Source organism: Doryrhamphus excisus, chromosome 22, assembly GCF_030265055.1.
Source record: "Doryrhamphus excisus isolate RoL2022-K1 chromosome 22, RoL_Dexc_1.0, whole genome shotgun sequence".
Classification (NCBI taxonomy): Eukaryota; Metazoa; Chordata; class Actinopteri; order Syngnathiformes; family Syngnathidae; genus Doryrhamphus; species Doryrhamphus excisus.
The window spans coordinates 12,049,119-12,503,769 of NC_080487.1; the positions used below are offsets into that span (position 1 = coordinate 12,049,119).

General features: G+C 40.3%; 9 protein-coding genes and 3 long non-coding RNA genes across 75 annotated transcripts; 6 read left to right on the forward strand and 6 right to left on the reverse strand.

Moving 5' to 3' along the window:
* The first annotated feature begins 16,509 nt into the window (after positions 1–16,509).
* LOC131109286 (protein phosphatase 1 regulatory subunit 1B-like) lies at positions 16,510–32,915 on the forward strand. 5 transcript variants are annotated; one of them, XM_058061122.1, is made up of 6 exons: positions 16,510–16,692; positions 20,209–20,374; positions 29,041–29,121; positions 29,198–29,267; positions 31,732–31,830; positions 31,898–32,145. In XM_058061122.1, exons 1-6 carry the CDS (start codon positions 16,649–16,651, stop codon positions 31,999–32,001), a joined length of 564 nt encoding a protein of 187 aa, XP_057917105.1. In that variant the 5' UTR covers positions 16,510–16,648; the 3' UTR covers positions 32,002–32,145. The 5 variants fall into 5 exon arrangements, with proteins under 5 accessions (XP_057917105.1, XP_057917106.1, XP_057917102.1 ...); XM_058061123.1 differs by having other exon boundaries at positions 31,771–31,830; XM_058061119.1 differs by having other exon boundaries at positions 31,732–32,915.
* LOC131109285 (neurogenic differentiation factor 2-like) lies at positions 17,683–23,805 on the reverse strand. 2 transcript variants are annotated; one of them, XM_058061117.1, is made up of 3 exons: positions 23,646–23,805; positions 20,467–20,761; positions 17,683–19,063 (listed from the first exon to the last, which is right to left on the reverse strand). In XM_058061117.1, the coding sequence occupies exons 2-3, from the start codon at positions 20,600–20,602 to the stop codon at positions 18,015–18,017; spliced, it is 1,185 nt and encodes a 394-aa protein (XP_057917100.1). In that variant the 5' UTR covers positions 20,603–20,761; positions 23,646–23,805; the 3' UTR covers positions 17,683–18,014. The 2 variants fall into 2 exon arrangements, with proteins under 2 accessions (XP_057917100.1, XP_057917101.1); XM_058061118.1 differs by lacking the exon at positions 23,646–23,805 and having other exon boundaries at positions 20,370–20,505.
* Positions 31,320–58,727, reverse strand: LOC131109290 (phenylethanolamine N-methyltransferase-like). Of its 14 annotated transcripts, XM_058061136.1 has the most exons (19): positions 58,431–58,460; positions 58,274–58,395; positions 57,378–58,131; positions 56,869–56,943; positions 56,609–56,700; positions 56,249–56,446; positions 56,039–56,163; positions 52,176–52,315; positions 51,959–52,111; positions 51,801–51,888; positions 51,467–51,661; positions 45,154–45,183; positions 45,000–45,084; positions 44,673–44,873; positions 41,600–41,664; positions 35,300–37,469; positions 33,526–33,736; positions 32,967–33,425; positions 31,320–32,887 (listed from the first exon to the last, which is right to left on the reverse strand). In XM_058061136.1, the coding sequence occupies exons 16-18, from the start codon at positions 35,469–35,471 to the stop codon at positions 32,987–32,989; spliced, it is 822 nt and encodes a 273-aa protein (XP_057917119.1). In that variant the 5' UTR covers positions 35,472–37,469; positions 41,600–41,664; positions 44,673–44,873; positions 45,000–45,084; positions 45,154–45,183; positions 51,467–51,661; positions 51,801–51,888; positions 51,959–52,111; positions 52,176–52,315; positions 56,039–56,163; positions 56,249–56,446; positions 56,609–56,700; positions 56,869–56,943; positions 57,378–58,131; positions 58,274–58,395; positions 58,431–58,460; the 3' UTR covers positions 31,320–32,887; positions 32,967–32,986. The 14 variants fall into 14 exon arrangements, with proteins under 14 accessions (XP_057917119.1, XP_057917115.1, XP_057917124.1 ...); XM_058061132.1 differs by having other exon boundaries at positions 56,869–58,131; XM_058061141.1 differs by having other exon boundaries at positions 56,249–56,321; positions 56,414–56,446; positions 56,609–58,131.
* On the forward strand, positions 41,084–55,412 carry aldh18a1 (aldehyde dehydrogenase 18 family, member A1). 6 transcript variants are annotated; one of them, XR_009120722.1, is made up of 18 exons: positions 41,084–41,470; positions 41,581–41,693; positions 42,688–42,827; positions 44,757–44,906; positions 44,990–45,097; positions 45,161–45,313; positions 46,996–47,086; positions 47,394–47,518; positions 48,664–48,808; positions 48,881–48,954; positions 49,631–49,730; positions 49,798–50,018; positions 51,527–51,682; positions 51,737–51,932; positions 51,987–52,108; positions 52,164–52,375; positions 53,871–53,966; positions 54,043–54,093. XR_009120722.1 is itself a non-coding variant. In XM_058061079.1 (18 exons), the coding sequence occupies exons 2-18, from the start codon at positions 41,612–41,614 to the stop codon at positions 54,231–54,233; spliced, it is 2,337 nt and encodes a 778-aa protein (XP_057917062.1). In that variant the 5' UTR covers positions 41,084–41,470; positions 41,581–41,611; the 3' UTR covers positions 54,234–55,412. The 6 variants fall into 6 exon arrangements, 5 of the variants coding, with proteins under 5 accessions (XP_057917062.1, XP_057917063.1, XP_057917064.1 ...); XM_058061079.1 differs by having other exon boundaries at positions 52,189–52,375; positions 54,043–55,412; XM_058061080.1 differs by having other exon boundaries at positions 44,993–45,097; positions 52,189–52,375; positions 54,043–55,412.
* A 2,697-nt stretch (positions 58,728–61,424) lies between the features above and the next one.
* Positions 61,425–64,085, reverse strand: crygmx (crystallin, gamma MX). Its single transcript, XM_058061145.1, has 3 exons — positions 63,978–64,085; positions 62,020–62,262; positions 61,425–61,936 (listed from the first exon to the last, which is right to left on the reverse strand). The coding sequence occupies exons 1-3, from the start codon at positions 63,984–63,986 to the stop codon at positions 61,661–61,663; spliced, it is 528 nt and encodes a 175-aa protein (XP_057917128.1). The 5' UTR covers positions 63,987–64,085; the 3' UTR covers positions 61,425–61,660.
* Positions 64,086–64,272: 187 nt separating this feature from the next.
* On the reverse strand, positions 64,273–128,798 carry crygmxl2 (crystallin, gamma MX, like 2). 4 transcript variants are annotated; one of them, XM_058061124.1, is made up of 6 exons: positions 128,698–128,798; positions 118,270–118,394; positions 92,636–92,701; positions 88,490–88,594; positions 65,954–66,196; positions 64,273–64,590 (listed from the first exon to the last, which is right to left on the reverse strand). In XM_058061124.1, the coding sequence occupies exons 1-6, from the start codon at positions 128,781–128,783 to the stop codon at positions 64,358–64,360; spliced, it is 858 nt and encodes a 285-aa protein (XP_057917107.1). In that variant the 5' UTR covers positions 128,784–128,798; the 3' UTR covers positions 64,273–64,357. The 4 variants fall into 4 exon arrangements, with proteins under 4 accessions (XP_057917107.1, XP_057917108.1, XP_057917110.1 ...); XM_058061125.1 differs by lacking the exons at positions 118,270–118,394; positions 128,698–128,798 and adding exons at positions 90,723–90,816; positions 92,762–92,853; XM_058061127.1 differs by lacking the exons at positions 118,270–118,394; positions 128,698–128,798 and adding an exon at positions 92,762–92,821.
* Positions 93,068–119,104, forward strand: LOC131109292 (uncharacterized). 3 transcript variants are annotated; one of them, XR_009120726.1, is made up of 9 exons: positions 93,068–94,851; positions 102,467–102,518; positions 102,645–102,750; positions 104,634–104,712; positions 108,417–108,525; positions 112,033–112,087; positions 116,798–116,918; positions 118,205–118,409; positions 118,530–119,104. It is a non-coding gene; the product is annotated as an uncharacterized LOC131109292 (long non-coding RNA). The 3 variants fall into 3 exon arrangements; XR_009120724.1 differs by having other exon boundaries at positions 112,046–112,087; XR_009120725.1 differs by lacking the exon at positions 112,033–112,087.
* On the forward strand, positions 120,460–152,858 carry LOC131109293 (uncharacterized). The gene is made up of 7 exons (XR_009120727.1): positions 120,460–120,526; positions 120,721–120,783; positions 125,554–125,620; positions 127,446–127,556; positions 144,260–144,311; positions 149,226–149,308; positions 152,714–152,858. It is a non-coding gene; the product is annotated as an uncharacterized LOC131109293 (long non-coding RNA).
* tcf7l2 (transcription factor 7 like 2) lies at positions 128,905–264,872 on the reverse strand. 31 transcript variants are annotated; one of them, XM_058061106.1, is made up of 16 exons: positions 264,243–264,869; positions 264,015–264,081; positions 263,805–263,932; positions 216,714–216,815; positions 205,889–205,948; positions 157,997–158,129; positions 156,245–156,347; positions 152,733–152,819; positions 147,552–147,692; positions 147,313–147,475; positions 147,127–147,235; positions 145,261–145,323; positions 144,449–144,499; positions 140,863–140,935; positions 139,818–139,842; positions 134,035–134,183 (listed from the first exon to the last, which is right to left on the reverse strand). In XM_058061106.1, the coding sequence occupies exons 1-15, from the start codon at positions 264,429–264,431 to the stop codon at positions 139,836–139,838; spliced, it is 1,476 nt and encodes a 491-aa protein (XP_057917089.1). In that variant the 5' UTR covers positions 264,432–264,869; the 3' UTR covers positions 134,035–134,183; positions 139,818–139,835. The 31 variants fall into 31 exon arrangements, with proteins under 31 accessions (XP_057917097.1, XP_057917098.1, XP_057917068.1 ...); XM_058061102.1 differs by having other exon boundaries at positions 139,818–139,878; positions 264,243–264,868; XM_058061104.1 differs by lacking the exon at positions 139,818–139,842 and adding an exon at positions 140,324–140,396 and having other exon boundaries at positions 134,036–134,183; positions 264,243–264,871.
* A 13,139-nt stretch (positions 264,873–278,011) lies between these two features.
* Positions 278,012–284,336, forward strand: LOC131109717 (uncharacterized). Its single transcript, XR_009120776.1, has 4 exons — positions 278,012–278,295; positions 282,841–282,943; positions 283,902–283,941; positions 284,067–284,336. It is a non-coding gene; the product is annotated as an uncharacterized LOC131109717 (long non-coding RNA).
* Positions 284,337–289,813: 5,477 nt separating this feature from the next.
* On the reverse strand, positions 289,814–448,857 carry vti1a (vesicle transport through interaction with t-SNAREs 1A). 4 transcript variants are annotated; one of them, XM_058062703.1, is made up of 9 exons: positions 448,678–448,857; positions 444,550–444,608; positions 443,907–444,017; positions 424,929–425,006; positions 418,111–418,131; positions 409,489–409,573; positions 346,724–346,794; positions 342,332–342,404; positions 289,814–293,474 (listed from the first exon to the last, which is right to left on the reverse strand). In XM_058062703.1, exons 1-8 carry the CDS (start codon positions 448,772–448,774, stop codon positions 342,339–342,341), a joined length of 588 nt encoding a protein of 195 aa, XP_057918686.1. In that variant the 5' UTR covers positions 448,775–448,857; the 3' UTR covers positions 289,814–293,474; positions 342,332–342,338. The 4 variants fall into 4 exon arrangements, with proteins under 4 accessions (XP_057918686.1, XP_057918687.1, XP_057918683.1 ...); XM_058062700.1 differs by having other exon boundaries at positions 289,816–293,474; positions 342,343–342,404; XM_058062704.1 differs by lacking the exon at positions 418,111–418,131.
* A 193-nt stretch (positions 448,858–449,050) lies between these two features.
* Positions 449,051–453,757, forward strand: zdhhc6 (zinc finger DHHC-type palmitoyltransferase 6). 3 transcript variants are annotated; one of them, XM_058061749.1, is made up of 11 exons: positions 449,051–449,123; positions 449,585–450,108; positions 450,174–450,265; positions 450,612–450,771; positions 450,854–451,012; positions 451,709–451,762; positions 451,851–452,018; positions 452,098–452,139; positions 452,852–453,000; positions 453,072–453,118; positions 453,184–453,757. In XM_058061749.1, the coding sequence occupies exons 2-11, from the start codon at positions 449,842–449,844 to the stop codon at positions 453,282–453,284; spliced, it is 1,239 nt and encodes a 412-aa protein (XP_057917732.1). In that variant the 5' UTR covers positions 449,051–449,123; positions 449,585–449,841; the 3' UTR covers positions 453,285–453,757. The 3 variants fall into 3 exon arrangements, with proteins under 3 accessions (XP_057917732.1, XP_057917734.1, XP_057917733.1); XM_058061751.1 differs by having other exon boundaries at positions 452,855–453,000; XM_058061750.1 differs by lacking the exon at positions 449,051–449,123 and adding an exon at positions 449,124–449,202.
* Positions 453,758–454,651: the final 894 nt, after the last annotated feature.

Here is a 454,651-nt window from a genome sequence, read left to right on the forward strand (position 1 = left end):
CCTGGCGCTCCTAGCAACGCCACCTCACACACACACACACTCCACATGGCGGCCCCAAACAGTACACACACACACACACACACACACACACACACATTGTGTTTACCATGGCTTTATTGATGGCGTCTGTGCTAACATGAACCCCGCACCATGAGTGTTACTTAGAAAAAGAGAAACAAAGGAAGCATGTTAATCGGTGTCGGGTATCAGAGCCGTAACAGAGGCGGGAGGACGACTGTGTGCAAAGCAAAGTCGACTCAACTGGGGGGGGGGCAACACAGGTAAATTCTGGGCCGCATCAGGTGTTCAATTCCATATCAGGTTTCAAAACAAAACACGACTGAGAGCTGTCACCAGCCATGACATGACATAAATATAAAAATACAATATTGCCGCGATGGTATAGGTACTAAAGCAGGGGTGTCCAAAGTGGGGCACGGGGACCATAAATTGCCCTCAGTACTTTTTTATTGGCCCTTAGCACATTCTAAAAATAGACAAAAGAAAGTCAACCAAAAAAAAAAACAGTGGCAAAAAAGGAAAAATAGCAGTAATTTTACAAGAATAAAGACAAAATATGAAATATTAAGAAAATAAAGTTACAATATTTTTTAAAAAATTCAAATTTAAAAATAAATAAAAATAAAAATGTTGAAATTTTAGGGAAATTATGTTGAGTAAACGTTATAATACAATAATAAAGTCAGGTAAAGTCTGGGCCGCATCAGGTGTTCAATTCCATATCAGGTTTCAAACAAACCGTCAAGCCATCAAGCCGTCACCAGCCATAGCGCAGAAAAAAATAGTAAGTATGACATAAATATAAAAATACAATATTGCGGCACAAGAGATGGTATAGACACTAAAGCAGGGGTGTCCAAAGTGGGGCACGGGGACCATAAATTGCCCTCAGTACTTTTTTATTGGCCCTTAGCACATTCTAAAAATAGACTAAAAAAAAAAGTCAACCAAAAAAAAACAGTGGCAAAAAAGGAAAAAAATCAGTAATTTTACAAAAATAAAGACAAAATATGAAATATTACGAAAATAGTCACAATATTAAAAATTTTAAGTTGAAAAAATAAATAAAATAAAAATGAAAAATGTTGAAATTTTAGAGAAATTAGGTTGAATAAACGTTATAATACAATAATAAAGTCAGGAGAATTTATATATAAATATATCAAATTTTTATGATATAATATGAATATTAATATAGTGGATATTTTGCCCTGTGATTGGCTAGCGACCCGTACAGGGTGTACCCCGCCTCTCCCCCGAAGACGGCTGGGATAGTCTCCAGCACCCCCTCGACCCTTGTGAGGAAAAGTGGTAGAAAATGAATGTGAATATTAATATTAATATAGTGGAGTGACTGTTTTTTTTGTCTATATGTGCCCTGTGATTGGCTGGCGACCCGTACAGGGTGTACCCCGCCTCTCACCTGAAGACAGCTGGGATAGACTCCAGCATACTCGCCACCTTGAATGAATGAATATTAACATAAAATATGAATATATAAAAAATGTCTTTGTATAGCTACATTGGTTTGGTTTAAAACAAAAAAGCAAAATTTCCCACTGCTCTGATGGCATGCGCTGTGATTGGCCGAGCTCAGGTGGCGTACAGGAAGTGCTGGGGAAAGACGATTGAGACACACATGAAGCATTAGCTAGTGTCATGAGGAAATTAAAGGCCAAATGGCCTTCTTAATCAGAGCACAAGCACTCGGTTCAGGAGGAATTAGGTGGACAGCTGCTGTGTTGCTGTGTAACTTGCTGCCACTTCCTATACCCCCGCTGGCTTTCTCATCTACAGAATGAGGCGGCGTACTGACACTTTTACTGCTTTAGCCCCTTTCACACAGTCAGCTTTCCCCCACCCACTTTCCATTTTGACACAAACAAGCACATGTACTTGCCTATTTGATGGTGTTGCTGCGTGAAAGCGTACACATTTCCAATATCCCACTTTGCCGGGTTCTGTGTAAAAGAAACAAGCAGACAAATGAGGCACAGATCAACAGACCAACAATTTTGCAGCATCTCTGCGTGAAAGGGGTTTTTGATATGGCTGGATACTGCTATGTACCCCAGATTGACACATTTTCTGTGTGAAAGAGACATATGATCTACTGTGTTATAGGTCTTATACAAGAATTCTTCAGCATCTCTGTGTGAAAGGGGCTTTTGATATGGCTGGATACCGCTCGGTACCCCAGATTGTCGCATTTTCTGTGTGAAAGAGACATATGATCTACTGTTTCATAAGTCTCATACAAGAATTCTTCAGCATCTCTGTGTGAAAGGGGCTTTTGATACAACAGAAACATAACCATTTGCTGGGCTCTGTGTAAAAGAAACAGGCAGACAAATGAGGCACAGATCAACAGACCAACAATTTTGCAGCATCTCTGTGTGAAAGGGGTTTTTGATATGGCTGGATACCGCTAGGTACCCCAGATTGTCGCATTTTCTGTGTGAAAGAGACATATGATCTACTGTTTTATAAGTCTCATACAAGAATTCTTCAGCATCTCTGTGTGAAAGGGGTTTTTGATATGACTGGATACCGCTGGGTACCCCAGATTGTCGCATTTTCTGTGTGAAAGAGACATATGATCTACTGTTTCATACGTCTCATACAAGAATTCTTCAGCATCTCTGTGTGAAAGGGGATTTTGATATGACTGGATACTGCTATGTACTCCAGATTGTCGCATTTTCTGTGTGAAAGAGACATATGATCTACTGTGTTAGAAGTCTCATACAAGAATTCTTCAGCATCTCTGTGTGAAAGGGGCTTTTGATATGACTGGATACCGCTGGGTACCCCAGATTGACGCATTTTCTGTGTGAAAGAGACATATGATCTACTGTGTTAGAAGTCTCATACAAGAATTCTTCAGCATCTCTGTGTGAAAGGGGCTTTTGATATGGCTGGATACCGCTAGGTACCCCAGATTGTCGCATTTTCTGTGTGAAAGAGACATATGATCTACTGTTTTATAAGTCTCATACAAGAATTCTTCAGCATCTCTGTGTGAAAGGGGCTTTTGATATGGCTGGATACCGCTGGGTACCCCAGATTGTCGCATTTTCTGTGTGAAAGAGACATATGATCTACTGTGTTATACGTCTCATACAAGAATTCTTCAGCATCTCTGTGTGAAAGGGGCTTTTGATATGACTGGATACCGCTGGGTACCCCAGATTGCCGCATTTTCTGTGTGACAGAGACATATGATCTACTGTGTTAGAAGTCTCATACAAGAATTCTTCAGCATCTCTGTGTGAAAGGGGCTTTTGATACAACAGAAACATAACCGAAACTGTGTGAAAGGGGCTACTGTGAAAATCATAAATAAAATAAGCTACATTCCATCGTGTTACAACATTATTTACAGAGTCAGTGTCAATCAAGCTGATACTACCTCTGAAGCTGGAAAAGAGCCTGTTTTTTTACAGGCTGTGTGAAAGGGGCTACTGTCAAAATCATACATAAAACAGGCTACATTCCATCGTGTTACAACATTATTTACAGAGTCTGTGTCAATCAAGCTGATACTACCTCTGAAGCTGGAAAAGAGCCTGTTTTTTACAGGCTGTGTGAAAGGGGCTACTGTGAAAATCATACATAAAACAGGCTACATTCCATCGTGTTACAACATTATTTACGGAGTCTGTGTCAATCAAGCTGATACTACCTCTGAAGCTGGAAAAGAGCCTGTTTTTTGTACATGCTGTGTGAAAGGAGCTACTGATAAAAATCATAAATAAAACCTAATCAATGTGTAACATGCACATTTTCTCGAATACACAATAAAGGCGGAGTCGATTTTTGTCGAAGAAGGGTATAGTAAGGTTGTAAGATGTGTGTGTGTTTGTGAGAAGTGGAATTGGGGGGGGGGGGGGGCAAAACACAACAGATGGTGCGCCATGCTGCGAAAGACATCGGCTGCCATGGGTGGGAGTGAGGGGGGGCGGGGGGGAGGGCTTAGGGGCGTTAGGGGGGCAAGTGGGGGCAGATAAAAGAAAGTGGGATGGGAGGGAAAGTACCCCCCCCATATAGTGCCAGCGGGGATGACGATGATGATGAGTTTGTGTTTATATGTGCATACCTCCATGTGTGCTTGCAGCCACCATAGTCTCATCATCTTATGTACACACACATGTACACACACACACACACACATAGAGAAACACACACCTGCACACAGCTAGTGGGAATAAAAGCGCGTCAACGCTGGAAATGACTTTTAACCCAGTTGTTGTTGTGATGAAGAAGAAATTGTGACGGTCACGTCACATTAATCAGCCTGCAGCCAAACGAACATGTGTGAAGGGAATGTAATCACTCAATCAATGTGTTATTATGTGTGCTGAGCCAGGACTGGAAAACTTACTATGCGGCGTTCCCATCTTCCCGGGCCCATCCTGCCCACTAAACAGCTATGCACACATGCGCCTTCCATCCAATCGTTTCCATTTATCTTCATTGAATAACGTCCTTGAATCAACTTGTACTGTTCGAGATGAGTCCAAAATAGTTCTTGACACAAATCCTATTGTTGTAAATGATCCGAAGATCGTTCTTGAATCAAATCGGGAAAATATCCGTCTTGAACTGATTCGGAATGTTCTATATGAACTGTATCATTCTGGATCATCCGAAAATCCTTCTTAAATTGAATGATGAGCCGGAAATAGTTCTTGAGATAAATCCTATTGTTATGAATGATCCTAAGGTCATTCTTAAAAAGAATCGTACCATTCTAGATGAACAAAATATGGTCTTAATAATACAGATGGGAAAATATCCGTCTTGAACTGATTTGGAATGTTCTACATGAACGAAATGTCATCCTTGAATCAACTGTATCGTTCTGGATGATCCGAAAATCCTTCTTAAAATAAATGATGAGCCAGAAATAGTTGTTGAGACAAATCCTATTGATTAAATTGATCCTAAGATCGTTCTTGAATCAAATCGGGAATATATCCCTCTTGAAGTGATTCGGAATGTTCTATATGATTGAGATATCATCCTTGAATCAACTGTATCGTTCTGGATGATCCAAAAATCTTCCTTAAATTGAATGATTAACCCAAAATAGTTTAGATAAGTCCTATTATTGTAAATGATCCTAAGATCGTTCTTCAATCAAATCGGGAAAATATCCGTTTTGAACTGATTCGGAATGTTCTACATGAACTAAATGTCATCCTTGAATCAACTGTATCGTTCTGGATGATCCGAAAATCTTTCTTAAATTGAATGATAAGCCCAAAATAGTTATTGAGACAAATTATATTGTTGTAAATGATCCTAAGATCGTTCTTGAATCAAATCGGGAAAATATCCGTCTTGAACTGATTCGGAATGTTCCATATGAGTGAGATATCATCCTTGAATCAACTGTATCATTCTGGATGATCCTAAAATCCTTCTTAAATTGAATGATGAGCCGGAAATAGTTCTTGAGACATATCCTATTGTTGTAAATGATCCTAAGATCGTTCTTGAATCAAATCGGGAAAATATCCGTCTTGAACTGATTCGGAATGTTCTCTATGAGTGAAATATCGTCCTTGAATCAGCTTTAACGTTCTGGATGATCCCTTTCTTTATCTCCAAGGCCTCTAAACATGTAATGTCCCTCTGAAGTACTCCTTCCTGATCCTGTCCATCCTGGTCACTCCCAATGAGAACCTCAGCATCCTCATCTCTGCTACCTCCGGCTAACATGTAATGTCTCTCTGATGTACTCGTTCCTGATCCTATCCATCATGGTCACTCCCAATGAGAACCTCAGCATCCTCATCTCTGCTACCTCCGGCTAACATGTAATGTCCCTCTGATGTACTTGTTCCTGATCCTATCCATCCTGGTCACTCCCAATGAGAGCCTCAGCATCCTAATCTCTGCTACCTCCAGCTAACATGTAATGTCCCTCTGATGTACTCCTTCCTGATCCTATCCATCCTGGTCACTCCCAATGAGAACCTCAGCATCCTCATCTCTGCTACCTCCGGCTAACATGTAATGTCCCTCTGATGTACTCGTTCCTGATCCTATCCATCATGGTCACTCCCAATGAGAACCTAAGCATCCTCATCTCTGATACCTCCGGCTAACATGTAATGTCCCTCCAATGTACTCGTTCCTGATCCTATTCATCCTGGTCACTCCCAATGAGAACCTCAGCATCCTCATCTCTGCTACCTCCGGCTAATATGTAATGTCCCTCTGATGTACTCGTTCCTGATCCTATCCATCCTGGTCACTCCCAATGAGAGCCTCAGCATCCTCATCTCTGCTACCTCCGGCTAACATGTAATGTCCCTCCAATGTACTCGTTCCTGATCCTATTCATCCTGGTCACTCCCAATGAGAACCTCAGCATCCTCATCGCTGCTACCTCCAGTTCTGCTTCCTGTCTTTTTCTCGGTGGGACTGCCTCATATGGTGCTGCCTCATTTCAACACACAAATACATATCCAAATATACTCCCTGCCCCATGCCCCATGCCCCATGCCCCATGCCCGCAGCTGGCCCCACCATCAACATGCCATGTGGCGCTTCCTTCCCTCTGGCATACCCAGCAACTCAGCCATGTCTGGCAACTGGAATGGAGGGAACCACATAAGAACATCCATGACGGCAAAAGCCAACTCAATACGTTGGAACGACGGACCGTCACTTTAGTTTCTTTGCAGCCCGAAAATGAACGCCGCACACTTTTGCAGGTACACCTCGTAGACGGTATATAATCACATCAGTGGGAGTAAACGCAACCTGTCACACTGTTAGCCTGCACATGCCACACTTCCAATCCACCGGGGAACGCCGGCAGAATTCCAGTTGCCATGGAGATGTCCAAGCTGTAATAGAATATCAACTTGAGAGAGATTAATTCAGTGGGAAAGAGTTGATTTATTCATCCTGTTGATGCACTTCCTCATGCGCTCTGATGTTTGCCGTCCATTCCCTTACACTTTCTCTCTTAGTCAACAGTGCATGCATTAAAAGCAGACGCGCAGAGGTCTATACATTAGGTACACCTGCACGGTCTAATGGGATCCAATGCAAGAGCGCCATTACAACAAAAAAAAATGCTTGAAAATAATTTCTTTGTGACTTTGCAGAATTTCAACACTTTGGCGCAGATCTGGGCAAAGGTACACGGTTTTGCAAGTAAAAAAAAAAATCTGAATAAATATGTGAAAAAAAATTAATATAATAGAAAAAAGTAATTTTTACTTTATTTTAGTTTTATTAAAGTACAGTGGCTCTTTGGTTTCCGTCATCAATCCATTCCAAAAGTGCATCACAAACCCAAGTGTATGAAAACCGATACAATTTCTCCCACAGAAAATAACATAAATGCAATTAATCCAATTAAATTAATTTCAACACTTTGGCACATATCTGGGCAAAGGTACACGGTTTTGCAATTTAAAAAAATCTGAATAAATATGTGAAAAAAATGTATAATAGAGAAAAGTAAGTTTTACTTTATTTTAGTTTTATTAAAGTACAATGACTCTTTGTTTTTTGTCATCAACCCATTCCAAAAGTCCATCACAAACCCAAGCGTATGAAAATCGATGCAATTTCTCCCACAGAAAATAAAGTTAATCCAATTAATTAAATTAAATTAATTGCAACAATCTGGGCAAAGGTGCTGATGTACACGGTTTTGCAATTTAAAAAAAAAATCTGAATAAATATGTGCGGAAAAAAATAATTTCGTATAATAGAGAAAAGTAAGTTTTACTTTATTTTAGTTTTATTAAAGTACAGTGGCTCTTTGGTTTTCATCATCAATCCATTCCAAAAGTCCATCACAAACCCAAGGGTATGAAAACCGATACAATTTCTCCCACAGAAAATAACATAAATGCAATTAATCCAATTAATCCAATTAAATTAATTGCAACACTTTGGCACAGATCTGGGCAAAGGCGCTGATGTACACGGTTTTGCAATTACAATTTTTTTTTATAAATATGTGAAAAAAACAATTTTGTATAATAGAGAAAAGTAAGTTTTACTTTATTTTAGTTTTATTAAAGTACAAAGAAAATAATGTGAATCCAATTAATCTAATTAAATTAATTGCAACACAGATCTGGGCAAAGGCGCTGATGTACACGGTTTTGCAATTTAAAAAAAAATCTGAATAAATATGTGGAAAAAATAATTGGGTATAATAGAGAAAAGTAAGTTTTACTTTATTTTAGTTTTATTAAAGTACACAGAAAATAAAGTAAATCCAATTAATCCAATTAAATTAATTTCAACACTTTGGCACAGATCTGGGCAAAGGCGCGGATGTACACGGTGTTGCGGTTTTGCTGTACGGCGGATGAGCGGTTAGCGTGCAGACCTCACAGCTTTTAGACCAGTGTTCGATTCCACCCTCGGCCATCTCTGTGTGGAGTTTGCATGTGTATGTTTTCTTCCGGTTTCCTCCCACATTCCAAAAACATGCTAGGTTAATTAGCGACTCCAAATTGTCCATAGGTATGAATGTGAGTGTGAATGGTGGTTTGTCTATATGTGCCCTGTGATTGGCTGGCCACCAGTCCAGGGTGTACCCCACCTCTCGCCTGAAGAAGACAGCTGGGATAGGCTCCAGCACCCCGCCAATTAACCTAGCATGTTTTTGGAATGTGGGAAGAAACCGAAGTACCACGCATGCACGGGGAGAACATGCAAACTCCACACAGAGATGGCCGAGGGTGGAATCGAACACTGGTCTAAAAGCTGTGAGGTCTGCACGCTAACCGCTCATCCGCCGTACAGCCATAATTTAATTTTTTTTTAAACTGTAAAATTAATTATACTTTGGGCTGCACAGTGGTTAGCCCGAGTGGTTAGCCACACAGCTAGGAGACCTGGGTTTGATTCCCTGCTCCCTGTGTGTTTTCTTCCGGTTTCCTCCCACATTCCAAAAAACATGCTAGGTTAATTAGCAACTCCAAATTGTCCATAGGTATGAATGTGAGTGTGAATGGTTGTTTGTCTATATGTGCCCTGTGATTGGCTGGCCACCAGTCCAGGGTGTACCCCGCCTCTCGCCTGAAGAAGACAGCTGGGATAGGCTCCAGCATGCCGTAGAAAATAAATGAATGGATGTTGCGTTACTTCCTGTGTTGTCATGTACCCTGCAAGCTACCCCATTTAGCAGTGCATCATTTGGAAAAGGCAGACATTTTGAAAGTGGCTCCTACTGGAATGCTTCCGGCGTACCAAATGAAGTGCAGACCACATGCATCTTCCGAAAAAGAAAAAAAAAAAAGACGGCCATTTATTCACCTAACAACAACTTCCCGCCTCATAACAAAGAACATTAGTTTGTTTTCATCCCACTCCATCAATCGCGCCTAAGAACTCCCCGACGCGCATCAATCTTGTAAGCACTTTTAGAGCCTTTTCCAAAATGCTGGCACGCAGTTAAAAGTGACAAGTGATGACTCTTCCATGAGTCAATCCTCATGTCACATTCATTGGAGGGGTCCGTAAGTTCATAATTGGTGGAGTGTTTATGTTCCTATATGCATAAATTCATTCATGAGCGCATATGCATGAGCATATGTTGGATACCAGCATGTCTCCGTGCGACCCTCAAGTTCTCCCTCACCTAATTCAATGGAAGACACCCCCCCCCCCCCCCCCACCGCCCCCCGCCTCCTTTGCTGCCTTCACTGCCTCCCACGCGGGGGAAGTGAGAGCTCCTCTTCTGATAATCCCTTTTAATCTAGGAAGACGGGCGTTGTCGATACGCTGCTGGGAGAGACACTCCATATTGTTTACTCGCTCTGTGCAGACGAAGGACATTTGAGAGGTGGATGGAGAATAAAAAGGAAAATTAAAAAATTAAAAATTAAAAAGAGGGTGAATGGAAAGTGGAGTGGTGAGGGACAGCTATACTGTGCTACCGTCTGCCGTCATAACAGAGAAATAGGACTTGACATGATTGGCATGTCAAATTATTACAAATTTGAATCAGATTAACCACAAATTTTTGACCAATTAATTATGATTAATCACCGTTAGCAACTATGTCTGAAATATGCCAATTTTTTTTACTGTATTTAAGACCAATTAATTATGATTAATCACCGTTAGCAACTATGTCTGAAATATGCCAATTTTTTAACTGTATTTAAGACCAATTAATTATGATTAATCACCGTTAGCAACTATGTCTGAAATATGTCAATTTTTTACTGTATTTAATGAAGAAAAAGATAAATGACAATGGAAGATAAAAACAATATAAAGCTAAATAACAAAAATTATTATTCTTAAAATATAGGCGCTGTAACCTTCAATGGTCGGTGTGCTGGAGCCTATCACAGCGAGGAGACCCAAGTTCAATTCCACCCTCGGCCATCTCTGTGTGGAGTTTGTTTGTTCTCCCTGGGTTTTCTCCAGGTACTCCGGTTTCCTCCCACATTCCAAAAAAACATGCTAGGTTAATTAGCGACTCCAAATTGTCCATAGGTATGAATGTGAGTGTGAATGGTTGTTTGTCTATATGTGCCCTGTGATTGGCTGGCCACCAGTCCAGGGTGGACCCCGCCTCTCGCCGAAGCTTATCCTCACGAGGGTCGTGGGGGTGCTGGAGCCTATCCCAGCTGTCTTTGAACGAGAGGCGGGGTACGCCCTGGACTGGTGTCCAGCCAATCACAGGGCACATATAGACAAACAACCATTCACACTCACATTCATACCTATGGACAATTTGGGGTCGCTAACTAACCTAGCATGTTTTTGGAATGTGGGAGGAAACTGGAGTACCCGGAGAAAACCCGGCCAGAGATGGCCGAGGGTGGAATCGAACTCGGGTCTCCTAGCTGTGTGGCCTGCGCGCTAACCACTCAGTCCATAATACAGTCATTAAGTTTCAAATATTCATAAATTAATTAATTGATCGCTGTCTTGTGGTTTACTATAGCCTATTATTAATCAAATTAAATATTGCAATACATTCATTCATTTTCTACCGCTTATCCTCACAAGGGTTGCGGGGGTTGCTGGAGCCTATCCCAGCTGTCTTCAGGCGAGAGGCGGGGTACACCCTGTACTGGTGGCCAGCCAATCACAGGGCACATATAGACAAACAACCATTCACACTCACATTCATACCTATGGACAATTTGGAGTCGCTAATTAACCTAGCATGTTTTTGGAATGTGGGAGGAAACCGGAGATGTCCGAGGGTGGAATTGAACTCGGGTTTTCTAGCTGCGAGGCCTACATGCTAACCACTTTTCCACTTGTTTATAATATATAGGTTTACAATGGCACGGATGCCATGAGATGGTGCAGGTGTACCTAATTTTCTGCATGTTGTGTCTCATTACTCTATAATAGAAGCAATACGAGCATCACTTTACAGCAGCAGACTGCACCCACCGGGTGAAATCCACACAAGGTCAAGGTGTACTTTAGAGGTCAGAGACACACAAACCTGTGGGTGGTCGCCCCAAGAGTGAAGGTGCGGCGATTAAAGAGGCACATCTGTGTGTGTGTGTGTGTGTGTGTGTGTGTTGGGAGCATCTGTGTGACACGATGCCTGTGTGTGAATTCAGTGACAGATGTTCATTAGTCTTTGACAAGCCCCACACTGCTCACCTCTCAAAGCACTGACAGCATGAACATAAGGACCAGGAATACTGCCTTTCATGGATGGTTTTATAGTATTATTTGATGAAAATACCTTTTCGAATATTCCTACTTAGGATTTCTATTACTGGGGGGTTTACATCCATGTATCCACATTAGGGTCCACACGGGGGTATGCTGGAGCCTATCCCAGCTGTCTGCGGACGAGAGGCGGGGTACACCCTGGACTGGTTGCCAGCCAATCACAGGGCACATATAGACAAACAACCATTCACACTCACATTCATACCTATGGACAATTTGGAGTCGCTAATTAACCTAGCATGTTTTTGGAATGTGGGAGGAAACCGAGGGCCGAGGGTGGAATCGAACTTGGGTCTCTTAGCTCTTTTTCCTCACAAGGGTCGTGGGAAGTGCTGGAGCCTATCCCAGCTGTCTTGGGGCGAGAGGCGGGGTCCACCCTGGACTGGTGGCCAGCCAATCACAGGGCACATATAGACAAACAACCATTCACACTCACATTCATATCTATGGACAATTTGGAGTCGCTAATTAACCTAGCATGTTTTTGGAATGTGGGAGGTACCAGGAGAAAACCCACGCATGCACGGAGAGAACATGCAAACTCCACATAGAGATGCCCAAGCGAAGATTCGAACCCAGGTGTTCCTGATTTCCTCACTGTGTGGCCTACATGCTAACCACTTTGACCACCGTGCGGTGGAAGGTTTACAGATGAACCTAAAGTGAGTTTTAAATGTGGACAAAAACACCGGGATGTCCACATAAGATGAGGGTGTCCAAAATGCAGCCCAGGTCTTACTGATTTCCTCACTGTGTGGCCTACATGCTAACCACTTTGGCCACCGTGCGGTGGAAGGTTTACAGATGAACCTAAAGTAAGTGTTAAATGTGGACAAAAACACTGGGATGTCAACATAAGATGAGGGTGTCCAAAATGCAGCCCAGGTCTTACTGATTTCCTCACTGTGTGGCCTACGTGCCACTTGCCCACCGTGCGGTGGAGGGTTTACAGATGAACCTAAAGTTTGAGTTTTAACTGTGGACAAAAACATTGCAATGCAAGATGGGGGTGTCACCCACTGCTATGTATTCAATGAAATGTATTTTACCCGCTGCCCACCACTACGTACGCCCACTTCGCTGTGGTTGGTCACACTCCTGAGGACTTCTGGTTTGGGCCGGTCTTGAGTTCAAAAACGGTATTGTAGTTGATAATAAATAAATGGTGATTTATCTTTTTAAAATGTCCGCTTTCACATTCAGCCATATGTGTTGGAACCCAAAGTTTCTGTAAAAAAATGCTAAAGAGCTAAAGAGTAACTTTAGCATTTTAGCATTGGTAACGTGTAATGTGTTTTGCGGGACTACCGGTGTTTAAAAATTCGGGTAGAGCCACTGATTGGGTGGGAAATTGTTATTTGTAATGCCGCTTCTTGTATGCACACTATATAATGCTACACAGACAAGCACTTTTTGTTACTTACTGCTTTCTCTTACGACCAAGTAACGTTGGACGGGCATCTGGCTTCAGCAGTTTCTCGACTAGTCCAGCTGCATACTGGTCCATATTCACAAAACAGTCCAGCATCAAATTCTGTTGACATATTAAAATATTTATATTTTATATTTTTATATTTTTATATTAATATATTTTATTTTTTGAATCAGGAACTCCAATCACTTCTTTACGAATTGTAAGCAAATGTAGCTTTCCCTTATGAGGCATTATTAGAAACGTAAACAGAGAAGGAAGGGCTTGGGAGAGGGCTTACCTGGCTTACAGCCACGTCCATATAAGGCAGTTTGCTCATCTGTGACATCACAAAGGCGCAGTTTTACCACGCCTTCTGAAACAGAGCGTTTTGAGCCATGTAAAACTTTTTTCACGGCTCACTTCCATATGCAAAAATGTCATTACCTGAAACTTTGGCATAGTTTAATACGAGAATACAACATTCCAAAAACATTTATAGGTCAGAAATGTGGAAAAAGCACAATAGGATCTCTTTAAAAGTAGCTTGCAGTCACTTTTGCATATGAGGTGACATTTAAAAGATGGCTGCCAGTACTTTCATGCATGAAATGTACATTTGCAAGTAGAATCGAGTGGATGAGATGTGTGTAGTGTGTGTGTGTGTGTGTGGCATGAAGGTGACCAGCCAATCGCACCAATCGTAGCCAGGCGAGGGTGTGATGTTCTTGCAAAAGTTGAATGTGTTAGCCAGAAGTGACCACCAAAGGCAGGGTGAGAGGAGCTGAAAAGAAAAAGGTGACTCGTCAGGACCGGGGAAAGCGTAGTTTGTGTGATTTTTTTTTTTTTAAGTGTGGGATGAAGAAGGAGAGAAAACACAAAATGTCCAGAAAAGGAGGCAATGACTTGGACTGAATACCATGTGACAGGTCCAGCTGGGGGTTTGCCCACCCTGCAGCACCGCAAAAAAAAAAAAAAAAACCCTCAATATGGACGCCAATTACTGCTGCCCACATGACCGTGCCATGGCGGCGTCCTCCTCCTCTTCGCCTCTCCTTCACCCTCCATGAAAGATAAATAAATAATGTTTTAAACACACACACACACACACACACACCATCTGTGAAGTAACAAAGCTCACCACTGCAATGCACAAGCTCACCTCTTGGGCCACTTCATTAGGGACACCTGCACACTCATCTCATGGAATCCAATGCAAGATTGCTTTGAAAAAATAAGGAAAATAATTACTGCACTATTTTGATTGGGTATTACTGTAGACCAGGGGTCTCAAACTCAATTTACTTGGGGGCCACTGGAGCTCGGGTCTGGGTGAGACTGGGCCGCATCAGGTTTTCCCAAAAAAAAGCAAAAAAAAAACCAAAAAAAAAACGTCGCTTTGGTTCCAATTTTCTACAATAAAAGCTCTGATAAAACATTCCACTGTTCTCAAATATCTTACTTTTTATTTTTCTACACAAAATAAGATGAAAAATAAACAAATCAAGAATAAAGAAAATCAATGAATCAGAAAAAAATAAAAATAAAATAATAATAATAAAACGGCAAATAATAAAAACTTAAGAAACCACATATAGTTGGTGGGTAGACAAATTATTTTTTCTCTTTTTATTTACAACATATTGCGCAACTGCAGGGTCTTGAGACACATGCTAACTCGCAAACTAGAGAGCTAGCGACCTAAACGGTAGCCTTCAAGTTATTTCCTTTCAACTTAAATAGCCAAAAACTTACCACTTCCACACGGATAGGGAGGATAACTATTAACAGTTATTTAACCTTTAACATGAACATGAATCAAACGTAATAATATTTTTTTCTGGGTACATGATACCATACAGCATCCATATCAAACTTGCGCGGGCCGCACTAACGTTAAATTTTCATATCAAGGCGGGGGCCTCAAACTGGTGTCATGCGGGCCACATTTGGCCCGTGCGCCGCATGTTTGAGACCCCTGCTGTAGACAGTAGTGATGTTTGGAGGTGTGTGGCATCACACAGAGAGGTGTTTCTAATATTCTGGCAATGACACGAGAAGGAAATAATATTAATCACCTCAGAATAATAATAATAATAATAATAAGCCTTTCCTTTCTTAGTCACACAATGTGGAAATGTAAGTTTTTCAGCATCAAAGTAGCACAGAATAAGTATCACACACATTTTATAATGGTAAAAAAATGCCAGTTAAATTTAGGATAATGCTTTAAAACTTTAATATATTTAATTACAAGGCAGAATTTCTGGTACACACTTGTGGAAGTGTGCAACTTTTAACATCAATTCTGCACCCTAACAATGTCACAGTTTATAATAACCCATCTGTTTTGCATTTGTCACATATTTTACTATATGATATAACTTTATTTACATGTTTAGAAAATTACATAATGCAACACATTTGCATAATTCTACATATCTGAAAAGGAGTGGGAAGAAGCAGAGCTTATCATTGTTAATGTTAAAATTCACGTTTATTAACCTAAAAGCATTCAGGTGGAGAATGGAGGCCTACTTTTTAAAAAAGTGTTTTTTGGGGATTATGTAATTGCATCCTGCCTGGTAATTATTAGCATTATATTTAAGAGCATTAATTTAAACAACAAAAAAAATCAGTTCACTCACAAATAAATATTTTGCAATGAAATGAGGGCTTCAAGATTCGCATTAAAAATAAAAAAAAACGTTCATCATCATTAATTAATTAATCAGTATTAATATCATTGTATAACAAATGGGGTGTAATGTTACAAATTAGAATGGGCCTTTTCAAATCCTCCTTTACATGGTCGGGTTTTTTTTTTTTCTTTTCTCCAAGACATGCAACCTCCTTCGTTGCACGGTGCAAAGCAGGGTGCAGAGTAATGAACAGATGCTGGTGGAATTAGCGAAGAAATACTGGGGCCCTCCCACAAGGGCCACTCTTGGCAGGGGCCGCATGGCGCAGCTGGCAGCGTGTGGACGTGCATGCATGCTCGCCACCTCCTCCATGCAGAATGGTGGTGTACACTTTTTTTTTTTAAACGAAAAACCTGTATGGGCCTAGACAAAAATGTACCCTTGTAGTTCAAATTAATTAGAGAAAGTTAATTAATAATGTGGATTAATGCACCATATTTATATTTTATTATTTGTACAATTAAATGCTCATTTCCAAATTTGCAGAAATTAATAAATACACTCAAAATACGTTTATTGTGTTGTTTTAAAAGACAAAAATAAAATTCTAAATAAATGCCGATGCTGTGGAGATGTTTTTTATGGCATAAACTCGTTTATTCTGCACTCAATAATCAACAACACTTCCTTAACCGCGAACAGTGCAGCCCTCGTGCGACCCGGAACCCGGAACCCGGAAGTCCTGGTGAATGACACAGCATTATAACAATATTGTGGGTCACCACGATGCTTTATTAGCTATTTATTAATATTTTTGTCGATTTGAATAGCCCGTCTTACTATAGCGTGTCAGTTTATGTACCAAATGTAAATGTTTTGCACGTCTAATTACCTTGTCTGCAAACACAACGACAGGTAAGACTCGAATCTTAAAAATAATCATTACGTTTGATTTTACTGGTAAAATCCACCATATAAAGTCTATGAATGTTTTTATTATGTGTGTTTTTCAACTAATCAGTAATGTAATGTGGAAAAACTGGACGTTTTTAGCTAGCTAATTATGTCTTAAATATCCATATTGTTTTCTTATACTGTACGTTTCAATGGCACACGTGACTTCCGTTTTGTTCATGTCAATTTTAGCTTTTTTTGAACATTAAATAAATTGTTAACATGTTTAAAATATGACTAAGAATATCATGTAATAATGTAATATAAAAACGGCACGTCTATTTTTTAACTGGTAATTCAAATTTCATCTCAAATTTACCCTTTGGAGCTAAAATAGGAACATTTAATAAATGTCAGTGTTTCTATGGGACATTTTGGCCCCTACGGACCACCACAGTTAACATATGGGACCACAGGCAGTGGTCCTCCAGTGTCTGCATGCTTCCATTCTTATATTGATCGGAGATATCAGCATTAATGTCATCTGGTCTCACAGTGAGGAATATTATTATTATTATAATGAGTAAGTGTACATTATAGTTATACTGTACCGGTTTGTATGATTATAATTTGTATTTTTAATGTACTTATACACTTGAAAGAGAGGCCTGGGTGGGTTGCTTGTGTATTAAAACACGCAGATATCGTTATTTCAAAATAAAATTAGCCAATGGATATATTGTATTCACAATTAAGCATATCAAATGCAATAATAAAAGTATTTTTACACAGATAAATAATTTACTTGGCAAAATGACAAATATGTATTTAAAAAAATATATAAATACGCTCAACAGTAGTAAAATAATTCAAATGTTTTTTTTAACCTGGCCAACACTACAATAATTGAAGGTTTTATAGACTCAAACCTATTAAAAATATGATCAAAAATAATAACGTATTGAAATGACCCTCAACATAATTATAATTTTTTGTTAAATTTCTTTATTGGTTTTAGACAATGACAATAATCCTTTTGACACTTTTTAATCTTTAAAAAGTTTATATTTCTTAGTAAATTGCAATTAAATATTTTGGTGGTTGCTAAATTTAATTTATTAAAAATAATCATATTTACGAGGAACCTTTTTTTGGAGAGTGAGTGCAATGCTGGATCATATCAGACAATTCTAAAACATCTTTGTGTTTTATTCGTGTATTTAGTCATATTACATGTGTTGTCGGTATTTTGTACACACAATACTGCACAATGCACAAACAGTATAGGAGCAGTAATCAGATTACAGGAGAACATTTGAAGGAAGTTCATGTAAGGATTGTCATTAGTTGTGGAAAAAGGCGCCCAGGTCCTCGTAGGGGCCCTCCTGGAAGGGGGGAATGTTCTCCCGGGTTCCCGAGGGGCCAAACGTCAAACCTCGACCGGATCTGGAACCGCTGAGTCCGGAGTAATGCATGGAGTAGTGATAGTTCCGTTCCACGTCGCACTCCTGTTGCTTCCCGGCCACGCAGCCCGGCCCCGCGGGGCTGTGCTGACCCTCGTAGTCCGGGCTGATGTAGTCCGGGGACGTTGCTCCGGCGGGGTACGCCGCTTCGTAGCCGGTGCTGTAAGAGTGTGGTCGCAGGTTGGTGCCGGCGCCTTGGTAGCCGGGGCTGGACAGACGGCACCGGTAGGAGGAATAGGGGTGCACGGAGAAAGGGGATCCCGGCATGTGGAAACGCGCAGAGTCCGGCTCGGTGAGGAAGTTGCGGCTGTTCAGCTGCAGGCACCCGGCCACCAGGTTGGTGGTGGGCTGGGAGAGGCCTTTGCACAGCATCTGGACGTAGCTCACCACGTCGGGGCGCTTCCCGTTGCGGAGGATCTCCCCCAGGGCCAGGATGTAGTTCTTAGCCAGGCGTAGGGTCTCGATTTTGGACAGTTTCTGGGTCTTTGAGTAGCAAGGGACCACCTTGCGGAGGTTGTCCAGGGCAGAGTTCAGGTCGTGCATGCGCGTCCGCTCCCGAGCGTTCGCCTTGATTCTGCGCACCCGGGAGCGCTCCACCCGGGCCGGGCTCATCTTGCGCTTCTTTGGGCCGCGCTTCTTGGGCTTGTCCCCGCCCCCCTCGTCCCCGTCCTCGCCCTGTTCTTCCTCCGCGTCCTCCTCTTCCTCCTCCTCCTCCTCATCTTCATCGTCGTCGTCGCCTGCCATCTCGGACTCGGCTCGACTGCTGCCCCCCCGCGGCTCGTCCATCTCGTCCTCCCCTGCCAGGTGGCCAGACTCCACCTTGACCTTGCAGTCCACGCTGTCTTTGTCCTCGGTCCAGTCCGCCGCGAGCCTCTGAACGTCCGGCAGAACCTCACTGAACAGACGGCTCAACATTGTTCCGAGTCCACCTGCAAAGAGAGGCAAGGCGGCCCAATGGAGGCTTTTTTATTCACTTTGTCCTTTGGAATGTCTGGGAAAAATGAGGATGATGATGATGGTGGTGGATGAAACTTCCAGCAAATTATTGGGTACACCTGGAATCTGATGACATGGAGCTGCAAAAATCCGCATAATGCTCACTTTTGATGCATTTGTTGAACATTATTTTGGTAATGTCAGTAAAAAAAAAAAAGTGGTATTTTTGGTACAACTGCTTGAATGAGGGGTGTCCAAAGTGTGGCCCAGGGGCCTACTGCGGCATTCAGTTCATTTCTGATTGGCCAGTGACACATACAGGTACTTACAATTCTAAAAAAGCTGATTTTTTAAAAAATATATATATTTTACATACTACATGTATTAGCATATTGGATTATTTTATTCTAATATAAAATACATGTTTAAATTTAAATGCTGTAACAGTTTGATCAGTTTCTGTACGTCCTGTGCCGGAGCGCCGGCAGGTCCCTCATGATGGATGTTTAGGGTGCTGTCCAATAGATTAGTCTGTCGCCCACAGCCACACAAATGGACCACATGACACAGAAAGGAAGCCAAAAATTAAACGAGGGGGGAAATTCATACAATTTATAGCAGGGGCGTCCAAAGTGAGACCCTGTGAGCTTTTTTAAAAAAAAATATTGTTATTATTGGCCCATGGCACATTGTAGAAAGAAAATGAAACAAATAGGTTTTTTTTAATTACCTGTTTTAGAATTTAAAAAAAAAAAATAATAATAATCCCAAAAAACCTCAAGGTTATTTTTGTGATTTAGAAGGATGGAACGAGGCTTGGCTTGAATTGGCAAACAAATCAACTGACATCATTTCATTTAAATTAAATTAATATCAAAACAACTCTCAGAAGAGAAGCTCTCCGGTGTGCACCCGACCCCCCCCCCCCATACCCCATCCCACGCACGCCTAATATTATAAGCATAAAGTAATTAATGCCAGCATATATTTTGTCAATTATCCTGCATGTATCCCTGAGGAGAGTTCAATCCCCACGGCCATGCTGTTATACACACACACACACACACACACATACGTATGTACACACAGTATTTCTGTATTTAATGGATAAATTCTGCTTTTTTTCCTCTCCATGCAGTGTGCATGCGTCCGTGAACGACAACAACAAAATGTGGAGTAATGAGGAGTCGAGATGGAGAGCTCCAAAGAGGAGTGACGTGTTGAGCGGAGAGAAACGGCTAATATATCGCCGACGGTGGCATTGCAACAAAGAAACTTGGATGAGATTTGGAAGCCTACCTCAGGTTTGTTTACACCATCTCTCTCCGGGTGCGGCGCCGATGCGTTGTGCGAGAGGCGGATTTGCCGTGTGTGTGTGTGTTCCGCTCGCACCTACCTTCACTCCCTCTCCTCTTCCCTCCTCCTCCTCCTTCTCCTCCTCTGCGGCCACCCTGCCTCTGTCTGCAGCCCCAGACGCGTGGAGGGAGGACTGCACGGGTGAGTTGCATCGCAGGCTGTGATGCCAGGCCCATATGGCTGGCACGTCATTGGCAAGAGCCATCACATGAGAGCCGGTGATTGACATGCGGCCGCATTCACAGAGACTGGCTTTCCCCCTGGGGTGGGTGGGGTGGTGGTGGTGGCGGCGGTGGTGGTGGGGGAGAGAAGAACTCGCCATCTGTCACCAGGAGCTGAAAGAGGAAAAATGAAGTGAGCGGTAAATGACAAACACACACAGAAAAATGGACTGCTTATGTTATGTTATGAGTAAAAAAAATGGCATGGATCTCATAGGGAAGGGTTAGAGTTCTTACTAGAAATAATCCTAACACAGAATAATCCCATGGTCATCACATTTAAAGCATGCAAATGAGAGGATGATGTAATCCGTACAGTACTACTGGACATAATTGCAGTGTTATAGTATTCCACTGCGTCATATTTACAGCTGTCTAATATTGCGGTTAGTATGTTTATGGCTATAATATCACAGTATCGTAGTTTAAAGGTTTTGGGGGGAATTTTGATGCATCATTTTGACCCAACATCCACAATGCTCATAAGATAAACACATACAGTATATCTTTCTCAATTTGTTTTTGCCTTCTAAAGATACTAAAGCAGCTAAAAAATGCACGTAATGGGGGAAACAGGTTCATCCTATAAAGCAGGGGTCTCAAACACTAGGACACTAGTTTGAGGCCCCCGCCTTGATATGAAAGTTTAATGTTAGTGCGCCCCGCGCAAGTTTGATATGGATGCTGTATGGTATCATGTACCCAGAAAAAATTATTACTTTTTATTAATGTTCATGTTAAAGGTTAAATAACTGTTAATAGTTATCCTCCCTATCCGTGTGGAAGTGGTAAGTTTTTGGCTATTTAAGTTTAAAGGAAATAACTTGAAGGCTACCGTTTAGGTCGCTAGCTCTCTAGTTTGCGAGTTAGCATGTGTCTCAAGACCCTGCAGTTGCGCAATATGTTGTAAATAAAAAGAGTATAAATGTGACTATAGTCGTGTTTGGTCATGTCTACAGGGCTCTAATAATGCTTTGTTCATTTTAATGTGAAAAAAATAATTTGTCTACCCACCAACTATATGTGGTTTCTTAAGTTTTTTATTATTTGCCGTTTTATTATTATTATTATTATATTTATTTATTACTAATTGATTTTCATTATTAGAGCCCTGTAGACATGACAAAACACGACTATAGTCACATTTATACTTTTATTTACAACATCTTGCGCAACTGCAGCGTCTTGAGACACATGCTAACTCGCAAACTAGAGAGCTAGCGACCTAAACGGTAGCCTTCAAGTTATTTCCTTTCAACTTAAATAGCCAAAAACTAACCACTTCCACACTGATAAGGAGGATAACTATTAACAGTTATTTAACCTTTTAACATGAACATTAATCAAACGTAATAATTTTTTCTGGGTACATGATACCATACAGCATCCATATCAAACTTGCACGGGCCGCACTAACATAAAATTTTCATATCAAGGCGGGGGCCTCAAACTAGTGTCCTGCGGGCCACATTTGGCCCGCGGGTCACGTGTTTGAGACCCCTGCTGTAGTGTAATAGAGTATAGATATTTAAGCATGTAGTACTGCACTGCATCAAAGTAAGGTAACCAAACGTCTCATAATTATGTAATACAAATTAATTAACACCATATTTGTTCAGTTGGTACTTCTCCGAAATGAGATTTTAAGATGATGAATACGCCGTTTAAATGAAAAATTATTGACAATATTATTCAATTCGGATCCCATGACAGGAAGAGGAAACACGCACAATAAGGCGGCCGTCATAAAGCTGGGATGTCAGGGTGCAATTGCCTAAACGAGTCAATTGAACCTAGCTAAAGCAGCCTGCCCTTTTGCGCTTCGCAACTTGCCAAGCCTGGCATGGCTGCCTTTGGGTGAGCTGGCTGAGGCCTAAAGTGGCACAGGCACAGATTTTGCAGAGACAAGAGGGAGAGGAATGCCAAATAGACACAGAAGGAATCATTTACACAAAGGACAGGTTGATGTTTACATTGCGGCAATTAATTCTGTCATTGCACACGTACTATATGCCACTGCGGAATTACACTATCCACAATTACATCTTTATATGTTACAGTATGCTAGCGCCTCTCAAAATGATACATTTTTATATACGTGTGTATAGGAATGTTTTTGGAATGCAATGAGATATTATCAGTACAGTCTATAGGATATAAATGGAATATATAAACAGCGGAAAAAGTGGTTAGCACACAGGCCTCACAGCTAGGAGACCCGAGTTCAATTCCACCCTCGGCCATCTCTGTGTGGAGTTTGCATTTTCTCCCCATGCATGCGTGGGTTTTCTCCCACATTCCAAAAACATGCTAGGTTAATTAGCGACTCCAAATTGTCCATAGGTATGAATGTGAGTGTGAATGGTTGTTTGTCTATATGTGCCCTGTGATTGGCTGGCCACCAGTCCAGGGTGTACCCCGCCTCTCGCCCCAAGACAGCTGGGATAGGCTCCAGCACCCTCGTGATGATAAGCAATATAAAAATTAATGAATGCACCCATGTGTTAGATGATTTTTTTCATGAGGTTTACACAGTTTATGATTTAGTGTTGGGTGACATCTAGTGGTGATAAAAAGTTAGTGCAGCTTAATATAAAACCTGCCTTGACATGGTGGCTAACAGTGACCTCTAGTGGTGTATTGAAGCATGACAAACCTTCCCGTCAAGTACTGTTAACTTTTTATTTTATATTTAGAGTCTCGGTTGCTTCCATATGAAATTATTATAATAGTCAAAAGCAATAAATTAATCTTGCAATAAATAACAGTGCATGATAGCTAGCATCAACAAACAAAACTTCAAGTGCATTCTAGTGCATGAAGTGAAACTATTGCTCAAAAGATGGGCTTTAATGCCTCAGACCACAATAAGTTTGTGGTATAATTGAAACCACAAGTTTTATTCCATGGAACATTCAGAACAGGCTTGATATTAAAAGCTAACTGGTAAAAACACCGCTAATTACAAAACAGTTAGCAATAGGATACAAACACTCACCAATTCCGTAGTTCTATCAAAGCACCTGCTCCTTTCAATATGGCGTCGTGCTGGTAAACGACCCTTATACTCCGACAACGCATATGCATTACGTTTCAGACTTTTAGATACCGAAATGACGACGTCAGACACTTCAACACACCTGCAAAAACTTTTTGGGTAATTTTCCCCCACGCATGCGCCTAACCACACCGGTGTCTAATCTCTTCCGGATAATGTACCGCACTGATTGGTGGCGCACCATCACGTGGCTTGGTGACATCCTGTCACATGAACCGGTGACGTTGCAAAAGCCGTGACGTCACACGAACAGGTAATATAATCCAACAATAATAACAATAATAAAACAATAACAACCATAATAATAATAATAATAATAAACTGTTAGTTTAATCTGGGTTACATATACAAGGAAACGAAATGTCCGAGTATTGAACGATAGATATTATAGCTAGCTATATAGCTATAGCTATCAATACAATACAATAGCTATTGGAAGATAGCTAGCTCGATTTTACGATACGATACTGTGTAGTTTATATTGATTTAGGACAAGTGTGGAGACGAATGCTGTGTGCTTGTGTTTACTTTTCATTGTGAAGCCGACCCCCATTTGAAATACTATTGAGAAACAGATATCTATTTATTTATCTGTACTGTACAGGCAGATCTCCAATCTAAAAGCCGCGAAATACAACAAAATGGAGAGCAACAGAGAGCACAAAATCATATTCATAAGAATCAAACTGCATGTTAAGTCATCCATGTTATAATGACAGGTCTGCATTAATACCGAAAGTCCTCCCTGCCTCCCCCAGACCACAATAGATTACTGAGATTCCCACACAGCTGTACACAGCTTCCCCCGGGTCCTAAAGTCCGACAGTTACAATGCAGCTGATGCATCTCATTTGTGGGTGTACAGTATATCGCGATATTTCCGGCAACAACTGAGAGAATCATAATCCTCAGCACGTCCGTGAAAGCCTGTGGATGTGGGAGTGTGAGTGGGACTGACCAGTCCTGTGAGGGATTTTTATATCGGGGTGTTTACAAGTAGGTACAGTATATATAGTCACAGGCTGGACTTGACGGTTGAGCGTTGCCATGGAGCCCATTCTACCTGCAGTGACTGACACAGTGGAGCCGGAGTCAGACATGAATGATGATGCGAAAAGGAAGATCCAGTTCTCAGTGCCTTCAGCAGTACCAACACAGCTGGATCCACGACAGGTGGAACTGGTGAGAATTATGCATTGAGTTGCTTGTGTGTGTGTGAAATGGATACCATGGAAACCATGGCTATTCAACTTATTTGTCTGGTGAAACAGCAGAAAAAATATGTTTATGCTTGTCAAAGATCCTTTATATGACAGGAGCGCTCTGCTGTTTAAAAAATCCACTGCAAAAAAAGACGAGCGCTTTGTTTTTTGCAAGTACCTAGTCAAAGATCCTCTGTATAACAGGAGCACGTTGCTGTTTAAGGAACTACTGCAAAAGCACATCAAAGATCCCCAATATGACAAGGTCACTCTGTTATTTTTAAGAACCTATATTGCCAAAATCCTGCTCAAAGATCCTTTATATAACAGGAGCGCTCTGCTGTTTTTAAGAAACGTACCACAAAACATGCTAGTCAAAGGTCCCCTATTTGGCTGGTGTTCCCATAAACTTCCAGCAGAGTAAAGTCAGCATACAAACACAACTATGGTGCCTTCAAGGACTGTTAAACAAAGTGGGATGGATCACCACTCATGAAAATGTAATAAAACAAAACAAATGTTTCAATGGTTGGCACGTACACCGGGTGTTGTGGACCCCCAGAGCAGAGACAGGCGGGGTACACCCTGGACTGGTAGTCAGCCAATCACAGGGCACATATAGACAAACAACCATTCACACTCACATTCATACCTATGGACAATTTGGAGTCGCTAATTAACCTAGCATGTTTTTGGAATGTGGGAGGAAACCGGAGTACCCGGAGAAAACCCACGCATGCACGGGGAGAACATGCAAACTCCACACAGAGATGGCTGAGAGTGGAATTGAACTCGGGTCTCGTAGCTGTGAGGCCTGTGTGCTAACCACTTGTCCTCCGTGCAGCCAACAAGTAACAAATGAGGGAATATGGCGCCTCAACTATAAATTAAAATTAAAATTAAAATTAAAATTAAAATTAAAATTAAAATTAAAATTAAAATTAAAATTAAAATTAAAATTAAAATTAAAATTAAAATTAGGCCCTGAGAGGTAAATTAAAATTAAAATTAAAATTAGGCCCTGAGAGGTAAATTAAAATTAAAATTCAAAAATAAAATAAATAAAAATAAATAAAAATAAAAATAAAAATAAAAATAAAAATAAAAATAAAAATAAAAATAAAAATAAAAATAAAAATACAAATACAAATAAAAATAAAAATAAAAATAAAAATAAAAATAAAAATAAAAATAAAAATAAAAATAAAAATAAAAATAAAAATAAAAATGTGGTTACAGCGCAACTAAATTGGCCCTGAGAGGTAAATGCACATTTCCTATTCTAAACAACAGAGGGGATAACAAGATTATTATTTTTTTTAAATCATCCCGGTGACTTTTCATAGAATTTGCCTGAAAATGGACTGGCACAATAACCATTAAAATAATCAAATAATCAAAATTAACAGCTTTGTACTGGTATGTACATTAAATCTTGACTACTTTTTGTACACTGGAAATGTATTGCTCCAACACTAATATTAGTACATATAGTATTTATAGTACTTTTAGTATGGCACTATCGTCCCATGAACTTTGAGTAAACCTTTAGGTTATTATCAAAGAATCATCAGCCAACTTTTTTACCCTTTTTTTAGCCCTTCTCCACTCAACTCCACTCAACTCAACTGACACAGTTACATAACACGAGTAGCAGGACTTTGCAGAACTCGTCTTTTCATGCGTTGGCAGCGGGCTACGGACAGCTCTGGGATTAAGCTGCGGTTTTGTGCATCTTTTAAAAAGCGATGAGACACAAAATAAAGTGGAGGAGCAGTCACGATGCATAAAGCTGTTTGTGATATGAAAAAAAAAATGAGATTATGAGCAGACACGAGGTAAAATAGAGGTCATCTTGGAAGGAGTTATGTAAATTTAATCAGCTCCTGTAGACTACTGGTCAACTAGCACCGCCCGTTTTAGTCATTTTTAAGAAAAAAAAACAACACTAAATCTTAATGATGCTTCCAGATAATCTCAATGGAGGCAAGATTGCTTGTTTCTTCCCTGTGGAGGATTTGGCAGTTTGCTTTTATTCCAGCACAAAAACATCACTAACAGAAAAAAAATAGAAATATACTCAATCTTTTCATTTTAACTCTGCATACTAAATAAGTACAACTCCAACATCCCAGGGCACCAGAAGCGTAGAACCGCCCACATTTCAAGCCCACGCTTGTCACTGGGATTGGCTGATCAGCTCCCATATAGCATCCATTATTTCCATAGTTACAAAACAGATCCATCAACTGCATATTTCCCGCTATTTCCTATATGGTATACTAATACAATGAGGGCAAAGGTCAAACAGAAACATTTACTGTCATGTTCTAGTATAGTCGTGACCTCTAGATGCGGAAACGGGAACTCGGTGCAGGTGAAAAGCAATCAAAAGCAGAGCAGATAAAGGAAACTTTAACATGTGTTAGAAAACTAGGCAGAACCAAACAGGAAGTGGTGGCAAAATAAGAGCATGATAAACAGAACTAAGACTCATTCATTCATTTTCTATTGCTTATCATCACAAGGGTCGCGTGGGGTGCTGGAGCCTATCCCAGCTGTCTTCTTCGGGCGAGAGGCGGGGTACATTCTGTACTGGTGGCCAGCCAATCACAGGGCACATATAGACAAACAACCATTCACACTCACATTCATACCTATGGACAATTTGGAGTCGCTAATTAACCTAGCATGTTTTTGGAATGTGGGAGGAAACCGGAGTACCCGGAAAAAAACCCACGAATGCACGGGGAGAACATGCAAACTCGGGATTGAACTTGGGATAAATAAGACATCCCTCACATTTAAGCATGGATTTACTCGCCATTATTGACAAAATAGCTGGAATCACAAGTCAGCATGGTGATGGTAATGTCATGGTCTGGGGCTGCATGAGTGCCGTTGGCACCGGGGAGCTGCGGTTCACTGAGGGAAAACATGAATTCCAACATGTACTATGGGTTCAGGTGTGGAGGAGACGACCAACTTCAGCTTCATCATGAAAGGACTTGATCAATGAACCACAGCTCTTCAGTCCTGGTAGCACTCGTGCAACCACCGGACCATGACGGTACCACGACTATGGGAACGAAACTTCACAATGTCAAAGTACGTGTTGGAATTCTTTTTTTCCCTCAATGAACCACAGCTCTTCAGTCCTGGTAGCACTCGTGCAGCCACCCGACCAAGACGGTACCATTACTATGGGAATGAAACTTCACAACGCTACAATACATGTTGGAACTCACAGTTCCCCTCAATGAACCACAGCTCTTCAGTCCTGGTAGCACTCGTGCAACCACCGGACCAAGACTGTACCACGATTATGGGAATGAAACTTCACAATGTCAAAGTACATGTTGGAATTCTTGTTTTCCCCTCAATGAACCACAGCTCTTCAGTCCTGGCAGCACTCGTGCAGCCACCGGACCAAGACGGTACCACGACTATGGGAACAAAATTTCACAATGTCAAAGTACATGTTGGAATTCTTGTTTTCCCTCATTGAACCACTGCTCTTCAGTCCTGGCAGCACTCGTGCAGCCACCGAACCAAGACGGTACCACGACTATGGGAACAAAACTTCACAATGTCAAAGTACATGTTGGAATTCTTGAATTTCCCTCAATGAACCACAGCTCTTCAGTCCTGGTAGCACTCGTGCAGCCACCGAACCAAGACAGTACCACGACTATGGGAACGAAACTTCACAATGTCAAAGTACATGTTGGAATTCTTGTTTTCCCTCAATGAACCACAGCTCTTCAGTCCTGGTAGCACTCGTGCAGCCACCGAACCAAGACGGTACCACGACTATGGGAACGAAACTTCACAATGTCAAAGTACATGTTGGAATTCTTGTTTTCCCTCAATGAACCACAGCTCCATACTGCTGGTAGCACTCATGCAGCTCATGGAGCAAATTTTCACAACGTCACAGTACATGCGTACGGTGTAGTGGATGTAAAAAAAGATAATCCATGGATTGCGCTGATTGGTGGAAAAGCAGAGGGGCGGAGCATCTACAAAGAAAAACAGTACACAATACAAAATATTGGATGTGCACCTTTTTCCAGATCTGCAGCAATAAAATAGTGAATAAAAGTGCTAAAGTTGTCTCCACTTGTGTTTAGATTCGACGTCGGAGGCCGACGCCCGCCACTCTTTTTAGACTGACCGACCATCCATCGCCGGAGGAGGACGGCGGGTCTCAGGTGAACTTAAAAAAAAAAAACTTTAATACCGAGCAAGTTCAGAAAAAAATGACATATGTGTTTATGTTTGCTGTAGTGGGTTCTGGGAGAAAACGGCGCACTCAAATCCAAAATGGTGACCCCGTACCAGCCGCCATCACTCAAAGGTTAGTGTGCTCAGGACCCCGCCTGCCTGCCTGCCTGCCTGCCTGCTCCACATTTGTGTTGTACTTGTGTAACAATTTTGGAGACGTGTACAAAACTGGCATGTGGTCTATCCAAAAATGCATATTGTGTGTGTGTGTATATTGTGTGTGTGTGTGTGTGTGTGTGTGTGTGTGTGTGTGCGATTAGAAGCAGAGACAGCTGTGAGTCTGTTCTGGATCATCCTGGATTATGGGATAGACACACAGCTGCAACATGGACCTGCAGCGTCACACACTCTGAACCATAATGACATACACAAAATCATATTCAACTCAGGTATTAATATTACACCGGAAAATGTGAATTATTTTAATACCATCGGTGGGGACATGAAATATTTTTTATCTTGCTGTGTAAAAATTAATAGCTCTTAACATTATATATTTTTGTTTGTAAAATATTTTTTCAATTTTATTTTGATATTTATAAAATCATATTAAAATCATATTAAACTCAGGTATTAATATTACACCGGAAAATGTGAATTATTTTAATACCATCGGTGGGGACATGAAATATTTTTTATCTCGCTGTGGAAAAATTAATAGCTCTTAACATTATATATTTTTGTTTGTAAAATATTTTTTTAATTTATTTTGATATATATAAAATCATATTAAAATCATATTAAACTCAGGTATTAATATTACACCGGAAAATTTGAATTATTTCCCGCTGATAATGCATTTTAATACCATCGGTAGGGACATGAAATATTTTTTATCTTGCTGTGGAAAAATTAATAGCTCTTAACATTATATATTTTTGTTTGTAAAATATTTTTTCAAATTTATTTTGATATATTTAAAATCATATTAAAATCATATTAAACTCAGGTATTAATATTACACCGGAAAATTTGAATTATTTCCCGCTGATAATGCATTTTAATACCATCAATGGGGACATAAAATATTTTTTATCTTGCTGTGTAAAAATTAATAGCTCTTCACATTATATATTTTTGTTTGTAAAATATTTTTTTAATTTATTTTGATATATATAAAATCATATTAAAATCATATTAAACTCAGGTATTAATATTACACCGGAAAATGTGAATTATTTCCCGCTGATAATGCATTTTAATACCATCAATGGGGACATAAAATATTTTTTATCTTGCTGTGTAAAAATTAATAGCTCTTAACATTATATATTTTTGTTTGTAAAATATTTTTTCAAATTTATTTGATATATATATATATTTTTTGTTTTAAATTTTATTTTAATATTCTTATTTTTTATCTGCTTTTGCAATGATTAGCTAATGATGACAACACAAAAACTCACCAAAGACATGCGACGACATGTAGCTAGCAGCTACATACCATAGCCAGCACACAAAGCTGTATCGTTCCTCCAGTATCTGCACCTATTCGTCTATATTTCTTTGGATTTCGTGGTTCCTGTGAAAACAATCTGTTTTAATGTATTCCACCCACGGCCCGCCTTCGGGCAACGCCCACTCCGCTGTGGTTGGTCACACTATCGAGAACTTAAAAGGAGTTCCGCTTTGTGCCGCTAGCTACAAACGATATAGGAGTTGATAATTAACGGCGATTTATCTTTTAAAAATGTCCGAATCCGATCCGGAAGTAGAGACTCGGCAGTCGGAAGTTTGTAAAGAAAAGAGTTTACTTCAAGATGTATCTGAATGGTAAGTAGCATTAGCATTTTTAGCATTTTAGCAATTTCTACAGCATCGGTCACCGAATGTTGACACAAATTGTGGTGAGAAACGACTATTAGCAACCCCGCTCCATGTATGCTAGCGCTTTTTCTCTATGACTTACGCAAAATAAACACATTTAGGACACTGATAAATTGTTAGCTACTAGCTTGCTCAGTTGTTAGCTTGCCGTTGACAGATTCAAATTGATTTCTTAAGCTAGTAGCGAATCAGGAACTCCAACCACTTGTTCCTGATGGATGCTTTTTAGGGGAAGGCGGAGGAGGCAGAGCTTGGAGGAGGGCAAACTACTTATCTGCTGACAGATATACGCCCATATAAGGACATCCGCCTCTCTGTGACATCACAAATGGGCAGTTTTACCACGCCTTTTGAAACTGAGCGTTTTGAGCCGTACCAAATTTTTTTCAAGGCTCACTTCCAAATGCGAAAATTTAATTATCTGAAACTTTGGCATCGTTTAACACGAGAATACAACATTTTATTACATTTATAGGTCAAAAAAGTGGAAAAAACATAACATAATAATCCCTTGAAGAAGAAAACTACTAATCAACAGTAACCTTTTAGTTTTCAGTATGTGGAAAAATTTGTAGTGGATACTGATGTGTTGTTATGTGTTCCCGGGGGCCACAAATGGCCCCCTGGACTGGCCTTAGAACATTCCCTGACCTACAGGAACTGGACATGCAATACAAGGAACCGAGCCTATACTTCATTTTGCATTTCAGCTGTGCAGAGAATGGCTCAAGCGCACCTGTCCTCCATAGACATGACCTCGGTGGACCAGGATGACCCACCTTCCGGAGAGGACGACGGTACAGAAAACGGTACAGAAAATACATTTTTCATATTTATCCTCTTAATTACTTCATTAAATATGATATGTCTTGGTAGATCGGAGAATAAAAAACAAGTCTTTGGAGTCTTTGAGTCCGGCAAAGGTCAGCTGGCATCAGGGAAAAACGGAGGATGCCAACGTGAAAGACGAAGGACAATGACGTGGTCGTTTGTGTGTGTGTGTGTGTGTGTGCATGGTTGTGATGTAAATACGACAAGGGCCAGCAATTGTATAAAGAACAAAGTGCACTACAGTGTACGTATTGTAAATGATGGTGAATGTAATGCTTTTAATGTGTATACTATGTGTCATTTGTCTCTATATAATATATTTACATATATGCCATATAAGTATGGTGCCATTCTTTCAAAAAGTTACTTTAATAGAATATTTTTGTCCAAAATGAGGCCCTGGGGGCCATTTGTGGCTCTTGGTTTTTGGCTTTTTTTACTGATATATTTTAATATATCCATTTTTTTCTACATTACATTGGAAATATTTTATGAAAAATACATATATCCTAGTACCTCTGAGGGTACTTGAAATTTAAACAAATAATAAATATAATTTTGTAAGTTGACCCCCCCTACAAAGTTATGAAGAGTAGATAACTTTAATGGTAGGTTTATTGTAACTAATATGGATACATTTGCATCAAAAAACATATATTTAATACAACCCCAAAATATGGCAAACAAAGCTTAATATATTAATGTAAAGAAACAAAAAAAAAGTAAAAAGGCATATGCCTGAAAAAAATTAATAAGGTATGTGACACCTGATATAGTATCATTTTTCAATAAATATTTTTTAATGTTATTTTTTATTTTTAAACAAATTACAATATACTGTAATATTATTAATATGTGTGTAATATATTATTTATATATTTAATGTACTCTGGACTAAATAAAAATTATATTAGGATTTATTTTTAAAGCCTTATCTGTGATCAAGTGGATGTGCTGTAATGGCGTCGTTCAGACAGCAGGGGGAGCTGTTTATCCACGTTCAAACACCAGCTGCCGTCTCCCGTCCTTGTCCATCTAAAAAGGCATGAAAATGGATTAAAAAAAGGGACATATTTAAGTAAAATGTCACCTTCTGTGAGTGTTTTTTTTTTACTTTTATACACGAGTCCACTGTTAGTCCTTCCTCGCCTTGGCAAAAAACACCCCGGTGACATCATCCACCCCCACTCTCATGTCCTGAGGCAGAGTGTACACCTCCAGCCTGATAAGGGTGTAACCGCTCTCCTTCAAACTGGCACACACCTCCGCTTCATCCAGAGGGACCACAGGGATTTTCACTCCGGGTCCCCCAAAATAGAAGCTCTCCCCCAGGGCACCGATGAGCAGGAGATGGCCGCCCGGACGTAGCAGCTTCTGAATGTGGCCCAGAGCCTTAGTGAAGGCGGCCAAGTTGGGGCTCACGCTTTCCAGGCAGAAGCAGGACACCAGGCAGTCGGCCCCGGCAGGTGGGAGGACGTGAGGTTCCAGAGGTTGGGGACGGTGCACGTCGACGGGGAGAATGTCGGTGATGGCCTGGCGCAGCTTTGCGGCCTTCTCTGCCCATTCTGAAGGCCTGAGATATCAATCAGTGATGTAATATAAGAAATACATTTTTATCAGATAAAAATTGTGTTGGGGGGTGATGGTGGTGGGGGGGCGGGGACATTAAGTACCGTCGACCCTCCAGCTTGCACACATGCTGCAGGTAAGGCGTCCAGTCCAGGCCGCAGCCTTCCTCGCCTTGCAGCCAGCGCCTCAGCTCCTTGCGGTTGACCTCCAGGAAGTCTGTGAGGACCACTTGGTTGAAGACCTCGCAGCCGCTCAGCACCTGGTACAGGGTGGGACCCGATCCGATGTCCACCAGCAGCTTGCCACCCACATCACCTTCAACACAAAAAAATTCCCGTGGACATGTCTTAGGGTCTGATTTAAGCAAGGGTTAAATGTCATTTAAAAGTAATTAGCTTGCCAATTAAAGCTCTCTGTCTGTCCCCTCTTATATGAAGTTCTATCCATGTCATGTGGTTGACTGTGAATAGTTTTTGTTTGTCCAACTTTTAAATGAATCTAAACCAAGCGCTCACAGGAAGATGTTGCTGTTGTCTTTTATTGTCTCTTTTTGTTCTCTGGTCTTTGTCCGTCCCCTCTTAAATAAGGCAAAACCAAGCAATAGCAGTTTTTGTTGTGGTTTTTTGTTCTCTTTTCTTTTTCTGTCTAGCCACAGGATCTCCAAGCAGCTCCTAGAAGGTGTCATATTTGTTGTTGTTTTTTTTCTGTCCCCTCTTAAATAAAGCTAAGCCAAGCACTAGCAGTTTTTTGTCGTCATTTTTAGTTCTCTACTTTTTTTCTGTCTCACCACAGGTTCTCCAACCAGATTGTAGTAGGTGTCATTTTGCCGGTTCTCTTTCTGTCCCCTCTTAAATAAGCTAAGCAAAGCACTAGCAGTTTTTTGTTGTCATTTTTAGTTCTCTACTTTTTTCTGTCTCACTACAGGTTCTCCAACGAGCTCGTAGAAGGTGTAATCTTGACCGTTTCTCTTTCTGTCCCCTCTTAAATAAAGGTAAGCCAAGCACTAGCAGTTTTTTGTTGTCGTTTTTTGTTCTCTACTCTTTTTCTGTCAAGCCACGGGTTCTCCAACCAGCTTGTAGAAGGTGTCATTTTGCTGTTTTTCTTTCTGTCCCCTCTTAAATAAAGCTAAGCCAAGCACTAGCAGTTTTTTTGTCGTCATTTTTTTTGTTCTCTACTCTTTTTCTGTCTAGCCACAGGATCTTCAAGCAGGTTGCAGAAGGTGTCATCTTTGCTGTTTCTCTTTCTGTCCCCTCTTAAATAAAGTAAAACTAAGCACTAGCAGTCTTTTGTCATAGTTTTTTGTTCTCTCTTCTTTTTCTGTCTAGCCACAGGTTCTCCAACCAGCTCTTAGAAAGTGTAATCTTTAACGTTTCTCTTTCTGTCCCCTCTTAAATAAAGGTAAGCCAAGCACTAGCAGTTTTTTGTTCTCTATTCTTTTTCTGTCTCACCACAGGTTCTCCAACCAGCTCGTAGAAGGTGTCATCTTTGCCGTTTTTCTTTCTGTCCCGTCTTAAATAACGCTAAGTCAAGCACTAGCAGTTTTTTGTTGTTACTTTTTGTTCTCTAGTCTTCTTCTGTCTAGCCACAGGTTCTCCAACCAGCTCGTAAAAGGTGTCATCTTTGCAATTTCTCTTTCTGTCCCCTCTTAAATAAAGTTAAGCCAAGCAGTAGCAGTTTTTTGTCATTGTTTTTTTTCTCCCTCTTTTTCTGTCTCACCACAGGTTCTCCAAGCAGCTCCTCGGCAGAGATTAGCATTGCTGCTTTCTCTGTCTGTCCCCTCTCAAACTTTTCTTTACATCGCTATGTTACAGCATTACCGCCAATAGTGTTGTCTATGATACATGATTTTGGCCTCTTGTGTTTTCTGGTCCCGCTTACCTTCTGTGAAGGCTCGATGCAAGCACGCCAGTTTCCACGGCACAATACTGTCCTTCCTGTCAAAGTCAGCCCGTGGCGGAGTGTAATTGTACTGCAGGTACGCCACCGGGTCAAAGTGCTGGTAGCAGGCGGCCATGGCTGCCACTCCGTTTTCTGTAGTCTTCTCTTCCATTGTCTCTCTTCAGTTGGCCTCCAAGCTTCCAGGTGCATCGCTGTCCTTTTGGAGACTCCTTATATAGTCAGATGCGCGGGTGCGCCTGCATGCTGGTTTGGGCTATGGTGTCCTGATTGCTTTCTTTCTCTGCCCTCAAGTGCTGATGCCATAAGATTAGAGGGCTTTTAGCTAACACTAATGGACTACTCGTTGCTGTTCAGGTCTCTGCAGGTCCCTATCTTCATGATCCATACAGGTTTGCCTTTGCCTGTCCACACGAACACATCCTTCTCCAAGACCACTAGCTTGTTTATACTGGACCGGAGTATGGGGAAGAACATGGAAACTCCACAGAGATGGCCGAGGGTGGAATTGAACCCTGGTCTCCTAGCTGTGTGGCCTGCGCGCTCACTCATTAAGTTTCAAAATTTCATAAATTAATTAATTGATCGCTGTCTTGTGGTTTACTATAGCCTATTATTAGTCTACCTATGGACAATTTGGAGTCGCTAATTAACCTAGCATGTTTTTGGAATGTGGGAGGAAACCGGAGTACCCGAAAAAAAAACCCATGCATGCACGGGGAGAACATGCAAACTCCACACAGAGAGTGGACTCGAACTCGGGTCTCCTAGCTGTGAGGCCTGAACGCAAACCACTTCTCCACCGTGCAGCCATGTTTTCCACAATTCATTCAATCATTAATTTTCTTACGCTTTTTCCTCACAAGGGTGGCGAGGGTGATGGAGCCTATCCCAGCTGTCTTCTTTAGGCGAGAGGCGGGGTACACCCTGGACTGGTGGCCAGCCAATCACAGAGCACATATAGACAAACAACCATTCACACTCACATTCATACCTATGGACAATTTGGAGTCGCTAATTAACCTAGCATGTTTTTGGAATGTGGGAGGAAACCGGAGTACGGGGAAGAACATGGAAATTCCACACAGAGATGGCCGAGGGTGGAATTGAACCCTGGTCTCCTAGCTGTGTGGCCTGCGCGCTCACTCATTAAGTTAGAAAATTTCATAAATTAATTAATTGATCGCTGTCTTGTGGTTTACTATAGCCTATTATTAGTCTACATATGGACAATTTGGAGTCGCTAATTAACCTAGCATGTTTTTGGAATGTGGGAGGAAACCGGAGTACCCGAAAAAAAACCCATGCATGCACGGGGAGAACATGCAAACTCCACACAGAGATACCCGAGGATGGAATTGAACCCTGGTCTCCTAGCTGTGAGGTCTGCGTGCTAACCACTCGACCACCGTGCCGCCCCTCTATAGTATTGTCCCTTAATAAAATATATAAAATAAAATATAAAAATGTTTTTATGTGAGGCGTTTAAATTGTTAACATATTGAGGGGAGCGGTTTGATTCCATCTCACACCAACCGGCATGGAACCGAAATAACTGCAGACACACAACTATGTAAACACGGGCACTAATCCTCTTGTCCACCCTCGCTGGCCGATTCTCATACGGTCGCATTCTGACAAGGCGGACGCGCCGACGCAGAAGTAAGTTTTACTCACTTGTGTTACTTTTTCATTGCTGTGCTTTACCATTGTTGTTAAATTAGATTAACTAAGATTAACTACTGATGGTTTGGATTTAAAGAAGTAGTTCTTGACAGAGGCGCTAAGAATGAATCGTGTTGGTGGAGCGGAATTGGACTGCAGCGTTATGGAGGAGGACTGGGAGAGCGGACAGAGATACTCGGCTCACTGGCACAGTCTCGGCGTGTGTCGCCCGCAAAGGTTAGCGACCACTTCCTGTTTTTTGGATTAACGCATCATAATCCAATGCTTGTGTTGTGTACCAGGTCCACATCAACCGAGTTAGAGTACTCGGAGAAATATTTGCAAGCCAAACGCCTCCTCCGACGCTTCCTTAGTCAGAGATTACCAGAGTCCACCACAATGGTCCATCAGGAGGTCCAGGAGGGGTTGTTTAGTCCAGAGTCTTGTGTTGGAACCGAAGACCACCATGAAGATGTCAACAAGGTTCCTTGGTAGAAACATTTGATTAGTGTTTGCTATTATAATTGAACTGTTTGTTATGCATATTAACTAATTTAGTTTTCAAAAGTGTTTCATATTAATAAATCCACATATCAAATCAAATAATGCTAGCCAAACAAATATAAATGTGTTTTTGGCAGTAGGTTACATCCTAAAATAGCTTTAACCTGTTTGTTTTGTGCTTTTAATTTGAAAATATAAATAGTTCCTCCAAGTAATTTCCTCCATAGTAATTTTTTTTGGCGTTTTCATAATTTTTTTGCCATGTTAAGGCGGCAAAATTAATGAAAAATTTTGAAGCAGCAAAATCGGAGCAGGAGGGGATAGAGAAGAAGAGAAAACTGAGACGGTAGTGCGCAGACAAGAGGCCACAACAATAACAGAACATAAACAAACAACAGGAATACATCATAATGTCTATAATAGCCATAAAGTCGATCATAGAAATAACAATCTAATATAAATAAACAGGAAATGCAACAAAAATATGGAAAAAAAACAAAGGCAATATAGAAAAAGCAATAACAAAATGGAATTTGTTTATATTGTTTATTATTGTTAAGAGACATGTACTTTTTTTCTCTTCTTCTCTATCCCCTCCTGCTCCAAATTGGCTGCTTCAAATTTTGCCGCCATAACATGGCTGTTTTCCAACTACAAAATGATGAATATTGGAAAAGCAACGAGCAAACTGTCAGGGGATTCCTCCGTTTGTGGTAGTTTGACGACAACATGGCAACTTTCCACAGCGTTTCAGCTGCTGCTGCTTACGCTAACGCTAGGAATAGACGGCGAGTGAATCCAATCAGTGGTCCAGACTCTTTGTTTTGTCAGCTGGCCTTGAAAAAAAGCCCAACATAACACCTTTAACCTCTGATGACTTATAAAATACATAAGTCAGATTCCCCCCCCCCCCCTTGTATAGTGGTATAGGCTTACTATCCACTCATAATAACCTTGAAGCGATTTCTAAATGGTTTCTAAAATGATAAGGATCCCCAAAACCCCTTCAAGATGATCATGGACCTTGCTAAGGACACTGAAGGTGATGGTGAAGTACTGCATGTCTCTTGTCAATAATAAACAATAATATACAAATTCAATTTTGTCATTGTTGTTTCCTATATTGCCTTTGTTTTTTTCCATATTGTTGTTTTGCATTTCCTGTTTTGTTATATTAGATTGTTATTTATGGCTATCATAGACATTTGCTGTTGTTATTGTTATTGTCGTGGCCTCTTGTCTGCGCACTACGCTCTCAGTATTGTTTTCTCTTCTTTTCTATCCCCTCCTGCTCGAATTCGGCTGCTTCAAATTTGCATAACAATAAATATCATTCATTCATTTTCTACCGCTTATAATATTACAAGAGCCTATCCCAGCTGTCTTTGGGCGAGAGGCGGGGTACACCCTGGACTGGTGGCCAGCCAATCACAGGGCACATATAGTCAAACAACCATTCACACTCACATTCATACCTATGGACAATTTGGAGTCGCTAATTAACCTAGCATCATAACAAAACATGCTAGGTTAATTGGCCGGGTGCTGGAGCCTATCCCAGCTGACTTCAGATGAGTGGCAGCACACACCCTGGACTGGTGGCCAGCCAATCACAGGGCACATATAGACAAACAACCATTCACACTCACATTCATACCTATGGACAAATTGGAGTCGACAATTAACCAAAGATCATAAAAAAACATGCTAGGTTAATTGGCTGGGTGCTGGAGCCTATCCCAGCTGACTTTAGACGAGAGGCGGCGTACACCCTGGACTGGTGGCCAGCCAATCACAGGGCACATATAGTCAAACAACCATTCACACTCACATTCATACCTATGGACAATTTGGAGTCGCTAATTAACCTAGCATGTTTTTGGAATGTGGGAGGAAACCGGAGTACCCGGAGAAAACCCACGCATGTAAACTCCACACAGAGATGGTTGAGTTTGGAATTGAACTCGGGTCTGTTGGAGTTTAGATCCCCGATACCAGCAGGACCTATGCAGGACCCCAGACCGTGACGCTACCCTCACCATGCTCCACTGTAGACCTACAGTAATGATCCTTTACCTTTCAGGGTACAAGAACTTGTAAACAAGAACGGTAAACACAGTGAGATTGTATTAGTGTCCGGGTACGAGTGAGATACACACAGATAAAACACAAAGAGGATCACAGAGGCACAGATAAACAAGGAAAAGAGTGGACTACAGATAAAACAGGGCTGAAATAATGGAATAACGTGCATTCAGGTCCGTGCCAATTTAGTTATGTCAGGTCCTGAGGGCCCTCGGGAGTCCAGTGTCAGTAGTCAAATCTGCTTTGGGCGATGCTTTTATTTTGGTCACAGTGGGAAAGTGTAGCAGGAGAAAACTTTAACTCAGTCGGGAGTTTTTGTGGGGTTTTTTTGGCACAAAAACGTGAAACTAATCGATACGTACGCAAGGAAGGAGATGCACGAAATATAAACATTAAAAATGACAACATTACATATCAAATCATATCAAATATAATAGCCTTCTATTGGGTGTGTTTACATCTATTAATGCATCTGAGTGACAGAACGTTATTGTAACAAATGTAATAGTTTTAGTTTGTAATGTCACACAAATGGCAAAATATCATACTAGCAATAATATTATAATCATTATTATTAATTATCAATTCAAATTGTTGTGTATATATATATATATATATATTATTTATAATATAATTTAATTATTGATTGAGATAATATTATTGTACATTGGTAGTAGTTTTAGTTTGTAATGTCACACAAATGACAAAATATCATACTAGCAATAATATTATAATCATCATTTTTAATTATCCATTCAAATTGTTGTATATATATTTTGTACTGTGTCAATAAATCAATAAACAAATAATTTAATTATTGATTGAGATAATATTATTGTACATTGGTAGTAGTTTTAGTTTGTAATGTCACACAAATGACAAAATATTATACTAGCAATAATATTATAATCATTGTTATTAATTATCCATTCAAATTGTTGTATATATATTTTGTACTGTATAAATAAACAAATCATTTAATTAATGATTGTGATAATATTATTGTACATTGGTAGTAGTATTAGTTTGTAATGTCACACAAATGACACAATATTATACTAGCAATAATATTATAATCATTATTATTAATTATCCATTCAAATTGTTGTATATATATTTTGTACTGTGTAAATAAACAAATAATTGAATTATTGATTGAGATGATATTATTGTACATTGGTGGTAGTTTTAGTTTGTAATGTCACACAAATGGCAAAATATTATACTAGCAATAATATTATAATCATTATTGTTAATTATCAATTCAAATAGTTGTATATATATATATATATTGTACTGTGTAAATAAACCAATAATTTAATTATTGATTAAGATAATATTATTATTGTACATTGGTAGTAATTTGCTTTACAGAAGAATAAAAATTTAACTTAAATGTAAGATTGGGAAAATATGTTGATGTTTACGCTTATATTTTCAATGTTAAAAAGGTTATTTTATTTTGAAATCAAATACACCTTCTTACTTCCGGTTACTCTGCTTATTGTGACGTCATATCCTATCGCTTTTACCAGTCGTTAGCAATACAATGCGGTAAAAAAAAACACTTTTACTGGATGGTTAGAAAAAAATGACAAATAGAAAGTGATAGTTTGACACTAAGGGGATGAAAAAAGCGACTTTAGAGAGGCGGAAGTTCGAAAAACTGAACTGTTATCATCGACAGTGTCACTTTCACTCCTGTCATGGAAGAAGAGGAGGAGGAGGAGGAAGAGGAGGAGGAGGACCGGTGGAGAGAGAGGAGGTGAAGGGAGAGCCCAACCTCAGCCTCCAGCTAGGAAGATTTTATATATTTATTTGATGTTAAAGTGATGCTTGGCCACAAAGGAGCAGGCTAAAAACAAGACAAACAGGGTCATCAATCTGCAGTGTAACTAAGTAAGTAAGTCTGTATGTATGTAAGTCTGTATATAAGTAAGTATGTATGTCTATTATGGCTGCACATCATCACTACACAGTGGATGCTAACATTGCTAATATTCTTTAAGCAAAGAAGTAAGAACTTACCTGAAAGTGAGGATGCTGCTCTGGAGGATGTGTTCAAGGATCCAACGGAAAGCTCGTAAATATTCCTGGAAAACCACCAGGACTTTATCACAAGGCAAGTTAGGCTACATATACACATATTCATATTTATACATGGAATATAAATGGAGATTTGGCTACTTTTACACACTTTTATGCAGTTTTGACATGTTTATTTACATTTATTTACTAATGCTAACACTAAGTAGTTAGCACTTAATGTTTTACAACACAGTTTTTAGCTTGGATATTGTGTCTCGTACATAATACTAGTGATAATATGTTAGCATTATCGTGATTATTATTTTGAATTTTTATATTTATTGAATTTTTTTAATTTTAAAGTCCACCAGGACTTTATCACAAGGCAAGTTAGGCTACATATACACATATTCATATTTATACATGGAATATAAATGGAGATTTGGCTACTTTTACACACTTTTATGCAGTTTTGACATGTTTATTTACATTTATTTACTAATGCTAACACTAAGTAGTTAGCACTTAATGTTTTACAACACAGTTTTTAGCTTGGACATTGTGTCTCGTACATAATACTAGTGATAATATGTTAGCATTATCGTGATTATTATTTTGAATTTTTATATTTATTGATTTTTTTTATTCTCTAAATAATTTAAGGTATTTTTGTCGAGGCAAGCATTAAGTAGCGTGGTGTACAAGGACCACAAAGCATTCATCTTAGCATTCGGTCATAATAATAATAATAATAATAATAATGAGTTAGAGTTGCTCAAAAAATAATGACTACATCCATTATAAAAATACTTTCCATGTATTAAAAAGTATGGTGATATAGAACTCCGTATGTGTACTCCAGTTTCCGCCTGTGCGCGTCATTGCGCCTGAGGGATGTGTGATGTCAGCAGAAGCTTTTTGTGCGTTCCCTGCTGATGTTGCAGATTATAACCTGTTGTAACCCTGGTTACAGGGGGGGGCGGGGCAGTCGCAGGGGTTCACAACTCAATACAATGAGTTGTAAGAAAAAAATACTAAATAAATAATACTAAAAAAATAACATTCCCGGGTGTTTTCTATACACGCAGGTCAACATGGCAGCCCCTTTGCCCACCGCGGTGAGCTGTGCCGCGCAAAAAGGATTGTAGTCAAGCTAGGGAGTGCTGTGGTCACTCGCGGGGACGAGTGCGGCCTGGCGCTGGGGAGGCTAGCGTCCATCGTGGAGCAGGTAGGGGGGGGGGAATTAAATAAAAACTGCCAATCATCCAATAAACATACGTACTCTAATAACACTAGCATGCGTCCAGGCGTATCAATACTATCCATCCATAGACACACTAGACACATATAGACAAACAACCATTCACACTCACATTCATACCTATGGATAATTTTGAGTCGCCGATTAAACTAGCATGTTTTTGGAATGTGGGAGGAAACCGGAATATCCGGAGAAAAAAAACACACAAGCGCAAGAAAAAGTATATTCCAGGGTACAACGTATACTTGTACCCTTTCATCAACCATGGTGGGGGCAGGACGCCAAGTGCAAATTAATTATCTTGGCTCTCTAGTCTTCCTCCATCAACGTATCACAAGGAAAACAGGTACTGTATGTACTCAGTCAAAGCAAGACATTTACTTATGTATCTATTTATTTAGTGTGTGTGTGTGTGTGTGTTACCGTCCTACAGTAACATATTACCTCATTGGGATCAGGTCACTATAATAAAAATGTTGGAGAAAATATACTATAATTATAGTAGTATCCCTGTCACTTTGCAGTGATAAATGACTGTTCAATGTTTTTGACATTTGCGGATTATTTATGGCTCTCACTATGGTTTGCTGGAGCCCCAAAGCTTTAGAAATGGCTTCATAACTTCCAGATATTTTTCTTTCTCGGGTAGCGGGAATCCGTTTTTCACACAGAGACATGTTGGTCGGGATTTTTGTTTCACTTACAATTATTATTACCCCTTATGCTCATTTTTCGGGGATCTTCCAGAATCTGCACCTATTCCGGCTGTAATCGGTCTGTTTGGTGTGCCTCCAGGCACACCCATGCGGTTGTTATTTTTAGAAATTATTTGTACTCATGAATTATTTATTTCATTAATTACAGTTATTATTTGGTATTATTATTTTGTATGGAGGTTGTTAATTGTTGGTAACACTGAAAAGAAATTAAACAATTAAGTTGCAGGATTAGTCATAGTAGACTGTATTGAGAATTGCGTTTCTTTATTCTATTTATTATTATTATATTATTATTATATTATTCTGCTAGGAGACCAGGGTTCAATTCCACCCTCGGCGATCTCTGTGTGGAGTTTGCATGTTCTCCCCGTGCATACTCCGGTTTCCTCCCACATTCCAAAAACATGCTAGGTGAATGTGAGTGTGAATGGTTGTTTGACGATATGTGCCCTGTGATTGGCTGGCCACCAGTCCAGGGTGTGTGCCGCCACTCGTCTGAAGTCAGCTGGGATAGGCTCCAGCACCCAGCCAATTAACCTAGCATGTTTTGTTATGATGCTAGGTTAATTGTCGACTCCAAATTGTCCATAGGTATAAATGTGAGTGTGAATGGTTGTTTGACAAAATGTGCCCTGTGATTGGCTGGCCACCAGTCCAGGGTATGTGCCGCCTCTTGTCTGAAGTCAGCTAGGATAGGCTCCGGCACCCAGCCAATTAACCTAGCATGTTTTTTATGATGCTAGGTTAATTGGCAACTCCAAATTGTCCATAGGTATGAATGTGAGTGTGAATGGTTGTTTGTCTATATGTGCTCTGTGATTGGCTGGCCACCAGTCCGTGAATTTCTTTATTTCAAAAGAATATTGTTATTTTTTGTTATGTATTCATTCCACTTCCATTGTGTTGTATTATATGTTTTAAAAAATATGTTTCTTTAGTTTTAATAAATAAAGCTATTTCAAAAAACACATTTAAGAGCTGAAATTATAATCGCAATAAATTATAAACTGCAATATTTTTCTCCCAAAGTTATAATACCGTTCTCGTACTGTTATTTAAGTTTGGCCAAAACCCATAGGGGCGCCATATTTACCTCCTGGGGTGACCACATCAGAACTGAAGACTCCAGTTTTTTTCCATCCAGTTTTGACTGACGCTTGTGTTCCATGTCACCGAGGTGGCCGTGCTGCACAACCAAGGCCGTGAAATGATGATCGTCACCAGTGGAGCGGTAGCCTTTGGCAAGCAGCGACTCCGACACGAAATCCTGCTGTCTCAGAGCGTCCGTCAGGCCCTGCACTTGGTCAACAGTCAACACAAAGACACGGTAATTAGCAGCAACTCTATTTAGCGCGATAAATAAATAAACAATCCATATTGTCATCATGTGAGGATTCTTAAATGTTACAGCAGTCATTACCGGTGCTGGAGGCCCGAGCCTGTGCAGCGGCGGGCCAGAGTGGATTGATGGCGCTGTACGAGGCCATGTTCACCCAGTATAGCATCTGCACCGCGCAGGTATGTCAACATTAATTTCTTTAAAAACTCTCTTTATTGTGTGGTGGCTTTCGGACCTCTCAGGTTCTGGTGACCAATCTGGACTTCTGCAATGACCAGAAGAGGAAGAACCTCAACAGCACTCTACAGGAACTACTGCACATGAATATCGTACCTATCATCAACACCAACGACGCCGTGGTTCCCCCGCCGGAGCCCAACAGCGACTTGCAGGGGGTAAATATGAGTAAAGATACTTTAAGGGTAGTGGGCGGGGCTAATGGTGCTGGAGTCTATCCCAGCTGTCTTTGGGGCGAGAGGCGGGGTACACCCTGGACTGGTCGCCAGCCAATCACAGGCAAACAACAATAGACAAACAACCATTCACACTCACATTCATACCTATGGACAATTTGGAGTCGCTAATTAACCTAGCATGTTTTTGGAATGTGGGAGGAAACCGGAGTACCCGGAAAAAACCCACAAATGCACGGGGAGAACATGCAAACTCCACACAGAGATGTCCGGGGGTGGGATTGAACTCGGGATAAATAAGACATCCCTCACATTTAAGCATGGATTTACTAGCCATTATTGTCTAAATAGCAGGAAATCACAAGTCAGCATAATGATGGTAATGTCATGGTCTGGGGCTGCATGAGTGCCGTTGGCACCGGGGAGCTGCGGTTCACTGAGGGAAAACATGAATTCCAACATATACTATGGGTCCAGGTGTGGAGGAGACGATCAACTTCAGCTTCATCATCAAAGGACTTGATCAATGAACCACAGCTCTTCCGTCCTGGTAGCACTCGTGCAGCCACCGGACCATGACGGTACCACTACTATGGGAACGAAACTTCACAACGCCACAGTACATGTTGGAATTCACGTTTCCCCTCAATGAACCACAGCTCTTCAGTCCTGGTAGCACTCGTGCAGCCACCGGACCGAGACGGTACCACTACTATGGGAACGAAACTTCACAACGCCACAGTACATGTTGGAATTCACGTTTCCCCATCAATGAACCACAGCTCTTCAGTCCTGGTAGCACTCGTGCAGCCACCGGACCGAGACGGTACCACTACTATGGGAACGAAACTTCACAACGCCACAGTACATGTTGGAATTCACGTTTCCCCATCAATGAACCACAGCTCTTCAGTCCTGGTAGCACTCGTGCAGCCACCAGACCGAGACGGTACCACTACTATGGGAACGAAACTTCACAACGCCACAGTACATGTTGGAATTCACGTTTCCCCATCAATGAACCACAGCTCTTCAGTCCTGGTAGCACTCGTGCAGCCACCGGACCATGGCGGTACCACTACTATGGGAACGAAACTTCACAACGCCACAGCAGTACATGTTGGAATTCACGTTTCCCCATCAATGAACCACAGCTCTTCAGTCCTGGTAGCACTCGTGCAGCCACCGGACCGAGACGGTACCACTACTATGGGAACGAAACTTCACAACGCCACAGTACATGTTGGAATTCACGTTTCCCCATCAATGAACCACAGCTCTTCAGTCCTGGTAGCACTCGTGCAGCCACCGGACCATGACGGTACCACTACTGTGGGAACAAAACTTCATAATGTCAAATTACATGTTGGAATTCTCTCAAAGAAAGACAGCTCCATATTGCTGGCAGCACTCATGCAATGGTAGCACTCGTGCAGCCACTGGATCATGACGGTACCACTACTATTGGATCATATTCATACTCATATTCAATTTCAAGTCCCCTCATGGCCATTATATTTGTATATTGAACCCTGGTCTCCTAGCTGTGAGGTCTGCGCGCTAACCACTCGAGCGCCGTGCCAAAATATATAAATATATACTAATAAATAAACATCTTTGTGATATAGATATATACGCTAGCAGTTTCTTAATGCTCCCCGCAGGTGATTAGCATCAAGGACAACGACAGCCTGGCGGCGCGTCTCGCCGTAGAGATGAACGCCGGTCTGCTCATCGTGCTCTCTGACGTGGAAGGTATGTGTCGCCACGACAACGCCGCCGGTCCATCGGGGTCAGCTGTCGCGCTAACGACACCATGTGCCTGGGATTGATGCGTCTCAGGGTCAACTGACCCATACCAGAGAAACAAACATGGACCTTCTGCCTTCGGGTTTCAAATGGATGATGATGGATTTGACACAAGTAGTGTTTGTGTACATTAGTTAAGCATTCAGGCTTAACAAAAAAAGCACACTTCCAAGAATCAAGTCCACTTCTAACACCCAAATGTTTAATCATTTGCTTTAATAAGTTGCACAAGACCTTTTTTTTGATGTCTCAGGACTGTACAACAGCCCCCCCGGAACAGATGACGCCAAGCTCATTGACACCTTCTATCCCGGAGACCAGCAGTCCATTACCTACGGTACAAAGTCCAGAGTCGGGATCGGCGGCATGGAAGCCAAAGTATGTTAAAACATGCTCAAATTCATGTTATTTACTGTCTAATATCTTCTGCTTTCAGAATTTATGCTAGGCATGTAGCCAGATGCTAACATGGCAAAACAAAAACACCTTCAATACATTCATTCATTTTCTATACCGCTTATCCTCAATAGGGTCGCAGGTATGCTGGAGCCTATTCCAGCTGTCTTCAGGCGAGAGGCGGGGTACACCCTGGACTGGTGGCCAGCCAATCACAGGGCATATATAGACAAACAACCATTCACACTCACATTCATACAACTTACTGAGTTTTTCGACTTGCATAGTAGTTGGTTAATATTCTGCATCATACATTGGTAGTGTATTGTCTGGTTGAATACGGCACAATACTCTTACTGTAGTACTGTAGCTATATATGCAGTATATGTATTTACATTCCAGCAGCCATTTTTATTCATTCATTCATTCATTCATTTTCACGAGTGTCGCGGGGGTGCTGGAGCCTATCCCAGCTGTCTTGGGGCGAGAGGCGGGGTACACCCTGGACTGGTGGTCAGCCAATCACAGGGCACATATAGACAAACAACCATTCACACTCACATTCATACAACTTACAGAGTTTTTTGAGCTCGTTGGTTAATATTCTGCATCATACATTGGTAGTGTATTGTCTGGTTGACGCGGCACAATACTCTTACTGTAGTACTGTAGCTATATATGCAGTATATGTATTTACATTCCAGCAGCCATTTTTATTCATTCATTTTCACGAGTGTCGCGGGGGGTGCTGGAGCCTATCCCAGCTGTCTTAGGGCGAGAGGCGGGGTACACCCTGGTACACCCTACACACTCACATTCATACCACTTACTGAGTTTTTTGAGCTCGCATAGTAGTTGGTTAATATTCTGCATCATACATTGGTAGTGTATTGTCTGGTTGTATTGTCTGCCAGCCAATCACAGGGCACATATAGACAAACAACCATTCACACTCATATTCATACTCATATTCAATTTGGTCCAATGATAACAAATAAGTCCCCCCATGGCCATTATACATTTTACAGTTACACTCCACTTGCATTGGGGCCAATTGTGAACACTGACAGACCAGATCCTGCAGATAGAATCCTGCTGATCCGCGTCATTTCTGCGCTCCTCTGCAGGTGACATCGTCCATATGGGCGTTACAGGGTGGCACCTCGGTGGTCATCGCCAACGGCACCCATCCCAAAGTCACGGGCCACGTCATCACCGACATTGTCGACGGGAAGAAAGTGGGCACGTTCTTCTCTCAGATCAAACCGGCTGGTGAGTGCACACCCGGGGCTTCGAGATCGATCAGGTAAAACAAAGTGGTTCCTCTGTGACTTTATTGTTTAGGTCCAACTGTTGAGCAGCAGACAGAAATGGCCCGGAAAATGGGAAGAAAGATAGCATCCCTGCACTCGGAGCAGGTGGGAATCCATTTTTTTTATTCCCTTGTCAGTCATATGAATGAGGATTGCAAGGCAACTTTATCATGTATGCCTCAACACTGACCCCTTGTGGAGGAATGCACTTATTCAGTTTGACTGTTACTGTACTGCAGGGGTGGGCAAACTTTTTGATTCGTGGGCCGTGTTGAGTTAACAAAATTGTCCGGGGGGGCCAGAATATATATTTCACACACACTATTTTACGCTTATAATTCTAACAGTCCACATTTGAATTTTATTTTAAGTGTCATCCTATCAGTTATATGTTCTCAATTCCCTTTTTTTCAGGAGCACTTTAAACATCAAACATCAACAATTTGCCAAATTGAATTTTACATAAAAAAAAAATTACTGAATAAGACAACCGACATGCAAGTCATGTTGCCAGCTTGTATGTTAAAGGAATAATACTGGCGGGCCGGAGTCAAACGCTTGGCGGGCCGCATGTGGCCCCCGGGCCGCACTTTGCCCACCCCTGCTGTACTGTATACTGTTTTGCAAGTATTTTCTCTCAGATATTAGATTTGAAATACTAGTGAAACTGATCATATGTATTTTTTTTATCTGTACTGCAAAGACTGAACTTGAAACCGAAACCAGGAAAATGTAACAAAATGGAGAGCATATAAGCGTATTACTATTTGAATGCTTCCAGAGGAGCAAGATCATCTCCCACATTGCAGACCTCCTGACTGAAAGGAAAGATGAGATCCTCTCTGCCAACAAGACGGACTTGGACCTGGCTGTCAGTGCAGGTACCACAAGTACACAAAGAGGCTATAATAACAGCAAGTCCGAAACTCCGCCTTTTCCTCTCCGCAGGCCAACTTCCGCATGCTATGTTGAAGCATCTTAGCCTGTCGCCGGCGAAGCTAAACAACCTGACTGTGGCGCTTCGCCAGATAGGAGCTTCTGCTCGGGACAGAGTAGGTCGGGTGTTGCGCAAGATCAGGGTGGCTCATAAGCTGGAGCTGGAGCAGATCTCCGTGCCCATCGGGGTTCTTCTGGTCATCTTCCAAGCGAGGCCTGACTGTCTGCTTCAGGTACCGGAAGACATTGTTTCCAACATAACATGAAATGGGCTAGACGGTGGACTAGCGGTTAGCATGCTGGCCTCACAGCTAGGAGACCCGAGTTCGATTCCACCCTCGGTCATCTCTGTGTGGAGTTTGCATGTTCGTGCATGCGTGGGTTTTCTCCGGGTACTCCGGTTTCCTCCCACATTCCAAAAATTGTCCATAAATATGAATGTGAGTGTGAATGGTTGTTTGTCTATATGTGCCCTGTGATTGGCTGGCCACCAGTCCAGGGTGTACCCTGCCTCTCACCTGAAGACAGCTGGGATAGGCTCCAGTATCCCCCACAACCCTCGTGAGGAAAAGCGGTAGAAAATGAATGAATTAATGAGTTCTCCTCCTATTTTGTGTGGAAGTGGTAACTTTTTGGCTTCTTATTTTGTCTTTCCCCACCCATGGCCATCTCTGTGTGGAGTTTGCATGTTCTCCCCGTGCATGCGTGGGTTTTCTCCGGGTACTCCGGTTTCCTCCCACATTCCAAAAACATGCTAGGTTAATTAGCGACTCCAAATTGTCCATAGGTATGAATGTGAGTGTGAATGGTTGTTTGTCTATATGTGCCCTGTGATTGGCTGGCCACCAGTCCAGGGTGTACCCCCCGCCTCTCGCCCGAACACAGCTGGGATAGACTCCAGCACCCCCGCGACACTCGTGAAAATGAATGAATGAATGAATAAAAATGGCTGCTGAAATGTAAATACATATACTGCATATATAGCTAAAGTACTACAGTAAGAGTATTGTGCCACATCAACCAGACAATACACTACCAATGTATGATGCAGAATATTAACCAACTACTATGCAAGCTCAAAAGACTCAGTAAGTGGTATGAATGTGAGTGTGAATGGTTGTTTGTCTATATGTGCCCTGTGATTGGCTGACCACCAGTCCAGGGGTGTACCCCGCCTCTTGTCCCGAGACACCTGGGATAGGCTCCAGCACCCCTGTGACTCTTGTGAGGATAAGCGGTAGAAAATGAATGAATGTACTATGTAGTGTTGACTTTCTGGAATTAATTAGGTGCTGATGTTTTGGTTAGCAACAATTTTTTTTTGTTTTGGTTTGTGTCATTTTAGGAATACTATAATACTACACTCAAGGAATACTCTAGGAACACAAAAAACTCAACACAGGACTGAAAGTTTGCATATGTTAGGGTTTCTAGGCAACCCAAACCTTCTCATTAGCACCCCCTAGCGAGTTGTAAAATACTTGCACTCAACTCCGGTGCATCCGATTGACATGAAATGTGGCCTGATTGTTCATCATAACAATTCAGTCACTTAGGTAGCCATTTTGATTCACAGATTTGGGTCATTTTCAGTCCTATTTGCCACCAAAATGAAACCCTGTGTGCTATATTAGGTCATATAGCCGTGGAAAAAATGTCAAAAAAAAATATATATATATACCTGCTTGTTGCTGTTGGCCAGAAGCTCCAAGAAAGAAATATGGTGTGTTCCTCTCCACAGTTATCAGCGTTGGCCATCGCCAGTGGGAACGCGCTGCTGCTGAAGGGCGGCAAAGAGGCGGCAAACACCATCCGTGTCCTCCATCAGCTCACTCAGGAAGTTCTCTCCATGCATGGCGTCACAGAGGCTGTGCAGCTGGTAATGAAAAATAAAAAAGTACTATTTATATATGTATTATATATGTATTTATACATATAATATATATACCAGGTGAGCTCTCATGACGAGGTGGAGGATCTCTGCTGCCTGGACAAGATGATTGACTTGATCATACCTTGCGGATCCTCCAGGCTAGTCCGAAAAATCCAGCGATCCGCCAAGGGCATCCCGGTGCTGGGTCACACCGACGGCATCTGTCACGTCTACGTGGACGCAGAAGCGAGCGTGGATAAAGTCATCAAGATCGGTAAGATAATAAACATCAGAGTGTACCTTCGCGTCATTATTTCATCTCTTCCAGTCCGAGACGCCAAGTGTGAATACCCGTCTGCGTGCAATTCCATGGAAACGCTCCTGATCCACCGTGACATCCTCAGAACGCCGCTTTTCGACCAGATCATTGCGACACTCCACACCGAGAAAGTACTACACACACATACACAAATATATTCAAGAAAAACACACAACTATGATGTAGTTGTCTTATTACTTTCTGCGACGAGGTGAAGATCCACGCCGGGCCGGAGTTGGCCTCCTATCTGACGTTCAGCCCGTCCAAAGCCGAGTCCATGCGCATCGAGTATGCCGACCTGGAATGCTGCATGGAGGTGGTGGAGAACATGGAGGAAGCTGTGGAGCACATACACAAATACGGAAGCTCCCACACGGACGTCATCGTCACAGAAAATGGTAGGTGGCCTGCAAACTGCCTGAATGGAACACACTTACACACTTTCCTTATTGAGTTGTGGACTCCTGTAGAGCAGCTACACACAATAACCCGCACAGAAAGCTTTCTAGATCTTCCAGACTTTGCACCTCTTCTTGTAGTGTTTACTTGGGTTTACTGCCTGAGTAATTAACTCCGCCCCCCAGCCGTCCGGTCCGCTATGATTGGTCCCAGTCCCTCCTCTCGCTGCATATGCACTTGATAATGCTACACAGACACCCGCTTTATTAATTTTGTTTACATTTATCATCTATACCAGGGGTGGGCAAACTTTTTGACTCGCGGGCCGCATTGATATGACAAAATTTACAGGGGGGGGGGGGGGGGGGGCAGACTATATATTTTACACGTAACAGTCCACCTGGTATTATTGTATCTGTAAAATTGTCATGCAATCTGCTATTATTATTTATTATTTTATATTTAAATATTTTAAAAATAATAAAATATTATAATAATTACAAAAAAATTAAAATAAAAATTATTATATTATTATTATGTAAAATATGCAAATATAACAATAATATGATATATAATTAATATAATAATTAGCATTAATATAATAATTATAATAATCATAATAGTTCTAATAATAATTATAATAATCTAATAATCTAATAGCACGGTGGTGTAGGGGTTAGCGCACAGACCTCACAGCTAGGAGACCAGGGTTCAATTCCACCCTCGGGCATCTCTGTGTGGAGTTTGCATGTTCTCCCCGTGCATGCGTGGGTTTTCTCCGGGTACTCCGGTTTCCTCCCACATTCCAAAAACATGCTAGGTTAATTAGCGACTCCAAATTGTCCATAGGTATGAATGTGAGTGTGAATGGTTGTTTGTCTATATGTGCCCTGTGATTGGCTGGCGACCAGTCTAGGGTGTACCCCGCCTTACGCCCAAAGACAGCTGGGATAGGCTCCAGCACCCCCCGCGACCCTCGAGAGGAAAAGCGGTAGAAAATGAATGAATGAATAATAATCTAATAATAATAATAATAAATATTATTATTATGTGCTTGTGTCTCTTTTTTCAGGAGCACTTTGTAAACAACAGACCATGTCAAACAACGAAATTGATACAACCATCAAAAGGTTGGCTCAGGCCATGATGCCAGGTTGTATGTTGAGTTTAAATTAAATACTTTGGAAAGAACGATCGGGCCGTATTCAAACACTTGGTGGGCCGGATGTGGCCCCCGGGCCGTAATTTGCCCACCCCTGATCTATACCATTATAAGTCATTTTTTTTTTATCATTGGATGACTCTATACCGGTCAGTTAGCATATTTCCACAGCATTTCAGTCAAGCTTCAGCGTCCGAATGACTCCTCTGTTCATTCTAAAGTTTGATTTTATAAATAAAGTTTTGGAAAGTCTTCACTCTTGTCGTATGATTCAGTGCTTTCGGCGAAAAAAAATATATATATGTTTTAAAACATGCTGATATTTGTCTCAGAGGACACAGCCGAGCGCTTCCTGCACCAGCTAGCTAGTGCCTGCGTCTTCTGGAACGCCAGCTCGCGTTTTGCCGACGGCTACTGCTTTGGACTGGGTGAGTGTTGGACTCTGTGTCACAGTCTTGTGTTTCGACTTTTTATTTATTTTTTATTTTTAATATTTCTGTACAGGAGCAGAGGTAGGCTTTAGCACAGCACGCGTCCACGTCCGTGGCCCCGTAGGGTTGGAGGGGCTGCTCACTACCAAGTGGCTCCTGAGAGGGGACGGACATGCGGTAACTGACTTCACAGAGCAAGGCACCATGAAGTACCTCCATGCTAACCTGGACCCTGGTCAGGCGGAGGAACAACAGCTCAATTAAAGTAGCAACTCATTCATTCATTCATTCATTTTCTACCGCTTTTCCTCACGAGGGTCGCGGGGGGTGCTGGAGCCTATCCCAGCTGTCTTCGGGCGTAAGGCGGGGTACACCCTAGACTGGTCGCCAGCCAATCACAGGGCACATATAGACAAACAACCATTCACACTCACATTCATACCTATGGACAATTTGGAGTCGCTAATTAACCTAGCATGTTTTTGGAATGTGGGAGGAAACCGGAGTACCCGGAGAAAACCCGGCCAGAGATGGCCGAGGGTGGAATCGAACTTGGGTCTCCTAGCTGTGTGGCCTGCGCGCTAACAACTAAGTCCATAATACAGTTATTAAGTTTCAAAAATTCATAAATTAATGAATTGATCGCTGTCTTGTGGTTGACTATAGCCTATTATTAGTCTAATCAAATATTGCAATACATTCATTCATTTTCTACCGCTTATCCTCACAAGGGTAGCGGGAGTTGCTGGAGCCTATCCCAGCTGTCTTCGGACAAGAGGCCGGGTACACCCTGGACTGGTGGCCAGCCAATCACAGGGCACATATAGACAAACAACCATTCACACTCACATTCATACCTATGGACAATTTGGAGTCGCTAATTAACCTAGCATGTTTTTGGAATGTGGGAGGAAACCGGAGTACCCGGAGAAAACCCACACATGCACGGGGAGAACATGCAAACTCCACACAGAGATGACCATGGGTGGGGAAAGACAAAATAAGAAGCCAAAAAGTTACCACTTCCACACAAAATAGGAGGAGAACTCATTAATTAATTCATTTTCTCCACACAGAGATGCCCGAGGGTGGGATTGAACCCTGGTCTCCTAGCTGTGAGGTCTGCGCGCTAACCCCTAGACCACCGTGCCGCACCAAAAGTAGCAACTATTAAAAAAAAAAAATGTTAGCAAGAACAATGTGGAACTGCAACAGCAAATTCTTAATTACCACTCTCTACCTGTTCTACATCATTAATTTATTAATGAAAACAATTTATTTTCTATTTTCTGTGTCATTTATGCTCTTAATTTAATATTTTCTGTTGTGAATCCCAATTATAGGATTTACATTGGAATAAAAATGTATAAAAGTGGTGTGATAAACCCATTAAGAAACATACAAATTGAATGCCACATAGCATCCAGAGATGTTATTTACTACTGTCATGGGGGGGTTGTTGCAAGTTTTCTTCCTGCTCTCTAACGCCCAGAGCTTTTTATGTCAGAGTAATTGACGACTTGCCTCCTTGGAGCTGGAGGGCAGAAGAACAAGATGCTTTTTTTCATTTTTTTTTTTAAATTAATCCACTCATATCTCATCATGTAATAACTGCTTCAAAAATAATATTGTTGGATTTAAACATGAATTTTTATTTTATTTGGATAATTTTCTTTTGTGGTTCTTTATTCTTTTTTTTTTTTTTTTTTTTTGTTCCGACATATATGTTCATGTCTGGCTCTGCTTTCACAAAGAACACAAATTAACAGGAGAAAGGCGGAAAAAAAGTGGTAGTGATCTAAAAAAAAAAATGTCTGAAAAAGGGGTCTTTTAAAGTAGTTGCCCATAGGGGAATATTCCATTGCTGGAAGTGGGGCAAAAAAGATGGAAGACAATACTACAGAGGTTTAATTATCCAGCCATCACAAATGAATAGACTGCAAAGAAGAAGAAGAAGAAGAACTGAGACTAATGATGGGAATATGTTCTTGGGTTCTCACCCCCCCCCCCCCTGCCCCCCTTTCCTTTCCATCATCTAAAGAATTCATCCTCCAAAACGCACTACTTACCCTTCAATCACCAAAGTCCAAAGGGTTCACAGATGAAGCAGGAGACAAAACTGGTTTCTTCTCCACTTTAAACCATCTGATAAAACTGGAGGTAGAACAGACATCATGGAGTGGAGCACTTGATGCTGCATGAAACATAATACAAAAAGTTAAGAAAAGCCATTTCTTTGTTGTAGCGAGGCTTGGTCCTCATAAATATGACAATGTTACCTTTGACATGATGCCCTATTTGCAAGGAACATGCCGTCCCACAGCGGTGTGTGACCAGAAGGTTCCAGGTCATCTATGCAACCAAAAAATGCATCATATTGTTACCTTTGAAATGATGCCCCATTTGCAAGGAACATGTCTTAAAGTAGTGAAATGCCGTCCCACAGCGGTGTGTGACCAGAAGGTTCCAGATCATCTCTGCAACCAAAAAAAATAACATGCATGCAATTGTTAACTTTGAAATGATATCCCATTTGCAAGGAACATATCTTAAGGGTAGTGAAATGCCGTCCCACAGCAGTGTGTGACCAGAAAGTTCCAGATCATCTCTGCAACCAAAAAAATGCATCATATTGTTACCTTTGAAATGATGCCCCATTTGCAAGGAACATGTCTTAAGGGTAGCGACATGCCGTCCCACAGCAGTGTGTGGCCAGAAGGTTCCAGGTCATCTATGCAACCAAAAAAAATAACATGCATGCAATTGTTACCTTTGAAATGATACCCCATTTGCAAGGAACATGTCTTAAGGGTAGTGAAATGCCGTCCCACAGCAGTGTGTGACCAGAAGGTTCCAGGTCATCTCTGCAACCAAAAAATGACATGCATCATTTTGTTACCTTTAAAATGATGCCCTATTTGCAAGGAACATGCCGTCCCACAGCAGTGTGTGACCAGAAGGTTCCAGGTCATCTCTGCAACCAAAAAATAACATGCATCATATTGTTACCTTTGAAATTATATCCCATTTGCAAGGAACATATCTTAAGGGTAGTGAAATGCCGTCCCACAGCAGTGTGTGACCAGAAGGTTCCATAACATGCATGCAATTGTTACCTTTGAAATTATGCCCCATTTGCGAAGGAACATACATTCGTAGCAGGGACAGTAAAACAAGTCTTAAGGGTAGTGAAATGTCGTCCCACAGCAGTGTGTGACCAGAAGGTTCCATAACATGCATACAATTGTTACCTTTGAAATGATGTCCCACTTGCAAGGAACATGCATTCGTAGCAGGAACAGTAAAACAGGTCGTAAGAGTAGTGAAATGCCGTCCCACAGCAGTGTGTGACCAGAAGGTTCCAGATCATCTATGCAACCAAAAAACTAACATGCATGCAATTGTTACCTTTGAAATGATGCCCCATTTGCAAGGAACTAGTCTTAAGGGTAGTGAAATGCCGTCCCACAGCGGTGTGTGACCAGAAGGTTCCAGGTCATCTCTGCAACCAAAAAAACTAACATGCATGCAAATGTTACCTTTGAAATGATACCCCATTTGCAAGGAACATATCTTAATGGTAGTGAAATGCCGTCCCACAGCAGTGTGTGACCAGAAGGTTCCAGATCATCTATGCAACCAAAAAAATAACATGCATGCAATTGTTACCTTTGAAATGATGCCCCATTTGCAAGGAACATGTCTTATGGGTAGTGAAATGCCGTCCCACAGCAGTGTGTGACCAGAAGGTTCCATAACATGCATGCAATTGTTACCTTTGAAATGATGCCCCGTTTGCAAGGAACATACATTCGTAGCAGGAACAGTAAAACATGTCTTAAGGGTAGTGAAATGTCGTCCCACAACAGTGTGTGACCGGAAGGTTCCAGGTCATCTATGCAACCAAAAAAAATAACATGCATGTAATTGTTACCTTTGAAATGATGCCCCATTTGCAAGGAACATGTCTTAAGGGTAGTGAAATGCCGTCCCACAGCAGTGTGTGACCAGAAGATTCCATAACATGCATGCAATTGTTACCTTTGAAATGATGCCCCGTTTGCAAGGAACATGCATTCGTAGCAGGAACAGTAAAACATGTCTTAAGGGTAGTGAAATGCCGTCCCACAGCAGTGTGTGACCAGAAGGTTCCGGATCATCTCTGCAACCAAAAAATAACATGCATCCAATTGTTACCTTTGAAATGATACCCAATTTGCAAGGAACATATCTTAAGGGTAGTGAAATGCCGTCCCACAGCGGTGTGTGACCAGAAGGTTCCATAACATGCATGCAATTGTTACCTTTGAAATTATGCCCCATTTGCAAGGAACATACATTCATGGCAGGAACAGTAAAACAAGTCTTAAGTGGTAGTGAAATGTCGTCCCACAACAGTGTGTGACCGGAAGGTTCCAGGTCATCTCTGCAACCAAAAAATAACATGCATGTAATTGTTACCTTTGAAATGATGCCCCATTTGCAAGGAACTAGTCTTAAGGGTAGTGAAATGCTGTCCCACAGCAGTGTGTGACCAGAAGGTTCCATAACATGCATACGATTGTTACCTTTGAAATGATGCCCCATTTGCAAGGAACATGCATTCGTAGCAGGAACAGTAAAACAAGTCTTAAGGGTAGTGAAATGCCGTCCCACAGCAGTGTGTGACCAGAAGATTCCAGGTCATCTATGGAACAAAAAAAAATAACATGCATCCAATTGTTACCTTTGAAATGATGCCCCATTTGCAAGGAACATATCTTAATGGTAGTGAAATGCCGTCCCACAGCGGTGTGTGACCAGAAGGTTCCATTACATGCATGCAATTGTTACCTTTGAAATGATGCCCCATTTGCAAGGAACATGCATTCGTAGCAGGAACAGTAAAACAGGTCAAGGGTAGTGAAATGCCGTCCCACAGCAGTGTGTGACCAGAAGGTTCCAGATCATCTATGCAACCAAAAAAAATAACATGCATGCAATTGTTACCTTTGAAATGATGCCCCATTTGCGAAGGAACATACATTTGTAGCAGGGACAGTAAAACAAGTCTTAAGGGATAGTGAAATGCCGTCCCACAGCGTTGTGTGACCAGAAGGTTCCAGGTCATCTATGGAACCAAAAAAATAACATGCATCATATTGTTACCTTTGCAATGATACCCCATTTGCAAGGAACATGTCTTAAGGGTAGCGACATGCCGTCCCACAGCAGTGTGTGACCAGAAGGTTCCAGATCATTTCAACCAAACATTACATTACATTCTAAAGTTTTCTGATGAAGAAATCCCACATTAGAAGATACATGCACTTATTGTTTTCATCTGGCATATTTAGTTTTTGTGTTTTCTTTTCATCAGAAAACCTCAGATTCAAAAGAAAAAAAAATCGTACACTAATTCATGAGCTGTCATTTACTTAAAGGTATTATTAAACCTGTTTCATTTTTTTTTCATTAACGCCGCGCTCAAACAAAGCAATTCTCATCCCAACTTATTCTTTGTAGTATCGCTATTAAAAAAACAGCTATAGAGACAATCTGAGGATGTACAAGTAGGGATCTTTAGGAGATCACATGGTGCAGAGTAAGCGCTCTGGGTCCATGAAAGATGCCCACGTTAGATCCACATCACAGGACCCGTGCCAGCTCAAAGAGATCCAGTCAAAGTGGCCTGGTATTAGCCTCGAGCGGGAAAATCTCTCTCTCAGAACACAAAAAAAAAAAAACCCCAAAACAAAACCCAGTCCGTATCCCTGCTCATGCATTTTACATCAGCCCCAGATAGAGAACCCTTTCAGAAATAAATATCAATTATTGAAATTGTTAATTAGGCACTGTGTAATTGGCCAAGAGACACATGAATAAATAACTTTGACTATTAATTATTGATTGAAGAGCCAGAGATGGGGGGGGAAAAAAAATCCACCCCAGTGGGGAGTGTATTTGAGAGTCTCTTAAGATCAACGGCGGCAAGAAATATGACTTTTGGCCTTGAGTAATGTCCAATTAAAGGATTTCCAGCGTTTGTTGTACAAGTCAAGTGCTTTGCCTTTTCATATGCGTGGACAACAATTCCCACGGGACTCTCAAGCAGAGAAGAGAGTCCACAAGTGAGCCACAAGTGGAGGTTAGACATACTGACATACTGTAGTCAGTCCACCAAAATGAGTAGGAATCAACACAACATAGAAAGATTGAGAGAGGGGGAAAAAATCACTTTTGATCATGAAAACTGATCAAAAAAATACTTTTTCCAGATGAGATGAAAAATGTCCCAAAATATGCCTGATGAAAAACATGTTTCTCAAATTTCAGAAAACTTGAGTTTGGAATGTCTTTAAAGTTCACATCCACCAAAACACATTGATCCATAATAAGGTTATTTTTTCTTTAAACAACCAAAAATTAATTTACTTTGTTTTTCATATGAACTGAATAATATTACAAAATATGCCAGAAGAAAATTTGTAATTTATTGTATTTTTTTTCGTATGAAAAGTTAAAGTTTGGAGTTTATTTGAACTTGTACACAAAGTACAATTGAATATAAGTGGAATAATTCAAATTAAAACAACTGCGGTGAGACCAGCTATGTTGTTTGACAGGAAGCAGAACTGGAGGTAGCAGAGATAAGGATGCTGAAGTTCACATTGGGAATGACCAGGATGGATAGGATCAGAAACGAGTACATCATAGGGACATTACATGTTAGCCGGAGGTATCAGAGATAAGGATGCTGAGGTTCTCATTGGGAGTGACCAGGATTGATAGGATCAGGAACAAGTACACCAGAGGGACATTACATGTTAGCCGGAGGTAGCAGAGATAAGGATGCTGAGGTTCTCATTGGGAGTGACCAGGATGGATAGGATCAGGAACGAGTACATCAGAGGGACATTACATGTTAGCCGGAGGTAGCAGAGATAAGGATGCTGAGGTTCTCATTGGGAGTGACCAGGATGGATAGGATCAGGAACGAGTACATCAGAGGGACATTACATGTTAGCTGGAGGTAGCATGAGATAAGGATGCTGAGGTTCACATTGGGAGTGACCAGGATGGATAGGATCAGGAACGAGTACACTAGAGGGACATTACATGTTAGCTGGAGGTAGGAGAGATGAGGATCCTGAGGTTCTCATTGGGAGTGACCATGATAGATAGGATCAGGACCGAGTACATCAGAGGGACATTACATGTTAACCGGAGGTAGCAGAGATGAGGATGCTGAGGTTCTCATTGGGAGTGACCATGATGGATAGGATCACATGTTAAGAGGCCTTACGGATAAAGTTTGGATGGTTGGTTCGGACATGTCCACAGGAGAAATAGTGAATATATATATGCTTTATGGTTTATGGAGGTTTATGGATGTAGCGAAGGAGGACATGAGGGTAGTAGAAAAACTGGAGTTTGGAGTACCATCAAAATTCGTCACACGTTTGAAAAATGGGAATCACAAGCAAGTTGACTTTTATGAGGTTTTTATTATTTGGTGTGATTCCAGTAGGGCGATTTTCCTTGGAGACGTCCTAGCAACCGGTTTGGGTGGTCATAGTACACATTACAACGTTAAAGATACAGTAACACAAAACCGCCGTTACAGTGAACAGTGTTGAGACTACAATGAAACAGGTTTCAGGAACAGAAGGGTGTAAACGCTCGAGAAGGGTAAAAAAATGATAAAGGAATCAGTTGACCTCAGTGACGCGCCTCAGAGAGCCGATGGTGGGACTGGCGCTGCCCCACTCGCTGTGCCTGCGGTACTCGCCGGGGCGCAGGAAGTACTGGCGCCCCCTGTAGTTGGGGTGCTCGTGCAGAATCCAGTAGCCCTCCATGACGTTGACGGAGGAGATGTCACGGGTGTGGAAGCGCTCGTTCAGATCCGGGCAGTCTTCTATTAGCTCCAGATTCTGGCCGCCAAAATCAGAGCGCTCAAAGATCTTCATCCTGTAGCTGCCGTTGTACTAAAAGACCAAACCAAAATGGTTACATGGCGGCTTTGGGGGCTAAACCATTCCAAGTTCCAGTTCCGCAGATTGAAACTCACGGGTGGAACCATACGGCAGGAGCGGATGCAGTCGTTGAAGCCCGCCCAACGCTGGTAGTCTGGGTAGTCGCCTTTGTGCAGCATGTACTGGTAGCCCCCGTAGTTGGGCTTCTCGTAGGCCACCCAGCAGCCACTCTCCACGCGTATCGAGTTGCAGCGACTGAAGTAGTTCTGCATTTCCGGACAGTCGCTGTTGCACTCGAAGTGACGGCCCTGGAAGTTGCGGTCCTCGTAGAAGATGATCTGTGTGAGGGGGGAAAGGTAAAGGGTCATGATGGTATACGTGATTAGGGCAAGACCTGGAGTTGGGGCAATAGGTAGCATTCAGTCTAGACTTAAAACAAGGGCTAAAGTCAGTGCTGGGGCTCAGGATAGTGTTCAGTCTATGGTATAGGTTTGGAGCTGGAACAAGAGCTCGGATTAGGACTTGGGTTTGGGCAAGTGTCGGGCGGGCTTGGGTCAAATTGGGTTTGAGCTGGGGTTAAGGGCTACTGGTAGGGCTATGGGTCGAGCGAGAGTGCAAGCAAGAGTTCATGGTCTGATTTAAGTAAGGGACACTGTTAGTAGGGCTAAGGACTAGGCTATGGTTAGGTTTTAGGCTTGGGTTAGGGCTGGTGTTAAGTGCTACTGTTAGGGCTATCGGTCGAGCTCAAGTTGATAGGGTTGAAGAAAGGGATATTGTTAGGAGGGCAAGAGTTCATGGTAGGGTTTTAGTAAGGGATACTGTTAGGAGGGCTAAGGACTAGGCTAGGGTTACGTTTTAGGCTTGGACTTGGTTTAGGGCTGGGGTTAAGGGCTACTGTTCGGGCTATGGGTCGAGCTAGAGTCCAAGCAAGAGCTAATGGTAGGGTTAAAGTAAGGGATACTGTTAGAAGGGCTAAGGACTAGGCTAGGGTTAGGTTTTAGGCTTGGTTCAGGGTTGGGGTTAAGGGCTACTGTTCAGGCTGTGGGTCGAGCTAGAGTCCAAGCAAGACTTAATGGTAGGGTTAAAGTAAGGGATACTGTTTGGAGGGCTAAGGACTGGGCTGGGTTTTAGACTTGGACTTGGTTTAGGGCTTTGGTTAAGGGTTAATGTTAGGGCTAATTTTTTTCGCTATGTTCAGTTAGGAAGTTAGGAATAGTGTTAACAAGTCCAAGGACTGGGCGAGGATTAGGTTTTAGGCTTGGACTTGGTTTAAGGCTGGGGTTAAGGACTACTGTTCGGGTTATGGGTCGAGCTAGAGTCCAAGCAAGAGCTAATGGTCGGGTTAAAGTAAGGCATAGTATTAGGAGGGCTAAGGACTGGGCTGGGTTTTAGACTTGGACTTGGTTTAGGGCTTTGGTTAAGGGTTAATGTTAGGGCTAAATTTTTTTTCGCTAGGTTCAGGGCAAGAGTTAGGGACAGAGTTAAAGTTAGGAATAGTGTTACCTAGTCCAAGCACTGGGCTAGGGTTAGGTTTTAGGCTTGAACTTGGTTCAGGGCGGGGGTTAAGGGCTACTGTTCGGGTTATGGGTCGAGCTAGAGTCCAAGCAAGACTTAATGGTAGGGTTAAAGTAAGGGATACTGTTAGGAGGGCTAAGGACTGGGCTGGGTTTTAGGCTTGGACTTGGGTTAAGGGTTAATGTTAGGGCTATATTTTTGGCTAGCTTCTGGCTAGTTAGGGGCAGAGTTAAAGTGAGGGCTAGTGTTAGCAGGGGCCAAGAATTAGACTAGAGTTAGGGTGAGGACTAAACTAGCAAACTAAAGCTAACTTCTGATGTCTCACGAGTAAACAAAACATTATTAAAATACATTTCGATATAAAGTTGCTATGTGCAATAATCACATTTTTTCCAGGTGCTACAAACACAACAGCAACAATAATTTGACAGTTTTAGCAATAAATATATCAATAAAAACCAGACTTTACAGTAGACATGGATCAAATAAAAACTTCTCAAGATTCTGTTACTATAAAAACGTCTTTTTGCAAACTTACCTTGCTCATTGTCACTGTGTTGAGCTGAGCTCAGAACCAATGCCGGGTCCTACTAGGCCTCTTTATAGACCTTGCTGGCTTTATAGAACGAATCCAAACAAAGCTTTGCCGTGTCAGCGGACTGCCCAGCGACGACGACGAGCCTGCTTTGTCTCTGCTAAACGCCGCGTGAAATACTGTACCGCTGCATTTTCCACAATAAAACCTGCAACATGTGCCTGAAAAGCTTGTTGATGATGTCGCAAAAATCAGTCGGCTATTTTTAAAATGGCTGAAATAAACCAAAAAAGTCATATTATTGTTTAAAACATGACGGATTTTAATGTTAGATTTCAGTCTAATTCAGGGGCCTCATCCTGCGTAGCGAGCCCACCATGGGGTCATGGCAACCCCAGTCGCCGCAGGCTCTGTACTCGCCCGGTCTCAGGAAGTACTGGCGCCCCCTGTAGTTGGGATGCTCGTAGAAGATCCAGTAACCTTCCATGATGTTGCAGGAGTAGATGTCGCGGGAACGGAAGCGGTCGTAGAGGTTGGGGCAGTCGTCCATGAACTCCATAGCTTGTCCCACCATGTCGGGTCGGTTGTAGATCCTCATCTTGTAGGATCCTCGGTACTAAGAACGGGAAGATGATTATTATGTTTTTGTGCTCAAACCCCTGCGAGCCCTTTTTGTCAACCTTTTGTCAATATTTATATTTAGGCTTGGGTTAGGGCTACTGTTAGAGCTATGGGTCGAGCGAGAGTGCAAGCAAGAGTTCATGGTCAGGTTTAAGTAACTGTTAGGAGGGCTAAGGACTAGGCTATGGTTGGGTTTTAGGCTTGGGTTAGGGCTGGGGTTAAGGGCTACTGGTAGGGCTGTGGGTCGAGCTAGAGTCCAAGCAAGACTTAATGGTAGGGTTAAAGTAAGGGATACTGTTAGGAGGGCTAAGGACTGGGCTGGGTTTTAGACTTGGACTTGGTTTAGGGCTTTGGTTAAGGGTTAATTTTAGGGCTAATTTTTTTTCGCTAGGTTCAGGGCAAGAGTTAGGGACAGAGTTAAAGTTAGGAATAGTGTTAACAAGTCCAAGGACTGGGCGAGGGTTAGGTTTTAGGCTTGGATTTGGTTCAGGGTTGGGGTTAAGGGCTACTGTTCGGGCTATGGGTCGAGCTAGAGTCCAAGCAAGACTTAATGGTAGGGTTAAAGTAAGGGATACTGTTAGGAGGGCTAAGGACTGGGGTGGGTTTTAGACTTGGACTTGGTTTAGGGCTTTGGTTAAGGGTTTAATGTTAGGGCTAATTTTTTTTCGCTAGGTTCAGGGCAAGAGTTAAAGTTAGGAATAGTGTTAACAAGTCCAAGGACTGGGCGAGGGTTAGGTTTTAGGCTTGGATTTGGTTCAGGGTTGGGGTTAAGGGCTACTTTTTGGGCTGTGGGTCGAGCTAGAGTCCAAGCAAGAGCTAATGGTAGGGTCAAAGTAAGGGATAGTGTTAGGAGGGCTAAGGACTGGGCTGGGTTTTAGACTTGGACTTGGTTTAGGGCTTTTTGTCAACTCTTTGCCCCTGAGATGATGTTCCACTTTGAATTCAGGGGAGCGCTCGGTTTCTTTAAGGAGCAACAGATGAGCAACTACTCTTTTTTTCGGGGCGTGACAGAAGTTTTGATTTTTTTTTTTTTTTTTTTACTGTTATTATTACACCCCCATCTGGAAAAGTGCCAGAAGCCCTCAGCGTGTGATTAGCAGAATTAGAATGAAGGTAGTGAGTCTTATGGGGTTGTATGATATTCCTTTTAAAGGCTGACTGCTTCTCCTTGTGGGCCTCACAGCAAAGCCTTTCATCCTATGACCTGCCAAAAGGATCTCTAAATGGAATCAAAAGACGGCGTGATTGACATCCATTTTGAAAAAGCCGCATTTGATGTGCAAGGTGAGACGAGTGCACACACACGAGGGGGGGGAGGGGGGGACTGGCGGTCCAAGCTGTCTGTTTGATTGACTTACGGGGGGGAACATCTGGCAGGAGCGGATGCAGTTGTTGAAGCCCATCCACGTGCGGTAGTCGGGGTACTCTCCCGGGCTGAGGATGTACTGGTAGCCCGTGTAGTTGGCCTTCTCGTATGCCACCCAGTGACCGCCGTTCACCCGGATGGAGTTGCAGCAGCTGAAGTGCCTGAAGGTGTCCGTGCAGTCGCTGCCGCATTCCCAGTGGCGGCCTTGGAAGTTGCGGCCTTCGTAGAAGATGATCTTGAAGTAGAGACGGAGATGTTGCGCTTCATTGAATGAGGCGTAGGGGGCACTGCTCTGCTTTGAATAAACCGTCACGGTCCAAGAGTATAGTAACAGGACGCGGTCACAATAGATCCGGGTTGGAAAATAGGAGGAATATTACCAGTACTGCATTCCTTATATAATAAAAATATTACGGCTAGCTGATACTAGCAGCCTTTGTTAGGTTTCTGAAGGACAAAAAAATGAAAATAAAGTTATTTTGTCTCCACTTTTGCACCCCTCATCAATGCTAACCATGTTGTGTGGCAAGGAGAGGAAGTGCTACCAAAGCTGGAGCCAACTACGGAAGCCCGGAAGTAGCAGAAGTGAAAGAATAAAATAAAGCACATACAAAAAAAGCGATGAAAATAGAGTGAAAAAAAAGAAAAATAAATAACTCATTGAGATAAAATTCACATAATTACTAAATACAGTAAACCTCGGATATATCGGACTCGGATATATCGGAAATTCGCTCACAACGGACAGATAAAAAAAGAACCGATTTTTCTGTTAATGCATTTCCAATAAAAATTCATTGCATATATCGGATTTTTTTATAACGGATTTCGCCTATTTCGGACAAAATCTCCAGTCCCGTTCCAATGCATTTCCATTAAATTTCCCTCGCATATATCGGATGGCCGCATCGTGGCGCTCCGATTCGCCGAATCGTGACAGGCCGCTATACGACAGCGTTTGCAGCGTTGCCTGTGCGTCCAGGTACATCGGAAACATAGTCAAGGAAGTGCCTTTTTATAACGGATAAAATCCGATTTACGCATATACCGGATATAAATCCGATATATGCGTAAAACTGACATTTTCCGGTATACGCATATAACGGATTTCGCTTATATCGGACAAAAACAATTCCCACAACAAGTCTTATTAATGTCTTCTACGGCTCCGCTATATTGGGTAATATGAGTGTAAAGGTTACTATAGGGGTGTTATTTCATGTCTAGAGAGCTCTAATGATGGTAATATGCATAAAACTGACATTTTCCGGTATACGCATATAACAGATTTCGCTTATATCGGACAAAACCAGTGGGAATAATTGAATCCGATATATCCGAGGTTTACTGTAATAATAAATACGCACATTTAGAAAATAAATAATACAGTGCATTTTTAACTTAAATTCATCCACAGAGGACCAATCAGGTTTTTATCAGGCATCCACAACATAAATAACGCCACAAAACACAATAGTGGTGCTAAATGCTAACAGCACTGCGGTTCGCTATTGTTGGTCAGATTCCCAAACGCAATTAACGTGCTAACGGCGCACCAAAATTATTAAAAAGTTTTATATTATTATTATTATTATTATTTTATATTTATATTTAAATATTTTAAAAATAATAAAATATTATAATAATTAAAATAAAATTAAAATAATAATTATTATATTATTATTATGTAAAATATGCAAATATAACAATATTATTATATATAATTAATATAATAATTAGCATTAATATAATAAAAAAAGTGTGCTGAAAATGTATCTTATTTGAAACAACAACATAAAAAAAGTACGTGTAAATATTTGACATGTATTTTTGGCACAAATGTACTTCACTGTGTGTTCTACCGTAGTTATTTTCTGTGTTTACATCAACAACAACATGTTCAAATCCGAACCTGATATCAACATGTAAACAAAACACCAGACTTTTAGTCAAATCTAACCCAATAAATGGACCCCCTTAAAGTGCGACTTAGTAGTACTCCAAAAAAAAACCAAGCGTGTGAGTTTTCATACCTTCCCCATGGTCGGATGGATGTTAGCGCATCATAGCTGCACACACACTTTACAGCTCCTTTTATACCCTCCCACTTACCTCTGGCCCCTTTTTTTGTCTCACAATGCTACCTTATCTGCGCTCTGCTAGAGTTTACCTATAGATACAAGCCTGCAAACGCTTGTACTATTCTGTGCTGACCATGTGACATATAGCCTTTTGGGACAAAAAAAACAAACAAAAAAAAAAAAACAAAGGGACTTTTCAGTGCATCCTAACAACAGAGTGGTAAACTGAGTGGACGGGGGGGGGGGGGGGGCACATTTATATTTGTGGAAAATGTTCACTTTGTGTTCAAAATTCACTCACTAAATGTACTGCAAAAAAAAAGGTCAGTAAGGATAATTCATAATGCCGCCTACAGAGAACATACTAACTCCTTATTTCTAAAATGACAAATACTTCAACTTGCTGATATAGTTAATTTCCAAACAGCTAAAATAATGTATACGGCTAAAAACAACCAATTAGCTAAAAATGTCATCCAATACATCTCTACAAGAACCCTAATCCTAACCCAATTCAAGAAACAATACAAGCAGTTGATGTTTGCTAAATACAAGGATGAAGAGTCTTGAACCAGTCATGATGTGCTATATATATATATATATATATATATATATATATATATATATATATATATCACTATATTGACACTTACTATGGTACCCATTATGTCATTGGATGCTCATATCACCTTGTACTTCGGTACATGACAAAAAAATTAAATTAAATTAAATTAAATTTTAAATTATTAATTTATTTAATTTTAAATTAAATTAAATTAAATTAAATTAAATTAAATTAAATTAAATTAAATTAAATTAAATTAAATTAAATTAAATTAAATTAAATTAAATTAAATTAAATTAAATTAAATTAAATTAAAGGGTTAATGTTAGGGCGATATTTTGGGCTAGGTTCAAGGCAAGACTTAAGGACAGAGTTAAAGTTAAGAATAGTGTTAGCAGGGTCAAGGACTGGGCTAGGGTTAGGTTTTAGGCTTGGACTTGGTTTAAGGCTGGGGTAAAGGGCTACTGTTCGGGTTATGGGTCGAGCTAGAGTCCAAGCAAGAGTTAATGGTAGGGTTAAAGTAAGGGATACTGTTAGGAGGGCTAAGGACTGGGCTGGGTTTTAGACTTGGACTTGGTTTAGGGCTCAGGTTAAGGGTTAATGTTAGGGCTATATTTTTGCGCTAGGGTCGGGGCAAGAGTTAAGGACAGAGTTAAAGTCAGGGATAGTGTTGGTTTAATTTAATAAAAAAACATAAAATTATATTAGAAAGCAGGAAGTGAACAAATGTAACAGTTACTGATTGTAAAAGTACCAGATGGAGGGGTAGGATTTAATAAGCTTTGCTTCTTCCTACTCCTTTTTGGACATGTGGAACTGGGAACTGATTATGGGATGCATTCAATTGTAATCTGATGCATGTTCAAATGAAATAAAACAATTAAAAAAAAATTTAAAAAAAAAAAAAATATTACATTAAAAAAATAAATTAAAAAAAAACTTAAATTAGGAAAGCAGGAAGTGAACAAATGTAACAGTTACTGATTGTAAAAGTACCAGATGGAGGGGTAGGATTTATTAAGCTTTGCTTCTTCCTACTCCTTTCGGACATGTGGAACTGTGAACTGATTATGGGATGCACTCAGATTTTAATCTGATGCATATTCAAATGAAATAAAACCATTAAATTTTTTTTAAAAAATTAAACATTTTTTTTATTAAATTAAAAAAAAAAACAAACTTAAATTAGGAAAGCAGGAAGTGAACAAATGTAACAGTTACTGATTGTAAAAGTACCAGATGAAGGGGTAGGATTTAATAAGCTTTGCTTCTTCCTACTCCTTTCGGACATGTGGAACTGGGAACTGATTATGGGATGCATTCAATTGTAATATGATGCATGTTCAAATGAAATTAAACCATTACATTTATATGATTTTTGAGCAGTGTGAGAAATTTCAAGCCATTCCCGTGATGCGGTACAACTGGATTCAGCAAAAGTCACACTTTCAGGGTCAAATGTCGTCGCTACTATACGGTTAGCTTTGTGTTCTTGATATAATCTACAGTGATGTGTAGTAGTCTCTCTCCGCTTCCATCGCCTGCAGAGGTGCCGCAAAGCCAGATGCGACTGTTTTATACAAGTACACACAAGTACACACAAGTACACACTACTGGTCCATGAATAAAAAGCAAAGGTTGGGGGCATCTTTGTAAAAAAGTGATAGATGTTTTAGACTTGGGAGTCTTTTGCCTTGTAAGCGTAGCCGCGAGCTGCTGATGCCGCCATGCATTGTGTTGCCCCCGAAGCCCCACCCTCTCCCTCCCCATAGCTTGATGCCAGAAAGGTCATCTTTTAGCCTTTCATGGGGATAAAGAGCGAGCGCCCCCCCCCCCTCTCTGTGCGCTGCCTTTTTGTTGTTGTTTTGCCAAACTACAATAGCCCATTCTGTTGCAAAGTGCTAAGGGAACAGCGCTGATAAGCGTTTGCACCTTTTCCATTGAAGCGGCGCTCTTTTCCTATGACATAAGTGCATCATTTGATGTCCTTTTATTATAATATTTAGGGTGATTGTGGTAGATTAGCATATGCGCGATGGTGCAGTGGTTACCTCGACCCAGTCACATTTACAGCAGCCATTACCAAATGGCGAATCCATTGATTCCCAGTACATGTCCTGTGATGAATATAGTGTTCAATTTCTACAGACCATCTCCAAATGTACTTAGAAGACACCATAACCAACAAATCCGAACTACTACGAATTTTCCACCATGATGGAAATAATACAAGAACCTTATTCTCTTCTATTAAGAAACTACTCAAACCTCAGCCCAGGGGTGGGCAAACTTTTTGACTCGCATTGATATAACAAAAATTCCGGGGGGGGGGGGGGGGGGGGGGGGGGGGGGGCAGACTATATATTTTACACGTAACAGTCCACCTGGTATTATTGTATCTGTAAAATTGTCATGCAATCTGCTATTATTATTTATTATTTTATATTTATATTTAACTATTTTAAAAATAATAAAATATTATAATAATTAAAATAAAATTAAAATAATAATTAGCTGTCTTGGGGCGAGAGGCGGGGTACACCCTGGACTGGTCGTAATAATAATAATAATAATAATAATAATAGTAATAATAATAATAATAATAATAATAATAATAATAATAATAATAATAATAATAATAATAATAATAATAATAATAATTCATTCATTTTTTACCGCTTATCCTCACGAGGGTCGCGGGGGTGCTGGAGCCTATCCCAGCTGTCTTGGGGCGAGAGGCGGGGTACACCCTGGACTGGTCGTAATAATAATAATAATAATAATAGTAATAATAATAATAATAATAATATATATATAAATATATATATATAATATTTAACTATTTTAAAAATAATAAAATATTATAATAATTAAAATAAAATTAAAATAATAATTAGCTGTCTTGGGGCGAGAGGCGGGGTACACCCTGGACTGGTCGTAATAATAATAATAATAATAATAATAATAATAATAATTCATTCATTTTTTACCGCTTATCCTCACGAGGGTCGCGGGGGGTGCTGGAGCCTATCCCAGCTGTCTTGGGGCGAGAGGCGGGGTACACCCTGGACTGGTCGTAATAATAATAATAATAATAATAATAATAATAATAATAATAATAATAATAATAATAATAATAATAATAATAATAATAATAATACATTCATTTTCTACCGCTTATCCTCACGAGGGTCGCGGGGGTGCTGGAGCCTATCCCAGCTGTCTTGGGGCGAGAGGCGGGGTACACCCTGGACTGGTCGTAATAATAATAATAATAATAATAACAATCATAATTCATTCATTTTCTACTGCTTATCCTCACGAGGGTCGCGGGGGTGCTGGAGCCTATCCCAGCTGTCTTGGGACGAGAGGCGGGGTACACCCTGGACTGGTCGTAATAATAATAACAATAATAATAATAATAATAATGATTAATTTATAACGCACTTTACATCAAATAAATGATCTCAAAGTGCACATATAGCAGACTACATGACACTTTTACGTGTAAAATATGTGTAAAAATATACGTGTACAAATGGACTGTCACATGTAAAATCCTATACAGTCTGCCCCCCCCCCCCGTCAATTTTATTAAATCAATGCGGCCCGCGAGTCAAAAAGTTTGCCCACCTCTGGTATAAACAAATGTATGGCAAACACTGATATTTTATATATTGTGTATATCGCCAATATACTGTTATTTTAATTATTGTACTTTAAAAATCTACCACCGCGGTACTCATACCGCAGTTTGAGAATAAGTACTCAAACTATGAGAAACAAATAACGGGTTCGTTCATCTTGCAGGTTTAATTCTGACACAAGAGTGCCATGTGCGCAAAAATGCCCCCATCATCATCATCATCACCATCATCATCATCATCCACCATGATAATCCCTAAGGAATGCTAGCTAACCCGAGCTCATTAGTCAGGACTTCTGGCTCTCGTCCCGCAGCTTCTCCAGTGTTCATCTTTAGTCGTGCTTCCCTTCGCCCCTCCCTGAAGGGAACGTAACATCACACACACGCCACGTTGCCGGGCTTCTTTCCTCCGAGGAGAAGAAAAGAAGCTACCCGCTGCGGAGCGTTCCACTCTTCATCTCAGAATGATGGAAGAAAGGAAAAAAAGGAGAAAGGAACATGGTGGCGGTGATGATGCTGGTGGTGGTGTTGTGTGTGTGGGGGGGCTCTGTTCACGGCTCCATTGTGTCCGAGGATCTCGCTGTGCGAATGCGTGTAATCGCGTGGGAGATGATGACACTACTAGCCTGGAGAAGGACTGTCAGTTGGGGACGGGGCTGATTGATGCGCACCCCATCGAGAGAGGAGAAACTTGGATAGACGGATAGCGATGGCGGCGTCAGCTAACGTAAAAAAAAAACACTTTAGGAAAAAAGCACATTCCTGTCACTAATTAGGATCTACACTTCCTCCATCTATATACATATATAATGTATACTAGTACAGTGGTATGGAAAAGTAAAACCACCCAAACATTTATAGGTTTTCATATTTTTATGAGGATAGCATGTTAATGTATACTAGTGGTATGAAAAAGTATCTGAACCTTTTGGAATTTCTCACATTTCTGCATAAAATCACCCATCAAATGAATGAATGAATGAAAAAACAGTGTCTGCTTTAACTAAAACCACCCAAACATTTATAGGTTTTCATATTTTAATGAGCATAGCATGTTAATGTATGCTAGTACAGTGGTATGAAAAAGTATCTGAACCTTTTGGAATTTCTCACATTTCTGCATAAAATCATTATCAAATGAATGAATGAATGAAAAAACAGTGTCTGCTTTAACTAAAACCACCCAAACATTTATAGGTTTTCATATTTTTTATGAGGATAGCATGTTAATGTATGCTAGTACAGTGGTATGAAAAAGTATCTGAACCTTTTCTCACATTTCTGCATAAAATCACCCATCAAATGAATGAATGAATGAAAAAACAGTGTCTGCTTGAACTAAAACCACCCAAACATTTATAGGTTTTCATATTTTAATGAGGATAGCATGTTAATGTATACTAGTACAGTGGTATGAAAAAGTATCTGAACCTTTTGGAATTTCTCACATTTCTGCATAAAATCACCCATCAAATGAATGAATGAATGAAAAAACAGTGTCTGCTTTAACTAAAACCACCCAAACATTTATAGGTTTTCATATTTTAATGAGGATAGCATGTTAATGTATGCTAGTACAGTGGTATGAAAAAGTATCTGAACCTTTTCTCACATTTCTGCATAAAATCACCCATCAAATGAATAAATGAATGAAAAAAACAGTGTCTGCTTGAACTAAAACCACCCAAACATTTCTAGGGTTTCATATTTTAATGAGGATAGCATGCAAACAACGACAGAACGGGGAGGAATAAGTAACTGAACCATCACATTTAATATTTCGATCGCAGGTCTTCAGACAGCTCTTTTGAGCGAACATTGGTGCACATCAGACAATGCTTCTCGTCAAGACAATTCTTACCAGGTGTGGGTTTTATAGTGGGCAGGGCAGTTTTAAGACACTCATCGGTGATTGGGTACACACCTGACTAAAATTGTTTGGTAAAAATTTCAATTGCTCTTTAAGTGTCCTTAGGCAGAGGGTTCAGATACTTATTCCTCCCCCCTTTCTGTCATTTGTTTGCATGGTATCCTCATTAAAATATGAAAACCTACAAATGTTTGGGTGGTTTTAGTGTTTTTTTTCATCTGTGTGATTTTGAGATTCAGATACTTTTTCATACCACTGTACTTTCAACACCAGTTCAATTGTATGCAGCGTCCCGTATCGTAACTTATGTGTTCCGTCTGGTACTGGATGCTAACAAGTGAAGTGCTAACGTCTGGGTCATTGGAAAACTGTCCGACGGCCCAGTTTCCCCACAAGAGGGGTTCATACTGTGTTTCATCATGTCACAGTACATGTTGGAATTCATGTTTCCACTTAAGGTAGCTCTTTATTAACACTAACACTTGCCCCAGCTAATCAATCTCCTCCATCCAACCTTCAACCTGTCTTCTGCATCTGTCTCTCTCACACCAGCTACCCTCATGTCCTTCACTACCATCTTCACTGTCCAAACATCTCAGTCTGGCCTCTCTGACTTTATCTCCAAGGCCTCTAACATGTGATCCTATCCATCCTGGTCACTCCCAATGTGAACCTCCAGTTCTGCTTCCTGTTTTTTCCTCAGTGGGACTGTCTCTAGACAACAACAACAACAACAACATGGCTGGTAACATCCCTACAAGCCCTACTCATGTTTTTATACGGGCTAGTTTGAGTATCCAATACCACAGCAAGCACACTGAGAGGATGCGTACATCCAAATCCAAACCCGTGGCCTTGTTGCTGCGAGGCAACACTCACATACAATCGTCTCTGTTAAATAACATTCCAGACGACTTCTTTCAGTCTAAAAACAAAGCCCATTTTGTGACCCTGGAGTATAGAGCGAGCCTCAACCCCCCGAAATGTTGTCATGCAAGATAGGAGGGCAGCCTCGCCACCACTGTCGTGTAAACAATGAGCTGTCACTCCAAGAACCGGATTAATCTGGCGCGGAAAAGTGCAGCAAAAAAAAAAAAATGCTCGCCAAGTAAGCCTCCGAGTAAAAAAAAAAATGAGGACCTCTCCTTTTTTTTTTTAACGGAGAGATCATCCTCTTCCGTCTTTGTCAGGAAAAAATCTCCAGGCGTTACGCTTCTCTTGTCCCTGCCAGCGTCAGCACTCTATCGGGACTGCCAGACGCGGGGCGCCACTGTGAGGCCGTGCCAGACCCCGGATTTGCCGCGATGTGTCTGATGTGCTCCATCTTTTTTTTAATTAAAAGAGGAAATGGTGTTGGAAGCAGAAGGAAGGCGCTTGGACCGAGCGAATGGATGCAGCTGTCAATTATGCTAACTCGTTTGCTCTTCGTCTCAGATTTGGTGCAAAAACTCCTTGGAGTTTAGTTTGGAAGTTTTTGCTGTAAATCTCCAACTATGTACACACAATTAACAGTATAATTAAAACTACTCTTGGCAATGAAATCAGCGTGAAAACGTATGACAATGCAAACATCTCAGCAGTGTTTACGTTCATTGTCGAGTGCTCTATGCTACTCTTTCATGTCAATGACTAAAGCAAAACATTATATAGTGTAGATAAAATAAGTAAATAATGTCATAATTCTATTAAAAACACAATATTTTTGGTTATTTTTCATTATTTTGAATAGTATTCCCCCTAATTAACGCCCACTGACATTACCAAAAATGGTTCCAATATTATTCCTCAGTTACCGACTGCCTGAAAATGGGGAGTTCAGAGTCAATTTCTAATAACAACAGCTGGGATAGGCTCCAGCATAGCTCCTGTGACCCTAGAAATTGGACTGTTCAATAACTGGATAGTAAAAATAAACATTTTCAATCTAACGGCCATTTGCGTTACCAAAAATGGTTCCAATATTATTCTTCAGTTACTGACTGCCTGAAAATGGGGAGTTCAGAGTCAATTTCTAATAAAAACAGCTGGGATAGGCTCCAGCATACCTCCCGTGACCCTAGAAAATGGACTGTTCAATAACTGGATGGTAAAAATAATTATTTTCAATCTAACGCCCATTTGCGTTACCAAAAATGGTTCCAATATTATTCCTCAGTTACTGACTGCCTGGAATTGGGGAGTTCAGAGTCAATTTCTAATAATAACAGCTGGCATAGGCTCCAGCATACCTCCTGTGACCCTAGAAAATGGACCGTTCTATAACCAGATGGTAAAAATAATAATTTTCAATCTAACGCCCATTTGCGTTACCAAAAATGGTTCCAATATTATTCCTCAGTTACAGACTGCCTGAAACCGGGGAGTTCAGAATCAATTTCTAATAATAACAGCTGGCATAGGCTCCAGCATACCTCCCGTGACCCTAGAAATTGGACTGTTCAATAACTGGATAGTAAAAATAATTATTTTCAAACTAACGCCCATTTGCGTTACCAAAAATGGTTCCAATATTATTCGTCAGTTACCGACTGCGTGAGATTGGGGAGTTCAGAGTTCATTTGTAAGAATAACAGCTGGGATAGGCTCCAGTATAGCTCCCGTGACCATAGAAAATGGACTGTTCAATAACTGGATAGTAAAAATAAACATTTTCAATCTAACGGCCATTTGCGTAACCAAAAATGGTTCCAATATTATTCCTCAGTTACTGACTGCCTGAAATTGGGGAGTTCAGAGTCCATTTCGAAGAAAAACACCTGGGATAGGCTCCAGCTTAGCTCCTGTGACCCTAGAAAATGGACTGTTCAATAACTGTTCAATTATTGAATGGTTAAAATGATAATTTTCAATCTAACGCCCATTTGCGTTACCAAAAATGGTTCCAATATTATTCCTCAGTTACTGACTGCCTGAAATTGCGGAGTTCAGAATCAATTTCTAATAATAACAGCTGGCATAGGCTCCAGCATACCTCCCGTGAAAATTGACTGTTCAATAACTGGATGGTAAAAATAATTATTTTCAATCTAACGCCCATTTGCGTTACCAAAAATGGTTCCGATATTATTCCTCAGTTACTGACTGCCTGAAATGAAGGAGTTCAGAGTCCATTTCTAAGAAAAACACCTGGGATAGGCTCCAGCTTAGCTCCTGTGACCCTAGAAAATGGACTGTTCAATAACTGTTCAATTATTGAATGGGAAAAATAATAATTTTCAATCTAACAGCCATTTGCGTTACCAAAAATGGTTCCAATATTATTCCTCAGTTACTGAATGCCGGAAATTGGGAAGTTCAGAGTCAGTTTCTAATAGTAACAGCTGGGATAGGCTCCAGCATACCTCTCGTGAGGTATAACTGGATGGTAAAAATAATAATTTTCAATCTAACGCCCATTTGCGTAACCAAAAATGGTTCCCTCTCTGATGAACAAAACAAATAACGGTTTGTGTTTCTTACATTACCATACTTTTTCAGATAAGTTTTCTCTTTGAAAGTCGAGTTTGTCGAGGATTTCTTAAGTTCGGCGTCGTTTTAAGTAACGCACCATCAGCTCCGCCGTGACCCGAAGTCATTGAACGACGGGGCCTGGTGCGTCTACTCGCTAGACACACCAGGGGGAGCGCTCGCTTTCTCTACTTCTAGTCCTCCAGTTCCCTCGCATTTCTGGCGGTGTGTTTTGTGCCCCCGAGCTTGAAAGGTTTAAAAGAGCGACTTTCCACCCTGTAAACCAGGTTCCTTTCAAACGAGTCACGCTGTTTACTGACACATGACAAAAAAAAGAAAATAAAAAAAAAAAAAGTTCAAGACATCCCCTCCTCTCTCATCTGTCTGCTTACAAGAGTGTGAGCTCACCTCAGAGCCTGGCCCCTTGGTCCTCCAGAGCCCCCCTTCCCCCGGAACAAACAAAGTCGGAGGGGCGGGGGGGGGGGGGGGGGGGGGGGGGGGCGTCCCTCCCCAACTTGCCTTTCAGCGCTCGGCACATCTCTAATCACATGTGACGCCCTTGTTCGCATCTTCAAATTTGTCATCAAAGCAAATGTGTTCTGACAAGAGCGAGTGACAAGTGCACCAGAGGAGAGGCAGCAAATCAGCGCTTTTTTTTCGTACCGCATATCAATTATTGATCATATTACACCACCACCACCCGCCCCCACTCCCGCCCCGGCAAGTAGACACCTCGTGATAACGAAATACATCAATTTAAAAAATAAATAATCAAGTGGGCGCCATTGTTGCAAAGCTTTCAAATCAAATCAACTTTATTTATATAGCGCTTTTCCTGCAAGGAGATGCAACACAAAGTGCTTTCCAGAATTAAAACAATTTCCACAATTAAAAAGGACAACAATGAAGCAAAAAGAAAGCCCCTCCTTCCCACCCTCCATACTAGACCCACACATGCACACACACACACACGCAAGCACACAATCACCCACAGTATGGAGACATGGCATGGTACTGAGGAACAAGGAAACGCCACCTTTGGGGCCGTCCACACTGGGAGGAGCTGCAGGCCGTGCCATCGGAGGACCAGCACCCGGGCCCCCCCGACTCCGTTACACGGGCGGACCCCCACATTAAAAGGGAGGAACCCCCAGCCGGCCGTGTCGAAGGGACCCAAGGATGGCACCCCCTCAGCATACCCGAACGGCCCCCAGTGTGGAGGACCCCCCTGAGGAAACACTGGAGTTAGAAGCTAAAGACTAAGAGACATAAAATAGGACTAAAAGAGAAAACATAACACTGGAGTTAAAAAACTGATCTCAGATAAAAAACTTTAACCCACTCTGATTGACTGCCTGCACATTTTTGCAGCTTGACAATGAAAGCAGGCCTCTTCTTGTTGCCAGAGGCCACTTGCAATTTATTTAGAGAACCATCCCAGCAGGTAGCAACACCCGTCTTAATGACATACACCTTTATACTAAATAGGAATTACCGGGAAAATAGATTCTACACGCAGAAGATAGTGAACCAGGTTAGCCGTTAAATGAATTAGATACTTCAAGGCTGTGACCTTTTGCATCTGAAAATAGAATCTCTTAAAACATTTGAACAATCCAATACAAAACCTCAATCAAAAATTGAGCAATTCTTCATTCTTCAGAGATAAATAAGTAAATAGATATACAATCTTTCGCCATAACACGAGGAACGCTTGAAGAATCGAATCGGATCCAACGCAAAACAACCAAGTACCAGTTCTTGACAATGGCAATAAAACTTGGGAAAATTGATTGGGAAGACAAAATTGAGCAATTCTTCATAAAGTACTGTAACCTGGCTTGCGTTTGAACTCCACTTTGAATCTGTAAACATTATATTTGTCATGTTTCTATTGTTCCTTTCTGATTGTTATGATTTTTAAACTATGAATATCAACTGGAGATGTTTCCCAAAGAAGAAGAATGGTCAGAAATACCATCAACCAGAATTTAGACCCTCATAGGAAGCGTTTATTTCTGCAAAAGGAGGATCTACTAAATATTGATGTCATTTTTTTTTGTTGGGGTGCCTACTTTTGTCGAAATAATTATTGCATACTTTCTATAAATTCTATAAACTTCATTTTGCTATATGATATATTTAACTGAAATGTCTGATCCCAACAACCGCTGATTTATAAAGGAAAATCTTTTAAAAATTACCAGGGGTGCCCAAATGTTTTCATACCACTGCATATGAAACAGGACAGGATGACTGGGGGATAAAAGGGGAAGAAGAAAAGGGAGAACGAGAGAATAAAATAGCAGGTCCAAGGCCTTTTGGACCTTTTGCATCTGAAAATAGAATCTCTTAAAACATTTGAAGAATCAAATACAAAACCTCAATCAAAAATTGAGCAATTCTTCATTCTTCAAAGATAAATAAGTAAATAGATATACAATCTTTCGCCATAACACGAGGAACGCTTGAAGAATCGAATCGGATCCAACGCAAAACAACCAAGTACCAGTTCTTGACAATGGCAATAAAACTTGGGAAAATTGATTGGGAAGACAAAATTGAGCAATTCTTCATAAAGTACCGTAACGTGGCTTGCGTTTGAACTCCACTTTGAATCTGTAAACATTATATTTGTCATGTTTCTATTGTTCCTTTCTGATTGTTGTAATTTTTAAACTATGAATATCAACTGGAGATGTTTCCCAAAGAAGAAGAATGGTCAGAAATACCATCAACCAGAATTTAGACCCTCATAGGAAGCGTTTATTTCTGCAAATCTACTAAATATTGATGTCATTTTTTTTTGTTGGGGTGCCCAAATGTAAGCAGCTGCCTACTTTTGTCGAAATAATTATTGCATACTTTCTATAAATTCTATAAACTTCATTTTGCTATATGATATATTTAACTGAAATGTCTGATCCCAACAACGGCTGATTTATAGGGATAAAAGGGGAAGAAGAAAAGGGAGAACGAGAGAATAAAATAGCAGGTCCTTTTGCATCTGAAAATTGAATCTCTTAAAACATTTGAACAATCCAATACAAAACCTCAATCAAAAATTGAATCAAAAAACTGAAATGTCTGATCCCAACAACCGCTGATTTATCAAGGAAAATCTTTTAAAAATTACCAGGGGTGCCCAAATGTTTTCATACCACTGCATATGAAACAGGACAGGATGACTGGGGGATAAAAGGGGAAGAAGAAAAGGGAGAACGAGAGAATAAAATAGCAGGTCCAAGGCCTTTTGGACCTTTTGCATCTGAAAATAGAATCTCTTAAAACATTTGAACAATCCAATACAAAACCTCAATCAAAAATTGAGCAATTCTTCACAGAGATAAATAAGTAAATAGATATACAATCTTTCGCCATAACACAAGGAACGCTTGAAGAATCGAATCGGATCCAACGCAAAACAACCAAGTACCAGTTCTTGACAATGGCAATAAAACCATCAAAAAATTGATTGGGAAGACAAAATTGAGCAATTCTTCATAAAGTACCGTAACTTGGCTTGCGTTTGAACTCCACTTTGAATCTGTAAACATTATATTTGTCATGTTTCTATTGTTCCTTTCTGATTGTTGTGATTTTTAAACTATGAATATCAACTGGAGATGTTTCCCAAAGAAGAAGAATGGTCAGAAATACCATCAACCAGAATTTAGACCCTCATAAGAAGCGTTTATTTCTGCAAATCTACTAAATATTGATGTCATTTCTTTTTTTTTTTGTTGGGGTGCCCAAATGTAAGCAGCTGCCTACTTTTGTCGAAATAATTATTGCATACTTTCTATAAATTCTATAAACTTCATTTTGCTATATGATATATTTAACTGAAATGTCTGATCCCAAACAACGGCTGATTTATAGGGATAAAAGGGGAAGAAGAAAAGGGAGAACGAGAGAATAAAATAGCAGGTCCTTTTGCATCTGAAAATAGAATCTCTTAAAACATTTGAACGATCCAATACAAAACCTCAATCAAAAATTGAATCAAAAAACTGAAATGTCTGATCCCAACAACCGCTGATTTATAGGGATAAAAGGGGAAGAAGAAAAGGGAGAACGAGAGAATAAAATAGCAGGTCCAAGGCCTTTTGGACCTTTTGCATCTGAAAATAGAATCTCTTAAAACATTTGAACAATCCAATACAAAACCTCAATCAAAAATTGAGCAATTCTTCACAGAGATAAATAAGTAAATAGATATACAATCTTTCGCCATAACACAAGGAACGCTTGAAGAATCGAATCGGATCCAACGCAAAACAACCAAGTACCAATTCTTGACAATGGCAATAAAACTTGGGAAAATTGATTGGGAAGACAAAATTGAGCAATTCTTCATAAAGTACTGTAACTTGGCTTGCGTTTGAACTCCACTTTGAATCTGTAAACATTATATTTGTCATGTTTCTATTGTTCCTTTCTGATTGTTATGATTTTTAAACTATGAATATCAACTGGAGATGTTTCCCAAAGAAGAAGAATGGTCAGAAATACCATCAACCAGAATTTAGACCCTCATAGGAAGCGTTTATTTCTGCAAATCTACTAAATATTGATGTCATTTTTTTGTTGTTGTTGGGGTGCCCGAATGTAAGCAGCTGGCTACTTTTGTCGAAATAATTATTGCATACTTTCTATAAATTCTATAAACTTCATTTTGCTATATGATATATTTAACTGAAATGTCTGATCCCAACAACGGCTGATTTATAGGGATAAAAAGGGAAGAAGAAAAGGGATAACGAGAGAATAAAATAGCAGGTCCTTTTGCATCTGAAAATAGAATCTCTTAAAACATTTGAACAATCCAATACAAAACCTCAATCAAAAATTGAATCAAAAAACTGAAATGTCTGATCCCAACAACCGCTGATTTATCAAGGAAAATCTTTTAAAAATTACCAGGGGTGCCCAAATGTCTTCATACCACTGCATATGAAACAGGACAGGATGACTGGGGGATAAAAGGGGAAGAAGAAAAGGGAGAACGAGAGAATAAAATAGCAGGTCCAAGGCCTTTTGGACCTTTTGCATCTGAAAATAGAATCTCTTAAAACATTTGAAAAATCCAATACAAAACCTCAATCAAAAATTGAGCAATTCTTCACAGAGATAAATAAGTAAATAGATATACAATCTTTCGCCATAACACGAGGAACGCTTGAAGAATCGAATCAGATCCAACGCAAAACAACCAAGTACCAGTTCTTGACAATGGCAATAAAACTTGGGAAAATTGATTGGGAAGACAAAATTGAGCAATTCTTCATAAAGTACCGTAACTTGGCTTGCGTTTGAACTCCACTTTGAATCTGTAAACATTATATTTGTCATGTTTCTATTGTTCCTTTCTGATTGTTATGATTTTTAAACTATGAATATCAACTGGAGATGTTTCCCAAAGAAGAAGAATGGTCAGAAATACCATCAACCAGAATTTAGACCCTCATAGGAAGCGTTTATTTCTGCAAATCTACTAAATATTGATGTCATTTTTTTTTTTTTGTTGGGGTGCCCAAATGTAAGCAGCTGCCTACTTTTGTCGAAATAATTATTGCATACTTTCTATAAATTCTATAAACTTCATTTTGCTATATGATATATTTAACTGAAATGTCTGATCCCAACAACGGCTGATTTATAGGGATAAAAGGGGAAGAAGAAAAGGGAGAACGAGAGAATAAAATAGCAGGTCCTTTTGCATCTGAAAATAGAATCTCTTAAAACATTTGAACAATCCAATACAAAACCTCAATCAAAAATTGAATCAAAAAACTGAAATGTCTGATCCCAACAACCGCTGATTTATCAAGGAAAATCTTTTAAAAATTACCAGGGGTGCCCAAATGTTTTCATACCACTGCATATGAAACAGGACAGGATGACTGGGGGATAAAAGGGGAAGAAGAAAAGGGAGAACGAGAGAATAAAATAGCAGGTCCAAGGCCTTTTGGACCTTTTGCATCTGAAAATAGAATCTCTTAAAACATTTGAACAATCCAATACAAAACCTCAATCAAAAATTGAGCAATTCTTCACAGAGATAAATAAGTAAATAGATATACAATCTTTCGCCATAACACGAGGAACGCTTGAAGAATCGAATCGGATCCAACGCAAAACAACCAAGTACCAGTTCTTGACAATGGCAATAAAACCATCAAAAAATTGATTGGGAAGACAAAATTGAGCAATTCTTCATAAAGTACTGTAACTTGGCTTGCGTTTGAACTCCACTTTGAATCTGTAAACATTATATTTGTCATGTTTCTATTGTTCCTTTCTGATTGTTATGATTTTTAAACTATGAATATCAACTGGAGATGTTTCCCAAAGAAGAAGAATGGTCAGAAATACCATCAACCAGAATTTAGACCCTCACAGGAAGCGTTTATTTCTGCAAATCTACTAAATATTGATGTCATTTTTTTTTTTTTGTTGGGGTGCCCAAATGTAAGCAGCTGCCTACTTTTGTCGAAATAATTATTGCACACTTTCTATAAATTCTATAAACTTCATTTTGCTATATGATATATTTAACTGAAATGTCTGATCCCAACAACGGCTGATTTATAGGGATAAAAGGGGAAGAAGAAAAGGGAGAACGAGAGAATAAAATAGCAGGTCCTTTTGCATCTGAAAATAGAATCTCTTAAAACATTTGAACAATCCAATACAAAACCTCAATCAAAAATTGAATCAAAAAACTGAAATGTCTGATCCCAACAACCGCTGATTTATAAAGAAAAATCTTTTAAAAATGACCAGGGGTGCCCAAATGTTTTCATACTACTGCATATGAAACAGGACAGGATGACTGGGGGATAAAAGGGGAAGAAGAAAAGGGAGAACGAGAGAATAAAATAGCAGGTCCAAGGCCTTTTGGACCTTTTGCATCTGAAAATAGAATCTCTTAAAACATTTGAACAATCCAATACAAAACCTCAATCAAAAATTGAGCAATTCTTCACAGAGATAAATAAGTAAATAGATATACAATCTTTCGCCATAACACGAGGAACGCTTGAAGAATCGAATCGGATCCAACGCAAAACAACCAAGTACCAATTCTTGACAATGGCAATAAAACTTGGGAAAATTGATTGGGAAGACAAAATTGAGCAATTCTTCATAAAGTACCGTAACTTGGCTTGCGTTTGAACTCCACTTTGAATCTGTAAACATTATATTTGTCATGTTTCTATTGTTCCTTTCTGATTGTTATGATTTTTAAACTATGAATATCAACTGGAGATGTTTCCCAAAGAAGAAGAATGGTCAGAAATACCATCAACCAGAATTTAGACCCTCATAGGAAGCGTTTATTTCTGCAAAAGGAGGATCTACTAAATATTGATGTCATTTTTTTTTGTTGGGGTGCCTACTTTTGTCGAAATTATTATTGCATACTTTCTATAAATTCTATAAACTTCATTTTGCTATATGATATATTTAACTGAAATGTCTGATCCCAACAACCGCTGATTTATAAAGAAAAATCTTTTAAAAATTACCAGGGGTGCCCAAATGTTTTCATACCACTGCATATGAAACAGGACAGGATGACTGGGGGATAAAAGGGGAAGAAGAAAAGGGAGAACGAGAGAATAAAATAGCATGTCCAAGGCCTTTTGGACCTTTTGCATCTGAAAATAGAATCTCTTAAAACATTTGAACAATCCAATACAAAACCTCAATCAAAAATTGAGCAATTCTTCACAGAGATAAATAAGTAAATAGATATACAATCTTTCGCCATAACACGAGGAACGCTTGAAGAATCGAATCGGATCCAACGCAAAACAACCAAGTACCAGTTCTTGACAATGGCAATAAAACCATTGATTTTGGGAAAATTGATTGGGAAGACAAAATTGAGCAATTCTTCATAAAGTACTGTAACTAAATATAGTTAATAATATATGATCGTCACATAACATGATGAGTTCTTGCACAATCTGACGAGATTATTAAACAATGGCAGTACAAAACCTCAGTCAAGAAGATGCATCCATATTCTAACGCTTAGAAGATGCAGTAGCTGCAAAAATGTCATTGAAAAAAATTCAAAATTCAATACAAAAACTCAATCAAAAATCAAGCCACTCCTGACAAACATAAACTGGACTAAATTTTCAATTATAATTCATTATTGGCAGCTGCCCCTACAATAATGAAAACTACAACCAAAATAAATCCCTGTATATATAACTATATATGTATATATACACAACACATAGTAAATATTACAGTTTGTATTTATTCCGCCCCTCCTTGCAGCGTTCTTTCAAGAATAAAGTCAAAGTGTGAATTGTGCACTCCGTTGCGGCACAGCAGGCGCCATTGAGAGGCTGCGTATAAAATAAAAGCGGTGCATTAAGTTAGTTCAAGTGATCACATTAGGAGGCGTTCTAACGGGAGTGTGCGGCAAGCCGAGATGGCCCGTTTGAAACCAAGAGCTTCTCTGACTGTGGAGGCAGCTGTTCGCTCGCTCAAAGGAGGAGAAGAAAGAAGAAAAAAAACTGAACAAGTGAATTCATTAAGGGTCATATAAATGGAAGAAAAAAAATGGAGTTCAACTTTTTAGCCCTGGACCAGAAGAATTGACTTTTCTTGATTTTGGCCTTTTATTTTTTTTTAGTTGTACAAACATGAAAAATATGTTGCAAGGAAATTTGTATTATTTGCTAGATTTTTAAATGAAATTATTATTAATTATTTTAATTATTATTAATTATTTATTTATTCTTAATTATTATTATTTAAATTAAATAATATATTTAAATGTTATATTTATATAAATTATTTAAAGAATATTATAGACTCATGTATTATCATAGCAATGAAATATATTTATTTAATGTAGCAATAAACAGATATTTATTCATAAAAAATATTATTATTATTATTATTAGAACATATTAAATTGAATTTATAAGCACCTTTCAAAAGACTCAGAAACATTAGTTTTTAAACAATTTTATAAAAAAAAGTAGTAGAAGGTGAAAAAGAAAATAACCACAATGAAATATATTTATTTAATGTAGCAATAAACTGATATTTATTCATAAAAATTATTATTATTATTATTAGAACATATTAAATTGAATTTATAAGCACCTTTCAAAAGACTCAGAAACATTTAAATAGTTTTTAAACAATTTTATAAAAAAAGTAGTAAAAGGTGAAAAAGAAAAAAACACAATTAATAATGTATAATAATAATAATAATAACATAAACACCAGCTAAACCATTGAATCTGTAGGTTCATTATTTTATACTTTGCTTTTTTTTAGTTGTCCTTGTTTTGAAATAGTTAATTCCAAGCTAAAAAATCATAAATTATATGTCTTTATTTCTTCTACCCTATTCCTATCAAATCATACCATCCACTAGAGGGCACTATAAGCCAAAAAAATGGCTTCCAGAGATTTCCACATATTTTTTTCTTTATTGCTTTATACAACAGCCAGCTTTGGATGTGCATTGTTTGCTTGCATCTAAACATTTGTAACACGTAAGAGCTATGTGTATGCGTGCTATCGTTTTAGCCAGGAAGTGCTTAAAACGCAAACAAACAAACCAAAAAAAAAAAAAAAAAAACACTCCTGATGTGACCCGAGTCCCTCGACACGCTGCTACTTTCAAACCAAAACATAAAGTGCACAAATTGTGGCTTTTGGAGTGTTTTAAAGCCGCTGTGTGTGTTTTTTTTTTTGGACAGGGCCATAGAGACGACGGTAAATGGAGGTGTTCCGTGGCTTGCATTTGAACTCCACTTTGAATCTGTAAACATTATATTTGTCATGTTTCTATTGTTCCTTTCTGATTGTTATGATTTTTAAACTATGAATATCAACTGGAGATGTTTCCCAAAGAAGAAGAATGGTCAGAAATACCATCAACCAGAATTTCATAGGAAGCCTCATAGGAAACGTTTATTTCTGCAAATCTACTAAATATTGATATATAATAATTATTGCACACTTTCTGTAAATTCTATAAACTTCATTTTGCTATATGATATATTTAACTGAAATGTCTGATCCCAACAACTGCTGATTTATCAAGGAAAATCTTGAAAATTACCAGGGGTGCCCAAATGTTTTCATACCACTGTATATGAAACAGGACAGGATGACTGGGGGATAAAAAGGGAAGAAGAAAAGGGAGAACGAGAGAATAAAATAGCAGGTCCAAAATTCTGCTCCAATGGGGCATAAGCACACTTTACAACCTAGGAATTAGAAACTTATCTACAGGAGGCTGAAAAGGGGGTGGAGGTTTTCCAGCGCTGGCCGCCAGCACCATTCGTGGCAGCCATATTTAGGCACGTGGCCCCTTCCTGTCAGCACTGTGTGGGGGGGCTACAGCAGTGAAGACGAGGGGGGGATGTTCCATATGTGTATGTGTGATGCTGAGAGTCCACTGGGCCGGCGCCAGTTGGCGGCAATGCAATATGCTGTGTCGCATAGTGTCACCAATAAGGTGCCTAGTGGCGTGCAGTGGCTCCAACTGCCTCCCAACTGTCTCGGGGTGGCCCGTAATGTCGGCAAGAAAATTTCAAAATGTTTAAAACCTTCGTCGCGGTAATTGCTTGATGCAAGTGGAACTAAGTGTCACAAACAATCCGCCTATTGGAATCTACTGGAATGTAATGGCGCGAGCCAAGTTGCGCCAATGATGCTAGGAGTCCATTGGGCTGGTGCCAGTTTGGCCAAAGATTATGTGATTGGCGCTGTGGTGCCGAATACCGACAACATGGCAACATGCCGAGCGAACATTAATTCGGCGCCACAGCGAGCCACTACGCGCCAATCACATAATCTTTGCCGCAAACTGGCACCGGTCCATGGACTCCCACCATGAGTGTCCTTGGATGTATGTGTGTGTATACCTGAGGAAGTTGATCCCAGTGCTTCAGTTTGCAGGACGGCATCTCGATACAAGAGCAGCTGCCATGGAGACGACCGTTTCCTGCTGCCTCGGTCCACTGGAGTCACTGCGACAACACAGAAACCGCTATGGTGACGACTGTGACGACTGAACAAATCCAGACAGAGTCAACAATCAACAGGTCTGTGAAAGAAGAAGTGGGGGGGAGGGGGTCCCAAGCACTGCAGTGTAGCAATCTTCTGGAGGAGATGTTCTGGCAGTGAACTTGGTGGGGTTCAATGCCGAGTAGTCATGTTCTAATAGACTCGGCTACTCCATTTTGGTCCATAGATCAATCCATCAATCATGACAGGTCGCCTCTGGGCAATTGACTGCAATTGGTCTCCATCTTCCGAATTTAGTGATACATTATCATAATTCCGAATAGGTAGATATTTTTGGTGTCTTCAATAGGAAAAATCGTCAGTCACATGACCAACCACTTCCCCCAACTGTCCATCACATAAACTGTGGTTAACGTTCATAGCAAAAATAACTAGCCTCACTTTTTGCACATGTTTGTTTCTACGAGAAATCGGATTGGGAAATTTACGAAAAAGTCCGCAATTTTCAAAAAAAAAAAAAAAAAAAAATCGAAATCAACATAGCCTCGCTTTTTTATAGCAAGAATAGCTAGCTTCACTTTTTGACTTAGGTGGGATTTATGATGCTAGCCTACATTTTGTGTAAGCACAACTTCCATAAATTGTCGTCTATTGGATGCTTAAATATGCAAAATATTTGGCTTCAATCGCATTTTTAAAGAATTTTGGAAAATATAGGATTTCATGCGGTTTTGCGAAAAAAGTTGACGATTTTTTACTGTAGCAACAACGTAGCCTCGAACTTCTACAGCAAGAATAGCTAGTTGTAACGATTTTAATATTGATTTGATTTGTATGATGCCAATATAATTTGAGGAAGATATTTGTTCATTAAAAAAAGATTCGATCTAAAACGATTCGGTCAAAAATTCAACCAGTCAAATCAAATCTGTGATGAATTCTATCTGATTTGATAGACTGCAAAACCGTTTTTTCCCAACCACGTGTTGAACCAATTCGGGAAAAGATCGGATTTCATGCGGTTTCACGAAAAAGTCACACGTTTTTTTTTTTCCCTCCACTGTTGTATCAACATAGCCTTGGTCTTCTATAGCAAGAATAGCTAGCTTCACTTTTTGACTTAGGTCGGATTTATGATGCTAGCCTACATTTTGTGTAAGTACAACTTCCATAAATTGTCGTCTATTGGATGCTTAAATATGCAAAATATTTGGCTTCAACCACATTTTGAAAGAATTTTGGAAAATATAGGATTTCATACGGTTTTGCGAAAAAAGTTGACGATTTTTTACTGTAGCAACAACATAGCCTCGAGCAAGAATAACTAGCCTTTAAACGATTTTAATATTGATTTGATTCGTATGATGCCAATATAATTTGAGGACGATATTTGTTCATTAAAAAAAGATTCGATCCAAAACAATTCGGCCAAGAATTCAACCAGTCAAATCAAATCTGTAATGAATTCTAACCGGAAAACCGGATTTTCCCACAACGTGTTGAACCAATTCGGGAAAACATCGAATTTCATGCGGTTCCACGAAAAAGTCACACATTTTTTTCCCCCTCCACTGTTGTATCAACATAGCCTTGGTCTTCTATAGCAAGAATGACTTGTCAATTATTGGGATTTGACGGCAAACATCTCCCATTTAATGCATTGCTCTAAAAGTGGCAAAAAGCATTGACACATTCCTATTGGGAATGATTGCAAAAGGTAATGCTCGATGGAATCAAGCATGTAATTAACATCCCTGTTTTACGTCTTCAAGGTGCACTGGTGATGATGTGAGCGAGGCCTCCGAGGATTAGCTCCACTTCTTCCCCCTCTGGAAGACCGGCAGCCGCAGTAGCGTCTCCACTCGTGGGAGCAAAATTAAAAAACCATGACACACCAAAGGGAGAAATCTAATTCCCATCATCAAGACCCACATTCTTTGGCTCGTTTTTTTTTTTTTTTTAAAGCTTTTAAACTTCTTGGATTCCTCCTCCCTGCCCGCGACGCTGTTTTGTGTTTTGTAGTTTGTTTTTCGCAGCCTCCTCTGGCTGTCGCCGCCGAGCGCTACAGCCACTTTCAAAAGCTCGCCTGTCACGCTCCGCCTTTGAGGCCGCTTTGAAATTTTAACGTACATGTTGTCAGACGTGATTGACAGGTCCGTCCCAGAGCAACGCCTGGGCTCTGCAGGCAGGCTGTCTTTTTGTTGGAGAAGAGATGCAACAAAGGCTGTGGGAAGAAGCCGGAGAAGAGAAAACACACATAAATAAGTCAAACTAAACTGTCGTTTTATCGCCTTTTCTACATAAATGAGATTCATGTTAAGGTCGTCATGTTTAGAACCTCAACGGGACACCAAAGGCAGCACGGCAAGACAGCTGCTGGACGTCCTTATCAGTTAAACCCCCCCACAAAAATGACGTAGCATTCATTTTTTAAAGGTGAGGTTTGCTGTCGTCACACTGGTAATAATATACAGTCTTTAAATTAATTGTATGAATAACAATAAAAGTGGATTGTATTGTATTATATGTTCCTATTATAAATATAATGTAATTAATTCAATACATATAATATAAATAATTAAATTAAAAATTTCTATTAAATATTTTTGTAATATTTTATTATTATAAAATATTTTAAAAATATATTTTAAAGAAAAATATTGTAAAACCACTTACTTTACAGTTTTAAAAAGGTACATAACAATAAAAGTGGATTGTATTGTATTATATGTCCCTATTATAAATATAATGTAATTAATTCAATACATATAATATAAATAATTAAATTAAAAAATTCTATTAAATATTTGTGTAATTTTTTATTATTATTAAATATTTTAAAAATATATTTTCAAGACAAATATTGTAAAACCACTTACTTTACAGTTTTAAAAAGGTACATAACATTTGTAGCAATAAGTTAAGTGCACTTCTCGCCTTTGAATTTTCATATTTCATTTTCATCACTTGCGCTGTTTTCAACATCAAAATATGAAATAAAAGTTGTAATTGTAATATCAGAAAAACAAACTATTATCATAGGAAACGTGAATTCAATATCGAGCAAGATATATGAGCAAGACCTTCAAATTTGTGCTTGATCGAATGGCTAAATGCTAGCATCCCATGTTAGCTAGCATGAGAAGCTAGCCGACTTCAGTCCAGTCAAAGCGGCTCGGGATACAAGAGCCTGTGAAAAGCACAACAAAGTCGACCTATGTCAAATTTTTATGTTTATAATTATCGGTCGCGATAATTATCCGACATCTTTAGCAAAAACGGACCAGTGCCGTAGGAGAAAACCCAGTAACAAATTCTAGCTAGCTAGCTAGCTAGACAGTGACAGTCACTTCCTCATTGTCTCTAGACGGCTGTGAGATACATTCAGGGACATCTCGAAATTCACAACAACGTCTTTATTTAGACTGCTAGCTAGCTAGCCATGGGCTTGTGTGTGTATGAAATGCCATTTGAGTATTTTCTACCGCAAACCAATTTCCCTTGTATTGCCATTTAAGTTTCAAAGTATACTATCTATATTTTTTACTGAATTCTGAACTCTCAGAACGGACAAAATCCAATCCACACAGCAGGAGGTGAGTTTCTAAGACCACGCTGATCCAATTTAGCCTTGGCGGAGGTCACTGTCGGATTGGCTTTGTTTTAAGAGGTGCTTCCATGGCTGGGAGAGGTAGGAAGAAGTGCTGCACTGATGAAAGGATGACTTCTACCGTGTGACTGAAAGGTTAGTCCTTTGCTGCTAGAAAAGACAACATGTCTGCACTTTGATAACCGCTTGACATTTGACAGACTTTTTTTTTTTTTTTTTTTTTTTTAAGACTACTCACATCGTTTTTTTTTCCCTTTAAAATAACTGCCTTCAGGAAGCAGGAGCACTTTTGCACATTTGTTTTTGCTCCAGCTATCAGATACAACATTGCAGTGTAGACCTATGTAGCGGTTTGTTCCTGTCTACTGTTTGTTGACATGAAATAACACCTCATATTGACATGTTAGACATAAATAAGATAACATAGACTCACACAATAGCAGCTTTTTGTGTACGTTGTACTTCCAGCGTGCTGTAAACGGCTTTACTCTCGTATTTCCTAAGATAGGAGACAAAATATGAGTAAATTAGCCATGTAAAACGTAAATAAAACACTTACTCAAGCAGCGTGACAGTCACTTCCGCATTGTCTCTGGACGGCCATGAGATACATTCAGGGACACTTCGAACATCACAACAACGTCTTTATTATGCGTGCATGTGTAGTGTAAATAAATAGAAATACATAGAAAAACATTACGTGGATATTCTCACTTTGTTACTCTTTATGCGGAAGTACACTTTGTACTGAATTTAAGTATAATCCCGGAAATACACTCAAAATACATCTTAAATGATGTGGTGTCTTTGAACACTACCCCTCAGTGCTAATAATGACGCTGTTAAGTGCAATTGGAATGTTGTGTTGCTATTAAAGAAACTAGTTTTAGCGTGATTTGAATTTTCAGTTCAATAAATATAAATATATATATAAATATATATCATGGTGTAATGTTATTTATGTTTCTTTCAATAAAATTCTGTCAAAATGGGCATATTTCAGACATAGTGGCATAATGAATTAATTTAAAAAACATCTCATGATTATTGATTATGTGACAAAAGTTTCTGCCTATTTCGGCCTAACTCCTACATCAGCGAGGCCTCATGTCCGCCTTTCTGTGATGCCAAAATGTACCTCTGCGTTTTTATTGTCAGTGGGGCATTGTCGCTCTCTGCCACATTGGAGCTTCTCCATGTCTTCTACTCTACACCATGTTATCTTGAGGGGGGGAGGGGAGGGGGGGCAACAAAGCCACCACCGGTTACATAATTGATGTCAGCCGTATTCAAATACAATTTATCACATTGTCAATCATGCGGCGTGCCGTGCACCGATAACGTTATAAATTAATAAAGTCCCGCTGTCGTGGGAGTGCGTGAATGAGCGTGTTTAGTCATTCTGTTTGACAACACAAGGAAGAGGGCCGCTATTCCGCTGGGTGGGAGTCAAATTTCACACTTTCACAGATATTGTTCTCTTTCCTACCGATGTTTAAAAGATGGAAGTCTTGCTCTGGAAGGGAAACTGTACTGACAGAGGAAGGAACTTTTGTTTGGGCACAAGCCAGGAGAACATTCTCTCAAGGAGGGAAAACACAGAATGTGAGGGAACACAGATGGAATAATTCTTGTCATTATTTCATTGAGTGTATCGGAAAAACTACTTGTGCTAAAATAATGTCCATTTAATAAATTAAATACATTTCCTAGCTTTACAGATGCCATCTCTCAGTCCGGACTGCATATACTGTACCAACCTCCCAGCCAACAGGGGGTAGCATATTACCCCTGTTCTATACCTAAAGTGAGCTGTGGCTGAAAACTACATTTGGATATTTTTATTTTGTTTATATACAATGTCTGTCTAATTATTTACAATTTAATCACAGTATTTAAATTGATTAATAATGAATACCCACTATTTGCAATGACTGTATGTCTGAAATATGCCCTTTTTACTGTATTTAATGAACAGATATACATTACAAGACAGGGTGACATATATTTATATATTACAGCTCCAAATTAACTTAAAATTTTAATCAGGCTAAAAGATACCACACAAAACAAGCATAAGACCTGTCTCTTTAAGAGGAGCAAAACATTTGAATCACACTTTAAACCGTGTTATTACGGGCACTAGGGGTTGCATTCAAAGACATCACGTAATTTAAGCTACATTTACTTGTTATTAGTGTATTAACCAGCATGCTGTACTTAAATTTAACAAATTGTACACCCGAATTAAGAGTTGCGAATAGTTAAGAGTTGAGAATATCTACTTCATCTTTTTTCTTTATCTTCGTACTTATTTAAATACACAGACGCCCCTTTTTGTGAAGTTTGGAGTGTCCCTGAATGAATCTCGCGCTCTTGCAATGAGAATGCGGAAGTGTCGTTCCCAGCATGAAGGGTCGAGGGACCGTGCGTGAGTTGGAAATACATTCAGTACACGGTGTTAGAAATGTACTGCAGTTGATATGTTCGGGTCAAAATCAAGTTATAAAAGAGTGTCAGACTGTGTGGGGACGCGCTTCAAAGCACAGTGGAGAACCACCATAACAGAGGCGTGCTTGCTCTGGTGCGCATGCGTTTAAATTTTTGGTACAGGAGGATCACAGGACCACCAAACAATAGCGAAAAAACGTGAGTATTTATAAAAATAAAAATGTATCGTTGATATACTGAATCACAGCGCCAATGTAATAAAAAGTTTATTTTTGTATAGCCGGTATATTTAACTTTTTTGTCCACACGAACTATACACTTTTTAAATGACCCGCCATTTTGTACAGGGGCCATGATGGGGGCCGCCTGTGTATAATCACCTCATGATACCATTTTTGTCTTGTTTTACCAACAAATTTACAATGAAAGAAATAAAACTATTGTGTAATGTAATTAAATGCATGCAGTAAAATGACATTTAGCAAGAAAAAATACGTTTTTATTTTTTTAGTTAATGTAATATGTATGTATGTTTTCAGCGCCAGGATAAGGATAATTCAGGATAAGCGCCATAGAAAATGGATAATGGATGGATAATAATATTTTAATATACTGTATGTATATATAAATTATTTAAAAAATAATACACTTTTTGATGTGTATTAATTCTAATACATAAAACAATATGGCCCCTGGACCTAATAGTTAAGAGTGACTGCTGATTTAGCTACCGTAATGCCCGAGTAGAGGTGCAACCAAATCTCCTGGCTTTCTCCGGCTACCTCTATTAATCACACACACACACACACACACACACAAATGGAACGTCGACCATTCTGCACCTGTTCTTTGCTTCTTTGCACGCTTACAGAGCAGCGACTCTCCCCGAACGCTTGAACATGTGAGGCGGGTGCTGAATGCCTGATTAAAAAGGAGACAGCGGCGCGCAGACTTCTCCGATGATTTGGCGCTCTTGAAGTCAGCCAGCCAGCCAGCCAGCCAGGTGTCGAGTGTTTGCGAGAGATGATATCGTTTGAAAGAACTTGAGAGACGTGGAGGAGAGACACTCGCGAGAACAATGCGGATAAACAAGTCCTCACATCTCGAAAACGGAAGTCTTAAAAGTCTCCTTTTAAACTCGAGATGTGCTTGCCGCTCATTAGCATGGAGAGCATGTGTTTGCGGCGGCAGACTTAGCGCCATATGCGCTTTTTCTGCGCTGGCTGAGGCCTAACATCTTTTTTTTTTTTCTTTTTCTTTTTTTTTAATCTGACCTTGCTGTCTTTGCGGCAGGTATGCTCATCCCTTCTTCCACCTTGGTGCTTCACGCTCACAGCCCCAATGAAGGATCTACGCGGAGGAGATGCTCCACTTCCTACAGCCCCAGCCTCCGTTTGTGTGATCTCGCCGTGTGTTGTGTAACACTTTTCTTTTTTTATTTTTCTAAATCCCTCTCCTTCTGTGAGTTGCATTCGGTATTGACTGTTTATGCTTTTTAGTGTTGTGGAAAAAAGGCCCCGGGCTTGCGGATGGGTGGTGGTGGTGGAAGGAGGGGCTCTTCTTGACACACTTACGCCCCCGTAGTGAACTCTAGCTCCCAGCACTCTTGCAAACGCACAAAACCTTCGTCTTTTCTTCTTCTCGTACGAAACACCCCATCCAAAGATCACCTTATGGAAGATTAAGATGCACAACAACCCTCCTTGTCTTTGCATCAAAGTGCCATCCCGCGAGGGCTGTTAGAGGGCGCCACAGAGTCACTGAGGCCTCGGTCCAAGTTGCCAGGGAACAAACGAGATCGCTCCGTGGTGGTTTTTCCGCGAGTCGGCCCGCTTTCAGATCCCTCTTCTTGACTCATCCTTGTCTCTTTTCCACAAATCGATGCGCTCCGGTGCCGCCTGTGATGAGCAACCGCTGCGTTTAATGTGACTTCGGCGGGCTCTTTGGCGGCTGATGTCTCACTGCTCGTTTTATTTGATTGCCAGAATACATTTCCTCCTCGGTGGAGGCTGCTTTCTTCTCACGAGTGAGGCCACACCGGGCGGCCATGTTTGACAGCTGTAGGCAGCGCGGGTCAGCCAAGAAGTCCTGAAGGCGCGGTGAGAGAAGCGGGATCTTGGCCCGGCTTTGTTGCAGCGGCTAATGCGGAGCGACAGTTTGCAACTCGCAGAGAGGCCCGAGCGCTGCACTTCAGTTTTGGAATAGTAAAACTTCAGCGAGTTTGATTCCAGCGTGAGCGGATAGCTGTTCAATGCATTCTACCGATAAATTGATCAAAGAATAAGACCTGCCATCGCAATTTTCTCTTGCTGTTTTTCCATAGACCAAGAACCAATTAACAGACTGTAGTGCTTAGTTCTGCCCTTTTGGTATATAAAAATCTATATGGCATAGATCACGTATATAGATCACATCAACAACAAATGCAAATCAGACTGAACCAATTACTGGCCTTGTCTAACATAAAAACGACTACAAGAAATTGACATTTATCATAGTCTAAAACCACAAAGCTGTAATCTTATAATTTTTTACGATGCTGCCTACTGTATTAGTCAAGAAAACAATCAGGTTCCAATGCATAGGTCGGCTAAAATAACAAGACTAAATCAAAAAGACAAGCTATCCAACAATCAAAGTTAATTAGACACCATTTTTGTTTCATGTTGAGATCTCAAGTCCTGGCACGAACACACCAAATTGAACATAACCCAACTAAAAATGTGACCTGTGACAGTGCAATCTAAAAAAGACAAATAACTTGAAGAATAACGCACGATGAACACAAAGTAGTCGTTTACACACCATCAATTCCAGACTATAAACAATGATGCTAATGCTAATTTATGGCTAAAAGAACTCCAGATCAACCACAAACTACTAAGAAGCAGACCCTTGGCACTTTCTGGTTTGAACATTTCTGACTCACTCTATTTAAAAAAAATGAATGACTTGATCACTACTTTATGGTTTACTATAGCATAATAAAAAAAATGTTCTCCCATTTTATGTAGAAGTGGTAAGTTTTGGGGTTAACAAGTGGTTAACACGCTGGCCTCACAGCTAGGAGACCCGAGTTCAATTCCACCCTCGGCGATCTCTGTGTGGAGTTTGCATGTTCCCACATTCCAAAAACATGCTAGGTTAATTAGCGACTCCAAATTGTCCATAGGTATGAATGTGAGTGTGAATGGTTGTTTGTCTATATGTGCCCTGTGATTGGCTGGGCCACCAGTCCAGAGTGTACCCCGCCTCTCTCTCGCCCGAAGACAGCTGGGATAGGCTCCAGCACACCCCCAACTCCCCCGGCCCACGTGAGGATAAGCGGTAGAAAATTAATGAATGAATGAATGAAAAACATAGCTGGAATGAACATTATTTAGCGCGCGGGCCACACAGCTAGGAGACCCGAGTTCGATTCCACCCTCGGTTATCTTTGTGTGGACTTTGTGGTAGAAAATGAATGAATTAATTTGTTGTGCTTTCTCAATCTGTTTGAAACCCTTTCTTTAATTTGGAGGTTAAGTAGTTATTTTGTTAGCATGCAACTTTAGTTGTGCAGCTTTAGGGTTGTTATTTCATGTTTACAGGGCTCATGGTTGGAAAAAAAATTCATTAACAAATGGTACTTTGCAGAAATTCACTTATCACTGTTCTAATTGACAGCAATAAACGAGGTCCGACTGTAATCTGCAGAGAAATGTACTTAGTGACCGACTCCTCTGTGACATTTACAATAAAACCACAAAGGAAACTTTCAAGACGCGCTCGTCTTTCAAGTCCACTTCTTGCGCTTTTTTGAGAACATTTGATGGTCAAAAAAAAAAAAAAAAAAATTGTCGTCTGTTGTCGCGCCGCCGTCCACTAATGGAGCGGTCTTGAAGATTGTTTGGAGAGCGTTTAATGAACACGGAAGATGCAGTCACAGCCATCATTGCCGCTGACAAGTACACCCTGTTAACGTCTGTGTTTGGTAGATAATGCGACAAATTAAAACAAGCCCACCTAGCCCATCGGGAATTTACCATACGTTAAACAACACGGTCTTTTTTTGTTTTTTTTTCGTCATCAGCAAATGTGCTGACAGCTCCAATCCCTTTCTTAACTCAAAGAATCACCAGTGAATGACATCAGGTTACTTTCTGCCCCCCCGCCCCCCCTGCTGTGTGGTTCCTTCCCATCTTACTTTGCCACCAATCCTTCAGAAGCTCAAAGAGGCAGACCTTCGCTACGTTATTGATTGGACACTCAATAAAAGGTCACGAGAGGGGGGTGGGGGGGTCGGGTCCATCTTTGTCCCTTGCATCATCTCTGTACCTAAGGGATAAGCTCGCAAACTAATCATTGCAGCTTATGAGTGGCTAGCAAATGTCAGAATAGCTTGCACTGGGATTTTTAGGAAATGTATTAATTAATTGAAACGCTTAATTAGGTCCCTGAGGCTCGGGCGCTAATTGAGAGCCGCGGAGCTGGCGAGGCAAGAAAGCCGAGAACACAACAAATAGACAAGCGCTGCGGAGAACTGTAAACGCATACACATAAAAATATGTGCAAATAACCCATAAATTAGCTAAGGGGGGGGTAAAAAAAACAAACAAACAACTGTTTAATTTCCTCTTCTTCTTGAGTCTAACTGTGACCTGCCAAATGTTCCCGCCGCTATTGATGTTTTTTCACGAGATGGAGAAATGTGGCACATAGCAACAAAGCATCTGTCTGCGCCCTTCATTCAGCATTCATTAAGTTTGTAGCAATTAGCCGCCGCTAAGCTTTTAGCGCGCCGCCCGCTTTTTGCGGGGCTTTCGTGCCCTCGCCGTCGCCTAACTTTATCGCCCGCTAAAAAGTCTCTCTACCTTACATAATTAGAGGATTCCTACTCTGTTTCTTTTCTTCTTCTTAACGGCTGGAACCGGGCGGGTGGGGCGGGGGCTCTGTATTTGCCCCCCCACCCCACCACCACCATCTTGTGCCCCTTTTTACTTTTCTCGAGCGACACCTCGACAGCGCTTTTGTCAAGAAATCACACCAAGGTTGTCTGAAAGACTTGTGAGACATGGGTGGAGGTTGCATGGGGGCTGGGCGGATGTGTTGGTTTGGGGGGCACCAGAACATAGAACATTTACACTGGTGTCGACAATTACATCCCACCGTTCCAATTGGGGCCCAGACTCCAGTCAACGTAAAGTTTTTTTTTTAATCTGCTGACAAAGTGTTCAAACTTTTTGAATATTATAAATAGATCTATGTTTGTATTTTTTTTAATTTAAAGTGTAACATCAGTGGCGTCATACTTTAAAAAGACGCGGGGTTTCTTAATTGGTAGCCTCGCTGCAGGATTTGATTTTTTTTCATTGTCATCTAGTCACGTCACGGTGACAGTAAACTTATTGAGTTTGTCTATTTGAACCAGCATCACAAGTCGTTGGTTCGCTTTGGTGCTAGCGCGCCGCAGTTTGTTTCATCTGGAAAGTTTTATTACATTTTTGTTGTTATAAAAAAAAAAAAAGCTGTTTTTTTCGTACTCTTAAAACAAATAGGTCGAGGTTTGTTACGGGAGGTAAAACTTCGCGAGATCTATCCGTTTTTTTTAATCTTATTGAAATACGATATTTCGACGTAAGGTATTTGTTGGAGTACATCGCAAGACTTAGGCGACTTTTTCAAATATTTGCATTATTGTAATCTTGGCGGTGAATTGAAAGCATAATCAAGCACAAAACATTGTCGGGTTTTTTTTCCTGAAAAAAACCCACCCACGACCCTAGTGAGGATAAGCGGCATAGAAAATTAATAGATGACGAATATTTCAGATAAAAAACACAATATAGATCATTGGGAGACACGTAAAACTTTATACTTTTAATGGTACCAGGTATTACTTTGGGTTGTTTTGTTGACTTTTGAATTTTGAAGATACATGTTTATAATCGCCTGTGGTTGGTTGGCGAGTCTCACTTGAAGACAGCTGGGATAGGCTCCAGCACCCCCGCGACCTTCATAAGGATAAGCGGTCGAAAATGAATGAATGTTTATAATCGCCTGTTATTGGCTGGCGACCAGTCCAGGGTGTACCCCGACTCTCACTTGAAGACAGCTGGGATAGGCTCCAGCATGCCCGCGAACCTCGCAGTACAAAATGAACGAATGATTTGAATCAATGTTTATAATCGGCTGTGATTGGTTGGCAACCAGTCCAGGGTATACTCCGACTCTAACTCGAAGACAGCTGGGATAGGCTCCAGCACCCCCGCGTCCCTCGCGGTACAAAATGAATGAATTAAATGAATCAATGTTTATAATTGCCTATGATTGGCTGGCGATCAGTCCAGGGTGTACCCCGACTCTCACCCGAAGACAGCTGGGATAGGCTCCAGCATGCCCGCGAACCTCGCAGTACAAAATGAACGAATGAAATGAATCAATGTTTATAATCGCCTGTGATTGGTTGGCGACCAGTCCAGGGTGTACCCCGACTCTCGCCCGAAGACAGCTGGGATAGGCTCCAGCATGCCTACGACCCTTGCCGTACAAAATGAATGAATTAAATGAACGAATGTTTATAATCGCCTGTGATTGGTCGGCGACCAGTCCAGGGTGTGCCCCAGCTCTCGCCCAAACACAGCTGGGATAGGCTCCAGCACCCTGCGACCCTTGTGATAGGAGTAGCAATTTGTCTATTGGCACATATAGACAAACAACCATTCACACTACATCCAATGATACTTCATTCTAAATCATATTATTTTCCTTTGATATACTTCCTTGCCCAATATGGGGTGGACACCAGTCACAGGATGAATGACCCCACTAGCTGGACTTCTTATGACATTATTAGCACCCGTTGTTGCAAATGACCCCCCCAACAGCCACCCCCCCTATTTCTTTAACATGCACACTCAGCCTTTGACCTGCATTCTGTCTCTCTCTCTGCAGGGAGCGTCTGCTTGCACTCCGACCGGTAGCGAGGGCGGGGGGGAGCTGGGATGCTGGGGGTCAGATGTTATTTAGTGGAAATGGAAAAGTGCTTGATGTGCTGCTGCCGCAGTTTGGAAATGATTGTAATCGAATTTCGAATGCAAAAGTAATATTTTGAAATCATAGAGAAGATAAAAAAGCTAATATTGATTTCGATTATGACCAAATGTGGCCCGCAGGACACTAGTTTGAGGCCCCCGCCTTGATATGAAAGTTTAATGTTAGTGCGGCCCGCGCAAGTTTGATATGGATGCTGTATGGTATCATGTACCCAGAAAAAATTATTACATTTGATTCATGTTCATGTTAAAGGTTAAATAACTGTTAATAGTTATCCTCCCTATCCGTGTGGAAGTGGTAAGTTTTTGGCTATTTAAGTTTAAAGGAAATAACTTGAAGGCTACCGTTTAGGTCGCTAGCTCTCTAGTTTGCGAGTTAGCATGTGTCTCAAGACCTTGCAGTTGCGCAATATGTTGTAAATAAAAAAAGTATAAATGTGACTATAGTCGTGTTTTGTCATGTCTACAGGGCTCTAATAATGCTTTGTTCATTTTAATGTGAAAAAAATAATTTGTCTACCCACCAACTATATGTGGTTTCTTAAGTTTTTATTATTTGCCCTTTTATTATTATTATTATTAGATTTATTTATTACTGATTGATTTTCTTTATTCTTGATTTATTTATTTTTCATCTTATTTTGTGCAGAAAAATAAAAATTAAGATATTTGAGAACAGTGGAATGTTTTATCAGAGCTTTTATTGTAGAAAATCGGAACCAAAGCACTGAAAAAGTTTGTATATTTTTCTGTTTTTAATATATATATATTTTTTTTAGAAAACCTGATGCGGCCCAGCCTCGCCCAGACCCTAGCTCCAGTGGCCCCCAGGTAAATTGAGTTTGAGACCCCTGACCTATATACCTTCTTATACTGAAAGACTTAATATACATGCTCACAAAAACTTCTTGCAATACAAATTCTTTGTGTCCTTTTGACTCTGCTTTTCTGTTCCAGCTAATGAAATCAACGCCCTTCTGTCCCAGTCCCCCCCCACCACCCCCCCCACAGAAGGGCCTCCTGATCGATTGCCGCTCGTTATCGACACGACACCTGCCGAGAGGTGAGATTTAAGCCATCGAAAGCCGATGTGGCACATCAAAAAGGAAAACAAAAAAAAAAATGGTGCGTCGGCCCTCTTTCATGTTTGTCAACACTATCGATTTGCATAATAACCTTAAAAACCAGCGCTGACGGATTAGACAAGGGCAAACCTGCTTCAGCATTTGTCACCACGCTGGCGGGCCCTGCGTCTAATTAGAGACAAGTCAGGCCCGGGCTGTGATCGCCTGCAGGAACAGACTGTGATCGCCTTGACAGACCACACCTTTTGGCTCGCCGTTGCTAATGAAAACCCCCCCTTTTTTTTTTTCTCCTTTTCCAATTTGAAATAAATAAATAAATATAGAAACACAACCCCAGACGTCTCGGCAGACAAAAGCGCTGAGGTGCCACTTTTGCACAAATGCAAATTATTGCTGAGTGTCACAATCATTTATTCATGATTGGCGGGCTCTTACCTGAACCAAGGAGGTGCGCTTGTTTTCTCATCAGGAGTCACAAGGAAACAAAAAAAAACAAAACAATACTCAGCTGTGTAACTTTGTGGCTGATGCCCATTAACTAACACTAATTAATTAACACACCTTATTTGTGTTTTTAAGAATGACATTCATTCGTCTTCGGGCGAGAGGCGGGGTACACCCTGGATTGGTCGCCAGCCAGCCAATCACAGGGCACATATAGACAAACAACCATTCACACTCACATTCATACCTATGGACAATTTGGAGTCGCTAATTAACCTAGCATGTTTTCGGAATGTGGGAGGAAACCGGAGTACCCGGAGAAAACCCGGCCAGACATGGCCGAGGGTGGAATCGAACCCTGGTCCTCCTAGCTGTGAGGTCTACGCGCTAACCACTCGACTGCTGTGCCGCCTGTAGTTTTCCAGCTTTTTTCACTACAGCACCCTCTGCTGGAGGGGCACTGCCCCCCTTGTTGAAAATAGCTTTTTAACGTCAATTATGTCATTCTTAGGCGGCACGGTGTTCGAGTGGTTAGCGCGTAGACCTCACAGCTAGGAGGACCAGGGTTCGATTCCACCCTCGGCCATCTCTGGCCGGGTTTTCTCCGGGTACTCCGGTTTCCTCCCACATTCCAAAAACATGCTAGGTTAATTAGCGACTCCAAATTGTCCATAGGTATGAATGTGAGTGTGAATGGTTGTTTGTCTATATGTGCCCTGTGATTGGCTGGCCACTCGTGAGGATAAGCGGTAGAAAATGAATGAATGAAAAAATGAAACGACCTTTTCCGATTGTATTTTGTTCGTAATTGACAAAAAAGCAATGTCGTTCATGTTGGATCAAAATATTAATTGTTTGTAATCGGTTTATAATTTTACTAACTGAGTGTTCCTACTCCCTTATGTTTTATAATAAATAATTACATTAACTATTTGTTATTTGTGTTTACTATGTTGTACAGAGAAGAGAAATTGGTCGTCATTTTGACACTTTGCAACACACAAGATGTCAACTCCCACTTGTGGACATTGTTTTTTTTTTTTTTACACCATCCCCGCATCAAGAATATCCCTGTGAGGAATGCAAAAAGATTAAAAAAACAAGAGTTTACGGTAAAATAAAGGGCTTGGTGGTGTTGTGTGTGACAAGCCTTTAAATCTAGGACAGTCATCCCAAAGAGGAATGATACACACGCTCACTGAGCAAAGAGTTTTTAAGTGAGCTTGCGGGGGGAGAGATGGAGACGGGAGGCCATTAGTTGCATTGTGCGCTCACACTCCCGTTTTCACGTTTGAACCGTGGTTTTTTTTTTTCTTTTTTTTTTTCTTCTGTGGACTCACAGATTGCTGGTGTCACAGCATATTTGTAGCGAGTGTTTCATGCAATAACACACTTGTTTTTTTCTGCTTCTTTTTAGGCCTGAAAATATCCCAGCAAGACACCTTTGAATGGAGGGAATGAAAAAGGTTGGCCTTTGATGGGGAAGACATCTCCAGGTACACTTTAGGCTCTTGACAGTTCAGTTTAGCTCCATACTGTATGACACGGATGAGAAGTGGATGTGTAGGCAGGATGGATATATTATTATTATTATTATTATTATTATTATTATTATAGGTAAAATACAATTAATAATAAAAAATAAATTGTCATTTGGTTTTAAATAATCAAACAATTTAAATGTAATAATATACAGCAGGGGTCTCAAACTCAATTTACTTGGGGGCCACTGGAGCTAGGGTCTGGGTGAGACTGGGCCGCATCAGGTTTCCCCCCCCCCCAAAAAAAAAAAAAAAACGCATTTATTAAAAACAGAAAAATTAATAAACTTTGCTTTGGTTTTGATTTTCTACAATAAAAGCTCTGATAAAACATTCCACTGTTCTCAAATATCTTACTTTTTATGTTTCTACACAAAATAAGATGAAAAATAAATAAACATATCAAGAATAAAGAAAATCAATCAGTAATAAATAAATATAATAATAATAATAAAACAGCAAATAATAAAAACTTAAGAAACCACATATAGTTGGTGGGTAGACAAATTATTTTTTTTCAGATTAAAATGAAAGCATTATTAGAGCCCTGTAGACATGACAAAACACGACTATAGTCACATTTATACTCTTTTTATTTACAACATATTGCGCAACTGCACAGTCTTGAGACACATGCTAACTCGCAAACTAGAGCGCTAGCGACTTAAACGGTAGCCTTCAAGTTATTTCTTTTAAACTTAAATAGCCAAAAACCTACCACTTCCACACGCATAGGGAGGATAACTATTAACAGTTATTTAACCTTTAACATGAACATGAATCAAAAGTAATAATTTTTTCTGGGTACATGATACCATACAGCATCCATATCAAACTTGCACGGGCCGCACTAACATTAAACTTTCATATCAAGGCGGGGGGGGGGCCTCAAACTAGTGTCCTGCGGGCCACATTTGGCCCGCGGGCCGCATGTTTGAGACCCCTGATATACAGTGTATATATATTTATAAATTATATACTCAAATACTTCCACTCAAAAAATATATACCCTTAATGTTTGGACAATAGTGCTGTTATTAAATTAATTAAAAGTTAATTAATTTCATTAAAACGTATTAGGGACTGAGCAACTAATCGTCCATAATGAATCAATGAATATTTGTATGAATATACTGATTATAAAACTTGTCTTCCGAAGTATTTTGATCGCCACAAAAAAAAGTAGTATTGATCCATTAATTTGGTACCCGTCACAACCTAGAACCAAAAAGCCCCCTCCATCATAATCCATATAATAATTCATTTAGATCTTCAATTGTTGATTCCGTGACTGTTTTCCCACCATGGATTATCCTCCATCGCTCCCTAAGTCACACACAATCTTGTTGACAAGAAATAGCTTCGACGGGGACGGGGGACGGGGACGGCCTCCTCCCCTCCGACTGGGGGTGAGAACACGTTTATCAGCGGTCCAGATAAACACCCATATACCCCCCCCCCCCCTTTCCTCTGGAACCGATGGGAAGGCAGCAGAGCCGCTGGGTAAAATAGAAAGATGCTATCTGGGTCCTCGCCTTGAGACTCTAAACGGGTCCGCTGAAGTCTTTCTGCCACGAGAGCTCAGACCTGATCATCACTAGACGCCGTTTATATACGAGGAGGAGAAGCTGGATTCTAAGGGTGCTGGTGTGGAGGGAGGCCTCCTGCAGGAGGCGCATAGGAGTGTAGACTGAGTGGGAAAACACTTCAAATGTCCACTTTTTAATCGGCGGGAGTCAGACATCGCATTTATGGTTTTTACATTGACCTTCTTAATAATCAATAATAATCCAGAGAGGAAGATTACTATTGATTCGACATCAAACTGCTTTATTTGAAAGGAATTTAGTGCATAACCGTTATATGTAATTTACCATTGACCTTGACTGTATCATTATGTGCCGCTATATTAGGTACACATTCAAATCTGCCTATTATAAGATAACTCATATATTCATATTTAACAATATGTTTATTATTGTGTTTGTATTGTGGCTAATAGTAGAAAGGAAGGGAGAAAATCATATTAGAATTCCTTCAACAAAAGCTTACTTTAAGAGGAAAAAAAACTAATACTGTGAGGAAAATATTACAAAATTATTATAATTATCATTAACTTTATTAATATTACAAAAAATACCATGAGAATCAGAGCAGATTCAAATTTTTCTACCCTCAACAAGGAACCCAAATACTAAATATTCGATTCTAACTACGACTACTACCACAAATAATAATAATAATAACAAGTACATAATTATTATAATAAGTTATAATGTTATGAAAAGTCATAAGTCATATTTTCACAATGAAAAAGTAGTACTACATGAATAAAACTGTGATGTTAAAGTGTTTTTTTCATAAAGTCACCATATTACCAGGAAATATTCCCCAAATTACAATAATATCATAATGTCATAATTTCATAAAAAAATACAAAAATAAAATTCTGAAGATATAGTATAGTAAAAGTCACAATACAACAAGAATAAACCTGTATTTTTATACTAACAGCAAATATTTTGACCCTAAACAATGCCATTTAAAAAAAAATATGAATATAAAAAATGCTAATACTACTAGGATGACTACTAATACTTCTAAAAATAATAATAAAAATAAACTGTGCAACTATATGTTGTGCAAATGTGACATTGATGTCCAAAAAAACCCCATGCACTTATACATCATATGAATATATATGCTAAAAAAGAGCATTATTATGATGATGAAATAATGAAATATTGATTATATTTACCACCTTATTATAGTCTCCCTTGTATTATAATACAGTATACTGTACAGTTGTACTACTCGTAGTAGCAGGCTACTTTTATGTGTGTCTTATGGAGGTTATTTTGGTAGAAAGGGTCCACATAAAATATTCCTCTTCTGGAACCAACAGACGCAAAACAAGGGGGTTGCAAGAAGGGCTGTCATTGCACACGATGACAGATGTTTCCTTTTTTTTTTTTTTTTATTTCCGCCATATTTATCACTTTAAAAAACTAGACGGATGGAAGTATGGAGCTATATTTGTCAGTAATGAGCAAAGTCTTTATTATTATGCGCAGTGCGGGCTAAAGGATGTTTAATGATGACATTTTTTTTTTTTAGAAGGAAAACACTCTCCGGAGTCCAACGCGCAGCTTAAGTCAAGCTATAGGCCTTTGCTATTCAATTATGCAAATGATGCTCGCCTTGTGCTGGCCGTCACTTTAATGACGACGTGGGAAACGCACACACACACACACAGTATATTTATATACTGTGCTTGTCTTTAACAGCTAAAGAAATTAATTGTCTTGGTCATTAAAAGAAGTATCAGCTGTCTCTCTCTCGCTTTTTCTCTCTCTCTCTCACACACACACACATAAAAAGAAGAAAAAAGAAAAAAAGATTGCATTGTTTGCCCAAAGAATCTCCTCAAAATCGAATCTTTTTGTTGTTTTTGATGTGGAAAGCATCCTTTACAATAGAAGCGCTTTAACAAAGTTCTCCACTCCAACCACCAGGTGGCAGAAGAGCACAACAAACACCACTTCAACTTGCCTCATGAAGACTGTACACAAATACATATGTTGTACTTAGTAGTATTGGAACTCACTTTTTAATTCATGTAACAATATCAATTGATCCATTTTTTTTATCTTCACTAGGGTCGTGTATATGCTGGAGCCTAACCCGGCTGACTTCGGGCGAGAGGCGGGGTACACACTGGACTGGCCGCCACACAGATGCCGATGATCAAGATCTCCTGACTGTGTGGTCAGCATTTTATGATCTATTGTTATTATGGTAATATTATTATAGTATTGAATGGCACTACATCATAATATGAAGCTTTTTTCTAATATTTTGACCCAAAGTAAAGTTAACTCAACTTCTTTAAGTTAACCGAAATATTAGAAACACTCCTCTCAACCATTTTTCGATAAATTACGTACACGTTTTTTGGAATGTGGGAGGAAATCGGACCTACAGGGAGAACATGGAAACTCTACACAGAGATGCCCAAGCGGGGAATCGAACCTGACTGTGTGCTATTATAAAAATATTTTAAATAAATAACTTAATAATAACAAATACATGCATATAATAAATAAAATGGATGCTAAGAATATCCTGATAGAAAATTAGTAGAAAAATAGGTCGAAAAAAATCACATATTAAAAAGAATCCAAAAAATGTCATATTTTCCAATATAATACAAATTAATTAATTCATTCATTTTCTACCGCTTTTTCCTCACGAGGGTCGCGGGGGGTGCTGGAGCCTAAAGTCTAACTTTACATCAACCCACATCAAACAAGTCATTTGTATTATTTTATGACTATACTGGGTAATACAAGTGTAAAAGTGACTATAGGGGTGCTATTTCATGTCTGGGGGGCTCTAGTAATGTTAAAAAAAACAGGTAAACAAGTTTTCATTCATTCATTTTCTACCGCTAATCCTCACAAGGGTGGCGGGGGTATGCTGGAGCCTATCCCAGCTGTCTTCAGGTGAGAGAGAGGCGGGGTACACCCTGGACTGGTGGCCAGCCAATCACAGGGCACATATAGACAAACAACCATTCACACTCACATTCATACCTATGGACAATTTGGAGTTGCTAATTAACCTAGCATGTTTTTGGAATGTGGGAGGAAACCGCACCCACATGGAGAACATTGAAACTCCACACAGAGATTCCTAAGCGGGGAATCGAACCCAGGTCTTCCTGACTGCGTGCCATTATAAAAACATTTTATATAAATAACTTAATTATAAAAAATACATGCATAATAAATAAAAGTGATGCTAAGCATGTCCTGATAGAAAAGTACTAGAAAAATAGGTTGAAAAAAAATCACATATTAAAATGTAATATCTTCCAATATAATACAAATTATTATCCAATATTCATGGACAATTTGGAGTCGCTAATTAACCTAGCATGTTTTTGGAATGTGGGAGGAAACCGGACCCACAGGGAGAACATGGAAACTCCACACAGAGATGCCCAAGCAGGGAATCGAACCCAGGTCTTCCTGACTGCGTGCCATTATAAAAACATTTTATATAAATAACTTAATTATAAAAAATACATGCATAATAAATAAAAGTGATGCTAAGAATGTCCTGATAGAAAAGTACTAGAAAAATAGCTTGAAAAAAAATCACATATTAAAATGCCATATTTTCCAATATAATACAAATTATTATCCAATATTCATGGACAATTTGGAGTCGCTAATTAACCTAGCATGTTTTTTTGGAATGTGGGAGGAAACCGGACCCACAGGGAGAACATTGAAACTCCACACAGAGATGCCCAATCAGGGAATCGAACCCAGGTCGATAATGACTGTGTGCCATTATAAAAATATTTTATATAAATAACTTTAAAAAATAAAAAATATATAAAAAATACATGCATAATAAATAAAAGGGATGCTAAGAATGTCCTGATAGAAAAGTAGTAGAAAAATAGGTAAAAAAAAATCCAGAAAATGTAATATTTTCCAATATAATACAAATTATTATGCAATATTTATGCTGAAAATTAATTACAACATACTTCAACATACTTTAAGCAAATAGCTATAACTGTTATTGAATCAGAGACAAAACGTTGATTGGCGCATGAGTCAACGGTACGCTCAGATGTGTACCGAATGTGAAAATATGACTAAATACTACAATACGATGACAATACCGCGAGTGTACAGTACTACAAACTACTGATATGTATCGCCTTTAGGTGGACTCCTATCAAGCTGCATATCAAAGACACAACATTGTTGTGTTTCTTTTGTCTTTGCGGTGATTGCACAATGGCCGCCTTGAGCATTTGTGACTGAAGACAAATTAACTCGGGAGTGATTGTCACTTCAAAGTATTCGTCATTTAAAGGGCTGCAGGCCGCGGCCAACGCTACGTCCTCAAAGAACATTCTGCTAGTCTATTTTGATTATTTAGAAACAGTGACGGTCTACTATTTGGTACTTTTGAAGACCTCAAGGATACCAAACATGCGGCCCGCTAAGCGTTTCAATGTATTTAAACCTTTTGGTAACATGACTTTCAAGTAGTCAAGAGTACTGTTCTTGTCAGGGATGTTCATATACTCTTTAATAGTCAGTGTTTTATGGGATTTTTGGATAAAATATGAATATAATCACCAACAGACACTTTTACAATTGATTTTATGACGCTTTCTATTCGTCGATTTCACCGTAACAAAGTTTCAAATCTCACCATAGATCTAACTTTTTTTAAATTATTCTTCTTTTATCATGTTTTTATTTTTTTCATATTTTTTATATATTTTTTAAATACATTTTTGTGTTTTTATGACTGCTAATAGTCAATCAATTTTAATAGTTAATCAATTTTCTATACCGCTTATCTTCATAAGGGTGGCAGGGGTATGCTGGAGCCTATCCCAGCTGTCTACGGGCGAGAGAGAGGCGGGGATACACCCTGGACTGGTGGCCAGCCAATCACAGGGCACATATAGACAAACAACCATTCACACTCACATTCATACCTATGGACAATTTGGAATGTTTTGGGAATGTGGGAGGAAACCAGAGTACCCGGAGAAAACCCACACATGCACGGGGGAGAACATGCAAACTCAACAGAGATGCGGAATCAAACTCGGGTCTCCTAAATTGCGTGGCCATGTGCTACCCACTCGCACACCGTGCAGCCCCAGGTCAAACTATTCATTCATTTATTTTCTACCGCTTATCCTCACGAGGGTTGCGGGGGTGCTGGAGCCTATCCCAGCTGTCTTCGGGCGAGAAAGAGGCGGGGTACACCCGGAATTGGTGGCCAGCCAATCACAGGGCACATATAGACAAACAACCATTCACACTCACATTCATACCTATGGACAATTTGGAGTCGCTAATTAACCTAGCATGTTTTTGGAATGTTGGGAGGAAACCGGAGTACCCGGAGAAAACCCACGCATGCACGGGGAGAACATGCAAATTCCACACAGAGATCGCAGAGGGTGGAATCGAACTCGGGTCTAACCACCGTTTCAGCCAAGAGCAGCTACACACAATAACCCGCACAGAAAGCTTTTTAGATCTTCCAGAATCTGTACCTATTCCAGCTGTTTTAAAATGTTATGTAAAACATTGCCAGTGCAGTCAACAACATTTTTACTATGGCCACAGTTTGACTCTGGAACAGATCATTTCCTAATTATATCAAAGTACTAATATTCAAATGAACAGTTGTAAAAGTCCTGACGTGTTTTTTTTTTGTCTGCAGTTTTTGTGTACAGGCATCATACAACACCCCCTGGGGGGAGGATGAATGCATGTAGGTGAGTGAGTGAGGGGGGGGGGGGGGGGGGCTGTGACTGTTTATTGGATCCACCATGTGACAAGTGACGGTGATGTGAGTGTTTGAGGGGAGGGGGGTCCGGTGGTCCTCTTTGCTGTACAGTACACACAGCGGGGGGGCCCCCCAGCACCCACCGCCTTCCGTTTTTTCCCCGCCGCCTCGGTGGAGGTGGCGTACTAATCATTCTAACAGGCCAATCAAAGGCAATGGGATGTTGCACACAAGGGAGGCAAAGAGGAGGGGAAGGAAGTGATGATTAGTGTTTGGGAGCCCCCCCCCACCATGATTGAGCTCAAGGGCCACTTTGATTTATGGGACGTCTGGGGGGATTGTTCTTGTTTTTTGTTTAATCAAAAATGGCGTTGACTTTCTTTTGTGGCCAGACCTCAGGATACACTGATGGCTTGCTTTTTTTCTCTTTTTATTTATATTCAATAATTTTTTGGGTTTAATTAAATCGAAAACTAATAAAAATAATAGCCGCACACACATTTTAATAATATAATTTTGACATTTATAATTGTAATTTTAGCATATATTATATAATTTATATATAATTGTTCTAATGTTATGACATTTTACCTGTAAAATATTATTACTTTCATTATATATTTTTTTTTTGAAATGTAAAAATTCAGCTTTATTTTTGTCATATTATATAATTTTTCTCATGTCTGTGAATAATCATTAATATCGTAAAAATCCAACTTTATTTTTACGATAGTATAACTTATAAAAAACTTATAACTTAAAATAATATTTTTTTTCCCAAATTCTCCCAATAAATAATAGCAATAATAACAATAAAAAATATATAAAATTCTCCCAAAATTAGCAACGTTTTCTATATAAAATTGCAGCTTTATTCTTGTAATAGTATAAATTGTTTCTCATAATAATACAACTTTATTCTCATAAATTTGTCATCATTTGTCATAAAATTTTTTATAAAATTACAAAAAAATACAACATTATTAGATAGTACAAATAAAATTTCTCCTAAAATTAAAACTTTTTCCTCATCATAATACAACTATATTTATGTAATATTAAAACTTTTAACTGCTGTATATTGTATTTTTTCCCCCTCATAAAAATACTTTTTCCAGACATTTTTCTAGTAAAAAAAATACAACCTCCATCATACATACATTTATCTACTCATAAATGTATAACTATATTGTCAGCATATCACTATATTTTACTATTTAATGACTTCCTAAAACAAAGTAATTACAATTTCAGTTTCACTTTGAAATGCTCCAATGAAAACCTCCCGTCTCGATAAAACACAACAAGCGAATCTATAGCTCAGCTCCGCAGCATCCGTAATTGTACGTTGGCCCTCTCCAATGCATGCGTGTATGTTTAGACTGCGGCCACAGTGCTCATTAGCAAGTAAGTACGGCTCGCATGTGAGGTCTGCCATGATAACAGGCTGACATGCGCTCTTTATAGAACGTGATGGCGCTGTAGTGCGGCGGCCCCCGCGGCCAGACACCAGTTGTTTGTTTATTTGGACACAACTTGCAATTATGTCTGCGACAGCCTACCACCGCTCGTACAAGAAGAAGAAGAAGAAGACATGTACTTGGCAGTCCTCCTCACGGGGCGCTCGCTCCTTCGTTTTGATTATAGGCCGAGATACTTTTATTTGACGCCCGAGCTAGCCTGAGCAGCAACAGCAACTTGAACTGCACATTAAAGCTATAGTAAGGAATTGTCATTTGGTGCTATAGAGCTCCCCCTACAGTTGTAAGTAGAATTACGTTACATACAATATCTTGAATACTAATACAAAACTGTATTATGTTTCATAATGCACTGCTTTAAAGACACAGTAAGGAATATTCATTTAGCACTACAGCAGTTTAGTAGTTTCATCACTTTGAAAATAACGTTACAGCGGGTTAAGTCTATGTATGTTTTCATGCAGATTTGACTGAAATAAAGCCACAGTAAGGGATATTTGTTTGGCACTATAGTTCCCCATACAGTTGAATCACTTTAGATTTACTGTGTTCAAATAAACTGATACATTCGAGTGCAGGCTATAGTTTAAAGTCACAGTAAGTGACAGTAGTTATTTAAATACAGTTAATAGTACAGTAGTGTAAGTCGAAGCACACATTTGACTGCTTCAAAGCTGAAGCAACATTAGCATCAATGCTACAACCGAATGCAAGGTGTCCAGGCTGGTCCACCTTGTTTTTTTTTTTTTTAAGGCCTTATTATTATTATTATTAATAGAAACTGGGTTGTCCGTTCCCGAAAATTACAAAGTGAGTTTGCATGTCTGAAACTGAGTTCAATTCCACCCTCGGCCATGCGTGGGTTTTCTCCGGGTACTCCGGTTTTTACTCCCACATTCCAAAAACATGCTAGGTTAATTAGCGACTCCAAATTGTCCATAGGTATGAATGTGAGTGTGAATGGTTGTTTGTCTATATGTGCCCTGTGATTGGCTGGCCACCAGTCCAGAGTGTACCCCGCCTCTTCCCTGAAGACGGCTGGGATAGGCTCCAGCACGCCACCCCCCCCGGCCCTCGTGAGCATAAGCGGTAGAAAATGAATGAATGAATAAAAAACATAGCTGGAATGAACATTTAGCGCACGGGCCACACAGCTTGGAGACCCGAGTTCGATTCCACCCTCGGCCATCTTTGTGTGGACTTTGTGGGTTTTCTCCAGGTACTCCGGTTTTTACTCCCACATTCCAAAAACATGCTAGGTTAATTAGCGACTCCAAATTGTCCATAGGTATGAATGTGAGTGTGAATGGTTGTTTGTCTATATGTGCCCTGTGATTGGCTGGCCACCAGTCCAGGGTGTACCCCGCCTCTCAACCTGAAGACAGCTGGGATAGGCTCCAGCATGAAATGAATGAATGAAAACTTGTTTACCTGTTTTTTTTTAACATTACTAGAGCCCCCCCAGACATGAAATAGCACCCCTATAGTCACTTTTACACTTGTATTACCCAGTATAGTAATAAAATAAGACAAATGACTTGTTTGATGTGGCTAAAAAGAGTTTTAGCTTGGCGTGGGTTCATACCCTTGGTAGGAATTATTGTGTAGGTTTCCTCCCACATTCCAAAAACATGCTAGGTTAATTAGCGACTCCAAATTGTCCATAGGTATGAATGTGAGTGTGAATGGTTGTTTGTCTATATGTGCCCTGTGATTGGCTGGCTGGCGACCAGTCCAGGGTGTACCCCGCCTCTCGCTTGAAGACAGCTGGGATAGGCTCCAGCACCTGTACGACCCTCGTGAGGATAAGCGGTAGAAAATGAATGAATGGATTACGGTTATTTATTGATTAGTTATGTTATTTTTAAAGGTAAACTATAAATTTCTTTACGTGTCCAAAATGCGGTTCAGTTTTTTAGTAGCCTGATGCATTTCCTAAAAAAAAAAAAAAAAAAAAAAAAGAAGCTGAACTTTCTTCTTTTCAACACGTTTGAATTGCTATCAAATTGTCTACTATTTCCTCCAACATTGTAGTGTTGTTGTTGTTTTTTTTTTGCTGATGCTCCACACTGTGAGTAGTGACGACCTCATCATTTGGATGAATCCAGAATGGAAACCGCAATGCTAAAAAAAAAAAAAAAAAAAAGCAAGTCGGGATTCTTCTTCTTCTTCACTTCACAGAAAATCTCCCTCCGTCGCTCTCTCTTGTCTTTTGTCTTTTGTCTTCCCTCACCGGTTTCAAGTTGTCCTGACTTATTTTGAGCACTATTAATTTGCTAGAAGAGCGCGTCGTCACATCAGAAACAGAAAAAGTGTGTGTGGGGGGGGGGGTGGTGGTGGAAAAAAAAAACGAGGGGAGAGCGGGAAAGACAAAAAAGAAAAGAGAAGAGGTGCAATGTGAGCACATTTCCACCTCACTTGACGTTTTGCTGAAGTTTGTACGTTTCTTGCTTGAGCCGCTATCCCCCCCCCCCCCCCCTTCCCTTTTTTTTCCGCCGCCACCATCTTCTCGCTAATGATAACAGCGGAGGCTCTCTGGGGAATGGCGCCCTGCCTGCCTGCCTGCCTGCCTGCATGCATGGTGGCTGGCTTCCACGTTTCCAGCAGCAGCAGGTATTTTAGGATACGCAAAAGCGGCGACCGGGAGGCGTCATTCCAGGAGCTTTTCTTCTTCTTGTTGTGCAGACGCTCCAGTCCTCTAACTTCGCTTTCTTCCTTCCTTTTTGTCTTTGGTCGTCTTCACGATTTTCAAATGTGAGCACAGTAGGGAAATGAAGAGGTTGCGCTCGGTTAAGGCCAATGAATGTTTAAAGCTCTAATTCGAGCAGGCAGGCAGGAAGGCAGGCAGGCAGGCCCTGGCAGGCCCCGGCGTTGCGTCGTACACAAACAGGAGGCAACAAAAGGAAATTCTAATCTAGACGCTAACGCAGCTGATCCTCAGCAGGGGGGGGCGGATGAATTATACAACAATCTGTGCACTTCCTTGTCTCATTTATTTAAAGTCTGCTGTTTTTTTTTTCTTATCGCGTGGAGGTCAAGCCCATATTGACAAACATCCCATAATAATAAAAAGATGTTGGCCATGAAACAAGGGCTCCCTTTTTACTAATGGCTCCCTTGCTAGCTATGCTTGCTTGTTACATAACAAGAATTTTACTTTTATTTAACTCATGTACTTGTTTGTCATCCCACCTCCCCCCCCCCCACCCGACCCCCAGATCCAGGCCCCCGCCCTTTGAGTCACCACTACTCTGCTTCAAAAGAATGAGTTTGACCTTTAACCCTTGGAGAAGACAGCTAAATCAGTTGAAGAAAAGAGGGGAAAAAAAGCCATACAAGGTACAGCAACTATGGTGCGTTCAAGGACAATAGAACAAAGTGAAAAATATCAGCGCTTGACGAAAAAAAAAAAAAATTATAACTAAAAACTGGAAAAAACAAGGGCAAAGGGTGGAATCAAACTCGGGTCGCCTAGCTGTGAGGCCTGCGTGCTAACCACTCGGTCGCCATGCAGCCTTTTTTTTTAAACATTCATTCATTCATTCATTTTCTACCGCTTTTTCCTCATGAGGGTCGTGGGGGGTGCTGGAGCCTATCCCAGCTGTCTTGGGGCGCGTGGCAGGGTACACCCTGGACTGGTGGCCAGCCAATCACAGGGCACATATAGACAAACAACCATTCACACTCACATTCATACCTATGGACAATTTGGAGTCGCTAATTAACCTAGCATGTTTTTGGAATGTGGGAGAAAACCGGAGTAACTGGAAAAAAACGAGGGCAGAGGGTGGAATCGAACTCGGGTCTCCTAGCTGTGAGGCCTGCGTGCTAACCACTTGGTCGCCGTGCAGCCTTTTTTTAAACATTCATTCATTCATTCATTCACGAGGGTCGCGGGGGGAGCCTATCCCAGCTGTCTTCGGGAGAGAGGCGGGGTACACCCTGGACTGGTGGCCAGCCAATCACAGGGCACATATAGACAAACAACCATTCACACTCACATTCGTACCTATGGACAATTTGGAGTCGCTAATTAACCTAGCATGTTTTTTGGAATGTGGGAGGAAACCGGAGTAACTGGAAAAAAATGAGGGCAGAGGGTAGAATCGAACTCGGGTCTCCTAGCTGTGAGACCTGCGTGCTAACCACTCGCGCACCGTGCAGCCTTTTTTTAAACATTCATTCATTCATTCACGAGCGTCGCGGGGGTGCTGGAGCCTATCCCAGCTGTCTTCATGTCGAGAGGCGGGGTACACCCTGGACTGGTCGCCAACCAGCCAATCACAGGGCACATATAGACAAACAACCATTCACACTCACATTCATACCTATGGACAATTTGGAGTCGCTAATTAACCTAGCATGTTTTTTGGAATGTGGGAGGAAACTGGAGTAACTGGAAAAAAACGAGGGCAGAGGTTGGAATCGAACTCGGGTCTCCGAGCTGTGAGGCCTGCGTGCAAACCACTCGACCACCGTGCAGACTAATCAGGGGGAAATGTGATCACATGATCTCATCAGTAATGAATGTACAACACACACAGTTTCAGACTCAGAACCTTCTTGCTGCGGGTGCAACAACGCTAACCACTCCTCCACTGTTCTCTCTTGTGAAACCTTTCCAGCAAACTCTCACCTGGATTAAGCAAAAAAAAAAAAAAAAAAAATGATCTCATCTGACGCAACCCACCTGAGATGTTTGCTCCCCTCTTGACGTCCTCCCGAGCTCCACGGCTGATCCGATCGGGATGACGACGATGATGATCACAACGCTCCGAGGAAGTTAGCGGCCTTCTCTCTCCAGAGGCCAGCTCTCTAAAATAAAAAAAGGTAAGGATAAGGTGTGAGTGTGTGTGGGCTACACATGACTGGAAAAGTGCGTCATCAGCACAAAGATGAAACTCTCTATGTGTGTGTGTGTGTGTGTGTGTGTGTGTGTGTGTATTTTAGGCAAGGTGCCTGCCCTGGAGCGAGATAATGTGAAGACAAGCAGATGGGGGAACTTAAAGGCAAAGCCACTTGGGCAAAGCCGAGCTGGCACAAAGTAAGAGAAGGTCTTAGAACATCTCCCAGCACACATTCACTGCATGCCAGCTAGCTGCATGACAAAGAATTTAACACTATGTGTGTATATGTGTGTGTATGTGTGTGTACCTGTGTACCCGTTTTGCATATTTTACCAAACAGTGTGTCCTCACTTCTTTATACAGAAACGACATTCATCTGTTTCACAAAAAAAAAAAAAAAAAAATCCATTCCGCCCGGTTAGATCCGAGCGGAACAAACTTTGATGATGATTGACGACAGAAGGCCTGTCATCAATCATCACATCCGTGAAGACGATTGACGCCGCATTCATGTTTTCATATTCACTAATCAATCAGGATTAGCAGTGCTAGTTGTGACTGAATAACGAGCAGGGAAATGCTGACGAGGTAGATAGCTTGGCGATTTAATTGACGAATTAAACACCGCACCTCTAATAAATACCCCTTTCATGTATTCTATTTCATACACATTATGATAAAATAAAAACCAAAGCTGGAATGAACATTTAGCGCGCGGGCGACACAGCTTGGAGACCCGAGTTCGATTCCATCCTCGGCAATCTCTGTGTGGAGTTTGCATGTTCTCCCCGTGCATGCGTGGGTTTTCTCCGGGTACTCCGGGTCATGTTAGTGTGAATGGTTGTTTGTCTATATGTGCCCTGTGATTGGCTGGCCACCAGTCCAGGGTGTACAGCCAGCTGGGGTAGGCTCCAGCAAACCCCCCCTCCCTGGCTCTCGTGAGGATAAGCGGTAGAAAATGAATGAATGAATGAATAAAAAACAAAGCTAGAATGAACGTTTAGCGCGCGGGCCACACAGCTAGGAGACCCGAGTTCGATTCCAACCTCCACCCTCTGTGTGGACTTCATGGGTTTTCTCCGGGTACTCCAGTTTCCTCCCACATTCCAAAAACATGCTAGGTTAATTAGCGACTCCAAATTGTCCATAGGTATGAATGTGAGTGTGAATGGTTGTTTGTCTATATGTGCCCTGTGATTGGCTGGCCACCAGTCCAGGGTGTACAGCCAGCTGGGGTAGGCTCCAGTAACCCCCCCTCCCCCGGCCCTTGTGAGGATAAGCGGTAGAAAATGAATGAATGAATGAATAAAAACCATAACTGTAATGAACGCTTAGCGCACGGGCCACACAGCTTGGAGACCCGAGTTCGATTCCACTCTCGACCATCTCTGTGTGGACTTTGTGGGTTTTCTCCGGGTACTCCGGTTTCCTCCCACATTCCAAAAACATGCTAGGTTAATTAGCGACTCCAAATTGTCCATAGGTATGAATGTGAGTGTGAATGGTTGTTTGTCTATATGTGCCCTGTGATTGGCTGGCCATCAGTCCAGGGTATACCCCGCCTCTCTCTCGCCTGAAGACACCTGGGATAGGCTCCAGCATACCCCTGCGACCCTAGTGAGGATAAGCAGCATACAAAATGGATGAATAGATGTATTATTATTCTCTCTATTTTATTTGTATTATATTTATGATTACTATTAATATTCCAAACAAATATTTTGAGGCAAATGTGTATTTCCCCTAATTTATTAATTATATATTTTTTTAATAAAATATTTCATGTATTCATTATTATGTATTAGTATGACATAGTATATTATAATATATTTTGATGTGTTATCATGAGTCATATTCCAAAATTAATAGATATGGAAATGATTTAACTTTAAATCTTTACAACTATAAAATCAGATTTAACTTGAATATTTTTAAGTATATTTTACTTATTTATTTGTTTTTAGTGTACATTTGATGTATTTTTTATTTATATTGTTTTTATATTATATTATATTTATTCATTATATATCCAGGGTGGACCCCGCCTCTCGCCCGAAGACAGCTGGGATAGGCTCCAGCACCCCCTTAACCCTTGTGAGGGTAAGTAAATGAATGAATTGATACTTTATTGCTTTTGATACGGTTTACTTGCATTACTATGCTATATATTATCATTACAGTAATGAAAATATTGTCAATTATTGTCAATCAAACATCCTTTTTCTGCATGTTTTGGAAAAGTCGTCCACATATTTAACGGTTGACTGGACTTGCGTAACTCTCTGTTCCTAAAGTACCGCAGGCTGGGACGCAGTAGTGGATATACTATATCGTCTTTGGAGGACACGCTGACTAATGTGAGTGGACGCCGTGCATACACACTTGACATGGAAGAGTTTGATTGATGAGGAAATAGATGGTCAATTACAGTGTCCGTCCTGATGGATGACACCATTTGGCCCACAAGCTTGAATCCCCCCCACTCCCCCCCCCCCCCCCCCCCCCCCCCCATAATCTCATGCATGACCATGAAGGGAGGCATCCACACACATACGTCCCTCTCCTGGTTAGCCCCCATATCCATCTTTATCTGTTGGGGGGGCTGGGGGGGGGGGGGGGGGTCCCTAGTGTTTGTTTACCATCACGAGCAGACGATCACTCAGTGTTAAACACCAGCCATGGAGGATTATTGATTATTGTTTGCGCTACTTCAATTAGCACGTCTTTCTTTTCAAACTTCATTAAAAGTCTTGCAAAAAGCCTACATACATTATTATATATAGATTATTATATATTATATTATATTCTATATTATATATTATATGTATAGAATTACAATAATTAATCACAAAACGTTTTCCATAAATATTATTTGTATTGTAATTTAATTTAAGTACATTTAAGTAATTTAATTTAAGTACATTTTATTTATTTTATTAAATGAAGGCCTTGGCATGATTTGTTTTGGGATATTAATAATCATTATTGACAATATATAATACAAATGATAAAAATTATATCATAAATAATACAGTAAACCTTCGCATCACTAGTACTGCCGATAATTATCTACTTGTTTCATATTATTAATAACAAAAACAAACAACATTATATACATAAAATGCTTAATTAATATAATATAAGAACAATATAAATACAAAAATATATCAAATGTACACTAAAAACAAATAAATAAGTAAAATATACTTAGAAATATTCAAGTTAAATCTGATTTTTATAGTTTTAAAGATTTAAAGTTAAATCTTTTTCCATATCTATTAATTTTGGAATATTACTCATGATAACATAAAAATATATATTATAATATACTATGCCATACTACTGTCATACTAATATATAATAATGAATACATTAAATATGTTTAAATAAATTAAGGGAAATACACATTTGCCTCTAAATATTTGTTTTGAATATTAATAGTAATAATAAATATGATATAATACAAATAAATATAATAATAATACATCCATCCATCTTCTATGCTGTTTATCCTCACTAGGGTTGTGGTTATGCTGGAGCCTATCCCAGCTGTCTTGGGGCGAGAGGCGGGGTACACCCTGGACTGGTGGCCAGCCAATCACAGGGCACATATAGACAAACAACCATTCACACTCACATTCATACCTATGGACAATTTGGACTCGCCAATTAACCTAGCATGTTTTTGGAATGTGGGAGGAAGATGCCTGAGCGGAGATTCAAACCCTTCTCATGCTAACCACTCGTCCACCGTGCGGCCTCATATTAATAACACAATGTACATATTTATATTTATGAAATATTTGACTCATTCTCTCCCTGGCTTATTTGTCAGAGGGCACCCAAGCAACACCTCCTATTCAAATATGGCTGACAGGTGAGGAGGTTTTGATTGATGGGCCGTCAATGAATAGCTGCTGAGTTTATGAGGCAGAGCAAATCTGATTATCGGGGCCCGGTTGTCACCCTCACGCTGTATTAAGAATTATTTGACAATGCGTTGTGTCGACAAGATGTGCCACCGTGGCGATGAAAATGCGCTTAAATTACAACCTATGGTGCGTTGAGGAACCGGAGCTCACTGTGGGAATTCTCAGTGGACATTCCGGCCACACTGACAGCGGCACCTTCGCTTCAATGAATGATGAAAAATTGGAACAGGAGTGTTTTTTTTAAATGTATTTCACAATGCTGTTATTTTGGGGAACAATTTTATTGTCTTGGCTAGCCGGTAGCTAGCATTAGCATTAGCTCTACATAGTGTCAAAAGAAATACAAACAAATTTTTTGCAAAACAAAAATGTAAAAAAATCAAATAAAAATCAATACATTTGTAGAGATACATTGTTTTCACATTAATTGAAATATAATTTGAGTTACATTTATTATACAGATTTTAATTAAATTAAATTAAATAATTTAATAATTTAAATTAAATAATTTCAAAAAGTGGTAACCCTATCAAGTGATTCAAACGGTTGCTAAATTACTGTGTGTTAGCCGTGTTAGCTTACTTTAGTCACATATAATAAATAATAAAAAATAATTGCAAAAACTTACATTTTTTGCAAAATGAAAATGTAAAAAAAATAAAAAATCAATCAAATAAAAATCAATACATTTGTATTGAGATACATTGTTTTCACATTAATTGAAATATAATTTGAATTACATTCATCATACTGATTTAATTTAATTTAATTTAATTTAATTTAATTTAATTTAATTTAATTTAATTTAATTTAATTTAATTTAATTTAATTTAATTTAATTTAATTTAATTTAATTTAATTTAATTTAATTTAATTTAATTTAATTTAATTTAATTTAATTTAGGGAACCATTTTATTGTCTTGGCTAGCCGGTAGCTAGCATTAGCATTAGCTCTACATAGTGTCAAAAGAAATACAAACACGCAAGCTAGGCTACTACACTGACTTTGTACTGTTTCACCAGATGCTAAAGTGTGAGGTCTTAATCCGATATTCATTTAGATGTGCGCCCCCATTCCTTCAAGAAATGGAGGAAACAAATAATTGGCCCTTTAATGGTAATCAATGCCTTCATGCAACCAATGCCTTGCATCATCTGGCTATGTGTGTGTGTATACAATACGAATACGCCGCCACCCACCTGGGGGTGGGGCTTCCTGGGTTGAACCCCCCTCCTGACCCCGCTTTCTCAGAGGACAGACAGCAACATATCAAAGAGTAGGGGGGGGGCATAGTCAGGCCATTGGGTTTCTGGCAAAAATCATCTCAATAAATAAATATCACAAGACGCCGCTGGAGGGGAGTGCTTTGATGTGGGGTTGGGGGGGGGGGCGGTTGGGCCCCCTTTTTCTGTTTTTGTGCTCACTTTATCCTCAACATCGGTACCGGAAGAACTTTCAAGTGCTTGTTGCAACAAAATGGATCATAGGGGATTCAAACAGTTGCTAAATTACCGGGTGTTAGCAGTGTTAAAAAACTTACATTTTTGCAAAAAAAATGGGAAAAAAAATCAATCAAATAAAAATCAATAAATTTGTAGAGATATATTGTTTTCACATTAATTGAAATATAATTTGAATTACATTTATTATACTGATTTAATTTAATTTAATTTAATTTAATTTAATTTAATTTAATTTAATTTAATTTAATTTAATTTAATTTAATTTAATTTAATTTAATTTAATTTAATTTAATTTAATTTAATTTAATTTAATTTAATTTAATTTAATTTAATTTAATTTAATTTAATTTAATTTAATTTAATTTAATTTAATTTAATTTAATTTAATTTAATTTAATTTAATTTAATTTAATTTAATTTAATTTAATTTAATTTAATTTAATTTAATTTAATTTAATTTAATTTAATTTAATTTAATTTAATTTAATTTAATTTAATTTAATTTAATTTAATTTAATTTAATTTAATTTAATTTAATTTAATTTAATTTAATTTAATTTAATTTAATTTAATTTAATTGGTAACCCTCAAGTGATTCAAACAGTTGCTAAATTACCGTGTGTTAGCCATGTTAGCTTACTTTAGTCACATATAATAATAAATAATAATAAAAATATCGCAAAAACTTAAATTTTCAAAACTAAAATGTAAAAAAAAATCAAAAATCAATCAAACAATCAATACATTTGTTGAGATACATTGTGTTCACATTAATTGAAATGTAATTTGAATTACATTTATTATACTAATTACATTTAATTTTTTTAATTTAATTTAATTTAATTTAATTTAATTTAATTTAATTTAATTTAATTTAATTTAATTTAATTTAATTTAATTTAATTTAATTTAATTTAATTTAATTTAATTTAATTTAATTTAATTTAATTTAATTTAATTCAGTGTTAACCCTATCAGTGATTCAAACAGTTGCTAAATTACCGTGTGTTAGCTTACTTTAGTCACATATAATAATAAATAATAAAAAAATAATTGCCAAAACTTACATTTTTTGCAAATCGAAAATGTAAAAAAAAAAAATCAATCAAATAATCAATACATTTGTAGAGATACATTGTTTTCACATTAATTGAAATATAATTTGAATTACATTTACTATACTAATCATAATACATTTAATTTAATTTAATTTAATTTAATTTAATTTAATTTAATTTAATTTAATTTAATTTAATTTAATTTAATTTAATTTAATTTAATTTAATTTAATTTAATTTAATTTAATTTAATTTAATTTAATTTAATTTAAACGGTATAGAAAATGGATAGATGGATGATTATGATGATTATTAAGTAAAGAATAGTGTATGAGATGTTTATTTGTTCAGCCATGTTGCTTTTCTAAAGGTACGGTCAAAGCCATTCCCTCTCAGTGCTAACCCTAATCAAGTGATCTCCTATTTCAAAAACCGTCTTGTTTGTGTGGACGTCATCACGGGAGGTTACAATTCTCCTCTTCCATATTTCCTCATGTCGGTAGCTTCCATCTTTCCATCTTCTTCCTCTTTTGTTTCTTATTCAAACAAGCGTGTGAAGCGCCATGTATTCATGCAAAGATATGAGTTTGCTGTACTTGCGGGGTATGAAGTCAAGCCTTTTAAGTTGGAGTATGATTTTTTTTTCTTTTTTTTTTTTTTTCTCTCCTCCAGAAAAGTTTCCTCTTCCTCGTCAGAGCGTCTCGCCCTCAGGACAGAGTGCACCTTCGCCACATGCCTGGTAGGCTCGCCAGGAGCTCCGCGGCTCTGAACTTGACTGATTGCCACTCACTCAAACAACAACAAAAAAAAGTAAAACCTCCCACTCTGTTTCCATCCTCCCGTTTGCCTCAATGAACAAAACATGCCATGACAAAAGAGGAACATTTTCACCCCCCTCATCAAGCCTCAGCTCTCGCTTTTGTTGCACTTTGCAAGTTTTACCAGACTCCTTTTTTTTATGAATATTAGAATTTAATAACATTTGATGAATACACTTGAAATTCTGTCACTGTATGATGAAAAGCATCATATCCAAATTGGGTTGCTTATTTCTTTTTGGCAAAATACTCCAAAAAATAACTTTAAAAATGTTTTAAATGGGATTTACATGAAGAGACACACGGTCCCAAATTGTCCATAGGAATGGTTGTTTGTCTACATGTGCCCTGTGATCGGATGGCTACCCAGTCCAGGGTGGGATAGGCTCCAGCAGTGAAATATTAATGAGTTTTGATGCATTACTCAAAGCTTCATGTTACACTTACATACTAACAAGTGTTTGCCGCATTGATAGTGTAACCCACCCTGGACCTCGTGCCCCCTTTTATTATTATTCATTCATTTTCTAAAGCTTATCCTTACGAGGGTCGCATGGGTGCTGGAGCCTATCCCAGCTGTCTTGGGGTAAGAGGCGGGGTACACACTGGACTGGACTGGTGACCAGCCAATCACAAGGCACATATAGACAAACAACCATTCACACTCACATTCATACCCATGGACAATTTGGAGTCGCTGATTAACCTAGCATAGCAGTTTTTGGAATGTGGGAGGAAATACCCGGAGAAAACCCACGCATGCACGGGGAGAACATGCAAAGAGAGATGGCCAAGGGTGGAATCGAACTCGGTTCTCCTAGCTGTGTGGCCTGCGCGCTAACCACTCCATAATACAGTCATTAAGTTCCAGAAATTCATAAATTAATTAATTGATCGCTGTCTTGTGGTTGACTATAGCCTATTATTAGTCAAATCAAATATTACAATACATTCATTCATTTTCTACCGCTTATCCTCACGAGGGTCGCATGGGTGCTGGAGCCTATCCCAGCTGTCTTCTTTAAGCGAGAGGCGGGTTACACTCTGGACTGGTGGCCAGCCAATCCCAGGGCACATATAGACAAACAACCATTCACACTCACATTCATACCTATGGACAATTTGGAGTCGCTAATTAACCTAGCATGTTTTTGGAATGTGGGAGGAAACTGGAGTACCCGGAGAAAACCTGGCCAGAGATGGCCGAGGGTGGAATCGAACTCGGGTCTCCTAGTTGTGTGGCCCGTGCACTAACCAAAAATTCATAAATTAATTAATTGATCGCTGTCTTGTGGTTGACTATAGCCTATTATTAGTCAAATCAAATTAACCTAGCATGTTTTTGGAATGTAGGAGGAAACCGGAGTACCCGGAGAAAACATGCAAACTCCACACAGAGATAGCCGAGAGTGGAATTGAACTCGGGTCACCTTGCTGTGAGGCCTGCGTGCTACCCACTTGTCCACCGTGCATTTATATTATTATCATTGATACGTGTCAACACAAGCCGCATCACCTTGAGAGCGAGCAAGGTGGAGAAAGAAGACGACAACAACATCTTCTGTTCTTCAACTCTAGTGGGATGCTGCTTCACAACAACATAAAAATAAAGAAAAACAGGCAAGGTGTGCTATTAAGCAGGGGGAATGTCAGGGCTGCTTAATGAGACAAACTTTCAGGAATGCCATAATATGAATTATTTGTCATTGGCCGTGTGTGTGTGTGTGTGTGTGTGTCTTTGGAAAGGGGGATGAAGGCGGACCTTGATGGAGAGATGTGGCACTAGCCTGGGGGCTCGCTCCACTCTGAGGCTAGTTAGCTGCCATCATTAGGGAGGAGGCCGCTCATGGCAGGAAGGTGACACACACACACACACACACACACACACACACACACACACACACACACACAAAAGTCTGCAATGTGTGGACCATTATATGAAAAAAGCTCCAATTGATACCACACTTGTTGTTCTGAGCCAACTTATGTTTTTATCGTCGCAAATTTACATTTCAAACAAAAGACTAGCTTCCAGTTTGGTGCAAATCTGGATAAAAGTGCATGTCTGGTTGCAGTGATCCATCACATCCAGCAGATGGAGCTGACACTTTTCCTTTTTTAGTTATATTGGATATCCATGAACACACAAGTTTCATGAAGTTTGCTTTTAAAAATGATAGTAAACGTTATTTATTGCTTTTTTAAAATACATTTTTGTTTTTTTATGACGGCTAATAGTCAATCAATTTGAATACTTATTCAATTTTCTATACCGCTTATCCTTATGAGGGTGGTGGGGGTATGCTGGAGCCTATCCCAGCTGTCTTCAGACAGTCGAGAGGCGGGGTACACCCTGGACTGGTGGCCAGCCAATCACAGGGCACATATCGACAAACAACCATTCACACTCACATTCATACCTATGGACAATTTGGAGTCGCGAATTAACCTAGCATGTTTTTGGAATGTGGGAGGAAACCTACACAATAATTCCTACCAAGGGTATGAACCCACGCCAAGCTAAAACTACATCAAACAAGTAATTTGTCTTATTTTATTACTATACTGGGTAATACAAGTGTAAAAGTGACTATAGGGGTGCTATTTCATGTATGGGGGGCTCTAGTGATGTTAAAAAAAAACAGGTAAACAAGTTTTCATTCATTCATTTTGTACTGCTTATCCTCACGAGGGTGGCGGGGGGTATGCTGGAGCCTATCCCAGCTGTCTTCAGACAGTCAAAAGGCGGGGTACACCCTGGACTGGTGGCAAGCCAATCATAGGCCACATATAGACAAACAACCATTCACACTCACATTCATACCTATGGACAATTTGGAGTCGCTAATTAACCTAGCATGTTTTTGGAATGTGGGAGGAAACCGGAGTACCCGGAGAAAACCCACGCAGGGGGAGAACATACCGAGGGTGGAATCGAACTCGGGTCTCCTAGCTGTGAGGTCTGCGCGCTAACCACTCAAAAAGGAAGTAAATTTACCTTAAATGATGCGTAGGGTCTGAAATCACCAGTGTTGCATTTTTGGAAGCATCTCGCCCAACGACGACGCTAGAAGACGTTGCCATCAACCCTCCAAGCCAGCAGGGGGCAGCAGAGCACCAGAAAGATGAGATTCAAGGTCAATTTTCAGAAAACAAACCAATAAATGTACTTTACTTACCAATCAGGTGCCAAAATGCTTGCTGGTGCCCAGGATTCGCTTCAACTGTACTCCTCAAGAGCCGTTCCATCAAATAACCGATCTGAAAAAAAATAAACAAAAAGAAGCTAGCTTCATGTACAATTTATGCTCACATTGAAAGTATTTCCAATCCAAAAGTACAAGCTGTGACGGCGGTGAGTTCAGGGGTATACAGGATTTCTTATTGTTGTCACCTCAGGGACAGGCTGCGTTTGATTTCTATGCTCGCTTACAACGTCGGCCTTCGTCGCCGTGGAGTCCGACTGCGGCGGACATCAAAGCCGGGTTTTCTTTTAGTCAGGTACACAAAAGCCTTTCTTCTCCTTGAAATGTAATTGAACCACTTCCATGTTAACGCGTCGCCATGTTGCGACGTCTTCCAGTTCAAGGGTATCGGCCCACCCGGATCCATTGAGTGCAGTGTACTGTGTACTGTGTACTGTGTACTATTCAAACAAGCAACAAAGAAGCATCCTACATTTTCTTTAACCACCCCCTTTTCTTTACGAGACGGGAAGGGCGGTCTTGTAGGACGCATCCGTAAGCGGCTGAGTTTCACGGGATCGTTCAGGTGCAACAACAACAAGAATCCATAAAGGACATTTTTAATGCTAATGCTGCTACCAAGTTATAATGGAATATATCACATCATTTAAATCATACTTACACAACTGTTGCAGTACATTAATCCACTTCCTGTATTCCATATGTGATTTTAAATACATAGAAAAGTAACAATATGGTGATGTTCTCTATTATGGATTATGCCAAATAATTGACTAATATTCCGTCTTACACAACATTAAGATTGTTGTCAACTTATTTTTATATAATATAATGTATTATTATGGGCTGCACGGTGGACGAGTGGTTAGCGTGCAGGCCTCACAGCTAGGAGACCCGAGTTCAATTCCACCCTCGGAGTTCTCGGTTGTCCCCGGGTACTCCGGTTTCCTCCCACATTCCAAAAACATGCTAGGTTAATTAGCGACTCCAAATTGTCCATAGGTATGAATGTGAGTGTGAATGGTTGTTTGTCTATATGTGCCCTGTGATTGGCTGGCCACCAGTCCAGGGTGTACCCCGCCTGTCGCCACACTCGTAAGGATAAGCGGTAGAAAATTAATGAATGAAAACTTGTTTACCTGTTTTTTTTAACATTACTAGAGCCCCCCAAACATGAAATAGCACCCCTATAGTCACTTTTACACTCGTATTACCCAGTATAGTAATAAAATAATACAAATAATACAAATGACTTGTTGTGTGGTTGGTCGGAATTTTTGTGTAGGTTTCCTCCCACATTCCAAAAACATGCTAGGTTAATTAGCGACTCCAAATTGTCCATAGGTATGAATGTGAGTGTGAATGGTTGTTTGTCTATATGTGCCCTGTGATTGGCTGGCCACCAGTCCAGGGTGTACCCCGCCTCTCGCCTGAATAAGACAGCTGGGATAGGCTCCAGCATACCTACGACTCTAGTGAGGATAAGCAGCATAGGCATTTTTTTCATCGTTTTGTCAAAAGTTCCCTTTTTGGTTATTAGGATGTTAGCTACCCGCTCATCTCAGTTAGCTAGCTAATTGTGTACATTTTGTGTGGGACGGAACACCCGGAAATGATGCACCCTGTTGTTCCCGTCGGCACACACACATACACATCAGGTAGCCAAAGGTGAACATTGGTAGGAATGGAACATTTTCCACTTTGGTGGAACCCCATTGGTTTCGGCATTGATTTCTCTGAGTTTATCACATTTTGTCTCACCGTTTTCTGAGCTAGCATCGCCGATTCTTAGCACGGCTGTCGTATTTAAATACTTTTTTTAAGGCCTTGGTTGATAGCCGTCGTTGTGGCGCTGGTTTCCCGCTAATGTCTGACACATTTAATATCATTATAAGATGTAAACAACCATTTCTGAGCTAGCATAGCCAATATTAACGACAATCTGCTCGTTTTACCGATTGATTGTCAGCTGTCAATAGGTGCTGATTTCACTTCAGTTCCGCGACTGGAATCACGGTAGCCAAAGGTGAACATTGTTAGGAATGGAACATTTTCCATTTTGGTGGAACCCCATTTGTTGCGGCATTGATTTTTCAGAATTCATCACATTTTGTCTCACCGTTTTCTGAGCTAGCAAGACCGATTCTTAGCACGGCTGTCGTATGGTCGTTGGTTGATAGCCATCGTTGTGGCGCTGGTTTCCCGCTAATGTCTGACACTTACATTTAATCTCATTATAAGATGTAAACAACCATTTCTGAGCTAGCATAGCCAATATTAACGACAATCTGCTCGTTTTACCGATTGATTGTCAGCTGTCATTAGGTGCTGATTTCACTTCAGTTCCGCGACTGGAATCACGGTAGCCAAAGGTGAACATTGTTAGGAATGGAACATTTTCCATTTTGGTGGAACCCCATTTGTTGCGGCATTGATTTTTCTGAATTTATCACATTTTGTTTCACCGTTTTCTGAGCTAGCAAGACCGATTCTTAGCACGGCTGTCGTGTGGTCGTTGGTTGATAGCCATCGTTGTGGCGCTGGTTTCCCGCTAATGTCGGACACTTACATTTAATCTCATTATAAGATGTAAACAACCATTTCTGAGCTAGCATAGCCAATATTAATGACAATCTGCTCGTTTTACCGATTGATTGTCAGCTGTCATTAGGTGCCGATTTCACTTCAGTTCCGCAACTGGAATCACGGTAGCCAAAGGTGAACATTGTTAGGAATGGAACATTTTCCATTTTGGTGGAACCCCATTTGTTGCGGCATTGATTTTTCAGAATTCATCACATTTTGTCTCACCGTTTTCTGAGCTAGCATCGCCGATTCTAAGCACATCTGTCGTATTTAAATACTTTTTTTTGGGGCCTTATTTCCATTTCTGCATTTCTGTTAAGTTAGAAATATGCAGAAATGCAAAATAAGACAGAGTTGCATTATGGGTAAGCTACGTTTCCTTAATAAGCACACTGACAGGCCTCTGAGCAAACTGACATTTTTTTTTTTGGGAACAGCCCCGCTGCTTTTTATGTGAATAATTCCGGCAAATATGATGTAACATAGTTTTCCAAAGAAATAATTGCTAATTATTTGTTTACATATGACACACGCTATTACGATTTCACAGTCAACACAACATTCAATCATGCCTGGAAGCTGTAAAGGAAACAAAACAACACCTCAGCCCGAAAAGGAAGACTCATATATGCACATACTAAGTTGCTTTTATTAATACAGAACTGCATGCTACAGAGACTGTACAGCATTAACATTTATTCATTACAAAAAAACAATGGCTTTTTTCGGGAGCCATTGAAAAATAACAGGGGAAAAAAAAAAAAAAAAAAGCAAAGAAAGAAAGGAAAGGAAAAAAAAAGATAAGAGCATAAAAGAGAACAGGAACATCACAGCCGTTAAGGAAACATTCAAACTATTTATCATTAGCATCTTAATAAACCAGAGAAGAAATAGACAGATTACAGTCGCGTCATGTCAACTACAATGAGTGGATGATTCTCTTGTAGCTTTTTTTTTTTCTTGTTATTTTACAGCCTCTTGCAACATCAACATGCCTATTTTTTTTCTAGCTACCTATATGTAGTCATGTACTTAAAAATGGCAGTTTGTGTATTTTTTTGTATTTAATATGTTTTTTTATGAACCTCCTAATATACATAATTTGGCCCTTGGTGGGGTTTTTATACAGTATGATGTCCTTCCTGTTTTTTTTTATTATTTTTTTTATTAGGTTTAAATTTTTTTAATATTTGACAATTTGCTACCAAACACATTTTTTTTTTTGTTATAGCAACATTTATACTACATACATAGCAATCTATGTAACGTCACAGCAAAAAAGATGGCGTCCAAATGAAACGGAGAAATGAGGTTATCACAAAAATTTGGCAACGGGGAAAAAATCTGTACACCAATCAAAACAGTCGGGAGAGATGAAGAAAAAGGAAGATGTCCCGCTTTTTCGTAATAAAATGGCTTCTCGTCGAGATGTGCATATGTTGGGTGGATGAGAATTACACAGTACATAGAGTTGGTTGGGGGAGGGGCGGGGCAAAATGAAAAAAAAAAACAGGGGGAAAAAAATATATCGAAAACCTCCTTGTAAAAATGGATCATCCGTATATTATATAAGTTGCTTAACCTTAAGAAAAAAAATATTTGTACAACATTTTAAGAAAAAGAAAAAACGAGACACGTACAAGATACGACGAGCAATCTCTAAAGCAATAAATACTACTGGTCCTAGCATGTTTTTTTTTTTTTTTTTTTTTTTTTAAACAACCCCTCCCACCCGACCCCCCCTCCGGAGCCCACCCGCCTCCCGAAAAGGTAAACAACAAAGAAAAAAAAAAAAAAGACAAAAGCAGTGGAAGAATGCATAATTCAACAGTACTCCCCCCCCAATACCTCCAATCCTAACCCTACCCTACCCATCCCATACCCGACCAGCCCCCATTTTTTATTGTACATTTAAACAAGAACAAATAACATCACGATTAAAAGTTGATCCTCGGTATCCCACCCCCCCCATATCCCAATTATCCACCCCCCCCCTTACTCCCTTCTGTGGATGATCTGATTGGTTCGCGAGCTCGTATTTAATACAAATAAAGATGGAGAACCAACGCTTGAATGGTGAAAACGTTTTTTTTGGCAGATTCACGAGGTTAAAGAGCTAATTTGTCGGATGTTTTTTTTTTTTTTTTTCATGCTGGGTCAAATATTGACCAATGAACTTTACAAAAAAAAAAAAAAAAATTCAGAAACAAACAAAAAAAAAAAAAAACGACGGCTAGCGAGGAAATAAGGAAGAGGAAATTCCGACTACTCTATGGACTTGGTCACTAGCGACAGAGGCTGGAGGAGCGAGTGGGAATGACACAGCAGCGGCGAAGGTCGGATCATGGGAGAAACCACCGGATGCCGCGAGGAGGGTGGTACGTCGCCGTGTTCCCGGGCGCCGTTGTGGGTGGATGCGGACGAGGAGGCGGCGGAGGGCGCTTTGCTCGTGTTGTCGGGCGCCCCGGCGAGGAGGTGCTGGGAGTGATGGAGTGGCTGGTGGGCGGCTTTCATAGTCAGTGAGAGAGGCTGCGTTTGTTCAGTCTGTGGTTTGGACTCTTTTGGCGAGGGGGACGGGGCCACGGAGGAGGAGGGGGACGAGGGGGGGGAGTCTGGGAAGCTTCCGTCCGATGAGGGAGGACTGGCACAGCTGCCTTCACCTTGGATGTAGCGAATGCACTTTTTTTTCCTCCTGAAGGGGGGAGGTAGAGAGCAGCTTTCAGTATCGCGTCCGACGACCTTCAAGCAGCTTTGCCATGCATGATTGAGAAATGACCCCCCCGCCACCGCCCCGCCGACCCCCACTTCCCGCTGAGTAGTACACAAGACAGACATGAAGGACAAATGATTCCTGGCTGGAAAGCAGGCAAGGAAGACAAAAATGAAGTAATGCTCTCTTTCTGGATGCATTAGCATTAGCATGCTAAAATAGCTATGCTTTGTATATAGTGTTGATATGCGCTTTTCTGTTTGTTGACAACTTTTGTGGTGGTGACGGGTTCACTGACCCATGTTTAAATCAATTTCATTCAGCAATGGCCGACTTTTACCGCTAATCTGTGCAGTTTCCCTACTGTCCTCACCATTAGCTGCTATTGTCGTAGCGGCTAATCATGTTAGCTTCACTGACATTTTGTCAACAATAATTTCCTGAATTCTGAATTCTTTGAAATGCACGAGCATTGTTTTTGTTGTTAGCAAAAACGGACAATCCCGAGTACGATCTGTTGCGGCGTTGTTACAGATTGTTGTCGTAGCTAATGATTTGTCATACCGACATTTTGTCCGACTTTGAGACGTAAGACCATTGTTTTTGTTGTTAGCAACAACGGACAATCCCGAGTACGATCTGTTGCGGCGTTGTTACAGATTGTTGTCGTCGCTAATGATTTGTCATACCGACATTTTGTCCGACTTTGAGACGTAAGACCATTGTTTTTGTTGTTAGCAACAACGGACAATCCCGAGTACGATCTGTTGCGGCGTTCTTACAGATTGTTGTCGTAGCTAATGATTTGTCATACCGACATTTTGTCCGACTTTGAGACGTAAGACCATTGTTTTTGTTGTTAGCAAAAACGGACAATCCCGAGTACGATCTGTTGCGGCGTTCTTACAGATTGTTGTCGTAGCTAACGATTTGTCTTACCGACATTTTGTCCGACTTTGAGACGTAAGACCATTGTTTTTGTTGTTAGCAAAAACGGACAATACCGAGTACGATCTGTTGCGGCGTTCTTACAGATTGTTGTCGTAGCTAATGATTTGTCATACCGACATTTTCTCCGACTTTGAGACGTAAGACCACCGTTTTTGTTGTTAGCAAAAACGGACAATACCGAGTACGATCTGTGCGGCGTTCTTACAGATTGTTGTCGTAGCTAATGATTTGTCATACCGACATTTTATCCGATTTTGAGATGTAAGACTACCGTTTTTGTTGTTAGCAACAACGGACAATACTGAGTTCGATCTGTTGCAGCGTTCTTACAGATTGTTGTCGTAGCTAACGATTTGCCTTATCGACATTTTATCCGACTTTGTGATGTAAGACCACCGTTTTTGTTGTTAGCAACAACGGACAATCCTGAGTACGATCTGTGCGGTGTTGTTACAGATTGTTGTCGTAGCTAATGATTTGTCTTACCGACATTTTATCCGATTTTGAGATGTAAGACCACCGTTTTTGTTGTGAGCAAAAACGGACAATACCGAGTACGATCTGTTGCGGCGTTCTTACAGATTGTTGTCGTAGCTAATGATTTGTCATACCGACATTTTGTCCGACTTTGAGATGTAAGACCACCGTTTTTGTTGTTAGCAACAACGGACAATCCCGAGTTCGATCTGTTGCGGCGTTCTTACAGATTGTTGTCGTAGCTAATGATTTGTCATACCGACATTTTATCCGATTTTGAGATGTAAGACCAACGTCTTTGTTGTTAGCAAAAACGGACAATACCGAGTACGATCTGTTGCGGCGTTCTTACAGATTGTTGTCGTAGCTAACGATTTGCCTTATCGACATTTTATCCGACTTTGTGATGTAAGACTACCGTTTTTGTTGTTAGCAACAACGGACAATCCCGAGTACGATCTGTTGCGGCGTTCTTACAGATTGTTGTCATAGCTAATGATTTGTCATACCGACATTTTGACCGACTTTGAGATGTAAGACCATTGTTTTTGTTGTTAGCAAAAACTGACAATCCCAAGTACGATCTGTGCGGCGTTCTTACAGATTGTTGTCGTAGCTAATGATTTGTCATACCGACATTTTATCCGACTTTGAGATGTAAGACTACCATTTTTGTTGTTAGCAACAACAGACAATCCCGAGTTCGATCTGTTGCAGCGTTCTTACAGATTGTTGTCGTAGCTAACGATTTGTCATATTGACATTTTGTCCGACTTTGAGATGTAAGACCATTGTTTTTGTTGTTAGCAACAACGGACAATCCCGAGTACGATCTGTGCGGCGTTCTTACAGATTGTTGTCGTAGCTAATGATTTGTCATACCGACATTTTGTCCCACTTTGAGACGTAAGACCATTGTTTTTGTTGTTAGCAACAACGGACAATACCGAGTACGATCTGTGCGGCGTTCTTACAGATTGTTGTCCGACGTAAGACCACCGTTTTTGTGCGACGATCGCCGATTCTGACCGTCTTTGTTTTCGGTTGACAGCGCTGATTTTGTCTTAATTCCAGAAACTGTCCTTTTGTCCGGTTGCCTGATTGTTGTTGTAGCCGCTAACGCTTTCTCTTAGTCGTTTTTGAGCAACAAGAGCCGATTCCAACCACGATCCGCCTATCTTTGGTCCGACTTGCTCTATAGGCAAAATGCACAACTGGGGATCTCTGACTCCTCCTGTAGGCTACACTTGAAAATTAAAAAAAAAAAACACTAGCAAGCTAGCAAACAACCTGCCCCACAGACACAAGATGGGGTCAAGGCCTCATGTTTGCATTCCTGCCCAGGGGTCAAGACCCTCTTCTTGCCTGCTCGGGTCTTGAGGCGCTCACCCCCAGAGCGAGAGTGTGGCGATTCTACCATGAATAGGGGCGGTGGGGGGGGCGGAGAGAGATCTGACCCTGACAATGACCCCTGAACGTGCCTGAAGGCTACAAGTCGAACAAAAAGAAATCTAGCGGAACATCGTGGATGTTCGACATGAGGGAAAAAAAAAAACTCAGAGAGCATTACTGAGGATGAGGGAACACAAACAAAGGCCAAGCATGCTGAATGGGAAGACAAGCATGCACGGAATTGGACATTGCATGGGATTGACGGAGGGGGGGGCGGGAATCTCCCAAAAAAAAACAAACAAACAAAAAAAAACCAGCGCAGCGCTTTTTCTAGGTGGGTGGTAACGAGTATCGAGCGAGCACACCGGGGTATCGTTTTGCTACTAAGTACGCGCCTCGCTCCTGATAACTGTCCATCAAACTGCAACAAATGAGCTAATATCCATTTTTGAACAGACGTATCGATTCATCAGATGTGCTGCTGCATGCTATTGATTTTTGCGCCGTCCCGCGGGAAATTACGCCAGATGCATCTCTTTCCACAGCCCAGAGAGAACTCTTAACCTCTCGGCTCCTTTAATGAAGACGGAATTATCATCCTTCGCCTTTGCTGATCTTCTGATCTGCACTTTTTCACTGAATATTTCATATTTCCTCCCTCCCCTGTTGTAAATATGAACGGGGGAGAGCTATAGCGGAACCTCCAAAGTCCAACAAGAGTCATAAAATTCAGTTGTTGTACCTGAATCTTATCACTTCTACAAGTGGCTTTTTCTTTGGCTTTTCAATTTAGCAGACGCAAAAATAAATACCGTACAGTAATACATTACACAGCAGTTGCTATAAAATACCACTAACAGTAAACACTTTGTGCCGGTCAGCCATCTGTAGTTTTACTTTGTTTTAGTTTTATTTATTAACTTTTTTTTTGCACTTTTATTACAGTTAATAATGCTAAATTGTTTGCCTGTACACTTTGTTTATACTTTACCTTCTTCAAAGGGCGAGTAGTTTTACTTCATGGTGGTTTTATTGTACTGCGGTTACCTTCTCTTGTTATAATTTGTTAAAATTTTAGTTTATTTAATAATATATATATGATAAGTGACTTCGAAAAAGTGAGTAAAACATTGCCTGCGGTTTATTCATTCCTTTCTTATGGCTTTATAGTAGTTTTACTTTATTTTAGTTTTATTGCACAGTGGTTAACTTAACACTAGTATTACAGTTGATGTTAAAAAATACTTAAAACATTGACAGTAAAGCTGATCATCTTCCAAGCGTGAGTAGTTTTGCGGTGTTTTTGCGTCATTATACGTTGGCTAACTTATTTTTACAGTTTTACTTTTGACAGTTTGATTTTTTGGGAAGTTTATTCTTTACAGCTCTTCAAAGGGTGGGTAATTTTACTTAACTTTAATTACACATTTAATGATAAACATTGACTGTACAGTTGATCATTTGCTTCAAAGATGGGGTAGTTTTACTTTATTTTAGTTTTATTGCACAGTGGTTAACTTAACACTAGTATTACAGTTGATGTTAAAAAATACTCAAAACATTGACAGTAAAGCTGATCATCTTCAAAGCGTGAGTAGTTTTGTAGTTTTGCAGTGTTTTTGCGTCATTATACGTTGGCTAACTTATTTTTACAGTTTTACTTTTAACTGTTTGATTTTTTTTGAAAGTTTATTATTTACAGCTCTTCAAAGGGTGGGTAATTTTACTTTACTTTAATTACACATTTAATGATAAACATTGACTGTACAGTTGATCATTCTCTTCAAAGATGGGGTAGTTTTACTTTATTTTAGTTTTATTGCACAGTGGTTAATTTAACACTAGTATTACAGTTGATGTTAAAAAAAATACTCAAAACATTGACAGTAAACGTGATCATTGTTGTCCTCCAGGCATCTTCAAAGTGTGAGTAGTTTTGTAGTTTTGCCGTGTTTTTGCGTCATTATACGGTGGCTAACATCTTTTTACAGTTTTACTTTTGACTTTTGGGTAATTTTACTTTACTTTAATTACACATTTAATGATAAACATTGACTGTACAGTTCATCATTCGCTTCAAAGATTGAGTAGTTTTACTTTATTTTAGTTTTATTGCACAGTGGTTAACTTCTTTTTACACTTTTACCGTTATATCGGTCTCGGATATATCGGAAATTCGCTCACAACGGACAGATAAAAAAGAACTGATTTTTCTGTAATGCATTTCCAATAAAAATTCATTGCAAATATCGGATTTTTTATAACGGATTTCGCCTATTTCGGAACAAAATCTCCAGTCCCGTTCCATTAATGCATTTCCATTAAATTTCCCTCGCATATATCGGATGGCCGCATCGTGGCGCTCCGATTCGCCGAATCGTGACAGGCCGCTATACGACGTCATTTGCAGCGTTTGCAGCGTTGCCTGCGTTGCCAGGTACATTGGAAACATAGTCAAGGAAGTGCCTTTTTTATAACGGATAAAATCCGATTTACGCATATACCGGATATAAATCCGATATATGCGTAAAACGGACATTTTCCGGTATACGCATATAACGGATTTCGCTTATATCGGACAAAACCAGTGGGAACAATTGAATCCGATATATCCGAGGTTTACTGTATGTATTTACGAGCGACACACGTAAAACAAATGTCCACGGAACATACACAAATGGAACATGACGATGCGTTGTTGTTGTTGTTGGGTCGGAGATGAAAGGGGGGGGGGGGGTATTTGCGGCGGTGTAACACAGAGAGAAGGGGAATCACTTAGCAGAAACAAATACCTACCATGAAAGTATTCCCAATTCAAAGACTGCTTGTGTCAGAACAGAAAGACAACAGGTAGGGACTAAGTAAGGGTTATTGAAGAGGAGTTTGGAGGAAGAAGAGGTGGAGAGGGAGGAGGAGGAGGAGGAGGAAAAGGAGGAGGAGGGCACAGAAAAGAGCGTCAGGGCTAAATTTGTGAGCATCACATTGTTATTCAAAGGGCGCCAATTAGGACAAATACATTTAGACAGTTAAGATAGAAAAGGGGGGGGGGGAGCTTGAGGAGAAAATGGATTTCCGTCATGAAAAACGATGCTAACTTTTAAAAAAAGTACACCAGAAACCCATTTTTTCCGCCAAGCGAATCCAATGAAGAAATAGTGCCGAGAGGGCAGGAAAAGCCATCTGTTAGGACACCGATATAAGAAAAAAAGATATTTGGAAAAGCATCGGAATCATCGAAAAAAAAAAAAAAAAAAAAGAGAAGCTCGTCGGCTCCGGTTGGCTTCTACAATACGTTATTGTACCTGCACGGTTTGCACCATAAACTCAGCTGGTCAAGCCCGAACAAGGCACGACACTTCTTTGGGGTATTTGCATCTGTTAGCCAAACAGGTAGACACAAACAAACACAGGAGACACAGAAAAGAAAAACAAAACAAAAAAAAAATGGCACAACGTCATTGCACATAAAACACATAAAAAAAAAAAAAACATTGAGCCTGGGTTCGAGGTTAGGGGCTGGCAACGCTGGGACGTCCTCCACATTGACCTCCACCTCCCCAAGCCGTCGCCTTGCCAGTCACTCAATAAGCATCCTGAAATTAAACCCCCCCCCCCCACCCCGGCATTCATTCCTCATTTGCGCGCCCGATAAAAGATACCCCGAAAGACTGGCACGGCGGTCGCAGGAGGAAGCTGAGCGGTCGTCAAAGCCCGACAAGACACACAGAAAGAAAAAAAAAAAAAAAACGAGCAAAGTAGGAGGAAGTCCCAGTAAGGTGTTACCCAGCCTTGTACCCCCCCCCGGGGGGCTCAGTGCAAAGCACACACACCCCATACACACCTGCACGGGCCACACCAGTTATTCTGTTGGTCGAGCCCAAAGCGCGCTCGACACTTCTTAGGGGCGCTCAGGTCTGATGCCGCGACGGCCAGCACAGAAGAAGAAGAAGAACAGGTAGAAGAAGAAAAGGTAGCACCAAAAGCAAATCAAAGCAAAAAATAAGACAAAAATAAGGAGAAACAGTGAGTCTATGGAGATGATAGCGGAATTATAAATAAAGGCTGGATTCACACTACATGTTTTGTTTTGCGTAAAATAACAAAGGGAATCGAACGGAAGCCAAATAAAAATATGCTAATGTGACTGCAACGTAGATAAGAATACTGGATACGAAACCCACAATCGATACAAAATACCCCCACTGTGAATCCTAACAGCAAAAACTCAAACCTCAATTCAATCAAAAACAAGATGTTTTTTCTTCGTGTGCAAAATAAGCAAAAAAAATCGGTCAACATAACAGAAACTTTTCGGAAAGTTGCCGTTTTTTTTGTTCTGTTTGTACTTTTACTTAAAATTGCTCTTGCATAGTCGGAAAAAATATCTTGTGAAGTCAAAATGAAGTATTTTTTTTAATTTAATCATGTTTATTTTTCAGTTTTTGCAACTTGATTGTCACCCGCATGATCTACCGTGGGTGGGATTCACCACGGGTGCTTTGTTTATATTCACTGTGGGTGATTTGGGAAGTGGTTAGCCTTGATTTCAGCTTTTATCGCTTATATTTCGGTTTTTGCAACGTGGTTGTTAGGATTTACTACGGGTGTTCTCGTATTTACAGTGGGTGTGTTTTTTTTTGGGGTAGGCTTTGATTTCAGCTATTTCATTGTCCTTACACATCTACTGTGGGTAAGGATTCACCACGGGTGCTTTGTTTATATTCACTGTGGGTGATTTGGAAAGTGGTCAGCCTTGATTTCAGCTTTTATTTCTTATATTTCGGTTTTTGCAACGTGGTTGTTTGGATTTACTACGGGTGTTCTCGTATTTACAGTGGGTGCGTTTTTTTTTTCGGTAGGCCTTGATTTCAATTATTTCATCGTCCTTATACATTAATTATGTTTTTTGCAAAGTGGTTGTTAGGATTTACTACGGGTGTTCTCGTATTTACAGTGGGTGCGTTTTTTTTTTTTGGGTAGGCTTTGATTTCAGCTATTTCATTGTCCTTATACATCTACTGTGGGTGGGATTTACCATGGGTGCTTTGTTTATATTCACTGTGGGTGATTTGGAAAGTGGTCAGCCTTGATTTCAGCTTTTATTTCTTATATTTCGGTTTTTGCAACGTGGTTGTTAGGATTTACTACGGGTGTTCTCGTATTTACAGTGGGTGCGTTTTTTTTTGGGTAGGCTTTGATTTCAATTATTTCATCGTCCTTATACAGTAATTATGTTTTTTGCAAAGTGGTTGTTAGGCTTTACTACGGGTGTTCTCGTATTTACAGTGGGTGCGTTTTTTTTTGGGTAGCCTTTGATTTCAGCTATTTCATTGTCCTTATACATCTACTGTGGGTAAGGATTCACCACGGGTGCTTTGTTTATATTCACTGTGGGTGATTTGGGAAGTGGTCAGCCTTGATTTCAGCTTTTATTTCTTATATTTCGGTTTTTGCAACGTGGTTGTTAGGAATTACTACGGGTGTTCTCGTATTTACAGTGGGTGCGTTTTTTTTTGGGTAGGCTTTGATTTCAATTATTTCATCGTCCTTATACAGTAATTATGTTTTTTGGCAATGTGGTTGCCATCCGCATGGTCCTGTTGTAGTTACGATCTCCCATGGGTGTTCGGGTGATCTTCCGAGGGGGTGTTTTCTGGAGTAGATCTTGATTTCAGTGATTTAATCCTGCTTGGATTTGGGTTTTTTACGACTCAATGCTTCAGCATGTATTGAATAACTTTTAAATAACGTCTTTTTGTCGCTTTCCGATGCCGATTGTGGCAGATGTAAACACAAGTTGGTAGTGCGAATCCAGCCTTTCAGTAGACAGGATCACTTTCAGGCATTTAGTTCAACCAGATTCCATGCACAAGTTCAATTCCATATAAAAACAATCACATTCCAGTCGGAAATCTAAGTTGGAAAAGAAGCGTTTAAACTAAACTATTATTAATATAAGGGAGGAAAATACAAGCTGGATTTGGGAATCAATTTTAGTCAAAGTTGCTTGCGTTAGTGCGTCTTTTATATGAGCGGATTGCAATTACCCAAAAAAAAAAAAGTTATGCTAGCCTACAAGCAGAAGCAGAAAGGAAAGCGATTCATCCATTAAGGAGGTTTTACCCTGGCATCAAACCCTTGACATCCCCAAACTTTGACATAAGTAGCATACTTTAAATGTATAAAAATGACCTCATCAACATTTCTTATGTAAAGCATTTTTAAAAGTACAAGAAGCAGCAGGGAAATATATATATATATATATCGCCCGAAGACGTTCATGGTACATAGTAGGGGTGTAACGGTACGACATCATCACCGGTTGGTTGGTACAAACCTCCGTTTTGAGGTCCAAATTGGGGACGAAACTAAAATTGCTCTAAAATTAAAACTACTAGTAGGTAATTCTCCAATAATTTAAAATAAATATATATAAGGAAATGATTATTGTCTGTAGTGCAGCATCGGGCCTTTAAAAACGCTTTTCCGTATGTCAACAAAGGGCGGGTTTTCAAGCTGTGGCTCCTCCTTGGCAGTACAGCTAGCACTATATATTTGTTGTCGGAGTGGACGCCTGACTATATCGTGTACCGCAGGGGTCTCAAACACATGGCCCGCGGGCCAAATGTGGCACGCAGGACACTAGTTTGAGGCCCCCCGCCTTGATATGGATGCTGTATGGTATCGTGTACCCAGAAAAAATTATTACGTTTTAATTAATGTTCATGTTAAAGGTTAAATAACTGTTAATAGTTATCCTCCCTATCTGTGTGGAAGTGGTAAGTTTTTGGCTATTTAAGTTTAAAGGAAATAACTTAATAAGGCTACCGTTTAGGTCGCTAGCTCTCTAGTTGGCGAGTTAGCATGTGTCTCAAGACCCTGCAGTTGCGCAATATGTTGTAAATAAAAAAAAGTATAAATGTGACTATAGTCGTGTTTTGTCATGTCTACAGGGCTCTAATAATGCTTTGTTCATTTAATCTGAAAAAAATAATTTGTCTACCCACCAACTATATGTGGTTTCTTAAGTTTTTATTATTTGCCGTTTTATTATTATTATTATATTTATTTATTACTGATTGATTGATTTTATTTATTCTTGATTTATTTATTTTTCATCTTATTTTGTGCAGAAAAATTAAAATTTTATTGTAAAAAATCTGAACCAAAGCACTGAAAATTTTGTATATTTTTCAGTTTTTAATAAATGCGTTTTTTTGTGTTTTTTTTTTTTTTAGAAAACCTGATGCGGCCCAGCCTCACCCAGACCCTAGCTCCAGTGGCCCCCAGGTAAATTTGAGTTTGAGACCCCCTGGTGTACCATGTACCGTGACACCCCTACTAGTGACAGCTAGGTAGCTCCATTAAAAAGGAAGGAAAAACAAGTTAGTATATATATTTTAATAAGTCAAAAATGACATTAGCACCTGTAATCGGAGGGAGTGAAAGGCAAGGGTTTGGAAAATATTCTCTGTGTTCTGCAACAAAAAAAAAGAAACAGATAGAGAGGCCTTCAAAGAGGAGATCACCGTCACCAAAAAAAACGAGCATTAAGAGAACCTTCTCAACAACCATCAGGAACATGTATGATGATGATTATGATTATGGATCATAATAGCGGTGGAGATGGACAAGTCACAGAATTAGCAAACCTCCTTAATTGTGTTGCTTTGATTGGGGTTAGAAGCATGCGTGAAGACGAGCGAGGGGGGGGGGCAGCCCAGTTAGTATCAACACACACACACAAATACACAAATACACACTACTTGCAGGCTGCAGGCATTATAAAAACACACAACAATGGCAAAGTTAATATCTCACAATTTTTCTCCAAAACACATATACCACAATGCTAAGGGGCAAAACGGGAGGGGCGTTATCACAAGGCAGGGAGGGGGTCTTTTGGGGGTGTCATGCATATTCAGTTGTTATTAGCAAGGGAAGACTACAAAAAAAAAAAAAAAAGAGTAGGGGTAAAAGGGGGTAAGGGTGGGGGTTGTTACTGTACAGCCAACTCTACCATTTAAATATTGCATTTCATGACTATGATGAAGAAAAAGAAAAGAAGCCAACACACACACACACACACACACACACACAAATATATTAAAAACACACACACACACACATGCACACACAGACAACAAAACTAGCTTGACTTTTATCTTGCAAGATGTCACATGTGGCTGACACATGATGGGGCCGGTCTAATATGGGAGATAATTGCAGCTTGGCTTACCGTTGCTCTCCGCTTGCTGCTTTTCCCTTTTTCTCTTCTTCCTTTTCCCCTGTTGGTTAGCCGCCAAAAAAATAGAAAGAGGGGAAAAAAAAGGGAGATAGACACAGACAGGAACCTTAGTTATTATATTGCAGGATGCCCAAAAAACATGAAACATACCAGACTAGAACTCGTCTTTGTGTTTGGATTTATTTATTCATTGTCTTTTTTTTCGACATCTTTTTTTTTCTTTTTTTTCGCGCTGCCCTGCGGTTTGTTTGAGACACTGCGGGCCAGATGAGGATTCGGTTTTCTTCCAGCGTTGCAGTCTTTTGTCTGACTTTTACTCATTTTAACAGGCTAGGAAAACAAAAACAACAAAAACGCATAAACCGGGTAAAGAAACGGCAAAAATCAGTCGTTATCAATCCAGATGCGATAATCTATTATCCGTTTCCGATCTGTCCGTAATTTCTAGCGTGCCTTAAATCAGGGGTCTCAAACATGCAACCCGCGGGCCAAATGTGGTCCGCAGGACACTTGTTTGAGGCCCCCTGCCTAGATATGAAAGTTAAAAGTTTGATATGGATGCTGTACGGTATCATGTACCCAGAAAAAAATTATTACGTATCATGTTAAAGGTTAAATAACTGTTAATAGTTATCCTCACTACCCGTGTGGAAGTGGTAAGTTTTTGGCTATTTAAGTTGAAAGGAAATCAAAGGAGCTTTTCTTGTAGAAAATCGGAAACAAAGCACTGAAAAAGTTTGTATATTTTTCTGTTTTTTTCTGGGGGGGGGGGGGGGGGGTGGACCTGATGCGGCCCAGCCTCACCCAGACCCTAGCTGCAGTGGCCCCCAGGTAAATTGAGTTTGAGACCCCTGCCTAAAAGTGACCTCGCACTTTTCCCGCTCCTGAACTCATGCTATACAAATCCAGCTAAAAGCCTGACCTGACATTGCGTATATGCAATTATCTTTAGCATTAGCATCGATTAGCATCGAACGGTTGAACATCAAGCGAGTCCAACGTAGTGTGGGGCATACACTGGGGGTGAAATAATTATTGTACAGTTTACTGTGTTTAGCGATAATTTAGGCTTAGCTTACATCATTTAGTACTGAACTATTTTTTGCAATATATTTTTAGTATTACAAAAATTCGAACAATATGGCGACCATTCTGATAAAGTGATAAAATTCCTAATGGTTATTGTACCATTTCGAAGTGTATTGATCGTATAGACAAGCGATAATTTAGGCTTAGCTTACATCATTTAGCACTGAACTATTTTTTGCAATATATTTTTAGTATTTAGTATTCATTATTATTTAGTATTTCGAACTGTATTGATCGTATAGACAGTGTGTAGAGTTATACGAGATTTTTAGCGACCGTGAGTCAAAAGGTTAGCACGAAATTTTTTTTTGTGATGCTATCATGAAAAGCGGATAATGATTTGGTGCGAATTTCGATATTTCAGCAGTTACATAAAGAGACTCAAGAGTCTAAATATAAATATTAGCATATTTTTATATAAAAATAATTAATTAATAAATAATATATATAATATATGAATAAATATAATATATAAATAATTTATAAATTTATTTATTTATAATTTATAAATAATTTCAGAATGTAATTATCGTATTTGGGGCTGCGCCGTTTTCAGCATCGGTCAATCTGTGCTAGATGCCTGATGGTGCTTTTGTTTTCCTTAATTTTGAGCACTTTCATCAAGATTAATTCGACATATGTATCCATCCATCCATCATTTCTAAAATCGTACCCCGCATCCTAACTTTTGGTCACATGACCAAGCAAGCGGCGTCGTTTCGGAAAAAAGAAGAAGACCTCGTTACGACTTGTAAACTTAAAAACTTACATAGTTGTCCCGGGCTGACCATCCGGGGTAGAGCTGCATGTGGAGCTGTCGTTCTTTCCTGGCCAGCTCGTAGTACTTGGCCTGCTCCTCCCTCGATAGCGCGTGCCACTGCGGGACGCCAAGGGAAGCTCGGTCAACAACGAATGACGAAGATCAAAACGGGACTCTAAAACGAACGGACTCACCCTTCGACCCAGGATCTGGTTGATGGCGGCGCTCTCCTTCAGCGTACACTCGGCCACCACCTTGGCTCGCATCTCCTTCATGTACAGCATGAAGGCGTTCAGGGGCTTCTTTATGTGAACCTGCTTCTTCTTCTCCTCTTCCTTTTTAGCGTCTGACTGTTTCCTGTATGGGGACAGAATGACGGACAGTTAGAGATGAAACCGGCGGTGGTTGCATCGAGGCGTGCGACGCGACTTACGAGCTGTTGAGGGAGCTGATGTCGCTGTGGGAGGATTCCTGCTTGACGTTGGGCGTGACGATGGCCGGGTGTGGGATGCCCGTGGTGTGCAAACTGTGGTGTGGGGGCACCATGTGTGGGGGGAACCTAGAGGACAGAAGACTGTGTAAATCGTCAGAATGGCCGCGGGTGAAATGGGGCGAGAACAAAAAAAATTTGAAAAGAAATTTTTGGGCTCGATTCCATCAATTTTTTTTTTTCATTTTTTTTTCACGTCAATAAGAATGGAATTGGCCCAAAATACATAAAATGCAAATTTCATCATTCACAATTGAGAAACTTATATTGTGTAGAAATTAGAGCTGTTAAAGTTAACGCGTTGCAATTAAATGCGATTAATTCTGAACAAAATCTCATTAATCGCGATAAAATATTTTAATCAATTGACATCCTTAGCTTAATTTTTTTTTTTTTGCGGAAATTTGGCGAATTTTTTTTTACCCTCCACCCCAATCACGCTAGCTTACGCGATAACATGCGTTCACTTAAATATTATAATAATTATAACATATAAAAATTGTTGTTATTATTATCCTGCCTCCTTAATCGCTAACATGCTTGCATATGCTAATCATATAAAATAAACACTTTGTAAAGCCGTCAATTCAATTTGTTGGACTTATTATGGTCGAAAATCGAACTGGTCAGTCGTAAGCTAGCTAGCTAGCTATAGCAGTATAGCGGAAAAAAACAAATTTGTTATTCTCGCTAATGTTCCTACTCCATTAGCGCTTGAGTACGAGGTTTACTTCACGTCCAACACTTAATAGTTACGCTATATAGCAGTTAGTATTTTTAATGTTATTTTAATTATTTTAATGTTAGCTAGCATCAACAGTAAAGGAGAATGTCCAAAGCTCTCGCTAATGTCGCTAACTTTCCTCCCTCCTTAGTAACGCTTGGGAAGGCTAGCATAGCATAGCATAAGAAAGAAATACTTCATAAAGTCAAAACAGTCGTACACGTTTTGTTGTTTTTTAACTTAATGCTTCCCGTAAAGTAGCATTGCCGCTATTATGTTATAATGTTAGCAAAATATACTTCGTAAAGCTAAACAGCCGTAAGTTGCTAACATTTTTTTCACTTAATTCATACTGTACAGTCACAATGCGGCTAGTATAGTATAAGGCAGGGGTCTCAAACATGCGGCCCGCAGGCCCCCTGCCTTGATATGAAAGTTTAATGTTAGCGCGGCCCGCGCCAAGTTTAATATGGATGCTGTATGGTATCATGTACCCAGAAAAAATTATTACATTTGATTAATGTTCATGTTAAAGGTTAAATAACTGTTAATAGTTATCCTCCCTATCCGTGTGGAAGTGGTAAGTTTTTGGCTATTTAAGTTGAAAGGAAATAACTTGAAGGCTACCGTTTAGGTCGCTAGCTCTCTAGTTTTTATTATTTGCCGTTTTATTATTATTATTATATTCATTTATTACTGATTGATTTTCTTTATTCTTGATTTATTTATTTTTCATCTTATTTTGTGCCGAAAAATACAAATTAAGATATTTGAGAACAGTGGAATGTTTTATCAGAGCTTTTATTGTGGAAAATCGGAACCAAAGCAAAGTTTATTAATTTTTCTGTTTTTAATAAATGCGTTTTATTTTATTTTATTTTTTTTTGTTTTAGAAAACCTGATGCGGCCCAGTCTCACCCAGACCCTAGCTCCAGTGGCCCCCAAGTAAATTGAGTTTGAGACCCCTTGGTATAAGGTAAGAGAAATACTCAGTAAAGCCAAAGAGTCGCTAGCTGCTTAAAAAGCAATGGAGTGCAGTACATGGCTGCAAACACGAGAGGCGCTGTTGAGTCACTTTTAAATAGCAGAAGAATAAAAGTCAACTACGGGAAGTTGAGCTGAATATTCTGTTGAGTTCGACACCGCCATTGAAACAGGAGTTCAGAACACACCCAGAATAGTATTTAATAGTAGAATAGTAGAAAGAATAGTATTTAGAACGGAAGTCTGACACTGTTTATACAGTGCGGTGCCACCATGTGACCACACATCCAAGAGAGACGGGAAAAAAAAGGAATACTTCTTCTTTTTCCGACTCCTCCTTTTTTTTTTTTTTTTCCAAAGCTCATTATCTCGCCGTGTCTGGCTGCATGGCTCCGAGCCAGAATATAATGATGAGGATAAACTCGCCAGGAACAACTAGTTTCTGTTGGAGGCCATCTCAGGGGACCGCGAGGGCAGCCTCCCACCCCGCCCGCCCCCCCTCTCTCTCCCAAACACACAACCCCCTTCAAACTCTTTTTTTTTTTTTTTTTCACCCCCCTTTCTCCTGCCTTCATCCCTGACATGTTGGTGTTTGTGCCATGTCATCTGCTGATGGGGGGCTCGGCGGCGGCGGCGGAACGTCGCCCATCATTAGGGACCGCCACGTTCTCCTTTCCTTCCCTCTCGCCTCCTCTCTCAGTGCACTTGTTAAAATTTCCTCTGTTCTGAATTTTTTCTTTTTTTTTTCCCCGTTCCCTTCTTGCCACCTCCGCATTGAGTCCTTCCTATGACTCCTTCCTTGCTTCCTTCCTTCATTCCTAACACCTCCTGGCCCAGGTTATGCTTTAAACATGATGGCCGGTGTCATCATCACCAATTTAACGCATTGAGAAATGTATTGGCAGCCCCCCCCCCACACATGTCACCGTCCGCCCACCAGACCCCCGGGGGGCTCCGATGTCTCAATCGGGACTGCTCGGGGTACACAAGTTGGGGGCGGCATCGTTGGTACATTTAATTGCCGAAGTGAAGCCTCTTTAATGTGTAACGATGTCCCCGGCTTCTCCCGAGGAGGAACGGGATTTGGGAAGCGCGAGGGGGTTAGTGGGGTTGAGGGGGGGGGCATATCAAAAGGCCGCCCACCTGTCACATGCATATACTATATACACACCAAACAGGACGTGGCGGAGAAGCCATCGTTAGCCCGAATCTCGCTCGCTTCGCCGTCTTATTTGAGTCATCGCGATGCATTTTTTAACGGTAGCGAGGTCCAAGGTCTTCCTGTCTACCGCGTTCACTTCCTGTTTCCTAATTCCGGGTCAGGAGTGCTTCTGAAGCCGCCGTTAAGTCAACGCCAGACATAAATAATTAACTATGTTTTTTTTTAATGTTATATGAGAACCGGGGCCTTGTGTTAAATCCTCCTCTGGAGACCTCTCAAGCCCCCCCAAGCCCCCGCCCCCGTCCTCACCCGCTATTCAGTAAGACTAATTAAATTAAGGGTTTCATCACAGCGCATTAGCGACTCGCTACGACCGCAGCCGGCAGATTCAATTAGCAACAACTGGAAATAGCGCCACGACAATGCGGAGGCGGGCGCTAAGAGAGCCAATTAGCAGTCACTTAAAGCCTCGTTGGGATGTGACGCCGTTGCCAGATGTCCGAAACCTTCGCTCCGGAGGGCCTTTTCCATAAAAGATACGCTTCCAAGAGGACAGTTTAATGACGTAGGAACAGCTGGCCTGGGAGAAAGGAAAGTCAGCGTTCCCACACCTGACCTCCCCTGCCTGAATGGATGACATCCATCAATGTCGCCGAGGTTTTAAATACAACGCCCATGGGGGGGGGGTGACACGTTTCCCCATCGACGCCGCCCCTACATGCTAAACCACTCCTACAAATCCTGAACTGTAAAGGAAGGAGGGGCCAGGAGTTAGCGATGTCATTTAGCAAAAAAAAACCCACCAGTGTTTTTTGTTATTAATTTGTTCTAAAACAGGGGTCTCAAACACGTGGCCCGCGGGCCAAATGTGGCCCGCAGGACACTAGTTTGAGGCCCCCGCCTTGATATGAAAGTTTCATGTACCCAGAAAAAATTATTACGTTCATGTTCATGTTAAATAACTGTTAATAGTTATCCTCCCTATCCGTGTAGAAGTGGTACGTTTTTGGCTAATTAACTTTAAAGGAAATAACTTGGAGGCTACCGTTTAGGTCGCTAGCTCTCTAGTTTGCGAGTTAGCATGTGTCTCAAGACCCTGCAGTTGCGCAATATGTTGTAAATATTAAAAAAAAAGTATAAATGTGACTATAGTCGTGTTTTGTCATGTCTACAGGGCTCTAATAATGCTTTGTTTTTATTTTAAGCTAGCGACCGGTAGCCTTCAAGTTATTTCCTTTAAACTTAAATAGCCAAAAACTTACCACTTCCACACGGATAGGGAGGATAACCATTAACAGTTATTTAACCTTTAACATGAACAATAATCAAACGTAATAATATTTTTTTCTGGGTACATGATACCATACAGCATCCATATTAAAGTTTCATATCAAGGCAGGGGGCCTCAAAGTAGTGTTCTGCGGGCCACATTTGGCCCGCGGGCCGCGTGTTTGAGACCCCCCGCGGTACACGATATAGTCAGGCGTCGAGACTCCAAGAACAAATATAGTGCTAACTGTAGTGCCAAGAAGGAGCCACAGCTTGAAAACCTGCCCTTTGTTGACATACGGAAAAGCGTTTTTCAAGGCCCGATGCTGCACTACAAACAATAATCATTTCCTTATATATATATATTTATTTTTAATTATTGGGGCCGCGTGTTTGAGACCCGTGCTGTAAGTGAAATATGTGTGTTCCATTATGTTCGTTAATGAGCTGCCTTTTTTATCTGTTTGTATATCTTTATAACCAACATAAAGACTGCGAATGATGGGCAAAATTCCCCCCAAAAAGTATAGTTTATTTTTCAATTAAAAATACTATAATATTAAAATATGCTTAGTTTTTGGTGCCCTAATTTCTTCTCCACACAATAAGAAGTTTCTCAAGAGGACAAAGAGTTCTAAAAACACACATTCATGTATAGAAAATGATAACACATATATCATAACATCCCTTCTTCCCTGTGGTGGCTGCTAAGGACCACTTATATGTGTCACTAAGTTAAATGCTGCTGTGTTTATCTATCTTCCATTGCAAGGACGCAGCAGCGATGATTTAGCATCAGCGCGACGTGAGCGGCGGCTAAATGTTCTTCAGGGGCCTCATTAGACGAAATAAATAGAATGAATATTTGAGCTGGAGATTTGGCCTTTGGAATAAAGACAAGGGGAGGCGTCCTTAAGGGAGGACTTGTAGCGCTAGTTAAAAGCTAAGTCATGTGTGTGTGTTTAGCACCCAGGGCTCAACTCACCTTGACATGGATGCGTTGACAGTGAGCGCAGTTGGGTACGGGTGTCTAAAACCCCCTGTTGTGATTGGATAAACAGGTTGACCTTGCCTGGGAAGAAGAAGAAGAAAGGTAAGGAAACAAGGTTGATGGAAGAGAAAGGTAAGATCCCCCCCGTCCCCCCGTCCCCCGTCCCCGCCTTTTATTCTCATTTGATCCGGACAAAAATCTAGGGGATTGCAGAGCACAACATCAAAGCTCGGGGAAAACTCTCAACAATTTAAACACCACAAATCCTGATAGCGATAACTAATTAAATTTCATAACCCCTTTCCAGAGCGGGGGGGCCCCCAGTCCGACCCTCCCTCCCCTAAGAGCTCGAACTAGGTGTTTTGTTGTGATAATTAAAGACGAAGTGCCGCTTCTCTTTAAATGGAGCCATCACGCTAATTGAGGTCTACACATCCAAAGACAAACAATAATGAATGGAAATTTATACCAAAATAAAAGTGCGGGGCAAATCAAAGGGGCGCCGCCGCACCCGCCGCCGCGGCCGCGGCCGCGCTCGGGGGGCCCTTTTCTCGGTATTTAGATCGCGGTGAGAAAAAAAACATTAAATTAACAGAGCTTAATTTGTAGCCTTTTGTCATATTAACAAATGTTGACAAGAGTTACCGAGGGAGAGTCCCCGTGCGGGATTGTGGGTAAAACGCGGGCAATCACGCTTCATTACTCTAATTTGACCCTACAGAGACGAGCTAAGTAGGATTGGGGAAGGGGGACGTCGGGTTTTCGGCGGTCGAGGGAAGAACAAAGTTTCTCATCGGGTGGGGGGGGGGGAACGGTACATGTATTCGTAATCGGAGGTTTCGGTACGGTACGTCAGGGACAGGTTGCGTGTTCGTACGAAAATAATAACGTTTCAACGGCCATGAGACTCTCGTCCTTCATAAAAGTCTCCCGTTAATAATTCCACCAATAGGAAATTAGCGATTCAGCATTCATTCACCATATATGGGTAATTATTAATAAACATGTGACAATACAGGTAGCATGTTAGCTACACAGTCAGGAGATCAGGGTGACACGGGTTCGAATCTCCGCTTGGGCATAAGCCCTGTCATAAGACATTGTCATTTTAGCAGCATAGATTTAAAATATGAATTATTTTTGCATCATAATATTCATTCATTCATTCATTTTCTATACCGCTTATCCTCATGAGGGTCGCGGGTATGCTGGAGCCTACCCCAGCTGTCTTCGAGCAAGAGGCGCCGACATCATAATATTATTCATTCATTTTCTACCGCTTATCCTCATAAGGATCGCGGTATTGCTGGAGCCTATCCCAGCTGTCTTTGGGCAAGAGGCGGGGACATCAAAATATTGTAGGAAACAAATTCATTCATTTTCTATACCGCTTATCCTCACGAAGGTCGCGGGTAGGCTGGAGCCTACCCCAGCTGTCTTCGGGCGAGAGGCGGGGACATCATAATATTATTCAATCATTTTTTACCGCTTTTTCCTCACGAGGGTCGCGGGTATGCTGGAGCCTATCCCAGCTGTCTTCAAGCAAGAGGCGCCGACATCATAATATTATTCATTCATTTTCTACCGCTTATCCTCATAAGGATCGTGGTGTCTGCTGGAGCCTATCACAGGTGTCTTCGAGCAAGAGGCGCCGACATCATAATATTATTCATTCATTTTCTACCGCTTATCCTCATAAGGATCGCGGTATTGCTGGAGCCTATCCCAGCTGTCTTCGGGGCAAGAGGCGGCGACATCGTAATATTATCAGAAACAAATTCATTCATTTTCTATACCGCTTATCCTCATAAGAATCGCAGGTATGCTGGAGCCTATCCCAGCTGTCTTCGGGCGAGAGGCGGGGACATCATAATATTCATTCATTCATTTTTTACCGCTTATCCTTATAAGGATCGTGGTGTCTGCTGGAGCCTATCCCAGCTGTCTTCGAGCAAGAGGCGGCGACATCGTAATATTATCAGAAACAAATTCATTCATTTTCTATACTGCTTTTAATAAGGATTGCAGGTATGCTGGAGCCTATCCCAGCTGTCTTCGGGGCAAGAGGCGGCGACATCGTAATATTATCAGAAACAAATTCATTCATTTTCTATACCGCTTATCCTCATAAGGATCGCAGGTATGCTGGAGCCTATCCCAGCTGTCTTCGGGCGAGAGGCGGGGACATCATCATATTCATTCATTCATTTTTTACCACTTATCCTCATAAGGATCGCAGGTATGCTGGAGCCTATCCCAGCTGTCTTTGGGCAAGAGGCGGGGACATCAAAATATTATAGGAAACAAATTCATTCATTTTCTACCGCATTTCCTCACGAGGGTCGCGGGTATGCTGGAGCCTATCCCAGCTGTCTTCGGGCAAGAGGCGGCGACATCATAATATTATTCATTCATTTTCTACCGCTTATCCTCATAAGGATCGCGGTGTCTGCTGGAGCCTATCCCAGGTGTCTTCGGGCAAGAGGCGGCGACATCATAATATTATTCATTCATTTTCTACCGCTTTTTCCTCACGAGGGTTGCGGGTAGGCTGGAGCCTATCCCAGCTGTCTTCGAGCAAGAGGCGCCGACATCATAATATTATTCATTCATTTTCTACTGCTTATCCTCATAAGGATCGTGGTGTATGCTGGAGCCTATCCCAGCTGTCTTTGGGCAAGAGGCGGCGACATCGTAATATTATCAGAAACAAATTCATTTATTTTCTACCGCTTTTCCTCACGAGGGTCGCGGGTATGCTGGAGCCTATCCCAGGTGTCTTCGGGCAAGAGGCAGGGACATCATAATATTATCAGAAACAAATTAATTCATTTTCTATACCGCTTATCCTCATAAGGATTGCAGTATTGCTGGAGCCTATCCCAGCTGTCTTCGGGGCAAGAGGCAGGGTACACCCTGGACTGATGGCCAGCCAATCACAGGGCACATATAGACAAACAACCATTCACACTCACATTCATACCACTTACTGAGTCTTTTGAGCTTGCATAGTAGTTGGTTAATATTCTGCATCATACATTGGTAGTGTATTGTCTGGTTGATGTGGCACAATACTCTTACTGTAGTACTGTAGCTATATATGCAGTATATGTATTTACATTGCAGCAGCCATTTTTATTCATTCATTCATTTATTTTCTCGAGTGTCGCGGGGTGCTGGAGCCTATCCCAGCTATCTTCGGGCGACAGGCTGGTGGCCAGCCAATCACAGGGCACATATAGACAAACAACCATTCACACTCACATTCATACCTATGGACAATTTGGAGTCGCTAATTAACCTAGCATGTTTTTTTTGGAATGTAAACAGTTTTATGTTTTGTATTGTGGTCCCTTACGGTACCCAAAATGAAACCACGACCGCGTCCCCTTATTGCCGCACCCCCACTAATACCCCCCATTGATACAGAATGCAAACAGTAGAATATGGAGGCTTTCTCATGAAAGTATAAATAGTAAATGGAAAAAAAAAAAAGGTTTCCTTACTGTGGTACTAACCATCCCAGCGGATGGGGGATCTGGCCTACGGTGCCAGGTGACAGCGGGTAATAAGGAGATATATCTGGAGGATGTGGAGGCCTTGGAATTCCTGCAGTAAAAAAAAAAAAAAAAAAAAGACATGAGCAGAGAGAGGAGGTGGACATAAGAATCTTTTGTCACAATTCCGTCTTTGTTGAAAGTGTGGCACATCACAGATGGGAAGGAGAGGAGGAGGAGGAGGAGGAGGAGGAGGAGGAGGAAGGCTTGTTGCTTGCTAAATCACGCCGCCTGATCAAAGGCCTCGGAAGGCGACAGCGGCACAATGTGTTTGCACGACGGCAGAGGGGAACCGGGTGACGGAAGGCTGGGGAGGGGTGCTCGACAACAACACGATTCTTGTCGTATCCGTCGCACAAATCGGGAGATTAACGATATAAAATGATGCTTTACAAGCTAACAACAACGTGATCACGTAGAGGTGTCCGTCATCAGCATAATTCCATATCCATGAATACAATATCGGAAATAGACAGCTGTTAGCTTAACACCAAAACATCAATTCATCTCATTTAAGGCTAATTGGTGACTAAATCAATTGTTGGGTTCTTCCCGACAGCCGTGAAATAAGTCTCTATATCAGGGGTCTCAAACATGCGGCCCGCGGGCCAAATGTGGCACGCAGGACACTAGTTTGAGGCCCCCGCCTTGATATGAAAGTTTAATGTTGCAGTCTTTTGTCTGACTAGCGTGCCTTAAAGCAGGGGTCTCAAACACGCGGCCCGCGTTTTAACATTGTAGTATTTTTAATTGAAAATTAAACTATACTTTTTGGGGGGAATTTTGCCCATCATTCGCAGTCTTTATGTGAGACATCACATGTTGGTTCTAAAGATATACAAACAGATAAAAGAGGCAGCTCATTAACGCACATAACGGAACACACATATTTCACTTACAGCAGGGGTCTCAAACACGCGGCACTAGTTTGAGGCCCCCGCCTTGATATGAAAGTTTAATGTTAGTGCGGCCCGCGCAAATTTTTGATATGGATGCTGTATGGTATCATGTACCCAGAAAAAATTATTACGTTTGATTAATGTTCATGTTAAAGGTTAAATAACTGTTAATAGTTATCCTCCCTAGCCGTGTGGAAGTGGTAAGTTTTTGGCTATTTAAGTTGAAAGGAAATAACTTGAAGGCTACCGTTTAGGTCGCTAGCGCTCTAGTTTGCGAGTTAGCATGTGTCTCAAGACGCTACAGTTGCGCAATATGTTGTAAATATAAATATTGATCAATATCAATATTATGAAGCATAAGTCAAGGGAAGCTAAAGTTAGCTTTGAGTCATAGCAACATTGGCTAATGCCGATTCAGAAAAATCCGATACATTTCATATAATGGAGTAGCTGCAAAATTATTATAGCAAATGTTCCCGAACTGGAAATTCTTGGGTAATATCATCACTGAACATGATTGACAAACTGGAAAAAAAAACAAACACAAAGACACATTTGCAGGTTTTCATCGCCAACATGGCCGCCTGCCTTTCCATAGCATGACTAAGCAAAAACTTACACTAACAAAACCCACACAACCAGCCTAATATGGTTTGTTAATGAACAAAGTCCAAAATGGCCGCCCCATTAAGCACTACATTAAACAGCAGCTGCCGCATTATAGTCTGAGCACCAACGTCATTGGGTGATGTCATGCAAAAAAAACAAGATGCAATGGCGGCCATTGTGAAAATGGAGTTACCTGTTTTGGGGTCCACGTCTGTCTGTAGGTGTGGAGGCGGGTTCCCCGGTGTGAAGTGCTCATTGCTGTAAGTGATCAGAGGTGTAAGAGGGTGCACGTGGTGAGGGTGCTGGACTACTGGAACCTTATTAGACTGAAAGACAAAAAAAAAAAAAAAAACGTTAGCATTTGGCTCCGATGTGCAAATACGAGATATCATATTCCTATTCGCCAAACCGCAGTGAAAGCACCGCTGTTTATAATTGAAAACACTTTTCTGCGGTGTCACCCTGGAATCCAGTAACGATCTACGAGGCCCCGCGGGGGTTGCCACATCCCATTTGGGCCCCCGAAGTGTGATGAAGCACTTTCTAACCGCAGTAATCGATCTTCAGCAAAAAAAAAAAAAAAAGCACAAAAAAAATCAAGACAGCGCATGTAAATCCACAGTCTTTAACACTTTGGCTTCCACCCCTGGATTTAGTTCTTGGGGGCGAGTCCTGTACCAAAAGGAGAGGCTGTCATTTTTGCCTAATTACTGTTAGCTATATAATCTTCTCATTGTGCTCCTAAGTCGCCAAACCCCAGCCTCTGCCTGTCTTTTTTTTTTCAATTACCCAAAAGCCCCCCTCCCCATCAAGCCCGGCCTGGGACGGTCCCCCCAGCCATCCCCTTAACCAGATTAGGCTGGTGGCTTTGGCCTCTTTAACTACTCCTTATCCTGCCCTCAGCAGTCAAAGAAGCAGCACTAATCAGGCTTATCATAACATGGAAGATATGTTCAAGGGTACGGGTGGCGACAGGGAGGCGGGGGCTGGGGTGCCGCTCTCTTATAAGGTACTCACGTGCCCTCATTAGTGACTTAAACCCATGCAGAAAGCAAAAAAAAAACAAAAAAAAAACTGTGAAACATCTCCGGCAGTAGATGCTGTCAGGGGGGCGGCGTGCACCCGGGGGCATGTACCAACGGGGGCGGGGGGGGCGGACAGGGCACTGAGATGGGGGTAAAATGACCATCTAAAGCATGGAGAATCTATGGTAGGATGTGTGCGAGGTCTTTCTATAGCGGTGGAGAATTGGGGGAGGGTGGGGAAGGGTAGTGGGGGGGGCATTCCCATTCCCAATTGCCATGGTCCCAATGAAAGATTAATGAACCCCCGCAGAACTCCAGGGAAGCATCGAGACTCCTGGGACTCATTCACAGCCCCAAGCTGAAAAGGCTGTGGAGAAGTGGTGGGGCTGAGCGTTGGGGGGGGGGGCGTCCTATGTGTTTGTAGGGGCTGGAAAGGGAAGGAAAATGGGGGGGGGGGGGGGGGGGGGGTCGAGATGGAATGGCATTCGTTAGAAAGAAACACAAACCAAGGCGATGCTGATCTGATCTGCACATCCAGACTAGACAGATGATGGGAAGTGAGAGGGGGGTACGGGGGCCGGGGTGGGTGGGGGGGCAGGATAATGACAGCTGCCGCATGCAGCTGACGAGTCCTGTCGCTCTTACTCCCTTACCCTCCCCTCCCTCTTTTCTTATTCCCTCACCTCCTAACCTCCTCCCTTGGGTAATGATGTGAAAGAATGTTGTCCATTCTCGGAAAAGTTCTCGGAAGGGAAAATCTTTTGTCCGGAGGTCTCGGAATTCCAGAGAAGAGTTCAAAATGCCGGAAATCAAACCCGAAAACGAGGTCCGAAGGTGTTAGAAACCCATGTATTTACATCAGAAATCCATTTTTTCCAGAATTTACATTGTGGGTCACCCACTGCTTGGGGACTGGTACCTCAATGGGTGGGGTCCACTGATCAATAAACAATCATCAATTCATTGCAAGACAGAGGCTGGAAAACGACAAAACGTGGTTCATGTTGCCAGATAAGTAAAATAAAGTCACCCCTAACAAAGTACCAGCAAAGAAAAACAAGCAATGTGGGAGGCTTCACCACAAGGGCAGAAAAAGTAAACAAAAAAAAAAAAAAAACACTTCCTGCCCCCTTTATGACCCCCGCTGACGAGCATCTTTTACCACAACAAACAAACATAGCATTATACTATACGACCTAGCGCTATCGTGTCCATCTTTTCAAGGCTACGAGACCCTGAAGACAATTTAAAAGTATACAAATGCATCTGTCACTGAATTGTACACTTCCTCTTTGTCCAGGATGGAGAGGGCGCCAGCCTGCTTCTGATGCTGAGTAAATCTGGCAACACGCTTGGAGTGCAGGCGTGGGATTTGCCACCTCTTGTTCTGTTAGCGATACGACCACTGGTGCTGTTTATTCACCGCTCGACTCCTACTTCCAGCTGTGAGCCTCATATCATAAACACTTGAAGACTCACTTTTTCTCCAGACCGGTTTTCCAGAACTAAAGTGTACATCAGGGGTCTCAAACTCAATTTACTTGGGGGCCACTGGAGCTTGGGTCTGGGTGAGACTGGGCCGCATCAGGTTTTCGACAAAAAATGTATTAAAAACAGAAAAATATACAAACTTTTTCAGTGCTTTGGTTCCGATTTTCTACAATAAAAGCTCTGATAAAACATTCCACTGTTCTCAAATATCTTACTTTTTATTTTTCTGCACAAAATAAGATGAAAAATAAATAAATCAAAAATAAAGAAAATCAATCAGTAATAAATAAATATAATAATAATAATAAAACGGCAAATAATAAAAACTTAATAAACCACATATAGTTGGTGGGTAGACAAATTATTTTTTTCAGATTAAAATGAACAAAGCATTATTAGAGCCCTGTAGACATGACAAAACACGACTATAGTCACATTTATACTCTTTTTATTTACAACATATTGCGCAACTGCAGGGTCTTGAGACACATGCTAACTCGCAAACTAGAGAGCTAGCGACCTAAAAACGGTAGCCTTCAAGTTATTTCCTTTCAACTTAAATAGCCAAAAACTTACCACTTCCACACGGATAGGGAGGATAACTATTAACAGTTATTTAACCTTTAACATGAACATGAATCAAACGTAATCATTTTTTCTGGGTACATGATACCATACAGCATCCATATCAAAAATTTGCGCGGGCCGCACTAACATTAAAAACTTTCATATCAAGGCGGGGGCCTCAAATTGGTGTCCTGCGGGCCACATTTGGCCCGCGGGCCGCATGTTTGAGACCCCTGGTGTACAAGGTTAAAATTCATATTTTAGAAACAGGAGGATGACCGCCAATCGTGATCAAAGTGTGTTCTGCTTCAAGTCAGACCTCCATGGAGAGGAGAAAGGGTGGTATAGAAGGAGGTGGAAGGAGGTCCAAGGAGGTCGCCAAGGAGATGGAAGGAGACAAAGATGTGGTGACTCTGGACAGGAACAAGCTGTGGGACTAGTATTTCCGACTTGTGGCACCTCGCAGGGCCCTAAATGTGAAGGGGTTGACCTTATGACACCCAGGGGGGGTGACCTGGGCCCGAGAAAGTAGGGGTGGTCTCCACTAAAACGGGCTTTATGTCATGATACGATGAGTTGTCACAACAACCCGCCGGGCGCTAATGAGCTGCAAGTGAGGTTGAGGGATTCCGGGAATGACGATGATGGCATCACAGATTGGGTTCCCCTCTCACATTCCAAAGTGTGCTCCAGCAGAATCTGGCCCCACGTTCAAGCAGGAACCAACAGAACTATTAATAATAAATAAATGCCAGTCTGTCTAAATTTATTTCACGCAATTATTTTTTTTCAGGAGAGCCCCCCCCCCCCCACACACACACATTCCAAAGTGTGCTCCAGCAGAATCTGGCCCCACGTTCAAGCAGGAACCAACAGAACTATTAATAATAAATAAATGCCAGTCTGTCTAATGTGTGTCTTCTTCAATAAAGGCATGGATGAGGTTGAGGGATTCCGGGAATGACGATGATGGCATCACGGATTGGGTTCCCCTCTTAGCCCTCTCACATTCCAAAGTGTGCTCCAGCAGAATCTGGCCCACGTTCAAGCAGGAACCAACAGAACTATTAATAATAAATAAATGCCAGTCTGTCTAAATTTATTTCACGCAATTATTTTTCTTCAGGAGAGCCCCCCCTCACACACACACACACACATTCCAAAGTGTGCTCCAGCAGAATCTGGCCCCACGTTCAAGCAGGAACCAACATAATTATTAATAATAAATAAATGCCAGTCTGTCTAATGTGTGTCTTCTTCAATAAAGGCATGGATGAGGTTGAGGGATTCCGGGAATGACGATGATGGCATCACGGATTGGGTTCCCCCTCTCACATTCCAAAATGTGCTCCAGCAGAATTTGGCCCTTCAGGCCCTTCTTCAGGAGAAGAAAAATAATGTGTGTCTTCTTCAATAAAGGCATGGATGAGGTTGAGGGATTCCGGGAATGACCATGATGGCATCACGGATTGGGTTCCCCCTCTCACATTCCAAAGTGTGCTCCAGCAGAATCTGGCCCCACGTTCAAGCAGGAACCAACAGAACTATTAATAATAAATAAATGCCAGTCAGTCTAAATTGATTTCACGCAATTATTTTTCTTCAGGAGAGCCCCCCCCACACACACATTCCAAAGTGTGCTCCAGCAGAATCTGGCCCCACGTTCAAGCAGGAACCAACAGAATTATTAATAATAAATAAATGCCAGTCTGTCTAATGTGTGTCTTCTTCAATAAAGGCATGGATGAGGTTGAGGGATTCCGGGAATGACGATGATGGCATCACGGATTGGGGTCCCCCTCTCACATTCCAAAGTGTGCTCCAGCAGAATTTGGCCCTTCAGGCCCTTCTTCAGGAGAAGAAACATAATGTGTGTCTTCTTCAATAAAGGCAGGGATGAGGTTGAGGGATTCTGGGAATGACCATGATGGCATCACGGATTGGGTTCCCCCTCTTACATTCCAAAGTGTGCTCCAGCAGAATCTGGCCTCACGTTCAAGCAGGAACCAACAGAACTATTAATAATAAATAAATGCCAGTCTGTCTGAATTTATTTCACGCAATAATTTTTCTTCAGGAGAGCCCCCTACCACCCCCCCCTTTTTTTTTTGGAAGTTTGATGTCACCACCGCTCCTCGGATTCAAGCAGACAACTGAAGATAATACTTCGGAGAGTAACGGCAACCGGAATATAAACGTCTGAGACAAATTCAAGGCTTACACGAGGTTTGTAACGGATTATATTTCTCGGTCAATCAGCGCAGGAATGATGCGGAATTGTTGACTGCGGAGAAGGGGGGGGGGGGGGGGGGGGGCTCCGGAGACCATAGTATGTTTTATTGAACTTAATTATTCACTTTACAGCCATGACATGCAGACTGCTTGATCAGAGTGCAGAACAAAAATATTATGTGGGCCAGAGCCTTTGCCCCCCCCCCCGTCCTCGAGTTCCCTTTCGCTATAAGCACTCCGTTCACTCGTCATCACTCATTTTTCCTGCTTTCCCACGTCTTTGATAGTCGGCACATGAAATGGAATGGCAGAGAGGACACGTTCTGATGTGTCACACATAAATAAAGCGACGCACAAGTAGCTTAAATATGAAGTGCTATTTGGTGGAAGTGTTGACAAATTGACTCCCGGGTGCACGTGTGTTAACGCTCTCTCTCTCTTTCTCCATCTCTCCATCTCTCGCTCTATTCGTCTCTTCAACATAAACAGCCTCTTGAGCTCCCGTACCTGAGTTAAACGGGCGTCTCTGAGAGGTGATATTGTGTGGATATGGCAGTGAAGAGCGCCAGTGAAATTCCGCCTTTTGAAATGCAATCAGAAACCCCCCCCCCCCCCCTGCAGAATTTTCACTTGAAAGGCTGGCAATCAAGAGTTTGAATTGGGCGCCGACAAAAGAATATGTTAAGCTGTCAGGTTTTTTTTTTTTTTTTGTACATTTCACGGATAAAGGCGTGATCAAATAAGGTTTTGTCGGGTAAATAATATCACAACATGGATTTTTTTCCGATGTGCGAGACGTGAATTAGCATGTTTACATTGTTGTATAGCGGCACGGTGGTCTAGTGGTTAGCGTGCAGACCTCACAGCGAGGAGACCAGGGTTCAATTCCACCCTCGGCCATCTCTGTGTGGAGTTTGCATGCGTGGGTACTCCGGTTTCCTCCCACATTCCAAAAACATGCTAGGTTAATTAGCAACTCCAAATTGTCCATAGGTATGAATGTGAGTGTGAATGGTTGTTTGTCTATATGTGCCCTGTGATTGGCTGGCTGGCCACCAGTCCAGGGTGTACCCCGCCTCTCGCCTCTCGTGAGGAAAAGCGGTAGAAAATGAATGAATGATCGGAATCGGCAGGATAAATCCCAGATCAAAGCATCCCTAATTATAAGAGCCCTCTAGACATGAAATAACACCCCTATAGTCACCTTTACATTAGAAAATCATAACCATTTTGACCTATATGTGCCCTGTGATTGGCTGGTACACCAGTCCAGGGTGTACCCCGCCTCTCGCCCGAAGACAGCTGGGATAGGCTCCGGCACCCCCCCCCCCCCCTCCCCCGCGACCCTCGTGAGGAAAAAGCCCCCCCCACACTTCAACAGGGTGCTAAAAACAAGAGCACTCACCCAACGGCTCAGACTGAGATGCTAGCAACCCCCCACTTCAGGACCCCAAATTTGGGGATCCACCCTACAGGTACATGACCACCCCACTCACCATGTGTAGGTTAAGTTCATTCATTCATTTTTCTACTGCTTTTCCTGCAGGGTACACCCTGGACTGGTGGCCAGCCAATCACAGGGCACATATAGACAAACAACCATTCACACTCACATTCATACCTATGGACAATTTGCTAATTAACCTAGCATGTTTTTTGGAATGTGGGAGGAAACCGGAGTACCCGGAGAAAACCCACACAGAGATGGCCGAGGGTGGAATTGAACCCTGGTCTCCTAGCTGTGTCTCCACTTGACCGCCGTACCGCTCCGGTTAAGTTCATGTCACTTTTTTTTTTTTTTTTTTTTTTTACTTTTGAACAGTTTTCAAGCAGAATCTGGCGCCAAATGTCAAGTACAGCATGATCCAAATCAGGCGACCGCCCCTTTTCCACCGTCCCCCGACTTGTCCAAAAGGTGCTAAAAAAGGGGGGAGCAGCTTTCAGATTGAGATGACAGCAGACCACCCTCAGAACTCCTGTCTCCTCTGACCTGGCCGGGTGCGACTCATACCCTTTCTCCTATGCCGGGGGCAGGCGAGGGCGGCGGGGGTAGGGGTCCCTTTTTTGAGCCCCTTCTCTCCTCGCTGTGCTCATGAATGCACGTGTAGCTGAACTTCAAGTCTTTTTTTTTTACACTCGCTGACGGCTGACCATTGTTCCCCCAAGAGTGTTAGTCATTTGAGCAGCTCTCCGCTATGCGCCCCCCCTGTCCCCGCCCCCAAGCTCCTCATCCATGCATCACTTTTAACCACAGCTCTGGAAAAGTTTTGATGCCGGTAACAAGAAGTAAGAAAAAAATGACCTAGGGGTATCTTATACATTCATACAGACAAAAATATCCCTGGTCTAAGTGTTGGGTGGGTGGGTGGGACGGGGGACGGGGGAGGGGGGGCGTTTGTGCCGTGCCTCCAGGATGCCCAGAGACCAAAAGCTACAGCGATGAGGTAAAAATACACAACATCATCCACAAAGAGAGGTCAGTCCCCACTTTTTTTTGCCCCGGGAAGACTCCGATTTCTTGAAGTAATACTTTACTGTGGATCTTCTTACCCAAACCCAAAAGGCCTCAGGACCCCTCCTTTGGTCCACTTTGCCTGATTCAAACTTTACTTGCAAAATTAACCCAAAAAAAAGAACAAATTAAAAAGAAAATACAAATTAATCAATACAAATATCATTATAGTAGTATTTAATTAAGTGATTATTACATTTTTATTCACATAATTTAATTACATAAAATCAAACTTCCTAAAAAAACTTAACCGTGATGTTGACAAATTTAATTTTAATTTATAACAAATTTATAGAATAAATGTTTTCCATAATATTTAACCACACACTAATTATTAGAATTATGCTAAAAATTCATTCATAAATGTGAGAAATTTATGTATTAATTAATTAATTAATTACAAGAGCATCGGACACTTATTAAGTCATTTCTTCAAGCAGTAGCATACATATAAAAAAAAAAAAAATGTTGTCCTGAGCATCCCACCCCTGCGCCAGGCCCCGAGGCCTCCAAAACAAAAACAAAGCCCAGGGAATGTCCTTTTTCCCGTACAATAGCGCGGGGCCTCCAGCTTTGACAAGTTAAAAAAAAAAAAAAAAAAAAAGTCACCCGACAAGACGGTGGCTAATTGCCTGCCCTCCCTCTATTCAGCCGCGGCCCCCCCCAAACCCCATGCGCCTGCCACCCTCCTTTTGTCCCACGTGCGCTTTCTTAAGTGATGGACGGCTCGCGATCGCGTCAAGAAAACAACACAACAACAACAACAAAAAATGACGGAGGGGGGTTGTGTGTGTGTGGGGGGGGGGGGTATTTCTTCCTGTAACGAATGACCTGAATAGCCAAAGTAGGGGGGGGGGGCTTTAACAAAAGCAAGGACTTTTTAAATAAACTATTATAGTTAGAATTTAAAATGTAATTATCTAATGTTGTTGGATTGTAAGAACTAAAAAAAAAATCTATAAATTTAAAATAAAATCAAAGATTTTATCAAATTACACTAAATTTCGGGTAATTTAAAAATAATCACATTAGCCTTAAAAAAAACAAACAAAAACATTTTAAATATTGCTTCATGTTCAAACACAGCAAGACAGTGCTAAACGATCCAAATTAGCGGAATAATAGATTCTTAATAAAGAAATATAACAAATAGATATGAATAGCATGTAATAGTAAAGACAAACAGATGTTTAGATTGATGCCTCGGAATAAAAAAAAAAAAAAAAAAAACGGCGATGTCAGACTGTCAGAACAAAGCAATCAAACACCGACTTTCATTACCCAAAATTGTCAATCTGTCACTTAGCAACATAAGTGTTATAAATTGCTCCGGTCCAGACAAAAAACAGCAGGAAATAGAAGCAATCCTTATGTAATATTTAAAAGCCGAGCAAAATAAATAATAATAATAATAATAATAATAATAATAAAAAAAAGCCTTACCATTTAAAAGAGCCGTATTTGGGATGCTGCTCTCTTCCTGGTTAAAACAAGCATGCTGCCACTCGCGCTCGTGCAAAGACTCCAAGCAGACTCCCACCACCATGTCAGCCACTAATCCACTGGGGGGCAGCACCTCATTTACAGCAGCCCCCCTTCGATAAACGCCCCGATAAGAGAAGGATAGGGGGGACCGGCGGGGAGAAACCAAGCCAAGGAGGTACTCGAGCGGTAGCGGTAGCGGCGACGCTTCCGATTCCGGCTGCGGTTCTCCGTGTCCGTGTGCGCCGTGGATAACTTCAGCTCTCTCCCCTTTGCACATCTTCATCATACCCCCCCCCCCCCCACCCCCCCTTTTTTCGCTTAATAGGGCCTCTTTTGTGTCCTCTTTCTTTGATAAAGAAGAAGAAAAGAAGAGAGGCTTTCACTCACCGGCTTGGCGGACATAAGGCGAGTGGAGTGGCGTCTTTAGGAGTTGCCCCTAACTTGGCTAAACTCAAGCAGCGGGGTGTCTCCGCCGTCATGTCATTAATCCACCCCGGAAAGTAAAAAAAAAAAAAAAAAAAAAAACCTCGCTTCATTCTCCGAGAGTCACACTAAATTTAAAAATGCACAAAAATGAAGCATTCCGAGTGCGGAATTTCTGCAAAAAAAAAAAAAAAAAAAAGAAGCATCAAAGCGTAACAAAAAGAGGCATAGCGGCGGTGTAACACTTCCAAAAACTCTTCCAATGCAACCGGAGTCAAACTGAAACAATAATTCGAAAATAAAATAAAATAAATAAACACACACAAGCAAGCAAGCAATCGGGAGAAAAAGAGTGAAAACGTCCGGCAACCAACTGGCGTCCGGAAAACAAGGAAGCCCACTCTTAAAGCCGTGATCGGGAAAAAGCCACCGCTGTGAGCCTTTCAACCACGGCAGATAAAAAATGACTATTGATCTTCAAATGGTGATAATTGAAAAGATCAAAAAAAAAGATTAAACAAACAACAGCACATTAAAAAAAAAAACAACAACAACAACGATGCAAGAATGCGCTGACTTACCATCTTTTGTTGCCAGTTTTTGTTTAAATAAAAAAAAATGCGCTCAAAAAAGAAGAAGAAGAAGCGGCTGAAGCAGCGGCGGCATTGAACGTGTCAAATTTTCCTCGCCGCCTCTTGATCGTATTACTTCCACCGTCCTGCTTTCCAATGCGTCTGAACTTTTTCCCTTTTTCTCTTTTATTTTGTTTGTGCTACCTAGCCCTTTTTTTTTTCTTCTTCTTCTTCTTCTTCTTCTTCTCTTCCCCCCTTTGCTTTAAGACTTTAAAAAGCCCCGGCGCTCACTAAAAGCAGCACAAATTATCTCGCCACCTTGCTCAGCTCTGATGCTTTGGCCGCTAACTTTGCAAGGCCCTTTTACTACTGCATCAAAATTAGCATTGTCAAAGCACTTAATGAATATTAATATTGTATTTGTCATTGGGAGCTGGCCCATTGCTGAACTCCAAGTCATCCATCAGGGACAAGATTAAGCACACAATTATTTCTGACTGACAGGGACCAAATCTGGAACATTTCCCCCCCCCACCCCCTACACCGCCACCACCATATCACACCCCCCCCTCTGACAATTTAAAGAAAAAGACACAACATCATCTTAAGGTACCTCCCATGAGAGCCAGCTAGATTAATACACTTTTAATGAAGCAAGATTTAATACGGCATGAGCAGCAGAACATTAAAAAAATATATCTAAATATGGATTTTAATTTAGCATTTTTTTTGCATTTTTTTAAATATATTTTGTATTTTATAATAATATGACAATTATAGGAAAAAAAAGTTACCACACAAAAATCTGTATTTATTTTTAATTCATAACTCACACTTTTAATGAAATAAGATTTAATGCGGCATGAACAGCAGAACATTAAAAAAATATATCTATATATACATTTTAATTTAGCATTTTTTTGCATTTTTTTTAATATATTTTGTATTTTATAATAATATGACAATTATAGGAAAAAAAAAGTTACCACACAAAAATCAGTATTTATTTTTAACTCATAACTCACACTTTTAATGAAATAAGATTTAATCTGGCATGAACAGAACATAAAAAATATATCTATATATGGATTTTAATTTAGCATTTTTTTTGCATTTTTTTAATATATTTTGTATTTTATAATAATATGACAATTATAGGAAAAAAAAAGGTTACCACAAAAAATATGTATTTATTTTAACTCATAACTCACACTTTTAATGAAATAAGATTTAATCTGGCATGAACAGAACATAAAAAATATATCTACATATGGATTTTAATTTAGCATTTTTTTTGCATTTTTTAAAATATATTTTGTATTTTATAATAATATTACAATTATAGGAAAAAAAAGGTTACCACACAAAATCTGTATTTATTTTTAACTCATAACTCACACTTTAAATGAAATAAGATTTAATGCGGTATGAACAGCAGAACATAAAAAAAATATATCTATATATGGATTTTAATTTAGCATTTTTTGCATTTTTTTAAATATATTTTGTATTTTATAATAATATGACAATTATAGGAAAAAAAAGGTTACCACACAAAATCTGTATTTATTTTTAACTCATAACTCTTTTAATGAAATAAGATTTATTTAATTTGTAATATTTTTCCTACTCATACATTAGAATTATTCTTATTATTCTATTATCCAAAATAAAATATATAGATTAATATTTTTTTCCTTGTAACCTAGCACCGTGAGCCAGGACTTAAATTCATCATAAAACATTTATTAAAAACGGCGGGCCCCCGGCGGCTCCTGCCTAGACTGGCGAGCGCCGACCACCGAGGACCACACATGCGGGCGGGCGGACGAGCGGGCGGGCGGGCCCCCGCCTCAGTACCACCTACTGCAGCATTTCAACTGCATCCAGGAGGTTTTTTTTTTTTTTCTCAGCGGAAAAAAAAAAAAAATCCTCACAACGGGATGCTCGGCACTTTTCTAACACAAACATGACACCACTTTTCTATGTCATTCCAAGACTAATTCCAAGCCAAATTCCAAGGAAATTTCCGGTTAAGACATTTCATTCCAACCTTTTTTTTGTTATTGTGGAAACAACATCCATTCTCGTGAATAGGAAATACATGTGGCAGATGCAGGGACTCAAACATCAGCCCACCCCCCCACATGAATCGGTGGCGGAGGTCAAACCGCGGGCCTCGACCAAGCGGGCCGGCTGACCACTCGGCAGGCTCCCCCTAATTCCATTAGCAACCCTTAGATGAACATACTAAATTGGTTTTTGTTCTCCAGGTGCTTTCGGGTGCAATCCGGCTTTCGGGAGCTTTAAAAAAAAAAAAAAAAAAAAACAGATGGTGTTTAAATTTAAATAAAAGGAAAAGTTTTCTAATTTAAGCGACAGCCTCCGAAAAGCCGTCGGCCTTGGTTGGATTTTATTTTTCGAAGTATCACACACACACACACACACACACACACATTACAAATAATTCTAATATATTGAGTATTTTAATTTAATTTAAGATTTACTCACTATTTTTATTTAATTTAAATTACACAACCTTTACATATATTTATTATATTATTAAGAGAAAATTGCTGTGATTATTATTTATTCATGCAAATATTTTTTTTTAATTTGTATGATTTAACAATAATTTAATTTCTTAATAATAATTAATAATTAAATATTACAATGATTACCAATGTACATAACATGCGTATGTTAATACACATGAATAAATGTCAATTATAATATATAATGTATTATTTTTTTTATATATATAATGTATTAATTGTTTTAATTCTGTAAAGCACTTTTTGTGTTGCATGTCTTTGCAGGAAAAATGCTATACAAATAAAGTTGATTTGAATTGATTTTCATTATACAAAGCTAATTTTGTAAAAGAAATTGAAGCTTTTAAAGAGCTAAATTGTGCAATATAATAATAATTATTTCATATTTTATTATAGCATGTGTATGGTGAGTCGGTAAATAATTTTTTTTAAGCAAAATTAAAATTATTAAATGTTCATTCGGCGCACCCACAATGCAGAACCCCGCTTGGTCCGAACCAAGAGAGAAAAAAGAGAGAGAGAGAGAGAGAGTGAGCGAGCGAGCGAGAGCGCCCCGTCCCCGCGTCCCAGCGTGATCACATCAGCGCCGCTATCAAATTAACTGTGCAACTTTGAAAGGTATTGATCTGTTATTAGACGACTACTGAACTTGATGAAGTGAGTGCTGTAAGGTGACTCGGGGGGGGGGGGGGGGAGGGTGGGGGGGGGGGGACTTCAAAGTGTCGTAAGTCCCGCCACATAAAAAAAAAACGGGGATTCGCTTTGATGCGGGGACGCTGATTGGGAGGACGAGTAGGCCCCCTTCAAGAGGAACACACCGGCGACCCCCCCCCCCCCACTAACACCACCACACACACACACCAAATCGCCAAATGTGTGTACATATAGACACAAAAAAAATTCACAGCTTCTACCTACTCCTTTTCGATTAAACATGATATACTTCAATTGAACTCTAAATAAACTAAACCATTATCACAAAGTGTAAAAAAAAAAAAAAGCAAGTCTTTTCTAAAAAAAAAAAAAAAAAAAAAAAGGGGGGGGGGGGGGGGGGGGGGCAAAGGATGGAGCGACCGTCGACCGCCATTAAAATTCAGCGGCGATAAGACGCCGATTCTTCATGCCAAATGCGGCATGTAATAAGCCGCACAATGAGCGAGACAAAGCAGAGTGGGAGATAGCGCCGCTATTGTGCGCTGAACCCCCCCCGCCCCCCCACCCCACCCCACCCACCCCCGCCCCTCCCGACGCTCCGCACACACACTTTGCTTAAGGCACACAACATTAAATGCAGTGTGCTGCCAATCACACCTGCCCTTATAATATATTTATTTTATTATTATTATTATTATTATTACACGTTACGCCACTGGGTGGAGGTAGCGGCTAACGGCGGAATCACGTACCTAGCGACAAAAAAAACCAAAAAAAAACACGCTAAACTACTTTTAATGGTAACCTTGCAATATGTTCAATACAGTAAAACGCAAAAAAACAAAAAAACGCAACACATAACAAGATTCAATAAGATTGATTTCTTCCTACTCCTTTTCGCATGTCAAAATAAAAGCATATAAGAAATCGTCGTCTAAGGCTAAGCCGCCGCGGATGTTTAATTAAGAGGCGCTAAAAGCAGATGACAAAACGCGACACAGTTAAGAATGTTTAATGCGTGCTTATCTACCCCCCCCCACCAACACCCCCCCCCCCGACTCGTCTCGTTTCACCGTGACAAGTCAGCAAAGCGACAAAACAGCCGTTTCCTGTCAATTGTTTTGACAACTTGCTGCTGTTTGATGGAGCTAAAAAAAAAAAAAAAAAATGGGAATTCCGTCATAAATCTGCCTGTACAGCTGTTTATAGCAACAAAAAAAAATAATATATATATGTATATGATTTTATATAGGCACAAAAATGCAATTAAAAACAACTTCCTGTATCCGACTTAACAAAGACTTCTTTTCTCCGCCATGATCCCTGCTGTGTATCAGGCGCTGATGCATATTGCCTACAGTCAATGTCAAATCCTAGCTGGGAAAAAAAAAAAAAAAAAAATACAGTTGGAACAATGCCGTCGGCATATACCCCCCCCCCCCCCCCCCATCACACACACACACACACATCACCTTCACTCTGCAAAGTTCTGCCTCATAATGTGACAGCGTGAAAGTGGAAACAAGATAACAAGATAATATCGTGCTTTTATTTGTTTGGGACTCGCTGGAAGTTGACGTGCTTGCTTGCAAATGGCCCTTTACACAACATCCGAAAAGGAGTAGGAAGAAGCCAAGCTTCATTAATAATAAATCCGATGCCTTTCTTCGTATATCATCAATAAGGGCAGACAAAATAATTTATAAAAAATGTCAAATTTAAAGAAAAAATGTAACAAAAAAATTAAATAAAAATAAATAAATGCAGAAAAAAATAAAACTAATTAAAATAGTAATATAAAAATATAAAAATACATGCATAAATATAACAGTAAAAATGATGAAAAAACATTGCATAATGTATGAATAAATAAAGCTTACAAAATGAATGAAACTAGCATGAGTAGGTTGACGTGCTTGCTTGCAAATGGCCCTTACACAACATCCGAAAAGGAGTAGGAAGAAGCCAAGCTTCATTAATAATAAATCCTCTGCCTTTCTCCGTGTATCATCAATAAGGGGAAACAAAATAATTTATAAAAAAAATGTAAAATTTAAAGAAAAAATTTAACAAAAAAATAAATAAAAATAACTAAATGCAGAAAAAATTAAACTAATTAAAATATAAATAAAAAACAAGGTAAATGAACATATAAAAATACATGCATAAATATAACAGTAAAAATTATGAAAAAACATTGCATAATGTATAAATAAATAAAGCTACAGACTTACTAAATAATGAGTAGGTTGAAAAAAAAGTAAAATTTAAAGAAAAAATGTTACATAAAAAATTAAAATACAAATAAATAAATGCAGAAAAAATATAACTAATTAAAATAGTAATAAAAAAGGTAAATAAAGCTACAGACTTACTAAATAATAATAAATGAATGAAACTAGCATGAGTAGGTTGACGTGCTTGCTTGCAAGTGGCCCTTTACACAACATCCGAAAAGGAGTAGGAAGAAGCCAAGCTTCATTAATAATAAATCCTATACCTTTCCCTGTGTGTATCATCAATAAGGGCAGACTAAATAATTTATAAAAAAAAATGTAAAATAAAAAAAAATGTAACATAAAAAATAAAAATAAATAAATGCAGAAAAAAATAAAACTAATTAAAATAGTAATATAAAAATATAAAAATACATGCATAAATATAACAGTAAAAACGATGAAGAAACATTGCATAATGTATAAATAAATAAAGCTACAGACTAAATAATGATAAATGAATGAAACTAGAATGAGTTACATGTCAAGACAGAGGATACAAAAAATAGAGGAGAAAAGAAGAGGAGGTGGGTTTATAAAAAAAAAAAAAAAAAAAAAAAAACGAGAGCCCCACGCCACAAGCATATATAAAAGAAACCTTCACCAATTAGTGGGGAGAAACGGGAGAGGGAGCTGCGGCTGCCGCCGCCGCCGCCGCGTCGGCACTCAAAAGAGCCAGGCCTCGCGGCGAAGCTGTCATGTTGGCGGGATTGATCAACAGGCCCGTGATTTCTAATGGCATGTTGTCATGAAGCTGCAGCCATGGGGAGCCACCTGCCTCGGTCCTCACCCTCTCCGTGCATATGTGTGTGTGTGTATGCATATTCCTGTATTATATATATATATATATATATATATATATATATTTTTTTTTTTTTACTAACAATCTGAAAATACTCCTCCCACTTCCAGGCGGTCTACCTTGTCTCGGTCCCTGAAGGTTGAAGAAAATGTGCCATCTTGGATTTTTTTTTCCCTTTTTTTTTATGCAACTGTGCTCACGCAGCACAAGCGAGATAAGAACGACGACATCTATAACAACACAATGGCGGCCCGTTAATACGCAGTACGCTTAGTTTGTAGTGGAAATGTACAAATCTCTGCAAAATCTACCACCACAACAACATATACTGTATAGTACATTTACTACAACATCACAAAAATACAGTAACAAATTGGCTAGTGTCTATAGTAACTATGGCAACAATGAATACAAAATATGTAATAGCTTTTTGCAGAATATACTCCACACATGCAGGAATTGGGTATATTTATGACAACAACAAAAACTACAGTTTTACTAAATATACAGTCTGTCCATGAAAAGCAATGTAATACATCTATACAATAACAATACCATAATAATATTTTGTATTTTGTCGCAGCATCTGCTACACAATGCAACCATGGCATCGCAATGAATATTAAATGTACTGTATACTAGTATTTGGAAAATATACTGTACTATAATAGTAAATCCACTGCAACAACAACACAGGAACACAAACTTGTAGCGCCATGGCAACGCTAGTGCAAACAAAATGGCCGCAAGATTACAACATCTCACGAGAATTATGAATTAGTTCATTAATAATCAATAAAGGAAAATTAACTCCGTAAATGTGTTATAAATTTGTGTCTGTTTTGCTAATTTCCCGACTCCAAACAAGGAGGAAGAGAGTTCACGCTGCGTTGGTTTCAGCACCCCTGGTGCGTTGGATCCATAGAACAACGGCATGAACGGAGTGAGCCCTTTGTCGTGCAGTTTCTGTTTTGGTTTGTGGAGGCGTCTCGACTTGCGCAACCGCCCCCATAAAGTCACAGATTTTTGGGGGTAATTTTTTTTATAAAAAAAAATTTTGATGAAAAAATTTTTTTTTTTAATTTTGAATTTTTTTTTTTCAATTTTTTTTTTTTTTACCCCTCCAAAAATAGGTTCTGTGACCGAAAAGGCCTTCCCCGACCACCAGCCAGGACAATTCAATTAACACACAGATGCGCAGTTGTTGTGCTAGCCTGACGACCAGGCTAAAGATTCGACTATGAATCTGATTGAACAGTTAAATCCATCATCTTATATTATAATTATTTAGTTGTGACTACTTTTTATTAACGTCGTAAATGTGTCATAAATTTGTGTCTGTTTTGCTAATCTCCCGACTCCAAACAAGGAGGAAGAGAGTTCACGCTGCGTTGGTTTCAGCACCCCTGGTGCGTTGGATCCATAGAACAACGGCATGAACGGAGTGAGCCCTTTTGTCAATCGTGCAGTTTCTTTGTTTTGGTTTGTGGAGGCGTCTCGAATTGCGCAATCACCCCCATAAAGTCACAGATTTTTGGGGGTAATTTTTTTTATTAAAAAAATTTTGATGAAATTTTTTTTTTTTTAATTTTTAATTTTTAAATTTTTTTTTTTTTTTACCCCTCCAAAAATAGATTATGTGACCAAAAAGGCCTTCCCTGACCACCAGTCAGGATGATTCAATTAACACACGGATGCGCAGTTGTTGCGCTAGCCTGACGACCAGGCTAAAGACTCGACTATGAATGAATTATTAAAAAAATTTTGATGAAAATTTTTTTTTTCAATTTTTTTTTTAATCCCTCCAAAAATAGGTTAGCTAGGAGGATCGAGCCGGCGTAGCGTAGAGAGTTTAAAATGGCCATGTGTGTTTATACGTGCAAATCTACTGTACAGTCAGTGGCTAGAAAATTAGCAGGATACTGCAATACAACACAGTAGAAATACACACACTATTGTTGTATGTGAACTTTGCATTTCTTCAAGTATTATATTTGATTGTCGCAAACATCCTCCAGTAAAATGTCACCAGAGGATGCAAACAAACAAGCAAGAAAATTGCTTTGCGGTATTTATTATTATTATTATTATTTTTAGCAAATGTAGCCGTTAAAAAAAAAAAGCCAATTTTGAGCTTGGGCGACCAAACAAGGAGACTCTCTCACCAACAATAGAAAAAGTCAAATAAAAGTTACGCAACTCGCGAGTTCAAGGTGGCGGGCGGCTAGTTGGTGTGCGCGTCACGTACAGTTAACCTTTTTAATCGGGCACGCCTGTGGTCTCATCAGTCGATGAAATTCTTTTTGCCGGCGGCGGCTTAACCGAAGGGACGAGGACCAATAGGACAATATTTCATTGTGTTAGCATTTCAAATGGCGAATGGGACGGGAGGGGGGGGGGGCGAAAGACGCTCATACCGATCGTTGCCAGCGGAATTAATTGTCTATTCCGAGAATAATGTCCCTTATCCACGATCCTCGAAGGGCTCAGCGCCGAGGGGGCGGGGGGGACATTTTTTTTTTTTTTTTTTTTTTAAAGTTGTCACTGTTTTATGTAGTCAGTTTGGAGGTCTTCAAAAAGAAGGGCGCCTCGGGGGCAATGACCATATAAGGGCTTTCTGGACCGAACTAATCCATACAATTAAAAAGAAACACTATCCCTTTAAGTGATTCCACAAATACATAAACAAAAAAAATAACAGAATATAATACGAATTTCTTTTTAAAAGTTGCCGTATTTGGCTTGGATAAATGGCTCAAGATGGCGCGACCCCGGTGGGTGCCCGATCCTCTTATTTTTCGGGGATTTAAGCTCAGGCTCTGTTCCACATTGGCCAAGCATATGCAGTGACCCCGACATCTCCAAGGCCGCATCCTTAATCTAACCTTTATAAAGCGGCTGCGCCTTTTCAGACTCAAAACAGCAGAAAAAATAAGCATTGTTCGGGAAAGGGAAAAGCTGGTCTATGGAAAAAAAAAAAAAAAAAAAAATGCTGGTTCAAATCCGAAAGAAACAACCAACCGGCGGTCAACAACAACGGTCGCGGGTTAGTTTATTTCCAAGTGTATGTCGCATGTTTTCACGATTAAACAGCAGAACGTATTGATTCCGAAGAAATGACTTCGGGTTTGTTTGCCTGCCGCTTTTTAAATGATTTCTAATAAAGAATAAGAGGCTAAAAAGATTGTATTATTTTATAAAATATAATAGAGTTTGTAGATGGGTTACTGGCTAATAAAGAATAAATAAATATAAATATAAATATAAATATTGAAAAATATAAATCAGGTCGATAAAATGGACAGAAAAAAATACCTTCATTAAATAAGAAAAATACTATTTTATTCATTTTAGAAATACTCCATTAGTTTGCTAAAATTATAAAAATCTAAATTAATGATTATATTTTAATTATATATTTTTACAAAAATATAAATATGAATATAAATATAAATAGACAAAAAATGCCTTCATTAAATAAATATTTAAATGATAAATATTGTGCGGCCATTAGTACACAAAAAAACCCAGAATTTGATGTGTTATTAATTTTTATTGCTATTTTATTCATTTTAGAAATATGCTATTAGTTTGCTAAAATTATAAAAAATAAAAACTAATGATTATATTTTAATTATATAATTTTTTAAAATACATAAACATAAATATAAATGGACAGAAAAAATACCTTCATTAAATATATATATTTCAACGCTAAATATTGTGCGGCCATTATTACACAAAAAAACAGAATTTAATGTGTTATTAATTTTTACTGCTATATAAATATAAATCAGGTCGATAAAATGGACAGAAAAAAATACCTTTATTAAATAAGAAAAATGACTTCGGGTTTGTTTGCTTGCCGCTTTTAAAATTATTTATAATAAAGAATAAGAGGCTAAAAAGATTGTATTATTTTAGTTAGTAGAGTTTGTATATGGCTTATAAATATAAATATAAATAGCGATGCTATATGATAAATATTGTGTGGCCATTATTACAAAAAACAGAATTTGATGTGTTATTAATTTTTATGAATAAATAAATATATAAAAAAAATATATATAAATATAAATATAAAAAATATAAATCAGGTCGATAAAATGGACAAAAAAATACCTTCATTAAATAAGAAAAAAAAATAGCAAGTACGGGAATAAAAAGTGACATTTGAGTTTGTTTCAAAGTCCAAAAAATGATCACGCCCTCATTGGCGCTCGGTGTCAATTTCACTCCCCGGCACACAGACGAGCGAATTGGCAGCCGTTCCCTCCATTACACGCTCCTCCGTCGTTCATTGGCGATTCAGTCGACGGAGTCAATCTTATTAACTTCCGCGCCGCTTCACACATGACATTTTGCTTCCATTTTCTCGGCCGACATCAAAAACATCAATTAGCAGCTGGAAAATGGGAAAGCGCGAATGACGGACGCCGATAACGCCGACTTATTTGAAGAGGAGGGGGAAATCTATTCTGCGGTTTTGAATGTGCTCATTACAATTGGCTTTTCAAAGAAGACCTCCAAATAGCAAAGAAATTAAATTTATCTCGGAGAAATAGCCAGGAATTGTTTTGTTTTTTTTTCTCCCCCCAGCTTCTCCTTTTTTTTTCTTTTTTTTAAATCCCACGTCTATCTCTCAACCTCAGCACCGCAAACGCTTTGTGTGTCAAAGCTGCATTTTCTTTTTCTCATTAGAACAGATCACAACTCCCACAGAAGTTGAAACCCAACACAGTCACCCTCACATTATTTCAGTTTTGGGGTAACCACAAAATTAGGCCTTAAAGTGACCCAGGGATGCTAAACCATAAATATTGTGCGGCCATTATTACACAAAAAAAACAGAATTTGATTAATTTTTACTGCTATTTTATTCATTTTAGAAATACACTATTAGTTTGCTAAAATTATAAAAATCAAAATTATTTTTTTTTAATTATAAATTTTTTATAAATATAAATATAAATATAAATATAAATATAAATATAAATATAAATATAAATATAAATATAAATATAAATATAAATATAAATATAAATACCTTCATTAAAGAAATATTTAAACGATAAATATTGTGCGGCCATTATTACATTAAAAAAATGATGTGTTATTAATTTTTACTGCTATTTTATTCATTTTAGAAATACTCTATTAGTTTGCTAAAATTATAATAAAATAAATGGCGCTGCTAAAATTATAATGAAATAAAATAAATGTAAATATACATATTTTTTAAAAAATATAAGTATAAATGGACAGAAAAATACATTCATTAAATATATATATTTAAACGATAAATATTTTGATGTGTTATTATTAAATCAAAATTAATGATTATATTTTAATAATATATTTTTAAAAAAATATAAATATAAATGGACAGAAAAAATACCTTCATTAAATAAATATTTAAACGCTAAATATTGTGCGGCCATTATTACACAAAAAAACAGAATTTGATGTGTTATTCATTTTTACTGGTATTTTATTCATTTTAGAAATACTCTATTAGTTGGATAAAATAAAAAAAAATAAAAAAAATCAAAATTTATGATTATTTTTTAATTATATGTATATATTTTTTTAATAAAATGCATTCAGAAATAATAACATATTTTAAATTAATCATCTGAATTTTTTATTTTCCAGTTTTCCAAATAGTGGATATCAACTTATTACTACCTATTACTTTAGAAAACCTAAAAATATTATAAAATCCTCCCACAAATACTACATCTAGTACTATATTTACCAACATGAATAAAACAATTCCTAAATACTTGAAATAAGTCACATGTTTAATTGAATCTACCATTTCAGAGCCTCATTGATCCGTCCCTTTTATTAAAAATGTGACATCCGAGCCTCGCCAGTCCGAAGCCGCTGATGAACGTGTAACTCAATAAAGCCGTAACCTTTAAGTAAAAAGGCTATTTTAGTCTGGAAATCCAAAGATTGTCAGATGCTTCCTTATGCTTGAGTTACATCTCCGAGGGGGGGGGGGGGGGGGGGGGGGGTGAACAAAAGGAACTTTAGCGGGCCGAGGAAAGACGCTGCCAAAGGAAAGGAGGGGTTGACATCCAGATATCACATTCCTCTCCGGCTTATTGATTTATCATCTTTTGACACTATTTAGATGCTTTTTATTTTATTACCCGTTTTTTTTTTTGTTTTTTTTTCCCCCTCGCGTGTCACGGGACAGAAATGTCCAAACAAGTGACGCGGGGGAATATCTACTATCTGTCAGAAGAGTAAGGCTTTTCCCGGTATTAAGCGGCGATACCGCTCGGACGCGGTGCCGAGAATCAGCGGGATGAAAATATCAGTCTTTATAATGGAGGCTAATCAGATTTCGGCTTCTGTTTGCCTTCTGGCTCAACGATGACAATGGGGTTGTAACCAATACACTCTTAGTGCACTGCTGGCATGACCCCGACAAAAAAAAAAAAAAGCTTGCAATTTTCTCCGTACGTTGGATCCGAGATGTAAACAAAAAAGGAATAAATACAAAAATGTACACAAATGTAATTCTAGCGTCATTTAAAATCTAAAGTGAAAACAAAGATCAATCCCATGAACCCTTAAGGCATCATTCTGGGTTTTTTTTTCCCACATTTTGAATGAAGTGAGGATATTTTTAATTTTCAAATCATTCCGAAGACATTAAATTTAATTGTAAATTCTAAATTAACTGTCAGTGGAGTTATGTACTGTAGAAAAAAGAGAAATTTAAATTATTAAAAATGTAAAATAATAAACATTTTAAGAGAAATATAATGAAATATAGAAATACAGTTTTAAAGGTGGAAAAAATTAATATGCACCATGATATTTTTGGGGTCAAAGGGTCAAAAATGTGAGTTTTTAACCCTTAAGGCATCATTCTGTTTTTTTTTCCCCACATTTTGAATGAAGTTAGGATATTTTTAATTTTCAAATCATTCTGAAGACATTAAATTTAATTGTAAATTCTAAATTAACTGTCAGTGGAGTTGTGTACTGTATAAAAAAAGAGACATTTTAATTATTAAAAATGTAAAATTATTAAAATTTAAAGAGAAATATAATGAAATATAGAAATACAGTTGTAAAGGTGGAAAAAATTAATATGCACCATGATATTTTTGGTCACAAGAGTTTTTAACCCTTAAGGCTGTTTTTTTTTTTATGTTTTTATCCATTTTGAATAATGTGAGGATATTTTTAATTTTCAAATCATTCTCAAGACATTAAATTTAATTGTAAATTCTAAATGAATAGTCTTTATTAGTGGAGTTATGTACTGTATAAAAAAGAGAAATTTAAATTATTGAAAAATTAAAATTATTAAAATTTAAAGAGAAATATAATGAAATATATAAATACAATTTTAAAGGTGGAAAAAATGAATATGCACCATGATATTTTTAGTCACAAGGGTAAAAAATGTGAGGTTTTTTTTTGTGAAAGCAGGATTTAATGACATTACTGCAAGATGGCTCCAATGCAATACTTAAAATATCTATAAAAAACTTCTAATATCTGTCATTATTATTTCAGCGGTGATGTCAAACATGGGTTGTTTGCATGCAAGCCAAGCATGCGCTCCTGTGCAAACAAAGACTCGCTGCAGAGTGCCTCTCGAGGTTATTAACCCATTACTAGCTTTATTACAAAAATTACCTTAAGCAATATTTGAAAAAACAAACAACCAAAAAAAAGGTAAGAGCACAGTGAACATGTAATTATTGTTGCATATTCCTCAGGTCATGACTGATAATGTTTTCTTTGCTGGGTGACATAAATGGACTTTCAATGAGAAAATGTGGGGGGGGGGGGTGGGGTGGGGGGGCTCGGGCACTATGCAGTAAAAGTCGAAAACACCACTTTCTCACTTAAACAATTAACTTCACTTATTGATTTTCAGAGTCAAAATTTAAAAATGTCATTACCTCAATGCTAGTCAAAGATCCTTAATATGACAGGAGAGCTGTGCCGCTCTTATGAATCTTATGCATAAATGCTACCCAAAGATCCACTATATAAGAAGAGCATTCTGCTGTAATCTATTTCATTAATGCCAGTCAAAGATCCTCTACATGACAAGAGTGCTCTGCTCTTACATTAATGTTTTGCTAGCTTGCCACGATTTTTCGCTAGTCGATAATATCGAATATCATTACATTATCATTCAAATATTGCGTCATGTGACACGTGGACCACTAGGTGGTGCTCAAGTGTAGTGTGTGTCATGTCGCATTTGATCCGCCATTGGTCCTCGAGTGTAGCGTACCTGTGTACACCAACAATTAGCATGCTAATGCATAGTTACAAAGAGTGGACAGACAATACACTACCAGCGTATAATGCAGAATATTAACCGACTGTGACTATGTGAGCTCAAACATAGTACTGTACTTTCCGGCCATTTACAAAAACTGTACAGCAGTGCACTCTGGGAAACAGGAAGTACTCCCAGTGACGCAACACTATATAAAAAAAATAACAATAATAAAACCTACACACACATACAGTTATATTTGAGTTGTGTAAAATAATGGATATGATATAACATTCACATTCAGAGTGAACCCTCCTGTCATCCAGCCTGTGTACCACAGAGAGACTATCATAATAATTTTTTTATTATTAAATAAATCGATATAGCCATTATTGTGACAGGCCTACATACTGCACAAACAAGTCAAAGATCCTCTATATAACAGAAGCACTTTTGCCGTTTTTATGAATCTACTGCAAAAAAAACCTCATCAAAGATCTTCTATATATGACAGAACCCCCCTTCTCGTTTTAAGAATGCACTTCATGAACACTTATCAAAGATCCTCTATACGATAGGAACACTTTGCTCCTTAGGAATCTGCTGCAAAACAGCAGTAAACAATCATCTCTATGCTGTTTTTAGGCATCTACTGCTAGTCAAAGATCCTCTATATGACAGAAGCACTCTGGTCTTTTTATGAATGTAAAAAAGATCCTCAATGCGACACGAGTACTTTGCTCTTTAGGGATCTAATGGAAAAAAAACTAGTAAAAGATGAGTACCGCAAACATGACGGTAAAAGATTTCTATATGACAATAGTCAGTGAAAGCTAGCTAGGTTAGCTTAGCTTACCTAGCATGCTAAAGTGTGTGTGTGCTACTTCAGACTGAATTAGTTGTGTTTTAGTGCTTGTTAATGGAACCCAGACATGTTGTGTGTAAAGTCGTGGTTTACAAGAACACACACACACGTTTAAACACCCGGCCTTCAAAATAAAAGCGGCATACATGTTGTCTAATTTTGGTGATAAAATTTAAAAAATGGCTTATATTAAATTATTCATTCATTCATTTTCGACTGCTTTTTCCTCACAAGGGTTCGTGGAGGGTGCTGGAGCCTATCCCAGCGGTACACCCTGGACTGGTGGCCAGCCAATCACAGGGCACATATAGACAAACAACCATTCACACTCACATTCATACCAACAATTTGGAGTTAGCATGTTTTTGGAATGTGGGAGGAAACCGGACTACCCGGAGAGAACATACAAACTCCACACAGGAATTGAACCCTGGTCTCCTAGCTGTGAGGCATGCACGCTAACCACTTGACCACCGTGCCGCCAAATTAATATATTACAATTTCTTCTGCCACTATGTTTTCTCTAACAAATTTATGAATTTAGGAAAAATAAAATGGAATTTGAAAAAAAAAAAATACATTCGGGTAAACTTTAAGATGACACGACGCTATCTGTTAAACGAGTCCGTCCGCGTGATGGATCCCTTCTGTCCTCCTCATCCCGCCATCTTTTTTTCACTTCACTCGCATTAGCCCGTGTCACCAGATTACTGACCCATCATTTCCATCTTTCAAATTACTTTTAAGAGTTTCGGACGGACAAATTTAGGCTTTCATGTGCCGTGTTAGCAGATGAGTGTCCGCCTTGGGCTTGTGAAAAGGAGAGTTTTTTTTTTAATGAGCTGAGGTGAGGTTAATTGCTGCTCCCAGTTGAGAAATGTAGTCCATTTCCTGAAGTTGTCCTGGATGCTTTTCATAAACACTTTAGCCCAATTTCACTTTCTTGCAATGATGGCGGTCGAGTGGTTAGCATGGAGGACTCACAGCTAGGAGACCAGGGTTCAATTCCACCCTCGGACATCTCTGTGTGGAGTTTGCATGTTCACCCCGGTTTCCTCCCACATTCCAAAAACATGCTAGGTTAATTAGCGACTCCAAATTGTCCATAGGTATGAATGTGAGTGTGAATGGTTGTTTGTCTATATGTGCCCTGTGATTGGCTGGCAAACCAGTCCAGGGTGTACCCCGCCTCTTGCCCGAAGACAGCTGGGATATGCTTACCCTTGTGAGGATAAGCGGTAGAAAATGAATGAATGTATTGCAGTATTTGTTTTGACTAATAATAGGCTATAGTAAACCACAAGACAGCGATCAATTCATTAATTTATGATTTTTTTTTTAGGTTAATTAGCGACTCGAAATTGTCCATATGTATGAATGTGAGTGTGAATGGTTGTTTGTCTATATGTGCCCTGTGATTGGCTGGCCACCAGTCCAGGGTGTACCCTGCCTCTCGTCCAAAGACAGCTGGGATAGGCTCCAGCACCCCCCCCGACCCTTGTGAGGAAAAAGCGGTTGAAAATGAATGAATGAATAATAATAATAATAATCACTCCAAATTGTCCATAGGTATGAATGTGAGTGTGAATGGTTGTTTGTCTATATGTGCCCTGTAATTGGCTGAGGAAAAAGTGGTAGAAAATGAATGAATGAATGAATGCCTGCAATATGATTAGCAATACATGCTAACAAACACCATCCATTTTCTATACCGCTTATCGTCACTAGGGTCACATGCATGCTGGAGCCTATCCCAGCTGACTTGAGGCGAGAGGCGGGGTACACCCTGGACTGGTCGTAAGAAGATGCGGCGGAGATTGGTTGGTGCGCGGGTCTCGCAGCTTGGAGACCCGAGTTCGATTCCGGCCCTCGGCCATCTCTGTGTGGAGTTTGCATGTTCTCCCCGTGCATGCGTGGGTTTTCTCCGGGTACTCCGGTTTCCTCCCACATTCCAAAAACATGCTAGGTTAATTAGCGACTCCAAATTGTCCATAGGTATGAATGTGAGTGTGAATGGTTGTTTGTCTATTTGTGCCCTGTGATTGGCTGGCCACCAGTCCAGGGTGTACCACGCCTCTCGACATGAAGACAGCTGGGATAGGCTCCAGCACCCCCGCGACACTCGTAAAAGCGGTAGAAAATGAATGAAAGAACGCAATGACGGGAGGGGTGAGTTTGATTCCCAAGTGACAAAACCACTTGACTTTGCATTGTAGCAACGATATGATGTGACGCCACGCACGCTAATCAACACAAACGATGTGTTAAGGTCAGTTACGGTACGGCGGTGAGTTGTGGGGGTGGGGGGGGGGTGGATTTTATGGCCCTAACGCCGTAATTACATGTTGTTTCCGCAGCGCAGCGGCCTGACCCTGTCACTGCTAATTCAATCCATCTTCATTTCCACCAGCGACGCCCCACCTATTGATGAATCGTTATCATTAGAAAGTGACAAAGCACTGAAACAACTCGTGCTGGGAAGTGTGTGTGTGTGAGTGTGTGCGTATCAAGGCGCTATATGCTCTCTGATGCACACAATTACCCCCCCCCCCCCCCCCCCCCCACACACACACACAAATTATGTTGTTGTTAAGGAGTTACTGCAAACACTAGTCAATGATCTCCAACTGCATAAAAAAGTCACAGATCCTCTAAATTACAGGAGCACTTTGCTCTTTAGGAGTCTAATGCAAAAATGCAAGGAAAAGATCCTCTATATGACAGAAACACTTGGCTGTTTTTGAACATCAACTCCAAAAACGCGAGTCAAAGACCCACTACGATGGAAGCACTTTGCTGTTTTTAGGAATGTACTCCACACCACACGGAACTAGTCAAAGATCCTCTAAATGACAGGAACAGATTTGGCTGTTTTCGAACATCAACTCCAAAAATGCTAGTCAAAGACCCACTATGATGGAAGCACTTTGCTGTTTTTAGGAATGTACTCCACACCACACGGAACTAGTCAAAGATCCTCTAAATGACAGGAACAGATTTGGCTGTTTTCGAACATCAACTCCAAAAATGCTAGTCAAAGACCCACTACGATGGAAGCACTTTGCTGTTTTTGAACATCAACTCCAAAAACGCTAGTCAAAGACCCACTACGATGGAAGCACTTTGCTGTTTTTGAACATCAACTCCAAAAACGCTAGTCAAAGACCCACTATGATGGAAGCACTTTGCCGTTTTTAGGAATGTACTCCACACCACACGGAACTTGTCAAAGATCCTCGAGATTGCAGGAACACTTGGCTGTTTTCGAACATCAACTCCAAAAATTCTAGTCAAAGACCCACTACGATGGAAGCACTTTGCTGTTATTGGACATCAACTCCAAAAACGCTAGTCAAAGACCCACTATGATGGAAGCACTTTGCCGTTTTAAGGAATGTACTCCACACCACATGGAACTAGTCAAAGATCTTCTATATGACAGGAACACTTGGCTGTTTTCGAACATCAACTCCAAAAACGCTAGTCAAAGATCCACTACGATGGAAGCACTTTGCTGTTTTTGAACGTCAACTCCAAAAACGCTAGTCAAAGACCCACTAGGATGGAAGCACTTTGCTGTTATTGAACATCAACTCCAAAAACGCTAGTCAAAGACCCACTACGATGGAAGCACTTTGCTGTTTTTGAACATCAACTCCAAAAACGCTAGTCAAAGACCCACTACGATGGAAGCACTTTGCTGTTATTGAACATCAACTCCAAAAACGCTAGTCAAAGACCCACTACGATGGAAGCACTTTGCTGTTTTTGAACATCAACTCCAAAAATGCTAGTCAAAGACCCACTACGATAGAAGCACTCTACTGTTTTTAGGAATGTACTCCACACCGCACGGAACTAGTCAAAGATCCTCTGTATGAAGGAACACTTGGCTGTTTTTGAACATCAACTCCAAAAACGTGAGTCAAAGACCCACTACGATGGAAGCACTTTGCTTTGCTGTTTTTAGGAATGTATTCCACACCACATGGAACTAGTCAAAGATCCTCGAGATGGCAGGAACACTTGGCTGTTTACGAACATCAACTCCAAAAACGCTAGTCAAAGACCCACTACGATGGAAGCACGTTGCTGTTTTTGAACATCAACTCCAAAAAAGCTAGTCAAAGACCTACTACGATGAAAGCACTTTGCTGTTTTTGAACATCAACTCCAAAAACGCTAGTCAAAGACCCACTACGATGGAAGCACGTTGCTGTTTTTGAACATCAACTCCAAAAACGCGAGTCAAAGACCCACTACGATGGAAGCACTTTGCCGTTTTTAGGAATGTACTCCACACCACATGGAACTAGTCAAAGATCCTCTATATGAGCGGAGAGTGCTGCTGTTTTCTAAGAATCGACTGCACATGCTGAAGTCGCATGTCATTGGTGGGCAGTTTTTGGCCCCCGGGGCCGCCGGTTGGACAACGGATGTGTTGACTTTCCATACAGACGACGCAGAAGCAACAGCTAGCCTTTTATAAACACGCACACATAAACACACACACACTCGCATCCAAAATACCCAACCACAGATTGCCAACTTAGGAGGCTCCTCTATACTTTCAGTCTATATATTCAGCGGCGTATATATCTTAATTATGCGCTGTGCTTCTTCTGGTGAAAATGAGGCTTATTCTGTCTTTGCACGTCTGCCAAAAAAACATAAGATGCTTTCTTTATTTTTTCTGCACCAAACTTGCAGAAATGCTCCAAAATGAAGGCTGAGCAGGCTGGCTGTGATGGATTAAGACCTCACAAATGGCCCTGAAGACTCACTGTGTGATTATCTCCTCCTTTTTTTTCCCCTCTCGGGTCGCAGCTTTTAAGGGTCACTAACATTTTTATTCTCCCCATCGCTCACACACGGACACACAAGCATGCTTGTGCTTTCTCTTTCTCTCTCTCACACACACACACAAGTTAGATTCCCTCCGTTTGAATGGCATCTGGAGCTCTCCATCGATAAAGCTCAGTGACCCAGCAAAGACCCACATGGCGACCACCTTGCCTGCTCCGTCTCCGCCTGCGCTTTTCTCTCCGGCTTCCTGAATGATATCATGATGACGCGCCGCGAGGTGGTGCTGCCGTGGTGTGTGGTGTTGTGTTTAATGACACCGGGAGTTTTGTACGCGCTACACGGACCATCACCTCCACAGAAGCATTATAAACCAAAAACTCGAAAACAGTATTGCGTTTGGAACGTGATGCACTTGACATCAACATCTGGTGTGAGGTATAAAAATAGGCGCTTCCTGACGTCATTCTTCTCTTATAAGTCTAATTTAGAACTCTGAAGGCAGACAATAGCCGGAACGACTGACACTTATAACACACAATTATAATGAGGGGGGTGGAAAAAAGCCATGTGTTGTGTAAAAGGGGCTGCTATGTAGCTTTTTACCATTGTTGGAAAACACAAAAACTATTGTTGGCTATTACAGACATTCAGTTAGTATGAATTAACATTTAACAACGTGTTCAATGTTTATATATATATATATATTTTATTTTATTTACTTTTTTATTTTTTTAGGTTGCATCAAAAAACACAATTATTGAATTTTGATATGGCTGGGTACTAAAAGTGTAGTTTTAGGCGGACAATAGCCGGAACGACTGACACTTATAACACACAATTATAATGAAGGGGGGGTGGAAAAAAGCCAGGTGTTGTGTAAAAGGGGCTGCTGTGTAGCTTTTTACCATTGTTGGAAAACACAAAAACTATTGTTGGCTATTACAGACATTCAGTCAGTATGAATTAACATTTAACAACGTGTTCAATGTTTATATATATATATATTTTTTTTTTTTAATTTATTATTTATTTATTTATTTATTTTTTATATATTTTTTTTAGGTTGCATCAAAAAACACAATTATTGAATTTTGATATGGCTGGGTACTAAAAGTGTAGTTTTAGGCGGACAATAGCCGGAACGACTGACACTTAAAACACACAATTATAATGAGGGGGGTGGAAAAAAGCCAGGTGTTGTGTAAAAGGGGCTGCTATGTAGCTTTTTACCATTGTTGGAAAACACAAAAACTATTGTTGGCTATTACAGACATTCAGTCAGTATGAATTAACATTTAACGTGTTCAATGTTTATATATATATATATATATTTTTTTTTTTTTCATATATATACTATTGCTGGCTATTACCATTTTACCATTGTCATATACTCTTACATTCAGTCAGTATGAATTAACATTTAACATGTTCAATTATATATAAATGTTGATATTTATAGAAGTACACATCATTTTATGTGGGAATAATGTGTGTCAATCCCGCACTTTACCTTATAAATGTATTTCTTCTTTCGTTTTGACAGAAAAATTATACTTCTGATTATGCAACAACATATTCCAAGCATTTTTTAATGTCTGGTTGACATCTTGACAATCACACTTCTGTTATTTGGAAGCAAGTTATCCACCAATTTGTTGGTAGAAATATCAAATATTGAATATTATATTCATACTATATATACTGACAGTTCTCTGCCATAACTGCGATTTGACCTTGAATTAAAAGTTTGCCACCCCTGATATACAGAAAAGGTTGTCGGAAGGACTATGTAGCTATTATTATTATTATTATTACTGACTATGATCAAGAGGCACATACGTCGTTTTCAAACGAGCAACCAAAAACGTCACCATTTTTTTTTTTTTTTTTTAGCTCCCGTCGACCGGTTACCCTGCTGCTTTGCAGACCCTGCAGTTTGTTTAGCAACACTTCCTTTGACGACGCCCGAAGGCTGCAATTAAGCTCAATTAGTGCCTGTCGGTTTTATTAAGGAGGCGCAGACCGGCCAGGCTGCAGGGCAGTGATGGGGGTAGCCTAGGGAAGAACACGAGGAGAAGGAGGAGGAGGAGGAGGAGCAAAGTGGTGTAAAAAAAAAAAAAAAAAAAAAAAAAAATGGCAGCTGAGCAGATGTGACAGCCAAGTCGGGAATCGGTGACTAACTGGTGTCGCCGGTGTCTTGACAGAGCCACAAAGAGCAACCAGCGGGCCTCAGCTGTTAAAAAAAGCATACGTATTACCTTTTATAAAAAAAAAAATCCACACTTGAAAGCACACTTTTTGTGATCAGAGGAGCGGGTTACAAAACAAACGGGTCTATAAATAGTCGTGAATGCGGCAAATGTGTGGATGCAGATGTCACAAAGCATTTTCGGAAGGGGGTTAAGTGGTGCCCTGATACGCTGAATGGAGCAATACAGCTGGCCTCGAACAAAAAGCTCGTTTTCATCAGCAAATCAAAAACAAAAAAAAAAGAAGAAGAAGGCAAATGAATGTATCATTTCACACACACACACACACACACACCGTACACACACACTCTCCCCCTTTTCCGTCGACCCCTCGATAGAGATGTTTACAGATCGCTATCACCCCCCCCCCCCCCCCCCCCTCTTTTTCACATTTGCGCTTGGACACGTTTCAAAAAGAGTCGGGCCTTTTCATGTGCACGCTCGCTGTGAGGAAATTTGCTCCTTAGTGGCTTTCAAAACAGGAAGCGGAAGACAATAACCGACGCAAAAGAAGGTGCCAACTGTGCCAGTCAACGCTGACCCCCCCCCCCCCCCCCCCCACCCCCCAACCTCCCCATCTGCAGGCAGGCTCCAAAGCACTGCCTTCCACCCGTTGAATACCTCCACTCGCACCGACCGACGCCTGCTGAATGGCATTGACGGCTCCGGCTTGGGGGGAATTGTGTTTCCAGTTTGCGTGTTATTGTATTCTTTGTTCGCAGCTGCTGCGTTAAAGGACGAGAAAAAAAAATGGATCATTTGACTTGCTAACATGTATGAAGCAAGAAAAACTGCACGTGAGGAGACTGAGGGCAGCTAAACAAAAAAGTACAGCAAAGTGGAGATTATGGAGTTTGACGTTGAAGCATTCAAGGTAATAATTTAATGGCAGGTACTAGAATAATATATAGTCATATATACATATATAGTCAAACAACCATTCACACTCACATCCATACCTATGGACAATTTAAGGTCGCCAATTAACCTAAAAAAAAAAATCATAAATTAATGAATTGATCGCTGTCTTGTGGTTTACTATAGCCTATTATTAGTCAAAACAAATACTGCAATACATTCATTCATTTATTTTCTACCACTTATCCTCACGAGGGGTGCTGGAGCCTATCCCTAAGAGGCGGGGTGCACCCTGAACTGGTGGCCAGCCAATCACAGGTCACATATAGACAAACAACCATTCACACTCACATTCATACATATGGACAATTTCGAGTCGCTAATTAACCTAAAAAAAAATCATAAATTAATGAATTGATCGCTGTCTTGTGGTTGACTATAGCCTATTATTAGTCTAATCAAATACTGCAATACATTCATTCATTTTCTACCGCTTATCCTCACAAAGGTAAGCATATCCCAGCTGTCTTCGGGCAAGAGGCGGGGTACACCCTGGACTGGTTTTGCCAGCCAATCACAGGGCACATATAGACAAACAACCATTCACACTCACATTCATACCTATGGACAATTTGCAGTCGCTAATTAACCTAGCATGTTTTTGGAATGTGGGAGGAAACCGGAGTACTCGGAGAAAACCCAGCCAGAGATGGCCAAGGGTGGAATCGAACTCAGGTCTCCTAGCTGTGTGGCCTGCGCGCTAACCACTCAGTCCATAATACAGTCATTAAGTTTCAAAAATCCATAAATTAATTAATTGATCGCTGTCTTGTGGTTGACTATAGCCTATTATTAGTCTAATCAAATATTGCAATACATTCATTCATTTTCTACCTCTTATCCTCACAAGGGTGCTGGGGTGCTGGAGCCTATCCCAGCTGTCTTCTTCGGGCCGGGAGGCGGGGTACACCCTGGACTGGTTTGCCAGCCAATCACAGGGCACATATAGACAAACAACCATTCACACTCACATTCATACCTATGGACAATTTGGAGTCGCTAATTAACCTAGCATGTTTTTGGAACGTGGGAGGAAACCGGAGTACCCGGAGAAATCCCACGGGGAGAACATGCAAACTCCACAGAGAGATTGCCGAGGGTGGAATTGAACTCGGGTCTCCTAGCTGCGAGACCCGCGCGCCAACCAATCTCCACCGCGCAGCCTTTATTTTGTGTATTTATATCACAAAATGTAAACAAAAGCTGGAGGTCACCTCTGTCACCGTCTGTGACATCATCACAGGTTGACGCTGTAGTTCTTTGCCAACTAAAACAGTTACACCACTATGCTTTCTTTGAATCACAACTGCAAAACACAACTTCAACAATGATTCGGAGTGCATGAGAAAGTAGGAAGAAAAATGTAGCTCTTTTTCACCACACGGTCATATTTTGTATTGCGCAAGACCAACGTAATAGCGGTAAGGAGCCAAATAGTGGAACACGCCAGTGTCCTCTTTGACAGCAACAACCGTACACCCGCTGAATGCCTCCACTCGCGTCCCTCGCGTCGACTGAAGCCAGCTGAATGGCATTCACGGCTCAGGCTGAGGAACCGTGTTTGGAGTTGGCACGCTATTGTATTCTTTGTTCGCAGCCGCCTTTATCACGTCACTGAATGCTAAAAGGGTTGCATCGGAGGGAATGCACTCAGGAATACATTAGCACCAATGTGCAAATCATTCCGCTATTAGCTTTATTGGAGTTGATTTCATGAGACGGTAGCGGTGACCCCTGATAGGCTGAACCCGCTTACGAGGATGCTCTTGCGTATTATTTTAATAGTACATGTAGGTGTGTGTTTACTGGTGTTGTATATATAATTCAGTCTCCTGCGGGGTAAAAGTATCCGCAGAGTGTTGTTTTTTTTTTTTTTTTAAAACACAGCTTCAAACCAAAACCAAAGCTTTTCAAATAATATTCTTTTCTTCTAGTACTACTACCCCGGCTGAAATGCATCATTTTTCCAATCCCATAGCGCCGTTTGCATGGATTGGGAGAGTTCCCCCGCTATTGATTTTTTTCTTGTGTCATCTCCGTGTGCCCTTCCCGCTTCCTTTTAACTATCTTTTACTCCCGTGGCATGACGCACAAACGGCTAAACTGATACATGCATTGAAAAAGTTTTGGATATTGATTTGCTTTTCATGTGTATAGAAAATAAACAAAAAAAGAACAATCTTTTGATTACAACAGTAGTACAGGTGTTGGTATAAAAAGGTTCTTTATGTGCGAGTGTGGGGCATTGCAATGTTTTTTGTTTTTTTTTAGTCCTGCTCGAAAAAAGGTCTGCAGGCCCATTAGATGCAGTGACCGTTTTCATGTGTATAGAAAAACAAAAAAAACAACCTTTTGATTACAACAGTGGTACAGCTGTTGGTATAAAAAGGTTGTTTATGTGCGAGTGTGGGGCATTGCAATGTTTTGTTTTTTTTTTGTCCTGCTCGAAAAAAGGTCTGCAGGCCCATTAGATGCAGTGACCATTTTCATGTGTATAGAAAAAAAAAAAAAACAACCTTTTGATTACAACAGTAGTACAGGTGTTGGTATAAAAAGGTTGTTTATGTGCGAGTGTGGGGCATTGCAATGTTTTGTTTTTTTTTTTGTCCTGCTCCAAAAGGTCTGCAGGCCCATTAGATGCAGTGACCATTTTCATGTGTATAGAAAAACAAAAAAAACAACCTTTTGATTACAACAGTAGTACAGTTGTTGGTATAAAAAGGTTGTTTATGTGCGAGTGAGGGGCATTGCAATGTTTTTTTTTTTTTTTTTTTGTCCTGCTCGAAAAAAGGTCTGCAGGCCCATTAGATGCAGTGACCATTTTCATGTGTATAGAAAAAAAAAAAAAACAACCGTTTGATTACAACAGTAGTACAGCTGTTGGTATAAAAAGGTTGTTTATGTGCGATTGTGGGGCATTGCAATGTTTTTTTTTTGTCCTGCTCCAAAAGGTCTGCAGGCCCATTAGATGCAGTGACCATTTTCATGTGTATAGAAAAACAAAAAAAACAACCTTTTGATTACAACAGTAGTACAGGTGTTGGTATAAAAAGGTTGTTTATGTGCGAGTGTGGCGCATTGCAATGTTTTGTTTTGTTTTTTTAGTCCTGCTCGAAAAAAGGTCTGCAGGCCCATTAGATGCAGTGACCATACTGAAATCTTGGATTCCTCGTATCAACTTAAGTGTCCAGTGGCCCGAAGAAAGTGTCACCAGCAGGAAAGACGAGTCCTATACGACGACAATAGCAATCTAAGCAAGTTTAAATAACAAAAAATCGAGTTAAAAAAAATATCTGGCGCATTCAAATATTCAGGTATCATCACACATCAGTTACGCTCCAAAGTATCGGGGACACATTTTATCCGAGAGGAGACTAAGGGCAAAAAAAAACTAGGCACTGCAGCAAAATAGAATTAACACCATTCACGTTTGCATTGCATTTTATACACAAAGTGTTAAAAAAAGAACTCAATATACATAAGTGTATCAGGCTAATTTTTGGAATACACTTTTGTTGTTTTCTGGTGTTTCCCTTACTAGTATTGTGTTGAATTTACACGTAAACACATTAAAAAAAATATCTGGCGCGTTCAAATATTCAGGTATCATCACACATCAGTTACACTCCAAAGTATCGGGACACATTTTATCCGAGAGGAGACTAAGGGCAAAAAAAAACTAGGCACTGCAGCAAAATACAATTAACACCATTCACGTTTGCATGGCATTTTATACACAAAGTGTTAAAAAAAGAACTCAATATACATAAGTGTATTAGGCTAATTTTTGGAATACACTTTTGTTGTTTCCTGGTGTTTCCCTTACTAGTATTGTGTTGAATTTACACGTAAACACATTAAAAAAAATATCTGGCGCGTTCAAATATTCAGGTATCATCACACATCAGTTACGCTCCAAAGTATCGGGACACATTTTATCCGAGAGGAGACTAAGGGCAAAAAAAAACTAGGCACTGCAGTAAAATAGAATTAACACCAGTCACGTTTGCATGGCATTTTATACACAAAGTGTTAAAAAAAGAACTCAATATACATAAGTGTATTAGGCTAATTTTTGGAATACACTTTTGTTGTTTCCTGGTGTTTCCCTTACTAGTATTGTGTTGAATTTACACGTAAACGCATCGATAATAGTCTGCATTGCAACAAAACACGACATGCGCCGCGCCGGCTAAACCGATTAAATAGAAGCCAGAATCCAGTTGACTGTAAACAACAGTACTTAAAAGTTGTCCAACCCTGCCCGACACTCAATTTCGAACAGTACAAAAATGAAAGTGAAAGCTTGCATGTCCAACTCCTCCCACCCGTCATCCGCTTCTACCGTACTGCATTTTCTGTGATGTGCGCCCGTGTCCACTGGGGGCTACAATTAGCCCATCAAACTCATTCCGGCCATGAATCCGCACCTTATGCTGTCTCTCTGAAGCGGGCAACTTGTAAAGCGAGGGGGGGGGAGGTAGCCTTTCATGTGCAAAGGGGCTACGGTGCCCCCCCCCCCCCCCTCCTCTTCATACCTCTTCTTTTGCACTCATCAGCGCTGAGGAGACGCAATTAAAATGGCGGGAGAGACTTGCCGCCAACAACACAGCGGAGACGGTAAAATAGAGACATTTAGGTTATGGAATAACCCAAAAATATGCATTTTCTCTCAGTACAAAATAGAGTCCGAATTATTAACAAAGATTGGTGAGTATACCACAAAGTCAGCTACATTTTTCACGCTTCTTTTTACACTTGCCGGACACATCAGGGTGTCAAAACCCTTCAGTTTAAAACAGTGTCACTATTAGTCAAACACCTAAAAAATCGTAAGTCGCCAATTAACCTAAAAAAAAATAACAAATTAATTAATTGATCGCTGTCTTGTGGTTGACTATAGCCTATTATTAGTCAAATCAAATACTGCAATACATTCATTCATTTTCTACCGCTTATCCTCACAAGGGTAAGCATATCCCAGCCGTCTTCGGGCAAGAGGCGGGGTGCACCCTGGACTGGTTGCCAGCCAATCACAGGGCACATATAGACAAACAACCATTCACACTCATATTCATACCTATAGACAATTTGGAGTTGTCAATTAACCTAAAAAAAATCACAAATTAATGAATTGATCGCTGCCTTGTGGTTGACTATAGCCTATTATTAGTCGAATCAAGTACTGCAATACATTCATTTATTCATTCATTTTCATTCATTTTCAAACACCTAAAAAATCGTAAAAATCGTGTTTATATATATGTTGCATGAAAACAGTCTCATTATTTTTGCAGCATTGTTGCTTGCATTCTGCTTCAAATATACTGTAAAAAAATTCTATCTTGCTTGTCCTCATTAGGGTCACAAGCAAGCTGGAGCCTATCCCAGCGGAATGCAGCAAGATACAAACTCTGAAATTATTTATTTATTGTTACCGTTTCTTACGACCAGTCCAGGGTGTACCCCGCCTCTCGCCTTAAGTCAGCTGGGATAGGCTCCAGCATGCATGTGACCCTAGTGACGATAAGCGGTATAGAAAATGGATGGTGTTTGTTAGCATGAATTATGTATTGCTAATCATATCGCAGGCATTCATTCATTCATTCATTTTCTACCACTTTTTCCTCACGAGGGTCGCAAGGGGTGCTGGAGCCTATCCCAGCTGTCTTCGGGAGAGAGGCGGGGTACACCCTGGACTGGTGGCCAGCCAATCACAGGGCACATATAGACAAACAACCATTCACACTCACATTCATACCTATGGACAATTTGGAGTCGCTAATTAACCTAGCATGTTTTTGGAATGTGGGAGGAAACCGGAGTACCCGGAGAAAACCCACGCATGCACGGGGGAGAACATGCAAACTCCACACAGAGATGGCCGAGGGTGGAAAAAGTTGATAACCGGCGATAAAACCGTCCTCACTTGGTTCAGGACTAAGCCCAGCAAGTTTTTGGACCTGAAGTTGAACCACAAAATTTGACGCCAGTTCAGCACCCCAGTTCACGCCAGTTACATGATAACGGAAAACCAAACTTAGTCTCAACCAGCTCCGAACTCAAGTTTAAGGAAGACTATAACGATTCCGACTTGACACCAACCCCCGCCCCTTGGGCTCCCAACTCCCGAGTCGGCCTGCCACCGGTGTGACCGTGTCTTGAATTTACTGCTAAAAGGTCAAAGAGCGTTTAAACAGGTGTGTGCTGATGCAGATGCTCAGCAGGCCAGCATGTGCTTTGCATTAAGCCTTCGACCAGGAAACCAAAGGAAGCTTTCAGCAGAGCACATCATGTCATCTGGGCAGATCATCTATTTGCCGTCATGTCCCTGGATGGGACATTCCTCCCAAAATGTGGGGGTGTTACAGTGTTAATTTGAGTTTAAGGGTCAATTTAATCGTTTTGTCAGGCTGGCATCCAAACAACTAGAAATGCATTGGTTTGGCATTTTGTCAGGTATATCTATTACTTTACAGAGCTCAAATATGGCCCCCTTTTGCCGGCCAACGCTGTGGTTCTCTCTTCTCGGCATTGTGTGTCCGACATTAATGCATTAATCCGCTGCTTCTTGCTGGGAATCAACAACTCCAACCACTTCTAAATAATTGTTAATAGTTATCCTCCCTATCCGTGTGGAAGTGGTAAGTTTGGCTATTTAAGAACACACTTTGATCACTCCGAGGGGTGCTTTTTTTACGATTGGCAGTCATCCTCCTGTTTCTAAAATATGAATTTTAACCTTGTACACCAGTGGTCTCAAACTAGTGTCCTGCGGGCCACGTTTGGCCCGCGGGCCACCGCCTTGATATGAAAGTTTAATGTTAGTGCGGCCCGCGCAAGTTTGATATGGATGCTGTATGGTATCATGTACCCAGAAAAAATTATTATGTTTGATTCATGTTCATGTTAAAGGTTAAATAACTGTTAATAGTTATCCTCCCTGTCCGTGTGGAAGTGGTAAGTTTTTGGCTATTTAAGTTTAAAGGAAATAACTCGAAGGCTACCGTTTAGGTCGCTAGCTCTCTAGTTTGCGAGTTAGCATGTGTCTCAAGACCCTGCAGTTGCGCAATATGTTGTAAATAGAAAGAGTATAAATGTGACTATAGTCGTGTTTTGTCATGTCTACAGGGCTCTAATAATGCTTTGTTCATTTTAATCTGAAAAAAATAATTTGTCTACCCACCAACTATATGTGGTTTCTTAAGTTTTTATTATTTGCCGTTTTATTATTATTATTATTATATTTATTTATTACTGATTGATTGATTGTCTTTATTCTTGATTTGTTTATTTATTTTTCATCTTATTTTGTGTAGAAAAATAAAAAGAATGTTTTATCAGAGCTTTTATTGTAGAAAATTGGAACCAAAGTGAAGTTTTTTTAATTTTTTTTGTTTTTAATAAATGCGTTTTTTTGGGGGAAAACCTGATGCGGCCCAGCCTCACCCAGACCCTAGCTCCAGTGGCCCCCAGGTAAATTGAGTTTGAGACCCCTGCTGTACTGCATCTCAACCGATACAAAAAAATAATCCTGAGTGACTGTTCAAGACCATCGCCCTTGTCGACATCTTGAAGTGTAATGAATCGTGTGTAGTAACAACATGGCAGCATCGTCATTTCAATGCAACATTACGAATGCACCAAAAAAAAAAAAAAAAGTCTAAATTGCACCAACAAAGCCAAAGGAAGTCATGCTTCAAGGAAGGATGGACCGCTCCATCTCCTGTGTTCGTTATTCGAGATTCCAGTTTTTTTGTTTTTTTTTTTCTTCCTCCTCAAGCAAAGAAAGAATCTGCCATAGATTCCAGCGAGAATCAAGCGAGCTATTCATGCCGCCAGTTGATTTAGGCACGCCTCGCTACACACCAATCAGCCCGGCCTCGCTCACTCGTCTCCCATTCCAACACAAGATGGAGACACTTCCAAAAGTTCCAATTAAAATACCCACTTGTGATGTCTTGAACAGAAGAAAAAAAAACAAAACAAAACAAAAGCTACCAAACTACAGCAGGACAAGCCGTATTAAGTTCCAACATCATCACGTGTACCGTCCGTTAATGAGCCTGCGCACGAAACGCGCCGCGTCCGCGGAATCCGCTCCTGTCCAGCTCCAATCACGCTGCGGGGCTTTTTTTATTCAAATATCTCAAACGCAAACTGTCACAAGCAGTCTGGAGGTGCTGCTTAGCTAACTCTTGGGAGGATGTTAACAAGACAAATGAATGAATAAATACACACATAATAACGTGGAGGTGTTGTTAATAATGAATGAATGGCGGAGGCTGCCGTTAGACGGTGTAGTGCTGCTGCTGTCAACGGCGTCAACTGACAGCCTTGTTTATTCTTCTCCGAGCTCGCGGTTTCGACAAACAATAACGGCGGAGACTATAGTAATCCATAGTTAGCTAATGCACTTATTGATATATACAAAGAAAGGCTAAATATCAAATGACGACACATACAGAACATGTAAAATGAACATTGAGTCACCATTGGAGTGTGTTTTCTTGAAATAAAAATTATATTTGATGTGCGTAAATGAGTCGTTTAGTCTTGTTTTGGTCGTGGTTAGCAATGGGAATCCGATCTTAAAGGGGGTCTATTGTGCTTTTTTCCACTTTTCTGACCTATAAATGTAGTCTCCGAACGCTCTGTTTGAGAGAGTTTTTTTAACACCTGATTTCTGTGACATCACAGAGTGCCGGGCTTCCTTATATGGGCGTGAGTTGTAGGCCAGATACTCTCTCCGAGATCCCCTAAGTTCTACTTCCCGTGCACTGCAGGTGTAAGGGAAAGCTACATTTGTTAGCGACAATTCCGAACAAGGCAAACATAAAGGTAAAAGTGGTCGGAGTTCCCGATTCCCGATACCGGCAAAAGAACATTATTTTAATCTGTCAACGGCATTTCACGCAAGACTGTTTTGTGGACTGTTATGCAGTTGGACTAGCCGACAAACGGTTGCTGAAGTCCGACACCTTTCCAAAGTTACTGGTCCGGTGTTGCTAGTAGCCAACCTAATGCCAAAATGCTAAAGCTAATTACCATTCAGAGACACCTTGAAGAAACCTCTTATTTGAGACACTTCAGATTGTCCGGTCTCGACTTCCGGATCGGATTCACATGTTTATTTACTCCTATTAACTCCTATACCGTTCATCAACTCCTATGAAGTTGTGTTCGGCAGCATCCGGAAGTCCTCGTGAGCACTTGGGAGTGTGACCAACCACAGCGGAGTGGGAGTGCCTGCAGTCAGTGGGTGGGATGAATGCTTTGCGGGAAGCACAAAATCCAAAAAAATACAGCTGGAATAGGTGCAGATTTTGGAAGATCTAGAAAGCTTACTGCACCGGTTATTGCGTGTAGCTGCTCTACAGGAGTCCACAACTCTGAAAATGAGCATAATAATAGGAGGAGCTTACAAAACCAATGTAATTGAAGCCGACCAATCAGGGTGTACCCCGCCTCTCGCTCAAAGAAAGCTGGGATAGGCTCCAGCATGCCCGAAACCCTCGTGAGAACAAGCGGTACAGAAAATGGATGTATTTGTGTTAAATTTGATATGGTTATTTATAAACAAATACATCTGAATGTTTTTGCAGAACGTTCATCAATTGGTACCCGGTCCGCCGCCCGGTGGTTCAAGCACCACTGATTTATAACCTCGTCTCCGGTATTATTACTTTCCACTTTTCCTCCCGTGAATAAAATCAGCCAATATTCCATCAGGATTGAGCCATCATTGCCTTCGTTCTAAACCTTCGAACATGATGATCCTCCCTTAATCTTCGCAAAATCCAACTGTCCTTTTCACCCGATCACACGCTCCCCCCCCCCGATACCACTTGACTGATTTTTCGGGAGGAGATTTTTAAACCAGCTGTTCAATTAGTTTATTTTGAAAGGCAAGGTGAGTAACTAGTCAAGCATGTGCACACCTGCACAGGTATGCAAGCAGTCTGATCGCATCATCACCTGTTTGTGATGTTCCCAGGACCGAACAGGAATCATGCTGATAGGGAAAATACGCCCAACATCAAATTCTTTCCAAAACAAAACCCGACATTGGAACTCGGACAAAGTCCGAAAATGGAAAATATTAAGCTTAAAAAAAATACAAATACAACAACAAAACATGTTTGAAAACCTGAGCTAAACAAACACAACAGGAGTTCAGTTATGTATTTTTGCGGAACTTCACAATAAATTGGGGAGGTTTAGTCTGGTTCTGTCTGGTCCGGTGAACCTGAAAGCATTTTTTTTTTTTGGAGAGCGGTGACAATGCTCGTCGCTGGAAAAACAGAATTGAGCAGATAAGTCCGTGTTCACTCCTGCAAACCTCAAAGAAAAGCCCCCTCTTCCTGGTATAAACAAGGAACCGAATTAAGTGCTCTATGGAATCACTCAGCATTCCTCCATAGACTCATATGCACTTCAAATTTCACTGCAACGGTGTACTCATCCAGAACTTGTCCGATGGGGAATATCATCCTTGTTTCACCTTTAAAAGGCATCCAATCCAATTACAAGTTCAGAAAATCGTAATTCAGAGAGAAACCCTGACCCGCCTACACTTTGTTGTGTGTGGTTTGTATTGATTCCGCACAACGGATGAACTCAACATTAAGGAACATTTTTTTGAATGTCAAGAAGACACTAAGTGGTCTCAGTCGTTCTCCTTTCCATTGTATATGAAGGCGACAGTCATGTGGAAAACTACTCCTGAAGGTCTTTCCTGAAGTGGCAGCATTCTACAACGCAGTCTCCACTTTGCTGCCCTTAGTCTCCCATTGGATAATTGGTAATGGTTTTATTTCATTTGAACATGCATCAGATTACAATTGAATGCATCACATAATCAGTTCCCAGTTCCACATGTCCAAAAGGAGAAGGAAGAAGCAAAGCTTATTAAATCCTACCCCTCAATCTGGTACTTTTACAATCAGTAACTGTTACATTTGTTCACTTCCTGCTTTCTAGTATAATTTAATGTTTTTATTAAATTAAATTGAATTGAATTGAATCGAATCAAATCAGTTACATTTGTTCACTTCCTGCTTTCCTAGTTTAATTTAGTTTAATTTAATTTAGTTTAATTTAATTTAGTTTAATTTAGTTTAGTTTAATTTAGTTTAGTTTAATTTAGTTTAGTTTAATTTAGTTTAGTTTAATTTAGTTTAATTTAATTTAGTTTAGTTTAATTTAGTTTAGTTTAATTTAGTTTAGTTTAATTTAATTTAATTTAATTTAATTTAGTTTAATTTAATGTAATTTAATGTAATTTAATGTATTTTAATGTATTTTAATGTATTTTAATGTATTTTAATGTATTTTAATGTAATTTAATGTAATTTAATGTAATTTAATGTAATTTAATGTAATTTAATGTAATTTAGTTTAGTTTAGTTTAGTTTAGTTTTTAATTTAATTGGTTGTGGACTTTCTCCGGCGGTCCCACCACCAATGAACACCCAGGAAGGGACGACTAGTCATAGAGAGAACTCCTTCAGGACTTTGTGATCTGGTCCAAGCAAAACCACCTCCTCATCGATACAAACAATACCAAAGGAACTGGTTATGGACTTTTTCCGGCGGTCCCATCACTAATGAACATCCAGGAACGGACACAGAGATAGTCACATCTTATAAGTACCTGGGTGTTCATCTAAACCTCGACCTAGACTAGACTGGACTGACAACACAAGAGCAGACTAAGACCTTCAATACCACTCTGATACCACTCTGAACATCAACATAATACCAGAAATGTCTTCAAGGTTCATAGCTCTACTTGAAAGAACTACAAACGAATCAGGATCGGACCTCGCTTCCTTGTGACGAAGTCCTATTGGGGTGAAAAAAACCACCGCCAACCCTAAAACCTCATCTATCCCTGCAGCCAAATCCTCATCCATGCTCTTTCTGTCCTGTTGCAGTTCTTCCCTCTGTTCCCCGTCCGCCTCCAGCATTAGCACCCTTCCCGTGCCCCTGGCCCAGTGCTAATTGCTAAATCTGTTGAACCATGCCAAAGCCAACAATGAGACACCTGGAGTTCTGTCAAAACACGTTTCGCTGCAAGACGGCCTCCAGTGTTAATACAGTAAACTCAACGGGACAATGTCTGGACTATGCAGGGAACAACCCTTTAACATATTTGTGTCGTGTTAGGCCATCAAAAATTGGATTATTGACCCTTATTATTCCCGTAAAACCACGACTAAACCGTGATTAACACATTTATCCGACACCTACTTAGCATCGCTTCAGGGTGAAACAAGTTCATGCATCTTGCAGGGCCCGACACGTGACGTTTTTGACCCGACAACCTGTCATCCGAAACTCGGGACACGCCTTCAAAAACGGCAAGGATGTGAAAAGTGTGTTTGTATGACACCAATGCACACACGCAAAACAGACGGGCGCACCCAAATATGATCCTGCCAGACCTCGTCAAACAAGTTCTGGCAAGGACGCAATCGCACGAAGGGACGCGGCGGCATGGCATGCAGACAGGAAACGACTTCACTTTTTTTTGTTATGCAGAAAAAAATCACAATGCTTACAGTTGTCTCATTTTCACACTCAAGCAAAATATATATATAAAAATATATATATATATTTTTTAAAGTAAAAATCAGTAAAAATCAGGGGTCTCAAACACGCGGCCCGCGGGCCATTTTTATTTTTGATTGGTTGATTGGTTGAATACACAAGTATTTGCATCACTGTGTGAAAACATTATAATACACAACGTACACCGGGGGTCTCAAACACGCGGCCCGCGGGCCAAATGTGGCCCGCAGGACACTACTTTGAGGCCCCACGCATTGATATGAAAGTTTAATGTTAGTGCGGCCCGCGCAAGTTTGATATATTTGATACATTTACTGACTGGAGGTTCAGTATTTTGCACAACGATACTTTAATAAGGTCAATGGGGGCCGGAGGATCGAAACAGCAACCGACAGGTTGAAAAACAACCACAAGGGATTTTCTATGCGACTCTATGTAAATATGTATAATAATATTCTCGTTGTTTTCCTTGAAATGTCCACTTTATTTACGATTGTTGCAGTTTCAGTGGCAGATTACTATCACTGTCCTGCTCAACCAAAAGACTGAGCAAATCATTCATCCTCAATTCTATGCGACTTTATGTAAATATGTATAATAGTATTCTTGTTGTTTTCCTTTATATGTCCACTTTATTTACGATTGTTGCAGTTTCAGTGGCAGATTACTATCACTGTCCTGCTCAACCAAAACACTGAGCAAATCATCCTCAATTCTATGCGACTTTATGTAAATATGTATAATGGTATTCTCGTTGTTTTCCTTTATATGTCAACTTTATTTCCAATTGTTGCAGTTTCAGTGGCAGATTACTATCACTGTCCTGCTCAACCAAAAGACTGAGCAAATCATTCATCCTCAATTCTATGCGACTTTATGTCAATATGTATAATAGTATTCTCGTAGTTTTCCTTTATATGTCAACTTTATTTACAATTGTTGCAGTTTCAGTGGCAGATTACTATCACTGTCCTGCTCAACCAAAACACTGAGCAAATCATTCATCCTCGATTCTATGCGACTTTATGTAAATATGTATAATAGTATTCTCGTTGTTTTCCTTTATATGTCAACTTTATTTACGATTGTTGCAGTTTCAGTGGCAGATTACTATCACTGTCCTGCTCAACCACCTGAGCCATGCCGCCCCATAAGAGAATATACATTGCATCTACTAACATTGTTAGTAAATATATCAGAATATAAAAATAATCTACACATTTAACGCAGCAAAAAAGATGTCCAATTATTTTAAGTATGTCCTTTACTGTGCGGACTTTGGTATTTGGTCAAAAATAACAGTGTGAACGCTAAGCACCAAAGTAATTGTCGATCCGGATCAGAGTTTTAATCTGACTGTCAGATCAAGACAAACATTTCTCAGAATGACAACACATATTAGGTGATCAACAAGCTTGGATTATGGAGTTAATCTTTTTTTTTTTAACGGACAAAGGAGATTAGAATATGTCAGCAAGCTGGTGAAATCACTCGGAAAAAGAAGTAATACAAGATTAATCCAGGCCAATTAGGCATGAGACACAAAAGGAATCCAGAAAGAGAAAGTTTAGTTTGGTTAAACGTATGAGTAGTTCAAAAATTCCCACAACCAAACTGCTCGGAAAAACACAACACTGAATTAGTAGAAGGCAAAAACACAGCGTGATCATCAGCATCAACATGATCCATTCATTTTTCAATTGATCATCAATTCAATCATCATCAAATTAGCAGGTGTTAATTAATTCGTGTGGTGCGGAATCAACCAAAAAAATCCTGCAAGATATTTTTGGAATTCAAAGGTCTCTCACCAAATGAAATTGGTGAAGGCTCAGATCTGACTGTCCAGGGAATTCCCAGCAGAAGGGCCCCTGAAAGGCAAAGATGGATGTTCCCAAGTCACACAATTATATGAATCTCTCGGAATCTCTTAACACACACACACACACACACATGTTCTCCATGGAAAGCCTGCATCCCTTGGTTTTTGACTTATTTAAAGGACTAGCTTGTCTCTTGCTGGTAAAGCCTTCTCCTGGGTGCATGTTCGAGTCCATTATTACTGATTTTACATGAAGGCAACACTCGCTTGTTGCTCATAGCATGGCTGCCGGTGCCGGCCGCCTGCTTGTTAAACAATAATACGACACTTTGGAACATCTTAGCTCTTGGTAGCCACATTTTAATACTTGGATCATAGAAATAGAAGGGCTAGAAACACAGGAATATGTTCAAGTCAAAATGTTGGAAGGATTTGATCATTTCAGTGTTTCAGCCAAATAGAAACAACGTTCCGTGTGACCTGAAAATGGCTTCCAGAGTCATTTTTGTAGAGACAAGACAAGACTTCTTCCATTGTTTGCTATGCTAGGTGTACGTCAGGGGTCTCAAACTCAGTTTACCTGGGGGCCACTGGAGCTAGGGTCTGGGCAAGGCTGGGCCGCAACAGGTTTTCCAAAAAAAAAAAAAAATGCATTTATTAAAAACAGAAAAATATACAAACTTTTTCAGTTTAAAAAAAAAAAAAACAATGCATTTATTAAAAACAAAATGTTTTAAAAACTTTGCTTTGGTTCCAATTTTCTACAAGAAAAGCTCTGATAAAACATTCCACTGTTCTCAAATATCTTAATTTTTATTTTTCTGCACAAAATAAGATAAAAAATAAATAAATCAAGAATAAAGAAAATCAATCAATTAGTAATAAATAAATATAATAATAATAATAATAATAAAACGGCAAATAATAAAAACTTAAGAAACCACATATAGTTGGTGGGTAGACGAATTATTTTTTTCACATTAAAATGAACAAAGCATTATTAGAGCCCTGTAGACATGACAAAACACGACTATAGTCACATTTATACTCTTTTTATTTACAACATATTGCACAATTGCAGGGTCTTGAGACACATGCTAACTCGCAAACTAGAGAGCTAGCGACCTAAACGGTAGCCTTCAAGTTATTTCCTTTCAACTTAAATAGCCAAAAACTTACCACTTCCACACGGATAGGGAGGATAACTATTAACAGTTATTTAACCTTTAACATGAACATTAATTAAAACGTGATAATTTTTTCTGGGTACATGATACCATACAGCATCCATATCAAACTTGCGTGGGCCGCATTAACATTAAACTTTCATATAAAAGGCGGGGGCCTCAAAGTAGTGTCCTGCGAGCCACATTTGGCCCACGGGCCGCGTGTTTGAGACCCCTGGTTTCCATGTGTACAGGGCTACAGTGGTTTAATTTCTTATAAGAACTTGCAGGGAAAAGCAACATGACCTTTGGTTTACCAGAGCCTGAGTGCTATTGTCCGACTTGTTCTCTCAGCACTGTTCTATTTGCACTTGCACTTAACCCCTGAGGGCCAGCTGAAATAACTTGCAGTATGCGCTATTCTTTTTTTACATACTTTCTGTTCCAAGTGAATAGAGATTATGCAACCGCAACATTCAGACAGCAACCTGTGAACCAGTGGAAAGTTGTGGTCCAAACATCACTTTGAAGTATTCCGACATTAAAGCACTGCTTCCCTAATAGTGGGCCGGGTGTGAGTAACGGGGGTTGGGAAAAGGGGCGGTTTTCAAATATTATTGCAGACCTGCTAATATTTATGAATTTGTAATTAGTGTTTCCTTGCAGACAAAAGTCAACACTGAATGAATTGTCTACGGCAGGGGTCTCAAACACGCGGCCCGCGGGCCGAATGTGGCCCGCAGGACACTAGTTTGAGGCCCCCGCCTTGATATGAAAGTTTAATGTTAGTGCGTTTGATTACGTTTGATTAATGTTCATGTTAAAGGTTAAATAACTGTTAATAGTTATCCTCCCTATCCGTGTGGAAGTGGTAAGTTTTTGGCTATTTAAGTTGAAAGGAAATAACTTGAAAGCTACAGTTTAGGTCGCTAGCTCTCGAGTTTGCGAGTTAGCATGTGTCTCAAGACCCTGCAGTTGCGCAATATGTGTAAATAAAAAAGTATAAATGTGACTATAGTCGTGTTTTGTCATGTCTACAGGGCTCTAATAATGCTTTGTTCATTTTAATGTGAAAAAAAATAATTTGTCTACCCACCAACTATATGTGGTTTCTTAAGTTTTTATTATTTGCCGTTTTATTATTATTATTATATTTATTTTTTACTGATTGATTTTCTTTATTCTTGATTTGTTTATTTATTTTTCATCTTATTTTGTGCAGAAAAATAACAATTAAGATATTTGAGAACAGTGGAATGTTTTATCAGAGCTTTTATTGTAGAAAATCGGAACCAAAGCACTGAAAAAGTTTGTATATTTTTCTGTTTTTAATAAATGCGTTTTTTTTTTTTTTTTTGGAAAACCTGATGTGGCCCAGCCTTGCCCAGACCCTAGCTCCAGTGGCCCCCCAGGTAAATTGAGTTTGAGACCCCTGGTCTATATACAGTACAAACAGATATTTCTATTGATGGATATTGTCAGTTTTTCAAAAGTATTTTAAATCTTGGGCGGAAAAAAAAAAAATTATGTCGCCCAAGTGGGATCACGACAGACAATAATTGAGACGCAGCGCATTAAAAAGGATCAGCAGGCGTCTTCAGTCATTGTTTCCTCGCTGACAAAGTCAACACTGAATGAATCGTCTACGGGAAACCGTACGCCGTCCAGACACCACCCTTACAAACACACACACACACACACACATACACACAATGACGAAAAGGTGCTCTCAGGCCAGACACTGCGTCTCGACATGGGCTTGGAGTGATGATGTAACCCCGTGACCCTTCCCAAACAAACATCTGGATTACATGCAGGCCAGGGAAGGGAATGCCGTCTAGGTAAAGTGGTCTTAAGCGTCTTCAGTGTGTGGGTGGTGCCTGTTGACCACAGAGTCATTCATTAACAGCCGGGCCCTCCCACAGTTCTGCGCGATTGTCTGTCCACTCCAGGTGCACGCTTCATTCAGACCACAGGAAGTCCCCCCTTTTATCCCCGTTTGTCCAGAATATAGAAAGGACCAGCAAAGAAAAGTGAATTTGATCCAGCGTCTTGTCTATTCAAACACTGACCCAGCATAGCAGTTTGCATCTCCATGCGGTTCCTTTGGCTCATTGTATTGGATCCTTAGAGTCATTGTCACATCTTTTACCCTGAACGTTTGTCTGAAATACCGTCCTTTTTCCACCGTGTGGACCACTTTTCAGTCCTCTGCAGAAACAAGTGAAAGCGAAAGCTTGTAAAGACTCAGGTGGGAGGTCCTGTCAGCTGTTTGATTAATGTTCATGTTAAAAGGTCAAATAACTGTTAATAGTTATCCTCACTATCCGTGTGGAAGTGGTAAGTTTTTGGCTATTTAAGTTTAAAGGAAATAACTTGAAGGCTAACCTACTGTTTTGTCTTGTCTACAGGGCTCTAATAATGCCAAATGTGGCCCGCAGGACACTAGTTTGAGACCCCCGCGTTGATATGAAAGTTTAATGTTAGCGCGGCCCCGCGCAAGTTGCTGGATGGTTGCTGGATGCTGTATGGTATCATGTACCCAGAAAAAATCATTACGTTTTAATTAATGTTCATGTTAAAGGTTAAATAACTGTTAATAGTTATCCTCCCTATCAGTGTGGAAGTGGTAAGTTTTTGGCTATTTAAGTTGAAAGGAAATAACTTGAAGGCTACCGTTTAGGTCGCTAGCTTGCTAGTTAGCATGTGTCTCAAGACCTTGCAGTTGCGCAATTTCTTGTAAATAAAAAGTATAAATGTGACTATAGTCGTTTTTTGTCATGTCTACAGGGCTCTAATAATGCCAAATGTGGCCCGCAGGACACTAGTTTGAGGCCCGTGCAAGTTTGATATGGATGCTGTATGGTATCATGTACCCAGAAAAAATTATTACGTTTTAATTAATGTTCATGTTAAAGGTTAAATAACTGTAAAAAGTTATCCTCCCTATCCGTGTGGAAGTGGTAAGTTTTTGGCTATTTAAGTTTAAAGGAAATAACTTGAAGGCTACCGTTTAGGTCGCTAGCTTGCTAGTTAGCATGTGTCTCAAGACCCTGCAGTTGCGCAATATATTATATATATATTTATATATATATATATATATTTATTTATTACTGATTGATTTTCTTTATTCTTGATTTTTTTATTTATTTTTCAGTTTGTATATTTGTTTTTTTTTGGAAAACCTGATGTGGCCCAGCCTTGCCCAGACCCTAGCTCCAGTGGCCCCCCCCAGGTAAATTGAACAAGTGAAAGCGAATGCTTGTAAAGACTCAGGTGGGAGGTCCTGTCAGCCGTAAAAATGGACAGATTCCATCACTTCCTCCGTGCTAATTATTATACACTCCCCGAGACCTTTCTTGGCTGCCTCCGACACAATAACACCCAGGCACGCAGTCGGGAAATGGTTAACACTCCAGCCGTCCCCTGCTGCCAATGAAAGGACACGGGACAATGGAGACATTGTTAGGCTGTAGACGCGAGGGCTACACTATGAGTGTGTGTGTGTGTGTGTGTGTGTGTGTGTGTGTGTGTGTGTGTGTGTGTGAATGTTTCCTCTATACATTTGACATGTACATGTTTCTGCCCTAATTCCTAGAGTGGCGTATCCAATCTGAGCTTGTGTTGTTTCTCTGTGTGTCATTTCAGGTCCCCGCCTACTTGATATTAATAAATTATGTCATGGTTTTGCTAACATGATGACAGTCATGTTAGTTGAAAGAAGTAAAGTACATTGTCGCTATGGAAACAATTCATTTACTCAATACAACAATAAAACAGGAATTCGGAATATACCACAGATTCTCCTAAAAAGGGGTCTCAAAGTCAATTTACTTGGGGGCCACTGGAGCTAGAGTCTGGGTGGGACTGGGCAACATCATGTTTCCCCCCCCCAAAAAAACGCATTTATTAAAAACAGAAAAATATACAAACTTTTTCAGTGCTTTGGTTCCGATTTTCTACAATAAAAGCTCTGATAAAACATTCCACTGTTCTCAAATATCTTAATTTTTATTTTTCTGCACAAAATAAGATGAAAAATAAATAAACATATCAAGAAATCAGTAATAAATAAATATAATAATAATAATAAAACGGCAAATAATAAAAACTTAAGAAACCACATATAGTTGGTGGGTAGACAAATTATTTTTTTCACATTAAAATGAACAAAGCATTATTAGAGCCCTGTAGACATGACAAAACACGACTATAATCACATTTATACTTTTTATTTACAACATATTGCGCAACTGCAGGGTCTTGAGACACATGCTAACTCGCAAACTAGACATCTAGCGACCTAAACGGTAGCCTCCAAGTAATTTCCTTTAAACTTAAATAGCCAAAAACTTACCACTTCCACACAGATAGGGAGGATAACTATTAACAGTTATTTAACCTTTAACATGAACATTAATCAAACGTAATAATTTTTTCTGGGTACATGATACCATACAGCATCCATATCAAACTTGCGCGGGCCGCACTAACATTAAACTTTCATATCAAGGCGGGGGCCTCAAACTAGTGTCCTGCGGGCCACATTTGGCCCACAACTAATTATCCATAAGTCATTGAATATTTGTGTCATACATCTGTATTACATGTTTTCAAACCATTTTGACTACAACAATAGGAAAATTTGGACCGCGTGGATGCCGACATCTGAACGTGCGGACCCAAGCATGAACCAAGCTTTATGGGTCATCCCTCCGGAGCTGTGAGATATTGCTTGAGATCACTTCCTCCAAAAAAAAAAAAAAAACATCAATAGGAGGATAAATATTGTATAACTTCCAGCCAATGGCATAAAAGTTCAGCAGCGGCAGGTTTGGAGGCTGCCTGCGGGGTGGTCAGGCACTTCAAAAAGGCCCCGCCTGGCCTCCTTTGAGCGCATGGTAAACAGGGGGCATACAGCGTGCCCCTCAGATAGGCCAGCCAGCCTGGCTGAGATTATTTCCGTTTTTCTACACTGATCCGACGACCTCGACTAAAGCTCAAGTATACCAAAAGTATATTTATTATTACTCCAAATTGAGCTACATCTTCCGTCCCACTTGCACTCCAAATCATTATCAAAGTCGTTTTGCAGCTGACTTGTGATAGAACGGTGTTAGTTGGCAAAGAACTACAGCGTCGATTCGTCTCACATTTTGTGATATAAATGAAGGGGGATCGGTTGGTGCGGGTCTCGCAGCTTGGAGACCCGAGTTCGATTCCGCCCTCGGCAGTGTCTGTGTGGAGTTTGCATGTTCTCCCCGTGCATGCGTGGGTTTTCTCCGGGTACTCCGGTTTCCTCCTACATTCCAAAAACATGCTAGGTTAATCGGCGACTCCAAATTGTCCATAGGTATGAATGTGAGTGTGAATGGTTGTTTGTCTACATGTGCCCTGTGATTGGCTGGCCACCAGTCCAGGGTGTACCCCGCATCTTGCCTGAAGACAGCTCTGGGATATGCTTACCCTCGTGAGGATAAGCGGTAGAAAATGAATGAATGAATGTATTGCAGTATTTGATTTGACTAATAATAGGCTATAGTCAACCACAAGACAGCGATCAATTAATTAATTTATGATTTTTTTTTTAGGTTAATTGGCGACTCCAAATTGTCCATAGGTATGAATGTGAGTGTGAATGGTTGTTTGTCTATATGTGCCCTGTGATTGGCTGGCCACCAGTCCAGGGTGTACCTGGAAGCGGTAGAAAATGAATGAATGTATTGCAATATTTGATTTGACTAATAATAGGCTATAGTCAACCACAAGGCAGCGATCAATTAATTAATTTATGATTTTTTTTTAGGTTAATTGGCGACTCCGAATTGTCCATAGGTATGAATGTGAGTGTGAATGGTTGTTTGTCTATATGTGCCCTGTGATTGGCTGGCCACCAGTCCTGGGATAGGCTCCAGCACCCCATGCGACCCTCGTGACTATAAGCGGTATCAAGACCAAAAGTAGGAACAATGAATTGTAGTATTCAACGTCGTGTCCAAATGACAATGCATTGACATGCTGTCAATTGGATGTCAAAACAACAAAGGGGAATCGAACCTTTACTCATGAGGCCATGCAAGGTCAAATACATACATATAGTGATTGACTGCAGCTGGTAGTGTCAAAAGATTTGTTTGACAGCACTCACTGGAACCACCGAGACTCAGAACAAAAAGTCCAAATTTTTTTGTCCTAAAATTCAAAATAAGTTGAGAACTTTGTCCAAAACTTGGTTTGGTACAGTCCACTAACTGTATCTTCGTGCCTCCGTGTTTCGCGGTCACCCTGGTGATTGTTACGAATAACTTCACCTCGCTCTTATCTGGCCGGCCAATCGACCAGCTTCTTATCGAGAGAGGTCAAGGTGCTCGGGTATTTCTTATAATTCGCAAACAAAAGAGAAACTACTGTTTACAGCCCAGCTTATTGATAAGGCGATCACGTACTTGGAACAAGCAGGAGAAGAAAAAAAAAGATTGATTGAGCGACACCAGCGGGAGTCCACGTGGGGTTATCATCGGCATGCACGCAGCTGTCCGCGGGAATCTGGCTTTGCTGGATGCAACAGAGGCCGTATGATGCAAACCAGGGAAACGTTCAATAACGCCTCCTTCGCAGTCAACGAGCGGGAGGAAAGAAGAGGCGCCAACAATACAAGCTGCGTTTCACGTTCAATTTCATCACTTGTGCTAAGAGCAACTTGTGTGTGTGTGTGTGTGTATGCTGCAACACCCTGGAGCTTTGCGTCCTGTGTGCTGAAGGGGGGAGGAAAAAAAATAACACAACCTACTGAGTTATTTATTATCAAGTTCAAGAGTTTTTCTTGACCAAACAAAGACACCTTTAGAAGTGGACTGGCTCAGCATCATTAGTTTCTTAGTTGTAGCAAAAAAAAAAAAAAACTCCATGTCTAATAAAACAGTGGTTAGCGCGCAGGTCTCGCAGCTAAAAGACCCGAGTTCAATTCCTCCCACATTCCAAAAACATGCTAATTAGTTAATTGGCGACTCCAAGTTGTGTCCAATGACCGTGCGGTGAAAGAGAGCTACATTTTCCGTCCCACTTTCTCATGCACTCCAAATCATTATCGAAGTTGTTTTGCAGCTGACTTGTGATATAACGGTGTTAGTTGGCAAAGAACTACAGCGTCGACCCGCTGATTTCCGCTGACTTCCAGTTTTTGTTTACATTTTGTTTACATTGTGATATAAATACACAAAATTAAGGCTGCGCGGTGGGGAGCGGTTGGCACGGGTCTCGCAGTTTGGAGACCCCAGTTCAATTCCTCCCACATTCCAAAAACATGCTAGGTTAATTGGCGACTCCAAATTGTGTCCAATGACCGGCTGGCAAAAGAGAGCTACATCTTCCGTCCCACTTTCTCATGCACTCCAAATCATTATCAAAGTTGTTTTGCAGCTGACTTGTGATATAACTGCATTAGCTGGCAAAGAACTACAGCGTCGACTGCTGATGATGTCACAGACGGTGACAGAGCTGACTTCCAGCTTTTGTTTACATTTTGTGATATAAATACACAAAATGAAGGCCGTGCGGTGGGGGGCGGTTGGCGCTGGTCTCGCACCTCGGAGACACGAGTTCAATTCCTCCCACATTCCAAAAACATGCTAGGTTAATTGGCGACTCCAAATTGTCAATGACCGTATGGCGAAAGAGAGCTACATCTTCCGTCCCACTTTCCCATGCACTCCAAATTATTATCAAAGTCTCGCAGCTTGGAGACCGGAGTTCGATTCCACCCTCACCCAATTCTATGTGGCGTTTGCATGTTCTCCCCGTGCATGCGTGGGTTTTCTCCGGGTACTCCGTTTTCCTCCCACATTCCAAAAAACATGCTAGGTTAATTAGCGACTCCAAATTGTCCATAGGTATGAATGTGACTGTGTATGGTTGTTTGTCTATATGTGCCCTGTGATTGGCTGGCCACCAGTCCAGGGTGGACCCCGCCTCTCGCCCCAAGACAGCTGGGATAGGCTCCAGCACCCCCCGCGAAAGCTGTTTATGACCTTCTAAATAAGTGTTTTTAAACATTATTAGAGCCCTCTCAATATGAAATAGCACCCCTATAGTCACCTTTACGCTTCTATTACCCCATGTAGTCGATATAATGAGACATAATATAGACATAGGGGCTGCACGGCGGTCGAGCGGTTAGCGCGCGGGCCACACAGCTAGAGACACAAGTTCAATTCCACCCTCAGCCATCTCTGTGTGGAGTTTGCATGTTCTCCCCGTGCATGCGTGGGTTTTCTCCGGGTACTCCGGTTTTCCTCCCACATTGCAAAAAACCATGCTAGGTTAATTAGCGACTCCAAATTGTCCATAGGTATGAATGTGATGAGTGTGAATGGTTGTTTGTCTATACTATGTGAGAGACAAACAGAAAGAGACATTACATGTATAAAAAAACACCAAATATAAGACGACCTAACAAAAGTACATAATATTCATATCAATATGATAATCAACTGCTATTCCCTATATACGATTTATGCTACAAAAAGCTACATGCTAATGCACATAAACCATAGCCATGGACACAACTATAACCAGCCAGTAAACTTTATTGTTCCCTTTTAAAAGGAATCAAGCCTGTAGGTATTTACAGCTGAATGACTCATTACATGAGATGGGGGGGGGGGGGGGGAGGGGGGGGGGCAAGGCTGAAGTATTTACCTGCCCACGACCGGTTTAAGGACTTTTTTTTTTTTTTTTCCAGATTCCAGTCCTGAAATAACAGCACAAGAAACAGTGCCCCCCCGTGAACTCTTGCGTTTAAAAATAAAACCCGCATCCAGCAAAGGATGAGACCAGTTCCGGGGCTTATTTTGTTCTGAATAACACCGTCAACGCTAATGTCTTTGTCTCCGAGACAACTTCTGACAAGGTTTCAAAATAAACATCCTTGTCGACGGTGGCTATTTTAAGATACAGCTCAAAACGAGGTACGATGCAAAAAGGAATTGCAAGGTTTTTCTTTGGAAAAAAACTTGCAATGGTCAAACTTCAGAAGTCAAAGATGACTCACAAGGACAACCCGTCTAGGCGATATGCAAACCAAAAGCAGTTTTTTGTGTCGAAACAATGAGTCACTAAAACACAAACTGATACGTAAACCGTGTCCACAAAAAACTTGCCACCAACACACGAAATTCCGTCCAAATTCATTGATTGATTGATTTTCCCGACACACAAACACATCCTCGTGTTGGACCTTTTCCACTGACCTCTGAAAAAACTTCCTGCCTTTCGGCCAAGTACAAAACACCAACATTCCGCATGCTTCCTAGATATCGCCATGCCCCGGGGGGGGGTGGATGCTCCGTGCCCTTTTTTCGACGTTCCACAAAACTCTAGCAGAGTTCTCGGGTATGGTAATCGATGTTGGAGCGTCGCCCACACACAGCGAAGATAGCGCGGTTACATCAGTAATCCAGAATCAAAATGTTCTGACTAGAACTCAGAATAAGTCATTCTCTTTTTCGGGGTTTAGTCACCTTGTTTGACCTCTGAACCTCACCGCCATCGAGTCAAATACATGCAATGCATCAAGACGCTGTGGCGTTCCCAAGCAAATAAAAATCATCGACATTCGAAAAGCTGCGCAAAAAAAAATCGTTTACTTACAACGATGTGTGCCGGTGATGGGGACCTGGCATCTTTAAGTGCTTGTCTACTCTGAAGACCTCCTGGTTGAACATCTAGCAGGGGCCATTTCATCTGTAGGTACTGAATGGCAGAAAGGAAAGAGAATGGAAAGAAGGAAACAAAACATGTTAAGTATGCAGAAAGCAAAAGAACTAAAAAAAACGGGAAACATTTCTCGACAAGAGTGGTGGACGTGCAAAAAACATAAGGTGAATGGTGGATGGTCGGGGGCGGTGAAGGTGGGCGCCGGTATGGCACAATACAACCACATATATTTATTATCAGATTTTCGGTATGGTATACTTCAGAAAGTGTCACTGCTTTATTTGTTCTGGTTCAGGAACACAAAAATCTCAAGTACCCCTGAAGTACCTTCAAGTACCCCCCATATGGAAACCAGTACCTTAGTGTACCTCAAATAAACCGACAGGAACCTGACACCCCAGTTACATACCGAAACGTGATTATCATACAGCACCGGGTACAACAGTTGATGACCTCATGTCATCTCATGTGATAAAAGATTTGGGATACAGAATACAGAAATCCGGAAAAATGTACACAGATTTTCGGGATAAGGAGACAGCAGTTGTTAGCACCGTCATTCCGCCTTCGGAATGTTGGTGCTTTTTATACAGAACACTGGGGAAAAAAGGCGTAAAAGGGGTTATTGATGTTCTGTATAAAAGGCAAAGGAGGATAAATAAGTTGCAATTGCAAGATTGAAGATTTGGGATACAGAATACAAAATCCGGAAAAATGTACACAGATTTTTGGGATAAGGAGACAGCAGTTGTTAGCACCGTCATTCCGCCTTCGGAATGTTGGTGCTTTTTATACAGAACACTTGGAAAAAAAGGCGTAAAAGGGGTTACTGATGTTCTGTATAAAAGGCAAAGGAGGATAAATAAGTTGCAATTTCCAAACAATTGCAAGATATTAGAGATTTGGAATACAAAATACAGAAATCCGGAAAAATGTACACAGATGTTTGGGATAAGGAGACAGCAGTTGTCAGCACTGTCATTCCGCTTTCCGAGTGTTGGTGCTTTTTATACAGAACACTGGGAAAAAAGGCGTAAAACGGGTTACTGATGTTCTGTATAAAAGGCAAAGGAGGATAAATAAGTTGCAATTTCCAAACAATTGCAAGATATTAGAGATTTGGAATACAAAATACAGAAATCCGGAAAAATGTACACAGATTTTTGGGATAAGGAGACAGCAGTTGTCAGCACCGTCATTCCGCCTTCGGAATGTTGGTGCTTTTTATACAGAACACTTAGAGGAAAAAGGCGTAAAACAGGCTACTGATGTTCTGTATAAAAGGCAAAGGAGGATAAATAAGTTGCAATTTCCAAGCAATTGCAAGATATTAGAGATTTGGGATACAAAATACAGAAATCCGGAAAAATGTACACAGATTTTTGGGATAAGGAGACAGCACCGTCATTCCGCCTTCCGAGTGTTGGTGCTTTTTATACAGAACACTGGGGGGAAAAGGCGTAAAACTGTAAGTGTTGTGTAAAACGGGCTACTGATGTTCTGTATAAAAGGCAAAGGAGGATAAATAAGTTGCAATTTCCAAACAATTGCAAGATTGAAGATTTGGGATACAGAACACAGAAATACGGAAAAATGTACACAGATTTTTGGGATAAGGAGACAGCAGTTGTCAGCGTGCTCATACAACAGTTGATTTGGGAAAAAGCATTCCCGTTTGCGGCTTTCGACATGACCTCATGTCATAAATGTGACTGTTGGAGGCTTTTTATTGGACGCCATAAAGATGTTTGAGCGTGGCATTTCAACCTGGCTAGACCACCTGACGGCTCCTGTAAATGATTGACTTGACCCATATTATCAGACGTTTACCCCCCCCTTCGTCCTCCCCCCTCCAGCGACTAAAGCCTTTCGCTCTTGCTCGCTGTGTCTATGCGTCACACGTTCAAAACCCGACAAGTGAAAGCAAGGGTCATGTGAAACATCGGCGTGGAAGGACTGGAGTCCGCCAAATGTGACGATACGCTGTATGAGCTTATGTCATAGCTTTTTCTACAGAACTTTGATTTTTCCATTCACGACACATCAACAAAAACCTGGAAAAACTTTTAGAATCAGTAACTGTTACATTTGTTCACTTCCTGCTTTCCTTTTTTAATTTTAATTACTTTTTAATTTTAATTAAAAAAGGAAATAAATAATTGTAATTTTCATTTTAATTAAAAAAGGAAATAAATAATTGTAATTTTAATTTTAAAGGAAATAATTTTAATTTTAATTTAAAAATGCAATAATTTTAATTTTAATTTAAAAAGGAAATAATTTTAATTTTAATTTTAATTTTAATTTTAATTTTAATTTTAATTTTAATTTTAATTTTAATTTTAATTTTAATTTTAATTTTAATTTTAATTTTAATTTTACCAAAGTACTAGGTGATAATTAAATTAAATTAAATTAAATTGTTTGAAGGTCTTACTCACTCCATTCCATAGTTTGATTCCACATACTGAAATGCTATGGCTTTTTAACGTAGTCCTAGCATAGAAATGTACTTCTTCCCTGAGATCATATTTCTCCTCTCTTGTAGAGAAGTATTGGATGACATTTTTAGCTAATTGGTTATTTTTTTAGCCTCATGTATTATTTTACCTGTTTGAAGATGAACTATATCAGCAAGTTGAAGTATTTGTGATTTTAGAAATAAGGAGTTAGTATGTTCTCTGTAGGCGCCATTATGAATTATCCTTACTGACCTTTTTTTGCAGTACATTACTTTTATAGTTATTACCCCATTTTCAGATTTTATTCGGTCCAAAACGTCGATTTATGACTTTTTTTGGCAGTTGAAGTCGTAATTTTTGAAATCTATTTATTGAGTTCAAGCTCTTACATTTTTTTTCTGGAAAAAATTCAATCTCTTGCCTGCTGAACAAAATCTTTGTTTTTTTTTTGTGTGTGTACAGCTGATTTATGCTCACCATCTGATATCCACATAGAGTCATTAGCGGAGGGTCAGGATCCTTATTTACTTCTGAGTGATTCATTTTCACAAATTCAAATCCAATGCATTTAATAAGTCCATCACACACTCACACACATATATACTATATATAAATATATGTATATACATATGCTATATGTATGTTGGATTAAATGTATTTGTGTCTCCATGCTGCAGGAGTGCCCACTGGTTTGTATGCATGTCTCAGTGTGTGTGTGTGTGTGTGTGTGTGTGTGTGTGTGTGTTTTAGAGTCCGAGAGAGTGTGTCGTGACCCTTCCTGAGACTGTGTCTAAATCAGTGGTAATTAGCAAAGAGTTCACTGCGGGGTGCCTGCCAGTGGTAGACGCTGGAGGGAGTTATTGACTCCATGACCATGGTTACAACCCCTGCGAGGGAAAAAAAAAAAACACACACACACACACACACACAAAAAACTACAAAACTGTTAGTGCCTGGTGTTTCTCCCCTGCTCATTTATGACCACAAGACAGCTTTTAGTGCTGAAAAACTGGTTTTGTTTACGCTTGTTTTGGACGAAAGGTTGTAAAAGTTGAGGATAAGTTTTGTGGACCCCCTCCCTTTCTCACCGGGTATTAATTGTCACAGTGTGTGGGGGGAGGGGCTGACGACACCGCAGTCATGTATGAGGTAATTCAAGATGAGGTGCCAGAGTGGCTAGCAGGCCGAGTGGCGATACAACGGAATAGCGAACGCGTCCACGGGTATGTCCTGTCGGTGCATGTGCACACATGCTCGCAAATATTCCGACACAGCTGCAGCCCAATGAGGGGTTGGATATTCCAAAGGAGCGTGAAGGTGACACCCCCCCCCCCCAAGAGTGGCACTGAAGTACAGTCTAAACGCACCAAAACGCTAAGCAGAGCCACTTCATGTAACCTGTTTGACACCGAGATCTCAACAAGTCGTGGCTTATTTATCCACCTTTGCCTTTTACACAGAACTGAAGTCATGAGACAGCATCTCCTTCAACACAACATGGAAAAGCCGCCATTTTTCCACACTTTTTCCCCGCAAATTGCACAGCACCGAAACAAAACAAAACATTTATCTGTACAATTTACACAAAATCCAGGCAATTGCAAGATTGAACTTGACTTGGCATACAGAAATCCGGAAAAATGTACACAGAACTGGGATAAGGAGACAGCAGTTGTCAGCACCGTCATTCCGCCTTCTGAGTGTTGGTGCTTTTTATACAGAACACTGCGGGAAAAAGGGCGTAAAACCGTTAGCGTTGTGTAAAACGGGCTACTAATGTTCTGTATAAAAGGTTAAGGTGGATAAATAAGTTGCAATTTCCAAGCAATTGCAAGATTGAAGATTTGGGATACAGAATACAGAAATCCGGAAAAATGTACACAGAACTGGGATAAGGAGACAGCAGTTGTGTTGGTGCCTTTTATACAGAACACTTGGGGGAAAATGGCGTAAAACTGTAAGCGTTGTGTAAAACGGGCTACTAATGTTCTGTATAAAAGGTAAAGGACGATAAATAAGTTGCAATTTCCAAGCAATTGAAGATTTGGGATACAGAATACAGAAATCCGGAAAAATGTACACAGATTTTTGGGATAAGGAAACAGCAGTTGTCAGCACCGTCATTCCGCCTTCGGAGTGTTGGTGCTTTTTATACAGAACACTTGGAGGAAAAAGGCGTAAAACGGGCTACTGATGTTCTGTATAAAAGGCAAAGGAGGATAAATAAGTTGCAATTGCAAGATGGAAGATTTGGGATACAGAATACAGAAATCCGGAAAAATGTACACAGATTTTTGGGATAAGGAGACAGCAGTTGTCAGCACCGTCATTCCGCTTTCCGAGTGTTGGTGCTTTTTATGCAGAACACTTGGAGGAAAAAGGCGTAAAATGGGCTACTGATGTTCTGTATAAAAGGCAAAGGAGGATAAATAAGTTGCAATTTCAAAGCAATTGCAAGATTGGAGATTTGGGATACGGAATACAGAAATCCGGAAAAATGTACACAGATTTTTGGGATAAGGAGACAGCAGTTGTCAGCACCGTCATTCCGCTTTCCGAGTGTTGGTGCTTTTTATACAGAACACTGGCGAAAAAAGGTGTAAAACTGTAAGCGTTGTGTAAAACGGGCTACTGATGTTCTGTATAAAAGGCAAAGGAGGATAAATAAGTTGCAATTTTCCGGGATCTCGGCATAAAAGAGGCTCCAGACGGAGGGTGCCGTGGTGCATGTCCTAACAAGTCGCTCCACGATTGCAAATGTCCTCGCTCGCTAATCTCTCCTGCAGGTTTTACAAGCATGCCAAGGAAAACGGAGCCCTGGCAAGCCTGAGCTTTTCCGACCACCCCTTCCTCTCCCCCGTCAACCCCTCCTCCCCTTCCCCCCGCCCCCCCCCCATGCCTCCACTGCTAACGGACGCACCGCCTGGGCTTGAGTAGGCCATGACCTCTGACCCCCCTCTCTGCCGCTCCAAGCCCCTCCTGGCCCCTTTCCCTCCCACGTTGCGACCTGAAAACTCCCCCCGCTACGAGGGGAGCCTCCTGGGTAACTCAAGAGCTATTCCTATGTGACAAATTGCTCCAGAGTTCCAGGATAGCGCTCTCATCTCCGCTGTCACTCTTTCCTGCATGTCCACCCCCCTGCCCCCGGCCCCCGGACCCCGGCCCCCCTGGTCCCCTCCAACCTCAAACACACAACACTCTCCACCACTGCCGCCATTACAACCCCCCACCTAGAAAGAACCACCCAGATTGCTTTTTCAGCCCGACACCCCTCATTCTCTTCCCCCACCCCTTGGCGCCCGCCCCCCCCTCCTCACCCGGCCGACCCTACAATGGGAGCTGAATGATTTAATTGTCTCTGATGAAGTGAAAGACAACAGAGTCCTCCACATCCTTGTACCGCCATGAACTCAACTCTCAACCGGCCCCAGTTTTGTTCCGATTTCCCAAGCAAAGGAAAATCCTCTTGGTCGGGGATTGGACTTGGGATTATTTGGGATTTTGGTTTGACGAGTCGCCTATAAAAAAAAAGTGGCTTGTCAGAGAACAAAGGTCTTGTAATTGCTTGGGCCGGACAAGCAACAACATGAGTTATGACCCTGTGGTTTTATACCGCTATCAAACAGTATGAGTGACACTCGTACAGTGACAACACGCAGTCCGCGGGCCAAATGTGGCCCGCAGAACACTTGTTTGAGGCCCCCCGCTTTGATATGAAAGTTTAATGTTTGATATGGATGCTATATGGTATCATGTACCCAGAAAAAAATTATTACGTTTGATTAATGTTCATGTTAAAGGTTAAATAACTGTTAATAGTTATCCTCCCTATCCGTGTGGAAGTGGTAAGTTTTTGGCTATTTAAGTTTAAATTTAAAGGAAATAACTTAAAGGCTAGCGTTTAGGTTGCTAGCTCTCTAGTTTGCGAGTTAGCATGTGTCTCAAGACGCTGCAGTTGCGCAATATGTTGTAAATAAAAAGTATAAATGTGACTATAGTCGTGTTTTGTCATGTCTACAGGGCTCTAATAATGCTTTGTTCATTTTAATCTAAAAAAAAATAATTTGTCTACCCACCAACTATATGTGGTTTATTAAGTTTTTATTATTTGCTGTTTTATTATTATTATTATATTTATTTATTACTGATTGATTTTCTTTATTCTTGATTTGTTTATTTATTTTTCATCTTATTTTGTGTAGAAAAATAAAACTTAAGATATTTGAGAACAGTAGAAAATCGAAACCAAAGCAAAGTTTATTCATTTTTCTGTTTTTAATAAATGCGTTTTTTATTTTTTATTTTTTTTGGAAAACCTGATGCGGCCCAGTCTTGCCCAGACCCCCCAAGTAAATTGAGTTTGAGACCCCTGGATTAAACTGATCATATGATTGATCATTCATTGCTTTTTTTTTTTTTTGGGGGGGGGGGGGGGGGGGGGGGTAAAAGCCCCATGCACAGCTTGTTCATTAAAGTGCCAACCAGATGCATCAAACAAGTTAAAAATGTGACAATATGTTTGGGGTGAGTTGGACAAACAAGGGGGCTCCGTGAAGCGCTTCAGCCATGACAGTGATGTGAAAGTGGTGGGGTGGTGATGATGAAGGGAAAGAAGGGTGGGGGGGTGGGGGGCTGTGGCGGCGGTGGGCGGACAAAAGCTGACAAATTGCAGCTTGGGGGTTTGGATGCAGCATATGGATGATCTGCCGCAACCCCATCTGTCAAACATGGCTGTCCATACACAACATTGTCAGTGTTCGCTTTTTTTTTTTTTTTTTTTTTTTGCATACAACTTGCACATACACGCCTAATTTTGCACCACTTTTACAAAGATCCTCCAGGAGAAAAAAAAAAAATCTCTCTGGAAGGACGCGATTGACAGCTTGCACAGATTACACCAATCAGACCTCTACCGCTATAAAGAGCTTTATTAAAGTCTGATAAAGACGAGTTAGAGAAGAGCCCATTAGAATCTCAGATTAAGGGATTAACCCCTCCAGTTTGACTACAATCCCATCGCATTTTCTCTAGATCTGTTGCGGCGAGCATAACAGGTGGAAGGAAGGGCGGGAGGCGGAAGCAAACAACAGTTGCTGAGGAGGCTGCACTTATTTTGAAATCCCTGCGGAGTACAAAAACAGCTATACAGATGTTTTTTACCGCTATCAAACAGTATGAGTGACACTCGTACACTCGTACAGTGACAACACGCAGCCCGCGGGCCAAATGTGGCCCGCAGGACACTAGTTTGAGGCCCCCGCCTTGATATGAAAGTTTAATGTTTGATATGGATGCTGTATGGTATCATGTACCCAGAAAAAATTATTACGTTTGATTCATGTTCATGTTAAAGGTTAAATAACTGTTAATAGTTATCCTCCCTATCCGTGTGGAAGTGGTACGTTTTTGGCTATTTAAGTTTAAATTTAAAGGAAATAACTTAAAGGCTAGCGTTTAGGTCGCTAGCTCTCTAGTTTGCGAGTTAGCATGTGTCTCAAGACCCTGCGGTTGCGCAATATGTTGTAAATAAAAAGTATAAATGTGACTATAGTCGTGTTTTGTCATGTCTACAGGGCTCTAATAATGCTTTGTTCATTTTAATGTGAAAAAAATCATTTGTCTACCCACCAACTATATGTGGTTTATTAAGTTTTTATTATTCTTTATTATTTTTTTTAATTATTTATTTATTATTATTATTTATTATTATATTATTATAGTGAGAGCGGCCACTCTCACTGAAACAACTGGACTAGCAGCTCAAAATGTGGCTGTTTTGGTCCTACCGATACACATTTTATAAGTGGGCTAAATATTGGAAAAATATATATACACACACACATGTACACACATATAACCCCACCTGCATTGATAGCCAGAGGCAGGAAAATAACAGTGGACTATGGGAAGGCCTGGGGTTTGTGTGCCCTGGGGCACGAAAGGGTCCATTGGGTCTACTGCAAGTTTGCTCCAAAGCTGGAGCCACATGGAGACTACTGGGTTGTACTCGCCACAGACCTTAAAAAAAAAAAAAAAAAAAAAAAAACACCGACTGTCTCCTTCTTCCTTGCAGCCTGACTTCCACAAATAAACATGTTTTCCAGGCGGGGAAAATCCACACTTTTTTCCTCTATACTTGCATTTTAAAATGAACACATACTTGTCAAAGTACATCAGAACCTCTTAAGTCGACACCAGTACCTTCAGGAGGTACCTCTTTTGAGGGACCTTAATTTTTTGACCTTAAAGTGTCAAAAATCATTACAAAACTGTAGATTCTTTATTATTATTATTATTATTGTTTACTTTGCGGGCGGGCACGGTGGTCAAGTGGTTAGCGCGCAGACCTCACAGCTAGGAGACCAGGGTTCAATTCCACCCTCGGACAGCTCTGTGTGGAGTTTGCATGTTCTCACCCGGGTTTTCTCCATGTACTCCGGTTTCCTCCCACATTCCAAAAACATGCTAGGCTAATTAGCGACTCCAAATTGTCCATAGGTAGACTAATAATAGGCTATAGTAAACCACAAGACAGCGATCAATTAATTAATTTGTGAAATTTTGAAACTTAATGAGTGAGTGCGCAGACCACACAGCTAGGAGACCAGGGTTCAATTCCACCCTCGGACATCTCTGTGTGGAGTTTGCATGTTCTCCCCCGTGCGTGCGTGGGTTTTCTCCGGGTACTCCGGTTTCCTCCCACATTCCAAAAACATGCTAGGTTAATTAGCGACTCCAAATTGTCCATAGGTAGACTAATAATAGGCTATAGTAAACCACAAGACAGCGATCAATTAATTAATTTCATGAAATTTTGAAACTTAAAGAGTGAGCGCGCAGACCACACAGCTAGGAGACCAGAGTTTGATTCCACTCTTGGCCATCCAAAAACATGCTAGGTTAATTAGCGACTCCAAATTGCCTATATAGGTATGAATGTGAGTGTGAATGGTTGTTTGTCTATATGTGCCCTGTGATTGGCTGGCGACCAGTCCACGGTGTACCCCTGCCTCTCGCCCGAAGACAGCTGGGATAGGCTCCAGCACCCCCGCGACCCTCGTGAGGAAAAAGTGGTAGAAAATGAATGAATGAATGTTTACTTATTGTACAACCATTACATAAGAGACCAGAACTTGCTATTATGTTTCTTCACTTCACGGGGGCCAACACATCTTGCTGACGTAATGAAGTAGAACTACAAACCAAACAAACCAGTAGCACTACAATACTTTGCATCAGACAAGACAAAGACTTGCCGTCCCATCAACTATCGGCTAATCTTAGTGGGTTTGCTAATTTTAGACCGGTCATGTTGTCCAGCCATGTCACTTCCTGCTTTCATGAACATGGGGACATACGTATCATGCTGTAATATAATATTTACAATAATATTATATATGGTTCTGTTTTTGCAGTATTGACTTAAACAGGAGTGGACAAATGTGCAAACATAAGCGCATTAAACAGGAATGTTTGCTAGCTAGTGACACAATTTTATTCATTCATTTTCTACCACTTATCCTCATGATAAGCTGGAGCCACACAGAGATGGCCGAGGGTGGAATCGAACTCTCCTCCTAGCTGTGTGGCCTGCGCGCTAACCACTCAGTCCATAATACAGTCATTAAGTTTCAAAAATTCATAAATTAATTAATTGATCGCTGTCTTGTGGTTGACTATAGCCTATTTTTAGTCTAATCAAATATTGCAATACATTCATTCATTTTCTACTTCTTATCCTCACAAGGGTTGCGGGGGTTGCTGGAGCCTATCCTAGCTAGCTGTCTTCGGGCAAGAGGCGGGGTACACCCTGGACTGGACTGGTGGCCAGCCAATCACAGGGCACATATAGACAAACAACCATTCACACTCACATTCATACCTATGGACAATTTGGAGTCGCTAATTAACCTAGCATGTTTTTGGGAGGAAACCGGAGTACCCGGAGAAAACCCCGAGGAGAACATGCAAACTCCACACAGAGATGGCCGAGAGTGGAATTGAACCCTGGTCTCCTAGCTGTGAGGTCTGCGCGCTAACCACTCGATCACTGTGCTGCCCCACAATTTTATTCATAGTTTATGAAACAGTTCTCTGACTTTATCAAAATAATACTTTTATAATATAAATAATACCATAAAGAGGCATATGCCAGTCAAAAGTTATAATTTTAAGTACTGCAAAGCATGCTGGGAAACTTGTAATCCACCCATTCCACAGCTGTAAACTCTTCTGGGTGACAAATCTCACGGATTGTGATGTTTTTGTGTTGATATAAAATGCTATAGAGAATAACGAAGGGGTGGTCAATCAACAACCGTGATGCCTAAAACAAACCACGTACATTCACCGGCTGTCATGCACGTTTTGTCCCAACCTGAAAAACGCAACCACAGCGGTGTATTATATGCACTGTGTGACATTTTATCAAAATCTGACCATACTAACTACTATTTATTCAGACTGGATTATTGGATTATTTTATTACAAAGTAGTTTTACCAATTGAGTTTGATGCCCCAAGTCTAGGACTTGATTTGCGAGCCATCAACTTCTCAATCAGCCCCAGAGAGTAAACAGTGTTCCATTTCCGAATCAGTCCACCGAGTCTATACCGTTAGGAATATCTTGGCTTGCTCTATATATAGTATCAGGGAAAGGATGGGAAGCAGGAGATGGCGAGTCTTCCATCAGCCTGACTAATGAACAGGCTTGGCTGGCACCTTTAGCATGGGGCGATGCTGTAGGGATTCTCCTTAAAGGTGCTTCTTGCTTCACAGGGCTGCGCTAGTTGTGACTGCTCTGCTTTTTTTTTTTTTTTTTAATCTCGACTCTCTAACAAGGCACAACCAGTTGTCTTTTATGGGTCTGCATAATGACACACGGACGAAACCTGCCTGATAAAAAAAAAAAAAAGTGTATGTAGCTTAGCTGGCCAATCCAGTGATATCAACACAACTTTAAGGATTTCCAAGTCTTGTTATGTTTGCACAAAAATACAATAAAAAAATGAACCGGCTTTGTTTTTATTCTGGACTGAACCATTTAAGTCACTTCTGGCAGGTGTGACAGAGACACAGTCGCAGGCTACTTTTTGACTCAAAGGTCATGTTTTGATCTAGATTGACAATAACTCCATGATTAATTGATTATACAATTAATTAACAGTTTTGGTGTTTGAGTAATGTTTTTTTTCTGATTTAAAAATGTAAATTTCCTCCAAAAAATGTGAAAAAATTGTCTTTTATGGGTCTGCATAATGACACACGAACGAAACCTGCCTGATTTAAAAAAAAAAAAAAAAAAAAAGTGTATGTAGCTTAGCTGGCCAATCCAGTGATATCAACACAACTTTAAGGATTTCCAAGTCTTGTTATGTTTGCACAAAAATACAATAAAAAAATGAACCGGCTTTGTTTTTATTCTGGACTGAACCATTTAAGTCACTTCTGGCAGTCTAGATCAAAGGTCATGTTTTGATCTAGATTGACAATAACTCTATGATTAATTGATTATACAATTAATTAACTGTTTTGGTGTTTGAGTAATGTTTTTTTTCTGATTTAAAAATGTAAATTTCCTCCAAAAAATGTGAAAAAATTGTCTTTTATGGGTCTGCATAATGACACACAAACGAAACCTGCCTGATAAAAAAAAAAAAAAAAAAAAAAAGTGTATGAATCTTAGCTGGCCAATCCAGTGATATCAACACAACTTTAAGGATTTCCAAGTCTTGTTATGTTTGGAAGACTTCATTGGCACGGACCAAAACCTAATCCCTCGTATTACTGAGGTTTTCAATTGAATCACCAATGAGCCAAAAAACAAAACAAATCCTTCGACAATGACGATCTCCAATCGCATCAACAGGAACTGGATTTACAGGTTAGGCACCAAGAAGATCTGTTTTTTATCAAGTCCAAGTACCTGTGAAGCCTCTGTAGTTAAAGCAATAAACCCAATGAACGTTTACTACCATTCCCAATATTGACCTGAGTCAATATAATCACGACCCACCAGTCGAAAATCACTCCTGCAGTTTTTAATGACCTACAGCAAAAATAGGAACAATTTTTTTTGTGTCTGATGGACTAAATTATTGGTTTCATTAATTAATTTATCCATCCCAGACTGGAAATTGAGTGAATTAATAATTTACAGATTCGGTGGAGAAGTGGTTAGCGCACAGGCCTCACAGCTAGAAAACCTGAGTTCAATCCCGCCCTCAACCATCTCTGTGTGGAGTTTGCATGTTCTCCCCCGTGCATGCGTGGGTCTTCTCCGGGTACTCCGGTTTCCTCCCACATTCCAAAAACATGCTAGGTTAATTAGCGACTCCAAATTGTCCATAGGTAGACTAATAATACGCTATAGTCAACCACAAGACAGCGATCAATTAATTAAATTTATGAAATTTTGGAACCTAATGAGTGAGCACGCAAACCACACAGCTTGGAGACCAGAGTTCGATTCCACTCTTGGCCATCTCTGTTTGCATGTTCTCCCCCCGTGCATGCGTGGGTTTTCTCCGGGTACTCCGGTTTCTTGCTAGGTTAATTAGCGACTCCAAATTGTCCATAGGTATGAATGTGAGTGTGAATGGTTGTTTGTCTATATGTGCCCTGTGATTGGCTGGTACACCAGTCCAGGGTGTACCCCGCCTCTCGCCTGAAGAAGACAGCTGGGATAGGCTCCAGCACCCCCCTGCGACCCTTGTGAGGATAAGCGGTAGAAAATGAATGAATGAACTAAGACTACATGACAGTACATTATGTTGATGGATGTGTAATTATTATTATTATAATATAATTAGAATATTATTAATAAATTAATATTATTATATAATGTTATATAACATATTATATTATTATAATTATAAATCCTTAATTTAGACAAGCTAACTAGAAATAAGACATTCTTTAAATGGCCGTAGCGGCTTCCTACAGCATCTATGGCTATCGTGACAATTTCGGATACCCCATAATGCAGTGCTTCCACGGAGGTTAACTATTTTTTGTAATCGCGGTACTCAAAGTATTGCATTAGTACCCATCCTTTGCTTCAAATACAGTTAAATTGCATATTTTGGTATGGCCTTTTATTGTAGCCAGTCACATTGAGCCTTGTAAGTATGCATTCTTGTATGCATTGCACTAAAATTAATATATCTGCAATATGTTTACCCCTTGCATATGCTCCTGTGCAATACTATTGCAATACTTTTACTCTACTTTTATGTACTTAGTATATACTTTTTAACTTGACGACTGCACTGAAAGCTCTCCAATGTCGTTGTAGATGTTGTATAATGACAATAAAGGCCATTCCATTCCATTCTTCTATGGTCTGGTGGGTGACGTGCTTCCATCTGCATCGTCACAGCATCAAACGTCACCAAAAAAAAAAATAAAAAATCTGAGGAGCGTTTCCGTGTGAAAGAGCCTTATGTTGATATCTATATGGGAATATGGCGACCATTTGTTGTTTCAAATCAAATAAACACTACTGGAAGAAGTAGGACTCTCATAGAAAGACACACATTCTGACCTACATGAGGCCCGTCTGCAGGCCTGGTTCTGCAAAAGGCGAGGCCAGGAGGCGAGGAGAAAGGAGAAAGGAGGAGGAGGGGTTAGCCAACTCTCCCTACAACGCTCACCGGGTTCGCCGTGTGAAGGGGAGAGTTAAAAAGGTGAAGCAGCAGCTGAGTTCTGCCGAGGGTGTGAACCGTGCGGCGCCCACAGTCTGCTGCCGGAGAACGCCGATATTTGTTATAGCGCTGGAGGAGAGCTGCCCTTGATGTTTTTTTTTTTTTTTTGTTCTGCAAGAGTTCGCTCTGAATTAGTTAAACGGCACACTGGATGGAAGGAAGCTACGCCTCACAGGGGAGAGAATGTGTGCACTCTCAGGCGTTTCAACAAAGACTTCCAATATATTCCGCGGGAACGTTGTGCGCTATCACACAAATCCACCTACGCATATTCATCAATCTGAGCGTATCGCGTATGAGGCACGGCGCACACACACACACACACACACACATACGCAGCAAGAGGCAATTAATCTTTACAAAAGCAACGCAGCAACAAGCAAACACGCTACATGTTGTTGTCTCTTTGGCACCTGAAAGTGCACCTCCAAGCGGTGCAGGCCATTCCATATTCATGAGAACACCTCCAGCACTGGATTTTCAACTCAAAACCCCAAAGATAGCGTCCGGTTATGGATTTATAGCCGACAAATTTATCAAAAATGTTCACTTTAACTTTATGAAGAAACCGCTTAGTAACGAGCGTACTGACTAAACACGGCCATTCGACTCAAAACACCTTGATTCATTTCATAAATACGGTAAATATTATTCTTGGAATGTTCTGAAGTCCTGTTTCCATCTGTGTGGATGTCACACCTCCCTCGCCATAGCTTCTTGAGAAAGCAAAGCCAAAGTTAAGGTCAAACAGCGCCTCTGCTGGTTGCAGCTAAGCGGTGCACTCAGTTGCTTTAATCAACAAACTCTAGTATAACAGTTCATTGTTCATTCATTCATTCATTCATTTTCTACCGCTTTTCCTCACGAGGGTCGCGGGGGGTCTTTGGGCGAGAGGCAGGGTACACCCTGGACTGGTGGCCAGCCAATCACAGGGCACATATAGACAAACAACCATTCACACTCACATTCATACCTATGGACAATTTGGAGTCGCTAATTAACCTAGCATGTTTTTGGAATGTGGGAGGAAACCGGAGTACCCGGAGAAAACCCACGCATGCACGGGGAGAACATGCAAACTCCACACAGAGATGGCCGATTGTGGAATTGAACCCTGGTCTCCTAGCTGTGAGGTCTGCGCGCTAACCACTGGACCGCCGTGCCGCCCACAGTTAATTGTATAAAAGTTAAAATTAATCGCGATTAGTTGCTTCAAGACATGACTGTGACAATGACAAAACAGGCGGCATGGCGGATGAGTGGTTAGCGCGCAGACCTCACAGCTAGGAGACCAGGGTTCAATTCCACCCTCGTATTTTTGGTGTTGCTGGAAAGGAATTTTGCATATATTAGATTTCAATAGATTAAACGTACCTAATGGGGCTGCACGGTGGACGAGTGGTTAGCGCACATGCCACACAGCTAGGAGACCCAAGTTCGATTCCCCCGTGCGTGCACGCGTGGGTTTTCTCCGGGTACTCCGGTTTCCTCCCACATTCCAAAAAACATGCTAGGTTAATTAGCGACTCCAAATTGTCCATAGGTATGAATGTGAGTGTGAATGGTTGTTTGTCTATATGTGCCCTGTGATTGGCTAATACAGTTGTTACCATTACTAGAGTCCTGGAGACCCATATAGTCACCTTTGTTGTTCTTTGTTTACATCACTAGGGTTGCGGGCATGCTGGAGCCTATCCCAGCTGTCTTCGGGCGAGAAGCGGCGTACACCCTAGACTGGTGGCCAGCCAATCACAGGGCACATATAGACAAACAACCATTCACACTCACATTCATACCTATGGACAATTTGGAGTCGCTAATTAACCTAGCATGTTTTTGGAATGTGGGAGAAAACTGGAGTACCCGGAGAACATGCAAACTCCACACAGAAATGGCAGAGGGTGGAATCGAACTGGGGTCTCCTAGCTGTGTGGCCTGCGCGCTAACCACTCAGTCCATAATACAGTCATTAAGTTTCAAAAATTCATAAATTAATTAATTGATCGCTGTCTTGTGGTTGACTATAGTCTATTATTAGTCAAAGCAAATATTGCAATATATTCATTCATTTTCTACCGCTTACTGGACTGGTGGCCAGCCAATCACAGGGCACATATAGACAAACAACCATTCACACTCACATTCATACCTATGGACAATTTGGAGTCGCTAATTAACCTAGCATGTTTTTGGAATGTGGGAGGAAACTGCAGTACCCAGAGAAAACATGCAAACTCCACATAGAGATGGCCGAGGGTGGAATCGAACTGGGGTCTCCTAGCTGTGTGGCCTGCGCGCTAACCACTCAGTCCATAATACAGTCATTAAGTTTAAAAAAAATTCATAAATTAATTAATTGATCGCTGTCTTGTGGTTGACTATAGCCTATTATTAGTCAAATCAAATATTGCAATATATTCATTCATTTTCTACCGCTTACTGGACTGGTAGCCAGCCAATCACAGGGCACATATAGACAAACAATCATTCACACTCACATTCATACCTATGGACAATTTGGAGTCGCTAATTAACCTAGCATGTTTTTGGAATGTAGGAGAAAACTGGAATACCCAGAGAACATGCAAACTCCACACAGAGATGGCCGAGGGTGGAATCGAACTGGGGTCTCCTAGCTGTCTGGCCTGCACGCTAACCACTCAGTCCATAATACATTATCATTAAGTTTAAAAAATTAATAAATGAATTAATTGATCGCTGTCTTGTGGTTGACTATAGCCTATTATTAGTCAAATCAAATATTGCAATACATTCATTCATTTTCTACCGCTTACTGGACTGGTGGCCAGCCAATCACAGGGCACATATAGACAAACAACCATTCACACTCACATTCATACCTATGGACAATTTGGACACCCCCAGTTAACCTAACATGCATGTTTATGGGATGTGGGAGTTTTCGGAGTAAAAACACACACAGGGAGAACATGTAAATTCCACTCAAAGATACCCAAGCGGAGAATCAAACCCAGATCTTTCCAATCTCCTGACTGTGTGGCCTACATACTAACCACTCGCCATTTTGCACTGTTTAGTTTAATTTAATTTACTGATGTAAAGCCTCAGTAAAGCACACAGACACATACAGAGTGAAGCCTCTTATCATCCAGCTGGTGAAGCACAAAGAGACTAACACTTTTTTTTTTTTTTAATGGATATATATACATTATCGTAACAGGCCTACAAACTGGACGCAAAAAATTTTTCAACACGGGAAAAAAAAAATCCTAGACACAAACAATGGTGTGTACTTCCATACTAACTGCTAACACTTTGTGTAATGCTTTAATAATTAAATATGAATGTGTGCTTCAATGACTGAGCAACAGTTTTTGACTCCCAGTCTCACCTCAAAATGCTACAGCCCCCGACACGTGGGGGCATGTGTAGACGCACAAACACACAGCGTTAATTACCACTTAATCATAACCTAACGATCTGTCCACTACGCAAACAATTGCAATTGTCGATGAATCTTTAATACGCTAAATTCCGCATCTCATTTCCTCAATCCGCTGAGCAGATAATTAGTCTTCCCGCAAACGAGTAAGTCGCATAAAGACGTGCACGCTTTAGCGAGATTGAGTCATGCTAAATTGACTTAATGTGATATAATTGCGACGTTCAAATCCAACACCACATCTCCGAGCTAGCTCAGTGGAAATAAACCCCCCTCCCCCTTCTCTTCTCTTCCATCCCATCTCCGAGATAGCTCAGTGGAAATATAAACCCCGCCCCCCGGTCAAAAATCCCACGCCACGATAACGTGTCAATAATGAGTTGAGGCCATCTATTGATCAGCTTAATTTTGCATCTATTAGCAAGGGAACGGCTTGCTACGGGGGGGGGGGGAGCCGGGGCACGAACACGCTCAGACAGGCTGGCTGGATGGAGATCATTACAAATGATGTTCACGTGCACGTACACACACATACAATAAACACACTGTGATTGACATGGAGATAAGGCGGAAGAGAGCCCGGGCTCGCACACGCCTCCCCGCACACCGAGCTAATGATACACCAAACATGTGCGTTACGTTTCTACACGAGCATCCATCTAGGAAGAAGAGCGAGAAGAAGAAAAAGAAGAAGAAGAAGGAGGCAGGCCACACTTGCTTTGCTAATTGGCACAGTCAGACAAGGAAGCTCATGAAAGAGGAGAAAAAGCATTTAGTTGGAGCGACTCTTGCTAGTCCGTGTTCATTCTAACACACAAAAAAAACAAAAAAACAAGCATAAATCCCAGTTTCCTGTGACAATTCCTTAATTAAGGAAGTGCACCGAGTGGCCTTCATTGTTTTCCTGTGGTTCACTACCCTGTGGCGACACGCCGCATGAAGATGCACTCCAGAAAAAAAAAGTTTTAACTCTTCTGGCAGGTATCATGGAGGCATGGGAATCGACTCATTTCTATTTCTAATGAAGAAGGCTGCAACCTTCCGATTGTACCATGCACCTTTATCCAGATCTGCACCAGCACATAATGAGCGCTTCCTTTTATGGACGATCTATTCGTGGTTCTAGACTACTTCCTGGATTATGAAGAATGATGGTTAGACACCCAAATCTTTGTTTTTATTCTGGACTGAACCATTTATGGTCATGTTTTGATCTAGAATAACAATAACTCAATGATTAATTGATTATACAATTCATTAACTGTTTTGGTGTTTGAGTAATATTTTTTTTCTGATTAAAAAAATGTTAATTTCGTACAAAAATTATGAAAAAAATAGAATAAAAAATGAACCGGCTTTGTTTTTTTCTGGACTGAACCATTTAACTCACTTCTGGCAGGTGTGACAAATACACAGTTGTAGGCTACTTTTTGACTCAAAGGTCATGTTTTGATCTAGATTGACAATAACTCCATGATTAATTGATTACACAATTAATTAACTGTTTTGGTGTTTGAGTAATGTTTTTTTCTGATTTAAAAATGTAAATTTCCTCCAAAAAATGTGAAAAAAATAGAATAAAAAAATGAACCGGCTTTGTTTTTATTCTGGACTGAACCATTTAACTTACTTCTGGCAGGTGTCATTAGGGCACAGGAGCAGGCTACTTTTTGACTCAAAGGTCATGTTTTGATCTAGAATGACAATAACTCCATGATTAATTGATTATACAATTAATTAACTGTTTTGGTGTTTGAGTAATGTTTTTTTTCTGATTTAAAAATGTAAATTTCCCCTAAAAATGTGAAAAATAGAATAAAAAAATACACAAATAAATGAAAATAAATGAAAATAAATGAAAATAAATGAAAAACACAAAACTGCGGCTTTAAGAATCAATTTTTAGCCTTTTTATAAATTATTGTTAGGTCTCTCCCACATCAGTGACTATAATGACCAAAAGTCTACATCAGCAATCATCAATAACGCCTCATTACTACACATGTCTGAAAAGGAGCAGGAAGAAGCAAATCCTACCCCAATTCAATAAGTGATTTTTCCACACATAATCACAGAATCTTACATAAGACAAAACAACAAAAGAAGAGTGGGAACACCGGACACCCCGGGCAAAACCCCAGGACATTGCCGAAGCACACCACCAACCCCGCCCAGCAGTCCCCGCACACCCCGCTGCCCTCCAATAAGAAGCCATTATGGCTGGACTCTTTTCTGGTGCAGACTACTTCCTGTATCATGGAGGATGCCATTAAAAAAGTAAAAAACAAAAAAACTATATCTGCAACAAAACCTAATAGTGATGGAGGCACCAATCTATACCCTTAGAACCTTAGGATTGTCTCCTGCTAGCATCGGGCTTAGCATTGATGCAACTCACTGAAATATACAAGAGGAGGCTACTCCTTTCTTAGCAGAAATGCCTTTGTGTACGTCTGCATTTACGCGGGGGGGGGGGGGGGGGGGGGGGGGGTTGCATCGTGCAACCTTGGCGTTATGGAGGTGAAGGTACAAAAAAAACAGGAAAAACCTTGGCTACAAACTGTGTGGTTTATCAGCTGAGAGATGCAGGGGAGGGATGGAGGGAGAGTGGCGTGAGGAGGGGGGGTGTGTAGTTGGTGGGTGCTGGAGGAGGTAGAAGGAGTGTGAGGGTGCGGAGGGTGATGAGGGTACTGGGGGGGGGGGGGGGGGGGGGGGGGTAGGGGGAGCCCTCAGCCAAGCCATCAAGTTGAACATTGAAGTTCACAGTAGTAGCTGCCTTTCTATGCCTCGCCCGTTTGATGTTACCTCCAAAGCAAGCGATCAAAGGCTTGGAGTGTGTGGCGTGGGGAAGTCCCAAGCTCTTAGCCTGCCAGCTTGTGATATATGCAAAGGAGGGCGAGTTGGGAACTAAATAAATAATAATAATATTAAAAAAAAAAAAGCCTTGCATGGAATGCCACTGTATTTGGTGACAAGACAGTGATGCAATCAGTGGCTTTGTCGCAGTGTGACGTAGCGCAGTTTTCGTCAGTTTATCAAATAAATGTCCATTATTATGCAAAATTTATGTTTTATTGACGTTATACCAAAAAGACTTAAAAAAAGAGGTTCCCATACACTGTGTCGCTCTCATTCATTAGTTTATTTAGGTAACGTTTTGGTCCGTTTGACCTTCATCAGACTACTTTTTGACCTGTAATGATCCAATAATAACAACATTTGGGTGTCTAACCTGGAAAACTATAGGAAGGACGGTTGGCATTGGCTCTGGATACCCGCATTGTGGTACAACATTGGTGGCTGCATTACAATGCTGGATGCTGAGGATGCTGAGGTTCTCATTGGGAGTGACCAGGATGGAAAGGATCAGGAATGAGTACATCAGAGGGACATTACATGTTAACCAGAGGTAGCAGAGATAAGAATGTTGAGGTTCTCATTGGGAGGGACCAGGATGGATAGGATCAGGACCGAGTACATCAGAGAGACATTACATGTTAGCCGGAGGTAGCAGAGATGAGGATGCTGTAGTTCCCATTGGGAGTGACCAGGATGGAAAGGATCAGGAACTAGTACATCAAAGGGACATTACATGTTAGCCGGAGGTAGCAGAGATGAGGATGCTGAGGTTCTCATTGGGAGTGACCAGGATGGATAGGATCAGGAATGAGTACATCAGAGGGACATTACATGTTAACCAGAGGTAGCAGAGATAAGAATGCTGAGGTTCTCATTGGGAGGGACCAGGATGGATAGGATCAGGACCGAGTACATCAGAGGGACATTACATGTTAACCAGAGGTAGCAGAGATGAGGATGCTGTGGTTCCCATTGGGAGTGACCAGGATGGAAAGGATCAGGACCGAGTACATCAGAGGGACATTACATGTTAACCAGAGGTAGCAGAGATGAGGATGCTGTGGTTCCCATTGGGAGTGACCAGGATGGAAAGGATCAGGACCGAGTACATCAGAACGACATTACATGTTAGCCGGAGATAGCAGAGATGAGGATGCTGAGGTTCTCATTGGGAATGACCAGGATGGATAGGATCAGGACCGAGTACATCAGAGGGACATTACATGTTAACCAGAGGTAGCAGAGATAAGAATGCTGAGGTTCCCATTGGGAGTGACCAGGATGGAAAGGATCAGGACCGAGTACATCAGAACGACATTACATGTTAGCCGGAGATAGCAGAGATGAGGATGCTGAGGTTCTCATTGGGAGTGACCATGATGGATAGGATCAGAAAGGAGTACATGAGAGGGACATTACATGTTAGAGGCCTTGGAGATAAAGTCCTTTAGGCCAGACTGAGATGGTTATTTATTTTTTTTATAATATTAGGTCTGTGGTATTCTATAATACAAATGTAAAGGGAACAATAGGGGTGTTATTTCTTTTCTAGAGAGCTCTAATAATGTTAAAAACTGTATTTAGAAGGTCATAAACAGGCAAAATTTAAATTTTTAAATTTTGAGTATACGTATATTCCATGGATGCTAGCATGTTCTTAAAAGCGTCACATGAACAGTAACTATTAATTAATGGTAAAAGAGTATCGATACCCATCCCTGACCTGACACCATCTTGCCTAAACGCGCCCAACAGGATGAGTATTTCGTTCGCAGGTATTTGTTGCCTTACATCGTTCTTCCCCCTGACAAAAGATGAGAGGCAGTGTTGTTTGGACATGAATATACAGAGTGCCGTTAAAGCCAGGACTACAGTAAACAAATCCCGGTTGTCTCAACGGAGCACAAACGTGGACTCAGCTGGGCCACAGAGTAGCGAGGAGGTGTGTGCTAGAATTGACACTATGAGACAAACACACACACACACACACACACACACACACACACACACACACACACCCTTTCCCCAAGGCTGTAGGATTAAGAGGTCCAGCTGGCTGACAGCAAGCCCCCTTCCTTCCCACGTATCCTGTCAGCCCCGCTTTCACCCCCCCGCCCGCCTCCGCATCGCAAACTTGGGCTCTATCTGCCAGTCAGCTGGGCCGAGCATGCCAGCAGGACACACCTGAATTTAACACGGATCACCTCCCGCCACCTCGCATTGGGAGAAGGAGCGGTCGGTGATGCTGGAATGTCGGGGGTTTGCAAAGGAAAGACAAACTGAAACAGGAACGCAAGCGAATGGGGCGCGTTCCCGCGGTTCTACGGTGAGGTCATGTCAACGCTCCCGATGAAACGTTCTTCAAGTTGTATAGACGGGCACTGTTTTGAACACCTACCCACTAACAAAGTCAATCATGGGAGCTACAGAGTCTTATGCATCTTGTGTGTGAATTCCAGACTTGTATGTAAACTATTTCTGTCCCAGCAGGGGGGGCAAGTTTTTCAGCTTGGATATGAAGAAGACAGAAGATATGAAGACAGAAATGGCGACAAACCAAAAATTTGCACTTGTAATGGTACTTGTATATTTCTTAGCTAACCTTTTGAGTGCAAATTTGCTGTGTGATGGTTTCGTTTTTTGTGACCTACTGCAATTTCCAATGGGTTCACAAGCTTATTGCAAGTTTTTTTCATAGCTCATGACTGGGTCCTGTCAAATAAAGAGCCGCCCGATCCACACAGAGTCGTACTTGCCCCAATACGCTATAATATGATGTGTACACATCATATTATATATGTACAAATCTGTTTTTCTCTCAAATTTTTTGAGTCTGGCTTAGACAGACCAAGCCACCATTTAAGTTGCTAAATTGCGCACTGACAGAGGGAAATGGCGACAAACAAAAAGTTTGTACATGTAATGGTACTTGTATATTTCTTAGCTAACCTTTTGAGTGCAAATTTGCTGTGTGATGGTTTCGGTTTTTTGGGACTTACTGCAATTTCCAATGGGTTGACAAGCTTATTGCAAGTTTTTTTCATAGCTCATGACTGGGTCCTGTCAAATAAAGAGCCGCCCGATCCTCACAGAGTCGTACGTGCCCCAATACGCCATTATATGATGTGTACATATGTGACTTATATACGTAAAAATCTGTTTTTCTCTCAAATTTTTGTGAGTCTGGCTTAGACAGACCAAGCCACCATTGACGTAATATGCAAGGAACCATAGTAGTCTTGGTAGTGTCCTTAAAAACCGATAAGGATACCAACAAAAAAAAACTGTTTTCTTTCATTGCATTGTCATTTCGGTCTTGTGTCCATAAATATTGATCACAAGGTCAAAGGTTATGAGAACCAAACATATAAAGTCTGCCTTATTACCAACCCTAGCATGAGTGACGGGGCCTAATATGGGAAAGTTTGAGCAGAAACTGCACAAAAGGTTGCGAGCACAACCGCGGAATGCTAACGCTGAGGTGCCTTGCTTCGATGGATAACTAATGAGAGCAAAAAAAAAAAATCTATCCAGCAATTCACCCTGACACCGTGGACGGGGGTGGATCACTACCATAGATTGGGGGAAGGTAGAAGAAAACAGACGAGACCAAGGTGTAAGGAAAGAATAAGAATGAGGCAGTGAGAATTGGAGATCACTATGATGACACATAAGTGCAAAGAGCGATTAAGGATTTACTTTCAAAAGGACTCCCATTGATCTTTTTTTTGATAGACCTGCAATAAATCAAACTGGATTGACTCGCATGAGAACCTAGCCTAATCCTTTAGTCAGATCCGGGAGAACTCCGACCAAACCAGCTGTTAATTTAGGCTTTACAAGATAAAGAAGGAGAAATCCAACCTGATGTACCCTAGGGCAGAGGCTTACATCATCTCTGTAAAGCAATCAACTTATTGCCAGTTTGGAGAGGTAATCAGAGCACATACTGAGACGAGGAGGGGAGGGATTTCTGGGGGGGAAGATGAGACCGGCAAGGCATGCAATGACCAGAGAGTTTAAAAAAAAAAAACGAGAAAAAATAGGTGCATCTTGGAGGAAAAAAATTAACCTAAAGTAAGTTACAAAAGTTAATATCACAGTTATTTTATTATAGCTTCTCAAGCAACAATACATGGTCGCATGGGCTGGGGCTGTATGAGTGCTACCGGCACCGGGGATCCCCGGATCCAAAGTTCAAACCTGATTTAAAACTATGACTTTAATTATATTTAAGTTGAACCAGTGAAAGTCTTCGACTGGCACCAGGGATCCCCAGATCCAAAGTTCAAACCTGATTTAAAAATATGAGTTGAACCAGTGAAAGTCTTCGACTGGCACCGGGGATCCCCAGATCCAAAGTTCAAACCTGATTTAAAAATATGATTGAACCAGTGAAAGTCTTCGACTGGCACCGGGGATCCCCAGATCCAAAGTTCAAACCTGATGTAAAAATATGAGTTGAACCGGTGAAAGTCTTCGACTGGCACCAGGGATCCCCAGATCCAAAGTTCAAACCTGATTTAAAAATATGAGTTGAACCAGTGAAAGTCTTTGACTGGCACCGGGGATCCCCAGATCCAAAGTTCAAACCTGATTTAAAAATATGATTGAACCAGTGAAAGTCTTCGACTGGCACCGGGGATCCCCAGATCCAAAGTTCAAACCTGATTTAAAAATATGACTTTAATTATATTAAAGTTGAACCAGTGAAAGTCTTTGACTGGCGCCAGGGATCCCCAGATCCAAAGTTCAAACCTGATTTAAAAATATGATTGAACCAGTGAAAGTCTTCGACTGACACCGGGGATCCCCAGATCCAAAGTTCAAACCTGATTTAAAAATATGATTGAACCAGTGAAAGTCTTCGACTGGCAACAGGGATCCCCAGATCCGAAGTTCAAACCTGATTTAAAAATATGAGTTGAACCAGTGAAAGTCTTCGACTGGCACCGGGGATCCCCAGATCCAAAGTTCAAACCTGATTTAAAAATATGACTTTAATTATATAAAAGTTGAACCAGTAAAAGTCTTCGACTGGCACCGGGGATCCCCAGATCCAAAGTTCAAACCTGATTTAAAAATATGATTGAACCAGTGAAAGTCTTCGACTGGCACCGGGGATCCCCAGATCCAAAGTTCAAACCTGATTTAAAAATATGACTTTAATTATATTAAAGTTGAACCAGTGAACGTCTTTGACTGGGACCAGGGATCCCCAGATCCAAAGTTCAAACTTGATTTAAAAATATGAGTTGAACCAGTGAAAGTCTTCGACTGGCACCAGGGATCCCCAGATCCAAAGTTCAAACCTGATTTAAAAATATGACTTTAATTATATTAAAGTTGAACCAAAAGTCTTCTAGCAGTCGCTCTCAAAACTGACAGCTCTCCATCCGCACCACCCTGCAATTTCCCCGGAGGCCCGCCCGGATCTCGTCCCCGTCCCCGTCCGACAGTGCCACCTCAGCAGAGTCCTGCCAGCCACTCGCTGGCCGCATCATAACACAACCATAGTAATTTTAGCTTATTTCTGTAAAGAACTAGTATTGCAAGGTACTAAGTCAACCATACTGATGTCTTTTGCAGAACTCTGTTACAGGGGAGGGGGGGTTATATTATATTCCTCTTCTTAACCGTGTGTCACTACGATGCCGGATGCGGAGGATGAGGCTTGAAACCCCACCCGCTGTGCGCCCACTGACACAAAGACTCATTAGCTCGCCAGCTCGCCTGTCTTTAATGTCCTGTTTACGCAGCAAAACAACCAGATCAGGCCTGAAATCCAATAATGGAGCTTTGCAGGGCCCTTAACGGCGACCCCGCTGGAGAGCTGAGGAGAAGCAGGCCTTGTAGTCGCTGGATGCTGTCCAAGGGAAACCAAACCTCAGGAGTGCATACAAAACCACACGTTAAAGTATGAGTTAAAGCAGTAGACTCCACTGAGGCTATCAAACACCACCGGGACGACTCGCTCTTTAACCTACGGGATCTTTTGGTTATCTATGCAACGGTACGCCATAATCACGGTTCCAAGGTCATGGTTCGGTTGATTTTCAGTACAGTACAGGGGTCTCAAATTCAATTTACTTGGGGGCCACTGGAGCTTGGGTCTGGGTGAGACTGGGTCGCATGAGGTTTTCCAAAAAAAACGCATTTATTAAAAACAAAAAAAATTAAAAAACTTCACTTTGGTTCCAATTTTCTACAAAAAAAGCTCTGATAAAAAAATCCACTGTTCTCAAATATCTTAATTTTTATTTTTCTGCACAAAATAAGATGAAAAAATCAAGAATAAAGAAAATCAATCAGTAATAAATAAATATAATAATAATAATAATAAAACAGCAAATAATAAAAACTTAAGAAACCACATATAGTTGGTGGGTAGACAAATTATTTTTTTCAGATTAAAATGAACAAAGCATTATTAGAGCCCTGTAGACATGACAAAACACGACTATAGTCACATTTATACTCTTTTTATTTACAACATATTGCGCAACTGCAGGGTCTTGAGACACATGCTAACTCACAAACTGGAGAGCTAGCGACCTAAACGGTAGCCTTCAAGTTATTTCCTTTAAACTTAAATAGCCAAAAACTTACCACTTCCACACGGATAGGGAGGATAACTATTAACAGTTATTTAACCTAATAATAACCGTAATAATTTTTTCTGGGTACATGATACCATACAGCATCCATATCAAACTTGCGCGGGCCGCACTAACATTAAACTTTCATATCAGGGCGGGGGCCTCAAACTAGTGTCCTGCGGGCCACATTTGGCCCGCGGGCCGCGTGTTTGAGAAACCTCTCTTCATGATAACTGACACAGTTGTTTGAAAAAAATGAATGGGAATATTCACTGTAATTCCAAAATCAAAGCCCAATCTTAAGTACGAGTACATTACATAATAACAACATATAGCGCAACTGCAGCGTCTTGAGACACATGCTAACTCGCAAACTAGAGAGCTAGCGACCTAAACGGTAGCCTTCAAGTTATTTCCTTTCAACTTAAATAGCCAAAAACTTACCACTTCCACACGGATAGGGAGGATAACTATTAACAGTTATTTAACCTTTAACATGAACATGAATCAAACGTAATAATTTTTTCTGAGTACATGATACCATACAGAATCCGTATCAAACTTGCGCGGGCCGCACTAACAAGGCGGAGGCCTCAAACTAGTGTCCTGCGCGCCACATTTGGCCCGCGGGCCGCATGTTTGAGACCCCTGGTACAGTAAATATACGCACGACGACCCGGATCTTTGACCACTAGACATCTCCCTAGGTGGCCCTCGTAGGTCACATGTTTAATTATACAGAGAGTATTAATCTGATTGGACAGATGGAAAGCAGGCCGCCTCCCAATTACTTTATGCCCGGTTGAATCATTACTAGCGTGATTTGCTAAATCATGACGACAGACAACCAAAGCTCAGCAGTGGCAATGCTCGGTCATAAGGGCAGGTGACAATCATAAGACTGTGTTTTTTGGGGGGAAAAAGTTTAATACCACAGTGATCCGTGCCAAAAAAAATACACAGAGTCTATTTTTCTTGAACGCAAAACCAGCGCAGAAGCTGATGTGGAAGCAGTCGGCTCCAGGCAGCCGATCCGAGGAAAACCACATTGCGAGGCCAATTGAAAACATGAAAAAAAAGCGTTTGTCTCCTACAAGCAAGCCAAAGAAAGAAAAAAAAAAGTTGGGATTTTCGGAGTAGTGGTGGCGGCAGAGGGGGTCCTATTTTACAACACTGGGAGAGCAAATCCCAGTGGGCTATAAACCCCCGAGTGGAAGGAGTCTCATGGCAGCATCCACCCATTCTGATGCCTCAATCATCATTTTGAAGCAATTAGAGGTTGACTTTTTTTTCCGGCGTCTCTAACCACAGGTTGCTGTCTCGCCAAAGTTGAGCTCGGAGGCCAAGAAACGAGACTCTCATCGAGTTCGGGCCAGTTAAGCAAGTCGTTCTTCGCTCACTGTTAACTGGGACTCTTTCCGCCTCAACCGCACTGCATCTTATCGACACTGACAGTCGAAAAATTACTTCGAGAACGCGAGAAAGATTAGAACTTTCTTCTTTTTCTTGTGAATAATAGTACATACATATACCAACTTGGAATCTTCACTCTCTGTAAATGTACTGCAAAAAAAGGTCAGTAAGGATAATTCATAATGGCGCCTACAGAGAACATACTAACTCCTTATTTCGAAAATCACTTGCCGATATAGTTAATTTTCAAACATCTAAAATAATGCATAAGGCTAAAAACAACCAATTAGCTAAAAATGTCATCCAATACTCCATATCACCTTGTACTTCGGTATGTGACAACAATAAAATTAAATAAAACTAAATAAAATGAAATATAATTAAATAAAATGAAATAAAATTAAATACAATTAAATAAAATTAAATACAATTAAATACAATTAAATAAAATTAAATAACATTAAATAAAATTAAATAACATTAAATAAAATTAAATAACATTAAATAAAATTATGATTTATTATTATTATTATAAAAAAAAAAGTATGTGTTGCGGACATACCACTCCTGAGCCTACAGGACAAAAAAAAAAAAATTAAAAAAAAAAAAAAACAACAAAAAAAAAACTTAAACTATATTAGGAAAGCAGGAAGTGAACAAATGTACCAGTTACTGATTGTAAAAGTACCAGATGGAGGGGTAGGATTTAATAAACTTTGCTTCTTCCTACTCCTTTTGGACATGTGGAACTGGGAACTGATTATGAGATGTACTCAATTGTAATCTGATGCATGTTCAAATGAAATTAAACCATTACCATTACTACGAAACGTCAATAAAATACTACTGGGTTGAAGAGACTGGTTTACTTTAAAAAAAAAAGTTGTATTCTAAATCACATTACAAAGTGATTTATAACCATATGAAGTGATAGTCCTACTGATGGATTCAGTCGAACGTCCATAGTCGCGTTTTCGATGTTGACCAAGTACTTGCTGCACGGGTGTTCCTAAGTAATGCTAACATTTTGACTTTCTCTAATACAGCTTGGAATACCTCTGCAAGTGACCCACATAGTGTGAAACTAAATCCAGCGGTAGTGAAAATAAAATGTGTCCTACTGGTGACTGTAGTAAGATTGGCAGCTTGCCACTAACTGGGAACAGTTGTCCAGAGTAGACGAGTAGACGACTGCCCCGCCGCCAATGTAAAACGATACGCAGGAGCATATACAAAAACTTCCACAAGTTCTCTTTTTCCCCGAGTCAGTCGGAGCAAAGAATTTCTCCAGCCTATAGACGCCAGCGGCTAACAGTTGTTCTCCCAGGAGATTGGGTAAGCACCTGGGTGAGAGCAAGCTGTGGAATTACGGGGAGATGATGACATATGCACATGGACTGGGTTTTCACACCGTAAGACTACGAAAAGATGACTGAAGAAGAAGACCAAGGAAGTGCCCCTAAGAGGCCCTCATATGTTGAGTGGTGGGTCATAGACCATTACTCTGCTTTATAAGTGTTGTTGGAATCATTCTAAATCTAAATCCTGACATGGAAATGGCACATATGGTCTGTCGGTATGTCTGGCATAGCCTCAAAATCATAAATCATAAATTCAAATAAAATTGAATACATAGCCATGTGCCTGTGTGTCTGTTTTCCTTGCATATTGCATCCAAACAGACAGGAAGAGAGTTCACTCTGGGCATTGGTTTCAGCACCTACGTTGTTTTGTTTTGTCATGCATGTCTCTGTGCAGACGAGCATACGTAGCATAGTAAAAATTACAGTAGTACATATGTAATATTTTTTCACTGTACTTTGCTTAATTCATTCATTCATTCATTTTCTACCGCTTATGCTGGAGCCTATCCCAGCTGTCTTCAAGCGAGAGGCGGGGTACACTCTGGACTGGTCGCCAGCCAATCACAGGGCACATATAGACAAACAACCATTCACACTCACGTTCATACCTATGGACAATTTGGAGTCGCTAATTAGCCTAGCATGTTTTTGGAATGTGGGAGGAAACCTACACAATAATTTCTACCAAAGGTATTAACACACACGGCAAGTAGTATGATATGTTTTATGGTATTACACGCCAGCCAATCACAGGGCACATATAGACAAACAACCATTCACACTCACATTTAGACCGATTGACAATTTGGAGTCGCTAATTAGCCTAGCATGTTTTTTGGAATGTGGGACGAAACCTACACAATAATTCCTACCAAAGGTATTAACACACGCCAAGTAGTATGATATTACACGCCAGCCAATCACAGGGCACATATAGACAAACAACCATTCACACTCACATTCATACCTATGGACAATTTGGAGTCGCTAATTAACCTAGCATGTTTTTGGAATGTGGGAGGAAACCGGAGTACCCGGAGAAAACCCATGCAATATTCATTCTCATAGACCCAATCCAACCCGATCTAATCCGACGCCTCAAAAACAAACACCGACTACTCCAAGGAATATCCAAGTTCCAAAATACTTCCATTGACAAGCTTTACTGTAGTAAAAACTGTTGCGGAAACGTGAAGGGTGTGGGAAAAAAGACACGACTATCTACCAAGTACCGGCAGATGGCCCTCAGAGCATATTTGGACCACCAGAACGCAACAAGTCCCGTCATTCCGATTGAATCCAAGGCCCCCTGACCCACACTTGACCACGAGCTTTAAGTATTTCCCCAGCTGCTGTGCGTCAGGCCTGAGGGGCCAGCACCGGCACCTGTCTTTGACAAGCTTCCACATTCACACCCGGCGTGCTTTGCTGCATTGCTGTCAGGTGACAAATGCTAACACACACACACAAACACACACACACACACGGTCCAAGTCAGACTGAAGTCTTGAGAACGAGTCTAGAATGAGCTTGATAGAAAGTAAGAGGTTTTGTTGTCTTTCTGTTCCATAGAGAGATTGTGGCTGGAAACCAGAGCTTCCCTGCTCTAACCACCATTTTTGCATAGCGCTCAGCTATCAAGACCGTTAAGTGATGTTATTTTAATCCAGTCAAACGATGACTCTGTAGGACTAGGAAAATCCACCAAGCAAGAAGACCGAAGTCAAAACAACATGAAAGTTGAACGCAACTCCTGTACAGAAGTAAAGAACAGCAAATGATGCTGAAGTAGAGCAGACTGTATAGCAGGGGTCTCTAACTCAATTTACCTGGGGGCCACTGGAGCTAGGGTCTGGGCAAGGCTGGCCCGCATCAGGTTTTCCAAAAAAAAAAAAAAAACTTGCATTTATTAAAAACAGAAAAATATACAAACTTTTTCAGTGCTTTGGTTCCGATTTTCTACAATAAAAGCTCGGATAAAACATTTAAAAAACTTGTTCTCAAATATCTTAATTTTTATTTTTCTGCACAAAATACGATGAAAAATAAATAAACAAATCAAGAATAAAGAAAATCAATCAGTAATAAATAAATATAATAATAATAATAAAAACTTAAGAAACCACATATAGTTGGTGGGTAGACAAATTATTTTTTTCACATTAAAATGAACAAAGCATTATTAGAGCCCTGTAGACATGACAAAACACGACTATAGTCACATTTATACTTTTTATTTACAACATATTGCGCAACTGCAGGGTCTTGAGACACATGCTAACTCGCAAAGTAGACATCTAGCGACCTAAACGGTAGCCTTCAAGTTATTTCCTTTAAACTTAAATAGCCAAAAACTTACCACTTCCACACGTTTAGGGAGGATAACTATTAACAGTTATTTAACCTAATAATAACCGTAATATTTTTTTCCGGGAACATGATACCATCCAGCAATCCAAACTTGCGCGGGCCGCACTAACATTAAACTTTCATATCAAGGCGGGGGCCTCAAACTAGTGTCCTGCGGGCCACATTTGGCCCGCGGGCCGTGTGTTTGAGACCCCTGTCTTAATGATGAATGGGAATATTCACTGTAATCCCAAAATCAAAGCCCAAGCTTACGTACAAGTACATTACATAATAATAACATATTGCGCAACTGCAGAGTCTTGAGACACATGCTAACTCGCTAACTCGCAAACTAGAGAGCTAGCGACCTAAACGCTAGCCTTCAAGTTATTTCCTTGAAACTTAAATAGCCAAAAACTTACCACTTCCACACGGATAGGGAGGATAACTATTGACAGTTATTTAACCTTTAACATGAACATTAATCAAACGTAGTAATTTTTTCTGGGTACATGATACCATACAGCATCCATATCAAACTTGCGCGGGCCGCACTAACATTAAACTTTCAAGGCGGGGGCCTCAAACTAGTGTCCTGCGGGCCACATTTGGCATTATTAGAGCCCTGTAGACATGACAAAACACGACTATAGTCACATTTATACTTTTTATTTACAACATATTGCGCAACTGCAGGGTCTTGAGACACATGCTAACTCGTAAACTAGAGAGCTAGCGACCTAAACGGTAGCCTTCAAGTTATTTCCTTTCAACTTAAATAGCTAAAAACTTACCACTTCCACACGTATAGGGAGGATAACTATTAACAGTTATTTAACATTTAACATGAACATTAATCAAACGTAGTAATTTTTTCTGGGTACATGATACCATACAGCATCCGTATCAAACTTGCGCGGGGCCGCGCTAACATTAAACTTTCATATCAAGGCGGGGGTCTCAAACTAGTGTCCTGCGGGCCACATTTGGCATTATTAGAGCCCTGTAGACATGACAAAACACGACTATAGTCACATTTATACTTTTTATTTACAACATATTGCGCAACTGCAGGGTCTTGAGACACATGCTAACTCGCAAACTAGAGAGCTAGCGACCTAAACGGTAGCCTTCAAGTTATTTCCTTTCAACTTAAATAGCCAAAAACTTACCACTTCCACACGGATAGGGAGGATAACTATTAACAGTTATTTAACCGTTAACCTGAACATTAATCAAACGTAATATTTTTTTCTGGGTACATGATACCATACAGCATCCATATCAAACTTGCGCGGGACATTAAACTTTCATATCAAGGCGGGGGCCTCAAACTAGTGTCCTGTTTGAGACCCCTGCTGTATAGTAAATGATGCCAGCATGCACTCTAGCAAGCACTGGACCGCAACTCCCCACCTCATTTGCAAAGCAATCACACACACTGCCCACACTGCGTTTTCTGCGACTCCGATGTCCAGGCTTCATTTGTTGTGTCCGCTGAGGTGGCAACGGTAACGCGATCTCAAGTAAACTTCTCCGCAAACCAATGAGCATCCTTTCCCTCCCCACGTCCACACCGGTGGACAACCACAGCTCTCCCCAGCTTGACTAATGTGCCCTGACACTCGTACATCACCCCGTAAATTGGCCAAATGAATTAACCACGGGTTCCCCCCCTCCCCCCGCTGAGCTTTACAGGCTTTAAATGGATTTCCTGCACTCCGTGTCTGGCCAATAATTGCATTTATCCATCTTGTTGAAGCCAGGTTTACACACCCCGCAAGAGATTGCGCCAATCCCTGGAAACATTTTCCGCTCCGGCGACTGGAGCGCGAGACGTTTGTCATTGGATCATAACGGGTAATCCAAACAACAATTAGCTTGACAACTAAGTTGTACATCAATGTCTGGACACGGTCTTGTTTAGAACAAACTTCATCTGTCTGTGTTAGACTCAGAATTATAAATGGACCTCCGTTTAAAAAGGAGCTCTGGTGTGTTTGTTCGGCTAGCACGGTTCATTTCATCAAGTGTGAATGCGACCATCCGAATCCTGTTGTGCAACAAACAAGTAGAGAGAGATCGGTCTCGGTTCCGAAAGTGAATTCTGGTGTGATTCAGTTCACTTGAGACCAAATGTGAACGCTACAGTGGTAAAATGACAATATGTAGAAATTATAATGAGACTTAAATTTTGTTCTCTCTTTAACGCTACTATTTAAAACAGGGGTCTCAAACACGCGGCCCGCGGGCCAATATTAGTTAAAAGCCTGATTAAAAAGGTGTGTCGGCAGGCCATAGTGGCTAAATGCTGCCTCACCGTGGGTATTTACCATTATAGAGTTCATCAAAAGCATCTAAATATACTTTTAAATCAGGGGTCTCAAACTCAATTTACTTGGGGGCCACTGGAGCTCGGGTCTGGGTGAGACTGGGCCGCATCAGGTTTTCCAAAAAAAAAAAAAAACGCATTTATTAAAAACGAAAAAATTTCACTGTTCTCAAATATCTTAATTTTTATTTTTCTTCACAAAATAAGATGAAAAATAAATAAACAAATCAAGAATAAAGAAAATTAATCAGTAATAAATAAATATAATAATAATAATAAAACAGCAAATAATAAAAACCACATATAGTTGGTGGGTAGACAAATTATTTTTTTCACATTAAAATGAACAAAGCATTATTAGAGCCCTGTAGACATGACAAAACACGACTATAGTCACATTTATACTTTTTATTTACAACATACTGCGCAACTGCAGGGTCTTGAGACACATGCTAACTCGCAAACTAGAGAGCTAGCGACCGAAACAGTAGCCTTCAAGTTATTTCCTTTCAACTTAAATAGCCACTTAAATACCACTTCCACACGGATAGGGAGGATAACTATTAACAGTTATTTAACCTTTAACATGTACATTAATTAAAACGTAATAATTTTTTCTGGGTACATGATACCATACAGCATCCATATCAAAAATTTGTGCGGGCCGCACTAACATTAAACTTTCATATCAAGGCGGGGACCTCAAACTAGTGTCCTGTGGGCTACATTTGGCCCGTGGGGGCGCACGTTTGAGACCCCAGTCTTAGTGCGAGTACATCTGTAGTCTCCGATAGGAAGTTATTTTAGTTCAAAATCTATCGGCATGCAATCCAAAGGTTGATATATGACACTAAACCACATCACGCTTAATGAAAGTCGAGCTGACGGGGGCTGGCATCACTATGTGGAGGGGTGAGTCATGTGGTACACATCGCAATGCCCTTTAGAACCAGGAGGTTCCTTATCTCCGCTTTACACTCTCTTTTATCTTTATTGGCCACCGCACTTTGCATATTTGGAATATCAATAAATATACTCGGCTTCGTCATTAAAAGATGGAGTCCACCAACCTACGGAGCAGACTGATCTTTGGACTCTAATGCAGTGTTTTTCAACCTTTTTTTTAACAAAATCATGCTAATTGTGTCCGGTGTGCACACAGCTTTAAGCTGTCATTTCAACATTAAACTTTGGTATCAAGGTGGGGGGCCTCAAACTAGCGTCTCGGGGCCAAATGCAGCCCGCGGGCCGCAAGTTTGAGACCCCTGGGTTAAAGGAATATTCCATCCCTGTTCAATTCTTTCCGTTGGAGCAAATAAACCAAATGCAATTGGAATATTTGGGTCCATGTATACTCGGGGTCTCAAACACGTGGCCTGTGGGCCAAATGTGGCACGCAGGACACTAGTTTGAGGCCCCCCGCCTTGATATGAAAGTTTAATGTTAGTGCGGCCCATGCAAGTTTGATATGGATGCTGTATGGTATCATGTACCCAGAAAAAATTATTACGTTTGATTAATGTTCATGTTAAAGGTTAAATAACTGTTAATAGTTATCCTCCCTATCCGTGTGGAAGTGGTAAGTTTTTGGCTATTTAAGTTTAAAGGAAATAACTTGAAGGCTACCGTTTAGGTCGCTAGCTCTCTAGTTTGCGAGTTAGCATGTGTCTCAAGACCCTGCAGTTGCGCAATATGTTGTAAATAAAAAGTATAAATGTGACTATAGTCGTGTTTTGTCATGTCTACAGGGCTCTAATAATGCTTTGTTCATTTTAATCTGAAAAAAAATAATTTGTCTACCCATCAACTATATGTGGTTTCTTAAGTTTTTATTATTTTCCGTTTTATTATTATTATTATTATTATTATTATATTTATTTATTACTGATTGATTGATTTTCTTTAGTCTTGATTTGTTTATTTATTTTTCATCTTATTTTGAAAAAAGAAAATCGGAACCAAAGCACTGAAAAAGTTTGTATATTTTTCTGTTTTTAATAAATGGGGGTGAAAACCTGATGCGGCCCAGTCTCACCCAGACCCTAGCTCCAGTGGCCCCCAGGTAAATTGAGTTTGAGACCCCTGATGTATACTATTGACATAATGGCTATTGACATAATATTTGCAAATGATGATTAATAAATGTTAATTATAAAAAGTAATACTGGATAATTCCTCACGGCACACCTGACGGTTTCTCAAGGTACACTAGTGTGCCGCCGCACAGTGGTTGAAAATCACTGCTCTTACGGACCCTATTGGTCCCTAATACCTTATTGGTCAGCTCCCAGACGGAGAAGCTCGCCACGCGGTGCCTTTATGTGCAAGAATGCCATATACGTTGTTTGAACAGTGGCTTGTCTCAGCGCAGGCTCGGAGGAGCGCAAGGGGAAGGAAGTAGCTCCATGTTTACATAGTTGAATTGTCCTTTGCCCCCGGCCTCCCTCTTTCCTCCACCCCCTCTAGTGTCTAATGCACTTCTGTTCAAACATTCCCAAGTGTTGAGATGACCCCCACTGAACAAGTGCTCCTCAATGGCTGCCGAGCACGCTCTGTCTGAATGTCTGAATGTTTTACAAAAGGTATGCACTTTCTAGCCTTTGCTAGTTTCAAGCAGCGGCATATTCTATGAAGTCTAACACTTGGCTGAGGTTTTGCTTAATGTTCACACTGGTATTTTTGTTGTGCACAGTAAGGACTTTTTTATTTTTTTATGCTTGGTATTTTTGGATATTTTGCTGTATTTAAATCAAAATCAAATCAACTTTATTTGTAGAGCACTTTTCCTGCAAAGACATGCAACGCAAAGTGCTTTACAGAATTAAAAAAACACAATTAAAAGGAAAAAAACAAATACTAAGAAAGCCCCTCCGTCCCACCCTCCATACTAGACACACACACACAATCACACAATAACACATAATCACACAATAACACACAGTATCGGGACATGGCATGGCACTGAGGATCAAGTAAACGCCATCTTTGGGGCTGTCCACACTGGGAGGAGCCGCAAACCGGGTTCCGACAGACGGGCGGACCCCCACAATAAAGGGAGGAACCCCCATCCGGCCGGGTCGAATTGACCCAAGGATGGCACCCCCTCAGCAGACCCGACACAGCCCCCAGTGTGGAGGACCCCCCCCCCCCCCCCCTTGAGGAAATACTGGAATTAAAAGCTAAAAACTAAAAGCATAAAATACAGTAAACCTCGGATATATCGGATTCAATTGTTCCCACTGGTTTTGTCCGATATAAGCGAAATCCGTTATATGTGTATACCGGAAAATGTCCGTTTTACGCATATATCGGATTTATATCCGGTATATGCGTAAATCGGATTTTATCCGTTATAAAAAAGGCACTTCCTTGACTATGTTTCCAATGTACCTGGACGCGCAGGCAACGCTGCAAACGCTGCAAATGACGTCGTATAGCGGCCTGTCACGATTCGGCGAATCAGAGCGCCACGATGCGGCCATCCGATATATGCGAGGGAAATTTAATGGAAATGCATTGGAACGGGACTGGAGATTTTGTCCGAAATAGGCGAAATCCGTTCTAAAAAATCCGATATATGCAATGAATTTTTATTGGAAATGCATTACAGAAAAATCGGTTCTTTTTTATCTGTCCGTTGTGAGCGAATTTCCGATATATCCGAGTCCGATATATCCGAGGTTTACTGTAGAACTAAAAAGATAAAAACATAAGAAAAGTTTATAGAACCAAAGCACTGAAAAAGTTTTTTGCAAAACCTGATGCGGCCCAGCCTTGCCCAGACCCTAGCTCCAGTGGCCCCCAGGTAAATTGAGTTTGAGACCCCTTGCATTAAGAACTGAGTAGGAACTGAGCCTTTGAATGAATCTTCAGGTGTACGGCACTCGAACGCAGATCTCAGCGCTCACAATAACCAAACATCCCTTACTGTGTCACTTTATTATCTTAAGCGATTCAACACCATAGTTTGTCTTTGGTGTATCGTATCTGCAGTTGAACCTCGACTTCCACGTGGGGTTGATCCACTTAGACGGCTTCCAAACCAAACAGTCTCCCACTATCCTCAGATAGGAAAATAAACTGCCACTTGGGAACCAGCTGGAATAAAACTTGTCCCATTTCTGTTTCCAGACCCATCATTAGAGACAAGCGGGCTGTAGTCCAATTCTCAAAGAGCAAAGCGCGAAGGACTCGACTCCGGAGCTAGATTTCTACATCGAAGAAGCAATATATCCGTCATCGATGGAGCTCCGGGGCTTGGCTCACTTTTGTCTTGCTTGACTGCAGCAAGACAAATGCCATTGTTCTGCGGCTTAGCAAGTGGACGCAAGGAGACCTGCCAGCCGCCATGTACCGCTGGTCATTACTTCAAATCAAACACATCATTTCAGGGTGACTAGATTCCACCATCTTCTGTCCCCGTCCTTGCTTGGTCACATGCCCGTTCATTTGCTTTCTCCGTCTGTCACTCAATCCCTACTGACTGGACGGCGGAGCATCTCAATCTCGGGCTGGGACAGTTGTCCAAACAAGACGCTTTATTTACTCTGACCTCTCTAGGGAGTAGGGGCAATTGACAATTCACTCAATGCTGTGAGTCAATTTGCTCACTTTGGGAATTGACCTCCCCAAACAAGGGTGACATGTTGCCTTGAAATGAATATGCGGGAGGATTGGAGGGTGGAAAATAAATACCCCATTTTGAGGCACAGTCTTGCAGAATTTGGTATCAGGACTGACAGAAAATGGTACGAATAAACCGTATCGTTATTATTATGACAACAATTATCATGATTTGCACTTTGAATCTCGTCCGCTGTATAGTCTTATGGACTATGGACTTATGGTCATGAGACTTGGACTCGAGTCAGACTCATGACTTTGGACTCCACTTGACTTTGCAACTCGACTTGGACTTTAACATCAATGACTCTGAAAATACTTGAGACTTGCATTGAGTGTGTTGAGTCTAATGTGTCCACATTCAAAATATTCAACTAACGTGACCCTATATGATTTTTCATAGACACCAAATTCTCCGACAGATTCTGCCTCTTAGACTTAGTGTGATGACGTGAAAATACTTGAGAGACTCGCATTAAGTGTGTTGAGTCAAATGTGTCCACATTCAAAATATTCAACTAACGTGACCCTATATGATTTTTCATAGACACCAAATTCTCCGACAGATTCTGCCTCTTAGACTTAGTGTGATGACTTGAAAATACTTGAGAGACTCGCATTAAGTGTGTTGAGTCAAATGTGTCCACATTCAAAATATTCAACTAATGTGACCCTAATATCATTTTTCCAGATAGACACCAAATTTTCCGACAGATTCTGCCTCGCTGCATCCATTAATGTCCAATCAGGTTTAAGAGGGTGTGGCTTAAAATTCTGTGAGTGCTGGAGATTGGCAGTGATTAACGCCAGAATGCGTCAACAGGACGGAGAATTTAATATACATTTGCAAATTACGACATAATGGTATTTTGTTTGGTTTAAACTTAAAATTGCTTATGAGAATTTGCACAGTCTTGCAGAATTTGGTATCAGGACTGACAGAAAATGGCACAAATAAACCGTATCGTTGTTATTATGACAACAATTATCATGATTTGCACTTTGAATCTCGTCCGCTGTATAGTCTTATGGACTATGGACTTATGGTCATGAGACTTGGACTCGAGTCAGACTCATGACTTTGGACTCCAATTGACAATAAAGACTTGGACTTTAACATCAATGACTCTGACTTGGTCTGATGACTTGAAAAGTGTGTTGAGTCAAATGTGTCCACATTCAAAATATTCAACTAACGTGACCCTATATGATTTTTCATAGACACCAAATTCCCCGACAGATTCTGCCTCGCTGCATCCATTAATGTCCAATCAGGTTTAAGAGGGTGTGGCTTACAATTCTGTGAGTGCTGGAGATTGGCAGTGATTAACACCAGAATGCGTCAACAGGACGGAGAATTTAATATACATTCGCAAATTACGAGATCATGGTATTTTGTTTGGTTTAAATTTAGAATTGCAGAATATGGACTGACAGAAAATGGCACAAATAAACCGTATCGTTATTATTATGACAACAATCATCATGATTTGCACTTTGAATCTCGTCTGTGTTATAGTCTTATGGACTATGGACTTATGGTCATGAGACTTGGACTCGAGTCAGACTCATGACTTTGGACTCCACTTGACAATAAAGACTTGGACTTTAACATCAATGACTCTGACTTGGTCTGATGACCTGAAAAGTGTGTTGAGTCAAATGTGTCCACATTCAAAGTATTCAACTAACGTGACCCTAATATCATTTTTCCAGATAGACACCAAATTTTCCGACAGATTCTGCCTCATTGCATCCATTAATGTCCAATCAGGTTTAAGAGGGTGTGGCTTACAATTCTATGAATGCTGGAGATTGGCAGTGATTAACACCAGAATGCGTCAACAGGACGGAGAGTTTAATATACATTCGCAAATTTCGACATAATGGTATTTTATCCAGTGTACAAAAGTGTACATAGTGTACAAAGTAAATCCAGCGAGTACAAAACATGCATACATGTTGACAGGTCTGAATAACGGCTAGCATGTACAACATAGCGATTAAATGGTTGTGTTGATACTCCAAATTGTCCATAGGTATGAATGAGAGTGTGAATGGTTGTTTGTCTATATGTGCCCTGTGATTGGCTGGCAAACCAGTCCAGAGTGTACCCCGCCTCTCCAGCATCCCCGCGAACGAATGAATGAATGAATTAATGGCTGTGTAGATTTCATTACAAACAAAAGTAAATGACAGTAATAAAAATTCCCGAGCATTGCTGTTCAGCAAACTCATTTGTCAGTGTTGCGTTTCAGCGCAATGTAAATCGGTCCATAGCCCATTACCTTCATTATCCTGCCTGGCAAGGGCCCCCTCCCATGCTAGGGAGTTGTGAGCCATGTGCGGACATAACAAGCTGTTCACATGAAATGTTATCTCGGCCTGTACACAAGTTGACAGCTGTCTCTTTACAAGAGGCGTATTAATATTGTGTAAATAGGTTTCTAACATCTGCTTCAGGAGCCAAAATTGGAATTTGCTGTTAATCTGCTTTTCCACTGGAATGTGTTCATCAACATGGGCTTTTAAAAAAAAAAAAAAAAAAAAAGTAGAAAATCTAACTCCACACTAAGAGGTTCTACGTTATTATGCATTTTTTTAAGTCATCACCGAATAAACTTTTTGTCTTTTTATCTGCGCAAATCCTGCCATAATCCGCAGATTAGCAGATGAGTTTATTCCAAATCTCCCTCACCTTTTCCACGCAAATCCAACACCTTTCATGAAGGGGAATCCGCAGACGTTCGGCCTCATTAGTGGCCTTACTCCGCTTTTCCACGTTTATGCGCACATGCAATCGCGTATAACTTGCTCGCGGAGCTTATCCAGATACAATTAAAAGTTTAATTAGTCAGATTTAAAAAAAAAAAAAAAAAATACACAGGCAGGAGTTTTATCACCTTTAAAGTCCAAACCCTTTAAGTGTTTTGTTCACGCGGCGCGCCTCGCTTAGTTCGCTTCGGAGGCAATTTACGACGGAAATTCCCTTAGCGATTAACGTGCAAGATATGAATTAATAGCATGTAAGCGTGCCTTACTGCATGGATATATTAATAATTGGTTAGAAATGATAAAAATAATTATCTACAGTGTTTGTTTACTTTTAATTCCTTGTGTATCAAAGGACCCAATACAGAACTAATGTTCATATATTTTTTATTATAGTAATTATTTTTCTTCTTAGTGTGTCCTAACAATGGGACTGTGGTAGTGGCGCAAAAATAGGGGGCAGGGGGGCAGGGGGGGGCGGCAGTCTGGAAAGGGGAAGCTCCTTTCTCAAAGACAACATGTCAGCGCCGGCGCACTTTGACCCCTTCCCAAACTTGCTGCACAATCCCAACACAGAGCCGTCAACGCTTGAATTCCTCCGGCATCACACAGAGAGAGACGGATTTTTGGGGATGACGACAACCAACGGGGGTCGGGTGGATGGGTGGGCGTACGCTTGGAAGTGGGAGGACCCGGGACTTTGTAGTGGGCGTCAGAAAGCTCATGCTTGCTCTGCTGCAAGTTGAAAACTGAAACCCTAAATTTGAAAATCTATTGCGCTGGGTCCCCGTCGGGGGGGGGGGGGGGGACCGGGGGACTACTTTAGGGAGGCAGGGTGGAAGGGGGCACCATTGTTTGGACTAACTATCTAACCAGGAACTGTCGCTGCTCTCATTGCCCTGCCATTAACAGCAATTATGCACTCTATTCAGACGCCTTTTGTGAGAGTGACCTCGCAGTCCAATGCCGCTGCCCCCCCGCCCCCCCCCCCCCCCCCCGCCCAAGACCGTCCCCCCCTTGGTCCAGCCTACACACACATTTCCCGCTTTCTTGTACTTTCCCTCCCATTTCCCTACTTCCCACTAAGAATAACTACTCTTTCCACAACATCTAATACTTTTCTTGAACATCCATCGACTTTTAAATATGGAATACCATAATTTTACTTCAAGATTTCTTAATAACTCACATTAAATACAATTTTACATAATAATAAAGGGGGCCTAAATTTATACCAAGACGACAAAAGTCGCATTCCAGATGTACAGTGCTATCTTTGTGTGCGGCTCTTATAAAAAAAAAAAAAAAAAAACATGGGAGAAAGAGCGACGGGGAGGGAAAAGAGGGAAAGGCAGAGGGGGGGTAACAGTGGGTAAGGGGGGTGGGGGGGTTTCGTGTGGAGGGGGTTGTACTAGCTAGCACACAGCTGCTAAACTAATGCTTTTTTTTATTCTTCTTAGCTCAAGCACAGCAGGAGAGCATTGACATAAGCTGAAAAATATATATATATATATTCAACATACTTATATTATTAAATACATTAATAATAATTAAATTAATAAATCATAATAATTGAATACATTTTTGATTTTTGTGGTATCTGGTAAATATATTTTTTTATGAAAAATTAGATTCTGTGATTAATTTTTTTTAATATATTTTAATAATATTATATAATAATATTTATATTAATTATAATTATATAATAATAATATTTTAATATATTATTTATATTATATTATATATTTATATTATATATTTATATTATTTATATTATATTATATATATAAATATTTTTAAAAAATCCTAAATAATTTTTTTTAGTCGTCGGAATCAAACAATAATCCCCCGTCGACCCACTAGCAACCAGGGAGTGAGGAGGGAAAACATTATATACACACACATGTCCGTAAATATTTACAGCACTAATTTTTTCCATTCATTTCCCAGGCACTAACAAAACCTTACTGTAATGCTTCTCATCCTGACTACCCCCCCCCCCCCCCCACCTCTACATCTGCGATTCATTGACTTCACAATTTACCACGTCGAAATGGGAGAGGTCGAGCCTCCATCTGAATCACGGCACAAATATGCCAGTGATTTATGGTTTGAAAAAATATAATAAAAAGAAAAAAAAAATCACTTTCCCTGCGTGTGACTCTCTCTATTGGCAGAGCATGAACAATTACATTTCGGACTAATTAAGCAGCGAGAATGTACGCTGCTAATGTCTCACAGGCCTCCTCGGGGGGGGGGGGGGGGGTTTTAGTGGGCCAAACTTTTTTTTTTTTTTGCCCCCCACTTTCCTCCCTCTTTTCTTAACTCATCAAATCCAAAGCACATTGTTGGAAAAATAAGCTTTTCTTTGCGTTCCGAGATGGAGGTTCGAGTGAAGGAAGGAAGCTGCTTCCAGGCGCTGCACTTTATCGTCAACAAAAGTGATTTGCAAGACAAAAAAAAAAAAAAAGGGGGGGGGGGCGCTATGTTCGCCGTGCATTTTGGCGGCCAAGAGGCACGGATTGCGCTCAGCAACCCCCTGCTGACAGCAATTAGGCCCAATTAGCATGTAAAGCCAATTTGATAAGGGGTACCCCCCCCCCCCACACACACATATCGCCCTCCCTGATCTTTTAAATCTGCATTAAATTCATTCTAAAATACAAAAAAAAATCCATTTACAGGAAGCGAGCCCACGTAATCCATATGATGACGCATTGTTGTGTTAATGCCGCCATGTTTCGCCGGAGATGGACGCCAATTAGAAAACGATAAGTCCACAAAAGCACGCCGCATCACAAACTGGGTGTGAAATGGATTTCGAAAAACTTTCTTTTTGTCTTTTATTTTGAAATCCAAACCCTTTTGACAAATGTCATGCACACCCAGAACCTTAATGAAGCGAGGGGTGGAGTCACATATCTTCTTAACATTGGCGTGATGGCAGCACATCAATACGGTGGGTTTACGACTCCCCACTTAGATCCACATCCACTTTATCGGGATACGAGGTCCCTGACCCCCCCCCCCCCCCCCCAACTCCAGAACTGGACTTAACCCGGCGTCAAAAAAAAAAAAGACTGCAGCGATTCAACCTGCGCCCATGGAGCCTTTGTGCTAGCTTTAAGGAAAAGAGGGGGGCATAGCGAGGAGCACTGCGGAAGTGTGGATGTGGGTGGGTGTGTTGGGGGGGGGGGGGGGGTTGTCAAATTGCTAAATGATGCTAAATTGTGAGCCTCTTTGGATTTAGGTGGTAGAGAAAACAAATTCGTCTGATTATGGCTCCCGGGGGTCACACAGATTATGTTAACCCTCCCCCCCTTTCACCCTGCGTCAAGTTAAAACTTGAAAAATCAAGGGGTTTTCAAAATGTGAGGGGGGGGGCACTGTAGAAAATTAATTTGCCAAGAAATATATTTGTTTTTATGGTAAATCGATAACGGACACATTAAAAAAAAAACTACATTTAAAGCACAAATCACAGAAACTGGTTATATATTGAGTAAACAAAACATACAAGGACTTTGTGTGCTTAGCAAATATAGTATTAAATAAGCTCTGGATCTTCCTACTCCTTTTCGGACATGTCGAATTAAGCAAATTTAAATGTGTTAAAAAGCAACAACAGCATTCATGCTCTCATCCGACGGCTTTATAAAACAGTGTTAAATAACCTTACTAAAATCTATTTTTATACTTGGAAAAAGTGTTATTTCTAATAAATCACATGACCCTAATTTATATTTAGAATACTAAAATGAAACAGAAACTTCTTTAATCCAATTAATTATAAATCAGCAAAAAAAATTATTAAAAAAAGGTACAAAATTGCACGGAAAATATAAAAATCAGACGAGAAGTAGCATCTTTTTTTCCTTTGCCACTTCTCATCGCAGTCATATCGTCCACGTTAGGGAGCGAGACAGCTAATCAATGTCCAGGTGAATTATTAATGGCCAACTTCAATACGTTGACATTAGAGCCACTGCTGGACTTCAAATGATGCTAATAGCTAATAGACAAACGCAATGATTAATTTTACATTTCGGAAAAATGTGCCACATATGGGAGAGATCGAGGAAATAAAGTAATGCTCAAAAAAAACGACACTGCGACAAAGGAAGGACACGTGTGTGTGTGTGTCATAAGAGAAAAATCGAGCGACTAATCCTGCATGTCAACATCGGCTCTGATGTAATACAATTAAATGAAATATGGGAAATTATAACATTTCAGGGGTACACACAGTAACAATTATTTTACCCTCACCTTACAACATAACAGGGTATTTATTTTCAAGGTGTGCATGATAAATAAAATAAAATCCAGCACTGAGATAGTGATAAAAAAAAACCTCGCTTTCCTAAATTCCTATCCTTCACCTTAACCTTGTAAAAATGAGATGACAGATCTTGTAATTGCAAACGTTTAAAAAAAAAAAAAAAAGAGCAAGACACGGAGAAAAATGGCGGTGAAAATTATACCGCTTATACCCCGGTGGGATTGTGCGAGGTGCATAATTACAGCAGGGCTAAATTAATAACATGCACTTATTTATAAAACACGGCTTTAAATGCTTTTAGCGTTGTTTATTTTACAGGTGGTAATATTCTCACGTGAGAGTATGTATGTAAATGAATAAATAAAAAATGTTTCAAACAATTGCATGCACCTTTTGACATGTCCTCCTCACACTTTTGACATATCATGCAAATAGCTCCACAATGCTCATTTGCATATTTCATTGCTTTCACAGAGAAAAAAGGGCATTTTTGATGAGGCAGGGCACACACACACACACACACACGCCAAATGTATTATTCAGTGGGTTCACAAATGCATATACCTAATAAAAAAACCACAAGTAACAATATTATTTTTTATAATTATAATAACTATACACTATATCCACACACTGATATACACACAATGCCATTTTACATTAGCCACCTAGCATGCTAGCTGCCCTGACTGACAGCTCCACAACTGTACACTTCACGGACAGTTGCAAAACTCGCCTTTTGCATTCTTTTACACGTTGACAACACTACAAACTTGCGCCCGCCCTCCATGTTTGTGTGAAGCAGGGATTTTAAGAACATTAACAACAATAAAAACTTACTGTGCGTGCTGTCGGGGAAAGTGATCCATTGGGAAGATAGGGGCTGGCGAGATCCGGAGAGATCATAAGAAACGGGTAGCCCGGGTACGGTGGGCTCTTGAACAGCCCTCCATCTTGCCTTTTCGCAGCTAACATGGCGGAGAGGAGAGAGAAGTTTTTAACAATAATATTAAAAGTGCTTGTTGTTACGTAAAAGAGTCAGGCACTCACCCTCCTCTAAACTTTCTCGCGTTTTGTCTCGGAAAGTTTCAGACCGAGGCGGAGGCCGTCTCTCCGCCTTGAGAGAAAAGCAATGTGTGTTAGCAAAGCACTGCCAAGGCTCTCACACAGGGCCGAACTTTCGCTACAACTTGACCGGCGGAGAGGCTTCGCAGGCGGGAGCTCGACTTGTGAGCTAGCCGAGCCGGGCTGGAACTCCGTTCTGGAGCCTGAACTTACCTCCGAGTCGGACGAGCTGTTCTGATTCGTTTCCGACTCATTGACGAGCGAAGACTTGACGTCCGCTAAATCCCTTTCCGCCGAAGAGTTCTCTGAGATTTTCTCCTCTTGTTCCCCTTCGTCTTTAAAGGAGATCATCTCATCGTTAGCGCCCAGGTCGTCCCCTCCACCGCCGTTAAGTTGCGGCATTTTCGTTCCCCACTTTCGGCGTTAGTGAAGGCGGCTGCTCCTCTCGGTTGGTGGGGGGGCTGAAAAAAAAGAAACTTAAAAAAAAAAACCCTCACCGTCAAAAAAGTTTCGGGGTGTCGTGTTGACCGCTTCCCCCCCCTTGGAAAAGGACTTTGTTACGTTCTGTCCCCTTTTGGAAAAAAAAAGAAAACTCCAAAAAAGAAGGGGGACTCTCGGAAAAGGGGAAGCCGGAGAAGGAGCCGCGGCGCTCGGATTGAGAGAGTTGAAGTTGGTCGGAGTGGTTTTCAGTTCAAAGGCGGCGCTGATTGACAGATAGAGAGGGATGGAAATAGAGAGAGTCTGGATTCGGGATTATTGACAGGGAGAAACACACAAGAAACTAATGAGATTCAAACAGGGAGGGACTTGAAGTGACGTTGGTGTAAATAGGAGGAGGGAAGAGGAAGGCGGCTTTTGGGAGCTTGTGAGGAGGGGAAAGGCGAGCAGGACAGTGAAGGCAACACTGCAAGGGAAGACAAGGAGTTGTTTCAAATAATAAAAAAAAAATAAAAGCGCATATGGGACGTCTCCTTTTTTGGTTTGAAAAAAAAAAAAAGAAACCTCTGCTATTCCTCTCTCGCTTATATTGAAATCAGCAAGAAAAAAACAAACAATACAAGCTAGTTGTTTAGTCTGCATTGCCATCCATGCATTTTCTGTCCCCATTAGGGTCCCAGGTGAGCTGGGGGCTACCCCAGGTGACTTTGACAAAAAATACCATTCATTTTCTATTCCGCTTTTTCGTATTATTGCCACAAAAAATGCTGGAGCCTATCCCAGCTGACTTTTAGGGCACCGAACATGCAATAAAACTGTTTATAAAACACCAAAAGAGTATCTTTTTGCATTTAATCTTATGCAAGATGAAATAAATTGCACATAACATAAGCAATAAACAATTTAAGGTCACCATTTAACCGAATCCGGATCTCCAAACTGTGAAGCTAACATGCTAACCACTCTCACAGACATTATTATAATTTTTGTCAAAGCTTGTTGTCGTGTTTAGTCTGCATTGCCAGGCCCTTAGATCTATTTTTTTCATCATATTAGGTAATATTTCCTCAGATCGTTCTCCTTTTTTTTATTATTATTTTCAGGAAGCGGAGTGCTTGTGTGACAGGTGAAATGTCCTATGGGACTGATGTGAATTCCTTACGGCACCTCAAACTATTTTTTTCCTCTTTATTTTCTTTATTCTCAAAAGATTCTGCAGATTTAAATCATACCTTGAAAAAGATTTTTTTTTGGGGTGTGTAAAATTATTTGTTTTTATTTCACAGGAAGTGCTGACATTAAAAATAAAATCCAAAAATGTCATAAAATTGAATGACTAAATGATAACTATAACCACAAAACACATGTTACTTACCTGTAATGTCAATAAAAGCAACACAGGGAAAGGAAGGGGGAGGGGTTTTAATCCTGCCCCCACTTGCAGGGTGTGTTTGTGTGTGTGTGTGTCTGCATGATATAAATCAATGATGAGCTCAGCACCGGTGATCCAGTGTAACAGAAACTGCATCATATTTAATAGACCCAACACCAAAGAAATAGACCTGCAGCTCAAGGCCCTCTAAATCTGAAACCAATAGACCAAAAAAGCAGAGCGCCGATCAGCCAGGTCAAGATCTGGCAGCGTCTGGCCACCCCTGCCTGTCTGGATGATTCTGTTTTGTTGCGAGGCCTCCCAAATCATCACGACTCTTACGCTAACCACCATATTTGTTGCTTTTTGTTATTGTTTTAAAGCGGGGGCCTCAAACTAGCGCCTCGCGGGCCGCATTTGGCCCGCGGGCCGCGAGTTTGAGACCCCTGGGTTAAAGGAATATTCCATCCCTGTTCAATTCTTTCCGTTTGAGCAAATAAACCAAATGCAATTGGAATATTTGGGTCCATGTATACCAGGGGTCTCAAACACGCGGCCCGCGGGCCAAATGTGGCACGCAGGACACTAGTTTGAGGCCCCTGCCTTGATATGAAAGTTTAATGTTAGTGCGGCCCACGCAAGTTTGATATGGATGCTGTATGGTATCATATACCCAGAAAAAATTATTACGTTTGATTCATGTTCATGTTAAAGGTTAAATAACTGTTAATAGTTATCCTCCCTATCCGTGTGGAAGTGGTAAGTTTTTGGCAATTTAAGTTGAAAGGAAATAACTTGAAGGCTACCGTTTAGGTCGCTAGATCGCTAGTTTGCGAGTTAGCATGTGTCTCAAGACCCTGCAGTTGCGCAATATGTTGTAAATAAAAAGAGTATAAATGTGACTATAGTCGTGTTTTGTCATGTCTACAGGGCTCTAATAATGCTTTGTTCATTTTAATGTGAAAAAAATAATTTGTCTACCCACCAACTATATGTGGTTTCTTAAGTTTTTATTATTTGTTGTTTTATTATTATTATTATATTTATTTATTACTGATTGATTTTCTTTATTCTTGATTTGTTTATTTATTTTTCATCTTATTTTGTGCAGAAAAATTAAGATATTTGAGAACAGTGGAATGTTTTATCAGAGCTTTTATTGTAGAAAATTGGAACCAAAGCACTGAAAAAGTTTGTATATTTTTCTGTTTTTAATAAATGCGTTTTTTTTGTTTTTTTTTGGAAAACCTGATGCGGTCCAGCCTTGCCCAGACCCTAGCTCCAGTGGCCCCCAGGTAAATTGAGTTTGAGACCCCTGTTTTAAAGGATGCATTTAAAGCAGAATGTTAAAAACATTACTCATTTTGACATAATTCTGCATGTTTAATTCTCCTACCATTAAATAATCACTAAACCACTTTGATTATTTTATGTTTTTTTCACTCATGTTGCATTTAGTGACGCACATCACCAACAAATAAAATCCCCAACTTGGTATTTTACATTAGTAATCATTTATAGCCACGCTAATGCTCTCAATACACAATAGAAATGGTCTTTATTGTGTTTCTTTTTCCATTAATATCATAACGTAAGCTTGCCTTTACATAATTGCCGTTACTGTTTCCTGTGCGGAACATCTTATTTGTCATTTTAATTAGCTAATGTTTGCTCAGTTGGATTTGTATTAGACACATCAGAATACACGCCACATATATATATATATATATACTGTATATATATTTGCTTCTCTCTTTATTATGCCGCAAGGATAGCAAAGCGTGCTCCCTTGCCCCCTTTGGCGCTCTAATCATTAGAGAAGAAAAAGAAATATAAGAGCTTTGTATGCAGCTGTTACATTCAGGAAAATACATTTTAAAAAGCAAAGTGGTATTGTTTACCAAAGCTTAAGGCAGTACTTTATGGTAAGACAAAGAGTATAGATCAATTAAAACAATGAAAATAAAGTCAAAGTCACCCTATTGAACTGTACAGTTTATGTCGATTTCTATTTATTTAGAGTTATGAATCAAAATGAATACAACATAAATTAAAGTGAGTATTATTATGGATTTTTTTGGTGTTGCTGGAAAGGAATTTTGGATATATTAGATTTCAAGACATTAAACACGGTGGATGAGTGGTTAGCGTACAGGCCACACAGCTAGGAAACCTGGGTTCGATTCCCCCATGCGTGCATGCATGGGTTTTATTCGGGTACTCGGGTAATGGGTAATGATGGAAGGATTTTTAATTAATCATGATTAATTAAAATTAATTAATAATTAGGTAAAAAATTAATCTAATTAATTTTTAATCACGTGACAGCCCAAACATAAATATATATATGTCACTTTCACAGATAAGGCTGCACAGTGGATGAGTGGTGAACACGCAGGTCTCACAGCTAGGAGACCCGAGTTCAATTCCACCGTCGGCCATCTCTGTGTGGAGTTTGCATGTTCTCCCCGTGCATGCGTGGGTTTTCTCCGGGTACTCCGGTTTCTTCCCACATTCCAAAAACATGCTAGGTTAATTAGCGACTCCAAATTGTCCATAGGTATGAATGTGAGTGTGAATGGTTGTTTGATTGGCTGACCCCGCCTCTCGCCCGAAGACAGCTGGGATAGGCTCCAGCACCCCCGCGACCCTTGAAATGAATGAATGAATGAATAAATGTACCTAATCTTGGGAAAAGCTAAAATTTCCAATTGTTATTTTTCATAAAATATCTGACATATTGTATTAAATTGTTATAATTAAGTAGGGTGTTTTGTTTATGTGAGTAATATCAATAAATATTATTATTTAACAGATTATTTAACAGATTTTTTTCTTTAAAATGCAAATAATGCTCTTCTTCTACACTTGTTGTAAACTAATGAAGGTGACCCAACAGCGCCTCTGCTGGTTGCAGCCAAGTACTGCACTCAGTTGCATTATGACACAATCCATCAATTCCCCCACAATGAATTAGCCGACTAACCGCTGATTATGTCCATTCTTTAAAACATGTACAACAAAAATAATGAGAATGTTTTTGCCAAGAAATTCCGAGCTCGCATCCAGTTGTTGACTGGTGTGATTGATGCCGCTTATCATACCCCTGCAAGTGTTCCGCTTCTCATCCCCAAAGCATGATGGGAAACCGCACCAGGCCCATTTAAGCAGCCACCACCTCCATAAACAAGACAGTGAGTTTTTCAGCGATGGACGTGATAGTCGTTAATCAAGCGTCCAAACACGGAGTCCACCTGAGAGACGAGCTGGCTCATACGTGACTTTCTCGCGCTATATATGTGTGTGTATGTGTGTGTGTGTATGTGTGTGTGTGTTCTCAGCTGTCCGCCACGGCAGCATGCCGCAGGAAGAGGCGAGCCAAGCGACTGCTGGCTGCTAAATGTTACTTAAAGGTCAGCAGGTAGACGCGGCTTGAGGCGCATTTTGACACATTTGAGGCTTAAGGAAGAGCTTATGCTATATAATACGTACGTTTATGGACACCATTCATACATGGGACTGGATTTAAACTGCTGGGGTGAACCATTGATTACGATTTCTGTGCCGACATACGATTTTTGTAGTGACGTCAAGCGACTAGTAATATACAATATTGGAGATTTGACTTGTGACCTGAGCTAGCTTGGTTTCTTTGGGTCCACCATTTTTGTCTACAAATCGTGCCAAAATCACTCTCATAAAAATGACAGGTTGTAGGTTCTGTCGTACGAATGCAGCATTTGGTATACACCCGCCATTGACTGGTGGCCAGCCAATCACAGGGCACATATAGACAAACAACCATTCACACTCACATTCATATCTATGGACAATTTGGAGTCGCTAATTAACCTAGCATGTTTTTGGAATGTGGGAGGAAAGCGGAGTACCCGGAAAAAAACCCACGCATGCACGGGGAGAACATGCAAACTCCACACAGAGATGGCCGACGATGGAATTGAACTCGGGTCTCCTAGCTGTGAGGCCTGCGTGCTCACCACTCTGTGAAAAGTGACATATATATATATATATATATATATATATATGTTTGGGCTGTCACGTGATTAAAAATTAATTAGATTAATTTTTAACTAATTATTAATTATAATTAATTATAATTAATCATGATTAATAAAAATCCTTCCATCATTATAAAAAACTAAAAACTAAATAATTTAAAAATAAAACAACATTATACATATATTTACATGCAATTTACATACATTATGGGTCTCCAAGTAATGGTAAAAACTGTAAAAAATTGAAGTCAAACTTCTACTAAAATATGGCATTTACTAATATTCATTCATTCATTCATTTTCTACCGCTTTTCCTCACAAGGGTCGCAGGGGGTGCTGGAGCCTATCCCAGCTGTCTTCGGACGAGAGGCGGGGTACACCCTGGACTGGTGGCCAGCCAATCACAGGGCACATATAGACAAACAACCATTCACACTCACATTCATACCTATGGACAATTTGGAAGTAGCGGTGCTACCCGTGTTCCAGACATCGGTAAGCTTGTAATTTGTATTCATGAAGGTAAGAGAGTCCCTGTATGCACGCTCTATAATGCTACACAGACAACAGCTTACTTGCACGTGTGTCCCAGCATGTCCATATAAGGAAGTCCGCTTCCCTGTGATGTCACAGGGAGCCAGTGTTCGAAAAAACCGTCAGAAACTGAGCGTTCAGAGTCATCCAAAACTTCTTTCATGGCCTCATTATCTGAAAATTTAGCATCATTTAATAAGATAATACGACATTCTAATGACATTTATAGGTCAGAAAATTGGAAAAATGACATGACTTCAAAATCACGTTTTTTTTTATAAACTGATTGATTGATTGTGTGTCGATTTGCCCTTGCCTATGCTAACCTACCTAGCATAATCCATCAGCAACGAACACAACTGAAGCTACTAGTTGGTCTTCCAGAACCTTGATTTTGAGTTGGACCAACATAGTTTCCTGATGACAGACCCCAAGCAAACACAAGGCCTCATCATTTTCACATTTTGGGGGGGGGGTCTTAGTTCAGACCAAGTGTCCTTCAACAAAGTTTTCCCTATTTTTTTTTTTTTTTGTGGCAGAACGGAGTCAATTAAAACCCAAGGAATGGGTGTACAATGCAACCTCACTGTTGGGTTTTTTTCGCTATTAGCGCAACATTCATGCAATGCTACAATTTTATTTTACAAAATAAATATTTGCGCCAATTTTTGTGTCAAGAAACGGTGACAAAACTGCTCATAATTCCATACAAGCCATATGTTTTTCACATTATTAGCTAGCTAGCATTTGAACTTGACACTACCACTCATTTGCTTACAGTGCTCCAGTTTGAATCCGTTACACACACCAGCGGCTGTTTTTCGTTTCTTTTTTTTTCAATTTGCAGGAAAAGCGAGAAAACAAATGCATCTTTTTTTTTTTTTTAACGCCACACACTTATTATTATTACATTACGATTATTATTATTAACGAGCAGCCACAATGGCGACGCGACCTTGAGTCAAATGAGTCGGTCGAAGTCACATCGACGATGGCGTTCATTAGCCGCAGCTCGCTATTTAAAGGCGCCCAAGAGGTGGAGGTGTCGGGGGGTGTTTGGTTGTTGCCGGGTGTTATTGTGCTTCGCTACAATGTCAAACGCGAAACATCATCAAGGTTACGCCGGCGAACGGGTTAGAGGCCATGTTTGTGCCGGCGTTATGTGCGGGTAGAAAAGCAGCAAGCGGATCTAAACTAAATGTATTCATCACCGCGTTTAGAAAGTCACAAACACACACAATAAATACACAATAAATACACAATAAATACAACAGAACTCAACAACCAATCAAAATTGTTTAAACACAAGTATCATGCGATATGTAGTCAATATGTCAGTTTCTTGGCTTTGAGTTCATGGTTGCATGTGTTTGAGTCTGGTTCCAGAACATAGTCTGGCAGTGACATCACAACCAAGATGGCACCGCTTCAAAAAAAACTCTCAGGGGGGTTGGGGGGGGGCGTGTCAAAATTCCTCAACACTCTGATTTTTTTTTTTTGTCTATGAGAGAAATACTTTGAGTTTGTTGTTGTTTCTTTCCAAAGTCTTTGGTGTCATAACACTTTTTAACCCAGGGGTCTCAAACTCAATTTACTTGGGGGGCCACTGGAGCTAGGGTCTGGGCAAGGCTGGGCCGCATCAGGTTTTCCAAAAAAAAAAAACAAAAAAAAAACAAAAAAAAAACGCATTTATTAAAAACAGAAAAATATACAAACTTTTTCAGTGCTTTGGTTCCGATTTTCTACAATAAAAGCTCTGATAAAATATTCCACTGTTCTCAAATATCTTCATTTTTCTGCACAAAATAAGATAAAAAAAATAAATAAACAAATCAAGAATAAAGAAAATCAATCAATCAGTAATAAATAAATATAATAATAATAATAATAAAACGGCAAATAATAAAAACTTAAGAAACCACATATAGTTGGTGGGTAGACAAATTATTTTTTTCATATTAAAATGAACAAAGCATTATTAGAGCCCTGTAGACATGACAAAACACGACTATAGTCACATTTATACTCTTTATTTACAACATATTGCGCAACTGCAGGGTCTTGAGACACATGCTAACTCGCAAACTAGCGATCTAGCGACCTAAACGGTAGCCTTCAAGTTATTTCCTTTCAACTTAAACAGCCAAAAACTTACCACTTCCACACGGATAGGGAGGATAACTATTAACAGTTATTTAACCTTTAACATGAACATGAATCAAACGTAATAATTTTTTCTGGGTACATGATACCATACAGCATCCATATCAAACTTGCGCGGGGCCGCACTAACATTAAACTTTCATATCAAGGCGGGGGGCCTCAAACTTGTGTCATGCGGGCCACATTTGGCCCGCAGGCCGCGTGTTTGAGACCCCTGCTTTAACCTGTGCTATTTTTTCACATTTGATGTACATGTACATCAGGATGGCTGTGTCTTCCAGCACACGACAGGTGATCCAGTCCTCGGTTTAGCATCAAAATACTCAATGCACTTCAATGACGTCCATTGTTAGCTGGCTTATATTAACTTGTTTTCTTGCACAATATTAATTGTTACCTTAACTTACTCGGCTTCGATAAAATTACAGTTTTTTTCCCGACATTTCAGCTTTGCTAGCTTGTTATTTGAAGGTTTGTGGCACTGCCCCAAAAAAACGTACCACACATTTAGCTAGCTTATGCTATAAATAAGTCACAAGTCTCATCAATTCTTTGTTAAAAATATGAACGGTTGTTAATAATCTTTTGTCTGAAGGCCTCACTTGCGTCAATCAATTTCTCTCTCAGGTGTTCCCTCACTAAAAATTGATTGTAAAACTATCATAGTGCATAATTATTAAATATATATATAAATATGTTTGCGCCAATTAGGCCCCAAAGCTCAGTTGGAGATTTAGGCTGTGGGTCCTTACGGTACTAGGGTCACTAGGGTCACGGGATACGTGTATGCTGGAGCCTATCCCAGCTGACTTTGTGTACCTTGCAGGGTCCTAATTGAGAAATAAATGCAGAAAAAATCAATTGGCCTCAAGTTTTGCATCCAAAGGGACGCTCCGCAACAATCAATGGGCGGGGTCCACATGGGCATCATGGCTGCAGGATTTTGCCACATGAATTTCAAAGAAAGAAAGAACCGCTTATGAGTTTTTTTTTTTCTTCAACATTCCGTGTGATGAATAATTAATATCGCATGGAAGGCTACTGCTGATCAGGACATATTGCGGACAATTTACCTGCTAAAGAAGCAAAAATAAACGTGTGTGAGAAAATTCAAGTCAGTATGATTGGTTGATGGGGGGGGGGGGGGGGAGTATGTTTAGCTGGACAAATGTGAGAAATTTCAAGTCAATCATACGAATGGGGAGACCTTACAGGAACAATGTGGTCTGGACTGAGTCACATATCAAACAAATGACGTGCGAGAAATTTCAAGTCCGATTAAAAAAATTTGGTGCCGATTGACATTCAATGAACTTTGAAATGTGTGTGAGAATTTTCAAGTCCGGGGTAACCTAACATTCAAAAATTTGAAGAAATTTGAAGAAAATTTGAAGAAATATGATGAGAAATTTCAAGCTAACTAGCTTGCAGTAGCTTAGTTTGTGCTGACACGGGCCGCACGGTGGACGAGTGGTTGGCCACACATGGTCAGGGGATCAGGAAGACAACACTGTCAATCAACAAGTCAATCAAAATTGACCTACCAAGTCCTGGCATATTAAACTGTATAAGTTTGATGTCATTTTTTGCTCCCTTTTCCATAAGCTAAAAAGATGTGAGAAATTGAACTTTGACGTATGTGTGAGAAGTTTCAAGTCCGGGGTAACCTAACATGTGAGAGACGATTCAAAAATTTGAAGAAATATGTTGAGAAATTTCAAGCTAACTAGCTTGCAGTAGCTTAGTTGGCGCTGACACGGGCCGCACGGTGGATGAGTGGTTGGCCACACAATCAGGAAGACAACATTGTCAATCAACATTAGCCTACATTAGCCTAGCATATTAAACTGTATAAGTTTGATATGATTTTATGCTCCCTTTTCCATAAGCTAAAAAGATGCGAGAAATTTCAAGTCAATGCGTCTTTTTTCCCGGTGTCCTGACATGGCATCTGTCCTGTCTGAGTGCGCCTTATTTACACTTCAATATAAGAGGATCTTTCAGCGCTCTGTGATCCTCCGCCCGTCATTGTTGGACGATGAAACGGCGGCGTTTGGTGGCTCCCCTCATCAGCGCGTTTGACACCATTTTAAAGCTCGCTGTGGGCGAATGGCGAAAAAGGCGGGACTCCAAAGCACATGCATGTTTAGGTTCATTGTCGATTTTAAATGGTCCGTAGGTGTGAATGCATGATGGCGTATATGTGGCACTGGTGACCAGTCTAGGGTGGACCCTGTTTCTTGTATGAAAGGTCAACTGGGGTCATCTTCTAATGAGGTCAAGCGGTATAAAAAAATGGATGAATAGACGAAATTCCTTGTTTGAGTGCGTCTTATTTACACAAAATAACAGTACATTGAAAGTGGATCTATTATGCTCATTTTTCGACCCTTTGTATTGAGTTGTGGACTCCTATAGAGCAGCTACACACAATAACTCACACAGAAAGCTTTTTTTTTTTAGATCTTCCAGAATCTGCGCCTATTCCAGCTGTATTTCCTGCCAAAAACTATGGCAGGAACTATGAACCATATAAGGAAGTCCGCCCCTCTGTGACATCACAAAGGAACATTTTTTACCACGCCTTTTGAAACCAACCATTTTGAGCCATCCCAAACTTCTTAATTTGCATGGAAATTTGCATTCGGCGACGCCTCGTTAGGAACTCAACTGTTTCTCTTGTTCTCAGACCTCGAAAAAACGAGGTCAAGCGGTATAAAAAAAATGGATGAATAAACGAAATTCCTTGTTTGAGTGCGTCTTATTTACACAAAATGACAGCATATTGAAAGTGGATCTATTATGCTCGTTTATCCACCTTTTGTATTGAGTTGTGGACTCCTATAGAGCAGCTACACACAATAACTCACACAGAAAGCTTTTTTTTTTTTTAGATCTTCCAGAATCTGCACCTATTCCAGCTGTATTTCCTGCCAAAAACTATGGCAGGAACTATGAACCATATAAGGAAGTCTGCCCCTCTGTGACATCACAAAGGAACATTTTTACCACGCCTTTTGAAACCAACCATTTTGAGCCATCCCAAAACTTCTTAAATTTGCATGCATGCAGGTAAGGTATGCACACGCTATAATTCTACACAGACAACAGCTTACTTAGGTGTGTCCTAGCATGTCCATATAAGGAAGTCTGCCTCCCTGTGATGTCACAGGGAGCCAGTGTTTGAAAAAAACTCTCAGAAACTTTTTATTATTAAATATTAAATTAGCATAATAGCATAATAGGTCCCCTTTAAGTATATTGAAAGTGGGTCTATTATGCTCGTTTATCCACCTTTTGTATTGAGTTGTGGACTCCTATAGAGCAGCTACACACAATAACCCGCACAGAAAGCTTTTTTTTTTTTTTTTTAGATCTTCCAGAATCTGCGCCTATTCCAGCTGTATTTCCTGCCAAAAACGGTCACATTTTCCTTTCTCCGCCATCAGCCTGTTTGACGCCATTTTAAAACCATGCGCGTGAATTTTTGCGAAAAAGGCCCCTTGAATTCCCCGCGATGAGCTTCGGCGACGCCTCGTTAGGAACTCAACTGTTTCTCTCGTTCTCAGACCTCGAAAAAAAAAACAAGTGCCTCGTTCATCTTTGTGCTCGTTAGCCACCTTCCAAATTCATCAGAGATCACATCACAGTAATATTTGATCAATATTAATAAGGATAGGCAAACTCCTCCGGTAATTACTGCAGTGGCTTGGCTTTGATTTGGACCATTACTAACGCCTTTAGATTCCACCCCCCCCACACCAAAAATAAAAGTGCAAACCCGTCTCTCTTGCTTTTATTTCATAACATTAAATCCCGACATGCATCTTCTAAAAGCTCTAATAAGACAAAGATTAGATTTGCATCCCCATACAAGTGTCGTTTTCAATTGATTAGCAAGCGGCCATTGATGTGCCAGGAATGGATGCTTTCCTCTGTTCTTAAGAGCGCCTAATAGAAGGGGCGGGCGTCGAGGAGGGGACTTTGCTACTTTGATGTTCAATCAGTGCAAAAATCCCACTTCTTCTTTGTCGGACTATATTTGGTAAATAACAGTGACGACCCCGCGGGGGGCGGCGGCGGGGTGGATGGGGGTCTCGGACATGGAGGGGCGATGTGATGAATGGATAAAGAGGCCACCGTAGAGGAGACATGGCTTACAATCAACCAAGGCGTTGTCCGCTTGTCAGCAACGACGAGGGGATGTTTTGGTTTATTTTGGGTGGGTGATATTACGCAGCATCTGCGCCGTGTGTGTGACACATTCCGACATGACACACACACACACACACACACACAGCAGGTTTCTAATTGGGCCCGCAGAGAAACAACAGGTGGATGTGAGAGAGGCAATAAATCAGCCAATAAACATGGCAGCCCTGGTGGACACAAGAGGTAGTGCAGGCAAAGAAAACAATGGGTTGATACAGTTGACACAGAAATTGAAATAATGTTAAATTTAGAAAAATATCTAAAACAAATAAAATCACAATTAATAGTAACACTAATTAGCATTCGAAAGAGTCATTGCATGCATTTTAGATAATATATTAAACAAAACTATATAAAATGAATTAAATCATATATACAACTAATAGTAATATAATGATTAGGATTGCATGTATTTATTGTAATCACTAAACTTTTTAATACTTAAATAAAAAAATTATATAAATATTATATTTTATAAATTATTTATATTTTAATAAAATTAAATAAGAAAATGTGTGAATTTTATATTTTAGTCTTTTTTATTTTACTTTTTTTATTTTACTTTTACAATTTTCCATAATAGTTTTAAAAATATATCAAAGGAATTATATCAGATATATTATTAACATACAAATAATAGTAACACTCCTTGGGATGAACACTAATAAATGTTATATTTTAATGTTACATTTTTTAAAATATTATATATATTAAATTAATTAAAATAATTCAATATCTAATAATATGTGATTTCATCATTTATTACGTAAAATATGTTGAATGTAAAATTTTTATATTAATAACGAACATCATAAAATTATCAAAATTTTCAATTATGAGTAACAACAAATTAAATTTTAATTTAATTTAAATTTTTATTAACAAACTAAAAAAAATAATTATAAACAGTCATAAAAAATAAATTATATATATATATATATATATATATATATATATATATATATATATATATATATATATATATATATATATATATATATATATATATATATATATATATGGTGGCTTTTAATGTGATGTTCCTATTGCACAATAAATAATAAATGACATCAATTAGCTCGCTACGATGTACCTATATGTTTTTCTTGGTGACCAGCTAGCATGTGGCTAATGCTATTTAGAATCATACTCCTCTTCAGTCATGGTAACATTGACCCAAGCCCCTAAATAGCTGTCCTGGGATATGCCTGCTAGCCTCTAGCTAGCTAGCTGGCACATTGTAACCTAAATTTTAGCTCACCATTTGAAGGAAATGAATGCTAGCATAAAAAAAAACACACTTGTTAGCTAGGACACTCATATGCTAATGTAGCACTGTAAAAATGACTAAAAAATACCGCTCTACCTTCTCAGTTCTATCTTTATAAAGGCAGAAATCTTGGATAAATTCTTGGCTAAAACTTGTGTTGGCTGGTGAAAGCTGTGGGCTGCTGCGGCGTATAATCAGGCCCGTTGAGGCCCGTGGACTTGCTTGTAGCAGGTAGCGGCTCAGTGAAGCCTCATGGAGGTAAGTCAAGCTAAAAGTGAACATAACAGCCTCTTTCTTCCACCTCTGTCCTCCATAAAAAGCTTTTTCCTCCGAATAGGAGTGACCACCAGCTAAAGGAAAACACACTTAGCTAACGACTAGCATCTCGTCTTTTTTTACTTTACTGTTAAGAATTCTATTTATATTTTTAAAACAATTTGAATGTTACCTAACATTAACGGTCAAGTTTGTAATGGCACGGGAATTAATTGATTCCACTTAGCATTACCAGTGTAGATGCTAATGCTAACATGCTAGTTTTTTTTTGGTGATTTTAAATTGATTACATAAAAATGAAAAATAAAATTCTAAAATAAAATTGGAAAATTTTTACGTTAAATATGTTGAATGTAAATTTTTTATATTAATAATGAACATCATAAAATTATCAAAATTATCAAATGGTACGGGAATGAATTGATTCCACTTAGTGTAGATGCTAATGCTAACATGCTAGTTTTTTTTGCTGATTTTAAATTGATTACATAAAAATGAAAGAAATTATTAATTCTAAAATAAAATTGGAAAAATTTCACATTACATATGTTGAATGTAAAATTTGTATATTAATAATGAACATCATAAAATTATCAAAATTATCAATTATCAGTTACAACAAATTAAAATCAAACAACAACAAACAATTAAATAAAATTAAATAAAATTAAATTAAATAAAATTAAATTAAAGAAAATTAAATTAAAGAAAATTAAATAAAATTAACAAATTAACAAACTAAACTTAACAAACTAAAAAAAATAATTATAAACAGTTAAAACACAAAAATAAAAACCAAATAAATTAATTAGCGATATTGCTAGTGCTAAAACAACACAAGAGGTGTCCTGGCTGGTCCACCTTTGCTCCGGCAATGAAGCTGATGCGATTACCAATGCAGCATCAAAATAACGACCTCTGCCAAGGTTTGTCTTTGTTGCTTTTTCAAGTATCCTAACTAGCTCACCGCTGTTTCCTACTGTGGCTTTAAAGCTAACCAATGTCCTTGCCCAAGAAGACAATGTGGAAGCCAACTTTTTCTTGTCGCAAATGAAATTTGCAGAAGGCCAAGCCCACCAGCGCCCCCGTCGCCCGCCATGATGACAGGGGGCGTCCGAGCCATGTCAAAAAGTCTGTTTTGGAGCGCAGAACCTCATCTGCATATTTGAATAAAACATGCTGCTTATAAGCATATTAAATGGCCGACGTGGGCAGCCACGTGTCATGTGAGAGGAAGGAGATTAGACCTCCCCACTTAATTATAAAGATGTCAAATGTCAGAGACGTGAACTCACTCCCGAGGGTTCAGCGCCTTTAGTTTGGTCATTATATGCACAAACTATAGATAAAGTGTCATCATACGGGCTATTAAGGTGCTGTCTTTTCCTTTGGCTTTATTATCATGCAAACTCTGTCAGGGAGGAACGCCAACATGCACTCCTAATGCTGTCCGACTACGCTCGCCTTTTTATTGTTTCCTCTGTTGCTTACTTGAAACATTAACATTAACTCAATTGATGTTTGCTTGCTTACTGTAATTAGCTACACCGGAACTTAAAGCAACAGAAACAAAAACAGCTTTTGTGGTGTAATTTACTCTTAAACCACAAAGGTTAATGCACATTAAAACATGTACAGTATACGTATGGTAATGATGAAAGCATAGGCTAAATTCTAAATCTATGTATTGTTATGGCGTGGAGAAAATAATACTGGAATTAAATGACAAAATTAAAATAAATAAATGCATAAAAAATTAAATACATGCTAAAAAAAATAGATATTTTTAATAGAAATATATCTGGTCTGAAAAACAAAAATATAAAATCTTAAGAATTTAAAACAAATAAATGCATAGAAAATTAAATACACAAAAAATAGATTTTAAAAATAGAAATATAAACTGATCTGAAAAATAAAAATATCAAATATTAAGAATTAAAACAAATAAATGCACAGAAAATTAAATACACACAAAAACTAGAATGTTTTAAAACAGTAATATAAACAGAAAAATAAAAATGTCAAATATTGAGAATTAAAATGTAATAAAAATTTAGATTGTTTTAATAGAAATATAAACTGATCTGAAAAATAAAAATATAAAATATTAAGAATTAAAACAAATAAAAGCACATAAAATTAGATACACACAAAAAATAGAATTTTTTACAACAGTAATATAAACAGAAAAATAAAAATGTCAAATATTGAGAATTAAAATGTAATAAAAATTTTATTAGCAAATCAATTAAATAAAAAAAAATCTAAAAAAATGCCAGTAAAAGTAATTACAAAAAAAATCTGATAATCTTCAATAAAAAAATAAAAAAAATACACAAAATCAGGGTTCCTAAACCTGGTATCCTGGGGTCCATTGTAGAGTTTGAGGGGTTGGTGGCTTAAAAAAAAAATATAAGAACACATATTGTTGTTATCTTATCTTGTTGTTATATTGTTGTCTTGTTTAAATTGGCTTCCAAAGTTTGTTTTGGTTGTTAGCATCAGCGCTAAGAGCCAATCAAGGCGGCAGTGCAGCCTTGTGGAAAGAGGTCCGAGCCTCAGAGAACACCTTGGCTTCACCTTGACACCAGCGTCAGTCAGACAGGGGCAGCGCTATCTGTGTTCCTGTCAATCACAGTACTAAAGTGCCTTGACTGACCACACATGCACCCCCCCACACAGACACAGACCAAGGGGCCTGAGTCAAGTGGTTGCAAAACAAAAAGCAACCATATTGTCCAGAAATGCAGGGAAAAAATACCATAAATAAATACCATAAATGAGTCCACTAATTCTCAAGGTACAAAAAAAAAAAAAAGGTTTCAGGAGCTAGCTTGGGGGCGGGGCCAGACTCAGGGGTTTGTTTAGGTTCCAGGGAGCTAACATGCTAACACACACACACACACATGCTAACACACCAATCATCCGCCCGGCTTCTTCAATATTTAATGGCGGTGTTGATCCCATGCTGACTAAACTGAAGGCCACACAAACAAGCAACACGAACAAACAGGCTGCAGGATCCAACGTTTACGTTTAGCTACATTTTTTTGGCAAAAAAAAACAAACAAAAAAAAACAAAACACAAACAAACTTAGAGAAATGAGAAATGGGTATTTTTATACATGTTTTTTGGTATATTAACAGCAGAAGCCCGCAAAATGCTATTTTTTTCATTGGTTGATAGGGCAGTGATACTTATGCCCGATGGATTCTGCCTAGCAACACGTTGTCACGCAAACAGGAACAGCTAAATATCTAAAAAACTAGAAAAGTAAACAAAATAAACAACTTTAAATCTAGCATTAGGTATAAAAATACACCTGAAGTCAGCTGGGATAGGCTCCAGCATACCTCCGACTATTTAGGACCCTAAGGGTCCTAAGTGGAACTTTATTTGGAACTTTTTTTGTTGGTCTGCGCCATTTTTGATGTTGTGGCTGGACTACAAAATTCATTAATTTTCTACCGCTTTTTCCTCACAAGGGTGCTGGAGCCTATCCCAGCTGTCTTCGGGCGAGAGGCGGGGTACACCCTGGACTGGTGGCCAGCCAATCACAGGGCACATATAGACAAACAACCATTCACACTCACATTCATACCTATGGACAATTTGGAGTCGCTAATTAACCTAGCATGTTTTTTGGAATGTGGGAGGAAACCGGAGTACCCGGAGAAAACCCACGCATGCACGGGGAGAACATGCAAACTCCACACAGAGATGGCCGAGGGTGGAATTGAACCCTGGTCTCCTAGCTGTGAGGTCTGCGCGCAAACCACTTGACCACCGTGCAGCCCGACTACAAAATTAATTCATTAATTTTCTACCGCTTTTCCTCACGAGGGTCTCGGGGGGGGGGGTGCTGGAGCCTATCCCAGCTGTCTTCAGGCGAGAGGCGAGGTACACTCCGGACTGGTGGCCAGCCAATCACAGAGCACATATAGACAAACAACCATTCACACTCACATTCATACATATATAGACAATTTGGAGTCGCTAATTAACCTAGCATGTTTTTGGAATGTGGGAGGAAACCGGAGTTCCACACAGAGATGGCCGAGGGTGGAATTGAACCCTGGTCTCCTAGCTGTGAGGTCTCGACCACTCGTCCACCGTGCAGCCGGACTACAAAATGTATTTGTAATTTTTTTTTTTAAATGTCCTGATAACAACATCACAGGGTGGGCGGCCTTCTGCCTCGACTAATCGTGACGGGCGGGGGGGGGGATGTGTTAGATATTGTCATGTTTTTTTCCCCACAGAGGAATCGGACAACAAACGTTGTGGTTTTCGCCTTCTTTGGTCTGCTTTCTCCTCCAGCTGAATGTCATTGGAGAGCACAACTAAAAGTGTTTTTTTGTTGTTTCTTTCCTCCATATGTGTGTGTGTATGTGTGTGTATGTGTGTGTGTGTGTGTGTGTGTGTGTGTGTTCGCAAACGAACGTGCGCAGGCTTTGTTTTCCTTTTGAACATCCCTTTGATGCTGCTGCTGCTGCTGATTTATTTATTTATTTCCCCGCCAGCTCGCTCGGCCCGCTGGATGCTGCAAGTGGCATCCATCAGCGAGGAGCCTCTCTGACGCACGACCCCGTGACCTCGTCTCACCATCGCACGTCACTTTGAAGGGTTCGCTTTTTTTTTTATTATTATTATTTTAAGGAGAAATATCTAAAAGGTAGTCTGTAAGCTTCATTTTGTACATAAAAAAACTACTTCCTGTTTAGCATTCATGTTGTTAAAATGCTACAGACCCTGTCCATGGTGCTGAAAACACACATCCTCTTAGGACAGGATTGCATTTTCCCAACAAAGATGACAAAACTTATACGACATACAAGAAGAAGGGACACCCATGAGAGGGAGGACCTCCTCCAAGGCTTTGTCGTACAATACAATAAAATAACTGTGCAATTAATAAAATAAAAAGCATTGAAAACAAAATAAATTCACCTCAAAAACATGAAATATATAAATTAATTTAAGCAATTTAAGAAAAAATAACCGTAGAGTACATATAATACAGTTTAAGTACATAAAAACAATAACAAACACAAAAAAATAATTAATATGATATTTTAATTAACTAATTATGCTTTTATAAATATGCTAAATAATCCTAAAGTGAAGATTTAATATATTGAAATAAATTATTATGGATAAATGATTTCAGATTAGCTTAGTGTTGGCTTTTAAAATATATTAAGAAAATAAGTAAAAAAAAATGTATTAATTACTACTAACACACACAAATAATTATGCAATAAAAATTTAAAGTGATTAAACTAATTAAATAAAAATAAATAAATAAATATTTATTATTATTTAATTATTATTATTATTATTTAATTATTTAAAATAAATACATAAATAAATTAATTAAATAAAATATTTGTTGATTTTAAATGAGCCAAATTATGTTACCAAAAATAATAAACACCTTACCCCAAATACACAACCTTAGCATCTGCATGAGTAAAAACACTTAAGTAGGACTTTGTCCACATCTGTTCATTATTTTTAAATCACGATTATTAATTTTAGGCTAATATTCTGATAATTTAGTTGTTTTTTTTCCCCCTCATAGAAGACAACCGCTGAGGTGTTTGGTGTGTAGTGCAGTGCAGGTATTGGGTAACGCTCCACACACACACACACACACACACACACACACAAAAAAAGATGCAGTGTGCTGAGAATAGCTTGTGTTTACCTTGCAATGCTTGCTTGGCCAATATTCTTCGTTTACAAGGGAGTTGAGGATTTGGAAATTGATGGAGCGGGAGTGCAGACCCTGCACTGAAAGGCCATCAATCAAACCACCGTCACCACCATCACCCCCTTCCCCACCCACCACCACCACCTCTCTGGACGCCTGCAGCTACTTTCACATGCAACTGACGACAATAAAGAGGTAAAAAGTTTACACAACTCTTCACTCATCATATCAAAACTTAAAGCAGGCAAATGCAACAAAACGAAAAGCACACAGAAGTACTATGAAGTTCACCATGACCCCCGAGGGGGGCCCACCCAACCTTTGGAGAGGAAACCAGCATCTTTTTACATCAACATCAATGTGTGTTGTGTTCCTTTATGCTAAGAGGCCACTGGGCCGGCGCCAGTTGGTGCCAGTTGGTGCCAGTTTGCGCCAAAGATCATGTTCGCTCGGGATGTTGCAAGATTGCCGTTAATTCGGCGCCACAGCGAGAGCCACAACGCGCCAATCACATAATATTTGGCACCAACTGGCACCAGCCCCGGTGGACTCTTAGCATCATTGGCGCAACTTGGCTCGCGCCATTACATTCCAGTGGATTCCAATAGGCGGATTGCTCGCGACATTTGGTTCCACTTGGTGGACACTTCAAAGACGACGAAGATTTTAAACATTTTGACATTTTCTTTCCGCCAAACTCAATTTTTGCCGGCGTTACGGGGCCACCACGAGCCAGTTGGGAGGCAGTTGGAGCCACTAGGCACCTTATTGGCGACACGAGGCGCCACAGCAAATTGCATTAGCGTGAAGTGGCACCAACTGGCACCGGCCCCGGTGGACTCCGAGCATCATTGGCGCAACTTGGCTCGCGCCATTACATTCCAGTGGATTCCAATCAGCAGATTGTTTGCGACATTTGGTTCCACTTGGTGGACACTTCGAAGACGACAAAGATTTTAAACATTTTGAAATTTTTGCCATTGTTACGGGCCACCACGAGCCAGTTGGGAGGCAGTTGGAGCCACCGCACGCCACTAGGCACCTTATTGGCGACACTAGGCGCCACAGCAAATTGCATTGGTGCGAACTGGCACCAACTGGCACCAACTGGGACCGGCCCGGTGGACTCCAAGCATCATTGCCGCAATTTGGCTCGCGCCATTACATTCCAGTGGATTCCAATAGGCGGATTGTTTGCGACATTTGGTTCCACTTGGTGGACACCTCAAAGACGACGAAGATTTTAAACATTTTGAAATTTTTCTTGCCACCAAACTCAATTTCTGGCCACTGCATGCCACTAGGCACCTTATTGGCGACACGAGGTGCCACAGCAAATTGCATTGGCGTGAACTGACATCAACTGGCACCAACTGGCACCGTCCCAGCGGACTCTTAGCACGAGTACCTCAATGTGCAAAATCCACTTGAATTCTTGTCTTTGCTAACTGATTCCTCTCTCGCCTGATTCGAATGTGCGCCGTGGCCTTTGGGATTGAACGATTTCAACCATATTTTATTTAAGTGCCTTTTGTAAGCCCTAATATTCAGCAGCTGTGATCTGCGGCTGAATGACAATTTTCAGGGTCAAGGATGGACTTGGGGCGAAGGAATCGAGAAAAGTGGGGTGGCGACATGTTGGGGGAGAAGGATGAAAAAAAAAACGTGAAAAGAGAAAAAGGAAGAATCTCATGAGGCGTCTTTAAAAATGAATGGGAAAATGGGTCATGGCATAAAAAAAGGTAGGGGGATCAATAAGGACTCCCAGCTCTTGGGGTCCTCCTTAGGAGGCCTTGAGATCAGCAAAGACTGAAAAGTTGAGCATTTCATTTATTTAAAAAAAAAAAATATCTGGTTGAAGCTTAGTTGACGCTCGATGCATCCAGGAGGTCCGAATTTTCCTAACCGAACACCCACGACATTTTTTAATTGGTGTCGGAGGTTCAAAAATATATGATATCGTTATGCTAGGATCAAAAAATTGTAAACAAACAACAACGCTTTCGACTGCAAACTACCATCCCGGAAAATATGAGCTAAGAAAACAGGACATGACGAACCGCTGCCCGATTTCGTTGCCATCCAGTCATTGGTCAGCGATAATCGATACTTCGATACGCTAGTGAATCGGTACTAATACTGTGATAGATTACAGAAGTAACGCAATACAATGATACTGGATATGGTAAGAGATATTTTTAGATATTGATATCAGTGGCGGCATTAGGCCTATTTTAGGGGGGGCCGAAGTCCCCCTAAAATGTTCTTAAGCCCTCCCTAAATAATTTTTATTTTTTATTGTTTTTTTTTTATTTTTTACAAAAATAATTTCACATATACAAATTTCATATACTAATAGGGCAAAAGCAGGCTAATAAGCAAGCCAATAAGCAGGCTAATACTAGCTGATTTTATATAATAGGGTAAAAGCAGGCTAATAAGCAAGCCTATTTAAAAAAAAATGGCCTAAAATGTTCTTAAGCCCCCCTAAATAATTTGATATTTTTTTATTGATTTTATTTTTTATTTTTATTGATTTTTTTAAAAAAAATTCCCAAAAGAAATCTCTGGCAAATTTCATATAATAGGGCAAAGGCAGGCTAATAAGCAAGCCTATTTTTAAAAATGGCCTAAAATGTTCTTAAGCAACCCCTATATAATTTTATATTATTTATTGATTTTATTTTTATTTTTATTGATTTTTTTAATTTTTTTTTCCCAAAAGAAATCTCTGACAAATTTGATATAATAGGGCAAAAGCAGGCTAAGCAGCCTGCAAATACTAGCCTACTACTACTACTAGTAGTAGTAGAAATCGGAAGAATAATGATGAGCGATGATGTATTGGCAGTATCGCAGTTCAACGATATTTTGCGCAATAAGCGGGTCGATACATATCGATATTATTGTTCAATATTGGTATTGGGGTTATCATGATATCAATACTATCACAATATAACTTATATTTTAAATTGATATTTGGGATGGGAATCGATACGATACGATGTTTGGAGAACGATAGTGAATCGATACAGCTCCGTAATAGATTAAAGGAGTATTATGATACGGTGATATTACCGATATTTTGCCGCACACTTGAGTAAAAACGTGAACCGTAACACATATCACGATATTTTGCCATTGATAACAAGGGTGAAAAAATTGCGATACATGACAATATTGATGCTATGGTATCGATATTGCAATCGGTTGCCCTGTCATGCATAGGCAAATGCTAGCTAGCATCACTAAAGATCTTCCACACCTGCATGACAGGTACGCTATGCAAATTCATCTTGATCCGTCTGTCCATCCCTCGCTCTCCTCCAGGCTGTCACGCTAAGCGATAACTCCCCACCCCCCCACCCCCCACCCTTACCTTCCTACCCCTACCCCCATATCACGGCACCCGTTCATTAGCGAGCTCTTCAGTAGCCTGTCATGGCGGATGTGCTCCATCAAAGCTGATCGGCTCTCCCGTTTTTGCGGGGAAGATGTCGCGGGCGATCACGCTGCGCTCAGATCTCGGGGGCTACGGGCGGAGCATGAGTGGCAGGCCGCCTTTTGAAGAATGCTCATTCCTCCCAGTTGGAAATTTAGAATCGTGTCTGCTAAGACCCCATATGCAAAGTAAATTACCAAGCATGGGGGGTGGGACGGGGACGGGGGCAGCGCGAGGGGTGGAGTCAAGCCTCCTGTCTCGATGAACGTCCACCTTAAAGACGCTGGAGGACAATCAGTCTCGGCTTCTTTGAGAACTCCTTCTGCAAAAAGACATCATGTTACCGCCAACAAAGATGGCTGACATTACTACCGCTGCGTCTTTGTAGTGCCGAAGCGATGCGCCGGAGTTCAAAGATTGTATAAAGGTAAGATGCCTGCCTCGGCCTCTGTTTCACCCTGAGGAAAGGACGTTAGCTTGCTTCACAGCAGGGTTATAAATAAAGTTATAAATCATAAATGAAAACGGAAGCAATATGTTTACACTAGTCAAAGATCCTCTATAATAAATATCATATGACAGATGTATGATGCTCTTTTTAAGCGCCGGTGTGAGCGCTCCCACTGCAAAACTAGTGCTGTTTTTAAGGAACTACTGCAAAAAAAAAAGCGACTCAAAGATCCTCTATATGACAGGAATTTTTAAGATTTTTAAGCAACTATTTCAAACACCTTCTAAATCACTGCAAAAAAAAAAAAAAAAACAGAGTCAAAGATCCTCTCTTGTGACAGGAGTGTTGTGCTGTTTTTAAAGACCAATTGCAAAACAAATGCCACTCAAAGATCCTCTCGAAATGACAAAAGCTTTCTGTTGTTTTAAAGTACCCAATACCAAAAAGTTAGTCAAAGATCCTCAAAATGATAGGAGCTCACTGTTGCTTTTAAGGATCTATTCCAAAAATGCTAGTCAAAGATCCTCTATAAAGTGTAATAGGAGTAATCTGCTACCCACAAAGATCCTCTATATGTTATGTACTGTAAAAATGATGATAGTCAAAGGTCCTCTATATAACAGAGGCTCTCTGCAGTTTTTGAGGACCAAAAAATTCTAGTCAAAGATCCTCTATACAGTATAATAGGAGTAATTTGCTACCTACAAAGATCCTCTATATGTTATGTACTGCAAAAATGATGACAGTCAAAGGTCCTCTATATAACAGAGACTCGCTGCTGTTTTTGAGGACCAAAAAATTCTAGTCAAAGATCCTCTATACAGTATAATAGGACTAATCTGCTACCCACAAAGATCCTCTAAATGTTATGTACTGCAAAAATTATGCTAGTCAAAGGTCCTCTTTATAACAGAGGCTCTCTGCTGCTTTTGAGGACCAAATAAATGCTAGTCAAAGATCATCTATACAGTACAATAGGAGTAATCTGCTACCCACAAAGATCCTCTATAGGTTATGTACTGCAAAAATGATGATAGTCAAAGGTCCCCTATATAACAGAGGCTCTCTGCTGTTTTTGAGGACCAAAAATGCTAGTCAAAGATCTTCTATACAGTGTAATAGGAGTAATCTGCTACCTACAAAGATCCTCTATATGTTATGTACTGCAAAAATTATGCTAGTCAAAGGTCCTCTATATAACAGAGGCTCTCTGCTGTTTTTGAGGACCAAAAAATTCTAGTCAAAGATCCTCTATACAGTATAATAGGAGTAATCTGCTGCCTACAAAGATCCTCTATATGTTATGTACTGCAAAAATGATGAGAGTCAAAGGTCCTCTATATAACAGAGGCTCTCTGCTGTTTTTGAGAACCAAAAAATTCTAGTCAAAGATCCTCTATACAGTATAATAGGAGTAATCTGCTGCCTACAAAGATCCTCTATATGTTATGTACTGCAAAAATGATGATAGTCAAAGGTCCCCTATATAACAGAGGCTCTCTGCTGTTTTTGAGGACCAAAAAATTCTAGTCAAAGATCCTCTATACAGTATAATAGGAGTAATCTGCTACCTACAAAGAGCCTCTATATGTTATGTACTGTAAAAATGATGATAGTCAAAGGTCCTCTGTATAACAGAGGCTCTCTGCTGTTTTTGAGGACCAAAAAATTCTAGTCAAAGATCCTCTATTCAATGTAATAGGAGTAATCTGCTACCGACAAAGATCCTCTATATGTTACCTACTACAAAAATGATGATAGTCAAAGGTCCTCTATATAACAGATGCTCTCTGCTGTTTTTGAGGACCAAAAAATTATAGTCAAAGATCCTCTATACAGTATAATAGGAGTAATCTGCTACCCAAAAAGATCATCTATATGTTATGTACTGCAAAAATTATGCTAGTCAAAGGTCCCCTATATAACAGAGGCTCTCTGCTGTTTTTGAGAACCAAAAAATTCTAGTCAAAGATCCTCTATACAGTATAATAGGAGTAATCTGCTACCTAAAAAGATCCTCTATATGTTATGTACTGCAAAAATGATGATAGTCAAAGGTCCTCCATATAACAGAGGCTCTCTGCTAAATTTTGAGGACCAAAAAATTCTAGTCAAAGATCCTCTATACAGTATAATAGGAGTAATCTGCTACCCACAAAGATCCTGTATATGTTATGTACTGCAAAAATGATGATAGTCAAAGGTCCCCTATATAACAGAGGCTCTCTGCTGTTTTTGAGGACCAAAAAATGCTAGTCAAAGATCCTCTATACAGTGTAATAGGAGTAATCTGCTACCCACAAAGATCCTGTATATGTTATGTACTGCAAAAATGATGATAGTCAAAGGTCCCCTATATAACAGAGGCTCTCTGCTGTTTTTGAGGACCAAAAAATTCTAGTCAAAGAGCCTATGTGGAATACATATCTTCCAGGACTAATGGTTGCCAAACTACTGCGATTGGCGATAGTCAACGCCTCCACGTAGCGAACCATGCACACAGGAAGTGACGTACCAACACAAATACGCGGTTGTTTGGCATGCTAGGTAGGAGACGACGTAAGCGTTTTTTGAGGTTGACATTTCTTTAATGACATGAAACATTCCCACACATTGAAGAATTGGAAAAAAAAGAGCGAAGTACTCTGATTGGTGGAGATATTTACATACTTGTTCATGACGCAATCTCAGGTTGCTAGCTTAACACGCAGCTAGCACGCTGACGCCAACTTGGCGGCCATTGTTGTTGTTGTTGAGGGGGCGGGTGCGAGAAAAGAGGAATAAGAAAACCATTCTCGTGTGTACAAACGGAGAACGTGGCGGCTCTTTATGTGGAGAGCGAGGTCGCGTATTTCTTGTAGTTGTTATTGGTGGAGGGGCAAAAAGAGCGCCGCCCATATGTGGCGGTGCTGTATAAGGCCCGCCTAAATTTGTCATGATAAACGGCTGACATCATCATTCAGGGAGGGGGTCCATGATTTTTTTTTTTTTTGATGTTGTACAAGCAAGGGGGCGGGGTCAATATGAGGATGTACAGGAAGTAGGCAGGACTGCAAGTTAACACCCACCAACATGAAATATTTCAAGCAGGTGGGGGTCCTTAAATTATAACAATGTGGGTGTAGGTGTCTGGTGGGGGTGGGCGGTCAAGGGGGGGGGTCTAAACAAGCCATGTTGTGACTACTTCCTGTCCCGCCTTCCTCCCGCCATATTCCTAATGAACATAATAGTCCTGAAAAGACAATAAAAACATGTAAAAAACATGGCGAGCCAGAAGAGGCTTGGGTGGCCCCTCCTTCCCGTCACCGCCGCGATACACCCCCCCACCACCACCACCCTCCTCAGGTTGTCGCCGGCGCTCAATTATTTCCTTGTCAAGTGGCTGTGTTTTTAATGAGGCCCTGTGGGACTGACGTCTGTCAGTCAGCCCTGACTTTTTGACACCATTACAACTTCAAATGGAAGCCGCCGCCACCGCCGCCGCCACGCTGCCTTCCACTCGCTAGTTCGTCTGACAGGCTGGGGGGGGGGGGGGGGGGGGGTATGGGGGGGGTGATCATGTAGGTAGGATGAACACACACACACACACACACACACACATACGGTCAAAAACAATCACTGGGGGTCATTATGCTTCGAAATGCTTCCTCTTTCCTCGCTTCCTTCCTGACAGCTCACAGTGGGCCGCCCGTACCCAGCTTAGGGAGGGGGGGGGGGGGCGACCCCGACCCTCACCGCCACTGCTTTGTTCGCCGTTAATGTCATGTGGCGAAAACACGTATCCTTAAACGTACGCGGCGATTGACTTCATGTTGCGACTTTGACGAATGGCTTTCTTATTCACTTTTCACGCCCGCCTCTGCGATGACAATCGACCACTCGATAAATAAAAGTAGCAACGACACAGCGTTTATAAACAGGTTATAAAGCCTTAATTAACAGGCATTAACGCCCACATGCTTTTATTTCATTTTATTTTCATTATTTTATTTTTATTTCCTTTATTTATTCACATTTTCTATCCCGTTTATCCTCACTAGGATCGCCGGTATGCTGGAGCCTACCCCAGCTGTCTGTGAACTGCATTTTTCACACATATTTTTTCATACATTGCAGTTAATTAAGGCTTTATAACGAACTGGAGCACACAAACGCATCACAACCGTCCACTTTATAACAAGGCTAGCCTTATAAATGGTTTATAAACAAGCTATAACGCCGCAGCTACGTCAACATTGCGAAGAAAAGCCAATTACCAGATGCTACTGATGCTAAAAACGGGGTTTATAAACACTTTGTTGCAATGCGACAACAAATAAACACAGTTGATTGACATAAATAAAATAACGCGGTACCAAATTTAATACATCGAAGTTCGTAAACAAGTTAAAAAGTCTTGATAATGTTTATAAATGCTTTACAAAGTGTTTATAAACCCGTTCTAAGTGTACTCTTAATGTGAAGGTGCTATACATGGTTTATAAACTGGTTATAACCAGCATAGGCTAGAAGTCACAGCTCAGTGACGAACACTAGCTAAGCTAACGTTAGCAAAAAAGTGTGGTTTCTCATTAATATTTTTTTTTAATTTTAATTTTAAAATTATTTTAAATTTATTTGTAATTTTTTTTAATTTTAATTTTAATTATTTTTTTAACTCAAAATTTTAGAGTTAACCGCATAAACTAGCGTAGCCTAATAAACAGTTACATAAGCATAATTAGCAGCGATTAAGTCGCGGATAGATGTGAAAAGCTGCTAGGCTGCTGCTGTTTATTGATGATTAATAAATCATTTATAAACCCTTTATAAGCGTACCCTTGTTGTAATCTGGTAATTGGTCCTGATGATGAAATCAAATCAAAGCAGGTTGATGCTTCCATAAAAAATACAGTTTGAGCACAAGACGACTTATTTATAAATAAATACAACGACTAGCGTTATTTATACATGGTGCTAATGTTAGCTGAGGGTTTACGTCTATTTCTTGTCAAAGAACAAATTTAGTGTGAGGATCACGTTTTTTTTTGTTTTTTTTTTATCTCTGCAAAGGAGAGAAGATCCCAATCCAGGGTGGTCCAGCATCCGCCTTCTCCTCTTCCTGGTGCGCTGTGGAACGCTCCCAGGAGGAGGCTAAAGAATCATGCTGAGATCAACAAATCTATTTGCGTCCCTGGAGATGGAAGCCAGAGCATGACAGAGGAGAAAAAAACAACAAAAGGAGGCAGAAAGTTTCCAAAAAAAAAAAGAAAAGATGGAGGGAAGAGGAGGAGGAGATGGATACAGAAGAGGAAAACAAAATCTCCTTGTCAGGCTTTGGAAAACCTTGATTCATGGGCACCATTTGTCCTAATTACAGCCAAACGCTTTTGTCGCTATTAATCACGTGTGTGTGCGTGTGTGTGTGTGTGTGTGTGTGTGTGTGTGTGTGTGTGTGTGTGCGGACGTGGAAAATCAGTGGCCTCGCAGATTGAAATAGATGGCCAGGATGATGGTGAGGAGGATGAAGGCTCCCAGGACAAAGACCAGGACGCGATTCTGGATGATCCTGCACAAACACACACAAAAAAAACAGAGTGAGATGTCATATCGTGTGTCTGTAAAGATACATAAACAGATGCCCAATGTGCCATATATATGTTCATAATTATTATTATTTTTTTAATGTAAGTTCTTATATATGTTTTTGACTTTTTATATGTTTCGCTACTAAGTCTTGTAGCATTTTTACTTATTTTTTTATGCAGCTTTTCGGACATTTGACTTATTTTACTCCCGGTCAGTGACATCTGTTAATTGTTATACAAATAAAGTTGGTTTTGAACACAATTGAAAATGTTTTTACTTACTGTGGTCAGTGACTTCTGTTAATTGTTATACAAATAAAGTTGGTTTTGGACACATTTGAAAATGTTTTACTTCCTGTGGTCAGTGACATCTGTTAATTGTTATACAAATAAAGTTGATTTTGAACACAATTGAAAATGTTTTTACTTACTGTGGTCAGTGACGTCTGTTAATTGTTATACGAATAAAGTTGGTTTTGAACACATTTGAAAATGTTTTTACTTATATATGATCATGATAATACACATAACAACAACACATAAGGAAATACATAATAATAATAATACTATGTATAAAAGCAAAAATTATTAAAATTAAAATAAATTAAAAATAAATTAGAAATAAATAAAAAATAAATTAGAAATAAATTAAAAATAAATTAAAATAAATTAAAATAAATTAAAATAATGTAATTGATTATTATTATTATTATTATTTATTAAAATAAAATTAAATAATCAAAGGTGCAAAATGTGTATTAAAAAGTGAATAATAAACTTTGTAAGAGTCCTAAAAAATAAGGAAAAAATAATAATGTGTGTAAAATGATTGGTTATTATATTGACTATAATAACGTGTTAATTTTTTTTTAACAATTAATAAACGAATTGTCTGGAGAAAAAAAAATCTTCAGACACTTCTGTAGCATTTTGCTATCGTGCACAATTTTTTTGAAAATTTTCTGCATATATCCGCGCCCCCCCTCCCCTTATTGAAAAAAAAAAAATGGAGCGTCATCTCACAGTCCTTTGGGTATTTGGATAAATAATCAGAGTAAATAATGCATGTCAATTAAACATGCGGTAATCAGTACTTCTGTGGCTTCTCCTCCCTCTGGTCCAAAAAACATCAGGAGAAGGAGGAGTAGGAGAAACCACCCCCCCCCCCCCCCCGCCACCATTTTATCATGGATGGTTTGTGTACTTGTGCTCATTAACGAGGTGCCAGCCAATAAAAAGACATGACGCCGCCGTGCGAATGCAACGGAATGAGTGTACAAGAGCAAAGGGAGGGGATGTGTGGGGGGGAGAGGCGGGGCTAAAAGTCTTTGCGGCTCGGATGTTTTTGGCCGGTACGGGGTGAGCGAGCACCCCGCTGGTGATAAACGAGCACAGCCCCGGGGGCTATTCATCTCCTGCTTAGAGACGTGGACAGCGCCCCGTTGGCCTCTCCTCCACATGTCAGCAAATGTGATAATTCTCTCATTTGTCACCAGCAGTCGAGGATTCCAGGACTTTTGGACGCTCGGCTTCGGCTTCGGCGCTCGGTCTGTCTTTTTGGCCCCGCTCAACTTCACTGAGGTCACCAAATGTTTTAATGGTCAATTCCATCATTAATTGAGCTGTTTTTATGACCTCCACTAAACTACCCGCCTGCTTTTTTTATTATTTTTTTTTTCCACTTTTTTTTTTTTTTGTGTGCAAATAAACTTTTAGTGCCTCCGGTCTGCTCTGCACTTATGTGTCATACTTTGTTTTGTCAATGTGCACGGCAGCCATTATTTGGCCGTATCACACACTTGGCGTTCTCCGTGGCAAGTTAAGACTGAGCTTAGTCTTGATTTTACCGATTAATTAGCTTGGGTTAACTCGTCAGAGTATTAAAAAGTGATTGGTCAGACACACAACTCATACAAATTATTTCTTGTTGGGTTTTTTTACATTCTGATATGAACAGTGGGGCTGCACAGTGGTCGAGTGGTTAGCACGCAGGGCTCACAGCTAGGAAACACGAGTTCAATTCCACCCTCGGCCATCTATGTCTGGAGTTTGCATGTTCTCACTGTGCATGCACAATCCAAAAACATGCTAGGTTAATTAGCCACTCCAAATTGTCCATAGGTATGAATGTGAGTGTGAATGGTTGTTTGTCTATATGTGCCCTGTGATTGGCTGGCCACCAGTCCAGGGTGTACCCCGCCTCTCGCCTGAAGAAGACAGCTGGGATAGGCTCCAGCACCCCCCGCGACCCTCGTGAGGAAAAAAAATGAATGAATGAATGAACAGTGGGACTGCACGGTGGACGAGTGGTTAGCACACAGGCCTCACTGCTAGGAGACCCGGGTTGAATTCCCCTCTCGGCCATCTCTGTGTGGACTTTGTGGTTTCCTACTACTCCGGTTTCCTCCCACATTCCAAAACCACGCACGTCTCTAGTCTGTTCCTCATTCCTCATTCTCATTACAAGATTGCGAGATGCATTCAGGGACACGCAGAATATCACAAAAATTTGTTCATAATGTGTGCGTATATCACTTGGTAACTTAATTTGGACGTACAATTTGTTAAATTTGAGTATGCTGGAAAATACACTGAAAACCAGTAAATGTGCCTTAAATTACGTGATGTCTTTGAACGCAACCCCCTCATTGTTCATAATAACATGGTTGAAAGGCTGGGACTACTAGTGTTATGTCGTTGTTACATAGCTGCAAATTAATCATGATTAATTTCTGAAAAAAATGATTAAATCTGATTAATTTTTAAAATTATGCATGTAATTATATACTCAGTGGTTAATTTTTTGCACTTTTATGAAATTGGGAAAAAAATGTAATTAAATTTAAGGACTTTTTGTTTGTATGTATGAATATAATTAGTTATATTTTTATGTTATATATTTATATATTAGTTATTTTTTTCCCATTGTATGTCAGCTTGTAGCAGTATGCTTATGTGTAAGTTTTAGAGCAGCAAACAAAAATAAAATCCATCTGGATAATTATTTATAATTTTCTTAGAAACCTAAGAAAAACTGTTTTGGGTTCAAGGTGAAAAAATAAAAAAAATTTTGTGACATTTTTTTTTTTTTTTTTCGCAATTTTGATAAAGCGCCACCGCCCAATAAAAAGCAAGCGTCCCATTGGTCGGGCATAACCGTCACACATGAGTACACTAATAAGCACGGTCATTCAAGTTGAACTACAAGATCTCGTCATGTTTACAGACTTTGGGCGTGACCTCTGACCTCTGATGTAATTAATTGTATCCACGCCTGTGACGCACACATACACACTACAAAAAAAACTCAAAGTGTCTTCAGCTTGTATGGCGCAGACAAGACAAAAGGTAGGCTATATATATATAGATATAGATATATATATAGATATATTTATATATATATATATGTATTGGGAAGTTGAAGTGTGAAGAACATGCTATTCGTCTGCCGTGCGGTTGATCCTGTCCTGACACGTGGCGAGACGGAACACAGGTTATCAAACCGCATCCGTCCAGCAGCCTTGACATTTGGCATCAAGAGGGGGACTGGGGTGTGTGAGGGGAGGAAGAGGAGGGAGGAAAAGGAGGGAGGAGGGAGGAAGCACTTTAATAAGGAAGGATGGCGCCACAACATTAGGAACACTTCTAGGATACCTTTGGTATTGCGCTTTGGAGGCTAACACATTCAAGGATAATGTTCATTATTATGAAGTCATATTGGGATGGAAATGCTTCTTTTTACACTTTTATGACAAATGTTAGAAGTTAAAACAGTTTTATTATTATTATTATTATTAAGTAATATCAGTGTGACACAACTCAAAATTGTTGTTCTTTGTTAAAAGTTAAGATTTGGTTGTTTTGACATGTTAACATTAGTAGCGCTTAACTTCTTTTTACACTTGAACGGCAAGTGAAGAGTACAGGAACAGTTAAATCTGGGAAAAAAAACCCTGTCAATCATCATTAATTTGAAGCCTAGGCCTAATGCAATTATTAATTAATCGCAAAATTAATTAATTGATTAATTAATTACACAATAAATGAAAATTAATGCAATAATTTTGCCGACCTGTGCATTGGTTTCCATAGAAGAACGGCATGAAGGGAGTGAGCCTCTCTGTCAGTCACACAGTGGGTGGAGGCGGGGCCGGTGGCATACACACAGAGTGTAGGAACGTGTTAAATCCGTTCATGCCGTTGTTCTACGGATGCAGCAAGTTGCTGGAACCGATGCACAGAGTGAACTATAAACTGAGGACGGCAAAATTATTGAGTTAATTTTGTGATTAATTTTATTCTTATTTTATTCATCATCGTCCAAAGAGAAATTTGATCGAGTTTTCATCTTGCAAGATGTTGTGACAAGCCTCAACCACAACATCAGGAACAGTGTTCGACTCCAGTATGTTTATTATTCTATAAACTGAGGACAGCAAAATTATTGAGTTAATTTTGTGATTAATTTTATTCATATATTATTCATGATCGACCAAGACAAATCTGATCTCGCAAGATGTTGTGACACCCCCTCAACAACAACATCAGGAACAGTGTTCGACTCCAGTACGTTTATTATTATTGTGATGATTATTTACAGGTTTGCTTGTGTTTCCCCAAGCAGCCAATCAGCAAACACCTTACTGGATGGCGGGAAAAGGGTGACTGGACAGTAAAATGACAACATAGAGATCTCTAGGAGAGGCCCCCCTTCAGAGACAAGATCAAATTAATGAGGACTTCTCCGTCAGGGAAAATTTTACAAAATTGTAGCCGTGTTATTAAAATTTAAAATCACCTATTTTGCCTCCTCCTTCTTGTCCCCTTGGCTCCTACCTCCTTTTCCTGCGGCACAGCCTTATTAGCTCTAATGAGTGGCGGGATACACCTCTGTGTGTATGTGATGAGGTCCCGGAGCCCCCCCCTCTCTCATTTATCTTTATACTTCTCCATAATCTGGACATAAGTATTGGGACACCTTGAAACGACACATATGACAATTCATAATGTTAAAAAGTGCTATGATTAAGAATAGATTATGATTATGAGTTAAAAATAAATGGACCTAAAACAGATCCCTGGTCAACTCCATTCTATATTGCAGCTTAGGTATTGTTGCTTTGGATGGATTTCGTAAGTGACAAAAATTTGCGAAGACTTTTCACAAGATTTCCGAGTATGTTTTCAGAATATTAATATTAATGAATTATTTAAAAAAATAAAATATAATTTATAATTTATAATTTATAAAAAATAAAAAAATTAGAAAATATTTAAAAATATTAATGAATATTTTCAGTAATTTTTGAGTTTGGAGACATTGCACTTCTTACTTTTAAATAATGAGTGGACCATAAACATTTCCCTGAGGAACTCCGCTTAAAATTATATCTTACGGATTCTTGATTTGTACGGAGATTGAAGTACTGCCTTGGAAAAATAGTGTACACGAAAAATACATGTGTACTTTATACAAACAATACACGGACAAAAGTATTCATTTGGATCTATAAGAGCTTCCTATCTTCTGGAAAGTGACTTTTTCTTCCCATATGAAGTCGGAGACATTGCTTAAAGATCCATGTGAATGTGGACTTCAAACAGTTCCCTGAGGAACTCCGCTTAAAATTATATCTTACGGATTCTTGATTTGATACAAATTTCCCCACTGAGGGACGGATAAAGGCATATCTTAATCTTACGGAGATTGAAGTACTGCCTTGGAAAAATAGTGTACACGAAAAATACATGTGTACTTCATACAAACAATACACAAACAAAAGTATTCATTCGGATCTATAAGATACTTTTTCTTTCGATTTGAAGTCGGAGACATTGCTTAAAGATCCATGTGAATGTGGACTTCAAACAGTTCCCTGAGGAACTCTGCTTAAAATTATATTTACGGATTCTGGATTTGTACGACGGTTGAAGTACTGCCTTGGAAAAATAGTGTACACCGTATATACATGTGTACTTTATAAAAACAATACACGAACAAAAGTATTCATTTGGATCTAGAAGATACTTTTTCTTCCCATTTGAACATTGCTGAAAGAGTTTGAAGTACTGCCTTGGAAAAATAGTGTACACGAAAAATACATGTGTACTTTATACAAACAATACACGGATAAAAGTATTCATTTGGATCTATAAGAGACTTTTTCTTCCCATTTGAAGTCGGAGACATTGCTTAAAGATCCATGTGAATGTGGACTTCAAACAGTTCCCTGCGGAACTCCGCTTAAAATTATATCTTACAGATTCTTGATTTGTACGGAGATTGAAGTACTGCTTTGGAAAAATAGTGTACACGAGATATACATGTGTACTTTATACAAACAATACACGAACAAAAGTATTCATTTGGATCTAGAAGATACTTTTTCTTCCCATTTGAACATTGCTGAAAGAGTTTGAAGTACTGCCTTGGAAAAATAGTGTACACGAAAAATACATGTGTACTTTATACAAACAATACACAGATAAAAGTATTCATTTGGATCTATAAGATACTTTTTCTTTCGATTTGAAGTCAGAGACATTGCTTAAAGATCCATGTGAATGTGGACTTCAAACAGTTCCCTGAGGAACTCCGCACCAATTTGCATCATCAAAAAAGCAGCAAAAAAATTTTTCCACAGAAAAACACCATCCCCAAAAAATAGAATTGTCCAAAATGTCTTCCTCTAAATTCAACGTCCGATTGACTGACCGCAGATTTTTTTTCCCGATGTAAACGTTACGTTTAATACATTAATCAAGGCAGACTGCGTGCAAAAAAAACCCCAAAATTGCACATCCTAGCACCACAACAAGGCATCAAACAAGCACAAATGTGTAGGCTCCACCCACTCGGCACCAAAACAACAAAGTTAGCTGCAGAGTTTTCATCTCTCAGGCCCTCCTCCCTGCGCTAGAAGCCCGATAAAATAAAAATCAATGGCTGTCTGAGCCATTCTGACTCTCTCTCTCTGCATAAAAAACAAGCTAAAAAACTGGGAATATACAGCATGGGCGAGAGAGAGAGAGGGAGCGAGGGAAGAAGAAGAAGAAGAAGAAGAAGAAGAAGGGGGGGGGGGATCAATGCGCTCACAAATGGTTTGAGTGATGGACACCGTGGAGGGGTCGGTCCAAACTAAAGCATCGACTTGTTAGCGCAAACTAAAAGAAATAAATGTTTCATGGCGGGGCCATGAACGCAACACACGTAAACAAAAAGATGAAGACAGGCCGATTCCGTCTCGGAAAGGTGAGACACGTGCGACGATTCAATCGCAGAGTCACGCTGCTCTTCCCACATCACCACCGCGCGTTCGCAGTCGGCAATTCGAGATAAATGATTTTTAATTTTTTTATTATTTTTTTTGTTTTTAATGCGAGCTAGCACGTAGCTGGAGGAGCGGCGGTGGTGCTTTCATTTAATTGCAAGCTGTTTATGCTAATGAATTATTAAAAAATCATGCCTTAATTCCCCACAGACGGCGGAGTATTTAAAGAGCCCCCCCCCCCCCCCGCCACCCCGCCCCCGCTCGCCGCTCTAAGAATGTAAACAGTATACGGTACACCTCACAGCACTGGATCACTTCGGTTATTCATATTTTCTTAAACACGATCGTCATTTTCGAAAATCACCCTTTCATATCTTCGGACCCAGGGGGCAGGGGGGTCACCAACATGCATGGGACCGCCCCCCCACACGACGACATGATGCACCAGCAAGGCTGCTTTTCATTCAGTACTGTGGTGACAACACTACAAAGTTTTTGTCTGGTTTGCCTGCCCTTACCGGGGACGGGGGCCCCCGCTGGGACCAGTTGATACTGGGGCTTGTGCTGGTGGTGCGGTTTGCAATGCTTCAATTGGACTGTCCTGGGTAACGGGAACGTCTGCGCGCCTTAAGGAGGTGGGGTCTTGCCGTCCCCGGGGGTTGGGGACCGTGCTGTTGGTAGCCTGTATTGGTGCTGTGGTGGTTGGGGTTGCTGCACTGGGGTGGATGGAGGGGGGCCGGGATGTGTGTTGGGGCTTGGTGGGTATCCTTTGCTCGTGGGTACCGGATGCTCGGGTGGCGGGGGGCGTGCGCCTATGGGTGTGATCTGCTGGGGGCGTGCTGCTCTGCCGGGGTGGTTGGGCGTTTGTCGCCGCTGGTCTTTGCTGGGCTTGTCGGGGGTGTTTCTCCGGTGTGTGGGTGGTGCACCGTTGGTTCTGCGTGGAGGGGGTGGTCTGGCTGGTGGGGTCCGTAGGTTGGTCTGCTGCCGATCTTGCCTTTTTGGATCTGGTGCTTGGCGTCCCCACGGCTTGGGGCCCAGCCGTTGGCTGGTCTGCTGCCGATCTTGCCTTTTTGGATCTGATGCTTGGCGTCCCCACGGCTTGGGGCCCAGGCACTCACGCTAGTGAGATTTTCCGCCCGGGAGGTGTCGCCTGGTGGGGTCCATAGGCTGGTCTGCTGCTGATTCTGCCTTTTTGGATCTGGTGCTTGGCGTCCCCACGGCTTGGGGCCCAGGCACTCACGCCCAGGAGGTGTCGGCTGGTGGGGTGTGGTGGGTTGACTTTTGTCTGCCTCGCCGTTGTTGCCCTACAGTTGGGGTAAAAGGGGCCTGGGGTTTTCTTGTTCCTTAGTAGTCCACGTTCTCTGCAGGTTCAAATCTGGATTTCAGGTCTGGGACCCCGTGGTGCCCATTGCGCCTTGGGTGCCCTGCCCGGATTGTCGCAATGTCTTTCGTCACTTTGAAGGTACTATTAATTACTATTACTATTACAATTACTATTAATATTAACATTATAGTATACAGTATTGGTCACAGTATTGACCCCTGCGGTACGCCATATGTAATATTTAGATTCTTTTTCAATCATTTGATGTTTTTTTTTAAATTTAATTCCTTTCCTCGACTATCCAGAATTTTGCAATAACAATTACAAAGAAATATGAGTACTTAATACGAGTACTTAGTAGTTTACTGACATTTAACGATAACACGAACAACATAAAAGACAAACTGTTTTTTATTTGTGGCATGTGAGGTTGGATGAAGGTTTTTTCCTTTTATATATTTTTTCCTTTTCCCCCATCGCGTCCTCCCATGTTACCACCCCACCTCCTCAATCCAAGAGCTGGACGGATGCGGGAGAAACAGCACCAGGGCTCTCAGGTTCATCCATTTTTAATTTTGCTCGGCTAACAATCCTGGCTGGCAGCATGCAGCCTTGACTGGGACCCCTGTTCTCTCCCGGGTGAGGGAAGGGAGGGGAAGGGAGGGAGGGGAGAGAAAGGGAGTGTACATATGCAAGAGTAAGAGTGGGAGGGATAAAAAAAAAGGAAGCGGGAAGCTGAGGCGAGAAGAATGGTGAGAAGGAGGAAGAGAAAGTGGATACATGGCGATTGCAGACTGGAATTTTTTCCTGGAATTTTTTTGCCGACAGCAACTTTCGGGTGGCGGCGGGATGCACCTGAACCCTCCGTTTACTTTTGTCTTGCTAACACAACTAGTATGAACCAGTTTAGCAAACAATACTAGGAAGGAAGCAGATTATGGACAACCACAGTGTCTGATATCATTTATCCGGAATTAATTTGATTAATTCCAAATAATGTTACAAAAGTAACCGTTACAAAAAATGAAAAATGATGACAAGGTATACTACAAATAGAGGAAGCAGACTACCAAAAACCACAGTGTCTGATATCATTTATCCTAAATTAATGTATCTTTGGCGCAACATAATGAAATGAACTGAATCAGGAAACCGACCGATGTACCGATATCAGCCATCTTAACAAAATATGTTGGTACAAGCTTCTTGGTGGAGGAAGAACCACGGTGTCTGATATCGTTTATCCTAAATTAATATATCTTTGGAGCAACATAATGAAATGAACGGAATCAGGAAACCGACCGATGCACCGATATCAGCCATCTTAAAAAATATGTTGTGTACAAGCGACATGGTGGAGGCAGAACCACAGTGTCTGATATCATTTATCCTGAATTAATTTATATGTAGAGTACAAGTACGGAACAATTTTCCGTTATGACACAGATTAGCAAACAATACCGACAACCACAGTGTCTGATATCATTTATCCTAAATTAATGTATCTTTGGAGCAACATAATGAAATGAACTGAATCAGGAAACCAACCCATGCACCGATATCAGCCATCTTAACAAAATATGTTGTGTACAAGCTTCTTGGTGGAGGAAGAACCACAGTGTCTCATATCGTTTATCCTAAATTAATATATCTTTGGAGCAACATAATTAAATGAACTGAATCAGGAAACCGACCGATGTACCGATATCAGCCATCTTAACAAAATATGTTGTGTACAAGCTACATGGTGGAGGCAGAACCACAGTGTCTGATATCATTTATCCTGAATTAATTTATATGTAGATTAAAAATATGGAACAATTTACCGTTATGACACAGATTAGCAACCAGCACAACCATATGGAGGAAGCACAATACTGACAACCACAGTGTCTGATATCATTTATCCTGAATTAATTTTATGTTGAATAAAAGTATGGAACAATTTACCGTTATGACACAGTTTAGCAAACAACACAACCATACGGAGGAAGCACAATACTGACAACCACAGTGTCTGATATCATTTATCCTAAATTAATGTATCTTTGTAGCAACATAATGAAATGAACTGAATCAGGAAACCGACCGATGTACCGATATCAGCCATCTTAACAAAATATGTTGCGTACAAGCTACATGGTGGATGCAGAACCACAGTGTCTGATATCATTTATCCTGAATTAATTTGATTAATTCCAAATAATGTACCAATATGAGACAGTTGTGTACAAGCGACATGGTGGAGGCAGAACCACAGTGTCTGATATCATTTATCCTGAATTCCTTCATTTTATGAACGATCCAACAAGTGATCATATGATCTTCCGACTCCTTTGTGTTCTTGAACGTAACTTTGTTTAGCATGTCGGAAACTGCTCTTGCTACTGAAATGCAACTTGACTTTCAGCTCGCAGCAGCGATACACCTCCATAGCAAACATTCCACCCCATTCCGCATGGATTTCCCAAAACACACAATCCCTCTTGTATACACTCGGCGAGGGCCGGAGGCCAAGCTGCAGATCCGATTACTGGCCTCAACTGACAAAAAAAAAAGGGGCAGGGTTGTAACATTAGCTATTAGAGCTGAAAGCCTCCCAAAAAAGATGATTGGAATCTCATTTGCAGATGTAGTCGGCAAAGAGGGGAGCGTCTGATTGGGTGTCGCGATTCCGATGATTTCAGCTTGAACTTTGACGTTAACTTAGCGTCAAGGAATCACTTAAAACCGACTCCGTTGTTGTCAAATCTGGACCAACCTCTTCAGGAAAAAAAAAGGGTAAAAATAATAGTGGACGATTCAATATGTATCCAGATACACGGGTTAAGAAACGATTCAAAATGTTTTGATGCTATGTACGAACGATTCAATTCGATTCAATGATTCAATTTGTTGATGTCGACTATAAAGTGGCATTCTGACAATATTTTCAAATATATATCAGATGACTGATATTGGGTGGACTAGTGGTTAGCACATAGGCCTCACAGCTAGGAGACCCGAGTTCAATTCCACCCTCTGTGTGGAGTTTGCATGTTCTCCCCCGTGCATGCGTGGGTTTTCTGCGGGTACTCCGGTTTCCTCCCACATTCCAAAAACATGCTAGGTTAATTAGCGACTCCAAGTTGTCCAAATTGTTAGCACGCAGACCCAAGTTCAATTCCACCCTTCAGCAAAAACATGCTAGGTTAATTAGCGACTCCAAATTGTCCATAGGTATGAATGCGAGTGTGAATGGTTGTTTGTCTATATGTGCCCTGTGATTGGCTGGCTGGCCAGCCAATCCAGGGTGTACCCCGCCTCTCTCTCGCCCCAAGACAGCTGGGATAGGCTCCAGCAACCCTGTGACCCTTGTGAGGAAAAGCGGTAGAAAATGAATGAATGAATGAATCACTGATATTGGGTGGACGAGTGGTTAGCACATAGGTCTCACAGCTAGGAGACGCAAGTTCAATTCCACCCTCCGGCAAAAAAACATGCTAGGTTAATTAGCGACTCCAAATTGTCCATAGGTATGAATGTGAGTGTGAATGGTTGTTTGTCTATATGTGCCCTGTGATTGGCTGGCCACCAGTCCAGGGTGTACCCCGCCTCTCTCTTGCACAAAGACAGCTGGGATAGGCTCCTGCACCCCTGCGACCCTCGTGAGGAAAAGCGGTAGAAAATGAATGAATGAATGAATCACTGATATTGGGTGGACGAGTGGTTAGCACATAGGCCTCACAGCTAGGAGACGCAAGTTCAATTCCACCCTCCGGCAAAAAAACATGCTAGGTTAATTAGCGACTCCAAATTGTCCATAGGTATGAATGTGAGTGTGAATGGTTGTTTGTCTATATGTGCCCTGTGATTGGCTGGCCACCAGTCCAGGGTGTACCCCGCCTCTCTTTCGAGCCAAAGACAGCTGGGATAGGCTCCAGCAATCCTGCAACTGTTGTGAAAAATGAATGGATGAAAGATTGATATTGGTACATTGTGACTAGCTAGTGCACTGCTAATGCTAATTCATCTTCAGTCATGCTAAGCTAAGTCTTGCATGACCCGGTCTTGACAATCGATTAATCTAAGAATTAATGGCCGATTCTTACGATCCAGAAGTCTGCTATCGATCTCTCGGATATTCGGATGCATCGATGTATCGTTCAAAACCCTAAAAAATAGTCAAGTTGATTTGCTTTTACAAACAAAAGGTGACGATCCAAACGACCTCCAAATGTTCCACATGTGAACGCCTTTGTCTGACATCGTGATATTTACTTTTCTGGGAATCGAACCTCACCACTGAAAGACTTGTCATCAGATAAGTGCCGCTTGTGTTTGGGATTCCACGACAAAAGCACCAATCAGGATATTAGTGTTTATGTCTCCGTTCTATTCATTGCCATGCTAGGTCTCCATGGCGATGTTTGTTTGTTTACAACTATCCAAATATTTAACCCCTTGATCCTCTGATGGGCTCGTGTAGCAATAATGGCCACCAGCGTGTCGCTCACACAACGACCCTTTTCTTATACAAACATACGCAAAGCCTCGACTAGCCAGGTTATAACCTTTTGCCTCAAAACATTACAAAACATGACTGATTTTTTTTTTTTTTATACCTTAAAATCTTCGCTTCTTGATTTTGTTTTTAAAACCATAAACAAAACTCAAGTTATAAATCTGTGCAATATTTACACCACAAGACTTTATATTAAAGTCTCAGGGAGCCCACACAGAATCAAAACACCCTCAGAGGACAAAAAAAGTACATGAGCGCTGAGTGTGAGGAACCTCACGTCGATGCTGATATATTTCACATAAGTTGAACAACGGCGACGAGAGATGCTTACAAAGAAAAGCCGAGTGCGGAGTAAAGCAAATTTGCTAAACATGAGCACCTGAAAGCCTTTGCAGAAGGTCGACCTGGAGGACTTCTAAAGTGGAAAAGGTCACCGGAGTGCAGTAACTCTACAAAAGTTGAGCATTTCCTTCGCGTTTTAAGCACAATTTTTAATCACGTCTTATCAAGGAACATTCATTCATTCATTTTCCATTCATTGGCCAGCCAATCACAGGGCACATATAGACAAACAACCATTCACACTCACATTCATACCTATGGACAATTTGGAGTCGCTAATTAACCTAGCATGTTTTTTGGAATGTGGGAGGAAACCGGAGTACCCGGAGAAAACCCACGCATGCACGGGGAGAACATGCAAACTCCACACAGAGATGGCCGAGGGTGGGAATTGAACCCGGGTCTCCTAGCTGTGAGGTCTGTGTATCAAGGAACATTCATTCATTCATTCATTTTCTACCGCTTTTTCCTCACGAGGGTCGCGGGGGGTGCTGACCTTGGGTTGCCAGGTGTACTACATTTCTACAGTATTGTCCCCTATCGACTGGTACTTGGTGAAATCCATCCATCCATCAATCCATCCATCTATCCGAAATCCATCAATCCATCAATCCATCCATCCATCCATCCATCAATCCATCCATCCGAAATCCATCCATCCGAAATCCATCAATCCATCCATCCATCAATCCATCCATCCATCCGAAATCCATCCATCCATCCGAAATCCATCCATCCATCTGAAATCCATCCATCCGAAATCCATCAATCCATCCATCCGAAATCCATCCATCCATCCATCTGAAATCCATCCATCCATCCGAAATCCATCCATCCATCCGAAATCCATCCATCCATCCATCCATCTGAAATCCATCCATCCATCCATCCATCCATCCATCCATCCAAAATCCATCCGAAATCCATCCATCCATCCGAAATCCATCCATCCATCCGAAATCCATCCATCCATCCGAAATCCATCCATCCATCCGAAATCCATCCATCCGAAATCCATCCATCCATCCATCTGAAATCCATCCATCCATCCGAAATCCATCCATCCATCCGAAATCCATCCATCCATCCATCCATCTGAAATCCATCCATCCATCCATCCATCCAAAATCCATCCGAAATCCATCCATCCATCCGAAATCCATCCATCCATCAGAAATCCATCCATCCGTCCGAAATCCATCCATCCATCCGAAATCCATCCATCCGAAATCCATCCATCCATCCATCCATCCATAAACTCGTCATACTGTGCTTTACAATGTCAAACTACATGTTAGAATTCATGTTTTCTTCTCAATGAACCGCAGCTCCGTAGTGCCGGCAGTGCTCGTGCATCCCCAGAACTTGGGTTGCCAGGTGTACTACATTTCTACAGTATTGTCCCCTATCGACTGGTACTGGGTTGAAATGTGAGGCGAGTAGTATCATAAAGGCTCCTGTCCTCAGTTCGTCTCTCGCCAGTAAGACACGAGTATCAGGTGGTTTTGGAAACTTTGCAACCTTTACATGCGCCCCTGGCTACAAAAATCCCACCTTGCCAGATATACGAGTCCAACACAACATGTCGGGAATGCGTACGGGGAGAGAGAGAGAACAAAAACAATGGCACAAACTGCCAACAAGTTTATGTTGATACCTTGGGAGACCTTGTGTATCAAGAAGCTAACCAGGTCCTGGCCCCCTTGAAAAGAAAATATCGAACACCCAAACATCTTTGTAGCCTTTCCTAAGCCCCCCCTTGGCCTTTTTTTCCGCTCTCCTCCCCTCCCCTATGTCGTTTGCGTTTCTCTTTGGTGTGGGTCTAGTGGGAACTCTCTTAGCATTGCTGCAGTGACCACAGACTCCTGGAAGACAGTAAGAAAATCCACTTTGCTCAACTTGATCATTAATAGTTCATGGACAGTTCCCCCATGAATTTTCCATTGCATTCCATAGTGGGCTTGTGATGTGCAGAACACTTGAATACAGATGGACCTGATGGAAGTCCAGGACTGCCGCCCATTGACCAAAAAAAAAAAAAAAAAAACTGTTTAGGTTTTATTGCGACGTGAAGCAGATTGGACGTTACGACTTCAACTAATCTTCACATGAGGCACTCTTGAGATTTCACGGCCGCATCCGGCAAATATGGATTGGCTCTCGCAATCTCAAAAAAAGTCCCAGAGCGCCGCGGGTGCCCCTTGACTTCTGAACCGCGGTTCGGCGAGGGGAGGCGAGAGGTGAAGCCGCGCGATCTGCATCTCTCGCCGTGCATCACGCCCACGCCACTGCCGAGCACGAGAGCCGAGAGTTTGTATCCAACGTTGGAAGGAAACTGAAGACATTGGTGGACAATTCATATATTATTATATTATATTTGTCTCAAATATTCATAATTGTCCCCAATGTGGATATTTGTCTAAATTTTGGATATTGCTTTATTTCTTTATTAGGACTGAAACTTTAAATTATTATTATATATTCAAAATTTATTCAAAATTATTTAAATTATTTGTACAAATTACTGTTTAAGCTGTACATTGTTGTTCATATTTGATTGATTCCATCCATCCATCCGAAATCCATCCATCCGAAATCCATCCATCCATCCATCCATCCATCCGAAATCCATCCATCCGAAATCCATCCATCCGAAATCCATCCATCCATCCATCAATCCATCCATCCATCCAATCCATCCAATCCATCCATCCATCCATCCAAAATCCATCAATCCATCCATCCGACATCCATCCATCAATCCATCCATCCGAAATCCATCCATCCATCCATCCATCCATCAATCCATCCATCCGAAATCCATCCATCCATCCATCCGAAATCCATCCATCCATCCATCAATCCATCCATCCGAAATCCATCCATCCATCCGAAATCCATCCATCCATCCATCAATCCATCCATCCATTCATCCGAAATCCATCAATCCATCCATCCAAAATCCATCCGAAATCCATCAATCCATCAATCCATCCGAAATCCATCAATCCATCCATCCATCCATCCGAAATCCATCAATCCATCCGAAATTCATCAATCCATCCATCCGAAATCCATTAATCCATCCATCCATCTGAAATGCATCCATCCATCCATCAATCCATCCGAAATCCATCCATCCATCCATCCGAAATCCATCAATCCATCCATCCGAAATCCATCAATCCATCCATCCGAAATCCATCAATCCATCCATCCGAATTCCATAAATCCATCCGAAATCCATCAATCCATCCATCCATCCATCCGAAATCCATCAATCCATCAATCCATCCATCCGAAATCCATCAATCTATCCATCCATCCATCCGAAATCCATCCATCCATCCGAAATCCATCCATCCATCCGAAATCTATCACCATCCATCCATCCATCCATCCATCCATCCATCCATCCATCCATCTTTCTGAAATCTATCAGGCTGTTGTTTCCCATTTTCCTCCTGAGGATTGTCCGACCCCGCCAAAGCTCCAGACTCTGATTATCCGCTTTTCCGAGAGGTACAGGTCAATAAGACAAAACCCCCTTTTCACTGGTGGCGTCCCCGCTCACTACGAGTTCTTCTTGTTTGGGTTTTTGGAACGATGGAAATAGATTTGATGGCTTTTTTTCCCATCACAATCAAATTAGCGTTGCTCACTCACTTTTATTCTCGTATCGCCAATCCTCCCCAAAGACCCGATGGCATTTATCACGTTCTACCTTCCTTCTCTTGGCGTTCCCAGCATGACCCGCTTCCCCCTCTCGTTTCTCTCACAGGCTCTGTCAGCTGAAACGGGGTTTGAGAAATGGAGACTAGGGAAGCTAGTCTGCAAATTTAATGGCAGAGGACATGGATTATTTAGACTGACTAAAGTCTGCCTTGTCGTGTCAAATCCAGGGTTGTAGGACGGCATTAAACCTCTACTTTCTCTCTCTAGGTAAAATACTCTTGTAGAAATACTCCAACGTCAAATACTCTAATACTTCCAAGTCATTCAACCACTCACATTTCTGTAACGTTTTTTTTTATTAACTTATCCTAATGGACTATTGATATAGAACATAAAATGAAAATAAAATATAATGCTCTATAAATTAAACATGGAGTATATGCACAAGTTTACTCTCAAATCAGGTAGCATGAGTGCTGCTGGCACCCGGGGGAGCTGTGGTTCATTTTAAGGAAACTTGAATTCCAACAATAATGTGACTTTATCTAAGTCAGGGGTCTCAAACATGCGGCCCGCGGGCCAAATGTGGCACACAGGACACTACTTTGAGGTCCCCGCCTTGATATGAAAGTTTAATGTTTAAGTTTGATATGGATGCTGTATGGTATCATGTACCCAGAAAAAATCATTACGTTTGATTCATGTTCATGTTAAAGGTTAAATAACTGTTAATAGTTATCCTCCCTATCCGTGTGGAAGTGGTAAGTTTTTGGCTATTTAAGTTGAAAGGAAATAACTTGGAGGCTACCGTTGAGGTCGCTAGCTCTCTAGTTTGCGAGTTAGCATGTGTCTCAAGACCCTGCAGTTGCGCAATATGTTGTAAATAAAGAGTATAAATGTGACTATAGTCGTGTTTTGTCATGTCTACAGGGCTCTAATAATGCTTTGTTCATTTTAATGTGAAAAAAATTATTTGTCTACCCACCAACTATATGTGGTTTCTTAGGTTTTTATTATTTGTTGTTTTATTATTATTATTATATTTATTTATTACTGATTAATTTTAAAATCCGAACCAAAGCACTAAAAAAGTTTGTATATTTTTCTGTTTTTAATAAATGCGTTTTTTTTTTTTTTTTAGAAAACCTGATGCGGCCCACCCTTGCCCAGACCCTATCTCCAGTGGCTAAGCGTCACTTAAATTTAACAACCATAATTAAGCTGTATTCAAAGTACAAAATACATACAAATACATAAAGCCTCATTTTCGTGAATCCCTACTCAGGATTCGCGCAAAGTAATCATCGAACGTACGTATTTGTTCATATAATGCACACACAGCAATGAACAACTTTGTGTGAGGCATTCAGGTGAACTCTTAATTGAGAGTGTTAATTGTTTTTCATCTTTATTTACATACCATTACTGAAATATGTACTCCCGGGGCCATGAGGTACTAAGTACTGTCCCTTGAGAAGATACCGTATCCATACATGAATCTGCACTGCAGCAGGATTAATACTGCAAGGTCAGCATCTTCGCCTTTGGCCTTGCTGACCGACACGTCATCATAATAATAATAATAATAATCATCACTTCCCTTCCTCGGAACCAATCCCGCCTTTCCTGCCCGTATCCTCCATCTCCACAAGGGACTTTTCCCGAGCTGTTTCGATACATTAAAATGTCCGCTCGGTGATCAAAGGGGGCAAATACCTCCCAGGTCAGCAAAGGGCTATATACCCCACGTCAGTTAACAATGCAGCATTTAAACATCAGACGTATGCAAAAGCGGTCGATACACAAGGGAGGAGGATTGTGGGAAGCGATGCATGGACCGGAGAGATAATGAGGGACGGGGGGTACGGCGGAGACGGGGGGTACGGCGGAGAAACATCAGCTGGTGTTTAAACGCTGTTGCGTCAGCGTTGGAATTGACGAGAATGAAATATTACATACTGATTAGGTTCATCTTGAGGTTTGAATTTTAGAACTTTGGACCACTTGTGACTCTTAAGTTCAGGCAAGGGTTGAAGAACATGGCGAGAAATGGTTTGGTCCAAGTAGAAGCCGGACTTGTTTACTTGTTTACCGCCCACCGACAGTGGGAACTGATGAAAGGGATATTTTGGAGTCTTTTCCGTGTGGATCCGCGTCTGCCTTGCTTGCTTGGTTAACCGATTGACCTGCCGTCAAAGGAGCCTTTGTGACGGAACTCCTGGCGGAAGGCCAATCAGATCCTCCGCTTGTCTGTCTCCAGGTGGAAAATGGCGCCCTTGGTATGCCACCAGTGGCAGAAATGTGCAGACAGCCAGACTGGCGGCCCGGTCCGAAACTATGTCAGAGGAATTACTTGTTTGGGGAAAAAACTGAAAGACTTGAGAGTCCAGTTGAGGAATGTCTTAGAAAGAAACTTATTACTGATGTTCCACGAGTAATACGCTATTTCTTCTTCTTCTTCTTTCTCTTTGGGCAAATCAATCTCCTCCATCCGACCGTGTCTTCAACATGTAATGTCCCAATGATGTACTCGTTCCTGATCCTATCCATCATGGTCACTCCCAATGAGAACCTCAGCATCCTCATCTCCGCTACATCCAGCTAACATGTAATGTCCCTCTGATGTACTCGTTCCTGATCCTATCCATCATGGTCACTCCCAATGAGAACCTCAGCATCCTCATCTCTGCTACCTCTGGTTAACATGTAATGTCCCTCTGATGTATTTGTTTCTGATCCTATCCATCATGGTCACTCCCAATGAGAACCTCAGCATCATCATCTCCGCTACATTTGGCTAACATGTAATGTCCCTCTGATGTACTAATTTCTGATCCTATCCATCATGGTCACTCCCAATGAGAACCTCAGCATCCTCATCTCTGCTACCTCCGGCTAACATGTACTGTCCCTCTGATGTACTCCTTCCTGATCCTATCCATCCTGGTCACTCCCAATGAGAACCTCAGCATCCTCATCTCTGCTACCTCCGGCTAACATTTAATGTCCCTCTGATGTATTTGTTTCTGATCCTATCCATCATGGTCACTCCCAATGAGAACCTCAGCATCCTCATCTCTGCTACCTCCGGTTAACATGTAATGTCCATCTCATGTATTTGTTTCTGATCCTATCCATCATGGTCACTCCCAATGAGAACCTCAGCATCATCATATCTGCTACCTCCGACTAACATGTAATGTCCATCTCATGTATTTGTTTCTGATCCTATCCATCATGGTCACTCCCAATGAGAACCTCAGCATCATCATATCTGCTACCTCCGACTAACATGTAATGTCCCTCTGATGTACTCGTTTCTGATCCTATCCATCCTGGTCACTCCCAATGAGAACCCTAGCATCCTCATGACATGTCATAAACTTGAAAACTGTATTGTACGCTACATTGTATGCTGGAGCCTATCCCAGCTGTCTTTGGGCGAGAGGCGGGGTACACCCTGGACTGGTCACCAGCCAATCACAGGGCACATATAGACAAACAACCATTCAAACCAGTATTAAGTTTTCAGACTCCTGTTTCAGAAAACGACGTCTGACAGCAGCAGGTGATGAAAAGATATCAAATTATTCATTTTTGTCACATTCACTTAAGGTTATTAAAGTTGCTGCAGCCTGAAGCATCCCCCTTACTCTTCCGGAATAAAATATGGTGGGCCCCGAGGACGCATTGACACTAAAACACAAACTGTTGTTCCCGCATTCCTTCATCGACTGAAATCTGCCCCATTTTAACTTCCTCCGAACCGGAAAACTTTGTCTCATGTCCGCGCTAGCTCTTGTGTAAAGTCAGCAGAAAAGGGACGTCTTTTTTCCCCAAAAGACACACAAGCATTTCCTGCAGCAATGTGACATACTGGTAACCACCGCAATCCAAACGCTCAGCACATCAACACGTGCATGTTTGGGCACAAACACAAGCGCCATTCTTGGCAGCCTTGCTGTATTTGTACATGTGTGTGTGTGTGTGTGTAGGCTCGTCCACGGCGCCCACTTCGTCCTCGCCGCCACTCATTTCACACTCCGAGGTGAGCCAAGGAGCAGCAACAGCGTCTGGCTATGAAAGAGGAGGGGTGGGGGAGTGGAGGGAACGGTAGTGTAGTATTGGTGTCCGACCAAAAGGACTTGTCATCAAGACCCGTTCCTGTCTCACAGTCGGTCCATAATCCCTTTGGGGACCCTTTTGGGATCCAACATGACCTCAAGGGGAATTTAGTAGGAAACTGCGCAAAAACTAAAGCACTATATTATAAAGTGGAATCAGAAGTGGACTATTCTAGCATGTCCCACTTTATTGGGACATTGGCAGCCATTGTCCCCTTGCCCATAGTGATATGCTAGCAAATTTGGACATTGTTGTCTTTATGGGACATTTATATGAATAATATTGACCATGTCCCTTTATGTGGACAGTGAAATTTTGTCCTTTTATGGAATATAAGCACAAAAATGTGACCTTTTTTTACTGGGATATTTACCGTAAATATTGACACTGTCTCTTCATTGGGATATTTGACTCATATGTTTACACTGTCCAGTTGTGGTGACATTTTTTTTATGTCGCTTATCCTCACGAGGGTCGCGGAGGGTGGGGGTGCTGGAGCCTATCCCAGCTGTCACAGGGCACATATAGACAAACAACCATTCACACTCACATTCATACCTATGGACAATTTGGAGTCGACAATTAACCTAGCATTCCAAAAAAAAATGCTAGGTTAATTGGCGGGATGCTGGAGCCTATCCCAGCCGTCTTCGAGCGAGAGGCGGGGTACACCCTGGACTGGTGGCCAGCCAATCACGGGGCACATAGCACATATAGACAAACAACCATTCACACTCACATTCATACCTATGGACAATTTTGGAGTGGCTAATTAACCTAGCATGTTTTTGGAATGTGGGAAGAAACCGGAGTACCCGGAGAAAACCTGGCCAGAGATGGCCGAGGGTGGAATCAAACTCGGGTCTCCTAGCTGTGTGGCCAGCCAATTACAGGGCACATACAGTATAGACAAACAACCATTCACACTCACATTCATACCTATGGATAATTTTGGAGTGGCTAATTAACCTAGCATGTTTTTGGAATGTGGGAAGAAACCGGAGTACCCGAAGAAAACATGCACGGGGTTAACATGCAAACTCCACACAGAGATGGCCGAGGGTGGAATTGAACCCTGGTCTCCTAGCTGTGAGGTCTGCGCACTCGACCGATATTATGGACAAATTTACAAAATATTTACCCGAAAAATAACAACGTGTGAAGCAAAGCAAATCGAAACTGAATGCTTTGAAAAGGTAAGGAAATCTACATTTAGAATGGAAGCTGAAGCTGGACTGAAATGCTGTGGAAAAATCCTGAAACATTGAACGAGTGTCCGAATATTTTGGAAGCAGAGCTGTGTGAATGCTGTACAGCATTCAACGGAGTAAAACCGGGATCAGGTAGCTCCAGAGGGCATTTGCTGGTCAAGCGTTCCAGCACCAGTCCCATTGAGAACGTGTAGCGGACTTCACTGCGTCTTCTATTCTGGTCCTTAGCCACAGTGGTGTGTAAAATGAGAGGGAATGCTATGTTTGGGGCCATCTAATTTGAGGGCCTTGTTTGTTTTTACTAGCTTTATTTTGCAACCCGGAGTTTGGCTCGGATGCTTTCTTTTCCCCTTGGTTTCGCAACCGGATCACCGAAATGGCTTCTTTTTCCAAAAACAGACGCAAGGACATGGAGACGTCCTCGCTGATCTATCTCAGAATTATGCAGGTCATTAGCTGCGAGGTTAGTCCCTGTGTCACGTCAACATATGCACAAGCGCACACATATAGATGGCTTTTAAAGGAGCGCATATTGGGGTGGCTAATGATGGCGATGTATTCCCAGCGGGGACGGGCGACGCTGGAAAATTAGTCCTCATTTGGGGGGGGGGAAAAAGTAAATGACACTAATTAGCAGGGACTGGAGCCAAGTGCCTATTATTTACACAGCTGTAATCTGGAACATTCTGGTGGCGCTGCTTTCATGTTACAGGAAGACGTCTGGATCGGGGGGGGGGGCGACAAGAGGTTCTGGAACAATTAGTACACGGGGAACAGATGGGAACCTAAGAACTACACGTATTGGTGCAGAACCCGCCGAACCGCCTATAGTTGCCGGGTGTACGGTCGACAAAAGCGAATAACCGTCATGGTCTCTAATTAGTGGCGAGTCAAAGAAACTTTTGCAGCTGTGGCTGTAGGCAACCTCCTGGTGTTTTTTTTTTCTTTTTTTTAAATTTCCGTTAACTCCGACATGCTCTGCATGCACTTTAAAATGTCGCTACTCAGGCGTTTGCCAATGAGATGGGGCATTGGGGGGGTCCAATCCTTTTTGGACACTCATGACAATGTCCCAAGATATGACATTTTAATTCTGACACTATACCGTTATTGGTACATTTCCCAAAAATGTTGACATTTGCATAAAATTTTAGCACATTTTGACAAAATTATGACTTTCCCCTTATGTCAGTGCTTCTCAAATAGTGGGGCGGGCCCCCCCTGGGGGTGGCCGGGGGGACACGAGCGGTTTACATTGTAGTTCAGACAGGAAGAAGCAAAACTTATTAAATCCTACCCCTCCATCTGGTACTTTTACAATCAGTTACTGTTACATTTGTTCACTTCCTGCTTTCCTAATATAGTTTAAGTTTTTTGTTGTTTTTTTATTTAAATTATTTTTTTATTTTAAATTTTTTGTGGTATGTCCGCAATGCATAATTTAATTTAATTTAATTTAATTTAATTTAATTTAATTTAATTTAATTTAATTTAATTTAATTTAATTTAATTTAATTTAATTTAATTTAATTTAACTTAATTTAATTTAATTTTTGTATTATTATGACATAATGGGTACCATAGTAACTGTCAATATAGTGATATATATATATATAGCACATCATGAATTATAAAGACCCCAAAAGGCTAGAAGCAAACTAATTTTTTGGGTAATGAAAGAAGAGAGTCTCAAGTCTCTAAGCAAAAATGTCTGGCAGTCAACAAGTTAAAAAAGTGCAAACAATCAAACAGAGAGAAATCAAACACAATACACAATAAGGAGGTAGAAAACAACAAAATACTGCAATGGAGAGATACTTTTTTTGAGACACATTTTCCTGACCTAAATCATTTTATCTGTAATCATCATCAGGTCACATTTTGTGGAAAAAGAAGACATCTTTTGTCCCGTCTTTGTTCCGCTAAGTACAGCAATTAAGGTACGAGTCCTGGAAGAACAGTGTGGCTGTTTCACTCGTGGACATTAGTCGGATTCGTCGCACTGCTCAGACAGGAGCGTTCCATCAGAAAGTCGAGTTTTATTCACGAGGTTACGTAACAGTATCTGATGTTTTCTAACGCACGAGGACGCCGCCCGGACACCCCCCCCTCAGGGGATCCGACGCACTGTGAGCGCTATTCTCTTTCCCAAACAATGAACCTGCCTGTCAAAGGACACAAATATGTCTCTTCATGATTCCTGGACTGTCGGGATACACGAGGAAAAGTTGGAATTTTAGTCCAATTGAAGTGAACTAAAGTCAAAATGAGTTTCTAGTATTATAATTTGACCCCAGGGTAGAGGTGTTCAAAGTGTGGTTCGGGGGGCAAATGCGGCCGGAAACTGTTTTTTTTTTTTTTTTTTTGGGAGTGACAGCACATTATAAAAATTATAATTTAATTATTAAAAGAAACAGCAAAATTTAAAAATTTGAATGAACTTAAAATAATTCAAGTATAAAGCCAAAATATTAAGATAATTTTTTTTGTAATTTTTGTAGCATATAGTTGAAATATTAAAGAAAAGTCATACTATTATGTGAAACTAATAAAACAAAATAAGGAAATTAGTTTGCAGAAAAAAAGCTAAAGTCAAAATATTATGGGAATAAAGTCATAACCTCACGAGAAGAACATTTATAAATAATATTTAAGAAAAAAGTTGCAATATTTGGAAAATTAAAATAAATATCCATTCAAAAGGAGGTAAGAAAATAGCAAAAACTGAATTTCAAACTAATAAATAATATAAAACGTTTTCACATATTTACATGTTTTTCGAAAAAAATTCAAATTCCAAAAAATATCCAAATTGGAGATTAATGTCCAATTTGCTAGAACTGGCCTGAGACAAAATGTCTCAACTGGAATGTCCACCACCAGCGTCTTTGTCGATCCCGACATTCCGGGCTTTTTCCCCTCTTATGCAATACACCCTGCAAAGCCCGACACGGATCTATGGAGGAAGTGAAAGTTGGAAACTTGTTTGTTATTCCTGCATAAAATCCGTTAATAAGACGGTGGCTGTGTTACTTTGCAAATAAACTTTAAGACGCCCGGTTTCTTCAGAAACCAAAACAGAAGCCCGACCACGAGGTTAGCTACAGGCAGGACGGGGGCACCACTTGACCTTTTCCCCCGCCGCTGAAGGGAAACTTCCCAGCGAAATTCGATAGAATCCAGCATCTCTAATTTGTTCATCCAGCTCGCCACACTTCAGCGACCTATTTTTTCTTCAACCACCCCCCCACCACCCCCACTTACACCCCACCGACGAAGCGATCGATCTACTTAGCTACCGAGATCAAAGGCCTGCACCGCCGATGTACATTTAGCCCCGGAACGGGTCCTCCCACATCATGTCTAAATATTAATGATAATAAAGTCTCACACCCATCCCTGTGTCAGGCAATTACAGCCAACATTGATCCGTGGCTCTCTGCTCCAATTAGAAGCCGGCGCTCCTAATGCATCCTGGCACATCAAAGGATAAGAGACATTGATCCGCTCTTGGATCTTAACATTTACCGTTAGGAGACAGGAGAACCAGAGCATGGTGGAGAGAGGAGGCTGACAAGGAAAAAGCGGAGGAATCATTTTGTCCAGCCGAGTCCCGTAAAGGAAGTGCTGGGAAGGCACAACGCAGGGGGGTTAAGGAAACAGTGGGTATTCCGAGAGAGTACAAGAAAAACCAGGATCCGGAACCCTGCCAAGACTTTGCAATATGACAAAATGAAGTTAAAAGCTCCTGAGCGTTCTTCTCCGGATCCTTCCGTCTAGTTTCTGCAACGCTTATCCAGATCAGAGATGGCCGAGGGTGGAATCGAACTCGGGTCTCCTTGCTGTGTGACCTGCGCACTAACCACTCGTAATAAACTTCCACTAGTAATAAATTACTGCATCGAAATATACATGAAACCAAAATTCCCATGAATTTCCGGAACTGCAAAACAGAAAATTGTTTGCAATTCAACATTCACATTTTCTATGCCGCTTATCCTCACTATGGTCGTGGGTATGCTGGAGCCTATCCCAGCTGTCTTCTTCAGGCGAGAGGCGGGGTACACCCTGGACTGGTGGCCAGCCAATCACAGGGCACATATAGACAAACAACCATTCACACTCACATTCATACCTATGGACAATTTGGAGTCGCTAATTAACCTAGCATGTTTTTGGAATGTGGGAGGAAACCGGAGTACCCGGAGAAAACCCACGCATGCAGGGGGAGAACATGCAAACTCCACACAGAGATGGCCGAGGGTGGAATTGAACTCAGGTCTCCTAGCTGTGAGGCGTAAACGTTAACCACTCCACCACTGTACAGCTCCATAAATAAATTACCGCATCGAAATATACATGAAACCAAAATTCCCATGAATTTCCGGAACTGCAAAACATAAAATTGTTTGCAATTTGGTTGTGGGTCGTGGGTATGCTGGAGCCTATCCCAGCCGTCTTCAGGTGAGAGGTGGGGTACACCCTGGAATGGTGGCCAGCCAATCACAGGGCACATATAGACAAACAACCATTCACACTCACATTCATACCTATGGACAATTTGGAGTCGCTAATTAACCTAGCATGTTTTTGGAATGTGGGAGGAAACTGGAGTACCCGGAGAAAACGTGCCCAGAGATGGCCGAGAGTGGAATCGAACTCGGGTCTCCAATCTGTGTGGCCTGTGTGCTAACCACTCAGTCCATAATACAGTCATTAAGTTTCAAAAATTCATAAATTAATGAATTGATCGCTGTCTTGTGGTTTACTATAGCCTATTATTAGTCAAATCAAATATTGCAATACATTCATTCGTTTTCTACCGCATCCAGGTACACCCTGGACTGGTGGCCAGCCAATCACAGGGCACATATAGACAAACAACCATTCACACTCACATTCATACCTATGGACAATTTGGAGTCGCTAATTAACCTAGCATGTAGGATACCGGAGTACTCGGAGAAAACCCACGCATGCACGGGGTTAACATGCTAACAACTCCACACAGAGATGGGCGAGGGTGGAATTGAACCCTGGTCTCCTAGCTGTGAGGTCTGCGGGCTAACCACTCGACTGATATTATGGACAAATTTACTAAATATTTACCCTGCTTTGAAAAGGTAAGGAAATCTACATTTCGAATGGAAGCTGAAGCTGGACTGAAATGCTGTGGAAAAATCCTGAAACATTGAATGAGTGTCCGAATACTTTGGGAGCAGACCTGTAGCTGTACCGACTCCAAATGAATATTTGAAAAGTATTTAACGTAATAATGACATTAACATTATCAAAATGTTCGGAATATTATTATTGTTTTATAGGAATTTTATAGGAATTCTAAAGGATGGCTCAGATTTAGCATAGAATAGAACACAGGAGCATTAAAATCCGATCCGACTGGCATGATTACAATACGCTAAGCGGGAATCACAACGATCCGACTTGCACCATTGAGTCAATCTACAACGACGCGTCGCCATTAAACCGGCGAAATTCCTCGCACAATTGACCGCCCAACAATCGGCACTCTTCACACCACGCTCTGACAGGACTCCTTTCTCCGCCGGACTCGATAGCTCTGATGGTGCGAGGGCCACAGCGGAACCTTTGTCACGGCGCTCGGGAGGAAGGGTTGTCGCCGCCGTACAATGCCGCGCTTCATAATGCGCCACAATGGACTCAAACAACTGGAATGCAAGGTAGCGGTTTCTCCCGCAGACGCTTGATTGATGGAGCGATTGACCGATTCGGGAAAAGTATGTCGGGAATGATGTAATAGCGTTCGTTTCGCAAAACGTTTACCCTTACTGTCGTCTTTCTTTTCCAGTGTCGGTTTTGCGTGTGATATTTTTTTCCACTGTCTTTTCGATGCGGTGTCCCTCACTATTATACGCCTTGCTAACATGTTGCCCCAATTCAATTCCGTACCTCGGCTTCAAGCAAACGATGTAATTAAAGATTGGTGAAGTGAAACCAGTGTTTAGAAAGGGTTTAAGTCGAGTCTGTCCCCGGAAAACTTTAACATGGGTGTGCTTGGACGTCTTCTCGCATAAAATTAGATTTTATTTTTTTTTTAGGGTTTAACAGTCATCGTTACGGAAAACAATCAAGGAAGTACAAACGTTTGTTGGCGGCTCCTCGCATGTGTGTGATACTCAGGTCAGATGAGGAGATCCGAGGTTGTGAAAGTAACACCAGGACGCCAGGACCGAGACATCGATGACCTCATGATTCCCTTCAACACTCAAGCGATGTTAGCTAGCCCTGTGGCGCCATTGGACTGAGGTTCAAGTTTATACTGTGGATGACAGGATGTGCCCATTTGATTGACAGTACACTCGGAAAATGTTTTTTTGGGGGGATTTTAAGTGATAAGATTGCAGATTCTAGGTTAAAAGTATTGCTCTTTGGTCTTTCCCTTATGTTAAATACACAACTTTTAGAAGGGAGTGTACGTCTTGGAATAGTTCAGCACTTTTAATTCCTCTTGATGCAATAGAGCAGTTATATGTGTCTGAATAATTAACTCCTGAAGCACGGTACAGATTTGAAAATTTTGGGAAAAAAAAAATATACACACCGAATGTTTTGCCTGCTCTACTATTTTTCTGACAAATAAACAACATGGCGGTGTTGTTGTTAAACCACATAAGTCAAAGTGACTCACATAGCTCTACGTGCTCTACAAAACTACCCACTTAAGTTTAGTGTTTTTAGGCAAATCAATGCAAAGTTCTCACTGGGAGTGACCAGGATGGATAGGATCAGGAAAGAGTACATCAGAGGGACATTTTCAAGTTTGTGACAGTTCATTAGTGCGATATGTTAGTGCTATATGTTGTCCAAAAATTAGCCTTAATGCTTTAGCCTTGATGTTAATGAGCTAAAGTGCTAATATTCCAATCCCATTTTCACAGCAACATGCAGGGTTTGCCTATACATCCCAGGGACATTACATGTTAGAGGCCATCATGCTAGAGACAGTGGTCTGGAGACAGTCCCACTGAGGAAAAGACAGGAAGCAGAACTGGAGGTAGCAGAGACGAGGATGCTGAGGTTCTCATTGGGAGTGACCATGATGGATAGGATCAGAAACAAATACATCAGAGGGACATTACATGTTAGCCGGAGGTAGCAGCGATTAGGATGCTGAGGTTCTCATTGGGAGTGACCAGGATGGATAGGATCAGAAACAAATACATCAGAGGGACATTACATGTTAGCCAGAGGTAGCAGCGATGAGGATGCTGAGGTTCTCATTGGGAGTGACCATGATGGATAGGATCAGAAACAAATACATCAGAGGGACATTACATGTTAGCCGGATGTAGCAGCGATTAGGATGCTGAGGTTCTCATTGGGAGTGACCATGATGGATAGGATCAGAAACAAATACATCAGAGGGACATTACATGTTTGCCGGAGGTAGCAGAGATAAGGATTCTGAGGTTCTCATTGGGAGTGACCAGGATGGATAGGATCAGGAAGGAGTACATCAGAGGGACATTACATGTTAGCCGGATATAGCAGCGGTGAGGATGCTGAGGTTCTCATTGGGAGTGACCATGATGGATAGGATCAGAAACAAATACATCAGAGGGACATTACATGTTAGCCGGATGTAGCAGCGATGAGGATGCTGAGGTTCTCATTGGGAGTGACCATGATGGATAGGATCAGGAACGAGTACACCAGAGGGACATTACATGTTAGCTGGATGTAGCAGCGATGAGGATGCTGAGGTTCTCACTGGGAGTGACCATGATGGATAGGATCAGGAAGGAGTACATCAGAGGGACATTACATGTTAGCCGGAGGTAGCAGAGATGAAGATGCTGAGGTTCTCATTGGGAGTGACCATGATGGATAGGATCAAAAACGAGTACATCAGAGGTTTATGGATGTAGTGAAGGAGGACATGAGGGTAGTTGGTATGAGAAACAGATGCAGAAGACAAAACAAGCAAATGAAGTTTTGGACACCGGTCCATGCAAGCCCATGTGGACTTGTGGATCCTTCAAGACAAAATCCACTCCACTCCACAGAGTGATAAAACATCTCAAATCTGGAGCCCGAGTGTGGACAAAACCGGCTCTGCCACAAGTAAAAATACACAATTATACAGTACAGTAGCAAATATTTCTGTGAGCGAGGCTTGTTCGAGCCCGAGACAGCTCGCGGAGGCATGATGTTGACCCTCGAGGTGCAAACCGAGATCCCTGTCGCCACAGAGACGCGAAGACCGTGGTCTTAGAAGAGGGGTGGGTAGTCTTCCCCTTCAGCTGGCAGCCAGCCTGGCTTAGCACCAGGGTGTTCAGCCAAAAGCTTGTCTCCTCTGTCAGACCCCCCCCCCCCCCCCCCGCCCCCCTCCCACCGCCTTACACAGCTTCATACATGCCAGTCTGCTTGGCTGGTGTGGGCCAAAACAAGCCCCCGCCCCGCCCCGCCCCAACCCCGCCACCCCCCAACCATCAGGCAAGAGAACCGGTGCCAGCTGGGCCCGGCACTTCATTGCAGAGTAGCGCTCTCCAAACAAACAGAGCAGCGGGCCACAAGCCATCGGTTACATGCAACCTGTCATTAGCAGTCGGGTATGACCGGTGCACCCACCCGCCCCCACCCCCCGAAAAAACCCGGCCAAGCCTTGAACATGCACTGCACTTGTCTCAAATAAATGTCTCAGCCAAAAGTATGTTGTTGGAGAATTTCTGTTTCAGCTTTGACCTTTTATGCTGTTAATCGGGACAACGAAAGACCCAAGATGAACTAAATACTATCTAATTAGTATATCGTAAGTAATCAAGTAATGGTACTTGATAAATACAAGGATGGAGAGTCTTGAATCAGTCAAGACTTCGGTACGTGACGTGACGTGACATTAAATTATTAAATTAAATTAAATTAAATTAAATGATGTACTTCCTGATCCTATCCATCCTGGTCACTCCCAAAAACTAAACTAAACTAAACTAAACTAAACTAAACTAAACTAAACTAAACTAAACTAAACTAAACTAAAATAAAATAAAATAAAATAAAATAAAATAAAATAAAATAAAATAAAATAAAATAAAATAAAATAAAATAAAATAAAATTAAACACAATTAAATTAAATTAAATTGAATTAAATGAGATTAGATTAAATTATTTATTTTATTATTTACTATCGTACACAATATTAAAAAAAGTATGCGTTGCGGACATTCCACTCTTGAGCTAACAAAAAATGTAAATAAAAAAAACAAAAAAAACAAACAAACTATATTAGGAAAGCAGGAAGTGAACAAATGTAACAGTTACTTATTATAAAAGTACCAGATGGAGGGGTGGGATTTAATAAGCTTTGCTTCTTCCTACTCCTTTTGGACATGTGGAACTGGGAACTGATTATGGGATGCATTCAATTGTAATCTGATACATGTTCAAATGAAATAAAACCATTACCATTACCATTACCAATTACACAACATTTAGTCAACTTCCAGGAGTCCAAAGGTTATAAATGGAGGCAGTGGACATTAAAGGGGTTTACGGAAACGATCTAACGGCTTTTGCGGCATAACTCTCCTTTATCCTTCAACTTTTTGGATGGTTTTTGTGTCCCTCATTAAAAAAGAAATGCCTCTTTGGAATTCCCGAAACACTAATCAGTCAGCAATTTGATTGGAATGCAATACTCTGGACAATGGCGTCTCGGCGGAGCTGAGGAGCGAGTAATAAACAAAATGACATACGGCGTTCCTACGGGTCTGGCGGCGTAACTCAATTGACGCATCTAAGCGGTCATTGTTGCGATGAATGTTGTTGCTAGTTTGTGTACGTTCTCAGGCCCTGTCCGTATGTCGGCGGGTATCTCATAAAAGAAAGTTACTTTTTCATGATCATCCACACGAGCCCGCAGATATCGGGCACTCAAAACTAAGGCTTTCAGAACACAGCTAACCGGACTTTTACGTTTCCAAACGTCACTTGCCTGCGACAAAGTGTGCTGTGACATCACACACGCGACCTGTGTTGACTTTATAAACAACATGGATGCCCTAAGAACTCTGTTGGTTGGAGCTATTGACGGATTACTGTTTTGTGTTGAAGAACAGACACGAAGATGCACTTTGAGGTCGGCCATTTTCCCTCAAATAAACATTTCACGTCCTAGGTATCAAATATCGCCGGTTTTGGGTCAGAAAACTGCCAACTACGAATGTCATGATCAGGTATGGCATGCGTATGACTCTAATTCCCAAAGCATTTATGCAGTTACATGCCAAATTTTTTTTTCCAAATATCCAAATATTTCCAAATATTTTTTCCAAAAATACAAAATTTTTTTCATAAATGGAGATGAAAAAATGTGCAATTTTACAGTCGTCCACATCATGGTGATCTATAAAGGGTCAACAGAATGCAACTGGATCGCTTCCTGGTTGTATCACCCTTACCCTTAGGTCCAAAAACGGTCCCTAAGTACATCAAATCTTTGACAACTTCAGCTTCAAAAGTTAAAATATTATAATACAAAATTAAATTAAATTAAATTAAATTAAATTAAATTAAATTAAATTAAATTAAATGATTTATTGTTATTGTTATTATTATTATTATTATTATTATTATTATTATTATTATTTTTATTATTTTAAAAAGTATGCGTTGCGGACATACCACTCCTGAGCCTACAGGACAAAAAGAATTTAAAATTAAAAAAATTTAAATAAAAAAACAACAAAAAAAAAACTTAAACTATATTAGGAAAGCAGGAAGTGAACAAATGTAACAATTACTGATTGTAAAAGTACCGGATGGAAGGGTCAATTTTAAATTAGCCGACCTTTGCTACATCATGGTTTGAACCTCATTCCCTCGCTTTATCGCTGTTTTTTTTTTTTTAAATGTGTTTCAAAGTGTCTTCCACTTCCTGCTGCACTCCGAGGTCCAAATCTACGAGCAGTGACATATTTAAATGTGACAAAAATTAAATTAAATTAAATTAAATAAAATTAAATTAAATTAAATTAAATTAAATTAAATAAAATTAAATTAAATAAAATTAAATAAAATTAAATAAAATTAAATAAAATTAAATAAAATTAAATAAAATTAAATAAAATTAAATAAAATTAAATTAAATTAAATTAAATTAAATTATTAAAAAAATATGCGTTGCGGACATACCACTCCTGAGCCTATAGGACAAAAAATTACAAAAAAATTACAAAAAAAAAAAAATATATTAGGAAAGCAGGAAGTGAACAAATGTAACAGTTACTAATTGTAAAAGTACCAGATGGAGGGGTAGGATTTAATAAGCTTTGCTTCTTCCTACTCCTTTTTGGACATGTGGGACCGTGAACGGATTATGTGATGCATTCAATTGTAATTAATCTGATGCATGTTCAAATGAAATAAAACCATTACCATTACTATTACATTCTGTTTGGTTCCGGAAGGGTTCGTTCTAAAGGTCAGGTTAGTCCGGTCGTTATGACTTTTGTGTGTTTCTGAAGTCACGGGTACTTTGGTCTTTCCCCTGGCATTCATTTGATGACCTCCAAGACGTGAACATCGCTTCATATGTCTCTCGCTTTTGTTGTATTTATTCCATCTATTTGCTTTCCGTCAGAAGAAAAAGTCACAGCGAGAGAAATACATAGGCTGAATGTGTGTGAGGGGGGGGGTTGAAGGGGGGTGTCTGTCCTCATGGCTTCTGTAGCCTCTGGGTTAGAAAACCAGAGAAAACAACAACCGACAAAAAAAAAAAAAATGTATTTAGGGGATCAAAGAAGGCGAGGTTCGGAGAGGATTTATTTAGAAAACGGGGCAGTCCTGCTGTTCAAGTTTTGACACAAACCTCCTCGTAAACCCTGAAATCGTCTGAACTGTTGGTTTGCTTTATTGTGTTGGAGAGAGTCGTTCAAAGAATGAACAACATGGCAGCACTGTGTTGTCTTTGTTTGACTGCACTATCCGCCGGGTCCGGTAGGATTGATACACACGGAGGTGCACCGAATGATTGACGGATGAGAAAAATAACCAAAAGTCCAAATTGAGAGAAAATAACTATCCGGTAGAACCTCTCAATTCTGGTTCCCCGTGAAGTTTTTTTTTTTATTATTTTGACCCAAATATTCAGTAAAAATACACAGACAACCTCGGCATTTCTTGTAAAACTTCAACATTTCATGTGAGACTTCACCTCAGTGGGAATGGACGCCATGTTTGATTTTTTTTTGCCGATTTTAACAACAACTAACCTAACCAACCAAAAGTAGTACACATGTGTCTATGTCCTGGCTGCTCAATACAATATGGCAACAATTAGTTGCTACTACTACTACTAATAATAATAATAATAACAATAAAGTAAATAATCAAATTAGCTCCTTTATTCATTCATTTATTTTCTACCGTTCATCCTCACAAGGGTTGCAGGGGTGCTGGAGCCTATCCCAGCTGACTTCTTCAGGCAAAAGGCGGGGTACAATCAATCACAAGGCACATATAGACAAACAACCATTCACACTCACATTCATACCTATGGACAATTTGGAGTCGCTAATTAGCCTAGCATGTTTTTGGAATGTGGGAAGAAACCTACACAATAATTCCTACCAAGGGTATGAACCCACGCCGAGCTAAAACTCTCCCTTCAAACAAGTCATTTGTCTTATTTTATTACTAGTGTAAAAGTGACTATAGGGGTGCTATTTCGTGTCTGGGGGGCTCTAATAATGTAAAAAAAAACTGGTAAACAAGTTTTCATTCATTCATTAGTTGCCAGTCAATCACAGGGCACATATAGACAAACAACCATTCACACTCACATTCATACCTATGGACAATTTGGAGTCGCTAATTAGCCTAGCATGTTTTTGGAATGTGGGAAGAAACCAACACAATAATTCCTACCACCAAGGGTATGAACCCACGCCAAGCTAAAACTCTAACTTTACATCAAGTCATTTGTCTTATTTTATTACTATACTGGGTAATACAAGTGTAAAAGTGACTATAGGGGTGCTATTTCATGTCTGGGGGGCTCTAGTAATGTAAAAAAAAACTGGTAAACAAGTTTTCATTCATTCATTAGTTGCCAGCCAATCACAGGGCACATATAGACAAACAACCATTCACACTCACATTCATACCTATGGACAATTTGGAGTCGCTAATTAGCCTAGCATGTTTTTGGAATGTGGGAAGAAACCTACACAATAATACCTACCAAGGGTATGAACCCACGCCGAGCTAAAACTCTCCCTTCAAACGAGTCATTTGTCTTATTTTATTACTATACTGGGTAATACAAGTGTAAAAGTGACTATAGGGGTGCTATTTCGTGTCTGGGGGGCTCTAATAATGTAAAAAAAAACTGGTAAACAAGTTTTCATTCATTCATTAGGTGCCAGTCAATCACAGGGCACATATAGACAAACAACCATTCACACTCGCATTCATACCTATGGACAATTTGGAGTCGCTAATTAGCCTAGCATGTTTTTGGAATGTGGGAAGAAACCTACACAATAATTCCTACCAAGGGTATGAACCCACGCCAAGCTAAAACTCTAACTTTACATCAAGTCATTTGTCTTATTTTATTACTATACTGGGTAATACAAGTGTAAAAGTGACTATAGGGGTGCTATTTCATGTCTGGGGGGCTCTAGTAATGTCTCACATTCACACCCATGGACAATTTGGAGTCACCAATTAACCTAGCATGTTTTTGGAATGTGGGAGGAAACCGCTGGGATAGGCTCCAGCACCCCCGCGACCCTCGTGAGGAAAAGCGGTAGAAAATGAATGAATAATAAATTATATTAAATAATAGTAAAAAAATTGTTATGTATCAATAATCAAGCATCATTTTCTATGCCGCTTAATCCTGATTAAGGACACAGGAAATGCTGGAGCCTATCCCAGATGACTTTGGGCAAGAGGGTACGCCCTTTCACACTGCCCTGTGATTGGCTGGCCACCAGTCCAGGGTGTACCCCGACTCTCACCCGAAGATAGCTGGGATAGGCTCCAGCACCCCCCGCGACCCTTGTGAGGAAAAGCGGTAGGAAATTAATGAATAAATGAATTTAAATAAGATAATAATAAATTATATTAAATAATACTAAAAAAAATGTGTTTTGGCTAATCTTCAAGTATTATGTATCAATAATCAAGCAAAATTTTCTATGCCGCTTAATCCTGATTAGGGACACGGGAAATGCTGGAGCCTATCCCAGATGACTTTGGGCGCCCTTTCACACTGCCCTGTGATTGGCTGGCCACCAGTCCAGGGTGTACTCCGCTTCTCGCACGAAGACAGCTGGGGTAGGCTCCAGCACCCCCGCGACCCTTGTGAGGAAAAGCAGTAGAAAATGAACGAATGAATACATTTAAATCAGATAATAATAAATTATATTAAATAATACTAAAAAATGTGTTTTGGCTAATCTTCAAGTATTATGTATCAATAATCAAGCAAAATTTTCTATGCCGCTTAATCCTGATTAGGGACCCGGGAAATGCTGGAGCCTATCCCAGATGACTTTGGGCGCCCTTTCACACTGCCCTGTGATTGGCTGGCCACCAGTCCAGGGTGTACCCCGCTTCTCGCAAGAAGACAGCTGGGGTAGGCTCCAGCACCCCAGCGACCCTCATGTGGATAAGCGGTAGAAAATGAAAATTTTTACTTTACTTTACACTAGTATGGCAATTAAGAAGGTTAAAATGTGACAATACATTGTCTGTATATTTTTTAGGGAATTAAACATTTTATTACAAGGAAATAAATGTCCTGAATGGCAATGTGATGTAACAGTACCAGTGAAGTGGAATTCATATTTTTCCACATCAGCTGTTGCATCTTAAGGTCATAAATCTGCACAGGGGAACAAAAGAAAACCAGTCCTTCTGTGTGATATTGTGAAGACTTATTATCTATTCAAATGGGCTCATAATGGCGTCGATGGAGACGAGGGGGAGGATGACCCAGGCGGACCCAGGCGGAGGGAGAAAGCCCTCCTCTGTGCTGACGTGGTCTCATTATTTTACGTCTTGACGGACGCTTCTGGATGAATGGTCCGATGCTGAATAAGTGCTAGTGCTAATAACCCCCTGAAGAGTAACAGTAAACAGTAAGCGCCTATTGTATTTCCCGGTTAGCATTAGCTCCACGGTCCGCTTTCTCCCCCCGCATCGCTCGAAAAGTAGCAGAGGAACTTTTTGCGACCATCTTCTCTCCCTTCTGACTGCGATATCAGAAGGGTGCCGTGGCCCAACAGATGCTTGACGGCACATCAAACGAGGCGGGTACCCTTGGAGTGACACCTGGAGCCACTTCAAGGCACGGGAGCGCCACTGATCTCCAGTCATCTCGTCAGGATGACAGTCAAGTCAGGGTTAAAGGAGGGTTGAAAATATAAAAAAAAAAAAATCAAATCAAATCAAAAAAAAAAGAAGAAATCATCAACTAAGATGGTCGATGAAGCATCGCCTTCGTGACGGAGACGGGACGCGACCTATGAGTATTTGTAGAGGTGAAGGTGTAGAACCGAAAAGAACACTGAAGTTGTCACAAACTGGAAATGAAATTGAACTATTTTTGCTGTTGTCGTTATTTGTCCAAAAAAATATATACTGTTACTAAAACCAGGGAATAATATTTACAGAAGCTGGCAGTCTAGACTTCATGCATAAGCAAGTCTTATTTACCGAATTTTCTGGACTATAAGTCGCACAAGGCCAAAAATGCATAATTCGGTCGAAAAAAACATACATAAGTCGCATTTTTTGCGGGTAATTTATTTTACAAACCACTTACAGTTTTTTCATTTATAAGTCGCTCTGGAGTATAAGTCCCAGGAACGGCCAACCTATGAAAAAAAAGTGCGACTTATAGTCTGGAACATAAGGTGTATATATATTACCGTATTTTCTGGACTATAAGTCGCACAAGGCCAAAAATGCATAATTAGGTCGAAAAAAACATACATAAGTTGCACTGGAGTCGCATTTTTTGCGGGTAATTTATTTTACAAACCACTTACAAACTGTTTTTTCATTTATAAGTCGCTCTGGAGTATAAGTCCCAGGAACGGCCAACCTATGAAAAAAAGTGTGACTTATAGTACGGAACATAAGGTGTATATATATTAACGTATTTTCTGGACTATAAGTCGCACAAGGCCAAAAATTCATAATTACGTCGAAAAAACATACATAAGTCGCACTGGAGTCGCATTTTTTGCGGGTAATTTATTTTACAAACCACTTAGTTTTTTCATTTATAAGTCGCTCTGGAGTATAAGTCGCAGGAACGGCCAACCTATGAAAAAAAGTGTGACTTATAGTATGAAAAATAAGGAATATATATTACCGTATTTTCTGGACTATAAGTCGCACAAGGCCAAAATGCATAATTAGGTCGAAAAAAAACATACATAAGTCACACTGGAGTCGCATTTTTTGCGGGTAATTTATTTTACAAATTACTTGACCAAAACAGACATTATGTCGTCTTGGAAGGCGAGTTCTATCATTAATAAAATTATATATATATATATATATATATATATATATATATATATATATATAAAAGTTGCTCCGGAGTATAAGTCACACAATGCCAAAAACGCATAAATAGGTAGAAAAAACATACATAAGTCGCTCTGGAGTATAAGTCGCAGGAACAGCCAACCTATGAAAAAAAGTCCGGAAAATAAGGTACATATATTACCGTACGTTCACGTTTTATGCAACTTTCGAGAAAGTATGGGGTTTTGCGGAATTTTGCGGAAAATACGGTACTTATCAAGTTCTTAACTGTCCGACAAGTGTAAAAATAAGTTAAGTTTGATAAGTGACTATGCAACTTATTGAGACTCGTCCTCAGAAATCCAAAAAAAAAGCATTCATCCTCAAGTCGCTGGAACAGCCAACCTAGAAAAAAAAGTGTGACTTATAGTCCGGAAAATAAGGAATATATATTACCGTACATTCACGTTTTGTGCAACTTTAGAGAAATTTTGGTCCAAATTTTTTTTTTTTTTTGGTTCAAAATTTTGGTCAAATTCCGACTGACTTGAAATAATCCACTGTAGTTCCAATTAAAATATGCCAGAACTTGTAATTGCTTATATCTAGTGCTGTAATATTTCCGTTTCCGTTCCTAAAACCCAGAATCCCTGCAAGAGTTTGAGGAATATACGACGGGGGAAGAAGTAAATACGTGGCTTTGGCAGCTGCAGTTAAGAGACTGGATCCTCAACAGACAAACGCATCCCTTATAAAAAAAAAACAACACGTCTTCTTTGTCCTTGTCAACAACAGCTTCCTCTCCAGCCCTGGCTCCTGTATGTGTATGTGTCTTTCCCTTTCTGCTTAAAAAAAAAAAAAAAATGTCTCATCAGCACTCTCTAACGGGCGAGCTGAGTGGAGGGAGGAGGGGGGGAGAGAGAGGAAAAAGATGATGCCGGAGGGAAGAAACGCGGCAGTGTTAGGCGAGTAATGAGGCTGAGGCCATTGTCCCAGCAGTGGAGGCCTGGACCCGCACAAACAGCAAATGATTACTCAAGAATAAACCCCAAAAATAGAGGAGAAAAGAGCTGATTTTACACACAACTATATATAAAAATAAAAATAAAAATAAAAATAAAAATAAAAATAAAAATAAAAATAAAAATAAAAATAAAAATAAAAATAAAAATAAAAATAAAAATAAAAATAAAAATAAAAATAAAAATAAAAATAAAAATAAAAATAAAAATAAAACGTAACAAAAGGGTCCAAAAAGGTGATTAATCAATTGTCACAAAATGTCGTGAGGTTAAAGCAGCACAAACTATACTCATGGTGTCAGATAAATAGAACACATAAGTAAATAGACACATTGTATTTACTTATGTGTATTGACTTATGTAGATAGAATAAAAAAAGAGACTAATTACATGTAGATGCACATGAAAACTAAACACACAATATAAACAACCAAGTGTCAGCAGACATTGTGTGTAAATTCTGAAAAGCTAAAAGACGCTTTGAAAAGGTGCGAAAATCTAAATTTAGAACGTTCGGAAGCTGAATCTCGACTGAAATGCGAATGAAAATGAGAAGACGAATAAATAGATGAAAAACGGTCAACGAAAATAACATATTTTTTTACAGTATTTACAGGATTACTTAAAGAGCAGTGCCGCAAAGCATGATGGGAGATTGCGCTACTCTTGTTTGGGATACCCGACTGCTACCCCAATGGTTCAATTCCAAACTACCAGTTTATTCTTACTTTCATTCTCAATGTTATCATATTTCCAAAGCATTTCAGTCCAGCTTTAGCTACCGAAAGGACCCTGGGTTTCGCTTTAGCTTCTCAGAAATCACACAAAATGTCTGCTGACATTATATCATCGAGATACTAATAAAATTAATAATTACTTAATAAAAAATACTTAATACTCCCTGCTATTGGCTGCTTGCTTTTAAAAAAAAGGAACCATAAAATCAACTCAATTTCGGCAAAAACACAATTTACGTACTGCATACAACTTGTGGAACTTGAGAAAATGAGACTTTAAGCTACTTTAAGTTCATTTTCAGGCCTTTGTATTGAATTGTGGGCTCCTACAGGACAGCTAGAGATGATAACCAGCACAGAACGTTTTGTAGATCTTCCTGAATCTGCACCTATTCCTGCGGTATTTCCTTGGATTTCCACAACTGTTTTAACTAATTTATGAGACACGTAATTTAATAGACATTTATTACAGCACGCCTCCTGGCACACTGACTCCGCTGTGATTAGTAACACTCCGATGTGCTCCTGAGGACTTTCAGACTACTGCCGAAACCCACTTTCTCATTTTGTTGGTATCGGATTTGATAATAAATGAATAAACACTTTAGAGAGGCTACTTCAAAAGTGGTTACAGCTACTTGCTGGAGCATCCCGAAAATTGCTAAAGAGAAAAAATAGCAATAATAATAATTCTAATAATATTCTTTATAATAATAAAGAAAAAAAAGAAAAATAAGAAAAAAATAAGAAAAAAATGAGAAAAAAATAAGGAAAAAAAGAAAAAAATAAGAAAAAAATAAGAAAAAAAATTCTAATGAGATTGTTAACAATTAAACAAATACAGGAGTAACAAACATGCTGGATATAAACAAGCAATAACTGTCGAAATAATTATAAATAAATGCAATCACGCTAAATGACTTCAATTAACCTAAAATAAATAAAATAAATGTCGTGCTTTTAAAGGGTAAGTCGACCAGGCATGCTCTTATTTTATGCCTTCACAAAGCAAAAACACACCTGATCCCATCTTGTCGCTTAAAAGTTTGGCATGGTTTTTTTTTTTTTTTTTTTTTTGCAGCGGGGTCAGATACAATCCATGTTTGTAACTTTGCATCTCTGCCAGAATAAAAGACGTCTGAACATGAAAAAGCACCCCCCCCCCCCCCCATCCCACCCAAGAGGCCAGGCAACATAGGACTGACCCCCGTGGGAAGTGACAGTATGGCATCGTAAGCAAAGGCCGATGCGGTTAAACGCAGCAACACGGAATTACCATGACAGCAAAATGGAGATCAGAGACAAAATGGAATCCGGGAGGAATTTCTCCTCCTCAGCTTTTGGCTTCCGTCGTGAGGTCAGATTAGGATATTTGGGTACCCAAACGATACCTCAAAGTGTGGCCTAAATACAGCAGCCTCGCCCTAAAACAACAGCGATAAATAAATAAACACAATAAAAAAGGGGAAGGCAAAACATCAAAACAGCACTGTGCTCCTTCTTTCAGTTTTAATTAAAACATTTTCACACTTGAAGAACGCTCCGGAGACGACCGTGTTGCAGTTGCGAGTTCCATTCCAATTACGTGACCTACATATCCATACTGCAGACAGCACCAACTGCGTGGGTGTGTACTGTATTTCCTTAAAAAACTCCATACAGAATGTCCTAAAAGTAACCAGAACCATTTTTAAATTTTGGACAATGAACCACAGCTCAACTGTACCGGCGGCACTCATGCACCCCCACAAACCATGACACTACAACCACCACGTTTGATTGCAGACAAAACAGTTTTCTTGTAACTTGGCTTCAACAATCGCCGAAAAGTACTTGTTTACTGTTATACAAGCTGTACACTGACTATTAAAAAACTCCATACAGAATATCCTAAAAGTACACAGAACCATTTTTAAATTTTGGACAATGAACCGCAGCTCAACTGTACCGGCGGCACTCATGCACCCCCACAAACCATGACACTACAACCACCACGTTTGACTGCAGACAAAACAGTTTTCTTGTAACTTGGCTTCAACAATCGCCGAAAAGTACTTGTTTACTATTATACAAGCTGTACACTGACTACTCTAAAATATAGTATCAGCACTCGAAATGATGTGTAATAAAAATACTTTAAATGTGAAGTACTGTATATCCCAAAAAAAAGTGCATTGTAGTACGTTGTCATCCACCCCAGGCTAACTCCCTTATTGAGTGTCCGGCATCGAGCACGAGTCCTCCTCAGAAAGCTTGAAGTGATGTCCATCCCGCCTGCCCGTCACTCCTGCCAGTCCCGCGTCCCATGAATATGGAGCTGTTCTGTGGCCTCGGAGCTTGCTTATGTTTTCCGTCTGATATCTAGGCCCCATTCCCATTTCAAAGGGAGGTCCACCCGGGGCCTTGACTTTTTGATCTGTCTGGCGACTGAGTCGACCACCTGCATGTGGGATCAGCTGCCAACCAGCTAGCCAGCCCCCCCCTCCACCCACTTCCTCCCCGTGAAAACCACGATGGTTCAAAATGCCCCCACACCCCCCATCCCACCCTCACTGGCGCACTCTTGTCCTGCCTGCTACATTGTCCTTGACTGGGCACACTTCTTCCCAGTGGAATCTAACCCAGTGATCAAAACTAGGCTTACTTCATCCCAACAGTTCCACTAGTAGCGAGTAAGACGTTTGCGGATGCTAACTACGGTCAAATCCGAAGCGGCCTTAACCAAAACACAGCATTTTTGTTAAAGAAGATTCTCAATCCTCGCGACCAAGACTTGGATGACCGGAGGAAAATGGAATTGAATTAGGAAAAAAACTCAATAAACAGTAATCTGATAAGTAATTTTTTAGTAATCTATAATTAATCATAGCGGCCTTATGCGGCCTTAACCAAAACACAGCATTTTTGTTAAAGAAAATTCTCAATCCTCGCGACCAAGACTTGGATGAGCGGAGGAAAATGGAATTGAATTAGGAAAAAAACTCAATAAACAGTAATCTGATAAGTAATTTTTTAGTAATCTATAATTAATCATTGCGGCCTTAACCAAAACACAGCATTTTTGTTAAAGAAAATTCTCAATCCTCGCGACCAAGACTTGGATGAGCGGAGGAAAATGGAATTGAATTAGGAAAAAAACTCAATAAACAGTAATCTGATAAGTAATTTTTTAGTAATCTATAATTCATCACAGCGGCCTTAAGCGGCCTTAACCAAAACACAGCATTTTTGTTAAAGAAAATTCTCAAGCCTTGCGACCAAGACTTGGATGAGTGGAGGAAAATGGAATTGAATTAGGAAAAAAACTCAATAAACAGTAATCTGATAAGTAATTTTTTAGTAATCTATAATTCATCATAGCGGCCTTAACCAAAACACAGCATTTTTGTCAAAGAAAATTCTCAATCCTCGCAACCAAGACTTGGATGAGTGGAGGAAAATGGAATTGAATTAGGAAAAAAACTCAAAACAGTAATCTAATAAGTAATTTTTTTGTAATCTATAATTTATCATAGTAAATTATTGTTTATTTTTGTATTTAAGCGCATTAAGAAACCATAAATAAGCCATTTAATACATCATTTAAGACTCTTGTTCATGTGTGTTGCAAGAAATGTGTTACAGATTTGGTGGTGGACAGGAAGTGGCGTCAAAGTGACGGGGCAGTTACATTTTACTCATTCTGGAAATTTAGTTTTCCAGGTACGTTAGCATGTTAGCATTATTAGCATGCTAACATTAGCATAGTATCATTTTTATGCACATATAAACATTCATTCATTCTCACGAGGGTTGCTGGAGCCTATCCCAGCTGACTTGGGGCGAGAGGCGGGGTACACACTGGACTGGTGGCCAGCCAGCCAGCCAATCACAGGGCACATATAGACAAACAACCATTCACACTCACATTCATACCTATGGACAATTTGGAGTCGCTAATTAACCTAGCATGTTTTTGGAATGTGGGAGGAAACCGGAAACACACGAGGGTGGAATTGAACTCGGGTCTCCTGGCTGTGAGGCCTGCGCGCTAACCACTCATCCACCGTGCAGCCCCACATATAAACAGTTAACACGAATACGCTAGGTGTTATGTTGCCTGTGTTGCATGTTAGCACGCTAGCAATGCTAACACTTAATGTCTTAATCACTTAATGTCACTTAATGTCTTAATCATGCTAGGTGTTAGCATGCTAACGTTAGCATATATGGTGCTTGGTGGGTGTCTGGGGGGGGCCCGCTGCACAATTTGAGAAGCACGATATTACAGTAACATTACTGATACCTATTGATCAGTGTCAAATACTACATATATTAAGTCTTTAAATGCATTTTCTGAATGCCTTAAAGTTGCATTTTATTTTATTTAGCCATCGTCAAGCTTGGAAATATTAAATTTCAGCAAACAGGAAGCTAGTTATATAGTAAATCATTGAAAAAACATGTAATGCCAGTATTTGGTAGGGTCAAACATAATGTACATGTACATTGCATTGGTACTATAAGCTAGAAATATTACCATATGCGTGACAATTGAGGATATACATCTTAAATAAACACACCTGTACTTTCCCGTGGCAAACACAGTAGAAGGTACATCTTAGTTAAACAAACAACAACTATTTGAAATGCGTCCGTGTGGCTCAAAATAATCGAGTCTTTAAAGTTAATTGGCTTTCTTGATCCCTGACAGTCAGTTTAATGAGTGTCTAATTTTTCCCTCAGCCGGGGTGATAAACTACACCGGAGGAGCGAGTCACTTGGACACGGGGTGAGAAAAACGACAAAGACTGAAGTTTTCATGAAATACATGTTTTTTTTTACATTTCATTGCTCTGGGGTCCGTAACATCTGGCACACGTGCCGACTATTGTAACAGAACAATCAGGTCAACACGGACCCCCGCGGAGGTGTGACCCCCTGCGGGTTATAATATAGTTTGTTTTTTGTTTTTTTTTTTAAATAATGTACCTTGTATTTGTTCACTACCTGCTTTCCATAATACAGTTTTTTTTTGTTTTTTTTTAAAATAATGTACCTTGTATTTGTTCACTTCCTGCTTTCTTAATATAGTTTTTTTTTTTTATTTACATTTTTAAATTTTTTGTCCTATAGGCTCAGGAGTGATATGTCCGCAACACATACTTTTTTTATATTGTGTGAGATAGTAAATAATAAAATAATTTAATTTAATTTAATAAAAACATATTAATTTAATTTAATTTAATTTAATTTAATTTAATTTAATTTAATTTAATTTAATTTAATTTAATTTAATTTAATTTAATTTAATTTAATTTAATTTAATTTAATTTAATTTAATTTAATTTAATTTTATTTTATTTTATTTTATTTTATTTTATTTTATTTTATTTATTGTTTCTTGAATTGGCTCACCGTTTTAGGTAATTGGTTGTTTTTAGCCTTATGCATTATTTTAGCTGTTCAGCAAGTTGAAGTATTTGTCATTTTAGAAATAAAGAGTTAGTATGTTCTCTGTAGGCGCCATTATGAATTATCCTTACTGACCTATTTTTGCAGTACATTTAGCGAGTGAAGATTGCTTTTATAGTTATTATCGCATATTTCCACACATTAAGTAAGATTTAGTAGAACCAGAGAGCAATAAATCATATTTTTTTATTAATTTACAAGCGGGAATACGTAACTTGGAGACTCGGAATCCCATAAACCGAGAACCACGTGTACGAATAATAGTGCAGGGACAATGCATAGCCCTGCAGTAGAAAGGTACGAGTACTACGCCGTGTGCAGGTACGACAATTAATCAAAAGGGAATCGAACCGGCAGGGTAAGTGAAGGATTAAGAGGGGAAACGAGGACGACATCGTTGACTTACTTTTTCTTAAGATGTTACACGGTATTTTTTATTCAAATAGCCACGAGACAATGAAAATATTTCTACTTTGAACGTTGCGGCGTTTCCATCACGGCGAGCGGCGGGTGGTCATCAAAGAAAGAGCCTCTCACTCGGTGCCCCCCCCCCACACTTTTGAAAAAAAAAAAAAAAGAGTGCTCATAAATCCTGATTTGAGCCGGGCGTTAAGCAGAGGAGGTACGGGCCTGTCAACAAAAGTGTGTTGGGGGGGGGGGGGACGGTGTCGCTATGAGAAATGCTACGTCTGATTAAGTCGTCCCATTAGGTGACAGCTGAACTTTAACATTAATATGATAATATTGAAATAAGTGTGTTATTTACTTCAGGGACGGAGCAGGGCGTTGTGGGGAAAAGAGGGCGGACGACAGGATGATGAATGATTTCTGGACAGCTACGGGTGACAAACCCCCCCCCCCCCTCGGTACCCCCAACCGCCGGCCCCGCCTTGCTCGCCCGCCTTTCCCCTTCGTAATCAAAGTTGACAAAATGGAGACATATGCAAAAATATTGGTTACAGTCGGCGTCACAGCGCTCCTCAGGCCTCTCCTCTCTTGTAGCCCCCGCTCCCCCCCCCCACACACAAATTGTCTACGGGCACTGAAGCATCTATTTCAATTGGCACTTCCTTCCCAGCCACTGGATTTTACATTGACGCTGTGTCATTTACATATTACTCTTAATCAAAATACACAGTGGGGGCCACGCACACAAGGAGGGGGGAGTGGGAAATAAAACAGCAGCGTCACGGTTCAAGGAGTGGCGCTCTATGAAATGGAGATATGTGATAGAACACGAGTATTTGTGTTTATATAAGCATAGGGACGCATAGGACATTTTATAAACTAATATTACTAACTGGTAGACCACCACCATGTATCCCGGGGGGCAGGAATGAGGAGTCTCCCTAGTATTTGTAATGGTAATGGTTTTTATTTCATTTGAACATGCATCAGATTACAATTGAATTGAATTGAATACTCCAAAAGGAGTAGGAAATCCTACTCCTCCATCTGGTACTTTTACAATCAGTAACTGTTACATTTGTTCACTTCCTGCTTTCTTAATATAGTTTACATTTTTTAATTTAATTTAATTTTAATAAAATTTAATTCCGCAGTCGACCAGAAGCTTTAAATCCTACCCCTCCATCTGGTACTTTTACAATCAGTAACTGTTACATTTGATCACCTGCTTTCCATAATACAGTTTTTTTTTTGTTTTTTTTTTAATAATGTACCTCGTATTTGTTCACTTCCTGCTTTCTTAATATAGTTTAAGTTTTGTTTTGTTTTTAATTTACATTTGTTAATTTTGCACAATAATTAATTGCACAATAACACAGCAGTAAAATTGCCAACAAAATGTCGTTGCCTGGGTCCCGTGTAATAATAAATAATAATAATAATAATAATGTGGAGAATAAATTGATGACATCAAATATGAACAATGTACAGCGTAAACAGTAAATTGCACAAATAATTTAAATAATTTTGAATAAATTATAATAAATTTATTTAAATTATTTGTACAAATAAAATTTCTGTGTTTAATCAGGTGTGTTTAAATAATTTTGAATAAATATTAATAATTTTATTTAAATTATTTGTACAAATTACTGTTTACAATGTACATTGTTGTTCATATTTGATGTCATCTATTTATTCACCACATTATTATTATTATTATTATTATTATTATTATTATTATTATTATTATTATTATTATTATTATAATACGGGGAGCCAGGCAACGACTATCTATCTATAACTTAAAGATGAGTTTAGCGTTTGTTTTTCGTCAATGAATAGACTAATGTTAATCCTCCTGTTCCAATCCTTTATGGTGCAAAGTTGCTGGATGTCAAATATGACAACTCTTATGCTAAAAAAAAACGTAAGTCATAAGTGGATAAAGTAAACAACAGCACTTATCTAAGACACACACTCGAAGTACTAGCATCCATTTTGGACAACACACCTGTGGGTAAACTGATCAGTAGTAATGATCTTTTACTATAAACAATCTGTGACTGTCATCTACTGTTTGATCCCGGCCATGTGTAGCTCTGGCTATTGCACTTTTGCGTTCTAAAAATGCCCCCCCTCCTCCCTGTGACAATTGGGTTGTATAGATTCTGTATGTGTATGATGACACAAATACTGCAAAGAACGTCACATTCTTAAAAGTTTCCTACCTGCCTCTTACCTTCTCAGCATGCCCGTCAGGATGCGGGAGCTCTTGCCCAGGTTGGCGTCCGTTTCTCTCAGCTGGAAGGAAAGGAAGGTGAAAGGATGAGTCCTGCCGTTTTTGCCAAGAAAGGGACAACTTTTTCCAATTCAGCTTTTAAAATAACAGGAGTTCACTTTTACAGTGAAGAAAATAAGTATTTGAACACCCTGCTATTTTGCTATTTCTCCCACTTAGAAATCATGGAGGGGTCTGAAATTTTCATCGTAGGTGCATGTCCACTGTGAGAGAGATAAACTAAAAAGAAAAATCCAGAAATCACAATGCATGATTTTTTAACAATTTATTTGTGTGATACAGCTGCAAATAAGTATTTGAACACCTGAGAAAATGAATGTTAATATTTGGTACAGTAGCCTTTGTTTGCTATTACAGAGGTCAAACGTTTCCTGTAGTTTTTCACCAGGTTTGCACACACTGCAGGAGGGATCTTGGCCCACTCCTCCACACAGATCTTCTCTAGATCAGTCAGGTTTCTGGGCTGTCGCTGAGAAACACGGAGTTTGAGCTCCCTCCAAAGATTTTCGATTGGGTTCAGGTCTGGAGACTGGCTGGGCCATGCTAGAACCTTGATATGCTTCTTACGGAGCCACTCCTTGGTTTTCCTGGCTGTGTGCTTCGGGTCGTTGTCGTGTTGGAAGACCCAGCCACGACCCATCTTCAATGTTCTGACAGAGGGAAGGAGGTTGTTCCCCAAAATCTCACAATACACGGCCCCAGTCATCCTCTCTTTAATGCAGTGCACTCGTCCTGTTCCATGTGCAGAAAAACACCCCCAAAGCATGATGCTACCACCCCCATGCTTCACAGTAGGGATGGTGTTCTTCGGATTGTACTCTTCATTCTTCTTCCTCCAAACACGCTTATTGGAATTATGACCAAAAAGTTCTATTTTGGTCTCATCTGACCATAAAACTTTCTCCCATGACTCCTCTGTATCATCCAAATGGTCATATGCAAACTTAAGACGGGCCTTGACATGTGCTGGTTTAAACAGGGGAACCTTTCGTGCCATGCATGATTTCACATCATGACGTCTTAGTGTATTACCTACAGTAACCTTGGAAACGGTGGTCCCAGCTCTTTTCAGGTCATTGACCAAGTCCTGTCGTGTAGTTCTGGGCTGATTCCTCACCTTTCTTAGAATCATTGAGACCCCACGAGGTGATATCTTGCATGGGGCTCCACTCCGATTGAGATTGACCGTCATGTTTAGCTTCTTCCATTTTCTAATGATAGCTCCAACAGTGGACCTTTTTTCACCAAGCTGCTTGGTAATTGCTCCGTAGCCCTTTCCAGCCTTGTGGAGGTGTACAATTTTGTCTCTGGTGTCTTTGGACAGCTCTTTGGTCTTCGCCATGTTACAAGTTAAAGTCTTACTGATTGTATGGGGTGGACAGGTGTCTTTATGCAGCTAACGACCTCAAACAGGTGCATCTGATTCAGGATGATACATGGAGTGCAGGTGGACTTCTAATGGGCAGACTAACAGGTCTTTCAGGGTCAGAATTCTAGATGATACACAGGTGTTCAAATACTTATTTGCAGCTGTATCACACAAATAAATTGTTAAAAAATCATGCATTGTGATTTCTGGATTTTTCTTTTTAGTTTATCTCTCTCACAGTGGACATGCACCTACGATGAAAATTTCAGACCCCTCCATGATTTCTAAGTGGGAGAAATAGCAAAATAGCAGGGTGTTCAAATACTTATTTTCTTTACTGTATGTTAAGCTTGTCGTTATAGCGTACAGTAGATCCTGTCAAAAGTCATAACCCTGCACATTTTGGTCCAAAAAAAAAATAATTCAATTAAATAATTCAAGTTATTTTATACATGATAATACAGGTAAAAATGGACAGTATACATGTCACTGTTTTTAAAAAAAATGTTTACATTAAACTTAAAAAAAAAAAGCAAGGCTCTACCTGATACCATAACATAATAACCATAACAACAGGAAGTGATCAATAATTGAAAAGAGGCAGTTATTTTTCAACGTATGAAAACTCATTTTCCATAATGAATTTTCATTCAATTCCCCGCTCGAGCTGTGTGGAGTTTGCACGTTCTCCCCGTGCATGCGTGGGTTTTCTCCGGGTACTCCGGTTTCCTCCCACATTCCAAAAACATGCTAGGTTAATTAGCGACTCCAAATTGTCCATAGGTATGAATGTGAGTGTGAATGGTTGTTTGTCTATATGTGCCCTGTGATTGGCTGGCCACCAGTCCAGGGTGTACCCCGCCTCTCGCCCAAAGACAGCTGGGATAGGCTCCAGCATGCTTTTACTTTAGTTTTAATTAACTTATCGCAATGACTAATTTTTATTACTTCATAATTTGAGTGTGAATGGTTGTTTGTCTATATGTGCCCTGTCATTGGCCGGCCACCAGTCCAGGGTGTACCCCGCCTCTCAACTGAAAACAGCTGGGATAGGCTCCAGCATGCTTTTACTTTAGTTTTAATTAACTTATCGCAATGACTAATTTTTATTACTTCATAATTTGAGTGTGAATGGTTGTTTGTCTATATGTGCCCTGTGATTGGCCGGCCACCAGTCCAGGGTGTACCCCGCCTCTCAACCGAAAACAGCTGGGATAGGCTCCAGCATGTTTTTACTTTAGTTTTAATTAACTTATCGCAATGAAAATTTTTTATTACTTCATAATTTGAGTGTGAATGGTTGTTTGTCTATATGTGACCTGTGATTGGCTGGCCACCAGTCCAGGGTGTACCCCTGCCTGGGATAGGCTCCAGCATGCCCACGACCCTCGTGAGGATAAGCGGTACAGAAAATGGATGGATGGATATTGGGTCCAATCGTGCTTTTTGATTATTTTGTAATTACTCTATTCCAATTAATAATTTGTATTAGTTTATCGTTTTTTTTATTTTTAAAAATTAACAAAAAGAAAGATGTCATAGAGCTCACCTCTAACTAATTGTGATTTTACTTTAGTTTTAATTTACTTTTTTCTAACTAAAATTTTTATTACTTTATAATGTGAGTGTGAATGGTTGTTTGTCTATATGTGCCCTGGGATTGGCTGGCCACCAGTCCAGGGTGTACCCCGCCAGCTGGGATAGGCTCCAGCATGCCCGACACCCTTGTGAGGATAAGCGGTATAGAAAACAAATGAATATTAACAAGAAAAAAGTGAATAACTCCATGGAGGAGGTTGCCTACAGCCACAGCTGTAACAACTCACCGTGTGCCCCAGGCCTAATTTGAGCCCGCAGATGCTTTTGTAGACTTAAAAACCCGAGGTTTTACCAAACCAGCACTAGAACTGACTGAGTAGCAAGTGGATTAAATGCAGTCGTGGGGTTCGATCTCACTTCTATCTTTTACTTTCGCTTTGTATCTTCCACTTTGCCATCTCCTTTTTTTTTTTAACTTACGGACTTGCCTTCTGAATTCTGACAGAACGGGGCCGATGTCCTGGTGGTGGAGGCTCGCTCCTTTCACCCTTAAGTTGAGACAAACGTCGGCTTCTATTTTGTACCACAAAAAGCAAAACACAAATCCACCGTCCTGCTGAGTGTGTGCTTTTTTCTTATAAGAATAGTTCTAAGATTTATAACTTATTATATTGATTCAAAATTTATTTTAAGTGTTTGTTTCAATACGAAATTGTTACCAATAACATTTTAATTGTGTTTATTTTTCTATATTCTTTCTACTTTGCCCCCACAACTCGACTTTAAAGGCACGGTGTATGAGTGTGTGCAGTGGGGGGGTGGGGGGCGGCGCCGAGCAAAGAAGACTCTTGGGAAGAAAGGATCGAGAGCACGAAAGAGGGGTTAAAAAAAAAAAAAAAAAAAGCAAAAGAAAGGGAAGTAGCCTCGGTAGACACCATTTTGAAAGGAGATGTTTGATTTCCTTTGAAAAGGCTTGAGCGAGGCCCACTGCCTTGTTGTGATCTTTAAGCATTCAGCGTTTGAGGAGGGGGGTGGGGGGTGGGGGGGCGCCAGGGGTGGGGCACCCCTCTCATGTGTTTGGTTGGTTTCTGCCTACCTGCTTGTAAGAAGAAGGTAAGGCTCTTCATTCGGGTTATTCTTAAGAAGGGAGGGGGGGCGGGGGGGGGCATGGAGACGGAAAGTACTGCATGTGTGTTTAATCAAAGTCATTCAAATGGTCGGGAAATATCGATGACTAATTTTACAAAACGTAAAACAAATAGAGGCGCACCCGAGGCGCACCCGAGGCGCTGGATGTCACCGTCGTGTGCATGCATACACGCTGTGTTTGCTTCGCAAGCGGCACAGCGAGCAATGAATGACCCCCCCCCAAAAAAAAAACATTTGTAAGCGCATGTCCATCTGGCAACTCACCCTCTCCCTGGCTCTCTGGATCTTCTCACGGTCGGTGTGAAGGTTGGAGAGGATCTCTTGGCCCACTTGTTCTGTGGAAACAACAACAAGCAGATGTTTTTTTTTTGTTTGTTTGGTTTTTTTTTTGCAATGTGACCTTATTTCATTTCAGGGTTTCAAGGTCAAATTGAAGCACTTGGAAGATTAATTTTGAAGGATTTTCAGCACTGGGCAGCTCCGTTATATATTAGCACGGAGATAATGCCATGAAAACCACGTATCTCCACATATAGACAAACAACCATTCACACTCACATTCATACCTATGGACAATTTGGAGTCGCTAATTAACCTAGCATGTTTTTTGGAATGTGGGAGGAAACCGGAGTACCCGGAGAAAACCCACGCATGCACGGGGGAGAACATGCAGTCTCCACACAGAGATAGCCGAGGGTGGAATCGAACCCTGGTTTCCTAGCTGTGAGGTCTGCACGCTAACCACTCCACTGCCGTGCCACCAAGTACAGATACAGATACAAATAAACCGATATTGTACCATCCTCACGAGGGTTGCGGGGCGTGCTGGAGCCTATCCCAGCTGTCTTCAGGTACACCCTGGACTGGTGGCCAGCCAATCACAGGGCACATATAGACAAACAACCATTCACACTCACATTCATACCTATGGACAATTTGGAGTCGCTAATTAACCTAGCATGTTTTTGGAATGTGGGAGGAAACCGGAGTACCCGGACACAGATGGCCGAGGGTGGGATTGAACTCAGATCCCCTAGTTGTGAGGTCTGCATGCTAACCACTCATCCACCGTGCAGCATGAAAAACATGTATTTTCAAAATAAAATTAAAAAACAATGCATTGAAAAGTAATTGTTCCTGAAATTTTGAACTCAAAATATTGCCATAAAGTACCACAGTTTTCATCACGCCCAGCCCACCCAGTACTGGTGGCCAGCCAATCACAGGGCACATATAGACAAACAACCATTCACACTCACATTCATACCTATGGACAATTTGGAATGTTTTTGGAACATGGGAGGAAACCGGAGTACCCGGACAGAGATGGCCGAGGGTGGGATTGAACTCAGATCTCCTAGCTGTGAGGTCTGCACGCTAACCACTCGACCACCGTGCAGCATGAAAAACATGTATTTTCAAAATAAAATTCAAAAACAATGCATTGAAAAGTAATTTCTCCTGAAATTTTGAACTCAAAATGTTGACAAAAAGAGACGTTATGATATTTTAGGCAAAAGCAACACCAGTTTCCATCCCGCCCAGCCCGCCCAGTACTGGTCTTCGCACGGTAATGCAATATTCATCATCCTTCTGCTATTCTTCTTCTACTATTTTTTATCAGTCGTAGGTGGAAACACATTAACACGCAATTATGAAAACATTGCCGACAAGGCACCTGACAAGCTTGTCAGTGGTCACTGTCAGTCTCCTGTCCCATGGGTTGGATATACCAAAAAAAAAATAAAAAAACACCACTTCCGCATAATCAATATAACCGCACGGCTACGGCGCTACTAGCGTTTAAAAATGATGGGAGGCAAGAGGATGAATCGGAGAGGAAGTGAACAATCTTTGCGTGGATCAAAGACAGGCTTTCAAGCGCACCAAACAAATTGAGAGAATAAACAACACAGTTGCTGACTGTATTACACTACACAGGTGCCGCGCACACCAAAGGGCCCACGTGCTGAGCGTCTGTACGGGGAGGGTTGGAAGAGGGGGGGTACAAGTGCAAAAAAAAAACCAAAAAAAAATGGGCCTACATCTGGCAGCTAAACAAGAGCGAGTATAACGGAAAAATGGGGGAGAAAAAAAAAAAAAAAAAAAGAAGACACTGTCAAATGAACGATTCATCCCAAACCTTTTAGTTCCCGACACTGTAAGTGACTCAAATGCGTCGCTTCCTGCCTTCATTAATTTCTAATCTGGGAAGCAGACAGATTGAAGGATACCCAGATTAAACAGCGCAGTCACACAGTCACATGTGACAAATAGGGCAGATTAAAAAGACTGAGCGCAGGTATTAATAACCATAGCAGAACACTCCTACCCCCCCCCCTCCCCCCGCCCCCCGTCCCCGTTGGAGTAGAACAAGGAAACGAGAGGAATGGTGGCTTGTAGAAGGAATCTTCTTTGAAAAGACACGAGCACATCTATCCATCTCTGTTGTGTCTCTTAAATAAATGACTGTGACAAGCGCCCCCCCCCCCCCTTATGTAAATTATTGGAAAAGTTAGTTATGTGGAGAAAAGGAAGTCTCAAATAATGCAGGGGGGTACTGTCAAACATATGGTGTTACCGCAGGGGTGGAAATATTTTGACTCGTGGACCGCATTGAGTTAACAAAATTGTCAAATTTTAACAAAAACATATATTTAACACACACACATACACACTATTTTATGCTAATAATTTTCATTGAATTATTTTTCTAATTTTATTTGTGAAAGTGTAATACTATCAGCATTCTCATGTCCCTTTTTCAGGAGCACTTTAAACATAAAACCACCCCCCCCCCCCCCCCCCATGTACATAGATTATTGGAAAAGTTAGTTATGTGGAGAAAAGGAGGTCTCAAATAATGCAGGGGGGTACTGTCAAACATATTGTGTTAAAGCAGGTTTGGGCAAATATTTTGACTCGTGGACCACATTGAGTAAACAAAATTGTCAAATTTTAACAAAAACATATATTTAACACACACACAAACAATTTTATGCTTATAATTTTCCTGGAATTATTTGTCTAATTTTATCTATGAAAGTATTCCGTGTCTCAATACTATCAGCGGATACTATCAGCATTCTCATGTCCATTTTCCAGGAGCACTTTAAATATCAGACCACATCACCCCTATGTAGATTATCGGAAAAGTTTCCTATGTGGAGAAAAGGAGGTCTCAAATAATGCAGGGGGGGTACTGTCAAACATATTGTGTTAAAGCAGAGGTGGACTGTATTGAGTTAACAAAATTGTCAAATTTTGTTAAGTCATGCAGTCCACTTTAAACATCAGACCACATCACCCCTATGTAAATTATTGGAAAAGTTTGCTATGTGGAGAAAGGGAGGTCTCAAATAACGCAGGGGGGTACTGTCATACATATTGTGTTAAAGCAGGTTTGGGCAAATATTTTGACTCGTGGACCACATTGAGTTAACAAAAATTTTTTGTTAACAATTTTTTATGTTTATGTTTTATTGTTTATGCTAATAATTTTCATTGAATTATTTGTCTAATTTTATTTATTTATTTTAGTTATACTATCAGTATTCTCATGTCCCTTTTTCAGGAGCACTTTAAATATCAGACCACATCAACCCAAGTACATAGATTATTGGAAAAGTTTGCTATGTGGAGAAAATGAGGTCTCAAATAATGCAGGGGGGGGTACTGTCATACATATTGTGTTAAGCCTTAACAGTTAAGGTAATCTTCAAAATAGAGCAAGTGCGATTCAACTTCTGTCACCAAATTCTGAATTCCTTTGGCAAAGTTAGCTATGTGTAGAAAAGTGAAGCGATATTCCCGTGGTTTGATTTGTGTATGGATGGACGGGAATGCTGGAATTGGCAAAAATGTTGTGTATTTTTTTTTGTTGTTGTTGTTGTTTCTACTGAATGTTTTCCGCTCGACCAAGTGGTCGGAAACTCCAAATCTAAAAGTGTCCATTTTGATGCTAGCTTTTAAAATGTCTGCTACGTCTTCCCTCGTATTTAAGCTATTAAGTGTGTAAATAACGCTACTCCGGGCCAAAGTGCCGGAGTTTATTGTTGTTTCAAGCCAAGTTACTCATTATTTTGGCAGGCGTCCATAATTCCATTCGGTTGAAGTAAATGTTGTTCACGGTAGTCTGCTTAAAAACTTTATGATTTGAAGTAAAAACAAAAACAAAACACTAATCTCGATATATAAAAAGAGAAATTATTTTTTAAAAAAAAGGCACATTAAAACAACGCAGGAGATGAGACATTGAACATACCATCGCCCCCAACTTGTTGCTCGTTAGCAAGTCAAATATTCTCTCCCGGTTTAAACAGCTATTAACAATTTAAATAACCCCTGCGCGGCGGCCTCGCTCTGACTCGCTTGTTAAATATCTCCGTACCCAAAGGTCTATTTAACAAGCCCCATTATTATTACGTTACATTATGCGCCGCACAAGCACCAGAGAGCTCTTGTTTAAAATGGTTTGCTCCGAGCTAACTGTAGGAAAGAATTAGTGTGGAAAAACCTGAAGGAGCGAATGCAAGATTACGACTGAATTAATTATTATTTTTTTTTCCTTCGCTTGTAAATCTACTGAACTGGTACCCGTGCTAACTGATTCATGTTTTTTTCCGCGACTATAACGGAAAAATTCGTTGTCGACTTTAAATGGTCCTGAATGAATGATGGTGTATATGTGTCACTGGTGACCGGTCCAGATTGGACCCTGGTTCTTGTATGAAAGGTCAACTGAGGTCATCTTCTAACGAAGTCAAGCGGTATTAAAAAATGTACGAATCGACAAAATTCATTGTTTGAGTGCGTCTTATTTACACAAAATGAGCGGATCTATTATGCTAATTTTTTGGGGTCTTTGTATTGAGTTGTAGCGGCACGGTGGTGTAGTGGTTAGCGCGCTGACCTCACAGATAGTGAGGCCAGGGTTCAATTCCACCCTCGGCCATCTCTGTGTGGAGTTTGCATGTTCTATGGGTACTCCGGTTTCCTCCATAACTGTTATGAACGCTTAGCGCGCGGGCCACACAGCTTGGAGACCCGAGTTCGATTCCACTCTCGACCATCTCTGTGTGGTTTTTGTGGGTTTTCTCCGGGTACTCCGGTTTCCTCCCACATTCCAAAAAAAACATGCTAGGTTAATTAGCGACTCCAAAATTGTCCATAGGTATGAATGTGAGTGTGAATGGTTGTTTGTCTATATGTGCCCTGTGATTGGCTGGCCACCAGTCCAGGGTGTACCCTGAATGGGATGGGCTCCAGCACCCCCCGCGACCCTCGTGAGGATAAGCGGTAGAAAATGAATGAATGAATGAATGTATTGAGTTGTGGACTCCTATAGAGCAGTTACACACAATAACCCGCAAAGAAAGCTTTTTAGATTTTCCAGAATCTGCACCTATTCCAGCTGTATTTCCTTTGTATTCCAGTGTATTTCATTAAAAAAAATAAAAATGGGGGCGGCACGGCGGTCTAGTGGTTAACGCGCAGACCTCACAGCTAGGAGACCAGGGTTCAATTCCACCCTCGGCCATCTCTGTGTGGAGTTTGCATGTTCTCCCCGTGCATGCGTGGGTTTTCTCCGGGTACTCCGGTTTCCTCCCACATTCCAAAAAAAACATGCTAGGTTAATTAGCGACTCCAAATTGTCCATAGGTATGAATGTGAGTGTGAATGGTTGTTTGTCTATATGTGCCCTGTGATTGGCTGGCCACCAGTCCAGGGTGTACCCGGCCTCTCACCCGAAGACGGCTGGGATAGGCTCCAGCACCCCCCGCGACCCCCGTGAGGATAAGCGGTACAAAATGAATGAATGAATGTATTGAGTTGTGGACTCCTATAGAGCAGTTACACACAATAACCCGCAAAGAAAGCTTTTTTAGATTTTCCAGAATCTGCACCTATTCCGGCTGTATTTCCTTTGTATTCCAGTGTATTTCATAAAAAAAAAAAAAAATGGCTGGAGGATAAATTGCCCGTGAAAGTTCCACAGCCCTGAACGTTTGCCACTACATGGACACATCTAATTGGACATATTTATTTTACACACCATCTAAGAGCGATTCACCCTCGGCTGTCACATTTTTTTGTGCCCCCCACCCCCAAGGAGCTGAAAGGGTACAAGACCTGACAGTCTCCTTTTCATTAAACGGTAGCCATCTTTTTTTTTTTTTAAGGTTACCACACACAAACCCCACAATCCAACCAATGGATTATGGCGCACCCACGGGAGATTTAAGGGAGGTGTGAGGAACAGGGGCCGGATAAATTTTTCGACCATTTTTCATTGTTCTCTCACTCAACAGACACGAAGAGCGGCGCCCCCCCCCCCCAAGTGCATAAAGTTACCTTGTCTTTGTACACTTCCAAAAAACCTTTTTTTCCCGCCCCATCTTTTTTTTTTTTAGGGAGTAACAACTTCTACAACTGCCTGGTGACACACTTTCATCACCTTTCATCAAAGTTGCACCCACACTGGGATGTATTTGTGATGTTGTGCCCACAGGCCATGAGGCTACTGTCTTGCTAAAGCGCTCGGCTTTAGCTCCAAAATAAAGAGGTGCCAACCGCTCGGTCGCACGGGAAGCGTTACGCAAGATGAACCCGTAGGAACAACAAACTCTTGTCCAAGTTAGTTAGGAGTTGCTGCATTAAGGGGCAGTCGTGAGAAGGTGGTAAAGACGGGACCCCCACTCTGGAGAATCAAACCGGTATGGTACCAGAGTGGTTAGCTGTGTTGACTCATTGGAAAAAGGTTGGATTCCGGCTTGGGCTTCTCTGAACACTCATATTTTATGTGGCTTTTGCATGTAATTTTCCGGGTACTCCAGTTTTCCTGGCAGAGAATGGTTGATTTCCAAAATGTTCCCTGATCTGGATCTGGATTTGGTCCATGGATGCTACACAGTTTCAAGATCTAGAATCTGTCTCCGGATGCTAAACGATTGCAAGAATCAAAAATCAACATCAAGACGTCTTTATTGTCGTTATGCCAGAATGTAACAAAATCTGGCAATTTCATTGCTGTGTTATTGTGCAATGACAATAAAGGAAGTCGATCTATCTATCGAAAAAAAAACGATTTTTTTTTTTGGTCAAAAATCACCGCTCTCAAACAATGGCATTTTATGCCATTTTTGGATGCTTCTGGGGCCCCTGTTGAGTGTGTGTGAGGTTTCCACTGTTTTTTTTTTTACCAGAAAAGTGCATTAGAAGCAAGTTGAAAAAAATGAAAAAAAACGACATACATTTTTTGTCAAAAATCACCGCTCTGAAACAATGGCATTTTATGCCATTTTTGGATGCTTCTGGGCCCCCTGTCGAGTGTGTATGAGGTTCCCCCTGTTTTTTGACCAGAAAAGTGCATTAGAAGCAAGTTGAAAAAAATGAAAAAAAATGACATACGTTTTTTTGTAAAAAAAAAAAAAAAAAATCACAGCTCTCAAATAATGGCATTTTATGCCATTTTTGGATGCTTCTGGGCCCCCTGTCGAGTGTGTATGAGGTTCCCCCTGTTTTTTGACCAGAAAAGTGGTTTAGAAGCAAGTTGAAAAAAATGAAAAAAAAAATGACATACGTTTTTTTGTAAAAAAAATCACGGCTCTCAAACAATGGCATTTTATGCAATTTTTGGATGCTTCTGGGGCCCCTGTTGAGTATGTGTGAGGTCTCCACTTTTATTTTTGATAGAAAAGTGCTTTAGAAGCAAGTTGAAAAAAAAGAAAAAAAATGACATACTATTTTTGTAAAAAAAAAAAAAAAATCACCGCTAACAAATAATGGCATTTTATGCCATTTTTGGATGCTTCTGGGCCCCCTGTTGAGTATGTGTGAGGTTTCCACTTTTATTTTTGACAGAAAAGTGCATTAGAAGCAAGTTGAAATTTAAAAAAAAAAAAAATGACATACGTTTTTTTGTAAAAAAAAAAAAAAAAAAAAATCACCGCTCTCAAACAATGGCATTTTATGCAATTTTTGGATGCTTCTGGGCCCCGTGTTGAGTGTGTGTGAGGTTTCCACTTTTATTTTTGGCAGAAAAGTGCTTTAGAAGCAAGTTGAAAAAAATGAAAAAAAAAAGACATACATTTTTTTGTAAAAAAAAATCACCGCTCTCAAAAAATGGCATTTTATGCCATTTGTGGATGCTTCTGTGGCCCCTGTTGAGTGTGTGTGAGGTTTCCCTTGTTTTTTTTTTTTTACCAGAAAAGTGCATTAAAAGCAAGTTGAAAAAAATGAAAAAAATGGGAAAAAAAATGACATACTAACCCCTTACGTTTTTTGTCAAAAATTACCGCTCTCAAACTATGGCATTTTATGCCATTTTTGGATGCTTCTGGACCCCCTTGTTTTTTTGACCAGAAAAGTGCATTCGAAGTAAGTTGAAAAAAAAGAAAAAAAAAGAAAAAAAACGACATTAACCCTTTACGTTTTTTTGTCAAAAATCACCGCTCTCAAACAATGGCATTTTATGCCATTTTTGGATGCTTCTGGGCCGCCTTGTTTTTTTGACCAGAAAAGTGCATTAGAAGCAAGTTGAAAAAAAATGAAAAAAAAAAAACAAAAAATTCAAAAATTCAAAATCGGGCATTTTATGTGAGAGTCGAGCTCTGAAGTCGTCAAAGAGTAAGTGATTTTGCATTCGTTACACCAGGGTTCCATGTTTTTGATTTGGGAAAAAACCTTGGTGGACTTTGTGGGTAGGACAGGATCAGTGTAGAACTGTACGTGGGACAGGACAGATGGAGTGTACCCCTCCGGGTATGGGCGCTGAGGAGGACTCATGAGTCCATACTTTAATTGGTTTACGTCCCACAGATCATAGGTTTCCTTCACTGGACATCGCAAGATGTGGACTGCACGGTTTTAATATCCAGATTCGGTCCCCGGATCCTTCCATCCATTTTCCACCCTGAAAAAACCAAGTATGACACCCACCCTGAAGGTTCTCCGATTTATCCAGGAGGTTTTGGATGTCAACTTTCTGATTAGTCGAGGCTGACCTACTCCAGAAACTGAATATTCCAGGTAAGACGCAACGGATCCCGAAGTCTATCCCGGGCTTAGCCTTCACGTCGGGCCCTTCCTGTCGTATAAGCGGTGGAAGGGCAGTCAGGGTGGATTTCTAGGGGGGCGGGGGGTGGGGGGGGGCTTTTCTTCACTTCACCAGACTGTGTGTTTTATTCATCACCGGAGCCCTGACCCCGCACGGCTCCTGTTCTGACAAATCACTTCTGATTAAGACAGATCTCCGTTAGTCAGACACTCAACTTGGCCTATTCATCATTCCGCGGGAAAAGTCTCGGCTCGCCTGAACCTCCCCGACCCCCCCCCCCTCCTCCTCCTCCTCTTCGCCGCTCCCCCCGCCACATCGTTTGTCTGTCCGTCAGACCGAAGCGAGGCGCAAAAAAAAAGATTTCCGCCACTGCTTTAAATGCCTGATTGGACAATTGGTGCACAGAAAGACATAAGACTCTTATGAATGATAAGACGCGGGTCTAATGGGTACAAATGACCCAATCCGGGATGTCGGGAAAAACTGGTAATACAAGCATTTCTTCAAAAATGAGCCAAGGTGACGAGAACTGAAAACCGAGAACCAAACCCCCTCTTAGTCTCATTCAATTGGAACCGATGAGGCAAGAACTGCATTTTTTTTCCCCCCACATTGTGTACCTTCTACACAACATTTACAATAAACACAATCACCAAAGTCAAAACGCATTCATATGTAAATCTGCAGCTATGCTAAACAAACTCCTCACAATGCACCCAGGCGTGCCCGCCATTGTGTTAAACACGCCTAACAAACTCCATTAAATTAACCTGAACGACAACCCCTGCCGGTGGCGGCGGCGGCGAGGTGGGAGCAGAAGCAAGGCTGCCGCCGCTACGAGCAAATTGCCTGGACTTAATCAAGCGGTCTTACTGAAGCATCCAAATGAAAACTAATGGACTCGGGGGGTGCCGGGGTTGCGATTGGTCGGCCAATACAGCCGTTCTAAGTACTAAGTACTTCCTGTCCTGTCCAATACAGTGAGCTTATTAATTCCACTTCCCGGTGTTGAGACAATGATTTTTTAATGTGTTGATTAAACTTGGCCCCAATTGGTAAAAAATGTATGAAGTATAAAATTAAAAGTCACCTCCGAATTAGCTCATTTGTGTGTGAATTATTCATCAATTCTGAAATTTTAGGGACAGCATTTTTTTTTTAAACAAAAATGACATAAAATAATAATAATAAAGAATAAAACTGTATTGGTAGCGCCACTAATTGTCATTTGCTTAAGCTTTTTGCTTAACGGTCTTCTTAAAGTGAGTGAGACAAATTTTGTGGTGATTCAGGAAAACACCCTAATTAATGTTAATGGTAATAATAATATTTCATTTGAACATGCATCAGATTACAATTGAATGCATCCCATAATCAGTTCCCAGTTCCACATGTCCAAAAGGAGTAGGAAGAAGCAAAGCTTATTAAATCCTACCCCTCCATCTGGTACTTTTATAATCAGTAACTGTTACATTTGTTCACTTCCTGCTTTCTTAATATAGTTTAAGTTTTTTTTGTTTTGGGTTTTTTTTTATTTAATTTTTTTTTAATTTTTTGTCCTAAAGGCTCAGGAGTGGTATGTCCACAACGCATACTTTTTTTATATTGTGTGCGATAGTGAATAATAAAATACAAATTTAATTTAATTAAATTTAAAAAAATACAAATTTAATTTAATTTAATTAAAAAATACAAATTTAATTTAATTTAATTAAAAAAATACAAATTTAATTTAATTTAATTAAAAAATACAAATTTAATTTAATTTAATTAAAAAATACAAATTTAATTTAATTTAATTAAAAAAATACAAATTTAATTTAATTTAAAAAATACAAATTTAATTTAATTTAATTAAAAAAATACAAATTTAATTTAATGTAATTAAAAAAATACAAATTTTATTTAATTTAATTTAAAAAAATACAAATTTAATTTAATTTAATTAAAAAAAGTACAAATGTAATTTAATTTAATTTAATTTGCATGCGTGGGTTTTCTCCGGGTACTCCGGTTTCCTCCCACATTCCAAAAACATGCTAGGTTAATTAGCGACTCCAAATTGTCCATAGGTATGAATGTGAGTGTGAATGGTTGTTTGTCTATATGTGCCCTGTGATTGGCTGGCGACCAGTCCAGAGTGTACCCCGCCGAAGACAGCTGGGATAGGCTCCAGCGACCCTTGTAATGATAAGCGGTAGAAAATGAATGAATGAATATTTTGAATACTTTTATTTAATTTTTGATTACCGGAGAGGAAGACGACTCAAGACTCAAATAATAAAAATCGATTGTAACTTACTTGATTTATAGCACTGAATAAAAGACAAGGCATCGATGGAAATGACTGAGGCAAAAAGTTTCCCTGAATTTATCGGCAGCGGGGAGGGCTGCAAAAAAAAACCCCAAAAAAACTTGACGTCGAGTTTGATTTTCAACAGTTTAGGAGCGCTAATCATCACATTAGTGTTGATTAAAGCTTTTTGCGTCTTTAATCAGAAAGTTGACGGGCAGATCAAAGAGCGAAACACAAATTTCCCCTGCCTTTTAATTATCTGTACAACACCACACCTCCGGGCCGACTCCTCCCCCCCCCCCTTGCCCATCCTCTCAAACTCTGTGAGAGCTCGCGAAAGGAGATCTAACACTCGAAAAACAGTTCATTATCCAATAAAATGAGATGGCTTAGAAAAACACACACACACAGGAGGCTAGCTTTCAGGATTGATGATTAGCGACGATCTGGGAGGAGGTCTTCAGCAGTCTTCTCTATTAACATGTCCCGAATTGGAACACCTTAATTACGGTTGTCAACACGGGAACGTGGCAACGAGCTCATTTGCATGTTTTGACAAGGCCTGTTGGGAGCCTCCTTGCGTATTTATTTTTTTAATTTTTTTTTTTCCCCTTCAGAGTACTCACAGAGTATTTACCTCGATGACTACTGATTACAGGCCCTCGCCGCTAAATGAATTAAATAGCTTGTTAAATGTGCCTTGTTGGGATTCGTACACCCACCTTCTCCCCCCCCCCCCCCGAGTTAAAAGACGAGTGAAGTCCGTATGAAAGAGCTTCCGAGAGACAGCATCAAACTAACGACGCGGCGACAGCTTCCGAAAAACGTGATTGTTCGTGTCAAGCTGTTTGCGTTCCCAAAAGTTCCCAAAAGTTCCCAAAAAAGTCACGCATATTTTACAGCACTAAATCATAACTTCGTGAAAAACGATACATTAGCTGGATAATTTATCCTATAAACCGAAACAAGGCAAAATTACAGACATTGTTTGTTAACTGGAAAAGGATTTGAGGTATGCTCTAAAACAGGGGTCTCAAACTCTGGAGCTAGGGCCTAGGCAAGGCTGGGCCGCATCAGGTTTTCCAAAAAAAAAATATATTTTTTTAAATTATTATTATTTTTAATTATTTTTCTGCACAAAATAAAATGAAAAATAAATAAACAAATCAAGAATAAAGAAAATCAATCAGTAATAAATAAATATAATAATTATAATAATAAAACGGCAAAATAATAAAAACTTAAGAAACCACATATAGTTGGACCTATTATACTCATTTTACGGTTACATTTTTATATTTTACGGGGGCCACAACATTTTACGGAGTTGTGGCCCCCCCGATATAGCAGCTACACAGAAAGCTTTCTAGAGCTTCCAGAATCTGGATTTACTCTGTTTTAATTTTGTCAACCCACGCCCACTTCTCTGTGATTCCCTAGGACTTCCAGACTACTGCCGAAACCCACTTTGTAATTTTGTTGATTTAGGAGTTGATAATAAATGATAATAAATATGATAATAAATTTATATAAGGGCGGCACGGTGGTCTAGGGGTTAGCGCACAGACCTCACAGCTAGGAGACCAGGGTTCAATTCCACCCTCGGGCATCTCTGTGTGGAGTTTGCATGTTCTCCCCGTGCATGCGTGGGTTTTCTCCGGGTACTCCGGTTTCCTCCCACATTCCAAAAACATGCTAGGTTAATTAGCGACTCCAAATTGTCCATAGGTATGAATGTGAGTGTGAATGGTTGTTTGTCTATATGTGCCCTGTGATTGGCTGGCGACCAGTCTAGGGTGTACCCCGCCTTACGCCCGAAGACAGCTGGGATAGGCTCCAGCACCCCCCGCGAAAAGCGGTAGAAAATGAATGAAATTTATATAAATAATATAAATAATTGATATAAATAATAATACATTGATAATAAATGAATAAACCCTTTGCACAGCTAATTGAAAAGTGGCTCAGAGAACATGAGCTACAGGTTGGAGACCGCTGACTCAAAGTGTGGTAACGAAGGCCCGCGTTTGCCAAGTGCGGAATCCGATCAGCAACTCCAAACATCGATGAGCTTGTAATTTTCACACAAGCTCCCCGTATGCACACTCTATAATGCTACACCGAATTTGGCCTACTTACAAAAAACATGACAAAGCAGTCCAACACAAAACAGACCCATATTTTTTTCTTGCTGGCCCAGAATCGTCCACTCCAACCACTTCTGCCTGATCCTGACTTTTTCGGCAATGTAGCTGCCCCTCAAACCTGAACAAATACGTCCTGGAAGAAGCCAGTGCTACTCGCTAACACGACACAACAAAGCTGTTCTTTCAGTAGGGGGTGGAGCCTAGTGTGTGCTCAGTGCCGGCACACTGTGACATCATAAAGAGCCAGAGTTCGAAAAAAACTCTCTGAAACTGAGCATTCAAAGCCTGGCTGAGTCTTATCTATAACTCCGACATATATTACATGTGATTAAAGATATAAGAATAAATTCCGATCACAACACTTGTGATTACGGCAACAAAGCGCCGTGATCAGAAGATTTTAATTACTGATTTAATTGCAAAAGAAAAAGTGCGGTGACATTGTTCGGCAAGGGAGTGGCGGGGGGGGGGACATGAGTGAGCTTTGTTCAAACCGGAACTTTGATGTCATCCGCCATCTCCGGGATCAGTTGTGTTACAATTTCAGCACGTTTCAACTTTTTTTTTGACAAGCACAGCGGGAGGCGGGGAATACAGTATGTTGAATTTTACCACTCACTCGCATCCACCCGATTCCCTGCAGTTACTATGTTTGGCATACAATTAGATTATTAGCCAACACCTTCTTTTAGACTCAGTATGATGATTAAAAAAAAATGCAAAGAAATTATGAGCACAGGAAGTATCAGTAAATTGGTGAGAGTCACAGATGTTATCAACGCCGCTTCTTCCTACTCCTTTTCGGACATGTTGAACTGGACTTTATGCGTCAGTACTTTAGTGTAACTAAGTATTTCGGAAATCGACCGGGGTGTCAAATGTTTTCCACCCAGAGCCACATATACAAAAAAATGAAGAATGTGTGTGGTTATTTTGACACTTTGATACGATCAATTAATCACGTTTTTTCATACATTATTAAAAAAAAAAAAAAACGCTATTTCATGATTGACGCTAACTATAGAAAGACAAGTCAAATGTTGTGTTCTGGTCACTCGGCGTCAGTAAAGTAACATTAACTTTAGTCTTGGCATGGCTACACTCACACGTGTGGAAGTGGTACATTTTTGGCTTATAATTTTGTCCTTCTCGCCCACTTTGTTTGAAACCGTTGTTGTGAAGTTTTGAATAAATAATTGAACGCTAATTACCGTATTTTCCGGACTATAAGTCGCACTTTTTTTTTTTTTCATAGGTTGGTTGCTCCAGAGCAGGGGTCTCAAACTCAATTTACCTGGGGGCCACTGGAGCTAGGGGTCTGGGCAAGGCTGGGCCGCATCAGGTTTTCCAAAAAAAAAACAAAAAAAAAAACGCATTTATTAAAAACAGAAAAATATACAAACTTTTTCAGTGCTTTGGTTCCGATTTTCAACAATAAAAGCTCTGATAAAACATTCCACTCAAAATCAATCAATCAGTAATAAATAAATATAAGAATAATAATAAAACGGCAAATAAAAACTTAAGACAAATTAGACAAATTATTTTTTTCAGATTAAAATGAACAAAGCATTATTAGAGCCCTGTAGACATGACAAAACACGACTATAGTCACATTTATACTTTTATTATTTACAACATATTGCGCAACTGCAGAGTCTTGAGACACATGCTAACTCGCAAACTAGAGAGCTAGCGACCTAAAAACGGTAGCCTTCAAGTTATTTCCTTTAAACTTAAATAGCCAAAAACTTACCACTTCCACACGGATAGGGAGGATAACTATTAACAGTTATTTAACCTTTAACATGAACATTAATGAAACGTAATAATTTTTTCTGGGTACATGATACCATACAGCATCCATATCAAACTTGCGCGGGCCACACTGACATTAAACTTTCATATCAAGGAGGGGGCCTCAAACTAGTGTCCTGCGGGCCACATTTGGCCCACGGGCCGCGTGTTTGAGACCCCTGAAAAAAAAAAAACAGTTTCTGTCCAAAATACGTCGTGTGCTTTGTTCGGGTGCAGACTTTCGAAGAACGATACATTACATTACATCTCGACTGGACAAAAAAAAAAAAAAAAAAATGAGGCAACATTTTCACATTTTACCAACTGACAGCAACAAACAAACATGGCTGCATGTTGCCACAACACTGCGTCATTGTGACAGCCAGCACAGACACAAGTTTGTCTTTCACTTCAGGGTAAAAGGAAAATAATACTGCTATTATGGTTGAGGTGGAGGGGGGGTTGGGGGGGGGGGGATTGAAGGCACAGAGAAGAGACACATCATGCGCTTCATTTAACAATGACCGGGGCCGAGGACTTGAAGGACGATTATTGTCATCTGCCACAGTGAATGAATACACAACGTGGCACCACATGCGAGGGCATTTCAAAGCACTTGTGTACAGTATACGTTATTTACTGGGGGGATTCAATCACCGAGTTGTTGTGGCTCTTGAAAGACACATCTAGTATCAAATATATATATACGGCGTGGAGGAGGTACAATGGAGAGCTCCTGCAGCGTTGCTAAGAAAGGGGGAAAAATGGCCGCCGAATGCCGCCGATGGGTTGTGTTCAAAAACACTTTTAAGAACATGCTAGCACCCATGGAATATACATATACTCAAAATTTAAAATTTTAAATTTTGCCTGTTTATGACCTTCTAAATACAGTTTTAACATTATTAGAGCTCTCTAGAAAAGAAATAACACCCCTATTGTTCCCTTTACATTTGTATTATAGAATACCAAAGACCTAATATAATCAAAAAAATAAATAACCATCTCAGTCTGGCCTAAAGGACTTTATCTCCAAGGTCTGATCCTATCTATCATGGTCACTCCCAATGAGAACCTCAGCATCCTCATCTCTGCTACATCCGGCTAACATGTAATGTCCCTCTGATGTACTCCTTCCTGATCCTATCCATCATGGTCACACCCAATGAGAACCTCAGCATCCTCATCTCTGCTACATCCGGCTAACATGTAATGTCGTTCTGATGTACTTGTTTATGATCCTATCCATCATGGTCACTCCCAATGAGAACCTCAGCATCGTCATCTCTGCTACATCCAACTAACATGTAATGTCCTTCTGATGTACTCCTTCCTGATCCTATCCATCATGGTCACTCCCAATGACAACCTCAGCATCCTCATCTCTGCTACCTCCAGCTAACATGTAATGTCCCTCTGATGTACTCGTTTCTGATCCTATCCATCATGGTCACTCCCAATGAGAACCTTAAATTGGCCTTAAATAAAAAAAAAAAAACAGCATGCTTAAAAACCAATGAATGATTCCTCATTTTTTCCCCAGGTCCATTTGACCAAAAGTGTAATCCTCGCTGCTATGGCGCCACGGTGTCTCCCGCTCTTCATCATTAAGTGAAAAAAAAAAAAAACAGTACTGCACGTCTGCCGCCATCGCTAATGAAGCATATTTAAGTTTTAAGACAAGGCAGGGCTAATTTAATCCGCTTTCTTAAAGGGCCTTGGCACCATCAAATTAATTATTCATAAAGGATATAATAACATAACTCACTTGTCAAAACCATAGCTGCCCCCCCCCCCCCTTGCCTGTCTTCCTTTTTTGTCATGGACATTAAAGTAACTTATCTCATTTACATATGTAACTAATAAATATAAAAATGCATTTTATGTGTCATAAGACGCTGACAGTAGAGAATTTCTTTATATTTATATTATTATTATACTTTATATTGTGCATGGATGCATGCTGGAGCCTATCCCAGCTGGATAGATGAACACAAATGGTCGCGCATTCAGTCTAGACCTAAAATGGACGCCTAGAACAATAACGGGAGGACAGCTCATCAAAAACGTCACAATAATATGACTAAATTAATACTCAAACGTCATAAAAATATGACTAAATTAATACTCAAACGTCATAATAATATGACTAAATTAATACTCAAACGTCATAATAATATGACTAAATTAATACTCAAACGTCATAATAATATGACTAAATTAATACTCAAACGTCATAAAAATATGACTAAATTAATACTCAAACGTCATAATAATATGACAAAAATACAGCAATGATGACTCCATTGCCGCATGTGCAAATAATGCATCATTGACGCTGATGGGTGACACCCCACCCACCCACCCACAGGCCGTGGCACAGGGTCCTGGCCTGGCACGGACCACTTCACGATACCCTGAGGTGCACTGACCTGCCCCCCCCCCTCCCCCTCGCTCGACCCGCGGCGATGTAGCCTCCCTCACCTCTGTCACTGGGCGTCGCTGAGGCTAACGAGAGGGCAGGGGAAGACTGCTTAGCAATTCAACCTCATCCGTGAAGCCTTGCCCTTTTTTTTTTTTTTTATTCTTCCCGCTCCTTCATCACGACTACTCTTCTTCTCCTCCTCTGGAGACGTTTGGCGAAACAAGTGTCGAGCTAAGGAGATGGGCGCTCATCACGGCTTTGTACCTGGGAGGTGGATTTGAGTATTAGGCAGCCGGAAACGGGATGCTTTCCCAAGGAGAGACGGAATCACACTTTTTTTTGCATTTTAAACTGCCAAGCAAATATAAACATAAATTAACCGTACTGTTTTATACAAATAAAGCAAAAAAAAAAAACACCTTTACAGCATTCTTAACTTCCGTGCAAGTGTAAAAAGAAGTTAACCACCATATTCCATTCATTCATTTTCTATACCGCTTATCCTCACGAGGGTCACAAGGGTGCTGGAGCCTATCCCAGCTGTCTTCTTCAGGCGAGAGGCGGGGTACACCCTGGACTGGTGGCCAGCCAATCACAGGGCACATATAGACAAACAACCATTCACACTCACATTCATACCTATGGACAATTTGGAGTCAATAATTAACCTAGCATGTTTTTTTTTTACTTCTAAGAGCCAGTGGCGTAATTAGGCCTATTTTAAAAATGTTCTTGAGCTCCCCTAAATAATTTGATAATTTTTATTGATTTTTTTATTTATTTATTTTTTTTCAAAAAAAAAATCCCTGACAAATTTTTTATATGAGCCTACTACTACTAGTAGTAGTAGTAGTACTAATCATTCATTCATTTTCTACCGCTTATCCTCAAGGGTAGCGGGGGTGCTGGAGCCTATCCCAGCTGTCTTCAGGCGAGAGGCGGGGTTTCTGGTTGCCAGCTAATCACAGGGCACATATAGACAAACAACCATTCACACTCACATTCATACCTATGGACAATTTGGAGTCGCTAATTAACCTAGCATGTTTTTTTTTGGAATGTGGGAGGAAACCGGAGTACCCGGAGAAAACCCGGGGAGAACATGCAAACTCCTGGAATTGGAACTGGAATTGAACTCGGGTCTCCGAGCTGTGAGGCATGCGCGATAACCACTTGAACTCTATGCAGCCGTGCTATTGAACTGTCAAGTGTAAAAATAAGTACAGCAAGATAAATGTACTCATTCTTGAAAGAGTGATAGGAGTATAAACAAAAGTTTGATGCATATCATGTTAAAAACAATAAAAACTCCGATGCTAAAGCTACTTGACAGCTCTTAATCAACAAATACATCTTGGAAAACATCTTTCCCGTCAGGATGTGCGCTCCGAATCAAACTTCCCACTCCGACAACAAGTGGTGCTCCAAATCTACGGGGGCCTTCCGCCATCCATGACGTGATGCATAATTAAAGCAACACGGAGAGTAAAGCATGTTATTACCAATGTTTTCATTAGGCAAAGCTAACACGCGGGACCCGCTGACAACAGGCTACAACAAAATGGGGGCTAAAAGTAGGCTCAAGAACAGTTGGTGCAGGTTCTGCATCCTCTCATAGGCCTTCTAAAAAAAAAAAAAAAGTTAAAAAAAAAACATTTAATTTTGACATGAAAAAGGCATGCACAGGCTGCCTTTTCCCCAACATGGAGGCTTAAATTAGCCAGGATTTTTAAGATCAGGGACAGTTTTTTAAGCTATGAAAAATGGATTAAAATGAAGAGGAAGTCAGGCCTAATGAGCTCCCTGGGCTATGGAGCAGCAGGGACCGCGAGGGGGGGCGGGGGTGGGGAGAGAGAAGCGAGATGAGGCCAGCCTTTGAGGAAGAAGGGGAAGTGTGGGGACGCACCCCCCCCCCCCATGCCCAAAGTGTGCCAGTTTCCTCCCCAGCATAGGCGCCAATGGCACATACGCTACCTGGGCAAGGCCTTAGGATGCCAGGATGCCAAAAGGAGACCAGAAGAAGTTTGTGTGGAATCTGCAAAAAAAAACTCGTTTTTTCCATTTGGGTTACTTTTAAAGTTCTCCTGGTTAGCTTCTTTTTACACTTTTTACAAAACTGATTATTGTTTCTTATTGTGGAAAACATGGCTGCACGGTGGTCGAGTGGTTAGCGTGGAGACCTCACAGCTAGGTGTCCCAAGTTCGAGTCCACCCTCTGCCATGTCATGTCATGGTTTTCTCCGAGTACTTCGGTTTCCTCCCACATTCCAAAAACATTCCAAATTGTCCATAAATGTGAGTGTGAATGGTTGTTTGTCTATATGTGCCCTGTGATTGGCTGGCCACCAGTCCAGGGTGTACCCCGCCTCTCGGCCCAAGACAGCTGGGATAGTCTCCAGTATCCCTCACAACCCTCGTGAGGAAAAGCGGTAGAAAATGAATGAATTAATGAGTTCTCCTCCTATTTTGTGTGGAAGTGGTAACTTTTTGGCTTCTTATTTTGTCTCTCCCCACCCATGGCCACCTCTGTGTGGAGTTCGCACGTTCTCCCTGTGCATGCGTGGGTTTTCTCCGGGTACTCCGGTTTCCTCCCACATTCCAAAAACATGCTAGGTTAATTAGCGACTCCAAATTGTCCATAGGTATGAATGTGAGTGTGAATGGTTGTTTGTCTATATGTGCCCTGTGATTGGCTGGCCACCAGTCCAGGGTGTACCCCGCCTCTCGCTTGAAGACAGCTGGGATAGTCTCCAGCACCCCTGCGTCCCTTGTGAGGATAAGAAGTAGAAAATGAATGAATGAATGCAGTATTTGATTTGACTAATAATAGGCTATAGTCAACCACAAGACAGCGATCAATTAATTAATTTATGATTTTTTTTTTAGGTTAATTAGCGACTCCAAATTGTCCATAGGTATGAATGTGAGTGTGAATGGTTGTTTGTCTATATGTGCCCTGTGATTGGCTGGCCACCAGTCCAAGGTGTACCCCACCTCTAGTCTGAAGAAAGCTGGGATAGGCTCCAGCACCCCCGCGATCCTCGTGAGGATAAGCGGTAGAAAATGAATGAATGAATACTGGGTGGACTAGTGGTTAGCCCGCAGGCCTCACAGCTAGGAGATCCAAGTTCAATTCCACCCTCGGCCAAAAACATGCTAGGTTAATTGGCCACTCCAAATTGTCCATAGGTATGAATGTGAGTGTGAATGGTTGTTGTTGTCTACATGTGCCCTGTGATTGGCTGGCCACCAGTCCAGGGTGTTGGCTCCAGCACCCTCGAGGATAAGCGGTATAAAGTGATTGAATGAATTGTGGAAAAGTGTGGGAATTTGTCCCAAATGGTGGAAGAAGAGGTCTACAGGATGCCGCCAACTTAATTTTGACAGCTTAGGGAAAGCAAACATATTAAAAAAAAATAAATGTTAGAAAGACGGTGAGAGACCATCATCATTTGCGTCGGAGCAGACAGTAAGCTAGGCATCCTGCCAATGACCATGGCACCTGGGCGAGAGCGTCCAAGGAATGTGAGCAACTGTCACAACAACGCAAGGGTCAGACGGAGGCGGGAAACAACAGCAATGGGATCTGCACTGAAAGTGGTAGTGGTGGGGGGGCGGATGGTGGGGGGGGGGCGTCCTCAGCTCGGGCACATTCCTCAGCTACTTTCCCTGACGGCGATTAGAATCTGTCAGAGCTTCTCAAACCTGCCACTCTTCAGCGCTCATAGGAGGACTGTCATTACAAATAGCCCAGATTAAAATACCACACTCCCGGGGGCACGGGCCTTCACCCCGTCCCACCCGTCCCACCCGTCCACCTGTCTCGCTCTGGCAAATGGTGAGCAGTAGACTGTCTGCTAGTCTGGTCGAGCCAGGAATACTTTGACACATTTTCAGCTAATGACTCGGCATCATTTCATATCCAATGATCGAAGTAAGGACGCTCCGATCTGTATCGTCTGATTTCCGTCAAATTCCGTTCTACTGTAGCTTGTACTATTCCAGCCCAAATCCATCCGTATTGTCTTTCCCCACCAAGCTAACTAAATACGCTAACCAAGCATGATGTTGGTATGAAGAACCTTCATAACATTCATATAGTGTTACCTCGGTTATAGCATATGTTTCGGTTAACAACCAAAATTTTTGCAAGCATTTTGACTTGTTTGCATCAACATTGTGGCAGCAAATAAAGTATACTATTTTTCAAAAGTAAACATCCTGTATAAAGAAACTTCATAACATTCATGCAGTGTTACCTCGGTTAATGTCCACCTCGTTAGCACATTTTTTGGTTAACAACCAAAATTTTTGCAAGGATTTTGACTTGGCCTGCATTCACCTACTTTAGCGTTTAGTGTCCAAAATGCCATTAGCACTGTCGCTAACATAGCTATGCTAGAGTTGCTAACATGTGTAAAATATGAGCATAGTACTTTAACATAGTACTTTAACAAAATCTGGGTGTCATACAAATAGTTTGCATCAACATTGTGGCAGCAAATAAAGTATACTACTAAACATCCTGTATAAAGAAATATTCATAACATGGTTAATGTCCACTTGGTTAGTATATTTTTTGGTTAACAACCAAAATTTTTGCAAGCATTTTGACTTGCCCTGCATTCACCTACTTTAGAGTTTAGTGTCATAAATGCCATTAGCACTGTCGCTAACATAGCTATGCTAGAATTGCTAACATGTGTAAAATATGAGCATCGTACTTTAACAAAATCTGGGTGTCATACAAATAGTTTGCATCAACATTGTGGCAGCAAATAAAGTATACTACTAAACATCCTGTATCAAGAAATTTCATAACATTCATATAGTGTTACCTCGGTTAATGTCCACCTGGTTAGCATATTTTTTGGTTAGCAACCAAAATTTTTGCAAGCATTTTGACTTGCCCTGCATTCACCTACTTTAGCGTTTAGTGTCCAAAATACCATTAGCACTGTCGCTAACATAGCTATGCTAGAGTTGCTGACATGTGTAAAATATGAGCATAGTACTTTAACATAGTACTTTAACAAAATCTGGGTGTCATACAAATAGTTTGCATCAACATTGTGGCAGCAAATAAAGTATACTACTAAACATCCTGTATAAAGAAATTTCATAACATTCATATAGTGTTACCTCGGTTAATGTACACCTGGTTAGCATATTTTTTGGTTAACAACCAAAATTTTTCCAAGCATTTTGACTTGGCCTGCATTCACCTACTTTAGCGTTTAGTGTCCAAAATGCCATTAGCACTGTCGCTAACATAGCTATGTTAGAGTTGCCAACGTGTGTATTCTCCAGTGTGACATATACTACATATACTACATACTAAATTCCAGCATCAAGAATAGATTAAGATACCATTTTAGCAATTTTATTGAGCTAATTCCAACAAAGCAATGGACGGCCGTATCTGTTTCCATCATGTCACGGTTGCACCGTCGTATAACAAGTTAACGGAGAATAACTAGCCTGACGTGTGTACTGGATCTATCTGGCGTCAAGGAGAATTGCCTGTCTCGACGTTGAAAAATGACCTATCTCAGCAAGATGGCAGTTACCAGCGTCGCGCTGACAGGCCAATACAGTGACGGGGAGAAGGCATCATTATAGGATGAGCTTCACAAATGTACACACATACATATACACACACACACACACACAGAGCATCGATATACACACAAATATTTCAGTTCGACACAAGCAATTGTGTGCACGGCTGTTTGAATGAACAAAAATGTCTTATCTGTGGAGCTCAAACGGAGCAAGTTGCGGTCGCTGTCATGTCAGAGGCTAAGTGTGAAAAACAGACACGTCCCACATCGGTTAAATGCCGACTTTACGGGAGTGTTGATTGAGCGTACGGAGAATCAATCCAAAACAAGATTATTCAAATAGATTAGCCTGAAATCTCAGATCTCGGAAAGTGCAAAATCCATGTCCAAATTCTGGTTTGCACACTACCTGTTATTAGTTAGAACACCTTGAGAGATCATGATGTGTTCAAGCTATCTGGAAATTATAATTTAAGACAAGCAATACAAAATGGACTCTATCGCCCAACTCAACTTCAGCGTAGTAATCGTCCAAGTCAGGGGTCTCAAACTTAATTTACTTGGGGGTCACTGGGGCTAGGGTCTGGGTGAGACTGGGCCGCATCAGTTCCCCCCCCCAAAAAAAAACGCATTTATTAAAAACAGAAAACTAAATAAACTTTGCTTTGGTTCCGATTTTCTACCATAAAATCTCTGATAAAATATTCCACTGTTCTCAAATATCTTAATTTTTATTTTTCTACACAAAATAAGATTAAAAAAATCAAGAATAAAGAAAATCAATCAGTAATAAATAAATATAATAATAATAATAAAATGGCAAATAATAAAAACTTAAACCACATATAGTTGGTGGGTAGACAAATTATTTTTTTCACATTAAAATGAACAAAGCATTATTAGAGCCCTGTAGACATGACAAAACACGACTATAGTCACATTTATACTCTTTTTATTTACAACATATTGCGCAACTGCAGGGTCTTGAGACACATGCTAACTCGCAAACTAGAGAGCTAGCGACCTAAACGGTAGCCTCCAAGTTATTTCCTTTCAACTTAAATAGCCAAAAACTTACCACTTCCACACGGATAGAGAGGATAACTATTAACAGTTATTTAACCTTTAACATGAACATGAATCAAACGTAATAATTTTTTCTGGGTACATGATACCATACAGCATCCATATCAAACTTGCGCGGGCCGCACTGACATTAAGCTTTCATATCAAGGCGGGGGCCTCAAAGTAGTGTCCTGTGGGCCACATTTGGCCCGCGGGCCGCGTGTTTGAGACCCCTGTTTTACATTGTCGGATATTGAGAGTTGGACAATATCGGCAAAATAAAAAACTTAAACTTAAATAGCCAAAAACTTACCACTTCCACACGGATAGGGAGGATAACTATTAACAGTTATTTAACCTTTAACATGAACATTAATCAAATGTAATATTTTTTTCTGGGTACATGATACCATACAGCATCCATATCAAACTTGCGCGGGGCCGCACTAATATTAAACTTTCATATCAAGGCGGGGGCCTCAAACTAGTGTCCTGTGGGCCACATTTGGCCCGCGGGCCGCGTGTTTGAGACCCCTGTTTTACATTGTCAGATATTGAGAGTTGGACAATATCGGCAAAATAAAAAACTTAAATAGACAAAAACTTACCACTTCCACACGGATAGGGAGGATAACTATTAACAGTTATTTAACCTTTAACATGAACATGAATCAAACGTAATAATTTTTTCTGGGTACATGATACCATACAGCATCCATATCAAACTTGCGCGGGCCGAACTAACATTAAACTTTCATATCAAGGCGGGGGCCGCGTGTTTGAGACCCCTGGTCTAAGCTATGAATTTTTTGCAGTGTGTAAAATCAAGTGAGGGTCACTTTTGTTGGATTCCTACTTTGCAGGCGCACTATGAAGTCCTCGTTATAGGTGCAGAAACAAGAGCCAATCAGAGGGAAGAGGCATACAGGCAAGTGACAACACAGTGACAAGCGGATCTCTGGTGACATGCTGAGAAATACTGTAAACACAAAGATCCTGTTTGAGTGGCAGCTATAGCGAGCATCTCCGTATTCGGGGCGAAAACAAAAAACCCAAAGATGTGACAGACGGGTGTCAATCTGCTGCAAGACTCCGGGTGGTCACCTCACCAAAATTTGATTATTTAGATTGATGACTTTTCTGGTACACTGTCAGAAACTCGAGGTGAAGTCTACGGTGTAGTTTTTTTTTTTTCCAACCCAACAGAGAATACTTCTTGGGGTATTGAGAGTACTGCTCCTTAAAGTTCTGTGACAAATGGTGTCAAGCCCGAGTCGTGATGCCACCCAAGTAGGAAGAAACCTTAGGACAGGTGATTCCTGTGCAATTGAACCTGTATGGACAATGACGTTAGCATTGCGGTCCGCATATTTTGGGTTGTCACTACGTAGTATCAAGGATACAAAAGCAGTACCTTTGCACAGTCCGTTTCTGTGAGCAACCCATACACTTTCGACAGGGATTTGGGCTACATCCTATTAAGCCTTTTCCACTTTTCTAACCCATAAATGATGTTAAAATGTTGTATTCTCGTGTTAAACAACGCTAATGTTTCAGATAATGAAGTTGGAAGTGAGCGCTGCAAAAAGTTTGGAATGGTTCAAAACGCTCTGTTTCCAAAGGCGTGGTAAAACTTGCCCCTTTGTGATGTCACAGAGGAGCGGATTCCCTTATATGGTTTTGGCAGGAAGCACAGCTGGAATAGGTGGAGATTCTGTAAAAACTAAAAGGTTTTCTAGCGGGGTTATTGTGTGTAGCTGCTCTATAGGAGTCCACAACTCAATACAAAGGGTCAAAAAATGAGCATAATAGTTCCACTAGTGTTACCTCGGTTAATGTCCACCTGGTTAGCATATTTTTTGGTTAACAACCAAAATTTTTGCAAGCATTTTGACTTGCCCTGCATTCACCTACTTTAGCGTTTAGTGTCCAAAATGCCATTAGCACTGTTGCTAACATCGCTATGCTAGAGTTGCCAACATGTGTAAAATATGAGCATAATAGTTCCACTTTAACAAAATTTGGGTGTCATACAAATAATTTGCATCAACATTGTGGCAGCAAATAAATGTGGCAGACTTAGGAGTTATGGACTTAAACCAAAACATGACTTGACATCACAGTTTACTAAATTAAAACTCTCATACGTCATCCGAGAACTACCCTGTATTTTAATTGAGTGAAACATATTTATTCCAGGTGTTTCTCACGATAGGAACAAAGGTCATGCTCTCTATGAAAAACAAAGAACTGGGAGGAAACCGGAGTACCCGGAGAAAACCCGGACTATTCATTTAATTCTTGGATTTAGTATTTTCGGACTGACTTTTATGTCTTTTATGTGTTCTGTCAGTGACTTAGGAGTTATGGACTTAAACCAAAACATGACTTGACATCACAGTTTACAGAATTAAAACTCTTCATCATCCGAGAACTACCCTGTATTTGAATTGAGTGAAACATATTTATTCCAGGTGTTTCTCACGATAGGAACAAAGGTCATGCTCTCTATGAAAAACAAAGAACTGGGAGGAAACCGGAGTACCCGGAGAAAACCCGGACTATTCATTTAATTCTTGGATTTAGTATTTTCGGACTGACTTTTATGTCTTTCATGTGTTCTGTCAGTGACTTAGGAGTTATGGACTTAAACCAAAACTTGACATCACAGTTTTACAAAATGAAACTCATACATCATCCAAGAACTACCTGTATTTGAATTGAGTGAAACATATTTATTCCAGGTGTTTCTCACAATAGGAACAAAGGTCATGCTCTCTATGAAAAACAAAGAACACCGGTAAAAAAAAAAAAAAAAAAAGCACCTCACCTAATTAAAGTAAAAAATATACGACCAACTCCCTTGGCTGTCTGGTGCCTAGCGTTCACCCGGTATATCACACTCAGGCAATACAAGTATATAATCTATAATGTATAGCCAGCCCCCTCTACCAGTGAGCACGCGTGGAAAAATATGTACATATTCCAAAACAATGATGCGGTCGGTACACAAGAGCAAGCGGCAAGGGTGTGTATGTATGTGTAATGTGTATTTGTGAGTGTATTTGGGCAAACTCCTGATACTGACCCCGTTCCTCGTCTCCAGGGTATAAACAAACATGTGTGTGAGCACGCCTGTGGATTATAATCAGAGGGAAAAGGGGAATCAAATTTATTCTGCAACCGCAATTAATATTTCAGACCCGTTACTGTAGCCCATGTGAAAGCGCATGAATGATTAATTTAGACATCACCTCTGTCACAATCCCTTACCAGGATCAACCTTTGTGAGAGTCGTAAACAAAAAGAAGAAGAAGAAGAAGAAGGGGGGGTTGTTGACGTGGTGCGGATTGGGGGGCTTTTCTAGACTGTTGAGATAAAATACGGAGGGGGGGCGAAGGTGGTGTTGGACAAGTTGGCTGTCTTTTGTTGGCATGGATACGTCAGCACAGAGGGAAGTCACCCGGGAAGAAAGGTGTCCTTTGTCCTAAAAGTCGGATAAATATTTCCAAAAATAATTCTAAAAGACGGAAAAAAAAATTTGGTTTTTAACCCATAATGTCACGCAAGACTTAAAAGAGCTTTGCGTAACTCATAAATAAAGTCGGAATGTTACTATAAGACTAAGTAACCGTTTTTTTCGTATTTTCATAACGTTGTGATATAGCTATTTTTATTTTATTTATGAACCGTCAACAAAACTATTTGGAATTTTACCAAATGATTGTGAATAATCACAGTTAATTCCTTTATTTGCCATTTCTTTATTTTTTCTGCACTTATTCCAAACAAAGGATGTGACTAACCTCCGCATTTAAGCTAGGTCCGATAATTATCGGCCTGATAATCGGACTGATTTTTTTTTTTTTTTTACTTTTTGAAGTTAAAAAAAAAAAATTAATGGCTACTATAGTGACTTTTAAAAACAAATGTCACACCCTAAGACTAATCTGAGATGTTTTACAACAGCGGTCTCAAACTCAATTTACTTGGGGGCCACTGGAAAAAAAAAAACGCATTTATTAAAAACAGAAAAATTAATAAACTTTGCTTTGGTTCCGATTTTCTACAAGAAAAGCTCTGATTAAATATTCCACTGTTCTCAAATATCTTAATTTTTATTTTTCTACACAAAATAAGATGAAAAATAAATAAACAAATCAAGAATAAAGAAATCAATCAGTAATAAATAAATATAATAATAATAATAAAACGGCAAATAATAAAAACTTAAGAAACCACATATAGTTGGTGGGTAGACAAATTATTTTTTTCACATTAAAATGAACAAAGCATTATTAGAGCCCTGTAGACATGACAAAACACGACTATAATCACATTTATACTCTTTTTATTTACAACATATTGCGCAACTGCAGCGTCTTGAGACACATGCTAACTCGCAAACTAGAGAGCTAGCGACCTAAAAACGGTAGCCTTCAAGTTATTTCCTTTCAACTTAAATAGCCAAAAACTTACCACTTCCACACGGATAGGGAGGATAACTATTAACAGTTATTTAACCTTTAACATGAACATGAATCAAACGTAATAATTTTTTCTGGGTACATGATACCATACAGCATCCATATCAAACTTGCGTGGGCCTCAAACTAGTGTCCTGCGGGCCACATTTGGTAACTTCGGCGTTACCGTACATCAAAGTGTGTTTTCCAAATGGCAAATCTATGTTTGCATTTGAAAAAAAAAAAGAAAAAAAAGATGAAAGCACTAAAGCACACATAAGCAATCCATTAGTCCACAAAGCAGGTACATCAATAGCTACTGACAGGCACGTGTTAACACCCTCATTCCATTTAAGTCAATGGAAGGAAAGGTTCTGTCAATCTGAGATGGATCTGGATTTTTTTTTTCTTTTCTTTGTGTGACGCTTGTCTGACAAGCGGAGATCACAAGAAGACGGAATCCATCTATCCGGGGTCTGTGATGCCACCGCGGTGCTTGAGGATGTTGCGGATACGTACACTGAAAATGGTGGCTATGCTAAAACAGTGGTAGGCAAAGTGCGGTTGGTGGGCCGGTTTTGTTGCTCCTATCTGACTGGGGGAGTATTGCATTGGCATAATCAACCATTTGATGGAGACACATAACTTCAGTATATACATATACATAATATATATGTATGTATATATATATATGCATATCCATATACACATAACTTACATAACTCACACCATTCATTCATTCAATTTCTACCACTTATCCTCACAAGAGTCACAGGGTTGCTGGAGCCTATCCCAACTGTCTTCGGGCGAGAGACAGAGGGTGGACTTGAACTTGGGTTTCCTAGCTGTGAGGCCTCCATGCTAACCACTTGACCACCATGCAGACATATTTTCCACAATTCATTCATTCAATCAATCATTTTCTAACGCTTTTTCCTCACAAGGGTGGCGGGGATGCTGGAGCCTATCCCAGCTGTCTTTTTCAGGCGTTAGGCGGGGTACACCCTGAACTGGTCGCCAGCCAATCACAGGGCACATATAGACAAACAACCATTCACACGTACATTTTTTGGAATGTGGGAGGAAACCGGAATACCGGGGGAAAACTCCACACAGAGATGGCCGAGGGTGGGGAAAGACAAAATAAGAAGCCAAAAAGTTACCACTTCCACACAGAATAGGAGGAGAACTCATTCATTCATTCATTAATTTTCTACCACTTATCCTCACAAGGGTCGCATAGGGTGCTGGAGCCTATCCCAGCTGTCTTCAGGCGAGAGAGGCGGGGTACACACTGGACTGGTGGCCAGCCAATCACAGGGCACATATAGACAAACAACCATTCACACTCACATTCATACCTATGGACAATTTGGAGTGGCTAATTAACCTAAAAAATTCATAAATTAATTGATCGCTGTCTTGTGGTTGACTATAGCCTACAACCATTCACACTCAAAAGTCCACACAGAGATGTCCGAGGGTGGAATCGAACTTAGGTCTGTGCACTAACCACTCAACGACCGTGCAGCTAACTTGCACCACAACATAAAATTATTTATTCATTTTCTACGGCTTATCCTAACGAGGGTCGCGGGGGTGCTGGAGCCTATCCCAGCTGTCTTCTCTTTGGGCGAGAGGCGGGTTACACCCTGGACTGGTGGCCAGCCAATCACAGGGCACATATAGACAAACAACCATTCACACTCAAACTCCACACAGAGATGTCCGAGGGTGGAATCGAACTTAGGTCTGTGCACTAACCACTCAACTACCGTGTAGCTTATCCTCACGAGGGTCGCGGGGGGTGCTGGAGCCTATCCCAGCTGTCTTTTTCAGGCGAGAGGCGGGGTAGACCCTGGACTGGTGGCCAGCCAATCACAGGGCACATATAGACAAACAACCATTCACACTCAAACTCAACACAGAGATTGCAGAGGGTGGAATCGAACTTAGGTGTCTTAGGTCTGCGCACTAACCACTCAACCACTGTGCAGCTAACTCACACCACAACACGATCAACAGATGTCGAATAAGCTATTTTCAATGTATCATGTTTTTGGAATTAAGCTAATTAATGCTCAAGATTATGGGCGTTGGTGTGTGTGTGTGTGTGTGTGTGTGTGTGTGTGTGTGTGTGTGTGTGTGTGTGTGTGTGTGTGTGTGTGTGTGGCTACCTGCAGTGCATTAAGCCCACGGGGGCAAATCAACGACGGATGACACTGATATGTTGTGTTGGCGTATGCCCGCAGGTGATTTTGGTGTGGTTGTCATTTTGTTGTTTTTTTTTTTCCTCAATATTCAAATAGTGCCCCCCCTCCCCACCCCGCACCTCCCCAAAAGTTGCATAAATAAATAACAAATTTCCAAGAAGATGGATTGACGGGGCAGTGATGGAGGAATGTTGTTTTGTTTGTTTGTTTGCTAGGACAAGTTGTCACTTGTGTGTCTCTGGAGCTTATCAGAGGAAGACGAGTTGAGGGAGAACAATGCTGTGTGTTCAGGTTTTTAATATGCTTTTTTTTTGGACTATTTTTTCTATGGCTAGATTTTTTTTTTCGCTCCGATAGATGCTTTTGTTGGCATGGATACGTCAGCACAGAGGGAAGTCACCCGGGAAGAAAGGTGTCCTTTGTCCTAAAAGTCGGATAAATATTTCCAAAAATAATTCTAAAAGACGGAAAAAAAAATTTGGTGTTTAACCCATAATGTCACGCGAGACTTAAAAGCGCTTAGCGTAACTCATAAATAAAGTCGGAATGTTACTATACAACTAAGTAACCGTTTTTTTCGTATTTTCATAACGTTGTGATACAGCTATTTTTATTTTATTTATGAACCGTCAACAAAACTATTTGGAATTTTACCAAATTATTGTGAATAATCACAGTTAATTCCTTTATTTGCCATTTCTTTATTTTTTTCTGCACTTATTCCAAACAAAGAATGTGACTAACCTCCGCATTTAAGCTAGGTCCGATAATTATCGGTCTGATAATCGGACTGATTTTTTTTTTTTTTTGACTTTTTGAGGTTAAAAAAAAAAATTAATGGCTACTATAGTGACTTTTAAAAACAAATGTCACACCCTAAGACTAATCTGAGATTAGTTAGAATATTGAGTTAGATTTTTTTTTTTCGCTCCGATAGATGCCTCGATTTAATTCACGGCAGTCTTCTGTTGTCGCTGGGTTGAATGTATTTTTTTTTAATAACTCCACAAAATAACAGAGGCTATATTTGAAGTATTATATGTGGTCAGCATAAAGCATCTTTATCTACCTCTGCATGCGCTTTAAACAATGCCTATTGTCTCCTTTCCGTTTTCTCATGCACTCCAATCTTTATTAACCTTTAAGCATTATTTTTTTTTTCCTTTTAATTGTGGTAATTGTTTTAATTCTGTAAAGCACTTTGTGTTGCATGTCTTTGCAGGAAAAGTGCTATACAAATAAAGTTTATTTGATTTGATTTATTAAGTAATTAATAATTATTAAGTAATTAAGTAAAAAAATACATACATGTAATCTCAAACCTCCATTTTGTTTGATTAATCAAAAATTGTTACCTCTGTTTTCATACACTCCTTTAGTTTTCGTACAATATTTGACCATATAAACAGCTGTACTAAAGCACTAACTGTATGTGTGCTGCCCTTAATTTGCAATTTTCTGAATAAATTAGTTAATGGGTTTAAATAAACGATCCTAAAATATATGTACATTATCTAAAAGTGATTAGAAGTTGTTTAAATAAGTAATTCATTGTTTATGTAAATGTATATTTTAAAAAATTATCGCTAAAATGTACTTCCGGTTTTCGAAGATGTACTTCCGGTTTACTTCCGGGTCTCGCCAAAGGGAAAAGATCGCTAGCTAGAGACTGTACGAGATTGTATTAGATGTCATCCACATTGAATTAGCGCGCAGAAATGTTGTAGGTTTGATTTTATTATAGTTTATTTAGATACATTTTGGGTATTGATGAGTATTTCACTATAAATAAATATAAAGGAAGGCAATTAAACGCTACAGTTGAACTCCAGGGGTCTTCATTTGTGGTTTAGCTCATCTTCAGTCGATTCTTAACGATTACTTGATTAATCAAAACAAGCTTCAGATTAACTGTTGCAGTCCCTGGCTATAATTAACACTATTCAATTCAATATTGACTTTGTTTTGATTGATGCTGAATGAAATAGTTTAATTTTTTTTTTATTTTGACTATCTTTGTGTTGAATGTTTTATTTATTTTCTGTTATGGCAATACTTAATATATTCTATTAAGTTTTGGTCTGATTTAAGTTTGGGCAAACCTGCTCTAAAACCAGAAAAGTCGTGGCACGGGTCAATAACTTGAAACAAACTTCCACATGGGTCGGGAAGTCAAGACTAAAACGAAATTAAAAAAGGTAGAATACGTTGAAGAACAAACTCTGTGACCTTCTTTCTTCACGCAAAACACAGAAAATGAGGAAAAGCAGCAGGAGAACTAAACATTTACATAATAGAAGACTGTATTGGGGGGGCTCATTTCTCACATATCGCTTATGGGACTTTCAAAAGGTCAACGTGCATCTAAAAAACTTTTTTTCCCGGGAAAAAGGGAAGAAAAAAAAAAAACGTGTGGGACTTGAAAGCGGCGTCAACTCGCTGACACTGTTGGCTATAGTTTCTAACGCCAATGCGGATCAATACCCAACCATACATACCACAAGTGGAACAACTCCTGTCAAAGGTTACTCCTTTTTTCTCTCTCTTTCTCTCTCTCTCGCTTTTGCGTCTTCATTTTTTCCAACAAGGCGGAGGTGGATGATGGAGATAGAAAGACATGAGAGGGGAGGCGAGAAGAGCAGAGAGAAAGTGAAACCCGCAAAACTAAAAATAAATAAATAAATAAAATGAAAACGCCTCCCCTATGTAGTTGCGGAACTCGGTGCTAATGGGCTTTGACACATCGCCGCCAGGCCAACAGGAGAGGGGGGGCCGGGGTTGAGTCGATAGCGGTGCGCGGCCGTGGCCAGGGGGCTTGCAGCAGTGGCTCGGCCAAATCCCTGGTACTGGCATAGGCTGGGGGCCTGACCGCTAATCATTAGAAAGTCAATGAGTTGTTTGGTGCTCGCAGCGAAGCCAAGCATCCCATGGATATACGCATATATAGCGTCAAATTCACCTGCCGATGGATTAGGTACACCACCGTAGGACTACGGCAGCATCATGTGGTCCTGCATTTGTACTGCTCCTTAAGCGCTACACACAAAAGGATGAAAAGTTGATAAAACACGCCTAGCGACTGTTTCCTGTGCTGTTATTTACAAATACAAATAAACTGTAATTCAACCCCTATATGTGGGATTGACTTGAAATTTCTCACACAGTTCTACAAAACACCCAATGGTATTTTACCAAAATTTGGTACACACATTTCCGGTGGACTAATAAGTGCATGTGTTAAATTTGAGCAATTCATTCATTCATTCATTTTCTACCGCTTATCCTCACAAGGGGTGCTGGAGCCTACCCCAGCTGTCTTCAGTCGAGAGGCGAGGTACACCCTGGACTGGTCGCCAACCAATCACAGGGCATATTTGGAGTCACCAATTAACCCCCAACATGCACGGGGAGAACATGCAAACTCCACACAGAGAGTGGAATTGAACTCGGGTCTCCAAGCTGTGGGGCCTGAGCGCTAACCGCTCAGCATCTTTCAAAGCATTTTGATCACTGTGCATAGGAAAAAATAGGTTTTAGAATAAAGGGTTCTAAATGTACTTTCGCCTGTACTTTCAGTCTATGACAGTTTTTTTTAAGTACTGTATATTAATAAATGTAATAATAAATCATAATAATAAATTATAACAGTTTCATGGCTGAATATGACCAATTATTGGCCTAAAATTCTGAATATTTAGGCAAATTTTTCGTATTTTTTGTGCCTAAACTACCATTTTCAAGCATAACAATGGTTAAATTGAGTAAAATATAAGGCATTCAAAAGACGCATTCAGAGACGTGATAAAATGTAGTATTCTACATGGGTTTACATTGGTGTCAATAATGTTAGATGGATGAGACAAGTACTGTACAGAAGGGTTAGGGTTCGGGAAGAACAGGTAGTAAAAAAATAACAAGAAGGAACTCTCCCAAAGCTAACATGTGAGTCTTATTTATGTCTTATATTGATTATTTCCTCTTATGATGGCTACTTTAATGGGTAATACACATGTAAAGGTGACAATGGGGTATTATTTCAGGTCTAGAGAGCTCTAATAATGTTAAAAATGTATTTAGAAGGTCATAAAGTTCAAGCACACAGACTGGAATATGTTTGCAACCTCAGCAACCACTCACTCCCATACTGACATCGAGCGCTACGCTTCCTCGGTAATGGACCATATCTCTGCCACCATTGACGGCGTCACCACAGAGAAACGGATCACCATGTACCCCAATCAGCGGCCCTGGATGAACAAGGATGTCCGTCTACTGCTGAAGGCCCGCAACACCGCCTTCAGATCTGGAGACGCACAAGCCTACAGTACAGCAAGGGCTAACCTGAAACGGGGCATCAAGCAGGCAAAGCACTGCTACAAGCTGAGGGTTGAGGAGCACTTCTCCAACTCCAATCCCCGACGCCTGTGGCAAGGCATCCGAGTCATCACGGACCATAAACCCACCAACCCCTCCCCCCCTCCCTCTGACACATCCTTCCTAGATGAGCTCAACAACTTCTACGCTCGCTTTGAGAAGGACAACCACACATCTGCAATAAAGGCAAAATGGACAGCTGATCACCAACCACTAACACTCTCCACTACTGACGTTGAAGCAGTGTTACGCAAGATCAACGGACACAAAGCTGCAGGACCTGATGGCATCCCTGGTCGTGTTCTCAGAGCATGTGCTGGTGAGCTGGCGGGGGTCCTGACGGACTTATTCAACCTTTCCTTGGCCCAGGCGACTGTCCCAACCTGCTTTAAAACCACTACCATCGTGCCAATACCAAAACACTCCGCCCCAACGTGCCTAAATGACTACCGTCCAGTGGCGCTCACCCCCATCATCTCCAAGTGCTTGGAGCAGCTAGTCCTGGCACATCTCAAATCCTGCCTTCCCCCCACCCTGGACCCCCACCAATTTGCCTACCGTAAGAACAGGAGTACAGAGGAGGCTGTTTCCACAGCACTGCACTCTGTCCTCTCACACTTGGACAATAAGGACACATATGCCAGAATGCTCTTCATAGACTTCAGTTCAGCATTCAATACAGTCATCCCCTCCAAGCTGGTAGCCAAACTCACAGACCTGGGCATCACAGCTCCTGTCTGCAACTGGTTACTGGACTTTCTAACTAACAGGCCGCAACATGTCCGGCTGGACCACCACTGCTCCTCCACCCTCACCATAAACACCGGAGTACCACAAGGCTGTGTGTTAAGCCCATTCCTCTACTCTCTCTTCACTCACGACTGCAAACCCAAACATGGCTCCAATACCATCATTAAGTTTGCAGACGACACTACAGTGATTGGCCTCATCAACAACAACGATGAGTCTGCCTATAGGGAGGAGGTGGACTACCTGGCTGCGTGGTGCAAGGACAACAATTTACTACTCAACACAACAAAAACAAAAGAACTCATTGTGGACTTCAGGAAGAATGCCGCCATGCATCCACCAATCTCCATCAACGGTGAGACAGTGGAGCGTGTGGCCAGCTTCAAATTCTTGGGGATCCACATCTCACAGGACCTCTCCTGGACTACCAACTGCTCCAGCCTGGTCAAGAAGGCTCACCAGCGCCTCTTCTTCCTGAGGACCCTGAAGAAGAACCACTTCTCTTCAGACATCCTGGTGAACTTCTACAGATGCACAATCGAGAGCATCCTAACCAGTTGCATCACAGCCTGGTATGGGAACTGCTCTGTCGCGGACCGGAAGGCATTGCAAAGAGTAGTCAAATCTGCCCAACGCATTGCCGGAGCCCCACTTCCTGCCATCGGGGACATCTACAGGAAGCGTTGTCTCAGGAGGGCATCACAAATTGCCAAAGACTCACACCATCCAGCACACAGACTGTTTGCCCCCCTACCCTCAGGGAGGCGCTACAGGAGTTTACGGACACGAACCACCAGGTTCAGGAACAGCTTTTTCCCAACAGCTGTCTCCTTGCTGAACTCTGCCCCCCATTGCCCACCCATTCCACTACGTACATCCCCCCGCTGACCTATGCCCTCCCCCATCACTTCATTGCACTATTGTACTATTGCACTACTGTACATATACTATCTGTTGATTCATTGATCACACTGTTTATAATTTATATAATCTGCAATAACCATACTCTAGTCACTTCACTGCAATACTGTACATATTACTGCTATTATATATTGTCATATCCATACTGTTTATAATCTGTATAATCTACAATAGCCATATTATAGTCATTTCCATACCCTAGTCACTCCATTGCAATACTGTATATATTACTGTTATTATATATTGTCATACCCATACTGTTTATAATCTGTATAATCTGTATAATCTACAATACCCATATTATAGTCATTTATATCCCTGTACATATCCTCACTGTATTATAGTCATAGCCTGTATAGTTTTATTTACATAGATCTGTCCATACTAATGTACTTATAAAAAATTGCACTTCTGGTTGGATGCTAACTGCATTTTGTTGCCCTGTACAAGTGACATGAGCAATAACAATAAAGTTGAATCTAATCTTGAATCTAATCTAATCTAATCTAATAAATAGTTTTTTTTTATGTTCTACGAAAATATTTGATTCATAAATAGGCAATCCCACTTTGCGGAAATTCCCTTATCACTGTCAGGTCTGGAATCGGTTAATGTTTCTTCCATATGCAAGTCAGAACGTCATCAAAATTGAAAAAAGATACTATTTTTGGCTATTTAGAAGGTCGTAAACAGGTTTTTTTTATGTTCTACAAAAATATTTGATTCATAAATGGACAATCCCACTTTGCGGAAATTCACTTATCACTGTCAGGTCTGGAACCGGTTAATGGTTCTTCCATAAGTAAGTCAGAACATCATCAAAACTGAAAAAAGATACTATTTTTGGCTATTTAGATGGTCGTAAACATTTTTTTGGGGGGTTCTACAAAAATATTTGATTCATAAATAGGCAATCCCACTTTGCGGAAATTCACTTATCGCTGTCAGGTCTGGAACCGGTTAATGGTTCTTGCATAAGCAAGTCAGAACGTCATCAAAATTGAAAAACGATACTATTTTTGGCTATTTAGAAGGTCGTAAACAGGTTTTTTTTTGGGTTCTACAAAAATATTTGATTCATAAATAGGCAATCCCACTTTGCGGAAATTCACTTATCACTGTCAGGTCTGGAACCGGTTAATGGTTCTTGCATAAGCAAGTCAGAACGTCATCAAAATTGAAAAACGATACTATTTTTGGCTATTTAGAAGGTCGTAAACAGGTTTTTTTTTGGGTTCTACAAAAATATTTGATTCATAAATAGGCAATCCCACTTTGCGGAAATTCACTTATCACTGTCAGGTCTGGAACCGGTTAATGGTTCTTGCATAAGCAAGTCAGAACATCATCAAAATTGAAAAACGATACTATTTTTGGCTATTTAGAAGGTCGTAAACAGGTTTTTTTTTTGGGTTCTACAAAAATATTTGATTCATAAATAGGCAATCCCACTTTGCGGAAATTCACTTATCACTGTCAGGTCTGGAACCGGTTAATGGTTCTTCCATCAGCAGTCAGAACGTCATCAAAATTGATAAACGATACAATTTTTGGCCTATGTTGTGATGAAGTTAGGATGGCAAACTGTTACTTCGGCACACAATTTTTTCCTTGACCCAAATAAAACTGACTTGTGTATTAAAAAAAAAACTCTCGGGTCCAATAACAGGGTGTACCTTATCTATTGACAGTCATGACTGTGACACACGCATCCAGACTTTATGACATGTGCACCATGTCGACATTCTTTGATGCCCTGCCTCTATTATTAAGAGCGGTCACTTTCCCCGTGCCCCCGACGCTGGACACAAGCCCTCCAGGGACGCCCCACAAACTGCTCCCCCAGGCGTCACACACCCGCTCCCTCTCACCTCACACTTTCCTGGGAACCCCATGCATTTTTTAAACGTCTCAAAGTGATACTGACACGTACATATGGACCGGACTATATAATGAGACGTGTGCTTAATCAACTACGAATGTCAGCCATGTTAGACAGTTTTACGCAAATTTGAAAACATGTCTGGAAATTGTGTATTGTGCTCTCCAAAATCTGGTCTCGATGTTGGAATTAAGACACCATAAAACTGCTAATAGAATCCAATTTGTGTGTCTGTAGCTTTTAATGCTAACGAGCTCAGTGTTTGTTCACGTTTGAGGGACAGCTAAAGAGTCTGGTATCAAGAAGAAGTGGTTGGAGTTGATGATTTCAGGCCAGCAAGAGATAAATATGAGACCGTTTTGTGAACAAGGGGCGAAGCTGGACTAGCATCTGTTGCTAATAGTCTTTTTCCACCGCCAGTCAGTGGTCTACCAAGTTTTTTTTAAACACAGGTAGTCCCACAAAAAACATGTAATGAACCAATGTTGTAGCAAGATTGTCTGCACCTAGTAAACACGGACTTACGTTACCATTTTTGAGTTCATAGACGGTAACTCGGTAGCTCATGAGCTACCAGTAGCTAGTAACTACTTTTCAAGTAACTCTCCAATGGGTTTATTCTTTTATATGAAGTCCTATAATAACAAAATTAGAAAGTTGGGTTCGGCAGTAGTCTGGAAGTCTTCGGGAACGCTTGGATGTGTGACCAATGAAGGCGTGCCCGGAGGCAAAATAAATTAAAACAGACCGTTTTGGAAATCCAAGGAAATACAGATGATATGATATGACCCAAATTCTGGAAAATCGAGAATGTTTTCTGTGCTGGTTATTGTGTGTATCTGCTCAACAGAAGTCCACAACTCGATACAAGCGGACAAAAAATGATGTTGTTCAAACCATGAACTTGCAAAGGAAGCCTCATCTCAGAAGAGAAGTAGGTTTTACTACGTTTGATGTCAAGAAAACCGAAAAACCTGAATCTGGACATGAACTAGTGAGGGACAGGATTGATTATTCTTAATTTTGGTATTCATAAACTGGTTCTAACTCATGAATCATGAAGGGGTTTGATGACTTCTTGTATTGGATGCTACAAGTTTTGGAAACTTAAGCGTACTAAATAGTCTACAAGAAATTAAAACCAAATTCCGTCAATCAATAATATCCTAGAACCGACCACCTATCCCCAACTACCATCACTATATTGAGTCGCCTACGAACCAAGATGGTGATGCTTTCAGGAACAAGAGGATTTAGATATTTCACCTGAGGGACCCCCATCTGGACATGTTTGGGAACTGTAACCTTTTACGTTAATCCTACGACAAAAGAATAGACGTTACCGAACGGACCCGGAACACCGTCAAGATTGCGGAAAAATGGAAATTAAACCGTCAAAAACAATCACTTCTGAAGATACCCAATGCTAATTTGTCGAATTAAAAAAAAAGAATAGTCGAATGATAAGATCAAAAACAAATGAGGAAAGCGAGAGTGACAGAGGGTCCACGATGGGGCGGGGCTGCCAGAACTAGGGTCTTGCGAGGGGATTGGCGTTCACTGAAGCTTCTCAAAGACACGCCGCCCGAGCTCCTTTGAAGGGATTATTAACACATTTTGATTACTCTGGTCCAGTTGTCGCGGAAAATATAACCTCCATCAGGGGGCTAGCAAATAAGCGGCGGACGCGGTCTCCCTCATGTTGCCCCTCCCATCGCCCTCAGCTGGCCCGACTCAAAGCCGCCCGCTAATTACTGCCTGAGATGTCTCGAAGAATAGACGAACACCTTATTAGTCTCGCGGAGCCGTGCCCTGCATTAGCAATACGCCTGAAGTCGAGAGCAAAGTTTGGGAAAAAACTTTCTTTATCTGACTTGTCCTAATAATATTCAACAAAATCGACAATGAAAGCTGTTTAAAGAACGTCAACACATTGTGGTGTGCAATTGTGGACAATTAGTTGATAAGTTATAAGGACGTCAACCAATCAATTGACTAGTTTCGATTCTCGTGGCAATTCAGGACAAAGTATGTTGTGTTGTGCGACATGTTAATCGGTTTGTTATCGGTAATCAGGCGTAAAATCGTCTGATACGAATCGGCGACCGATCGATTGAAGCATCCCTAGAGGTGACCCCAATTTTTTTTTCCCTGACTAAAATTTCTCAAATATCTGATATTTAATGAAACAGCAGTGTTCTTTGAATTGTACAAACGTGCTAGCTTGATGCTACTTTCATTGAAATACCATGTTAGTAGGGCTGCAGCTACCAAATATTTTACTAATCGAGTATTCTATAGCGTCGAGTGGTTAGCGCGCAGACCTCACAGCTAGGAGTCCAGGGGACCTGAGGATGCTGAGGTTCTCATTGGGAGTGACCAAGATGGATAGGATCAGGAACGAGTACATCAGAGGGACATTACATGTTAAGTGGCCACAGCTAGGAGACCAGGGTTCAATTCCACCCTCGGTCATCTCTGTGTGGAGTTTGCATGTTCTCCCCCCGTGCATGCGTGGGTTTTCTCCGGGTACTCCGGTTTCCTCCCACATTCCAAAAAAACATGCTAGGTTAATTAGCGACTCCAAATTGTCCATAGGTATGAATGTGAGTGAGGTTGTTTGTCTATATGTGCCCTGTGATTGGCTGGCCACCAGTCCAGGGTGTACCCCGCCTCTCGACCCAAAGACAGCTGGGATAGGCTCCAGCACCCCCCGCAATCCTCGTGAGGAAAAGCGGTAGAAAATGAATGAATGAGTATTCTACTGAAATTTTTAAGTTTTAAGTAATCGGAAAAACTTTTTGTTTGGTTAAAGAGCAAAAATAATTCCAAAGAAAAAATACAAAAATTCACTCAATAATAAAGGACCAATTGGTTTATTTTTTTTCTTAGATAATAATAACTGGTACTTATTTTTTGGGCTATATATATATATTATATATAAAATATGCAATTTCAAGTCAAGTCAACCCAACTTTCATTTTCTACCGCTTATCCTCATGAGGGTCGCAAGGGTGCTGGAGCCTATCCCAGCTGACTTGGGGCGAGAGGCGGGGTACACCCTGGACTGGTGGCCAGCCAATCACAGGGCACATATAGACAAACAACCATTCACACTAACATTCATACCACTTACTGAGTCTTTTGAGCTCGCATAGTAGTCGGTTAATATTCTGCATCATACATTGGTAGTGTATTGTCTGGTTGATGTGGCACAATACTCTTACTGTAGTACTGTAGCTATATATGCAGTATATGTATTTACATTCCAGCAGCCATTTTTATTCATTCATTCATTCATTTTCATTTGTGTCGCGGGGGTGCTGGAGTCTATCGCAGCTGTCTTGGGGCGAGAGGCGGGGTACACCCTGGACTGGTGGCCAGCCAATCACAGGGCACATATAGACAAACAACCATTCACACTCACATTCATACCTATGGACAATTTGGAGTCGCTAATTAACCTAGCATGTTTTTGGAATGTGGGAGGAAACCGGAGTACCCGGAGAAGACCCACGCATGCAAACTCCACACAGAGATGGCCACAGGATGGAATCGAACTCAGTTCTCCTAGCTGTGTGGCCTGCATGCTAACCACTCGACCACCGTGCAGCCTGTCAACCCAACTTATTTGCGTGAAATAAAAGTGCCACTATGTGGTGTACTCATGAGAAAAACAATTTGGGGGAACGCTACCACATCCCACAAACTTTTCTACTTCGACAATTTAAGTGTTCAAGATGGAGCCTTAAACAGGAAGTTCAATGAAGGGTCAATTGATCTGCAAAACACGTGACAAAAATCCTCCACATCCTTGGTTCCCAAAGTGGGGTACATCATCATAGGGGGTATGTGAATAAATATGAAAAAGCATTTAGCGCCTAATTCTCACAATTATGAGTGTGCCTGAATGCCTCACGGTTGGAGCAGCAGGAAGGAGACTAGTCTGTGTGCGTCATTCCAGAACATAAGTAGGTTTGAATTATTATTGTGTCCATTAAAAGTGTTCCACTATTCTATTTTTCCACTTCTATTCATCAGACCTCAAGTCAAAAGTTTGGGAACCATCGCACTCCATGACATATCTTGATGATGAGCACAACAAATGCACGAGAAGACCACACATCTCCTATCCTGCATGTGAAATGTGTATTCATAAACTGAGCTGTTTTCCAAAAGTTCTGTACAAATCATGTGTGGAGAGGACCAACATGATCTACATCAAAGGGTCCGGAGAGGTACAAAAGTAGGCCAGGCCACGGCCTTGCAGAGAGAGAGTGAGGGAAAAGCTGGAGAGGTTAGCGTAAAAGAGAGAAAGTGTTGTAGGAAGGCTTGGTCCCAGGCTGGGGAGGAGCTCAGGTGTGAGTTGTGAGGAGGCACCTTCTGCTCAGCGCTCGGAGCCCCCCCCCCCGTGGCGAACAGTCGAGGGGCCAGACGGACACGGGGCCGTCATGTTTGGCCCAAATAATCCAGGTGGCTCAAGACGTGTGCCCTTGTCACTCCATACGACTTCAGTGTGTACGTACATATATATAAACATATATATATGGTCAAGAGACAGTGCCACAGAGATGACGATGCCTGAGGTTCTCATTGGGAGTGACCAGGATGGATAGGATCAGGAACAAATACATCACACGGATATTACATGTTAGCCAGAGGTAGCAGAGATGAGGATGCTGATGTTCTCATTGGGAGTGACCAGGATGGATAGGATCAGGAACAAATACATCAGACGGACATTACATGTTAGCCGGAGGTAGCAGATTTGAGGATGCTGAGGTTCTCATTGGGAGTGACCAGGATGGATAGGATCAGGAACGAGTACATTAGATGGACATTACATGTTAGCCGGAGGTAGCAGAGATGAGGATGCTGAGGTTCTCATTGGGAGTGACCAGGATGGATATGATCAGGAACAAATACATCAGACGGACATTACATGTTAGCCGGAGGTAGCAGATATGAGGATGCTGAGGTTCTCATTGGGAGTGACCAGGATGGATAGGATCAGGAACAAATACATCAGACGGACATTACATGTTAGCCAGAGGTAGCAGAGATGAGGATGCTGAGGTTCTCATCGGGAGTGACCAGGATGGATAGGATCAGGAAGGAGTACATCAGAGGGACATTACATGTTAGCCGGAGGTAGCAGAGATGAGGATGCTGAGGTTCTCATTGGGAGTGACCAGGATGGATAGGATCAGGAAGGAGTACATCAGAGGGACATTACATGTTATAGGCCACAGCTGGGACACCAGGGTTCAATTCCACCATCGGCCATCTTTGTGTGGAGTTTGCATGTTTTCCCCATGCATGCGTGGGTTTTTTCCGGGTACTCCGGTTTCCTCCCACATTCCAAAAAACATGCTAGGTTAATTAGCGACTCCAAATTGTCCATACGTATGAATGTGAGTGTGAATGGTTGTTTGTCTATATGTGCCCTGTGATTGGCTGGCGACCAGTCCAGGGTGTACCCCGCCTCTCGCCCAAAGACAGCTGGGATAGGCTCCAGCACTCCCCACGACCCTAATGAGGATAAGCGGCATATAAAATAGACGGATGGCTATTGTGTATTTATTTAGATATTTTCATTCTATGTACATTCTACAAGAAGGGCCATTCTTTTCTGTTTTTGGCACCTAAAGTATTCACATCTGATTATTTTTTTCATGAATTATACATGATTTCTGTATTATACAGTCATATTTTGTCATATTGCATGACAATAGTAGCAACTAAAGAGATGTTTATACTAGCTAGTAAGAGTTGATCTACTTTAAATGCATGTTTAACAAGAAAAAGGACATATGTCTTTATCCGGCTTCTAAAAATGGAATGGTCAAACATTCCCGTCCTGCTTAACAAAGCCCGTATGTGTCAGAAAGTATGTTTCCATGATGGACATACAACACTAAACTGACAACGACTAATGACCCGAGTCTCTGTGATGATCATCTTGACAGTTGGACCATAAAAAAAAAAGAGAGAAAAAAACTTGACTTCTCCTCTAGAAATATGTTCAAACCACTCAAATCAATTACATCAAAGCCGGAGCTCACGTGTGGAGACTTGTTAAGTTAACTGTGGTGGTACCCGTTGCTGTCACTCGGCATCGCCGGCGTCTAAATTGAGAGTGAAGGCTCCCCAGGAGAGATGGGGGAACCTGTCAATGAAGACCGGTAAGTGGGAGTGATAACAACAACAAAAAAGAACCTATAACACAATATAGGCTTAAGATCTTAATCACGATTCTTCTGCGTGGACGTGAATACGCACGCTTAGCCTTAATGCATGTGGCCTTTAAGCAACGCAAATAAAAATCAGTTGTTAGGACCCAAATGCAAGCAGCCTCCGGTCTGAACAGCTCATTAAAATACCACAATACCTGTCTTCAAGCGTGGGGGTGGGGGGTGGGGGGGGGGGGGGGGGGGGGCATGCAACATCCCACGGTTCACAATGTCCATGCAGGATAATGCTTTGTGGAGATGTTGTATATTTTCTCTTTCATTCACAGCCACTGTTTGTATGAATGACCACGCTGAGATTATCATGCCATTCTTCCTGAGCAAATTTGGGAATATTGTGTGCATGAAAAAATTCACCGGGATGTTTATTTTTCAATAAAACTATCATTTCCGCTTAATAAATCTCTGACTTTATCTCCAAGGCCTCTAACATGTACTTGTTCCTGATCCTATCCATCCTGGTCACTCCCAATGAGAACCTCAGCATCATCATCTCTGCTACCTCCGGCTAACATGTAATGTTCCAATGATGTACTCGTTCCTGATCCTATCCATCCTCGTCACTCCCAATGAGAACCTCAGCATCCTCATCTCTGCTACCTTTGGCTAACCTTGTAATGTCCCTCTGATGTACTCCTTCCTGATCCTATCCATCATGGTCACTCCCAATGACAACCTCAGCATTCTCATCTCTGCTACCTCTGGCTAACATGTAATGTCCGTCTGATGCTAATGTCCTGATCCTATCCATCCTGGTCACTCCCAATGAGAACCTCAGCATCCTCATCTCTGCTACATCCGGCTAACATGTCATGTCCCTCTGATGTACTCGTTCCTGATCCTATCCATCCTGGTCACTCCCAATGAGAACCTCAGCATCCTCATCTCTGCTACATCCGGCTAACATGTAATGTCCCTCTGATGTACTTGTTCCTGATCCTATCTATCCTGGTCACTCCCAATGAGAACCTCAGCATCCTCATCTCTGCTACCTCCGGCTAACATGTAATGTCCCTCTGATGTACTCGTTCCTGATCCTATCCATCCTGGTCACGCCCAATGAGAACCTCAACATCATCATCTCTGCTACCTCTGGCTAACATGTAATGTCCGTGTGATGCATTTGTTCCTGATCCTATCCATCATGGTCACTCCCAATGAGAACCTCAGCATCATCATCTCTGCTACCTCCGGCTAACATGTAATGTCCCTCTGGTGTACTCGTTCCTGATCGTATCCATCATGGTCACTCCCAAAAAGAACCTCAGCATCCTCATCTCTGCTACCTACGGCTAACATGTAATGTGCGTCTGATGTACTCGTTCCTGATCCTATCCATCCTGGTCACTCCCAAAGAGAACCTCAGCATCATCATCTCTGCTACCTCCGGCTAACATGTAATGTCCCTCTGATGTACTCGTTCCTGATCCTATCCATCCTGGTCACTCCCAATGAGAACCTCAGCATCCTCATCTCTGCTACCTTCGACTAACATGTAATGTCCCTCTGGTGTACTCGTTCCTGATCCTATCCATCCTGGTCACTCCCAATGAGAACCTCAGCATCATCATCTCTGCTACCTCTGGCTAACATGTAATGTCCATCTAATGTACTCGTTCCTGATCCTATCCATCCTGGTCACTCCCAATGAGAACCTCAGCATCCTCATATCTGCTACCTCCGGCTAACATGTAATGTCCGTCTGATGTATTTGTTCCTGATCCTATCCATCCTGGTCACTCCCAATGAGAACCTCAGCATCATCATCTCTGCTACCTCCGGCTAACATGTAATGTCCCTTGCGATGTGATATCACTGAATAAAACAATTTTTATTATTATTATTTCTTACGGGAAAATTGTTTTAAAATCAGATAAATTGAAGAATCAGGTATGGGACACATACTACATACATGTTGATTTGTGTACACAGGAGCAGAATTAGGGCAGGAAAAACAGTAGTATCTTTACATAACGCCAACATTAATGCATTCTGTGTGTAGCCATTACCGTGCACACCTTCCACATCAAACCCGAGAGAGCCCAGACCAAGCAAAGTGTCCCTTAGGCCGTCTTAGCAAGTCCTTCACAACTACACTTTAAAAGACGGGCCGCCGTACAGTACTCTGCAGTTGGCCTTGATTGATGATTGAGTAACCCCAGATCATAGATGCTCGGGGATGGAAGAAGAAGAAGAAGAGTACAGATTCGTCGGGTGCGGAGCTGTGCATACATCAGCCCTTCAGGATTATCACTACACATATCACGCGGCGAGATCGACTGATGTGAGCGTTAGGGACGATGTCGGCCACTTAGGCAAGCCTTTCTACCTGCTAGTCAACAGTCAAAGTTGACTGAAGTACCATTTGAGGGTGCGGAAGAGGAGGGGGAAACAAGGAGCGCTTTGGCTGTTAAAACTCAAACCCTACCACTTTTATTTGGGTAAACATTATCCAAAATAAAGGCAAACATTCAGAAACAAAAAGAAGCAATGTTTACGCTATTCAAAGATCCTCTACATCACTGGAAGCGACTAAATAACAGGAGCAATCTGCTGTTTCTAAGGACCTACTGCAAAAAAGGACTAGTCAAAGATCCACTACAAAGACCGACCACAAATAAAAGGCATTCATATGAAAGGAGCGTTTTCCTGTCTTCAAAAACCTTGAAAAGAATTTTAAGGATCTTCGGAAGAAAAAAAAAAAACCTGAGTCTAAGATCCTCTATTTAGTAGGAGCAATCTGGTGCTTTTAAGGACCTATAGCAAAAAAAAGGGACAGTCAAAGATCCTAGATATGAGTGCTCTGCCGATTGCAAAAACACGAATCAAAGATCCTCTATATGGTAGCAGTGCAGTGCAGTTGTTAAGATCTTGGTCAAAGATCCTACATATGAGTATTCTGTTGATTTCAAGGACCGATTGCAAAAACACGAATCAAAGATCCTCTATATGATAGTAGTGCAGTGCAGTTGTTGAGAACTTGGTCAAAGATCCTATATATCAGTGCTCTGCTGGTTTCAAGGACCGATTGCAAAAACACGACTCAAAGATCCTCTATATGGTAGCAGTGCAGTGCAGTTGTTGAGAACTTGGTCAAAGATCCTATATACTATGAGTGCTCTGCTGTTTTCAAGGACCGATTGCAAAAACACGAATCAAAGATCCTCTATATGGTAGCAGCGCAGTGCAGTTGTTGAGAACTTGGTCAAAGATCCTATATAGTATGAGTGGTCTGCTGGTTTCAAGCACTGATTGCACAAACACGAATCAAAGATCTTCTATATGGTAGCAGCGCAGTGCAGTTGTTCAGAACTTGGTCAAAGATCCTATATACTATGAGTGCTCTGCTGTTTTTGAGGACCGATTGCAAAAACACGAATCAAAGATCCTCTATATGATAGCAGTGCAGTTGTTGAGACCTTGGTCAAAGATCCTATATATCAGTGCTCTGCTGTTTTCAAGGACCGATTGCAAAAACACATATCAAAGATCCTCCAAATGGTAGCAGTGCAATGAAGTTGTTGAGAACTTGGTCAAAGATCCTATATATCAGTGCTCTGCTGGTTTCAAAGACCGATTGCAAAAACCCGAATCAAAGATCCTCTATATAGTAGCAGTGTAGTGCAGTTGTTGAGAACTTGGTCAAAGATCCTACATATATATATATATATGAGTGCTCTGTTGGTTTCAAGCACCGATTACAAAAACACAAATCAAAGATCCTCTATATGATAGCACTGCAGTGCAGTTGTTAAGAACTTGGTCAAAGATCCTATATATGAGTGCTCTGCTGGTTTCAAGGACACATGTACCCACTATGGCAATTGACGTACCCCCTGGGGGTGGGCGTACCCCATTTTTGGGAACCACTGATCTACATGAGGCTGCACGGTGACCAAATGGGCAAGCCACACAGCTCAAAGACCCGAGTTCAATTCCACCCTCTGGCATCTCTATGTGGGGTTTGCATGTTCTCCCCGTGCATGCGTGGAGAACATTTCTCCGGGTACTCCGGTTTCATCCCACATTCCAAAAACATTCCAAATTGTCCATATTTGTATGAATGTGAGTGTGAATGGTTGTTTGTCTATATGTGCCCTGTGATTGGCTGACCACCAAAATGAATGAATGAATCTAAATGACTTTAGTGCTTCAGCGTTTTTTACTGTAAGTTCTCAAAAACAGCAAAACAGCAGTACACTGCTGTTTTTGAGAAGCTAATGCATAAATCTACAGGTCAAAGATCATCTATTAACAATGTAGAGCTCAGTTGATTTAAGAAAGTACTGCAAAAAAATGCTATTTTTATAAGGGTTGTTTGCTGCTGCTGTTTTTTTTTTTTTTGAAATTGCAAAAACTTTATCGATAGTCAAAGATTCTCAAAATGACAGAAGCACACGGTAGTGTTTAGGCGCCGACGACAAAAATCCTACACATGACATTTTGTGTTCCAAGTCCACATTTCATCCAATTGGAATGAACATGTATTACAGGAAGACACACACACACACACACACACACACACACACACACACACACATAGAATAGAAAACGTATTGACATGTGCAGCAATGCTTGACGGTACAAAAGCAGAGGTGAATAACTTTCTGTGTGCATTCTCTTTTTAGGAACACACACACACACACAACACACACACACACAACACACACACACACACACGTGTCCCGGTGATTATTATTATGTGTGTGCTTTCATGCAGGCTCCCTTTTTTTTTTTACCCGGCAACCTTCTTGTGCAGCGAGAACAAGAGGCGTCTGTTCCTACGGCAGCTCAAGGGCGCAGCCTATCTACCAAAGAGTAGAATGCAAGTGAGTGTTTTTGCAGTGAAGCGGCTCTACTTGCATTTAGACGCGTTAAATAGCACAGGTCACAGAGGTCACGTTTACATTTTCCAAAATAAAAACATCTCCAATATTTATCCCAGAAACAAAGTTTTGCAATTTTTTTTTTTTTTTTGTCAAATTGTTGTAAGCGGAGCCCTGCTAAGGTTACCCCCCAGGACCAAAGCTTGACTAGCAGATGGGCCAACCAGCTGACATCCCGGCCGGGCTTCGTTTTATGTTCCTCGGGTGTCTCAGGCAAACAGGACAGCTAAGAAGGAAACGGGTGGCGGAGGGGACGGGTGCGGCATCGCGGCTCCATTTGGAGAAGAAGAAGCGAGGACAGATGGAGAGACGCCTGATGTGCTTTAACTGTGTTTGTTTGTGGTTCTTCTTGCCGGGGGGGTTGAAGTGTCAGAAGGTGGAGATTAATAAGGAGCTAATGGCGCGTCTTTTAGCTCTGTAAGGCCGGGGAATCGTTTCCTCGCTTTTTTTTTTCTTATATAAGAGGTCACAAAAGGAGCGAACCTGTCAAAAAGGCGTCATATGCTTTGAATGGGGCTGTCTCTGTGAATAAAACAAACACACTCCAGGCTCTTGAAGGACTATTGACTTGATGATTGCAAAATAAACATCTGCGTCAATACTTCATGGCTGTGTTTATGGAGAATCGATTATTCATTCAACAGTCATAATAGTATATTGTTATGTAATGTGCAATAGAAATAAAATGTGTTATTATTATTTATATTTATATATTTATTTATATTATTTATATTTATATTATTATATTATTTACATTATTTACATTATTTATATTATTTATATTTATTATTATTATTATTATATGTAGTATATATTTTTAGAAATTGGTTTATTATTATTATTATTATTATTATTATTATTATTATTATTATTATATGTAGTATATATTTTTAGAAATTTGTTTATTATTATTATTATTATTATTATTAATATTATTATATGTAGTATATATTTTTTGAAATGGGTTTATTATTATTATTATTATATGTAGTATATATTTTTTGAAATGGGTTTATTATTATTATTATTATTATTATTATTATATGTAGTATATATTTTTAGAAATGGGTTTATTATTATTATTATCATATGTAGTATATATTTTTAGAAATGGGTTTATTATTATTATATGTAGTATATATTTTTTATATTATTATATGTAGGATATATTTTTAGAAATGGGGTTTATAATAATAAAAATAATAACAGTGTACTAACATTTAAAGACACAAAGATAATGATTCACTATACATAATTGTATAAAATAAGTGAAAATAATAAATAATAATATATAATAACTCATTCATCATCTTTTCACATATTTCATACCTTTTGTTTCGGAGTCAATTTATCGCTTTAATCCCTTCTTGCAAATAAAGTCTTCAAATTAATTATTAAAAGCGTGAAATGTTTTCCCAAATATGAAAACGTGAAATAAAATAAATAGTATAATAAATAAATAAAAATGCATACTAATTTTTCAGCAATTTCAAAACACAAATAAGTGCACTAAAATTTATATTTTTTGCATTATTAGGCACCAAATGTAATATAATTTTAATAGTATTTTGTGTAGATCGATATTACTGCCATATCTTTTCCATACAATAAATGTGTATATAATTGTAATATTCTGTAATCCAGTGACATCATGTGTTTATGCCTATTTCTCATATAGGCCATCACTACAATATGATATTTCACTCGTTTTTTTTTTCTCCCCTCACTCTCTCTTGGTTCTTAATATTTCAGCGGCCTCAGATGTAACGGGCTCTTTAAAGCGCCCGTGGGGGGGCTCAGAGTCCTCGCTTTTGTCTCCCATTTCCTACTGAAACACTTTTTTTTTTTTTTTTTTCCCTTTAACCCCGTGCAGCTCTCCAACAGTTGTTGTCTCAGCCCTCTCCTCTCTGTGTGGCTCCGTCTTTCTTTTTTTTTTTTTTTTTTTCTTTTCCTCTCCCTACAACCAACACAGCATCCACACCATCATGCAGTTCAACCGCCATCGTTTCTAACCCTCCCTCTTCTATCGCTCGCTCCGTCAGTCAGAGGTCAATGCTACGTTTTTTTTTTTTTTTTTTTTTATTCGGCATGCAGGGAGGGAGCGAAAGGGGAGGTTCTTTTTTTTTTTTTTTTTATAGTCTGTGGACTAAAAATAGCTAAATATACCTGCTTTAATGTTGGGACCAGGTGTATTTTTAAGAACAGTCGCATACTCGAGGTGTTGTGAAGAGAAGGGGGGGGGGGGGGCAATCAACTACAACAACCTTATCCAGAGCTCAAAAGAGATCAGGACCTCGTTTTTACATAGCATCTACAGAGCTTTCGCTTCTGTTAGGAAAGGAAAATGTCGGAAAAAACACACATTATAATTAACAGTTAACAAAATTACAAAAATCGTATTACAAAAATATGTATTTGGTGCTCCAACATAAAAAAATTAACTAAAAACACAATACAAGGAACATAAGTTACATTAGGTAAACTTACTCATCCTTTGAAGACGCCTCACAAATACAGACTGGGAAGGTGTTCTGTAGCGCCCCTGCTGGAATCCTATAGGTACTGCGCTATTGGACGTGATTCCTTGTTTATCCTGACCAGATCGTGATAAGTGAATTTTCCGAATGTTTTTATAGTTCAGTGCTTCTCAATGATTTTCTATTGGGTAATCATTCCAACCTGCAATAAATGCCTGTTGTTCCGACTATCAAGTCTGGTGCTTGTGCATCTAACGAAACATTACAGTGACATTACTACCCGGTCTGGGAATAATACAGCTAGTGCAAAGCCAAGTTAACCACAACGAAGTAAACTAAAATAAAGAAAAATTAATCATTCTTTGCAGACTGCTTACTTTCAGGTACTGCTGCATGCATTATAATACTAAATTCGTCTAATCCAGGGGTTTCAAACACGCGGCCCGTGGCTCGTTTGAGGCCCCCGCCTTGATATGAAAGTTTAATGTTGGATGTATGGATGCTGTATGGTATCATGTACCCAGAAAAAATTATTACGTTTGATTAATGTTCATGTTAAAGGTTAAATAACTGTTAATAGTTATCCTCCCTATCCGTGTGGAAGTGGTAAGTTTTTGGCTATTTAAGTTGAAAGGAAATAACTTGAAGGCTACCGTTTTTAGGTCGCTAGCTGTCTAGTTTGCGAGTTAGCATGTGTCTCAAGACCCTGCAGTTGCGCAATATGTTGTAAATAAAAAGTATAAATGTGACTATAGTCGTGTTTTGTCATGTCTACAGGGCTCTAATAATGCTTTGTTCATTTTAATGTGAAAAAAATAATTTGTCTACCCACCAACTATATGTGGTTTCTTAAGTTTTTATTATTTGCTGTTTTATTATTATTATTATATTTATTTATTACTGATTGATTTTTTTCTTTATTCTTGATTTGTTTATTTATTTTTCATCTTATTTTGTGCAGAAAAATAAAAATTAAGATATTCGAGAACTGTGGAATGTTTTATCAGAGCTTTTCTTGTAGAAAATCGGAACAAAAGCAAAGTTTATTAATTTTTCTGTTTTTAATAAATGCGTTTTTTTGTTGGTTTTTTTTGGAAAACCTGATGCGGCCCAGCCTCGCCCAGACCCTAGCTCCAGTGGCCCCCCAAGTAAATTGAGTTTGAGACCCCTGGTGTAATCGGAAAAGGAGGAATTTCCCATAGGACTTAAGTATATACAAACAAGTTAACCGCTGTTTAATAAAAAACAAAAATAAATCAAGAATACTCAACTTTTGAGGACGCCACACAAACATGGAATAGAAAGGTAATTTTGTAAAGTAATTAGAAGTGTATTTACGGTAGTATTTGCTTGGTAAAAGTAACGGTTTCGAACTGAATTCAATTCATTATCCAACTTTTGAAGTATCCACTTTATTTTTTTGTAAAGACCTAAAACAATCGACTCCAACGACTGACTGAACTGAAGCATCCGTAATTTGAGATTCACAGAAACGAGTTTTATCGTCCATTTGATGATTCTTTTGATTTTCGGCGCAATCTCGAAAAAAGTTCGCTTCACCACTCCGAGAGGTAAATGATTACTTCCAAGATATCTCATTACGGGATTTTTTTTAGAGTTTGATCAAACGCTAAAAAAAAGTTGACGCACTGATCCGTACTGCGCTTCATTGGAGCGCCACTTAACCCGAGTTAATTTTGTGAATTTTTTTTTTTTTTTTTTTTTTTTAAGCACTCGTCAACTTATAGACAAGCACACACGCTTGAGGCTGTTGGTTCAGCGCTTCCCATTTCCATTGAGCCTCCGTATGCTAGCTCGCCATTGTGCACCCCGAGACCTTTTGTCCAACAGGAGCTAGCGCAGTTGAAGCGTAAACAAGAGTTTTTTTATGCTGCGATATAAACTGTTGCCGGTGGACCCCTAAATCCCCAGAACAGCTGAGTCCTCGGGTGTCAAAGATAATGGCGATTTATTGCAACGCGAGGCTTTCTCGTTGCCCCTTGCGTCCCCCTTTTTCCCAATCGTCGCCCCCCCCCCCCCCACCCCACCCCACCACCACCTCCTCAAACAGATTAAAATTAAGCCGTAAACATGTGAGGATGGAATTAACACATTTAGCGAGTCTCCTCTTCCCACATTTTCGCTCCAGAGCGGCGGCTGATCCCCGCGCCGCAGAAACGCGGCTGCAATTTTAATGACTGGCGACGTTTTTGAAGTCTACATGAAAAAAAAAAAAGCGCCGCTCGCCGTTTGTGGCGGCGCTAGATATGGCCAGCTCGTGATTGGAAGAGGGGGGGTACGCAAGGAGGGGCGGAGGTTTTTGGGGAGAAGGGGCGGTGTGGGGCATGCGCCGCAGGCTCGGACTCCGGGCTCTTTCGATAGCATCGGTGTCATTTTCCTCTCCAACGATAAGACGCCTTGCTGACAAGGTCCGATTAGGGGGAGAAAAAAATAATTATTGAGACGCCTTTCATCCGCTGGGGGGTTTGCCGATAAACAGCACACCCGTGGCTATATTTTTAAGAGGCGTATACATTCAGGAAATATACTTTTAAACTATATTTTGGGAGTGCCTTTTTTTTTTTTTTTTTTTTTTTTCAAAAAAAAAAAAAAAAAAAAAAAGAAAAACACACTTTCACCCCCCCTTTAAAAACATGTTTTTTCTTAGGCCTCCTTTGGCACGCTGTGAAATATTTAAGTCCTCGCTCTCGGCACCGTTAATCTAACAATTATCAAATGACTCCATATTCCGTGTGAACACAATGCAACGTTCCGATTGTATGGAAGTACAAGACATTTATTATGCGGTACCTCAAGGAGATCCACGTTCGGCCTTTTTTTTTTTTTTTTTTTTTTTTAAATAAAAAAGAAAGACTCTGAAAACATGCATGAGTATGACGTGGAACACATATGAATATAATATTACACGTTTATTACTACAGTATATGCAAATGATTAAGTTCTGTATTATATGTATTTAAAAGAAAGCATATATATATATATATAATTAATATAAATTCATGCTCTTTATTAGTACTTTTATGCAGTGTAGACCAGGGGTCTCAAACACGTGGCCCGCAGGACACGAGTTTGAGGCCCGCGCAAGTTTGATATGGATGCTGTATGGTATCATGTACCCAGAAAAAAATTATTACGTTTTAATTCATGTTCATGTTAAAGGTTAAATAACTGTTAATAGTTATCCTCCCTATCCGTGTGGAAGTGGTACGTTTTTGGCAATTTAAGTTTCAAGGAAATAACTTAATAAGGCTACCGTTTAGGTCGCTAGCTCTCTAGTTTGCGAGTTAGCATGTGTCTCGAGACCCTGCAGTTGCGCAATATGTTGTAAATAAAAAGAGTATAAATGTGACTATAGTCGTGTTTTGTCATGTCTACAGGGCTCTAATAATGCTTTGTTCATTTTAATGTGAAAAAAATAATTTGTCTACCCACCAACTATATGTGGTTTATTAAGTTTTTATTATTTGATGTTTTATTATTATTATTTATTTATTTTGTTTATTTTTTTTTTCAAATTATTTTGTGCAGAAAAATAAAAATTAAGATATTTGAGAACAGTGGAATGTTTTATCAGAGCTTTTATTGTAGAAAAATTGGAACCAAAGCAAATTTTTTTTAATTTTTTTTTTTTTTTAATAAATGCATTTTTTTTTTTAAACCTGATGCGACCCAGTCTCACCCAGACCCAAGCTCCAGTGGCCCCCCCAAGTAAATTGAGTTTAAAACCCCTGTTGTAGACAGTATTGAAATTCCTAATATAGGTCAAGAGTTGATAAACTTTGAGAAACACTGTATTACATATCATTTACTTTAAACTTTTTTTTTGGGTAAATATTGCATATTTTATTAGCCTAGATGAATTCATAACTCCAAATGTCTTCACCAAAAGGATGCGATGAACTATAAAATGTGTCAAAGAACAAACAACGGCCTTGGATTAAAACCACCCCGGGGATGGATATGAACGTGGAGTCATTGTTCACTCATTTGGTGGCCGAGCACCCAAAAATAGAAGAAGAGAAGAAGAAGACAAGTGTGGGGGGGGGGGGGACGAGTACGGAGGGCCGAAACAGATGCGTCTTCCCGGGCCACTCCAGCGCCCGTGGCCTCCCAGCAAGCTCCACTCCACTTCAAACGACTGCTAATAATGTTTACGCAAAGATATTTATTTATTTGTTTATTTCTGGCCTTTTCTCCGGCACCCCCCCCCCCCCCCTTTTTTTTCGCTTTACAGAACCCACCCTCCCTCTTTCGTTCAAAATCAAACTGCTTTAAAACACAACAATGTCCTCTTTAATATCGGCGTCACATCATCACAGGGTCCTCGCGAGCCCGCCTTGGTGGCTGCTTAGCTCAGACCCGGCAATGGCGGCGATGGCGGCGCCACTTTGTTGCTCGCTTCAATGATTTATGACAAAAAAAAAAAAAAGAGAGAGAGAATACGAGAGAGACAGAAAAGAGACCGAGATTGTGATTGACAAGCTCTAATCAGCTTATCTTCCATACTAATAAAGTTGATGGCCCGCAGTGCTGCTCTCTACCTGGTGTGCGGGCCCCCGGAGGCCTTTCTGCTTATCTAAACGGGACTGAAATCAATCCCTAATGAGCTGTTTTCATTTTTTTTCGGTATCGATTCCCGATTCCCGACGACACAAGAGACGAAGTGTCCTCTGAAGTGCTCAGCGTGCGTCTCTGTTTGGACGCTTTTAGAAGCCGAGTGGAAAGTCTTTGTCTTGCTATTTATTTAGCTATTGCTAAATTATTATGTCAATTATTAGGACAAAAAAAATACTATATTATATTATCTCTAGAATTTATACACATCTACATCATTATAGCAACACTACTGTCAACTAAAAAGTATTACAAGTGACATACTAATAATAACAGGTCTATTCAAGTTCTAAATATTGCAATATTTTGAATTATTTTCAAAATTATTTGGTCATATTTTTGCTAAAAATGCTGTCATGTAATTATATTGAAGTCTATCATGACATCGATTGTTAACCAAAAAAGGGAAAACAAAATTAATTAACAATTCAGTAAGAAGTAAATATAGATAAAAGTATTTTAAAATAATAATAATAAATAAACTGGAAATGGTGCTTCATTATTGTAAATTTTTTTCTAAATTATTACGCCATATTTCCGCATGAAAAGTACTGTTTTTATTTTAGAAATGCTGCAAAATTGCATTAATTATACCAAACAGCATATATATGGTACAACATGACTGTCAATAAATATATTAAATTTTTAATTAACACATATTTCTCCAGTTATTATTTGCAAAAAAAAAATAAAATGAATTAAGAATTGTGTATCGTACAAATCCTGTAAAATTATATTTAATTTGAAAGCAATCCAAAAAAATCGATTCAAGATCTAAAAATAAAGTCAATATCAATGTTATTCATTATTTGAAATTATTTCTTATAATTATGGATAGTCATCATCAACAACAAAACAATTACTAATTTAAATCTAATATCTAATATCTAATATCAGGCTACAGTCCAGCCAAGTAAGATCAATAAATAGAATTTAATGACAGCAAAATGTTAATCGAAACACAAAATATTTACTCCATTATTGGAAAAATGTCAATAAAATCAGACAAATATAAATAAATCAGTGCTGCAAGGTAAAAATATATTAATCCCAGTCCTATATTTTTTATAGAAGTCAAAAAATAAAAGTATCAAATCACTCAATATTGAGTCCAAAGTGTTAAAAAAAAAAAAAAAACGGTCTTAAGTGCACGCCCTCCCTCTTTCTTTGCAAAGCGTCTGGCTTGTTTGCAACGTCTGGACTTTCAAGTCGGCGCTCCCTTACTATTTATTTATTTTTTTTTTAAGCTAACAAAGTTCTATACTTTATTTATGAGACAAAAAAAAAACCCTGCTGGTAAATAAATAGTGCCGTACGTCCAGGAAGTGTGCTCTATAAGCCCTTTTTTAATGCTTTTGACAAACCTTTGTTTTTATTTAAATACACTCCAGAGGAGAGAGAGAAAGAAAAAAAATAACTAAATGATAAAAATCTGATGATGATACACTGCAAAAATTTGAAGAAGATACTTCTCTTTCTTTAAGATGCATTGTGAGTGGATAAAAGTGGAATTTCTTCATTCTTTTTGAAATAAAAATGTCCTTTTTATGGTCTCAAAGGCCTCACTCTCAATATGGATGGAGAGTTGAAATTAGCGTTAAATCACAATTCCAATATTTTGGAGGAAATGTTCTAATAATTTCTATTTCAAAGCTTATTTTAAGTCTGAGGCTCCCTTAAATGATCATTTTGTATTTGACGAGTCTTGAAAGGAAAAGGCACGACAAATAACGCAGCGTTTGTAAACAACTCCAGTGTCAGACACACACGTTTATGCTCCAAAGCAGGGGGTCTCAAACATACGGTCACGGGACCAAAATGGGTTGTTTTTAGTTGGGAGTAGAATATGAATATAATACTAATGATGATCAAGGGGTTTTGTGGACGTCTTGTGTTTTCTTTAGCATTAGTTTATGGTTTATTTATGGCGTGTTTGGGCCTGGGCCACATACGTATATATATTTCTTGAATGAGTAAATATTGTATTATTTGACAAGAATTTTACAACATCATTGTTTTGGTATTTTAATATTTGACTAGCTAGCTGCGTATTTTCCATATGCTAACTGTCTTCAGCCTAAAAAATGTCTAAAATGACTATATGAACCTCGTTTATAGCGGTTAATTGGTTCCAGATCTGACTTAAATCAATTTGTGATTAATTACGATATATCGGATTTCATGGAAATTGGACACATTGGTTGCAGGGTTGGTTTTTTTTCTTCAGGGATTGAGTTTTTGGTAGGGACATTTGAAAAAAAAAAAAAAAAAAAAAGTATGGTGGAAACTTGGTTAGAGTACGCCCCTGGTTAGCGTAGTCTTGGTTTACAAAAATAGCATACAATACAGCAAACCTATAGACTCAGCCTCAGTGTATTGTCAATCTAGCCTCATAGAAGAAGACCTTCTTGACTCACAGTGCACAATCCGAGTTGCACAACACTTACATACAACTGATAAAAAAAACACAAAATAAATTGTTATCACTCTCACACAAACGTAACTTTCACTTTCTAGAGCACGGCAACTACTATGTACAGTCATGGGAAAAATTCAACTGAAAGAATTTATTGCATTATTTGTATTAGCGTACGTTTTGGTTAGAGTTTGACCTTCTGGAATGGATTGACGACGCTAACCAAGGTTCCACTGGACAGTTGTCCCTTGTTTATATAGTTGGGTTCCAGACCCGACTTAAATAAATTTCTGTGATGTAGAATTCAATCTTTTAAAAAAAAAAAAAAAATAAGATTTTTGTAGTTTATGACATTCTAAACACAGGTAACATTATTAGAGCCCCGCAGACAGAAAATAACACCCCTATAGTTTTTGCAGGGACTCGAGACAGCCACCATCTAGGGTACAAACTAACCACTTCCACACGAGATGGAGTACATAGCATGACCGGCTTTGTGCTATGTTTAGGTGATGTAATGTCAACTACAGCCCCATCAACGTTCCTTGACCATAACACTACATATGACTTTATTTTGGTCCGACTAATTCCGTATTTTCCATATATATTAACCGTTTTCAGTCTGTCTCCTGATTGGTTGGAATTATGGCACTTTTAGGAACTTTAGGGCGACCAAACTCATTTTTTGTGGACTCCTACAGAGCAGCTACACACAATAACCCGCATAATAACAGCTTTGTATATCTTCCAGAATCTGCACCTATTCCAGATGTATTTCGTTGGATTTTCCAAAACGGTCTGTTTTCATTTGTGGTAATTTGTTGTTAAAGTGGTTAAGAGCTACAGGTTGGAGACCCCTGACTTATAGTCTATGAACTCAAAGAGTGCAGACAATCTTGGCAGTCTAGTGTAAATTTTTCGGGTAGATCCGCCAATTGTGGTGGAAAAGGCTATTAGCAACTCCATTGTATGCACACTCTATATTGCTACACAGACAACCACTAAAATAAACACAGTTAGGACACTGATAAATTAAAGTTGAAACTTTTCCAACATGTAACGTTGGAAAAGTTTGTGCCTGATGTTTGCCTCATTGGGAAAGTTCAAAGCGGAATATTTCCTGGAATACATTAACGTTAGCTCCGTTCCAATACGGTGACATCTTTAACAAAAAGTGCAGCGTCCGTACAAGGAAATCCGAAAAAAAACAGAACATTCAGAAACATCCTGAATTTATTTCAGCGCTAACTTCGTTATCGGAACGTCATAACGTCATTATCGGAAACATTGGCATAGTTTAACACGATAATACAACATTCGAAGAACATTTATACGTCAGAAGTGGGACTAGCCTAATAAATCGTAACAATAAAACCGTTGTTTTGCAGTTGACTATGGCGTATTATTAATATTTTTAGACATTTAACATCCGTTTGGGCTAGCTCACATGGATTGTGTTTTGGATTGAATCGTCATTGTCGTTCCTTTTTTCGATAACGTTCTACCGGCTTTTGATTGTTTGGCTAAAATGGCTAAATTTTTCAAGGTTATCGAGCTACTTGTTTATAAAAAAAATTTTTGTTGTTAGCTGTTTTTGTTTACGAATTTGTTACATTTAACTAACAATGCATGGCATGAATCTGCGTTATCCACGTTCTTTTTTTGTTGACTCCCCATTTTCGTTACTTCGCCTTTTCCCCGAATGACTTTCTTCCGACTTCGGATTGTCTCAAATAGCTACAATTTTAAGGTTCTAGCACCACCTGTTGCTTTAGCATATTTTTCACGGGTAGTGTTCAAATTTCCAACACTTTTTAAGCAAACATATGTTGATTTTTGATTATTTTTTTCGTACATTTTATCGTTTTAGTTAGCTCTTAACAAATATGGTATGATTTTGCTCTCAACAAACATAGTCCCTTTTCCTTGACTCATCATTGAGCTTTTTTTTCCTGAATGACTTTCTTTATGATTGGCTAAAATGTTCCAAATAAAAAGATTTATATTTGTATTTGATATTATTCTTGTGCATGTCGAGCATCGCCTGTTGTTTATGGTACACGCTCCACAGCAAGCAAATATATTTTTTCATGCGGATAGAATTTTTTTTTTTTTTTTCCCTGGATAAAACTCTTTTCAGCTTTACAAATCTTAGCATTTATATCCAAGTGTCAAGTTGCATATTCCCAGTGCGTGATTCTACCTTCTTTTGTGCGGCTGCCATGTTTGACCCACGTGCGTGGCATCATTTCAGGTTGTGCAACTGAGCGGAGGCCGGTAAGCGAGGGGGTCACGGATTAAACACGCGAGGGTGATGGTGGGGGTAGGGGGTGGGTGGGAGGCAGGGTCCCGTCACACAAACGCACCCTGCAGGTCGGTCGGCATGGACCAAGCCAAGTGTACGGGATAAACGGAGGGCATTGTTCTGAGACGGGTCAGGCGGAGGTGACATAGAGGTCGGGGGTCGTGTGGTTGATGACGGCTGGAGATAAAAAAAAAAAAAAAAACAGGCCACTTTTCAACACTACTCTACTAGAAGATTACTGTGTGGGATTTTTTTTTTAATCTGAATTTGTTAGGGAAAGATTCATATTTAAGAATTTGTGACTAGCTACGGTTTCAGGGAACATCAAAAAAAAAAAAAAAAAAAAGATCTGGTCTGCGTTCGAACCTTCCTTGACTTGAATTATTAAATCCGTCAGTGTTGCACGCCGACGCCATTTATAGTGTAAATTGACAAACTTTCTCCAAACTACAACGAGGGAAAAAGCCACAGTTGATACTCCAAGAACAAGAGCTTTGATACATCTCCGAGGAATACGAATACGGAATGTGCTGACTGCCGAGGAAGCGAGGATAAAAAAAAAAAAAAAACTAACTGGTTAAATCTATTTAAGCTCCAAATGAGTGTCTTATAATAAAAAAAACAACCTTATTAATAAGAAGGATGCTTTATTTTTGATGTATTTTTTTTTCCTTCCTGCTGAATTAAGAATTTGAGCATTGTTTATTTTTGTAGGACTCTTGTCTATTTACGTAGAAAATAAAAATAAAAAAAATAAAAAAAAACACCACACAGACAATGGCGTAGAGATGCATGAATTTTCTTCGGCAGCGACGGCTCGATCTATCGCCTGTACGCTTCTTTCTCTCTCCCAGCCCGCCTCACCTTTTGATGTGCTCCCGAAAATGTCACCAGGCGTCAAGAAACCATTTTTTTTTTAACTCCTCTATCCGAACCCCATCCCACCCACCAACACACATTTCCACCCACCTCACATATGAGCGAGCCAATTTGCTGTCGCTCACTCATCCACCACACACACTATCTCCAAATACACCTCCCAGCCCGCCCCAATCAGAGTAAAAAAAAAAAAAAAAAAAAAAAAAAACAAAGAATACCTACCCGTTTCTACTGCTATTTGGTAGCCGGCCTCCAGTCGCCGCGATGACCTTTCCAGCCTTTCCGTGTTATCCAACAGATGCGCTCTCTGCAACAAATAGACAAGAGAAAAAAAAACTAGAGGACGTCTGAGAAAAAAAAAAAAAAAAATTGATTGAGAGCACTGGGACGCATTTCAAACAAACGCATCACCTAAACACAAACGCATACATACGCCGAGACCGAGCGTGTCCGCAGAGACAACAATAACACCGCCAAGGTTGGCAATAACCTTCATGGATGACAATGTGTTATATGCTGATGGAATATCAAGCGCGTGCATGTCGGGGATGAAAATTTGAGGGGTGACAGCGCCTCATCTTGGGCAACGAACAAAAATGTAATAAAAAGTAGGCCTTTTTTTTATTCCATTTTGAACAGACTTTGCACTGGAGGTGAAGGGAAATAGAAACTGGAAATGGCTACACCATCGGATTTCATGGAAATTGGACACATTGGTTGTAGGGTTTTTTTTTTTATTTATTCTTCAGGGATCGAGTTTTTGGTAGGGACATTTGAAAAAAAAAAAAAAAAGTATGGTGGAAACTTGGTTAGAGTACGCCCCTGGTTAGCGTAGTCTTGGTTTACAAAAATAGCATACAATTCAGCAAACCTATAGACTCAGCCTCAGTGTATTGTCAATCTAGTCTCATAGAAGACCTTCTTGACTCACAGTGCACAATCCGAGTTGCACAACACTTACATACAACTGATGAAAAAATACTGACAGACACACAATAAATTGTTATCACTGTCACACAAACGTAACTTTCACTTTCTAGAGGGGCGGCTACTACTGTGTACAATCATGGCAAAAATTCAACTGAAAGAATTTATTGCATTATTTGTTACTGAAAAGAAAATGACTTGGTTAGCGTACGTTTTGGTTTGAGTCTGACCTTCCGGAATGGAAGGATTGACGCTAACCAAGGTTCCACTGGACATTTGTCCCTCATTTATAACAGTTAATTGGTTCCAGATCCGACTTAAATACATTTCTGTGATGTAGAATTCAATCTTTAAAAAAAAAAATTAAGATTTTTGTAGTTTGACATTCTAAACACAAGTAACATTATTAGAGACCCGCAGACATAAAATAACACCCCTATAGTTTTTGCAGGGACTAGAGACAGCCACTATCTAGGGTAAAAACTAACCACTTCCACACGAGATGGAGTCAGCAGTCATGCTATGTTTAGATAATGTAATGTAAACTATAGTCCCATCAATGTTGTCATTAATGCCGCCTAGCGACCAGAACACTACATATGACTTATATTTCAACATTATTTGACTAATAACAGACCATTGTCTATCACGAAAACGCGATCATTAATTAACTAATTAATCAATTTCTGAAAAAAAATTGTGAGTGAACGACTTCTCCCAAAGTAAGCCAAAGTTTTTCTTCCTGTCACTCACAAACATATATACATACATGATACAAGTGCCTATGGGGTTGGGTGAGTTAGCAAACAGAAAGAGTGATGATGATTATTATTTTTTAGATAATGACGATCAACTGTGGAGCTGGTCTACAAGTTATTTTATCTTTGATTATTAAAAAAAAAGCATTGTTCTTATATGGAGTATTGTCTTATAAAATGTCGTATTGGCTTCATTCGATCAGATCAAAAAAAAAAAAAAAAACCTAGCATGTTTGCGTAAATGTTCTGATGGTCTTTCTGATATGCAAACTCTTATGAGACTCACTTCAACACTCACAAAAAAGCAACCACGTCATTTTAAATGACAAGTGCCTTTCTGACAAGGGCTGATGCCCACCACATGAGTGGAGGGGACAAGGGGGAGGAAGTAAAAACGGAGAGATTTTGTTGAGCTGTCAAAACATGTAGCAGCTAATCACTCAAGAGGTAATAAAAAAAAAAAAAAAAAAAAAAAAAAAAAGGAAGAAGGACGTCGACACACTTTTCAAAGTTTGACAATATGAGGCATGGGGAAGAAAAAGAGCTCCCTCTGAACGCCTTCCTTCCTTCCTTTCCCTCGCCTTCCATCTTTGTGGCGCCATTGACGGATGTCATTTAAAATAGCGGAGATGCGTTTGAGTGCTTAGAAGGCAGAGGGGCAGGGGGGGCAAGATGGAGGGGTAAAAAAAAAAAAAGCAGGGGATGAACGGTAAACACGGAAGGAGGAAAAAACGTCCCACTTCTGGATCAGCGGCACTGACACGGAATGGCATTTTTGGACACCGGCTGTGTGAAAGGGTGCTGCGCTTCTCACTGTTCATTGTTCGAAACCCAAAAATCCAAAGAAAAAGCATCATAAATACTCACTGACTAGATATGCTTGTGCAACAGGCGTTAAAAAAATTTTAATCCGATTTTAAGAAAATGCTACTTTTGGTGATTTTTTTTTCCCACAGCCGTAACAGAGGCGGGATAAAGCCTTTGAGCAAGGGTTGTCTGCAGTGCACCGACAGTGGCACTCTCACCCTGTGCAGGGTAGTCGACAGTGCCCAGTTATGTTGGAAAAAATTGCCGCTATTCACCTTCACGCATGGAATTATCTGTATTTCGTATTGCTGTGTGAAAGTACACTCAGGCGGATAAATGTAGGATCTACTGTTAAAGGTATTTTTAAAGGATCTCAGTATAAAAGAGGCCCGAAGAGAGATGGTTTTTGGTTTTAAAAAAATGTGTGGAAGTGAGAGACGGTGTCATGATCCAGAGCTGTAACAGAGGCGGCATGACACCTGTGTGCAAAGCTATTCCACAAAGCCGGGACAGGGGGTCTTGTTTAATTCACCCTGTTGTGTTGGACACAATTGTCGCTGTCCATACGTCTTATTCACCTTCATGCATGGAATTATCTGTATTTCGTATTGCTGTGTGAAAGTACACTCAGGCGGATAAATGTAGGAACTACTGTTAAAGGTATTTTTAAAGGATCTCAGTATAAAAGAGGCTCAAAGAGAGGTGTTTTTTTTGGTAAAAAGGCATGATCCCAAGCTGTAACAGAGGCGGTATGACACCTGTGTGCAAAGCTATTCCACAATGCCGGGACAGGGGGTCTCCTTTTACTGACCCTGTTGTATTGGAAGCAATTGTTGCTGTTTGACGAGTATTTTATAGGCCTGTTTTGTCGTCATGCATAAAAATATTTGAATTCTGTGTGAAAGTACACACAGACAGATAAATGTAGGATCTACTGTTAGAGGTCTTTTTAAAAGATCTCAGTATAAAAGAGGCTCAAAGAGAGGTGGTGGCATGATCCCGAGCTGTAACAGAGGCGGCATGACACCTGTGTGCAAAGCTATTACACAATGCCGGGACAGGGGGTCTCCTTTTACTCACCCTGTTGTATTGGAAGCAATTGTCGCTGTTTGACGAGTATTTTATAGGTCTGTTTTGTCGTCATGCATAAAAATATTTGAATGCTGTGTGAAAGTACACACAAACGGATACATTTTGAGTCTAGTGATGCAGCTTTTTTTAAAAGATTTCAGTGTAAAGGGAGATGTTTTTGTTAAAAACGTGTGAGTGGATTAGCCCGCAGGCCTCACAGCTGGGAGACCCGAGTTCAATTCCACCCTCGGCCATCTCTGTGTGGATTTTGCCTGTTCTCCCCGTGCATGCGTGGGTTTTCTCCGGGTACTCCGGTTTCCTCCCACATTCCAAAAACATGCTAGGTTAATTAGCGACTCCAAATTGTCCATAGGTATGAATGTGAGTGTGAATGGTTGTTTGTCTATATGTGCCCTGTGATTGGCTGGCGACCGCACCTCTTGCCCGAAGTCAGCTGGGATAGGCTCCAGCATGCTCCATGACCCTTGTGATGATAAGCGGTAGAAAATGAATGAATGAATACATAAGTGGACGGTGGTGGGATGGTTCCGAGCAGTAACAATGGCGGTATAACATCTGTGTGTAAGGGTAGTCTGCAATGCCGGGACAGGAATACTCCCTTGGACAAGATTATCATTGTCCGACTTTTTTGTCATTATGCATCAAATTATCATATTGCGTCATGTGGCTTTGCTGTGTGAAAGCACGCACAGTCGCTTGTTGTATTCACTTCGCCGGGTTCTGTATAAAAGGCAAGTGTCATATCAACTGTTACAGGTCAGATACGGAGATTTTCAAGTGTAACAGAAGCTAGAAAGGAGGTGTTTTTGTTTAAAAAAAAAAAAAAGCGTAGAAGTAGGAGGTAGTGGAGGAGTGCAGAAGTGGTAGCGGTACCAGCAAGGGTTTGGCGCCAGCAGCCCCGACTTTGGGCTATAATGAGCCTCTACGGATGCGGCGAGGCGGAGAGGGAGGCATAGCGACGTGCGACGTTTAAGCCAACACACCTCGACCGTGGCTGCATTGCACGCAGGCGAGGCGGCAGCCTGGGATACTGACAGAGCAGCGTGCCCCCCCACCCCGTCCCCCCCTTCTTCTTCTTCGGCTTCTTCAAAAGAGCCCAAGTGATTAGTATGTTATCATTACCATTCGAAACGTGATTTTTCTATTCCCTCTTGGCAAAGGTGACACGTCTCGGGGAGAGAGAGAGAGAGAGAGAGACGGCCGGCAGATCCGCTGCTATGGGAAGCCACTTCAAAGCTTTCCCTTCCAGAATCTCTCGCTTTCTCTCTTTCTCGCATGCTTCTTTCCTTCGTTCTGTCTTCTTTTTAGGGCCGGGGGGTGGGCGGGTATGTTGCGGAGGGGTGGGTACAGTCGTGGCAGTGTTCCGTGGGCGCCATCATTAGAATAATAGCGCCCCGAGTTAGATGGTGAAAGAACCCGAAGGGGAAGGGGTGAGAGTTCAGCGGGGAAGAATGCAATAATGACACGCTGTGATGGTCCTAATGACACACACTCCTGCCAGGGAACACAGACGCGGGGATGGAGCCGTGGACGTCCATGAAAAGGAGCATGTGTAATCAGGAAACTGTTACACTTAAAGCGAGGCATCGAAATACATCCCGCTAAGAAAAACCACTCCATATCAAATAACAAGTCAAATATTGTCAATTTTAAATTAAATTAAATTAAATTAAATTAAATTAAATTAAATTAAATTAAATTAAATTAAATTAAATTAAATTAAATTAAATTAAATTAAATTAAATTAAATTAAATTAAATTAAATTAAATTATTTATTGTTATTATTATTATTATTATTATTTAAAAAAAGTATGCGTTGCGGACATAACACTCCTGAGCCTAAAATTTAAAATTAAAAAAATTTAAATAAAAAAAAAAACTAACAAAAAAAAACTTAAACTATATTAGGAAAGCAGGAAGTGAACAAATGTAACAGTTACCGATTGTAAAAGTACCAGATGGAAGAGTCAATTTTAAATTAGCCGACCTTTGCTACATAAAGGTTTGAACCTCATTCCCTCGCTTTATCGCCGTTTTTTTTTTTTTATGTGTTTCAAAGTGTCTTCCACTTCCTGCTGCACTCCGAGGTCCCAATCTACAAGCAGTGACATATTTAAATGTGACAAATATTAAATTAAATTAAATTAAATTAAATTAAATTAAATTAAATTAAATTAAATTAAATTAAATTAAATTAAATTAAATTAAATTAAATTAAATTAAATTAAATTAAATTAAATTAAATTAAATTAAATTAAATTAAATTAGGGCAGGACAAAAAAATTAAAAAATTTAAATAAAAAACAACAACAACAAAAAAACTATATTAGGAAAGCAGGAAGTGAACAAATGTAACTGTTACTGATTGTAAAAGTACCAGATGGAGGGGTAGGATTTAATAAGCTTTGCTTCTTCCTACTCCTTTTGGACATGTGGAACTGGGAACTGATTATGGGATGCACTCAATTGTAATCTGATGCATGTTCAAATGAAATTAAACCATTACCATTACCATTTCAAGATTTGCAAGGATTGGTTTGCAAATTACCATCGGAATTACGCAGTCCGTGTTTTACCAACACTGACTGGATTTACTTGCCCGAATTTTGTTTTAAGTTGCCCCGGGCCATCGGTACATCGTTATTGTCTAGCCCTGCATTATAAGATAAATATTGCCTGACTGGGAGTGCGCCTCCTTCTGTCTTTCATGTGACACCTACATTTTTCAACAAAGATTCTTCTGAGGAGCAGCGGAAGCTGGTGTTTTTTTTTTTTTTTTTTTTTTTTTTTGTGCTCTCTTTTTAGCATGAAGAAGCACTCCTCGGTTGTAATTTATTAACTGGGAGCCCCAGAACAATGCAGCCGGCGCTCAAAAGAGGAAAAAATCTTCTTTTGGCGCTCTCCTGCCTTCTCTCGCCGATATCAAACATGGGCGCTTACGATCACCATTTTCAAAAGTTCAGATGATTTCCTTATTATTTCAATACAGGAGGAGTTGTGAGGGGGGTGGGGGGGTAAGGTGAATAATGATGACAGCTGTGATTCAGACTGACTGTGTGATCTTCCGTGCCGTTTGTTTGGGACTTGTAAGACGAGGAATTACAAGTGTCAAACAGCTGTGAATATGGCTGCTAAATATTTAAACATGTTTTGCAGCTGAAGAGAAGGAAAAAAAAAAAAGTATAGTTTTTTTCTTCTTTTTTAAAAAGCAAAGGGCTTAAGTGTGTATAAGCTGTGCCAGCCTTTGATTCAAATACAGAAAGGGAAAAAAAAAAAATGGAGGCTAGAAAACTGCTGCGGAAAAAAAGGCAGAAAGGGGGCACTGAATCAAGCCCGATTATGTGAATGGAGCCATTCAAACAGAGGAGTCGACAGGTGAGGTAACGCAAGATGTCTCCTGACCCCTAAGGCGAGAAGGAAATGAACAAAAAGTGTGGGAGGAAGACAGGGAAAAGTAAAGTACAACTAAATAAAAAGGCAGAAAAAACATGATAACATGGCATCTGGGCCTGTTGGGTTGGCTGCTTTAAATTATGGATGGCTTTGAAAAGGAGCGCAACTCAAGAGAGGCAGCAGGAAGGCGGCTCATCGCACTTGGTGGAACATTTAACTGTTTAACTAGGGATGCCGACCGAAATATATGAGGCGGGGCGGGGTCGGCTGTCCAAACGATCTAGCTCAGGGGTCTCAAACTTGCGGCCCGTGGGCCAAATGTGGCACGCAGGACACTAGTTTGAGGCCCCCGCCTTGATATGAAAGTTTAATGTTTGATATGGATGCTGTATAGTATCATGTACCCAGAAAAAAATTATTACGTTTGATTAATGTTCATGTTAAAGGTTAAATAACTGTTAATAGTTATCCTCCCTATCCGTGTGGAAGTGGTAAGTTTTTGGCTATTTAAGTTTAAAGGAAATAACTTGAAGGCTATCGTTTAGGTCGCTAGCGCTCTAGTTTGCGAGTTAGCATGTGTCTCAAGACCCTGCAGTTGCGCAATGTGTTGTAAATTAAATTTTCCCACATTCCAAAAACATGCTACGTTAATTAGCGACTCCAAATCGGAGTCTTTGGTGGCCAAATCTGGCTCTTGGGACATGGAATGTCACTTCTCCGGTGGGGAAGGAGCCCAAACTTGTGCGAGAGGTTGAGAGATTCCAACTAGATACAGGCAGAATCACCTCGATCCACACTTTGGGTTCTGGAACAGAACTGGACCTTCTGGAGACTCTGGAGTTGGTCTCAGGGAGAGGCCCCTTAGGCCTCTTAATAGCCCCCCCGGCTTGGTGCCTCTGTGTTGGAATAGTCCCCAGTGAACTACAGGGTCACTTCCCTAAGCTTTCGGTTTGGGGAAGGGTCATTTGTGCATCCGGGCCAAACGGGAATTCAGTCTACCTGGAGTCCATCAGAGGGGGGTGCTGGGGAGCGCCCCATCCGGTGACTCCGTCGTTCTACTGGGAGACTTCAACGCCCATGTGGGTGATTAGGGTGACCAAAAACGTGTAGCGAGGGTGTGCAGTGAACATCTGGCAGAGTCTTTTGTTTGTTGAGTCTTCACCTCTGGCAGAACTTTGCCTGCATCGCTGGGGAGTACCGGGATATTGGGTCCGAATGGACCATATTCTGTGCCTGCATTCCTGAGGCAGCAAGGTGGTCGATGCCAGTCGTGGCGGCTGCAGTCCCCGAACACAATGGTGGACACCAGAGGTCGGGGCTGCAGAAGGAGTCCTATCAAGCACGGTTGGCTTGTGGGACTCGGCTTTGGCGGTGATTGAGGCAAAAAAAAAAAACGGTGAGGCCATTAGGCACGACTTTCGGTAGGCCTCAAAGAGGTTCTGACAAACCATTTGACGCCCAAGATAGGGGAAGTAGTACCCGGTCCAGACTGTTTACAGTGGTAAGGGTGCCTGTTGTCCTCGACTGAGGATGGAAGGAATACTTGACGCCCTTTTCGATCCCACTGAAAACCCGAAAAGGTTCTGGACTATGTTGGATCCAATCACTCCCAAACAAACTTACTTTCCCTTTTTAAACAAATGGGCTGCCTTATATTCAAGAGAAGGATGGAAACTAGAGACTAGTGGCCTTTAGTGGATTCATTATCTTTGACTTGGCCTTTAAGCACTTCAATCGGGGGGAAAAAAAAAAAAAAGTCTCTAAATGAGCTGATGTTAATTTTCTGCAGAAGAGGCGATGAGGGCAAATGGGAATTTCAGCGAGGGGAAAAGCAATTTGAAATAGTTAAAGCAGAGAAGCACTTACCTCTTCGCGTAACTTTATCAACTGCATCACGAGAGCAAAAAGAGAAGAGAAAAAAAGGGTGGAGAGAGCAGAGAAGAGACAGTGAAAAAAAAAAAAAGCAATAGAGAATATTACCAGGGAGAAGATACGGGATTAACCTTGACGATTTTTCTGTTTGCACGTGGAACATTTGGAAACGACACGGTAAACGCATCTGAACGTGCAACTCCAGCTGACTGTTTTTTGTTGTTTTTGTTTTGTTTTTTTTAAACAAAGATCAAATCCTGGTGCTGTCACATTAAACAAAGGCGAAGAAGTGGATAGCTCCGCTCGCAGGATCCGCTAGCATTACCTAGCAAGTCAGAGGAATTGATACAGCGAGGGAACAGGGGATGATACAGATTGTTATTGTTATGTTATGTCGAAATACGGATATGGCAAATTTGGATAATGGTTATGGTAATGGTTTTATTTCATTTGAACATGCATCAGATTACAATTGAGTGCATCCCATAATCAGTTCCCAGTTCCACATGTCCAAAAGGAGTAGGAAGAAGCAAAGCTTATTAAATCCTACCCCTCCATCTTGTACTTTTACAATCAGTAACTGTTACATTTGTTCACTTCCTGCTTTCCTAATATAGTTTAAGTTTTTATTTGTTTGTTTTTTTATTTTATTTTTTGTCCTATAGGCTCAGTAGTGGTATGTCCACAATGCATACTTTTTTTTATATATTGGGTCGATAGTAAATATTTAATTTAATTTAATTTAATTTAATTTAATTTAATTTAATTTAATTTAATTTAATTTAATTTAATTTAATTTAATTTAATTTAATTTAATTTAATTTAATTTAATTTAATTTAATTTAATTTAATTTAATTTAATTTAATTTAATCATTCATTCATTTTCTACTGCTTTTTCCTCACAAGGGTCGCGGGGGGTTTAAGGTTTTTTGTTTTTTTTAAATAATGCACCTCGTACCGAAGTACAAGGTGATATTTACATTTACATTTTTTTAATTTTTTGTCCTATAGGCTCAGGAGTGGTATGTCCACAATGCATACTTTTTTTTATATTGGGTCGATAGTGAATAATTTAATTTAATTTAATTTAATTTAATTTAATTTAATTTAATTTAATTTAATTTAATTTAATTTAATTTAATTTAATTTAATTTAATTTAATTTAATCATTTTCTACCGCTTTTTCCTCCGAAGTACAAGGTGATATGGCCATACAATGACATAATGGGTACCATGGTAACTGTCAATATAGTGATATATATATATATATATATATATAGCACATCATGACTGGTTCAAGACTCTTCATCCTTGTATTTAGCAAACATCAACTGCTTGTATTGTTTCTTGAATTGGCTCATCGTTGTGCATAGTTTGATTTCCTTACTCAATCCATCAACACAGCTGAAGACCTCAATGACCCATTGTGTAGAACACCTTCACCTTGAAGAACAACTGTTGTCACAAGAAGTCACAAACTATCTAAAAAAAAGGCCAAAGCTACATTTGTTGTACTGACAGCAGTAAGCAACCACAACTACCTCCAGGTAACAGCACTTCTGATCGATGATAGTTGGCGCCTGCACACATTTGCGGCAGGTGTAGTGAAATCAGAGGAAAGATATTTCCCCGAAGCATGTGTTGTCGGTTTCTTGAAGTTGCTAAGGTGTGGGGGGCATAGACAAGGTTACCACTATAGGGACAGATAGTGCTCCAAATATGATGGCAGCAGACCAGGAGTCTACCATACTAGCGCTTGCCGTGTGTCGAACCCATGCATTGCCCCGACGTAAAACCAACATTGTATTGACTTTATGTGTACGGCCATTAATGGTTGTCAAATATTAGTTTGCTAATATTTCTTTATTCAAACAGCTACTTTTACCTCAAAACAAAATTCAAGCTAATTGGACTACTTCGATAAATAAAGTCTACTTCATTAAGCCCAAAGTCAATGTGTGATTAATCGTGATTAATTACAAAGTAAACATGTGATTAACTTGATTACATTTCATTGGGTCGCCAATTGTGCTAAAGGTTTACTATTATGGAAAAGTGACTTTCTGATATTATAATAACATAAACCTATATCATGATTAATCACAAAGTAGATATGTGATTAATTTGATTACATTCCATTGGGTCGCCAATTGTGTCAAATGTTTTCTATTATGGAAGAGAGACTTTCTGATGATCGAATAGTAAAGTATCCTTACAGTCTGTTCATGACAACCAACTGTGAAGAAAAATCTATGTCATGATTAATCACAAAGTAGATATGTGATTAATTTTATTACATTCCATTGTGTCAAAGGTTTTCTATTATATAAGAGAGAGACTTTCTGATGTCCGAATAGTGAAATATCCTTACAGTCTGTCCATAAGAAACAACCGTGAAAAAAAACCTGTGTCATGATTAATCACAAAATAGATATGTGATTAATTTGATTACATTCCATTGTGTCAAAGGTTTTCTATTATGGAAGAGAGACTTTCTGATGTTCGAATAGTAAAATATCCTTACAGTCTGTTCATGACAACCAACCGTGAGGAAAAGCCTGTGTCATGATTAATCACAAAGTAGATATGTGATTAATTTGATTACATTCCATTTTCCAAAGGTTTGCTATTATGGAAGAGAGACTTTCTGATGTTCAAATAGTAAAGTATCCTTACAGTCTGTTCATGACAACCAACCGTGAGGAAAAACCTACTTCATGATTAATCACAAAGTAGACATGTGATTAATTTGATTACATTCCATTGGGTAACCAATTGTGTCAAAGGTTTCCTGGAAAAGTGTACTTTCTGATGTTTGAATAGTAAAATATTCTTACAGTCTGTTCATGACAATCAAACGTGAGGAAAAATCTATACCATGATTAATCACAAAGTAGACATGTGATTAACTCGATTACACTTAATTGGGTCGCCAATTGTGTCAAAGGTTTCCTGGAAAAGTGTACTTTCTGATGTTCAAATAGTAAAACATCCTACAGTCTGTTCATGACAACCAACCGTGAGGAAAGACCTATATCATGATTAATCACAAAGTAGACATGTGATTAACTCGATTACACTTAATTGGGTCGCCAATTGTGTCAAAGGTTTTCTATTATGGAAGAGAGACTTTCTAATGTTCGAATACTAAAATATCCTTACAGTCTGTTCATGACAATCAAACGTGAGGAAAAATCTATACCATGATTAATCACAAAGTAGACATGTGATTAACTCGATTACACTTAATTGGGTCACCAATTATGTCAAAGATTTCCTATTATGGAAGAGAGACTTTCTGATGTTCGAATAGTAAAATATGCTTACAGTCTGTTCAATGTTACACAGTTACATCGACGTGGTAACATTACGTAACATGACGTTGTAATGTTACACAGTTACAACACACAATGTTACACAATGTTACACCTCAATGTTACACTGTATCTATGAAATTGGATTACATTATGTAAAAAGTTAGCGTTTCTTGAAGAGACACACAACATTCCGTTATTGTGTACTTCGATTTTGTGATATATTTTGGTAAGTTTGGGTCCCGGGGAGGGATTAAATTCCTAATTAGGGTATGGAAAAGTTTGCTCGAGATTGTGTCGCGGGCTAATGAAGCGCATGTTGTTGATAGATTGTTTCTACCCTGCACGAGAACACAAGCACAATGGCTCCCCGGTACGCCACAATGACAAAATATGGAGTGTATGTGTAATGTGAGAGGTAAACAAGTATAATTGCATGTTTTCCTAAAAGAGCTGTCGGGGGAAAAGTGTTTGGGCGCTAACAAGACGCACTTCAAATCTGCAAAACTCCCCACTAAGATTGGGCGTATTTTAGAGGCCAAAGTTTAAAACGACACTAAGGGAGGTAGGTGAGGAGGGGGGGGGCAAACCCAGCAGATCCAATGAATGGTCAATGGCCACCAAACAAAAGTTATCCTAGCTCATTTGTTCTGCCTGACCGATTGCAAATCCACCAAAAAAAAAGCCCGGTTGAGATGCATTGAGGTTGGGTTTGGAGTCTTTAAGCGCGGCCAACACACCGAAGCCGGTATTGTGGAATCGTAATTATTCCTACAGGTTTTTGTTTTGCTTTTTTTTTTTTTTTTCTTGTGTTTTTGTGATGCCAGCCAACATTCGAAATTGCACTGCTGCAATTTTTCTGTTATGATAATCAGCATTTTTTTTTGCTACAAACAAAAGATTTTTTTTTTCCCTTTCCTTTTTCCCTTCCTACCCCAATACGGAATTCGATACAAGTGGTAATGTGCTTCCTTTGTAGCCTGGAAAATCTGGTCCATGCCGGCTCAAACCAGCGCAATCTCTTGTGGCCAACCTTCTGCTGGTGCTGCTGCTGTGGCTGCCACTGAAATCGAAACTATTCCGTTCATATGTGTGTGTATGTGTATGTGTGTGTACCAGAATTTGCGTGCATAAAAAAAAAAAAAAAAAACCTGCAACGACAGCCTAGCACATTATTTAGAAGAAGAAAAAAAAAAAGCGATAGTGCCAATTCAGTCTCTGCCCGCATAGAGATAACGAATAAATGGCGAACTCCATTAAATCGTCCTTTAGCCATTATCGCGGGCACCATTTTCAGAACTTATGACGGCCGGCCTATTTACTCGGCTATAAATCCTCGCCGTGTAACCCAACAGATTTGTGACTGGTAATGATTATGCTCGGCGAGGCCTATATGAGATGATCCTGACCTCTGACAGATCGTCAGGAATTCAATTGACCGACTTGGCCTCTGGGCCCCCCCCCCGCCGCCATCTTTCCCCCCCCCAGCACCGTTTCCTTAGAAGAAAAAAAAGAAAATGCTGAAGTACTCCATCCACAAGTCAAGATTTTAAATACAAAAACGGCTCAATAAATTTCACTTGTAAGTTTTTGCGTCAATCATTAACATTTTTAAAAGTTATTGTTATATTTATTTTTATCTATAGAAACAAAATTCTGTAAATATTTACCTTCAATACAACACAGGATCATTATTAGTGTCATTTTCATATTTTTTCTACAGTACAATTAAAAAAATATCAAAACAAATACTGTGGACAGATAATTATTATTATTATTTTAAATATATATGTCTTGTTTAACCTATAAAAACTATTAAAAAAATATTAAAAATAAATATTGCTGACAAATTATTATTATTATTTATTAAAATATGTTTCTCTAATTGACTCTAGCTCAAATTTTATTATGTTTTTTCCCTTAATTTCCTATAAAATAAATTATCATTCTTCAACAAAATTATTATTTGTTTTTGTATTAAATGATGAGTATTATTTTTGTGTCCAATTTATTTTATTTTAATTTATTTCATATTTATATGTATAAATATACACATTTTGGCCCTATGATTAAAGCTGTAAAAATGTAACCATTTTAAATAATAATTTAAATTATATTAATAGTGTCAATCGTGAAGGGATTTAATTTAATGTATTATTTATATTTATGAAATTATAAAAGTATGTAGGAAGATGAGTAGAATTTACAGTGTGATATGGTGTGTTGATTTTTTTTTTTTTTCTCTACGGGCTTTTTCCTCGACGCGTTTTTTTGAGGGGCGGCATCAGGCCTCTCCAATGTGACATTTTGTGACAGCTAACCAAAAAAAAACAACGAGTGTCAGTTTTGCGTCTGGCGCATATGCCGGGAAAATATGCATATGAATTATGCCATATCCTGGCTCCATATTACATATGTTTTAAGACGCGGCGTTCGTGGGTCATCATTGAAATGCTAATAAGGGAAAATTCAAAAACACATACGTTTGACTTCAATAAAATTGTCATAAATGTGCGAATATTCATGTGTGTTTCTGTTTGGGGTTTTTTTTTGTTTATTTTAAATTAATTTTTCATGTGTTGGTACACACAATAAAGCAACATTTTAGCTACAGTCATAATAATAATTAGTCAAAAAACACATGGTGAAAATTGCGCAATGTAACCCGTAAAAGAAAAGGAAGTGAGACTATTTATATAAAATACATTTTATGATAATAAAAGAAAATATTTTTTTCCACAAATTAAAACAATATTTTAAAAAATTAATACATATTACCAAACGCTTTGTATAATAATATATATTAGAATTAATAGATTATTTAAAAATATACTTATGATTTAAAAGCTAGATGAGGGCATTTATTTTGTAAACTGTAGAGAGTACCAGGCACCCACTAACATGCTTATTCTACAAAATAATTTTTTTGCACTACAAATAAACATAGATATATAATAACATATTTAAAAATATATATATATATTGATAAATATTAATACCTAATACATTAGCTATTTAAATAACCTTTTCTATATTAAGTCATACTATATAATAAATACTCTTTAATAGTAAATAAATAGGGCTTATTATGATTATATTATTATTATATTTTTTTCAATTGTAGCAATATTTTTAAATTATATTTTGAAGAGATTGTTTAAACCTTGCGTGCCCCGGAGGGCCTATTATGGGGGGCTAAGTCCGCACCCAGGTGGCGAACAGCTGTAGGGAGTTTTGCTATTGAAATTGGGGATGTATGGCGTGCATGTGGGCGTGCGTGTGTGTGTACGGGCGCTTTGGCCAGACGCCCGGTCCCCTGCCCCAACCGGGGGCCCGGGCCGGCTTTGCATTAAACAGTGTTGCTTCTGCATGACTTGGTGACAATAACGGCGGTGCTCTCAGATCTCCACCATGGATGGGTGAGAGAGGTGGCGACGGCGGCGGGGGGGCGGGGGGACGTGGTTTGGGGGGACCGAGTGGGTTGATTAGCGCCTCACCTGGTTCTCCGAGGAGCTGACATCATCCCCCAGGAGCTCGTTGCGTACTTCGTCACTGTAGGCGATACGTGACCTTTTCTGCAAGGAAAAAAAAAAAAAAAGTGGTGAAAATCTGGTACAAATATCGCACAAAAAAAAAAAAAAAAAAACATTTCTTAAACACCAGAGCCCCCTAAAGGAACTTGGTGACAACGCCGACAACAAGAACATCTGGGCAAGGTGGGGGAACTCTATCCATGGTGACCACCATGACTTAAGTAGAAGACAGCATGAAGAGGCAGTGGGACGGTGGTGGAGTGGTTGGGGGTGTCTTATAAGGGAAGTAGCACTTGTCAGCACTAAATCTTTTCTTTTCTTGGGAAGTATGGTGTGGGGGGGCCGGGGGGGGTGTCACTGCTGTCATCCCAGTGGCAGTGGCAGCCCCTGTGATAATGCTAGGACTCAGACAGGGAATAATTCATCACCCATTGGTGGCCCACACGCTCTATCTCTCTCTACTCCTTAGTCTCAACAATGCAAGGTTGTCCAAAAAAAAAAAAAAAAAAGTAGAGTGGGGGTTGAAGAGCAACAAACAAACAAAAAAAAAGACGACACACACACACACACACGCACGCGGCGGGAAAAAGAGTGGGTTGACAGTGTCGCGCTTGTTTACAGACAACCCCCAGGCCGCACGGGCTCTCGGCGTGCCCTCCAAAGTGTTTACCGAGCCGTCGCGGTGCTCTCTCTTTGCACTGCCGAAAACACTGCTGTGTTTTTTTTTTTTTTTCCAAAGGTCGCCCCCCCCCCCCAAATCAAAGAGAAACAGTAGCACGGCTATGAAGATACCACTTCTTACTTTTGCACTCAAGCTTGTGTCGTTTTCTTAGCGGGCTCACTGTAAATAAACACATTAGGAAACGGACGCCGATGACCTGCTGCATGGGATGTTTTATACCATGAATAAATAAATATTGCTTATTTAATTATATAAGGCATTTTGCACATTTATTTTTTCTGAACTGAAATAATACATTTTACAGTACAATATGTGGTATACTAAATATTATATTCTGCAATATGTATAATTTATCATTAAGAAGGACAATAGAATATGTATACTTTGGAAACTAGAAACCGCAGTTACATATATTTGGTTCAAATAATAGCACGCATGCCACACAGCTGGGAGACCCGAGTTCGATTCCACCCTCGTCCGTCTCTGTGTGGAGTTTGAATGTTCTCCCCCGTGCATGCGTGGGTTTTTTTCCCGGGTACTCCGGTTTCCTCCCACATTCCAAAAAAACATGCTAGGTTAATTAGCGACTCCAAATTGTCTATATAGGTATGAATGTGAGTGTGAATGGTTAATTAATCATGATTAATTGGTTAATAATTAATCTAATAATTTTTTTAATCACGTGACAGCCCAAACATATATATATATATATGTCACTTTAACAAATAAGGCTGTACGGTGGTCGAGTGGTTAGCACAGCCAGGAGACCCGAGTTCAATTCCACCATCGGCCATCTCTGTGTGGAGTTTGCATGTTTTATCCAGGTACTCCGGTTTCCTCCCACATTCCAAAAAAACATGCTAGGTTAATTAGCGACTCCAAATTGTCTATATAGGTATGAATGTGAGTGTGAATGGTTGTTTGTCTATATGTGCCCTGTGATTGGCTGGCCACCAGTCCAGGGTGTACCCCGTTTCTCGCCCCAAGACAGGCTCCAGCGACGCTCGTGAGGAAAAAGCGGTAGAAAATGAATGAATTGAATAGGCCCAAGTGGTTAGCGCACATGCCAGACAGCTGGGAGACCTGAGTTCGATTCCACTCTCGTCCGTCTCTGTGTGGAGTTTGCATGTTCTCCCTGTGCATGCATCGGATTTCTCCGGGTATTCCGGTTTCCTCCCACATTCCAAATAAGCCAACATTTTTGGCTTCTTAAGTTCAGAAGAGGGCTGCACGGTGGTCGAGTGGTTAGCACAGCTAGGACACCCGAGTTCAATTCCACCGTCAGCCATCTCTGTGTGGAGTTTGCATGTTTTCTCCGGGTACTCCGGTTTCCTCCCACATTCCAAAAACATGCTAGGTTAATTAGCCACTCCAAATTGTCCATAGGTATGAATGTGAGTGTGAATGGTTGTTTGTCTATATGTGCCCTGTGATTGGCTGGCACCAGTCCAGGGTGTACAAGACAGCTGGGATAGGCTCCAGCATCCCCCCGCGACCCTTGTGAGGATAAGCGGTAGAAAATCACTCACTCCCAAAGAAATACTGATACATCTTTTACAGTTTTTGGGTTTTTTTTTGCGCTAGAGGCAAAAAAAAAAGAGGTGATGATGCAACTCCACAATAAAACAGAGCATGTTCGGTGCAGTTTTAAAAATGGGAAAACGGCCACAGGGTGGCAGAAGTGCCTTTTATAGGAATTCTGCCTGCAACAGCAAAATTAAAGCACAGAGTCTTTAGGGAAATTTGAATTGGAACGTAAATCACGCGCAAAAGCGTGCATCTTTTTGCAGCCTGCGCTCACTGCAGGCAAACCCCACAGCTTTACAGATACCATGTCTGATTTTCAAGTCGGTTCAAAGATTGTACGCCATCTCCTTTTTTGGTTTTATTATAAAAATGTGCTTTTATACTCGGAAAATAGTCCATTCTAACATTAAAGCGAGGTTAACATCTTGGGAGATGTGACTTTTTTTAATGTTTTACCACATAAAAAAAGAGTAAAAAGTGATGGCTGTTTATGAAGTTTAGATGTTGCGGTTATTATGAGTGGAGGGCTTGCAGTTCTCTGGAGTAATCACCCTGATCCACTTGGGATGAAGAGTACGGCCAAAGAATACTTGAACGCCCCCTGGAGGGAATAAAGAGAATGGCAGCTGAGTAAAAAACTAAACAAGGCCCACTGTGTCTTATTGAAGACTTAAACAATACAAACTGTATAAAATGTGATTTAGATAACAACCCTATATGCTTTTTTTTGTGTTAATTAACTGGACACTGAGTCCAATTCCTTATCATCAAGACAATAAGCATCCAAATCTGACAACAACGTAAACTTGCGAGGCACAAATGCACAATTTTTACAGAAAAAAAAAACAAAAAAAAAAAACACCCACATATTCCATTTAAGTGGAAATTCATCGTAAATAGCTGCAGTGCAACTTAGGAGGGGGGGGTGACGGGCGACGACTTCAGCAGTAATTGAGACAAGAAAGCTCGCGAGAAGCATTGATTTGAACACCGGGGCTTAACGTCGCCTTCAAAAACATACGTAGAGAAGTATTTCTTCTAAATAGCTGTTTGTTACAGATGAGCGGTGAGGAGCTTTCGCAATGCGTATATATCACAAAAGAAAAATGTCACCGAAATGAAAGCGTTGCCACCGTTATCCCACCCCCTTCCACACACACACACACACACACACATACATACATACATACAATCACATTTTTTTGGATTTCCCCACTGAAAAACAACACCTGCCCCCCTCCCAAAATGATTACCACCTCCCCATTTGATGTGATCTGTGCAGTATTTACTGTTTAATATGCTGACAGATTTGATAATAAGGCAAAAACAGGTCAGAAAAAAAGCAGATGCTAGGTGCAAAAATGATGAAATACAATAAGAGTCAGGATGCTGTGTGAAGATCTTTAAATAAACCTCATTAATCAAGCTTTGTCATCTAAAAAAAATGGCTTTTTTATTGCTCCGATAAGGAAGGAGGAGGGAGAAGAAGCTTTTTTTTTTTTTTTTTAGTCCTTTTGAAAGGTCTGTCTTTTGTCACTTTTTTAATCACGGGTGAGAATTTGCGTCTATTCCCAGAAGCGCACGGGAAAAAGTACAAAAGGTACATCTTAACTTTATGCAAAGTGGCCCGCCTTTTTAAAACCCCGTTCCGTCAAACGTCGTCACAGAAGGTGTTGGTTGTCCTGTCAAAATGTGTAAAAAAAAAAAAAAAAAAAAAAAGCGCCTTGCTGACATGGATAGCTCAAGAAAAAAAAAAAAAAACACCACCCATCAAAATGTAATTACATATGCATGCATAACAATTCATATCAGATATGTTAATCGCTTTTGCATAATCTTCTTGAGTGGCAAATTATTTAATTATGGGTTTTTGCATTCAAAAAAAATGCATCAAATATACAAACATCTTTGGTGATTTTCCACAATTTTTGCAATAAAATCTTAATCATTAAAAATAAAAAAAAGTGTAATTTTCTATACACGTTTCACTGCCCTGCAACTGTTCTTTTTTTTTTTTTTTTTTGTCCATACCCACGAGTGACACAAGGACAATTGCAAATAATTGTGGCGCCCGGGAAAAGCTGTAAGGGTAAAAAAAAAAAAAAAAAAAAAAAAAACATAAACAGTTCATTAGATGAAAAATAAAAGGCGTAAAAAAGAAAAAAAAATACCCAAGGGCAAAGTGTAATGAGGGGCCCTGAAGTTTCCTCTGCAGAGGTTTTCTCTTTTTTTTTCAACCCCTGCACACATGGCTGGTGGCATAGCATGAAGTGCAATTAAGTCCGTGTGCAAATGCGACGTGCCATCGCTAACCCAGGAGGAGAGCGGACGCGTGTTGGCAAAAAAAAAAAAACGAGGCCAAATAACTCTTAAAGTGCGACTCTGTGTGCTTGACTTCATTCACACGTTCAACCTTTAGACGTGTTTCTCTACGCCTAATTGAAGTCAAAATGAACCCGAAGGCATCGAAATTTTCCTGGATAAATATTCCTGAAACGACCCTGTCGGAATATTGTCCTGGCTCAGCACAAAATAAAAATTATATAAAATTACAGTACATACAGTACACCGCAAAATCCTATATGTTTAGTGTTAATGTGATACCCACCTTGTATGACAGTTCAGGTGGTTCAAAAAAGTGATTTTATTTAATTTTGTTTTTTTTGCACTCATAAAGATGGTCAAAAATCCCCTAAATTCCCTGTTTGCAACACCAAAATGTCAGTTGTCAAAGGTGAGTCATTTTCATTTATTTTGGTTTTATTTTGCCTCATTATTGAGTGCTTAACTTCCATTGTCGCTTGTCGAAAATACTTGCTTTTTCCACTTTTCTGACCTATAAATGTCGTTTAAATGTTGTATTACGATGCTAAAGTTTCAGCTAATGAGGTTTGCGCAATTGGAAGTGTGAACTGAAAGAAGTTTGAGATGGCTCTAACACTCGGTTTCCTCATATGGGTGTGCCCGGGTACAAGCTGAATGGGACCAATCACCGCAGAGTGGGCGTGCCCAAAGATGGGCCCTGGAATATAATAAATTAAAACAGACCGTTTTAGAAATATAAGGAAATACAGCTGGATAGGTGCAGATTTTGGAAGATCTAGAAAGCTTTCTGCGCGGGTTATTGTGTGTAGCTGCTCTATAGGAGTCCACAACTCAATACAAAAGGGCCGAAAAATTTGCATAACATCGATGTTTGCAAGGCCAATATATCAGTGGCTGAGTGATTTTCATTTATTCTGGTTTTATTTAGTATGTCTTTTTATTAAGTGCTTAATAGTAAAAATAATAATAATAATTCTATAACATCCATGTTTGCAAAGCCAATATGCCAGGTCAAGTAATTTTAATGTATTTTGCTTTACTTTGTCCCATGAAACTCAATAAGTGGCTAACTTCGTTTTACACTTGTATAACTCATATTAAAATTTTAACTTTCTCGAATTTCCATTTTATTTGGTTTTATTATGGAGGGGTCGACTTCTTTTTACATTTGTATTGCAGTCAAAAAGCTCTCAGCATACTTACTTCCATGTTGACAAAACAATACATTGCCGAGAGTGAGTTTTGGAATGAAATTTTATTTTATTTTAGTTTTATTGAGTCTTACCCTCGGGTGGTTAAGTTATTTTTATATTTGCACGACAGTTATGATGGTAAAAATGCGCATAACCAATCCATAACCAATTAGTTGCATGTTCCGAGAAGGCCTATACATCAGGAATAAATAGTTGAGTCATCTTTATGTATTGTAGTTTTATTTAGTCTGTTAAAATATTACTTTAAAACATCTTTAAAACGCCTATAGAGGTTATAAAGGTTTACTGATGTAACAGATGATTCTTCAGGGACAATTGGAGATCTGGCAACCAAGTCAATACGGTGTGTTTAATTCATCGCTTCCTCCAGCCTCCACTGTGATTTTCTCCCATGTGATGTGAGGACCCCCCCCCATGCCAGCAGTTATCCCACCAAGGGGGCCTGAGCCGCTGTTTTAGAAAAGGAAGCCGAGACCTTTAAGCCGGCACAAGTATCACAACACCATCTTCAATAATGCATCTCGGCTTGGTGGGGGGGGGGGGCAATTTATCAAATGGTGTCTTTTCTCCGTTCTAATAAAATTGGGACGTGGGACTTTTTTAATGCATTAGAAATATTATCGGTTGTTTGTTCTATTTTAGTCTTTGCCGCCATTCAATACAGCGTGATGCTACGTACAACGGGGTGACTGTACGGCGGCGAGGCAAGGTGGGGGGGGGACTCCACGCAAGCCAACCCCACCAGCCGGCACCGTGTGTGTTCCCCTAATCGAAGTGAGAGCGGCAGCGGTAAAGAAAAGGAGCCAAGCGCCTCAGGTAACAGCATGGGGGCCCCCCCCTCTCATTAGCTCATAGGTTGCCGCTTTTTGGTGGCTTTCCACTCCATGCCACCGACACCTTATTGTCTTCTGAGAGGGGGGGGGGGGCGTTGGAGTGTAACATAAATGATGCTATGACCTAATGAAAGAAATTCGGTCTCCAAACTACAGTTTTATTTAGACGCTACTGAGATGTTTTTTTTTTGTCTCTCTGTGTGAGGGCACCCCCCCCCCCACGCCCCCCCAACGCTACCACCACCCACAGTTGGGTAGCAGGGACAGCAGGGGGAAGACAGACAAGAGGAAAAAGGTGCTGCTGGTGCTAAACCGAGGCAGACAGCGTCGGATGGAGGTGTAGAAAATCAATAAAGCAAAGTTGTCTAGGGAGGTAGGCGGCTAGGGCATGGGGGAGAAAGCCGGGGCTCGAGCCCCCCCCCCCCGCCCGCCCCGATCACAACGCTGGCTTCTGGGGAAAACAGTAGGCCTCACAGGGTCAGCACCACAGAGAAAGGTGAGATTAGAGGAAAGTGGAGGAGGGATTTTCACAGGTGGGAGATGACGAGAGACACGAGAGTGCGGTGGGATGGGGGGCGGGGGGGGGGAAGGGGCGGAGTGGTACCTGACAAGGCGGGGACCAAGCGGCCCATTAGCCCGTGGCTACCTACATATGGTTCAGTGAACCCTCTCCGCTCAGCCTCGCCATCTTTTTTTTTTTTTTTTTTTCCGAAGAAAGAAAACTTCACTTTTAACCCGCTCTTCTGCTTTGGAAGCAAGGCTCACTCCTGACCTCCATTTGTGATTCATTTTTGCTTTCATGTCTATTCTTGGGCTCTTATCTAAAATTGAAAACTGCAATAAAAAAAAAAAAAAAAAACCTAGACACAAAAGGCAGACGCTGCCGAAGCGTGCGCGCATCTGTCCGCCCCCGTCAGTCAGTCAGCGGACGCACACTCCGCCTAACGACTATCGGTCTTTTTCTTGTAACGTGACCATTGTTGGTCACCAATGGGTGGCTTCATTTGCATAAGAATGTATAGGGATTTAGCCAGATCATTATCTCTGTATATTTAGGTGTACTTTGTTATTTTACTGCCATTCAGATGCTGATGAGGACCCCCCCCCTTACCCCTCCCACTTTCCAAAGCCCCTCCAACATGTGCCCTCCTGAACTTCCCAACGCGCAAGTCTGCACGCTTTGTCTTGGAATTTGCAACCCTCAGAGGGAGGGGGGAGAAGGACTCCCATAAATAAAAAATAAAATAAAATAAAAAATAACAATAATAATATTTTTTTTATTATTAATTCACTATCACATATTTTAAATAAATTATTTACTTTTAGATAGATTTAGACCTGAACTATTATTAACAACATTAAATTTTATGTTATTAAATTATAAATAAATTGGGGAAAATCTATCAATAAAAATCCACATTTTTCTGCATTTTTTTATTGTACTGAAATTTTGAAAAAAAAAATAGTCAGGAAGATGATATTGCACTTTAATCCATAAAAGGTGTTGTTTCATCATCTGATTTCAGACTCATATTCCTTCAAATTTAACTAGTCAATTAATTTTATTATTATTTGATTATACAAAATGCAGTTTTTACTATTAAGGATGGCTACAACGGTTATTCAAATAATTTGAGTACCTCAATTTAAAAAAAATCCCGACATGAATTCCTATTGAGATGCTGTGGCATGACCTTAAAGGGGCGCTTCATGCTGGAAAATATAACTGAATTACAACAATTCTGCAAAGATAAGGTTCATGCTGGAAAACCCTCCAATGTGACTGAATTACAACAATTCTGCAAAGATAAGGGAAGTTCATGCTGGAAAGACCTCCAATGTGACTGAATTACAACAATTCTGCAAAGATAAGCTTCATGCCAGAGAACCCTCCAATGTGACTGAATTACAACAATTCTGCAAAGATAAGCTTCATGCCGGAGAACCCTCCAATGTGACTGAATTACAACAATTCTGCAAAGATAAGCTTCATGCCGGAGAACCCTCCAATGTGACTGAATTACAACAATTCTGCAAAGATAAAGTTCATGTTGGAAAAACCCTACAATGTGACTGAATTACAACAATTCTGCAAAGATAAGGGAAGTTCATGCTGGAAAGACCTCCAATGTGACTGAATTGCAACAATTCTGCAAAGATAAGGTTCATGTTGGAAAACCCTCCAATGTGACTGAATTACAACAATTTTGCAAAGATAAGGGAAGTTCATGCTGGAAAGACCTCCAATGTGACTGAATTGCAACAATTCTGCAAAGATAAGGTTCATGTTGGAAAACCCTCCAATGTGACTGAATTACAACAATTCTGCAAAGATGAGGAAAGTTCATACTGGAAAACCCTCCAATGTGACTGAATTACAACAATTCTGCAAAGATAAGGGAAGTTCATGCTGGAAAGACCTCCAATGTGACTGAATTACAACAATTCTGCAAATATAAGCTTCATGCCGGAGAACCCTCCAATGTGACTGAATTACAACAATTCTGCAAAGATAAGGTTCATGCTGGAAAGACCTCCAATGTGACTGAATTACAACAATTCTGCAAACCGCTACACATAAAACATAACATAAAAACATGCATTCCTATATGTTGGCCGTTCTATTTCGGTGTCTATTTCTATGGAACCCCAACAGTTTGACCCCATAAGATGTGTTGTCAAAAATAAATATTACAATTGTTTTCTTTTAAGTATTGTACGAAAAATATGAATACAATTTAGCACTTTTTCATTCATTCATGTAGGATTCTGCACTTTAATCCATAAATGGTGTTGCTTCACCTGGTTTAAAATGTAACTACTTAGTTCACGTAATTATTATTTTCCTATTACGTATTTTATATCAATTTATTTTACTTGAATAGAGATAAAAATCTCTACATTTGAAATACAGAATTTCTGGCCAAAGGGAGATAAAATAATCTATTACATGCAAAATATGTAATATTTTTAACAGGACTTGCTGGCGTGTTACAATGACTGCAACAACGATTGCTCTAATGGTGGCCCAACTTGAGGGAAAAATCCAAATAATAAAAACAAATCTTTAATGTATTTGTGATCAAGGCCGAGATCTTCAAAAAGAAAAAAAAAACAAGTGGCATAGAAGAAACTATGATAGTGGCCACGCTTTCTCATTAAAACACTTAGGATGAGAGGCCGGTACTGAGTTTAATTGTGTGGATGTACTTTGTGTGTACATATGCAAGCAAAATATTACAAATGAAGAAACCTCTCTCTCTCTCTCGCTCGACCCTCACTGTGTGTTATTAAAAAGCAAATCCTAGTAACTAAAAAAAAGCCAATGATTCATAATATATTTCATTAATACTTCATGAATCCTTTCACCATACGTAAGCTAGTCTGGTTTAAAAAAAAAAAAAAAAAAAAAGTGTGTGGTGTGGTGGTGGGTGGGTGGGGGGGGGGGGCATTGTCACCTATTCTAGTACCCGCTTGTCAGCACATCACTGGGGAGCGGGTGTCACATGTCACTTCTGGTTTACACCACCGCGTGGGGACCGGGCTGGGTGGGTGTGTGCGGGATGGAAAAAGGAAAGAACAGAAGGAAAAGTGATGATGAGGAGAAGAAGGAGGGAGGGATGGGGATGTTATCGTATCATCGCCCCTACGTCTTTATATTTTTCCTCCCTTATTATCTGCGGGCCCCCACTCACTGCAGTCACTCAATCACACGGAGCCCCGAGGACAGCAAGGGGACCCTGGGAGAGCCTTTTTGCTGCAGAGATGATGAGCGTCTGAAAGCTATACTGATCGCTGTCACCCCGTCTGTGTGTGTGTGTGTATATATATGTGTGTATATGTGTGTGTGTATATGTGCCACTTCGGAAGGGGCCAAACGAGAGATAAGCGAGAAAAGGAAGCAAAAGATAACGGACACATTTGCACTGACAAACAATAACAACAAAAAAAAAAAAACTACAATATGCCGCAGGCCACATCCATATAGACAAGTGTTAATATCAAGAGATATTATATACACTACACTCCTTTTGCAGTCACTCTTAGAGGACGCCGTGAAAATATACCAAACGGCACTCAAAGATATTATATTAGGTAAATATGCACTTTTGTGGAAGCTAGCTCCTGAATCGCTACACATAAAACATGCATAAAAATATTTATTCCTATATGTTGACGGTTAGGGCGGCACAACGGTCGAGTTGTTAGCGCGCAGACCTCACAGCTAGGAGACCAGGGTTAAATTCCCACCCTCGGCACATCTCTGTGTGGAGTTTGCATGTTCTCCCCCGTGCATGCGTGGGTTTTCTCCGGGTACTCCGGTTTCCTTCCACATTCCAAAAACATGCTAGGTTAATTAGCGACTCCAAATTGTCCATAGGTAGACTAATAATAGGCTATAGTCAACCACAAGTCAGCGATCAATTAATTAATTTATGACATTTTGAAACTTAATGAGTGAGCGCGCAGACCACACAGCTAGGAGACCAGAGTTCGATTCCACTCTTGGCCATCTCTGTTTGCATGTTCTCCCCGTGCATGCGTGGGTTTTCTCCGGGTTCTCCGGTTTCCTCCCACATTCCAAAAACATGCTAGGTTAATCGGCGACTCCAAATTGTCCATAGGTATGAATGTGAGTGTGAATGGTTGTTTGTCTATATGTGCCCTGTGATTGGCTGGCCACCAGTCCAGGGTGTACCCCGCCTCTCGCCCAAAGACAGCTGGGATAGGCTCCAGCACCCCCCGCGACCCTCATGAGGAAAAAGCGGTAGAAAATGAATGAATGAATGAATGAATGAATGAATGTTGACGGTTCTATTTCGGTGTCTATTTCTATGGAACTCCAACAGTTTGACCCCTTAAGTCGGATGGACTTGAAATTTCTCACACAGTCCTACAAAACACCCACTCGAAACTTCAGTGCAGTGGTTCTATTACTTCATTTATATATCTAACTAATTTATATATTGCTTTACTTTTAAGTCAAACCAAGCAGATGTATTTGTTTTGAAATCGGTTGTCATATTTTGCACATAAATGCATTTTAGAGGAATTTATGAAGGTATTTTGTCAAGAAAATGAGGAAGAACGTGATAATGGCATATATAAATTAAAATTTGACATCAAAAATCAGATATTTCACTTGAAACTATAATATTAACCTACTGAAAAGGGACCCACGACCCAATTTGCAGTCCAAATAATGACACTTTTGTTTGTAAATACACAGGACTGGTTCTCGCGGGGGGTGCTGGAGCCTATCCCAGCTGGGGTACACCCTGGACTGGTGGCCAGCCAATCACAGGGCACATATAGACAAACAACCATTCACACTCACATTCATACCACTTACTGAGTCTTTTGAGCTTGCATAGTAGTTGGTTAATATTCTGCATCATACATTGGTAGTGTATTGTCTGGTTGATGCGGCATAATACTTTTACTGTAGTACTGTATATGTGTTTACATTCCAGCAGCCATTTTTATTCATTCATTTATTCATTTTTCACGAGTGTCACAGGGGGTGCTGGAGCCTATCCCAGCTGTCTTCGGGACACCCTGGACTGGTGGCCAGCCAATCACAGGGCACATATAGACAAACAACCATTCACACTCACATTCATACCTATGGACAATTTGGAGTCGCTAATTAACCTAGCATGTTTTTGGAATGTGGGAGGAAACCGGAGTACCCGGAGAAACACACACACATGGAATCGAACTCGGGTCTCCTAGCTGCGTGGCCTGCATGCTAACCACTTATCCACCGTGTCGTCTTAATCATATGTATCAATTATGTTTAGAGCTTTGACCTTGTGGAGCCAAGTTACTGAGGTTTACAGTTTTGTTCAAAGGTTGTTTATTTTTTTGCCATTTCTTTATATATATATATATATATATATATACATATATATTATTGTTATAAATGTTAGCAAAATACATATGAACAAATTTGTGTCCAAATTAAAGGCTTTTTCTCTCCCTTTTTTGTTGAGAACTGATACCTAAGAACAGAAAAAGGTAGAAACAAACTTTTTTTTCTGTTGAATTTTTCTTTTGGTATATACCGTGTTTCCACAATATTCTGTAAACCTTGAAAAATCATCAAAAATAGCCGGTACTGAAAGAGTGATGGCTTTTGGAAAACGAGTTAAGTTACTTGGAAAGAACAGTTCCTGTTCTTATGATGACACTGTCCTTCAGTCCTGATTTGACCGACTTCGAAAAAAATGTACCGAGTTAATCCGCAGACATCTTTATAAAAATGAGCACCCAACAAAACAAATCCATTAAAAAAAAAAAAAAACAGCAGTAACTACAATAACATCCCAATGAGTAGCAACCAAGATCCATTTGTTTACATCTTAAATCTGCACTCGGTTCAGAAGGAAGCGGGAAAAAAAAAATGTCTTTTTATGACAAGCCGATGATTATTATATTCCACTTTGGTGTCACTGATGGCTTGTTCAGACCATGAAAAGACTCAATCTGCTTTTCACTCCTCAGTGGGAATTAGAACGAGCAAGGAAAGTCAACCTAAGGCGATTTAAAAAGTGTCCAACATCCGACTCATGTCAGCCTGTCATGTCCGCCACTGTGCGGCGACGGCGCAGGTCAGCCGCTTCAAGATGGATTACAACACCACAATCTCACGTTCTAACTAAACACCAACAATCTGGTTTGGAAATGACATTCATTAGGTCGCCGACGACGACGCCGCCGACGACGCCGAAACGCTCACTTTCTGCGTTGCATGCTTGGACCGGGCAAACCGCACCGTCTACGCAACCTTGGCTCGTCCGTGACCGCTAATTAAAAACGGGTATGAATATTCATGCCTTCAATAACCGATGAACACCCTGATCTTCAGCCGCTCGGCTTCATTAGACGTTAGACGCCATGGCTATCTTTTAGCGAGGACTAAATATAAACAGCTAACAGCACTTCACTGGAAACTTTATAGTCGGGGCTGAGCGTTTTGCAGAGGAAAAAGTACAAACTACACACTCATGAGGAATCACAATGACATTGAAAGCATAAATCCCAAAAAATTATCATAGTAATAATTGATATGCTGCAAGTTTTTTAGCACTGAGCCGCCATACTTATTTTTTTAATGTCACCTAACAATTATTTCCTTGGTCCGTCTGAAGTTCATTCATTCGTTCGTTTTCTACCGCTTATCCTCACGAGGATCGCGGGCGTGATGGAGCCTACCCCAGCTGTTTTTGGGGTGAGAGGCGGGGTACACCCTGGACTGGTCGCCAGGCAATCACAGGACAAACAACCATTCACACTCACATTCATACCTATGGACAATTTGCAATTTGCATTTATTTTTCTCTTCAGTAAATACTGCAAAAATTAACATATCATTGACATAGTTGCTAATAGTGATTAATCATGATTAATTAGATAATAATTAATTTGGTGAATAGTTTTAATGGGATTAATTGAAATGATTAAATGGTTTTAATAAATCATGATTAAGTGTTAAGAATTAATCTGATTAATTTTTTTAATCACGCAATAGCCCAAACATATACACATATATATATAAATGTCACTTTAACAGATAAGGCTGCACAGGGGACGAGTGGTTAGCGTGTAGGCCAAACAGCTCGGAGACCTGGGTTCAATTCCACCCTCAGCCATCTCTGTGTGGAGTTTGCACAGTTCTCCCTGTGCATGCGTGGGTTTTTCTCCGGGTACTCCGGTTTCCTCCCACATTCCAAAAACATGCTAGGTTAATTAGCGACTCCAAATTGTCCATAGGTATGAATGTGAGTGTGAATGGTTGTTTGTCTATATGTGCCCTGTGATTGGCTGGCCACCAGTCCAGGGTGTACCCCACTTTTTGCACCAAGACAGCTGGGATAGGCTCCAGCATGGCCACGAGAAAATTAATTAAATGAATAAAACAATTAATGGAACACCAAAATATTGATTAATCGGTTAATCGTTTATATCGTCGCTAGTCTCTTGTTTAGATAACCCATGAATTAAATGAATAAAACAATTAATGGAACACCAAAATATTGATTAATCGGTTAATCGTTTATATCGTCGCTAGTCTCTTGTTTAGATAACCCATGAATTAAATGAATAAAACAATTAATGGAACACCAAAATATTGATTAATCGGTTAACCGTTTATATCGTCGCTAGTCTCTTGTTTAGATAACCCATGAATTAAATGAATAAAACAATTAATGGAACTCCAAAATATTGATTAATCGGTTAATCGTTTATATCGTCGCTAGTCTCTTGTTTAGATAACCCATGAATTAAATGAATAAAACAATTAATGGAACTCCAAAATATTGATTCATCGGTTAATCGTTTATATCGTCGCTAGTCTCTTGTTTAGATAATGTAAATAAACACCAAAAAGCGGTATAAGTTAGAATTGGACACTTAGATATAAAATGTATATGCAGTATAAGTCATTCATTAGCTCCTTTACACGCCATTTACCGTCCTCATAACAAAAAGTAGCGCCCTTTACCTTGACCCCTATATGAAGAATGTTTAAATGCATCCCGTTTTGTCATTCACTGATCTTGTCTCCGTCCAATGTGGACATTCATTAAACGCGCCGTTTGTTTGGCCCGTTTGAACCCAGAAGGTATTTCTCGAAGGTCAAGGATGAAACTGATACACTCAGATTTTTTTCAAAAAAAAAAAAAGAAACCGGGAACCTAAGCCAACAGCTTCTATTCACCTCATCTATCTCTTTGGCAAAATAAAGTGTTCAGCCTTTCAAGGTTGGCTTTGGAAAGGCCTTAATTACCTCCCTGGGCGGACACTGGGAGGTATTCTCTCTCTGGTTTTTATTTAAAAAGGGAAAAAAAAAAAAAGGCACAGTCACAGATCCCACTTGACCGTGACTGAATCACTAAACAATCGGGAAGTGAGAAAAGGGGCTCGGCGGACATCATAATGAGACTGTCATGAAGTAGATGTCGCACATCTTATAATAAACACGGGACGACGTACACAGTTTTGAAAAGAAAGAGAAAAACATCTTTTGTGGGTCTTGATGAAATGGTATCACGCGGGCGGGGTCAAGCGACAAAAGGCTTTCAATGCGGTCTCCAACTAAGTACGGTTCCGCTATATCCCGCCATATTGTATGATGGAAAAAGCATAGCGCGGGGTCCTCTCTCTTTAATGCCTTGACCGGCGGTGGCACCCATTCCCTGAACTCCAACACTCCTCAGAGTTGCTATTCCAAAAACGGCCAATTAACCTTTGTCATCGTCAAGGATCCTGGAGTGTAAAGTCATGAGCATTCACGCGGTTAAGAGTGTTTACCGTGAAGGAGTTCAAGATTGTGGGGCTGCGCGGCGAAGGAGTGGTTAGCATGATGGCTGTACAATAAAAAAGATCGAGGGTTTGAAGCCGTTTGGGCAGGCAAGTTCGGTTAATTGGAGGCTTAATTGTCCATTGGTATGAATGTGAGTGTGAATGGTTGGAGTTCAGGTTGAACGCCACCTCGTATTTATACGGTGTTGTTAAAGTCTTGAACGGTTTTTTTTTTTTTTTTTTTTTTAAGATGCAACTCCACAATACAAGAGAGCATGTTGGGTGCAGATTTAAGCTCCAAAAACGGCCACAAGGTGGCTTTTTTTTTTTTTATAAGAACTCGGCCTGCAACTTTCCTATAGAACAACACAGGACAGCAACCAGGAAGTGAAAATGTGTTGGAAATTACACATTGAGGGAAAATTTTAATGCAATGAATGAGTGCAAGCTGCACGGTACCCGAGTGGTTAGGGCACAGGCCTCACAGCTAGGAGACCCGAGTTCAATTCCTCCTACATTCCAAAAAACATGCTAGGTTAATTGGCGGTCTCCAAATTGTCCATAGGTATGAATGTGAGTGTGAATGGTTGTTTGTCTATATGTGCCCTGTGATTGGCTGGCGACCAGTCCAGGGTGTACCCCGCCTCTCGCCCGAAGACAGCTGGGATAGGCTCCAGCAACCCCCGCGTCCCTCATGAGGATAAGCTATAAAAAATTAATGAATGAATGAGTGCAAGCTGCACGGTACACGAGTGGTTAGTGCACAGGCCTCACAGCTAGGAGACCCGAGTTCAATTCCTCCTACATTCCAAAAAACATGCTAGGTTAATTGGCGACTCCAAATTGTCCATAGGTATGAATGTGAGTGTGAATGGTTGTTTGTCTATATGTGCCCTGTGATTGGCTGGCCACCAGTCCAGGGTGTACCCCGCCTCTTGCCCTGAAGACAGCTGGGATAGGCTCCAGCAACCCCTGCGACCCTTATGAGGATAAGCTATAAAAAATGAATGAATGAATGAATGAGTGCAAGCTGCACGGAAGACGAGTGGTTAGTGCACAGGCCTCACAGCTAGGAGACCCGAGTTCAATTCCTCCTACATTCCAAAAAACATGCTAGGTTAATTGGCGGTCTCCAAATTGTCCATAGGTATGAATGTGAGTGTGAATGGTTGTTTGTCTATATGTGCCCTGTGATTGGCTGGCCACCAGTCAAGGGTGTACCCTGCCTGGGATAGACTCCAGCACCCCCGCCACCCTTGTGAGGATAAGCGGTAGAAAATGAATGAATGAGTGCATCAATGTATATATTTAACCAACAATAACCTTTAACCTTTCTATAGGTTGCCTTCAAATGATAAAAGCTTGGACACCCCAGAACTAAGACAAACTACACAAGTTGGCGCCACGGCACACTAAACTCACAAAGAAGGGGCACGGGTTTACTGCAAGGACATTTATGTAATATAATATTCCAAAAAGGATGCGATCAAATGAAGCAATAAGAGGATGCTTTTTATGATCAAACATGAAAAAAAGAGTAAATGCGCTCAATAGTGTCCTTTCCATGAACCTTTTGGATCATTCTTAGAGCAATGTCGCCATCTGCTGGACAAAATCATGAACAACCACACTGGCTTGCAAGCAGTGGGATGTCCACTGATAGAAATTAAAGTGAAATAAGTTTGGTATTGTTTATGTGATGATTATTATTATTATTATCATCATCATCATTGTTATTTACAATTAATGGATGACATCATCCAATCTTTAAAGGTGGATTGCACTTTCTGAGACCCCCCCCCCCCCACCGCTGGGACAAAACCAAAAGGCGCCTTTGAAGACAGGCGGCTTTGTTTACCCGATAAATTTGATTAGATTAATCCGACGCTCTGCCTCCTTTTTGTGTGATCAAAGGCGTGGTTGAGAGCGACGCCGCCGCCGCCGCCGTCCCTGCAGTTTGTCTTTGGTTCATCCGGTGAAGGTTTTCATTACGACTGACCCACCAACATGGACGGTTTTTGGCAGAGGAGGGTGTCAGGTTACATAATACATGTGTCACATCCGGCTCATATGTACGGCGTTAAACACAAAGGCCATTAGCCAGCCAATCACAGGGCACATATAGACAAACAACCATTCACACTCACATTCATACCTATGGACAATTTGGAGTCGCTAATTAACCTAGCATGTTTTTGGAATGTGGGAGGAAAACCGGAGTACCCGGAGAAAACCCACGCATGCACAGGGAGAACATGGAAACTCCACACAGAGATGGCCGACGATGGAATTGAACTCGGGTCTCCTAACTGTGAGGCCTGCGTGCTCACCACTCATCCACCGAGCAGCCTTATCTGTTAAAGTGACATATATAGACGTGTGGGCTGTCACGTGATTAAAAGAAATTATTAGATTAATTATTAATTAATTAATAACTAATTTTAATTAATCATGATTAATTAAAAATCCTTCCATCATTTAAAAAAACTAAATAATTTCAAAATAAAACATTATACATATATTTACATACATTCTTCAATTCTTGATTTCTTATTTCTGCAATGAGCCATTTTCCACTCATGGCCCCTGCGCCACACTTTAGACACCCATGTGTGTGGGGTTTTTTTTTCAGCATTATGAAGGTAGTACTCACTCCCGCTCGCCTAGCTTAGCTGTGAGGCCTGCACGCTAACCACTCGACCGCCGTGCAGCCCTCTTCTGAACTTAAGAAGCCAAAAATGTACCACTTCCACACGGGATGTGAAGATAATTTTTTTCAGTAAATAAATGATACCTCGCAAGTGTAGTGTAGAAGGTTGTGGCAATAAGATGAAAAGTTGGTCAACTTTTGGATTTTTATACGCTGCCAACTAAAGACCGGGAAAGACCGGAGTGGATACCGGCTCTCAACTTAGACCCGTTTTTTTAGAAAGTGCATTTTTTTTCCACGGAAATACACTTCGGAGCCATTTGACCGTGATAAACGAGGGACACGTGTACACGGTTTTCACCCAACGATGCGCCCCTGTCTGGATGCGACTCCGGTACTTACAAAGTCCTTCTCCAGCTTCTCCACCTCTTGCTTGTAGCTCTTCAGTCGGCTGTTGTACATGGCTCGGCTCTGGACGGGGATTTCGCGTACCTCCAAGTCCATCTGCTCCAACTGGAAAACACGCAAAAGGTCGGGAAAAGTCAACTTCATGAAACGTTTCTCAAACTAGCGAAGTGCTAATGAATGAATAAACGATGAAAGTTACGACAGAGGAAGAAGTCTTGCGTGCAGAAGCGTACGCTCCAAAAAATCAAATATGGAGCGACATGAGCGGGGCCCACTGATGTCGCCCGGAATGAGGTACGAGTACGCCAAGACACGTGTTTTCCGCGGGCGTTGTTTGCCAAAAAACAAACTAATCACGGCGACATAACGAGACAAGTGCGACAACCATTTGTCTCTGTCGAGCGACTTTGCTCATTTCTAAACAGTGACGTGAAGACTCCAGATAATGGTGTGAAATGTGTCACAGAGGGAGGGGGGGGGGGGGGGGTGTCACTTAAAAAGTGGATTACCGGGGCGAGTAATCATGCAAAGTGGGAGCCTCGTCAAGCATCTGTACGCCACATCATGGCGGAGGATGGAGCGTGGTCGTCAATTCATTATTTAGGAAGAGGAAGGAAATTAGTGATCAAAGACGTACCAACTCTCTGACTTCTTCAAGCTGTTTGTCGACATTTAGAACCAGCTGTGTCTTCTCCTCTGAAAGGTAAAAAAAAAAAAAGCAAAACAGTCACATATTGATCAGGCGACAAGATGAACAGCGCTTCATGACAACAGCCCCCGCAAAAAGGGGGCGGTGGGGAGAAAGCGTGGAGATGGGAGGGAGGAAAAAAAAAAAAAAAAAAAGAAAACACAACAAGAGGACACATTTGAAGATATATTTACACATTCTCTCCATGCGGCGAGCCGACATTTGTGACGCCTCTTAGTTTGTTGGCGTCTGGGAGGCCTTTGTTGGCTCCCGTCGAGGAGCAAGCGAGACAGCTCAAAGGGAAGCGAGGTTGTCGGGCTTGGCTCACTTTGCCACGAGTCAGAAAGCGCCGCACCTCCTCACCCATCCGTGTCTTATGCGGCGCCCGTTTGGAACGCATTCGGACTTGATGTGCGGGTCTTTGTCCGACGCAGCGATGAAATAAACCATTAGGAAAAACAAAACCACATTTATATGAAAGGCTGGAGCCTACCCCAGCTGTCTACGCCCTGGACTGGTCGCCAGTCAATCACAGGGCACATATAGACAAACAACCATTCACACTCACATTCATACCTATGGACAATTTGGAGTCGCTAATTAACCTAGCATGTTTTTGGAATGTGGCCTGCACGCTAACTACTCGTTCCCCCGTGCAGCGTTATCTGTTAAAGTGACATTTATATATATGTGTATATGTTTGGGCTGTCAGACGATTAAAAAAATTAATCAGATTAATTCTTAACCAATTAATCATTCATTCATTCATTCATTTTCTGCTGCTTTTTCCTCACGAGGGTCGCAGGGGGTGCTGGAGCCTATCCCAGCTGTCTTTGGGCGAGAGGTGAGGTACACCCTGGACTGGTGGCCAGCCAATCACAGGGCACATATAGACAAACAACCATTCACACTCACATTCATACCTATGGACAATTTGGAGTGGCCAATTAACCTAGCATGTTTTTGGAATGTGGGAGGAAACCGGAGTACCCGGAGAAAACCCACGCGTGCACGGGGAGAACATGCAAACTCCACACACAGAGATGGCTGAGTGTGGAATCGAACGCGGGTCTCGGAGCTGTGTGGCCTGCACGCTAACCACTTGTTCCCTGTGAAGCCTTATCTGTTAAAGCGACATATATATATATATATATATATATATATATATATATATATATATATATATATATATATATATATATATATATATATATATATATATATATATATATATATATGTGTGTATGTGTGTGTGTGTGTGTGTGTGTGTATATGTTTGGGCTGTCACATGATTTAAAAAATTAATCAGATTAATTCTTAACAATTAATCACAATTATTAAAAACATTTAATGATTTCAATGAATCTGATTAAAACTATTATTCAAATTAATTATTAGCTGATTAATCATGATTAATCACCATTTGCAACTATGTCAATCATATGTAAGTGAGTCAAAGGTCATGCAAAAATATCGAGTAACGTGAAAGGCGCATTGTGTGCACTGATTTCAGCAGCGGTGCCAAGCCGACGGACGATTGCTGGCATTTTGTCTCCTCTCCGGGATGCCGTGGGCACAGAAGAGGGAGTCGGTTGCATCTGTGAAGGCAGCGGATGCGGCTGGAGGGGCCCAGCAGAGACGGACAAACCTGCTTTTCATTCAGGTTTTCAGTTAATAATGTGAGAAGACGGGAAATAAGGCCATGGATGGATGGATGGATGGATGGATGGATGGATGGATGGATGGATGGATGGATGGATGGATGGATGGATGACCAATTACATTTTGGTACAAAATAGCTGCCACCTACAGGACTGGAATGGAATTACATTACTTCTTCTTTTTGAAGCTCTATTGAGTGATCATGTTATATAGTAAACAAGGAAAAACTAACTTTTTCTGAGTAGTTTGAAAATTAATTCACACATAGCATAAAAAAAAGTCCTTAGCCAAGCTCTTGATACCAAACTCTTGAACAGCCAGAGGCGATTTCACTGCCAAGTGTCACAATACTTTCTTGCTGCAAGTCAGACAAAGAGGTGGAGGAGGGTGAAACAATGCGTGAATGCGTAGCGAGAGTACACGCCGATAATAGAACCGGTAATTAAAAGAGATTGTAGTTCTTGTTGTACGTTAGATTCAAGTGGCAATTAAAAGTTTGACGGACTAACAGCAGAGCATTCTTGAAGCGTCGAGGGGCGGGCGCAACAATAAATACGTCGACATCTCAGTGTTGCTTTGAATGAACACACCCAAGGACATTTTTTTTTTGTGAGCCCAATTGTGCAAATGTGCAACACAGAACTAAACAAAAGCCTTCCGTCGGTGGCTATATTCATATATTAATGTAAACTACAGCCAATATCAAGCCACTTCAGACACAACAATGCATTGAAGGTAGAATCAACAATGGAGTAGCAAGTGAATGAAAAACGAGTCTACAAGTGACAGAAAGCAGAACGACTTACGCTGATAATAGTCATGATGATAATTTCACAAGCTCGGGAATATCGTTTTGTATGTACTGATTTTTGGGACAGAATTCCCACAGAAAATTAACTGACTAATTAATTTGTCAACAGCTCCTTAACAACTTTCCCAAACAATTCAATTCACGTTCCAATTCCACTAATGCACTGATACAACATCATGCCTTTTTGAAGCTTCTTCTGCTGGAAAATGTTGAGTACCCTAAATTCCGGTGTATAAGCCACACTGAGCAAATCGTTTCACTGGAGGACAAGCGGCATAGAAAATGAAATGAATGGAAGGACTGAGCTACAATGCTGCCTCTGTCCACCAGAGGGAGACAGAGAAGTCCGGAGGGAGCTGACGTCATCGCAGGCTTGGATGCAATGCATTATGAGAAAGTGTTAAAATGTATTTTTTATTTTAAACTTGTATTGGTATGTCTATTGTATATTTTTTTAAACGGGTTTTTAAACGAGTAGTAGTTCTGAAGTAAAGAAGATGTCACAAGGTTAGAACTACTTAGCCATTAAGTAGTCACACTGTTATAAAGTTGTATGGTTCAATATTTAAGAAAATCGTAGAAAAAAGTAAATTGACTGGTGAGACAGTGCCCTCTGCTGGATTCATAAATGCAGCACTCTATTTCCTCTGCATAAAGCACAATCAAAGCACTTAAATTACCATTAAAAAAAATAATTTATCATTTAAAGTCGGGATTCTCAATTGGCGGGTCAAGATTAAGACTCAAAAGTGGGTCATGCATTGCATCCATTTTAAAATATTACAATACATTAATAATACAAAATAAAAAAATAATACAAATACAATAAAATAAATAAATACAAATATTAATAAACATTTCTGTGACATTCCAACATCAAAAGTCTTTTCACTTCTCCCTTAATTGTTTTATTTTTCATGAATATATTTTTTATTATTGACTTTTTGGCACTTTGCTTGTTGTAAAAAGACCATATTATTGTTTGTTAATATACCTATGTAATTTGTCTCTGCATCTAGTCACAGTCGCCCTCTACTGGCAGTTAAGTAGAATGCGTTTTTAATGCACCATCCGGGCAGTGTGAAAAAGCATTTACTTTGCAGAGAATAGCCCCCAAAAAATGCAAAGAAAAGAAAAAAATTAAGAAATGAAATACAGTTGTGCAGCATACAGTAAATAAATATATTTTATACAGATTGTACACAACAATTCTCTCAGGTTCGTCACAACAATCGGTAATGCAACAGGTCAGTGACTTGATTAACAATTTTGCACGTTCATAAATGTGACAAATTACATATTAATAGTGATTAACCAAATGAGAATATTTTGACTTTTTTGTTCACTTCGGCGACAATATTGTATGCCTTGAATGAGAGAAAATGGAGTGACTTTAACAACAGTAACCCGTGCACAAGGCGAATAAAGACACAAGTCCATATGTAGCGGTAACGTTAGTAGTTAAGAATAAACGTCAGTAGTTAAGAATAAAAACTATGTATCAATAGATATGAAAATGATGCTAAATTGATTTAAAAGTCACCAGACCTGCTGCACCAGCTAGCGTCCAAGCTATCTCAGAGCTAATCAATAAACTCTCTTACCTCCACTCAGTTTGGGAATTCTGCCGATTTTGTTCGTCACTTCGGCTGTAATGGTGCCAAAGTCCTGTTCGTAGGCTTCGAAATCAGAAGACATCATGTGAGGTGCAATTTAAATGGAAGATAGATTGGTTTCTGCTGTGCAGTTAGCTCAAAATAATAAAATAAACACGACTGGGATGTCACTTCCTTTGTGTCACAGTGAATTGTATCCGGTCCGGAAGTTGGAATTTATGAACATAAAATTACTCACTCGTTAGATATGACTGATATAGTAACCCTCAAAATTATTTTAGATTATAATAGAATATACATTTCATATTAATAAATTAAGTTTTTAATCTCTTTAAATGTAACATCAATAGTATCCGTACTTGAACATGATGTATCCTGACAATGGTTCCTACTTCACAACCTCACCAAGAGGAAAAAAACAAGGAAGTGGCCAGGTTGGTAATTTAAAGTGACAGCTTTTTATCATCATTCAAAAAAATATATTGTCAAACTGTGTTTTTTTTTAAGAAATCTGTAAGTTACATCATTATAATTCATTCGTGTTGAACGTACTAGCAATTCAGTTTGACGAACAAGCTAACAGCCTTCGAACAAGCTAGCCGCCTGCTTTCTTATGCGAGTAATGTGGCGAATTGTCGTGTTTTGTAGCATTCGTTGGCTAATTTAGCGAATTTCCTGTATAATGAGTGATTCGGGTTAATTTTAAAGCTAAAACTCATATATAGGTTTCCATAAAGTTGCGTGAAATCCGATACACACACTGAAGTAAATAAGCATCAGCTTTCATATTATAGTTCCTGCAGATTAATAGTTGTGTCGTCCATTACCACTTTTTACAGTACATGTAGCAGAATCTATGTCTAAAAGTCATTGTTCCTGTTGCTTTTCTTCCTAGATGGAGTGTTTGAGTGTGTCCCAAGGATAGCATCCTCCCAAAAGGACCAATAGAGGATGCTGCTCTCTTCCAGGACAAACAACAATGTAACACTTGAAATCCGACTGACTCAACACCAGGCTTGTTGTTGGATTATTGCAGGAAAAATATGTGCGCCATCTACACAGCCGACTTTGCAAGATAACAAAAACTAACCCTTACATTTCAGTAGCGCTAGAGCCAGAATAGTAATAGTTTCTTTTATTGGGTGCCGGATAATGAACATCCTGTCGAGCATTGTGTCGTTCAAGAATCTCCATGAGCTGCGGAGATTGTGTCACTGGGGCCCGGTCATCGCCCTTTCCGTCATTGCCATATGTTCCAGCATGGCTATGCTGGATTCCGTTATCTGGTACTGGCCTCTGGACACCACTGGAGGCAGCATTAACTTCATCATGCTCATCAACTGGACCGTCCTCATTCTGTACAACTACTTCAATGCCATGTTTGTCGGGCCGGGATACATCCCTCTCGGTTGGAAACCAGTAAGCGCAAGCAAGAATACGAGAATGTGAGATTTCCCCACATTTATTTGTTTATCTGAAAACAGGATAATCAAGAGGATGTCCAGTACTTGCAGTATTGCAGAGTGTGCCAAGGGTACAAGGCCCCGAGATCCCACCACTGCCGAAAGTGTAACAGGTACGACCCACAGCGCTTAGAATGGATGAAAAAGAAGAACGCGTGCAGGAGACCCGAATCGGATTAAAGTGGAACCCATTGCTGCAAAACGCTGGTGGTTTGCATGGCAATAATAATGCAAAAATGGTCTGTTCCAGGGTCAAATTATCTCCAGCATTTTAGATTACGCATTGACATTATAGCAGTAACCACAGTTAGTAGTTAAAAAAATGTTTATAAGTTGTCTGAACCAATGTCTTCCTAATCTTCTGACTGTGTGGCTAACACGCTAACCACTCATCCACCTGTTTATATCGCCGTAAAACACAATAACTTATTATTATTGCTCCCTGTGTCCCCGCTTCAGGTGTGTGATGAAGATGGACCACCACTGCCCGTGGATCAACAACTGCTGTGGCCACCAGAACCACGCCTACTTCACCAGCTTCCTGCTGCTGGCGCCGCTCGGCTGCTCGCACGCTGCCACCATCTTTATCATGACCATGTACACGCAGCTCTACGAGAGGGTGAGGGGGGACGTTCTCGTGCGTTTTAGTAGCTGCGTTCATTCAGTTTGGGATCATGCGGGTTTGTGATGTGTTGCTTCAGATCTCCTTTGGATGGAGCACCGTTAAAATCGACATGAGCGCCGTGCGTCAGAGCCAGCCTCTCATGCCCTTCAGCATGGCCGCCTTTGCCGCAACACTCTTCGCCTTAGGCCTGGCGCTCGGCACCACCATCGCTGTTGGTATGCTTTTCGTCATACAGGTATGTTTCGTGCTTAGCGGTTTAGGGATAAAATGTGTGCAGGAGCAAAATGATCTGGAGTGCATGAGAAATCAAAAAAGTATTTTTTTTTTTTTTTACTACATAGTCTTATGAATACATACACTACTACATTTAATTCAATAGAGGCCTTAATTGGAGCATATACCTCATATAAATACAGTAATCCCCCGTTAATCCCACGGTTAATTGGTGCCAGACCCAACCATGCTAAATATTTCCACAAAGTACTATTCCTTATTTAAAAATTGAATATTTTTGTAGTTAAGGCATAGAAAACCTGTTTGTGACATCCTAATTAAGTTTTTTGATAATATTAGTAGGGATGTCAGATAATTATTGGCCCGATATCAGCATAGAAATACGATATCAGTATTAGAAATGTAGAGAATTTAAAAGCCAATATTAGATATCCCTAATTATTAGAGCCCTCTAAACATTCCATAGTCACCTTTACATTCATATTACTCAATATAGTCGGCATATAAACTGCTTGTGTGTGTGTTGCTATGGATGCTGAGCGAGGGGTCAGACAGGAAGTGACATGTCATGTTTTTAATAGGCTGTATTTAACCACAAAACAGCATGATTTATTCATGAATATATTTTGAAGTGTATGGAGGCAAAACAATAAAAAACAATCGACTTTTTGCCTTAACTCAGTTCCTTTATTTCCAGTTGAAAGTCATCATCCGAAACAAAACCTCGATTGAGTCCTGGATCGAGGAAAAGGTAAGACCAATGTTATACTAAGTGATGATAAATAGAGTTGGGCGTCCAACAAGGGCGATACAAGATCTATCTCATCTCCCACCACTAGGCCAAAGACAGAATACAGCATTACCAAACCGGGGAGGAGTTTATCTTCCCGTACAACCTCGGCGGCCGCTGGCTCAACTTCAAGCAAGTGTTCACATGGTCGGGGGCGCCAAGAGGGGATGGCATCACGTGGCCCGTCCATCCCAAGTGTCACCAGCATACCTTAACTGTAAGTGTCCTAGTTCTGACTTCACCGCGCACCACTGTGTCGTCCATTATGTATGAACACGCTTGTGCTGTTCCAACAGGTTGAGCAACTGAAGCAGAAGGCCGACAAACGAGTGAGAAGTGTAAGTTCTTGACAAGTTCTATATTAAAATTCATTTTCTACCGCTTTTTCTTCACGAGGGTCGCGGGGGGTGCCGGAGCCTATCCCAGCTGTCTTTGGGCGAGAGGCAGGGTACACAGGGCACATATAGACAAACAACCATTCACACTCACATTCATACCTATGGACAATTTGGAGTCGCTAATTAACCTAGCATGTTTTTGGAATGTGGGAGGAAACCGGAGTACCCGGAAAAAAACCCACGCATGCACGGGGAGAACATGCAAACTCCACACAGACATGGCTGAGGGTGGAATCGAACGCAGGTCTCCGAGTTGTGTGGCCTGCACACTAACCACTTGTCCCTGTGCAGCCTTATCTGTTACAGTGACATTTATATATATATGTGTATATGTTTGGGCTGTCAAGTGATTAAAAAAATAATCAGATTAATTCTTAACAATTAATCATGATTTATTAAAACATTTAATCATTTTTATTAATCAGATTAAACCTATTATTCAAATTAATTATTATCTAATTAATCATGATTAATCACCATCAGCAACTATGTCAATAATATGGCGCCCAGTATTAAAATAATAATAGTCTATTATTCTTTTTCCTCTTTTCTGGGTCTAATGGAACCGAGTCCACAATTTGAGGAAATAGGTCGAGTGTAATGTCGACGTAAACAGCATAGAATAACCACGTTTGTCCTACGGCTCGCCCAGCAGGTCCAGTACCAGGCCGTGGAGGACTACAACGGAGCCTGCTGCCCCCTCACCAAGGGGATCCAGACCTTTTTCCGAACGCCGTGCACAGAGGAGCCCAGGATCCCCCTCAAGCAGGGCGACACCATTCTGGCCACACGTGGCACCAAGTGAGTTAGTCGTTTTTTTTTTAAGGGAGTGAGTGTTCTATTCGTTTATTTTTATGATTTATTCTTCTCAGGTGGTGGATGTACGGAGATAAAGTTTTGAGCGAGGAGCAAATGAGAGGTAAGAATGTAAACAACAACAACTTAAGCAACACTTTTACCGTCTTTTCTTATTTTGGTTTACAGCCGGTGAGCGCATCAGGGGATGGTTTCCGAGGCGATGTGTGGAGAAGTGCCATTACGACACAGCGGCCATAGATGGCACCAGCGAGAAGAAAGTCAATTAACATGTGATTGATTGATTGATTGATTGATTGATACCTAAAGGTCGCCCATTCTCATCCTGTATACATTCAATGACGATGTCACACCAGATGCTGCAATATCGCCGCATACATCATATCGGTCAACGTTTTTTCCTCAACGCATTTTGATACATTTTGATGTACCCGAGCACTACGAGGACCCGCAGAGCTGCACCGTAGGCAATGGAACGCGTGGCTTTCCGTCTCACTTTTCTGGCCAAACCCAGCAAGTCTTAATTTTAACCAGTCGCCGCCAGGCTTTAATGTGATTACATAATGTCTTTACTTGAATTTGTTGTTTTTAACGTGTGCTGATGTCTGTTTTTGGCTAATTATGCAATGCCTCTCCGCCCAGTCAACCCCCCCCCTGGGGCGACGTCATGCAACTCTTTCTACTGTACCGAGATAGCGCTTCATTTCTTTTTGTTATTTTTGTAAGAACAAGTTTGATTGCCTCAAATGATAAAACCTGAGATTTCAGAAACAATCCATGATTCCTCTGAATGTTGCTTTTGTTGCCATTTGAAAACAAATCCTGTTGGCCCCCAAAACGAATTTTTAATCAGCATTTTTTTGCAGTGGCTGCACGGTGGAGGAGTGGTTAGCGTGCAGGCCTCACAGCTAGGAGACCCAAGTTCGATTCCACCATCTATGTTTGGAGTTTGCATGTTTTCTCACACATTCCAAAAAACATGCTAGGTTAATTAGCGACTCCAAATTGTCTATAGGTATGAATGTGAGTGTGAATGGTTGTTTGTCTATATGTGCCCTGTGATTGGCTGGCCACCAGTCCATTGTGTACCCCGCCTCTCACCACAAGACAGCTGGGATAGGCTCCAGCTCCCCTCGCGACCCTCATGAGGAAAAGCGGTAGAAAATGAATGAATGATGAATGAATGACATTGACTATTGGGGCCTGCACAGTGGACAAGTGGTTAGCGCACAGACCTCACAGTTAGGAGACCAGGGTTCAATTCCTTCCATGTCTGTGTGGAGTTTACATGTTCTCCCCGTGCATCCCCCCAAAACATGCTAGACCAAATTGTCCATAGGTATGAATGTGAGTGTGAATGGTTGTTTGTCTATATGTGCCCTGTGATTGGCTGGCTGGCCACCAGTCCAGGGTGTACCCCGCCTCTTGCCCGAAGACAGCTGGTAGAAAATGAAAGAATGAATCAATTTTTTGCAGTAGGTCCTCAAAAACCCTCCTGTTATATAGATGATCTTTGATTTGGGTTGGGTTTTTTTTTCAATTGGTCCTCAAAAAACATCACTGCACTGACAGAGCTCCTGTCATTTAGAGGATCTTTGACAAGTGTGCAGGAAATGACACCCCCACCCCCACACTT

Bases quoted from the DNA above. Each gene is read 5' to 3' on its own strand.
- crygmxl2 (XM_058061124.1), bottom strand. From the start codon at position 128,783: ATGGCAACGTCTTCTAGCGTCGTCGTTGGGCGAGATGCTTCCAAAAAT. The intron at 118,395-128,697 runs GTAAATTTACTT...TTTTTATTTTAG, and splicing joins GACCCTACGCATCATTTAAG to AGAGCTGGCCTCTGGAGAGA. The intron at 64,591-65,953 runs GTAAGTCAATCA...TCCCGTTCTTAG, and splicing joins CCTGCCAGATGTTCCCCCCC to TACCGAGGATCCTACAAGAT.
- tcf7l2 (XM_058061085.1), bottom strand. From the start codon at position 264,431: ATGCCGCAACTTAACGGCGGTGGAGGGGACGACCTGGGCGCTAACGAT. The intron at 263,933-264,014 runs GTGAGTGCCTGA...CCGCCATGTTAG, and splicing joins GCGAGAAAGTTTAGAGGAGG to CTGCGAAAAGGCAAGATGGA. The intron at 156,348-157,996 runs GTAACTCCATTT...TTTTTACTGCAG, and splicing joins AGACGTGGACCCCAAAACAG to GAATTCCAAGGCCTCCACAT.
- vti1a (XM_058062700.1), bottom strand. From the start codon at position 448,774: ATGATGTCTTCTGATTTCGAAGCCTACGAACAGGACTTTGGCACCATT. The intron at 418,132-424,928 runs GTGAGGCGCTAA...CTCGTGATGCAG, and splicing joins TCAGCTCCTCGGAGAACCAG to TTGATAAAGTTACGCGAAGA. The intron at 293,475-342,342 runs GTAAGAGGCAGG...GTGTTTGTGCAG, and splicing joins CTGACGGGCATGCTGAGAAG to GATCATCCAGAATCGCGTCC.
- LOC131109285 (XM_058061117.1), bottom strand. From the start codon at position 20,602: ATGGGCCTGGCATCACAGCCTGCGATGCAACTCACCCGTGCAGTCCTC. The intron at 19,064-20,466 runs GTAGGTGCGAGC...CTCTCTTTGCAG, and splicing joins GAAGAGGAGAGGGAGTGAAG to GTGGACTCGGAACAATGTTG.
- LOC131109286 (XM_058061119.1), top strand. From the start codon at position 16,649: ATGTTTTGCACGTCTAATTACCTTGTCTGCAAACACAACGACAG. The intron at 16,693-20,208 runs GTAAGACTCGAA...CTCTCCATGCAG, and splicing joins GTCTGCAAACACAACGACAG to TGTGCATGCGTCCGTGAACG. The intron at 29,122-29,197 runs GTGAACTTAAAA...TGTTTGCTGTAG, and splicing joins AGGAGGACGGCGGGTCTCAG to TGGGTTCTGGGAGAAAACGG.
- zdhhc6 (XM_058061749.1), top strand. From the start codon at position 449,842: ATGAACATCCTGTCGAGCATTGTGTCGTTCAAGAATCTCCATGAGCTG. The intron at 452,019-452,097 runs GTAAGTGTCCTA...CTGTTCCAACAG, and splicing joins GTCACCAGCATACCTTAACT to GTTGAGCAACTGAAGCAGAA. The intron at 452,140-452,851 runs GTAAGTTCTTGA...CGGCTCGCCCAG, and splicing joins CCGACAAACGAGTGAGAAGT to CAGGTCCAGTACCAGGCCGT.
- LOC131109290 (XM_058061129.1), bottom strand. From the start codon at position 35,471: ATGGAAGAGAAGACTACAGAAAACGGAGTGGCAGCCATGGCCGCCTGC. The intron at 33,737-35,299 runs GTAAGCGGGACC...TTTGTGTTGAAG, and splicing joins GCATCGAGCCTTCACAGAAG to GTGATGTGGGTGGCAAGCTG. The intron at 33,426-33,525 runs GTACTTAATGTC...TTGATATCTCAG, and splicing joins TGCAAGCTGGAGGGTCGACG to GCCTTCAGAATGGGCAGAGA.
- aldh18a1 (XM_058061079.1), top strand. From the start codon at position 41,612: ATGCTGCTCTGGAGGATGTGTTCAAGGATCCAACGGAAAGCTCGTAAA. The intron at 52,376-53,870 runs GTAGGTGGCCTG...TATTTGTCTCAG, and splicing joins CGTCATCGTCACAGAAAATG to AGGACACAGCCGAGCGCTTC. The intron at 53,967-54,042 runs GTGAGTGTTGGA...ATTTCTGTACAG, and splicing joins CGGCTACTGCTTTGGACTGG to GAGCAGAGGTAGGCTTTAGC.
- crygmx (XM_058061145.1), bottom strand. The intron at 61,937-62,019 runs GTGAGTTTCAAT...TTGGTCTTTTAG, and splicing joins CCTGCCGTATGGTTCCACCC to TACAACGGCAGCTACAGGAT.